Consider the following 476043-nt stretch of genomic DNA (forward strand, 5'->3'; position numbering starts at 1 on the left):
TGGCCGTGCTGACAGTTTAGCCAGAAAAACTCTAGAATGTTTTTTTGCCTCTCTACACTCTAGCTCTGCTCGTTAGACGCAATACACACACATTATAAAGCTGAAAAAAATCTGAAAAAGTTAAATATTTGAAAAAGTATAAATAGTTAAAAAGAGAAAAGTAATGCCGATAAAGTTCAAAAGAAGCTGCACGTTTTGATATATGAATTGTTGAAATAGCACAAAGTATGAAGGACTACAAGAAGACCGTAAAAAGGCGGAAGAAAATGGCCAAACAGAAGAACAATAGTGTGACTGCTTCAGCAGTCACACTAACTAGAAAAGGCATTTCCAAGAATGGAAATGGTGTGACTGCTGACAGCACCTGAATGCTGTTGCAGAATTAGCAAATAGTGCAAGCAGTGATCACCATACAAATGTTTGACCAAGGTCGGAATCGAACCCACAACCTCATGGTCAGTAGACTTCCACTCTGCCTCTAGGCCACGGTGCACACACAGTTGCAGAGACTGTTGTCTGTTGATGAGCTGCACTCTGTCTCACTCTGACATCAAGAAAGCTTGAGAATCAAGCTTGAGTGACTTAGAATGAAAATTTCTGTGAATTTCAGGCTGAGAGCAGCAGTTTCAACATGAAGCAAGTTATCAGAAGTCAACAGAGGACGACTGGGAAAATAATTCACTATAATTGTTATTGAGGCAAGATTTGAACCAGTAACCTTCACGTCTCCAGCTCAGCAAGCTAACCACTAGGCTACAGGCAGAGACAGTATATGAGTGGCAGAGATAACCTTTAATAAGAGGATCACTGGCTCCTGCTTAAAAAAAAAGGTAAGGAAAGTGCAGAAATTAGCCACACCAAGTAAGACTTAGAATGAAAATTTGTGTGAATTTCAGGCTGAGAGCAGCAGTTTCAACATGAAGCAAGTTATCAGAAGTCAACAGAGGATGACTGGGAAAATAATTCACTATAATTGTTGATGAGGCAAGATTTGGACCAGGAATCGAACCCACAACCTCATGATCACTAAACCTTTACTCTGCCACTTCGCCACAGAGAGCACAGACATAAGCTTGTTGCCATTGTAATGTGATGATGTGCAGAGAGCTCCCTGGCTGCATTTAAAAAATATTTAAAATTATTATCTAAGTCTCTTTGCATTTTTGACCAGAATTTTAGCCAGAAGACAAGTGTGGCTACAAAACTGGAGAAAATAATTTGTCTAGAGTTTAATTTGCAGAAAAAGTTAGATATTTTAAAAAGTATAAATAGTTAAAAAGAGAAAAGTAATGCCGATAAAGTTGAAAAAAAGCTGCACGTTTTGATATATGAATTGTTGAAATAGCACAACACCTAACACACTAACCATATGGCCACAGAGAACCTGAGTTACAATGAGCTTTATACAATGAGGAATCAAAGACTGTCCAATGACAGCTGAATAATTGGAATCAAAAGTCAAGCAATGATGTGAAATGACTGAGGCAGGAATCGAACCCATGACCATATGATCACTAAACCTTTACTCTGCCACTCGGCTACAGAGAGCACACTGCTTTCAAGACTGTTGTCATTCATTGTAATGTGATGATGTGCTGCAAACTGGTATGACTAATCAAGGAGATAACAAACACCTGTAACCAATTGAAGGCGGGGGAGGAGAGCAGAATTCAACATAACATAACAAGAATTCTTCCCTTGGATTGGAACCAGTGACCTTAGGGTTGGCAAGCAACCACCCTAACCCCTACACTACAGTGGAGTTGTCAAGAAGAGAGGTTGAGACTTTGATGAATGTGAGATTTTTCAATGGTTCTTAAAATAAAGAGAAATTAGTATAGATTAGCCACACCAAGTAAGAAGAGGACTTTTTTGTGACCTGTGACTATTTTTTGGTGAATTAAAATGAATTAAAAAGCACTTAACAGCAAGTTACAAAGTTGAGCTCCTTCTCCTGCTGATGTGAAAAAAATGCATTGAGCTGAATGAGAGCAGAGAGCTCCCTGGCTGCATTTAAAAAATATTTAAAATTATTATCTAAGTCTCTTTGCATTTTTGACCAGAATTTTAGCCAGAAGACAAGTGTGGCTACAAAACTGGAGAAAATAATTTGTCTAGAGTTTAATTTGTGGCCGTGCTGACAGTTTAGCCAGAAAAACTCTAGAATGTGTAAGAAAAAATCCACACAATAACAGTAGTGCCCGGGCTTCGCTGTTGACTTCTGATAACTTGCTTCATGTTGAAACTGCTGCTCTCAGCCTGAAATTCACAGAAATTTTCATTCTAAGTCATTCAAGCTTGACTCTCAAGCTTTCTTGATGTTGACAGTGTGCAGATCATTAACAGACAACAGTCTCTGCAACTGTGTGTGCACTGTGGCCTAGAGGCAGAGTGGAAATCTACTGACCATGAGGTTGTGAGTTCGATTCCGACCTTGGTCAAACATTTGTATGGTGATCACTGCTTGCACTATTTGCTAATTCTGCAACAGCGTTCAGCTGCTTTCAGCAGTCACACCATTTCCATTCTTGGAAATGCTTTTTCTAGTTATTAGTGTGACTGCTGAAAGCAGTCACACTATTGTTCTTCTGTTCGGCCATTTTCTTCCGCCTTTTTACGGTCTTCTTCTAGTCCTTCATACTTTGTGCTATTTCAACAATTCATATATCAAAACGTGCAGCTTTTTTGGAACTTTATCGGCATTACTTTTCTCTTTTTAACTATTTATACTTTTTAAAATATTTAACTTTTTCTGATTTTTTTCAGCTTTATAATGTGTGTGTATTGCATCTAACGAGCAGAGCTAGAGTGGTGCTAGAGTGGAGAGAGGCAAAAAAACATTCTAGAGTTTTTCTGGCTAAACTGTCAGCACGGCCACAAATTAAACTCTAGACAAATTATTTTCTCCAGTTTTGTAGCCACACTTGTCTTCTGGCTAAAATTCTGGTCAAAAATGCAAAGAGACTTAGATAATAATTTTAAATATTTTTTAAATGCAGCCAGGGAGCTCTCTGCTCTCATTCAGCCCAATGCATTTTTTTCACAGCAGCAAGAGAAGGAGCTCAACTTTGTAACTTGCTGTTAAGTGCTTTTTAATTCATTTTAATTCACCAAAAAATAGTCACAGGTCACAAAAAAGTCCTCTTCTTACTTGGTGTGGCTAATTTATACTCATTTCTCTTTATTTTAAGCATCATTGAAAAATCTCACATTCATCAAAGTCTCAACCTCTCTTCTCCACAACTCAGTCTGTAGTCCAGTTGGTAAGGTGGCCGCTTGCCAACCCCAAGGTCACTTGTTTGAATCCAGGCTGAGCAATCTTGTTATGTGATGTTGAATTCTGCTCCCCTCCCCCACCCTCAGTTGGTTACAGGTGTTCGTTAAGAGACGCATTAATTGCTACTGCCACCGTTTGCAGCACATCATCACATTACAATGGCAACATGCTTATGTCTGTGCTCTCTGTGGCGAAGTGGCAGAGTAAAGGTTTAGTGATCATGAGGTTGTGGGTTCGATTACTGGTCCAAATCTTGCCTCAACAACAATTATAGTGAATTATTTTCCCAGTCGTCCTCTGTTGACTTCTGATAACTTGCTTCATGTTGAAACTGCTGCTCTCAGCCTGAAATTCACAGAAATTTTCATTGTAAGTCTTACTTGGTGTGGCTAATTTCTGCACTTTCCTTACCTTTTTTTAAGCAGGAGCCAGTGATCCTCTTATTAAAGGTTTTCTTTGCCCCTCACATACTGTCTCTGCCTCTAGCCTAGTGGTTAGCTTGCTGAGCTGGAGATCTGAAGGTTACTGGTTCAAATCTTGCCTCAATAACAATTATAGTGAATTATTTTCCCAGTCGTCCTCTGTTGACTTCTGATAACTTGCTTCATGTTGAAACTGCTGCTCTCAGCCTGAAATTCACAGAAATTTTCATTCTAAGTCATTCAAGCTTGACTCTCAAGCTTTCTTGATGTTGACAGTGTTTCCAACAGGTGCAGCTTTGGGCTCGTTAACTTCATAGTAAGACAGAGTGCAGATCATTAACAGACAACAGTCTCCGCAACTGTGTGTGCACTGTGGCCTAGAGGCAGAGTGGAAGTCTACTGACCATGAGGTTGTAGGTTCAATTCTGACCTTGGTCAAACATTTGTATGGTGATCACTGCTTGCACTATTTGCTAATTCTGCAACAGTGTTCAGCTGCTTTCAGCAGTCACACCATTTCCATTCTTGGAAATGCTTTTTCTAGTTTTTCTTCTTACTTCTTCCCTTTTTTGGCCCTTAACTACTTCTTCATACTTTCTACTATTCAAACAATTCATATATCAAAACGTGCGGCTTCTTCAGGAGATCATGGGATGTATTCAACTTTTTCATATCATTCATACTTTTCAAAATATTCAAACTTTATTGAAAATTTTTTCCCATAGGAATACATTGAAACGGTCTTCAAACTCATCAAATCTTCTCCTTCTTTGAACTTCAACTGCTTCAACATACTTTCACCTACAGACTTCATTCCACTTTTAAAACGTTCACAAAACTTTCAAGTATTCACAGTATATTCAACTTTTTCATATCTTCTACCGTTATTGATCAGTACACTTCAACTGTTCATGATCATTTTTTGACAAAATTCAAATTTAACATGGGAGTCAATGGCACGGAATGTTCAGAGCTAGAGTGGTGATGACATCAGCTAGAGTGACAGAGAGTCTAAAAATCCTCTGACACTTTGCTCTCTAACCTGTCACCACGGCCACAAATTTAACTCTAGACACATAATTTCCCCCAATTTGGTAGACAAACTTGTGCTGTGTCTGACAGTGTGCTCGAAAACGCAGAGAGACTAACAGAATTTAAACTCGGAGCCTCTAAGTGCAGCCAGTTCCCTCTCTTCCTCTCATTGACTCCCATTGAAAAGTAGGAGCAGATTTTCTGAGAAAAGCAGAAATGACCTCCTTATCTTTCCTGCGACTGTGAGAAAAGTTTTTGTCCTACAAACATGTAATGCACATTGGCTCGCTCAGGAAGGTCTCCTTGCCCCAATAGTCATGACCACATTTTGATAAGAGGTACGGTTCTCTTTTCAGAGGCTGTTGTTCGGGAGCTGTCCTGAGCTCAAATCTCACTGCTCTGCTCTGTGTGGTGCAGACACAGAGAGACAGAGACACACACAAACACACAGACACACTGGCTTACAGCCCATAATCAGCCTCTAAATGAGTTCATATCTTTGAGGGGAATTTTTAAACATCTCTAATAATTTATTTCTCTTACATACATTTCCGTTTATTCTCGTAATGGAGATTTCAGGATTAGGAGCTTCTTCATGTCCTGACTTTCCTCTTTAACCCTTTACTTTGAATGACTTGAACTTTTTCTCATTAATTCCAACAATTCAGACCATTTATCAACCATTTAAGGACTTTCACATTTTTCATTTATAAATGTATATCTTCACACTCTTTTTTTATACACTTGTCTTAAACAATTCTGGCATTTGCATCCATTCCATATCATTCAGCCTCCTGCTCACATGTTATAGCCTACACTTCAGGTATTGCTTCATCTTTATACACATTTGTTCAACAAATTCTTTCAAGCTGTTAATAATCTATTTATTTATTTGAGAAGACTTAAATGTTAATTTTTTCATACTAATCTTCACAAATTCGAGCAATTTTCCAAACATGTCATACAAATTCAACACCCTTCTTATAAGTTTTACTTATATTTTCTCACCTATTTCAGATTTCAACCATTCAACTGTTAAACCATAAATATGCAGGATTTCTACATTTTCCTCAAACTTTTTATTAACATGTTTTACTTTTACCCTTTAGATGTTGGAGTTATTTTTTAGTTATTCTGCCGTTTAACGGATTGTAACTACTTCTATATTATTCTACTTTTACACTTCAGATATTGTTTCATCTATATTAGAAATGGTTCGAAAAATGTTTTCAAACTGTTTTAAATAAATCTGAGTGCACTTTAACCTTTCAAGTCATTCATACTATTCTTCACTAATTAAAGTAATTACCACCCATTTGATACATCCTCCATCTTTCATCTTCTACTTTTACTATTCAGATATTGTTTAATCTACATTAATAATGGTTCAAAAATGTTTTCAAACTGTCAGTTTTAAGCAAATCCGAGTAGACTTCAGACTTTCAATTTCTTCATACTGATCTTCAACAATTCAAGTAATTTCAAACCATTTCATATTCTTCATATATTGTTTCATCTCTTCAAGATTTCTTCAGCAGCTTCTAAACTTAATTCAGCATAGTTTCAACAAATTATTCAGCTCATTCAGCTTCCAGCTTTCAGCATTCACCCGTATTTCCGTCAGGAAATGCATTCTCTAGTTATTCTTACTTCTTCCACCCTTTTTCAGCAGTTTTCTGCTCCTTCATACTTTCTGCTATTTCAACAATTCATATATCAAAACGTGCAGCTTTCTCAGGACAATATTGCTATGATTTTACTCTTTTCAACTATTTATACTTTTTCAAATATTTAACTTTTTCTGCAATTTTTCTCCCATAGGAATACATTGAAACAGTCTTCAAACTCTTCAAATCTTCTGCTTCATTCAGCCTCTAATAGCTTCAGCATACTTTCAGCTACAGACTTCATTCAACTTTTAAACTGTTCACAAACCTTTCAACTATTCAGCTATATCTCAGCTTATTGATATCTTCAACAGTTTCAGATATATGTATAGTTTTAAAATCATTAAATTTTCTGACAAAATTCAGATTTAACATGAAAGTCAATGGGACGGAATGTTCGGACGTTGGCAGTTGGCAGAGTGACAGAGGGTCTAAAAATCCTCTGACATTTTTCTCTCTATCCTGTCAGCACGGCCACAGATTACACTCTACACACATAATTTCGGCCACGTTTGTAGACAAGCTCATCCTTGATCTCTTCATGTGCTCAAAAAACCAGAGAGACGAACACAATTTAAACTCGGAGCCTCTGAGTGCGGCCAGTTCCCTCTCTCCTCTCATTGACTCCCATTCAAAAGTAGGCGCTGATTTTCTAAACGTCCCAAAGTTTCCAACCTGCGACACAATCAACAATTTTTACTCTAGAAACACCAAAGTGACATGGACGCGTTCAGCAAGGTCTTATGGTTCGGAAAATGTAAACCTTTTGCTCGTACTAAGTACAGATTTGTCGTACATTAGATCTGTTTGAGGGTGTCACAGAGCAGTTAAAGCCTATGATTAAAGCTGCCCCCATACCTTAAAGCCACCAGCCAACAGTTACATGGTAACCTCAACATGGCAACCTCACCATGGTAACCTCACCATGGCAACGTCACCATGGCAACGCACACACATTCTCTCTGTTTGACTGTCTGTCGGTCATACACACACACACACACACACACACACAAATGGACACACACTCACCATACACACACACACACACACACACACACACACACACACACACACACACACACACTCACCATGCATACACATCCAACACACACACACAAATGGACACACACTAACTACTACACACACACACACACACACACACACACACCATACACACACATCCAACACACACACACACACACACAAATGGACACACACACACCATACACACACATCCAACACACACACACACACACACACACACACACAAATGGACACACACTAACTACCACACACACACACACACACACACACACACCCAACAAACATACAACCACTTACCAAACACATACACAATTTACACAATTACACACAAACAGACACACATGCACACACAACAAGCACACACACAAATGGACACACACTAACCATACACAAACAGACACACACACATTTCATACAGTTGTCAGGTCAGAACTTTTTGTATATCTTCCTCACTCACACACACACACACACACACACACACACACACACACACACACACACACACACACTTTTGTATATCTTCCTCACTCTCTCTCACACACACACACACACACACACACACACACACACACACACACACACACACACACACACACTTTTCCTACAGTTGTCTGACCGTTTTGTATGTACCTCTCTATCTTCCTGTTGTAGTTAATGGACTCGTTGCTGTTAATTTTGTTCTTTAGCTATTTAAACTGAAAATACACATTTCCCCATTTTGGTCATGTTGAACACGTATCCTAAACTACTGAGGCTCTTCTCAACCATTTCACACCATTAAACCCGCTGTTTACATGTTCTACTCCTCAGCTAATGCTCGATCTATATTCTTCAACAATGTTCTTCTGCTGTCAGTTTACAATGTATTTCAGTAGGCATTAACTTTTTTCCTAATTCAGGAATTTTTCAAACTCTTCTTTGACAATTCAAGTAATTTCCAGCCATTTCATACAAAGTCTCACATCTTCTACTTTTAAATATATTCTCAGCCATTGCTTCAGCTATGTTAGTGCTCACATCTTCTACTTTTAAATATATTCTCAGCCATTGCTTCAGCTATGTTAGTGCTGGTTCATCAGTTGTCCTTCCTGTCAGGTTAGCTACAGATTTCAACCATTACATTTAAACATGCAGAATTTCAATGTTTTCTTCTCCCTTTAGCATTTCTACTGCTTTTTACCTTTAAAAAGGCATTCATCTCACACTACAAGTTATATGTTTCAGCTTTTTCCCTCCTAGGGATGAATAAAGTATTCATCTACTCTCTACTCTACTCTAGCATTAGTCTTTTCAACATTGCTTTAGCAGTTTCGTCAACTAATTTAGCATTGATTCAACAATTTCTTCAGCTCATTCAGCATTGCTTCAGCAACAGCGTTCAGCTGCTTTCAGCATTCACACGCATTTTCTGCAGGAAATGCTTTCTTTTTCTAGTTATTAGTGTGAATGCTGGAAGCATTCACACTATTGTTATTCAGTTCGGCCATTTTCTTTATACTTATTATTATTCTTACTACTTTCACCCTTTTTCAGACATCTTCTACTCCTTCATACTTTGTGCTATTTCAACCATTCATATATCAAAACGTGTGGCTTTTTCAGGACAAGGGTGCTATGACTTTTCTCTTTTATACTATTTATACTTTTTAAAATATTTAACTTTTTCTGCAAATTTTTTCCCATAGGAATGCATTGAAAACGTCTTCAAACTTTTAAAATCTTCTTACTTCTTTGAACCTCTAAAACGTCAGCATACTTTCTCCCACAGACTCCATTTGTCTTTTAAATTGTAGACAAACTTTTAATCTATTCCCGTATGACTCATCTTATTGATATCTTCAACAGTTTTAGATTGTTGGCTGTTTTAAAATCATTAAAATTTTTCACAAAATCCAACTTTATAATGGTTGTGTATTGCGCTTAACGAGCAGGGCTTAGAGTGAGTGACATCATCGTTAGAGTGAGAGGGATCGAAAAAACATTCAGGATTTTTTCTGGATAAATTGCCAGCACGGCCACAAATTAAACTCTAGACACATGATTTCCTCACCGGTTTGTAGCCACACTTGTCGTGTCTCATCTGATGTGTTCAAAACAGCAGACAGACTTACAGAATTGTCTCAGTGAGCCTAATTATGCAGCTAGACCTGCTCCAGTGGCTCATCCACTTCAATATAAAAGTAGGAGCAGATTTTTTTAGAAAAACAGAAATGCCCCCCTTTTCTACCTTGCGACGGCAAGAAAAGTTTTTGCCCTACAAACATTTAATGCACATTGGCTCGCTCAGGAAGGTCTCCTTGCCCCAGTAGTCAGACCACATTCTGATAAGAGTTACGGTTCTCTTTTACTGGGCTGTTTTTGGAAGCTGCACTGAGCTCAAATCTCTCTGCTCTGCTCTGCTCTGCTCTGTGTGCAGTTGGTCCAGCTGTAGCGGCCAGCTCGTTATCAAAGTCTATAAACAGTGCAGCTGCAGCCTGGCCGCTCGTTAAGATGTTTTTAAACACAGCCCCACACACACACATGATAAACCAGACTGACAGAGGATGTCCACGCACAAACACAGGCATCACACTCACACAGACAGACACACACAGACGCTCACACACAGTCACACATGCACACATACACAAACAGACAAACACACAAACACAACACTGTTCCACACAGTAAAATGTAAGCATGGTAGTCGCCATGGTAACTTCTGAGGGCAGGCTGCCAATCAATCAGATCATTAGGGAGAGAGGAGTTTTGTGGCGCTTATCAACAGTTTTACTTTCTGCACATGTACACACAGACAGAGAGACCGCCAGACTCACACACCCAGACACACACACACACACACACACACAGGTTTTCAGCTCAAATTCATCAGGCTCTCAATTATTTTATACTTTTGATGTAAACATCTCCAACAATTTATATTTTTCTCATGAATTTAAGTTCAGACGTTTAGTCTTTCCAACTCTATTAATAGTAGTACAATTACAGGTGGAGCCTAGGACATAGGATGCAGCTTTTAACATGTGTCCTATCTATCTATCTATCTATCTATCTATCTATCTATCTATCTATCTATCTATCTATCTATCTATCTATCTATCTATCTATCTATCTATCTATCTATCTATCTATCTATCTATCTATACCCCTCCCTATTTTTTAACCCCTCTGTCTCCTTTTTTTCTTTCTTTCTTTCTTTCTTTCTTTCTTTCTTTCTTTCTTTCTTTCTTTCTTTCTTTCTTTCTTTCTTCTACTCCTTCATTTGTATTTTACGTAACTTTTTCTATCCTTCCCTCTCTATCCATCCATCCATCTACCTCTTTCTATCTATCATCCCCCTCTCTCTTTTTCTTCTTTCTTTCTTTCTTTCTTTCTTTCTTTCTTTCTTTCACTCCATTTCTGTCTTTTTACTTCTTTGTTTGTTTGATTGTTTCTTTCTTTCTTTCTATTCCTTTTCTCTTCCTTTGTTTTTACTCCATTTCTTTCTTTCTTTCTTTCTTTCACTCCATTTCTGTCTTTTTACCTCTTTGTTTGTTTGATTGTTTCTTTCTTTCTTTCTACTCCTTTTCTCTTCCTTTGTTTTTACTCCATTTCTTTCTTTCTTTTTCTTTCTTTCTTTCTTTCTTTCTTTCTTTCTTTCTTTCTTTCTTTCTTTCTTTCTTTCTTTCTTTCACTCCATTTCTGTCTTTTTACTTCTTTGTTTGTTTGATTCTTTCTTTCTTTCTTTCTGTCCTTTTCTTTTTTCTCTCTTGTTTCAATCTTTCTTTCTTTCTTTCAACAATTTCTTCAGCTCATTCAGCATTGCTTACAGCATTCACACCATTTCCATTCTTGGAAATGTTTTTTCTAGTTAGTGTGACTGCTGAAGCAGTCACACTATTGTTCTTCTGTTTGGCCATTTTCTTCCGCCTTTTTACGGTCTTCTTCTAGTCCTTCATACTTTGTGCTATTTCAACAATTCATATATCAAAACGTGCAGCTTCTTTTGAACTTTATCGGCATTACTTTTCTCTTTTTAACTATTTATACTTTTTTCAAATATTTAACTTTTTCTGATTTTTTTCAGCTTTATAATGTGTGTGTATTGCGTCTAACGAGCAGAGCCAGAGTGGTGTCAGAGTGGAGAGAGGCAAAAAAACATTCTAGAGTTTTTCTGGCTAAACTGTCAGCATGGCCACAAATTAAACTCTAGACAAATTATTTTCTCCAGTTTTGTAGCCACACTTGTCTTCTGGCTAAAATTCTGGTCAAAAATGCAAAGAGACTTAGATAATAATTTTTAAATATTTTTTAAATGCAGCCAGGGAGCTCTCTGCTCTCATTAAGCTCAATGCATTTTTTTCACATCAGCAGGAGAAGGAGCTCAACTTTGTAACTTGCTGTTAAGTGCTTTTTAATTCATTTTAATTCACCAAAAAATAGTCACAGGTCACAAAAAAGTCCTCTTCTTACTTGGTGTGGCTAATTTATATTAATTTATTTTTGTTTTAAGCATCATTGAAAAATCTCACATTCATCAAAGTCTCAACCTCTCTTATAACAACTCCTCTGTAGTGTAGGGGTTAGGGTAACTGCCTGCCAACCCTAAGGTCACTGGTTCGAATCCAAGGGAAGAATTCTTGTTATGTTATGTTGAATTCTGCTCTCCTCCCCCGCCTTCAATTGGTTACAGGTGTTTGTTATCTCCTTGATTACTCGTACCAGTTTGCAGCACATCATCACATTACAATGAATGACAACAGTCTTGAAAGCAGTGTGCTCTCTGTAGCCGAGTGGCAGAGTAAAGGTTTAGTGATCATATGGTCACGGGTTCGATTCCTGCCTCAGTCATTTCACATCATTGCTTGACTTTTGATTCCAATTATTCAGCTGTCATTGGACAGTCTTTGATTCCTCATAGTATAAAGCTCATTGTAACTCAGGTTCTCTGTGGCCATATGGTTAGTGTGTTAGGTGTTGTGCTATTTCAACAATTCATATATCAAAACGTGCAGCTTTTTTTTGAACTTTATCGGCGTTACTTTTCTCTTTTTAACTATTTATACTTTTTAAAATATTTAACTTTTTCTGCAAATTAAACTCTAGACAAATTATTTTCTCCAGTTTTGTAGCCACACTTGTCTTCTGGCTAAAATTCTGGTCAAAAATGCAAAGAGACTTAGATAATAATTTTAAATATTTTTTAAATGCAGCCAGGGAGCTCTCTGCTCTCATTCAGCCCAATGCTGAGAATTCTCCACAACTCTGTCTGAAACATGCTTCTGTCTGTGCTCTCTGTGGCGAAGTGGCAGAGTAAAGGTTTATTGATCATGAGGTCATGGGTTCGATTCCTTACTTTTTTTTTTAAGCAGAAGCCAGTGATCCTCTTATCAAAGGTTTTTTTTACCTCTCACATACTGTCTCTGTCTGTAGCCTAGTGGTTAGCTTGCTGGTCTGGAGACCTGAAGGTTGCTGGTTCAATTCTTGCCTCAACAACAATTATAGTGAATTATTTTCCCAGTTGTCCTCTGTTGACTTCTGATAACTTGCTTCATGTTGAAACTGCTGCTCTCAGCCTGAAATTCACAGAAATTTTCATTCTAAGTCATTCAAGCTTGACTCTCAAGCTTTCTTGATGTTGACAGTGTGCAGATCATTAACAGACAACAGTCTCTGCAACTGTGTGTGCACCGTGGCCTAGAGGCAGAGTGGAAGTCTAATGACCATGAGGTTGTGGGTTCAATTCTGACCTTGGTCAAACATTTGTATGGTGATCACTGCTTGCACTATTTGCTAATTCTGCAACAGCGTTCAGTTGCTATCAGCAGTCACACCATTTCCATTCTTGGAAATGCTTTTTCTAGTTATTATTATTCTTACTTCTTTCACCCTTTTTCTGCGTTTAACTCCTTCTTCATACTTTGTGCTATTTCAACAATTCATATATCAAAACGTGCAGCTTTTTCAAGACATTTATGCTACTATTTTTCTCTTTCATACTATTTATACTTTTTAAAATATTTAACTTTTTGTGCAATTTTTCTCTCATAGGAAATACATTGAAACAGTCTTCAAACTCTTCAAATCTTCTGCTTCATTCAGCCTCTAATAGCTTCAGCATACTTTCAGCTACAGACTTCATTCAACTTTTAAACTGTTCACAAACCTTTCAACTATTCAGCTATATCTCAACTTATTGATACCTTCAACAGTTTCAGATATATGTATAGTTTTAAAATCATTAAAATTTCTGACAAAATTCAGATTTAACATGAAAGTCAATGGGACGGAATGTTCGGACTTTGGCAGTTGGCAGAGTGACAGAGGGTCTAAAAATCCTCTCACATTTTTCTCTCTATCCTGTCAGCACGGCCACAGATTACACTGTACACACATAATTTCGGCCACGTTTGTAGACAAGCTCATCCTTGATCTCTTCACGTGCTCAAAAAACCAGAGAGACGAACACAATTTAAACTGGGAGCCTCTGAGTGCAGCCAGTTCCCTCTCTCCTCTCATTGACTCCCATTCAAAAGTAGGCGCTGATTTTCTAAACGTCCCAAAGTTTCCAACCTGCGACACAATCAACAATTTTTACTCTAGAAACACCAAATTGACATGGACGCGTTCAGCAAGGTCTTATGGTTCGGAAAATGTAAACCTTTTGCTCGTACTAAGTACAGATTTGTCGTACATTAGATCTGTTTGAGGGTGTCACAGAGCAGTTAAAGCCTATGGTTAAAGCTGCCACCATGTTGTGGCATGGTCTGTCTGTCTGTCTGTCTGTCTCTCTCTCTCTCTCTCTCTCTCTCTCTCTCTCTCTCTCTCTCTCTCTCTATCAATCGATCAATCAATCTATCAATCTATCTATCTATCTATCTATCTATCTATCTATCTATCTATCTATCTATCTATCTATCTATCTATCTATCTATCTATCTATCTATCTATCTATGGGTGTGTGTCACCCTCTCTATCTGTCTCTCTCTCTTTGTCCGTCTATCTGTCTTTCTGTCTGTCTGTCTGTCTGTCTGTCTGTCTGTCTGTCTGTCTGTCTGTCTGTCTGTCTGTCTGTCTGTCTGTCTGTCTATCTATCTATCTATCTATCTATCTCTCTCTTTCTCTCTCTCTGTGTCACCCTCTCTGTTTGTCTCTCTCTCTTGTTCTCTCTGGGTCTGTCTGTCTGTCTGAAATGATATTATTCATACTATATACTTCTAAATAATAATAATTATAATCCCTCCCTTCCTCCCTCTCTCTATCCTTCCATCTCTCCCTCCCTTCCTCCCTCTCGCTATCCTTCCCTCTCTCTCTTCTGTCTCCCTCCTTCCCTCTCTCCCTCCCTTCCTCCCTCTCTCTATCCTTCCCTCTCTCCTTCCCTTCCTCCCTCTCTCTATCCTTCCCTCTCTCTCTTCTGTCTCCCTCCTTCCCTCTCTCCCTCCCTCCCTTCCTCTATCCTTCCCTCTCTCCCTCCCTTCTTCCCTCTCTCTATCCTTCCCTCTCTCTCTTCTGTCTCCCTCCCTCTATCCTTCCCTCCCTCTCTCCCTCCCTTCCTCCCTCTCTCTATCCTTCCCTCTCCTTCTCTCTCTCTCTTCTCCCTCCCTCCCTCTCTCTCCCTCTCTCCTTCTCTCTATATCTATCTATCTATCTGTCTGTTTGTCTATTTATCTATCTGTCTGTCTATCTATCTACCTGTGTGTGTGTGTGTGTTTCACTCTCTGTCTCTCTTTCTCCCTCTGTCACCCTCTCTATCTGTCGCTCTTTCTCTCTTTGTCCATCCATCTATCTATCTATCTATCTATCTATCTATCTATCTATCTATCTATCTATCTATCTATCTATCTATCTATCTATCTATCTATCTATCTATCTATCTATCTATCTATCTTATTATTATTCTTACTTCTTCCGCTCTTTTTCAGGATCTAACTCCTCCTTCATACTTTGTGCTATTTCAACAATTCATATATCTATCACACACATTCTCTCTCAGTCTGTCAGTGTCACACACACACACACACACACACACACACACACACACATCCAACACACACACACCACACACACACAGATGGACACACACTAACTACCACACACACACACACACACACACACACATACACAAAAATGGACACACACTCACCATACACACACATCCAACACACACACACACAAATGGACACACACACACACACTCACCATGCACACACATCCAACACACACACACAAATGGACACACACTAACTACCATACACACACACACACACACACACACACACACACACACACACACATGGACACACACACACACAAACACACACACACACACACACACACACACACACACACACACACACACACACTTTTCCTACAGTTGTCTGACTGTTTTGTATGTACCTCTCTATCTTCCTGTTGTAGTTAATGGACTCGTTGCTGTTAATTTTGTTCTTTAGCTATTTAAACTGAAAATACACATTTCCCCATTCTGGTCATGTTGAACACATTGTTTTACACGTATTCTAAACTACTGAGGCTCTTCTCAACCATTTCACACCATTAAACCCGCTGTTTACATGTTCTACTCCTCAGCTAATGCTCGATCTATATTCTTCAACAATGTTCTTCTGCTGTCAGTTTACAATGTATTTCAGTAGGCATTAACTTTTTTCCTAATTCAGGAATTTTTCAAACTCTTCTTTGACAATTCAAGTAATTTCCAGCCATTTCATACAAAGTCTCACATCTTCTACTTTTAAATATAGTCTCAGCCATTGCTTCAGCTATGTTAGTGCTGGTTCATCAGTTGTCCTTTCTGTCAGGTTAGCTGCAGATTTCAACTATTTAACCATTACATTTAAACATGCAGAATTTCAATGTTTTCTTCTCCCTTTAGCATTTCTACTGCTTTTTACCTTTAAAAAGGCATTCATCTCACACTACAAGTTACATGTTTCAGCTTTTTCCCTCCTAGGGATGAATAAAGTATTCCTCTACTCTACTCTACTCTACTCTACTCTACTCTACTCTAGCATTAGTCTTTTCAACATTGCTTTAGCAGTTTCGTCAACTAATTTAGCATTGATTCAACAATTTCTTCAGCTCATTCAGCATTGCTTCAGCAACAGCGTTCAGCTGCTTTCAGCATTCACACGCATTTTCTGCAGGAAATGCTATCTTTTTCTAGTTATTCAAATCTTTATACTTATTATTATTATTATTATTATTATTATTATTAGTGTGAATGCTGAAAGCATTCACAGTATTGTTATTCTGTTCGGCCATTTTGTTTCTTTAAACTTATTATTAGTGTGAATGCTGAAAGCATCCACACTATTGTTATTCAAATCTTAATACTTATTAGTGTGAGTTATTCAAATCTTTATACTTATTATTATTCTTACTTCTTCCGCCCTTTTTCAGCAGTTTTCTGCTCCTTCATACTTTGTGCTATTTCAACAATTCATATATCAAAACGTGCAGCTTTTTCTGGACAATATTGCTATGACTTTCCTCTTTCATACTATTTATACTTTTTAAAATATTTAACTTTTTCTGCAATTTTTCTCCCATAGGAAATGAATTGAAACAGTCTTCAAACTCTTCAAATCTTCTGCTTCATTCAGCCTCTAATAGCTTCAGCATACTTTCAGCTACAGATTTCATTCAACTTTTAAACTGTTCACAAACCTTTCAACTATTCAGCTATATCTCAGCTTATTGATATCTTCAACAGTTTCAGATATATGTATAGTTTTAAAATCATTAAAATTTCTGACAAAATTCAGATTTAACATGAAAGTCAATGGGACGGAATGTTCGGACGTTGGCAGTTGGTAGAGTGACAGAGGGTCTAAAAATCCTCTCACATTTTTCTCTCTATCCTGCCAGCACGGCCACAGATTACACTCTACACACATAATTTCGGGCATGCTTGTAGACAAGCTCATCCTTGATCTCTTCATGTGCTCAAAAAACCAGAGAGACGAACACAATTTAAACTAAGAGCCTCCGAGTGCAGCCAGTTCCCTCTCTCCTCCCATTGACTCCCATTCAAAAGTAGGCGCTGATTTTCTAAACGTCCCAAAGTTTCCAACCTGCGACCCAATCAACAATTTTTACTCTAGAAACACCAAAGTGACATGGACGCGTTCAGCAAGGTCTTATGGTTCGGAAAATGTAAACCTTTTGCTCGTACTAAGTACAGATTTGTCGTACATTAGATCTGTTTGAGGGTGTCACAGAGCAGTTAAAGCCTATGGTTAAAGCTGCCACCATACCTTAAAGCCACCAGCCAACAGTTACATGGTAACCTCAACATGGCAACCTCACCATGGTAACCTCACCATGGCAACGTCACCATGGCAACGCACACACATTCTCTCTGTTTGAATGTCTGTCGGTCACACACACACACACACAAATGGACACACACTCACCATGCACACACATCCAACACACACACACACACACACACACACACACACACACACACACACACAAATGGACACACACCAACTACCACACACACACAAACACACACAAACACACACACACACACACACACACACACACACCCAACAAACATACAACCACTTACCAAACACATACACAATTACACACAAACAGACACACATGCACACACAACAAACACACACAGAAATGGACACACACTAACCATACACAAACAGACACACACGTCCAACACACACACATTTCATACAGTTGTCAGGTCAGAACTTTTGTCTGACCATACAGACATATCCAACACACACACACACACACATGGACACACACTGACCATACACACATATCCAACACACACACACACACACACACACACACACACAAATGGACACACACTCACCATACACACACATCCAACACACACACACACACACACACAAATGGACACACACTAACAACTACACACACACACAAATGGACACACACACACACAAATCCAACACACACACACAAATGGACACACACTAACTACCACACACACACAAACACACACACAACAAACATACAACCACTTACCAAACACATACACAATTTACACAATTACACACACACAGACACACACGCACACACGTCCAACACACACACATTTCATACAGTTGTCAGGTCAGAACTTTTTGTATATCTTTCTCACTCTCTCTCACTCACACACACACACACACACACACACACACACACACACACTTTTCCTACAGTTGTCTGACTGTTTTGTATGTACCTCTCTATCTTCCTGTTGTAGTTAATGGACTCGTTGCTGTTAATTTTGTTCTTTAGCTATTTAAACTGAAAATACACATTTCCCCATTTTGGTCATGTTGAACACATTGTTTTACACGTATCCTAAACTACTGAGGCTCTTCTCAACCATTTCACACCATTAAACCGGCTGTTTACATGTTCTACTCCTCAGCTAATGCTCCATCTATATTCTTCAACAATGTTCTTCTGCTGTCAGTTTACAATGTATTTCAGTAGGCATTAACTTTTTTCCTAATTCAGGAATTTTTCAAACTCTTCTTTGACAATTCAAGTAATTTCCAGCCATTTCATACAAAGTCTCACATCTTCTACTTTTAAATATATTCTCAGCCATTGCTTCGGCTATGTTAGTGCTGGTTCATCAGTTGTCCTTCCTGTCAGGTTAGCTGCAGATTTCAACTATTTAACTATTACATTTAAACATGCAGAATTTCAATGTTTTCTTCTCCCTTTAGCATTTCTACTGCTTTTTACCTTTAAAAAGGCATTCATCTCACACTACAAGTTATATGTTTCAGCTTTTTCCCTCCTAGGGATGAATAAAGTATTCCTCTACTCTCTACTCTACTCTACTCTAGCATTAGTCTTTTCAACATTGCTTTAGCAGTTTCGTCAACTAATTTAGCATTGATTCAACAATTTCTTCAGCTCATTCAGCATTGCTTCAGCAACAGCGTTCAGCTGCTTTCAGCATTCACACGCATTTTCTGCAGGAAATGCTATCTTTTTCTAGTTATTATTCTTACTTCTTCCACCCTTTTTCTGCGTTTAACTCGTTCTACATACTTTGTGCTATTTCAACAGTTCATATATCAAAACGTGCAGCTTTCTCAGGACAATGTTGCTATGACTTTTCTCTTTTCAACTATTTATACTTTTTAAAATATTTAACTTTTTCTGCAATTTTTCTCCCATAGGAAATGAATTGAAACAGTCTTCAAACTCTTCAAATCTTCTGCTTCATTCAGCCTCTAATAGCTTCAGCATACTTTCAGCTACAGACTTCATTCAACTTTTAAACTGTTCACAAACCTTTCAACTATTCAGCTATATATCAGCTTATTGATATCTTCAACAGTTTCAGATATATGTATAGTTTTAAAATCATTAAAATTTCTGACAAAATTCAGATTTAACATGAAAGTCAATGGGACGGAATGTTCGGACGTTGGCAGTTGGCAGAGTGACAGAGGGTCTAAAAATCCTCTCACATTTTTCTCTCTATCCTGTCAGCACGGCCACAGATTACACTCTACACACATAATTTCGTCCACGGTTGTAGACAAGCTCATCCTTGATCTCTTCATGTGCTCAAAAAACCAGAGAGACGAACACAATTTAAACTGGGAGCCTCTGAGTGCAGCCAGTTCCCTCTCTCCTCTCATTGACTCCCATTCAAAAGTAGGCGCTGATTTTCTAAACGTCCCAAAGTTTCCAACCTGCGACACAATCAACAATTTTTACTCTAGAAACACCAAAGTGACACGGACGCGTTCAGCAAGGTCTTATGGTTCGGAAAATGTAAACCTTTTGCTCGTACTAAGTACAGATTTGTCGTACATTAGATCTGTTTGAGGGTGTCACAGAGCAGTTAAAGCCTATGGTTAAAGCTGCCACCATGCCTTAAAGCCACCAGCCAACAGTTACATGGTAACCTCAACATGGCAACCTCACCATGGTAACCTCACCATGGCAACGTCACCATGGCAACGCACACACATTCTCTCTGTTTGAATGTCTGTCGGTCATACACACACACACACACACACACACACACACACACACACACACACACACACACACACACAAATGGACACACACTAACTACCACACACACACACACACACATCCAACACACACACACACACACACAAATGGACACACACTCACCATACACACACATCCAACACACACACACACACACAAATGGACACACACTCACCATGCATACACATCCAACACACACACACACAAATGGACACACACTAACTACTACTACACACACACACACACACACACAAATGGACACACACTCACCATACACACACATCCAACACACACACACACAAATGGACACACACTAACTACCACACACACACACAAACACACACACACACACACACACACACACACACACACACACACACACACCCAACAAACATACAACCACTTACCAAACACATACACAATTACACACAAACAGACACACATGCACACACAACAAACACACACACACAAATGGACACACACTAACCATACACAAACAGACACACACGTCCAACACACACACATTTCATACAGTTGTCAGGTCAGAACTTTTTGTATATCTTCCTCACTCACACACACACACACACACACACACACACACACACTTTTGTATATCTTCCTCACTCTCTCTCACACACACACACACACACACACACACACACACACACACACACACACACACACACACTTTTCCTACAGTTGTCTGACTGTTTTGTATGTACCTCTCTATCTTCCTGTTGTAGTTAATGGACTCGTTGCTGTTAATTTTGTTCTTTAGCTATTTAAACTGAAAATACACATTTCCCCATTTTGGTCATGTTGAACACATTGTTTTACACGTATCCTAAACTACTGAGGCTCTTCTCAACCATTTCACACCATTAAACCCGCTGTTTACATGTTCTACTCCTCAGCTAATGCTCGATCTATATTCTTCAACAATGTTCTTCTGCTGTCAGTTTACAATGTATTTCAGTAGGCATTAACTTTTTTCCTAATTCAGGAATTTTTCAAACTCTTCTTTGACAATTCAAGTAATTTCCAGCCATTTCATACAAAGTCTCACATCTTCTACTTTTAAATATATTCTCAGCCATTGCTTCGGCTATGTTAGTGCTGGTTCATCAGTTGTCCTTCCTGTCAGGTTAGCTACAGATTTCAACTATTTAACCATTACATTTAAACATGCAGAATTTCAATGTTTTCTTCTCCCTTTAGCATTTCTACTGCTTTTTACCTTTAAAAAGGCATTCATCTCACACTACAAGTTATATGTTTCAGCTTTTTCCCTCCTAGGGATGAATAAAGTATTCATCTACTCTCTACTCTACTCTAGCATTAGTCTTTTCAACATTGCTTTAGCAGTTTCATCAACTAATTTAGCATTGATTCAACAATTTCTTCAGCTCATTCAGCATTGCTTCAGCAACAGCGTTCAGCTGCTTTCAGCATTCACACGCATTTTCAGCAGGAAATGCTATCTTTTTCTAGTTATTATTCTTACTACTTTCACCCTTTTTCAGACATCTTCTACTCCTTCATACTTTGTGCTATTTCAACCATTCATATATCAAAACGTGTGGCTTTTTCAGGACAAGGGTGCTATGACTTTTCTCTTTTATACTATTTATACTTTTTAAAATATTTAACTTTTTCTGCAAATTTTTTCCCATAGGAATGCATTGAAAACGTCTTCAAACTTTTAAAATCTTCTTACTTCTTTGAACCTCTAAAACTTCAGCATACTTTCTCCCACAGACTCCATTTGTCTTTTAAATTGTAGACAAACTTTTAATCTATTCCCGTATGACTCATCTTATTGATATCTTCAACAGTTTTAGATTGTTGGCTGTTTTAAAATCATTAAAATTTTTCACAAAATCCAACTTTATTAGGGCCCGAGTGGCGACTGCAAGTCGCCCAGCGAAAGCCCTATTGTTATTGCTCTGTTTATTATTATTCTTTCATTCTTTTTCTCTCAAAAGGATCGCATTTTTGGAGGCTTCAACATGCCCCAAAACGCGTAAATTTTGGCATGCACATCAGGACTCGCGAAAAATTTGATATTTTAAAGTCTTTGGGAATGGGCGTGGTCAAATGGCTGAATAGTGCCCCCTAGAAAATTTCAAAACATCAGCCCCTCCTTTGCGTTTCACCTACATGCATGAAATTTGGTGGGCCTATAGAACATGGCAAGACGCACAAAAAAGCCTCTTAATGTCATGGTGAAATCACAACAGGAAGTCGGCCATTTTGATTTGAACTTTTGACCTGTTTGATCTAACTCCTCCTAGGGATTTCGTCCGATTGACTTCAAATTGGCTAGAGACCATCGAGATGCCACTCTGATCAAAAGTTGTGCTCCGCAGGTCTCTAGGTCAAAGGGCGTGGCTTCTGGGGCCTTGAGGATTTTGGCGACTTTTCGTTTGCTCGCGATTTCACATTCGAACAGCTCTCACGCCCACATACTTTATCTGATCAACTTCAAACTTGCTGGACATGATGACGGCTCCGCCCTGAACGTCCCGATATATTAATTTCCTACGTCACTCATAGCGCCCCCCGGTGGTAACAGGAAGTGGCCAGGTTTTACCTTAACGTGTACTGATGCCACATAGTTGACCCCATCAACTTCATTCCACTTCTAAAACATGCAGACTACGGTGGTGAAGCTACATCATGAACGCTGTGAAGCTACGAGTAATGGCATCCGTGTGGCGACGCGGCGACCATTCCTCGCCATTAAAATACGTTTGGCTTTTTGATGGCTTTAATGAACTCATATCAACATGAAAATTGGTACACAGGTCCAGGGTCACGACCTCAACGTCTCCATATGCTCATAGACGATCTCACTCATGTTGCCCCCTAGTGGAAACAGGAAGTGGCATATTTTACATCAACATTGTCCGATTTCCACGAAACTTCACGTGTGATGAGGGACTGACCCTGAACACACCTGCACGCATCCCATTACTGCCCCCTAGTGGATGAACCATTAACTGCTCATAACTCCCTCATGCTTTGTCCGATTCACTCCAAAATTCACATGAGTGATGAGGGGCCACACAGTTCCACACAGTAAAATGTAAGCAGTTAAAAGTCACCATGGTAACTTCTGAGGGCAGGCTGCCACACAGGTGTAATCAATCAGATCATTAGGGAGAGAGGAGTTTTGTGGCGCTTATCAACAGTTTTACTTTCTGCACATGTACACGCAGACAGAGAGACCACCAGACTCACACACTCAGACACACACACACACACAGGTTTTCAGCAAATTCATCAGCCTCTCAATTATTTTATATTTTTGATGTAAACATCTCCAACAATTTATATTTTTCTCATGAATTTAAGTTCAGACGTTTAGTCTTTCCAACTCTATTAATAGTAGTACAATTACAGGTGGAGCCTAGGACATAGGATGCAGCTTTTAACATGTGTCCTATCTATCTATCTATCTATCTATCTATCTATCTATCTATCTATCTATCTATCTATCTATCTATCTATCTATCTATCTATCTATCTATCTATCTATCTATCTATCTATCTATCTATCTATCTATCTATACCCCTCCCTATTTTTTAACCCCTCTGTCTCCTTTTTTTCTTTCTTTCTTTCTTTCTTTCTTTCTTTCTTTCTTTCTTTCTTTCTTTCTTTCTTTCTTTCTTTCTTTCTTCTACTCCTTCATTTGTATTTTACGTAACTTTTTCTATCCTTCCCTCTCTATCCATCCATCCATCCATCCATCCATCCATCTACCTCTTTCTATCTATCATCCCCCTCTCATTTTCTTCTTTCTTTCTTTCTTTCTTTCTTTCTTTCTTTCTTTCTTTCTTTCTTTCTTTCTTTCTTTCTTTCTTTCTTTCACTCCATTTCTGTCTTTTTACTTCTTTGTTTGTTTGATTGTTTCTTTCTTTCTTTCTATTCCTTTTCTCTTCCTTTGTTTTTACTCAATTTCTTTCTTTCTTTCTTTCTTTCTTTCACTCCATTTCTGTCTTTTTACTTCTTTGTTTGTTTGATTGTTTCTTTCTTTCTTTCTATTCCTTTTCTCTTCCTTTGTTTTTACTCCATTTCTTTCTTTCTTTCTTTCTTTCTTTCTTTCTTTCTTTCTTTCTTTCTTTCTTTCTTTCTTTCTTTCTTTCTTTCTTTCTTTCACTCCATTTCTGTCTTTTTACTTCTTTGTTTGTTTGATTGTGTCTTTCTTTCTTTCTACTCCTTTTCTCTTCCTTTGTTTTTACTCCATTTCTTTCTTTCTTTCTTTCTTTCTTTCTTTCTTTCTTGCTTTCACTCCATTTCTGTCTTTTTACTTCTTTGTTTGTTTGATTCTTTCTTTCTTTCTTGCTTTCACTCCATTTCTGTCTTTTTACTTCTTTGTTTGTTTGATTCTTTCTTTCTTTCTTTCTTTCACTCCATTTCTGTCTTTTTACTTCTTTGTTTGTTTGATTCTTTCTTTCTTTCTTTCTATTCCTTTCTCTTCCTTTGTTTTTACTCCATTTCTTTCTTTCTTTCTTTCTTTCTTTCTTTCTTTCTTTCTTTCACTCACTCCATTTCTGTCTTTTTACTTCTTTGTTTGTTTGATTGTTTCTTTCTTTCTTTCTATTCCTTTTCTCTTCCTTTGTTTTTACTCCATTTCTTTCTTTCTTTTTTCTTTCTTTCTTTCTTTCTTTCACTCCATTTCTGTCTTTTTACTTCTTTGTTTGTTTGATTGTTTCTTTCTTTCTTTCTACTCCTTTTCTCTTCCTTTGTTTTTACTCCATTTCTTTCTTTCTTTCTTTCTTTCTTTCTTTGCAGTTTCAGGGAGACTGGAGCTGACGTGTCACAGCTCCAGGGGAGGGCAGTAGTGCTACAAGCTGCCGCCCCGTTCTTCATCTGGCTCAGAGGTGAAAGGCTTGACAGCTCGGTGTAGCTGTCAAGATATAATAGGTATAGCTCACCTGGTACAGCAGCTTGCACTGTGAGCAAGGACTATGCTCCAGTCTGGGATCGAATCCCAGTGTGGAGTTTTACACTAAATGCGCTGAATCTGTAATTTTACAATGTCCAGCTGTCAAGAACCGGGGGGTGGGGTGCGAGGAGGTGGCTGGGCGGGTGCAAAACAGCGCAGTCTCCGCCCACCCCCCAGAGGTGAATTGCTAATGTGCATGGCTAATGAGCTGGTTTTAAAATGGCCGAAAAGGGTCGCGGGAGTGGGACTTTAAGCATCATTGAAAAATCTCACATTCATCAAAGTCTCAACCTCTACTTCATCGGAAGTGTTGGAATGGCCTAGTGCAGGGGTCATCAACTATATTTGTTGAAGGGCCAGAATCTTTCTCAACAGACACCTTGGGGGCCGGACATTCAAATAGGCCGAGATTGAAATTAAATTCACCCTTTTGCCTAATAATGTATTTGTTTATATTCTATTTTACCTGTAAACTCATAATATTTATTGATACATATCTTTGGTGTTTGGTATGATATAAAATGAAAAATCTTGACAGCTGGACTTTCACATACTCCCACATGCTGGAGCTTTACACTGCTGACTTGCCCTGTGATTTTCAGCCTAAATATGAAAGGAGGCTGACAATCAGTTCTGATGATACAAGTCAGTAGTCCTGAGTAGTCAGTAGTGTTTCTCTTCTATAATACACATTCTACATCTCGGAGGCGACGTTTTTCCACACACAGTCAGAGCTCAGTGGGAAACAGTAGGAGAGACACAGGCCGAGGGGGAACCGGGACAATTGCCCCTCGGGGATAAATAAAGTTTTTTGAATTGAATTGAACACCGGAGGGAGAAGCAGGTCCGTGCAGCTGTGCGCCACGGACGTGCACAAAAAAACAACAACCGAGTGGCATCAAACACGCGCTGCTACCGCATCGTTTTTGGGTTGTGAACGTGCATGACACGCATCTACACTGAATGGGTTTGAGTGCGCAAAAGACGCTACATGGCCCGCCCGTGCACACCCGGCTTAACCAAGGCGGCGGCAGCTCGTCTCTGCAGGCTGGGAAACCCTGCAGTCCAGCCAGCTCCCTAAACTTTCATGCACGGGGCTTTGGTTACCGCGGCGTTTCCTTATCCCAGCACATTGACTTACAGGCGCACACTTTGAGCGTGTCTGCGTGTCTCCGTGTCCCAGCGCATTGACTTACAGGCACACACAAACAGAGACCGAGAAATATAATAGCTACTTTTTAACTATTAGAACTCAGTCGCGGGCCAGATTGGAAGGTTCGGCGGGCCGGATTCGGCCCGTGGGCCGCCAGTTGATGATCACTGGCCTAGTGGATAAGGTTCCTGCCATCCAACCACAAGGTCACAGGTTCAAATCCCACCTGAGCAGTCTTGTTAGTGTGTCAGCCACTTTGAACTTTAACCAATACCACTTGGTCTGGTCACATGATCAAACTTGATAATGCATATGCGCCCCCACCTATTCTCTTTACCTCTTTCAATCTTGGTTTATGTTAACAGCCTGAAATTCACAGAAATTTTCATTCTAAGTCATTCAAGCTTGACTCTCAAGCTTTCTTGGTGTTGACACAGTGTGTTTCCAACAGGTGCAGCTTTGGGCTCGTTAACTTCAGAGTGAGACAGAGTGCAGCTCATCAACAGACAACAGTCTCTGTAACTGTGTGTATACTGTGGCTTTGAGGCAGAGTGAAAGTCTACTGACCATGAGGTTGTGGGTTTGATTCCTACCTCGGTCAAACATTTGTATGGTGATCACTATTTGCTAATTCTGCAACAGCGTTCAGCTGCTTTCAGGTTTCCCAACAGCTATGAAATAGACCAGTGCCTGGGCTCTCTGTGGCGAAGTGGCAGAGTGAAGGTTTATTGATCATGAGGTCATGGGTTCGATTCCTGCCTCATTCATGTCGTACTTTCTGCTAGAGACTTCATTCAAACTGTGAATGCTGAAAGCATTCACACTATTGTTCTTCTGTTCGGCCATTTTCTTCCGCCTTTTTACTGCAACTCTGCAACTGTGTGTACACTGTGGCCTAGAGGCAGAGTGAAAGTCTGCTGACCATGAGGTTGTGGGTTCGATACCTACCTTGGTCAACCATTTGAATGGTGATCACTGCTTGCACTATTTGCTTTCAGCATTCACACGCATTTCCATCAGGAAATTAGCCTGGTCGCGCCCACACTAGTGACGTCACGCCTCGCAAAAGCGCTGCTGACTGCTAGTCTGGCCAACCGTGCTATTAACTGGATTTCTGTCTCCCGAATTTTCGGGAACTCCACCCTCTTTTTCGAGAGCCAATCAACGTCGAGCCTCTCCAACGGCTCTGGGTAGAGGCGTGTTCAAGTAAGTGACGCAGTAGAGTGAAAGTCAGAGTGGCAGAGTGAAAGTCTACTGACCATGAGGTTGTGGGTTTGATTCCTACCTCGGTCAAACATTTGTATGGTGATCACTATTTGCTAATTCTGCAACAGCGTTCAGCTGCTTTCAGCATTCACACCATTTCCATTCTTGGAAATGCTTTTTCTAGTTATTAGGGCCACGGGCAATCGCACCGGGCACTGGTCCCAACAGCTATGAAATAGCTGCAGGGACCAGTGCCCGGGCTCTCTGTGGCGAAGTGGCAGAGTGAAGGTTTATTGATCATGAGGTCATGGGTTCGATTCCTGCCTCATTCATGTCGTACTTTCTGCTAGAGACTTCATTCAAATTCTGACAAACTTCTAATGGCTCATTAGTGTGAATGCTGAAAGCATTCACACTATTGTTCTTCTGTTCGGCCATTTTCTTCCGCCTTTTTACTGCAACTCTGCAACTGTGTGTACACTGTGGCCTAGAGGCAGAGTGAAAGTCTGCTGACCATGAGGTTGTGGGTTCGATACCTACCTTGGTCAACCATTTGAATGGTGATCACTGCTTGCACTATTTGCTTTCAGCATTCACACGCATTTCCATCAGGAAATTAGCCTGGTCGCGCCCACACTAGTGACGTCACGCCTCGCAAAAGCGCTGCTGACTGCTAGTCTGGCCAACCGTGCTATTAACTGGATTTCTGTCTCCCGAATTTTCGGGAACTCCACCCTCTTTTTCGAGAGCCAATCAACGTCGAGCCTCTCCAACGGCTCTGGGTAGAGGCGTGTTCAAGTAAGTGACGCAGTAGAGGAAAGAGCGGTGTGATTGGTTTAAGCTTCGACACCGCCTATTCTGGCTTCGACCAATAGCAGACTGAGGCATTTGAGGGGGGCGGGTAAACCAGGTTTGAAGGATGCGCTTTGAGAAATGGATTCTCTTAACGTCTTGGCCAGACCCAATGCTGAGTATCAACATTGGAAAGTCGTGCCAACCAGGCTATCAGGAAATGCTACTTTATCTAGTTAGTGTGAATGCTTTCAGCATTTCAGCATTCACACTATTGTTCTTCTGTTCGGCCATTTTCTTCCGCCTTTTTACGGTCTTCTTCTAGTCCTTCATACTTTGTGCTATTTCAACAATTCATATATCAAAACGTGCAGCTTTTTCTGGACTTTATTGGCATTACTTTTCTCTTTTTAACTATTTATACTTTTTAAAATATTCAACTTTTTCTGCAAATTAAACTCTAGACAAATTATTTTCTCCAATTTTGTAGCCACACTTGTCTTCTGGCTAAAATTCTGGTCAAAAATGCAAAGAGACTTAGATAATAATTTAAAATATTTTTTAAATGCAGCCAGGGAGCTCTCTGCTCTCATTCAGCCCAATGCATTTTTTTCACAGCAGCAGGAGAAGGAGCTCAACTTTGTAATTTTTCCACAACTCTGTCTGTAGTCCAGTTGGTAAGGTGGCCGCTTGCCAACCCCAAGGTCACTAGTTCGAATCCAGGCTGAGCAATCTTGTTATGTGATGTTGAATTCTGCTCCCCTCCCCCACCCTCAATTGGTTACAGGTGTTCGTTAAGAGACGCATTAATTGACCTTTCGCAAAACCCCGCCCCCGAACGGTCATTGTCCAATCAGACATCATAGCAACCGTTACTATGTAAACGAGGTCCGTCAAGCTTCGGACCTCCGACAAGCAAAGTGTATAGACCCTTTCTATGTTTATAAACATTGATGACGTATGTTGTGGGCGGGGCTTCACTGGTGGCAGAACGTGACAGCTGATCTGGTGTCAACAGTGGAAAGCCGGCATCAAGAGCGATCAAATCAGAGGAAGATGGATCATACAGAGGCCTTCTCTGATTATTTTAATGTTTTGTCAACAGAAAACAGGTTGCCATACCTGAGTAGGCTAAGTTAACGATTAGCAACGGAGTGTGTTGTGTGTTACGGACCGACGTAGGCTACTGCCTAGGGACACAAAACGCTGCGTGGGCGATCATCAACAAGTCCATCAACTACGGTATGACAGCAAACTGTAGCCTACTTGTATGGCTGTATATTACAGTTTATTTAACGGATCCATGTCTGTTACTTCTGTATTAGTCAGACCGTTGTTAGGCTATATATCACAGACCGTTGCTAGGGACACCGCTCATGACCCGATGTGTGTAAAAATGAATGAATGAATGTCAAAATAAATGAATAAGAGGGTGAACGTGTACACGTGTTAACGTTTACACTGAATGAAACAGTAAATGTTCAATAAAAATCCCTAAACGATGCACGCAATATCTACATATATTTTATACACTGACTGATAAGAGTATTTTTTCCGTCGAAAAAAGTTGGAAAGGACGGGTCGTCTTATATACGGGGTCTAGATATTGTAGCCTACATGTGCAAATCAGCGGGTGACACCAAACAACGTCTGCCCAAGCAAGTCAGAGCTTTTCTTTCTCTCACACTCACACACCAGTGACCTAGAGATGCAGCCGCATCTGAGGGGACGCGCGTGTGTTGCCGCTTCTCCACTACACAGTTACAGCTCGGCTCTACTCGACTCGGTTTAGGTCCTAGTTTAAATCACAGCTGAGTTCTTTATAGTTCCTCCTCAGCAGTCGTTGTCTCACCCCAATTTCCACTGGGTCCGTCAGCGCGGCGGTCACCGCTGATCACTCCTCTAATCAGCATTTCACCGGTCTCGCCGCGGCACGACTCTCTTTTTTCTCTCCTTTCGTCAGCTCCAAACTCACTGTTCTGCACCGCGATTACGAAAATTAAATAAAATTCACCCTCTAATGTGGGCTCATCATCACAGCTTAGGGTCGTGCTGCAGCCAAGCAGCTGTGCTGCAGCCAAGCAGCTGCGCTGCTTTTTAAAGTTGAGCTGTATGTCAGGACCTATGGTCAGGACGTGTATTTGTTGCTTACTTCCGGTATTTTTCTGCCACCAGTACGTCACTGTGACGTCGACGCCGAAGTGATCTATTGTCGGCAGTAAGTTAGTTACCCTAAGAGTTTGGCTGGGGGAGTCGTGTTTTTTCCCTTCCCAAAGCTGAAAACACAGCAGGAGAGGTGCCTACAATGGGTCAAACCGTGTGGAAGCCCCCCACAGCCGGAGCCTTATCCCACTCCCAGCTAAATGTCATGAAAATAAACAAGCATACAGCCTACATCTGCTCCAAGGTAAGCTAGCAGGACTAGGGCTGTATCCCAAATCACTCACTACCACAGTGTTTCCTCTAGGATTTTTTTTAGGGGGGGGGGGGTCGGACCTTACAACTTTCACTTTCACCAAGCACTGCTGCAGCATGCGCACTTCTCTCTCTCTCTCTCTCTCTCTCTCTAGCTCTGTGTGTGTGAATGTCAATAACAAACAGCGCTATGAGGAGATGAATGAACGGAAGACATGCAGCGGTGTATTTGTGACAATTTTAAAAAAATAGAAGGAGCTGTACGTATGAGGAAACACTGTAGGCCTACTATAGTGTACTTCCATAGATTGAATCCTCTCGGTGGGGAGAAAAAAAAAAAGAAGAAGCTCTGGTCTCGTTCCGCGACACAAACACCACGTCCTGTTACCTGTGCTCTCTTGCAGATGCGCCACATGATGCAATTTATGAATCGATAAAAGCCCTATTTTGATCACCATTATGTTTACATTGTGACCACGCAATTTTGTAGTGGTGTCAGAATGTTTAGTGATTATTAATATTCATAAATATAGCGCTCATATGCCTCTGAGACTCTGATGCCTCAAGACGCTCAATATAAAACACTGTTGACACTCGGGCAGCATCGAGAAGCTTGTCGGGCTAGCAACGGTAACTAAGGGGGGCGGAGCTTTTGCGAAAGGTCAATTGCTTCTGCCACAGTTTGCAGCACATCATCACATTACAATGGCAACATGCTTACGTCTGTGCTCTCTGTGGTGAAGTGGCAGAGTAAAGGATTATTGATCATGAGGTCATGGGTTCGATTCCTGCCTCATTCATGTCGTACTTTCTGCTAGAGACTTCATTCAAATTCTGATTTGTAGACAAACTTCTAATGGCTCATCTCACATTCATCAAAGTCTCAACCTCTACTTCATCGGAAGTGTTGGAATGGCCTAGTGGATAAGGTTCCTGCCATCCAACCACAAGGTCACAGGTTCAAATCCCACCTGAGCAGTCTTGTTAGTGTGTCAGCCACTTTGAACTTTAACCAATACCACTTGGTCTGGTCACATGATCAAACTTGATAATGCATATGCGGCCCCACCAATTATCTTTACCTCTTTCAATCTTGGTTTGTGTTAACATGTTTCTTGTTTATACCACTGCACTAAGATTGATTTGCACTGGAACTACAGCTTTGGGCTCGTTAACTTCAGAGTGAGACAGAGTGCAGTTCATCAACAGACAACAGTCTCTGCAACTGTGTGTACACTGTGGCCTAGAGGCAGAGTGAAAGTCTGCTGACCATGAGGTTGTGAGTTCGATACCTACCTTGGTCAACCATTTGAATGGTGATCACTGCTTGCACTATTTGCTAATTCTGCAACAGCGTTCAGCTGCTTTCAGCATTCACACGCATTTCCATCAGGAAATGCTACTTTATCTAGTTAGTGTGACTGTTGTTCTTCTGTTCGGCCATTTTCTTCCGCCTTTAATATAATTAGTGTGAATGCTGGAAGCATTCACACTATTGTTCTTCTGTTCGGCCATTTTCTTTATACTTTTGACACTTAACTAGTCCTTCATACTTTGTGCTATTTCAACAATTCTCACATCAAAATGTTCAGCCTTTTCGGGACAGGTGTGCTATGTCTTTTCTCTTTTCAACTATTCATACTTTTTGCAATATTCAACTATTTCTGATTTTTTTTCCCCCATAGAGAATGCATTGGAACAGTCTTGAAACTCTTCAAATCTTCTTACTTCTTTCAGCCTTTAAAGCGTCCACATACTTTCAGCTAGAGACTTCATTCAAATTCTGAGCTGTAGACAAACTTCTAATGTATTCATCCTGTATGTACAACTTTTTCATAGCTTGTACCGTTTTTGAGATAAATCCTTTAAAAGCACATGAGGATTTCTGACAAATTTCACACTTTTCAATGAGTGTGTATGGGGTTGGGTCAGAGTGGGTGACGTCATCGTAGAGTGCAGGAGATCCAAAAAAGCGACTGGAACTTTTCTTCTGAAACTGCCAGCAAAGCTACAAATGACACTCTACACTCATGATTTTGGAGTTTGTAGCCACGCTTGTCTTAGGTCTCACAATGCCGTCAAAAATGCAAAGAGACTTAGATAATAATTTAAAATATTTTTTAAATGCAGCCAGGGAGCTCTCTGCTCTCATTCAGCCCAATGCATTTTTTTCACAGCAGCAGGAGAAGGAGCTCAACTTTGTAACTTGCTGTTGAGTGCTTTTTAATTCATTTTAATTCACCAAAAAATAGTCACAGGTCACAAAAAAGTCCTCTACTTGCTTGGTGTGGCTAATTTCTGCACTTTCCTTACTTTTTTTTTTAAGCATCATTGAAAAATCTCACATTCATTAAAGTCTCAACCTCTCTTCTCCACAACTCCACTGCAGTGTAGGGGGTAGGGTGGCCGCTTGCCATCCCCAAGGTCACTGGTTCGAATCCAAGGGAAGAACTCTTGTTATGTTATGTTGAATTCTGCTCTCCTCCACCGCCTTCAATTGGTTACAGGTGTTTGTTATCTCCTTGATTACTCATACCAGTTTGCAGCACATCATCACATTACAATGAATGACAACAGTCTTGAAAGCAGTGTGCTCTCTGTAGCTGAGTGGCAGAGTAAAGGCTTAATGATCATACAGTCATGGGTTCGACTCCTGCCTCAGTCATTTCACATCATTGCTTGACTTTTGATTCCAATTATTCAGCTGTCATTGGACAGCCTTTGATTCCTCATAGTATAAAGCTCATTGTAACTCAGGTTCTCTGTGGCCATATGGTTAGTGTGTTAGGTTACCACTCATGAAGTTGTGGGTTCAATTCCTTCCATGGACATGTTTCTTGTATGCCATTCCGCATGTCTTTGTCAATTTATTCTGCTAATTCAGCATGGTTCAGCATTGGGTTTCAGCATTCACACGCATGTTCCGTTAGGAAATGCTGTTTCTAGTTTATAATTCAAATTATATATCAAAACGTGCGTCTTGATCGGGATCGGTGTGCTATTACTTTTCTCAACAGTGTACGAATTTTTCGCGACATAAGTCGCGAAAAACTGCGCAAAATTTTGCATTGAAGTCTATGGGACGGATGGGAAAAAAAGAGCGAAAAAGACCAATCATTGGAGTTTAACAAACGTCTACTGCTCAGGCATACTTTCACCTAGAGACTCCATTTAAACTTTAAACAGTAGACACAAGTCTTGTGTATTGGCGTATTACTCCACGTTTTGATAGGTCATATAGTTTTTGATCAATCCCTGTTCAATGACCATGATCATTTTTGGAGAAATTATGAGATTATAATGGGTGTGTATTGGACGGAATGTTCGTGTCAGAGTGCGTGACATCATCGGTTAGAGTGGGAGAGATGCCAGAAAAACTCCAGATTTTTTCTCTTTCCAAACTCCAAACGGCCACAATTTACACTCTACACACATAATTTCCGCCACGTTTGTAGACGAGCTCATCCTCGATCTCTTAATCTGCTCAAAATATCAGAGTGACTTACAGAATTTAAACTCTGAGCCTCTAAGTGCGGCCACGTCTGTCTCTGCTCCTCATTGACTCCAATACAAATATTTTCTGAGAGAAGCAGAACGGCCTGATGTTTTAAAACTGCCAGCGTCGCCAAAATATTTACTGTAGAAACACCAAATCGTACCAAAATTTTCAGTAAGTCCTTAGAGCAACGTTGATCTGTGTTTTGTTCTGATAGGAGTTACCGTTTTGTCATGCTAAGCCTAAATGTGAGACCGGTGCAGAGGCAGAAAATTACGGTGGCCTGGAGGTGCAAATCAACATTACAAAACATAAAACACTTTTACAAATTCTGAAACAAATTTACATTTCAGAAAACAAAACTACAAGTCTTAAAACAAAGTTACATTTCAGAAAACAAATTTACATTTCAGAAAACAAAATTACATTTTAGAAAACAAAATTACATCTCAGAAAACACATTTACAAGTTGCAAAACAAAATTACAATTCAGAAAACAAATTTACAAGATGCAAAACAAAATTACATTTCAGAAAAAAAAATACAAGTTGTAAAACAAAATTACATTTCAGAAAAAAAAATTACAAGTTGTAAAACAAAATTACATTTCAGAAAACAAATTTACAAATTGCAAAACAAATTTACATTTCAGAAAACAAAATGACAAATAACATAACACTTTTACAAAGACCAAAACACTTTTACAATATCTGAAACAAATTTACATTTCAGAAAACAAATTTACAAGACACCAAACACTTTTACAAACACCAAGACACATTTACAAGTGGCAAAACACTTTGACAAACTGCAGAAACAAATTTACAAAAAGGCCAACATCAACCGGAAAGGGAATGTACCAACCCCGGGGTTGACCCGGAAGTGAACGAGGAGCGGTCATGACGAGTTCTCGTCGTCAAAACAACACCGCAGCACCGTGCTCCGCTGCTCTGACAGACGGGCCACGGCCGCAATGGACACAGAAGTTAACTTAAATAATATGACGGTTAGTCATAAATGTATGTCTGTCGTATTTATTGTCTGATGTCAATAAAGATATGTCGGGGGTTAAAGTAGTTTTATTCCAGTGTTCCTGCAGTGACCTCCTTGTTCTGTGCATAATGGGTGCTGGTCATGGCAAAAATAAGTAGCCTGTTGCAAATATGCGCCTGGTTCTTATAAACGCTCGTGCTCCAAGTTGATTTACTAGTTTCACTAGTTTTATTTTGATTCCGTTTACATTTATGACTGAGATGTAATTTTGTTTTCTAAAATGTAATTTTGTTTTCTGAAATGTAAATTTGTTTTCTGAAATGTAACTTTGTTTTCTGAAATGTAACTTTGTTTTAAGACTTGTAGTTTTGTTTTCTGAATTTGTAAAAGTGTTTTATGTTTTGTAATGTTGATTTGCACCTCCAGGCCACCGTAGAAAATGGCTCTTTTTCTCCACGTTTCTGTCTGTCTCAGCCTGCGGGGGCCCCTATCGCCGTGGTAACCTCTTTGATCCTCAGGCCAGAGCTCGTTAACTTCATAAACAATCCACCTGGCGCTCGTTTAAATGTTTATAAACACAGACACAGCTAAATCAGACTGACACAGGATGCAGCTACTACACACACACACACACACACACACACACACACACAGACTCTAGAGCCAGCTTCATGTGATTACAGTCACACACACACACACACACACACACACACACACACACACAAACACACACACACCTTCATGTGATTAAAACACAGTTAACGTGCAACAGAATTTAAACTTAAACCATGATTTAATCTGGTTTTAAAGTTAAACCTTGTTGGTGTCAAATGCGTCAAATGCCTCTCGTGGGAGCAGCTGATAGAGTCCCCCCCAGCTGAAAGCAGCCCACCCCACCAGCCAGAGGGTCCAGGACCATAGGGACTGCAGTGGAGGAAGGCTGCCCTGCACATTGGCACCCAGTACACAGAAGTTAGACAGGACCAGTCAGCTCATCACCTGGTCCGTTCAACAAATCAGTTTATGCTACTGTGATTTATGTAGCCTAGTTAAATACTACAGTAATCATCATAGTGTATTGGCAGGAAAGACCATTTAAATCTGTATCAAATATCGATTAATGAATTAATCGATAATTTGCATGTTGGTCTTGGTTAAGTACCACCTTGAAAAAAAAAACAATGTTTTGTTGCTTAAGCTATTCAGTCATTCAATGGTATACTAAAATCCATGTGAAAAAAATGCTTCTCACTGTTCTCAGGTCAAATATTTATATGCGATTAAAATGCAATTAATTGCGATTAATTAATTACAAAGCCTCTAATTAATTAGATCAATTGTTTTAATTGAGTCCTGGCCCTATTACACAAGATAAACACACACACGCGCACACACACACACACACACACACACACACACATGAATTTCAAGAATTTATTTTAAATATTCAAGTGCATAAGCAAACATAAATTTATTTTAAAAAGTAACATTTTAGCTCATAATAGGCACGATTTATCTATGTTATTCCTCATGATGAACAGAACAGCCAATTAGACCATGAGAGATTAATGCTAAAGATAAACAAAATGGTTCCCAAAAAACTATTGTTGTTCTATGGGACAAAAAAGTTCAATTTATTTGATTTCATATAGTGAATAAATAAATAAATAATATAAATGCTGCACTAAATGCAGTACTTTTTGAATGAAATGGTGAGCCTCTAAGAAGTTGTGATTTATGGTGGCATGGTATGAGTTGTATACGGGTAAAAAAAAAACCCACCCTGATAACATAGGGAACCCTGTTGCCTAATGATATTTACACGCTGGAAACCTCATTGGCCATGTTGGAACTGTGATGATGACCAGAGAGAGGAAGTCTGGATCTGCTCCTTCATCCTCTGGGACCAGTCCAGTCCAGTCCAGGATGCAGCGTCCCCGCAGTCCCTCTGAGGACAGTTCAGAGACAGACACCAATCACAGAGGAAGAAACCAGGGCAACCCACCTTGTGTTGTGGGGGCTGTGTGACGTCACCTACACTTGTTTCTAATTGGTGGAAATGGAGACGTTAGAGCCGTGTCGCTCAGTGAGTGCACACAAAGAAACACAACACACAAGTGTTTTACTGTAGGTAGGCTCCAAGTCCGGAGCTGCGCGCGCGCGCGTGCGTGTGTGTGTGGCGAGAAAGAGAGAACGAAGGCGCGAGAGAGAGTGTGTGTGTTTGTGTGTAGGTGAGCGCGTGTAGACCTGCGGGGGCGGGGTCGCGGGGGCGGGGGCTTTATGAGATGCGGTCAGACAGTGAGGGGACACACCGGACTGAGACAGATCTGGAGCCGGAGCCGGGGACCAGGTCTTCAGGGTGACTCCCTCACCCTTCACCTTGTTTCACAGCGGCGGTGTGAGAAGAACCAGAGTCCGAGGCGGGGAGCGCAGAGACACACACTGACGCCGAGGACAGAGGGGGACATGGGGTCCGCTTCGTCCTCATACCGGGTCATCTACCTGGACGTGGACGGCAGGATCCAGAAGGTATGGACCAGCTGCTGCTGCTGCTGCAGCACTGTGATAGGCTACAGCTCATCAACACCAAACACTCACTCAAATTAAATTCACAATTAGTTAAAAATGAGCACCATGAAAAACAGAAGAGCAGAGCTCGCAGTACATTTCTCCACAGTAGGTAGTGATGGTAATGAGGAGTTGTAATGTTGAGCAGCACAGATGGAGAACTGATTAAACATGGACCATAAACTGTCATAAAGCTGCTAAATATTCACCGCTGAAGCTTCACAAATCCATTTATAGATTTTATAGAAGTTACCGCGGAACGTCTCATTTAGTTTCTTATCGTGTCTACACTATCAGCAATAAAAGACAAGTTACAACAGTTAGGCCTAAAAAATACAGCAACAAAAAGATCATTACACTTTATTATTGTTTATTGTGTAAAATCTCCATTAGAGAGTGAATTCTACCCAGATGCTGGTTGACCTTTAAGTCTAAATGTCACATCTGTTTATCAATGTGAATGAAATGATACTGAACACTTTACCTGCTAAAAATAGCTTGTTAGTAGAGAGGCCAGAGTTATGATGATGTATGAATAATCACCATTTATCGTACCCTCACTGTTTCACCTTCTGTGTGTCAGATATAGACACAGACTGCTGAGTGTGAAGTGATGAGCATTATCATTTCAATAATCAGGTGTGTTTGGAAGAGTTCACTGAGGAGTAACTCTGCAGCAGTCAGAAACACACCTCAATCCGCTCTGCACACACTCACCCCTCATATGAATCCAACACATGCAAATTATTAATCCAACATGTGAAAATCGAAGGCTCCAGGTCATGTGTTTGTTCCTCAGAGCATTTCAAAAGAGAGAAGCTGCAGAGAAATCCAGTGTCTGCAGACTCGCACTAATATGTCTAATATAGACATTTGCTTTTACTGTGTGTTTTGCATGTTTGTCTCCTGTTCTGTAGAGTCTGACATGTGATTCGGATAACGACTAACAGGCTGGAGCTCAGTCAGCGCTGCGAACATACCACTCATTCAGATTATTTGAGGTTTGATAGTAAATCTTTTAAAATGTTTTGAATCAGGGCCAGAGTAAGCAGAATGGAACTGAGCTGTAAATTGCAGGATCTTCTCTTCTTTCATTGACTCATACAATAATTTCATCCTGTCCATGAGCACAGACAGTTACTGTGTTCAGATGAAAATCTGAACACACTGCATCCAGATTTCTTCTGATGTGAACCACACCACTGCCACAGTGAAACATCACCACAGCATGGGGTTCAGGGATAGTAGGGAGCACAGAGGGATAGTAGCATTTTTTAAAAAGTGGGGTTGTATGATCTACAAATAGCCCCTAAGTACTTTAATTGCAGTAGAAGACTCTCTGCACTCCTCCCGTTAGCAACGCCAGCCCATAGCCCTGCCCAGAGATTTACAACATACATTGTTGTGAATGGACCCAAAGAAACAGCCTTTTTCCTACACTTTGAGGGGCTGGAAAAAATTATATTATAGCGAAGAATGGAACTGTGTATTTTTTTTTCAGGTAAAACCTCTTTTAGGCCACGAAAATAGGCCGTTTTTTTGAGTCCATTCACAACAATGTATGTTGTAAATCTCTGGGCAGGGCTATGGGCTGGTGTTGCTAACGGGAGGAGTGCAGAGAGTCTGCTACTGCAATTAAAGTACTTAGGGGCTATTTGTAGATCATACAACCCCACTTTAAAAAAATGCTACTATCCCTTTAACATTCAGACTGTGACATCCAGACACATGTGAACCACATAGCTCATCCACTGCTGAGCACTCATCACCACCCAGTGTCTCATTACTGTGGACATGTCTTGCTCCAGATTGGAGAGGTGCTCCATAAACAGCCATATAATCAGGTTTATGCCTCACTGGCAGTTTGCGTTTATGGCGTTGTGTCTTCTTTATGGAGTTCACGCAGTGCATGTATCTGTGCAAAAAAACACATGTCATGGCCTCATGCAGATTATTTCCCAATCTGGAAACAGGGTAAGAAGATGAATGTGTGTGTGGGATGAGTCCTGGAGGAACAGAAAACATGCAGGATGTCCATTCTTTTCTTTTTTTTTTTTAAAGGTACATTGTGTAGGAATTACTCCCATCTAGCGTTGCGGTTGTATATCGCAAGCAACTCAATCGTATTTTTCATGCTGCATTCACGTGAAATTGGGCAGACGGCAGACGGATGACAGCCGCTGCACATAACGGCATAAACAAGCCTCTATGTAAACAAGTGGTCACTGAGCCGACAGCTCCGGTGTTTCCGCTGAGTTTCCGTGGTTTCCTACCGTCACGCTGCCACTGAACGTAAAAACATGGCGACACCACATGGCAGCCAGCACCGAGCTTACCCGCTCCATGTAGATATGAATGATATGAACGGCTAATTCAGAGCTGAAAGGAACACTTCACTTTGTTGATGGGGGGGATTACTGATTAATGAAAAACAGACTTTTGAACAAAATAATCTATTTTCGTGAATAGGTAACACGAGAAGTTACACAATGTCCCTTTAAGTATTATTTTGGGCTTTTTGCCTTTAATTATAGGATAGAAGGCTTGATCAAATCTATACTGTATGCATACATGAGTAGTGCTTCATCTGTGTGTGTTTCTTTTTATTCTAATGCATAAAGCAAACCCACAGTAGTTTTCACTTTTACCATAGTCCTGTTTGACTATAGATGTCCAACAGATAGGATGGAGTAAAAGAGAGTGAAGTGTTGATGGAGACACTGAGACACAGCGACCACTCAGGTTCGTCCCAGCCTTCAACCCTGGATTGGCTGTGTTTCAGGCTGAAGCTTGATAAATAAATATGAATTCTAATTGTCTGCTTTTCAGCCAAAGTGGAACTTGTGTTCTTCACTTGTGTTGCATATTGATCAGTGTGTGTTATCCAGTGTTCAGCTTTGTTCTCCTCTCTCATTGTTCTCTGTGGCTTTTGTTTCTCCTGTCATCTCTGCTCCTCATTAATAATCACATTCTGGTTCAGCCTCATTTTGCAAACATGGTGTCTTCTTTATTTGCATGATAATGGTAGATTGAAGGTGCGAGATCATCATCATTGTCACCATCATCGTCATCATCATCATCACCACCACCACCCTGCAGCACCTTAACAGACGGGGAAAATAAAAGCAATCTAGTTGAACTGAATCACTTGTTCAGCAGCGGCCCTCAGCGCGTTCAGCTGTTTTCAGCGTTGGTCGTTTCCTCTGGGAGCTGCTCATCATGATTCATGGACACTCTAGCCTATTTTTTAGGCCTTTTCTCGAAAATTGCATATCCATAATAAAATGAGTATATCTCTGCAACCACAAGGTATATTTGAATACTTTTGGTGTCATAGTAAAGGGAAAAAAATGAGGAATTGCTGAGATGTGTAAATTTCAGTATATCTGTTACTGGTGAAGAGTAAATGAAGATGACACACAGAAAAAAATTAATAAAAATTAATATTCGCCTAAAAAAAAATCATATTTTTGATGAGTGCCCTTTAGAATAATGCTGATGAAGCTCAAACTCTCTATAAAATCATTGTACAACATGTGAACATTGTCTCTGCAGTGGTTGATTCTGATTAATTGAAGCAGGACAAAATTATTGAGATTTTACTACAAAATATCCAGGCGAACTTTCCAAAATGTCCATTTTTGGCACAGCTTGGAACCACCTGCTACTATAAACTATTGTTTAATCTTTATTTTCACACAATTTGGATAAACTAACTGAAAATAAATCTACTGGAACCGATTGTAAATAACTAACATAGTGGATTCAGTGTCTCTGCGTCCCTGCTGCTCAGAGCAGCTTGTTTGGGTGGGTTTGGCTTTCAGCCTCTATCTCTGCAGCGCAGTGGTCGATTCGAGTGAGGGGCGGCTCATTTTAACCAATAGAGAGAGAGGAATGACGCTAGACCCAGGTCGATGTGATTGGCCGCACTGGCAGCCATGTGCCAGCCATGAACCAGTCAGATCAGCAGATCCACGTGCAGGCCAACGTGGGGTTGTATGCGCGCGCACCAGGCTTCCGTGTAGGGTCCTAGCGCCGTCGGGTTTCGGCCCGGCTGATTCAGATGTACACACTAGGCAGAGTTCAACTGGAAATATTGTGGATTTACCCATAACACAACCTTTTCACGGCAAAACAGCAAAGGTAAGAGCAAATGTACGACCATGTTTTGGCCACGCAGTGTCTGTTTTTGCTCGACTTTGCTGGTTGTTGTCTTCTCCCTCTGCCGTGCTGCTGCTAGCTGCTGTGTTAGCAGCTGTTGTTCAGGGACGCCCCGATGTTCACGTTCAGATGAGCGGTCGCTGATGTGTTTTGCATAATGTACAGTAGTATACGAGCCAGAAATGTGGCGACTGGGTCCACACAGAGGTGCTTTATGAAGTTTGATGTCTAGTTGTTTGTTTGAGTAGTGTTTGGGCTGTGTTTGGGTCATATAAACATGGTTTTTACACGTTGTAGCCCAGCTTCTGCTGTTTAATTTGACATATAATATGACCATATTCTTTCATAATCAGTGCACTGGGGGCTCTGTTATTGTTATGCATGTCTTCAAGTCCCCCAAATGGGGGACTCTGGATTTTAATAGGTGCTGATCCCACCGGGACCAGGACCAGGACAGGCCCCCCAGAGTCCAGGGCTTATGGATGAAGGAGCAGGAGAATGTTCCACCCAGAGCTGCTGTAATTGGTTAATTAATTGATCAACAGAGAATGAAGTGATAACTGTTCTGATAATGATTAGTGTGCTCTGGACTTTGGATTGTTTCTTCGACAGAGCAGAAGCAGATCAATAGTCGGGTATTGTAACTAACCACTACAGATGTGATCAGGCGACCAGAGGACACTCAGATGCAGTCTGATGTGACAGAGCCTTGATTGTTCTGACTGGGGCATTAAAGGGATAGTTCAACATTTTGGCAAATTGGCCCATTGCCATAATCCCTATAGTCATAGCAGTAGGTTTGTTCCCTTCATTTATTGGTGCAAGCTACTGTAACCAGAACGTTACCAGACAGAGTTGTTTTAGAGGTAAATTCATGCAAAAACGCTGATGCGCGTTGCCTTCAGGGACAGTTTTTCATCAACAGTCTCTGTATTTCCCTCTGAAACAACTCTGTCTGGTAACGTTCTGTTATTATCTCATAGCGTGGTGAATGTGCAGGTCACAACTTGTCCACCAGAGCGTTGTGGAGTTGTTGGATTGTGTATTTGATGAGTTTGATGAGGGAAACCAAGAAATCCCATGAGCCTCTAGCGTAGCTCTGAGCAGCTCACGGCTCTGCTCCGCCGTTCTAAAAATAGCTTACACCGACAATTAAAGGTAACGAACCTACTGCTATGACTATAGGGATTATGGCCATGGGCCAATTTGACAAAATGTTGAACTATCCCTTTAAGAGATGCTGACTGGTCACTAACACTTGTTACTGTGAGTGTTCTTTAGGACAGAAGCCTACTGTAGGTTCTTTCTAACTAAAGCCACACAGTCTATTAGTTGATAATATAAACAACAAATCTATTTATATCTAACGTTCTCTGCACTGTATCCATTTAATGGTGACTTTGGTCTGGTAGTTGAAGTGTTTGGAGGAGCAGTGCTCCTGTCTCCAGCAGCCCCTGTCACTTTCACCTGTGACACCCTGCCACAACCAGACCAGTGAAGTGCTCTTTGACCTCCCTCAGCCCCCCCAGCCTCTTCATTACATCTTCCACCGCCTGGCGCTCTTCCATGCCTTCACATGCACGTCTCCTATTCCTGTGTGGGTCATGTCACCTCTCATCTTCAGTGACTCGACCTTGTTTGTGTAGCAGCTTGAATGATGTTGGATTGCTTGCAGCTGCTGTGGAGTGGTGTGCGTGTGGCGTACTCTCCTCAGAACAAAAGCCCTGAGCGGCTCACAGATTCTCCCCAGTGGCTGATCGCTCCACTTTCACATGACTACAGTCGACCAGACACTCCTGCTGCATCAGTTAGCTGCACCACAACGTGCTGTCAGCCTCTGCACAGGAAAACAATATTTACATTTATGTTCACTGAGAACATTTTTCTGTTATCTTTCTCATGTAGTGGAAAGATATCCTGCATTATTTTATATGTTTAAAGCTGTACAGAAAATAAAAAATAATTTGAGCCCACTGTGGGTCCTAACATTAGTGTAATAACTCATCTATCAGACGATGGAGCCCAAACTTTGTGCAGAATTCTATTTTCGAGTAAATCCGGGATGAAAGTGTGGTAGTTTTTTTTCACATTGGATAATGCAGGCGCACGAATTATGCGTCACTCATGATTCATCAGCCACTGACATTGGATCCATCATCCGTCAATCAAACGTCTGAGACACACACACACACACACACCAAGCTCGGTGTCGCCCCAAACAGTGAATATCCCGCCCGCTCGATAACGACCAATCAAATTTGTTTTTCTTACTCGGGTAAACTTGTGTGGCAACTCATGGAAACTCAGCTCGACAAACAGGACAAACGGCCATTTCTGAACTCCCTTAATGACTGCTGACCAATAAATCCAAATACAACCTCATCATGAAATGAGGCAGCATGGTCAGGGTTGGATGCCTGGGTGGAGTGACCTGTGATAGACGGGTGTACAGTACCCAGCCTTGCCCTATGGGATTGGCTGGAGCCCCCCTGTCAGCAGTATGGACAGTGGATCCTGATCCTTTGACTCAAGCGGTGACAACAATAGGGACCTGCGATGGTAGAATGGATAAAGAATGTTTTTAAACCTAATCAATGCAATGTGTGGGTGCAGTATCTGAATGCTTGTCAATTGTCTTGTCAATTGCAAAAATAGACACAAAATTAACAACCAAACCCATACCATGGTGTGTCTGTCCCCGGAGTGAACTTTAAAGAAAAACATATTTTTCAAATTTCAGTATTTGTTGGGGCTAAGTTTGAATTGTGGCCTAATTATGACATTTGAATATTTGTTTGTATGTTGAAAATCCAAATATGCTCCAGGTTTGTTCCCAACCCAGACTTTTGAACACTGTCTTCATAGTAAAGTCATAAAAAATATTCAATTCATAAAACTTTACTTTGCATTGTCACATAACTTGAAGAAAATGAATTTTAAAGGAATTTGGTTTAGATGGGCAACATTTTTTATGAAAACCATGTTCCTCTGTCTGGACCATGTAGCCTAGAGGCTTTATAGCCGTGAAACAAGTGATCTCTTAAATCAACCAGGTTCTCATCACTAGATCTGCAGTGTGATGCACAAGCATTCATTTTCTGTGATTGTGTGGTTGTTGTCCTTCAGGTGGTCTTCAGTAGATTCTGCAGCCCATGTGATATCAAGGAACTGTTCTGTACAGCCCTGGGTGTGCCAAGGTAACACACACACACTGCTGACAAGTTAACTAAGCTAACAAGCTAGGTATGGTGAGCGCTGATGTTGATAGCTGCTAATTTGATTCACCTGAAAAAGCAAAGAGCTCAGAGTCCCTCATGTTCTGTTAGCCAACGAGTCAAATGATCTGTCTGATATTTGAATGAACAATTGAAACTACAAACACAGTGAGGACAAGTTGACTGAGTTAGCTGAGGTGACACCAGGCTAGTGGACCCAGCTGTCACTTAAAGAAATACCCTCAATTTGACATTACTTAAAGCCAGGTGAGTTCTATAAAGATTCATCTCCTCACAGTTTTCATGATGAATGATGAAATTTGTTAGCCTGGCTCTCGCCAGACCCTTGTAGTTCCGCAAAGCTACGCCAGAGGCGCTACGCTCAGCTTCGCACAAGGGTCTGGACTCGAGGCCAATGCAAACTTCTTCCCCGGAGCAAAAAATAATGAACCAATCAGGATCGCCGGGCGGGACTTTCTGAGGTGTGACGTAGCGCTGAAGCGACTGTTTGAGTCAAACAACAATGGCGGCTCGCAGTGAGTGGCTGAAGTAGCACGTCATTCAAGATAACGGACAAGTGGTTTATCCAATCACATACAAGATTTTTTTACAAGGCCCCGCCTTCTGAAATGAATCGCCTATGGAGCAGTCCCAGACCCTTGTGCGGAGCTCAGCGTAGCTTTGTGGAACTACAAGGGTCTGGCGAGAGCCAGGCTAGAAATTTGTTGTAGAGACCAAAACTGTTTTTGTTGGACATTTTAATAGGAGTCTAATAGGAGCCAGACTCTAGTGGTCATTAGAGGAAGTGCAGTCTTTTTGGACTTCACTATTGGCTACATTTTCGGCCCTGGAGGTTGGGGTTTGGTTTATGTGCTGCTGAAGTGATTGTTCAAGTTATTTGACAGGGGATGTGTGATGTATTTATCCAGTGTATTCCCTACAGTAGACTTAAGTCACCTGCTCACAGTCTGGAGGAGCAGAAGGACCAGAGTGATGTGCTATTGTGGACTTTCCTTTAAATGTCTCTCAGGTTTATACAGCCTATACACTGTGGTATTTCGTTTCATAAAAATGATTGTTAGATAGCATCCAACCTTAGAAATTAAAATAATTTCATTTGTGTATGTTGTACCACAAAGCTGACAAACTCCATGAAAATGATATTGTTATGAAACTGCATATTTTATAGGAATTTATAGATTATTACTCAGTCAGAGTTCCACATGGATGTTTTGTTCTGATGCACCAGCCCCAATGAAATGTCCTTGTGGATTTATTCAGAGATATTAATGCATGAGGTCTGGTCTCTGATGGGCAGCTCATGGAGTTACATTCGGTTCAACTTCAACAGGTGTTTCTGTCTCTTTACACAGGAACACTAATCTGTCCCTGCTGGATTCCTCTGGAGCCATGGTGTCCATTGACCCCACCATGCCACACAACACAGAGAGGTACAGGCAGCATATTCACTGATGGGCTGCTGGACAGAACATGTTGCTCACTGTATGTCTGTGTGATCCAGTCTCCAATTGACATTTGCTCCTGACATTAGAATCCAGTCTAGCTGGAGCCTGTTCATTTCCTGTTGTACAGATTGATACTGCTGCTACTATTAATACAAGTGACGTAGATTCCATCCATGCATATTTAGTTTTAGTTTTTAAATGTCTTTTGTCAAACTTATTCATAAATAATTTAAAGGGATAGTTCAACATTTTGGCAAATTCATAATGACATAATCCCTATAGTTTTAGCAGTAGATTCATTACCTTTAATTTTTTTTTTTTCTTTAATGAAAACATACAATAACATACACAATATATAAGCTGACAATACACTGACCAAAAACAGACAAACAGAAAACAAAGGACAGAACAAACCTGATGACCCCTTACCTTTAATTGTTGGTGCAAGCTGTTTCTAGATCAGCGGGGCAGAGACACAAGCTACTCACGAAACGGTACTTTCGCCGTAAGCTCAGAGGCAACGGATCCACTGACGGATGAAACGACCTCCGGATACAGACAAAAGTGTCCGTATCCGTTTTTACCGTAGGGTATAAATGGGCCTTTTCCCTTAAAACTCATCGAATACACAATCCAACAACTCCAAAATGCTCTCGTGAAGAAGTTGTGACCGCACTTTCACCACACTGTGAAATAATAACGTATATATGAAGCAAATACTTGGAACTACTTGCATTTTTTTAATCACTCCGCCCAGCAGCCGTGTCTGGAATGTAGTTCCTGCTATGCATTTGCCTCAAAAACAACTCTTGTCTCGTAATGTTCCATTATTATTTCATAGCGTGGTGAATGTGCAGGTCACAACTTGTCCACTAGAACGTTTTAGAGTTGTTGGATTGTGTATTTGATGAGTTTGATGAGGGAAAGGCAAAGTATCGTGTGCCTCCTTGCATTAGCTGAGCAGCTCGTGTCTCTGCCCCGCCGATCTAAAAACAGCTTGCACTGACAATTAAAGGTAATGAACCTACTGCTATGACTATAGGGATTATGGCAATAGGCCAATTTGCCAAAATGTTAAACTATCCCTTAAATGATTTGACTTCCCATCGGAGATTGAATTTGTCCTGTAGACTTCTTAGACCTGTGTCTAATACGTTTCCCAAAGTCAGCCAACAGTGTATGTATGAATGATGTTTCTGCCTCCTCCAGAAAGACCAGAACGTCATCAGCAAACAGCATCAGTGTCTGTCCAGTTCCTGCCACCTATACAACATATACTGGCCTTGACAACTTCTTGGTCTCAGAAATTCACCTCAGGGCTCAATGAATAAAGCAAAGAGGAGGAATTCTCTTTTTGTCTGACTGTTTAATTATTATTTAAACAATATGGCTAGCTCATATGTTTGTTATAATTATAAGCTGCCTGGGCAGAATGGATTGTTTCATAAATCTATGTATAATCTATACTGTATGTTCTCTGTTTGAACACGTCTGATAGTTGCAGCTTTTCCTTGTAGCCTGGTGTTCTGCTGGTCCTGTTTGGGTGCTGAACCCCTGCTGGCTACTAAATCCTCTCCTTCAGTTCCTTCAGAAACTTTTATATCCTCATGTCTTTGTTCTGTTAGCTTTCACTGGAGCTGCCCTTGTATTTTCAGTATTTCAGCCTCTCACTCTGCACAAGTCTTGCTACAGCTTCGTCTAACCTGGAGTTAGTTCTTGCAGTATTCACTCTGTAAACTCTTTTCTGTTGTTTTGCTTGGAGAAGGTTCACCAGCTTCTCATCTCCGCCCTTTACATCACCACCAAGTTTAAATGCAGATAAATACTCCTTTTATTTTGACTTTGGTGTGGATTTCTTGGACTTTAGTTGAGTGATGTTTCCCTACACTGCCATTCCTCAGATTATTGACTGCTTCAAGCTTTAGACTGTGTTGTTTCTGCATTTATGTTGCAAAGATGCCCAACGCCTGACTGGAGAGGGAGCTGATTGTCTTCCATGTTTGTAAAGATTTCTCTTCTGGGAGCTTTATTTCGATAGACAGTCTAAGAGTGACAGGAAATGAGGGTAAGAGAGCAGAGATGACAGATGGCATGCAGCAAAGGGCTACTAGTCAGATTCAAGTCCAAGCCACTGCAGGTGGGACTGGTATGCATGTTTCTAACACTGGATATACTGAAAAGAAGTCCTGCTCAAACTGATGCTTGTCTACAAACAACCAGTTAAAGGGCTTTTTACCAGGGACCTGCTAAACATTTACCATGTGCTAAACTAAAAGTGCAGCTGCTCAGAGCTGAGCTACTGATTGACCTGCCGAGGTAAATCAGTGTTGTACTGTGGATGTGTACTGTGCTGCTCTTGAATGAACAGCAGCGTGATGCGAGGTCAGGGAACCTCTAAGTGTCATCAGATGTAGACAAACAAACACACAGTCAATTCATATTCAAAGGGCTGGTGGAAACGGAAACGGTCAGTGGACCTCTGAAAGCAGCTCTTCAGTAGTGGCTCATCACACCTTCATCGGCTCTGATTTACTAAGATCCCAAATATACAGTACTAAATAGCATTTAAACACATGCCAACAGCAGTGTTTAAATGAGGGGTTTTGCAACTGGATAGCCACAAATGTGAAATAAAATTTGAAAAGGGCAAATAAACATAACGTTGAGCTGCAGCAAAGAAGAAATGTGGGAGTCTGACTTATCTGAGAGAAAGTCAATGTGTGTGGTTGCGTAGATAGATAGATAGATAGATAGACAGACAGATAGATAGATAGATAGATAGATAGATAGATAGATAGATAGATAGATAGATAGATAGATAGATAGATAGATAGATAGATAGATAGATAGATAGATAGATAGATAGAACTTTATTCATCCCGAAGGACATGAGGCTTTGTGCTGGGGGATAGTGTGCTGTCTCGGGACACCTGGGCCAATGCCACACACACTCAGCAGCTGACCCTGGCTGCACCTGGTCTGATGGATCTAAATAACCTGGAGAGACGGATCAAAGATGGGGTGAAGACAGAGTCTGACTAACTCCAAATCAGCCTTTAGATATGTCTAAATTATTTTTCTTCTGTCATTCATTCAAACCTGTTTTCTATAAGAACCCTGTCATAGTGCCGATGTCTCCCTCTGGCTGCAGTAACACAACCCCTGGCTGGTTAGCACCTCCTTCTCAAACGTATTCAGTCTAGACACAGTCACAATTACTGCAGTTCACTTCCAGGTAAACCACATTGGATGAGCTAAATCAAGGTTTTTGCATTTTCTCCTCCCAGTATTTTGCACATGTGGGCAGAAACGCCCCAAGAGGCTAAGCTGCTAAATGGACTGTGGAGTGTGTGTTGTTTTGGAGCATTTGAGAAAAACATAATCCTCAGTGCACACCTGTAGTCAGACAGGCGATATCAGGTTTGCACATGTTTTATACACACAAACCTTGAGTAGATCAGGCCTAAGGTTCTTCTTAGCAGCAGGTTGCTATCTGTCTCTGAAATGTTTTAAAACTGTTCTTAATTTGGTTTCGTACAGCTAAAGCTGTCTAGTAGCAACGTGAGTCTGATTAAGGAGTAGAAGCTTCCACTGGGTCCTGACTCCTGCAGTGTGCGCACGAACACACACACACATGCACACACACACACACACACACACACACACAGCCCTTTGCAGAGGGTTTGTTGACAGCTGATATGACATCAGTCACAGCTGTTTATACAGAATTATAGTAGCTCATTATACTTTATGTTGTTTGTCATTCCCTCCTCATTTCCTCATCTCTCCCTCCACTGTTGTTCTGTGTAGAGTTGTAATGCCTTATTTACCCGTCAGAACCATTGAGCTATTGGACAGCTCCAAACTATTCAAAACTCAGCAGCTAGAGTTTTAACCAAAACTAAACAATTGGCCAGGACAGAGTATACAGGATCACAATTAGGTTTGGAAGCATATAGGATAAGAGATTGGAGGGGATGACTGAACACCACTCTACTCACATTCTGATTGGAGGGTTAGAGGCTGGTGAATCAGTCAGAACAAGGTGCTGGACTGAGCAGTGATTTCAAACATGCAGCAGAGAGCTGCCCGGCCCCGGGTCACACTACACTGCCACTCGTGTCGTAGACATTTGCAGACAATGGCCTGCTGTGATAAGAGAGGAAGTGTGTGATGTGTGAGTGTTGTTAATCTTCCTTGTAAAGTGTGTGTGAGTACAGGCCGAAGGATGAATGGACAAACCTCAGCTTGCACAACTAACTAACTAACTATGTGTCTCCTGTGTGTGTTTGTGTGTGTTGTGTTGAAGGTCACCGTACCGGGTGGTGCCTATGACTGGAGGACCGCTTGCTGGTGAGTTCTTCATCGTAGAAAAAAGGAGTGAAGTCCGCACACTGTATAAAGCTCCTCTAATGTTTATTGTGGATCAACGTTTCGATCACTTTGGATCTTCGTCAGTTCTTACTCTTAATCTTAATCTTTCCTTTATTGTCCACAATGTGGAAATTTTTCTTTGGCTTCATCACATAAAATCGCACAATAACACATATTAAAGCCCCAGTGTGTAACTTATTTGGCTTTTTATTAGCAAAAATCAAATATGTCTTTGATTTCACTGAAGTGGAATCACATCCGCATACAAATGAAAGCTTTCTGGTACCTTAGAATGAGTCGTTACAGTCGTTAAGTGGGCGACACACCGAACCGCGGCCATGTTGCATCGCCATTTTTTTACGTTGAGTGGCAGCGTGACCGTAGGTAACCACGGAAACTGAGCGGAGCTGTCGGCTCGGCCTGTTAAAACTGTCACCACTGTGTAGTGTGAGGAAGGACGGAGGCACTGATGTTGCATTCAGGTGCAGTCAGGCAGATGGCCGTCGGCAAACCAACCGGATGTCATTTTACTCCACCAGAGAAAGACGGTAAAACAATACCACATCACCATGACAACATATTGTCAGGCCTGTATTGTTTTGCCTCGTGCTGGTGGAATACTTGTTTACATAGAGGCTTGTTTATCCTGTTACATGCAGCGTCTGTTGTCTGTCTGATGTCTGCCCGATTTCACATGAATGCAACATCAAGAATACGTTCAGATATGCAACCGCACCGCTAGATGGGGGGAATTCCTACATATTATACCTTTAAATAAATAACATGTCATTCAATACACAAAGAACGAGTAAAAAGGTGATGTACATTGATGTGTTGGCAGTATCAATGTGGGCTGTTTGTCCAGGAGGTTGTTGGTTCAATTCCCTTCTCTTTGCATGGTTCTCATACATGTGAATGACATGGTTGGGGTTTAGCTTCAGATCATGTCACCTATCCTGGCTCTGAGTGCCTGTCATGGTTCTTTTTTCCACTCGTAAAGGTTTTTCCACCTCAATCCTCTTCTGTGTCGTTAGAGTCATATCAGTTACATGAAACCAGTACATCATGATGACTTTTTTCATGAGCTTTGACTTGTTATTGAACAAGTGGCTCACATGTGGTTTACACAAGGCGCATGGTTATCTTTTCAACCACTGTGTTGTTGTGGTGGTGAAGAAGCTCCAGCTTATCAGCAGCGTGTGTGCTGCTCTGTCCAGCCTCCCTGCTCGCACAGTGCTGTTACAGCTGCACACATATGTGTTCAGAGAAATCGGGACCTTTGTTAACTCCTGACAGACATACCAGAGATATATACATCCCTGCACTGACTCCAGGTCAGACCAACATCTGGAAAAATTTAGACTGTCAACTGTGTATTATCATCTGAGGACAATGGAATTGTTTTCTGACAGCGAAGCCACTGTTAGTAGGTCAAATGATCTCCTACAGTAAAGTGAGTCCAGTATTCTTTATTGTCCCCAGGGGGACATTTGTTTTGTACTCTGTCTGCAGCTCAAAACACAAGCAACACAAAACAACATCAACTACATCACCACAGTCAAGACTACTGGCTGATCAAGGGCAGACCCAAAAGCATGAGCCAGTGTAAGAGCTTGGCAGAATCAGAGTGGAATTCAGAAACAGAGTGAGTGAAAAGTACACAAGTGGACAAAACTAGACAACTGGCCGGCACATTTCCTTCAGCAGGATGAACTGGCAAAGGCAGCAGGGAGCACACAGGCTAAATACACAGACAAGGCAGGAGAATAGGACTTTTTATGGGGCGATGGTGTGGTCATGATGACAGGTGTAGTGGTACTCTAGTCTACCTGGGACTCTTGAGGTCCTGTGTTCTCAGGGAGAAGCACCATGGGGCTGAGGAGGAACTGGTCTGGATGGCACAGAGGCAGATTGAGACTGGGAGTTGTACAGAAATGGTAACTGTAAGCAGTGACGTCCTGAAGGGCCACAGTCAGAAACACTGACCCTCAGGGCCGCTCTGTTCCAGCTCAGGTTGGTGGTTTACAGTAATACAGGATCCTCCTCATCATGGTTTATCTTTATGGTTCTACTAGTTGAGGGCTTTTATTCCAGTTTATATGGTCATCCATCAAGTCCCCTTCAGTGATTTTATAACAGTCTGCAGAAGCAGACCTGAGTTTGTGTTGAGATGTTGAGTTGAGGAGAGCCACTACACCTGACCTGCTGCTCTGCACTGATCATCACAGACACAGATCCATTTGGAGACATCAGTATGTTAGTTCAACAGTTTACATCCATAATCATATCAGACTTCATTGATACAAGTAGATTGGATGCCTAGTTGAAGCTTTTATCAGACCAGATGATCAAACAGTATTGATTAGTGTTAAAATGAATCATACTTTCCCCCCTCACATTCAGATCCAGTCCCACTCAAAGTAATATCTTCTCATGATTCAACACTTTAAATGTGTTGGTGTGTGTCATGTGTCCCCATGGCAACAGTCTGAGTGTAGTAACCCAGTGACTGAACTGTTACTGTTGGACTCATTTCAAATGTGTTGACTGAAGTAGTTCAGTGTGTTCTTCCTGTTTTGTCGCTCTGAGCCAGATTAATTAATCACAGAGAGGAATTTCTCAGCTATTCTCAGACTACTGTGACCTCTGACCTCTGCATGAAAGATGGAATGTGAGCAACACAATGTACAAACTGCTACCAGCCCATAATATAACCAACAATATCTTTTTTTATTGGCCCGCTGGGTTGAACTTTACCCATAACACAGGAGCTCTGGGCCAATGGCAGAGCTCCTGTGTGTGTCCAGCCTCTGTGTGTGTGTGTGAGGTGACTTCTTAACACATGGAGCTGTCAGCCACTCACACTCAACGCTGCTGCTCTCCGATGGTGAGGACGGAAGGGGGGGGGGGCTTCTGTGGCCTACTGTGTGTCATCCAGCTGCTGTTTCATTTACAACTCAATATTTATTTAGCCTCAGTGGATCTATGCTGTTTACCACAACACCTGTGTTAATCACACTCTGTTATCCTAGTACTACAAGAAGAATGGTGTGTGTGTGTGTGTGTGTGTACGCTCATGTATCAGTGTGTAAACCACCTCCACACTCTGCTCTCTCCTCAGATAAAGAGGAACTCTTTCAGAATGTGCTGACGCAGGTAGCAGAGCAGTTCTCCAGGTAAGAGATCCTCTCTCTGAGCCGTACATACTCTCTCTTTAACATCTCAATCACTGTAAATCACTTGTTCATCCTTCAGATTTTTCATAAGGTCAGGATATCAGTTCTTGTGAACTGTCTGTGTTGGGTGTCAGGAGAAAACTTTATTTTGTCACAAATGTTTTTGTTGGACTTTCTACAACACAAGTTGAACAAATGGTTGACCAATTTTCCGGTCATGGAAAACACATGGAAAATGAGAAAAAAAACTCAAATGTCCTGGAAAAGCTTGATCTGTCTTGGAAGATTATTTATTACATCAGCTACCAGAGCTCCGTTGGACTTTTTCAGACTTTGAGATGATGAGTGTGTTGGAGCTATTTGTTAATTTTGTAATATTTAATCACTTATTATTTAGTTATGTTTTGTTGTTTAGTTTTGAGGAATACACCTTTAATTTGCTTATGATATTTAATATTGTTTGAGTTAATTTGGGTATTTAACAATGCTTTTATTTGGAAGGTGCTGGGTAGCTGGAGCACACCGGGTGAGTTTACATATATGGGTAGGCAGGCACCTTGGGGGGCAGATGGTTCTTTACCAGGGCAAGAGAGGCGGCAAAGGGCCATTGTTCTTTGTTTGTTTGCCAATGGAAAATAAACCTAAGAAACTTCATTTTTTGCCTGGACAATGGACTCTGTTCATCCTGCGTAAATCCACTCCCTAGGTGTCTCAGTGGCTGTTTGATTTGATTTGGTTTTATTATAGTTTCAATATTTTTGATTATTGACATTGACGGGGGATGTATTAGTGTGAGGCATGATAACTTGTCCTGGAAAATGATTTAAAGAGATAGTTCACCCAAAATTCAAATTTCACTCATTATCTACTCCCCCTCGTGTCGACTAAGGGCTGGGAGAAGTTTCAGAGTCCTCCGTGCCTCCTCTGAGTTACAGGGGGGCTCGGCGCAGCACTGCATGTCCATATGACGGTAGCAAACGGGGCTCACTTCTTCGTCCAAAAAGACACACCAAAAAACATCCAAATACCTCCATAGTGCTCGTCTGTAATGTCTGTGTCGAGATTTGCACTGACACAGTGTCTCTCTCCTGCCTGGTCATCTGACTTTAGGGCCTTCAAGATCAATGAGCTGAAGACTGAGGTCACCAACCGTCTGGCCATGTTGGAGAAGAGAGTTGAGTGTAAGTGTGCTTCCTCCACCCACTGCCACACTGTCCCACACTGTCCCACACCTCCACCACCACACACACTTCCACTACTGCAACAGTCGAGGAAGCTTTTGACATGAAGGTATAGTTATAGTATCCCTCAGTATCTCAATGCAAACTCTTTGCACTTTCAATGATCTTTTATATGCTATTATATTTCAGTACTCCTGTTACTTAGTCTGCAAAAAAAAAACTGGCACCCTTAAAGGGATATTTCAACATTTTGGCAAATTTGCCCATTGCCATAATCCCTATACCTACCTTTAATTTTTAAATCAGCGGGACAGAGACGCAAGCTGCTCAGGTAACGCAACAGAGGCGTATGGTATTTTCACCTTTCCCTCATCAAACTCATCAAACTCATCAAATACACAATCCAACAACTCCACAACGCTCTGGTGGACAAGTTGTGACCTGCACATTCACCACGCTATGATATAATAATGTAACATTACGAGTATTTGCTTCATTTGTTGTAATATTACATAAATTATACATGATTATTTCATAGCGTGATGAATGTCACAGCTTGTCCACCAGAGCGTTTTGGAGTTGTTGCCCCGCAAATCTAAAAACAACTTGCACTGACAATTAAAGGTAATGAACCTACTGCTAAAACTATAGGGATTATGGGAATAGGCGAATTTGCCAAAATGTTGAACTATCCTTTTAAGTTATAAAGTTATTAGAATTGTTTAACTAAAAGCAGGAAAAGATCTGTAGATCAAAAAAAATGTGGCACATTGTAATGCTGAGCAATGTTGAGCGTGTGCAGCAGAGTTGAGCGTAGTCTGAGCAGACATGTGAGCAAACTGACAGGTTTCTTGCAACCACAGAAAGGAGATCTGTGGAAGAACAACTGACTAGAACTGACTAAAAGACATTAGTATTGTGCGACTAGCAAAAGGAGAAATGCATATCGAGCACAGGATAGATTTTTGTTTGTGCAATTTTTTTTAAATCAAAGTTATTTTATGAATTATACTGTGAAGACAAATACAAATGCAAACGACCATTGCATCCAATCCAATCCAGCCGAGTTAAGCCAACCTAAGCCAACTCACCCTCTTACCTACCCTGCCTCTATTTCCTTCACACTAGTCAAAGACGGCTGCCAAGCGGTGTAAAGGTCTGTAGTAGACCTTTGAGGTGAATATCTCAGCTTGAGATATTGCATAACCTTTCCAAGAGTACACGAGGGGGGAGGAATCATCCCTCCAACTAGCCAGCCATGTCCAGAAGGCCAGCCGTTGCACTTGTGATTGTTGTGCATTTGTGTTGGTGTAGGGATAGCAGCATGCTGTCAGTGCATGTCTACACCAGTGTTCCTCTGGTTTATGAGGCTGTGATTAGATAAGTTAGAGCTGCACAGGTTATATGGTCTGCTGACCCGCATCTATGGGCTGTTCCATGAACATCCACCACATTTCACCTGCTTCCATGTAATTGATAAGTTGTCATCATCACACTCATTAATGCTCCTCTCTGGAATCATGACCTTTATCATTCTGCAGGTTTTTGGCTTTATTAACTGTGAGGAGGACGTGTTTCGTCCTGAGGCTTCTGACCCCACGCAGCTTTTAAATGGCGGCATCCTGGCTCCAGGTGCAGATGTGTCGGTCCCCAGATAAAAAGCAGCTATAAACCATGATCAATAAATAGGGCAGAAACTGCACTGTCCTGCACCATCAGTGCTTTTTGTTCTTGGTGTTCCCGACTGTTGCAGTAATTACCCACAGGAACATTTAATCAGTGATTGTTCTGTAATCATTCCATCCTTCCTGGTCAGGGCTGTGATTAAAGATAATGGTGGGGTAGAATGCTGTCCTTCACTTTTAGAGCTCAGTGACTTGATGTGATGCTTTAGTTCTTAAGATTCAAGTAGTGTTTCATACCACAGAGTTGCATGATTTACACACACCTTTAATGAACACCAGTTACTCATTGTTGAAAATAAATTTCAGTTATTTTTTTGTACCACAACCGTTTTAGTGTTGTTTAGGCTTCAAATTCATGCATAAATTACGTTGAGTGACAGGTTCACAGACAGTTACCGGCCGTTAATTGGTTGCTCCGAGTTCAGTGGGCGGGTTCTCAGCCGGCAAACCGCTGCACTTCTCCAAATATGGCAAGTAGACTCCCACTAAAATCCAAGATGGTGCAGTTCAAATCCCCGTAGTAGTGGCACAAAACAGACTCCCCCAAACCAATCGGTGACGTCACGGTGCTACGTCCTTTCTTTTTACAGTCTATGGTTGTGACCTGCACATTCACCACGCAATGAGATAATAACAGAACGTTACCAGACGGAGTTGTTTTAGAGGGAAATTCATGCAAAACCGCTGACGCGTTGCCTTCAGGGACAGTTTTTCAACAAGCTGTATTTACCTCTAAAACAACAGCTCTGAGCAGCTCACGGCTCTGCTCCGCCGTTCTAAAAATAGCTTGCACCGACAATTAAAGGTAACGAACCTACTGCTATGACTATAGGGATTATGGCAATGGGCCAATTTGCCAAATGTTGAACTATCCCTTTAAAAATTCAGTGTGTTGTTATGGTGTAAATTAGTGTCAGATGGATCTCTGTGGGTCTGACTGAGGAAGATGACATGTGGTGAATCCATCCAGGACGTCTGCACGATAACAAGACTGAAGAAAATGCAACATGGTCATTTGTTTTGTTTTGTTTTGTTTTAACTTATGCAGTTCACTGCTACAGATCAGCAGCCTGTTGCACCAGCTCTGTGTAAGTTCTACCTTAAGTTAGAGTGTAAAGTCCACACTAAATGATACGTTGAAACTAGTTAAGGTGATACTTAAGATGTATCTTTGTTTAGTTGCACCACAGAGACTTACGTTTCATCTTAACAACGTCTAAACTAAGCAAGACGTTGTCGCAGATGGTGACGTAATCACATAAAGTAGCCAATGAGAGAAAAGTATCATTCCTCGTACAGTGTTTAACGTCTCATGTGAAATCCTCCCTCAACCGGTCAACGACTGGAGAGAAACACAGCAACATCGAGTGGCGAAACTGTCGACTACAAGGTAAGGTTGGCTTGAGGCATTCACAATAAATCACGGTAGTTTTTTTTGTTTTGTTTTGTTTATTTTTTATGAAGGCTACTAGGCCATCACGTTAGTTGAAACAATGTAACAAGCATGATTGACACACAGCAGCCTACCGCTCTGACAGCTTAATTTTTGTCAGATCCAACATCCCTTGTGAATTAATAAATCGTTAAATAGTCACTTGTTAAGCTGTGAAAACATTAAAATATTTTTAACAAAGATAGAGGGACAAATACAAACAGTTAGGCAAACGTTTAGAGCCGCTGTGTATCCGTCCGTTATCAAGTCAACGGACGATCCGGTTCCATAACGGAGCACAGCTGTCCGTTAACTGACCGGTAATATCCATTAGCACGGGCTTGCCTTAATGACTAGGCTACGAGGAAAAATAAAATCGAAATTTCTTCTTTCTAAATTGAATCCTAAATTAAATATGAGCCTATTTAGGAGCAAACTAGTGGACAAATGTTAAAAAAAAAAAAAAAAAAAAGCACAGGGAACAGGGAACTGATCATGTAAAGCCCCGCATAGGGGTCCCGTCCCCGTAAAGCCGGGTTTCCGCCGAATCAACGATCTCTTTATTTCTATTATTATGATTATTATTTGCTATTATTTGATGTTTTACCGTGACATAGGGTTCACGTCATGATAACTTTGACCAGTCAGTTTTCTTTGTTTGTAACCATGGACAGCTCCTACCGGATCGCGCTGCTGTGTCGCAACCCCCACCCCACACACACACACACACCTGAGAGGAAACCTATATTTTAGCGTAGTGTTAAAAGACTATACCTATAAAGCACAAAGTAATGCTTTATTAACGACTCAAGACGGTTACATATGTAGCGTCCACCGGGCGGCGGTGCTAGTGTTAACTTGTAGCCTTTGTGATATCTCGCCTATTGCCCATCTCCCCGTGAGTTTTTCCTCACCCGGTTCACCAGTCTAACGGCAGAGGCTGTTGTAGCCTATGTGTAGTACTGCTTGTAAAGTTCTCTGAGGCAAATTGTTATTTGTAAATTTGAGTTATAACTACATTTTGACTGATTGATTAACGCTACTTTGTGTCCTCTTGCAGGGGTTTGACAATGACTGACCGCAGAGCAAGAAAAAAAAATTTCACACATGAAGAGATAATCATATTAATTACTAAATATAAACAACATCAAGCAATCTTGGAATCGAAATTCAACAACTTTGTTACAAATAAAAAAAAACAAGAAATCTGGGATGACATCACAAATGCCATAAATGCGAAAGGAGTCGAGCACAGGGACGTTAAGGAGGTACGGAAGAAGTGGAGCGACCTGAAAATGCAAGCTGTGGAGGACTTTCCTCGTCATGTCCCCACAGGAGGAGGACCTAAGCCTGACATGGGGCCATACTCGACGCTGGTGCTGGATATCATCGGAGAGGACTCTCCCTCTGTTGTTGGACTTTCAGATGGGATTGAAAGTGAAAGTCCCCAAGAACCTCCAGCTGCAAGAGCAACCCCGTCACCACCTACACCAGCTTCTCCACCTAAAGCAGCCTCACCAACCTTCATTTCACCAGCTGAAGAACCTGTGCCATCACCAGCATCTCACCAACACCCTGAGCCCTCCTGTCGTGCAGGAAAGAGCAGGCCTAAACCCCGCATCCAGGAAGAAGCTTGCAGCCCGCCTGTGCCACCACCAGCCAAGCGTCCTAAAGAACACATGCCTCCTGCTCCAATCATGTCTGAGGACTTAACATAAACTCAGATGCCAATTATTTAATGCGGAGATTGAAAAACTAAATCATGAGACACAAAAAATCAAAGCAGAAAAAGAAAAAATTGAACTTGAAAAAGTAAAATTGAATTTAGAAATTTTCAAACTGGAAGAGGATCTAAAAGCACAGGGATACACCGTCACACTTACAACTGCACTTACACCTTAGGATATCATCAGACACACACTAATGATTACATTCAATTTTCATTATTTATTATTATACAGTATTTGTATTTCTTTCTTGTTTTATAATTGAACAAGAATTAGAAAATTATTATTAGATAGAGTTAGAAAATGAGTAATTGTTTGATTCAATATGTAGGCCTATTATTTGAAAAAATATTATTAGATAGAATTAGAAGTAATTGTTTGATTCAATATAGAAAATAAGTAATTGTTTGATTCAATATAGAAAATAAGTAATTGGTTTGATTCAATATAGAAAATAAGTAATTGGTTTGATTCAATATAGAAAATAAGTAGGCTAATTGTTTGATTCAATATGTATTATTTGAAAATGGAAATTAGATCATTTTGTATGTGTAAGATATATCAATTTGAATTTTTTTTGTGTGTGTATTAATCTGTAGCCTATAATAAAAGCAATACTGTTATGACCATGTTCTTTTTCTTCTTTTCTGATTTGTCAGCCAAAGTAGGATGCTGCAATATAGGCACGGACAGTTGCAGCTTCATTTTGTAGATGGTCTTCGTGAAAATGAACTTGTTGGTCGCCATCATCTTCATTCATAACTTCCTCCTCCACTAGTGGCACTTTCCACATCATCGCAAGGTTGTGAAGGACAACGCAGGCACCCGTTACTGCTGCAGCTCTGTCAGGTTCCATTAAAATGCCTGTGACCAAAGGCACGACAAAGTGGAATAAGTCAGTCCCTATAGAATATGCAATCTTGATCATTTATGATGTTTGGCTACCTGAACAATAATCTTATAAATTATTAATATGATGTTCCATTAGGCTATTAGTCTACAAATAAAGAACGAATTACATTAATTCAATATAATGCAAACCTCTCTGCAAACAGGCCCATCGATTTTTGAGGACACCAATACATCGCTCCACCACATTTCTTGTTCGGATATGAGCTGAATTGTAGCGCTGCTCACTGGCACTTGTGGGATTTAAATACGGTGTCATCAGCCATTTCCGCAGGGGGTACCCCGAGTCGCCTAGCAACCTCCCGGGGTATCTTCCTGCCTCGAAGTCTCTCCAGAGGCTGGACTGCCTGAGGATGAAGCTGTCATGCTTTGCACCTGGCCATTTGATGACAGCGTTGGTGATCTTCAAATCAGCATCACACACAACCATGGCGTTGATCGAAGGAAACCCCTTTCGGTTTACAAAGTCGTTTTCATTCTTCTGTGGCCTCTTCAGTCTGATGTGTGTTCCATCCACGCAGCCAAGGATGTCTGGAAAAGCTGCGATCTGATAGAACTTCTGACGGGTCGCATTTTGTTCTTCAGCCGTTGGGAACTTCACATATTGGTTAAAGCGCTGGCACAGCGCTACCGCGACAGCTCTTATTGTTCTACACACGGTAGATTTGTGCACACGGATCGAGTCCCCAACCAAGTTTTGAAAAGACCCGGTGGCAAAGTAGCGAAGTGCCAGACAAACTTGCAGTGAGGGACTGAGTGCTCCGTTTCTCTCCGTCTGATGCTCCAGTTCCGCGGCGAGTAGATCAGTGATCCGCTGAATCTCCGCTCGTGGGAAACGAAACCGTGAATATAAATCCACATCATCATAGATCTCTAAAGGGTGTATTCTGTCACGAAGAACACGCGGCCGATGTAAAACAGCTGGGAGAAGAAGTTGATCTCTCTCCCCCTCCTCCAAATCATCCCACCTCTCCAAACGTTGCGCCATGACAACCACTACGGATGACTTTACACCTGCCAAGAACTAAGTGTAGGATTTAAGTTATAACTTATGACTACGTTGTAACTATCTCAGCTGGTGCAACACTTAAAATGTTAGTAGTGCGTAAACTCCATCCTAAGATAGAACTTACGTTCAAACTAGGCTATGTTTGAACTTACGCACAGCTGGTGCAACCCACTGCAGCTCCCTGCAGACATTCAGTTCTACAGCTGCTGTGTGACTGTGGGGACAGTGGGGACAGCGGAGCTGAGTCATGAGTTTGGAGTTTTTTATTCGGCGCCACCGGAGCGTTTTTTTCAGCTGTTGTTTATCCATGTTGTCACCTGAGACCCGGCTCGCTTGTGGTGACGCTGCCAGTAGCTCAACCCATCCAGTAACCGGCTGAGTGAGAGCCCCAGACTGGATGACAAGTAACCAATGGGCTGTGCCGATGACCTGCTGACCAGCCCACATTAGGCATCGGCCCACCGGTATGCCAGATGGCCAGTCCACCCAGCAGCTCCAGCCTCAGGCTACAAGCTCTGAACCAGGATCTGGTCAGGTCCCCTCAGTCCTCTGGACAGATCACCTCCGATCAGACAGGGCAGCAGACAACTGTGACCTGTCCTCTTTAATTCTCACCACCAGTGTCTTAGCTGGCTCATCCTTCATCATACCCAGCAGGCTTCATATGCCTGTCATTGTTTCTGTCTGCTCTCTCTACCATAAAGACTTGGTTGATGGTCCAGACCTCATTGAACATGAAGCAGCTGGTGATGTCACTGTGATAAGTCTCTGCAACAGGCTGCTCTATACTAAGTGGATCAGATGAAGCTCATTGTTGTGGTAACGGGGCTCAGTCTGGTTTATGTAGTTGCCTGTGTAGGCATCTGGTGCTTTACATGGCTGTGTACTTGTTAGGAATCGTATCACACAGTGCAGTGTTTTATGACAAGACATACCTCAGTGTGTGTAGTGTAAGAAACACATGTGTTTTGGTGTGTGTGTGTGTGTGTGTGTGTGTGTGTGTGTGTGTGTGTGTGTGTGTGTGTGTGTGTGTGTGTGTGTTGTGTTTAATCCATGATGCGCTCTGACTCCTCTGTCTGGCTGCATGTGCTTCTCCATGTGATGTGGCATTCCATAATAGCCCCCTCTGCGCCGACCCTTTCAGTCACCATGACAACATGACCTGAGTTTGCTTTGGTCACCATGGCAATTTCACCAACTGCTATAGGCAGCTCTCCTTTAAAGCAAAGGGATGGTAAACACAAAGAGTCTAACTGTCTTAATGTACTGACACTGGTCAACCGTCAGCCAATCAGGGTCGATGTAGTCGCTTCATAACACACAAACACACTGGCTCAAAACAACAACACATGCCTATTTGTTTGCATATAAAGCAGGAAGTGAGATCAATCACAAGTCAAAGCTGAAGCCAGAGACATGTTTTAGAAGTGACAGAGCTGATCAGGCCTCGTTAATACAACAGTGCCTCACACTGTGTGCACACAAGCTTAGAACAGCGTATGCAAAACTGTGTGCACACACCTGCAGGCACGGTTTCCTTCAACTCGGAAATGTAACATATGGATCCAGCTCATGTCCTGCCCTCAGTACGCTCCACTTAAATCATAAATGGTCAATGCAAAGCAGCTCATGAATACTGATGATATAAATGACCTGTTGGTCAATGGTTCTTTACAATTCATCATGATATTAAAGCAGAAGTAAGCGGAATATTTGTGTTAATATAAGTCTTAAATAGTTCTATCTTCCGACAGCAATCACTTACATAGAGTGTTTGGTCTGAAACACGGGTCTGTCAGTCACTCTGCTCTGCTGTAAGCCGAGGAGAAAACTTTCCTTGTATCCTACAACCTTTATCCAATGAGGAGAGAGAACGGCATAAAGGGGCGGTCCTCTCTGTGTGTGCAGCCAAGGGATGCGCGTGAATCTGGTGACGTAGGGACGAGGGCGGGGACTGCTAACTCCATCGGCTGACAGGAAGTTAGCCAAAACCACTGGATCGCTTACTTCTGCTGTAAGTGATAAGCAAGAATATCCTTCTCTGACGCGGAGGTGGAGGTGTTGTGAGTGAGGTGGCCACAGCAGTGGTGTTATAACATCTGAGCAACCGGACATTGCAGTAATAATAATAATAAAACTTTATTTATATACAGGGATGCAAACAGCGCGCCGAAAAGCGAAACTCGCTTTTTTCATGACCAATTAGGTGACTTGTGTGAATCGTTCAGATCCGAAGAGTTTTTGTTTTGAGGGGGGGGGGGTCTCAGCGTCTCAGCTGGGGTCAGTAAAATGTTTTTCTAACAGGCTGACAGTGACAATCACGTGAAACTGAGGCGAACTCATTCATGGTCTCTGATTATACTGATAACAGCCGACCTCCAATGTAGACGCGCGAGATGCGCGCTCATTAAAGCGGCGCGTATCCGCGTGCAGTCGATGTGACGGCGACGCCGTTTGGGTTTTTCCCCCCGTGCGCCGTGGAGCTCTGCACCGCGGACATGCACGGTTCCCTACGTTCCCTGTGTCAGGCAGGTGTTTCCACGGAGATCTGCCCCGTTTCAGAGGTGAAGGAAGCCCTGAGTGGAGAGACGTCGCCTCCGATGTAGAATGTGTTCAATTCAAAAAGTGAAACTAACACATTATATAGGGCTATATGTCCATTACACACTGAATGAAACATCCCATGTCTTTATTTCTTCAGTTTATTTTAATAGTAATAATTATGACTAACATTCAGTGAAGACCTAAAATTCAGTATCTCCAAAATTGAAACATTGCAAAGGATTTTTTTTTAAGCATTTTTAATATAGAAATGTTGGCCTCCTGAAAACTATGTCCATCTATATGCACTCAATACTTGGTTGGGGTTGAACTACTGGAAATTGACTTTTCCATGATATTGTAATGTAATTATTTGTTAATGGTGAGCACCCCCCCCCCCCAGTTCCTCTCTTTTTTGGTCCTGACCCGTTTGCATCCCTGTATATAGCACCTTTCAAAACAAATGTTACAAGGTACTGTACAACAAGGTAACAACAATTAAAATGACAGCCAGAACAAGTAAATAAAATCAAATAAAATCAGGGAAGGCTTTCCGATAAAAATGAGTTTTGAGGAGTGATTTAAAACACAACACTGAAGAAGCTGACCTAATGTCCTCCGGTAGATCATTCCAGAGCCTTGGGGCCCGAACTGAGAATGCTTTTTCCCCCTTTGTCATCAGTCGGGCCCCAGGGACAGCTAAAAAACCTTTATCTGAGGATCTCAGAGTGCGAGCAGAAGTGTACACAGATAAAAGGTCAGTGATGTATGCAGGACTAAAACCATTGAGTGCTTTAAAAGTGATTAATAAGATCTTAAAATCAATCCTAAAACGTACTGGAAGCCAGTGCAGGGAAGCTAAAACAGGCGTAATGTGCTCACGTTTCTTAGTTCTGGTTAAAAGCCTGGCAGCAGAATTCTGCACCGACTGGAGTCTGTCCAGGGATTTTTGATTAAGACAGGTAAAAAGACTGTTACAGTAATCCAGTCGTGATGAAATAAAAGCATGTAAAATCGTTTCTGTGTCTTTAAAGGATCGAATCTTTGAAATATTTCTAAGATGATAAAAGCAAGACTGAACAAGTTTGGTCGTGTGCTGTTCAAAGTTTAAGTTGCTATCAAACCAAACTCCAAGGTTTTTTGCGGAGGGTTTGATGCCATCTATTAATGGCCCAGCAGCTGACAGGATTTGTTTAGACATCTGCTGGGACCCAAAGACCAGAACCTCTGTTTTGTTGTCATTGAGTTGGAGAAAATTTTTTGACAACCAGTTTTTAACAGCAGTAATACAGTCTAAAAAAGCACTCAATTTCCCAGGGTCAGTGGCATTTACGGGCAGGTACAGCTGAGTATCGTCAGCATAAAAGTGGAAAGACACATCATATTTTTGTATTATGTGCCCCAGGGGAAGCATGTATAATGAAAATAGGATTGGTCCTAAAACAGACCCCTGAGGCACGCCGTACTTCAGAGAGGAGGAGGAGGACTTGAAGCTATTTGCTGTGACACAGAACGTACGATTTAAAAAGTATGAATAAAACCACTTCAAAGCTGTACCTGAAACACCCACCCAGTGCCTCAAACGATTTAAAAGAATCGTATGGTCAATTGTGTCGAACGCCGCACTGAGATCCAGAAGTACCAAGACTGAGCACAACCCACTGTCGGCTGCCAGTAAGAGGTCGTTGGTCACTTTTAGTAGAGCCGTTTCTGTGCTGTGGTACTTCCGGAATCCAGACTGAAATTTATCAAAGATAACATTTTCCTCTAGGGCTGCTAAAAGCTGTAAAGACACAATTTTTTCTAAAATTTTTGACATAAAAGGCAGTTTGGAGATTGGCCTGTAGTTGTGATGCAAGGAAGGGTCTAGCCTTGGTTTTTTCAGGAGGGGGGTTATGCATGCAGTTTTAAAATAGTCCGGGACACAACCAGTAGTCAGCGAGCTGTTAAAAATAGAGAGCAAGCTGGGCCCAACAGAATCAAATACTTGAGTTAAAAACCTAGATGGAATCACATCAGAAGGGCAGGTTGACACTCTAGTGTGTGAAACAACATCTAAAAGTTCAGGTAGAGTTATTGGGTAAAACTGGTTTAAAATGTCCTTTGGGGGATAAAAGGCATCACTAAAAGTATCAGTAAAAGCATCAGTAAAAGAGGCACTGGGTGTAATCGAGGCTCTGATAGACTCCACCTTATCGTTAAAATAAGATAAAAAACGATTACAGTCGGCATCTGATTCAATGGGGACAGAGGGGGGTGGAGTATTGACCAGGGAATCAACAGTCTTAAATAAAATCCTGGGGTTATTTTGATTAATGAGAATCAGATTTGAGAAATATTGTCTTCTTGCCTCTTTTATCATACAGTTAAAAGTGGATAAAAGGCTCTTCATAATGTTAAAATGAATCTGGAGACCTGATTTTTTCCACAAACGCTCTGCTTTTCTACAATCTCTTTTAAAACTGCGGATACTTTCAGTAAATTGCCTTTATGATGACCTGTTCTCCTGCCACTTGAGGAGGAACCTCCATGTCTCATTTTAATTATCCCAGCAGAGAGGGAGAAGAGAAGTTATCACTCTATACTTAGATCTAATTGTATCAAACAGAGGAAGTCAGTCATAAAGACCTGAAGCTGAGCTGTTTGACACTCTACAGCCCGTCTTGAGCCTTCTGTTATAGATACAGTGTGTGCCATCTGGGCTGTGCTGTGACAGTCTGGATTCCAGTCCAGCCTGTGGCCCTTTTCTGCTTGCCACCATCTAAAAAGTAAATCCAGCTGAGATCCCAGCTCAGTGTCTCGGTGTCTCTCATCCAAGTGTTTCACAACGTCTCAGTTCTAAAATTCATGGGTTTGAACCTGCTCTTTTTTCTGACTGAAAGCTGCTGTCTGACTCCTCCTGCTGTTTTGTCTCTTAAAGGAGACTGAGTGATACATGAACTCTAATCCCACACTACCCAACACTCTGCAGCCTAGAAATGAAATCATTAATTCTAAAAGGATTTGAAAAGCTTTGCGTGGTGGTTCTATCCATCCTGTCGGGGTTTATTTCTCTATAACAACCTGCTTACTATCCCTTAGGCTACACATGATCCGTTGCAGGAAGTGGGTCATTATGATGTGTTGTACAGCTCAGCCAATCAAAATGCATCATTAGTGTGGACTGGAGATCCCACAAAGTCAGGAACACCACCTCAGGACCTCTGTCCTCTAATCCTGGACCTGGACTGAGGAGCACACTCCCTGCCTGGAGTAGTTTCAGCTCTTATGTACAGCCACTTGACATAAGCATGCCCATTGCCTGGATACCTGGTTACTATGGCAACAGTGAGGCACCCACACAGATTTCATCCTCTCAACACTTTGGTCGCCATGGTCACCTATTGTAATGAGAGCAGGAGTGTTGTTAGGGGCCGCGGGGTCCCTCTTCTTCTCAAGAGAGAGGTGGATGATGAATGAGTGAAGGAGTTATAGACAGAGAGCAGCGAAGCTCTGTGATTGGACCACAGCTCAGCTCAGATTCTATCTGACCTGTTCTCCTCATCCTGGGTTGAAGGCGTTAAAGGACAATTCCGGGCAAATTCAAAACATAAAAATCATAAACTGTATAAAGAATGGACGTAGCACCGTGACGTCACCCATTGGTTTGGGGGAGTCTGTTTTGTGCCTCTACTATGGCATTTGAACTGCGCCATCTTGGATTTTAGTGGGAGTCTACTTGCCATATTTGGAGAGGTGCAGCGGTTAGCCGGCCGAGAACCCGCCCACTGAACTTGAAGCAACCAATTAACGGCCAGTAACTGTCTGTGAACCTGTCACTCAACGTAACCACCCCCCCATTTACGAAGCCTAAACAACACTAAAACAGTTGTGGTACAAAAAAATCCCCCCCCACAGTGTTCACGGAGGTGGAAACTATCGGTAGAGACCAAAAACAAAAAATCTGTAAAGTCGGCTATTTTAACATGGGGGTCAATGGAGAGTTGCTCACTTCTGGCACCAGCCCCCAGAGGAGAACCGGTCTCTTCTGGTCCCAGCCCCCAGAGGCCGCCGGAGAACTGCAGTTTTTTGAACGCGGAAGTGGTCTTCACTTATAGAACCCACAACTCCCCCCTTGGTCAAAACACAGGCAGATAAACCCTGTACATTTAGTCCTACAACACCAATGGAGGTGTTCCCAGCAGACCAACCAGATTGCCATTGAACTTGAATTCACCACAGGATAGTTTGGTTAGTTTAGTTATGTTTTCAAAAATGTTTCTTCAGCTGTGTGCAATGGTGACAGGAAAGTGTGTTTCTTGTTTCATTCACTGATCAACAACAGAAATGAAGCCAGCAGTGGTAAAGTGCATCACAGAGCTGAGCCAGCTGTGAACCAGGACAGGTCATTGCAGGCCCATCACCAGAGAGCCCCTGAGCACCTAAACTGTGTCGGAGCATGTCAGTATCATGAACCTAATACAGGTTCATGGTTTGAAAAATATAAAGCTAGTATGTCCAATGCGGTTTTAACAGATGTCTGTGTTTGCCTGCAGTGGAGGGCTTGAAGGTGGTGGAGATTGAGAAATGTCGCAACGACATCAAGAAGCTCCGTGAGGAGATGGCATTGAGAAACAACAGGTGAGTGTGAACAGTCACTTCCTGATCCTGACCACATCACATCTTGTTTGTATCTACTGCATCACTGCAGCCAAACAGACCAGTGCCAAAACGCTTGGATGCATCAGTCACTCATCTTCGGATGAGTCACTGATTGAACAATAAATGAATATTTTAAGTCACTGAAGCCTAAACAGATTTCTGAAACATATGGACACGTTTTAAATGTTTTTACATTTTACAGACTCTAGGATTAATTCACAAGATCCATCAATCAACTTGTAGTTTTATTATCAGTCGTACAATATTTGCACAGTATTTGTTGGTGCAGTGGTTGCAGAAGGTTGTGGGTTTGCATGTTCTCCCTGTGGCTGTGTGGGGTCCTCCCCCAGTCCAAAGACATGCACACTAAGCTGATCAGTGACTCTTAGATCAATGGTTCTCAAAGGGGTCCCTGGAAATTTTACCACTTTTTTCTAGAATTTTTATTTTTTATTTTTTATTTTTTTAGAAAGTTTTTACAACTATATTATTATTTTTATTTTTATTATTATTTATTTACTGGTACTCTTTTTTTTTAATTTACCACTTTTTTCGAAAACATTTTAAAAACTTTTTTTAGAGAAATTTTACCACTTTTTTCTAGAATTGTTTTTGAGAATTTCTTTTTTTTTTTTTTTGAGAATTGTTACCACTTTTTTCTGGAAATGTTTTTTTTTATTTTTAGTATATTTTTTGGCTTTTTGCCTTTATTTGATAGCACGGAGTAGAGGTAGACGCACCGCCCCTTTCTAGAAATGTTTAAACATCTCTACAAATGTCTCTACAATATTTCCACAAATTCACACCATTGGCCCTAACTTGAACATATACAGTACATGGACCAAAACAGTAATGCTCTTCAGTCTCAGAACAAATATTTGTTTTTTTTCTGGTGTTTGCTTCAAAATTTTGTCCAATGGGGGTCTGTGGTCTAATTTGTGTCAATTTAGGGTCCTTGATGTAAAAAGGTTTGAGAACCACTGGTTTGGGTGTAAATGATGTGAATGAGTGTAGCATGAGCCTTGTTTGTCTCCTGTGATAGGAGACACTCCCCCTGTGTCTGCGAGGACTGATGGATGGATGCTGTTGTTTATTCTCTGTTGTGTTGTATCTTGTAGTAACTTCCTGGAAGACAATAAGAAGCTCACTCCTCGTAGAGATGTGCCCTCCTACCCCAAGGTGAGTCTTTCCTCCACTACACACCTGTCTCTCCATGTGTGTGTGTTAGTCAGTCAGCAGTTCCACTTGCTGGAGTCAGAAATCAAACCAAATGTTGACTGATTGTGTTTGAAGATGTTGGTCAGGGTCAGTCCAGACAGTAACAGTAGATGATAAATAGGGACACATTGACAGACAGCTATTACGTCAGTACAACTGCTAGTATCATAGTATGTTACACATATTAAACATGGCTCTGTGGTCGGACACAGCAGCAGTTGATTCAAGAACGTCAAGTACAAAGGAGACTGCAGTTTTGGAAGATGTGTGTGTAGGTGTTTGCAGAGGTGTGTGGGTGTGTGTAGAGGTGTGTAGATGTGTGCCCCCAAGCCAGGCAGAGGCGGACAGGGTTAACAGAGATATGTTGCCTGCAGTACATGCTGTCACAACAGACCATAGACGCCCTCAAAAAACCCGCCTTTGACGTCTGGCTGTGGGAGGCCAATGAGGTAAGACTGATGAACTTCCTGAACCTGTCTCACCCACAACTCCCTCCTCTCCTCCCCCCTGCCCCCCCCCCCCCCCGTCCCCCCTGTGTGTACTGCTGCCTGCTGTGTGTGTGTGCATAGTACCATCTGTCTAAGGAGACAGTAGAAGCTCTTAGATTGCCTACATTCAATGCTTGGCAGTGGGAACCCAATGAGGTGAGGCTGATATCTATCTATCTATCTATCTATCTATCTATCTATCTATCTATCTATCTATCTATCTATCTATCTATCTATCTATCTATCTATCTATCTATCTATCTATCTATCTATCTATCTCTCTATCTATCTATCTATCTCTCTATCTATCTATCTATCTATCTATCTATCGTTCTATCTATCTATCTATCTATCTATCGTTCTATCTATCGTTCTATCGTTCTATCTATCGTTCTATCTATCTATCTATCTATCTATCTATCTATCTATCTATCTATCTATCTATCTATCTATCTATCTATCTATCTATCTATTGTTCTATCTATCCTTCTATCTATCGTTCTATCGTTCTATCTATCGTTCTTATCGTTCTATCTATCTATCTATAGTTCTATCGTTCTATCTATCGTTCTATCTATCATTCTATCGTTCTATCTATCTATCTATCTATCTATCTATCTATCTATAGTTATATCTATCTATCTATCTATCTATCTATCTATCTATCTATCTATCTATCTATCTCTCTATCTATCTATCTATCTATCTATCTATCTATCTATCTATCTATCTATCTATCTATCTATCTATCTATCTATCTATCTATCTATCTATCTATCTATCTATGTCCGTCCGTCTATCTGTCTATATAATGAAATGTGCAGCCAGCATTGAAAATGACAAGGTGTAGGCTACTATTAGCTAACATTAGTGTGGCAGCAGACCACACACCCCACATTCACCAAAATATTAGAATATTACGTAAATAATATAGAAAATTCTCTCTGTGTGTTTTGTTCCAGTTGACAGTAACTGCTGCAGTGCTTCTTAAGTTCTCAGGGACTTATATGTGAAATCATGAATTTACAGTAACATTTAAAAGTGAATATAAAACTGTTATTGTTATTAGCATGTAAATGTTGTGTTTAGCTACGGTATCTGGTGTGACAAACAGGACAGGGCTGACAGCACCTTGAGTTCAACCAGGTTACTGAATCAGAACAAATCAAAATCTAAAAATAATAGTCAGACCCAATCAGCAACAGGTTTCCATCAAGCCTCTTGTATTTGCTCTGGGACTGCATCAGAAAAGCAGAATGTCTTTGATGAGACAGCAGGTGATGAGAGGAGATCATTGAGATAAGAGATCAACATCCTGGAGCTGATACTATGACTTTGAGCAATGTGCATCAGAGTGTTAGGGAAAAAAACGCAGTGTTAACTTGTATGCATGTTTGCTTCGAACTCAACAAACCTTTAAAATGAAATATATAGAAAACAGAATTAATGAAAGATTTTAAAATGTGACTAAAACAAGCTGCAGTGAGCTCAGTGTCTGTTAGGTTTGTTGCTGCTGAGTCACAGCAGGTGAGCTTGGCTTGTTGCAGTTACTAATCAGACCTGTTATAGATAGTAGATTATGATTTAATCTTTATTACTGATAAGCAGAACAATTCAATAAAAAATACACAAAGACAGACAAATAAAAACAAATCAGATAACGTAGTTACAGTAATATATTATTATAGATCAAAGCTCTAGTACTGGATATGTCATTAGGTTTTACTTCTGTCATTCACACATATCACAATGCAGTCCTTTGTTGCTGTAGATGCTGAGCTGTCTGGAGCACATGTACCATGACCTGGGCCTGGTCAAAGACTTCAACATCAACCCCATCACCCTGAAGAGATGGCTGGTGAGACCCACACCCAGAGTGTCAGCGTGTGACAACCCTGGTTGGTGTTCAGTGTTAACAACCTTCTCTCTCTCTCTGTTTCTATGTAGTTGTGTATCCATGACAACTACAGGCACAACGCCTTCCACAACTTCCGCCACTGTTTCTGTGTGACCCAGATGATGTACAGTATGATCTGCCTCTGCAGCCTCCAGGTAAGCATGACCAACTCTACGTAAAGACCTGCCTCTAATAAACGCCTGTTAAAGGGATAATTCAACATTTTGGCAAATTGGCCCATTGCCATAATCGCTATAGTCATAGCAGTAGGTTCGTTATCTTTAATTGTCGGTGCAAGCTATTTTTAGAACGGCGGAGTTGTTTTAGAGGTAAATGCAGAGACTGCTTGATGAAAAACTGTCCCTGAAGGCAACGCGCAACCTCTAAAACAACTCTGTCTGGCAACGTTCTGTTATTATCTCATATTGTGGTGAATGTGCAGGTGACAACTTGTCCACCAGAGCGTTGTGGAGTTGTTGGATTGTGTATTTGATGAGTTTGGTGAGGGAAACCAAGAAATCCCATGAGCCTCTAGCGTAGCTCTGAGCAGCTCACGGCTCTGCTCCACCGTTCTAAAAACAGCTTGCACTGACAGATAACAAACCTACTGCTATGACTATAGGGATTATGGCAATGGGCCAAAATGTTGAACTATCCCTTCAACAACTCCAGGTAAATAAAGGCTCCACCCACTTCTGAGGAAGTACAGTAGATGAAAGCTGTGGTGGATCATAGATCATGTCAGATGATGTCCCAACGCTGTTATATTATGAACCCAACATATTTTATTATTTTAAATGGATGAAAAAATCTTTGTCCTCTCTGTCACTCTCTCTCCCTCTACACACACAAGCACATTGACAACAGACCCTCTCTCTGTCTCTGTTGTCAGGGACAACTCTTCCCTGGAGGAGAAGTTATCACAGGACTAATGACTCATTATGAAGCATCTGCATCACTGATGTGTCACACACTTAACACACACGCAGAAGCGCTCACACAAATAGGATCACATATCACAATACTTCATTAATGCATTAAGTAATGTTTGTGTGTATGTGTGTGTGTGTGTGTGTGTCTTTATTTTTAGGAGAAGTTCACACAGGTGGACGTTTTGATTCTCATGACAGCTGCAGTGTGTCATGATCTAGATCACCCTGGATACAACAATACGTAAGACAACATGGACACACACACACAGACACACGCACACACACACACACACACACACACACACACACACACACACACACACACACACACACACACACACACGCACACACACACACACCTACACACACACACACACACACACAGCAATTCCCGTAATCTGTGATTCTTTTTCTCTTTGACTCATTTTCTCCTCCTTCTCCTCTCATTCTCATTCGTTCTGTTTTCTGTTTACAACACCATCTCCCCCCCAAGGTACCAGATCAATGCGAGAACAGAGCTGGCCGTTCGCTACAATGACATCTCTCCTCTGGAGAACCATCACTGTGCCGTGGCCTTCCAGATCTTCTCACAGCCTGACTGCAACATCTTCTCCCACTTCGACCCAGAAGCCTTCAAGCAGATACGACAGGTAGAGCTGTGTGTGTGTGTGTGTGTGTCTGCGTGTGTATGTGTGTGTCTGTGTGTGTGTGTGTGTGCCAACCAGACAAGGCAAATCTCAGAAAGATGTTTTGGGATTGCTGAGTAATCTGTGGTGCTGGCTTCTTAGTCAAAACAAAATGACATTATGTGTCCTCACATTCACCATATGTCATTTGGTTTTGACTAATACTGTATTAGGAAACTCTTGAAATGTGTGTAACCATTGTCTTGTATAGAAACAGTCTGATAAACACCACAAAGGCAAGGCAATTTTATTTGTATAGCCCGTTTTTACAAACAGTTAGTCTCAAAGGTAGGGATGTCACGATTATAGATTTCCTTGGTACGATTATTGTCAGAGAAATAATGATGGTGTTACAATTATCACAATTTTTATGCATTAATTCATTAATCTCACAACAATATTATGAAGTTGTAAAAATCAATGATAGTCAAAATATATTTCTATTTCTAATCATATACACAAAATATTTTAAGTATCTATTTATATAGGACTAATTATTAATCCCCCAGGGAAAATGTTTGAATTATTTCAGTGATTATTTGTCATCTATACCGAATGTTTAAGTTTATTTTTTATCTTTTTTGACACGCTAATATCTACCAGTGACCAAAGTGACGGTATTGAGAAATATTTACTTTTAACATTGTAAAGCACTTTGTGTTGCATTTTTATATGTATGAAAGGTGCTATATAAATAAATAAAGGGTTAGTAGCCGTGACATCCCTACTCAAAGGGCTTTACATGGCATCATAACAACATCCTCTGTCCTTAGACCTCGACAGACATCAGAGAAGTTGTTGATCTCAGCTGACTGTCCCCACATGCACAACACAGAGGTTTCCATGGTGATGTTAAGTGCTAGGTTTCTACTGTGTGTGACACTGATTGTTGTGTGGGAGGGAGCATCACGATATAATGGAGGTGGTATATCAGGTGGTACTCCTGCCACTTTGTGTGTCTCCTGCCACTTTGTGTGTCTCTGATCCTGTTCAAACCTGTTAAGACCTGATCACAAATGGTCAGCTCTAGGTTCTCATGCGGATACTTTCTATCAGCACTACGAACGTGAACGAGACCTGGGCACATCTAAGTAACAGCAAGTCTGACCTAGGTCCTCGGCTGCAGTCTGAAGAGTGAGGAAGTGATAACAGAGATAAAGCAAAGTATTTGATCTAACAGTGTGCATACTAAGACTGAGAACTGCCCCCATATGAATGAATTTGACTGTGTAGCAGCTGAATGATTTACATGAGTAAAAACAGTAATATGTGGCTAAAAAAAAGCTTAAATAGTAAGACAGTTAGTGAGTGTGGAGACCGAGGATGGAGCAGCCTAAAACTACTTGAAGGAAACAAACAGCCAAAAGGCCTTCAGCACAAATCAGTGTGTGTGTGTGTTTCAGGGAACCATCACATTGATCCTGGCCACAGACATGGCTCGACACGGGGAGATCCTCGACTCCTTCAAGCAGAAAGTCGACAACTTTGACTACACAGATGAGGAACACGTCACATGTGTAAGAGCTCCTCCTCCACACACGTGTTCAGGTGGTCCAGACAGAAGACAACCACATCATCATCATCATGTCCCAGGATCTTCCTACAGTATGAGCTTAGTCTGCAAGGACATGACAAGCTGCAGAGCTGTCACTCTGACATGTAGAATATGTAACATGATGGCATATATTACAGTTTTTCTCCATTGGTTTGGCTCATTTCTCTAAACAGAAATTACATTCTCAAAACTCTAAGATCATTTGGTTAAACAGTGTTAGAGTTCAGCACAACCATAGATCACTTGCAAAAGCTCATCTCTCTCCCAAAATAGTTCACTCAGAATAAGATAAAGGTACATATGATTCCCTGAAGGAGAAATGCCATCCCACAGTTGTATGTTTGTGAAATGATCGAGAACTCATGGAAAAACCTTTTCTGATCAACTGAAACCTAAATCCTTAAATACAGATAGATTCATTCTTTTAAAATCCAATTAAGATTCTAATTGAAGTATATTGAATTTACTGTCAACAACATCAGTGTTTAGTCTACACATAGAGTAAATGTTGTTTCACTGCAAATCCTTTCTTCACCTAATGACAATCTCCACTGTGGTCAAGGAGAATGTGATGTTGTTGACCTCTGAGCTCTGACCCTGTGCAGCTGAAGATGGTGCTCATCAAGTGCTGTGACATCTCCAACGAGGTGCGGCCCATGGAGGTGGCTGAGCCGTGGGTGGACTGCCTGCTGGAGGAGTACTTCATGCAGGTAGGAGCAGAACGTGAAAACATCTCAGTGTGTGACAGTGTTCACAGGCTCAGTAGAATATCATGATGTATGTTTGGTGGAGTGTGTTGCTGTTACGGTGCAGTGATGTGTTGCTCTCTCTCAGAGTGACAGGGAGAAGGCCGAGGGGCTTCCCGTGGCTCCGTTCATGGACAGAGAGAAGGTCACCAAGCCCACGGCTCAGATCGGTTTCATCAAGTTTGTGCTTATCCCCATGTTTGAGACGGTGATGAAGGTGAATATGCGGGAAGAGGCTGTAATGTTCTAGACTAGACTCCTCAGTCAGTGGTTTTGTTTTCTACTACAACACACATCATCACTTGAACTCTGGCTCCTTCATCACACCCTCTGAATGTGTATGTGTGTGTGTGAGTGAGAGGAAAACAAATAAAAGAACTTGAAAAAGATGGAGCAGAGGGGTAAGAGTGAGTTTGAGAGGACAGGACAATGATGACGATTATACATTCTATTCTTAGTTCTTCAGTTTAAAGGGATAGTTCAACATTTTGGTAAATTGGCCCATTGCCATAATCGCTATAGTCATAGCAGTAGGTTCGTTACCTTAAATTGTCGGTGCAAGCTATTTTTGGAACGGCGGAGCAGAGCCACAAGCTGCTCAGAGCTACGCTACGGAGGCTCATGGGATTTCTTGGTTTCCCTCATCAAACTCATCAAATACACAATCCAACAACTCCACAACGCTCTGGTGAATGTAACAGAACGTTACCAGACAGAGTTGTTTTAGAGGTTTAGAGATTCATGAAAACAGCTGATGCGCGTTGCCTTCAGGGGCAGTTTTTCATCAAGCAGTCTCTGTATTCACCTCTAAAACAACTCTGTCTGGTAACGTTCTGTTATTATCTCATAGCGTGGTGAATGTGCAGGTCACAACTTGTCCACCAGAGCGTTTTGTAGTTGTTGGATTGTGTATTTGATGAGTTTGATGAGAGAAACCAAGAAATCCCATTAGCCTCCGTAGTGTAGCTCTGAGCAGCCTCTAAACAGGCTCTGGTGCTCCCAGTGGGGACACATCAGTCATGATGCTTGTAGATGAGGTCTACAGATGGGTTTCATAATCATTTGATAGTGAAGCTGCTTTGAGAAGTGGATGTGTTCTCTGAACCCTGCCATGGCTCACAGAATCCAGGGTTGAAGTTAGACACTTTGTGAGGGACAAATATGGAAAAAACCTGCTGCCAAAATCAGCAGAATGTTCTGATAAAGTGACAGCACTGACACTTGGACCTGTCTGTGTGTGTGTGTGTGTGTGTGTGTGTGTGTGTGTGTGTGTGTGTGTGTGTGTGTGTGTCCGTGTGTCCGTGTGTACCAGCTGTTCCCACAGATTGAGGAGGCTATGGTGCAGCCTCTCAGAGAGTCCAGAGACAGATATGAAGAACTCAAACAGATTGATGATGCCATGAATGAGGTCAGTTTGTGTGTGTGACTATAAGTGTGTGTGTACAGTATGTGTATTATTTGTCCTCCCTGCTGATTGTAACCAGCAATGTGACGTCTTCAGGTGCAGAAGAAGAAAAGTGAGAACTTGACCATGGGAGGGAAGAAGAAGTGAACAGTTTGAAAAGGTAAGAGAGACCAGAAGTGAGGAGTCCTCCTGGAGGATCAGAGCAGATCTAGGAGCAGCTCTAACTGTCTTCAGCAGTTGATAATATCCATGTAGACAGTCTGTCACAGGACGTTTAACTTTAAAGCTGAGTTACCAGGTTACCAGCCCAGGTGGGCGGGCTTCTGGTGTGGCTGAGAGTGGTCATTTCTTAGTTGTGACATCACAAAGTGACAGGAAGTCCTGGCGGCTGGTTTTAAGGCTCAGTTTCTGAATACAGTCTGTGTGCATTTCTCTGTGGACTGAGGCTTTGATACTTTCACAGTATTAATATAGAACCTAGAGCTGCTTTATAATCACACTACACATGGACATCTACCTTTATACTGCATGGAGCTTTAACACAAACATCTACCTTTATACTGTATGGAGATTTAATACAAACATCTACCTTGCTAATGTATGGGGCTTTAACACAAACATCTACCTTGCTAATGTATGGAGCTTTACAGTTTTTCTCTGTTGGTTTGGCTCAATTCTTGAAACAGAAATTACATTCTCAAAATAACATGGACAAATCTCCAAACCACCTTGCAAATGTTCACAACAGAATGGCATTTCTCATTGATTTCATCAAATTGCAAATGTCTTAGTACATGTCTCAAGTGTCTTAGTGCATCTTTGCAAATGGTTATGTACAAGTACCCTAGAGTTAGCACAATGAGCATACATTTAGCACATTTTCCAAATGAATAGATCTTGCTGATCTAAGCCAGAGATGTTCACAAGTCTTTTTTTGCAAGTCCAAGTCAAGTCTCAAGTCTTTGGTCACGAGTCCAAGTCAAGTCTCAAGTCTTTGAGGGGTGAGACTTCATCAAGTCTCAAGTCTTTGGTCACGAGTCCAAGTCAAGTCTCAAGTCTCTATAAAATAAAATTTTCCTGTCTCTTCTGGTTGTAATGACCCTTTATCATCTGCTGCTATCCGGTCTACTAAGGATACTGCACAGCTATAGCTAAGAGATTCAAAGCATTTACTGTATTATTATCACTCCTTTATCTATACAGTATTGATTAGTTGTTTATTATATGATCACTTTAAACAGGATATTGCAATGCAATATGAAGAAAACACACAATGAAAGCTCCTTTAAAGGAAACTGTATTCTGAGTCAAGAAAGAATCCAGGCTGCTCTGCCCCTCTGCACTGGCCTTTTCTCTTTTTTTTTGCTTTGTTGAATTCCGAAAACCCAGATGAACAACATGGAAAATTATTTAGGCTGTTAATTATAGGTCATCTGGATGGTACCTATAGCTCACATCTTTATGTGCAGCAAAACCTTTCTGGAACCGCATGTTTCTGAGAGAAGAACTGGTTGTTATTATTTTTTTAATTAGCTCCGTCAACTCATGGGGGCGTGTCGACACATGCAGACTTCCATACGGGCCTTCAGTCATATTTCGCAGCAAAACCATAAATAAACAGGAGGATTTAGCCTACAGTATCCTGATAGACACAGTCGGCAAGCAAGGAAACGTCACTTCCGGTTAGGGCCGTGGGGGAAAACAAACCGTGTCCCCCATACACACTCATGCAAAAACGCGGCATTTTAAACCTTTGTCAAAGGCTTTTTCGCCGTCCTGTCTTAGTTTTAATCACATGTATATGCTGACAGAGAGCTATATTTTTAGAAACTCACCACGATCTGGGTCGATTGTTGTCCGTACATTTAAAAATATTAGGTATTTCACAGTCAGTCATATTTGTCTTCCCCCACGGCTCTGACGCTCTCTTAGTCGCCGCCGGCCGGCTCTAGACACTCGTAGACACTGCCTGAGTTATTGTGTATTATTTTGCACCGCAAATAAATTCAAAAACCACAACCTGAACTTTTATATCGGAACTTCGCTCATCTTCTCCAAACGTGTAACGCTCTGACCGGAAGTGAAGGTTGCCGACCCTGCTGACTCGGTGTAGGCTATGGCTGTGAAAACTTTATATTTTAAGATGTACGGACAGCAATCGACCCAGATCGTGATGAGTTTTCTAATATATAGCTCTTTGTCAGCATATACATGTGATTAAAACTAAGACAGGACGGCGAACAAGCGTTTGACAAAGGTTTAAAATGCCGCCTTTTTGCATGAGTGTGTATGGGGAAAACGGTTTGCCCCCACGGCCCTAACCGGAAGTGACGTTTCCTTGCTTGCCGACTGTGTCTATATGTGCCAGTTATACAGCAGCTAGTCCCCGTGAAGGAAGGTCTGACAACAAACGGACGATGTAGCCTACCTCACATGTAGGCTACGGAGGTGCCGCTATTAAAAAAAAAAAAAGCCGGTTCACAGTCGACTGTCACTCACCCGCAGCAGCTGACTGCGCTGTCAGAGGAGCTCTGCTGCTCCTCTCTCTTTAGACACTGGTGTTTGGCTGCACTCTGTAGGAGTTCAATATGAAGATCTAACCTCCATCTGAATAACGTTACCGGCCATGTGGCGCTGCTCCGCTAGTGGGTGTTAACGGCAAAAAAGAAAAAGAAAAAGATCGTCGGTCGTCCTATCACGAGGGAGGCACGAGCCCAAAAAAAATAAAGATTGTTCACGAGTCTCAAAACACGAGTCCGAGTCGAGTCTGAAGTCTTTTGGGCACGAGTCCAAGTCAAGTCGGAAGTCAATGTGGGTGTCGCAAACTCGAGTCCCCATCTCTGATCTAAGCTGATTAGTTGATTCTCAGTCTAATGGTTGCTCTCTCCAAAACATGTCAGCATGATTTCACTGTGTAAATCATCATATGCACAATAGTCTGTTCAACTGTCAAAATTAGTCAACATACTGTAGGCTAATACCATGAAAACCATATGAATTTCTTGCAGCATTTCATAAATTCATGACAGTAATTGACAGTCAGGTGAAATTAGAACTTGACTAACGAAGGAGGTCATCTCAGATGACCAATCTGTTTAGCTACCTGACTGGTGCTGTCTATGATTGTGAATGCTGCCAAACGCGTATATATAGAGCTTGGCTAGGGCTAGGGCCTGCATCGCGAGGGAAAATATCCGCTGTGATGTTGATGAAAATATGTGGCCAATCAGAGCGCAGCGTATGGATGGTCAGGAGGATGAAGATGGTGGCCAGGAGACAGAGGGTGATGACAGTGATGACCAGTGAAAATGTCTCTACTCGTGAAACTTTGTTTACTGCACTATAGGCTTGGTATATTTTTTCTGGGTTTTTTTGTGTTCATATTTCATACATGTACAGAGAACTGTAGGCATACATTTTGTTTTTACAGTACATAATCTTGAGTTACTTTATGTAGGCTATATGTGAATAAAAATGGTTACAATTTCCTTGGCAATATGAGTGCAGTGTGTGTGATGTCAAACTTTGGAGGCTACTCTTACTGTAAAGTCCTTTTCTTAGGTTTTATACGTCTCTGCCATAGTGACAAAACATCTAAGCATTTTGACTTGCAGTGCTCACAGAATGCCACAGGGATGATGCATTTTGGGGGCACTGACTACTTACATGAGAAAGAAGTTTGGTTTTGACACATAAGTAAACTGTTTTGGGAGAGATATGAGGTTCTGCAGCTCATCCATGGTGTTATGCTGAACCATCCAGTTTATTTTTGGTAAAAGCACTAAGTGAATGCAAATGAGCCAAAAGTAATTGAGAAAGATCTTTGCCATTTTGATGGTACTGACACTTTACATGGTAAAGGAATCTAGTTTTGAAGCATGTGTGAACAGTTTTGGGAGAGATATGCGCTTTTGCTAGTGAGCTGTAATGTTGTGCAGAACTGTAAGACTGTTTGGCCAAATGGTCTTATAGTTTTAAGAATTTAATTTCTGTTTCAAGAAATGAGCCAAACCAACAGAAAAACTGTAACACAAACATCTACCTTGCTAATGTATGGGGCTTTAACACAAACAGCTTTAACACAAACATCTACCTTGCTAATGTATGGAGCTTTAACACAAACATCTACCTTGCTAATGTATGGAGCTTTAACACAAACATCTACCTTGCTAATGTACGGAGCTTTAACACAAACATCTACCTTGCTAATATATGGAGCTTTAAGGATTTTATCTGGAGGCCCAGAGACTGTGGCCAGAGGTCACTGTCAGTGACCCGAGTGGATTTCTATCAGGAACATGTTGTATATCCTTATTTCTTTGAAACATCAAAAGACTTTGGGTTTAGGTGGTTTAGGTTTTATATAATAATGTGTGTGCAAAAATCTGAACTTATGAGTGAGGCAGGTGTCATCCAGCCCATCCTGAGCCCAGGTCTGTTGGAGGTTTTCAGCCTGTAAAAAGGGACTTTCTTCTCCCTCTGTCACCAAGAGCTGTTCTCTGTGCATTTCTCTCTTGCTGTGACAAAAGTTAAAGCCTTGACCTTACTCTGTAAAGAGCCTTCAGATAATGCATGCTATGATTTAGGACTATACAAATAACCTGAATTAGACTGATCCAGATAGCTCCACAATATGAGAATCCAGTGTGGCTGGGAGCAGGAGGGTTCTTCATTAGCAGCAGTTGCACAGTTTGCTGAGATCTACAGACAGGAGCCCATTAACTCAATTTACTGATGGCGCTTTTCTGTTTGTAGAGAAACTCTCACAGTCTTCATTCATTCAGATGGGAATCAGCAATTACAGTTTTTCTCTGTTGGTTTGGCTCATTTCTTGAAACAGAAATTACATTCTCAAAATAACATGGACAAATCTCCAAACCACCTTGCAAATGTTCACAACAGAATGGCATTTCTCATTGATTTCATCAAATTGCAAATGTCTTAGTACATGTCTCAAGTGTCTTAGTGCATCTTTGCAAATGGTTATGTACAAGTACCCTAGAGTTAGCACAATGAGCATACATTTAGCACATTTTCCAAATGAATAGATCTTGCTGATCTAAGCTGATTAGTTGATTCTCAGTCTAATGGTTGCTCTCTCCAAAACATGTCAGCATGATTTCACTGTGTAAATCATCATATGCACAATAGTCTGTTCAACTGTCAAAATTAGTCAACATACTGTAGGCTAATACCATGAAAACCATATGAATTTCTTGCAGCATTTCATAAATTCATGAGAACAGAACTTGACTAACGAAGGAGGAGTTCCTACATCTCAGATGACCAATCAATCAGCTGTTTAGCTACCTGACTGGTGCTGTCTATGATTGTGAATGCTGCCAAACGCGTAGGGCCTGTACCTTTTGGGCTCTAGGGTGATGTTGATGAAAATATGTGGCCAATCAGAGCGCAGTGTATGAGATGGTCAGGAGGATGAAGATGGTGGCCAGGAGACAGAGGGTGATGACAGTGATGACCAGTGAAAATGTCTCTACTCACTATAGGCTTGGTATATTTTTTCTGTTTTTTTTTGTGTTCATATTTCATACATGTACAGAGAACTGTAGGCCTATACATTTTGTTTTTACAGTACATAATCTTGAGTTACTTTATGTAGGCTATATGTGAATAAAATTCACAATTTCCTTGGCAATATGAGTGCAGTGTGTGTGATGTCAAACTTTGGAGGCTGCTCTTACTGTAAAGTCCTTTTCTTAGGTTTTATACGTCTCTGCCATAGTGACAAAACATCTAAGCATTTTGACTTGCAGTGCTCACAGAATGCCACAGGGATGATGCATTTTGGGGGCACTGACTACTTACATGAGAAAGAAGTTTGTTTTTGACACATAAGTAAACTGTTTTGGGAGAGATATGAGGTTCTGCAGCTCATCCATGGTGTTATGCTGAACCATCCAGTTTATTTTTGGTAAAAGCACTAAGTGAATGCAAATGAGCCAAAAGCAATTGAGAAAGATCTTTGCCATTTTGATGGTACTGACACTTTACATGGTAAAGGAATCTAGTTTTGAAGCATGTGTGAACAGTTTTGGGAGAGATATGCGCTTTTGCTAGTGAGCTGTAATGTTGTGCAGAACTGTAAGACTGTTTGGCCAAATGGTCTTATAGTTTTAAGAATGTAATTTCTGTTTCAAGAAATGAGCCAAACCAACAGAGAAAAACTGTAATATAAACAAATACAGTGATGCTAAATCCAAGGAAAGACAGTGAGAGACATTTTACATCCCAGGGTATGAAGACACTGTACTGCGTTAGAGTCAGGTATGTCCTCCATAGGCAGTTAGGAACGCAGTGAGGCTCAAGTGAAGACACATTCAGGTGAGAGCCTCTTCAGGACCGGGCCACACATTTCTCCAGACACCTTCAGATGATGAAAACCATGTCCATGGTCCTGGTTAGAGGTTTCTTCCTGTTTAAAGAGTTTCTCTTTAATTATGCTCTCTGCAAACGTGTTGGCTTTCTCTGTAACAAAGTCAGGTCTTGACCCTAACTAACCTGTAAAGTGCCTTGAGATAAAATCTATTAATGATTTGGCTATAATAAACAAATAAATGTATTTAAATTGAAGTGAACAAGCTAGAGCCTGCAGCAGCATGTACCAACACAACCTGCCACTACAGGGCTCAGTGAACCTGGCTGATGAGGACACGTTCTGTCAGTTGTTGTAATGTCTCAGGTGGTGAGACGTCGGTATTCAGCGGTCAATGTCATTGTGACCTCAGACAACAGACAGATCAGTCTGAGTGGAGGACAAGCATGGAGGAATAAAGTCAAGTAGTAAAAGTGCTTCTAGTATATGAGGTCAAAAACTCTCTATGGAGTTGTACACTGTGTAGGTTTTTTAGCTGTTTGTCTCTTCTTGACCAGATCTCATCAGTCACTTGGTCTGTGAGTACAGATGTTGCTGAGAAGTACGGTAGTGTGCGAGTGTGTTTGAGTGTTTTCCTCATCAGTCTCATGTGTTTCCAACCCAGGACTCAGAGTGGAGCAGAGACCTCGTTGAGCAGCTGAGCCCAGCTGACCCTGGACCACTTCAGTGGTCATGTGATCTGACAGTGGCTCTCAGACCGCATTACAGGGCTGGACTCCAGAACCAGAGGGACAATCCAAAGCCTTCTTCAGGGACCGTCTGCATTTGCACAGCAGACCACTATGTTTATGTTTTTTTTTTTTGAACAGTTGTTTTTTACAGATTGTACAGATTTATAGTGACATTTGTTCTTTCCTACAAAATAAAGAGGTGACTTTAATTACACAATCTTTCTGAACTGTTATTGTGACCTCCCTCTACTTAAAGCAGAAGAAAGCGGAATGTTTGTGTTAATATAAGGCTTAAATAGTTCTATCTTCCGACAGGGATCACTTACAGTATATAGAGTGTTTGGTCGGAAACACGGGTCTGTCAGTCACTCTGCTCTGCTGTAAGCCGAGGAGAAAACTTTCCTTGTATCCTACAACCTTTATCCAATAAGGAGAGAGAACGGCATAAAGGGGCGGTCCTCTCTGTGTGTGCAGCCAAGGGATGCGCGTGAATGTGGTGCCGTAGGGACGAGGGCGGGGGCTGCTAACTCCATCGGCTGACAAGAAGTTAGCCACAACCACCGGATCGCTTACTTCTGCTTTAACACAGTTGTATTTCTACATGTAAGAACATGGTTGTGTATGACAGGTCAGCAGCAACTGTCCTGAGGCTGCAGGAACATGTTCACTCCGTCAGCTGCTATTCTCTCAATTGGATTAAGAATTGAAATTCAAATATTTTTGGCATAATATAAACATAGATATTTCAAGACAGAAGCTTTCAGATCAGCACGGAGGCTTCACAGAGCTGTCTCTGGTCTCTCAGGCTCCCGTCAAGCTCCCCCTCCTCTCAGTTTGTTTGTCCCTGGATCAAGGTGGAATGGTGGAAGATGGAGGACGACCTGAGGAATTAAAATATAGCCACTCCTCTGGAAATACATCATCTGTCATCATGCATCCATATACACCAACCAGGCCTAACATTCTGACTACTGACAGGTGATGTGAATAACACTCCATCATGACACCTGTCAGTGGGCTGTTCCGGCCTTATTTCATTCAGGTTTTAAGTATAAAAACGTCACTTGTCTGAGTCTTAAAGGAGACATATTACGTCCCATTTCCAAGAATTCAAATAGTTCCCAGGTGTCCTATAGACATGTCTGTGTCTGTGACATGCTTTGGTCAAAATACCCCAAAGATCAAACATTACAGGTAGGGGTGGGGTTATGCAAATGTGTTATTAGAATTTGAAAACTAATGACATCATTCCTAGACAACTGAGGGAACAGCTCATAAAACCACATGGATTTCAACCTCTGGAGCCTGAAAATTACAGATTTTTTTTGTCAGCTGGCACATTTTGGGGGCTGAATGACAAGACAAACACCCAAATATATTTTAAAGAGCCGTCAAAAAATGATAATTCCATAATATGTCCCCTTTAAAGTTCAGTTTTAATTCACTGGTGACACTTGTGAAGTGATTGACTGACTTTGCAGGTTCTGACTGGTGAGGTTTTGATTGTTTTAGAGGACTTGCACTGGAGATTGAATGGGGAGAGTAAAGCACTATCTGTTCTGAGAACTGTGTAAGAGTTGTGAGGCTTTCATCAAAGTGATAAAGAAAAATTCTGATAGAAGATAGACATTAAATAGAAAGGCCAGATGATGAGCTGTGTATTTTGCAGTGACGTGCAGCCACAGACTGAACGCAGCAGCTGCTCTCAGACCAGTCACTGCTCAGAGTTAATGAGAGAATCATTCACAAACAGCATTGTTCACTCATTTAGTAAAAATCTGAAAAACTAAATCAAAAAAAAAATTACATCTGTATAGTCTCTCCCCAGATGCTTCTTCAGAGCACATATTCAAGTTAGATTCATTAACATAAAGGAAACTGAAAGTTTATGTTGAGGTGGATGATGGAGTCCCTCCATCTGAATTCTTCTTCTTCTTGTTCTGTTTCCTCTCCTGTGTCTTGGTCCTCTTCAGCTGCTGCTCCTCCAGACGCTGCTGCTTCTTCTGCAGGTACACGGCCACGTTATCATAACTGGACTTGTACAGATGCTCCGAGCTGCTGCTGCTCCGCGTGGAGGCTACAGGAGAGCAGAAGGGAAAAGCTTAGTAGTCCAGTCATTTTATGAAAAAAGGTTGAACAAATTGCAACAGAAGCAAACTCAAGTGATTTTGTATCCTCAACATGTCCTGAGTGAGGGAAAAAAAGCCCAGAAGAATCCCATTAGGGGATAGTTTAGAAAAAGACCCAAATATAGCCCATTCACACACCTATTAATTATTTTTCTCATCTGAATAAGGTAAAATCTTTAACCTTTAGATATCGCCATGAAAATTACTGAGTTGATTACTTACATTAAGACAAACAAAAAATGTATTACAAGTTCTTTGAAATTCTTTGTTAACTCATTGAGTGCCAACCACGTAATTTTACGTTTTTTGCTTTTTTTTTTAATTATGAAACTAGACACTTTAACACACCTTATGTGTAAATTTGGGGACTCTACGACGAGCAGAACTGAAATAGATGACAATCAAAGACTCATGACAGCTCACGATCTGGAAGTTTTTATCATAACTCAGCTTTTGCAAACCGAGTTATGCATGTGGATGGAGCGGTGGGGCCGGTGTTCCCGAGCTGCTTTGGCCGAGAGACCATCACGTTCCGCGGCGAGAGGCTGTGACACGGCGCGTCTGTGTTATTGTTGTTTAGTGGCTTCTCCCAGCCCTTAGTCGACATGAGGGTGAGTAGATAATGAGTGAAATTTGAATTTTGGGTGAACTATCCCTTCAAGGAGAAGGACACTTATCTTTTGATTGTTGTTTTGATCGAATATATATATACATTACAAAACTTACAAAACGGTGGAATTTATGCAAATTTGCTCATGTTAACAAAGAATTTCAAAAAACATAATACATTTTTTGTTTGTCTTAATGTAAGTAATGGGATTCTTCTGGGCTTTTTTCCCTCACTCAGGACATGTTGAGGATACAAAATCAGTTGAGTTTGCTTCTGTTGCAATTTGTTCAACGTTGACCCCTTTTTTGGCTTAAAATTACTGGACTATAGAGACACACCAGCTGCACAAAAGGTGGGGATTCCAAACAAGCATTTTAACTTCTTATAGTGTTGTGTTGCCTCTAAGGCATTTCTCTTATTCATTTGTGATGTCTGCTTTAAAATAATACATTTATGTGTTGTAGTTACAAAATAAGAGTAAAAAGGTTAAAAGGTTTCTTTAAGAGGATTTTATTTTGAAGGTCCACTCACTGATGACATCACTTCCTAAAGGTCACCTGTGTTGGTTGACTTTCTGTTTAGTTCTTTTCTCCTTGGACTGAGAGCGAGGCAGACATGTTCTGAAGCTATCGTAGCCACCCGCTGAGAAATATTGTACAGGCAACGCTGTAAGTGTACACATTTCATGTTTAAGGTGTTAAAAACAATAAATAGTGATAGCTGCTAGAAATATATATTTTATTTGTAATTAAAAAGGGACATTTTGTCTATGTTATTTACACATTTAAAAACGTTCTGCAGGCTATAATTACGGTAATTCATTGTGCCTACAATTGTGTTAATTCATGTTTTATGTTATCTAAAATGCAATATTTGCTGTATTTACAGTTTTCACCAATTGTCATTGAAGACTGCTGAGTAAATGGTCAACTCCACCACGACTCATGTTTTCATTGGACACGGTTTAACTCGGTGTTGAAACAGAGTTGCTACACTCTGAGTGAGAACACTACAAGTGTAGAGAGGATGACCAGAGGAGAAGTCAACTGAATCATATGACCCACGTTGCTGCCTCCTCTGAACTACTGAGAGGTGGACAAAGTCTCCAGCTCTATCAGTCAGTGTACAGTACAGAGCGTCTGGTCCAGTATGACTCCAATACAAGATAAAGTTGTTCAGTCACAGCTCTACTTAATGTCACAACAACTCTTAGAGCTACTTAAGCTGAACAGGAAGACATGGATGTTTGACATGGATGAAACAATGTAGGCCTGTGTCCTTACATTTTAGAAATGTAATTACACTGATTAAATATTACAAGTACACATGTGTTTTGTAGCAGAACAGGTTGTTCTGACAACTGTGACTGGATCCCTGATACTTCAGAGAACTTCAACACCTGATGATTCTCAGGTAGGTTCTGGTATAAGCTGGTTTCTGTTTTACCCTTTAATGCTTTCTTCAAAAGCCATAGTGTGCTGACTAATTGTTACTGTTCACCACGAACACTCTGAAGGTCTTTCAGTCAATGTGTAGTGAGTGTGTCACTATCATGACTGAAGGCCGCTGTCACATCCACCACACAGAGTGAACAGGGGCGGAGCCAGAACAGTTCCCTGTGGAGCCCCAGTGTTGCTCATCACTGTCTCTACGTTCACACTGCAGCTCTTAATGCACAATTCCCATTTATTGCTCAAATCCGATTTTTTGTTTGGGTGTTCACATGACGTCTTTAACTGTGGCCTGTCTATGGATCGCTGTGTGAACAGCTCACGCTCCTGAAGTGACCGGCATGCGCAGTTGATCATTGATGACATCACGCCACAACGGTGTTTACGAGCGACCATGGCAACGGCAACCGGTATTGTAGGACTTCATGGCTTAATGCTAAAAAAAAAAAAAATCATATTATGGGATTTGAACCCTGGACTGCTTGTTAGGGTAGCATGTCTCCCATCAGCATTGCTCTGATATCCTTTTGATTCTGTTCCTGGCTCCCGCCTGTGGCACACTTTTTTTTTTCAAATCAACTTTATTTGTCATTCATTCACAAAACAGCACAGCGTGGGTCAGAATGACCCTCCCTCCTTGCATTTTTTTTTTAACTTGTGCTAAATAAATCAAATCAAACCCCTGGTTGGGAATCAGTGCTCTACAGACTCACTGGCCTCCACTGGCTTCCTGATCTTCCAAGTAATGGTAGAGCTGAAGCAGCATTCAAGAGGGATGATGTTTTCTCTCCTCTTCGTCTTGGCTTATTGTGTTAGGTATTATGCAACTGCTGTTACGCACTGAACACAGCTGAGTCGAGGTGGATGGGAGCTGTCACACCTGAAGGTGTAGCTAAAGAGCAGAGGGCTTCCCTCCATCCTGAACCAACAGGAGGCTGAGCAGCAGCTGACCAGGGATCAGCCCTTCCATCATTTCACACTAATAAACAGATGATGGTGAAGCAGCACAGCATGCCTGGGGGAGGCACTGTGTCAAGTCATGTGACACAGCAGGTTATTTCTGTCTGGAGAGAGTGGGAGGACACACTGACAAGAGGCTGTGTGTGTGTGTGTGTGTGTGTGTGTGTGTGTGTGTGTGTGTGTGTGTGTGTGTGTGTGTGTGTGTGTGTGTGTGTGTGTGTGTGTGTGTGTGTGTGTGTGTGTGTGTGTGTGTGTGTGTGTGTGTGTGTGTGTGTCTCACCCTCCAGTGCCTCCCAGTGTGGCCTGAAGGCCTCCATCACCGTGCTGAGTTCAGGGCTCACAGCTTCACACTGGACAGAGCAGAGAGAGTCACAGGTCAGAGTCAGAACCAGAGACAGCTGAGCCGTCACTGCAGCCACGTCCAATCACAGTCCAGGCTGGATCCCAACCAGAGCAGCTCAGCAGCTCCAGCAGTCAGTCAGCTCTCTGTGGTGCTTTTTTTTTTTTTTTTAATAAAACAACAAAGAGCATATATCTGTCTGAATGCAGATTGATGGAACAGTGCAGTGAAGGAGTCCGAGTGATCTGTCACAAGTTAACATGGCAACAACTCACATACAAACTGTTATGAGACTTGACTGATTTGATTAGTTATTAGTTAAGTTAAGTTCAATTGCAGCAATGGGAATAACGGTGTTACTAACAGCACTACTTTTTTCAGTTCCACGCTATGAGAAAATAACACAACGTTACCAGACAGAGTTGTTTTAGAGGGAAATACAGAGACTGTTGATGAAAAACTGTCCCTGAAGGCAACGTGCATCAGCGGTTTTGCATGAATTTCCCTCTAAAACAACTCTGTCTGGTAACGTTGTGTTATTATCTCATAGCGTGGTGAATGTGCAGGTCACAACTTGTCCACCAGAGCGTTGTGGAGTTGTTGGATTGTGTATTTGATGAGTTTGATGAGGGGAACCAAGAAATCCCATGAGCCTCCGTAGTGTAGCTCTGAGCAGCTCACGGCTTTAAAATAAAGGTAACAAACCTACTGCTATGACTATAGCGATTATGGCAATGGGCCAATTTGCCAAAATGTTGAACTATCCCTTTAACCTCCTCACAGTAAAGCAGTACTAGTGAGTTTGAAAGGTGTGTGTGATCCAGGTAGCCTCTGCTGCTGTATGATGTCAGCGTTCAACCGTTTCCCTGACAACAGACCCATCATTCAACTAAAACCTAAGTGTGTGTGTATTTGTGTGACACTCTACCTGCCAGGAGTCAGGTGTGTGTGTGTAGACTTGAAGTGGAGCGTGGTCGTCGTCCATCAGCAGCCAGAGCCGTCCCTCTGGGTCAAAGGTCACGTGGAGGGGACAGTGGGACAGGGACAGCCTGCTGTGTGGGACCAGCCTGTCTTCACTCCCCCCCCGCAGACTGAAGAACTGAACCCAGGACAGTCTGAGGGGACTAGACACATGATGAGGGGACCACCGAGTCACCACAGTCCTTCATACAACAATGTCTTCATCAGAAATGGAGCTGAAGGAATCAACTGTGTGAGATCTGTTCTCTCCTGATGAGGTGAGTTCCCCCCCTACCCCCCCCCATCTACCCCCAACAACAACAGCTGGACAAGAGGTTCCAGCTGAAGGACACTGACCTCTGGTCTCTTTTAACTCTGTAAATCCAAAAATACCCCTCCCTCAACTATCCCTTACACCAGCAGAGGTCAGCTGACATACTGCTGCCGTAGAAGAGCTACTAACACCTTCCTGTCATCTTCAATTCTCTCTCTTTTTTTTTTTATCAGGGAGAAACATAGAAAGTAATTTCAGTACCATTACACTCATACAGAGCAGAACAAAAACTGTGTTAAAGGGATAGTAGCATTTTTTTTAAAGTGGGGTTGTATGATCTACAAATAGCCCCTAAGTACTTTAATTGCAGTAGCAGACTCTCTGCACTCCTCCCGTTAGCAACGCCAGCCCATAGCCCTGCCCAGAGATTTACAACATACAGTGTTGTGAACAGACCCAAAGAAACGGCCTATTTTCGTGGCCTAAAAGAGGTTTTGCCTGAAAAAAAAAAAACACAGTTCCATTGTTCACTTTAATACAATTTTTTCCAGCCCCTCAAAGTGCAGGAAATCTTTTCAAAAATCTTTTAAAAAACAGGCCCTGCTCTCGTCTTATGGCAAAAGTAACTCTTTCCATCTTATAATGTCATAAATGATGTCAAACCACTTTGACAGTTTTAGCCACTTCCTTGTTATGGCTTTTCTACAAGCAGCACTTCAAATCTGAAATAAGTATTTGTCATTAGAGGAGACGTGTTCTGATGGTAGAACTCCTAAATATAATGATACTAACTCAAAAGGAATGTCTGTCTGAAGTACTTTTTGCTAAATGTTTTAGACCTCCTGCCAGACCAGACAAGACCAGAATATGTGGAAATGATCTGTTTGGAGGCATCCACACTGTCTCCAACAGACAGATGGATTGGTCAAGTGTCTATTTTGAGCTGGACTGACGAAACCCTCTGATGTTTCATATAGAAAAGGACAATGTCAACAACTATTTTTACTTTGATATTTTTAGACTATTTTTGTGGAGTGACTTGTATATAAACCTCAGGCTCCATCTGTGATCTCCTCTGTCTGAGACTGATCCAAAGTGAAATGACATGGCAGCACCTGTCCAGTCACATGACTCACACACGACCAGCTGCACTCACCTCTCACACAGCACAGCAATATGACGGCCATCAGGGGAGCAGGCCATGTGGCGCACTGTGGGCTTCTGGGAAAAAAGAGCAACAGACACAAGTGGTGGAGTCATTTCTTTAAAACTGGTGATTTTTGTTTTACTGCTGACAACTAAAAATGTGACACGTCATCTTTAGAGAAAAAGGGGACCTGGGGATATTGGGTCTGTTTTCCAGTTGCTCAGAGGATTTCAATTGTATTGTATTACATTACATTACATTATCTAGTCTAATCTATTCTATTCTATTCTATTCTATTCTATTGCATTACATTATATTACATTATCTTTCTTTTCTTTATTAGGATCCCCATTAGCACCTGCAGCAGCATCGGCTATTCTTCCTTCCTACATTATCTATTCTATTCTATTCTATTCCATTACATTATCTATTCTATTCTATTCCATTACATTATCTATTCTATTCTATTACATTACATTACATTATCTATTCTATTCTATTACATTACATTACATTACATTATCTATTCTATTCTATCCTATTCTATTACATTACATCATCTATTCTATTCTATTACATTACATTATCTATTCTATAGGGCTGACCTCCAAAAGTCGACTATTCGGCGATTCGATTCGGAGGGGTCTGATTCGACTATGAACCTCGTAGTCGAATCTAACCAAGACCGTACCATTCTGACTATATGGGGGTGCCCACGGCTGCTGAGCATAAATTGTTACATAGAATGTCTTTTTTTTGTTATAAAAAGCCTATTTTGATTTTTTAAAATCTGCCTACTTTCTGTTAATAAAGAGTTCAAAATGATGTGTGCGTTTAAACGGTAGTCTTAGCTTCTTACTACGTATTAATAAATCACCCACTGCAGTTGCACAATCAAATGAGCGGAGGTTTTTTTTTTTTTTTCAAATGAGCGGAGGTGAGCAGTAGGACCGTCAAAGTCACGGTACTCAGAAGTCACTGCAGAACACTCACTGGGTCTCATTCATGAAACGTGAGCAGCACAGATTTTTGTGTAAACCCTGAGCAGCGCAAATTTACGTGGATTTCCGCATTCATCAATCTTTTAGTAGTGCTGATTTTTTCGTAGCTACTCACAAAATCTACACCTGCTCCGGACTGTGTGTAGCGCTTGTGTAAATGTAGGAATGCAAATAAATACTGCTTGTCACTGTTGAAAATTACAATTTTAATCCGTATTACTCTCTCTCATGTTCAAAATACGCCGACACCTTTGAAACATGTAATTTAAACATGACAAACAATTAGAAATATTTGGAGAGAGAGACGTTTTAGGGATCGGACACGCACAAACACGTCAAGGCTCCATCTTATGATGATAATAATCTGATATAAAACCGGAAAAAACTTTTTTGTGTTGCTAAACGCTCGGTGGACGCACACTTCACCCTGCGCAGCAGCGCAGTCAGCACCGGTTTGGATGGAGCTGTGACAGATGGCTGGTGCTTCTGTAAGAATATAACCTGCCTATATAACTTCATGTGTTGATACAACCATGCTCCTCTACAGCTGAGGCTGTGAAGAGCCTCCTCCTCCCGTCGCTGCTGTAGCTCTGTAGTTATGTGTATGTTTTTTTTTTCCCCATGTTTCATATCGAACTATTCTGGCTTTACTTCTTAATAAACCAAGGATACTTAATTCACTAAATCTGTTTCTTCCCTCCACGCCTTTGACCTGTACCAGTCACACCACTACTAACAGAAGAGAATTAAATATTTTTCTGGACTCCACTTCACCCAAAATGACTTCGATCCGTGATCTCTATTTTTTTCTCTCTCCCTCTTTCCTCGTTTGCGTCATCAATAGTATAAAGCTGCAGTACCGGAGTAACCGTAGCTGTAGGACCGCAGCTGTAGGACCCGTTCGATTTACGTCACAGCGCCCCAACACCCCCAACGTTCGGAAGTTGCTGCGTTACTATGGAAACGGTCACCGCTTTGACCGTTATATTATTCCGCTTTGAATTTTATATTACAAGTTCACATTTTGAGTTTGAGTTAGGCAACGAAGAAAGGAGTTGGTTAAGTTTAGTAAAAAGATCAGGTGTGTAGTGTAGTGTGTGTAGAGTGTAGACGATCAGTTTAAGTGAGAAGTGTAATTGTGTTTAGGCAATGAATAAAGGAGCTGATTAAACAACAGAAAAATAATTCCAGCAGTCGATTTCCAGACCGTTGCTAGGTAAAACAGGCCATTGCTAGGGACGCCGCTCTGATCAGAGGACAGCAGAGGAGGAGAACTATGGATATTTACCTTATGTTTCATATTTACCGTCATTTAACAGCATAATAAATGACTTGTAGATTGTTACAGGGACAGTGGAGGCTATCTGCCATCTTCCACACCGCTGCTGAAAACCAAACCTGCGCTAGAGCCTCTCTGTCACTGCTCTTGTCGGTCACGGTGAAAAAAAAAAAAAAAAAGGAGCTCGGTGGAAGTCCGCGACAGTAAACGTGTTTATGACAGATAAGACCATAGATCAGGGGTCGCGTTAACCGGATATTTTCCGTCATTGACCGTTTTTTTAAAACGGTGACGGAAAAATTTTGAGGCCATCCGTCATTTTGACAGATTGCAATTCACAGCCATGGCCGTCTGGCCATGTGCATTTGTTTACAATGAAGCCGGCGGATAATCAATAAATGGAGCGGTGGATAACGATATAAAACATATACAATGTCTCAAAGTCACTATGGTGAGAATTAGATTAAAAAAAAAAAAACCTCACAGCTGGCTGGTGCGCTCAGTAGAACGCTGTAGTACCTACCCCAGGCCTGTGTGGAGCGTGTGTGGCGCTGTAGCGCTGCCACACAGAAACACCAACAACAGAGAAGAAGACAGAAAGCTTCCCGCAGTATTCAAACTCCAAACATTACAAGTGGATTAAATGTTGATGGGAGTCGTGTCAGTGCAAATATGACGGTCGATTATGATTTAACGGGCGAGATTCAGCTGCAGTGTCCGAGGGACTGACAGTAGTCAGCTGTTAAGTTACGTAGCTGTAGCTACACAGCGGTGTGTCTCTGTACAGGTAGAGCGGTGGGGGCAGGACATCACCGTTTCACACACTCGCCGCGCACAACTCTTCTAAAGGTAACGAAGCCTTATTTTAATGTATTCTGCCCGCCGTGGCATTGTTTATAACACTTAAAGGTGAGTGGGTTTTGTCCTGTCTGAATTTGTGCTGCATCTGGCTGTGTGGTCTGCTTCAGTTGTTTCAGTGATGCGCAGTGGCTGCGTGCTGCGTAAAAGAGAGATGAGAGGCACAGAGACAGAGAGAGAGAGAGCTAACGCCAGTGCACTATGCGGTGCCTATGTGAAAACGTGCTCCTTTGGATGTTTTGGTATAGCCTAACACATGGGTTAGCATGTTGATTGTTGACAGAAAACTGATGTCATCATCAGGTATTTACGTTGTATTTAGATGTTGAGTGGCAGAAAGTGACCCCCGCATTCACTGAATGACCCACTAGATGTGCTCTGACGCAGACTCTGCTCCGGAGCATTCTCTGTTCAATTTGTTTGGACTTGATATGAATTAAACATGAATTAAAATTGAATGCTATTGAATATGGCATTATTATCATTTAAAAAAATAAATAAAGTGACCGGTAAAAATAGATTATGACGGAATTTTTATGACCCCGTCAGTCAAAATGACCGGCGACGAAAAAGTCTAGCGCAACCTCTGCCATAGATATATAAACGTTTATATATCTATGGATAAGACTACACAAATATACCCATCCTAACATGTATATGATAATATATATAATATTATTTTTGAAAATGTTTTAACTCATTGAGTGCCAACCACGTAATTTCTCGTTTTTCGTTCCCATGCGTTGAGTGCCAAAAACGAAATTTTTCGTTTTTTGCTTTTTTTTTAAATTATGAAAATAGACACTTTAATACACATTATATGTAAATTTGGGGACTCTACGACGAGGAGAACTGAAATAGATGACGATCAAAGTCACATGACAGCTCATGATCTGGAAGTTTTTATCATAACTCAGCTTCTGCAAACGGAGTTCTGCATGCAGATGCAGCGCAGCTGCTCCGCTGCTGCTCCGCTCTCACCCGCGAGGCTGCAGCAGCTGGGAGCTGAACCAGGAAGCTCTCAGCCCACTGTCCCGCCCGGTCTTCATCTGGAGCAACACCGTGTCCTCCCCAAAGTCCTCCCGCGGTAAAATCTGATGGTCTCTGGACCAAAGCAGACCGGCACCACCGACCCGTACCACAGACGGACCGCGACCACCGGCGGGACCGGTGTTCGCGAGCCGCTGTGGCCGGCAGAGCCTCACGTTCCGCGGCGAGAGGCTGTGACACGGCACGGTGCGTCTGTGTTATTGCTGTTTAGTGGCGCCCCCCCCGCCCCCGATGGTGGTTTTGTGAATAGAACAACAATTGTTGTGTATATTTATCTTATACGAGCCCTTTGATCCAGAAATGCGAGTGTCTGAAGAGCGACAGACACAAACAGCGCACCTTTCATAAAAGACGCTCTATCTCCTTTTCTAGAAAAAAAGGAGGGATTTTGGTGAAACCCAGCCATGTTTAGCTTGACTTTTCTCAGGAACGGAGGCACGTAGAAACAAACGGTTTGTGGCCATTTGAAGGATAAAGTTAAACCTTTCAAATGAGCTACAGTATGTGTTGGTGGCAATAATATAGAATACACTATGGCTCTAAAATAAAAAGTCAAATATGGTCTAATTTGCCGGTACACTTGACTAAAACTTTGGAAAGGAGCGCGGCACTCAATGAGTTAATAAATATTCTACATTATTCAAGCTTTAATTTTAGTAAAAAGACCAGTAGAGTGTAGAATAGAGAGAGTCCAATGTCCAGAAAGTAGTTAGGAGCACGTTTGAGGTGATTTGTAGTCGATAAATCTGACGGCAGTAACTTCAGACGAGATTAAAAATTATCAGCAGGTAACGGCAGTCTCCACTTGGTAGGAAGCGCTGTGACGTAAATCGAACGGGTCCTACAGCTGCGGTCCTAGAGCTGCGGTCGGTCCTACAGCTACGGTTACTCCGGTACTGCAGCTTCACCCTACTCTGCGTCATGGCCGCAGGTGAGCAGGATGCACCTACCTCCTAATATGGTGGTCAGGATCTCCTTATATGGCTATTCATGTATGGAGATCTATGCTAATTGCTGATCACCGGGGGCGTGTTGTTAGTTTACGATGGGTTGGCATTCATGAAGTTACACACGTGTTTACGATCAAATCTGAGTTTCCCGCACCGTTCATGAATCCGGAGTAGAGTTTTAGTAGAGTGAGCTTTTATGTGCAAATCTACACACAGATTTACTCATGTTTCATGAATGAGACCCACTGAGTGGCAAAAAGAAGAGAGGCAGAGCCGCCAAATCAAGGAAGTCTGACAGTCTAACTTTGTCAGCATTTATCATGCATGACCTAACAGAACAGCAAAACATTGCGAGGATACATCTGACTTTGACCGAGTTACATTCAAGAACCTGCTTTCAATCACGGAAAATAAATTAACTCCAGCGGTGATTTTTTTTCGATGGATAAGCTGTGTTTACCGTTTCAAGTGTCAATAGTTCTGATGGTTAGACAGATGAATTAGTCCCTAACACATCCTAAAGTTTGACATGTCAGAGTTTTTCAGAAGAGGAACTTGTTTTTTTTCCGACTTCCGAGTTGTAATGAACGCACCATAAGTGTCGGGAGTCACAGCTGTAATGTCGTCCCTCTGCAGCCTGTCTGTCTCTCTGCCGGTGCCGCGGTCACACTGTGTGTGTTACAGGATTGATTAACGTAATGTACGGATTGTCGAGTCCTTCTGACCTCAGTTTGTTTTGATACTACATGTTTTACCCGGTTTCTCTGTGTCCACGACCACCGCTATCCTTCATCACGTTGAGGGATGTTTGATTTGCCACTCACAGTCCGAGCAAAAGGAGTGTTGTCCAGGGCAACGTGACATAAACGCATACCCTGGCTCACAATGGCTACTAAAAATCATCCAAAGTGTGGGAAATAAATAAAGGTATTTGTTTTACACCTACCATTGTTTTGGGTGTTTTAGCTCTTTTGTTTGAAACGGGAAAAAGTCGCAAATTTGCTGCTATCTAAAAAAAAAAAATCAGTCGACTACGGCAAAATCTGACGAATCAGATTAGACTATGAAAATCCTTAGTCGAAAACAGCCCTACTATTCTATTCTATTACATTACATTACATTATCTATTCTATTCTATTACATTACATTATCTATTCTATTCTATTCTATTACATTACATTATCTATTCTATTCTATCCTATTCTATTACATTACATCATCTATTCTATTCTATTCCATTACATTATCTATTCTATTCCATTACATTATCTATTCTATTCTATTACATTACATTATCTATTCTATTCTATTCCATTACATTATCTATTCTATTCTATTACATTATCTGTTCTATTCTATTCTATTCCATTACATTATCTATTCTATTCTATTACATTATCTATTCTATTACATTACATTATCTATTCTATTCTATTCTATTACATTACATCATCTATTCTATTCTATTACATTACATTATCTATTCTATTCTATTCCATTACATTATCTATTCTATTCTATTACATTACATTACCTGTTCTATTCTATTCCATTCCATTATCTATTCTATTCTATTACATTACATTATCTGTTCTATTCTATTCTATTCTATTACATTACATTATCTATTCTATTACATTACATTATCTGTTCTATTCTATTCTATTACATTACATTATCTATTCTATTACATTACATTACATTATCTATTCTACTCTATTACATTACATTATCTGTTCTATTCTATTACATTACATTATCTATTCTATTATATTACATTACATTACATTATCTATTCTATTCTATTACATTACATTACATTACATTATCTATTCTATTCTATCCTATTCTATTACATTACATCATCTATTCTATTCTATTACATTACATTATCTATTCTATTCTATTCCATTCCATTATCTATTCTATTCTATTCCATTACATTATCTATCCATCCATCCATTGTCCACCGCATTATCCGAGTCCGGGTCGCGGGGGCAGCAGTCGGAGCAGGGATCCCCAGACTTCCCTCTCCCCGGACACTTCCTCCAGCTCTTCCGGGGGGACCCCAAGGCGTTCCCAGGCCAGCCGAGTGACGTAGTCACTCCAGCGTGTCCTGGGTCTTCCTCTGGGCCTCCTCCCGGTGGGACATGCCCGGAACACCTCACGAGGGAGGCGTCCAGGGGGCATCCTATACAGGTGCCCGAGCCACCTCAGCTGGCTCCTCTCGATGTGGAGGAGCAGCGGCTCTACTCCGAGCTCCTCCCGGGTGACAGAGCTCCTCACCCCATCTCTAAGGGAGCGCCCTGCCACCCTGCGGAGGAAACTCATTTCGGCCGCTTGTATCCGGGATCCAGTTCTTTCGGTCATGACCCAGAGTTCATGACCATAGGTGAGGGTGGGAACGTAGATCGACCGGTAAATCGAGAGCTTTGCCTTTCGGCTCAGCTCCTTCTTCACCACGACGGACCGATACAATGACCGCATTACTGCGGCCGCCGCACCGATCCGCCTGTCGATCTCGCGCTCCGTTCTCCCCTCACTCGTGAACAAGACCCCAAGATACTTAAACTCCTCCACCTGAGGCAGGAACTCTCCCCCGACCTGGAGGGTGCAAGCCACCTTTTTCCGGTCGAGAACCATGGCCTCGGACTTAGAGGTGCTGATTCTCATCCCAGCTGCTTCACACTCGGCTGCAAACCGCCCCAGTGCATGCTGAAGGTCCTGGCTCGAGGGAGCCAACAAGACCACATCATCTGCAAAAAGCAGAGATGAAATCAAGTGGCTCCCGAACCGTACCCCCTCCGGCACTTGGCTGCGCCTAGAAATTCTGTCCATAAAAATAATGAACAGAACCGGTGACAAAGGGCAGCCCTGCCGGAGTCCAACACGCACCGGGAACAGGTCTGACTTACTGCCGGCAATGCGAACCAAGCTCCTGTTCCGGTCATACAGGGACCGTACAGCCCTCAGCAGAGGGCCTCCGACCCCATACTCTCGGAGCTCCCCCTTTTTGAAGAGAGGGACCACCACCCCGGTCTGCCAGTCCAGAGGCACTGTCCCCGACTGCCACGCGATGCTGCAGAGGCGTGTCAGCCACGACAGCCCCGCAACATCCAGAGACTTGAGGTACTCAGGGCGGATCTCATCCACCCCCGGTGCCTTGCCACTGAGGAGCTTCCGGACTACCTCAGTGACTTCAGCTTGGGTGATGAATGAATCAACCTCTGAATCCTCAGCCTCTGCTTCCTCGACGGAAGGCGTATCAGTGGGATTGAGGAGATCCTTGAAGTATTCCTTCCACCGTCCGACGATATCCCCAGTCGAGGTCAACAGCTCCCCTCCTCCACTGTAAACAGTGTTGGCGGAGCACTGCTTCCCCCTCCTGAGGCGCCGGATGGTTTGCCAGAATTTCCTCGAGGCTGACCGGTAGTCCTCCTCCATGGCCTCCCCGAACTTTTCCCAGACCCGAGTTTTTGCTTCCGTGACCGCCCGGGCTGCCGTCCGCTTGGCCTGCCGGTACCCGGCATCCCTTACTTCCGGTGTCCACCACCGGGTTTGGGGATTGCCGCCGCGACAGGCGCCGGAGACCTTGCGGCCGCAGCTCCGGATGGCCGCGTCAACAATGGAAGTGGAGAACATGGTCCATTCGGACTCAATGTCTCCGGCCTCCCTCGGAATCCGGTCAAAGCTCTCCCGGAGGTGGGAGTTGAAGACCTCCCTGACAGGGGATTCTGCCAGACGTTCCCAGCAGACCCTCACGATACGCTTGGGTCTTCCAGGTCTGACCAGCTTCCTCCCCTGCCAGCGGATCCAACTCACCACCAGGTGGTGATCAGTTGACAGCTCAGCCCCTCTCTTCACCCGAGTGTCCAAGACATACGGCCGGAGATCAGATGACACTACTACAAAGTCGATCATTGACCTCCGTCCTAGGGTGTCCTGGTGCCACGTGCACTGATGGACACCCTTATGCTCGAACATGGTGTTCGTTATGGACAGACTGTGGCTAGCACAGAAGTCCAATAACAAAACACCACTCGGGTTCAGATCGGGGAGGTCGTTCCTCCCAATCACACCTCTCCAGGTAACACTGTCGCTGCCCACGTGAGCGTTGAAGTCCCCCAACAGAACGATGGAGTCCCCAGTTGGGGCACTTTCCAGCACCCCTCCCAGGGCCTCCAGGAAGGCCGGGTACTCTGCACTGCCGTTCGGCCCGTAGGCCGAAACGACAGTGAGAGACCTATCCCCGACCCGAAGGCGCAGGGAAGCGACCCTCTCGTTAAGTGGGGAGAACTCCAACACATGGCGGCTGAGCTGGGGAGCTATGAGCAAGCCCACACCAGCTCGCCGCCTCTCACCATGGGCAACTCCAGAGTGGAAGAGAGTCCAACCTCTCTCAAGGAGTTGGGTTCCAGAGCCCAGGCCGTGCGTGGAGGTGAGCCCGACTATCTCTAGTCGATACCTCTCAGCCTCCCACACGAGCTCAGGCTCTTTCCCCCCCAGCGAGGTGACATTCCATGTCCCTAAAGCCAGAGTCGTCGTCCGGGGATTGGGTCGCCGGGGCCCCCGCATACATTACATTACATTATCTATTCTATTCTATTCCATTACATTATCTATTCTATTCTATTCCATTACATTATCTATTCTATTCTATTACATTCCATTATCTGTTCTATTCTATTCCATTCCATTATCTATTCTATTCTATTACATTATCTGTTCTATTCTATTCTATTACATTACATTATCTATTCTATTACATTACATTACATTATCTATTCTATTCTATTCCATTACATTATCTGTTCTATTCTATTCCATTACATTACATTATCTATTCTATTCTATTCTATTCTATTACATTACATTACATTATCTATTCTATTCTATTCTATTCTATTCTATTACATTCCATTATAATCTTCATAATGGCATGGAGAGAAAGGATCCTGCTCTTGAGCCAAGTAGTGGATTCTGCCTAGCACTGAAGGGGTTAACATGGGCTTTCTGCACTGTGCTATAAGAGACAAGCTGTTCCCTCAAACAGAGTTTTAACATTCTATGTGTAGGAATCCATTTCTATTAAGATTTGATCAAATGAACAGAAGAAGTGAACATCATACACACGTACGTCATATTCAAATCAAGACCATCGCAGGAAAAGGCAAGACGTCATGTTGTCAGTGTGTTAGTGGTGTGGGTCCTGTGTTGTGTGTTCACCTTGTCGTCGTCGGGATCAGAGCTGTGTGTGTCCTCCAGCTGTGTGAGGTCCCAGCTCTGCAGCCTCCGGCCAGACTCGTACTCCCACAGCTTCACCGTCCCATCCTGGCAAATGTGTATACAGTACATCTTCTAACTCATCAGAATAACAACTGTTCCCCAGTCAGCTGATGGTGCTTTCTGATTCAGATGAAGGGACAGTAACAGGAAGCAGCTGCTTGGAAATCCTAAAGATTCATCTAAAAACCAGCAGAATAGAACTGACTCTTGACTAAAATGCAGAAGTATATTTCTGAATATGACAGTGTGTATTGTGTGTGTTAATAGAGGTTACCCCTGATCCAGACAGCAGACAGCGAGGCTGAGAAGGTGGAACCAGCAGAGAACTGACAAACCTGACAGGAGCAGGAACACAGAGTCAGACCTCCAGTGAGCCAACACACAGTTCATCCTGACTCCACCTGCAGCTCTGTGGCTCAGGGAGTTTAAAGGGATAGTTCACCCAAAATTCAAATTGCACTCATTATCTACTCACCCTCATGTCGACCAAGGGCTGGGAGAAGTTTCAGAGTTATCTGTGCCTTCTCTGAGTTACAGGGGGTCTCGGCGTAGCAGTGCATGTCCATATAACGGTTGCAAATGGATACCAACTGTCTTGGTGACAAAAAGACACACCAAAAAACATCCAAATATCTCCATTCGTCCAATTTGGAAGGGACCAGGGTCCGTCCTCCGCTTCCGCTACAAACAAGTTTAAAATATACAGGGATGCAAACGGGTCAGGACCAAAAAAGAGAGGAATTTCCTGGGGGGGGGGGGGGGTGCTCACCATTAACAAATCACGGAAAAGTCAATTTCCAGTAGTTCAACCAAGTATTGATTGATTATAGATGGACATAGTTTTCAGAAGGCCAACATTTCTATATTAAAAATGCTTTAAAAAAAAATTCCTTAGCAATATTTCCATTTTGGAGATACTGAATTTTAGGTCTTCACTGAATGTTAGTCATAATTATTACTATTAAAATAAACTGAATAAATAAAGACATGGGATGTTTCATTCAGTGTGTAATGGACATATAGGCCTATATAATGTGTTAGTTTCACTTTAATTGAACACATTCTACATCGCGGAGGCGACGTCTTTCTACTTAGGGCTTCCTTCACCTCTGAAACGGGGCAGAGCTCCGTGGGAAACACCTGCCTGACACAGCAACGTAGAGAACCGTGCATCTCCGCGGCGCACAGCTCCACAGACATCACAGCTCCACATGCACGGGGGAAAAAAAAAACGGCGTCGCCGTCGCACCGACTGCACGCGGATACGCGCCGCTTTAATGAGCGCGCACGTCGCGTCTACATTGGAGGTCGGCTGTCATATGTCGGCTGTTATCAATATAATCAGAGACCATGAATGAGTTCGCCTCAGTTTCACGTGATTGTCACTGTCAGCCTGTTAGAAAAACATTTTACTGACCCCAGCTGAGACGCTGAGACCCCCCCCCCCTTCCCCAAAACAAAAACTCTTCGGATCTGAACGATTCACACAAGTCACCTAATTGGTCATGAAAAAAGCGAGTTTCGCTTTTCGGCGCGCTGTTTGCATCCATGAATATAGACTTATTTAATTTTTTTCGGAACAATTTCGCATTTCGGGGCTTCAATACAAGAGGGACATTACATACGAGCAGCATGGAGATATTTGGATGTTTTTTGGTGTGTATTTTTGTTACGAATAAAAGTGGTATCCATTTGTGTTATATGCACATGCACTGCTATGCCGAGACCCCCTGTAACTCAAGAGAAGGCACGGAGGACTCTGAAACTTCTCCCAGCCCTTAGTCCACATGAGGTAGATAATGAGTGCAATTTGAATTTTGAGTGAACTATCCCTTTAACACCTTCACGTTGTTTCTTCTGCTCTGAGCTGATGAGTTCATGGACTGGTAGCATTCTCCCCCCGGCTCAGTTTGCTTTTACACAGAGAACAGTTCCAGAGAACCACAGTGCATCATACAAACCACATGAGAACCTTTCTCTGCTTATTTCTCAGGAGGTTGTGGAAACTAAACTTGTTAGTTTACCTGTTGGTGTGGCAAGGCAAGGCAATTTTATTTGTATATGTATGGTGTGGTCAGATTAAGTCCAGAGCTGCTTCTGCTTCACAGTAGGGCTGTTAATCTTCCCCCCAAATCAGGTTCCAATTTCTAACCCATCTAACCCGTTGTTTTTAACTCATTATATCCACCTATAGCAGCTTATTATTACATCCTGCGTCCACTAAAGGGCATTCCAACCAAATTTGTTATGTAACATTAGCAACACACTAGTTTTAAGTTTTACCAACTTAATTTAAAACTTCAAGAAGGGAAATCAAAATATAATAAGTAGTTGTGCAACAGATCACAGTTGATCCGTGATCGGCACGCTAGTGGTCCGCAGATCGATCCATTCAAAAAGAAGAAGGAGTGCGTGTATTGCAATTAAAAAAACTCTGCTCGTATATTTGAAGCTGTAGCTCTACCTTGTGCACAACAACAACAAAATTGTTTGTTTTATCAACATGTTTACAACTCTGAACGTTGCGACGCAATACAATATACAGTATATACGTTCATTTGCCTTGTTATGGAAGGCACACGTTCGAACGTCAGTTTCCACCTTCGAATGTTCTCATTTTGACGATCATTCGAGTTCTGTTCGAATAGCGAAGTTGGATCTGACAGCCTGACTCCACAGTTTGCCTGGGGCCATCTTTACAAAGTGAGCTCAGGGGGAAAACCAGCCAGGGTTCAGTTTAACTGGATTCAAACATGAAAAGGAGGAAAAACTGAAAAGATGTGTGAGATGAGCCAGAAACATTTTGAAACACACACTGTCCATCAGGTCAGTGTCCTGTGTCCGGCTGCAGTCTGCAGATACTCACTGCTGGTGTCCCAGGCAGAAGGACTGGATGTTGTATGGAGACCTGAGGTGGCTCACTCGGATTTTCTCGTCGCGGTCGGCTGTGATGATGAACCTGTCATCAGGTGACATGGTCTGAAGGAGCAGAGGGGACAAGGCATTCAGCACAGAAAGAGACACTTTGGCCCGGTAACCACGGTAATCCTTTGTGTAATGTCAACACAATATTCTTTACATGCTTCCATTAGACGATATAATCTGGAAGGAATACTTTAAATCCTGGATGTCCTCTTACTTCTTGCTACTGAATTCAGATAAAACTGAGGTCATGGTGTTTGGACCTAAACACCTCAGGGACTCGTCCTCTAATCCAGTGTTTCCCAACCTTTTTCTTAAGGGACCCATATTTTTACCATTGAAAACTTTGGTGACCCCCCCCCCGATGTAAAATAAAATAAGGAACATCATAACTTCTTTTACATGAAATACTTTATTATATTTCAGTAATTTAATAACAGCATGGAACAAACAATCAGGAGAACCTGTGTATGATTACAACATATTGCTTCAGAACTTGTACTTTTAAAAACATAATTGTGTTTTTAAAAGTACAAGTTCTGAAGAATATGTTGTAATTTTACACAGGTTTTTTCTCATTGTTCCATGCTGTTTTTCAAATTCATTGTGACTGATATTGCCCTGCTGTATATTATGTATTTAATGTTTTAAAACTGTTGATATTTAATCATCTATTGATATAGGCCTATCGGAGTTGATGAGCTTTCAGGACATTCTTCACTTTGACCTCACAGTGAAGTCAGATCTGGGGTTATATTCATGTAACATAACTTAAAGCAGAAGTAAGTGGTCCGGTCGTTTTCGCTAATGCTGCGTTCCAGGCAGGCTTTTGAAATCGTAAATTACAGCTTCAAGTCACAACTTACGACTTTGTAGCGTTTCAGGCAACCCACTCGTGTTTTTCCGACCTGTTTTACCGGTGAAAGTCACTATAACGGCCACTCGTAACTTCCGACCGGTGAACTCGTACCAGATCGAACTGGTACCACTTCACGGTCGGAAAAATACGAGTTTCCTTGAACGCACCATAACAGTCCTCGTCGCTACGTCGCCACATTCACGGCGTCCCTTGGCTGCACACACAGCCCTGCATGCCGTTCTCTCTCCTCATTGGATAAAAACTGTAGGATACGATAAATGTTTTCTCTTCGGCTCAGAGCAGAGCAGAGTGACTGACAGACCCGTGTTTCAGTCCAAACACTCTATGTAAGTGATTGCTGTCGGAAGATATAACTATTTAAGACTTATATTAACACAAATATATCACTTACTTCTGCTTTAAGTGTTTGGGGTGATGAGTGAGATGCTGGTTTTGGTAACTTGTAAAGAAGCATGCTGAACATAATGTAGCATGCTCATAGGCGGCCTTACCTATGTTTCAACCGTTTCAATTGAAACGGGCCCCAGCCACCAGGGGGGCCCCCAGCTGCCAGCCACCAAGTAAAAGACAGTACAATAATTCATCACCTAGGTTTTACCTTAACATACACACACAGGCCTACATCCACCACACACACAAACAGCTCTGTCCACCGTGCGGTCACACACTCGACCCCTGATCCGCTCTACAACCTGATGCGCGTGTCATGCCACACCGCAACAGTAGCCTTCTAATCGCTCCTAATTAATAATACGGCAGGAAATATCAATAACAACGTAGGCTTGCCTTTGAAAACGGCCCGCAAACTATCAATAGACCCTCGTTTTCCTTCTCCCAGTATTATTCCTTTTCTCTTAGCGTTTCTAATGTCCTTTTGTTTTTCCTGCTTTCCTCCTGACGTGCGCCCAGTTGCGTAACCTGATGATTGACGTCTGTCAATCACTTTCCTCCTCTTTTCCTTTTTTCCTCGGGTTAAAATGCCTCCAAACAGGCGATTTATGAGTACGTCCTAACTTAACAGAGAAATAAAACACAGCGAGAGCACAACTAAAATGTGATATTATTGGCAGCTTATTTACAGATTTTAATAATGGAGGAGACAGCTGTCTGTCTGCCTCCAGTGGCTGCTCCAGCACCGCAGCACCGACAGGATCAGCACCTGTAGACGTCTGTCTGTCCGCATGTCTCGTCCTTTCCTTGTCCGTGGTCGTGGTGCTGAAATAACGCGGAGCACTTTGCTCTCATTACTTTTGTTGCCAATTTAAATTCAGAATATTGTTAAAGCCTGTAGTTTTTGACTGTGTTAAGATTCCTGTTCATGTCTGAAAATGTAGCTACATAATGATTTTGCTTTTTGATGAAAACCAACTTCAGTCCTCGTTTTTTCTGCTAAGTCCTGGTTTCTTGCCCTGATAGTGATTTTAACACTTAATGTGTTGTGCGTACCTGGGATGCATGGATAGTGCGTTTACTGCGTCCTTTCAGGGTTTAAAGCATCAGCGACACATGGGCACATAGCTGGCAAATAATTTTATGTTTAACATAGGGCCTCATATGAAATATTGAAACGGGCCCCCAGATGCCTAAGGCCGCCACTGAGCATGCTAGCCAGTAGGCCTACTTGATTAAACAAGTTGATGTATCAGCCAATGCTAAACTGAAATATTGTGTTTGTATTTTTTATTAATTCAATCACTCAGCTCATACTTGATGACATTCCCTGCATAACTTTATAGGAAGATCAGCAGTTTTATTCTTTTTTTTGTTGCTAGCTTAGCTTTTTGATCAATTATAAATGTAAGTACAGGGATGTCAGAAAGCAACTGAAGGAGAGAGGGATAAAGGCGCGTGTGCTTTTTCCAGCAAGGTTTTTTCCTGAAGATAACAGAGGCTGGAGGAAAAGTGAGAGTGTTTCGCGACCCCCGACACGCAGCAGAGGGGCTCCGCGACTATGGAGTTGCCATGGAGATGACGCCCAGAGAGCCCGACTTGGAGTCCATGCTGAAGGCTTCCGGGTGGGAGACTGCGCCCAGCAGGAGAGCAAACCCGGCAAAGGAAATGCTGTCTGGGGTAAAGACATTATTGGATGCTAACAAAAAGCATGAAGACGGCGACGAAGAAGAGGAGGAAGAGGATGAAGAGGAGGCGCGAGGGAAAACGAAGAGGAGTCGAAGAGGAGACCACCAGAAAGTGACTCTATGAAAAAGGTATGGACAGATAGACAAAACAAAGACAAGGACAGTGGACTGGGGATTCCCTGTGTAAAAACAGTCACCATGAAATTTTGTTGTTTGTTGTTTGTTTTGTTGCTGTATTTAGTTCTCTCGTCTTAAATGACAGAGTTCTTAGAGAATCGAACATTTACGGGATCTGACTGCAAAGTGTATGATTTTGAATATCAGGTAGACCCGGAGAGTCACGTGTTTAATAATATTATTGACACTTGTAAATATTATTCTGATGATGAGCTCAATGCCAAAATTGTAATGGACAATACATTTTCGTTAATTCATTTTAATTCAAGAAGCATGTATGCAAACTTTACTAAAATTAAAGAGTATCTGAATAAATTAAAAGGAAAATTTAAGGTGATTGCATTATCAGAGACATGGATAAAGAAAGAGAGAGGCACTGAGTTTCATCTTGATGGCTATGAGTTACACTACATAAATAGAGAAAATAAGATCGGAGGGGGAGTGGCTTTTTTTGTTGACAGAGACTTGAGTTGCAGAGTAATTCAAAATATGACAATTGTTAAAGAAAATCTAATGGAATGTATAACTGTGGAAATTGAGTTAGAAAAGAGCAGAAACATTGTGGTTACTTGTGTATACAGAACCCCACAGAGAGGGGCAGGTATTATAAGTTTTTTCTTCATCCTGCTCCTTTTCATTCATGATGAAAATGTGTACACAATGTATATGTGCAACTATGTGAGAACCATGAATGAAATAAATCAAAATGAAATGAAATTAAATGTATTAACTTCTGTAACCAAAAATACTATTATCAGTAGTATTTGTTGTGACTGATATTGCCCTGCTGTATATTATGTATTTAATGTTTTAAAACTGTTGATATTCAATCATCTATTGATATAGGCCTATAATTTATTTGTTTATCTATTTAAATACACGAATAAATGTTTAATGTGGCCCTTGAATTTAGTTGATTTTGTCACATATATGAATTAAATGCTTAGCCTACTCATTTATTAAACATTTTAATTACATTAAAATTATTAAACCCCTTAAAATCAAGAGGGCTTCGTGACCCCCCCTGGATCTTTGGCGCCCCCCTTGGGGGGTCCCGCCCCCCAGGTTGGGAACCACTGCTCTAATCAGATCACTACTCTAGATGGCATCACCCTGACCCCAAGTACAACTGCGAGGAACCTTGGAGTCATTTTTGACCAGGACCTTTCCTTCAGCTCCCACATAAACAACATGACTAGGACCGCCTTCTTCCATCTGCGCAGTATCGCTAAGATTAGGAATATCCTCTCCCAGAGTGACGCTGAGAAACTGGTGCATGCAGTTATCACTTCTAGGCTGGACTACTGTAACTCTCTCCTGTCAGGCTGTCCGAAAAACTCTCTAAAGAGTCTCCAGCTGGCAAGAACCAGAACCAGAACCAGAACCAGACCAGAAATCGTGTGTTCAGAGCTCAGAGGAACCAGTGGTTGTCAACAATGGCTACAGATGTCACACTGGGTGATTACTGACTTTGAAGGGTTTGAGAGACTGCAGTGTGGGTGTGTAGTTGTGAGTCTGTGAGTCTATGAGGGGAGACTGCAGTGTGGGTGTGTAGTTGTGAGTCTATCCACCTTTTTCCAAACGTCAAAAACGTAGCCTGTTTTGCTGGTTTTGCTCTTCCGGTGGAATTTTATGTTTACGTTTCCATGGTTTCGGTAGTCGCAGTAAATGCATGAATTTTTTTTTTTTCCCCCAATGAAAATCTGTAAAACGCATGGATCATCACACCAGCTTTTAACAGTGGATATCACACAAATTGACATCCGTGTTAAAAGCCAGCGTTAATAGATCCATGCGTTTACCGTAACTATGACAACGACTGAAAACCATGGAAACGTAAACGTACAATTCCACCAAACCGGCAAAACGTGTGTAGTTGTGAGTCTATAGGGGAGACTGCAGTGTGAGTGTGTAGTTGTGAGTCTATAGAGGGTATGCGTTTACGTCACGTTGCCCTCGGCAACGCCCCGTTCGATCGGACTGAGTGGCAAAACAAGCGTCCCTCAACATGCTGGCGGACAGCGGTGGACTCATAAACTGGATAAAATATCTTATATCAAAACAAATTGATGTCAAATGGAATCGACAACCAGCTCCCCAAAAGCGTCTGCTCCACGGACACTTCCTGTAACACGCAGTGACCGCGGCACCTGCAGAGTGACTGACAGGCTCACTGTTACTGTGCAGAGGGACGAGATTACAGCTGTTACTGTCATCCTGACACTGACTCCCGACACTAGAACACGAGCTGCTTTTATTCTGAAAAACTCTAACAAGTCAAACTGTAGGATGTGTTAGAGGACTAATTTATCTGTCTAAACATCAGAACTATGACACCTGAAACGGTAAACACAGCTGATCGATCGAAAAAAATGACCGCTCCAGTGACCGCTCGGAGAAAATCGCTTCGTTACTTGCTCGTTTTGAAACTTTGGCGGCTCTGCCACTCGTCTTTTTGCCACTCAGTGGACGTTCCACAGCGACGTCCGAGTACCGTGACGTCATGTGCATACCCTCTATAGGGGAGACTGCAGTGTGAGTGTGTAGTTGTGAGTCTATAGGGGAGACTGCAGTGTGGCTGTGTAGTTGTGAGTGTGTGTTGCTGCTCTCACCACAGCCAGCAGCATGGACAGGTGGCCCATCTTCAGCTCTCCCTCCTTCTCTGCCTCCAGCACTGAGAACGAGTACACGTCTCCTGACTTGTCGGCCACCAGCAGCTGGTCCTCGGCCTGGCTGAAGACCAGAGATGTGCACCTCCTCACCACCCACCTACACACACACACACACACACACACACACCCACCCTGATTACTGACACACAACATGATATGTAGAGTGCAACACGCTGCTGTGAGGACAGAGTTGGAGCCGGTACCTGATGCTGACACATGTCCATGCAGGCTGACAGTGAAACAGCACCAGCCTCTTGGAGTCATCGGTCAGCGCCAGCAGCTTCCCAGACGGAGACACGGTGAAGCTGAGGACTCTGTCGTCTCCTGTCTCCTCTGAGGGACAGCCATCGCTGCTGACACACACAGTCACATCTTCATGTCTCTGCACCACCACCTTACACTCAATCAACTGCCCACTTGATTCAAGAATGAAGCCCTTTGATTTTGGTGACTAAAGGTCAAAGGTCAAATTGACAAAGACATTACTCAACCTGCTCATATTCCATTTGGCTCTGGATAAACAGGGATGTAAACATGCATCATGCAGGATACAACCACCACACCAGTCATTTGTTTATCAAACTAAGAGTATTAAAGTTCGCTGACTTAGTGAAAATTAAACCTGCACAGATAATATACAAAGCAAAGAATAATTTACTCCCTAACAATGTTCAAAAAATGTTTGAGGAAAGAGAGGAGAGATAGGAGCTAACTTAAAACAAGCCAGTATAGTTACTACATTGCATGTGTATCTCTGTGGCTGCCAGAGGATCTTAAAGCAAAAACATAACAGTTTAAAAAGAAATTAAAACACAGTATGACACAAAACTATAAACAGGAATGAACATTTGGGATTTGACTGCAACTTTAATGCTGTTTATTTATTTTGGCTTCATCTGTTGATTATAAAATGTCTTCTACTTTCTGTTCCATTGAAACCATGAAGAGCTCCATAGGACCTAGGTTTAACTGAAATGAAGAATTAAAGGTCGGCATTTATAAGCTGAATAGCTTCAGCCTACACCCTTTTAATCTATGTTACATTTATGAATTAAAGCAGAAGTAAGTGATCCGGTGGTTTTGGCTAACTTCTTGTCAGCCGATGGAGTTAGCAGTCCCCGCCCTCGTTCCTACGTCACCACATTCACGCGCATCCCTTGGCTGCACACACAGAGAGGACCGCCCCTTTATGCCGTTCTCTCTCCTCATTGGATAAAGGCTGTAGGATACAAGGAAAGTTTTCTCCTCGGCTTACAGCAGAGCAGAGTGACTGACAGACCGAAGTGATTGCTGTCGGAAGATATAACTATAATTATATTATTATTATATTAAGACTTATAATACTTACAAACATTCCGCTTACTTCTGCTTTAAGTTTGAATTAATTAATGTATTATTGAATGTTAATTGATGCCTGAAGATCAAATAAACTACTACTACTGATACAACTACTAACATTTTCACTCCATGTTACAGACCTGACATGGACATGGAGTTTCTGCTTCATACATTACTCTCAGTTTACTTTTATACAAGATTTGTACTCACTTGCAGTGTATTTATTAATATGGAGCTGTCTCTCTCCCCTTTTCTTTTTATTGATATTTGATAATGTTATGTTTTTGTTAGGGCTGTCAGAGTTAACGCGTTAATCGCGATGAGATTAATTAAAAAAATTAACGCGATTAAATTTTTTAATCGCGGTTAATCGCGGCCCATTTTGTCCTCTGTCTGCTGGACTGGAGGACTGGAGTGTGGACCTCCAGTCCAGTAGGTGGCGGTAAGGCACCTTCAAGTTGGTTGCTACACAAATATACACAGTCTAACATATATCCACAGCTCCATCCATTGATTTTTTGACGGCTTTGTTGTCAACAAATGCACATGGCCATGTATTGATTTTTTGACTGCACGTGGCGATGTATTGATTTTTTGACGGCTTCTGTTGTCAACAAATGCACATGGCCAGGCAGAGGCATAGCAAAGTAAAGGGCAATTTCCACTGGATGCAATTCGTTTCAATTCTGTGTGAGTTTCATGCATCATGTGTTATGATTAGGTAGGCCTACTAGGTCTGGTCTAAAAGTTGTTTGTCTAGAGATTATAACACTTTGGAGTGTTGAAAGTCCAAAGCGCCATATATAATATTTTTAATAGAGATTAATCGCGAGTTAACTATGGAAAAAATGCGATTAATCGCGATTCGAAAAATTAATCGTTTGACAGCCCTAGTTTTTGTAAAAACAAAAATCTGTAGTGAATGAGTTCAGGTGTGAGCAGTGTGAGAACAGAAGACTCAAGACTGTATTTGTGTGAATTGCATGGTGGGCCGGATGGCTGAATGCACTGTAACTGAAGAAAACATCAAGCATCACAATCACGTCACAGTTGTGAATTGTTGGGACTCGGTCAGTGGGACTCTGACACTGGAACTCCAGAGAAGGTGGAGACAGTGACATCTCAGTCAAAATGTTGGTGTGAGGAAAAAATAATTCTACTGGTTTCAGAAGAATCATCGGATAACACTGAATCCAGCACTGAGCAAAAAGAGATGTTTTATTTAGCTGTTATTTAATTTTACATTTCTTAAAATCTATAAAGAGTTCTGAACTGATCTGGGGTTCCAGTCAGAAAACTTCCATTACCCATTCAGTGGATGAGCTGAAGAAATCAGGTCTGTAAAAGGTGGATTAGTCTAAATAGTTGCCTAAGCCATGTCGGTTTTATAAATAGACTAAATAATCATCCTAGAGCAATTAAACCCATGAATCCATGCAGTGCCAGATGCAACAGCATGTATCTGTAGCGCCCCCTTGAGGCAGAATACCCCCAGACCTCCGGTCCACAGATGTACAGTACACCCTGTTTGGTTCCAACAGCATGTGCCAGGTTTGATGTGTGTTCTAATGAACAGGAAGAATGGTAAACCATATGTTATGTTTCTGTTTGATCTGTTGGATTAAACTAAAAACGAGACATTGTTACAGCAGAAGACTGTAAAAGCAAATATGCCGATACTTTCAGAGATTGAAATGTTTTTGCAAAAGCATTCACTGATGGGAACCTTATCACATACACACACACTGAACATACACAGAAGGCAGCTAACAGCTTCACGTACAGTGATATCTGAAACCAATCAAACCTTCCTAACACACCAGTGACAAGTCTTCAACTTTTCATTCAAAAGTTGACCTGAGCTGCTCTGTGTCTCCTTGATGCACTTCAGTGTGTTAATGTCATCTTTTGGTTTTGAGCATTTGCAGCACATGTTATCAAAATGAAATGAAGTTTTCTGGTTTTCTTAAAACATGAACACTCACTCATTTGACAACCCAAGTCTCAACTACAGATCAGGTTGAACCCTGGGCTGTCCTCTCTTCATGTGGAAGAGGCAGAGCTGAGCCACCTGGGTCAGGAGGACTGGGAGGAAAATCCTCGCCACGGTGATCCCAGCAGCAGTTACAGACACACACACACATGTGGAATGGAAACATGGTGTTGTGCTGTCACAAGAGGGAGAACCCAGAGTTAACCCTTTAGTTACCTTGCTCATGTTAAATCTTCACAGTACAAACCTCAGGACTATCTGCTGGTCCGTACCTGTTGTTGTTGTCCTGGCTGATCTTGGGTCTCTTCTCAGCTGTGGTGCAGTCAAACACAAACGGCTCTCTGCAACGAGAAAGGCCTGACAAATTAAGAGTCAGAAGGACTCTCATCTATTTCTCTAGTTTGACTGAGTCTAGCTCAGATTACCTTTTAAAGAAAGCACTTATTTCCTCTGAGGTGTAGGTGGACATTTTACATGCTGACTTTCCTCAGTGGGGAGAAGGCAGCTCTGAACACAGGCTTATTTCTGCCATTGTTAATTCATTGGTAGAACACGATCACATATTATTAAAACTAGCAGCAGAGCGAGTCGATGCAGGAGCTGTTCATTTATCAAAAGTCTCTTGATGTATCAAACAAAGAAAACTATGGACAATAAAGTTTTTTGTTTAGTTTCTATTTGTCTTATTTTTACGCTCAAAATAGCCTACAGATTTGATTCGGTGGAAATGCGTGTTAAGATTAAGATTCCGATTCCTTAATTTGTCAGACAGTATTTACTTACATCAGGTTTTCTGATATTCAGCTGGTTTACAGGTGTGACTCTTTTGTTATGAGATCTGATTTGATCTTATTTCAGAAACCCATTCTTTTCAATTCAAATGCAAAATTATGGATAACACAGAGACGCTCCTAGTAAAAACATTCCTTCAATAGTGGCACAAGCAAATTAAGTGTCACAGAAAATTCACTTTAAATCAAAGACTTCATCTATTTACTTTTCTTCTTTCCCTCAGTTTGTCAGATCTGTCTGTCAGAACACTGGAAATCAACATTTCTGAACTCCTCAGTAATGGCTTGAACAGGGAAACTGCAAATATGATGTTATTAATAGTGATAATTAAATAAAGAACCATATACACACATATAAAACATTTAACAAAGAAGCTGACCTAGTGCACCTAATTAGGGCCGCGGACAATCGCACCGGGCACTGGTCCCAACAGCTATGAAATAGCTGCAGGGACCAGTGCCCTGTTATTGTGTGGATTTTTTCTTATTTTTCATCTTCCGGACGCTTTTTCGATTCGCTACTAGTCCAAACTAGTCCAAATTATATATCAAAACGTGCGTCCTGATCGGGATCGCTGTGCTATTACTTTTCTCAACAGTTTACGAATTTTTCGCGACGTAAGTCGCGAAAAACTGCGCAAAATTTTTGCATGTAAGTCAATGGGACGGGCGGAAAAAAAAGACCGAAAAAGACCAATCATTGGAGTTTAACAAACGTCTACTGCTCAGGCATACTTTCACCTAGAGACTCCATTTAAACTTTAAACAGTAGACACAAGTCTTGTGTATTGGCGTATTACTCCACGTTTTGATAGGTCATATAGTTTTTGATCAATCCCTGTTCAATGACCATGATCATTTTTGGAGAAATTATGAGATTATAATGGGTGTGTATTGGACGGAATGTTCGTGTCAGAGTGCGTGACATCATCGGTTAGAGTGGGAGAGATGCCAGAAAAACTCCAGATTTTTTCTCTTTCCAAACTCCAAACGGACACAATTTACACTCTACACACATAATTTCCGCCACGTTTGTAGACGAGCTCATCCTCGATCTCTTAATCTGCTCAAAATATCAGAGTGACTTACAGAATTTAAACTCTGAGCCTCTAAGTGCGGCCACGTCTGTCTCTGCTCCTCATTGACTCCAATACAAATATTTTCTGAGAGAAGCAGAACGGCCTGATGTTTTAAAACTGCCAGTGTCGCCAAAATATTTACTGTAGAAACACCAAATCGTACCAACATTTTCAGTAAGTCCTTAGAGCAATGTTGATCTGTGTTTTGTTCTGATAGGAGTTACCGTTTTGTCATGCTAAGCCTAAATGTGAGACCGGTGCAGAGGCAGAAAATGGCTCTTTTTCTCCACGTTTCTGTCTGTCTCAGCCTGCGGGGGCCCCTATCGCCGTGGTAACCTCTTTGATCCTCAGGCCAGAGCTCGTTAACTTCATAAACAATCCACCTGGCACTCGTTTAAATGTTTATAAACACAGACACAGCTAAATCAGACTGACACAGGATGCAGCTACTAACTAACTATGTGTCAAGTCAGTCACACACACACACACACACAGACTCTAGAGCCAGCTTCATGTGATTACAGTCACACACACACACACACACACACACACACACACACACAAACACACACACACCTTCATGTGATTAAAACACAGTTAACGTGCAACAGAATTTAAACTTAAACCATGATTTAATCTGGTTTTAAAGTTAAACCTTGTTGGTGTCAAATGCGTCAAATGCCTCTCGTGGGAGCAGCTGATAGAGTCCCCCCAGCTGAAAGCAGCCCACCCCACCAGCCAGAGGGTCCAGGACCATAGGGACTGCAGTGGAGGAAGGCTGCCTTAACACCCTGCACAATGGCACCCAGTACACAGAAGTTAGACAGGACCAGTCAGCCCATCACCTGGTCCGTTCAACAAATCAGTTTATGCTACTGTGATTTATGTAGCCTAGTTAAATACTACAGTAATCATCATAGTGTATTGGCAGGAAAGACCATTTAAATCTGTATCAAATATCGATTAATGAATTAATCGATAATTTGCATGTTGGTCTTGGTTAAGTACCACCTTGAAAAAAAAAACAATGTTTTGTTGCTTAAGCTATTCAGTCATTCAATGGTATACTAAAATCCATGTGAAAAAAATACTTCTCACTGTTCTCAGGTCAAATATTTATATGCGATTAAAATGCAATTAATTGCGATTAATTAATTACAAAGCCTCTAATTAATTACATTAATTGAGTCCTGGCCCTATTACGCACGCACGCACGCACGCACACACGCACACACACACACACACACACACACACAGGTAACCTAATGTGGTTACAGCTCCTCCATATCAGTGCTTATAGAAAGATGATCATGTGTCTGTCTGATCAGCTCTGTCTTGACCTTAAGATCGTGGGTTTGATTCCCATGTTGACAGAGATGGCACAACCGGCAGTAGCCCCGTGGCCCATTCAAAATTTCCCGAGAGGAAATGTTCTAGTTGTCAAGTAACATTATTAAATAGATCTGGAGGACATGCAGCAGAGAAACGATCAGGGAACCATCTAGAACTAATGGAACTTGTTGTACAGATCCAGTGAACATCTGATTTTACTCCTGCTGTTCATGAAAAATGACAGAAATTCAAGTTAATGTTAAAAGACAGGAGCTGTAAGCGGTTGGTCAGAGCTACAGCGGGCTAAGGCTGCTAGCTGCTCGGCTAGCAGCTGGAGCTCGGTTCGCCTGGTGAAGTGAGTCTCGGTTCCGACAGCTCACCTGCTCTGTCTGCTGTGGATCGCTACCAGCTTCTTATCGCAGCTGAAAACGAACCAGTCTCCACAGAAACCCACGGCAGCCATGTCTGTTGTAGAGGAGCAGCCACACGTGACGGCGAGCCACGCTGAGAGGCGTGTTTTGTCGCGGGCTAGTGACGTCACAAACCACAGCAGAGGCACACACGCCTACCCACCTCAGAAAGTACAGAATGTACACAAAGCTGCTGCTGCTCCTGCAGACTGACAAAGACAAACCAGGCTGTTGAGTATTTTACAAGCACATGGTTGAAGTGAGGAGCAGAGCCTCTGTTCTGTTCTCATCACACCATCTAATGCTGCTCATCATCTAACACTGACTATGTTCTATATGGTTACACTTCATACATTCAGCCAGGACACAGGGACAATGCTGTCCACACAGCTTCGTGCTTATTAAATAAAACACAGGTTCAGGTTCATACCATGGTTCATACCGGACAACACAGCAGTCCGGAAGGGGGCGTGTCACACACGTGTGTTACATAAAAGGTGATGAAGCTGGACTGAGCTGTTTGTGTCTGTGCTGCTGCTGAAGCTGGACTGAGCTGTTGTCTCTCTGTGTCTGTGCTGCTGCTGTGAACCGCCTCCACTCCAGCTCTGTGATCAGAAGCAGCCTCCGCTCCGTCCCTCTGCAGGCTGCGGTGACCTGAGCCAGGACCAGGACCAGGACCAGGACTGACCGACTCCACCACAGCTCGGTCGGTACCGCGCCTCTGTCCTCGGGCGATGTTGACCTCATTTAAATCAGTGGCAGTTGTTGCACCAAGTACTGACGCAGCGTCGTGTGTTTACTGAATTTCAGCACAGGCAGAGCGAACAGAAAGATGGCGGCTTCTCTGCTGAGGATTGGACGGCTGGGCTGTGTGAAGGTAACACTCAATATTTGTGCCACTGTAGGAACTGATAGGTCAGTGATGTATGCAACTTCATGGCTGCAGTTCTAACCAGCTCTGCAGCTCTGAGCAAGCCTTGCACGACTCCTATCTATCTATCTATCTATCTATCTATCTATCTATCTATCTATCTATCTATCTATCTATCTATCTATCTATCTATCTATCTATCTATCTATCTATCTATCTATCTATCTATCTATCTATCTATCTATCTATCTATCTATCTATCTATCTATCTATCTATCTAGTTTAGTGAGTTGTGCAGCTAACAGCTCAGACCTGTTGGAGCCTGCATGGAGCAGGCTAACAGCAGACACCAGGCCTGCTTGGTGATATTCATGTGAAGAACGGGGCATGCATGTGCATGGTTGGTTAACTTTGCTAAATAGAGTCACCGGCTGTATTAGAGCCTCTGCATGGCTTTGGGCCTAAACTTGCTCATTTGGAAGAGTCTGTTTTGTGAGACTGGATCAAAGTCTTGTTGTTTTTACCTCCAACACCCCACTGATGTACTAGTAGGACATTCAGTACTATCTCAGCCTGTACGTTCAGACAGTGTTAAAACTCCCAGTACTTCACTTTAAACTCTAGTGGAGACCCCAGGGTTTCTCAAGACACTTAAAAAGTCAGAAAAGTGGCTGGAGCTTGGTCACAAATCAACAATACAGCACTCAGGACCTGTGGCTTCAGTGCGGAGCTAGAGGAGTAGCAGCTGTAGCACACACACTGACAATCAGGTGTGTCTTTCCATGAAGCTATAAGTGTTATGGATCACACAAGCAGAGCTGAGATATGTCTGTACTCAGTGTGCCCTGTAAATCCTCACATGTTTCATGTGACTGACAGCTAAAAGTGGACTGCAGCCACACAGTGGTCTGCTGTGGCAGTATGGACATATGGGAAGTGCCTATGGCTTGAGGCAGAAATAGTACACTGTGTCCTGTCAGAGGCCGTGTCAAACTCTAAAATCTTTTGTTAAAGTTCAAGGTCAGAAAGTATTTCTTTTAGGAGGTTTACTTGACATATCACATTTTCCCCTTTGAATGAAAATAAACTTTAACTGACATTAGCTTTGCAGATTTTAAAGCTCAAGAACAGGTTTAAGTCACATGACCTCTGGTTTAGTGTGAAGCCATTCTTTGTCCTGTACAGGTAGGTTACATATCAGAGCAGAGTCTACCATGATGTAAGATGTAAAGACGGCAGCACTGTGGGCAAGAGTAATGTACACACAGGTGTGTATCAGAAGGTAGGGTCAGAAATGAGACGTGCCATTGTTTTTGTGTCTGCGTCAAATTAGATTTGCTACCATGATGACATAACAATACAGTGTGAACTTGCATGTTTCAAATGACCTTTAGAGCAGTGGTTCTCAGTTTTTTTTTGTTTTGTGTTTTACGTCAAGGACACCTAAACTGACACAGATAGATCACAGAACCCCATTGGACAACATTTTGAAGCAAACACCAGAAATACACAAATATTTGTTCTGAGACTGAAGATTAATGTATATGTTAAAATTAGGGCCAATGGCATGAATTTGTGGAAATATTGTAGCGAAGTTTCTGGAAAAAGTGGTATAATTTCTCCAAAAACATAAAACATTCTCTAGGAAAAAGTGGTGAAAATTCTCCCCCAAAAAAGTTTTTAAAAATTTTCAAGAAAAAAGTGGTAAAATTTCAAGAATGGCGACCCCCTGGTCCTCGGTTTTACATTTACATATTTTACCTCAAAGGCAGCTGACAGACCAACCAGTATGAGGATGGAAACCATACCCTTTGCTTTGAGACAGAAATAATTTTACAAGGCACAAAACAAAAACATCTATGGTCCCGGGGGCTAAATTGAATCCCCATGCATGTGGTATTTAGGATAGTGAGGTGTCCAGACCACTACACTGCACTCTGCTACAACAATTTAGAACAGAGGAGAATAAAATGCAACTTCCCTGGGAGTTGTTGAACCTCTGCTGGGTCAGACACATGCTGGTCCTGCTTCAGGTGAACTTGCTCAAACGGTTGGGCTCGATGACAAGAGCATTATTATTTAGAATCATTTGACCCAGAAATGATCACAGAATGGTTTTATGATGAGCTGTCAGTGTTATTTCATCCTTATATGATCATATCATTAAAGTGTGGGTTTGTGTGTGTCTCCAGTGTTTGCAGACTGAGAGCTGGATCACTCTGAGCAGAGCACCTGCAGCTTCAGCCTATAGCTCAAAATCTGGGGGCAATAAGAAGTCATCTAAAAAGAACAGCTCAGGTACGTTTCACATGGTAGCCTCTTCTGTCACAGCACCTGGCTGCTTCTTCACCACATCTGCTCAGACTGTGGTTTGTGTCGGTCACTGTCACTAAGTGGAGGAAGTTCTGTTTAAAAACCTTCTGAGCCTGGAGCATCAGCACATCACTGTTAGCTGCTAATCTAATACCACTGTGCTGTATAGTATGTAAGACATGAAGAAGATGGCTATACTTCATAATGAATCTAATAGTATAACTTCTGACTCCAGATCATCACACATCTCCGCTGTGTAGTTGGTGTGAGACGTCTGACAGCGTTTAACTTTTCACTCTCTTATTACAAATGATAGTCGAGGCAATTTTATTTGTATAGCCCATTTTTACAAACAGTTTGTCTCAAAGGTCTTTACATGGCATCATAACATCCTCTGTCCTTAGACCCTCACATCCACTGAGGAAAAACTCCAGAGAAAACCCTTTTAACAGGGAAAAATTGGAGAAACCTCAGGGTGTGCAACAGAGGAGGGATCCCTCACCCAGGACAGACAGACATGCAATAGATGTTGTTACAGACTTCTACTGTTGTTGCAAAGTTTCCATTCTGGTCTTCGGACCTTACTAAAGTGTTTTGAATCAGAAGTGCAGGGTGCTGTGAAGGCTGCAGGAAATCATGACAGGCAGTCACACTGGCATTGCTCATTCTCTAGGTTTAAGATGTTTTGTTTAGCTCTGATTCTCAGCTGAGCACTTAAATACATTTCAGATTTAACTATAGGTGATGTTCATTTGTCAGTTTATTCATTGATATATTAATACATACCGGTACGTATGGTCAAGGCAGCCACCCATCACTGAAAATACATGCTTTGGCTTCATCATCCAAATGTTTAAGAACAATGGTTTAAAATGCTAACTGTCAGTGAAGTTACATGAGTCTTTCTCTGGTCTGGCTTATGTCAGAGATCAGATTTAAACATCAGTTTGAAACCAGGACCTCTGTAATCAACTGCCATTAACTCTATATAATTTCTCACTGTCAGAAGAACATTTATCAAATGTAAACATTTGGAAAGTGGAGGAGAAACTGGTCAGGCGTTCCTATTTCCATCATATGATCTTATTCATCAAAGTCTCACAGACATAATATACTCCAGCTGCTTGATAAGGGGTTAAAGGTCACAGAGCAGGTGTGTTAGTAGGTAAAACAGTGTAGAAGAGTTTGGCAGATCCATGTTAATACATGCATCACTATAAAATGTTCAACACTGTCATTAACTTCAGTCAAGCTCCGGTAAGACTTTCTGATCAGATTTTACTGTAAAGTAACTGAATAATGAATAATTGAGTTCTGTGACTGTCCATCCATGATTCAATGATTCAAACATTCACAAATCAACTGGAAGCAGTGAGTGAACCTCTTGGCTAAAGACATGAACAGAAGCTAACTAGACACTGGAGATAGAAGGTCTGGAGTTTGTCAGAGAGTCTGGATTGGAGGTATGGCTCAACTCTGAGATGTTTCTCCACTTGACCTGAGTCTACCTGTGGTCAATTCTGATTGGACATGATGTCGGCAGCGAGAAACGGACGCGTTTCGGCAATCTGATTACCAGAAACCATGAGGAAGAAGGAGTTGCTGCAGAGCTCAGAGACGGAGATGTTTGGAGGCTCAAAACATTTCTGTTGCATTGAAGGTCTCTACAAGAAGAAGAGAAGTCTGTGGGAGTATTTTTCAGCAGAAAGGATGAGGAGACAGGTCAGGGGTCAGGGCTGAGGGGAAGCCTAATGGGGCAAAATACGGATTTACTGATGGCCCACATTTAACTTCAGGAATCTGGAGCGGATCTGCAGAGAATACTGAATTTATGCCACCAATTCAAAGGATGTATGATTAATGGAGAGAGCATAGATATGTATTCTCTACTCCAAAGATCTTGATAAGCTCACAGGACATACAGAGGCTGCAGTTGTAACATAAGTTGTAAGTGCTACTCCATATTATCTTCTTCACAGATATTCCTGTGAAAGGAGTCCTTGCTACTTGTTGGAAATTGATTAAGACTACTGACAAAGAAAACTGTAAACACTGTGCTTAATTAGCACTATAGTTATTTGCTGCAATTCTGTTCCTGCGGTCTCTTGTATACATAAAAAGCATCATTATTCAAAGAGGCATGATGAACTGCCAGTCTGCAGTTGACAAAGTAGATTTAATTTCTGGCTGTCTTTGGGGCCTCTGGCACTCACTCAACCTGGCAATCCCTGCTGAGCTTATACCTTCATCTGTTCAAACGAGGCTGGTTTCCTGATTTCCAACAAATGACGTTCACTGCATCCCTCAAATAAATGCTCCTCCTTCCAGCACCATGCTGTTATGGGACTGCTAGGTCTTTGTGGTTGACATCTACAGTCACAGACACACTGTTGTCTGCTATTCCTGGTGATGTAAACATCTACTTTGACAATCCAAGCTGTGCAGACCTTCTGTCGCTGATGCACTCATTTGACTTGAAATACATCTGCAGCCCTCCAGCTCGCAAAGCTGGTAAAGTACTTGACCTCATTCTCACCCAAACCTGTGTCACAGTCCGTCAGACAGTCAGGTTTCTGCACCTTTCCAACCAGGTCGGCCGTTCATCCCACCACCACTGAGTATTTCAGAGCTTCTAAGAGAAAATTACACAAAACCAGTCACCCAGCTGATGTCATGGTTCATCTGTCACTTCTGCTTTCTTACTTATGCCATGTCGTTGAAGTAATTTTTGACCTCACAACTTCAAGCCTCCCCTTCCCTCACCAGACACATGTCTCAGCCAACATCCTTGCATTCTTCTTCACTGCCAATTCTCTGAAGCTCCCAGAAGATAACCATTCTTTGTTGGTGAAAGGAACACCACTGTCCACACTGCTCACATGTCCTTTCCTGCCTCCTCTGGTCAATGCGTACAGCAACCATTATTCTTTCATACCACATTCACACCGGTGGTGGTAAGCTACGTGTGTAGCCACGGGGCAGCCACTGGGGCAGGCTGACGGAAGTCAAACGGCCCCTCCGACCACCAACATGATCATTCTTACACATTCACACGCCCAAGGACACTACGGGATTCGAACCGCCAACCCTCTGGTTATTGGAGGCGTTCAAACTGGATCAGAAAACCCATCCATCCATTTTCATCCGCTGTATCCGAATCCGGGTCGCAGGGGCAGCAGTTGGAGCAGGGATCCCCAGACTTCCCTCTCCCCGGACACTTCCTCCAGCTCTTCCGGGGGGACCCCAAGGCGTTCCCAGGCCAGCCGAGTGACATAGTCACTCCAGTGTGTCCTGGGTCTTCCTCTGGGTCTCCTCCCGGTGGGACATGCCCGGAACACCTCCCAAGGGAGGCGTCCAGGGGGCATCCGATACAGATGCCCGAGTCACCTCAGCTGGCTCCTCTGGATGTGGAGGAGCAGCGGCTCTACTCCGAGCTCCTCCCGGGTGACAGAGCTCCTCACCCTATCTCTAAGGGAGCGCCCCGCCACCCTGCGGAGGAAACTCATTTCGGCCGCTTGTATCTGGGATCCCGTTCTTTCGGTCATGACCCAGAGTTAATGACCATAGGTGAGGGTGGGAACGTAGATTGACCGGTAAATTGAGAGCTTCGCCTTTCGGCTCAGCTCCTTCTTCACCGCGACGGACCGATACAACGACCACATTACTGCGGCCGCTGCACCGATCCGCCTGTCAATCTCGCGTTCCATCCTTCCCTCACTCATGAACAAGACCCCAAGATACTTAAACTCCTCCACCTGAGGCAGGAACTCTCCCCCGATCTGGAGGGTGCAAGCCACCTTTTTCCGGTCGAGAACCATGGCCTCGGACTTAGAGGTGCTGATTCTCATCCCAGCTGGGATCAGGAAACCCCTCTTCTCAAAAAGCTCTTACCTGACCACGCTCAAATGGAGAAGGATTGATTGGGCTCATTACTTTGTTCTTATCCAAGCAAGTCTCTGAATTTCTATCACAGAAAGACCTCCTTGATTCAGATCAGTCAAGTTTAAGAGTGACCACTCTCCTGAATAGCTCTGTCTTTGACGGTTCAGATCTTATTGGACACTGGAGTCTTTGATGTAGTGAATCACCTCATCTCGCTGTCTGCACTCTCCAATGTGAGCATGCAGAGCTCTTTCTTGGTTTGAATTCTATCTCACCGGGTGCAAGGAAATACATTGTTTCCCCATATCCTTCCCTCTAAATTGTCCTAAAGATTTGCACATGGACTCCTTGGCTGCGTTCCAAAAACAGGTTGAGTTTCCCTCGCTCACTTGCCCTCAGCCCTTGCTATTACGTCACACGGAGGCCACTTGGAGAGCGAAGGGAAAGTGGGCGGGGGAGGAGTAGAAGAGGTAAACGGAACGCACCTGCCCTCGTTCACTAACAGCTGGGACAATCACTGGTCGACCACATGTCGTAGGTGTAGCGCTGTACTGCCTCTTAAGGAGGGGGGGGGGGGGGGGGGGATTGGCCGGATTACGGTGAAAATTCAATAGGCTACTCTATAATATCAATATATACTGTCTGTCAATCCTGATTAAAATTCCTTATTAAACTACACATAAACTCAGGCACAGCAACTATGTGAATATGAAACGTCAGATTAAAAAGGCTCTTTAGACACGTTTTTTTTTTGTGACAAATAAGTTTGCCTATTATATATCTCTACTAGCCTACCACTTGTAAATTGTTTGTTCTGACATGTCACTGCTAAACTAGTTTATTGAATTGAATATTTGCTGACCCCTTTCATTTATTTTCTTCTTTGGTGGTAAACACACAACTGGTGCTTGAGGTTCATTATCGCCACCGCATGGACGTATTTTTCGTGCACCACTGCAATGCATTGTGGGTGATATACAGCTCTGGAGTGACCATCGATGTTGACTTGATCACTCAGCCCTTAAGGGTCGATCTCACCAAGTTCACTTCAGCTGTTTAGAGAAATGGAACAGCCCTTATGATGGCGGCGGGGATTCCCCCGAGGGCAAGTGCTGAGGGCAAGTGAACGAGGGCGACTCAACGCGCTTTTGGAACGCAGCCCTTCTCTTTGCAGTATCCACCACCTCCTTGAAGACATTTGAGGCCACACTCAAAAACTCACTACTCAAAAAGGCTTGTGCTAGTGCCACTAACCCAGACAAGCTGTTCAAGCTGCATAAATGTGAACATGTAAAACATGATTTTTACACAGTGGTCCTTCTTTATCCCTCTCTCTGTGTGCATTAACAAAATCATACAGAGAAGCCCTACAGTACCGATGAGTTCCTGGATCAAATTCATATCACTAATGTGCAGATCTTCTGAGCCGGCTCCATCTTCTTGTACTCTTACTCTTGTACTTGTGCTCCCACTCAAACAGTGAGCTTGTCCAAGGAATGTGGTCTGTAAATACCATCCCTGCACATTAAGGTTGTATATCTCCACCACTGAGGCCGATTCGATACGCATCTCGATACGCTGCCACCGATACACTGAAGCTCCTGTCGATACGATGCGATACGATTCACTCCTGTTCGCGATATGATGCGATTCAAGAATGATTTGATAACGATATGACTTAATTACAAAGAGATTTGGTTCGAAGATGTATCCAGTTCGATACAGCTGTGATACGAGAGTTTCTTAGCCCACATCAGGTTTCTTACCTCAATACCACTATTCTGCTTAACTCTCTGTATCAATTTGAGGGATGTAGCCCATATTTTGTTAATTTTTATGGGGCAAACAACTCATATTTGTAAGGTGTATATAGTAGAGGTTTTTACTCAAAAATAAATGCTAGACTTATATTGAAATCCAGCTTAATCATCACCTATGGGCTTCTAGTCCTGTGTAGTGGTAAGTCTGCATTTTGGTCTTTTGCTATGTTTTAATAATAATAACTTTATTTATATAGCACAAGTTTACAAAGTGCTTCACAACACAACATAAAAGAGACAAGTCACAGATGTTTTGTTGTGCATGGGACATTTCTGGGTGGAGAGTCTGTGTTTTCTCTCCAGCCAGTGACAGAGCTCAGGTGAAGCTCCGTGCAGCAGAGAGTAGGAAAGCTACTATGTTAGCTCTGTCCCGGATGCTAACCGCTACCGCTAACTAGCGGTTAGCATCCGCGGCTGCCGCCGCTTCCCACCTCACTACAACTACAACTAGTTACAGCCGCTGACGGCCGAGTATTGAGCAGGGCTCGACAGTGCGACAGTTTTGCTCGCATTTGCGAGTTGATAATAGCCCGTGCGAATAAAAAATTGCATTCAGTCGCATCAGTGCGACTCGGACAGAAACTGCATGCACCGCTTTGCATGCTGTTTAACGTGAGCAGTATCTCCCCCGCCCCGCCCCCCCCTGCCTGTTTGGTGATTTTGGCCGCCGCATTGATTAAAGCTTGTGTACATCGGGGCCGTTCAGATGTAACGTCTTTTCCGCACATTACTTTCAAGGTAGACGCTCGTCATGCACGCCAAGGCGACACCGTAGCAGCGCACATTCGGTGCGATGCGCTTTTTTTCCGTGCACGTTCGACCTGCTTCTTCCTCCGGTACACAGTCTCGGGCTGTGTCTCTCCTACTGTTTCACACGGAGCTCTGCCCCAGGTGAAGGAAGCCCTTAGGTGGTACGTGGCCTCCGAGGCTACCGCGGAGCTATCAAAAAAAAAAAAAAACGCTTGTCGCGGTGAGAACAGCTGACATGTGGTCACAGTCTCACAGTGCAACATTCATATAAACTTCAACCTCAAAGCTCCCTGTCTGACCTGTCCCTGAACATCACACAGGGGCAACATGGAGCTGCTTGTGTGACAGGTTGTTGAGGAAACATGTTTGGTGTTTTTACTGTTATCAAATGTAAAAATGGGTCATGTTGGACCCTCAGCATTATTTAAGGCTTAAACAGCCTGCTACAACATTTTTCATTGTGCTCCTAAAAAATCTTAGTGTAGAGCCCTGTATGTAATGTTCAGCTTTTTATACTGAGGGAAATATAGGTTCACTGCTCATCAATACCCCCACCCCTGGGCCACATGCACACACATACAGCATAAAACTAAAAACTAATATTGGTTGTAAATATTCTATTTTCTCACACATATTTGCCTTGTTTGTCTTTCCTGATTTTTGTTAAGGCAAAGAGCCAGTTAAAACATTAAAAATTAGTCTACAGGGTTAGGATTATAGGCTAAATCTACTTTATTTGTTTGAAAATGATATTTTCACCAAAACTACAAAATTTTTATTGTGCTACTAAAAAATGTTGTGTGCTACTAAATTTTTCAGCATGGTAGCACAGTGCTACTTGGAAAAAAGCTTAGCGTCAAGCCCTGTTGACCCGTTGCTCCAGTGCTTCAGGTCGGACTGTTTACTTTTCTTGGCGGCTTTGACTACAGCTGCTGCTGCTGCTACCTGTCAATGGCAGGAGGCTGCACACGGCTTCCGCGGTGGTGCATTCAGGTTGCCTCGGAAAATGAAACGATCGATGTAACCAAGGAATTTGCCGATGTAGACAGCTAGAAGAGATGCACCGCAAATTCAACCATGAATTTTATCCGATGTGCCCTGAATCTAAATTAGCGGTCGCCAGTCGCCAGTGGTGACTAACTTTGATGCTTTGGCGAGTAAAGGAAGCCGGCTGACTGGCCACTCTGGCGAGTGAAAAAAAAAACTACTTCGTTGTTGTTACTGTTCCTCCCGATCCGGCTGTGACGCTTGGGTTGTGACCCGGTGTCGTTCAGATCTTAAAGCTCACAACATGCCGTATAGCAATGATTTGTGACCGATTACAACGCTTGCGGCGCACGTGTGTATTCCTCTCTTCAGTCTGGTGTTTGGCTGCACTTTCAATAAGAAAAGTTCCATATGAGCGCGATCAGCTGAGACAGAGCACAATGGATGTGGCATTGATCAGATATCGCAGCGCTTTTTTTTTTTTTTTTTTACCGTTAAATAAACATGTGCGCTGCGATATCTGATCAATGCCACATCCATTGTGCTCTGTCTCTGCTGATCGCGCTCATATGGAACTTTTCTTATTGAAAGTGCAGCCGAACACCAGACCAAAGAGAGAGGACGAGCAGAGCTCCTCTGACAGCTCCTCTGTCTAGCCAGTTGGCCAGTGAGCAAAAAAGTTAAGTTTGAACCCTGCCTCCAACACATGTATGAGGAGCAGTTTCAATGCACTGCTTTATCTCCCAGGCAGCACTCACCCTCACACCTACAAGGTCCCCTGCTGCATCAGGCCCCAGTAATGTCCCTTGCTTGTAACTCATTTTGGCAAAATTTGTCTGTCAAATGAGTGAATCACAGAAAATCGCCAACAACAAAATGTGAAAATATTGTGGCATTTAAGGGGCCTTCAAACATGAAAACATCCTCCCCGGAGAAGAAGCAGGATAGAGCAAACATCATGATCTGGGTCTTGGCTGCCTCTGGACCTGGACGGCTCCACGTCATTGAGAGGAAAACTAAGTACCAAGTATATTCAGGTCTCTTCCTCATACTGTCAGGGATGTCTTTCCACCTGCTAGAGCTCTGATGCAGCAGGACAATGACCCTACTCATCAAAGAAAGTCCACCTTCCCGAGTGGTCAAGTCAGATCCCAGACATCAGTCCAGTGGAGATGTTGTGGCACACCAGACATCCTGGGGCTTTCTCTAAACTGAAGAAGCTCCAGAGGAGGAGGTTGTGTTATTTCTGTGTGATAGGACGAGACGGCTCGCAGTACTTTGTTAACAATTGGCTTTCTTCAGCTTCCCCAAAACTCCGTAGCTACAACAGGTGCTGGTCTCCCGCTTCCCGTGCTCCCGAGCTGCGCATGCGCTCTGCACTCTGACCCGCTAACAACCCTGGTCACATGACTCAAAGACAGATCTGAAATATGTCACAGAGGTTCACTCATCGTTTCCACTAGCAGTTTGAATGTTTGACTGCTCAATAAAGACACAAAGATTGTAAGTTTCTATATGATTTCAGCTCAGTGATGTCACATTTGTCTTTATCAGTGACCTAGAGGAAGATCAGACCGGTTAATGGAGCAAATCTGGATCTTGGCAGTTGGTAGTGTACTTGAAATAGAACATTGTGTGATGCATACAACACAGTTCATCATTTTCACTTGTTGCTCTCTTTCCACAGGTCTTAAAAATTATTTCCCCGACAGTCCCATCTTCTGGCCAGTCATTCCAAATTTAATGTTAGATGTACCTCAATATAAAGCTGTTATGGTCCAAGTTTACTCGCACATTGTAAAATACATTTTCTGTGTCCTTCATCGGCCTGTGATTTGTTTCCTCATACACTTTTCTGTTGCATTTTCCTGTATGTCTAGAATATACAGGACATCCAGGATATCTTCAATTTAAAAAAGGGGGGGGTTCGTTAATGTGGATTTACAATGAACATTTTGTCCTTAATCATGTGCATATGTTTTATATAAAATAATACATCTTGTCTGCTTACCCTCCTACATCCTAGATAAAAACCAGGCTCAAACATACTTCGATATAGAGAAACTTGTCCAGCACAAGCCCTATGAGTTGCCCAAGAAAGAGGTTTCTTCAGTGGCTGCTGCTGCTGCAGCAGCTGCTGCTCAACCAGTCGCAGAACCCGTAGCCTCTGCCGCTGCATCTGAGGCTGTGGCAGCTGCTTCTGTGGAAGAGGCCACCAACCCAGTGGTCAAGGCCACTGCCACCGCTGATGCTGTCTCCAAACCAGACCTGCCTCCTGAGGCCCCACCTGTTGTTGAAGCACCTCCCACCGCTGATGCAGTTTCTGAATTGGCTGCAGGAACAGAAGCTGCAGCTGTTGAAGCTACGACTGAAGCCGTTGTTGAAGCTGCAGCTGCACCTGCAGTTGAAGCTCCACCAGTTGTTGAAGCTGCACCAGCAGCAGAAGCTCCACCAGTTGTTGAAGCTGCCACTGAAGCCATTATTGAAGCTGCACCAGCAGTTGAAGCTCCACCAGTTGTTGAAGCTGCCACTGAAGCCGTTGTTGAAGCTGCAGCTGCACCAGCAGCAGAAGCTCCACCAGTTGTTGAAGCTGCACCAGCAGCAGAGGCTGTGCCAGTTGTTGAAGCCGCCACTGAAGCTGTTGTTGAAGCTGCAGCTGCACCTGCAGTTGAAGCTGCACCAGCAGCAGTAGCTGTGCCAGTTGCTGAAGTGGCCACTGAAACTGTTGTTGAAGCTGCACCTGTGGTTGAAGCTGCACCAGCAGAAGAAGCTACGCCAGTTGCTGAAGCTGCTACTGAAACTATCGTTGAAGCTGAAGCTGCACCTGCTGTTGAAGCTGCACCCGCAGCAGAAGCTGCACCTGTCGTTGAGGCTGCACCAGCAGAAGAAGCTGCACCAGTTGCTGAAGCTGCCACTGAAACTATTGTTGAAGCTGAAGCTACACCTGCTGTAGAAGCTGCCGCTGAAGTCATTGCTGAAGCTGTAGCTGAAGCTGCACCTGTTGTTGAAGCTGCCGCTGAAGTCCTAGTTGAAGCTGTAGCTGAAGCTGCACCTGTTGTTGAAGCTGTCGCTGAAGTCCTAGTTGAAGCTGTAGCTGAAGCTGCACCTGTGGTAGAAGTTGTTTCTGAAGTCATGGCTGAAAGCATCCCAGTGATTGAAGCTGCTGTGGACATGGCCGAGGAGCTGGTGGACACTGCTCCAGTCGTAGCTGAAGCTGCAGGAGAGGAGCTGCAGATGGAGGCACCAGCTGAACCAGTTGAACCATCTGAGGGTACACATTACTCCCCCCTCCCCCACAGTCCTCCTCTTTTCCTCTGTGGATCCTGCAGTCTACCAGTCATTCTCATCACCATTGATACAGACACACCAGCAGTCGTTTGTGATGAATGTTAAAGGATAAAGTGTAAACGTACCCAACATCACAAGCACACCTTTTTCTAGCCTTGTACAGAAAATGTCTAATAGTCCCAAACCCTCTCCCTCCTTCATGCTATATTCACCCTCCCTGCTCTGGGTCCTCTGTCATGCTGCTTTAGTTGAACTCTCTGTCTGTGTCTATGCGCCCTCAGCTGTTTTACCCGCATGTTTTAACTGCACTGCATTTTGCCAGTAGGTTTTTGTCTTGCTTTATTTTGGGACATTAGTTTAGTTTCTCTGCTCACTGATAGCCTGCCCGTTATGACGCTCACCTCTATTATCTCTGCACATGTGGCTGCTCAGTTCTTAACCCTTTTACTCATCATTCCTTCCAGTCAACTTCACAGGTGTTTGTTCTAGGGTTTTAAGATCCACTGTTTGATTCACAGTCTGTCCTATTTCAGCACCCCCAATTTCCAGTGTTATGACTTTTTTTTTGGCTGTGTGTTGGTGTTTGTCTATTACTAAAGTTAGTGTAAGGTACTGTTCCCAAGGGGAAGGTGTTTGTTTCACCTTCTCTCGTCCTCCACTTCCTTTTCCTCTGTTTCAGTTCTCACACTCATTTGTGTACAGTAGTAACATGTAAGCAGTCCAGCATGTTTTCACAGGTTATTGGGTGAAACTTGGTTAAGGGTAAATGTAAACCTCCCTGTCCTTCATGGCAGCAGCTGTGTGAGGCTGCAGTCTGGTTACTGTGTGGACTTTTAATTTGGTTCCTTACTGTTAAATGTTGCGGGTGACTGTTGGAGCTCTTCCAGCAGTTGAGCATGAGCTGTCACAGCAGCTGTTTAACCTGTCGACTGACCTGACCTTCCACTTGTTCTTTCCTGTCTGACCCCTGTAGCTACCCACTATCCACCTGTCCCAGGTGCTGGTTTGCGTATGAGGGTTTATGTTAAATGCGGACAGATGAGATCCAGATGCATGATAGTGATCTCAGAGCTTCTCTGAAAAGAAATTAATTTTTTTTTTTTTTCCTTCCTTGGGACTTTCAGCTGCTATGGACCCCATCCAGAAGCTCTTCCTGGACTCCATACGGGAGTACTCCACAAAAAGCCAGTAAGTGTCAGCACCTCCCCCTGTGTTCAGCAGTCCACTCATCAGAGTTCACAGGGCTGCTACTCTGTTGGACATGTAGCAGTTTATTTGAGCCATCTCTGCAGGCAACACACAGCATGGACAGAAACCATGACGTGAGCAGAGAACGTACATAGAATGTAGTAGGATAAAATGCGTGAGCATCACCAAACATACAAATTCAATTGGGTTTGGGCCAACTCAGAACCTTACTTAATCCAAACTGTATGATGAGATTTCAAGTCACTCAGAGGCAAGTGGTGACTATTGTGTTCAGTATCTGAGGAACAGTCTTCACCTGTCACACCCTTGTGTTTACACAGTTTACTTCTGCTTTAAAATCTCTTGAACCTGGAAATGTATTACATCACATTACATTTGTCTCAGATTGCACTTATTATTATTGTTGTTAATGTGACTGACATTTTGCCATCACTGACAGTGATAGTGTATGTAGCCCTCCTAAATTATTAAAAATGTCACTTCCTGGTCAGTGTAGTTTTTATGAAACAAAGATTGAAAATGAAACGGGATTAAACGTATTGGGCTCTATTTTCTGCAGAAGATTAAACTTGATATATTAGTGCGAACCTGCCCTTAGACTTTGATGCCATCTCCATTACTTTACTACAAACTGAATGCGGTTAAACTCAAAGCTGGGGAAAAAGTCCAGATACTTCCATCCTGAACAATCTGCTGTTCACTGAGTATCTCTGTCAAATAAAGTTCCCTTACAGTTCTTGAATAAATCTGAGATTTGACTGATAAGATGAATTGTAGTGATGATTTCCTGCCTATAAAAAGCATTGAATGTGGAGAGATGAATTTACATTGTGTTGATGTGTGATCCTCTGTAGGGCTTCTGGGGGGCTGGTGGATGCAGGCTCAGAGTATGAGAGGGCTTTAGCAGAGGAGATAGCAAAGCTTCAGAGACTGTATGGTGGAGGAGACCTCACATCTTTCCCAGAGTTCAAATTCACAGGTAAGCGAGTGGTTTCTTTGTGATCAGCTGCAGGGTGTTTTTATTACATCCTAAAAGGACCAAAATGGCAGCAACAAACTGTATTGTACAGTAATCTGTTAATGTCATATCTACACACATTAAAACTTCATGCCTTGTTTTTTGTTTTTTTTTCAGAGCCCAAGTTTGATGAAGTTTCCCAGAAGTGAACATCAGCATTTTGTAATGACTCTTTTCTACTGCCCCCTTCTTCCTGTGTGTCTGTGCTTCATAATGGAATCTTACAGTCTGCTTCCTTTAACCGTCACAACACACCCAGCCTCCTGCTCTCTGTGTGAAAATAAAGCTGCAATAGATATTTCATTAGATGTAAATGTTTAGCAGACGCGGTGTAGGTAGAGCTGTAACATGAGCTTTGTGCAGATTGATACATGGCTGAGCTGAGTGTGAAGAAACAATAAATCCCTGATCATGTGAGTGTGTGTGTCTGTTGACATCAGCTTCACCAATATCATCACTGGTTGATAATCAATGTTAACTGAGCAGTTAGCACATTGTTTTCAGTTCACCTGCAGTCCATCCTGTTCCCATTGTAAACTGGCATTTACTTGGACTCAAGGATGTACTCACTAGATTTGGGGGGGATCAAGGTCGAACTGACACACACAGTTTTAACCTTGTGAACACACTCCTCAGGGGAATCTCTTCAAATGTCTTCCTTATTTCAAAAAGCTCAAGGTGACCCTGAATTGTTTTAATGTTGTTGTTCAAGAGAAACAGCAATTATTTAAATATTCACCCCATTGGTTCATATTGGATGAATCGGGATACACATCCTGAAACTCATCTGAGTGATGGAGGCAGATGACCACGGAGAGGCGATAAATGTACTGTATGTATTTATCTTTGATCTTCAAAGTCTGCTCTAATCTAAGACACAGTGTAACGCACAGTGTAATGTTGATGACAGGACACCTGTAAAGTGGAATGATACAGTATGTAGCCAAAAACCCCAGTGCTGTTGGTGATGACGAAACAAGTTACTGGTTCAGAACACACTGCAATATAATAATTCTATTTCTTCTCTGACTGCAGTTTTTCTCATTCACTTTGATGCAGGTCTCACCTCAGAAACACCATTCTCACAACTCTTGCAATTGTCAGAACAGCTAATGCATATCTCATAATACTCAATCACCTGCGCTAAAGCGTTTACTCAGACTTTATTCACGAGTCTAAACCTACAAAGTCAGTCAGTCACGGAAGCTTGGTCAATTTTATTAATAGTGCCAATTCACAACAAAGTTGTCACAATACAAGGCACTTTACAAAAAGAGGTGTAGACCAATGAATAAAAGCTGTCACCAAAGCTTCAGAATACAGAACCAAATGTTTTGATATATTTAATTTAATTTAATTTATTGTTTTATTTGACAGGGACAGTGCAACACTGATCAACAGAATTTAAAAGAAACTGCGAGTGAGCCAGAGTTAGCCAGTAAGGCTAATTTTCATCCGTTGTCCCTGGCCAGATGTTATATGTGCTTATATCAATAAAGACCTGGCTCACTTCAGGAAAAGAGACTTGCAGAAAAGTCAAATAAAAATGTGAAAAAGGAGAACTATATTTATTTTCAGCATTGCCTATCAACCCTTCTCAGTACACCATTCACTGTCACTTTACAGCACATTGGAAGTGTACATGTAAGCCTGAAGAGCTTCAGATTACACACAAAAATTGACTACAGTGGAAAAAGTGTTGTCATTTGGTTTAGAGAATTAGTGGGGCAGATAAGCAAACTAATTGTGCATTTTATGACTAAAGCATGAAACTTTCAGCATTTCATACACAAGTTTTGATTTCAGACGTGGAACCACTTTGTTGGATGACCTTTGGTGACCTTTAGGGGTCTTTGACCCCAGCATTGCATTTTTCCACATTATTCTCCATTGGAAACATTTGAAAATCTCGGAAGTAAATCATTGCCAAGAAATTTCCTCACCATTGTGTTTAGGAAGGTGTGTAATATCATATAATAAAATGTTGAAATTCAACTCCAGAGAATGTGTGAAGGCAACTTATCTGTGTGGGAGAAAGATGAACTGTTCTGTGAGAATATTTCTGATGTAAAACAACTGAAAACTGCAAAATCCTCTGGTCAAATGTACTGCTGTGTGTTCAGCAGGGGCAAGAAGCACAGCTGTCTATGGGTTCCACTGTTCAGACTGGTTTCAGAAGTGTTTTCAGCTGCAGGATTGAGACATCAGACCCAAAAAAGACTGGAGGCTGTGATCATCACTGATGTAGCTGTTTCATGTTTGAACATGACAACTAGCTACTCATCAGCTACTTGAATATTTTTTATTTTGGAAACTTGTGATCTAAATAATAGGCTACTGTACTCCAGTACACATTTGAGACAGAGCTTTCAGTCAGTGATAGGCCACAGTGTGTTTATCACAGGTCAAAGTGGGGCTGATGTTTACTTCTGGGTCTCAGTTTCCTATATATTTCAAAATTATGTTTTCACTTTGCAATAATGATGATGAGAGGAAATTATTAGCAACAAAACGGTGAAGAAGTGCCGGCCCGGGGTCTGACCTGGGTCTGACTATGTCTATGGGTCTGACACTCTGAATTGACGGATTATGACGTTGCTGCCCTTTACTGTGGATGACATCTTTGTTAATAAACCACACAGTGCTCAATCTGTCTCATTGTATGAGTTCAAGTAGTTATGTTCTAGCCTGATGCATCAGCCGCTTATTTCATTACATTTCATATAGCGTCTGAACACCAGCCATAGGGATTCGTTTGCTTCCGGGAGGCGGTTGCTTACATTTGCTTCAACTAATCGCTGCTGCTTGGTGGTCACGTGTGCTATACACCGGTTAAGCTCATAGGTTAATCATGAGCGCTTGAGTTCAACGTCATCGCCTTCACTTACCCGAGTGTCCTGACTACATGTTTGAGGCAAATGAAATTAGCCGGAACCAGTAGGCGGCGCTAGCCTGGCTAGTTATGTTCTGCTGTGTCTCCAAACCTGCTGCCCATTGTGGCTGCTCCCATGATAATAATAATAATAATAATAATAATAATAATAATAATAATAATAATAATAATAATAATAATAATAATAATAATAATAATAATAATAATAATAGCCTACATGTGAATATTATACATGTAAAACGTATTAAATTAGGAACAATTTCAGAGATGGAATTTGCGTGTACGCTCGTGTAGGCATATCAAACACATACTTTATGAGTCGACATACTTTAGAAAACAACCTTTTTTTTTTTACTTTAGAAAACAGCGAGTGACACGCTTTACATTCAGTGACGTCAGAACCGTCCTTTTCATTGCGGAACTGTTTGTTCAGCTAAAGTTTCCGGTCGGAGCTGAACACTGGGAACACAACATGGCGACTTCCTTGCTACGCTTAGGACGACTGGGCGCTCTCAAGGTAAAACACCTCAACTGTCTCCCAGACGTCTCCAAAGGGTCTGTTTGGAAACCAGGTCCTGACGGGGGTCAGGGGACCGGGGACCAGGACACAGCAGCCGGGACAACTCGCTCTGGGCGGGCGTCCTGTGGCCCTGGTCCTGGTCCTGGTCCTGGTCCTGACCCCGACCTGCCTGTCTTCTACGTGAACCAAGAAGGAATGGTGTAAACTGTGGTCCATCAACCTGAAATACACCTGATCAATATTATTATTATTATAACAGAACCACGTTATGAACAACCATGGGTGGACAGTTACCAAGTACTTTTACTGGATTACTGCAGGTCTTTCCAGTACCTGTAGGCTGCTATACTTGACTATTAGTTATTTTTGGAAATGGTCAGATCTTTCAGTCCACTTTTCATAAAGTCAGATATTACAATAGTCTTACTTCTGACTTTCTACGATCTACAGAAGTACTTATACTGTTGTCAAAGTAGTGAGTGAGTCCCCAGGACCCACAGGTGGGGACTTTTTTGGTTCCCTATCCCTATTTCTGTTTCTGGAGAAATAGGCCTAGTAGTGCTGAAATCCTGTTTGATGTTGGTATGATATGGTTATGGTTAAAGGATATTATGTATGTTCAAAATGTAGGAATCAAACCAATAACATTCAAAATCTGAAAAGTACATTAACAACTGTCACATCATCTTAACAAGCAAAAGGAGGTTTGTATCCTGAACTGGAATGAAATTCCACCAGAGAATCCGTAGCTACTCTCTGCTGGAACTGTGGACTTTGTCTAACTTTGTAATTGACTCAGCAGTTTCAAGAGGACATAATGTCCATTTTCACTGTTTATCTTTTATTCTTGGACCCTGTTAAAATAAATTTACAGGCATGCATCAGTGTTGTAAGAAGAAATGCGCTCTTATACTCTAGCTATGTCTCACTCTGTCTAGACCTCGGGGCTCTTTGAGGCCTCTGCTCTGAGGTGGACCACTCTGAGCCCCAGTGTTCAGAGGCTTGTCCTACAAAGCCAGTTTAACATACCCAGGATTATCTGGATTAACTGTAGCTAACATTGATCATCTTGGATAACCTGTCCTGTACTATCAACCGGCTCAGCTAAGTTGAATAGCATTTTTCTTTTCTGTTATTACCGAGTTCCTCAATGTTTTTAGTTATTACTAGAGGAGACCGGGGGACAGTAGCAACAGGGGTGGTTGCAACATGTCATTTTTCTCCAATCAGGAACAAGCTAGAGTGATGATACTCACACTGCACATGCATAGTTGGATTCCCCCCGTTGCAGAGAGAAATCAGTTGAATTCAAAAGATGCTCCAGGATTTATTGCAAAAAAACTGTTTTTGAGGTATGAAAGTATTTTTTTCTTGAGCTTTGTTTTTGTTAAAACTGTTGTCACTCTTTTTGTGATTCTGCTCAAACTTATATGGTTTAAAGGAGTGATATGTTAACTTTAAGATGATATGATTAGCATGTATCAAGAGCACTTTGTTTAGCTAGCACATGGGGTTTAATCATGGCTGTTGCAACTGTCCCCGTGCAATATATGAATATAAAAACAGACCACAAAACAGTATTTTGACATTAATTTTTTTTTTTACTGTTGTATTGCTAATATTAAAATGATGAGAGAATAAATGACAATGGCAATATAAAAGTTATTCCCCCACAAATTGTTCCATTCATCCTATGTCACTGAAAGTCTTTTTTTTTCAATTTGAATATTTGACATCTGCACATAAAATAAGGCCTCCTAATCTAGACAAATCTATACTGTAATTGCCATCTGATCAAAGCTGATGAATAAATAACACTATAGAACTTACATTTTTGATAATAATCCTTTTACTAGACATGAAATATATTGTATTTGTAACATGTTGCAACATCTGACTCCTTACACTCAAATGCAAATTGTGAAGAATGTGGATTCTGTAATCATCTTTTAATTGTGTTGGCTATTAACAGACAAATGTAAGTTTATTGTATAAAGATTTGGTTTGTCTGATCCAAACCGTCTCTGAGTAAGAGAGCCAAATGCAAAAAGTGTTGCAACTGTCCCCGGTCTCCCCTACTAGAGGATACTGTTTGTGCCAGTCTGTGATCAACCAGTCTCTGTGATTCCTGCAAACAAGCTTGTCCATAAGAATTAAAGTCAGCCTCAGTAACAATAAGTCTGTCTTCTCTGCTTCTCTGCAGCATCTCCAGGTGGACAGCTGGGGTGTCCTGAGGCGCTCCGCTGCTCCTCTCTGCACTCAGACTGGAGAACCGGCCAAAAAGACCAAAGCTGCGAGCCAGAGTAAGACACATACAGTATTATGGTCTAAATGTTCTCTCTTCCAGCCATCCACTTCATCCTCAGTTTTAAATTCAGTCTGTAATAAAGTGTTACTGATTGTGTGTAATTGCGAATATAAATACTCTAACTGTATCAACCAGGTCAACTTTTGTTTTTGTTAATGAATATTTCCTTTACATATTGACTTGCCATGTGAAATTCAGGGAAAGCTGATTTGGGTGCGATAATACAGCATCAGTCGATGGTTTGGACACTCCCACATATTCATAGCTTTTTCTTTGGTCTTCTAAAACAATACTGAGGTAAACATATGGAATTATGTAGACTGGCCTTGTAGTGTACTCATAGAACCGTCTGACATTAGTCACTTCTTTCACAATTAAAGATGGAAACTAATTTTAGGCCGCAGACATTAGACATATAACTTCCAGTCTACACCAGCACCAACTCAACTAAGTAATAAGATATGATTGTTCAACATTACTGGAAAAGATGAAGCTCAGTCCGAACTTGAATAAGAAAGTTTCTTTAAGTGCGGTTGTAAAAACCATCAAATGCTCAGACAAATCAGGCTATAGAGGGATACCAGAACTTAGCTCTGCTGCAGAGGAGAAGCAGCCATACACATCACCTGTTAGCAGCACCTACATGAATGTTGGAGATTTAACCAACATTACTATAACGTTCTGTAGCCACATGCCATCCCATTAGTGGGGCCATCATTAGTTTTCAGCAGCACAATGAACCAGCTCACCTGTAGGTCTGTGAGGGATGAGTAGGACGCAGAGTTAAAGACAAGCTGCCAATGGTGTTCAACTGTATGAACTCCTTCAAGACTGTTGGCAACCGGATGGCATATGATAAGATGATGTGGATATTTATGTAGCCTACTATATACAGGTAAAAGCCAGTGAATTAGAATATTTTGAAAAACTTGATTTATTTCAGTAATTGCATTCAAAAGGTGTAACTTGTACATTATATTTATTCATTGCACACAGACTGATGCATTCAAATGTTTATTTCATTTAATTTTGATGATTTGAAGTGGCAACAAATGAAAATCCAGAATTCCGTGTGTCACAAAATTAGAATATTACTTAAGGCTAATACAAAAAAGGGATTTTTAGAAATGTTGGCCAACTGAAAAGTATGAAAATGAAAAATATGAGCATGTACAATACTCAATACTTGGTTGGAGCTCCTTTTGCCTCAATTACTGCGTTAATGCGGCGTGGCATGGAGTCGATGAGTTTCTGGCACTGCTCAGGTGTTATGAGAGCCCAGGTTGCTCTGATAGTGGCCTTCAACTCTTCTGCGTTTTTGGGTCTGGCATTCTGCATCTTCCTTTTCACAATACCCCACAGATTTTCTATGGGGCTAAGGTCAGGGGAGTTGGCTGGCCAATTTAGAACAGAAATACCATGGTCCGTAAACCAGGCACGGGTAGATTTTGCGCTGTGTGCAGGCGCCAAGTCCTGTTGGAACTTGAAATCTCCATCTCCATAGAGCAGGTCAGCAGCAGGAAGCATGAAGTGCTCTAAAACTTGCTGGTATACGGCTGCGTTGACCCTGGATCTCAGGAAACAGAGTGGACCGACACCAGCAGATGACATGGCACCCCAAACCATCACTGATGGTGGAAACTTTACACTTTACTTTACACTTTACACTTTCCTGAGATCCAGGGTCAACGCAGCCGTATACCAGCAAGTTTTAGAGCACTTCATGCTTCCTGCTGCTGACCTGCTCTATGGAGATGGAGATTTCAAGTTCCAACAGGACTTGGCGCCTGCACACAGCGCAAAATCTACCCGTGCCTGGTTTACGGACCATGGTATTTCTGTTCTAAATTGGCCAGCCAACTCCCCTGACCTTAGCCCCATAGAAAATCTGTGGGGTATTGTGAAAAGGAAGATGCAGAATGCCAGACCCAAAAACGCAGAATTGTTGAAGGCCACTATCAGAGCAACCTGGGCTCTCATAACACCTGAGCAGTGCCAGAAACTCATCGACTCCATGCCACGCCGCATTAACGCAGTAATTGAGGCAAAAGGAGCTCCAACCAAGTATTGAGTATTGTACATGCTCATATTTTTCATTTTCATACTTTTCAGTTGGCCAACATTTCTAAAAATCCCTTTTTTGTATTAGCCTTAAGTAATATTCTAATTTTGTGACACACGGAATTTTGGATTTTCATTTGTTGCCACTTCAAATCATCAAAATTAAATGAAATAAACATTTGAATGCATCAGTCTGTGTGCAATGAATAAATATAATGTACAAGTTACACCTTTTGAATGCAATTACTGAAATAAATCAAGTTTTTCAAAATATTCTAATTCACTGGCTTTTACCTGTATGTGTTAATAATGTATGTGCTATGTTTATTGATACAGATATTTATGAAGTATATATACTGTATATATATATTCATATGGATATTTATGTGTTGATAGATAGATATATATAAACCATAATGAGTAGAAAGGGGTGGGAAAAAATTCCCACCCCTTTTTCGAACTTGTGCATATAAGGATTTCATTTTTTTGTTTTTATTTCCTTTTTTTTTTTTTAATTTTACACACGTTTGAATATAAACTCAAAAATTCAAATTCAAATTCAATTCAACGTGAAGCTGATCATAAAATCAAACGTAGGCCACTCTGAAGATGCAACCTGTTGTTTTGTGTATGTGCCAGTCTATATAGTGCAGAAAATAAGGAGAAACTGTGAATAAGAAGGCATGTCCAAACTTGTCTGGCGCTGTAAATAATTAGCCATTTAATTGTGCGTGTTTGTCCTTATTAACCACTCCTGTTTCCTACAGCAGCAGTGTCTCCTGATGACAGAGCAGCCCTGTTAGCCTACAAGACTGCCGTTGCCTTCCCAGTTAGGTTTTCCCAGTCTGAGGTTTTCCCAGCTCAGTCTGTAAGTGCAGCCGAACCAGCGGCCACCGCACAAACAGAAGCAGCTACAGCTTCTGTGACTGTGGCCGCCGGTGAAACAGCTGAAGCTCCAGCAGCTTCCTCACATCCAGCTCCCGACCCAGATGGTGTTCAGGTTGTTGCCGACACACCTCCACCTCCACCTGTCACCGAGGCGACAGCTCCTGAAAACCTGGTCCATGCAGCAGCTGAAACAGTCACACAAGACGACACTCCAGTCGCAGCCTCAACATCAGAGCCACCCAACACAGCATCCGCCCAGCCTGCAGATCCTGCAGTTGATGGAGCATCCTCATCATCATCCAGTGACTCAGATTCTGACTCAGATTCCGACTCTGACTCAGACTCTGACTCTGAAGATAAGTCAGAAGTGAAGATTGAAACCAAGACCCCAGCACCAGAGGTGTCAGAACCCCATGTGAAAGAAGAAATAGTCCAGCACACGCCAGAGGTGAAGAAAGAAAGTCATGAGGCTACGAAAGAAGTTCCATCAGAAAAAGAAGATTCTCCTGCCTTGGTTGCTGATGCTGCAGAGGAGACTTCTCCAGCCGCATCAGAGCCCGCTGCCGTGGAGACGCCCAGCGGAAGCTCTGACATGTTAGTGGACTCTGCCCCTGAGATTGTGGACGCTGCCACAGAAGACGCTCCAGAGGTCGCTGCCACCAGCACCACAGCTCCAGCTGAAGCCGCAGTGAAACCTGCTGCAGAAATGATAGAAGATGTCCCTGAAGCTCCAGCTGAAGATGTGATAGAGGCTGCAACTCCAGCAGCTGGTGCTCCTGTGGAATCTACAGAGCATAGCCCCGCTGAAGCTGTGACCCCTGTGATGGAGCCTGTAGAAGCTGAACCAGCCCCTGTTGAAGTTGCCACGAAGCCTGTAGAAGCTGAACCAGCCCCTGTTGAAGTTGCCACGGAGCTAGAAGCTGAACCAGCCCCTGTCGATGTTGCCACGGAGCTAGAAGCTGAACCAGCCCCTGTCGATGTTGCCACGGAGCTAGAAGCTGAACCAGCCCCTGTCCAAGTTGCCACGGAGACTGTAGAAGCTGAACCAGCCCCTGTTGAAGTTGCCACGAAGCCTGTAGAAGCTGAACCAGCCCCTGTTGAAGTTGCCACGGAGCTAGAAGCTGAAGCAGCCCCTGTCGAAGTTGCCACGGAGACTGTAGAAGCTGAAGCAGCCCCTGTCGAAGTTGCTACGGAGACTGTAGAAGCTGAAGCAGCGCCTGTCGAAGTTGTTGCTGAAGCTTCAGCTTCAGTTTCGGGCCCTCTGGAGAGCGCTGAGGAGCTGGTGGACCCTGCTCCAGTCATAGCTGAAGCTGTAGGAGAGGAGCTGCAGGCAGAGGCCCAAGCTGAACCATCTGAGGGTACACACCACACCACCCATCCCCCCCCAAAAAAATTCTTCTCCCTCTTTTCTTTGTGGATCTTTAAGCCCCCACAGATAACCATACTATTCTCTAAGCCTTCTAAGTTCTGTGTACTGTTAAGGTGTCAGCTCGTCACATAGTCGTTACTGTCACATCATCTCTGGATTCTTTTAAATAACCTTGTTTGCTTTTTGCCATCCCTGTCATACATAACCTGTCTTTGCGTTGGTTTCAGCCTGGTTCTTGTGCTTGCTGTTGTTGTAGTGGTTACACCTTTAACACTGCTTTCAGGGCTTTTTGCTTCTATTCTGTCCAGATTCTTCACAGCTTTCACATGGTCTTGCTTTCTTGCTTGTCATTTAGGATTGTCTCATTTTGACCCATACAACTGTGTTGTCCCTGTCAGTGCATGGTGCAAGCAAAATTGCTAATGGCATACTGTCACTAGGCTACGTCCACACTAATAGGTTTATGGTTTTTGTTTTGAAGTGCATCTGGAAACAGAGACTTCTAGAGTAGAGACTGCTAGAACTGTTTTATATTAAAGGTATAATATGTAGGAATTACACCCATCTAGCGGTGCGGTTGCATATCGCAACGTATTCTTGATGTTGCATTCACGTGAAATCGGGCAGACGTCAGACAGACAACAGACGCTGCATGTAACAGGATAAACAAGCGTCTATGTGAACAAGTGGTCCGCCAGCACGAGGCAAAACAATACAGGCGTGACAATATGTTGTCATGTCTTGTCTTTCTCGAGTAAAATGACATCCGGTTGGTTTGCCAACGGCCGTCTGCCTGACTGCAACACCAGTGCCTCCGTCCTTCCTCACACTACACAGTGGTGACAGTTTAAACAGGCGCTACCTGGAAAACGTTCTCCCCGAGCCGACAGCTCCGGTGAGTTTCCGTGGTTACCTACAGTCACGCTGCCACTCAACGTAAAAAATGGCGATGCAACATGGCCGCCTCGGTTCGGTGCGTCGTCCACTTATGTATTTGTAACGACTTGTAACAACTCATTCTAAGGTACGAGAAAGCTTTCATTTGTATGCGGGTGTGATTGGACTTCAGTGAAATTCATATTCATGAAAGCAATATTTGGCAATATGAAGCCAAATAAGTTACATACTTGGGTTTTTAAAAAATCTTGGTAGGTTTGTAGCCTGAACAGACAGAAACGGAGTCACCTGCCTCATCTCCTGATTGGGTGGTATCGGCCTCGACTACCAGTGGTCAATACAGTATGGATAACTTTTGCTGGTCCTTGCTCTGAGTATCTTCTACAGCTGACCAGCAGTGTAGACGTCTACTCCCTGCTCATACACACACACACAGTCCCATTGTAGGTAATTATGTCTTTTCAGGTGTGTATTGATGTTGGTCTGAAACACTCGTCTAGAGATGGGTTTGGTTTCAAATGAAAGCGTAGCTGTGTGGATGTAGCCTGACTCTGCTCCTGCTTCTGTTTTCCTCTCATCCCTTTCTTAACACCTCTTGCTCTGCCAGTCCTCACAGTTTCCAGATCCAGCCTCATTCCCAGATTACTTTGCTCATTTTGATACATGTCTCACTTTGGCCCATCCTCGTTTTTTTTTTTTCCTTCATAGCATCTCTGTATTGAATATTGGTTTCAGGTTTTCAGAGTTACTGTTAAGGTTACAGGTAATAATGCTGTTGTTTGTTTCATAATGTCATAATGCCAGGTCCAACTTCTGCTAACTATTAAGATAGCACATGCTCGTACTGTGGAGAGTCCTGCCTCTGACAGCAGCAGGACGAGCAGAGCTGGGAGTGGGTGGAGTCAGTGGAGGTGTTTCAGGAAGCAGGATCACACACGATTATTCATCATTAGCTCATTGTCATGATATGAGCTGTGTAAGTTGACCTGATAAGCAGCCAGTAGATCTCTCAGAGTCTGCCTGTGACCACAGCCCATTGTCAGCATGTTCTTCTCCGAGGCTGGGGGGATTCTGCTTCCTGGAACAACTCTGTCCTCACCTTGGAAATTTGTTTCCCCACTTGTTCATTTCTTCCTTTTTTTTTTTAAACATCTGTTAATCTGTTGTCCTCCTGGAAACCTTTGGGATCTGCATTGATAACTGAAAAATTTAAAATGTGCTTGTAAATGTATCCCTCTTTGATTGTGGATGTGTACAGTTTTTCTTTGTCTTAAACGTTGTTTAACTTGTGACAGGATGCTGAGGAGTTATCAGACAGATTTAGATGTAGAAGTAAATTAGTATTTTAAGAACACAACGTATCTGTGTGATCAGATGCACCAAAGCCTTGTTTGAAATTTGATTTTTGACTTGTTGCCCTCTCTGAAATCCATTCCATGCCTCCAGCAGTATTCTTTCTAGCATGGACTGTCTGCTAGCACGTTTACCTTCACACGCTCTGAGACTTTTCACACCAGTGTGTCTCCACACTCTGTTGGGGGTCATGTTGCCCATTATAGGGAAGGCTACACTAAAAACCACCTTTGTAAGCATGTGTGAATATGTAAATGGATGGTCCCTTGAAAAACCCTCAAATATTTTCAAAGCTCTTTTACTCTATAGCTTATTAGAAATACAGACAGTGACAAAGAGACAGGTAGACTAGACTCAGCATTGCATTTGGCGTATCTTGTACCACTTCTGTTTTTATGCATAAACAGGAGGAAGATTTGGGACACTAATCTTTGCAGCAGATTCAACTTTCTCTCACATGCCTCTTTGTCTTTCTCATTCTGCAGAGGCTGCAGAGGCTGCAGCAGCAGCGCCTCCAGAGCCTGAGGAGCCATTTGACAACAGCACCTATAAAAACTGCCAACACCACGGCTACAACCCTTACACATTTGCTGACCTGGATTTAGAGATGGCCAAGTTTCGTCTCCCTCAGCCCTCCTCTGGCAGACCCTCACCCAGGCACTAGAGGAGCTGGCTTGGCTGCAAACCTTTATAATGCTTATAGACTGTGATGATGGTGTTGTCCCTCTTTACGTGTGATCCTCCCCCCATCTATCACAGCATGGAATTCAGATGTTGAAATGTAATATTATTAAAGTACACAAATAGGAAGTATAGTGTGTTTCTGCCTGGTGTGATTCTGTTTTGTCTTTTGTCTTACATAAAGGAATAGGTGTACAAAGCAGCAGGCAAAGATCAAACGCTTCTTTTATGCTGCTTTTCTGCCTGGGGGGTGGGGGGTTAATTTGAATAGAGCTGAGTGTGCAAATGGTTTTCTGTATTTCTATTTTAATGATTACAATTTTGACCCCCTAGCCTGCCTCCCTACACAGTGTCCTAATTATCCTGTCTCTATGCGTCTCTGTACAAGTAAACAATGAGCATCTGTTGTTATTTTCGTGTGTATTAGTATCGGATGTGGAGAGAATATGCATAAAGGGGTGTTAAGCTGGAGATATACATAGAAAACGTGTTGTGTAAATAAGGACAGTGAATAGCGTTTGCAAGAAAAGAAAAAAACCCGGCAGGGTGCAGAAGGACTGGCAGGCAGCGGAACGTCATGTCTCCGCCCACCTCATAAATATTCATGAGCTGAGCGCCCCTGCGTGCCCTTACGCGATGACGCAACGGCACAACTGCGGGTCCCGATTGCTGCAGCCGCTTGTCAGTGTGACGAAGATTGGCACTCAGGTAAGCTGTCACTCAAAATCGCTCTTTTTCCGTTCCCTATCAATCAAACAATCTGGGCCGCACGCAAAAATGCCCCAGGGCGAGGAACGCGGACCTAGGCAGTGCAGCGGAGTGTGCTTTTGGAAGGGAAACAGAAGCGGCAGAGCTCCGGGAAGAATAAAAAAAACCTGTATACAAGGGTGGTGGTGGGGGGGTGGTAAAAAAAATATGTCGGCGTTTTGGGGGCAGAGGAGGATTGTGGAAAAGCAAAGGGCGAGAGAGCTAGAAATGAGGCCCGTCAGTTGTATCGCTACCGCGGAGGGGAGGGGACGGCTAGGGCAGCTGTCCCCGCTTGATTGATTGACTGATGTGTGAAGGATTTGTGGATCAAACGGGCTATCCCGGTGTTCAGATAGTGCTTTTAAATAGCACTGCAGTCGAATTATTTTACACAGCTGACAAGAAATGCATATTCATTTACAATGTTAATTCAAAACGGTAAAGCGACGAATGCTGTCTTATTAGGGCAGACGGCTCGCATCGTATCATTCCGCAGCGGGGTCCTTTTTTGTACATGGCTAACCAGTTTAGCTTGGTGTTTTGGCAGTGATTTCCCCTTACTAAATATGGCGCTTTGCATTTTGGGTGCACGGTACCAGCACGAGAGACACTTTTAAGTTAACATGTAGCTACCTTGCTAATGTTAGCGGTAGCATAGCCAGACGCTCGCATATTTAGGCAATCCTCTTAGTTGATACCGATCGAGAGCTAACGCTAACGTGTCGGCGTTACAGACTGGCTATCAATATTATGGTAAAGAAAAGCAGACTTCACCGAGTCTCTTTATCTGTAAAAACACTGTCGTTACCCAAGTCCAAGGGTAGCAGGTTATATTAGCCCCAAATGTTCTTGAAAGTTTTTATTTCCCCTTGCCGCCACAAACGGTGTCAGACCCGCTAACGTTAAGCTAAATGCTCATGCTAAATTCATCGTGGTGGGTGTGTTAAAGTCAGTTGCAGGACACCGTGAACATGCTCACCACAGTTACAACAACGCACCTCAGAGTCTATAATTTCCCCTTTGTTGTAACGTTACATGAGTGGTGTGGGTCGTAGAAGGGAATTAAAATATAGACGCTACATTAATACATATGTAAAAGCAGTCTCTTCATAAATGTTACTCGTTTATTTCCAGTCTTTAGAAGCCTTTGTGTTGCCCAGATGTACCGGCCGAACATTCAAGAGTTGAAGTTGCCACTTAATTTTGTTTACATTTTTTTTTCATTACTTTAATAGTTTTTTGAACATTAAATGGAATTGTTTTAATTCTTATCTACTATTTTAGTTGTTTATTGTTAATATTGATTATTGTAATATGAAATTAAGCATGCCTTCTGTCAGTCACACCGGCCCAGTTTACACTACTACAACTATGACATCAGTGTAACTGACATCATGGGTCATCTGAAATACCTGACATCATGCATTTATTAGAGCTTTTTGCCTTCACTTAAAAGTGGTCTAACTGAACCTATGTGCATGTGTAGGTTGGCCACCTGTCCCCACTCTCTATAATGCTCCAGTGTTTGCAGCATCTGCAGTGAACGTGATGGCAGCCCAGCTGGTTTCCATAGACAAGTATCCAAAGGGAGAGCAGCAGGTGGGTGAGAGAGATACATTTGCTTTGGGCCCTTGAGGCTGACACAACCTGCTCCACCTTGCTAAACTGTATCTTATTTTTTTTATATATATATTTTAATTTTGCTTTGCTAAATACAATCAAACACATATGTCAAGCTATAACTCACACTCTTTGTCCATAGATTCTGTTATTTTTAGTGGTGGCTTGTCAAACAAAAGGAACTGCACAATGATATTGCGTCAGTTTTAGTAATCTGTTGGTGACATCATGCTTGGCTTCTGCAAATAAATCACTATTATAATATATTAGTATACTATAGAATCAGTATTAGGCTATAGGCTGATGTAATATAATTCCCATTCATGTCAAGCATTTCTGTGTCTGTTCTCATGTAAGCCGCTTACAAAACATCTTTTTTCAAGGACCAAATTTGTGGGTGTCAGGAGCTGAGAATGACTTTTTTTTTTTTTTTTTTTTTTACACCCCAAGCAAGTGATTATTTTTAGCACTCAATCTCAGTCATTGTTGATCACAGGCACATGGTTAAGGATGAGATGTATGCTCCTGAGAGGGGGGTCTGTGTAGCTGTCTGGCCCAGAGACTAAAGACATAGTTTAGGTGGAATGGTGACTTCACATCTTCTGGATTATATCTGATATTACAATTAAGTCATAACATTGTATAGGATAAGATGAACATTTAATTGTAACACATAATGAAAATGAATTGCATCTGTCCCCCTGATTTATAATACACTATGACACTTTTCAGTACAACCATAAGAATAAATCCAATTGAAAACTAGGTCACTCAACAAAAACACATGTTTTTTTCTGCCCAGTGACCGATACAGGACTGAAAATTCATGACACTTTATTATGTCTTTATGCCACCTTGGATTACATTGTAAACAAGTCTTCATACTTATTTAATTTGTACAACGCATTTTCTGACATGTTTTAAGACCACGTCCTCATGACTCCATCATCTTGAAGTGAGGCTCTGTGTTCAGCTTTGCCCTCCAGTTACTCTTGGAGTTCACATGATGTTTTTATGTCCTTCATTCTCCGCCTTCTCTTCACCTCTTCTGATTCTTTCTGTCTCTTTATTCCTGTCTGTCCTCATTACTTTGTTTTGTCTCTTCCTGTAGATGCAAGGTGTGGTAAAGGTAGACAGCGACTCGGAGCAGAAGTTTACTGAGGGGACGTTGGCAGAGCCGCCCAGCCCCACACCAACCGAGCCGCAGACACCCATGGACGCCGACAAAGCCTCCATATATCGGTAGCCCTAATTCTGAGTGTGTGTTTTGTTAAAAGAGAGAACCAGAACAACACCCCTCTATTCCTACATTTAAGTTCTTCTCTTTGCCTGTTTGAATCTCATCATGTTCAGATAGGCCTGACACTACTAAACGATACCTAGAAAAGCTCACATGATGTCCATGAAGGCCTCCCCTTTTGTTCATGTGACTTTCATATTGCTCTCTGGCATTAAAAATTCCAAAGCGTGTGTTAATAACTACTGCTATTTTTTGTGTGTGAACTATGTGTTTGTTGATTTTTGTATAAGCATGGCTGCAAGCAAGTCAGACACTCACAATACCCTCATTTATTGGATAATGACAGTGCCCTAGGCCGACTACTGTGCAGTCATTACTGTATCCTGTGTTCATGACAGATGAAGTGCAACCTATATGGTTTGTTTTCACTTCATTCTGAAAATTTAGGCTAATCATCTGATTTTATTAGTATATTTTATTAGTATAGCAAGCATAGTCTTATTAATTTGTCCTCTTTGTGTATGTGTGGTGTGGATTGTACCATTTACAGGCACCCCTTGTTCCCTTTGCTGGCCCTGCTGTTTGAGAAGTGTGAGCAGTCCACACTGAGCTCTGACTGCATCACCTCGGCTAGCTTTGATGTGGACATCGAAAACTTTGTCCGCAATCAGGAGAAAGAGGGAAAACCCTTCTTCAGTGAGGACCTGGAACTTGACAACTTGGTAAGATGTCAGAGGCGGACCCTCTGAATTTACCATGTACATGTTTCATCAGTCCACAAGACATTTTCCCTGAAGACTATAAAACGGGTTTGACAGCGAGCTACATATTTAAACAAACCTATTTCATCAAGGTATGTAAAGGAAAATCGTTGCTTTTTTTGTTAAGTCTTGTTGATACAAGCCAGAGTTAATTCTTACTTCCACTAACCAAGGTAACTTATGCAGTGGCAAGAAAAAGTATGTGAACACTTTGGAATTTCTTAGTTTTCTACATTAATTGATCATTTAATGTGATCCGATCTACATCTAAGTCACAACTATGAACAAACACAATGTGCTTCACCTAATACCACACAAATAATTATAATATTTCATGTCCATACTCATTAAACATTCACAGTGCAGGTGGAAAAAGTAAGTGAACCTTTGGGTTTAATAACTGGTTGAAGCTCCTTTGGCAGCAACAACTTCAACCAGCTGAACACTCAGGATGAAGTCTGGACCATTGGTCCTGACAGAACTGCTTCAGCTCAGCCATGTTGTTATGGGATGTCTGGTGTGAATGGCTCTCTGGAGGTCATTCCACAGCATCCCTATTGGATTCAGGTCTGGTTTTGACTGGGCCGCTCCCAAGGGTGGATTTTCTTTTGTTGTAGCTACTTCTACTGAGTTTCAGCTGGTGGACAGCCACCCTGACATTATCCTGTAGGAAGCCTGGATAAACTCTGGAAGTCATTTTGTCCTCGATGGTGGCAAACTGTCCAGGCCTAACCCTAACCCTGAGGCAGCAAAGCCCCAAGCCATGATGCTCCTCCACCGTACTCCACATTTGACATGATGTTTGTTTACATGCTGCTATGCAGAGCCATTTTTACACCATACGTACAAAAAATACAAATAAATAAATAATACAAAAAATGTAATCTTAGCTTCATCAGTCCACAAGACATTTTCCCACTAGTGTTGTGGAGTGGCAAACTTAAGGCCTGCAATGGAAAGTAAAGCAATTAATGCAGAAAACTAGGAAATTCTGAAAGGTTCACATACTTTTTCTTGCCACTGTATATTGCTGAACTAGTGTTCTCCGTAGCAGGATTACTGTCAAGCTTAACTTGGATTCATGTGCCAAAATAACCAAAAAATATTTACAGTCACAAAAATACTGAGAGCAATAATTAACAGCCATAATGGCCTTGGTCTCATCCCACTGGAATGAGACAAAACTAGAGCTAAATGCAAGCAACAGTACATCAGAGAGGTACAGCAATGTACAGCTTGAGAAAGTTGGTCAATTTCTCTTTTGTTGACTGCCATGAAATCTGTATGTTTTTGCCTCTGACCTCCAGATGGTGAAAGCCATTCAGGTGCTGCGGATCCACCTACTTGAGCTGGAGAAGGTGAGTGACCTATGCAAGGACTTCTGTAGCCGCTACATCGCCTGCCTCAAGACTAAGATGAACAGTGAGACCCTGCTGAGTGGGGACCCAGGCAGCCCGTACTCCCCAGGACCAGGCCAGGTCCCGACCTTCTCACCCACCAAGACCCAGGTATGCCCTGTAGATAGACTACTGTATATCCATCACCATTCACCTGGGTGCAGGAAACCACCAGCAACATAGTAGCTCTATCTGTTGTTGTCTGACACCAGTGTTTAGATTCCTCTGTGCTGGAGCCATATTGTTTTGAGGTTATCAATCTGTCCCATTCCTGACACAATATCTCAGTAACAACGCCTTGATTGAAAATTCACATTTGGCACAAATGTTCACGAGGACTCAAGGATGACCTCAGGTGGATCATATTTTATATGACTCTGGATAAACAGGAATGCAATCTGAAACTAGTTTGAGTAGCAGAGACAAACAAGGGAATTCTAGTTTTGGAATAGCTTTTCAGGCCTTGTGATGTTTTTTACTTTGAACCTGTAATGCAGTATTGAAGTTAAATCAGTGTGGTGTAAAATCACAGCATAACAGAGGTGTGTTGTGTTACTGAAGCCTTTTTTTCCCTTTTTTTTCTGTTCTATCGTACAGAACCCCAGTTCTGTCTCGGGGACCATTAGTCCCCAAGGTCAGATTGTGGTGCCAGCGTCAGCCCTGCAGCAAGGGAATGTTACCGTGACAGCTGTTAACCCCACCCAGGTGGTAGCAGGGATGTCATCATGGCATACAACCCCTCCCTCAGGTACTGTACTGATGTGAATGCTGCTCAGATACCATCGTGTACCAGTGGGACACTTTGTGTGTGTGTGTGTGTGTTTCAGGTGGCACAGTGTACCAGCCTGTTACAGTCGTCACTCCTCAGGGCCAGGTGGTAACACAGGCTCTTTCTCCTGGGACAATTCGCGTCCAAAACAATCAGGTAACGTCTCTCTGAGGGTGATGGGTGGTTTGTGGTGTCAAGATTGGTTGCATGTTAGGGGATGCACATGACCACTGCTGCAATATTTTATTGGATGTTTAATGGGGGTTTACAGAGAATTGAAAAAAAGTGTTTAATTTCAAAAACAATGGCTGTCCTAAAACATTACTGTCAGCTTGTTAAACAAGTGACTTTAATAAGTTCTTATTGGCTTTTTACTAGAGTTAGAGTTGAAATATTAAAGCTGTAATAGCTAAGCTAAATATTCATCAATCTGTTCAACCTACAGAATATGATAACAGATATAGCGGTACCGCTGCTTCATCCCTCGCAATGCAGTTAGTAGTCTAACATATTACAGCGAAGCATCATCATCTCTACTTTAAATATTATGAAACAAATAGACTATAGCCTTGGGAGCTGTGGATTAGTGAACTGTCCCATCCTGAGAGGGCTTGGAAGTGAACTAAAGTCATCCTTCCAAACTGAACACATTCTCTAGTTCCCTCAGGTTTCAATTTCTGCTTGTGCTCCTAAAATTTTAAGTTAGGGGCCACTGTGCTCCTAGTAAAAAAAAGTTAGTCTGGAGCCCTGCAGTCAGACTGTCACAATGATGTATCAAATGTCAGAGGTTAAAAGTAGATGAGATTCTGGCACTGCAAGAGAGGAGACATTGATAGTTCCAACATGCTTTTAATTTATTGGGCAAAGAAAGTTATATTTAACGAAAGCGAAGAACGATTAGTTATTCACTGAAATATATAACCTACATTTATCAATTGTGGTTCTTACAAAAATTGTATCTTATGAAATATACAAAATAATTTACCTTTACTACTTTTACAACCACATTATTTACCAACAACGTGAAACCTTGGCTCCATAGGCATAGGAATAGGCGTCCCGCCGCAGTCTGGTTTGGGCCCGCCATAGTGTCTCAGAAAAATTATTGTGGTGTTTAACAGCGTTTCACCATCTCTCCTCTCTGTCATGCCTATGAACCGAAAGCGAACCATTCGGTTTGGACGGTTTTCATAAACCGTTCCATCCCTCATCAATATGGAAAATATATTGTGATTTTTGTCATATCACCCAGCCTTACTTTTTGCTTTTTATTGCTCTCACAATTAAAGTTCAGTAACAGTTGTGCAGTGTGCAGTGAAGTGGAGTTTGAATGAAATAATGTATTGTTAGTGAGCCAGACTAATGGAAAGGTCTAAATGAATGTCCCTCTGCTCAGCTCCAGCTGCAGTTTCACCAGGATTTGAATCTCTTTAATCACGATGACAGCTCAACCAAGAACAAGCGTGGCGTTCTACCCAAACACGCTACCAACGTCATGCGCTCATGGCTCTTCCAGCACATTGGGGTGAGTCTGTTCGTATCTGATTTTTCTGTACACTTAAAAACACTGCAAACACTGACGCTCCCTCTCCCTGCTCTCCTCTGCAGCACCCATATCCAACAGAGGATGAAAAGAAACAGATCGCTACTCAGACAAACCTGACACTTCTGCAGGTCAACAACTGGTGAGTCTTCTCTGGTGAGATGAGTGAGAGTCATGTCCAGCTGGGGCCACTTATTATATTGCTCTCCTTTCCTTGTGTGAATGAATGCTGTGTAAATGTGTATAATGTGTATGACCTGTCATCTAAGATACACCTGCCATAAACTACACACTCCATGAGAAATGGTACAACTGGTACAACCACAGAACTGTGACGGAACTAAGAGTGGTTGTTTTGTCTCTTCAGGTTTATAAATGCACGGAGACGGATCCTGCAGCCCATGTTGGACGCCAGCTCCTCTGAGACACCTAAAACCAAGAAGAAGACGCCTCAAAATCGGCCACTGCAGCGTTTCTGGCCTGACTCCATCGCAGCTGGTGGAGGAACCCAGCAGCATGTTACCATGCCAGATGGTACACAACAATGTTCTCTATGTACAATTTGTATTTAATGTTAAAGGGATAGTTCACTCAAAATTGAAATTTCACTCATTATCTACTCACCCTCATGTCGACTAAGGGCTGGGAGAAGTTTCAGAGTCCTCTGTGGCTTCTCTGAGTTACAGGGGGTCTCGGCGTAGCACTGCATGTCCATATGACGGATTTGGGCAAACCAGGAAGAGGAGCTTCCGCTGCAAACAAACTTGAAATATAGACTTATTTAATTTTTTTCGGGACAATTTCGCATTTCGGGGCTTCAATACAAGACAGACATTACATACGAGCAGCATGGAGGTATTTGGATGTTTTTTGGTGTGTCTTTTTGTTAACGAAGACAGTTGGTATCCATTTACAACCGTTATATGGACATGCACTGCTACACCGAGACCCCCTGTAACTCAGAGAAGCCACAGATAACTCTGAAACTTCTCCCAGCCCTTACTCCACATGAGGGTGAGTAGATAATGAGTGCGATTTGAATTTTGGGTGAACTATCCTTTTAAGACATGATTTGGTCATCTAATGAAAGAACAGGACTTCCAATCTTCCTGCTGGTATTTGGATAATTCAGGCTGAGAGCTTACTGTCTTTTAATGATGTCACATTCTATCAACACATAGAGCACAACGTTTAAGTAACACAAAAAGGTGGACCACATCGGAAAAATACACCAATTCATTTGACACTACCACACTTTTATTAGGGTCCATGCAGCCTAAGCTGCCGGGACCCTAATGCTCTGTCCAGTCTTCTTCCGAGGAAATCCTACTTCCCATGCATGAAAACTCACCAAACTTTGCACAAAGGTCCAGTCCCATGCCAGATTTGCTCAGCTGCAAATGTGGCACGGCAAGCATCTAAATCTTAAAACTTTGAAAATTCATAACAAATCAACTGTACCTGCTATAGTTTTGCAACTTTCACCAAAACATAGCCCCAATTCTCCAGAAACATTTGTAAATGTAAACAATTAACCGAAGCAACTAGGACTAGTCAGGACTGCAAAGAAAACGAAATACAGTCCGAGTGAAGCACTGGAGCGGCGGGCCGATACCTGGCCATCACCGACAACGGGGGACTCGAGAATTATGCTGCACCGAGTAGGAGAGCTGTTGTGGTGGGCTGGGAAGCGGGTGCTATCGACCGATGCTATCCGCCACCACTAGCAGAAGTTAGCGTCGAGCTAGTGGGTGGTAGCACTCGCTAGCATCCAGGACAGCTAGCGGGCTAGCAGCCCTCCTACTCGTGCTGCACGGAGCTTCTCTCATTGGCTGGAGAGAAAACACGACTGTCCACCGTTTACACAACAAAACAAAGCAAAAGACCAAAATAGGGCTGCCCTCAAATAGTACACCAAGCACTGGTCGATTGGTTGCAGTAAAAAAAACAAAACATTTGGAGCCGTGTCTTGTCAAAATCAATATGACTGAACTGTATATGAAAGGCTATAGGGCTTTTAATTTGAAGGGCCAGATACAGGAAGTCGTGACACTCACTTGCTGTCTGTAATATTATTTTGTGTGAGATACTACGACGGTCACAAACGAGACTGTGGCGGTCCGCCAGAAACTCGTTTGTGTGTAAACGTGTGTGTTCGGACAGAGAGTGAAAGGCGGTAGTGTTTTTTTCCTGGTTCAGCTGGTGCTGCACCTTGAGGACCCTGTGTCATACAGTAATTTGTTCCACTTTGTGGTGTTTTAGTCAGTCTTTTGCAATATGTTGATTGCACATGTTTATATAACAATGACATGACGGTACTGCTGAGGAGAGATGTAATCTGAAACTCTCTGAGTGGCTGGGCTTGTCCAGATGCAGCTGAATTGATAATTAAATCTGACAGTCTCACTTCAAAGGCAACTTTCAGGAGAAGCACCATGAAGCATCTCAGCTGTTAAAGCAGGAAATAATCAGTATCAGTTTAGCTCAGCTAGAGAAATTGAACCTGTGAACTGTGTCCTGATTGTTAGGTACGATGGTGACGATGAACGTGGAGGGTCTGCAGAGCCTGACCTCAGATGGTGCCACGCTGGCGGTGCAGCAGGTAATGCTGGGAGGCCACAGCGAGGACGAGTCGGGGGACAGCATGGACGACGACGACGACGACGCAGACATGGCCGGGCTGGGCCTGGACAACAGCGACTCACTGCAGTAGAGGACTCGACCCTCACACTGATCTCCTCGTACACGCGGGACATGCAGAAATAGGTCTACACAATGCGTTTGCATTTCAAACACACAATGAGTCATAGTACAGATACACATTAGGTTTACATAGAGCACAAAGCAACAGGATGTGTCCTGCACTCTTCCAACCCTCCACCTGCTGAATGGCGGCTTGTACCGCAAATGTGTACATCAGGAGTTTCATTTAAGAAACCATTTTTTAATTATTTAGTTGATGTAGGCGAGTGCACTTTTTGTATATTTAAGCTCAAAAAGATTAAATCAAACAAACAGAAGAAAAATAGAAGTGTTAAAAACACCCAAAGCAAGTCTGTATGCTCCGTTACTAAATGTTGACTGATTACACATATTCTCTCTCTCGGCCCCTGGGCCTGTGGGCCCCTTCTCCTGCTCCCCGTCCCCATCGATTCTCATTTTGGATGCCAACACTTTAAAGTTGTATGTGTAATGGTTTGTCTTCACTTTTTGCATGCTTGTGTTTTGAGTAGATGTGCGCACTCTTACGACTGACTCTATGGCTCTCACTCAGGCCCCTGTAAGCCCCAGAGGGCCGAGCAGGGCCCCGGTGAAGAGATGAGAGGGAAAAAAAGGAGAGATGCTTATTTTTATATACAAAAATATGAACTGAGTGTTTTTGTTTTGTTTGTGTTCTCCTGTTTTTTTTTGTAAGGAATATTTATGTACAGATTGATAATTAAAGCTAGCGACCCTGTTTTCCAGGGGCTCTTTGAAGTTTTCTAAAAAACAGAAAAAGGAATTGAATGCTGATGAAAATTGCTATTTAAATTGGTTTTAAACTTACCATACTAACAAGGCCTTACTGTGTTCTTTTCTAAAGAATCCTTGCCAAGAAGCACAAAGGAGTCTGACCCTTGTAGAAATTGGTCAAATAGACACTAAACTGCAGAACCCGGTGGTTCTGTGAAGCATCGTTTGTCTGACACAGAGACTCAACCGAAGTGTCAGCGTTTGAATTGCAGCTCCAGTTTTAGCCACATTGTGTATACCATTATGTTACGTCTTTTACTTGTTCTACAGTGATAGTGTAGGCATCACTTTCTCAAATGCACAATCCAGAACACTATGCTACTCACACAATCAATAGAGTCTGTGATGGAGCCCCCCTGGGAGGACAATATCCACACTGAGACACACGCTCCATCATCAACATGAAGCAGTGGACTTTTGCACGCACTAAACTTTTATTTATGTCGACAAACATGCTACTGCATGGAGACCGGAGCAGAGGAGCAGGTGGACCCCCTGCACCCTGCAGCCTCCGTTGGTCCCCCCTGTCACTACATACACATAGTGAGTGATTTGACATCTCTTTATCATTTTGTTGATAAAACCGCACAAATTGGGGTGCCTCTTATTTGAATATCTGTAATATTGTACTGTACAACAGTTGTCTGTCAATAGTTGCAGTAATCTGGTTTATATCCCTCTTGTAAAGTTGAGACTTGAAATGGTTAATTTCCCACAGCCTGAGGATGAGACTGGGTGGGTCCTTGATGAGAGCTCGTTCCTCACTTGCAGCTGTTGCTTTTTATGACGCGCTGTTCACTTTTCTCTTGTCTGTTTTGCCTTAGAGCTTTCTATTTTGGAATAAATGATGCCTAACTCTCTGCTCTGCCTCTTCGCTCTGCCTCCGACACCATTTGATTGGCTCCAAGGTTCTGTGGTCCTGCTGTGGTACAGTTCAAATGTGGTAACATCCAGAGTCCAGAGAAGTAACTGTACTGCAGGTTATTCAGTTGTTTGTGCTCGGAGCTGGAGAAATGAGAACCTCTTCTCTCTGAAAGACAACACACAGAATGGAATTTGATGTAATCATCAGTGAAATTGCTCACAAATATGTGTTAACTGTTAAATCTCACGGCTGTTGTCATATAACAAACACCTGGCGTTCCCCTGTCCACACAGTGTGTTGTAGGCAACCAGCTGTTCTGTCACCATGGCAACAGCTGGAGCTACACAGGGTTCAAGTCTAGTGAGGCATCATGACCATGTTAAAAATTGCTAAAGTATGGACATATATTTTAAAAATATATGTCCATACTTCATACGTGTTTGTGTATCTATGTGCAGGCAGAGATCAGAGATGGTGTTTTAAATAACCATGCTAGCATTTCACCAGCTCTCATCTCTGCCAGTCAGCCTCTCAAACTGCCGCCTCTCTCGCGTGCGTGCGGGCGCACCGCACGTAGACACACGTGAGACAAAAAAAAAAAAAATTAATAAGTGCGATTAAAATGCGTTAATTTTTGTGTAGTTAATTAATCGTAATAAATGCGTTAAAGTCCCGGCCCCTCTAAACTCACAGAGCTTCATTATAACAGGAACGTTACAGTTAAAAAAAAATCATAAAAAACTGTGTTAGTTCTCAGCGTTTCCTTCAGCTTAGTTTAAGATCCTGATTATTTACAGTGAGTCATTGTGTAAACTGTTTGATACTGATGTGTGTGTGTGTGTTATAACCACAGTGTCTGAGCCTTATTAACATGTCTTTACATCTTCAGTGACTGTACTGAAGTAGAGTGGTGCATGTTTTCACCTCAGCTTCACAGTCAATGGAATAGTGGTTCTGTCTCAGACAGGGACTGATACTGACTGGTTGATAAAGGAGGTGCCTTCATGAGGCTCATGCACATGCACATTCTCAGTTACATTTATGAATGAAAAGCTTTGTAATTCTGATTGGAAGATGGATTATGATTCCTTCTGGATTTGTGTGTTCACATAGTCTTGGCTCTATACTACACTTTGTTGCATGTGACCCATCATCACAAAGGCAGACTGGACGGTGCTTCAATCAAAACAAGCAGCTGACCCCCAGTACAGGACCGGCCTCCTTGCTTTTAGCATTCATCCAGTTACTTCTGCCCTTAGCTTGTCCACAGTGGATGTGGACAGCTTGTCCTGCACTCACCTCCATCTGTTTGCGGATCCAGCTGAGGGACTGTGTGATGCGAGTGTAGACCCCTGGCTTATTCCTCATGGCACAGCCGATCCCCCAGCTAGTCGCTCCCACCAGCTTCCACACAGACAGGTCCTCACAGGCTAGAGGACCTCCACTGTCTCCCTGAGGACACACATGGAGACATATTACTCTACAGAGACAGAAATAGACTTCACAGGCAAACAGACATGTCTGACCTCTGAAAACAGGGTCCATGTGACCTCTAGTAATAAACCAATAGAATAGATACATGATTATTTCAAGGTAAAAAACAAACTGTGAGGTCAGTGAGAGTGGATGTACCTGACAGGAGTCCACTCCTCCCTCCAGGTAGCCTGCACAGATCATCCAGGAGGAGATGAGGCCACCGTAGACCTCAGGCTGGTTGCAGGTCTTGGTGGACAGGAGGGGGACGGTGGCCGAGCGCAGGACCAAGCTGGTCTCTCCTGGAGAAGCCAGAAGAGCAGAAGCTGAATCTTTGGATAAATACTACGTAGTTTACAGTTGATATACTGTAACTGTTACTCACATAGGAATATTTTAGAAAATATAATATTCATTTTTCATCTGTTATATCACTAAACATTTCTGGAGCTATATGTTTTCCATGTTTCTGTGTAGTGTGTAATGAATGAGGAGTGGTGTTTGTTTTCTGTTTGTCTTGCATCTGAAAACAGGGTTTGGTTTTGAGCTAAAAAAACAAAAACAAAAATGTTCACAGTTTTTTACAATCCCTATGACCCATTTTTAAAATACTTTTAACACTTTTTCAGTCTGTGTGGGGTCTACAATTAACACATTTGTTGTTGTTTTTTGACACAAAACACATACATTTAACACATTTAAAATTTGTTTTCATTTCTTTTACACACAAGCTCAACTAAGACCAAAACAGTAGATGTTAACTGCTAAATTTTCAATTACTTTCACACTGTTTGTCAAACAGAAAACCTCATGTTCTAAACTGAACCTAAAGGCCAAAGTGAACAGCAGTTCACTTTGTAGACTGAAACAAATGTCCTGTATTTTTTTTTCACTGTTTTTGAAAAACAGTTGATTGAGTTCATGCAAATACATCAATCACAGCTGATTCCCATCTAGATATACTGTAACATCTAGGAAACACACTCAGGTGTTGAGGTTCTTTCAGTCACATGACCTGTTTGGGATGCTCTTGTATATATAAATATATATATATATATATATATAGAAAGACAAAGAAGAGGAAAACAGAAGACCAAGCAGATTAGCATTGACTCTGTTTTATTTTTTTTTTATTTTTTACTGTATTTCCTCTGTTTGTAAATGACATCTTCACACATCTGTGAATGACCAGCAGCTATGATGCAGATGTTTCTTTTTCTGCAGTCATTTTCAGTTGCTTTACTGTTGACACTTTGTCAATTTTTTTTAAGTGTTCATTCTGAGATACCAGTAGGTTACACTTTTTGTAGTGTTTGCAAAAAAGAAACAAAATACCTGCATTTACTAAACCCAATAAAAGTAAAATGTAGAGAAGTTCAAAAGAAACTACAGCACAAAAGTAAATTTATGACCAATACAATTATCTGTCTATTGTAAAACAGTAGATCTGACACATGTAAAGTGACTCAGTTTGTGTTATTCCATCAGTTGATAGTGTTTTTTATGACACGGTGCTGTGACTGTCTGTTTATAGTATTGATGGGTCACAGTGATTGTAAAAAAAACTGTAATGTGTGCGTGTTTGCAGTAGACTCAGAGGTTTGGGGAAAGTAGTTTGACTCTTGAGGTTTGTGTTTACAGTTCTGAGGAAAAACATTGAAGATTTCATGAAATGTATTTTCAGCAATTGTGACAAACAGTAAAATGGGGTGGGGGAGGCGGGGGCTCACCGTCGGCCTCGGTTGCTCCCCATCCAGAGATCCAGCACATGGTGCCCTCAACAAAATCCTCCCCATGGTTGGGCAGACAGATGGGCTGCACCAGGCCTGCAGAGGAGGCACTCATGAGACTCACACACACACTTACCCCAAGATTGAATGTGTGTGGTTCCCATCACCATGATCAGTTACACAGTTTAAAGGGATAGTTCAACATTTTGGCAAATTGGCCCATTGCCGTAATTGCTATAGTCATAGCAGTAGGTTTGTTACCTTTATTTGTCGGTGTAAGCTATTTTTAGAACGGCGGAGCAGAGCCGCGAGCTGCTCAGAGCTACGCTACGGAGGCTAATGGGATTCATGGTTTCCCTCATCAAACTCATCAAATACACAATCCAACAACTCCAAAACGCTGTCATGGACAAGTTGTGACCAGCACATTCACCACGCTATGAGATAATAACACAACGTTACCAGACAGAGTTGTTTTAGAGGTCAATTCATGCAAAACTGCTGATTCGCGTTGCCTTCAGGGACAGTTTTTCAGCAAGCAGACTCTGAATTTACCTCAAAAACGACTCCGTTTCGTATAACGTTCCGTTATTATCTCATGGCGTGTTGAATGTGCAGGTCACAACTTGTCCACGAGAGCGTTGTGGAGTTGTTGGATTGTGTATTTGATGAGTTTGACGAGGGAAACCAAGAAATCCCATTAGATTCTGTAGCGTAGCTCTGAGCAGCTAGCGGCTCCGCTCTGCTGTTCTAAAAATAGCTTGCACCGACAATTAAAGGTAACGAACCTACTGCTATGACTAGGGATTATGGCAATTGGCCAATTTGCCAAAATGTTGAACTATCCCTTTAATATATAATTTCTCACACACACGCACGCACACACACACACGCACGCACACACATAAACTCACACTAAGAGCATGTGACTAAGACTGATCCACACCACCTGACAGGAGTGAAGAGAGAGAGAATAAAGTAACGTCTGAGTTAAAAATCTGTCACTCAGGTTTGAATTCCACTCGTGGCTCTTTGCTGCATGTCATCCTCTCTCTGTCTCCTGATTTCCTGACTCTCTCATACTGTAATTATCACAATAAAGGCCCGGAAATATCTTTAAGTGTAAAACCTTCGTAGAGCTGCAGGTGATCCATTAAATGGACTCCAACATGCTGACCTACCATTGGGGTTAGATACGCATGTAACGTGTGTCCTGCACACCCACAGCAATGGTGATTTATTCACTTGGTTTTGCACATAGGCAAGAGCATCTGGATATTGATGTACTTACAATCTGCAGTGAGTGAGTCACATTTTTAAAGAGCATACAGAAGAATTCTGTTGGAACTAAGTGAGATTATAAGAAGAGGGCAGTGTGTTTGGCTGCTGGTCTGAGACAGGTATGTGGACAGTGCATGTACAGTATGTACATGAAAACGCCAGTACCATTGAAAACCAGAGACGTGTCCAGTTTCATTAGTGCAATGTCGTAGTCCAGTCCTTTGGGTCGGTAGCGAGCGTGGTAAATGATCCGCTTCACTGCCAGAGACTGGGCCCCGGGGACCAGCTGCTGTGTTATCCCCACGTGGACCGTCCACATGGAGGGGTCCGCAAACCTGAGGACAGACGGGACAGAATCATCATGTCAGGAGGTGTGATGGGAACATATCATCCTTTTATTGTTGTGCAGTTAGACGAGTTTAAATAAGGGTTTAAATGAAAATTAAACACAAATCACATGTTCCACCAAACAAGAGGCTGGTTTATGGTCACCAGGGTAAATGTATTAGTGTGCTTTCAACACAGCCAGCCTTTAATGACTTATACATGAGGACATGAGAGCAGCAGAGCCAATGTGAGCTGATCCAGCAGAGCAGGACTCATGGAAAAATAGTCCTGCTCAAATTTATTCAGTACTGGACATATACAGCCTTAAAGCTCCATATTTTACACTTTCCTGTGTGTGTGTGTGTGTGTGCATGCATGCATGCAAAAAAAAACAAAAAAAAACTTTCTCACTATAATTATACATTGCCTCTCTGAGCCTCTATTCTAATTGGTTGAGTGTTATCTGAGTGATCCATTAAGAATATGGCAGATTTCATACAGTAGCAGCCTGTAAGGTTGTAAAGATGGTGAGTCCAGGTGGGCGGGGCTTGAGGTAAGGCTCAGTTATGGCTGGTTTTCAGGCTCAGTTTCTGAATCTGCTCTGACACTTTCACGATTACAGTTTTTCAGATGCAACTTTGTTAGAAAATATTTTTGACTTGTAAACTGTTAAATAAAGAAAAACCCTAAACCCTGGCAGTGTGTTGTTGTGGCTTAATGTCTCATATCAGATGTCTGCCACAGATCATTTCACAGACAGCTGCTTTAAAAACTGTTGGAGAGATGTTTGAATAAAATTTTTAATAGAAGCAAAGTGAACATTGTTCTGAACCTTGTTCTGGCCTCTTTCAAACCCTATAGTCACATTCGGACTGGTCTGCTCTGGGCATAACACTATATACATCTGATATCTCCTCTTACTTTACCTTTGGTTGTGTGACTCACCCGTATACACAGTGTGCCGCCGTGAGGATCCAGTGTGAAGTAATGATGGAGCCTCCACACAGGTGCTCACTGTTGTAGTGAAGACTCACCTGCCAGGGGAACTGGCCTGCTTTGGAGATGTTTCCTCCAACAATACGAGTGTTGTACTGAGGCCTGGAGCCACACTCTGGAGACAGACATGTGATAGGCGTTAAAGGTCAAAGGTCACATATCTAATGAAATGAAAATGATAAAGAGGCCTAATGTTGATGTTTTAGTGTTTATTATTCTATTTCTGATGTCTGCTAAATAATTAACAGTCATCCCAGCATTCATATACGCAGGGTGCGATTTGTGAAAAAAACAGAGGGGGGGATAGTTTGCGCGCGCGCGGGGGGGGGGGTCCTATAGTCAACCCCCCCGCCGCACCGTACCTCCGCACCTGACAACTACCGTTCTTAACCAGACTCTGGTCTCCTAGTGGACCGGTCTGGCTCCAAGTTTGAGCAAATAATTTAAAATAAAGCCTGCAGTTGTGTTCATAGAGACGTAACAGGTGTGGCACGACAAGCTGTGATCAGCTATGGTCATTGAATAGACTATAGGTCATTTCAATTTGCGCATGTGTGTTTTTTTCCTTTTTATTTTGTTTTATAACATTTATATGCGCATCGCGAGTGAGTGAGTGAGCGAGCGCGCGCAAGAGAGAATCAGCGGGTGCACCAGATGATTGCCACCCGGCAAAAAATGAAATGAGACGGTTAAAGAGAAGAAAAACACAGAATATACAATATATGTTAAAGAGACTTTGTCCCGAGGAAGGATCGGATGGTGGCCCGGGTTTATGATGAGGAAACTGTCACTGTCCGCTGCGCATCTGTCAGCAGCTGCTCCAAACAGACACGTCACTAACTTTATTTTGAAGGGACAGATTAGATGTTGATTTTGTTAACAGTGACTTTGTTGCACCCAAACATTAAGCATATATATAGAACAGACCCGGCTTGAGACCGACTTTTATTTGCTCAAACCTGGAGACAGACCCGACCCAGTGCAACCGGCATCTCGAGACTCGCCTTTTTTTTTTTGATAATTTACAGTAGCCTATCTAGGCTACATGACGGTCTGGGAGACGCTGTGCGCTACTGGATGAGAAGGCTCGCGGTTCAAATGATGTAGACTTGATCTAAAGTAGGATATTACTCTGTCTGACCAGAGGGGGGGACAACACGTATCCCCACCGGGGATGATAATAAATGACCAGAGGGGGGGACATAGAAAGCAGAGGGGGGGGAAATCCCCACCATCCCCCCCGGCAAATCGCACCCTGCATATAGGGCACCCTGCGAGAACGGCCACGTCCATAATATTTTTTTATTACCGTTTTCTCGTGACAACGACTTATTATTTCGTTATCTCGAGATAACAAAGTCCGTTTTCTCGTGATAACGAATTAATTTATTTCGTTATCTCGAGATAACAAAGACCGTTTTCTCGTGATAACGAAATAATCATAGAATGTGTCGTTGACATGGTTGCCTAGCAACATGTTTCCCCGGTGCAATCGCTTCTGCTTACGGGGTTAATATCTAGGTCATTCCAGAATTGGAGGACATTTCATGTCCCACCCATTCATTTTCACTAAATCATGCATGAAATTCCAAAACTTGCATTTGTGGTGAAAATTATAATTACTCTGAGACAAAATATAAATATAGTTATACAAAAACTGGTTCCAAAATATTATTTAAAATACAAAATAACTCTAAGCACCCCCTAAAATGGCCTTTTTCTCTTGTCCCACCCTCTTAATGGCCAACATGCATGTCAAATAAACCGGTTAAAATAAGTTTAAAATTTTAATTTTTTTGTATGATTTTGTTGATTTATGTCTTTTGTAAGTGTACAACACTTAGTTTAATCATAAACATATTTTAAATAAAAGTAATTTTGCACTAAAGTTGTGTCCCACAACATCCACGCAACCCTGTTACCAAAACCTTTTTAGCAGAGAAGAAGAAGAAAAAGAAGTATGAGACACATGACACAAAATAATTTGTATTATCAAACTGTTAGATAATAGCATGGGTAGACACAAAGTAAGTCCTCTCTTCTATTTTTCATATTTTTCATATTTCGTCTGCCCTGATTGAGTGCGTCACTCTAACCAGTGCAACCCTGTTACTCATATTACCAGAATAAGGCAAAATATTTTCAAAGTTTTCTTTGTTCCTTTAAATAACTAAGTTTGTTCTCAACCTTACAGTAACATTACATTCCATAGCTAGCATCTTTCTTCTGCTAAACAGCTGACATAAGCATTGATTTGCAACCCTGTTACTTGCAACCCTGTTACTCCAGAGTAACAGGGTTGCGATTTATGTCATAATCTACAATCAAAAGTAATGAATCTATTCAACCCTGTTACTTTGTTCAACCCTGTTACTCTAATTTCAACCCTGTTACTGTGTAATTTATCTTAAAATGATCTTAAATGACTGTATCAGCTCATGAGGGTTTATCCTATTGTCATTTTGGTAGTGTGTATGATTATATTTATTATGTATTTTGGCAAATATTTATAGATAAATACTTATATAATACCTTTACAGGTTCCTGAGTATTGGTAACAGGGTTGCACCAAGCAGCACACACAATATATAAAATATCTAATAAAAAGTGTCACTTTGAGTCCTGAGCTGGCCAAACATAATTATTTGATGATTAATTACCTGTATTTCTTAAATATATAGCAGAAAATGATCAAATAAATAGTAAAATTTTGAGGTGTTTCAGTCCTTAAATGTCCTCCAATTCTGGAATGACCTTAGCCGCTGTATGTTCGTAGCAGGAGGCTACTAAAGCAAGTCTGTTGGAAACACTACACATCTACAGATCTCACGTAACAGAAGAGATGTTTTCGTGGGATAATTGCCCAGAACCATGTGTAGAACTCAAATCAGTGAGCTGATTTCACATCATCCTGATTTCAGCCTTCAAGAGCTGCCATTAACGTTAGTCTGCTCTGAGGAGCTGTCAACAATCAAGTATCGGTAAGTTACACTTAACGTTAGTTTGTTGACTGAGCTGGGTTTATTTAAGGGGCTACAGGTTAGCATAAACACATGAGAGTTGACTACGTTATGGCAGCTAAGGTAATGTTAGCTAGTTGCTGCTCAGATAAAGTTCATGAACACCATATGAACACTGCTGTCTTGCCAAATTAACATCAGCCTACATGTCAGTGGTCGCAGGCAACAGGTGTCTGATGGTTCGAGATAAGGTTGTAGCTAACGTTAGCTTAGCTGAAACAGGATAGATGGGACCACCGGCCGGTAGCCCCTTAAATAAACCCAGCACAGTGACGTTATACAAACTAACGTTAAGTGTAACTTACCGGTAAGTTATTGTTGACAGCTGGTGTGGACAACAATCACACCAGTGAGTAGGCTAGAGTAGACTAAAGTTAACTAGAAAATTTCCTCTCGGGAAATTTTGAATGGGCCACGGGAGCTACTGCGGGTTGTGCCATCTCTGTCAACATGGGAATCAAACCCACGATCTTAAGGTCAAGACAGAGCTGATCAGACAGACACATGATCATCTTTCTATAAGCACTGATATGGAGGAGCTGTAACCACATTAGGTTAACTGTGTGTGTGTGTGTAACTGTAATCACATGAAGCTGGCTCTAGAGTCTGTGTGTGTGTGTGACTGACTTGACACATAGTTATTTAGTAGCTGCATCATGTGTCAGTCTGATTTAGCTGTGTCTGTGTTTATAAACATTTAAACGAGCGCCAGGTGGATTGTTTATGAAGTTAACGAGCTCTAAAATTTCGGTACGGTTTGGTGTTTCTACAGTAGCCTAAATATTTTGGAGAGGATGGCATGTTTTAAAACATCAGGCCGTTCTGCTTCTCTCAGAAAATATTTGTATTGGAGTCAATGAGGAGCAGGGACAGACGTGGCCGCACTCAGAGGCTCAGAGTTTAAATTCTGTAAGTCTCTCTGACATTTTGAGCAGATAATGAGATCGAGGATGAGCTCATCTACAAACGTGGCGGAAATGATGTCCCAGATAGCACACGTACGTCTGGCCGACGTCGGCCTGAGGTTGGACGTCGGCCCTATAATTTATAACATCTGTCAAGCATCGGCCCATGGGCGAATATCTTCAAATTTGATACTCATTTGTGCCAGCTCATCAAACGTCTCTGGTGCGTCGGCTTTAAGTCGGCCGCAGACCTGCCCACAGACGGCGGGACCTCCTGCCAGTTTGGTCCAGAGACGTCGACGGAGTGCGTTTCAGGTAAGTTACTTGGGATATATTGCCAAAAAAAAAGAAAAGTTAGGCCTATTTCGTTTATTTTGTAAAAGTTAAAGGTTTCCGGTGAGTGGCGAGGTACAACGCGGTCGAAATAATAGGCTACCAGCACAGGTGCCAGCTTATTTATAACTGTATTTGGCGTTAACGTTAGTTTAACTTAACGTTAGTTATCCTAACATAACGGTTACAGCCAACACCAATAAAATGTTAAGTCCTATTTTTTTTCCCTCTATTGGACGTTATCTGGCTGGAAAAAGGTAGAAGTGACGGGACCGGTAAGCCGTTGTCAAAGCAAAAAAAAAAAAAAAAAAAAAAGCTCCAGAACTAGAGGGGGGGCTGGCCGGCCTGCTGCCCGGGCACAAGGCGCTGGTGTGCGGATGAGTGAAGGAGGGAGACTCGGTCTCTGGAGCTCACCATGGTTACATAGATAGCAGACGCTTTTTAGCCTACATTTTTGTCCTCGCGCTTATGACAAGCGCTGTCCCTGCAGATTGGCAGCTGACTTGAGAATGATATTAGGCTACTCTGGTTAACTGTTGAGACAATTGAAATTGGTAAAAACAAATGTGTATGCTTATCAAAATTACAGAAAGAAGTGGCAGGCAGGGAAGTGAAGTTTTACACGATGGCAGAGGGAAAGGGCTTGAGAGTGTGATTGTTGCTGAGATTTAATCAGGTTGATTTGTCAGTGATTTATGACAAGACCGGACACTGCACAGAGCAGCAACCACGAAGACTTGTCATCTCACTGGTCATTAAATAAGACACATTGTTTACTCCAGCACTCCTTAATTCTTTACCAATTCTCCGCCGGACCTCGGCGTGTTTTTTCCTTTTTATTTTGCAGAGCAGTGAGCGAGTGAGCAAGCACCTGATAAACAGCGGATGCGCACCAGATGATTGACCGGGGCAAAAACTGAAACGAGAGGCATACAGAGAGGAAAACACAGCATATCGGCTACAATATAAGGTAGGTAGCCTATGTCCAAAAGGCTTTGTCCTGTCGTCACAACGTGAGTGAGGGAGGATGGTGGTTCAAGTTTAGTGATGAGGAAACTGTCACTAGGTGCGTTTCCATTACCCCTTAAAATGCGCAAAACCTAAATATCGAAATTAAAAACTGGTAATGGAAACACCTACATTTCGAAAAAAAACTCTCAAATATCGCAAAACAGTTTTTAGTTTTTGAGACGTATCGATACAAACTTGTATCGCAAAAGTGTAATGGAAACACTTTTTCTACACATCACCGGCGTCAGCGGAGTTGTGTGTGTCCACGCTGTGTTGGTTTATGTAACTTGAGGGGACAAATGAACCACATGTTTATTGTCATGCGTTGCTGACGTGGGCATCGTTTCTCAATAAATTAGAAAAACCTTTTCTATCATTCCCCTTTTCCATGCATGGTTGAAGGAGACTGGCTCGCATCCACGCTCCCACTCCCTCCTGCGCCGAAATGTCACCTTAAGTCACATAAACCAGTACGGGTGTGTGGACACACACCACCACCTTGCTGTCAGTTCCTCATCACCGCCGGTGTTAAAAGGCTCCGTTCTTTCTGCAGTCAGGTTAAAGCGCACATCCGCCGTGTTGGTAAACAAATAGTCCCTCTATATCAACGGAGGCAACCGTGCTGAGCAGCTTGGGTTGGAGGTGTGTGAGTGCGGGCCAGCGGGGGACAGGGGAGGGGGCATTAGAGCTTCAGCACGGAACAACTGGCCCGTGTGAGTGCGTCCTTATTTGTGGCCGCTGCCAGCGCCACACGGGCTTTGCCTTTCAGTAATCAAGCGCTGTTTTTGTCTTTGTTAAAAACAGTAACAGCAACAGCTGTAGGCAGCTGAGATGGCGTAGCCACGGGTGTGTTTGTGTGTAATAAAGGAGAGGAGACATGAAGCGTGTCTATCACATGAACTGTATTGAGAACTCGCGCCAGAGACATAAACAACACAGCACTTCCTGCTTTCAGTCGGGCCATACCATTTCCATGCAAACGCTAGGGGGGGGGACTACCACTATAGAACAGTCCCATAACAGGGTGTGCCAGTGCCACCCACAGAGGAAGCTGGCATACCCAAAAATTTGATGCATTTTTTGTTTTTGTTATAGTCTATAGCTTCTAACATGTTATCGATCAGTCAATACATTTGTAAAAATCGCCGTCAGGTGATGCGTTGCGACACCTGCACCGGCTCGCGGAGAAACTGGACTAATGGAATAATTAACGAGTTAAAGGCCAAACCACGCCGTCTTGCCCTTTAAATTGAGAGCTGCTCAGTGCGCACAGGAAAGCAGCGATATCGTTGTCCTCTGCTGCTTTGCGATATAAAACCATCAGGCCAAGCTGTTACATGTGATGAATGATGAGCCCAGTAGTTGTGTTCAGATGGTTAAATAGCTTTGTTGATCATGCGATCAAAGTCATTTAAGCGCCGTTACGCACGCCGCATCTCTCTCGTCCAGTGCGCTCCTCTCCTCTCCTCTCCTCTCCTCTCCTCCCTCTCCAGTACCGGGCTGCTCAGCTCTGGGACCGGGGCTGAGAGACGTCACCGCCGCCTTCACTCCGTCCGTGATCCATCTGGTCAGCGCGTTTAGATCCGAGTGGCCTGAGTGTCCCACACCTGAGCTCTGTGCCATAGCGCGCAGCTCCAGCTCAATGAATGACAGCAGGTCTCCCAGTTACCTGCAGCTGCTGCTCAACACTGATCAGAGCAGCTCACCCTTTGCTGAGGTTTTCTTATGCTGCAGCTCCACAATATATTTATTTCTCCCTCTATTAATGCGTCGGATCAAATTTTTATTCTGCGTTTGTATCCATCCAGCTCTCTGTCCACACTCTCCATGGCGGAAACGGTTACGCGCAAAACCCTCATTTAAATACTGCGGTTTGCGCGTGTTGTCATTTAGCATATTACTCATAGTAGATCATTGTGCTTGCGCTAACCAGACACGCAAAAGTGTGTTTTTTGAATGACTTTGTTATTGATTTATTTGAGCACGTCATATCCATAAAACCTGTCCCTCTTCAGTCATTTCTAATCGTTAACACACACACTTTGTACGTGTAGACACTCCGTGACTCTGCTGTTCTGGCCCTGACATCTCTTCCTCATCTTTCTCCTCTTTTTCTTCCTCACCGCAGTTCTCAGCCTCTGCAGATGAAATGAGGAGGGGGGAGCCTAATGCCATTTGATTCGTCAGGGGCCAGCGGAGCCTTCGAGGAGTGAGATGCTGATGAAGAGGACTCACAAGTTATAATCTATTGATGACGGTTTTTATTGATTGAATTTATGCTGTTTTGTAGCCTAACCTGAGTGAAGCATGAATAAAGTTTTTTTTAAACTTGACTTTTGCCTCTTAATTGTACATGCAGCACACAGGGATTATAATTTATTTATTTATTACGTAGGATTGTAGAATATGGTAGGCTACCTAGTTCAGAAGGCCCGACCTAAATGAATAAAGGTCGTATGAATTATTTATAGGCTAAATATATGGAGCGCCTGGCGCTCCCGCTCCTGCTTTTATTGATCGCCGAGACGTCGGCCGGTGGTCGAGCTCGATCAAAGGCCGACGTCTCGGCGATATCTTGCCAATGAGCAAACGCTCTCCATGCGACGTCTTGGCGACGGAACTTGATGCGTCGGGAATACGTCGGCACGACGTATGTGTGCTATCTGGGGTGTGTAGAGTGTAAATTGTGGCCGTTTGGAGTTTGGAAAGAGAAAAAATCTGGAGTTTTTCTGGCATCTCTCCCACTCTAACCGATGATGTCACGTGCTCTGACACGAACATTCCGTGCAATACACAACCATTATAATCTCATAATTTCTCCAAAAATGATCATGGTCATTGAACAGGGATTGATCAAAAACTATATGTGACCCGATCCATCAAAATGAGTCACAGTGACCCAAATTTCAAAGTTGAGATTTTGGTATCAATGGAAAGATTAGAAAATAAGCTTTAAAATGATACCCTAGTCAGAGTCATACATTTGATGGTTTTCGAGATGTGGCCATTTGAATTACGATCTCCTACTCTCTTATTCCGTTCTAAAACCTGAGAAAATAGCAGTTAAAGTTTTTGCCAGTGACTCTGCATCTGTTCCTGTACCACGTGATTACACACAACCTATACGGCCCCTTGTTGTCATAGAGGTAGCATTCAATGACCCTCGGAAAGCAGAGAATCTCACAATTCAGATGCTTTTTACAGCTCGTTTCTATCATAAACGGTTCAGAAGTTGTCATGTTTTGTTGACATTTTGTAAAACATGTGCAAGCGTGTACGTTCGGGTTAGCATCGATGCTACGTTCGGTTTAGCATCGATGCTATGCTCTGTTAGCGTCGATGCTACTCGGTTTAGCATCTGTTTCTGTACCTCATCTTACCCTAACCTTAACCACTCCCTTCACACGCCTAAACCAACCGTCTTTGCCTAAACCTAACCGTCAGAGTCGAGGGCATCGTGATAAGCCAATCAGAGGCCTAGTAAGGCGGGTCTTTGCCTGGCCATAGCAGGAAAAAAAAATTTGCGTCCCTGCTCGCCATAGAGGCGACATTCAATGACCGTCGGAAAGCGGAGAATCCCGCGATTCAGATGCAGTTTACAGCTCGTCTCTATCATGAACGGTTCAGAAGATATTTCATGTTTTGCACCGAAGCAACACTCATTTTCAGAGGGTTTAAGTTGCAGGTCAACTTTAATCATCATTTACGTGCCTTTTCTCAATTATCTGGACTGTGAAACTTTGGGAGATTGTTTTTGAATGTCATTGCTTTGAAATTAGGGTAAAACATTTTTTTTGATTTTCTATGGGTTTTCCATGTTATCAGCTGATTATCTAAAAATAGAACGTTGCGACTTCCGACTCATTTTGATGGAACGGGTCACATATGACCTATCAAAACATGGAGTAATACGACAATACACAAGACTTGTGTCTACTGTTTAAAGTTTAAATGGAGTCTCTAGGTGAAAGTATGCCTGAGTAGTAGACGTTTGTTAAACTCCAATGATTGGTCTTTTTCGCTCTTTTTTTCCCGCCCGTCCCATTGACTTCAATGCAAAATTTTGCGCAGTTTTTCGCGACGAAAGTCGCGAAAAATTCATACACTGTTGAGAAAAGTAATAGCACACCGATCCCGATCGAACCGCACGTTTTGATATATAATTTGCGGACATAAGTTGCGGACCGAAAAAGCGTCCGGAAGATGAAGGAGAACTAGAAAAAGCATTTCCAAGAATGGAAATGGTGTGAATGCTGAAAGCAGCTGAACGCTGTTGCAGAATTAGCAAACAGTGCAAACCATACAAATGTTTGACCGAGGTAGGAATTGAACCCACAACCTCACGGTCGGTAGACTTCCACTCTGCCTCAAAGCCACAGTATACACACAGTTACAGAGACTGTTGTCTGTTGATGAGCTGCACTCTGTCTCACTCTGAAGTTAACGAGCCCAAAGCTGCACCTGTTGGAAACACACTGTGTCAACACCAAGAAAGCTTGAGAGTCAAGCTTGAATGACTTAGAATGAAAATTTCTGTGAATTTCAGGCTGAGAGCAGCAGTTTCAACATGAAGCAAGTTATCAGAAGTCAACAGAGGACGACTGGGAAAATAATTCACTATAATTAGTTGAGGCAAGATTTGAACCAGGAATCGAACCCACAACCTCATGATCACAAAACCTTTACTCTGCCGCTTCGCCACAGAGAGCACAGACATAAGCAAGTTGCCATTGTAATGTGATGATGTGCTGCAAACGGTGGCAGTAGCAATTAACGCGTCTCTTAACGAACACCTGTAACCAATTGAGGGTGGGGGAGGGGGGCAGAATTCAACATTACATAACAAGATTGCTCAGCCTGGATTCGAACTAGTGACCTTGGGGTTGGCAAGCGGCCACCTTACCAACTGGACTACAGACAGAGTTGTGGAGAAGAGAGGTTGAGACTTTGATGAATGTGAGATTTTTCAATGATGCTTAAAAAAAAAGCAGAAAATAGTATAAATGAGCCACAACAAGTAAGTAGAGGACTTTTTTGTGACCTGTGACTATTTTTTGGTGAATTAAAACGAATTAAAAAGCACTTAACAGCAAGTTACAAAGTTGAGCTCCTTCTCCTGCTGCTGTGAAAAAAATGCATTGGGCTGAATGAGAGCAGAGAGCTCCCTGGCTGCATTTAAAAAATATTTTAAATTATTATCTAAGTCTCTTTGCATTTTTGACCAGAATTTTAGCCAGAAGACAAGTGTGGCTACAAAACTGGAGAAAATAATTTGTCAAGAGTTTAATTTGCAGAAAAAGTTAAATATTTTAAAAAGTATAAATAGTTAAAAAGAGGAAAGTAATGCCGATAAAGTTCAAAAAAAGCTGCACGTTTTGATATATGAATTGTTGAAATAGCACAAAGTATGAAGGACTAGAAGAAGACCGTAAAAAGGCGGAAGAAAATGGCCGAACAGAAGAACAATAGTGTGAAGCAGTCACACTAACTAGAAAAAACATTTCCAAGAATGGAAATGGTGTGAATGCTGAAAGCAATGCTGAATGAGCTGAAGAAATTGTTGAAACAATGCTGAATGAGCAGAAGAAAGAAAGAAAGAAAGAAACAAGAGAGAAAAAAGAAAAGGACAGAAGGAAAGAAAGAAAATCGGAAGGGTAGATGGAGAAAGAAAGAAAGAAAGAACAAAAGGACAGAAAGAAAGAAAAAGACACAGAGAGAAGGGTAGATAGAGAAATAAAAAGGTAAGAAAAACAGAATAATAGAAGATAAAGAGAATAGAGAATGAATGAAAGAGACAGAGGGGTAGTAAGAAAGAAGAAAAGAAATTGGGGTGGATAAATGAAAGAGAGAGATATACAGAGAGCGGTAGAAAGAAAGAAAGAAAGAAAGAAAGAAAGAAAGAAAGAAAGAAAGAAAGAAATGGGGTAGAAACAAAGCAAAGAGAAAAGGAGTAGAAAGAAAGACAGAAAGAAAGAAAGAAAGAAAGAAAGAAAGAAAGAAAGAAAGAAAGAAAGAAAGAAAGAAAGAAAGAAAGAAAGAAGTAAAAAGAAATGGGGTAGAAGAAAGAAAGAAAGAAAGAAAGAAAGAAAGATTGGAACAAGAGAGAAAAAAGAAAAGGACAGAAGGAAAGAAAGAAAATGGGAAGGGTAGATGGAGAAAAAAAGAAAGAACAAAAGGACAGAAATAAAGAAAAAGACACAGAGAGAAGGGTAGATAGAGAAAGAAAGGGGTAAGAAAAACAGAATAATAGAAGATAAAGAGAATAGAGAATGAATGAAAGAGACAGAGGGGTAGTAAAAAAAAAAGAAGGAAAGAATTTGGGGTGGATAAATGAAAGAGAGAGATATACAGAGAGCGGTAGAAAGAAAGAAATGGGGTTGAAACAAAGAAAGAGAAAAGGAGTAGAAAGAAAGACAGAAAGAAACAAAGAAGTAAAAAGAAATGGGGTAGAAGAAAGAAAGAAAGAAAGAAAGAAAGAAAGAAAGAAAGAAAGAAAGAAAGAAAGAAGAAAAAGAGAGAGGGGGATGATAGATAGAACGAAGTAGATGGATGGATGGATAGAGAGGGAAAGATAGAAAGAAGTTATGTAAAATACAAATGAAGGAGTAAAAGAAAGAAAGAAAGAAAGAAAAAGAGAAAAAAGAGACAAAGGGTTTGAAAAAAGAAATAGATAGATAGATAGATAGATAGATAGATAGATAGATAGATAGATAGATAGATAGATAGATAGATAGATAGATAGATAGATAGATAGATTTGACACATGTTAAAAGCTGCGTCCTATGTCCTAGGCTCCACCTGTAATTGTACTTCTATTTGTAGAGGTGGAAAGGTTAAACGTCTGAACTTATATTCATGAGAAAAAGATTAATTGTTGGAGATGTTTACATCAAAAGTATAAAATCATTGAGAGGCTGATGAATGTGAGCTGAAAACCTGTGTGTGTGTCTGGGTGTGTGAGTCTGACAGTCTCTGGCTGTGTTCGAAACCGCATACTTGCCTACTACTCATACTAACTCTGACGTCATTTTGAGTATGCGAATGCGCAGTATGCGAGTTTGAGTCGGTTTGAGTATGCGAGAAGTTCCCGGATGGCATACTAGATTCGCCAGAATGTTGAGTATACATGAGGAGCTTGCTACTCACTCTCAAATTACCCAAGATGCAATGTAACGTGACGTCACGGATAGTCTTTTCCTTACCGCGAACAGGGGGAAAAAAAACAACTAAACAGGACAACAGAAATGTGCCTGTTAATACGTGACTTTATTAAGTTTTAATATTTTTTCATGCGAGAAAGTAACTGTTTAGATCCCAATGTGCGGTTAGTTTATCCAAACGACGGCTGTTTTAAGTTTGCCCCGATGTTTGAAGTGAAGCTCCAGGTCCGAGCAGCGACCGCGACATCATAGAGGCAGCAGCCCGGCTCCTGACGTGCTCCGCCGGCCAGCCTACCATCGTCACCCCGGGGAGAAAACGACCGCTAATTAACTTACCCGAGGTTTACCACCGGCTGGTTAAGCTCTTTTTAGGGGATAAATATTGATGAAATCTAACAATTGTGGCAGTAGCAGAAGTTTGTTTGAATAAAAAACCATGGTTAGACACAAGAGCAGCACTGCCTTGGGGTCTGTATGCACAGAAAACACCACATTTACATCAGTAAAAAATGTTTTACAATGAACCAGGCCGATCTCAGAGCTGGCAAGACTCTCCGGTAAGGCACATTGAACGGTTAAATGCCGTTAACGGGACGAGAGCGGTCAAAACTGCGGTTCCAAGCTAGCTACATCGAGGGTAGGTTCGCTTCCTGCTTTCAAAATAAAAGCACAAAATTCTATCGTTAGGGTTTTCCATATAGTAAAGGGCAACGGGTGTTTTATTTTGTGAAAGTAACCGGAAGTGCGTTGCTCACGACGGCTAGCTTTAGTAGCGCCGAAATCGTCCGAACAAAATTGTAAACAGCTGGTATTTAGACAAATTAACAACACACTGCTGATCTAAACGGCTACTTTCTCACCTAAAAACGTTTGAAATGTTAATAAAGTGATATATTTACAGAGTTTAGAGCTAAAATGAAATCAGCTTTAGCCTGTTGATTTTGGCTCGGGTAGGAGCGCAATGCATTATGGGTTATCATGTAGTATGCTGCAGTGTAAACGCTCTGCATACTGTCTGATTGATGAGTATGTAGTATGGAGTATGGACAGTATGCAGTATGGAAGTATATAGTTTGTAGTATGCGGTTTCGAACACACCCTCTCTGTCTGCGTACACATGTGCAGAAAGTAAAACTGTTAAGCGCCACAGAACTCCTCTCTCCCTAATGATCTGATTGATTACACCTGTGTGGCAGCCTGCCCTCAGAAGTTACCATGGTGACTTCCATGCTTACATTTTACTGTGTGGAACAGTGTTGTGTTTGTGTGTTTGTCTGTTTGTGTATGCGTGCATGTGTGACTGTGTGTGAGTGTCTGTGTGTGTCTGTCTGTGTGAGTGTGATGCCTGTGTTTGTGCGTGGACATCCTCTGTCAGTCTGGTTTATCATGTGTGTGTGTGGGGCTGTGTTTAAAAACATCTTAACGAGCGGCCAGGCTGCACCTGCACTGTTCTATTTATAGACTTTGATAATGAGCTGGCCGCTACAGCTGGACCAACTGCACACAGAGCAGAGCAGAGCAGAGAGATTTGAGCTCTGTGCAGCTTCCGAAAACAGCCCAGAAAAAGAGAACCGTACCTCTTATCAGAATGTGGCCATGACTACTGGGGCAAGGAGACCTTCCTGAGCACATTGATGTGCATTAAATGTTTGTAGGGCAAAAACTTTTCTCAGGGTCGCAAGGTAGAAAAGGGGGGCATTTCTGCTTTTCTAAAAAAAATCAGCTCCTACTTTTATATTGAAGTGGATGAGCCACTGGAGCGGGTCTAGCTGCACAATTAGGCTCATTGAGACAATTCTGTAAGTCTGTCTGCTGTTTTGAGCACATCAAATGAGACACGACAAGTGTGGCTACAAACCGGTGAGGAAATCATGTGTCTAGAGTTTAATTTGTGGCCGTGCTGGCAATATATCCAGAAAAAATCCTGAATGTTTTTTCGATCCCTCTCACTCTAACGATGATGTCACTCACTCTAAGCCCTGCTCGTTAAACGCAATACACAACCATTATAAAGTTGGATTCTTTTGAAAATTTTAATGATTTTAAAACAGCCAAATACCTAAAAACTGTTGAAGATACCATTAAGCTGAGTAATATGTGAATAGATTAAAAGTTTGTCTACAGTTTAAAAGTGAAATGGAGTCTGTGGGAGAAAGTATGCTGAAGTTTTAGAGGTTCAAAGTAGTAAGAAGATTTTAAAAGTTTGAAGATGTTTTCAATGCATTCCTATGGGAAAAAAATTGCATGTTTTGATATATGAATTGTTGATGTCGCACAAAGTATGAAGGACTAGTTAAAGACCGTAAAAAGGAGGAAAGTAGTAAGAACTAGATAAAGAAGCATTTCCTGATGGAAATGCGTGTGACTGCTGAAAGCAGCTGAACGCTGTTGCAGAATTAGCAAATAGTGCAAGCAGTGATCACCATACAAATGGTTGACCAAGGTAGGTATCGAACCCACAACCTCATGGTCAGCAGACTTTCACTCTGCCTCTAGGCCACAGTGTACACACAGTTGCAGAGACTGTTGTCTGTTGATGAACTGCACTCTGTCTCACTCTGAAGTTAACGAGCCCAAAGCTGTAGTTCCAGTGCAAATCAATCTTAGTGCAGTGGTATAAACAAGAAACATGTTAACACAAACCAAGATTGAAAGAGGTAAAGAGAATAGGTGGGGGCGCATATGCATTATCAAGTTTGATCATGTGACCAGACCAAGTGGTATTGGTTAAAGGTCAAAGTGGCTGACACAAAGTTTAGCTCCTTCTCCTGCTGCTGTGAAAAAAATGCATTGGGCTGAATGAGAGCAGAGAGCTCCCTGGCTGCATTTAAAAAATATTTTAAATTATTATCTAAGTCTCTTTGCATTTTTGACCAGAATTTTAGCCAGAAGACAAGTGTGGCTACAAAACTGGAGAAAATTATTTGTCTAGAGTTTAATTTGCAGAAAAAGTTAAATATTTTAAAAAGTATAAATAGTTAAAAAGAGAAAAGTAATGCCGATAAAGTTCAAAAAAAGCTGCACGTTTTGATATATGAATTGTTGAAATAGCACAAAGTATGAAGGACTAGAAGAAGACCGTAAAAAGGCGGAAGAAAATGGCCGAACAGAAGAACAATAGTGTGACTGCTTCAGCAGTCACACTAACTAGATAAAGTAGCATTTCCTGATGGAAATGCGTGTGAATGCTGAAAGCAGCTGAACGCTGTTGCAGAATTAGCAAATAGTGCAAGCAGTGATCACCATTCAAATGGTTGACCAAGGTAGGTATCGAACCCACAACCTCATGGTCAGCAGACTTTCACTCTGCCTCTAGGCCACAGTGTACACACAGTTGCAGAGACTGTTGTCTGTTGATGAACTGCACTCTGTCTCACTCTGAAGTTAACGAGCCAAAAGCTGTAGTTCCAGTGCAAATCAATCTTAGTGCAGTGGTATAAACAAGAAACATGTTAACACAAACCAAGATTGAAAGAGGTAAAGAGAATAGGTGGGGGCGCATATGCATTATCAAGTTTGATCATGTGACCAGACCAAGTGGTATTGGTTAAAGTTCAAAGTGGCTGACACACTAATAAGACTGCTCAGGTGGGATTTGAACCAGTGACCTTGTGGTTGAATGGCAGGAACCTTATCCACTGGGCTATTCCAACACTTCTGGTGAGGTAGAGGTTGAGACTTTGATGAATGTGGGATTTTTCAATGATGCTTTAAAAAAAAAAAAAAGTAGACAGACATAGAAATGAGCCACAACAAGTAAGTAGAGGACTTTTTTTGTGAAAATAGTGCAAGCAGTGATCACCATACAAATGGTTGACCAAGGTAGGAATTGAACCCACAATCTCATGGTCAGTAGACTTTGACTTCGCCTCTAGGCCACAGTGTACACACAGTTGCAAAGACTGTTGTCTGTTGATGAGCTGCACTCTGAAGTTAACGAGCCCAAAGCTGCACCTGTTGGAAACGCACTGTGTCAACACCAAGACACTTGGCTGACTTAGAATGAAAATTTCTGTGAATTTCAGGCTGAGAGCAGCAGTTTCAACATGAAGCAAGTTATCAGAAGTCAACAGAGGACGACTGGGAAAATAATTCACTATAATTGTTGTTGAGGCAAGATTTGAACCAGCAACCTTCAGGTCTTCAGACCAGCAAGCTAATCACTAGGCTACAGACAGAGACAGTATGTGAGGGGCAAAGAAAACCTTTGATAAGAGGATCACTGGCTTCTGCTGAAAAAAAAAGTAAGGAAAGTGCAGAAATTAGCCACAACAAGTAAGTAGAGGACTTTTTTGTGACCTGTGACTATTTTTTGGTGAATTAAAATGATTTAAAAAGCACTTAACAGCAAGTTACAAAGTTGAGCTCCTTCTCTTGCTGCTGTGAAAAAAATGCATTGGGCTGAATGAGAGCAGAGAGCTCCCTGGCTGCATTTAAAAAATATTTTAAATTATTATCTAAGTCTCTTTGCATTTTTGACCAGAATTTTAGCCAGAAGACAAGTGTGGCTACAAAACTGGAGAAAATAATTTGTCTAGAGTTTAATTTGTGGCCATGCTGACAGTTTAGCCAGAAAAACTCTAGAATGTTTTTTTTGCCTCTCTCCACTCTAGCACCACTCTAGCTCTGCTCGTTAGACGCAACACACACACATTATAAAGCTGAAAAAAATCAGAAAAAGTTAAATATTTGAAAAAGTATAAATAGTTAAAAAGAGAAAAGTAATGCCGATAAAGTTCAAAAAAAGCTGCACGTTTTGATATATGAATTGTTGAAATAGCACAAAGTATGAAGGACTAGAAGAAGACCGTAAAAAGGCGGAAGAAAATGGGCGAACAGAAGAACAATAGAATGGAAATGGTGTGACTGCTGAAAGCAGCTGAACGCTGTTGCAGAATTAGCAAATAGTGCAAGCAGTGATCACCATACAAATGTTTGACCGAGATAGGAATCGAACCCACAACCTCATGGTCAGTAGACTTTCACTCTGCCTCAAAGCCACAGTATACACACAGTTACAGAGACTGTTGTCTGTTGATGAGCTGCAACAGAGTCAACAGAGGACGACTGGGAAAATAATTCACTATAATTGTTGTTGAGGCAAAATTTGAACCACTTGATCACTAAACCTTTACCCTGCCGCTTCGCCACAGAGAGCATAGACATAAGCATGTTGCCATTGTAATGTGATGATGTGCTGCAAACGGTGGCAGTAGCAATTAATGCGTCTCTTAACGAACACCTGTAACCAATTGAGGGTGGGAGAGGGGAGCAGAATTCAACATCACATAACAAGATTGCACAGCCTGGATTCGAACTAGTGACCTTGGGGTTGGCAAGCGGCCACCTTACCAACTGGACTACAGACAGAGTTGTTGAGAAGAGAGGTTGAGACTTTGATGAATGTGAGATTTTTCAATGATGCTTAAAAAAAAAAGTAAGGGAAGTGCAGAAATTAGCCACACCAAGCAAGAAGAGGACTTTTTTGTGACCTGTGACTATTTTTTGGTGAATTAAAATGAATTAAAAAGCACTTAACAGCAAGTTACAAAGTTGAGCTCCTTCTCCTGCTGCTGTGAAAAAAATGCATTGGGCTAACGAACACCTGTAACCAATTGAGGGTGGGGGAGGGGAGCAGAATTCAACATCACATAACAAGATTGCTCAGCCTGGATTCGAACTAGTGACCTTGGGGTTGGCAAGCGGCCACCTTACCAACTGGACTACAGACAGAGTTGTTGAGAAATTACAAAATTGAGCTCCTTCACCTGCTGCTGTGAAAAAAATGCATTGGGCTGAATGAGAGCAGAGAGCTCCCTGGCTGCATTTAAAAAATATTTTAAATTATTATCTAAGTCTCTTTGCATTTTTGACCAGAATTTTAGCCAGAAGACAAGTGTGGCTACAAAACTGGAGAAAACAATTTGTCTAGAGTTTAATTTGCAGAAAAAGTTAAATATTTTAAAAAGTATAAATAGTTAAAAAGAGAAAAGTAATGCCGATAAAGTTCAAAAAAAGCTGCACGTTTTGATATATGAATTGTTGAAATCGCACAAAGTATGAAGGACTAGTTTAAAACCGTAAAAAGGCGGAAGAAAATGGCCGAACAGAAGAACAATAGTGTGACTGCTTCACACTAACTAGAAAAAACATTTCCAAGAATGGAAATGGTGTGAATGCTGAAAGCAATGCTGAATGAGCTGAAGAAATTGTCGAAAGAAAGAAAGAAAGAAAGAAAGAAAGAAAGATTGAAACAAGAGAGAAAAAAGAAAAGGACAGAAAGAAAGAAAGAAAGAATCAAACAAACAAAGAAGTAAAAAGACAGAAATTGAGTGAAAGAAAGAAAGAAAGAAAGAAAGAAAGAAAGAAAGAAAGAAAGAAAGAAAGAAAGAAAGAAAGAAAGAAAGAAATGGAGTAAAAACAAAGGAAGAGAAAAGGAGTAGAAAGAAAGAAAGAAACAATCAAACAAACAAAGAAGTAAAAAGACAGAAATGGAGTGAAAGAAAGAAAGAAAGAAAGAAAGAAAGAAAGAAAGAAAGAAAGAAAGAAAGAAAGAAAGAAAGAAAGAAAGAAAGAAGAAATGGAGTAAAAACAAAGGAAGAGAAAAGGAATAGAAAGAAAGAAAGAAACAATCAAACAAACAAAGAAGTAAAAAGACAGAAATGGAGTGAAAGAAAGAAAGAAAGAAAGAAAGAAAGAAAGAAAGAAAGAAAGAAAGAAAGAAAGAAAGAAAGAAAGAAAGAAAGAAAGAAAGAAGAAAAAGAGAGAGGGGGATGATAGATAGAAAGAGGTAGATGGATGGATGGATGGATGGATGGATGGATAGAGAGGGAAGGATAGAAAAAGTTACGTAAAATACAAATGAAGGAGTAGAAGAAAGAAAGAAAGAAAGAAAGAAAGAAAGAAAGAAAGAAAGAAAGAAAGAAAGAAAGAAAGAAAGAAAAGAAGGAGACAGAGGGGTTAAAAAATAGGGAGGGAGATAGATAGATAGATAGGACACATGTTAAAAGCTGCATCCTATGTCCTAGGCTCCATCTGTAATTGTACTACTATTAATAGAGTTGGAAAGACTAAGCGTCTGAACTTAAATTCATGAGAAAAATATAAATTGTTGGAGAGTTTACATCAAAAGTATAAAATAATTGAGAGGCTGATGAATTTGAGCTGAAAACCTGTGTGTGTGTGTGTGTGTGTGTGTGTGTGTGTCTGGGTGTGTGAGTCTGACGGTCTCTCTGTCTGCGTGTACATGTGCAGAAAGTAAAACTGTTAAGCGCCACAGAACTCCTCTCTCCCTAATGATCAGGGCCCGTATTCCTAAAGATTCTAAGAATCCTCTCAGAGAGCTCCTAACTTAACCTAAAAATTCCTAGCAAGGAGTCTTAGCTTAGGAGTGATTCCACAACACTCAGAGAACTCTGAGCAAGGAGTGGACAGAAACTCCTATCTTAGTGAGGAGGTGTGGTTGACCCCCGTTGCTAGGTATGAGTCATCATTTCAAATGCTGTGATTGGTTGATCCTAAAAGTTAGATAAAGAGCACCCGCCCCATGTGTTGAGGCTATAGTCCTCACTGCAGGTGGCCCCGGTTTGAATCCTGTGTTGAGCAGTCCTATCCTGCATGTCTTTCTGCCTCCCATTTCCTGTCTCTCTCTCAACTGTTCTGTCAATTAGAGGCCAAAATGCCCAAAAAATATACTTTAAAAACAAAGCTAGATAAAAAAATATACTTTTGGTGATAATGGGCAAAGGATGGACCCTCAAATCGATAAATTTAACCATAAAATCCAATCTTATGAAGACTGTGTAATTGTAAAAATTATTTCACATAAAAGAAAATATCTGTTAAATGAATAGTAAGCTATACTTTAAAATTATCCTACAAAATGTGTGAAAACTTGCACAGTATTCACATAGTGAAACTTAGATTTATTTGCTTATATTAATTACCATGCTGGTCATTTTTGCACTTTCAACTTTCCAACTCAATTTGGTATTAACAAGGGTAAAATGGCTCAGCTTTAATCAGTGTCTGTGATTGCTGACCGGCCTATAAGAAACAGTGTTGGTTGGCTTTGAAATCTACCACAAACCAGTGAACAGCAATGGAGAAGAAAAGAACAAGGAAACCCAACTGGACAGAGGAACAGGAACAATCTGTAGCGTTTTATTAATTCACTGACATCCAGTGTTTGGAGAATATCTCTCCTGCCTCTTCTGTCCACCATTTTGTCCTCTGCTTAGGGAACTCCTAAGCCACTTAAAAGTCCTCTTCCCTACTCTTAACAGATCCCACCTTAGGAGCTCTCTTAAGAGCTAGGATTCTTTAGGAATAGCTTTTATCTTTACTAGGATCTACTCTTAACTTTTAGGAGAAATTCTAAGAAAACATCATGATTCTAAGAATTTTCTTAGAATTTGGCCACTAGGAGCAACTCTTTGCACTAAGAATCTTTAGGAATACGGCCCCTGATTGATTACACCTGTGTGGCAGCCTGCCCTCAGAAGTTACCATGGTGACTTTTAACTGCTTACATTTTACTGTGTGGAACAGTGTTGTGTTTATGTGTTTGTCTGTTTGTGTATGTGTGCATGTGTGACTGTGTGTGAGTGTCTGTGTGTGTCTGTCTGTGTGAGTGTGATGCCTGTGTTTGTGCGTGGACATCTTCTGTCAGTCTGGTTTATCATGTGTCTGTGTGGGGCTGTGTTTAAAAACATCTTAACGAGCGGCCAGGCTGCACCTGACCTGTTCTATTTATAGACTCTGATAACGAGCTGGCCCCTACAGCTGGACCAATTGCACACAGAGCAGAGCAGAGCAGAGAGATTTGAGCTTGGAGCAGCTTCCGAAAACAGCCCATAAAAAGAGAACCGTACCTCTTATCAGAATGTGGCCATGACTACTGGGGCAAGGAGACCTTCCTGAGCGAGCCAATGTGAATTAAATGTTTGTAGGGCAAAAACTTTTCTTGCCGTCGCAGGGTAGAAAAGGGGGGCATTTCTGTTTTTCTAAAAAAAACAGCTCCTACTTTTATATTGAAGTCAATGAGCCACTGGAGCGGGTCTAGCTGCACAATTAGGCTCATTAAGACAATTCTGTAAGTCTGTCTGCTGTTTTGAGCACATCAAATGAGACACGACAAGTGTGGCTACAAACCGGTGAGGAAATCATGTGTCTAGAGTTTAATTTGTGGCTGTACTGGCAATTTATCCAGAAAAAATCCTGAATGTTTTTTCGATCCCTCTCACTCTAACGATGATGTCACTCACTCTAAGCCCTGCTCGTTAAGCGCAATACACAACCATTATAAAGTTGGATTTTGTCGAAAATTTGAATGATTTTAAAACGGCCACATATCAGAAACTGTTGAAGATATTAATAAGCTGAGTAATATGTGAATAGATTAAAAGTTTGTCTACAATTTAAAAGTCAAATGGAGTCTGTGGGAGAAAGTATGCTGACGTTTTACAGGTTCAAAGAAGTAAGAAGATTTTAAAAGTCTGAAGATTTTTTCAATGCATTTCTATGGGAAAAAAAATTGCAGAAAAAGTTAAATAATTTAAAAAGTATAAATAGTTAAAAAGAGAAAAGTAATGCCGATAAAGTCCAAAAAAAGCTGCACGTTTTGATATATGAATTGTTGAAATAGCACAAAGTATGAAGGACTAGTTTAAGTCCAAAAAAGGGAAGAAGAACTCAGAACTAGAAAAAGATAGCATTTCCTGCAGAAAATGCGTGTGAATGCTGAAAGCAGCTGAACGCTGTTGCTGAAGCAATGCTGAATGAGCTGAAGAAATTGTTGAATCAATGCTAAATTAGTTGACAAAACTGCTAAAGCAATGTTGAAAAGACTAATGCTAGAGTAGAGTAGAGAGTAGATGAATACTTTATTCATCCCTAGGAGGGAAAAAGCTGAAACATATAACTTGTAGTGTGAGATGAATGCCTTTTTAAAGGTAAAAAGCAGTAGAAATGCTAAAGGGAGAAGAAAACATTGAAATTCTGCATGTTTAAATGTAATGGTTAAATAGTTGAAATCTGCAGCTAACCTGACAGGAAGGACAACTGATGAACCAGCACTAACATAGCTGAAGCAATGGCTGAGAATATATTTAAAAATAGAAGATGTGAGACTTTGTATGAAATGGCTGGAAATTACTTGAATTGTCAAAGAAGAGTTTGAAAAATTCCTGAATTAGGAAAAAAGTTCATGCCTACTGAAATACATTGTAAACTGACAGCAGAAGAACATTGTTGAAGAATATAGATCGAGCATTAGCTGAGGAGTAGAACATGTAAACAGCTGGTTTAATGGTGTGAAATGGTTGAGAAGAGCCTCAGTAGTTTAGGATACGTGTAAAACAATGTGTTCAACATGACCAAAATGGGGAAATGTGTATTTTCAGTTTAAATAGCTAAAGAACAAAATTAACAGCAACGAGTCCATTAACTACAACAGGAAGATAGAGAGGTACATACAAAACAGTCAGACAACTGTAGGAAAAGTGTGTGTGTGTGTGTGTGTGTGTGTGTGTGTGTGTGTGTGTGTGTGTGTGTGTGATATGTGTGTATGGTCAGTGTGTGTGTGTGTGTGTGTTGGATATGTCTGTATGGTCAGTGTGTGTCCATTTGTGTGTGTGTGTGTGTGTTGGATATGTGTGTATGGTCAGTGTGTGTCCATGTGTGTGTGTGTGTGTGTGTGTGTGTGTTGGATATGTGTGTATGGTCAGTGTGTGTCCATGTGTGTGTGTGTGTGTGTGTGTGTGTGTGTGTGTATGGTCAGTGTGTGTCCATTTGTGTGTGTGTGTTGGATATGTGTGTATGGTCAGTGTGTGTCCATTTGTGTGTGTGTGTGTGTGTTGGATATGTGTGTATGGTCAGTGTGTGTCCATTTGTGTGTGTGTGTGTGTGTGTGTGTGTGTTGGACATGTGTGTATGGTCAGTGTGTGTCCATTTGTGTGTGTGTATGGTCAGTGTGTGTCCATTTGTGTGTGTGTGTGTTGGATATGTGTGTATGGTCAGTGTGTGTCCATGTGTGTGTGTGTGTGTTGGATATGTGTGTATGGTCAGTGTGTGTCCATTTGTGTGTGTGTGTTGGATATGTGTGTATGGTCAGTGTCTGTCCATGTGTGTGTGTGTGTGTGTGTGTGTGTTGGATATGTGTGTATGGTCATTGTGTGTCCATGTGTGTGTGTGTGTGTGTGTGTGTTGGATATGTGTGTATGGTCAGTGTGTGTCCATGTGTGTGTGTGTGTGTGTGTGTGTGTGTGTTGGATATGTGTGTATGGTCAGTGTGTGTCCATTTGTGTGTGTGTGTTGGATATGTGTGTATGGTCAGTGTGTGTCCATTTGTGTGTGTGTGTGTTGGATATGTGTGTATGGTCAGTGTGTGTCCATTTGTGTGTGTGTGTTGGATATGTGTGTATGGTCAGTGTGTGTCCATGTGTGTGTGTGTGTGTGTTGGATATGTGTGTATGGTCAGTGTGTGTCCATGTGTGTGTGTGTTGGATATGTGTGTATGGTCAGTGTGTGTCCATGTGTGTGTGTGTGTGTGTTGGATATGTGTGTATGGTCAGTGTGTGTCCATGTGTGAGTGTGTGTGTGTGTTGGATATGTGTGTATGGTCAGTGTGTGTCCATTTGTGTGTGTGACCGACAGACAGTCAAATAGAGAGAATGTGTGTGCGTTGCCATGGTGAGGTTGCCATGGTGAGGTTGCCATGGTGAGGTTGCCATGTTGAGGTTGCCATGTTGAGGTTACCATGTAACTGTTGGCTGGTGGCTTTAAGGCATGGTGGCAGCTTTAACCATAGGCTTTAACTGCTCTGTGACACCCTCAAACAGATCTAATGTACGACAAATCTGTACTTAGTACGAGCAAAAGGTATACATTTTCCGAACCATAAGACCTTGCTGAACGCGTCCATGTCACTTTGGTATTTCTAGAGTAAAAATTGTTGATTGTGTCGCAGGTTGGAAACTTTGGGACGTTTAGAAAATCAGCTCCTACTTTTGAATGGGAGTCAATGAGAGGAGAGAGGGAACTGGCTGCACTCGGAGGCTCCCAGTTTAAATTGTGTAAGTCTCTCTGGTTTTTTGAGCACATGAAGAGATCAAGGATGAGCTTGTCTACAAACGTGGCCGAAATTATGTGTGTAGAGTGTAATCTGTGGCCGTACTGACAGGATAGAGAGAAAAATGTGAGAGGATTTTTAGACCCTCTGTCACTCTGCCAACTGCCAACGTCCGAACATTCCGTCCCATTGACTTTCATGTTAAATCTGAATTTTGTCAGAAATTTTAATGATTTTAAAACTATACATATATCTGAAACTGTTGAAGATATCAATAAGCTGAGATATAGCTGAATAGTTGAAAGGTTTGTGAACAGTTTAAAAGTTGAATGAAGTCTGTAGCTGAAAGTATGCTGAAGCTATTAGAGGCTGAATGAAGCAGAAGATTTGAAGAGTTTGAAGACTGTTTCAATTCATTTCCTATGAGAGAAAAATTGCAGAAAAGGTTAAATATTTTAAAAAGTATAAATAGTATGAAAGAGAAAAGTCATAGCATAAATGTCCTGAAAAAGCTGCACGTTTTGCTATATGAATTGTTGAAATAGCACAAAGTATGAAGAAGTAGTTAAACGCAGAAAAAGGGAAGAAGACTCAGAATAATAACTAGAAAAAGATAGCATTTCCTGCAGAAAATGCGTGTGAATGCTGAAAGCAGCTGAACGCTGTTGCTGAAGCAATGCTGAATGAGCTGAAGAAATTGTTGAATCAATGCTAAATTAGTTGACGAAACTGCTAAAGCAATGTTGAAAAGACTAATGCTAGAGTAGAGTAGAGAGTAGAGGAATACTTTATTCATCCCTAGGAGGGAAAAAGCTGAAACATATAACTTGTAGTGTGAGATGAATGCCTTTTTAAAGGTAAAAAGCAGTAGAAATGCTAAAGGGAGAAGAAAACATTGAAATTCTGCATGTTTAAATGTAATGGTTAAATAGTTGAAATCTGCAGCTAACCTGACAGGAAGGACAACTGATGAACCAGCACTAACATAGCCGAAGCAATGGCTGAGAATATATTTAAAAGTAGAAGATGTGAGACTTTGTATGAAATGGCTGGAAATTACTTGAATTGTCAAAGAAGAGTTTGAAAAATTCCTGAATTAGGAAAAAAGTTCATGCCTACTGAAATACATTGTAAACTGACAGCAGAAGAACATTGTTGAAGAATATAGATCATTAGCATTAGCTGAGGAGTAGAACATGTAAACAGCGGGTTTAATGGTGTGAAATGGTTGAGAAGAGCCTCAGTAGTTTAGGATACGTGTAAAACAATGTGTTCAACATGACCAAAATGGGGAAATGTGTATTTTCAGTTTAAATAGCTAAAGAACAAAATTAACAGCAACAAGTCCATTAACTACAACAGGAAGATAGAGAGGTACACAAAACAGTCAGACAACTGTAGGAAAAGTGTGTGTGTGTGTGTGTGTGTGTGTGTGAGTGAGGAAGATATACATAAAGTTCTGACCTGACAACTGTATGAAATGTGTGTGTGTTGGACGTGTGTGTCTGTTTGTGTATGGTTAGTGTGTGTCCATTTGTGTGTGTGTTTGTTGTGTGTGCATGTGTGTCTGTTTGTGTGTAATTGTGTAAATTGTGTATGTGTTTGGTAAGTGGTTGTATGTTTGTTGGGTGTGTGTGTGTGTGTGTGTGTGTGTGTGTGTTTGTGTGTGTGTGGTACTTAGTGTGTGTCCATTTGTGTGTGTGTGTGTGTTGGATGTGTGTGTATGGTGAGTGTGTGTCCATTTGTGTGTGTGTGTCCATTTGTGTGTGTGCGTGTGTGTGTATGGTGTGTGTGTGTGTGTGTGTGTGTGTGTGTGTGTGTGTAGTAGTTAGTGTGTGTCCATTTGTGTGTGTGTGTTGGATGTGTATGCATGGTGAGTGTGTGTCCATTTGTGTGTGTGTTGGATGTGTGTGTATGGTGAGTGTGTGTCCATTTGTGTGTGTGTCCATTTGTGTGTGTGTGTGTGTGTGTGTGTGTGTTGGATGTGTGTGTGTGTGTGTGTGTGGTAGTTAGTGTGTGTCCATTTGTGTGTGTGTGTGTGTGTGTATGACCGACAGTCAGACAGAGAGAATGTGTGTGCGTTGCCATGGTGACGTTGCCATGGTGAGGTTACCATGGTGAGGTTGCCATGTTGAGGTTACCATGTAACTGTTGGCTGGTGGCTTTAAGGCATGGTGGCAGCTTTAACCATAGGCTTTAACTGCTCTGTGACACCCTCAAACAGATCTAATGTACGACAAATCTGTACTTAGTACGAGCAAAAGGTTTACATTTTCCGAACCATAAGACCTTGCTGAACGCGTCCGTGTCACTTTGGTGTTTCTAGAGTAAAAATTGTTGATTGTGTCGCAGGTTGGAAACTTTGGGACTTTTAGAAAATCAGCGCCTACTTTTGAATGGGAGTCAATGAGAGGAGAGAGGGAACTGGCTGCACTCGGAGGCTCCCAGTTTAAATTGTGTTCGTCTCTCTGGTTTTTTGAGCACATGAAGAGATCAAGGATGAGCTTGTCTACAAACGTGGCCGAAATTATGTGTGTAGAGCAGGCATCACCAAATGGCGGACCTCGGTCCGGACCCGGACCGAGTGATGGTTCGATCCGGACCCGAGACCAATCTCTAATAATAACATTTTTTTCCGACGGGACAGCGGGCTCAGCTATAGGTCAATACGGCAGCTTCACTCAATTGAGCCAATCAGATCGTTTGTTTACCCGGTGCGGCCAGTGCGTCTGAGAGGGAAAGAGAAAGGAGACGGAGTGATGACAGCCTTGCTCCAAAATAAAAAAAAGTTGATGCTGAAGTCAAAGGCGAGCCGCTGGGCGTTTGTGGCCGCCGCCGCCGCCTTGGTTAAGCGTGTGTGCGTGTGTGTGGGCCGTTCAGAAGGGTCTCTTGCGCTCACAAGCCCATTACTTTAATGTGCGCTCACAACGCCGTAGCGGTGCGACGTGCTTGTTTCCTGCTTCTCCGCCGGTGTTGTGTTGACCCCCGGTTCTCCCTCGGTCTGTAAACTTCTTCACGCGGAGCTCTGCCCCGTTTGGAAGGAGCAGGAAGCTCGTATGCGGGAAGACGTCGCTTCAGAGGTGTAGAATGTGTGTTAGAGAAACACCTATTTCAGGACTACTGACTTGTATCACCAGAACAGAACAGACATATCCTGTGATTTTCAGCCTTCCTCCATATTTAATGGAGGGGGACAATACAATGACAGTGCAGCTATCAAGATGCTTTTGACACCTTGGCCTCAAAAAAAGAAAGGAAGAAAGAAAAAAGCACCAAACAAACAAACAAACAAACAAACAAACAAACAAACAAACAAACAAACAAACAAACAAACAAACAAACAAACAAACAAACAAACAAACAGGGAAACCCCCTTATTTATTCGGTCTTGTTCTCTTTAATTGAAATACAGGCCTTAAATTAATTTGCCTGGGAGCTACTTTTATTCATGGTAAAAAAAATTTTTTTAAAAAAAAGCTAGTTGTTTACTATAAAAGTGCACTATGTTAAATGTTTCCTGTGTTGAAAATTGACAATAGATATGAAAATGCACTTCGTTGGGGTAGGCTATAGCTTATATATAAGACACCATTTGGACTTTATAAGGTTTGGACCTTTCACTTGGATGAAAGTTTAGTAACTGGACCTCAATGAATTTTAATTGAATACCCCTGGTGTAGAGTGTAATCTGTGGCCGTACTGACAGGATAGAGAGAAAAATGTGAGAGGATTTTTAGACCCTCTGTCACTCTGCCAACTGCCAACGTCCGAACATTCCGTCCCATTGACTTTCATGTTAAATCTGAATTTTGTCAGAAATTTTAATGATTTTAAAACTATACATATATCTGAAACTGTTGAAGATATCAATAAGCTGAGATATAGCTGAATAGTTGAAAGGTTTGTGAACAGTTTAAAAGTTGAATGAAGTCTGTAGCTGAAAGAATGCTGAAGCTATTAGAGGCTGAATGAAGCAGAAGATTTGAAGAGTTTGAAGACTGTTTCAATGTATTTCCTATGAGAGAAAAATTGCACAAAAAGTTAAATATTTTAAAAAGTATAAATAGTATGAAAGAGAAAAATAATAGCATAAATGTCCTGAATAAGCTGCACGTTTTGATATATGAATTGTTGAAATAGCACAAAGTATGAAGAAGTAGTTAAACACAGAAAAAGGGAAGAAGACTCAGAATAATAATAACTAGAAAAAGCATTTCCAAGAATGGAAATGGTGTGACTGCTGATAGCAACTGAACGCTGTTGCAGAATTAGCAAATAGTGCAAGCAGTGATCACCATACAAATGTTTGACCAAGGTCGGAATCGAACCCACAACCTCATGGTCACTAGACTTCCACTCTGCCTCTAGGCCACAGTGCACACACAGTTGAAGAGACTGTTGTCTGTTAATGATCTGCACACTGTCAACATAAAGAAAGCTTGAGAGTCAAGCTTGAATGACTTAGAATGAAAATTTCTGTGAATTTCAGGCTGAGAGCAGCAGTTTCAACATGAAGCAAGTTATCAGAAGTCAACAGAGGACGACTGGGAAAATAATTCACTATAATTGTTGTTGAGGCAAGATTTGAACCAGCAACCTTCAGGTCTCCAGACCAGCAAGCTAACCACTAGGCTACAGACAGAGACAGTATGTGTGGGGCAAAGAAAACCTTTAATAAGAGGATCACTGGCTTCTGCTTTTAAAAAAAAAGTAAGGAAAGTTACTACAGAGAGCACACACATAAGCATGTTGTCATTGATTGTAATGTGATGATGTGCTGCAAACTGTGGCACTAGGAATTAATGCGTCTCTTAACGACCACCTGTAACCAATTGAGGGTGGGGGAGGGGAGCAGAATTCAACATAACATAACAAGAGTGCTCAACCTGGATTTGAACCAATGACCTTGGGGTTGGCAAGCAGCCACCCTAACCACTACACTAGAGTAGAGTTGTGGAGAAGTGAGGTTGAGACTTTAATGAATGTGAGATCTTTCAATGATGCTTAAAATAAAAAGAAATGAGTATAAATTAGCCACACCAAGTAAGAAGAGGACTTTTTTGTGACCTATGACTATTTTTTGGTGAATTAAAATGAATTAAAAAGCACTTAACAGCAAATTACAAAGTTGAGCTCCTTCTCCTGCTGCTGTGAAAAAAATGCATTGGGCTGAATGGGAGCAGAGAGCTCCCTGGCTGCATTTAAAAAATATTTTAAATTATTATCTAAGTCTCTTTGCATTTTTGACCAGAATTTTAGCCAGAAGACAAGTGTGGCTACAAAACTGGAGAAAATAATTTGTCTAGAGTTTAATTTGTGGCCGTGCTGACAGTTTAGCCAGAAAAACTCTAGAATGTTTTTTTGCCTCTCCCCACTCTGGCACCACTCTAGCTCTGCTCGTTAGACGCAACACACACACATTATAAAGCTGAAAAAAATCAGAAAAAGTTAAATATTTGAAAAAGTATAAATAGTTAAAAAGAGAAAAGTAATGCCGATAAAGTTCAAAAAAAGCTGCACGTTTTGATATATGAATTGTTGAAATAGCACAAAGTATGAAGGACTAGAAGAAGACCGTAAAAAGGCGGAAGAAAATGGCCGAACAGAAGAACAACAGTGTGACTGATAAAGTAGCATTTCCTGATGGAAATGCGTGTGAATGCTGAAAGCAGCTCAACGCTGTTGCAGAATTAGCAAATAGTGCAAGCCGTGATCACCATTCAAATGGTTGACCAAGGTAGGTATCAAACCCACAACCTCATGGTCAGCAGACTTTCACTCTGCCTCTAGGCCACAGTGTACACACAGTTGCAGAGACTGTTGTCTGTTGATGAACTGCACTCTGTCTCACTCTGAAGTTAACGAGCCCAAAGCTGTAGTTCCAGTGCAAATCAATCTTAGTGCAGTGGTATAAACAAGAAACATGTTAACACAAACCAAGATTGAAAGAGGTTTTATCACGAGAAAACGGACTTTGTTATCTCGAGATAACGAAATAATAAGTCGTTATCACGAGAAAACGGTAAAAAAAAAAATGTATACGGACCTGGCCGTTCTCGGCTTCCGTATTCATATCTATGCTTCTTACTAACATGATCAGGTTGCCACTTGACTTGCCAGTACAGTCAAATATCACAAAGAGTGCATCTGTGATCTTGAGCTCTATATCTTGAATAACCAGTGTGAAAATGAAACATCTAACATTGTGGTTTCTGACTACAAAACTAGATGAAACTCTACATGAAAAGTTGTATTCTGTATCCTGTGTGGGGGTGTGTCATCATGAAACCGATTAACGGCTGTCATCTGGAGTATGTAACGTTTAGGATGTAGTTCAGACCAGAGTCTGTATCAACCTTAACATCTGTCGCAGTTCAACATGCAAACACAGACACACACAAGCCACATTAACACACCCAGTATTAATGTTATCTACTCAACCTCCCAGAGACAAGTGATGTTTGTTTCACACACACAATTTTTTTTCCCCATTTGTGACAGTGTAGCCGATGATCGTATCTGGCCTTCTGCGTTGTGTTTTCTCACGGCCTGCCCTAGGTGGGGTTCGAACCCTTGTGTCGGTCCTGACGATGCTAACCTCTTCGCCAAGAGGTTGACAATTGCTTGGCAAGTTGGTTAGCACGTCCTTTATGGGTGAGTGAGTGCACATCCGTTACAACAGCAATCCCTGAGATTTAGGTTAAAAAAAAAATCCTCTAGAAAAATACACCACTTGATTCTAGGAGGTTGTTAAAGGAAAATGTTCTTTTATCTTTCAGGCCTTCCATAGGTTCCATAGCAGTTAGGAAATCAAATTCAACTCTTTTTTTTTGCTTTTAAGTTTTAAGTATGTTTTCACATAAACAGCTGAAGATATTCTGATCTCAACCCACACTAAAATAACCTTCCTAAGATGGCGCACGCTCTGCTGCGACAGCACTGACCTCATTGTGCAGTCTGTGAAAACAAATTTCCCCATGGGGACAAATAAACTTAAACTAAACTAAACTAACTCTTGTCAGCTTTCTGCTACCATTTAAGGTGTTAGGGTCGGTTTTGACCCGAGTCTTAAATCAGCAGTAAAACACACTAAAAACAATTATTTATCATCACATTTATTTCTCATCTCTTGGTTACGTTGTTAGGCTTCCTTATCCATGAAAAGGTTGGTTTTGCACTTATGATTTCAGTTTTAACTCTCATTATTGTTCTTATCGTTATAACCGGGTCAAAATTGACCCTAACACCACAAATGTCATAATTTAACCAGAGCATTTTAGAATTTTGTGAAAAAAAAAATTGTTTTATCTTGTTTAAATAGAGGTTCCTGACAAAGTCAAAAAGCCTTGATGCTATAAACAAATTTATGTTGTACTTCTATGCATTTAAAACCTGAAAACGGGTCACTGGAGCCCCGGACACAAGAGAAGGGATAACACAGATGCATGCCATGCAAAACAAACATGACACATAGGAAACTTCCCCACTGCAGGTTAAATCCTCATAGAAAACAGTGAGTGTAACAGATGAGTCAGTGTGCAGCAGGTTTCCTCACCCAGGCACTTCAGAGTGGTCACCTTCCCTGAGCTGCACTCAGTCTTACTGTCATGACACAATGACAAACCACAGGGATGGAGTTAAACAGCCCCACTCTTACACCAAGACCACATACTGGAGGCTACTAAAGGGAAACTAAGCTAACATATTTGCTTTATGCTAAAAACTGTACTAACATGATTATGACAGTGACATGGTCATTTCAGTTCTTTGGTTGCGGTGTGTGTGTGATGTAGCCTACCTGAAGGTGGTGGTGTTCTGCAGCGTTACGACCTGAGGCTGGGTCAGGACCATGGACATGAGGTTGTGCTGGAGGTCCTGCTCAACGGAAGTCAAAGAGATGAAGAATGACTCCACATACCTGACAGACACAGGAAGAACGCACAACTCAAACTTTAAATCCATGACCATGTCTTTAAAATCCTGAGCCACTCTGGAGGTTAAAGGGATAGTTCACCCAAAATTGAAATTTATCAATTATTATTATCATTATCTACTCACCCTCATGTGGACTAAGGGCTGGGAGAAGTTTCAGAGTCCTCCGTGGCTTCTCTGAGTTACAGGGGGTCTCGGCGTAGCAGTGCATGTCAATATAACGGTTGCAAATGGATACCAACTGTCTTCGTAACAAAAAGACACACCAAAAAACATCCAAATACCTCCATACTGCTCGTATGTAGTCCGTCTTGTATTGAAGCCCCGAAATGCGAAATTGTCCCGAAAAAAATTAAATAAGTCTATATTTCAAGCTTGTTTTGTAGCGGAAGCTTCTCGAAGCTCCTCTTCCCGGTTCGTCGAATTTGGACGAACTGGGAAGAGGACAGACCCTGGTTCTGTCAGGACCACTATGTCAAAATAATATTTATTTACTTGCACAGTTTAATTTGGCGGTATGGTACTGTTCTGGGACCCCCTGCTCTTCCACGCGCTTGCGTGGAAAGCCTGAGGCAGGAAGAGCACCTCCCTGCCCTTCACGAGCCATCATGAACGGCATAAGCAGGGAGCGCAGCAGCAAAGAAAACCCAGACAGAGCAGAGCAACCAACATGTACAATGACAGGAGGAGCTGGGGTGGAGGTGGGTTGCAAAAAAGCCGGCAGAGGAAGCAGCAGCAGCAAGGGAGGTGACGTCGGACTAGAGCAGTTTAAACAGCGCGCCCTGAATGCAATTCTCCAATAGGAAGCAGCCGCGGGGAGTCAGCTGAGCCATCAGCTGATCTGCACAGGTGATGACAGTTATGCTGTGCTGATTAAGAGCTTGACGTCATGGCCTGCCAGAACTAACGCTACGCTTAATTTCGTCCAAATTTGACGAACCGGGAAGAGGAGCTTCCGCTACAAACAAGCTTGAAATATAGACTTATTTAATTTTTTCCGGGACAATTTCGCATTTCAGGGCTTCAATACAAGACGGACATTACATACGAGCAGCATGGAGGTATTTGGATGTTTTTTGGTGTGTCTTTTTGTTATAAAGATAGTTGGTATCCATTTGCAACCGTTATATGGACATGCACTGCTATGCCGAGACCCCCTGTAGCTCAGAGAAGCCACGGAGGACTCTGAAACTTCTCCCAGCCCTTAGTCCACATGAGGGTGAGTAGATAACGATAAATTTCAATTTTGGGTGAACTATCCCTTTAATAAGGTCACTCTGCAGATCATTTGAGCCTCTCTTACCACAGGTGAGTTGAGGAAGTGTATGTCAGGTTCCAGCTGTACTGTATGGTGATGTGATCAGTGGTCTAACCAGAGGAGGTCTGGTGAAAACACTCCTCAAATAGTTCATCTAATTAATGTCATTTATTATTCACTCTCATGATGCAATTGGACTTGAGACAGTTTCAACAAAAACTGTGTTCAAAATCAGGCTGATGATTCCTCTGAGATTATGGATTTAGAGATCTGCCTGTGTTTGGTGTAAAACTGGATGTCTTGTAACGTTTTGCTCCTTAATACTGACAAAACCAAGATGCTGGTCATTGGCAAGACTCATCACAGACACAAATTTGATCATTTAACAGTAGGCTAATGCTTGACAACTGTGTGATCTCTCATAATCTGGCCTGGCATATATTGGGATTCAGAGGCTTCAAATGGCTCATAATGCTGCTGCTAGAGTCATGACAAACTCCAGAGATTTTCATTATATTACATCTATTTCAGCTTTCCTTCATTGGCTTCCTGCTCATATCAGATCAAACTTTTTGTTACATCCAATGTTCTGAATGGACTTGTTCTTTCTTTTCTGTCTGATCTGATTAAACTTCATACTGAATCTCATGCTCTTTCATCACAGAATCTAGGACTATTGTCTAAGACTTAAAAAGGCACCAGCTGCTGCAGAGCATTTTCCTACCAGGCTCCTTTTATCTGGACCAGCCTCCCTGCTGACACCAGGACAGCTGACTCCATTCAGGCCTTCAAATTCAATCCTCAAACAGATTTTTATGGTGAAGCCTTTGATTAGCTCAGGCTTGTACCTGTTCCCATCCAACCTCCAGCAAGAGCCTCAGTGTCAATATAATAGATGCATCACAGATAGTTTAGGCCAAGTTGTACTGACGACAAGATTATTAGACATTCTAATTACTGCATCACCCTTTCTAGTTATTTTCTCTCTCAAGCACATGAGCAGCCAGACTGTCTCTTTTTCTCTTCATTTTACTCATCCTGTCAGTCCTCCAGTCCTCCTAGAGGTAGAGTCCACCCTCTGCTGTCTGATCCTGACCCTGCCTATCGCCTACTGCCAAACTCTAACATCAGTTTTCTTGGTCTTACTGTGTGTGTGCTGCACCTCTCTGCCTCTGTTGCCATGTGAGCTCGCTGTGGATCTGTTGTGTTTCTGTCAATACTATTATGAAGAGAAAATCTAGACCGTCTCTATTTTTTATCTTGTGAATTGGCACTATATAAGTAAAAATGACTCTATCACAACCCTCTGCACAAGTAACACCCAAAATGAGAATCAGGGTGTGGGCTCAAATCACAACATCATAACATACAGATACAACTAAAAAGGAAAGACAGAACAGAAATAAAGACATCTGAGTTGCAGTCAAGACCTTGAATATCCCAGCTGCTTGCAGGCAGAGACCCCCAGCCAGTTGTTCCAGTCCTCGGAGCAGACTGTCCTCCACACCCCTCCTTTCTGGACCTGAAGCACTGAGCTCCTCCCACTCAGACGCACTGACAGACAGGGGGAGAGAGAGAGAGAGAGAGAGAGAGAGAGAGAGATTTGGTCTGGCACAAAAACCTCCAGTAACCTGATGTCCTCAGACCAGGGGTCCCCAAACTTTTCCAAGTCACCTGGATAACATTAGTTTCTGGCCAGGAACAACCTTTGCAAACCCACCAATAATACTATGATATATGTAAAGAAACGCCAGCCTTTTAAATGTATTTTCTTGCATGAATGCAATGATTATTAGCTACATTAGATTAGATGTGTTTTCCATTGATAGGCTCTGTCTTAAAAACAGTGAGTTTTCTCCTTGGCTCATCCCACTTTAGCAGTTGTTTCATGGGAATCTATCTTCTTTGACTTTCCTCCTACACCTGGCCCCAACCTAACCACGACCTTAGCCTCCCCTCTCTCCATGGTTTTTGCTGTTTTCTTGTCTGTAACAACATCTATGTGCCGTCTATCCGTCCTGTGTAAAGGATCCTCCATGTCTCTCACCCTGAGATTTCTCCTGTTTCTTCCTGAGTGTTTCTCCTCAGTGGATGTGAGGGTCTAAGGACAGAGGATGTTGTTGTGATGCCATGTAAAGACCTTTGAGACAAACTGTTTGTAAAAATGGGCTATTCATTCATAGTCACGTCGAAGGGACCGCCGCCATATTTGTGTCCGATTTGACAGGTCTCCACAGCATGCAAACCGCAGGATGGAAATGACAGTTTCTTGACAAAATGACAGGGTTTCATACATCCTGTCTGGGTTTATATCTCTATAACAACAGACTAACTCTATATTATCACACTTATTACACAGTTTATGAATTAATTAATTAATTTGAGACGTAATGTTGATCAAAGTCCGAAGTCCGGTCACTTCTCCACTGTTTGCTCCTCACCCTCCTCTCGGTCGACTCGTGTGTAGTTGTTTTCAATGGGCTTTTGATAATCAATCAGTAGATTGATGAATTATCATGTAAATGTTACGATGTGCGCATTTATGTAGTCCTGTCTGTCATAAGAGATGACGATTACGGGACACGTTTGTGTCACGGACTCGCGGTGGCACAGACACAGCTGGTCACAGCTGTGACACTGCGCTGGCCCGTCCGCTCTGATCGCAGGTTTGATTTCCAGCAGCGGTGAGGGAGGCAGAGAGCCTCCACTCTCCCTCTAACAAGCTACAAGTCATGTTTCTAACATCACAATTAGTCTGAAGCCGGTAAAAATTAAACACAAGGTAAAAATCCTTGCTAGTGCTTCTGCCCTGCTCCGCTGATCAGAGCGGCGTCCCTAGCAACGGCCCGTTTTACTTAGCAACGGTCTGTTATACAGAAATAAAAGACTGAATGCAGAATCAGTGAGTAATTAATAAGAAAGTAATCAAAATGCAGAATTCAATATATCCATGTTATTAAAAAAAAAAGTGAATCCCCTCTTTTTGTGAGACTCACAGCCAGCCCATGCGGCCACTGATAGACTGCCTGCAGTCAACTATTTATTCCGCCTATAACTTTACGTCTTTTGGGATGGAATAAAACTGCAGTCCGGGGTTTTTTTGGCGACTGCTATCACAGTCAACAGCACAATATAATCCTGGCATCTTTCAAATAACGTCAATTTTCGGTCTCTTGCTGATTTCCTCCTACTACTCCACTTGTTCTGGTAACGTGACGCTGTGATCTGTGCCCAGATTGCCTTGATTCGGACACAAATATGGCGGCGCAGAAACACAGTGACGTCATGTGAATCTAATGAATACAGATAAAATTGCCTCGCCTTGCCTCGCCTCTCTCTTGCCTGAACCTAACTCAGTCTTCAGTTCTGGCCTTGATCCTAACCTTAAAGGACAATTCCAGGCGAATTCAACTCACGGGTGTATTTTCATATCATTTTAGGTCTAAAAGAATGAATCTGAAGATTTTCAGTTTAATCGCTCCTGTTTTGCGGTAGCTGCGTCTGTCCGCGCATCGCCACGGCAGCAATGAATGGGAGTGGATGTAAGTTCCGCTGTTTAGGCTGTTTCCAGCCCTCAAAGCCGCAATTTTTTTCCACAGACAGCATCAGGTGGCTACTCAAACATGCACCGAGAAGTTTATTTACTTCAAGCAAGCCGACATGTTTGTAAAAGTCGATCTAATTCAAAGTCTCCCGGAGTCTCGCGTGAGCCCGAAGTTGCAGTGCTGGTGTATTCAGGCGCAGTAGGAGCTACCGCTTGTGTCATAAACACAGGAATATCAACTCTTTACCTGCTTGAAGTGTACATTTTTTTCCACAGACAGCGTCAGATGGCTACTCAAAGATGCGCCGATAAGTTTTTTTTACTTGAAGCAAGTAAAGAGTTGATATTCCTGTGTTTATGACACAAACGGTAGCTTTTCCCACTGCATGTGAACACACCGAGCACGGCAACTGGGTCTCGCGCGAGACTCCGGGAGACTTTGAATTAGATCTAGTTTTACAAACATGTCGGCTTGCTTGAAGTAAATAAACTTCTCGGTGCATGTTTGAGTAGCCATCTGATGCTGTCTGTGGAAAAAAATTGCGGCTTTGAGGGCTGGAAACAGCCTAAACAGCGGAGCTTACATCCACTCCCATTCATTGCTGCCGTGGCGATGCAGGGACAGACGCAGCTACCGCAAAACAGGAGCAATTAAACTGAAAATCTTCAGATTCATTCTTTTAGACCTAAAATGATATGAAAATACACCCCTGAGTTGAATTCGCCTGGAATTGTCCTTTAATTAAGCCTTAATGGCAGAACCTTCATCTTCATGAGGAGCTAAGGTTTGTCTCTTCTTTGTTTGTCTGTGTTTGGAGGCAAGGGACACACTGTGGGAGAATATGTGGTGACATATACTGGCACGCGCATGTGTATGTGTGTGTGTGTCTCACCACAGCCAAGCTCATCCTCCCCATTCTCACAGTGGACCTGTCCATCACACTGAGCCGAGGAGACGATGCACTGAGATGACGAACCACACCGAAACTTCCCCACACAGCTCAGACCCACTGTAGACACACACCAGCATGATCAAAGATAAGCTGTCTGTCTGTCTGTCTGTCCGTCTGTCCGTCCATCCGTCCATCCATCCATCCATCCATCTTTACCAGAACCTTCCAGAACCTCTAGATGTCTCCTTGCAACACAGCACACTGTGATTCATAGAACTACAGGTATATCCAGTACCTACTGGTTTATATTACATTTGCAGAACTAGAAACACCATAATAACATTGTCCATTGTGGGAAAGCCCATGCTCTAGAGTCATAATATCAATGTCTAATAGACACAAATTATAAGACTGAGTTCCTCACCTCCAAGGCCGATACCAAGAGCAAGAGTCACCACCACAACGATGCCTGAAGCAATGAGCAGCTCGATGCGATGAGCCAACAGTCTGTTCTTCCAGCTCTTCTCCAGGTCTTCGTCTGTCCACACAAATAAGTAATTCAAGTAGCTAATTGGATGTATTGACTTCAGACAGGGTCAATACAGTGAAACTATAAAATAAAATCTATACTATCTCATGATTGAGATAGTTATGAGTCAGTACACCTTGAACCTGTGGTTAACCTCACTAGTTTGTCCCTACCTACTGAGGAGAACATTTTCAATCTTTAACATCTTACTAATGAAGCTGCTCACCAAATAACTGCTCTCTGTAGTTTTTATAGTTCAATACAGTAGTAAGGCACCTCTGGGTATCACTTATGATCCAGCTCATAATCTTGAAAACAAAGAAAGAATTATAGCTGCTGCGCAGCGATGGGTCGGGTCCGGGCAACTTTTGGGCAAATTTAGGCAATTCTGAGCAACAAACAGGAGAATAGGAAGACAAGACAGTTGTCCTTATAATGTCCAATTTGCATCAGTTGAGGATTGAACCTACAACCTCGGGAACCAAAGACCAGTGTCTATCGCACTAATCGCAGCTAATTGACAAGTGGCAGTTCAACAGTGGCTTCACAAATTGAGTAAGCCATTCAGTGTCATGTAGGCAGAAAAAGAAAAATCAGTTTTTGAGGTAAAATAATGATATGTATTTGTCAAACATCTACTATGAGTCTAAGATGTTAGGAGCCTTCGCACATGGTCCAGTCCAAGCTATTTGGATTTTTAAATTTAGAGGCTTGCTGTGATGCCACCATTAGGACAATTGTCTTGTGTTTTGTGTTGAGGACATTTGACATTTTGATCTGTCATCATCATCACCCTGGCTGGGTCTCGAACTCACAACCTCTGACACCAAGAACCAGCGCTTAACTCAGTGAGCTAATTATCTGGAAGTGAAACATGGTGTGTGTCTTCTCAAATAGACTCAGGGAGTCAGTGTCCGGGCAGCAGTTGTGAACGCAGATTTCTGTTATCTAAACAAAAATCTGTTAATACATAAATTGCATCTAGACAGCAAAATAGCTTGAGGACATTTGACATTTTGATCATCATCACCCACGCTGGGTCTCGAACTCACAATCTCTGACAGCAAGAACCAGCTCCTAACTCGCTGAGCTAATTAGCTGGTAGTGAAACCTGCTGTGTAGCCTCATTTATCCACTCAGGTGAGCCAGTGCCCGGGAAGCTGTTGTGATGAAATGGTCAAAATGTCAATAATTCAGTCATCTAAACAAAAATCTGATAATACATAAATTGCATCTTGACAGCATGGAAATGTTGGTGATTTGTTTTTAATGATAAGTGTTTTGCTTCATAAGAGAAAATATGATGTTTAAAAATTCCACACTCACATTGGCTGCAGTTGTTCCCATGACAGCAGAATTCAAAATGTTCTAGAAAATTCAGTTTTTGAATTAAAATTCTGATATTTGCCAAACTTCATCAACCATGACTCCAGAAGATTGTCATTTTTTTTTCAGGAAGTTTGAAAATGTATTTAGCAAGAATTTGATGGTATATGTTTACAGTACTGTTTACAGTCAAACGTTTTCATGCACTGTAGGCTCAATTTTTGCTTAATCAAAAATCCGAGAAACAAGTTTTGTGGAGGACAGTCTGGAGATGCTCTGTAGCAAGTTTGGTGTCAATTGAGCAAAAATTGTGGGAGGAGATACATTTTAAAAGTTTTACAGTTATTGAAAAAAACAGAGTGATGGACTTCATAATTTGTAATAAGTTTAAGTGGACAAAAGTTTCAGCAGTATTGAGGCTACATTGTGGTGAAGTTTCAACACTGTAGCATCTACCGTTGGTTTGGTAGGAATTTTTAAAGTTGTTAAATTTAAACGCTTATTGTGCCCCCCCTAGGAGGGGGGGGCACATGTCCTTGGAGTTGAGTGAATCTGGCATGGGACTGAACCTTTGTGCAAAGTTTGGTGAGTTTTCGCCCATGGGAAGTATGACTTCCTTGGAAGAAGAAAGAAAGAAAGAAAGAAGAAGAAGAAGAAGAATTCCTAGGAATACAATAGTGTCCTGGCAGCTGCGCTGCCCGGACCCTAAAGAAGAAAAACTCTTTGAGTTATCAATCCATTTGTTCCCCCACCACCTCCATTAATGGTAGCCATCTTTCTATAAACACTTGGTAAGTGTTTATAGAAAGATGGGGATATCTACATCTACTGTACATCTGCCCATCCTGGGTGAGGGATCCATCCTCTGTCCCTCACCCTGGGATTTCTCCTGTTTTATTTCCTGGGAGTTTTTCCTCAGTGGATGTGAGGGTCTAAGGACAGAGGATGTTGTTATGATGCCATGTAAAGCCCTTTGAGACAAACTGTTTGTAAAAATGGACTATACAAATAAAATTGCCTTGCCTTGCCTATGAGCTGGAAGTCCCAAGGTCAAAATGAAACACACTTCCAAAGGGGGTTGAAAATGACCAGGTATACAAACTGACAAAGTAGTGGTGGCTAACCAACCAGACAATGGTGAACAAACAGCAGAGGATAGCTGTAGTGATACAGTACATGTAGCAATCCCAAGAGACAGCAACATCAAGAATGAGCAGGAGCACAAGAAGCTGGAGTAATACCAAGGGCTGAGAGAAGAACAGAGAAGGATGTGGAGACTGGAGGTCCCATTCGGAAACTCAGGGCTGTGACCCCCACAGTGGGAGAGTAGCTCCAGGAGAACAGATACAATACTGTGCAGGACCCTCAAGCTCACAGCCCCTGATGGAGGACCTGAGCTTGAATAGGAACAAACAGAAATATCCATAAACTTGAATGTTTCTCCATTGTTTCTCTCAAATTTTAACCAAACAGTTTTGAGGTGTGGTGTCTAAGCAACAGCACCTGTGCTGTTGTGTTTAACTTCTGCAACATGTTTACTTTTGTGCATCACCGTGCACAATGTGTTTTAAGAAGAGAAACTGTGTTTAAAGTTTTAAAGATCTTCAAATTGTAATTGGTTCAATGAATTGATTGAAGCCACTTAGGATTTAGTTGTGACAAAAGAAATGTGTGTTTGAAAAACTGCAATATTGTGAAAGTATCAAAGCCTGATGCACACACCCTGTATGGAAAAACTGACCTGTCCGAACAAAGCAGTCTCCCTCTTAGCCCTAAACCCTGCTCACCATCCAACCTTTGAAGAGTTGGTTTCTCTGAGCTAGAGGTCACCTGAAATCTGCTATTTCAATCAATCATTGTCATTCATTCAATCATTTCTGACTGGCTCACTGGCCTGTTACTAGAGCCCCAGAGAGAAGCTGAGAGAGGAGATGGAAAACTACACTGAGATGGTTTTTGGTGATGATCAACACAGGAGAGGAGGAGAAAGGTTTGCCTGTACTTCAGGCTGATTGGATTTTGGTGACTTAAGTTTCAAATGAAAACATGACTTTCGCCTTGTCAACACAACATCTACACAACTCCTCAAGCAATACCTATAAATGTTGCACAAACCGATTAGTTTTTGGTGACAGCAGAAAAAACTTCATCACTAGTGTAGAGGAGGACGGAGGGATCAGTGCTGGAACACATCACTACATCATTATCTCCATAGCAGAGCACATGATGTCTTATCACATTTCAAACAAATCCCACAACATGGCTCACCTTGGAGAAATGGCTGCACCTTGGTGACTGGCATGGTTGGAGAGGATGAAGCTGGGGGCTGGAAGTCTTCAGGTTTGACAAGAGTATTCTCTGACTGGGGGTCAGCATTAAAACTGCCAAGGGGGCTGATGAACACTGTGTTGGGGGTCTCGACTGTGGGGAGGTCTTCCTCTGTCACAGAAACCACTTCTATAGTGGAGGGGTCTGGTTGCTCAGGTTTCTCTGCCTTAATTTCCTGTAAAAGGACAATGTGGAGGTAAATAACACACAGCAAGCATGAAGGTGTAACAGGTTTGTTGTGGCAGAACAAAATAACAGAGGAAGTCACAGAATGTTTCGTACAATTGTGAAGGAGCTGTTGCTCCTTTTAAGGGGAACTATGCAAGTCTGGTCTCTTGTCCTCTGTGTTGCTAACCCTCGTCCTGCATTTGTTTTCAATCAAGCTGGCAAGAAATCAATCCATGGAGCGGTGGATAGCGTTATATATCACATACGTTTTATGACATGTATATTTGTGTAGTCTTGTCTGTCATAAACAAGAGATTACGGATTACGGGCCGTGGTGGAGACGAGAGCTGGGACACCGGGTCTTACAAGGTTGGTTTTCAGCCAAGAGACGCTAGGTAGAAGGCAGAGAGCCTCCATTCTCCCTGGAACTAGTTACAAGTCATTGATTTAACCAGCACTAGGACTCTGGAGCTGGTTAATTATGGTAAAAAAAATATTGCATAGTTCCTCTTTAAGAAAACAGCATCATGAGTCTAACCAGCCTGTGTTACCTATCAAGAGCTGCTACAGTAAGCATCTATGATATATGAAGACAAGTCTGGAAACATGACGTACACATGTACATGTATGACAATATCCATAGTTTGAGCATGGTAGACCAATATATTGTGAATGATACACATATTTAATGTATAAATGCAGGTTTACTGAAGAACACACACAGGTAAAAAGACAATATGCCTATTTCTCATTAATTCATTGTTCATTTTAAACATGTCTGTCTGGGAAAGTGGTCTCAGACTTTTGGAAATGTATCTGATATCAACAAATACTGACAGGATTTGGGATGGATAGAAGTTTTGTTATTTTTTCATAGTAGTATAGTTGTTTATTGTTTCTTTTTTTGTGTGTGTAAATTTTGTAAATTGTTGGACTGTTAGTGATCAGTGTTCATGTATGATGGTTTCTATTGGGGTCCACAATAGAATCAGTCCAGTTTATAAAATGTCAGAAAATAATAGAAGCTAATTAAAAACTTATCAAGTTGATGTCCACCAATATTCCAGAGCATAAACGCATTAAAGCAGTTGACAAAGATATAAGAGACAGTCAGGACTCTGACTGTGTGACTTACTGAGGGGGGAGTGGATGTGTCAGCAGCAGCAGAGTCGGCAGCAGGATCTGGAAAAGACAGACGAGAAGCAGTGGAATGAATGGAGACCATGAAAAAAAAAAGTATTCCTGAGGTTGACTTAATTATCTTCAACATACTGATGTTCATCATTGTCCCATCATCCACATTCTGCTGAGCTTTATCCAACACCATAACCCCAAATCCCTGTCCCTCGGTCCCTCTTGTCCCTCTGTCCCTCTGTCCCTCTGCCTCTGTGTCTCTGTGTTAATGGCTGCCCTCCTGCCGTACCTACACTTTGGTACAAAGGGACACCTGAGCAGGTGAGTGCTGCCACTAAGAAGGGGGATCGGGTGACCCTGCACCTCCCATTCTGTGGGTAGGATTACATGCTCGTATGTCTTCTGAGTGTCCAGGCAGTGAGTGTGGGGACATGGGTGCAGGAGGAGGGATGCTGCTGGTCACTATGAGGACGCTGTCACTGGATACACTGTCCAGCTGCTCATTCTCACCAAATAGTCAGTATGTAACAAGTTTTGGAGATATACAGAAATAAAGGTCAGTGACCTTTCATCCATGTTTGGTAAAAAAAAAAAAAAAACTACCATCATTCAGAGAGCAGTTCCCATTCAACTGTTCTCAGTGACCTTGGTTTCTGATGAAGTTTTCAAACTGAGTTGTTCAGTAGCAAGATAAATGAATGAATTCCCACTGAGACAGGAATCAAAAACTGCACACAAACAGCAACCCCTTCTACTCACCTACTATTGAATTTATTGAATATTACTGAAAATGTGCTGAGAATTTCTAGAAGAGGAAAAGAGCAACAGGACCTGAGTTATCAGTGGAGGGAGCCAGAGAGCAACTAACTCTGCCTCAGAGCTCAGCATCATTACATTGATGAGTTTGTGAAAAGATTTCATCTAACTTGAAAAAGACAACATCAACACAACATTATTATAAAATATAGATCTTTTATTTAATTGAACAAATGATTATGAAAAAATATATATACGTATATAAAAAATAAAATAAAACACAACCATAAAGAATGACAACAGGGTTTTAAACCTGTTTTCTTTCTGAAACCTAAATCTTGGCTGGTGTTCATCTAATGAACAGGTCATTTTTCACATCCAGTTCACAGTCATACATCGAGTTACTGTGTAAAGGTCAAAGCGTTGTCTGAGTCTTCACCTGTCTAAGGTAAAGAACAACTTCCCCCTCATGCTGTCCTCTTGGGGTTAACCGACACAAAGTATAACATTATCACCTAACTCCCCACTACATCTTTTTTGTTAACTTAATTTTTCATATTCAAACTCCACTTCTCCCATTTGGAAATTATTGCCAACAAATCCTGTTTAAATGAATTTATAATTTGGTTTTGAGTTTTAATAGATCAGAAATTCAGAATTTCGGTGGATCACCACAGACTGCTATCTGTTAAATATTAACCAGCACATTTCCAGGTCCAAACCAACTGAACAACAGAGAGCTAAGAGACTATTTACATCACTTGTGTTTCAGAATGACTTCAGTTCTGTGTCATTCTAACGGTGTGGTCACTGTGGGCCTCTCCACATATGGCTGCACTTCTGACCAGTAGCCTATGTCAAGGTGTTCTCCGAGGAAGGAAGTGAGTGCAGGACTGGTGGCGGCCCACACTTCTGCCCCTCCTGAGGTCTCCCTTGTGGGACAGAGCCAGGTAGGTGCCTGGATAAGACAGAGAAGAGTAGGTGGTGTAGTGGTTCTCCTCCAGGTTTTCCTTCAACAAACAGTCATCAGAAAACTGCTCCTGGAAAACATGAGAAAACAGTTTACCATCACATCATCCTGTCCTGTAATGAAGCTCAGCGCTCAATCATTCATTCAGTCCAAAAGGAACAGGTGAAACACGCCAGTCACAGTTGGCCCTCTGCTCCCTGGCTCAACAAGAGAGACAGAGAACAGCAGTGGTTGAGTGACATATACGAATAAAGAGAGGGCATGGCATTAGAGAACAAAGCAGTGAGTCAGAGAAATAAAACAGTGGGACTGACCAAAATTCTTAAAATAAAATGATTTCTAAATAAGGAATTGCATTAGACAGGCAGGAGGCGGGGCCTGTACATTGTTTTATGGAAATACATTTCAGTCAGACAACTCTGGAATGAGAACAAATAAGCATTGCAAGCTGAAGCACAGCATAGTTAGCATATTCTTGAGCGTGGTTGCAGCAGGATTGATTGTAAGCATTGCAAGCTGAAGCACGGCATAGGTATCCTTGACCCCCCAGGGGATCATAGAGACAGAGCCCACAGGTGGATGCTGGGGAAAAGGTGGGTTTGCAAAACCTCATGGGCAGCAGCAGCGAGATGTATCAGAAGCAGCAGCAAGGCAGCAGAGCAGGAAATAGCAGCGGCAGCAGCAGCAGCAGCATAGCCAGGGATGAGCAGGTAAACTGGGGGGTTTAAAGCTCCAGTTGGTAAGTTGACGAAAGTGAAAGTAAACTCCGCGACTTGGTCGGAAATTTCAAGACAATACTCCGTCAGGTCCCTTTATGAACCTCTGCCAAGCGCCCCACACACACACAGACACACACAAAGTAGCCATGAACGCACCCACAGAGAAGAAAAAAAAAAAAAAAAAGATGTACCGTATCCATAGCACGACGTGTAGGAGCGGCGATTGGCTGCTCCTCCTGCTCCCTCTACCTGACTGGTGGAGAATCGTCGGGCGCGGTGGATTTTGGCAAATACGATTACAGGCTGTAGGTGGAGCCAGAGGAGTTGGATTTTGTCCTAAATTACTCATTTAATGTCTGACCATCAGAATATAGTGACAATTCCAGCAAATATGACTGAATAATTGTTACCAACTGAAGCTTTAAGTAGCCCGCCCTATTTGGAGGAGGAGGGCATGTGACTGATCAGCTGATCAGTATGGGCGCAGCTTGAGTTGTCTGCCTGAACTAGCTCCGCAGGCTTCACATCATATATATACCTTTAAAGGACTGTGCAGACCTGAGCCTCTCCAGAGGATCTTCAACTACAAACAGGGACTGTATTATTCCTCTATACTCTGTATTCAAGGACACAACGATCAGGATGCTGCAAGATAACTTTTATTCTTCTTCGCTTCTCTTTACAGGTTATGACCTCCTAACTAGTGCGCCACCTCCTGGCTATAACCCACCATTACATCTCCCCCTTTTAGATAAAAGTTAATCTGTTTAGCAGAACCTTTTATGAAAATGAAGTGCATTAAACAGTATAGCTACTTCTGAATTTCATTCCATTATCCATAACATCACTTAATGACTTTCCTAGAATCATTTCAATGGAAGTATAATCACAGGAACTAACAAAATACATTTTACAGCTAACTAGCCCTTTTATAGCTTTTAATCTCAGCTGACAAAGTAAGAACGTAACTCTTCACTAGAACATTTTACTTTTAAACAGACAATATCATTTTCAATTGTCCTTCTTTTCTTAACACTCTTATAACATTTCACTTATGCCCAGTAGTCGAGTTGTAAAAAAAATTCAGGGGGGATGGTCAATTTTTTTCACCTTATTAAAAAAAAAGGGGGGGGGGGGGGGGGAGTGTAATTCATGTAAACTATATTATATAATTTATTATTATAAAATTATAAATTATATATAAATATATATTTTTTATTATTATTATGGAGCTTCTCCACTAGTACCAACTCAGCTGGGCTTTAATTGATTTGACATCTATCTAAAGCACTGTAGGGGGGTCTGGGGGCACTCCCCCAGAAAAAAATTGTGATTTTTAACACATAAATAAGGCATTCTGGTGTACTCTGAGGAGGAAATAAAGGGAAAAGACAACATTGCTTCAGATAAAACATTTAAAAAAGCCCATTTAGTAGGCCTACTGACTAAGGTTCCTTTCATTGTAATGACAAGAATGGCTAAGTGTATGAAAGTGAACTCAGAACTGGTCTAGTGTGGAGTAGAGGATGACATTTGTCGGGAATTCCCGCGGGTCACGTGATTCCCGTGGGATTCCCGCGGGATGGGAGTCAAAATTTTATTGATCCCGTGATTGGGACGGGACGGGAATAAAAATCAACGGGAGCGGGCAGGAGCGGGAACGCCATTAATAGATGATGATTTTCAGCCGTGTTAAACAACCAAAAGGTCAGATGCGTCCATGTTTGTAGTCATCTTTCAGTGGCACTTTTCTCTTCTCTCTTCTACTCTTTCACTTAGCAGCCTTGGTGATTTTGGGCGCCGCCTTGATTAAAAGGCAGATGTAGCGTCTTTTGCGAGCATTACTTTCAATATAGACGCGCGTCATGTGCGCTCACAAGCGACGCCGTAGCGGGGCGCATTCGGTGTTGTTTTTTCGTGCACATCCGACCTGCTTCTCCTCCGGTGTCCGGTCTCGGGTTGTGTCTCCCGGTGTCTAAGCACGGCGACCAAGCATTGATAAATACAGCGTGTCCTCCCGTGTTTCAGCTGGGTCGATACCGCGGGGCTATTTAAAAAAAAAAAAAAAAAAAGCGCTGGTCGCGGTGGAGCTGAGAACAGCTGAGTTTTCTCTCCTAAAGCTGACATATGGTCGGGTCACAGCCTCACAGTGCACCCTTAATTAATATTTCTTCAACCTTAAAGCTCTCTGTCTGTCCACCAACTGTCCTGACTGTCCCTGAACATCACACAGGGACATGGAGCTGCTTGTGTGACTGGATACTGAGTTTTAATGTTTACATCAGGCTGAGTTCAACAAATAAGTTTATACTACTGTAATTTAAGTAGTTAAATAATAAGATATAATTCATATCAGAGTTAATATCATATAATATCATAATATATCATATAAACCCTGACAACAATGGAGGGAGGTGGAGGAGATGAAGCCGTTAAGTGTGAGCTACAGAATAAAGTCAGGAATAATGAATAAAAAATAAAAACGGGAGTGGGATGGGAGTGGGAGTAATTTTGAGTGGGAGCGGGATGGGATTGGGAGTCATTCTACAGGAGTGGGACGGGATGGGATTTATTTTTTTACTCTGGCCCGGGATTGGGACGGGATGGGATTTTTTCTCTGGGAGTGGGATGGGACGGGAGTGAAAATCCACGCCCGTGTCATGCTCTAGTGTGGAGCTGTGGCTGGAGAGCAAAAACAAAACTCTGACCGAGAATAGTCACTCCTCGCGCTCATAGACGTTGATGTAAACACAAAATGTAAACACACTAACATCAGTGGGTCACTTGCAGCACCACGCCGGACCGGACCGGGCCGGTCCACTGACCCACCGGCGGTCTGCCCCTGCTGGCGCGAGTCACCACGACTGCAGAAACTTCTCCCCTTTTCCGTGATTCGGAACCGCTCGGAACGCTATCTATCGCTTAGAGTTCAGATTCCCTAATAGCAAAGTTCCTTTGGCTTGGATGTGGCCCAAATAAACAGCAAAGATCTGGCCCACTTACGGAAGTGAATGACGGCCCATATCTGGCCCAAGTAGGAAGCTATGCTTAACCATAACATAACCAGACCTCTACCAGAACTGTACCAACTACATATGACTTATAGCTGGGCTTCATAGGGCCTGCCTGTATGGCTGTGTTCAGGTAAAGCCTACTGGCTCTTATGTGGCCCCCATGTGGCTGACAGACCAAAATCCAGATTTTACCCAGAACCTAAACTAATATACACCAAACCTTTCATCTGGCCCACTTTTGGAAGTGAATGATGGGCCACATCTGGCCCTAAGGTCTATAAGCCCAAACTGAACCATAACAAAACCAGACTTCTACCAGGAGTAAACTAAATTAAAATAATTATATGGCTCATGGGTCACATACAGAATACGTGTGGCTCAGTTCTGTTGAATCATTGTGGCCCACATGTGGTTGACAGAATAAAACTGGTACTTTTTTTTCATCAGATCTATTAACACACCTTCCATCTGCCCCACACTATGAAGAGAATGACAGGTCAATTCTGGCACCAAAATTAAAAAAATGATAATTTTAGTGCAATAGCAGTACTGATTAAGTTGTTCGATACCTATATAGATCACTTAAATCACACAAAATCAATATGAGAAATTAAGAAACACACAAGTTTCCCTTTAAAATTGTATTTTTTCATACTTCAAAATTGCCTTCAATGAACTGTACAGAACATGTAGAAATTACATCCATATAAAAACAGAATCAGAAAAAAACTGATCAAATAGGTTACAGTAATACTGTACAAAATACAAGAACAGTGTAGAAATATTAGAAATGAAGAAAGTTTAATTTGTGCATCAAAACTGTCTGTCTTAACTGTCAGTTTCAGCTTGTATTTTTTGTCTCTCTTCACACCAAGGCCCAGTTTCCCATCACCTCCACCTCCTTGTCTGAAACAGCTGCAGTCAGGGTTTCATCTACGGCACCTTGAGAACACAGGACATTTTGAAAGAGTAGTGTTAGGGCTGTCAAACAATTAAAATATTAAATCGCGTTTAATCTCAAAATTTCCTAAGTTAATCGTGATTAATCGCATCGTTTTCTTTTTTGCTTGAAATCACAGCAATAATAATAATAATAATAATAATACATTTTATTTGGAGGCGCCTTTCAGGTCACCCAAGGTCACCTTACAAAAAAGGAGTGAATGGAGTGAATGGATAAGAAACATAAGAAACATAAGAAAAGAAACATCAATGTTTCTTATGCTTTCCATTCATGGTATTTAAAAATCAGCTGTCAGAGAGAGAGAGCAGCCTTAAGAACAAGTTCTCTAGTGTAGTCAACATGCAGCTTTTCTGTAACATTACAAGACGGCAACGGCTGAGGTTCCAATGTCACAGCGTTAACTCGTGCGTTTTCTTTTTTTCGTGTTATTTAAAAAAAAAAAAAAAATTTAAATTTAAAATAAAATAAAAAAAATAGTGCCGTTTAAAATCATTTTTGCGCTAACGCGTTTATAAAAAACATTGTGTGAAGTTCCGGTGAATCAAAATAAAATAAATCAGACATTGGAGTAGCCTAACTTAAATCAAGCTTTTTTCAATCCCAGGAGCAGTAGGGTTAGCAAAGCTGCTAAAAGCTGCTAACACAGTCATAGCCTGTCTCTTTCCACCCATGGGCTTCAAACACACGCTTTATTAAATTAAAACCGAGTTCTGTCGGCTAACTTGTAGCTTTCTCCTCTAAAGATGTAGGTCTAGTGTGTGCCATTAATTATCAGTAGTTCAACAAAAATGTAAAAGGTTTAAAATTCACTTACCCAAAGCAGCAGCCAGTCCAGAAGCTGAGTGAGAGAAAATAAATATGTCCGGAGGGTGTTGCAGAATAAACTCCACCCATGGCCACTTGTGCCAGTTGCATGCCAACTGTAGCCCAAAAGCTAACATCTATCATCTGGGAGAGTGCCTTATTTCAGAACTGTGCCAGAAGAAAAATTCCCTCCAATTTTGAAGGTATGGCAAAACCAACGTGGTTATGATGTGGACCTCATGTGTTTTACCATTTTGTCAGTTACATAGGGCCAGGTGCTTCAATTACAGAACTGCCCCAGAAGAGATATTCCCTCCAATTTTACCAGTCACATACCACATGCGGCCCAAAAGAATATTCTATTATCTGGGCCAAGTGCCTCAGTTAAATAAGTGTACCAGGAGAATAATTCCCTCCAAATTTTAATATATGGCAATGCGTATGTGGGTATGATTTGGTCCTCATACATTTTGCCATATCACATCTCAGCCAGAGGTGCCAGCTAAATGCCACATGTGGCCCAAAAGTCAATGCTATTGGGGTTGTCACCTTGGTTACCTGGCTGTTAACCAATAAAACACGGAGGAGGATTCTCGCTTCTACAACACTTCTCTCTGATTGGTCGTGGCGTCGTGCCTGTGTTGCATTCACTGTGACCGGGAAATTACAAAACTACCTTCTCAGTTAATGTGCGCTTCTGTTTAACTCCGTCTGAGAAAACATCCTGGACCTGGGCTATGTAAGAAATGTTCGGGGGGAATGCCCAGGCCAGGCGACAGCCTTAATATAATTATAGTTATGTCCAACATTTAATGTAAAAAGGGGATGGAGAGGGGGGATGATTTTGATCGTTTTTATTTCAGGGGGGATGCCATCCCCCCCCATCCCCCCTCAACTCGACTACTGCTTATGCCCCATGGTGTGAACTGTGTGTGTGTCAAATGTTCATAAGTCCAGTCTATCAGGAGCCTTGGACAGTCTCCCTGACCTAGTTATTGTTCCATCGTGAATCACCCTGTCCTGTGGTGTTGGGGGCACTGGTACTTCCCTGAGGTGGGACCGGTTGCGTCGCAGCCGTCCTTTATCTTGAGTCTCCACCTCGTAGGAGCGTGGTGTTGTTGCAGGACCCACAACTGTCCCCGTAGTGCGTGCGGGTCTGATCCACACCTGTTGACCAGGCTGAAGAGGTGGCAGGGTTTGAGTGCGGTGTCTCTGGTTGAATGTCTGTTGTTGTTGCACTTTTAATGCTGTGTCTTTTTCCTTGAATCTTTCCAGATCCGGCCACTGTGGTTGAAGTTGCTCCGGAGACACTGGGACTGGTGTTCTAATTCTCCTCCCCATCAGAAGTTGAGCTGGGGAGCTCCCATGTGCCAGTGGAGTGGCCCTATAGGCCAACAGGGCTTTGTGGAAGTCTCCTTCTTTCATTAATAGAGACTTGACTGTTCTGACGGCCCGTTCCGCCTCCCCGTTGCTGCGTGGGTAACGGGGGCTGCTTGTCACGTGTGTGAAGTCGTACTCTCGGGCAAACTGTGCAAATTCGTGACAGGAGAATTGTGGGCCGTTATCTGTGACAAGCACCTCTGGGCAACCAAACCTAGCAAATACAGCTTTAAACCTTGTAATAGTCTGTTTTGCTGAGGTGTTTCCCTGTAGGCTGCACACTTCGAGCGTGAGAAATAGTCTATTATGACTAAGTAGTGTCCATTCTGCCACTGGAAAAGGTCTGCCGCGACCCTCTGCCACGGCCTGCTTGGCAGATCTGTTGTGAGCAGAGGTTCCACCGGTGCCTGGGTTTCACGTGCGCAGACTCCACATCTTTCAACCATTTGCTTCACTGCAGATGTGATGCCTGGCCACCAGACTGACTCACTTGCTCTGGCAAGACATTTGTTAACACCCTGATGTCCTTGGTGTAGTTTGTGCAGGATGTCGGGTCTCATGCTGTCAGGGATTATGAGCCTCTCAGCTTTCATAAGCAGTCCTCCCCCATCATGCAGGACTGACATTTCAGGCCAGTAAGGTAGCAACAGCTCATGCACATCTCGTCTGTGTTCAGGCCAGCCTTTTGCAATGTAACGACTGAGACGTTTGCATACATTGTCTGAGGTTTGTGCTGTCTTAATCTGTTCAAGCTTCGTTGGTGTGGCTGGCAGGCTTTCTACGATGCTGTCCAGGTAAGCTTTGCACTCCTTTTCCAGGTCTTGCTCGGCCTCTGTGGCTGTAGCTGGAAGCGGCGCTCTGGACAGAGCATCAGCTGTTATCAGGTTTTTACCTGGGACATGGATAATATTGAAACTGAACCTGATGTTTCCTCCTGGAAAACACAGGACAAGACTTGCTTCCCTGTGAAAAACATGAACCAGAACAAGACAAGAACATGATGTCTTGTAGGATGACCAGCTGAGATACACATCATAGATCATGAAGACCCTGGAATGGACACTTCTCCATCTTCTGAGGTCACAGGTCGAACATGCACTAGACCCACTACAGTTTGATTACAGGAGTGAACTACATTACAACTATTCCTGGTGTGGCAAGGTGAAGAGGGCCCGGGCGGGGATTGAACCCACACCTCCGGGTAAGAGTCATGCGCGCTTGCCAGTCACCCAAAGGGACATCCCTTTGGTCAAGTAGCCAGGGCACATTATCAATTGGAGGCATAGTGACAGGAACCTCAACTGTCACATCTCTCCCCCTCTTTTCACAAGCACATCCTCGTGCTTCCGCACAGGCTGCCACACATTAGGAATCCATGGACCCACCCCTAGTGCTACATGGATCCTGCCAACAACGCCAGAATGTGGCAAGGTGAAGAGGGCCCGGGCGGGGATTGAACCCACACCTCCCGGGTAAGAGTCATGCGCGCTTGCCAGTCACCCAAAGGGACATCCCTTTGGCCAAGTAGCCAGGGCACATGATCAATTGGAGGCATAGTGACAGGAACCTCAACTGTCACACTGGTCTCAATCATTTCCCCTTACAGTACACAGATATGACATGACACCAACCCCCCTGCTGTGCTACTATGTGAGGTGTGTATGGGCTGCATACCATTCCCCCTGCCAGTCCTCCTCCACTCATACAGAGGTACAGGCCACTCTTGACTCCTTTGATTCCCACCACTCCATGCTTGATAGCAAACACCTTCAGCCAAGCTAATGTGGAGACAGAGGAACACAGGGTTAAAGCAATCCATCATGGCTTGGATGGATTCATCACAAGCTTCTCACATAATGAAATCTCAGGCCAGTGAATGTGGACTGAACTCACAGTAGTCAGTGGGTTTGTGGACACCTCCAACAGAACCATTAGGCAGAATCTGGAGATGGTAGCCAATCCCAACACGGCAGTAGAGCAGCTGCTGCTTGGCTCCTTCTCTGATTGGATGAGGTCTGGAACCTGCATGGTAAAGAAATGATTAGATTGCCTTTTATGGATGATGTCATCCAAAAAGAAATACAGAGTCCATGCTTCGTAAATTATAACAAAATATAATATCAAAAACTCAGTTTATTGCCAAAAGTAGTAAACCAAACAACACTAGTACACAAATGTTGTATCTGGAACATCTTTGGACAAAATCAGCAAACGCATGATTGAAAAGGACTACAGTGATTTAGCTGGATTTACTGTAACATGATCACTCAGGGAGGAGGTTGGAAGGGACAGTCTATTTTTCCTTGCAGTATTTTTTCAGCTCTGTGCCTAGTCATATAAAAAGGAAGAGAGAGAGAGCTTACTGTGGTACCTGCACCCTGTGGCTTGTACCCTAAAGGAAAGACTACCGATAGCACAGAAAGAGATGAACTCATCTAAGATTCTCCCAGAGATTTTTCTCACACAGTCTGATGTACTAACACCTTATCATTATCATCACGTGTTTTTATCACATAAAACCAAATATGTGGTAGAAAGAGAAATGATAAACCATATGCCTCATCATCAAAACAGGAACCTGGGCTAATGCTGAGGCTGATCAGAGTAAGGGTGGGCGGGCATACTAATGGGCACTGACGCCAGAGCCAGGCGAGTTGACTTCCGCTGAAGATGTGACGTCACAATATCTGACTTTGAAAAAAAACTCTCCAAACTCGAGCGTTTTCGGCGGCTCAGAGCTGCCTGCCTCCACTTTTTCCCTGTTAAAAGGGTTTTCCATGGAGTTTTTCCTCAGTGGATGTGAGGGTCTACGGGCTGACGATGTTTTTATGATGCCATGTAAAGACCTTTAAGACAAACTGTTTGTAAAAACGGGCTATTCAAATAAAATTGCCTTGCCTTGTGTTGCCTGAAACTGCCCACACACACTTACCACATGATATGGCACTTCCACATCCTCTGAAGCAGGAATCCAACATCTTAAATACATACGTCTGAATAGCTGGAAAAGCATAATACAGTAGGTCCCCTTTAAACAGGCGCACCCTCACCTTTTTCTTTCAGCAGGGAGTCCCTCACATGCAGCTTCCACAGGCCTCGGAGGTGAGTGCTGAGGCTGTCGGGTGAAGCCACTGCCTCATGTGTTGTTGCTTCCACTGGTCGATGACACACACAGAAAAGCAGGAACAGCAGCAGGCCAGGCAGCAGCAGGGAAGCATCCATAGCGGAGCACATCAGGCCCCTGCTGGAAGACCGCTCAGTGATCTGCAGCAGACACTCACATCCAGGGACAGAGGGCCGTAGTAGTGGTAGTGGTACAGGGAGAGTCCAGGTCCAGGTTTTGCTTCCTCTTCTCCTGCTCCTTTGATCCTAAGCTCTACTGCCTCCTCCATATCCACCTCCTTCTTTTATCTCCTCAGTGCCTGCATGTGTCTACGCCAGAGCAGTGACTGACAGGGACACAGTGAGATACTCCTCTGTACGCTGTCATTATCAGTCACATATCAGTTCTCCTGCTTCAACAGCCTTACATGATTTTCTCTGAGGGTGCTGCAGACCTTTTTCCCCACTACCTCTCACTTGCTGGTCTGCTGCATCTGATCCAGTTCATGTTTTATTTCAACCCGCCTAGAGGACGGCCAAAAGTACAGTCAGACAACTTAACAATCACAGCTGAGTGTTTGGGTGTAGCCTGCGTACATGGATGTGTTGTGATCTTGCCTAATCTGACAGGAGAGACATGCAAACTGTATGTGCAGTATCACATTTTCTGAGATTGGAGAGTGAGCTGAGCTGATAGAGCATGAGAAGTCTGAGGCATCACAGCACACACACATAGGCTACACAAGTTCAGTCAGGTAACCGTGCGTCATGGATATTTTCTAGGCTGGTAAATATCCTAAATGGCCACAAGGACATATAGTCTAGTAGCCAGGGGGGGTTCCCATGCACCCGAAAGATATATTTTTCTAACTTAGCTTTTTGTAATCCTTAAGGTGTCTAGTAAATTCATTTTGATGATCCCCGCGCCAATTATTGTCCCATGCATGTTTTTTTTGAACATCTTTTGTGGCCATCCTGGATTTCCGACTGTGAAAAATGAAAAATTTTAATCTTTTATATTTTTACAATCTTCAAGATGTCTTGTAAACAAATTTTGATGATCCCAACCTGAAATATTATCCCATGTATGTTTATTTAGGCTATTTTGGCTGCCACCACCTGGATTTCCTAACATGATTTTTGAACATTCCGAAGTGTTTAATTTGGCCTTAAGTAGCTTGTGAGGGGTCAAACTAGGGGTTTTTCACGATTCTGAGTTGATTGCAAGCATTAGTTTTTCACCCAAAACACTCCTTGATGGTAAAAAAACAGCCATGCCCACATTTCCCGCTCATCGGAACCCCCTACACACACCCCACTCCCCCCACCACCAATACAATGTATTACAGAGAGGCTATTCCTTAGCATGGCAGGGGTTGTCTTTAATGTCACATGAATACGGTATGTATTTTTAAATATTTTTACAATCTTTAAGATGTCTTGTAAACAAATGATGATGATCCCAGTCTGAAATATTGTCCTATGTATGTTTTTTTTAGCTATATTGGTTGCCACCCTGGATTTCCTAACATGAAAAACAAAAATGTAAGATCGAAATAACTGTGAGTAGGGAAACATTACAAAAATCTGGGAACTAAGTCCTTACCAAGAAATTTCTCCACTATTGTGTTCAGGAAGGTGTGTAATATCACATATTAAAATGTTGAAATTCAACTCCCATGGGAAACCTCCTAAAAAAACGCTGAAAGTTGGGGTACCTGGCACCGGATTTTTGAAAATTCCGAAATGTTTGATTTGGCCATTTAATCCCATTGGTCACAAAAGTGACCATAAAAAGTATTTCCAGCTGAAAGGCCCTAAATGAAGTATTAATATGTTTCCAAAAAATACTTAAGCAAGAAATCCTCCTGATCATTTATATGCAGTTTCATATGTTTAGTGTAAATTGTTACATGATCAGAGCTGATTATATCCTTTTGAAGATGGCTGCATCAAAGCCTCAACAAAGAAGGTCAGTAAATAAGGTTGACATAAAGATAAGACAAAGATTTTTGGCACACATCATCTTTCAGGTGTCTAGTATTGACATACCGTACTTTGTGCTGCTTCCATCTGGCCGCCGGTACAGGTCCCTGACCTGGAAGAGGGTCAAGTTCAGCCGAAGCTTCGTCCCCTCTGCTATAACAGAACTAAATAGATTGCGTCGCTAAATGTGTGTTCCTGTTTAATGTGTATGGGTGGGTAATGTAATGTATGTATTTATGTATCTTGAGGTTGTGTGTGGCGTACGGGGGTGAAAACAAGTTTCCTTGCAAAGGACAAATAAAGCTGAATCTGAATCTGAATATGCATCTACAATCACTCAACTGTGTTTAGTGTGGTCACAGAATGAGTAACTGTCGATGGCAACAATAGTGACCAGTGGGATAACACAGTGTAAGTAGCTAACTTTCTAATCTGTTCTTTTTTTTCTTTTTCTTTTACTTTGAAAAAAGATGCTGTCCCCAGTGACTGTGATCATGATGCGTTAGATATGTACTGCAAGGGTGAGACAGGCCAATTGCCAGCCAGGCTGTTAAACAAAAGTTAAGCAAAAGATTATGAAAGACACAACGTTATCAGGGATGATAACTTACCTCTCACCAATACCCCACTTCCATCTAGTATTGGTGAAGAGGCAAATCCCTCTCTACCCACCAGAACAACCATGGGCAAACTTTTCCACTAAGGGCTGTGTGACTGCAGGTTTCTGTTCTAACCCTAACCCCCTTATTAGGCTACAATGCCATTTGCAACCTTCGATCATTGACAGACAGAATATAGCTACTACTTTTTACATCTGCATGTCTTTTTTTAAGAACTCAAAATATTTCATGTCACTACATTGATAACATGCATAAGTAACTTAAAAAAATGTCAACTTAGCTTACTTGTTAGTTGGCTAACAGTAAATAACATGGTTAGTTAACCAACTCCTATGTGTGTATTAACACCTTAAACTGCATCTGATGACCATTTTATTTTCTTAAATGCTAGCTGATTGCCCCATTAGCTATCTAGCTAGGTTATAGTGGTGTAGGCAAGGGGGCAGTTGTCAGTCTGAGAAGTGAAGCTTAATTCCTCTCCAGTCCCCTCGGCTTCCTCTGGGGGCTGGTGTCAGAAAGCAGCATTCTCCATAGACCCACATGTTAAAATCGCCGACTTTACATCCTCAATAAACATGATCAAAGCCTGGTGTCAGAACGTTTTTTGGTCTCAACCGATAGTTTCTACCCCCGCACACACTCTGAGGGGGGTGATTTTTTTAAAACTCTACCGTTTTACTGTTATTAGGTTAAAACTCTGGCCAATTAAGCCGCGGAAACGTTGAGTGACAGGTCCAAGCAGCTCCGTGGACAGCTGCTTCGAGGCCAATGGGCGGGTTCTCGGCCGGTAAATCCAACATGGCGCTGTTCAGGCCACCATATTTGAGTCACAAAAACGACTCCCCCCAAAAAAAATCCTATTAATAATGGCCTGCCAGTATAGCACTCACATGACTCACACTACAAATCCCATAGTACACTGCAACAGCTACCATACGATCAGCCCTATCTGCACGTCATTGTCTCACTGATGCACACCTCCACTCCACTCTATCTTGAGAGTATCCACAGCTCAGGACCTGACCCCAAACATACAGTAAATGAACTGGCAACCAAGAAAAGATACCAAGTATCTGACATGCACAATATGACATAGGAGAGAAAACCTGGCTAAATATATGTTTTTAGTTCTGTTATTGTTTTAACAACCTTTTCTGAAATCACAGTAAGGTTTCACCAGCTTTAATATTAATAATATTCATATTTTTATTTTTATTGAGAGATTTACAGTATACTGGCTGTTCATATTCATATTTCTTAATCTGGGCCTGTGTGCTATCACACATGCTCTTACAGTGACTTTCCTCATCACTAAACCTATTCCACTGTCTCATCCTCTCTCACTCATGTCCTGAAGATGGGACACATTTCCTGGACATATATGTACAGTGCTCAGCATAGATGAGTACACCCCCTTTAACAAGTAAGATTAATCAATATCTTAATGAAGACAAGAACAATTTCCTAAATCTTGGAAAGACTTTTAAGAGTTTTATAAAACATTAAAGTACTGTAGGCTTTATTTAGTTGTAGCCTACTCAAATTGGTTAATGCAAAATGAATACACCCCACAACAAAAGCTACTACAACTGGTATTTTGTTTGACCAGACATGATTTTTAAGGACAGCACCAAGTCTTCTGGGTATGGAACAAGTTGGTGACACATTGCAACATCTATCTTTTTCCATTTTTCAAGAATGACCGCTTTTAGAGCCTCGATACTGGATGGAAAGTGATGCAAATGTAGCCGATGTCATATCTGGCCCTCTGCGTTGTGTTTCTCACGGCCTGCCCTAGGTGGGGTTCGATCCCACGACTTCCCACACCGGAGGCGACGATGCTAACCTCTTCACCAAGAGGTTGACAACTGCTTGGCAAGTTGGTTAGCACGTCTTTTATGGGTGGAGTGAGTGCACATCCGTTACACTCACCCCCGCTGAACTCACTCCACCCAGGGCATCCGGGTCACGGCACCACTGTAGCCGATGGTCATATCTGGCCCTCTGCGTTATGTTTCTCACGGCCTGCCCTAGGTGGGGTTCGATCCCACGACCTCCCGCATCGGAGGCGACGATGCTAACCTCTTCACCAAGAGGTTGACAACCACTTGGCAGGTAGGTTAGCACATCTTTTATGGGTGGAGTGAGTGCACATCCGTTACACAAATGAACATACAGTATTATGTTTGCATCAATTTAGCACTGTATATTTTTTTTGTGCTTTTCCACCCTTCTTTTCTAACAAACAGTTTTTGCTGGTATCTGAAATATGGTGCGTGCCTAGTGTCTTTTCTCTCTCCCTTGCTTGTTCCTGATCCGCATAATTTATAATACATTTTTTTATAAATTTCGCGACATTGCAAAATCCTGGAGGTATGATGTCCAACAAAGAAGAAGGGGTAGAATAGTTATATTATATTGAATATTTAGTAGTAATATAGCTTAAGTATTTTTTGGAAACATATTAATACTCCATTTAGGGCCTTTAAACTGGAAATACTTTTTATGGTCACTTTTGTGACCGATGGGATTAAATGGCCAAATCAAACATTTCAGAATTTTCAAAAATCCGGTGCCAGGTACCCCAACTTTCAGCGGTTTTTTAGGAGGTTTCCCATGGGAGTTGAATTTCAACATTTTAATATGTGATATTACACACCTTCCTGAACACAATAGTGGAGAAATTTCTTGGTAAGGACTTAGTTCCCAGATTTTTGTAATGTTTCCCTACTCACAGTTATTTCGATCTTACATTTTTGTTTTTCATGTTAGGAAATCCAGGGTGGCAACCAATATAGCTAAAAAAAACATACATAGGACAATATTTCAATACCGTATTCATGTGACATTAAAGACAACCCCTGCCATGCTAAGGAATAGCCTCTCTGTAATACATTGTATTGGTGGTGGGGGGAGTGGGGTGTGTGTAGGGGGTTCCGATGAGCGGGAAATGTGGGCATGGCTGTTTTTTTACCATCAAGGAGTGTTTTGGGTGAAAAACTAATGCTTGCAATCAACTCAGAATCGTGAAAAACCCCTAGTTTGACCCCTCACAAGCTACTTAAGGCCAAATTAAACATTTCGGAATGTTCAAAAATCATGTTAGGAAATCCAGGTGGTGGCAGCCAAAATAGCCTAAATAAACATACATGGGATAATATTTCAGGTTGGGATCATCAAAATTTGTTTACAAGACATCTTGAAGATTGTAAAAATATAAAAGTTAGGAAAAAAATGTCAATAGGGCGCATTGGGAAGGAGTTCCTGTGATAGAATTCCGCCGTTGTTTTAACTTTTTTTTGTGTTTTTTTGATTTTTTATGTACCACACATGATTTAATCGTGGCAATCTTCATCTCTACCAATTCCTCATGCCAAGACAAAAAGAAAATGGGGTCAGTTGTCTCTGTAGGATGTATAGTTCAGGAGCTATATAGATTAAAATTTTTCATTTTTCACAGTCGGAAATCCAGGATGGCCACAAAAGATGTTCAAAAAAAACATGCATGGGACAATAATTGGCGCGGGGATCATCAAAATGAATTTACTAGACACCTTAAGGATTACAAAAAGCTAAGTTAGAAAAATATATCTTTCGGGTGCATGGGAACCCCCCCTGGCTACTAGACTAATATGGACACCTCATTAAACCTGTATCAAAAGCATCAACACTGATGGCCTGCTCTATTGGCTTCCATACATCTAGGGTTGTTTGTTTGGTTATGGTTGAGGCCATTACATTGTTAAATACAAATATTGGGTTCCATCTCAATCCAACGGGTACAACTGGACCTTTAAAGGTCAAAGTTTTAGTTAAAAAAAGAAGTTTGCATTGTGACGGTTGCTAGGCAACATTGTGATGCAAATGTCAGGGCAGGAACTGGTGACATACAGTGGTGGAAAAAGGTTTTCGGGCACCCCATGCATTTGTGAAATATTGCATTAATATAAAGTTATAGTTGATAATCCTGTTCAGAAACATGTTTTGTTATACTGGTTGAAATGGTCCTTCTATCTTCTATCATTAATTTTTTTAATAAATATATATTTTTGGGCATTTTCGCCTTTAATTGACAGGATAGTTAAGAGAGACAGGAAATGGGAGGCAGAGAGGGGGGGAATGACACGCAGGATAGGGCCGCTCGGCACGGGATTCGAACTGTGGTCGCCTGCAGTGAGGACTATAGCCTCAACACATGGGGCGGGGTGCTTCACCAACTGGGCTAAACTAAAAACTAAAGCAATTTTTTTATAGACAAAATTAGGCAATTTTAAAGTGAAAGTTGCAAAGCCGTAGCACATATGGTTTATATGTCATGAATTTATTTTCAAAGTTTTGATATTAAGATGTACTGTATGCTGTAACGCCACCATCAGGACTATTGTCTTGTGCTACTGTCACCATCATCATCCTTGCTGGGGCTTGAACCCACACATCCTCTGACACCAAAAAAACAGCTCCTAATTCACTGAGCTAATTGTCTGGAAGTGAGAAGGTGTGTGACTTCTCAAATAGACTCAGGGAGTCACCGGCCCGGCAGCAGTTGTCGAAGCAGATTTCAAAAATGGTCAAAATGTCTGAAATTCTGTCATCTAAACAAAAACCTGATAATACATAAAATGCATCTAGGCAGCATGGAAATGTTGGTGATTTGTTTTTAATGATAAGTGTTTTGATTCATAAGAGAAAATATGATGTTTAAAAATGCCACTCTCGTTTTTTCACTGATTATGCATGAGAAGTAGGACTTCCCCGGAAGAATAAAGAACAATAGGGTCCTGGCAGCTGATGCTGCCTGGCCCCTTATAATCAGACCTCTGTGGCAGCTGCAGGACTGACAAAACTCTGACCAATCCATGCTTTTCACTCCAAAAATGGAAAAACCAATCAGATGCCTTCATGTCTGGTTCTGTCTACGACCAATCAAGCTGCTGTCTCTCTCCCTCCCCCACCTGAGTCTTCAACTACTATGTCTGTGGAAAAGCCACACTCCAGTCTGATGGGTGACAATGTAGCTCTGCCGATGCTATGGGTGTCTACGTCCGCGGAAAGGTGAAGGCGTGGCTTCAGAGAAGTCTGAGGAAAGGGGCTGGGACTTTTGGCTTAAGTGATTTCAAAATGTGGCCTGATGGAAACGTTTTTCCAAGATCTCCAACCCTACCTTTAAGAATCACTTTAGGTCTTCAAGTGCAATTTCTTCAAGTACAGTCACAGCCAAAATACTAAACAAATCCCACAAAAGCCATTAAAAACTTAAAACTGATTGGTTCCATAAAAATACACAACAAATTGGGTCATTTTGGTACCAGTGATCCACTTATGAAGGTTGTGCTTTTTATTAAAAGGCTTGGTGTCTACTGTAGGTATATAAAGCCAGCACATCTGAAAGTTCTTCAGAGACAAAAATGTCTCAAACAAGGAACCTAACGGAAGAAACACACCTGAAGATCCAGATTCTCAGCCAGGAAGGTCGAGCTGCCTCCAGAGAGCCAGGAAGTGCAGATGCAGTCCTTCAGCAGTTGGATCCACTCTGCAGAAATCCAGACCAACCAGCAGCTTGGAAGACAAACCAAGATCTGGCCGTCCAAGGGTTTCTTCAGCAAGAAATTACGCATCCTGATCTGCATGTGCAGGGAATTGTGTAAACCTTTAAGGCTGTCTGAAAACTTTTTTCCACCACTGTAAATGGAAAATCCCCCATTGACCAGAACTTGTCATTTCAGTTGAGCCTTCACAATGGTGCCTCCCAGGGATGTGGCCCCGGAACTGGGACACAGCTGGTAAATCTGTTCTCTAGCGAGATGTTGTAAACTTCTGTGGTGTCGCAGCCTCTACTGAGGTAACAGCCACCTGACTCATCATGTTGACATACAACTAATCCCGAGGTATTAGCTGTTTGTGTTAGTCCATGTGGAACACATTTTCCAGGACTTTCAGGATTTTGTGGGTACTGTGTTGGAGCAGATCTTTATGCTATTGTAGCTTGTTCATCTGAAGAAGGAGATCTTGATGCTGTGCTGACAGATGGGATGTTTCCCTCAGGGTCATCATGTGACTTCTGGCAACAGCTTGTGAAAGAATGCTGCCTTCAATCAGCACACACAGGGAGTGATGGTACACTTCACTGATAACACAACTTATGAACTGTTCATATGCTCTTTTATTCACTGTGCGCTGGACGTACATGGTGATTGGATGGAGACGTGAGCTCAGCCTTCAGAGGCACATTAGAAAATAACTTAAGGTACAAAGACACATTAAACCTGCACCTTCATACATCATCATCATCATCATCATCATCATCATCATCATCATCATCACAACCTGTCCACATGAAGTTAAGGACTTTGTTAAGGGAGGTTCCTGTCATGTAACGCTGGTTAACACGCGACATGTGAAGGCACTGTTACTGGATATGAGACCTTTTATGTTGCAGAAGTTTACCATCAACATAAAGGACAATGAGTTTCTTACAGTGAGAGCAGCTGTCTGCACCTTTAAGAAGGAAACATTGGTTTTTGAATCTGACATTAAACAGTCCCAAGATGAAAGTTGTTAGAATAATGAACAAGTTATTGTGGTTCAGAGGATTGTTATGTGGCTCCTGCATACTCTTCATTTTCTAATTTAACACTCTGCAGAAATAAACTCAAGGATGTGACTGATCAGTTACAGGCTGGGTTTGGCACAAGTTCACAAAGATCACGTTAAACTTGACATCAAGGGCTACTGTCACTCACAGGGTTTTAGATGAAGTCTAAAACTGTATTGAAACCAGATCAGCCATAAAGAGAAGAATGAAAAAGGGTGAAGATGTTGAAAATTCAGTGAATCTGAAAGAAGTTGGTTCAAATAGACATGTTTTTTTCTTTTTTCTTTTTTACATCAATAGACTCAACTTCACAGCAACGTCCAGGCTACGAGGCTCCTTTAGCTCTCAGCTTGGATAGCAGCATTTCATTCTTCCGGCACTCCTGGAGAAAAAAAAAAATCATCGTCATAATCTAATCAACAATGATACGTGCTCTTTTGTTTGGATACATCAGCATCAACACGTGTGGTGCAAGTTAGTGGAACAGTAATAATAACTGTGACAGGACATGATCCTGGTCCCAGTTCTGACGTGATGTCAGTGTTTGTTATCTGAGAACGGGTGGTGTTGGTAAATGCAATAGCACCGCTGACTGAAAGGCATTGAGAGGCACTGAGAGGCATGTTAGCTGTTGTAGTTTGTGTTATTGGGTTTTATGGGTGAACATGGTAACGAGCAGCAAATCAATGTCTAAAATGTTCCTACAATCTCAATGTTTGAATTTGTCTTATCCACAAGTTTCCAAACGTCATCTATGGTCAAAACGCATGGATCTATTAACGCTGGCTTTTAACATGGATGTCAATTTGTGTGATATCCATTGTTAAAAGCTGCCGTGATGATCCATGTGTTTTACAGATTTTCATTGAAAAAAAAAAAAAAAAAAAAAATCCATGCATTTACCGCGACTACCGACCTACTGACTTTAAGCTGCTTCCTGTAAACACTATAATCTGTGACTTGTGAAACTTGTACAGCACCTCTTTAAAGTCCTTGACGGTTTTGAAGTAGAGCCTCCTCTTGTCGAGCAGCTCCAGGTATTCATCGTTGAGCTGATCTCTCCTCATTTTGTTCTCCTGCTTCTTCTTCTCCATCTGGAAACGTGAACAGGCAGCACAGGACAGTCATCACAGCTGCTGTAGGAGCTTGTGTCATGGATGTAGTCAACTGCTCTCAAGACTCAGTCTCTCAAAACCACAGAAAGAATAGTCAAACAAATGAACATGGAATCCAAAGTGTAACAGAGTAGAGTTGTACCTTGATGCGGCTCTGTTTGATCCCCTCCACTATCTGCTCCATCTGCCTGAGGAACTGCTCCTTGGCTGCTGCAGACGACATGGCCCTGGACAACAGCACAGTAAGTCACTGACAGAGACCTACTTTATTACATCATAGACCTCAGCGGTTCACAGGTGAACACATGTGCACTTACTGCTGGAAGTTGTCGTGAATAGAGTTCAGCAGATTCACCTAGAGGTAAACACACATGTTCTTATTATTACTGGTTAGTTCCAACCAGGTGGTTTGACTGGATGAAAGGAACACAATGGATACTGATACAGAATACATCACCACTGGGACTTTTAACTACATATATATCACTCTACTTATAGGTGTCCTATTAACTATTAATCAGTGTTCCATTAACAGTTTTGACCTGTTTTTGATTGCAGCAAACTTTGCAAAGGTCAAAATATTTCCAGAAACCACATTTATTTACCCATTAGGGTGGCCTGCTGTGGTGACTCACCTCCTTCTCCAGATAGACCTTCTTGTCGTCTAAAGTGTTGTACAGAGTGAAGAACTGCTTGGTCTCTTTGTGTGTTGCAGAAACTGAAGGGGAAGGCAAGGCAATTTTATTTGTATAGCCCGTTTTTACAAACAGTTTGTCTCAAAGGGCTTTACATGGCATCATAACAGCATCCTCTGTCCTTAGACAGAGGATGTCGTTACATCCACTGAGGAAAAACTCCATAGAAAACCCTTTTAACACAAATTGGAGAAACCTCAGGGTGAGCAACAGAGGAGGGATCCCTCACTCAGGACTGACAGACGTGCAATAGATGTTGTTACAGACAAGAAAACAGTTTATAACACAGAATGTAGGAAACATGAAACATGACACGAACACACGATATTTGCTCCTGGTTTGTAGGAGACATTTGGTGTCGGTAATGTGTGATTAAAGCATGCCACAGGGAATATGTTCACATGTTCATTAGTATCTTGGTTATGTTGTCTGACTGTAAACATCTTGGTTTCAGAAAACCTGCATATCTACCCGGAGTACTCCTATAGAAACCAGGATACTGTGGTGGGAGAAATCCAGCCACTCTTACAGGAATTTGGACCCTTTTCTGACACTTCATGTTACATGGATATGACTTGCATGTTCCATGTTAACACCGGATCCTGAATATAATCAAATACTACTTTAGGCTCACAGTCAGGACACAAGAGCACAACTCACCTTGGCTGTAGAGTTCGATGAATCTCTTCTGGTATTGGGTCAGCTCAGCCCGGCTTGGGACCTCATCGATCTTCCTCTGCAGAATGGCGATCTCACGGTTCCTGCGAGCCTGAACAGAGAGAGGGAAAGGCACTGAGACCCTTCATCCTCACATCAGGGCCCTCTGAGGGTCTTAATACACAAGTAGAAAGCCTTTATTGTCAATGCACAGTGTCCACCAGTGCGTTTTGGAGTTGTTTTTAAGGGAAACATACAGTAGAAATACCATGAGCCTCCGTAGCATTAGCTGAGCAGCTCACGTCTCTGCCCCACTGATCTAAAAACAGCTTGCACCAACAATTAAAGGTAATGAACCTACTACTAAGACTATAGGGATTATGGCAATAAGCCATTTTTTGTACCGTCTTCACTTTGCTTCAGTCTTATCTGCAGAGTGTTATCTGCTGCTTTGACCTCACTGCCTCTCTGGGATGCCTTCCATCTAATCTTGTGTTGTACCAAGTCTTTACCATGAGCAGACGGATCCTCTGGAGTTTCTCTCTGTCTGTGTCGTACTGTTTGTCTATCAGCTGGTTCCTCTCCTAGAAAAAAAGGCAGAAAGGAGGAGAATGACATAGATAGATAACTTCATTAATCCTGAAATGCATCTGTCAGATGAAACAAAAATAAAACACAGAAGAATTCAGAAGCCACTGAGACATGATTAGAATGTGAAAGACGATGTGGAGAAATAAATAATAGCATAATTAAAAACTGGGAGGGGCTTTAGATAAAGATAAATTAACTTTAAAAAAAGGAAAGCTATACAGTGGGTAAGCACTGTGTGGTACATGCCACATCTACAAGTATAGAATCCAATCACTGCTGCAGTGAAAGACCTTTTTATCTTCACTGAATGAGCTCCTACAGCCCGCTGTGTAGCGGACGGCCATCAAAATACAGTATTGGTTTTAATTTCATCTTCTTTTTTCCACAACAACCTCAAGTGAGTCTGGGTTAGGTCAATTACTGATCAAACACCAGTTAGTCATGTGGCTCCCTATAGCAACGACATAAAAGAGGACATGAGCAAAGATAACCTTCAAAGTCTTGACTGAGCCATGGTGAAAACAACCTCAGTTTTCTTTTTCCAGTTAAACTTCCTTTTTTTAACTTTAGAAAATATGCATCACTCCACTGGTGTGAACATACTGAAGACTATTGATACAAATAGATTCAGTGTTGACTTGCTCTCATTTTATATTGCTGTCTCATGATTAGATAATTCAGATGTATTTTTACCTCATCAATCCAACCACAACTCCTCATAATGACAGAATGCTAACAGAAGGCTGGAGGCTGTGATCAAAGCTGCTATAATTGAATCAAAGTGTCTAAAGAAGTACTTATGTCAGTGTGATATGTTTTGGTGTTTCTCCTTTTTGAAAAAAAAACAACTATTTGAAATTCAGTTTTCACTGTGTTATTATTGGATACTGACAGTAGATTGATGAGGGTAGCGTAATTAAAGTTCCTAAATTGGGTTATACAACAAGTCAAAGAGTAAAGGGTTTGAAGAATAGAAACCTTGTCCTCCTCTGTGTCCTGTCCTGATGCCATCTTCAGCTCCTCAATGCTCTGCTGCAGGCGGCTCATCTCCTCCTGCACACAACATCCCAAAATAAGGAGGACATCAAACGATTTAGAAAGTCACTCTCACCACACACACTAGGATGAACAGGATCTAGAATCAGCGTGGGTTGATGGACTCACTCTGCAGTGTGTGCGGAACTCCTGCTCCTGCACCTTCAGGTTCTCGTTCATCGTCACCAGAGCCCTGAGCTTCTCCAACAAGCTGCAACACAAGAAAATCTCAATGAGACAAACTCCCACCTGTATCAATGAGCAACAGTGACCTTGCACTTTCTCAGGAGGAAAACCGCCTCCTTCTCTGCAAACTTTTCTCTCAAGTTTGGAAGATTTGACCTCAAACACAGTAAAAAACGGCAGCAGACACACAGGTGTCAAGTGTCCTGTCAGCAGAGGAGGTGAGGTCAGAGCTCAAGAGGCTACAGTCTGGAAAAGCTGCTGGTCTGGATGGTGTGCGTGTCTGAGGCCCAGCTGGCCCAGGGAAGGTCCTGGTCCTGTGGACAACATCATGTCTGGTCCTGATAAATGACTACAGACCTGTGGCCCTGACAGCACACACCAAGGAGACCCTGGAGGGGCTACGTCTCCTTGGAGACATACTTCTACGTCTCCTTGGAGTGGATATACACCACTTGGATTCAACTAAGCTAATAGGTCAGAACCTCCCATTGGATAATTACTGTATGGATGATTATGTTTCAGCTGGTAACAACTTATTTATTTATTTAAAAACTAACTGATGCATCTCAACCATGTCAGCAGACACACTCCGTGGTCGTGGAGAAGATGTTCATCTGTCTCAGAAGGCTCAGATTATTGGCATCAAGCAAATAAAACATCCAATGAGATTGCTGAGACTAAAATTGTGTTAAGAAATATCAAACACATTATTAAAAACTGGAAGGAGAGTGGGGAACCAATGGTCCAGTGTGACCACAGAGTCCAGACCTGATGCCCATTGAGAATCTTTCAAAAATTAATACAACTCTGGACGGAAATAAATGTTGTGACATTGCAGAAGCTTATCAAAATGATGCCACAGCAAATGCATGCCATAATCAAAGCTACAGGCAGTCCAATGAAATATTAGTGTGTGACTTTTTTGGACGGGCAGTGTATGATCTATGCAGTGAGTCCTGGGTCTGTCCCAACACAGCTCCATCTCAACTGGCCATCTCCTTTTGGATGTGGAGGAGCCCTGGCTGTAGTGTGTCTAAACTCAACTGCAACCTTATTCTTTCAGTCACTAAGGTCATCGTCATAGTAACTCATGACTAATGATCTCATGATTTCATTTCTGTGACATTTTCCCTCTGTGGTCTGTCACAGCAGAATGTGTGCACACTGCACACTGCGTGGTCTCTGGCTCCACCTACTGGCAGGATATGAAAATAAAATGAATCTTGTCTACTGCCTCATTCTCCACACAACCTGCTTTAATGCCTGAGCTCAGAGACGCAGACTCTGTGACAGAAGCCATGGAGGCTGCAGGAGCACATGGACCCTTTAATTAATTGTAATTTACTATTTTTAGTTAGTAAATAGGTAAGTATCCATCCATCCATCCATCCATGAAAACAAGCTGAGTGCAGTCAGACTCTCTGACCCTGTGTGACTGTCTGTTCCTGAAGTCCTTCTGAATTCTTCTTCCAGCTACAGAAAGCTGCAGAGATGATGTATGTAGACCATTCCTTCTAAAAAACTCAACCCAAAACACAGTGATGTATATGAAGACTGATGAGGTGTGAAGACTTTCTGAAGGGACTCTGGGTGATATTATTCTCATCAGTCTCTCACTTGGCTGCACTGTAAAAACACAGTCAGGAGGTGACAGGAGCTACATATTTATAGTATGGAAAGCTTTTAATCATCTAATAAACAGGTGAATTAATTCATACAATTTTGCTCCTGACACTTGTCTTTGGTTGTTCTCTCAGAAAAGTGCGAAGTCCGAAGCAAAACTGCTGCTTTTCAATCAGTGGTTTGTTCATTGACCTTGTGACCTCCAGTGTACTCAACAGATGGATCGTTCTATATATTCCTGTGATTCAATGCTCCAGGTTTGGGGGGAAAATTGGTATGAATGGTGATTAAATGAAAGCAACCAGACACTCACCTGATGTCAGCCTGCTCCTCCATCTCTTCTAAAGTCTTCAGCTGGTTCTCTAGTTTCTCTGAGAGCTCAGTAGCCTGGGGAGACACACACATCACTACATCCCTCTTCTAGACAGCTTTTTCTCAAAAAAAAAAAAAAAAAAAAAGGCACATATCATACTTGAAAGAGGCCACTGATCAGACCTGGTATTAACATCCATCCTGGATGATCCCACCACAAGTCATCAGCTCTGAGTACAGCTGTGAACTCACCCAGGACACATTCAGGAGGACGCATTTGAGATCAGATCAGTCAGGCCACATTCAGAGGTGGTCTGGACCACATGGAGCCACATTCCTTTGACAGTGTGAACAGAATTGCATCCTCACCACATTGAAGAAACAAATACTACACTGAAATCCTCTGACACAATCTGATTATTAGCAATACTGTTTCATTATGAATGAAGCAAATAAGGGGATGAGGGGCCATTCTCAGTTTCAGAATAACTGAGTTCCTGTCAGCCGCTGAGCCAGGATGCGGCTGTGGTGGCTGCTGGAGTTAAATCCAGATGATGGGCAAATCAACACGTGTGATACATTTCTGTTTTACCTAATGAACGCAGCTCTACAATGTTCTCATACTGCTTAGTACAGCACAGATGTGAATTCTGGAATATTGATAGACCAGCAAATGACCCTCACTACCTAATGACAGGTGCCACTGTGTTGTTCACTCCACCTGTCAGGGCTCATAAGGTGAGGGCTGCTCGGTGCATCAGCTCTGTTTTAAATAACACCTGCTTTTAAAGACATACTTCCATCTAGCAGTGAGGTCCCAACTCAATCCTATTCTTTATGCTGCATTCATGTGGAATCAGGCAGACGGACCACAGCCGCTGCACGGAACGGGATAAACAAACAAGCAGTCGGTTGGAACTGCTGGCCTTCTCTAATCCACTAAAATGACACCGGTTTGCCCGACTCCACCTGAATGCAGCATCAATCCAATCCAATACGTGTTATTTATAAAGCACAATTTAAAGAAACACAAAGGTTTCCAAAGTGCTGTACAGTAGAATAAAAACTAAATAAAATATACTAAAATGGCAAAAATACAAAAGATAAAAAACACAATAAAACATAATAAATAAATAGACTGTCCACCACAGATAAAAATCAACAACTTACATAGCGTGAAAAGCCAAAGAAAAGACGTGGGTTTTAAGAAGAGTTTTAAAATCAGACAGCGAGGAGGCCTGTCCGGTAGTTCATTCCATAATTTTGGAGTTTCAATGGAAAACGCTCTGTCCTCTCTGAGCTTCAGCCTAGTTTTGGGAACCCTCAGGAGCAGCTGGTCAGCTGACCTGAGGGATCGGCTGGATGTGTAGGGGTGCAGATGCTCAGAGAGGTAGGATGGGGCGAGACGAGACCAATTCAAGATTTAAAAGCAAATAAAAAGGATTTTAAAATGAATTCTAAAATGGACGGGTAGCCTAAAAGCTAAAATCGGTGAAATGTGCTCAAGTGTGACCCTCCATCCTTCCTCACACTACACCACCGTGATGGTTTTCAAACAGACGTCGTTCCTCCCAGAGCCGACTGCTCCGATGAGTCAGTGTTTCCGTGGTTACCTACGGTCACGCTGCCACTGAACGTAAAAGATGGCGGCACAACATGGCAGCCAGCACTGAGCTCACCAGCTCTATGTAGATATGAATGGAAGATTCAAAGTTTACCAGAACTCTTCAGTCTGTTGATGGACGGAACTACTGATTCATCAAACACAGACTTTGGAATGAAATAATCAATTTTTTGTTGAAGTTCCACAGTGTAATCAGTGTTATTTTGTCATGTTGGTTAAATTCTCCTCATATCAGACTGTGAAGACATGTATTATCTTACCTCCATCAGTTTAGCCTTGGCTTCCTCACAGCTCATCTTCACCTCTCCATGTTTGGCTTGTAGCTGCCAAAATAAATACTTATTACTGACAGATGTCATGTTACACAGTTACTTTATGGCAAAATGAAACACATCAGATCCTGATGGCAGGGAAGCAGTAAGGGTACACAGCTGGATTACTTTAGCTCCACCTATAACTGATCAAAAAGAGATCATACAGGTTGAAGGTTTAGGGGATAACTCCACACTACACCATTGTTCTTATGTTTACCAGATACATGCAGAGTAAAATAAAACAATACTTAATCAAAACTGTTATCAAACAATAAATGATTCAACTGTCCCAACAGTTAGTAACTAGGCCCATGGATGTGTTTCTATGGAGACGTCCTGACCTCCTCCAGCTGTTTAGTCTTGTTCTGGATCTGTTTGCTGAGCGAGGTGACGGCCCTGCGGTGCTGCTGCAGCGGGCCAAAGCGCTCTGACCGCTCCTCTGAGGTCAGCTCTGACTGCTGCAGAGACACATGGGTTATACAGCATGTTACAACACAACAATACAACAACATGGGAAGGAAGCAGCAACATGAAGGCCACAGCAAGCTTAGGCTGCTGGAACACGCTCACTGTGTTTGGAAAACACCTCTATAATAAATGTCAGAACCATTAACCAATACACTTTGACTTTATTGTTCTCTCAGTCAGGAGTCAAGTTATGTTAAATCACTGTACTAGGTTTTGGATACTATATTTTCTGTAATGGTGGCAACCAGGCAATGTCATGTATGTATAAAAGGGTAGAAGGTGAAATGAAACTAGTTTAGACCAATTTAGCTGTCCTTGTTTGAGTCTATGTAAAATTGTATTTATGACTAACACAAATTAAGGTGTCATGGACATACTAGGTCTGGTATCAGTCCAGAGTAAGGGCATGGTGAGTTATAGACCCCAATGTAACACTTGGTTATCCTTCCCACTGTCAAATCAAATTGATCAGAAACAGGACCTGATCTTTCTTCAGACAGTAGACATTTTATCATCACCAATATAATCAAAGCATGTGTAAAATACATTTAGTGACTATTATCTTTAGAAAACCTTTATTGTATTATGTCATCACTTGAGCACTATCATACTGATATGTGGGCTTAAAGGTACATTGTGTAGGAATTCCTCCCATCTACCGTTGCAGTTGTATATCACAAGCAACTCAATCGTATTTTTCATGCTGCATTCACGTGAAATTGGGCAGACGGCAGACGGACGACAGCCGCTGCACGTAACGGCAAAAACAAGCCTCTATGTAAACAAGTGGTCAGTCAGCACGAGGCAAAACAATACACGTGACAACATGTTGTCATGGTAATGTCGTATTGTTTAACTGACCCACGTTTTACCGGCTTTCTCTGGACTTCTGTGACTAAAATGACATCTGGTTTGTTACCGACGGCCGTCTGCCCGACTGCAGGTGAATGCAGCATCAGTGTAACGCTCCATTCCTCCTCACTGCGTTACCGCGGTGACTTTTCACAGACGCCACCTCGAACTGAGCCGACAGCTCCGGTGTCTCCGCTGAGTTTCCGTGGTTTCCTACCGTCACGCTGCCACTGAACGTAAAAACATGGCGACACCACATGGCAGCCAGCACCGAGCTTACCCACTCCATGTAGATATGAATGATATGAACGGCTAATTCAGAGCTGAAAGGAACACTTCAGTTTGTTGATGGGGGGGATTACTGATTAATGAAAAACAGACTTTTGAACGAAATAATACATTTTTTTGAATAGATAACAGGAGAAGTTACACAATGTCCCTTTAAAGCATGTACTATGACATACACAGGTCCATGGTCCAGTCCCTTTGTCTAATCATTAGTGTCATTAGACTTGGTGTACGGCAGGCTGCTCGTAACATTCTGCTCATGGTGGGGCTGATGTTGAGAAATAACTAGACACAATACAACATTGTGTTGATGTCAACATTTCAAAAACTTTTTTTTATTTTTTAAATCAAGCACTGCAGTACTTTAACTCAAGTAAACATGTGACTCCCTTGTATTGGGAGTCCAACTGGCCTGGAGGATGTGTACTTTGTATTGGGGCAGTGCAGTGAACTGTTAACTGCTGCTGGCTGCTATGGATTTTATAACACTCACCTTCTCAGCGTATTCAGAGGCAATCTGTTTGATCTCCTCAGACTGCAGCCCCACAATCTGACCCACTGCACTCGCTGTCAGCTTCCCCTGCAGGACAAACTGCAGTTAGCAAGCATCTCAGACGGTGACATCACACCTCACAAAAGACGTGTCCCAGTAGTAACTCCTTGAAACTTTACACCATTTACACACCTTATAATGAGAGTCATTACTGACAGTACACTATGTGCATAATGTTACCTATAAATATTACTTTGGATACTGTTTTAACTATGTTCCTTTTATGCTGATGTTTATGATTCAGATTCACAGTCAGAAACTACTGTGGCATGCTCTACCAAGTGAAGAAGAAGAAGAAGTTCATATATAAAGCAGTTTCTAATAGATAAATGAATCAAATACAAACAAAATAGATGAGATCAAAAAGACACAATAAGACCTTTTTTGTTAGATAAAGGTTTGTCTTATCACATGTGATAAAGTGGAGAACTCTTCCCAAAGTCTAGGGCCCTGACAGTGAGGAAGCCAGCCCAAAAATATACAGGCAGCAAGTTTACAGCAAGAAGTTTGGGGGGTGGGCAGGGTGGAAGGACAAACAGCAGCTTTCTGGACTTTAGGAGCTGGTTGGATGTTTGACTGAGGCAGGTGCAGAGACTGAGGAGAGACGTTTCTCTAACAATGTGGCAGAAACTAGAGACAGGTCTTGGCTGATCGTCTACCATAATATAATAATAAGGGATAATGCCCGACGAGGTGTCCATTCCACTTCGCGGAAGCTTCGCGTCGGACGGTTCACGCCTCCGCGTCGTCCATTAATTTCTGATAATCGGACACCTCGGAGGGCATTATCCCGCTTATACCATGGTCACTTACGAGATAAATACATATTAAATCAATTACTTATAATTTAATGTTTTTTTTACCGTTAAAATGTTGTTTTTACCGTTAAAATCATACGTCTTTAAGCGGCTGAGCCGAGCGGACTATTTAACTAGAAAATTATCGATTAATTCATTAATCGATATTTGATACAGATTTAAATGGTCTTTCCTGCCATACATTAAGATGATTACTGTAGTATTTAACTAGGCTACATAAATCACAGTAGCATAAACTGATTTGTTGAACGGACCAGGTGATGGGCTGACTGGTCCTGTCTAACTTCTGTGTACTAGGTGCCATTGTGCAGGGTGTTAAGGCAGCCTTCCTCCACTGCAGTCCCTATGGTCCTGGACCCTCTGGCTGGTGGGGTGGGCTGCTTTCAGCTGGGGGGGACTCTATCAGCTGCTCCCATGAGAGGCATTTGACGCATTTGACACCAACAAGGTTTAACTTTAAAACCAGATTAAATCATGGTTTAAGTTTAAATTCTGTTGCACGTTAACTGTGTTTTAATCACATGAAGGTGTGTGTGTGTGTGTGACTGTAATCACATGAAGCTGGCTCTAGAGTCTGTGTGCGTGTGTGTGTGACTGACTTGACACATAGTTAGTTAGTAGCTGCATCCTGTGTCAGTCTGATTTAGCTGTGTCTGTGTTTATAAACATTTAAACGAGCGCCAGGTGGATTGTTTATGAAGTTAACGAGCTCTGGCCTGAGGATCAAAGAGGTTACCACGGCGATAGGGGCCCCCGCAGGCTGAGACAGACAGAAACGTGGAGAAAAAGAGCCATTTTCTGCCTCTGCACCGGCCTCACATTTAGGCTTAGCATGACAAAACGGTAACTCCTATCAGAACAAAACACAGATCAACGTTGCTCTTTTCTACTGAAAATTTCGGTACGATTTGGTGTTTCTACAGTAAATATTTTGGCGACGCTGGCAGTTTTAAAACAATCAGGCCGTTCTGCTTCTCTCAGAAAATATTTGTATTGGACTCAATGAGGAGCAGAGACAGACGTGGCCGCACTTAGAGGCTCAGAGTTTAAATTCTGTAAGTCTCTCTGATATTTGGAGCAGATTAAGAGATCAAGGATGAGCTCGTCTACAACCGTGGCCGAAATTATGTGTGTAGAGTGTAAATTGTGGCCGTTTGGAGTTTGGATAGAGAAAAAATCTGGAGTTTTTCTGGCATCTCTCCCACTCTAACCGATGATGTCACCCACTCTGACACGAACATTCCGTGCAATACAGACCCATTATAATCTCATAATTTCTCCAAAAATGATCATGGTCATTGATCATGGATTGATCAAAAACTATATGAACTATCAAAACGTGGAGTAATACGCCAATACACAAGACTTGTGTCTACTGTTTAAAGTTTAAATGGAGTCTCTAGGTGAAAGTATGCCTGAGCAGTAGACGTTTGTTAAACTCCAATGATTGGTCTTTTTCGCTCTTTTTTTTCCGCCCGTCCCATGCAAAAATTTTGCGCAGTTTTTCGCGAAAACTTCGTAAACTGTTGAGAAAAGTAATAGCACACCGATCCCGATCAAGCCGCACGTTTTGATATATAATATATATATAATATATATAATATATAATACGTTTTGATATATGTAATATATGACTAGTAGCGAATCGAAAGTCGGCCGGAACTGGTTCCTGCAGCTATTTCATAGCTGTTGGGACCAGTGCCCGGTGCGATTGCCCGCGGCCCTAATAACACTCGTCGGCGATAAAAGAAAAAAAAAGAGGGACCCGCTGTGACCGCACCGTACAGTCTATGACTCTGCCACAGCCTGGTAGTTAATCAGTGAGGTGATGTGACGGCTCAAATGTTACGTGACACAAAGTATTATTTCAGACGGCCAGTGCACTTCTTACCGCTTGTGTGTTTACAGACTCCAGTGCCGTGATGCGCTGAAAAAAAAGTTGTTATGGTCCGAGTGTCCGTTGCCGTGGTTACCAACAAGCGTTTGAGCCAGTGCAGTAATATTTAGAACGTAATCAGGCAATTTGACCGGAACATCTTTATGGGTGTCCATTATCACTTTTTAATGGACACCCCGCAGCCAATCAGAATCGAGAATTCACCCAGACATGGTATAATTAGAGCACTGGAAAAGAGAGTAGCGACACGCATTGGTCAAGTGGAAACGCCCCCTGGTGGCGGGATATGGGTATTGCAAATACGCCCAAGAGCTGGCATCTCTGCAGTGTTGGTGAATGAGTAAGTGCGGTATTTTCAATAATTTAAGGACATTTATAGATCACCCACGTTAATAGCATAATCGTGGACCCTTTTACAGATAAATATTAACATATAGTGGCCATTAATTGTTGTGTCACGAATGGTTGCTGTTTTAAATGATACAGATAAGTCCACTAAAGTGTCATACCAGTTTGCGCGCTAAATTCAACTGTGTTAGCTAACTGTTTGCCACTTAAGCCTGTGTTTTCTTTAGTTTGTTTGTTTGGTCAAGCAAGTTATTGTGCTGCTGGCTTTTATTTTATTTCCATGCCAGGTTTTTTATGTTATTTATTTTGACAGCTGGTGGTTGCTTAGCAACGGTAAAGCGTTCGCTCGTCCCCTTCTGTGTTTGTCCGCTGTGTGACCGGTAGTACTGTAAACAGCTCCGTGTGTTTTTATTAATTATCTTTTTTTTAATCAAAATTGGAGGAAAAACTTAACATAATACGTTTTGGGTTTGATTTTGTCACATTTTGTAATGGTTTTTAAGTGTTGTCATCTTTTATTTTGTGTGTTATATCTATGTTTATAAAAAAAAACAGTTGTTCACATTAATGTTACAATTTAAATTTTGAAATAAATAAATTATAAGCATAACTTAATATGACCAAGGCACCTAAAAGCAAAAACACAGCAGTTTTCATCAATTTACAAGCAAGTTGGCAACACACATACATTGGAGTGAATGGGTTTCTTGGGCGGATTTGCAATACCCATATCCTGCCACTAGGGGGAGAATAAAGTGACCACGGGAGTCTATGGTGGTGTCGCTACTCTCTTTTCCAGTGCTCTAGGTATAATGACAGTTATACCATGGTCTGGGTGGATCCTCGATTCTGATTGGCTGAGAGCCTAAGCGGAAGCAGGAAGTAACGGCGCCATGGGACCTCAACTCTGAAAAATAATACATCCATGTGAAAAACTCGCCATTCAAATGAATGAGACTGAAAATTTTATTTCGTGATCCGATTGAATTGTGCCATGAGAAAAAAATATGTCCTCTACCTGTTTAAAACATCACATTTCATGCCGAGAAATCAGCCGTTTATCATAAAACGGCAACAGAAGAATGTATTTTGTGTAAAGACCGCTCTACGGACTACAGATCCGTGTCCCACAGAAAATACGTCACCAACTGACACGGGAAAGGGCGGCATTTGGTGTGTGACGTCACCTACGCGACTTGTAGTCTTTCTGGTTACGGATTCTTCAGAATTTTATTCTACAATCGTTTTACAACAAACTGCTGATTTCTCGGGATGAAACGTGATGTTTTAAACAGGTAGAGGTCATATTTTTTTCTCATGGCACAATTCAAACGGATCACGAAATAAAATTTTCAGTCCCGTTCATTTGAATGGCGAGTTTTTCAGAGTTGAGGTCCCATGGTGACCGTTACTTCCTGCTTCCGCTTAGGCTCTCTATGGACACCCATAAAGATGTTCCGGTAAAATAGCCTGATTACGTTCTAAATATTACTGCGCTGGCTCAAACGCTTGTTAGTAACCACGGCAACGGACACTCGGACCAAAACAACTTTTTTTCAGCGCATCACGGCACTGGAGTCTGTAAACACACCAGCGGTAAGAAGTGCACTGGACCTCTGAAAAACTTTGTGTCACGTAACATTTAAGCCGTCACCTCACCTCCCTTCACTGATCAACTATCAGGCTGTGGCAGAGTCACTGGCTGTAACGTTACGCTGCGGTCACAGCGGGTCCCTCTTTTTTTCTCTTTTATCGCTGACGAGTTTATTAAATAGTCCGCTCGGCTCAGCCGCTTAAAGGAGTAGGGTGAAGCTGCAGTATCGGAGTAACCGTAGCTGTAGGACCGACCGCAGCTGTAGGACCCGTTCGTTTTACGTCACAGCGCTTCCTACCAAGTGGAGACTGCCGTTACCTGCTGATAATTTTTAATCTCGTCTGAAGTTACTGCCGTCAGATTTATCGACTACAAATCACCTCAAACGTGCTCCTAACTACTTTCTGGACATTGGACTCTCTCTATTCTACACTCTACTGGTCTTTTTACTAAAATTAAAGCTTGAATAATGTAGAATATTTATTAAAACATTTTCAAAAATAATATTATATATATTATCATATACATGTTAGGATGGGTATATTTGTGTAGTCTTATCTGTCATAAACACGTTTACTGTCGCGGACTACCACCGAGCTCCTTTTTTTTTTTTTTTTTCACCGTGACCGACAAGAGCAGTGACAGGGAGGCTCTGAGCGCAGGTTTGGTTTTCAGCAGCGGTGTGGAAGATGGCAGATAGCCTCCACTGTCCCTGTAACAAGCTACAAGTCATTTATTATGCTGTTAAATGACGGTAAATATGAAACATAAGGTAAATATCCATAGTTCTCCTCCTCTGCTGTCCTCTGATCAGAGCGGCGTCCCTAGCAACGGCCTGTTTTACCTAGCAACGGTCTGGAAATCGACTGCTGGAATTATTTTTCTGTTGTTTAATCAGCTCCTTTATTCATTGCCTAAACACAATTACACTTCTCACTGATCTGGCCTGTCTACACTCTACCTGATCTTTTTACTAAACTTAACCAACTCCTTTCTTCGTTGCCTAACTCAAACTCAAAATGTGAACTTGTAATATAAAATTCAAAGCGGAATAATATAACGGTCAAAGCGGTGACCGTTTCCATAGTAATGCAGCAACTTCCGAACGTTGGGGGTGTCGGGGCGCTGTGACGTAAATCGAACGGGTCCTACAGCTGCGGTCCTAGAGCTGCGGTCCTACAGCTACGGTTACTCCGGTACTGCAGCTTTATTCTATGATTTTAACGGTAAAAACAACATTTTAACGGTAAAAACAACAAGTAATTGATTTAATATGTATTTATCTCGTAAGTGACCATGGTATAAACGGGATAATGCCCTTCGAGGTGTCCAATTATCAGAGATTAATGGACTTCGCGGAAGCAACCTCACGCCTCCGCGTCGTCCATTAATTTCTGATAATGGACACCTCGTCGGGCATTATCCCTTACTTAAACTGCCTTTATTTCTCAGTCTCAACGCCTCATTTCTGCACAAATTGGGTTGTTTCAGTTCAAGTTATTGCTTCAATATCCCCTTCAGACCCGCATTTTTTTGGCTGAGCAAAAAAAATTTTTTTTTATGTATTCTGACTCCTCTCAAACATAAAAACAAAGTGGAAAAAAAACATTTTTGCTAACTCATGTTTTTAATAGTATTTTTTCATGTCCATTCCAATGGACGCCAGGACTAAAAGGCTGTAAAATGTCAGAAAAACTTATGAAAAATAAGGTTGTGTTTTTCCACATAGTAATCAATCAGTTATGACCTAAACATCTGGAACTGGATGTTTGCATGGTTTTGAGTTTGTGTGCAGTTCTAAACATGTACATCAACATGATAGAAGCCTGCAAGAAGAGAGGAGGATGTCGCACTTGTCACAAAAGATGTGTTTTTTCATGTATAGTCTTAATCTGGTAGCCTCGTTGTTTTCATCATAATCTGGCATGTCAACCATGTCATAGCCTACTTTAGGTAGAATATAGGTACAGTGGCAAGAAATAGTATGAACCCTTTGGAATTTCCTAGTTTTCTGCATTAATTGCTTTGCTTTCCATTGCAGGCCTGACATTTGCCACTAATGGGAAAATATTTTGTCGACTGTTGAAACTAAGATTTAATTTTTTGTATTTATTTTTTAAAGTAAAAGTTTATCAAGACTTCCTACAGGATAATGTCAGGGTGGCTGTCCACTAGCTGAATTCAGTAGAATAGCGTGATGCAGCAGGACAATGAGCCTAAACATTTGGGAATGGCCCAGTCAGAGCCCAGACCTGAATCCAATAGGTATGCTATGGAATGACCTAAGAACATGGCTGAGCTGAAGCAGTTCTGTAAGGACCAATGGTGTTGTGCAGTTCTGATCTGCAGCTACAGGAAACGTTTGGTTGAGGTTTTTGCTGCCAAAGGAGGTTCAACCGTGTATTAAATCCAAGAGTTCACTTACTTCTTCCACCTGCACTGTGAATGTTTATTGGACATGTTCAATGAAGACATGAAATATTATAATTGTGTGGAATTAGGTTAAGCACATCGTGTTTGTTTATACTTGTGACTTAGATGTAGATCGGATCACATTGAATGGCTAATTAATGCAGAAAACTAAGAAATTCCTTTTTTTTTTTTGCCACTGTATACAGTATATTGTTTGATGTCTTCATAGGGTCTATGGGATGATCCTCATCAATTGGAGCATTCTAAAAAGGACGTGCACATGATTGTAGTGAATGGCCTGTGACGCCACTTGATTTCTTCCTTCCTTGCTACTGTCATCTCCTCCTGTCCTCCTCTTTCACTATACTGTCTGTCTCCTCTATCTCAATCTCATCTGCCACATAAGTTCTTCTGGCATGCATGTACTGTAACCTCTCCACTGTCCCTCTCTGAATCTAATAACAAAACAATCACATTTGAACTCATTTTATGTATTCTCACTCTCAAATACTTATCCATTCCATTTAGATAAGACATTAAATTGATGAAAACCACATACTAAGAATTAAAAACTGTCTTAATTTCTAAACTTAGGCCTACCACCTATCTCACTCCTGGTAACATCCTCCTCATTGCCTGAATTCAAGGAGTCAAGTTCAGATTTACGAGACGTTTAAGGGAGTCTTTGACACTCATTATTATGATTATGAGAACATTATGAACAAAAAAAATATATTAAAAATGTTATAATCATGAATAAATAAACTGTTACACCATGCTTTACCTATGAAAAGCTTACAGGTATTTTGTTTCTTTATATACTGACACTAAGCATTTGAGTGTTGGCTTACCTCGCCTAACTCCTGATGTCCACTGCAATGGACATTGGACTTTGAAAAAATCCTACAAATTAATGATATGATATTTGTTTAAAATAACTTCAAATATTATGACTTGTAACAGTTAAAAGTATACTGACAGCAAATTGCTTTGGCCAGCATGAACATAAATTTATATTTTTGACTGAAAATGGGCGCTTCCTCCTCCCTCTCTGCAGTCGGTCCACCATGCTTGTCTTGTCCGATGTCTGTCACTCTCTCAGAGTGTGCTCAAAGTCATAACATGATTGTGATTGGATAATCAGGACCCAATCAGTAACTAGCATTGCTGACATCATTGAATTACAGAGTATTTATTTGTTTAGAGACAGAAATATGTCATGTCCATTCCAATGGACGCAGGGTCTGAAGGGGATATTTCTGCACGGTTTAAAGTTTCAATGGAAAAAACACTTTGCCTTTTACCATAATTTATGATTTGGTCTCGGTCAAAAAAATTAACAAAAACATTAGGGGTTCTACAAAGTTAAAGTGTTTCTTTACCTCTTCATTCACCATAGCAGCCATGCTGGTCATCAGGGTTTTGATCCGCATCTAAAGAGAGAAACAAACATTCAAATCACACACCAGTGATTATTAACCCACTAGTTTCTTTACTGTGTGATGGTCATATTTATGTTTTACATGGTTTTAATTCAGTCATACAGATTAATCACAATAGAAAAGTGTGAATGCTGAAAGCATGTACATATCCCATGTGGGACTGACCTCCTCTGCTGCCTGCAGGTCCTCCTCCTCTGACGCCTCTGCCATCCTGGGAGAGCCCACCTGAGAGCCATTGGCCTGCAGAGCCATCCCGTCATCCACCTGATGGAAGGAAGAGAGGAAGCAGAAAGAAACTGAGCAGTACACAAACATACTGTAAAAACCTAACTCCTTGTCTTAGCGCTGACATGTTCTATGTGTTGTGAGCAGTCTGGATGAATGCATCTCACTGAACTGTGCTTGTATAGTTGCTGAAAACCTACCTCATCTTGTTTGGACTGTTTGCTGAATCCATATCGCCTGGAGACAGAAAAAAAACACTCTTGTGTGACATAACAAAGCTGTGACAGTAAAATAGGCCTGAGCTTCATCTGTCTTCAAATACAACATGCCACGTTACAACACTGGAACATGAAATGGCAGAGATCTCAGGGGATGGATCATCTGACCAAATTAAGAAAACACAAAAGCACATCAGAGCAAAACCACAGTTTGCATCCATCATGCTGAAATGACAGTCAAACCTCTTGTACTGATCACATCTGTCAGGGTCGATATTAGAATAGGATAAATATTAGCATATGTATAATATAACACATTTTAATACATTTTCCTATTGACATCATCTATCTATAAACCCATAAATAGAACTGTCTGTCTGTCTGTGTTAATCACAGAGCTCTTGAATGGTTTCCCCCACTGACTTCCCTCTGACAGGCGTCCTGCTTGTCTTGCTAATGGCAGGATAGGTTTGGATAAAAAATGGAAGTGATATCATTAAAAGAAGCACACTTTGGCTTTTGCAGTTGTCATTGCAAACCTCCACGTTTCCACTAGTGAACTCACTCAGCTGCCCTAGGCCCTGCACCTCCCCCACTGTGACTCCTCCTTATTAAATCAAGTTAGCTTTTGATGTCACCTCAGTTGTTGCACTTAACATTATTGTTTTATCTGTTGGTGCTTTACAAATGTAACAAGTTCATTGCTAGAAAGTATTCAACAACTCTTACATAGTTTCTGTATACTTCAATTGTTCATATTATATGTAATTATTTCAATATCTGTATCACCCTGTGTTGTGTAACCTGCATTCAAACATACCAAAATGAACACAAACACAAAATGCACTGAAAAATGCTCAGAACCATGAAAGCTCAACACACTGCAGCTTCAAAACACACACAGGACGAGTTGCACATCCAGTCCACCTACAACACAATGAAAGTGTCTCCAGCAGACAGCGGACACAAGTCCTGACCACAGCTGGTCCAGGTCCAGCCTGTGACCCTTTGCTCCGTGTCATCATGATCATCATCTCTCTCAACTTTAGAAGACAACAGATGCTGATTAGGTCAAAAACACAGTTTCATAATGAACCCAAAATATATCTAATATACGTATAATAAGCACTATTTCAAATGGATGGAACTTCTTTCATTGAAAGAGAGTGGCGGTGAGCAGCACATTAATTCGCTCAAATACTCCTGTGTGTTCACCCTCTCTCACTCACGCACACATTCAGCAGACCCAACAACATGTCTGTTTATTTACATATTAAGAAGGAAGTGAGATCTGATCACAAATGGTCAGTGGAAATACATGTAGAGATGCATTTCAGATCACTGAAGAGGCAGTTTAACACCAGGTCTGAGCACTGAGTCCGGGTACGACGGTGCAGCCAGAGGCTGGCGACTGTGACTGTGAACACTATAAGAGGTTTCCACTGGATCTGAGAAGTCTGCTCGCATTCTCTGAGTGACATGTTCAACCACAAAACAAGGTGCTGTGAGTAGAAACTTGCAGAAGAAGAAGAAGAAGACGACTTCACACAAACAGTACTTACAGAAGGAAATCTGACATTCTAGCGCAGAGATGGAGATGGATGATGGACGGATGAGAAAACAATGGCAGACAGATAAGAAAGCAGACACTTCATGTGTGGTTCTAGAATACAACAACACATGACTGGGCTTCAGAACAAAGGACAAGGGAGGAAAAGAGTGAAGGATCAAACAGGCTCAGAAAAAAGGAATGTTTCTCACCAATTCTTATTCCAAAAGAAGATGCACTAAGCAACATGTCAACACCACTACCAGCCATCAAAGTGGATCAGGTATTGTCATGTTGAGACTATACTATACTGTATTAACTACCTTAAAGGTACATTGTGTAGGAATTCCTCCCATCTAGCGTTGTGGTTGTATATCGCAAGCAACTCAATCGTATTTTTCATGCTGCATTGAAATTGGGCAGACGGCAGACGGACGACAACCGCTACACGTAACGGCATAAACAAGCCTCTATGTAAACAAGTGGTCAGTCAGCACGAGGCAAAACAATACACGTGACAATATGTTGTCATGGCGATGTGGTATTGTTTACCCAACCCACGTTTTGCCGGCTTTCTCTGGACTTCTGTGACTAAAATGACATCTGGTTTGTTACCGACGGCCGTCTGCCCGACTGCAGGTGAATGCAGCATCAGTGTAACGCTCCATTCCTCCTCACTGCGTTACCGCGGCGACTTTTCACAGACGCCACCTCCACCTGAGCCGACAGCTCCGGTGTCTCCGCTGAGTTTCCGTGGTTTCCTACCGTCACGCTGCCACTGAACGTAAAAACATGGAGACACCACATGGCAGCCAGCACCGAGCTTACCCGCTCCATGTAGATATGAATGATATGAATGGCTAATTCAGAGCTGAAAGGAACACTTCAGTTTGTTGATGGGGGGGGAAACAGACTTTTGAATGAAATAATCGATTTTCGTGAATAGATAACAGGAGAAGTTACACAATGTCCCTTTAACTTCTGCCCCTCGGGAGTCCCTCCATCAAAACACTAATAAAAGACAGTGCTGGGTGATATCATGAAATAGAATTGCAGTATGGGAGTTGTCTTCATCCCCATTAATATAAGCTCCTCCCGGTTTAGAGCCTTTCAGTATCAGTGGTTCAGGAAACCAAGCAGACACTGTTAAAGCACTAAATATAGCAGTTTTACATTTACAGTGAGTGTTCCACCAATGCTGTATAGAGGGTAGACCTTCCCTTTGAGTGGTTCTTAAATAACTTATAAACCTCATCTGGTTAAAATATCTGGCTGAAAACCACCAAGATGTAAAAAAGTGCCTGTGATTTGAAATCAGATCAAAGTCAATATTGGACTTCCATCAGACACACACACACATGATGGTGGAGGACATGACGTCATTGACAGTCAAAACAATGCTACCAATAAGCATGTGTCCACGTGATGATTAATTCTTACAAGATACACTCCTCAACTATATGTTTTAACCAGCTGAGGGATCTTCACCAGGGTCGTGAAGGCAACAACCATGATTTTACTTTATAAAGAAGATGCACTCTGTTAAAGTAAAGGGACAGTTGCGGTTATTTAACTTGGGGTGTGAGGTAGGTAGTCATACATGGTCAGCCAGGATAGGAGGCAACATGGTACAAAAAACAGTTTTTACAACCACTGAACTGATATATTCCAACACACGTGTACCTACTGTAGAGCGTTCACTGTACAGTGCCACAGCTTAGTGACTACCTCACACAACCTTTCAGATAACCACTACTGTCACTTTACTACCATGAGCTTAGTTATGTATTATCTAGGAGCAGGGAAATTGATATTTCAGAGGCCCGGTGCTGATTTCAGAACATTCTTGCATTTTAATGCCTGCAAGTAGAATACGATACATCTTCAGCAGTGGCTTTTTCACAACAATAATCATCACAGTGCCTATAAATCATCATGGTGAAGCTAAAAGCTGCAGTATGAGGATGAAACACATGTGGTCATGTGAGACGTATAGTTAAAGGATCACAAAGGTAAAATCTGGATAAATGGTGATGCGAATAAATTATGGTACTGTAACTTGAGAAATTGCTGATTCATACCTGCCATATTCCAGCAGGGTAGAGTGAACCCTGGACTCCTCATCCAGCAGCTGTCCTGCGTCCCTCTGTCTTCTGTACTTCCTCTGTGGTTTGTACACTTTCTGGAAAACACCACAGTGACTTCAGAAATGAGCCATGAGCAATTTCAGCCGTATTTATTATTGTATATTTGATAGTTACATTGTTCATATAATGTATATGCGGTAATGTCGCAAAATACACTACAAATTTTACATCAGAACAGGAATGTCTGGGAATCCCTCATGAGGAGCTGGAGGTCCAGACTGCCCTGTTCAGCCTGCTGCCACTCAGACCTGACCCCACATGAGCAACAGACGTGTATGGATAAAAAAATTGATCAATTTATCCATCAGTCCAGTGAGTGCACACTAAGGATGTCACGATTATACATTTTCTTGGTACGATTATTGTCAGAGAAATAATCACGGTGTTAGGATTATCATGATTATCATGCATTAATTAATTTCACAACACTATGAATGTGTAAAATCAAATATAGTCAAAATATAATTATATTACTCATTGTTTACACAAAATATTTCAAGTATCTATTCATATATGACCAATTATTAACCCCCCATATACCAAATGTTTATATTTATTTTAATCGTTTTTGTTTTGTTTTTAAATACAAATGACACGCTAACATTTAATTTCCTACTAATTCAATGTTACGTTAGTTAAATGGACCAGTATCTGAGCATTTACTTTTATTTTGGTGCACATCTGCTGATATGGTTCCGACATAATCTTTTTTCGGAAGTGATGGTATTTAAGAATCTTTATGATTAATTAAAGCAGAAGTAAGCGATCCGGTCGTTTTGGCTAATGCTGCGTTCCAGGCAGGCTTTTGAAACCGTAAATTACAGCTTCAAGTCACAACTTACGACTTTGTAGCGTTCCAGGCAACCCACTCGTGTTTTTCCGACCTGTTTTACCTGTGAAAGTCACTATAACGGCCACTCATAACTTCTGACCCGTGAACTCGTACCAGATCGAACTGGTACGACTTCACAGGTCGGAAAAACACGAGTTACGGGCTGCCTTGAACGCACCATAACAGTCCTCGTCCCTACGTCACCACATTCACTCGCATCCCTTGGCTGCACACACAGCCCTTCATGCCGTTCTCTCTCCTCATTGGATAAAACTTGTAGGATACGAGAAAAGTTTTCTCCTCGGCTCAGAGCAGAGCAGAGTGACTGACAGACCCGTGTTTCGGTCCAAACACTCTATGTAAGTGATTGCTGTCGGAAGATATAACTATTTAAGACGTATATTAACACAAAAATATCGCTTACTTCTGCTTTAATTGGGGCTTTTAATACCACAGTTAATTGTGAAAACAAGTAATTGTGACATCCCTAGTGCACACTCATATAAATGTTTGCAAATGTATTCAACTCATCTGGTATTAGGGTCATCATAGCCATCAAGTGAGAGTGAGGTAATAAATCTAGACATCCCTCTCCCTCCTGTGGGATCCATGAAAGGCATAAGGATGGATCTTGATCAGAGATCAGTTATCTATTAAAAAAATTAACTGCAAAGAGTGAAGAGGTCTGACTACTTTGAGATGAAGCATCCACTCACCAGTACGTCCAGAACTGCCTTCACAGCCTGGTCTTTCCTCTGAAGAAAGTCCTCGTCCTAGAAGACAAGGTTTCCTGTCAACACCAGCTCTGCTTTCAAGGACCATTAATACAGAGAGATGTAGAACCACCAATTCAATTCAATTCAATTCAATTCAATTCAATTCAATTCAATTCAATTCAATTCAATTCAATTCAATTCAATTCAATTCAATTCAATTCACTTTATTAATCCCGAAGGAGGGAAATTTGTTTGTCCCAGCGGCACACAACAATAAAAACAAATACACAATATAAAAATAGACAGATAAATACTCCCGGCACACACACACACAACAATCATTCATTAAAAATATGGTCAGCTAGACTGCCCAGGTCTGGAGACTACATATGTGTTATAAAGTCTGATGGCCTCAGGCAGAAAGGACGCACTGTAGCGCTCCCGTGCGCATCTTGGCTGCCGGAGTCTTTGGCTGTGGCAGCTCCTCAGGCAATTACCACCCAATGGAGGACTGGATGTGCTTCCATTGGATGTGTGGGAAGTACAGTACTGTGCAAAAGTTTTAGGCAGGCGTGAAAAAATGCTGTTAAGTTAGAATGCTTATCCATTTAGAACTATCATCAGCATAAAGAAGAACAACAAGTCCTGGAAGTCCTGGATTTGATGGTGTGGCCCTGAGCTCAATATCATCCAGTCTGTCTGGGATTACATGTAGAGACAGAAGGATCTGAGGAGCTCCAAGATATTTGGAAAAAGGTCCTTCAAAAACTGTTTGCAGGTGTACCTACCTAGAAGAACTGATGCTGTTTTGAAGGCAAAGGGTTGTCACACCAAATATTGATTTGATTTAGGATTTTTGTCTCTTTATTCACTGCATTTTGTTAATTGATGAAAAAAAAATTAACATTTCCATCTTTGAAAGCATTCAGCTTTTTTTCCACACCTGCCTAAACTTTGCACAGTACTGTAAATCAAAAACATATCACACTCAGTATGACTCTTATATTTTACCTTGTCTATTTTTATTGTTAAACGGACAACGAGGAGTTTTGGAAAAGCGAAGTGTTTTCACACTACATTTATGAGCCTCCGCGCACCGTGAAATTCTTTGACCGGCGCAAGACAGACTCATGTTTTCATTCATCAAGAATTAAAGTCAGAGGTTGGAAGACGATCACATACTGTCGTAGTTCCGACCATAAACGACGATTCGGCGGCGTTATTCTCATGACTCGTCACGAAACCAAAAGTAAAGAAACGCTGGTCGGCTCGCCCAGCATTTCCTCCACCACTAATAATAATAAAATAACCATAGAGACAAAACGATATATTTATCGAAAATGGGCCCATTAACAAGTGTGGGTAACGTAGATTCATCCACATTAATATGAGACTTTTTTATGTCGCGGAATTTTTCGTTCTGCCGCTGGAGAAACTCCTCGTTGTCCCTTTAATCAGAAAGGTTCATGTTCAAAAAGTTGTGTTTGGGTCAGTTACTGAGGCTGCACCCACTGAACAGTAAAGAGCTGTGTTCATTATATTAAATGGAAATGTATCTGACTTCCTGGATGTCAGGCCAGCAGCCACCACAGCCACGCTCTGGCTCTGTGACAGGTGTCCTTACCTCTGGGAGGCTGTGGGTCTTCTGGAACTGAGAAATGGAGTACGCCCTCACATAGTCACCCATCTCTTCCCTTGTCTCGATGGCTCGCTTCACCAGCCACTAGCAAAAGAAACCACAAAGCTGCTCAGTCACAAGAACAATAACAGACAACAACAACGGGACGGGAAAGTGTCTCTGTGAGCACCGAAGCAGCAGCCCTGTTGTTCATGTGCAAAACAGCACATCAATGAACACGTTAATGAGCCACTACTGAAATCTCACCATAAGCAAAGGTGGAAATCACAGATTTGACAAACAAATGTGAAATGGGTGTTTAGTGTTGCTTCTCTTACTTGTATGACAGGAAAAATGTGGATAAAATCCAGCCCTTGGATTTGATGAGGTTCCAGACGATGAGGACACTTCATCTTTGGTAGGACAGAAACTATTTTTTCTGTCAGGGCTCTGCAGTGAGACAGAAAATACGCATGACACACTGCTTTCCCAGTGTGCATATTAAAAACTAAATCTTTTTAAACTGTTGAGTGTTGGGGATCTGCTGGGATTGTTGCTGGTCACCAGACCTGTACAATGATTTATGTAATAAAACATGTATTATCTATCTATCTATCTATCTATCTATCTATCTATCTATCTATCTATCTATCTATCTATCTATCTATCTATCTATCTATCTATCTATGTCTTTTTATTTCCGTTTTTCTTTCTACCCCCTCTCTCTCCTTTTTCTTCTTTCTTTCTTTCTTTCTTTCTCAATGCCAACGCCTCATTTCTGCACAGATTGGGTTGTTTCAGTTCAAGTTATTGCTTCAATATTTCTGCACAGTTTAAAGTTTCAATGGAAAAACACTTTGCCTTTTACCAGTCTTTATGATTTGGTCTCAAATTTTACAAAAACATTAGGGTTCCTACAAAGTTAAAGTGTTTCTTTACCTCTTCGTGCACCATACACAAAAAGGCTGAAAACAAAATGGACTGAAAAAGTGTCTGAAAGTATGAAAATTAAGTTACTATAAAGTCACAATCAATGTTTTTAAAATGATTTATGTTCAATTTTGATTGTCCCATGACAACCTGATCTGGTTGTGGCCTGTATAACAGGTCATAATACGACCTGTCCTATGTCATCAGGACAGACTGGAGGCTGTGTGAAGTGTAGTGTCAGACCAGGGCTGGCTGACATGATAGAGAGATGGATTAACATTGAACTCAAATGCTTCTTCTAGACTGGTAAGTATGCAGCTGCTAATACCAATGTTAGTGGCAATGGCAAAACTTACGAATAGCTCCTTTAATCAAAATGATGCATATAAAATCTCCTAGTAAATGATCTGTTTCATGTGTGAAACCCCTAGCCTACTCAGTAACACTGATCCCTGACCGTCAGGTGGACCAGATCATAAGAAGAGAAATAGAAACAGAAGCCGTTCTGAGCCATCAGTTGCAGCTAACAGGGTAACCACACACTCACATCTTCTGACCGATGGTTGAGTTCTCTTGAAAGAGAAGATCCACGTCGATGTCAAAGTTACATGTGGTGATGCACCAGGCCATACCCCCCACCACCTGAGGAGGGGAGGAGACACGGGATGAAAGCTAAGACAGGCTGGAGGGAACAGTGAATGGAATGAGCTCAGAGAGGGTCAGAGGTTCTCTGAGCAGTGGGGACTGGATCAGGGTGGTTTCCTGGACCCAGGTGGGACCAGTACAGGGTAGGGTACCTTATCAAAAGGAGTCAGTCCTTTGATCCTGGCTCTGAAGTACCCGGCTGCCAGCAGCAGCTCCAAGATCTCCGCCAGCTTAACGCTCTGCTCCTCATCCTCTCTAGTTTCCACCTGGAAGACAAGGCAATTTTATTTATAGCCCGTTTTTACAAACAGTTTGTCTCAAAGGTCTTCACATGGCATCACAACAACATCCTCTGTCCTTAGACCCTCACATTCACTGAGGAGAAACTCTCAGGAAGAAACAGGAGCAGAAACCTGAGGGTGAGAGACAGAGGGCGGGGTGAGGGATCGCCCTGTCCCTGTCCCTGTCCTGTGATCCTCATCAGGGATGTCAATCATCATCTACATGCAGACAACAGAGGAGCGAAGCTACAGGAGCAGGTCTTTCTAAGGTGGGATGAGCCTGTTCAGTTTTCGTCCGTTAGCAGCTAGCCTCCACCGTTAGCCATGACCATCCTTTGGTCTCTTCACACATAGAAACTATTTTATAATAAAAATCCTTCCTGCTCTGTTAGAACCGGTCTAAGCGTCCTGTACCTGGATCAGGTTTCCCTCCTGGTCGTACTGGGCGCCGATCTTCGACCCAGTTCTCACTCTGTGGAAAACAGACGTCGCCATGTTGACATGAAGGGTTGTTGATGACAGGTCACATGACCGGGATCATATGACTCTGAAGAGACTGACAAAAAGACAACAGAGCTCCGGTCCCGGCTCAAGTCTGGTTCAAAAGTCTATAGTTTTAATCGCCTTTTCATTTGCTGATTTTCCATTTATTTTTGAAAAAAAAAAAAATAAATAAGTGGATTTCTTAGAAAATTTACTTTAATGAATATGACATTTTGCAAGAAATAAAAACAGATTTATTAAAATATTATTATTTTCCTTATTTGGGTAATTATGGAAACCAAAAACAACATTTTCCCAAAGTAAAATAAGATAGTGAAAGAGTCAGTAATGCTAAGGTCTGCCCATTGTTTTTTCGTGTAAGAGCAAAGCCAGAACAAATGAACAACTGTTTCTTGGTGTAAATTACAGAAAGAGCAGTTCATGTTAATGTCCTTTTTTACATTTTTGCATCTCCAGTCATTTTTCAACAAAAGTGGCATTTCACATTTCACACACAGTCATGGAGCGGCCAGTTGGTGGCGGTAAATGACTGCTGAGCTAAAGAGGAAGTTTTACGACAATTTCGTCTCACACTGGAGCGACTACTTTACGGCAGCGGCTCTGTTTACGGCACACGTGTGTCCCAGCAGCAGTCAGTCAGCTCCGGGTAGTGTTTACTTCAGCATGGCGAAAGTATCAAAGAAAAGCAGGAAGGTGGTGAGCAGAAAGAAGAAACGCTCCACGACCACCGAGGAGGAGAGCACGATGAGGCCGGAGCTGCTGGAGGAGGAGGAGGAGGAGGAGGAAGAGCAGTTGAATGAAGCAGACGAAAACATCGCCGGTGAGGAGGAGGAGGAGGAGGAAGACGAGGACAAGAATGAACGAAAACGCCAAAAGCTGCTGGAGGCCATCAGCGGCCTGGGGGGGAAGAGGAAGAGGAGACTGGGGGAGAGGTCGGAGGCGGCCGTCCAGATGTCCGAGTTCACCATCAACGTGGAGGGCGAGGGCGACAAAGTGGCCCTGTCAGACCTGATCCAGACCATAGACAAAAACGCCAAGACCAGGAAGCAGCTGCAGTCCCTGCAGCAGAGCAGCAAGGCCGTGGACTGTCCACTCAGCAGGCAGGAGACAGAGCGCATCCAGAGAGACGTGGCCTTCCAGAAAGCAGCCTCAGAGGTGTCCCGGTGGAAAGCCGTCATCAAACAGAACCAGAGGGCCGAGCAGCTGGTCTTCCCTCTGAACCAGGAGCCCGCTGGTCCCAGACCCGTGGAGAGGGTGGTGACGGGCTGGAAGGCCCACACCCCGCTGGAGCAGGAGGTCTTTGCCCTCCTGTCTGCCAACAAGGAGCCCATCCACGACCCCATCCTGACCCCCGCCGAGGAGGCCTCCCTGAGGGCCATGAGCCTGGAGGAGGCCAAGAGCCGGAGAGCAGAGCTGCAGAAAGCCCGAGCCCTGCAGTCCTACTACGAGGCCAAGACCCGCAGAGAGAGGAAGATCAAGAGCAAGAAATACCACCGAGTGCAGAACAAGGCCAAGCGGAAAGAGTTCCTGAAGCAGTTTGATGAGATGGTGAAGACGGACCCGGCTGCTGCTTTAGAGCAGCTCAACAAGATGGAGCTGGGCCGCATGCAGGAGCGCATGTCCCTCAAGCACCAGAACAGCGGCAAGTGGGCCAAGTCCAAGGCCATCATGGCCAAGTACGACGAGGGGGCTCGCAAAGCCATGCAGCAGCAGCTGGAGGTGAACAAAGACCTGACCCAGAAACTGGTGACATCACTGAACAATGAGGAAGAGGTGGAGGAGGAAGAGGAGGGGGGCGATGAAGAGCTGATGCCTGATTTTGTGAATGCTGCAGAACAAGGGCTGGATTCTGCAAATCCTTGGATGAGAGGCAAGCTGTCCTCAGAGCCCGCAGAGACAAGTGTCCCGCTGGATGTGACAGCAGAGGGGACGGCAGGAGCTGAGGAGGAGGAGGAGGAGGAGGAGGAGGCTGTGGAGGAAACACAGGAGGAGGCGCTCCTCAGAGAGTTTGACAACAAGAGGAAACAGCGTCAGGTTCAGACGGCTGACACAGAACCTGTGATATGTTTGGATGATGAAGAGGAGGAGGAGGAGAAGAAAGAGGAGGAAGAGGAGGAGGAGAGTGGAGCTTCAGACAAAGAGGAGCAGGAGCTGTCAGAGTTCACAAACCTCATGCGAGGACTTTCAGACGCCCGGCGGGACGCTGAGACGGAGACGGCGGACACCTCAGCTCAGCTGGACGAAGGCCTGTTGAGGATCAGGTCCCTGGAGGACGTGGACCTCCTCAGTCAGGAGGACATGTCTACTGAACAAGAACAAGAACCGGTTCAGCCCCAGCCGCCCTCTGCCACAGAAAACCCACAACCTCAAGCCACAGGCAAAACCAGGAAGAGGAAGAGAGGGATCGAGCTGCAGCAAGTTCTCACTAAAGAGACAAAAGTCATCCGTGTCTCACTCGCTCCCACGGTCCAAGATGCAGAGGACGAAAAGCTGGACCAGATCGGGCTCATCAGAGAAGCCTTCGCCGGCGACGACGTGGTCTCGGACTTCCTGAAGGACAAGAGGAAGCAGGAAGAGACGGGGAAGCCCAAGACGGTGGACCTGACGTTGCCCGGGTGGGGGGAGTGGGGAGGGTCGGGACTCAAACTCTCCCGCAACAAACGCAGGAGATTCAGGATTAAGACGGCCCCGGGTCCGCCCAGGAAGGACCAGCAGCTGCCCAGTGTCATCCTGTCGGAGAAGAGGAGCAGCTCGGTCAGCCTCCACCAGGTCAGCACGCTGCCCTTCCCCTTCCAGAACCAGCTCCAGTTTGAGAGCAGCGTGTCGGCTCCCACGGGCCGGACCTGGAACACGGAGCGCACCGTCAGGAAGATGACCCGGCCCCGGGTGCTCACCCAGCTGGGGGCCGTCATCCCGCCCATGGCCCAGGAGGAGCTGATGAAACACCAGAAGGCCGCGGCCGGGCGGAAACCTCATGTGGAATCAGAGAAAAAAATCAAATTGAACTGATGAGAACAAGCAGCCGGTGTGTGGACTTGTGTGTTTCAGTGTCCGATCATCTGTTTGATCAACTCTTTTTTTTTTCAGGACTGGTTACTTTCTGAATTTCTTTCATGTTGTAGCCTATATTTGATATTGAAATGTGTTAAATATATCAAAGTGTTGAAGACTTTAAATAAATTCCACCTGTGGGTTTAAAGATATCGATGCTCTCTCTCTGTTATGCCTTCAGTGCACCGCTGCATCACCTGCCAGATACACTGTAACAGTCATTTCAGTTTGTGTTGAACAGTGCACTGCTGCTGTCATACAGCTCATGTGCTGCAGAGCTAGCAAAACCAAATGAACAGATTTCAGAGCAGGTAACTTCAAAGCTGATCCTACACATGTCACTTAAATGCATGTAAGTAATGTATCAACAACAAAATAACCACGGTCTCTGGTGAAGAGTCTTCTGCCTCATGGTAATTTAACATGGCATCATTAGCACACTGACAGTGGAGGAGCTGGCTTTTCTTCTGTGTTCATCAGTGTGTGTGGTGTTTTTTTTAATGCCAAAATTCATTGGCTGATGGGGCGGTGTTTAGCTCAGTTGGTAGAGCACCCGCCCCATGTGTTGAGGCTATAGTCCTCGCTGCGGGCGGCCCCGGTTCGAGTCCCGCGTCGGACGGCCCTATCCTGCATGTCATTCCCCCCATCTCTGCCTCCCATTTCCTGTCACACTCTCAACTGTCCTATCGAATAAAGGCATGAAAAGCCAAAAAATATAGGCTACTTTAAAAAAAAAAAAAAAAATTCATTGGCTGACTAAATGCTGCTTCAGAGTAAGAGTAATTCATAGCCAGGTAGTAAAAGTACAAAGTTACAATCCCATGTTTCTGAAAGAGATGAAACTGAAGTTTGTGAACTCACATTCTTCACTGTTACAGATCACTGTAACACCTCGTCATCATATACACAAACAGCAAACTGTCTAATCTAAAATATATTATTAGGTACAAAGAATACATCATACATCACATTACAATACCACAACAGTTCAACCCACAAATACATTCCTATAATAAATTATTATACGTTATATATTTCTTACACATTGAATTTTCAATTTATTTAAATAGTCTTCTACTACCTTTTAAAAAATGTGTTTTGTATTAATATATGTGATATTATTAGGTAATGTGTTCCATCCTATAATGGCTCTGTATGTTACAGTATATTTAAAAAAGTTTGTTCTTGGTTTAGGTGCCAGTAAATCATAATCATATCTTGATTGTCTGGTTGCATATTTATTGAAATTTCTGGTGAACACTATCTGATCTGAGAAATATTGTGTGTTTTTTTTGTTTGTTTTTTAATCAAATTCCTCATGAAAGTTAGGAGACTTAATTGCACTTGAAGCGAAGTACAGATATTGGGTTAATATACGTAGGTGCAGTACTCAAGAGAAAGTACTTAACTTTACTTACGTAAGAAATGTGTGTACAGTTGATTTTCAAGGCCTCACAGTCCAGTTGGTGTGTGTTAAACAGCGTTTAATGAAATCATAAACAGCAGTAATAAACCGACAAGAGAAATTCAATAAAACTGAAAAAATGTTGAAAACTCAACAACATACAAAAACATGTGTAGACAGTAAGGGATAAAATAAGGTAATAAAAACAATGAAAACAATACAAAGAGACTGATGCTGTTAATGTTTGTCGTTCTGGTTCTGTTACCAAAAAAATGACAGTAACATACTTAGCTGAAAACTACTTGTTCTTCATCAGTAAACTGATTAAAAGATAATTACATCAACTTTTTAAATAATCCATACACCAAATGAAATTTTTGGAACAGCACTGCACTGGTTTCACTGATCATGTGTATCATAGTTGTAGGTCATATCTGGGCAGTGTGTGCCCCAGCTGCACTTTGCCTTTTACTGTACTCTTTGGATCACAGGATTACAGGTGATGTTTTCTTTCATTACAGTTAGTTCCGAAATAGTGATGTTCATAAAAACATTCACTGAAACTGATTTGAATGTTTTTTTGTGGCTACAGCCTGCTGTGTGGCCGGTGTGCTGGTCCTCGGTGGTCTACAGTGGTCTGCAGTGATCTGTTGTGGTCTGCTGCTGAAGTTTAAAGCAGCATTTTTCTGGTTTGTGCGTGACTCGCTCCCACTCTCTCTCTCTGATGATTTTCAGTACACTTGTTGGGCCATGCAGCAGAGTCTAAGAGAAAAGCCATTACAGTTGGGTTAAACCTTCACACATGGGTGAAAGTGCATGCTTTGGCACCTGACATCTCTGTATTTCACATGATAGACACTCTATTACAGAGGGGGATGCTATAATGGACTATGCATCAGTTCAGGTAATGGTTGTCAGCTTTAGTGCCCGAGAGGCAGTGGAGAATTCCATTAGAAACCTTATAGTTACTAAATCAGTCATTCTCTGCCTTCCTCTCTATCGAACCTCCTCTTTGGAGCAATTACTACAGCTTCATACAGCTCTCAGCACTGAACAGAGACCTAGTCCTTGAACTTCCTCCTGCCTGCTGGACTGCAACCAGATCAGACAGTGATTCTCACACAAATATATGAAGGGTGCTGTGGTTGTAAATCAGACAGCCAGTGGTATGAGGGCTCTACAGCCCCCGTGATGAAACAAGTTTTTCTCCACCAGGCCCATTCATGAGAGGATCTTAAATATTTGCTCTAGACTTAGGGAGCATAGCTTCATAGGTGTTTTTTTTTCCTTCTGGCCAGAGGCTGCTTTCACAAAGACAGACTTTAACAGAGTCTTAAACCAAATAATCAGAGACTGATTCTAAATTCATCCAAGGAATTTAGTGTATGCCTGTGTAAATTAAAACATGTGTTCAAAATAAAGATGGCTGAGTGGTGAACCACAATCAATTGCTGAGCTCCATTTTAGCCAACAGAAAATCTTTTCTTAGGATGAATTTAAGAGTTACAAAGAAGTTGTACTTTGGAAATTCAGCAAAGAGTGAAACAATAAAAAACACAAATAAATCATGACATTTGGGCCATGTTTTCCTGTTTTTTGTTGTTGTCTACTGAATCAGCCTGGAGGTACAGTGTCAGATGTTTGTGGAGGAAACATAACACTGATCTTTGAACAAAAGATTGAACCAATAGCAACGCCTAAACATACACCTAAACTTTGTGAAACCAGTCCCATACTTTGTTGTTACTCAGCCTTAATAATTCTGTATTCATCGTCCTGCAGAGCAGAAGTTTAATTGCCTCCCCCACACAGCAGTGATGTTCAACCCTGCAGCTTCTTTTCCCTCTGCTGCTCCACCACAGTCCAACAGCATGAAACAGCCGAGCAGAGGACTCTTTCCCATTTCCTGCTGTAATCAGAGGCCCAGCACCATTCCTTCCGTGACAGGTGTAAGATTAACTTAGTTAGGTGTAGAGCTGCTCATGCGCACCAAATTAAATTAATGGAACAAATTTCCCTCCTAATTAAGATGAAAATACGTGTCAGTTGTAACCTTGCAGAGCACTAATTATGTACAAATGATTTATCATCTGTTTCGTCCTGAATAGCAATGTGCTCACCTCTCCGATTGCCCTGGCTGGCTGTTAAGAGATGGCTCCTGATTAACAGTGACAGGTTGTGCTGCGGAGAAGCTGTACATTGCCGGGCAGCCAATAAGAGGCTAGCGGAGCTCTGACTCTCCTCCCTTCCATTAACCTACATGGAGTGTGCAGCTGAGCATCACTGTGCCTCAGCTCTCCTTCTTGTTCCTCTCTTCAGAATGACAATAAAGAGCATTCAAAGAGGAGACCCTGGGGAAGAAGGGGAGGGGTGGGGGGGGTGGGGGGGGTTGTGAAACTGGAACCCATGATGAATCCCCCTGGATGTTTAATGTGTATGACTGGAGACTGGATTAGCTTGTGCCTGTATGATCCAGCACCGTTAACAGACTCTCCATATCACAAAAGGAATTCAATAATGCAAAATAAAGTTGAGCTCATACATCAACATTTTATGCCTGGCGGACAGTAATTACTTCAAAACGTCCTACAACAAAAACAAGTCTGAATGAATGAATAAGCCTGCTATCAGCTTGGCCAGCAGGTGGCGGAAGAGGTTAAGGTTGCCCAAAGCCACTGTGTGAATTCCTGTGGACTAAAATATCAAAATAAACAGAGCTTCATTATACAATTACAGCCTGACTGGGATACTCCATCTTATTTCCTCCTGCCTTGCAAGTACAGATATATTTCAATGCACGCTTTGATTAGCATTACAATCAGAGTCCCTTGTGTTGCTAAGGACACACTGACCAATCTGTAATCATTGTTCCACAGGCTTGCTCACATGGGACATAGTCCACTTTGTCATTATTATTCAATATGCCACACACATGCTGGCATGGCATCCATGGTTCTGCGGGCATTTGCATTTTCTCCTCATAGTCTGAAGAATCTGCAGACAATGATAGAGCACAAATAAGTCCTCTCTCCCCAAATCGCCTGGAGGTGGGAGATGCCTCTCCTCCCAGAGACAGAGAAACACTCTCTCATTCCATGTCTCATTTTCTTGTCGTCTGTTTATTCTGGAATTGGCTGCATATGCATCCTCGAAATGTCATTATGTTCAGGTGTCAGCTCCAGCCATTAGGGATCATTTGACTTTCCATTGTGTTTGGTTGTTATTTAGTCGACAACCAGTACTGCCATGATTTGCTCTCTAAATGTTTCATTGTTGTGGTAAATGTCAGTTTGCCTGCTCAGGGAGTCTGTCTTTTACACCTCATTTCTCTTTTTTGTTTTCAGCCGAGCTCGACTGTCCAAAGCTGGCTATTCCCCTGCTGTTCGAGAGAAGGCAGAGGTGCTGTTAATGCAGATTCCAAGCATGTCGACACACACAGAGACAGAGAGAGCATGTCAGACGTTCATTGTTAGAGGGATCTCCTTGTTTCCCTTTCATGCCCTGTGGGTGGAGGTTGCTATAATGTACAAAATTGAAATCAAATTTACATTTCAGATAAAATTGGAATTAGTATTTTTGAAATAGTTTCTCAGACAAAAAAGTAGTTCACATATCCAGGTCCCTTTATGACCCTGACTACTGGATATGTCACACTATGGATGAATATGGATAAAAGTGAATTTTAGAATAACTTTCTCATCAAAGTACGGAGCACTGAGGTCATCCCAAACATGTGACATAGCAGAGCAGCAGCCATTTTCTTTTGTTGCTCCCACAAGCTTTTCCCATTTTCTGTCTGAGAGACAGTCATGGGCTGAGGTTGGAGGCTTCCCTCACATCATTGCGGTCTGGGGATTGGTGGATGAGGCAGGGAGGGAGGGGGTTAAGAGGTTAATTATAGACAACAGAGAGGTCACAGGGCCTATTATTTTGGAGCTGGGACATGCAATGGTCCAATGGGGATGACATTTACGATGAGGCCCCAGCCCATCCACACCCACCGCCCTGCACATGCCATCACTCACATTTATACTGAAAGAGCTGACAGCAGGATTCAGTGGTCTGATGAAATGGCCCTTAGTATTTGGTAGAGGCAAGATGATGAACTCTACCTGCGGTTGCTCGCTGACAGCTAATTGAAAGCGCCCATACTCTCCTCAGAGTTCCTTTATTACTGTAATTACTGGGTTTAAGAGAGTATCCCATGAGGCTGTGGGTAGGATGGTGTGCAGAACCTGCAAACTTAATATTTTTAAATAAAAAAAAATGAACTCAAAAATCTGAATATGCAGCTCCTGAAACTGATGATGAGCCATGTTCAGGACCCCCCCTTCTGGAGCAGCAGGATACAGATCTGCCACTACACTTATTATTTTTATTATTATTATTATTATTATTATTATTAATAACTTCCCTCAGGGCGGCATTATAGAGTTCCTCTTGCAAAGAAAAAGATCTAAGGGCTCCTTTATAATTTATAATTTATATGTCTATTTATCTATCTATAAGTGAGACCAAAGATGAATTTCCTGCCTTGGCGGGACAATAAAGTTTTTCTAATTCTAATTCTAATTCTAATTCTAATTACTCATACTTTAATGGGGAAATTAGAATACTTAAATGAGAGAGAATATAGCACCAGAGAGTAATATTACTGCACAGAAATATACAGATGTGTAGAAGTGACAGTGACATAACAACAAAGCTGCATTAGTGGCTGTTGAAGAGTCTGACAGTTGGTGAGATGAAGGAAGAATCCTGCAGAAGGAGCAGCTCAGAGCTCTGACAGTCTCCTGAAGTGGAGCTTCCAGGGTCCTCAAGGTGGGACAAGGAAAGAGGGGACGATATGCAACAAAGGGTCTTAAGCGGGATTCAAACCCAGGCAGCTGCGACTGAGAGACTGAGCTGACATGGAACACACTCTACGTGGTGAGGCTCTGGAAGCGCCCCACCCACACAGGTGGTCAGCACAATGTCATCCATGGTTAATGCAGTCTGTGATGCAGTGGGTCAAACTGTCAATGTCCTCACCATGTGGGCCATGCAACATTTCCCAGTTGATTGTTTTGAAACAGTCCCTTAGTGCCACACTGGTCTCCTCTGATCATGTCTTCACATACTTAGTGGTTGTTGATGTTCTTTCACCACAGGGACCAGATGAACCAGGTTGTAAACTGAGCAGCTGAGGAGGAATGATGACTTGTATGCATCCTTTGTGGACACTAGTCCAGTGTCTTATTGTCTCTATGACAGTCCACATAATTGGTAAAAGTGGTGAGTGTGGAGTCCTATCAATGCCTTAAGCCTTTAGGTTCCTTCATATTTGACATGTTGAATCATGACAATAAACTAAAGTGAATGAACTATATAGTTAGATAAACGTGCAGCCTATATCACTGAATGCGACTGACCAATTAGGACATTGTGTGAGCATTAGGGTTACAGAATAGTGATTTATTATCTAGTCTGTTACATTGTCTGTTACAGTTAATGGTATTTATTTAAGAAGATATGCTACTGTTTATCTTGAGTTATTTCATATAAGTTATGTACTTGTAATTTCTTTAATTCTGCAATGCAGTCAAGTTCTGAGCTGGTTGAGAGTAAAGGCATTGTCTGGTTATTTTTCATTTACCACATTTACTTTATTTAGACCTGCTATCATTTGGACACCAGAGCTCTCTTATGAGTTTAATTTCTTTTGGAAATGAAAGGAAAAGATGTTTGCCACACCACAATGCTGACACAAGTCTATGTCATAACTCTACAGCCACCTGGAAGTATATTATACTGTAGAGGATAGAGGACCTTGGTGTCCTCATAGCTGCAGCCTTAAAATTTGCAGTTGGTCCAGTACACAGCTAAGTGCAACATAGTCTCACCTGGAAAGGCCCTGAACAGTCCCAGCAAACTGTAGGCAACACATTCATAACTTTCAGTACCACATGTCTGATTTCTTTGTATCAAAATATAAACATAATTAAACTCAGTGAAATGGAGAAAAATCTAAAAATCTCTGTCAGTATCCTGTATCCGTCCCTAACCTGCAGGTCAGCATCAAAATATGCCGATTCTTGGCTGATTTACACTAAGTTTGGTGTAAACCAGTTGAGCTCTTTTTCAGTGTAGTGCTGTGCCTGTATCCAGGATTAATGTATTTCTTTCTCAACAAGACGTTGAATAATTTATTTACTAGATACATTGTTTCGATCTTTTAACTTGAACTTTTTTATTCTTCATTTCTTCTTTGTTTTTTTTTGTCTTGGTTTGTTTGACATTGTCACAGCAACAGCTGTTTCATGGAATCCCTAATATGTTTATGAACCTCATCTATGTGATAAAGTTAAAGCAGATATCAGTGGAATGTTTTTGTTAATATAAGTCCTAAATAGTCCTATTTTCCGTCAGCAATCACTTACATGAAGTATTTCAGCCTAAACACGAGTCTCTCCGTCACTCTGCTCTGCTGTAACCCGAGGAGAAAATTTTCCTTGTGGGATACAAGTGTTATCCAATGAGGGGAGAGAACGGCATGAAGGGCTGTGTGTGCAGCCAAGGGATGCGCGTGAATGTGGTGACGTAGCACGAGGACCAATTGATGCCTGACAAGGGCGGGGGCTGCTAACTCATGGTGCGTTCAAGGAAACTCGTACTTTGTGTTTTTCCTTCCTGTGAAGTCATACCAGTTCGATCTGGTACGAGTTCACGGGTCGGAAGTTACGAGTGGCCGTTATAGGGAACTTTCACAGACAACAGGACGGTAAAAACACGAGCTACGGGTTACCTGGAACGCTACCAAGTCGTAGTTGTGACTTGAAGCTGTAACTTACGGTTTCAAAAGCCTGCCTTGAACACAGCATTAGCCGAAACGGCCGTGCCGATGATATCTGCTTTAACTGTGAGCTGTGGGTGAATGAGGGAGCAGGAGAATCTGTTGCTGTTCAGACCATTGTGTAGCCAGCTATAATAATCCCTGAAACCCCATCATGGCAGCCGGCTTCAGTATGTACAATTCAAACCAGTGTGAATGGGACTAAGGATTAAAGGTGATCCACTCTGCACTGACTCTCTCACCTCTGCCTCTCTGTAAACCTATTACATCACACAAGACCATCAAATATGCTGCACACTCAAATGTGTGTGTTGCATGACTTCCACATAAGCCTAGAAGTTCTCTGCTGTTGAAATCTGAAATGCTGCACTGGCCTGGCATCTTATTGTACAAAATAAAAAAACAACTCTATCTCCATATCTCTATATTTCTCTCTCTCTTTCTCTGTATAAAAAACAAACAAACAAAAAACGGCCGTTTGCACACACTTGCTGCTTCCACTGCTAATTTAAACCAAACCCAACCCTTCCACTGATTGGTGGTTAACACATTTTTTTTTCCTCTAACAATTTATTTTTTATTTTTTATTTTTTATTTTTTTATTTTTTACTTTATCAACAATTATATACATAACAAAACTGTTGAGCCAGGGGAAGAAAAACATATAAAAATATAGATATACAAAGAGAATAATGAGTATCATGTATAAAAAATGCATCAATGTAAAGAAGCATATTAGCATATTAATTAAATAAAACATTTTCCAAAATAAAGTTTGTTTTTAAAGCTTTTGGCATTTCTAGTCCATTGATGTCGGTGCTGTATTGATAAAGTTCCTTCAAAGAAAAGTGTAACATAAATTTATCTAAAAATAAAACAAGTTGTACAAAAAAAGCAAAGTAAAGTAAAGAAAAATATCCTTTTTAATGCAGATGTACTGAATGTCCAGTTTTCTTTTCAATAAAATGTTGTACATTCAACCAAAACATTTGACAATTTAAACAGTGAAAAAAATACATGTGCAATAGATTCATCATACAAGCCACAGTTTAAATCTTTCTAGTGTTTTTTTTTGCTGGATATATTTTGTGTATAATTTTGATCTTATTGTTTAGACAAAATTTATTACTGATCAACCACATTTTTTTTTCCATCCCACATCCCTATAAAGAGATTTTAAAAAAAAAATTAGCAGAAGAAATGTTACATTTACCAAAAGATTTCTAATGTTTTTTTTTTATCTTTATTGACAAGCAAGTAGAGTACAATAATGTTTTTAGACAAAAAATAGATAATATTTGTTGATGTCACAACCAACAAATGTAGCCTACAAATAAATACAAGATTTCTAATGTATTTATTTGTACATTTGTTAGTTGTGACATCAACATTTGCTGTCATATAAAGATAAGCTTCAGAGCCAAAATGAATCTGCAATAGCTACATTCCTCGGGGTAGCATTTAAGATGATCATATTCTTCATAAAGTAACAATTGACCACCAGTTTTCAAGTGGTTAACAGTTGCCGCAGGTAGCTAATTGACCCTTTGTCAAGGCCCCGCCCCCCACGGTTACTGTTGCTAGGTTGGACAAACAATGGTCACGGAAGGGTCAACTCCCATTGGAAACCATTGAAAATTAGGAAGATTTAAATTGCTAGTAAGGGAAATTTGAATTAACTTACATATCAGAAAAATGGTGTCCGTGATAGAAGACAGACGTGGCTAAAGAGCGGTTGAACGGGCATTACCTGACTTTTCCGAAAAATGGGGAAAAATCATTGTTTTGGTCACTCACTAGCTAGTAGCTAACGGCGCTAGCTAACGTTAGCTACAAGCTAACGCTTAATCTCCGCCGATCTCCCGTTTCTCCTCGTAAAACTTCACAAAGTTAAAAAGACATTAGTAGCGGTAATGTTACGTTTGCTAGATAACTTTGAAGGTATTAGATCTTCTCTGTCTATGAACACGACCAGAGAGTGGACTGGAGAATGAATGAGCTTCAATAGCACTTTAGTACAGCCAGGGAAAAACAGGCTCACTTCTCATGAGGACTGCACACAACAACAACAACAAACAAAACTTTGCAGTTAACCCCTGACCTATGCCTACAGCTCCCCCTAGTGGACCACCCCCAAACCCTATTATTAAGCTCAACTAAATACATAACATTATATACAGTACATAGGCTAAGTATGTTTATTGATGTCTTGTGTTTGGGGAATGGGATAAAAATGACTCCAATACGTTCCAGATATCGTGAGTTGCTATTGCAGGAACCCCAGGCACATTTTAACCATATTGAAAAATTATACAGTAGTTTTTGCCCAAAACTTGCTGTCTACCTATCTAGTTTCATAGGGTTTCATTCCAGGGTTGTCCAACCTTAGAATGTTGCGCAACACGTGACATGGGGAGAAGCGCTCTGATTGGTGGAACAGCAGACCAATCAGAAGGCCAACAAAGGGTCAATTGTCTTCCCCATCATAGATCGTCGTGTTGTTGGTTTTTTTCCATCACAGATCACGTGATACGTACTTTACGTAACGCCGTGACATCATGGCTAGACGCTGAGGGGATGTCCCTGCAGTTCAGACAGCCGGAAGTAGAGTAGAAAGGCAAAGATGGCTCATTAATGTTTGTATTGCAGTGTATTATTACTGAGTGAGAGGTTTAAATGTCATATGAAGTTCATGTTTGAAGCTCTCTGTCATCGTAGGGTAAGAAGAAGCTTTTCCTCTGACGGTTAGCTGTTATTGACATTATGCTCTTCAGCTAGCTTAGCACGCTAGCTGCCTAGTGCCTACAGCCAAATATATTTAAACCGTCTTTGCTACAGCTAGTTGTTCATTATTACCGATTAACACAGGCGTTTCGTTGTTTGTGTTAATGAATCAGAAGCAGTTAATGAGAGACAGACACGTCCTGGTGGCGCTGCTTGGTGGTTAGCAGCTAGGCTAAGTCAACCATGCAGTCCAGTGTCGCCTGCTAAAGTCAAAAAGGAAAAGTAGCCTAACGTTACCAAAGCCCAGCTGACCCCACCGGCCAGAGGAATGTTACCACGTCTCTCTGTCTCTGTGGTGCAGCCGCTCAACTGCAGCTTTTACCGAGTGTTTTTATTACCAGTGTTGAGTGTGGAAAGTGAGCATACATTGTAGACTCGAGCAACAGTGTGTGTACTCGCAGACAACATCTTGTAGCGTATATTTTTTGCAGATCCTGTAACAATGTGACTTTGTGGTTCAGAGTCTGTGCTGACTTCCTGCCTGCCTTTGTCCAGCTCCGTTTAGGATGTCAGGGGAGGACGTCACACTCATCGGTGGATGAAGAACACAGTTCTTTCCATATTTCCTGATGTAGGCTTTCTCATTGCCCTTGACACTGACAGCCATGAGTGACAACAAAGTGACACCAAGTCCGCAGCAGTCGTCAGGGCCCGGCTCTGGCTCCACACAGCAGCAGACCCGAGGCCCCTATATCTCAGTCATCACCAACAGGTTAGCTCTGGGCCTCCCTGTTTCACAATATAGTAAATGAACATTGTGGTCTTTGAATTGTGACATCATGCAGATAGTTGAACATGTGCTCTCTCATTGGGTCTCATTCATGGAATGTTAAGTCTGTGTGTAGATTTGCACATAAAAGCTACTAAAACTTCAGATTCATGAACGCTGCGGGAATCTCAGATTTGATCGTAAGCATGTGTGTAAGACCATGAATGACAACCCGTCGTTAATTCATAGCGTGCTCCCGGTGGTCAGAAGAAATTAGCGTAGATCTCCATCCATGAAACGCCATACAGTGGTGGAAAAAAGTTTTTGGACAACCTTAAAAGTTTGCACAATTCCCTGCACATGCAGATCAGGATGCGTCATTTCTTTCTGAGGAAACCCTTGGATGGCCAGATGTTGGTCTTCCAAGCTGCTGGTTGGTCTGGATTTCTGCAGAGTGGATCCAACTGCATCTGCTCTTCCTGGCTCTCTGGAGGCAGCTGGACCTTCCTGGCTGAGAATCTGGATCTTCAGGTGTGTTTCTTGCGTTAGGATCCTTGTTTTAGACATTTTTGTCTCTGAAGAACTTTCAAATGTGCTGGCTTTATATAGACACCAAGCCTTTTAATAAAAAGCACAACCTTCAATAGTGGATCACTAGAACCAAAATGACCCAATACTTAAAATGTCTTACCGTATGTATTTTTATGGAACCAATCCAATCCATTTCTTCTAGTACAGTCACAGCCAAAATACTAAACAAATCCTAAAAATTTGGTTCCATAAAAATACATAAGAAATTATAAGTATTGGGTCATTTTGGTTCTAGTGATCCACTATTGAAGGTTGTGCTTTTTATTAAAAAAATAAAGCCAGCACATCTGAAAGTTCTCTAGAGACAAAAATGTCTAAAATAAGGAACCTAACGGAGGAAACACACCTGAAGATCCAGATTCTCAGCCAGGAAGGTCCAGCTGCCTCCAGAGAGCCAGGAAGAGCAGATGCAGTTGGATCCACTCTGCAGAAATCCAGACCAACCAGCAGCTTGGAAGACAAACCAACGTCTGGCCGTCAAAGGGTTTCTTCAGCAAGAAATGACGCATCTGCAGGGATGTCAGAAAACTTTTTTCCACCACTGTGTAAGGACGGAGACCATGACCACCATATAAGGAGACAGGTGCATCCTGTCCACCTGCGATCATGACGCAAACAAGGAGAGAGGGAAGAAAGGAGAGACTGGGTTTGAAGTAATTTTGGTTTAAGTGGAGAGGCAGTTAAATCAAAAGCCTGGTAAGTGGTAACGGATGTAGTGAATAAAGTGTCACTGATTTAAAGAACCATTGAGGAAGTAAAGCCAAAATAGTTTGATATGACGCATGGGGAAAAAAACACAAACACATAAGAACTCCACCCGCCACTGGAGGAGGAGGCTCTTCTTCTGCACACTTTGCATCGCATATCAGCAGCATGTGATGTTTAAAGTGCGTGCCTCAAAGGCATATGTGTGTTGTGTACATAACGGAGAGCTATACAAATTGTAATTTCCAAAAGTCACAGGCAACATTTATGTGCATTTCTAAACTTACACAAGTACTACATGCAGTCAGGAGCAGGCGTAGATTTTATGAGTAGCTACGAAAAGATTGGAAAACCAAGTAAATTTCCGTCTGCACACAGTTTACACACAAATTCATGCTGCTCAGGTTTCATGAATGAGACCCATTGTGTCTAATGTATCAAATAAGAAATACCTCATAATAATGATGGCGATGGAAGTGTGTGCCACTAGTTTCTCTAAGTACAACATACTGTAGCTTTAGAGGATATCTATATCGGTCTGGTTGTACTTTCCTCTCACCACATTGTGTCTGTCTGCGCTCCTGACTGACTTGGTTTGTGTGTTGTAGAAGCACCAACCTGGTGATCCGTGGAGCCATGCTGTTCTCTGTGGGCGTCTTCTTGGCCCTGGTGCTAAACTTACTTCAAGTGCAGAGAAACGTCACCCTCTTCCCCCCAGATGTCATCAGCAGTATCTTCTCTTCAGCCTGGTGGGTGCCGCCTTGCTGTGGAACAGCATCAGGTAGGTAGACACATCCCCCCCAAAAAATGATTTGTCTGCTTTGTTATTTCGTGGACTAGATTTTGGGGGTCAAGGTCAGTGTGACCTCACAAAACACTATTTAGTTATGACTCAACATTTTACACAGCACTGATGTCACAATTTCTCACAGATGTCAAGATAAACTCCTCCGATCTGAAAGTAGAGTTGTGGAAGCAGATGACCATGTGGAAGTCATTTTAGTTGTTTTTCTTTATATTACTTGAAACATAAAAGGGGAAAAAAAGTAAAAGGAGTGAAGTGCTGGTGTTTTGAGAGGTGCAGACATGTGGGCTACATGAATAAACTTCTGGACCTTATTTCTAGCATAAAATACGACCATTTACTCACCGAGATAACTTTGGTGTCATTACAAGTCGTTGTGATGAAATTAGCTCCAGCCGAGAGCCGCGTATATCCGTATAATGGAGTCTACAGGGCAGCAGAATGCAGCCTCTAAATAACACATTATCTGCAGAGAAACTCCTTCATTTCACCAATATGTTGTTATGACAGGCTAGTGCTATTCCCTCTGAGTCCGGGGTTAGCTGTTATCAACATCCGGGGTCTGTAGGTTGACCTACTAACCTCTGACCTGGATGATGTCATCTCCGACTGGTGCCCGGCTCATTCTGATAATAGGTTAGGTTAGGTTAGGTTAGTTTATTAGTCTCCACCAGGGAGAAATTTGTCGTGGAGACAGGGAACATGTTGCATACATAAAAACACATATAGTACAAAAAGAACATCAAGTTAAAAGACTGGTGGAGTAAAACAGACCACTGGACAATCCTGCACATGCAGCAACCCGACGTGAACGTCATTCACATGCATCCACACCGCTACTCTAACTGTAATCATAATAATCATTCCACTTCAGCGTTCGGGTCCATTTTTATCTCAACTAGCCGGAGCTTTAGTGAGTCCAGGTTGTGGAGAGGAAGCCTGTGGAAGCTGAACTTCATCCAGCTGCTCATTTTGTTCTGACAAGTCAGAAACACGCAGAAACGAACTGTAGCATTATTAGCGGTAGCAACAAGCCACGCGGTGCTCAGAGATGACATCATCCAGGTCAGAGGTCAGTAGGTCAACCTACAGACCCCGGATGTTGATAACAGCTAACCCCGGACTCAGAGGGGAATAGCACTAGTGTATCATAACAACATATTGGTGAAATGAAGGAGTTTCTCTGCAGATAATGTGTTATTTAGAGGCTGCATTCTGCTGCCCTGTGGACTCCATTATACGGATATACGCGGCTCTCGGCTGGAGCTAATTTCATCAGAACGTAATGTAATGACACCAAAGTTATCTGGGTGAGTAAATGATTGTATTTTATGCTAGAAATAAGGTCCAGATTGTAAAAAACGGCAATTATCCTTTAAAGGTAGGGTTGGAGATCCTGAAAACAGTTCCTTCAGGCCACATTTTGAAAATACACACGTCAAAAGTCCCAGCCCCTTTCCTCAGACTTCTCCCTGAAATTCCTCTTTGGTTTCACCATAGAGATGTCTCACAAAACAGAACACAATGACACAGTAAAAAACATTATAAATTATTAATATATATAAAATAGCCTACGGCAGTAACTGTACTTCACACATCACACATTCAAGTAGGCCCACATAATTTCATAAAGCACACCACAGTACGAACCTGCTGTGAAGGGAAACCCTCAGCAAAGGAAAAAACAGGAGTAAAACAGGGCAGGCTACCTAGCTACCGCATTCTGATCTTATTTATTGCGTTGACAGCTTCTGGGACAAATGACTTTTTGTATAGGTTTTTGTACATGCAACATTTGTTCAGCGTTGGGTTCACAAGAATGTGCAATAACAGTAACAATGATGTCCTTTCTCTTAACTTGTTTAGTCTTTTGTGGGTTTTTTTTTTTGCATTTGCACTATGTTTTTATCTGTTATGTGTCCTGTAGTCCTGTTTATGTTGTTTGTCTCTATCGTTTCCTGTGTCTGTAGTTGTTTTGTGTGTCTGAAATCATCTCAAATTCTCTTCCTTTGTAGTTGTTTAGTTTTTCCTTGTGGTTTTTTTTAAGTCACTTTTGGAAGTCAGTTACCACAGTCACTTGTAGTGACATGTGTAAACCTGCTCAGTGTCTGCTGAGCAGCATGCATGCTACACTGACCTAGAGCTGTCATGTGGCCTCCCCTTGTCCCCACAGCAGTGATTGGCCTCCTGTACCCCTGCATCGACAGACAACTGGGCGAGCCACACAAGTTCAAGAGGGAGTGGTCCAGTGTGATGCGCTGTGTGGCTGTGTTTGTGGGCATCAACCACGCTAGTGCTGTATCCTTCATTTGTCTGTTGTTGTTTCTGATGTTTTCTGCTGTTATAATCCTCCACTGTATTTACAGTCTGTATCCAGCAGTAGCCAACCAGAGGAATGCACTTTTTCATTGATTTTCCATTGATTTAATGATTAACTAGGTCAAGGGTTGGGAAAATAGTATAGCATTCTAGATAGCGTTTGGAGCTGTCACCCCCTCACCACATGGTCCTTGACCCCACTCGTGTCAGAAAGTGGACTTTGCCAACAACATCCAGCTGTCTCTGACTCTGGCAGCGCTCTCCATCGGGTTGTGGTGGACGTTCGACCGATCCCGCAGTGGCTTCGGCCTCGGAGTTGGCATCGCCTTGCTGGCAACGCTGGCCACACAGCTCCTGGTCTATAATGGAGTCTTTCAGTAAGTTACCCCAAACCTAGTGTGCATGAGGTGATTTGAGGAAGGATGAAAAATTCGAGTGCACATTTAAAAACAACAAATATTGCCACTGCTCTGCATAGATGAAATAATGAAATTGACCACAATAAAATTACTGCAAAAAAAAAGAAAAGAAAAATAATATACATAAGAAGACCATGGTGACTAGTAAAAGAGATGGGTCCTCAGACAGGTTTGAAACTGGAGAAGATCTAAGCTATATTGGTTGTTCTTAAAATGATACTGTGACATGAGACATGACATGAGTTTCCAATTCATGGAGGAAATGAATGTACCAACAAACATCATTTCTCTCTCAACTTGATTAAAGTTTCATCACGAGTTTGGAGGACAGCTGCTTGTCAGATAGAAGAGAATTATGGGAACACAGTTTCACTTTCTGATCTTGTGTATTTCATTGGATAAGTTAGGAGTCTGTCAGACCCTCAAGACAAACAAGGGAAAGCATTCCCCTCTCTGACAGCAGTCGAAACTTTAGAAGATGTGATTGTCACATCATTTAATTCAGTGGCCATCTTGCATACTCAAAAAATGAGCATCCCATACAAACCAGCTGTGTTAAAGGACTGACATATAGGTAGAAGCTTGATCTTCTAAGGCAAAATGGTGTTTGGATTGGCTGTTTAAAGCCTGGTCATGTCCATGTCAGCAAAAACTGTAAAGATGAAACCTTAACCATCAACAAGTCTTTACATTGGCGCACAACTGAAAACCCTTGACAGACAGAAAGAATCAAACATTAGTGTTGTTTCACATGAGACTTGTGTTCACACTGGGGCCAGTAAACAAGATCATGTACATTAAATTGTGCCAGTGCAAATTAAGACCAAAAAGTAGGATAAAGTTGTAACAATGTATGCCCTGCTTGATACAGGAAGATCAACATAACTGACGCACATAACAACGGATGCAAAGACTACAGTTGAATGGCAATAAGGTGCTTGTACTGTATTTCTAGAACAATAAGACAAGAAGTGTTTGCATACACTGACAACAACTTTATTGGCCATACCTGAGGTTTAAACTCAGTGAATGAAGCCAGTAACCAAAGAGAATGTAAGAGGATGTGAAAAAAAGGCTTATACCTGATAGAATTGAAATTCCCAACATTTAGGTTGATTTGTTGATTGGTGCAAACTGAATACATGTATGCACATTTTCAACGGGTGCTGCACTGGTTTAAATAATGGCCTGCTGTTGTAACAAGCTTTTCTTCTGCTCAGGTATACGTCACCAGACTTCCTGTACATCCGCTCCTGGTTACCTTGTATCTTCTTCGCTGGTGTGATAACAATGGGAAATATAGGACGGCAGCTAGCCTTGGTAAGAGACCTCTGTTGAAGTAATGTTGGACTAATGTCTTGTAATGCAAAATGTATGACACGAGAGGTCATGACTGGTCCGGCGTGTCCCACTTCCTGTTCTCTTCTTGTTTTTCAGTATGAATATAAATTTATCCAGGAGAAGTCCCATCAAGACTAAGGAATCTCTCATCTCCATCAGGACTGTGTGTTTGCGGTAGCCTGCAGCCACAGACAGGTCATTAGAGAACATCTGCATGCAGCACCAGTCGGCCCTCAACTACCCAGTCAGGCATATCGAACAAGCCCCGAGCTCCTGATTGGCTACTGGACTGGACAGTATTTTTTGATTGGCTCATCAGGCTGATCAGAGTTTGGAGCGGTCACTGGCTTCGTTCTAAGCTGAGCTGAGCTGAACAATGAGACTGGAGTTTGTTGTGTTTCCTTTGGTGTGGTTTATCTATAAACCTGCACGGGGATTAGCAGCGAAGCATCTATCGTTCTTTAGATCAGCTTGGATGTTAAAAACCTTTGGCTCCATTGTGCCAAACACACTCACATAGGGCTCAGTTTTAAACTCTTATCGGTTCATTCTATCACATCCTTTACGTGTGGGTGGAGAACACGCAGCCCTGCTCATTAATAACTAGGGAGACTTGCATCCACACTAACCTGTGTATGTAATGAGACTAGTGTATATCTACATGTTACTTGATAAAGGAGTGATGGTGTATGCTGTTAAGGGAGCCACACTGACATGAAAATAGATTTTTTTCGACTGTGTGAAGCTCTTCATTGGATGGTTAATTTTGAATTTTCACCAGCAGCATGAGCTTGGTAAGCACATTTCCTCAGGACATCAATTTATGTTTTTAAATCTTGATTTCAGAGAGAAACATTTGTCTGACGTTTGTAGCTTCTTCAGTTGAAAAACAGCACTTAGTAAAAGACCAAATCTCTCAGCTCATTGTCCTCATGCAGCTCTGGATGTTCTTGGGACAGTTCTCCTTCATGAGCCATGCCACTGAGTATGAATTATGACAGCAGAAAATTGAAAACAGGTAGAATCAAATCAACTATGGTGTGTGAAGATTGTCTGGGTGGATTTTCCTTGAACTTATTTTCATGCAGATTGAATTTGATGATTCGACTACAGGATTGCACTTGAATACCTCCAGTGTTCAGCAATGTTACAATCTGAAGTTGTGTGGATGGACTGAATCCTCCTGGTAAAACCATTCAATAAGAAAATGTGAGTCATATAAACAATGAGAAACAGTGATAGAGGGGGACTGGATCGTTGAAGGAACATTTTTGTAACAGTTTCTGTTGAATGAAATATGATGAATATAATCACAATTCCAGCATTTAAAACATATAAAACAGTGTTTTGTAATATTCCATGATGTAGTTTAGATTATGAACCTGTTTTTTTTTTTTTCTGCTAAGGTAATGTTTTATATCTGTAACATCTGTTAAAATATGAGAAATTGTTATGCTCCCATAGGATGAAATGTACAGTGGTGAAACAGGGACTGACATCTCCATTCATTTACACAAACCTCTCCACTTGAACATATAATAAAACCATGGGCTTTGGTAAATGTGTCTTTATTCCCCTTTATAACCGACTCACTATCTCTTTTAAAACTTAATGTATATTACCCAGTACTATAGCTGCACTAGATCTCCTGTAATTACAAATGGTAGTTGGAACTTAGTTCTCTATATCATTAAGAGAACTATATATTGACACATAAATCGTATAATGTACAATTAGCTGTAGCACAGAAGTGCAGTGTTAGCACTCAGGTTCTGCCTGTCTTTAGGGTTAGGTTAGGGTCATGCAGCTCTAATTGAGTTAAATTATTGCACATTGTGAATAGAAAAAAAACGAGTGTTATCAAAATCTCTTTTTCCGTGCACACAAAATTCAGATGACCCATAAACTGATGTAACAAAATTATTTGTGAAAGAATCAACACAATTCAAACATACACAATGTCATACACACGCATGAATTTACATGCTGACTTACACATCAACTGATACAGTGTTCACTGCTAATGTGGATTAATGTGTCCTGTTTTGTTCCAGCTTCTAGAGACATGGGCTTGTATCGACAAAAGTAATTAAGATGAATAATCAGGATTTAAAGAGCCTTTGTTTGTATTATTGCTAAATTCAAGGATAAGGACACAGTTTCTCTGAGCTTTACATGAGTTTATGAGGCAATTTGCTGTGTGAATGTTATTGTTCAAGGCTAACTAGCTAGTAAAACAATAGGCGTGATGTGTCAAAGCTGTAAGTGCTGCTCCGAAGAGCTAAACTCCCCACCACTAATGAATTCATTAATCTCTCTATTTATTCCTGACAAGCAATTATCTCCTCTCACAGAGTGAGGGTCAGGAGGCAAGGTTGAGAGCTCTCACACTTTTTGCTGAAGAGGAGACATGAAATGGGACCAGTCGCTGCAGTCCTCGTAGACCACCAGGACTACTTTAGGTTTGGTTTTGACCAACACTTCTTTAGTAACCTGCTAAGGCAAGTGAATGTTAGTGGTACACCAATAACACAGAAATAAATGAAAAATGTGAATTCAATTGTTAAGTTATGACTCTTACTACAGTGTCACATAGTAATTACTGCATTATTACACCATTACTCTGTTCTCATACTGTACATTATTACTTGAGTAATAACACACACATATTTCCTCAGCTCTCAGCTCCCCATAGGACTGTATGCTGAGCCTCTACACTTATGACTGCACTCCAGAATAGAATCAAAGTTGTGGATGATAGGACTAGTCAGGCTGAGATGAGCTGGAGTGGCTACCAGACAATGGACCACATTCACGAACCGTCCTTAAGAACAAATTTGTTCTTACTTAGGAGGTTTTTAAGATTTAAGATTGTGGCATGGCATTTATGAATGTTTTCTTTTCCAGGATTTGTTCTTTGCTAAGAACAAAATCTATCCACATTTGGGAGTATACTTACACACATTTGAGAGCTGTAACTTGTGCAAAATAATTGATTGCGTTTTCTTCTGTTCTGCAGTTTTATAATATTAGATATTATTCGTTGTTATGATTTGGATTAGAATAATTTTCTTATAATTTATGAAGTTTTTAGTAATTATTTTTCAAATCATATTGGTCTCTTAAAAAACACTGTAGACACTTATTCCATATCAGTTATCAGCGCTGCTGGAATCCTATAGCATTTAGCAGTGCAGTGTCTCTGATAATAACTGGTGTGCTGGTCCAGCTCAGATCAGTCTGGACCAGCCTGTCCCCTCCACTGCTCTGCGTCTCTCTTCTTTGCTTGACAATACTTTCTTTACCCACAGATTTGAGATCAGACCATTTCTTCTTTACTTGGTCAGTAGTGCGCTCTTCTTCAGATACAACATTAAGTGAACCACTGACACATCCCATGCATCTTTATTTTCTGTTGCTTTGCATCCACTTCTGATGCTACTAAATGTAACTAAATATAAATATGAAAATATAAACTAAATATAAGCTGTTTTTTTTGTTTCACTTCCAGCAGCAGTCCACTTCACTACTAAAGTTATTTTTACATTTGGAGTGTCGGTGCTCCCTCTGCAGATTTTAATTTGAGCATTTCAGCAGTCTCATGCCCTTTTAAGGGCATTGATGGGGCGTTTACCTATGCTAATCCTATGTTAATTAGGATCACCAGTCACGCACTCTCAATTTATCAATGTAGGAACAATTGTGAACAATTCTGTGGTTTAAGAACACGTTAATGAATCTGATTCTTAAAGGGATAGTTCAACATTTTGGCAAATTGGCCCATTGCCATAATCGCTATAGTCATAGCAGTAGGTTCATTACCTTTAATTGTAGGTGTAAGCTATTTTCAGTACGGCGGAGCGCAGCAGCTGGCTGCTCAGAGCTACGCTATGGAGGCTAAGGGAATTTCTTGGTTTCCCTCATTAAACTCATCAAATTCAACATCCCAAAACTCCGCAGCGCTTTTGTAGACAAGTTGTGACTTGCACAACCACCACGCTATGAGATAATGACGGAACGATACGAAACGGAGCCGTTTTCGAGGTAAATACAGGGTAAATACGGAGACTGCTTGCTGAAAAACTGTCCCTGAACGCAACGCGCATCAGCGGTTTTGTATGTATTTACCTCGAAAACGGCTCCGTTTCGTATCGTTCCGTCATTATCTCATAGCGTGGTGGTTGTGCAGCTCACAACTTGTCTACAAAAGCGCTGTGGAGTTTTGGGATTTTGTATTTGATGAGTTTAATGAGGGAAACCAAGAAATTCCCTTAGCCTCCATAGCGTAGCTCTGAGCAGCCAGCTGCTGCGTTCCGCTGTACTAAAAATAGCTTACACCTACAATTAAAGGTAACGAACCTACTGCTATGACTATAGCAATTATGGCAATGGGCCAATTTGCCAAAATGTTGAACTATCCCTTTAAGAAGATATTGGTGAATGAGACCCAATAACGTGGTCTTTAAAGGTGTACAGAAATGGCCGTTTGTCCTGTTTGTCGCGCCGAGTTGTCACGAGCTGCAACACGAGTTTACCCGAGTAAGGAAAACGAATTTGATTGGTCGTTTTCGAGCGGGCGGGATATTCAAAGCTTGGGGCGAGACCAAGCTCTGTGTGTGTGTGCGTGTCTCAGACGTTTGAATGACGGATTACGGATCCAATATCAGTGGCTGGTGAATCGTGTACAGGCTGACGTATAATCCGTGCGCCTGCGTTATCCAATGCGAAAAAAAAAATACACACTTTCATCCTGGATTTACTCAAAAATAGAATTTTGCACAAAGTTTGGCCTACATCGTCTGAAAGATGAGTTATCACATTAATTTTATGATCCAGAGTGGGCTCAAATTCAGTTTTCTTTTCTGTACACCTTTAAAGACCCACTCCCATGAAAATCGTGTTTTTCGTGCTTTTCACATGTTCCTGTGGCATTTTTCTTGTGTTAGAGCACATATCAGCAGAAAAGGAAGTGCAAAATTGCATTTCTGAGTTTTTCTGCCTTCAAACTGCTGTGAACCAATGGCAGACGCAAACTGGCAGTTTCAGGGAGACTGGAGCTGACGTGTCACAGCTCCAGGGGAGGTGCATTGCTAATGTGCATTGCTAATGAGCTGGTTTTAAAATGACCGAAAAGGGTCGCGGGAGTGGGACTTTAACACCACTCAAAACTAAGGAGCTGAGACATTTCAGGTGGAAGAAAATGGACATCCAGCCCATCATTATCTGCAGGGATTTGTGAAGACGGTCTCAGACCTCTGGTTCTTGGGGTTGCACATTAAGGAGGACCTGACCTGGAGTGCTGACACCACATGATGCAAGCACAGCAGAGAAAATAAAGATGCATGGGATGCTGTCAGTGGTTCACTGACCGTTGTATCTGAAGAAGAGCAGAGCGCACTACTGACGAAGTAAAGAAGAAATGGTTCGATTTCAAATCTGTGGGTAAAGAAAGTATTGTCAAACAAAGAGAGACGCAGAGCAGTGGAGGGGACAGGCTGGTCCAGACTGATCTGAGCTGGATCAGACCCTCAGGTGTGCCATCGTAAATATCATCATACTAACATATATAATATAAACAGTCACTTTATTGCTATTGAATGGCACGGTGATTCCCAATAAATGTAACTAATATGAATTAAGTGTCTATAGCAGTGTTTTTCCAACCTTGGGGTCGGGACCCCATGTGGGGTCGCCTGGAATTCAAATGAGGTCACTTGCAATGTCTAGTATTTGATTCAAATAATTACTGATAAAAAATATTATTTTATATTATTCTTTTCAAAAGTATGATCAAAAACACCACACAATATTAAAGACAAGGCAAGGCAATTTTATTTGTATACAATAGCCCGTTTTTACAAACAGTTTGTCTTAAAGGTCTTTACATGGCATCATAACAACATCCTCTGTCCTTAGACCCTCACATCCACTGAGGAAAAACTTCATAAAAAAAGAAAAAAAGCTCAGGGTGAGAGACAGAGGAGGGATCCCTCACCCAGGACGGACAGACGTGACATAGATGTTGTTATAGACAAGAAAACAGTTTATAACAGAGACAACAACAACTGCATTCTACACTTTCACTTTTTTGAATATAAAGAGTTCAAATAAAATGCAGCATATAAAAATATCTGAGCTGGTGCTTCTTGATTGACGGCCACGATCACGTGACTGGACATGATCGCGGGGTCGCGCAAAATTTGTGATGTCAAAATGGGGTCATGAGTCAAAAAAGTTTGGCAACCACTGGTCTATAGTGTTTTTATCATAAATCTAATCATTCATAAAATAAAAACATCATAAATGATAAAAAAAATATTCTAATTCAAATCATATAATACATATATAAACCTGCAGAACTGAATGAAATGCAATAATCAATTATTTTGCACAAGTGTCAGCTCTCAAATGTGTATAGATTTTGTACTTAGCAAAGAACAAATTGTGGCATTCATTCTTATCCAAGATAAGAACAAATCCCAGGTAAGAAAACATTCATGAATGTAATAATGTTCATAAAATGTGACGTCATCAGAGAGACCATTACTTTCATCAGGCCATGGACACAAGTATCGTGAATGGACACTGCACAGATTTTCACAAACCGCCACCACCAGTGTGTGTCAGCCCCCTCCCCATGTAAATCATGCCAGGTCTGCCACTGCTGAGCCTCACAGTCTTTGACCTTGCACCCGCTTGCGTGTTTTACACACATTGTGGGGGACAAAATCTATAAAAGGCATGCTGTAATTGCTGAGGACAGGCCCAACACAATGAAATAGGTCTTAGCGGGGAAGCACAGTGCTCCATCTCCAGCCTATCTCTGAGGGATGACCGTCTAAACTGGAATAAAACCCTGTTAAACTGTATCACAACATGAATCACTGCCCCAGGAGACATCCATCACTGCTAAAAAGGTGACCACAAATGATCTGTGAACCACTAGATATTGATTACTCATATGCTGCAGGTGTCAGATTTAATGTTGCGGTGGCGTGATAGTGTCGCCTCTGACAGCCTCTGCCCTAACTCTCCTCTGATAGATTTTAATGGTGAAATATTGATTTCTTTCTGGCCAAGGTCTGCAAGCAAGGGCCAGATCATTTGTTGGGGTAATGCAGGACACTCTGTGCCCTGGTCCCAATCAATCATTTTGACAGGGTGCACCAAAGAGAAGAGAAGGAGGGAGGAGGAAAGAAAATCAAACCTGGTGAAGCTACAGTGAATACATCCACAATCAGGTTTTACAGGGAGAGGGGGGGGGGGGTATCTCTGACATAGGCTCCAGTTAATATGAATACCAATGATGTGTTTATTGAAAGGGGATGCTCAGCAAATCACAGCTGACGGGATAACAGTCAGAGTGCCTTGAGCAGGGAATGAGGATCTTGGAGAGAGGGTCTATATTTTATTTAAGGAGCTCTTGGCTTGGGGTGGGAGAGAGACTCAGGTAATGTGTTGTGTTACAACTCAGTGGTTGTTCCCCCCAGCCGGAGCGATAACAGACTTGCTAATGGGAAGCCATCAATCACAATCAGCCTCCTATTCCAGCAGTGTCTCCACTCTCCTCAGCTCGGTACGAGGGAGCTGGAATAGAGGTAATAATGGAGTTTTGTGGCTTAGCAGCTGTAGCTGCAGCAGCACATCCCGGACTCATATTTCCAGCCAGAACAATGCTTTGCTATGTCAGCATGTCCTCTAATAAGAAAGCTACGAAACAGTCATGAGAAGCAGTTAAGGCCTGAATGAGGCCTTGGGCCGGTGGTGGAGAGAATGAATGCAAAGCCAGTCTCAGGTGGGAAACGTTTGTTTGGTGCCAAAAGCAGTTAATTGGTTTTTCTTTACACTCTGCTCAGTCTGTTACATTCAGAGCTCAAACTGCAGACAAAAGATGAGTGAATGAATGGAGAGGGAGTGTAGACAATGAGACATATGTAAATATATATGCTGGCCATCTCCTACAATGGATTTTATCAGTGAAGGACTGGATTTAAAATATAAATCAACCAGTTCAGAAATAAGTTTTTTTTTTCGGTGTGACTAATTATTTAAATGATGATACTTCAACAATTTGAGCTTTGCAAATAGGGGTCATGTTTATAGCAACAACAGATTTATTTATTTTTTATTATTTATCTTATCTTTTTTTTTTTTTTTTTTTACAATTTCTAATGTTTCATGTTCCTCTGTGCTGAGTTTATCAAAAGCAGTTTAGCACAATGCATCTTACATTTACATTACAACACATCAACAAGAGGCAGAATGAATTACTTTCTTTGACGCAGCTTTTATTTATTAATTAATCATAGTCGCTGACTACAAAAATGGTCATGTATTTATTGCAAGTACAGGTATACGGCACAGCTATAGAAATATAACAATGCTAGTCAACCCTATCCTCCACATCTAGCCACATGCTCTCATTACATCCTCCTTTCAGCATACTTTATTTAATCAAATTAATTAATTAATTGTTTTATTTTTTTCTATTTAAGTTTTTGCTGCCTGATCCATCTTTGACTAGTCATAGTTATAAACATCCACCTCCATGAGGAGCACAGCTCCTCTGAGGGCTGTGGACGGAGAACTGACACCACTGTCTGTGATTCTTTTTATTTTCATTTTTACGTTATTGAGTTTATAAGGACAGTGTGCACTTACATCAATCATTTAAAAGATGAGTGCACCAGATTTAGCAGGAAGCTATTTTCCATCTGTAGTCCTCACCTAAACGTGGTACATGATACACTCCCACACACAACGCACAATATCCTACATATATTAAAAAAGTACTCCTAATAATAGCAGATCTGGCCTCATGAAAAACATCAACATGTACTGAATAAAAAAGCAGTAGAATGTAAAGAAAAAGGAGAGAACCCGTATAAAGTGGCGCGATCCTGCAGCAACAACAAGTAACAGAGTAAAGCAAACAAGAACAGAACAGAGTTACAAAACATAAAGGCAAATGGTGATAAGTACAGGACAGCACCACCTCAGGCTGATAGGCTGCTTTCAACTTTCATTTACTAAAGATTTCATGTTAAAATTATAACACACACTTAACAGAGTCTAAATCCAGTTTTTGTTGAGTTGGAGTAAAAAATCAAATCAAATGACAATGTGTCAGTGAATGCAATTATGTCAAAGTAATGAACTGGTGAATCAGCAGCTCAGAGTTTAGTCCACATTGTTCCTACAAAGAGAAATGTAACCTTTAATGGCCTGTATTCTGAACTTCATGACCATACCATCGTGTGAGACATACCAAACCTTCACTGTTGGTTTGGCTCTTAAAAAACTTTACACTACCCAAATTAACAAATAAACCTGTTTCCCAGTAGGATTGAGACTTTCCAATGCGGCCACTCACACTATACTCTCAACAATAATGTGGTTATCATAACTACTACTATATTACACACCCTGACACACAATAATATATCATTTTAAAATATATTGAGATGTGAAACATGCTGTGGTTTCTCTGAAGTCTCATGTATTACAAATGTTTTCCCCCAATTGTTACAGTAAAACACAATTTTGCAAATTAAGCTGGTTTCGTCAAGATACTTTAAACAATTCACAAAACCACACACACAACCAATATCTCATATATCCTGCAAAATGAAGCACTGGAACCAGAACTACAGTAGCATTATCAAAAGGCATACACTTCATTCATATTACCAGATTTGTGTCTAACCAACTACACACTGTTGGGCATAATGAAAAGCACTCTCATCTTTAGTATCTTTGCCATAAAACTAAAATAGTACGAATTGTAGAGAATTCTTCAGATTGTTCACATGCACAGAAATATTTGCAGATACACACACATGCTGTTGAAACATGTATTTATTTATTTTTCACCAAACAAGTCAGTGTAACATATGCACAGCAGATAGATTTACAGTGAAGTTGAAAAATGAACCATTGAGGTATTTGGCCAAGTGCCACATGTGCTGACCCAGTGGTTCATGTAGTGTCATTTTGAATGGCAGTGTTTTGAAATGGCCAACATGTGTGTCAGATTGTTGTGTCTTATGCAGAGAACTGTGTTGAGTGCATTTAAAAAGTGACATTTTGAATTGTAAAATGTGTGTAAAACAGAAAAGACTTGAAGAAGAGGTTTTGCTCTCTGTGTGTCAGTTTAAATATTTGTGCTATGTCATTTTAGTTTGTAGCAATTAGAGAAAACTGTAATTGAGCTATGTGCTGACCTCTGTCCTATGTGCTGTTGACATGCATGAACACAGAGTGAGGACAACCAGTAGGGGGCACAACACTACATGTCTACTCAGTCAGCCTCATTCGTAGGCCAACTAAACTAAACTAATGAGTCACTGCATACTCCAACACACACAAACTCAAAGACTAATGGATGATGTTTTGTCGTCCTCAGGTCTGTCCGTGTGGTACTTTGTGGTTTCAGATGATATAGCTCTAGCCTCGTAAACCAGCCTCTCGCGGAAGTGCATTTCATTTCATTCCGAGGGAGAGTCTGGCCTCATCCCCATTCTAAGCTTTTGGACTGAAACCCTCAGAAGGCCGAGCCAATCAGCGTCGCCCGCTGTGATTGACACAGCACGTTGGCCAATCAGGGACCGACTGGTGCAAAGCCCCGTCACTACACCAACTTGCTGATTGGCTGAATGGGGTTGTCTGTCAACGCTACTACCAAAGATATTAAACCGTCTTTGCTACTACTCCCGCCCAGCTCCCGCCCACCCCAAACACTTAGAGGGGGGATGAGGCCAGACTCTCCCGAGAAATGAAATGAAATGCATTTCTGCGAAAGGCTGGTTTACGAGGCTAATATAGCTCTGGAACATTCATCTGATCATGTGTAAAAACAAAACACCATTTTATTTATTTGTCTTTACACAGAGTCACTGTGCCACTCCTCAAGTCGAAACATTGAAACTGAATTGTTCTGATGATGGAGTCTTGATTGAAAAGATTTCAAGTGTTTGCTTTTGTAAATATCACATCAGGACCTTCTCCTCAGGAGTCACACACATCAAAGTAAAAACTTTGTGTGAAAGGGGAACAATGGTGTCGTCACACATGAGGGCCGGTGCTTTCAGTATTCCACAGATGTCCACAGAGTGGGGATCAAACGGGGGGGGGGGCAGTGCCGCAGTAAAAGGTCATGACCAATGTCATCAGACATTCAGGGTGTCTAAGTGAGATCCAGATGTCTTGGCCACATCACGCTGGAAATGCAACTCATTTAGACTTTTTTTTTAATATGATGAAACTTATAATATACAGTCAGTGCAACTACCTGCAGAGCTACTGTAAATCATCTCTTCACATTTTCCAAATCATATCAGGACAGCAGAGAAGGTCTTTCATCAAGCAGCCATGGACAGCCTCCTCAACACACTGTGCTCTTGTGTGTTTGGCTCTAATCACACATGGCATTGTCATCATGCAGTGATTTCCTGCCCTGACACAAACTCCACAACAATTCGGTCATGGAGGTCAAATTGAATTTTCTCTGAGAGTGTCTGAAGATTCAAAGGCAATGTCACGGTCCCCTCTGTGATTTCAACTTGTCCCCTCCCTCCCCCTGGAAGCTACCGAGCCGGATATCAAGGGACGATGAAGTTCGGCACTGTTGGGATCTGTGGTGCATTTTTGTGGAGCCCACAAGCAGGATAATGGCTCACACACACACTGTGATGTCTGGTTGTGTTGGGATCTGTGCATGATATTTTGAGGTATCTTTAAAACACACATTTCACTCATACACAATGATTCTGTTGCTGTGATGTGTGGGCTGTGTCATTTCATGCTAACGTGTGCTGATATTGATTACTGACCTAATAGCATGGTACTAAGAATATTTGTTATCTGTTGACCATGTATGCATGTGATATGATGTCATAGACTCAGTCTTCTATCATCTTATTGAACTGTCAGTCATGAGATGAATATTGTATATTGTAAAAATCCCCTTAAAACTATCCAACTTCCACAAACAGATGCTTCTCTCCTGGTCATTAATCTATAAACATAATTTTTCCCCACATAGATACTACATATGGAATAATAGAGACATTATATATAGAAACAAATCCTTATTTTACCCCCATTGGTTTATGCACAATATATTTTTGGTTCATCAGTTGTTTAACTCAAGCGGATCATTATTTTCATATCAAGAATTTATCCTAAAATACAGAATCCCTGTTCCTATTAGTGAATTTAATATTGTCATAAATGCAATCCCTTCTGGAGCAATTATGTTATTTAGAAGTACATTAGTACAAAACCCAACACTCTTGCCCTTTGATCCAACCAAATTAGATATAGGCCAAATTTGTTTCTCCTCGACACACAATAGTAGCCGTAATATACGCTCTTTATTTCAGAAAGAAGTCGTATCAACTCCATATGTAATAGCTTATTGGAATAACTTTGTTAATAACCTTAATTGGAAAAAAATCTGGAATTTACCTGCTAGATATATAGTTAATAATAAGGTAAAAGAAGTATCTTTTAAAATAATCCACAGAGTTTACCCATCAAAAGTTTTTTTTACAACGATTTAAAAAAGATATAGATTTAAACTGCTCTTTCTGTGTAGGACACCCTGAAGATGTTTTTCATTTATTTTGGTCTTGCCCTTTCTCAACTAAATTATGGGAAGATATTTGTAACCTGATTTGTTTTTCGATTGAACCTCTTTTTTCCCTGTGCTTTGAACATGTATTGTTTGGCTTCACTGACAATCCATCTTCTAAAGAAAAACAATACTATATCATCAATCTTATTATACAATTAGCCAAATGGCACATTCATAAATGTCGTTACACTAATCAAAATCCACTTTTTCTTATTTTTGAAAATGAAGCCAAACAATACATTAAGTCTATTAAAAAATCCATCAACATGAAAGCTATAAAGACTTTGAATTTATGTACACTATATAATGTTTTTGTATGAAAGCTTGTCTCTGCATTGTCTGTATTGAAACCCCCTGGCGATGTTCTGTTGGTGTATTGAATTGTATTGCACCATGATGTCTTAATAAAGTTTCTAAAAAAAAAAAAAAAAAAAAAGAGATGAATATTGTAGCACTTCCTACACCAGTTATTTTCCAAATACATGTGTGCACTTTTTACTGGTGGGACTTTGTTAACAGCTGAGTTAGCAGTGTTTATGTGCACTAAACAGTAGCTGGCATAGCTGCACAGAACAAAGACCAAGTTTATTAAGTTACTTGGTATCAGAGCAGTGCACAGACTTCTGAAGCCTTTCCTGACATTATTATTAAAACGGCTGTTGAAAAGTCTGTGTTCAAAAATCTAGTTAAAAAGGTTTTTTGATATGATGTATATCAGTAATGACTGTATTTTAATGTAATGCACATCACAACTACCAATTAAACACTGAAACATTTCCCCCTTTGCCTTTTTAAGGCTAATTTAATTCAGTATTCAGGTCCTCTTACATACACTGGAGCAACTGTATTTATTGGAAAAATGTCATACTTTTCAATGTAATATATTGAAATTCAACCAATGCAGTTTTTTTTTGATTGCTTAAAAACACTGCACACATTTAGCACAACCATACACCCAATTCGAGAACACCTCATCCTTTGCAAAATGAAAAATTATAGACTACTTTATAAAACATGTGAAGTCTGAATGTTGAATCCTGGTCAGAGGCCTCCATGGCCTGAATGAAGGGAACCTGAGCCAGGGGCCGGAGAGTGAAACCTTCCACTGCCATACTGAGAAAAACTCCTAGTCCAGTCCACTGTGGATCTGGTGCATTTCTGACTTCCCTTTTGGCTGAAGACAGGTGAACTCACCTGCTGCATTTATGCATTTATGGTGCTTAAACCTCATCAGTGTGCCTACAATAAAGCAATCATCTGTTTATGTGCCTAATATGATTGTGTTTAACCAATTGTCTCATGGTTGTGGTAATTTGACAGTCAGTGCTTTGGCATTGCAAGGAAGTGACATCATCACATACGTCAGTGTCTAATGTATATAAGTGTGTTTAGTGTTTTGCAAATCACTGTTGTTTTGCAAAAAGTGTGAGGCTGACATCTTGTTTATAGTGGTTATGCGTTGCGTTATACTTTTGATTTTAGTATTTTAGCAATCAGATAAAAAAGAAAATGTAAAGAAATACATGATTCAAATTTTTAGTTTCTTGTTTTGAGGCTTTGAATTGTGTTGGGGTGGGGGGAAACAGAGAATATGTGACTGAAAATGTAACTGATTCAAGTAAAACAAGACAAATCCTTATAAATCAGGGTTTTATGCTTTGATGTCTTGGGGGTTAAGGGGGGGGGGTGTGCTGTGGGTGGGAACAGCCATTTCTGCAGGAGGTTTTAAGTCCATGCTGGAAGCTTTAAACCAGTAGTCTGGATCTTGTTTCACCTATGGATCAGCACAACATAATGAAAGATTCTGTGACTTGACTGGAACCAACACTGCTTTGAACAAAGAAAACCAGAGTAACAGGATTCCCAACACATCACCATACATACGGGTTAGTTCTAATCCCAAAACAGCAGTGTAATTCATGATGACAGAAAATGAGTGTCAGTGTTGTGTATTTGTGTCGCTGAGTGTCAGTCAGCGACAGTGACAAACGGCCTGATCATGGTGCTCTCTGCACGTGGATCAGTGTGAACTGGAGAGTTCACCCAGCATGCTCAAGGCCTCCATCCTGTCCTGTTAGCTCATTTGCTGACAGACACATATGACATGCTAAATCACTGACGCCATTAGACATGCTCTCTGACCAAACGGATGATATGCTAGCGTCCTAATCCTCGGTTTGAATTGCTGTGCCCTCCGTGACTAAATGCTTTTGGTCAAACACAAATCATCAGTGTATAATCCACTTAGCTCTGTGTGTGTTTGTGTGTGCAAGAGACAGACACAGGCAGACAAAGAGACAAAGATAGTGTGTGTGTGTGTGTGTGTGTGTGTGTGTGTGTGTGTGTGTGTGTGTGTGTGTGTGTGTGTGTGTGTGTGTGTGTGTGTGTGTGTGTGTGTGTGTGTGTGTGTGTGTGTGTGGTCCAGGGGTGAAAGTAAGCCGGTACGGTCCGGTACTGCGTACCACTAAAAGATTCAGAGGCGGTACGCAGTACCAGGAAGATCATGAGAGAGATAAAAATAAATAAATAGCCTAAAATAAAAAGTAAAAAAAAAAAAAAATCTAATTTCACATGAATTCCCTGTGGTTTGAAATGATTTCTGTGAAATTGTCTCGGTTATTATTATCACACATAGTGTTACGAGATCCCGACCCGATCAAAGACAGAGACATGATCTACATTCTGTGCGCAGCAGCGCTGCGCCCTGAGACGTCAGCACCACCTGCAAGCAGCAGCAGTGTGCAGCTGCGCACCGCGGGACGCGCCGCTCGCTCACTGCTGCTGAAGACTGAACCTTTTTTCCCGGTACCGTGAAACTTTGCCCTCAGCGCGTCGTGGAGAGTCCTGTCGGGACCGACGCGGACGTTACACGCGGGCCAGAGCACGCGCTGGGTCTCGGTGCGGCTACAGTCGAGCTCGCGGTCTGTTTATGTGAGCGCGGCTCCAGCTGCTCGGTGTGCGCCACAGCGGTGGTGCGCGTTTGGACCATAGTAGGCTACATCCATGATGGTTTCAAGCAGAGAAAAAACAAACGTGTGTAAAAACAAAACAGAGCTGAAAAATGAAACAATAAGTCAGTTTTGCACCAGTCTGTGGAAACAGCCTAAAGTGAATGAATGACAGCAACAGTTGTATCATTGAACTACTGGAAGATAAAAGTAATGACTACATGACTTTCCGTTTGTGTTTGGGCATATTTACCATTTTAACTCTGTTTTTACTTCATTGTTAAACCACAGTAGGCTAGAGCTTAAATACAAGTTTGATGAGAAACTGGTATTTATTTATTAAATCAAGTAGCCAATTTAGAAGCACATGTTTTTTTCTTCTAATTAAATCGTGGTATTGTATATGTATCGAGAATCGTGGAAATTTACTAGTATTGGTGTCGATATATAAGAAAGCTCCAGCCTCGATGGCGAGACCGCAGGCTGTTTGCAGGCTATGATATGTTCTTTTTTATTTATTATGGGGATCAATAGGCTACCTGACATTGTCCTAGGCCAGTGGTTAGAATGGTGGGGCCAGCGATCTTCAAAATTTCCTTTATTGTCTACCCCTGACCCAGCCTTCGAAACATGTACCACGTTTAACGTTTGTTGTAAAATGTCCCAATTAAAATCAGTAATAATAACAATAATGCAGAGAAAAAAAACTTTTGGTAATAGTACCGGCAAGAATTTAAAACTACTTTCACCCCTGGTGTGGTCCGAAAAAGCATAACAAACGTAACAGTGTAACAGCTTTGGGACTGTTACGGTGGTCTGCAGGTCACAAGGAGGAGCCTCAAGTTAAGTTAGCAACCAGCAGACACCATTTAAGCTAATGATACTACCACAACTCTTTTTCCAACTAATGGCATTCCAACAATGACTTACAGTCTGGTACACTCTGAAATTATGGACTGGATGCAGTTTCCAGTTGATCTACATTATTTTAATGACTGATTAACCGCATGGTCCATGTGTTCTCACTGTTTGCTAACAGGGTTGAGCATGTAAAGTCACATATTATTTTGCATTTAACAAAAAACATTTCCCATTTCACATGTACTTGATCATGGAGCTTCTTCTATTGCCAAGTCTCTCAGCATTTTTACTTGCCTTCATTGCACCAGAGGCCCCAGAAGCAGGTATCAACCAATCAGTTCAAAGGGTAGTAGATAAAATAAAAAAAGGAAAAAGATAGACATGATTATTTTTTCAGATTTGTGTTAAATATGTTCCAGACAATGTTTCTGATTACAAAACTGATAATCAGAGATCAGAAGTGACTGAATTAGTTGACTTATAAATATAATTTATTGTCACAGAAGTGATAAAAACAACAATATTCCATTAGAAGAATAGGGCGCTGTTGAACAATTTACAGTTTAAACTCCTTTTCATGAATATCAGGGTATTCAGAATTGAATACTGTGTGTAAGCTCTGCTGCTACAAGTCCCAAGAAAAACCAATTTAGTTGCCATAAAAAGGGCCGCGTCTCCCTCGCCTTCCCCTTCCTCCTCCGCTGCCTCTACCTCTATCCCAATGATGGAGATTAGGCTTATTAAGAGGGCTTATTGTCTGTGGTGTCATGGATACCCAGTGATTACACACTCTGTGGCTGATCCTCCTCTGTTCCCCCTCAAACCTCACAGGGATTTGCTAACGCCAAAGTCAAATCAATTATATTCCCCACCCCCCACACCACCAACCCCCCCATTTCACCACTGATATCATGCCAGGCAGCCTGTGCACTTCATTGTCAACAAGCATGGATGACAAAGGCAGGGGAATATTTGAAAAGAGATTGTGATTGGAATTGTGAGGTGTGAATTTCACAAGATGGCTCATCTCATCTTTTCTGATAGAAATGGAACATTCCTGCTCAGTTTGCTGCTGCCGGTTTATTCCCATCCAAAGAGCAGATCCACACACTCAGAGTTACTTCAGGGGAATATATTGATACAAGTTTAAAATCCTAAATTCTAAGAATTAAGAAACCTAAAATAAACATTGCAATAAGTTAGTTAAAATCTATTTTTAATTATTTAAAATTTGCGGTGTTATTGTTACTATTTCTTCCATTCATTTCCTTTGTGCTGACTGCACAAAACATACACTTCCTGAATTGGAAGTGATTTCACCTCTGACCTTGCAGCTATACCACTTTGGTTATGAATCAATGATTTGTGTTACTCAGGAACCCCCTGCTGCTGTGCTGTGCTGCAGATGTTAAAGCGTGGGAGAGCCTTTGAGCTTACACACAGCCCCAGAAGACCTGCACTAAAGAGGGGTGAGAGGGGTGATGACTTTAAATGCTCCCCTGCTGCCATGGCACTTGACCCCAGCCAGCCTTCTGCAACCTCATGTCATCCACGTCTTCACCGGCATGAAGACTGTTTAATACTGATTCCATCTCACAAATCACAAGGAAAAGACTTAACATTTGTGACAGTACTTGGTTTGCTGGGTCTCAACAACTGTGGCTCGAGGTTTAAGAGGCATTCTGGAGTCTGACACTGACTGTATCTGAGTTAGACCTCTAATCCCTCTCAGAGCCAAGTCTAAATCCCCAGTGCACCAGGAAGGCACCAACACATTGGCTGTAAAAATGTTGAAATGTCTGATGAGAGCTTGTTGACCTTGAACTGTGCACTGTGCCAACCCCCCCCCCCCCCCCCCACCACCACACACACACACACACACACACACACACCGGAAATCTTTCCTAGGCAAGGAAGAGACCATGAGGGTGAAGGACTGGGATCAACAATAGAGGAGGCATATGAGGAGGACAGAGACACGGGGTGGTGTATGAACAGGTTATCTGTTGTCAATAGACCCTGAACACAAACACTTGCCTTTGTATGTGAGGACACAGGGACAGACTTGGCCCATGTGGGACCAACATACACACACATACGTGTGTATGACCAGACAGCATAAAGGTCTGGAACACAGGAGACCCCGGCCACTGATAGACACTCATGGAGCTTCTTCAATAGGTTAGTGGCAACATAATTAAAAAGATAAACCTTATGAGCAGGGCACAGAGATAAGAGCTGTAATGAGAGCAAAGAGGGGGATCAGCCAATGAGTGGAGAGCAGGGGGGTTAGTGGGAGGACTCAAGGGAAATAAACCCTAAGCTGTCAATCATCTGCCAGAGATAAGTCTGGATATGGAGCCCTGGAGCAGATCTAGGAGAGCATGAGCTGGAGCTTAATGTAGTCAGGACTCTCCTGGATAAGGGTCTGGAATGAGCTGGATCCGACTGAAGACCCTAACTGACAAACACCAGATCTGATGAACACACACACACACACACACACACACACACACACACACACACACACACACACACACACACACACACACACACACACACACACACACACACACACACACACACAGAGAAGCACTAATCCTACAAAAATGACCTAGTGCACCTTTATTTTTGGTCTCAAAAAGTTGATGAAGCTCCAGTGACACCAGTGAAGTTCATAAAACAGGAATATCAACCACTCTCTGTGAAAAATAGACTCAAAACTGACCTTTAAAAACATCCCTCTGCATACCCATGTTGTATAGAAATGTCACGTCTAGAAGCAAGTGTGTTAGGCACAGAGCAAACTTCTAATAACTGACTCCTGATAGACTATATTTACTATATGGCTGCCTATGTGTTTGGTGCTGAACAGGAGGTGTAAATGGTGCTTTGAGGCTGTGACATTCAGCTAATAGCTACAAAGGAATGATTTGTCAGGGTCTTCACACTTTTATCCTGCACAAAGAAACAAAATGATCAAAACTCTTTATGTAAATCAAACATTTTAAATAAAATACAGTAAGCACCTTTCAAAAAACCCAAGGTCGCTGTTCAGTGATATTCTTATTGGATAGCTTTTCCTGGTTTTACTTTCCCTTAATTGTTTTATTTATCTTAAAATTGCTCTGCAATAATTTTCATACATTTTATAATTTCATCTGTTATTATTATTATTATTATTATCATTATGTAATTGATGTTAATTGTCATTTAATATCAGTCAGTCAGTTAGTTAGTACTGATCTTAACTACAGTCCACAATTGTTTTTCAACCACCACTCTGATTCATCTGCAGTGTGTTCTAGTCCAAAAATACCCAGAGCCTGAGGCAGTCAGCTCTGCTGCCCCACGGCAGCAGCAGCAGCAGCAGCAGCAGCAGCAGCAGCAGCAGCAGCAGCAGCAGCAGCAGCAGCAGCAGCAGTACAGCTCTCACAGTTGTGTAAATAAAACATACGTATTCGTAAAGTTAATAATTTCCACCTTTCAAAACACACATACAACAATCTGTTCCGGTTGCAGATGTATGACTCTCTCCCACTCGGATGTGTAAATGATCTGGGAGCACATTGTCTTTCCCTGCACCAGCCTACCATGTGAGTCCTGCACAGACGGGTGCCTTGTGATTGACAGTTAACTTGTCTCTGCGACACTCAGCTTCTCATATGTAGAGTTTAGAGCCGTGAACGCAGGCGTCTCCAGTGAAATGCTCCTGCTCTCTCCCTCCTCTCTGTCTCTCTCCCTCCTCTGTCTTTGACACCCCTGATTAGGAGGGAAACCTGCATGGAGAGAATGCATCTCTAACAGGAACAATGTGTAGTGCTGTGAGCTGGAAAGTGAGCTCTCTTGTTACAGGGCCTGCAGTGGAGCTTGTTTACATGAGCACCTTAGGAGGAGCAGGGTGTGCAGCCTGACAGCCGATGCCGCTTAATCTCTAAGGCTCCATGTGAAAACATGCCAGATTCCTCCATGCAATCCTGTGCTGCACCTGCAGCAGAGAAAGAGCTGGAGGAGAACTCTTTCCTTACACAGTTTTTAATGAGACATATATGGTATCTTGAGTTGTGTTTGTTTCATCAGATGCTCAGATGCATCTTATATTTTTGCCATCTCCACCAACCAAACACACAATCTCTGACACACAGTTGATGTGTACATGATTGACATGGTTTACTAAATTGATTGGATACATTTATATAAACACCTCAACTTTCAAATCATTAATCATTACACCATTAGGTCAATAAAATATATAATTTCCTAATGAATATATTGTCTTTTTGTGATAGTTGTCAGAAATAATTCAAAATGATGATGTACCTTGTATATATAATGAGATAACAATAATCAACACAATATGTCCAGTACTTTCTGTCCTTATTGGACTCTTGGAATGAGACATCGCTTCATCTTGTCTCTGCTGTTGGTGCTTGAACAAACCAGACAGTTATCTCATAATAATAATAATAATAATAATAATAATAATAATAATAATAATAATAACAAAGCCTTTCCACATACAGTATATAGAATGCTTTTGGCCACAAAATAAAGGTGATCGTGATAACATGTCTCATTGATCTGTGTTGATTGATTTGTATGCAGTGGTAGGAGATTATTTGAAAACACACATCCACAGCTCCTCAGCAGAAACCTGTCTGTCAGAGGAGATGTGGAGCCAAAAGCTGGACTCGAACAAAGTTAAACTGTTCTGTCTGTCAGGACTTATTCCTCTTCTCAGGATTATGAACTGCTTTATTCCTCGTGTTAAATTTACAGCAGACAGCTTTGTTGGATTAGTCATTTCTGGGAACTCGGAAAGATCTTTATTGTCGTTCTTCTAGTGGTTTGGCTCACTGTCTCTGCAGGGCACCAACAGTTCACCATTCATACTTCATGTGAATTCATGGAGACACATGGTTAAGGGACAAGCCAACAGTGTTGGAGGTAAAACAGAACATTTCACTTAGACTGGTTTATTATGACCACAGTCACACAGCCATACAGTTACACTCACACAGTGAGAAACATGTTACAAATGAATTGGTTATAAATCCCATTATTTAATATCAAGTTGGTGAATTAACTCACCTCAGTAGATGTCCTAGTTATGTCCATATTAATACCAGACTAGAGGGCAGTGTGTGCTGTGTGTTGCACCACAACAGGAACCTTGAAAGTGATTAAATCCCAAATTGTCCTTCTATGACAATGTCTGTATAGTTCAGATAACATTTCATTCACAGGTTTGTCCACTGAGCTTCCAGTGTTGTATTGGCTGTCCTGTGATCAGAGGATCCTCCATGGCACAGCTGTAATCATCAAGGTATTGACATAGGCTAATACATACATTCTTTTCATATGGAAATATATATTTCCAATATAATTATAGGTGATAAACATTTATGTCTGACTGCATAAGGCCTGCTGAAGATAATCCCTCCTCCTATGAGTCTTTTCCTCAAGCAGGAGATGAAGCCTCAGTTCTACACACTGGCTCCTCAGACACATCTCCAGTGAAGGTGATAGCTGTGCACTACGTGGCCTTGATCATTTATCTCCTCTCCTCTTTCACACCTGGAATTGTATAAATGCAGCTATTTACCATGTTGTGTGGAAACTGAAAACTCTCCTTAAAGTCTGTTTAAAAGTAAGTGGGTGCTTGTTGGATTTGTCTCAGATGTAGAATAACGACCCTCAGCTCACACACATTGTTCTGGTTTCTGTTGGGGTCTGGCGCTACATGCTAGTTCTCAGTTGCACCACTAGAAAGTGCTCTTCAGCAGCTTATCACTCATCTTCCTCCCTTTGCCTGACCACACCATTTTTTGAGATTCCCATCTGTCCCTCTTTTCTCTGCTCCCCCAGATTCTGCTTCAAAGTTCTGCTTCCAATTTTGAAAAGAGGCAGAGAGAATGTGATTTAAAAGTGTGAAGAAGAACCACCAGCGCTGCACATGGTCTCCAGAGTCTCTTTCCCCCGTGTGGTCAACGAACACACAGGAAGAGAGGTAATGTGTCCACTGGGAGCGTCTGCTCGCAGTACAAGCCTCTACTTCCCCTTGTGCTCCAACAATCTGTTTTGTTATCCTCAGACAGGCCTGAAGGAAGTCAGAGATATATTTTAAGCAGGTGCAGGGCAGTTGACTATCAAGGACAAAAAAATGACGCAAGTATAAAAACAAACAAGCAAATGCCCAATGCATAATCCAATACTTAAATACAGTCAAAATGAATTCATTATGATGGTGAATAATGTTTCTGTTATTATACATTTATTTATTTAATTATTTATTTATTTCCTCATTTACGTATTTATTAATGGGTTTATTTCCACATTTTAGATTTTTTTTTTTCCCCCTGATGCTTATTTCTGTATTTATACATTTAGTATAATGGTATGCCACTAGTGATGGAGCAGCTTATGCCTATTGCCTACTTAATTACCATACTAATACAGAAATATTTAAATAAGCAGAAATGTAGAAATACAGGAATAAACACAAAAATAAATTCATGATTCAGAAATAAATCTTAAACTGCAATAATAACTAGATAAATACATGCATAAACACACAAACAAACAAACAGAAAGAAAACTGAGAGAGCACGTTTTTAGAATTTCATTCTGTATTGAATTATTTCTATTTGTATTTATTTTTACATTTCTCCATTTATTTATTAATTCATTTAGTTACATTGTAGATGTCTCTCACTGCTCTACTCACTGCTACTGTGTAGCAATAGTAGCTGTTAAAGAAATCACTAAATCATTGATTATGTCTGTGCACCGGCTCAGTGTGGTCTACTGCAGCACACGAAGCCTGTGAGCAGTGTTGAGCAGAGGTGTATAGTAACGAAGTAGATGTACTTCGTTACACTACTTAAAGGTGTACAGAAATGGCCGTTTGTCCCGTTTGTCGCGCCGAGTTGTCACGAGCTGCAACACGAGTTTACCCGAGTAAGGAAAATGAATTTGATTGGTCGTTATCGAGCGGGCGGGATATTCAAAGTTTGGGGCGAGCCCGAGCTCCGTGTGTGTGTGCGTGTCTCAGACGTTTGAATGACGGATTACGGATCCAATATCAGTGGCTAGTGAATCGTGTACAGGCTGACGTATAATCTGTGCGCCTGCATTAGCCAATACGAAAAAAAAAAAACTACACTAAAATACACACTTTCATCACGGATTTACTCAAAAATAGAATTTTGCACAAAGTTTGGCCTACATCGTCTGATAGATGAGTTATTACACTAATTTTATGACCCAGAGTGGGCTCAAATTCAATTTTCTTTTCTGTACACCTTTATGTAGTTTTTTTGAGGATTTGTACTTTACTGGAGTTCTTTTTTTAATCAGGACTTTTACTTTTACTTCACTACATTTAAAAGTAAAAAAATATACTTTTACTCGGTTACATTTACGTTTGCCACCTAGTTACTCGCTACAAATTAAAATAGAACTATAATTAGGCTCTACCTGTAGGCTATATGACCAAATAATCGCCTGGTGCAAATATGCGCATGTGCTCTAAAAGCCGTCGAGGGTCCGACCTCATTCAGTAAAAGCCTGTTCAATTAAATGCCCGGGCGATTACTAGGCTAGTATTTGAATCTGCGATAGTGCAGCATTCACACAGTCTCTGTCACCACGACCCACTGCTACTGCTGCTGCTGCTGAGGAGAGCTGTGGCCGCAGACGGCTCCAAAGATCCTCTATGCGTAACAGGATCGATCACTCTCATTAATCATGCGCCGATTGATAAGTTTCGTTTTTACCGTGCACCACTGCCACTGCGTGCCTGTTGCAAATACCCGCCTGGTTCTTAGAAACGCCTTGGTTCCAGTTGATTGAGCATATTAAACGCCCGGGCCACTAATGATCATATACGGTACACAGACAGACGCTTGCTTTATGTTCTCAGGCAGACACAAGACACTTGATTCACTCACTTAGTCCATGAGCCAGACCACCAATCGCAATCGAAAGGGTGGGCAAATTCTTGTTGCTATTTTATTATTCCTATATATGTCCAGATTATTAATTGGTATGATAACCTTCGCACAAGAGTAGCTTAACAATATTTATCATGCATTCACTATTTTGACCATAAAAATGCCATATACACCAATTATGGCCATTCTCCGATGTTGCACATTTCATAATTTGTGTGCCACTACTGATGATTTAGAGCGCCTTTGCAGTTGCAGAAAGGCCCTGCAGATAATATTTGTTTGCACCACTAGTTGGCGCTAATTCCACTGGGTGCATGAGAGAGCGAGGGGGAAAATATATATAGATATATACACATATACATCCAAGGTTAAGAAGGCTAAGATGTAGTGAGTAAAGATGACATTAACATTATAGCATATTACATCCATAGGTTTAGGGTTATTTAGGGGGAATTGGGGCATTGTTCATTTGGCTGACTGCAGAGAGGAAGAAACTGTTCTTGTGGCGTGAGGTCCTGGTCCGGATGGACCGGATCCTTTTGCCAGAGTGGTGGGACTGGAAGAGTTTGTGTCCAGGGTGAGAGGGGTCAGCAGCAATTCTGGCTCTGGTCCTGAAGAGATGGGAGGCTGCAGCCGATCACTCTCTGGGCAGAGTGAATGACACGCTGCAGTTTGGCCTTGTCTCTGGCTGTAGCTGCAGCACACCAGACTGACATGGAGGATGTGAGAATGGATTCAGTGGTGGCAGTGTAGAAGTTCACCAGCATCTTCACAGGGAGGTGAAACTTCTTCAGCTGCAGCAGGAAGTATAGCCTATCCTCTGCTGAGGCTTCTTGGTGAGGGAGCTGATGTTCTGCTCCCATTGGAGCTCCTGGGAGATGGTGGTGCCCAGGAAGCAGAAGGACTCAACCAGGGTCGCTGTAGAGTCACAGAGGATGACAGGGGGGAGGGCAGCTTGGTCCTTTCTGAAGTCCACTATCATCTCCACTGTCTTCAGAGCGTTCAGCTCCAGGTTGTTCATGCTGCACCAGGACACCAGAGGGTCCGTCTCGCTGCTGTAGGCCGACACGTCCCCATCAGAGATGAGGCAGATGAGGGTGGTGTCAGCAAATTTCAGGAGCTTGACAGACTGTTGTCCAGATGTGCAGCTGTTGGTGTACAGGGAGAACAGCAGAGGAGAAAGGATGCAACCTTGGGGGGATCCAGTGCTGATGGTCCGGGTGTCAGAGACATGCTTCCCCAGCCTCACGAACTGCCGTCTGTCTGTCAGGAAGTCCGTAATCCACCTGCACATGGAATCAGGCACATTAAGCTGGGAGAGCTTGTCACAGAGCAGAGCTGGGATGATCGTATTGAAGGCAGAGCTGAAGTCCACAAACTGTATCCTGGCGTAGGATCCTGGGGAGTCCAGGTGCTAGTGGAGGGCCATGTTTACAGCATCATCTACAGATCTGTTGGCTCTGTAGGTGAACTGTAATGTCCTTAAGGTGGGTCAAGACGAGGCACTCAAAAGTCTTCATGACCACAGAAGTCAGAGCAACGGGTCTGTAGTCATTAAGGCCTGTGAGCCTTGTCTTTTTGGGAACTGGAACAATGGCTGAGGCCTTGAAGCAAGCTGGCACATGACAGTTCTCCAGTGAGGTGTTAAAAATGTGTGTGAACACCGGAGACAGCTGATTGGCTCAGTGCTTCAGGGTGGAGGGGGAGACCCCTTTCCCACTGGCCAAAAAACCCCGTTTAAACCCACAAACGCACCGACCCGCGTCAACCCGGGACGTCTGTCTGACTACCCATTTCTCCGACCATACATTTCTTTATTTTTGAGTCCATTAGTCCGACCTCCCATTTCTCCGACTTAAGTAGCCCTAACCCTCAACCTTACCCTAAACCTAACCTTAACACTGTAGAATGGGTAGTCGGAGAAATGAGCCGTCAGACTTTTCAGTCGGACTGATGTATGCCCCCCCGTCGACCCGCGTCAAATGACTCGGCAAGCGACGCGGGTTAAAATCGCCTTCAATCGGCTCGGCTCTGATCGGCTTGCAGTGGAAACACCAGACCCGGCTCAACCCGCTAATTTATGTGATGACATTGGGCGTTACGTGATGCCACATCATCGCACCAGTCGCGTCTCACGTAGGCTACCAAAACAAAACTCTGCTTGCATTCAAGACTGGGATTTGAAGATCAAAGAACACTGACCAAAAAAGATTGAAAAAAAAGAAGCGACAGTCTGTTTAACTGACATGTTGTGCCGCCGTGAAAGCGGGGGTTTATGCGGGGGTTAGACAGACAGACCCGGCTCATTTTGGTCAATGGGAAAGGAGCCAAATGCTGATTGTTAGCGGGTCGACCCGCATTTAAAAAACCTGCGTCGACCCGCTGATGTTAGTAGGAAAACGGCTAGAGTTTGGGCCTGCAGCTTTGCACGGGTTCAGCCGTTTAAACAGTCTCTTCACCTCTCCTTCTTTGATTTGATTTGATTTCTATAATGGAAAGAGGCGTGAGAGGTGTGGGGGAGGGTGGCACTTGGGTGTGGGGCTGTGTAGGTGATCCAGGTTTGGAGGAGCTGTTGCTGATCGATGGCTGGTGGTTGGAGGTGTGGGGGATATCAGGTCTGTCCCATTGTCTTTCAAAGCAGCAGTAGAACTCGTTCAGGCTGTTGGCCAGGCGTAGGTCATTGACAGAGGGACACTTGAAATACTGTACTGGCAGTATGCTCCACATTATTTGTGACAGAAGGAGCAAGCTCTTTAGTTGATTTTAATTGTGTAAAAAAATATTTGTTTGTTCTTGTTATTGCATGAAAAGTAAAACACTCTAAAAACGTTGGCTATTTCATGTGTATGTTCTAATTTTTATCACATTTTCATTCACGTATTCCTGAGGTGAGTCTATTATTATTACAGTAGGGTCTTGATAAAAGGGAAAAACATCCTTGAAGTGATTTAGGCACCCTGAGTGGTCAACAAACAGCATAATACCGAACAAGCGCTATACACAGTTTTCAAGTTTCCACTCTACTGGTCCACCTATTCAACACATGAAAACCACCACTAAGCTACCTGTTTGCAATGGTTATCATGCCAAACTGTTCACTAGAGATGTCTACCAAGTCAAAAAAACAAACTAGAAATTGCCCACCCGTTCGATTGCGGGAGGCCAATTTTGGGGTCTTGGCTCATGGACTAACTCTACATGTTTGCTCAGGTGTTTTTTGGTTTTATCATTCCACATCTATTCACCTGAAAGTAAAATAAAACAACACACGAGCAAAACAAGTGGTTGTTTTGCTTCTTTTTATGCGAAATACTTTGTACTTGTACTTGTACTTTTGATACTTGAGTATATTTTTTCACAAGATACTTTTGATACTTAAGTACATTTAATGTGAGCTACTTTAAGACTTTTACTCAAGTAATTTTCTTATGCGTGACTTTTACTTTTACCAAAGTCGTTTTTTGTTATGGTATTTCTACTTTTACTTAGTTATTTTTTTCAAGTACTACAAATTATATCTGCTTTAGGTATGTGAGACATTTGGATATTGCCCCGTTTGGTCATTATTCTGTTTATTCAGACTTCAGAGAATACTACCTGAACCTGAGGTCCCACCTAAATTCTGGGCTCTTAGCAGAAGACAGGAGTGAAAAAGGGGAAAATACAGATGTGTGACAGCTGGTTCAGATTAAAGCAGAAGTAAGTGATCCGGTCCTTTTGGCTAACTTCCTGTCAGCGGATGGAGTTGGCAGTCCCCGCCCTCGTCCCTACGTCACCACATTCACAGCGTATCGTCCTCAGTCTATGCCATATGCAACTGTCCCCTTGGCGTGCACACACACAGAGAGGACCGCCCCTTTATGCCGTTCTCTCTCCTCATTGGATAAAGGTTGTAGGATACAAGGAAAGTTTTCTCCTCGGCTTACAGCAGAGCAGAGTGACTGACAGACCCGTGTTTCAGACCAAACACTCTATAGAAGTGATTGCTGTCGGAAGATACAACTATTTAAGACTTATATTAACACAAACATTCCGCTTACTTCTGGTTTAAATTAGCTGCACAATTGACCCTTCGCCAACTCCTCCCACAAACGGCTATTGTCCAATCCTACGTTAGCAACCGTAACTATAGGCCTGGCAAGCTTTCCGCAGTGAGTCATTACGTTTGCTTTTGTGGACACATTTTGAGACTAGGACGAAAAACATTTGTTTGTAGAGAAGGATGTTGTTGTTGCTGCTGCTACTACGGCGGTGGCAGCGGCGGCAGCAGCAATATAGAGATGTTCAGATACGAGCGGACTTTTTTTTTCACTTGAGCAAGTGTAAATATGGGGATAGCCATATGTTCACCTCCGAAATGACAGCTGTACTTTTACGGCTTTTACCTGGGCTTTTAGGCGAGGGATCCTCCAGGCAGGGACTGCTTTCACTGACTGATACAGCGGTGGGAGAAAAAAAACCAGCAGCGAAAGCTGTATGTGGTTCACAATCGCCCAAAAACTTGCAGTTTGACAACGTTTCATGACCAGTGAGATGACCTAAGTTTTTGTGGGTTGATAGACGGTAAAATTACCGGTCCTTACTGCTGCTCTGTACATTGTCCAGTCGTCCATGTTTTATCCTCCTGCGCGAGTCACGTCACTGAAAACTATGAATGATCTTTGTGACTTCTTCTCTCTATTATCTCAGAACAGTTTATCCAGACATTTGCTGATATTTCCTTTGAAATCGATACCAAATATTGCCGGGTGCATGGCTGGGAGTGAAAGCTTGCCCGGCGTAGCAACAGTAACCAAGGGGGCGGGGCTTACGCGAAGGGTCAATTGGGACAGTACTGGTCACCCATAAATATTGATATGTCACATATAAAAATGTCTATGTGTGAAGAATCTAGGTAGGATGCAGGTCAGTAATTGAAAGAGTGACTACAACCACCCAGTCTGGTGGATGAGGGGATACAGTAAAAAATAAGATGAAGCCATTTTTCTATACTATAAAATGACTGTAATGAACTGAGTTGAGTTGATAAAAATAGTTTCCTCTGAAAATGAAACATGACTGAATTGATAATGTAAATGAAGAGTGCCATCTTTCTACCGACTCGCAGCAGTTTATTGAGAGTTCCCAGTAACAACTAACAGAGGAAAACTTGCTTGGATGCTGTTGTTGTGGCCCCGACCTGTGAAATGCACAACCTATTACTGTACAGTATACTAGAGAAGCAGCTTGCTAAGTGTCTTTGAGTAAAAGCACTTTAGAGTTGAACTTATTATGTTATTTAGCACTTTGATGTCTTACAGATAATATCAATCTGATGACAAATTTCATTGATTTCCTATTTCATTTATTATTTAGGCCTATGCCTTTTCATGTGAAACACTTGTGCATGTCACTTACACTTATACTACACATACTATATAAATAATTATCATTATAAAACAGGCATGATGTGCTTATCACAGTTGGAGCTATATATGTGTGGTGTTAAGAATTGACACGAGTCAGAATTTCAAAATAAAAGGCTGCGTTGTAAACTGAGCCGAATGCAGCAGCTCATCTCTGACAGATTCTGCAGCCATGTTGATGTACATTTTCTGTGAATGCCCTGTTTCCTCTCTAAAGTAATAAATGTTAATGGCACATCAAGGGGACATCATGGAGTCATGGTACAGCGAGTCTTCATTTAAAACCACATATGAGATGAAGTGAGGACCAACTGTTTTAGGGTGGCCTGTCTGCTGACCTGTGATGGCCGATCTACTCTGATTAATTGGATCCTTTAACAAGCACCCAGTGACAATTATATGTGAGCTCCGCCTCCAGGGGGAGGTGCAGGATGTTGGGCTGGGTTCCCTGTGGGGTGCTGCTTCAGTGGATCCAGATCCTTCCATAGGCCTCTGAGAGCACTGTGGCCCCCCCTCACTGAGGAGGGGCAGGCAGTTTGGGGTGAGATTACCACAAAGGACGGCTGGAGCTGCTCTCCAGGGAGGGCAGGCCACTGTTGTTGCTCATTCAGATGATAAATTGTTTATCAGGCGGCTGTTGGACCTGAAGCATCCATGAAGGAGCATAAACTCCATCAGTTTCATTTCTGCAATGCTTTGTATATTTGGTTGTCAGTTATTAAACTGACTGGACACCAGAGTTACTCCTAAAACAATGTATGTTTAAAATACATCCAAAATGAATAAAGTTTCATCAGACAGACGGATAAATGCTCAGACCTCCAAAGTCAGACTTGATGTAATGAAGAGGGAATATCAGCGGAAATGAAGGTCACTGCTGCTCAGCTGCTGTTGAAGGAAGGAGCGTCTCTGCCTTCTCTCCCATTCATCAACAAAGTTACAGCTGATTGTGTTTACTAAGTTGTGAAAGTGCACACACTGTAGCAGAGACTGGAGGACACACTCTGGCTTCACTAGACCTCGTAGGTTAAGTAGAGGTTCTGGGTGAGAGGAGAGAATGGTGATGGATTCAATTACTCCTCCTTTGTCCATTCAACAAAGAACATAATTAGCACTAATGGTGATAGCAGCAGTCACCAATTCAGGACCTCCTCCCTCTCTTTCTCTCTCTCTCTCTCTCTCTCTCTCCCTCTCTCTCTCTCTCTCTCTCTCTCTCACACACACACACACACACACACAATCTGACTATTGCTGCAACGGTCAGAAACACAATAAATTCTCTCCAGTTGTTATAGTTGATCATGCAGCAGCCTGAGGGACAAAGGGCCCATTTTAACAGTGAGCATGTGGATATTTGGACAAATTAGCTTTCATCATTTCAATTTACGAATGTTGGCTGTTGTCTCAATGCCAGAGGTCGCCTAACTCATCCCAGTCACGGCCTTTCATTCAGCGTGGCACTGATCCCAGCAATGCCTCTCTGTCTGGGCTGTGATAGCAAATTCCTTTCAGTGACTGGCATAATAGCCCTCCTGAAAGCTGTTAATTACTGTGATGGTAAGATATGGATAAGGAACTGCAGCAATGGTAATTGAAGGGACGTGTGTAACCACCCACGCCATTATTAATCCACATAATTTCCTCTTTCATTTGAAATTAATTGGAATAAAATGCTTGCTACATTAGCCTCATAATGAAAGGCAATAATCTACAAAAATGTATAACAGCGAGACCTTCTCAGCAGGTTCAAATGAATTAAATTCGCTTTTTGCCATATTTCATTAAATATGCTTTTTTTTCTCCATGCACCGTACCTTCTTCTTTCAAGAGGCACTGATGAGAGAAAAAAAGGTGGATTGTTGAGGGAACCAACTGTCACGATTTTAGTTCCAAATGAATTATTTCAGCCTGGTAACCCTTTTCATCTTTTTTTGACTCACTTTTTAGAAAGAGCCAATTAATTATGTCAAACATGCTCTCTCCTTTTGCTCCCCAGAGTGGGCAGGCAGGATGATGGGATGTTTACTGTAAGGGATGATGGTGGGGTGGGGGTGGAGGGGTGGGGGGTGTTAGGGATGAGCCCAGCCCTAATCTCGACACACCTGTCAGGCATACAGCTCGTTATCTAGGCACTGAGGGCCCCGGCTGGCTCAGGAGCTGGGCCCTAACAACAATGCAGGGGAGCGTACTGGAGCAGCACACACACACACACACACACACACACACACACACACACTTCACCTCTCAAACACATACGCACAATATCCATTGTCAGACAATTCACTCAATTAGCCCACTGCGCTCAGTCGCAGCCTTAATGAGCTGGGGAGTGGAGATGGAGTGGAGGGTCAGCCGATGTTGTTTCTCATAGAAACTTACATCTGTGTTTTTATTGATGCTCTTGCAACACCGTGTTCTCATCATTGCGGTCTTGTTTTGATGAATCTTATCGTGGGTCCAGAAGAAAAGCATTACTGCAAAACACTGTGGTGATGAGGGGATGCAGTGTGGTGGCCACGTATACAGGGTTAGATTCAAGTAGTGGTTGGGTTGGGTACCTCTGAGTGAAGATCTCTGATCTTGTTATAAACTACAGCAGAGTGTTCTACTGCATACAGGTTGGAGTGAGTGACATGCTTAAAAAGAAGTTTCTGCCAGGGAAGTCTGCCCTGAAGCTGCAGCTGTATAGCTTAGACTCTGAGGGAGTTGGATTTGGCCTGTCCTGTTCCAATACGGCCTCCAGCCCCTGGTGTAGTACTGACTTGATGCGAGGCAACACTTCAGATGTTACAGTAAGAGACACAAACTGTTTGAACTGGAATTGAAATGGGCTGAAGTTGTGCTTTGTTACCAAACAGCTTCTTACTTCAGAGAAATTAGAAAGACCAGATATCATCAGGCCTTTATAGTTTGTTCTTCAGCTCTTGACTTATTGTCTTGGTCTTGATGATACTGGCGATCCAGGCTTTGTTGCTTGAATTGCTGGTAATACAGGGTCTGTACATAAAAAAAAAGAGTTAATGTAGTTTGTGGTGCATTCAACCATTCTGTTAAAGGGATAGTTCAATATTTTGGTAAACTGGCCCATTGCCATAATCCCTATAGTCATAGCAGTAGGTTTGTTCCCTTTAATTGTCGTCGCAAGCTATTTTTAGAACTGCAGAGCAGAGCCGCTAGCTGCACATTCACCACGCTAAGAGATGATAACAGAACGTTACCAGTTTTCGAGGTAAATGCAGAGACTGCTTGCCAAAAAACTGCCTCCAACGGGAACGCGCATCAGTGGTTTTGCATGAATTTCCCTCTACAACTCTGTCTGGTAACGGTCTGTTATTATCTCATAGCGTGGTGAATGTGCAGATCACAACTTGTCCACCAGAGCGTTGTGGAGTTGTTGGATTGTGTATTTGATGAGTTTGATGAGGGAAACCAAGAAATCCCATGAGCCTCCGTAGCGTAGCTCTGAGCAGCTCACGGCTCTGCTCCGCCGTTCTAAAAATAGCTTGCACCGACAATTAAAGGTAACAAACCTACTGCTAAAACTATAGGGATTATGGCAATGGGCCAATTTACCAAAATGTTGAACTATCCCTTTAAGGCCAGAGTTTTAGCTGTATCATCTGTTTTGACTGAGGTTGGTGCATTTATACTCTTACGGAGAAGTCAACATTTTTTCATAAAAAAAAGAACTAACATCATACTGTTCAGAAAATCTCTTCTGCACCAAAAGCTTCAAATCTATTTTTGGTCCTCCTGCACGAAGGTTAGGATGCAGCTCTTAAATGACGGACCATGGACAAGAGAGTGCAGGTGGTCCTGCTTAGTGGTCTCTGCTATATTCCATTTCACTGAGGTTGACATCAAAGAGCTGAAGGAGGTGTAGAAGAGAACAGGAGAATATATATATGGAAACTCCAGCCAATCCCCAGCTTCAGCCCAGCATGAGCCTGACACACACACACACACACACACACACACACACAGCAAAATGAAAGAAAAATATGCCTCCAAGTATGAGTATCATCTATGTTTAAGTTTGGCCAGTACCACTATAGAGTGGGTAAAGTCAAAGATTTGGTTGTGATTTTGGTAAATGGTGAACTTAATGTTTCTTTTTGCAAATGATGAGTATGAGCAGTAGCATGAACAAGGTTAATTTACCAGCAGGTAGCAAAAATATACCACAAGTCACGTAGTCAAGTAGACTGAAACAAAGTTAGGTTCTGTAGGTTTTTTTCTTCATTGCTTCATTGAAAAACAGCTAATTGAAGTTATGAAAATAGATCAATCACAGCTGATTCCATCCAGAAAACACTCTCAGGTGTTGAATTTCATTCAGTCACATGACCTCTTACAGTTGGACAAGGGTTCCTTGGCCAAGGTTCCTTGGCAGAGAAGCTGTAAGGTGTGATGTGGATATGAATATGCAAAAGACTGTGCAGATTATTTTTCTTTTTGTTTTTTATCAGTGCTGTTAGGATTTTAAAAAGTTGAAAGAATTTAAATTGTTGTTTTGCTGGCTTCTATGTCAAATGGTTACCACGTGTCTGTTATGATTGGATGTTATTACATGTTGACCGCTAGGCGGCAGTACTGGTTTGTAGTCAGCTTACCGTACCATATAACAGGGTAGAGCAAGACTGCATGGAGCCACATGTATGTTGTTGAGAACGTGAGACATTAAACTAAGTTACTTGCTATCAACACGGCCTCATCCTTGGAACACGAACATGACATGGTACCAGGAGTAAACTCGAATGGGCGACATGGATTTAAAACCACCGGAAAGTTTGAAACTAACGGGGAATGTCGACGAGAACTGGCGCACCTTCAAACAGCAGTTTCACCTGTATGTTGCTGCTATGGGACTCGAGGCTAAGCCAGAAGCAAGAAAGGTAGCGCTGCTGCTAACAATAGCAGGGCCACAGGCCATAGAAGTATTTAACACGTTCGTGTTTGACAGTCCTGAAGATAATGAGAAGTTGGATGTAGTGCTTAGCAAGTTTGATACTCACTGTTCTCCGAAGAAGAACGAGACGTACGAGAGGTACGTGTTTTGGTCTCGTACACAGTGGCAACATGAGCCCTTTGATAGCTTCCTGACGGACTTGCGGCTAAAGGCGCAGTCCTGCAACTTCGCAATGCTAAAGGACTCCATGATACGTGACCAGATTGTCTACGGCGTGGAGGATAAAAAGGTCAGAGAGAGGCTACTACGGGAGATGGAGCTGACGCTGGCAGGAGCCATTAAGATCTGCCAGGCCAGTGAGCTGTCCCAAAGGCACGTGAGGACGTTCAGCGAGATGTCTGCAGTCACCTCGGCGCAGAGCGACAGCGCGGCAGCGGTTGGAGCAGTGTCGTATCAGCGGAGACGGCACACACAGACCCGGCCTGCACAGCAGGAGGACGTGATGATAAACTGCAAGCGCTGCGGCTCACAGCACAAGCCTAGACAGTGTCCAGCGTTTGGTAAGCAATGCTCCACTTGCCAAGGCAAGAATCATTTTGCTAAACAATGCTTCTCCAAACGGAAAGAGGGGAAGAAAGGAAAAACTGTAAACTTAATAGACGAGCCTGATCTAAGTGACACGTTCTTTGTTGGAATGGTGAATTGTGAAAGTGAACAAATAAATAAACCAGACAATGTAAATGATGTCACTACAGAAGATAAGTGGATAGCTCCTCTAATGATAAATGGGACTGTAGTCACCATGAGATTGGACACTGGTGCGAAAGCAAATCTCATAAGCATGTGTGATGTGAAGGCAATGAAAAATAAGCCACAAATAAAAAGAAAAGAATCTGGACTGAAAGATGAACAATGGGCGGCCAATCAAATGTTTGGGCACATGCAGGTTGAGTGTCACAGTTAAAGGAAAAGTGCACCACCTATTCTTCTTTGTTGTGAATGAGGGACGGGAATCACTTCTTGGTGACAGAGCCTGTGAAGAACTGGGGCTTGTGAAAAGAGTGTATCGCATCATCCCAACCATAAACCCAACAAATGACTCTATGGACACAATTGTTCAGAACTTTTCAGATGTTTTCAAGGGTTTTGGTGTTTTGCCCTTCACATATAAAATACAGTTGAAAGAAGGAGCCCAACCAGTTGTGCATTCAGCACGCAGAGTTCCTGCTCCACTGAAAGACTGCCTAAAGAAAGAACTCGACAGAATGATCATGCTAGGAGTGATCAAAAAGGTTAATGAGCCTACAGACTGGGTCAACTCATTGGTCATCACAAAGAAAAAGAATGGTGAGTTGAGAATATGTATGGACCCTAAAGACTTAAATGAGAGCATAAAGCGTGAACATTATCAAATACCTACACGTGAAGAGATCATCAGTGAAATGTCAGGTGCCAACTACTTCACAAAGCTTGACGCCTCACAAGGCTTCTGGCAGCTGAAACTGGATGAAAGCAGCACCAAGTACTGTAATGTGGAATCAAGTCAGCACCTGAAATATTTCACAGAGCGATGGAGCAGATCATCGAGGGCTTGGACGGAGTTTGAGTCTACATTGATGACATCATCATATGGGGTTCCACAGCCCAAGAGCACAACGAGAGGCTGAACAGAGTTATGGAGCGCATACAAAAGTATGGACTGAAACTCAACAAGAGTAAATGTGAGTTTGGCGTTCAAGAGATCCTCTTCCTGGGAGACAAGCTGTCTGCACGTGGTGTCCAACCGGATCAAGACAAAATACATGCAATACAGAACATGCCAAGGCCCACAGACAAGACAGGGGTGCTACGCATCATGGGGATGGTGAATTTCATAGGTAAATTCATTCCCAATCTGACAGCAAAGACATCATGCATACGAGAGCTTCTGCACAGGGACTGTGAGTTTAAATGGACAGTGAAACATGAGCATGAGTGGCAAAAACTCAAGGACACACTGAGCACAGCACCTGTGTTGTCATTTTATGACCACACGAAGAGGATAAAAGTGTCTACAGATGCTTCCAAAGATGGTATTGGTGCCGTTCTACTCCAGGCTGAGGGTGAGCACTGGAAACCGGTAGCCTATGCATCTCGGGCTATGACAAAAACTGAATGCCGATACGCTCAGATCGAAAAAGAATGTTTGGGACTGGCGTATGGTTTGGAGCGGTTTCATAGCTATGTGTACGGCCTGCCGTCTTTCACAGTCGAAACAGATCATCGACCGCTGGTCGCCATCATCAAAAAGAATCTGAATGAAATGTCTCCACGGATTCAGCGGTTAATGATGAAGATGCAAAGGTATGATTTTGAACTGATATATACTCCAGGTAAACACCTAGTCCTTGCTGATGCCCTATCCAGAGCAACTACAGGCGACAGTGTGAGTGCGACAGACGAAGACATACAGTGTCACGTGAACATGGTGTCGGCTACACTGCCTGTGTCGGATACAAAGTCAAGACAAATAGCGGAGGCTACAGCAAAGGATGCTGAGCTACAGCATGTCATGAAGAACATGGATGAGGGATGGCCAGCTGGTTCGTGTCCACAATTTTACCATGTCAGAGGTGAGCTTAGTACTGTGGATGGTCTGCTGTTGAAAAAGGGCAGGATTGTTATTCCACGGGCTTTGAGAATGGACATGTTGCACAGGATACATGAAGGCCATCTCGGCATCGAAAAGTGCAAAAGGAGGGCGAGAGACACGGTTTTCTGGCCCGGACTGAACAAAGACATTGAAACACTTATAAGTAAATGTGAAACATGCCAGAAACACAGGAACAAGCAGAGCAAAGAGCCTATGGTGGTAGCTGAGGTGCCAACAGCACCATGGCACAAAGTAGGAATGGACTTGTTTCATCTCAGAGGTAAAGACTATTTAGTGGTAATGGATTACTACTCAAACTTCCCTGAGATGGCGCTACTAACAAGCTCAACATCAACTTGTGTCATAACACATGCTAAATCTATCTTCGCCAGGCATGGCATCCCACACACCGTGGTGAGCGACAATGGCCCCTGCTTCAGCAGCAAAGAATGGCAGAAGTTTGCAGTGCAATATGATTTCAAGCATGTGACGTCTAGCCCACACTATGCACAGTCAAACGGGCAAGCTGAAAAAGGAGTTCACATTCTCAAGCAACTCCTAAAGAAAGCAGCTGACAGTGACTCGGATCCGTATCTGGCTTTATTGAGCTACAGAGCATCACCTCTTCAGTGCGGCCTATCACCAGCTGAACTGCTGATGAAGAGGAAGCTCTGAACAACATTGCCGAGTCATCAAAATGACAAATTAAAGCAAAAGAATCACTCAAAGATTGAACATAAGCTACGACAACAGAAAATGATGCAAAAGTCATTCTATGACAGAACAACCAAGCATCTCCCTCCACTGACTACCAACGACACAGTCAGGATTGAGGATGCTGATGGATGGAGTACAAAAGCAACTGTCCTGCAAGAAGTTGCTCCACGATCGTACACGGTGAAAACTGATGATGGACAAATCCTCAGACGCAATCGTCGCAGTCTATTAAAGACTCCTCAAGGGACTGTTGGTGAGCTCAGTGTAACCTGTGGTGAATCTCAGGTACTTCCCACACCTGTTATGGACTGTAACACTGACTCTCACACACCTACTCCAAGCGAACCTGAGTTAAGAAGGTCCACAAGAGAAATCAGAAAGCCTGATAGACTTAACTTATAAACAAAGAAAATTCAATATGCATGTTAAAGATGTTGAACAAAATGTGTATTGATTGATGTTGTGAATGTGTTCTAAATGGTCTAGTGTTGGTTTAGATAGGAGTTATGCAATCTGATAAATTGTTTATACTGCTTATGTGTTGCAGAGTTATGCTGAATGTGAAATGGTTGAAATAACTGACACAGCTAATGTGATAATTCATGTAATGCATTTTACCTTAGAAAAGGGGGGATGTTATGATTGGATGTTATTACATGTTGACCGCTGGGCGGCAGTACTGGTTTGTAGTCAGCTTACCGTACCGTATAACAGGGTAGAGCAAGACTGCATGGAGCCACATGTATGTTGTTGAGAACGTGAGACATTAAACTAAGTTACTTGCTATCAACACGGCCTCATCCTTGGAACACGAACATGACAGTGTCAAGATCAGTGTTGTAGTTAGCGCGTGATGTTTTGTCATACAGTAGTAACAACAGATGAAACAATTATTGTCCACTTTAAGTTAGGTTAGCCACCTAAAAAGCATTTAGAGCCCTGCATCAAGATGACCAGGAGAAACAAAGGACAGGAGAAGAGGTGTGATAATGGACTTGTTGCCCAGAGGTGCATTTACTGGTTTATTTACACCTTTATTTACCTCCAAACACCCAATATCAGTCCAAACACAAAGAGGAGCTGCACAAAGACTCAAAAAACGTAAGAAGAGGCAGTTTCTAATCCCATCCTAAAAGCCCTTAAAGGGCAACTTCGGTTTTTTTCAACCTGGGCCCTGTTTTCATATGTTTTTCTGTAGATGTGAGTGATGGATAATATTTTTTTTGAGGTGGCTCCAGTATTGAGCCGGGCAGGCAGCCTGCAGCCCAGCTGATGCTCTTGCATGGGGCAAGTGGCTCCCGTCAAAGTTCGCCGTAAACGAGCATTTTTTTTCAAACTGACAGGCTCAGATAGTTACAATGAATGTCCGACAACATACTAGAAAGGAGAAATTAACGTATTCAGGGTTTTTTCTGGCCAAAATTTGGGTTGAGGCGGCCGCAGGGATACGTATCTCTCCCTCCGGTCAAACGCCCCGTCCTGATCCACATCCACTGCAAGGTAAAGGTGCCGCCAGCTGTAATAGTGTAACATCCGCGTTTTTACAGCTGATTTTAGGATGAAACTCTGAACATAAATAATAAATTACCATGGAGATCTATCCGGGTTAAACAGCCACCTTTGTAGCTGCAGCTCTCCGTCTCCGTCTCCTTCTCTCTCTCTTCACGCTCTGTGCCGGTGGGGTGTGTTTACACTCAGCACCAGGTTTGAACGGAGCGGAGTCTATGAGCCCCAATGAGCCCCGCCCCCGCAGGTACACAAGCAAGCCGCGCATCAACGGCATCTTGCGGTCTGGCCCGGAGCTGAAATCAAACACACCCCTCCTGCTGCGGTCGAGTTGAACCAGTTGAAAACAGCGCCGCTGAGCTTCCATACCGTAGCCTACATTGAGTTTCAATCAAGATTCCAGCGCAGCGGCAGACAATTTCAGCGAGGCCGTGCCGACCACAGGGTCTGGTATGTTGTCGGACACTCATTGTAACTATCTGAGCCTGTCAATTTGAAAAAAATGCCTGTTTATACCGCGAACTTTGACGGGAGCCACTTGCCCCATGTAAGAGCGTTAGCTGGGCTGCAGGCTGCCTGCCGGGCTCAATACTGCAGCCACCTCAATAAAAGTGTTATCCATCACTCACATATACAGAAAAACATAGGAAAACAGGGCCCAGGTTGAAAAAAACCGAAGTTGCCCTTTAATGGGCTGAATGATCGTTTTTCTAACTTTGATCAAATAGTCATTAAAGATTTGACTGAGATCACTACCATGCAAGAAAAAGTGAAAGGATTGGAAATTCAATGTGACGGCGGCGATCACCCAGTGAGGATGTTGAATGATCAGATTACTACCCTGCAGGAGAGGCAAGGAACAATGATCCAACCTCTGTCATTTGAATATCCCAGAGAGCAGCAATGAGGATGTGAGAGAAGAGCTTCTGGAGATCAGAACGTTGGCAAGGAGACTAGCAACCTTGGATTCATGACCGACTCTGATCCTCATGAAAAGATAAAAGCACATGTCCCATCCCATTAGAGGTCTTCACGGGTCCAATTTGACGGACCCGAACCCAAATGGACCCGTGAAAATTGGACCCGGACCCGACTGGCCCCGAGCTATTATTGTAAATATGAGTTCCGAACCCGAACCGAACCCTTAAAAACCTGTGGACCCGAAATGCCCGAGTTGCTTTATGATTTAATACAAGTTGTCTAGCGTTAAATAAGACTTGTTTTTATTAGCTACTACTTTCTGTTTCTTACCTAAACGCAGTCTTCTTCTACCTGGTTCCGGCTGCGGCCGCTGCCAGCCCCCCTGGCCATAACGTGATGTAAACAGAAATAAATCCACGTCGTCATTTTCTTGTTTAGATGGTCATGTAGGCTACTATAATCCTTCTTCTTAGCCATTGCTAACGCCAATCCATTGGCGCCAATCCATTGGCTCCAATTTTGGAGTTTCCATGTGCTTTGTGGAGCATAACGTTACCGCGGTAACAACACGCTACAGCAACTCGATTATTTAACTATTTTGAACCATTAACCATAACGTTACGTCAATACACAAACTTCATAACTACCCCGAGTCCTGACCTAGGCTCTAACTTTTGCTTGAACTGTCACCTTTGACGTCATCATAAGAGTCGTGTAGTTGTTTTGATCACGTGACCTAAGTCACACAGGCAGCTTGCAGCCTCGCATTGGATGGAAGGGGGAGGGCGGGGGTGATTGACAGCTGTGACAGCCAATCGCCGGGTCCTCTCGGGTACTGTCGGACCCGGCCTTTCACAATAAGAGCCCCGAGCCCCGAGACAAACTCTCCCGGTTCCGACCCGGCCCCGGAGTCACTTCTTGTGAATGGACCCAAGACCCGAGCCGGGTCGGGTTGGAACCTCGGGTTTTCAGGTTGTCGGGTTTTTCCGAAGACCTCTACATCCCATCATTATGCAGTTTATCAACATGTCTTCTGACAAAAGGTATGGAGGGCTTCCCTAAACACTGATATCAGGGAGGAACAGTCTTTGGATTGCTCAGGATCTAACTTATGCAGTCTGTCAGTGTATAAACAAACTTCTGCCTTTTGTACAACAAGCAACAAGTGAAGGAAAAAAGACCAAAAACATTATTAATGCAAGGGGGGTAATTGAAACAAATGAAATGGTCAAAGTTGGCATGTTGACATTTAAAGTGTATTGATTGATGATTTCTGTGCAATTCTGTCAGTGGAGCATTGTGAATAGTGACGGTGAAGCTGTCAGTGTCGTGACAAGATCATGGAATGATTATTTATTGAAGTTGTGGCAGTTTCACACCATTATTCGTGCTACTGTGTGGTTCCTTCCTAGAGTGACTACGCCTTATAGTACAGGAAGTGGTGCTCTGCAGCGCCTCAGTAGGAGGAGAATACTGCTGAATAAGATGCTCCAGGAACTGAAAAGCGATAGAAAAGAATAGAAAATAGCAGAGTTAGCTGGGAATAGAATAATATAATAATAAATAATTATTTTTGTTTGTTTGTTTGTTTGTTTTGGTTAATGTTGTGGTAGATGTATGTAGTATATACTGTATGTATGTGTATATCTTTATATGTTTGTATTTTGTTTGGCTGTCTGCACTGACAGACCTATCTTGATTTGCACCTGCTGCAAATTTTTAAAAAAAAGGAGAAAAAAAAAGAAAAGAATAGAAAATAGCAGAGTAAGCTGGGAATAGAGAATTTGTGTGAAGACATGCATTGCAGCATGGCATAGAAAATAATGTTGTGCTTCCGACTACAGCAAGGCTGAGAATGCGTCTGGCTCAGGCTGATTCCTTTCCCTAGGTAGTAAAGGTGGCCAAAGCTAAACAGACTATTATCTCAGATAGTTGTCTCAGCTTCCTTGTATGATGAAATCACCAGACTCCTCAGAGCCAGAGGCAGACTTTGTAGGGCTGCGGACATGAAATCAGAGGCGATTCACCCCATTGTCCTGGACCCGTCACACCATGGGCCCTAGTTTGCTGGCGCAGCGCAGGTGGCGCAAGGTAACGCAGCTGGTCTAATGCAAGTTTCGACCAGCGCAGCCTAGCGCAAAGTCAGATTGGAAGATTGGCAGATCGCGCTGCGCTGAGATAGGCGTGGCCGCGCAGCAGGGGGAGGCGTCACAGATTCAGCTTGGTGCAGTGGAAGTTTTGTGCGAAAATGTCCCGCCGAGGTTGCGCTGAAAGCTCGCCACCTCCAACCAGGTCTAATCTCAGCGCAGGGCGAAGCGCAGCAGGTGCAGTGGAAGTTTGGCTGACTGACCTGCAGTGCACACACGTCACCAAGACCTCACAGGCAGATCTCCACAGTTCCAGACACATTTCAATGCAATAAATATCCACAATAACCACTATTTAATGCAACTAACAGAATCAACACGTGAATTTATATCTGTATAGATTGTCCCGTCACATCTGACGTCAGATCAAAGCAGAGATCAAAGGCTGTGGCACGCGTAAAGGAAACTCCACCTGAATTAACACAGCAGGGACGAACTGGCACTGAAAAGCAGCTGTGGATGTCCCAAAAGCAGGACTGAGGGTGGATGACTGCATGTCGCTGCCGTGTTGAGATACCACTCTGCCCTTGTGATGATCGCTTTATTTATTTACTTATTTCATTAGCGCGAGCGACCTCATCACGCAGCCGTAATGAAAAACAAAACACAAATCTTCATCTCTCTTAGCCCACCACAACAGCCTCGGTATCAGATAGTCAGTATATAGCCTACTACAGTATACTCAGCATCTCTATCACAGAAAAAAAAGAGAAAAAAAGAGACGGGCAGACAGAGAGAGAGAGAGAGGAGGACAGAGAGAGAGAGAGAGAGAGAGGAGGACAGAGAGAGAGAGAGAGAGAGGGAGAGAGAGAGCGTCCTTTACGCTGATTTCATGGTGCTTGTTTATGTTGTGATTAGTGTAGCCTACACCTCTCATCTTGCTTACACAGGGTTTGAATAAATGTGAGTTTCTTTATTAGTTTATTAATTGTTGTTTCTTACATTGGGCAGGGGTTCTCAGTGTATCAGATCAATCCTGGTTAAGTATATTAGTAAACTCATTATTGGTCACTCTGAGCACGGACCTCCGGACCAAAACAGCTGTTTCCTCCTGGGAGAGGTTCGGCCTCTGGCGTCGCTGTTTCCTCCGTCCATGTCCAAGTATAAAATGACAAACTTGCAGCGCGCATCACCCGCCGCGCAGTTAAAGGTGAGGAGAGGAGCTCCTTTGATTGGTGAAGATCTGACTCGGCTGTGTCAAACCCACTCCACGCCTTTCTCTCCTCCTCCTGTCTCCCTCCCGCCCTCTCTCCTCCCTCTTCACCGTTTGCGCCGGTGGGAGGGACGAGGGGAGGGGCTGCGCTGGTCTAAGTCTGACTGCGCGGCCCACCAATCTTGCGAAATGGACCTGGGCCACACCCCGTTGGCGTGGCGAAGCTGCGCTGATGTTAGACTTCACCTGGTCTAAGAAACTAGGGCCCCTAGTCACCAAGTTACTCATCCGAGTACAACATTATAAGCCTCCATTCCATGCAGTGGGAGCCAACTGTTTCGGCCCATTGTCTGTGAAGGTTGGAGTAGAGGCAGGAGAAGAGGTGGGGGATGCTGTTTTCATGACCATACCTGCACTTCCTGGAAAGCCTTGGCACAGATGCCTTGTGGCTCTTCCACAAGCAAACTGTTTGAGCTTCTCTATGATGATGGGATGTATTTCATGTGAGCTCGAGGAGGCTTTCAAAGCAATGCCCCTCCCAGCTGCAGGACCAGTTAGCAGATCAAAAAATCAATTTTCTGTTCAACCCTCCAGCTGCTAAACATTTTGCAGGGACATGGGACAAAAGGTGAAGTCAGGAAGAACAGCACTTAGAGTCATCCTGAGAGAGCCGTCAATCCGTCAGACTCATCTCTCCCCAGTGCTTGTCTGATAACAAACTTGCAGGGAAATCAATGTTGGAGACATGGAGACACTGCAACACTGAAGGTCAAAGAGTTTTTGTGGATCTGTGTGGATCTCCACAAGAACATCTCAAAAATATGTCATTGAGGAGAGAGATGCGTGTGTGTGAGTGGTGATGCACAAATGCTGAATCACACTTCACAAACAGAACTTTCAGTTTTACAAATGGAAATTATATATTTACAAATACCCAATATATTTATGTACAAATACACATGTATTTGTAAAAACCAAAATACAAGTTACAAATTAGAAATTTGTATTTGTGGATAGCAAAACACGTGTGCAAACTAAGGCACATTTGTAGATCACCCTCTGTACGTTTACAGATATGAGACTCCTAGAGGGTAACAGGTTGAAAAGATGGTGGCAGGGATGTGAATTGTCCTAGATGATGCTCCTAGCTCTGGTGAGGTAGCCGGAGTTACAGATATGTGGTCAAAGGTGGGGAAAGGATAGCCATTGATTCTCTGAGCAGTTTTAACGTCTCTCTGCAGCCTTTTCCTGTCAAAGTCAAAGTCACAGTCAATTTATTGGTCTCCCATGGGAGAAAGCGCAAGCTACTAACCACAAGACAATACAAAAACAGTACAAAAACAGCTTCATAAGTTGCTAGAGAACATACAATAAATATCAACATACAGTAAAAAAAAATCCTCATGAAGTGCAATATGCATCAGGGGGGTAGAGGATAAGGGGAAAACACATACTAACACACATGCATTTCAACAGTCACTGCTGCAGTGTGTTCCCGTACCACACTGAAATGCAGTAAGTCATCAGGTTTTCGATGCAAGACCTATACAAGGTCTCCAGCAGCTTACCTTACTGCCCAGGTTGTTTCTTTTTAGCAGTCTCAGGAAGCAGAGCTGCTGCTGGGTCCTCTACAACAACAAAAAAAGTTATTACTGAATATTAAAGTAGAGCTGAATCTCCACTGGGGTGCTTTTTTCTTAGTGAAAAAAAATAACAATATTTGCATGGTGATCAGATTTAGAGGCCAAAGGGATGTCAGCTGTCTTTGTTGCTGGACATAGTGTATTTGATGTAAAAAAAAATATAGTAAATTCTCAAGTACAATATACGTACTGTATGTCTGTTGAAAAAAAAGTGTACTCCTTAGCTAATGGATTGCAAAATCACCATAAGATTGAGGTCTAACATGCACTGGTGTAAAGCCTTAAAACAGGATAACTGGTAACTGCCCACTTTGATTTGTCAAAACAATCATATGGATGAATAATTACATGATACTGTCAATAAGAACTTCACCAGATCAGATTCTCCCCTTGGGGATTCTTCATAGCCTTTAACAAAACTTGGCAACCCTTTTATAGATCATATCTAATGACTCTGCATTAATGAAGAATCTGGATAATTTGATTGATTAATTGAGCAGACTGTCTGTCTGTTTGTTTGTGTTTTGTTTTTAATCATTGTCTATTATCTTTATTACTATGAATTTGTATTATTTCATTTCTTTGAAAAAAAAATCATCATGCACTACTACAGTATAAGTAGAACATACGAACCTGACCCATTTCACCTGTGAAAGTTTAATAAAATAATCACTTTATGCTTTGCTGACACAGAAAGTGGTATTGTGCTTGATCATGGCACAACAATCCATGTTTTTATATAGGCGTATTGTTTTGTTTTGTGTTTGTTATATGTGTTATCTAAATGTATTCTGTACTTGTTTTATGGACCCCCTTGAAAACGATTGTTCATGATGGTAGTTATGAGACCTCCAAGGGGGTTACATTATTTTTAATTTGCTTTAAGAAGAGTCTGCAAATGACTGGAAATGAAATGAGAGTAGAAAAATGATAATGCAGAGATGCTCCTTCTGAAAGAATATCATAAAGCCCCATGCCTAAATGGGTACTGTTTGTGGATGTTTGGGGTGTGTATTGTTTGCACATGTGTTGTGCATGTCTGTGTGGATGAGAGATAGCTTTTTGGCTGAGTAGAAGTAATTCACCTTGATTCGTTCCCAGTCACACATCCAAATGAGTTTGGATGAGAAACACAACAGGGGGTCTGATGCGCTCCCGAAATCCAAGGCCCCATTTCTCTGCATGGAATTGCTACCTTCTCTGCTGAATGTGAAATGAATTTATTCACTGTAGTTGCTGTTCAACAGTTGATATTCAACAAACATGCAACATGACTGGAAATTGGAGTCAAAACAAAGGGAGAGGCCTGCAGGGTAATTTTTAGATTGGTCATGCTGCAGTGTCTTCACTGTCTCATCAGATCTAAATGAGTCTGCATCTGGGCTCACAACATTCCCCTGGCAGTAGAAAAGGTTTTACTGTGACCTTGAGTTTTTCTTAACAAAACCTTTTCTGCTACAATTAGACAGGCTCAACTATTCATTACTTATTGAATTAAATCCATGTAAATGCACATAGATAAAGTTAAAGTAGCATCCATCAAAATTTTCAACAACAATGTATTTAATGACTCATCATTAGATACATTGTTGTGAGCAACGCTGAGCCTGCAGAGAATGAAACACCTCTCAGCTCCTAGATCCTACTGTCTTGTTTCCATCAGGTGCAGCTGTTTTCAGAGCTCTAACGCCCTCTGTCCTCTCCCTAAACAGCAAATAGCAGACAGCAAGATTATTTATGCAAATGTACCTCAAGTGTAGAATGTAAATGAATGAACGTATCCTCTGTGACATTATCCATGGATTTCTAAGGATCAGATACCTCCCATCTTAAACTGGACAAAGAGGTGGGGTGTGGATGGAGCAGAAACAGCATGTTCACTCACCTACCTGTGACTTTGTGAAGCCACGCCCTCAATTATGTATAACTTTTAGTTTTGATAAAATATAAGGAAGTTGCATAAAAGTTGACCCTACAGCTGTCATGAATATGAAAATTTGCCGTTGAGACTGTATTAAGACCGTAACAGTTTTTGTACCAGGATGTAAGCATGTCTATTGTAAATTGGACATTTTGACATGGGAGGCAAAGGGGAATGACTCACCTTTGGATCCAGACTCTAGTGGTCATTGTGGTAGCTGTAGCTTTTAAAGGATAATTACTGTTTTTTTTTTACTGCCTCTAAATAACCCATTATCTGCCGCGAAACTCGTTCATTTCACCAATATGTTGTTATGATAGGCTAGTGCAATTCCCCTCTGAGTCCGGGGTTAGCTGTTATCAACATCCGGGGTCTGTAGGTTGACCTACTGACCTCTGACCTGGATGATGTCATCTCTGAGCACCGCGTGGCTTGTTGCTACCGCTAATGCTACGGTTCGTTTCTGCGTGTTTCTGACTTGTCAGAACAAAATGAGCAGCTGGATGAAGTTCAGCTTCCACAGGCTTCCTCTCCACAACCTGGACTCACTAAAGCTCCAGCTAGTTGAGCTAAAAATGGACCCGAATGCCGAAGCAGAATGATTATTATCAGAATGAGCTGGGCAGCGCTGACATCATCCAGGTCAGAGGTCAGTAGGTCAACCTACAGACCACGGATGTTGATAACAGCTAACCCCGGACTCAGAGGGGAATAGCACTAGCCTATCATAACAACATATTGGTGAAATGAAGGAGTTTCTCTGCAGATAATCTGTTATTTAGACTCCATTATACGGATATACGCAGCTCTCGGCTGGAGCTAATTTCATCAGAACGACTTGTAATGACACCAGAGTTATCTGGGTGAGGAAATGATCGTATTTTATGCTAGAAATAAGGTCCAGATTGTAAAAAACTGAAATTATCCTAACACTACAGTTTTGAGGTTGATGCTTTGGTTGGTTTACCAAGACACCAGATGATGGTAAATGTTCCTCTTTTTGAATGTCTGAAAAATGTCTGAACTTGAAAATGTCTGAACTTGAAATAACTCTACAATGAATGTAAGTAACCTTGGTCTACATCAATGACCAAAAGGTTTGTCACAGGTGAAGCCTGGCTCTTATGGTGTGAGGGGCAGGGAAGCTCAAGCAGACTATCTGTGAACAAACATGCTCACAGTTTCCACTGTGCAGTGTTAAAAGTGTCAGTGCTGCTGCACCAACAGAACTGTGTTGGGCAGTAAACAGCAGAGGAGCAGGGTGCAGGTGGACACTTTATAGGGAGTGTTGTTGCTCTCTGACCTGCCCTTTGCCCTTGGTCTCCAGCTTGCCAGAGAGCTCTGCTGTCCAGACTGCTGGGAAAATACAGGAAGAACAGTATGCGGCTCAGATTCACATTGCTCACAAACAGAACTACTTCTACTGACAGAACCTGTACAAGCTGGTTGAGCTTGTCATGGTACATCAAACTCACAAACTAAACATGTGACTAAAGCTGCAAGCAGCAATGAATGGTCATTGCACTCCTTGTGAATCATCAGAAATGCTGGTCCAGCTTTGACCATGCTCATTACAGTAACATACAGTCCTTTTCCTGTTTTGTTCTTTGTAGACAGTTGCTGCCTGATACTTTTTTGTGCATTTTGACAGGTTGGGCCTAACAATTTTCATCCACCTACTACAAAATAACCCCAGTGCAGAGTGGTCATAGACCATTCCAGGGGGTGCTAGGCATTTTTGCCAAACCCGTGTGAGAACCCTAGAATATGTGCCCAATGTTTGCAGTTTCATGAGTTCTCTTGGCTCAGGCTGTCAAAAGTAAACACTCTTTCCTATATAAAAGAAGAAAAATAAAAAAAATAAAATAGAAAATAGGGTCTTCTGGTGCCCTCAGGCCCTAAATACACCATTGGTCAGCTGCCCCAGTGAGTATGTAGGTAAGTAATAGCATGTACTGTAGTTTTAAATCTAGGATCTTTTTTAGCCCAAAGAAGAGAGTCATCAATCCTATTCCACAAGCACATGGTTGAAAATGACCAAACCGCAAACTGACACATGGTGAGGGTGGAGCACACCCCAGGCAGCTTGCCAGTGTATGACATGACATACAGAGACCAACAACATACACTTGCTTTGAAGGGACAGTGCTTATCAAGCTACCCACTGCTGCATTACTTCACCTTTTACCTTTTCTTCCTGCTAATGAAAATGTCTCCACTTTTGACTTCTGTATTTCCTGGAATCTTACAAAGCTGGGTTTTTGTGAATTCTGTGTTGTCACGGCCATGAGTGTTGCTTCACCCTGGGTTTATCATGGGTTTAACTTCACTTGACTCAGCAGTGTATGGCAACAGGCTGTCCACATACTGTAGAGCAACTAGCGCAGGTGCCCAAGAGATCAGAGCGGGTCAAGGGTTTGAAGCAGAAAGGTGAGAAAGGTCACATAGTCTGTTTGAAATGTTCTGCTCTCCCCTCAGCTACTTCCCTGACACCTGTCCTGACCGTGGGACGTTGGTAGTGTCTTGGTCAGGATCAGGGAGGATTGTCAGCAACTCTTCAGCCACTTTTCAACTGGATGGGAAACTACATGTGGAATGTCCTGACTGTGTGAATGTGTGAGTGTGCATGTTTGTGTGCATTACAGAGTGAAACACCAGCTAGCTCCTTATGGCTGTTCCTGCTATCATGCACCTTTGTGGAGTGTCTTTGTGTGTGGCCCATTATCATGGATGAATAAGCGAAGAGGCCAACAGTACAGGGCCTGAGAGGTCAGAGTGTGCCTGGTATGGAGCCTCTCGTTTTCACTGTTTCTTATTGGAATGTTATCCAAATAACTACAAAAAGTTCTGCACTACTCAGACCTACAAAGACCTGCAAAACAACGGCAATTGTTTTCAACAGACAGGACACAATGTGACAACAACCTGTTATATCATTTGTGGTTATAACATCTCTTTTAGTTTGGATGCATTTCTAATATGCACATTACATGTTTCTTCTTAGTCGTCCACTGACTAATAATCCATCTAAACTGCAGTATATTGTGGATTTGTTGTGTGTTTGTTTGTTTTGGTGTTTAAGAATGTGGATTAACATGCACACATGCACACATGCACGCACGCACACACGCACACATGGTCATATGCATTGCTATGACAGGAATGTGTGTTTACTCTGCTCTTGTAGACCACACCATCGCAGCACCAGCTGGACACATGGCATCTGGCCTGTCTTAAATTAGACCCCAGTCTCTCTGAATCCCTCTACTCAACTCCCACCATCATAAAAAGAAAAATACAGTTGTGGTGTTTCTCCCATCCCTCTTCTCTATTCTCTCTCCATTTTGGGTCATGCTTTTTTTTTTTTTTACAGTGGTGTTTTGTTGCAATTCAGTTTTTTCAACTAAAAGATTTGAGCGTACAAACTCACTGGTTGAACTTATCAGCACCACATCTATTTTTCTACACATGTTTTTGTTGGAACCTGCCTTCATTCTTCCACAGAATTGTCAACAGGGCCAAGGTTAACCTTCATCAGGGGGACTTCCTGCCACCATGCAACTGCAGAAAAGTGGAGGAAAATGGATGAATGGATGTTGCAGCTGTCAATTTGGCCAACTACATAATTATTGCGTTCATACAAATGTTATTGCAACAATGCACTGATCGCACTAGACCATGTCTTGCATGTGTTGAAAAAGTACTCATCTTGACAGGCTAGCTGCCAAGCTGCAACCTAATGTGATTTTATTACCTGTTGAGAGTGACGCTCCTCAGACACCTTGCACCACGCAGCTGCTATATGACTCATCCTCTGCCCAAACAGCAGAATTCCACAACACCTGACAGGATCATACTGTATATTGGAAACAATACAAACTGACAGATAGTGCTCTGTAAGCACAAAATAAAACAAAAAATAATGATTATATATTTTCAAAGAGAGAGAGGAGAGGAGAGGAGAGGAGAGGAGAGGAGAGGACTCCATGTAACCAGATGTGTCCCCCAGCAGTCTAATGGTGCGTTCACACCAAAGATGTCGGGAGCGTCAGCAGCGTGGGCAGCAGACACTTTCACCGCTCTGTTCAGCTCCAGCGGCCGGCGGCCAAAGGGGCGGGACTTTCAAGCAGCGCAGAAGATGTGTCCACTCAGGCGCTCTCAATTTCTCCCGCTGTGAGACTCCCGGTCTGCAACTGGCTGCCGCGGCGACGCTCCTCATTTGCATAAAGTTGAACTTCTCTCAATTTCTAATTTGACGCTCTCGACGCTCCTTTAAATGTGGAACAAAGATGTTAAAATGTGGTTTTTATTCTCATGTCTTCTAAAAAGAACTTTAAATTAAAAAATATATATTATGTAGAAATTATTATAGGGACAACGAGGAGTTTCTATTTGGTTATAAAAAAGTCTCACGTTAATGTGGATGAATCTACGCTACCCACACTTGTTAATGGGCCCATTTTCGATAAATATATCCTTTTGTCTCTATCATTATTTTGTTATTATTAGTGGTGGCGGAAATGCTGGGCGAGCCGACCAACGTTTCCTTACTTTCGGTTTCGTGGCGAGTCATGAGAATAACGCCACCAAATCGCCGTTTATGGTCGGAACTACGACGGTATGTGATCGTCTTCCAACCTCTGACTTTAATTCTTGATGACTGAAAACATGAGTCCGTCTTGCGCCGGTCAAAGAATTTCACGGTGCGAGCGGAGGCTCATAAATGTAGTGTGAAAACACTTCGCTTTTCCAAAACTCCTCGTTGTCCCTTTAAAATTAAAAATTAACTCATTGAGTGTTGAAGTTTTAGTCAAGTGTACCGGCAAATTAGACCATATTTGACTTTTTATTTTAGAGCCATAGTGTATTCTATATTATTGCCACCAACACATACTGTAGCTCATTTGAAAGGTTTAACTTTATCCTTCAAATGGCCACAAACCGTTTGTTTCTACGTGCCTCCGTTCCTGAGAAAAGTCAAGCTAAACATGGCTGGGTTTCACCAAAATCCCTCCTTTTTTTCTAGAAAAGGAGATAGAGCGTCTTTTATGAAAGATGCGCTGTTTGTGTCTGTCGCTCTTCAGACACTCGCATTTCTGGATCAAAGGGCTCGTATAAGATAAATATACACAACAATTGTTGTTCTATTCACAAAACCACCATCGGGGGCGGGGGGGGGCGCCACTAAACAGCAATAACACAGACGCACCGTGCCGTGTCACAGCCTCTCGCCGCGGAACGTGAGGCTCTGCCGGCCACAGCGGCTCGCGAACACCGTTCCCGCCGGTGGTCGCGGTCCGTCTGTGGTACGGGTCGGTGGTGCCGGTCTGCTTTGGTCCAGAGACCATCAGATTTTACCGCGGGAGGACTTTGGGGAGGACACGGTGTTGCTCCAGATGAAGACCGGGCGGGACAGTGGGCTGAGAGCTTCCTGGTTCAGCTCCCAGCTGCTGCAGCCTCGCAGGTGAGAGCGGAGCAGCAGCGGAGCAGCTGCGCTGCATCTGCATGCAGAACTCCGTTTGCAGAAGCTGAGTTATGATAAAAACTTCCAGATCATGAGCTGTCATGTGACTTTGATCGTCATCTATTTCAGTTCTCCTCGTCGTAGAGTCCCCAAATTTACATATAATGTGTATTAAAGTGTCTATTTTCATAATTTAAAAAAAAAGCAAAAAACGAAAAATTTCGTTTTTGGCACTCAACGCATGGGAACGAAAAACGAGAAATTACGTGGTTGGCACTCAATGAGTTAAGTAGAAATATGACTGAACAACTTTCTCTTGCATTGGAGTCATTGGTCCAGAGAATCTGTACTGCAGGTGTTGAAGCTGTGGCCTTTTCCCACCTCTGATGAACACTGTGGAACAGTGCTGTGTGGACCATGACTCACCACCCCACTGTTCTTCTTGTATGAAATAAACCACTCAGCCTCTCTCATTCTCTCTATGGTGTTTGTCTTTCTCCTAGCATAAACTACATTACATATAAGTTTCCACCACCACCTGGATGTACATCACTAACTCCTTATAGTCACTGCAAGAGATGTACTGATTATTTACAATTGTTAGTTCTATCTGGGCAAAGTTGATGACGTCACTGTTCTAGTAAGACTGTTGCCACTTAAAATATTGTTGGTCACACCGACACTGACCGACACTGAGAAGGAAGATGGGGCCTTGGCAGAGGGAGAACTAAACAGGTTTTTGTAGCGGCTGCTCTGTAGAAAGGCCAGAGGTGTATAGTAACGAAGTAGATGTACTTCGTTACACTACTTAAGTAGTTTTTTTGAGGATTTGTACTTTACTGGAGTTCTTTTTTTAATCAGGACTTTTACTTTTACTTCACTACATTTAAAAGTAAAAAATATATACTTTTACTCCGTTACATTTACGTTTGCCACCTGGTTACTCGCTACAAATTAAAATAGAACTATAATTAGGCTCTACCTGTAGGCTATATGACCAAATAATCGCCTGCGTGCAAATATGCGCATGTGCTCTAAAAGCCGTCGAGGGTCCGACCTCATTCAGTAAAAGCCTGTTCAATTAAATGCCCGGGCGATTACTAGGCTAGTATTTGAATCTGCGATAGTGCAGCATTCACACAGTCTCTGTCACCACGACCCACTGCTACTGCTGCTGCTGCTGCTGAGGAGAGCTCTGGCCGCAGACGGCTCCAAAGATCCTCTATGCGTAACAGGATCGATCACTCTCATTAATCATGCGCCGATTGATAAGTTTCGTTTTTACCGTGCACCACTGCCACTGCGTGCCTGTTGCAAATACCCGCCTGGTTCTTAGAAACGCCTTGGTTCCAGTTGATTGAGCATATTAAACGCCCGGGCCACTAATGATCATATACGGTACACAGACAGACGCTTGCTTTATGTTCTCAGGCAGACACAAGACACTTGATTCACTCACTCTACATGTTTGCTCAGGTGTTTTTTGGTTTTATCATTCCACATCTATTCACCTGAAAGTAAAATAAAACAACACACGAGCAAAACAAGTGGTTGTTTTGCTTCTTTTTATGCGAAATACTTTGTACTTGTACTTGTACTTTTGATACTTGAGTATATTTTTTCACAAGATACTTTTGATACTTAAGTACATTTAATGTGAGCTACTTTAAGACTTTTACTCAAGTAATTTTCTTATGCGTGACTTTTACTTTTACCAAAGTCGTTTTTTGTTATGGTATTTCTACTTTTACTTAGTTATTTTTTTCAAGTACTTTATACACCTCTGAGAAAGGCTTTCAGCACTCTCACTGAGGAAGATACTTACAGTAAGGGTTTGACTGATACATGACCAGTCACTATTTGCTTTACTAAAAAAGATTTGATGTACAAAACCTAATGTAGAATTACAATGATGTATACACAGATCAAACTACTACTACTAGCAGTATAAGGTACCATGACCCTGAGAGCTCTCAACTTAAGCCAAACTTAAGACATCACATGCAAACAAACACACACATGGTCAAACAACATGCTCTCAACACAGTGGGAGTGTTTCCTGCAGACACTAAAGAATGTTGAACTTGGCAGGGCCCACTTGAGACATTTGAAATCAAAAACATTAAATAACAAGTGTGTCCCAGCAAGTTCATCACTCATTTCTTTCCAAATAAATTTTTGCCACCCCAACAGTGAGAGAGAAACATATTGATATGGCGCAAAGGGTTGGACTCAAACCCAGGCTACTGTGGTTAGGCTCCCATATTCAAAGTGAACATGCAAAATGTGTTGTCAAATTCATGAAGATGTTTTCTGAATTTGTTTGTGTTTTTGTAGTTGCATCTGTTTTTCCATAAGTTGCAGTGTGTTCTCGTTCTCACCGCCAAGTCATCATTTTATCAGTCATGAGTCATAACTGTTCCTCTTCAGCCCACTTTGTGTCTTTATCGCCAATCACATATCAGTGATTTGTGACTTAAGTTACAGAGTAAATCCATACCTTCAAGAACTCTCACAGTTCTCTCTTCTCAACATGCTGAAATGGTTCTGTGAAGTTTTTATCATATGTAAGGCATCTTTACCGCGGCCCCACACTACTGTACATCCTGTATTGTACAATGAAAATAAACTATACAAGAACTCACTGGAATCATCACCCATTATCCTTTAATCCATTAATGTCTTACCAAACATATTTCCTGCTGAAGTTAAGCAGGATCACAAGCAGCACATGCACTGAATTGATTTGAAGAAGACCTCCATGATCCTCAGGAGTGATGCAGGTGATGATTATGGACATACTGTTACACAGAATTATAAACACTAGCAAGTTCTGTTTGCAAGGACTTTGTCTCAGCTGCATTTCACATGACAGGTTTCTGTCTCTTCTCTTTTGGTTGCCCAGTATCAGCAGAGTTACCACACATCATGACACATGGTATGGCACATGGCATTTCTGTTTTTTTCTTCAATGTTTTACTGTTTTGCTTGTATTGTTTATTGTTGCTGATTATGTTATCTTGTAAAGGACTTTGGTTGGCCATTGGCTTTTTGTACTAAATAACTAAAGTTGACATTGACATTGACATGGAGTCAAATTCTTTATAGGCTACATACCAAATAAACAAAAAGTTATATATTATACTTAAAGCAGAAGTAAGTGGAATGTTTGTGTTAATATAAGTCTTAAATAATTCTATCTTCCGACAGCAATCACTTATATAGAGTGTTTGGTCTGAAACACGTGTCTGTCAGTCACTCTGCTCTGCTGTAAGCCGAGGAGAAAACTTTCCTTGTATCCTACAACCTTTATCCAATGAGGAGAGAGAACGGCATAAAGGGGCGGTCCTCTCTGTGTGTGCAGCCAAGGGATGCGCGTGAATGTGGTGACGTAGGGACGAGGGCGGGGACTGCTAACTCCATCTGCTGACAGGAAGTTAGCAGAAACCACCAGATCGCTTACTTCTGCTTTAATGACAACATATTGCTTGCAACAACTGTTAATACCTGCGGACAGATAGGTGGTGGTGCAAAAAATGAGAGGCACAGTTAAGGTAAGTCAGTCAGATGTAATGTATGTAGCCGGGTGGGAAAATGTAGTGCAACTGCTTACTAACGCCACCAGAGGGCGCTTTCTCGGTTTGGTGAACTGGTTGTAGAGCAGGTAGAAAGATACCGGAGGTCGCCATCTTGCCCGCAGCGGTGCGACCACACTACGGTTTTCCGAGGTTAATGAGGGTAAATATGATATAAATGTGTCTGTTTACATGAAGTATCTAAGGGATATGTTTAAGAGTAATGCATGTTTACAGGCTGAAATGTTTATTGTTTATGTGGGCATATGTGTTAGTGGTTGGCAGGTAAATGGATGACGAGAGAAACCCAATGGTTGTCGGGTAGCAGGCCGTCGTCAGTGCTGTTTGTGCTAGGCCTACGGAAAAAATGCACAAGTCAGTAACGTTGTGTATTACAATACTGCACATTCGTTGTGATGTTTTGACCTGTGAATGTATGAGTGTTTAATGTGAATTTGTGGGCTCTTTGTGTTATAGGGTCGAGCCACTGTAGTTAATTCTTTGCACTCTATTGTTGCTTATAGGGACATTTTTGTACACTCTGATAGCAGTTTGTAGATTTATTATTTTTATTCTTTTGTACTGAACCTTAAGAAGACACGTTTTGTACTCTTTGGTGCTAGTCTACATTGCTTACTTTTGTACTCTTTTGTAATAGGATAATTACTTAAGATTTACGGACATTGTCCAGTGATTATAGCAGACTAGACAGAGTTACAGTAAGCGTCCCGTGTGCCAGGCACAGTGTGGTGTCGCTGATTTTTGTTCCTACTAGTACTGTAGATACAGCTGAAGACTATCAGCCAGTTGAGTTTTAATCTTGCATCATTTATTTTATTTGTACACCATATTCTTCTGTTCAGAATTAAAGACCCCAGAAGATATTTTTGTGTCCTGTGCTGGTTCAATTTAGCCAGGCAACACATTTTGGTACCAGGAGTGGGGTTCTGCAGAATTGGTGTTTCAGTAGATTTTTGTTTTTTTGAGTAGGCTGCATCAGAGTGTTAGAGTGCACAGAATTAACTATAGTGGCAACAATCCCTGGCGCCTGGTGTGAGAGAGACCTGCGACGGTGAGGCTTTCCTGGAGGTGCAGGCGTGGGCCGGGACCAGAGACCAGACCACGGGAAATCAGCCAACGACGGTGCTGCAGGCTCTTCGCAGAGGGGGACAACACAACCCAGCTGGGCCGGAGGCGACTGACATTTGTATCCAAACACTGAACTTACACTGAAAGCTACACACAGACCCTCCACAATGTCACACCAAGGCAGTGATAATGAACAAAATTCAGAGGAAGAAGAGGGGAACCCTGTTGCTGAACTTCAGGCCAAATTAGCTGAACTGAGTGATAAACATGACCAAGCTATGGCCAAAATAACTGCTCTGAACAGTGGGGCTAACCGATCATATGTGTATTTACCCCGCGAACGCCCCATCCAGCCTTTTAGTGGAGACCCTACCGTTGATGGCTGCTCCATTGATGAGTTTATTGATGAAGTGCAGCGGGCAGTAAAGGCCAGAGGCCTAGACGAAGATGATCAGGTTCACTTCATTCTCTCGCTCCTCAGAGGTTCAGCACTGGAAGAGATCAGGTTACGCACAGATGGTGAAATAGAGGACCCTGATGAAATTTTCCATTTCCTCAGGGAGGCTTATAGAGAAAAACGCAGTGTAGCCCAACTGTTACAGACCTTCTACAGTCGTCACCAGCAGGAGGGTGAAGATTTCTTTGAGTACTCACACACCCTGTCCCAGATCCTTCGTTCTGTCCTTAAGCAAAGCCCAGATGCCGTAGCTGATGTAAAAATGGCAGTCAGAGACCAATTTGTAGAGGGCGTCAAAGATTCCTCCCTCCAAAGGGAACTTCGCAAGATGATAAGGGAGAGGCCACATTCCACACTTTTCGAGGTGCGTCAGGAAGCTATCTCTTGGTCTCTAGAAGACAGACCCACTAACACTAAAGTTGCAAAGAGCAAGAAGATACTATGCGATAGCGTGGGTGAGGGAGGTCAGGCTACAGGTAGTACACCAGAGAAGTCTTCTGCTACCCTAGATGATATCCTTAGAGTGGTTTCTGAACAAGGCAAGGCTATTGTGGAATTAGTCAATGCGATGAAGGAAGGAGCCACGGTCAGAGAAAAGTCATACAAAAGTGGAAGACCAAGACCAAAGTTCCAGTTCACAGAGGATGGGAAGCCAATCTGTTTGAAATGCAGGGGGGTGGGACACATTGCTAGGGAGTGCAGATCACGACCACAGGAGAGTCAGTCCACTTCCCGGGGTTCATCTGCTCAGGGAAACTAGCTTCCTCGGTTGTCAAGAGCCGGGCAATCCGAGGCGAGACTCAAGGCTCCCAGACCCTCACCCGTGAAAGATTTTTCAAGCGAGCCGTAGGTGTGTGTCCTGAAGTTGAAGTAGAGGTGGGTGGAGTTATGGCTAAGGCCCTGTTGGACACTGGGAGCCAGGTTAGCACCATCTCTGAGGCATTCTTCCGACAGCACTTACTAGGCGAGAATGAAGACGTAATTCCTACAGCTAAATGGCTCAAGTTAACCGCAGCTAACTCACTGCCCATCCCTTACATAGGTTACATTGAGCTAGATGTGCAGGTTTTGGGATTAACTGTGCCGGAGTGCGGGTTTTTGGTAGTCAGGGACCCAGTGACAGAGCTGACAGGGTCAAACGAGCTAGTTTCAGATTCATTCATTTCAGATTCATCAAGCAGGGAAGAAAGTTACAGAACAGCAAGACAAAGAGGAACACCACAGGCCCAAAGAGTCCCCCCCTGTGCTCATCGGCATGAACGTAATTAAAAGATGCAGGGAATTAGCTATTGCCAGTTTTGACTCAGCTCTCGGAGGAGAGCTCAACTCAGCTTGGAGAGAAGCTTTTCAGAGAGCGCAAGCATGTGACGTTTTGAAAGAAACATCTACAGCCAGGGTAGCAGGGAGCGAAACAGTGCATGTGCCAGCAGCTTCAGTGGCCACAGTGTATGCAAAAGGACTCAAGAAGCTCTCCACTGATTCGACATTGATGCTCTTAGAGCCTACCAGCACTCCTTTACCTAATGGTCTCGTTGTCATGCCTACTCTGGTAGAGGCTGGCAAACATGTGTTTCCCGTCCAAGTGGTGAACCTCTCACAGGAAGATCTGTGGTTGCCACCATAGACTGTAAAAAGAATGGACGTAGCGTCCGTGACGTCACCCATTGGTTTGGGGGAGTCTGTTTTGTGCCGCTACTACGGGGGTTTGAGCCGCGCCATGTTGGATTCTACTTGCCATATTTGGAGCGGTGCGGCCGTTGGCCGGCCGAGAGCCCGCCCACTGGCCTCGTAGCAGCGGTCACCGGACCTGTCACTCAACGGTTCTGCGCCCTAATTGGCCAGAACTTTAAACCTAATAACAGTAAAACGGTAGAGTTTAAAAAAAATTCACCCCCCTCAGAGTGTGTGCGGGGGTAGAAACTATCGGTTGAGACCAAAAAAATGAAATGTACCAGGCTGTAAATATGTTTTTTAAAGCTGTAAAATCGGCTATTTTAACATGGGGCTCAATTGGAGTTGCTCCCTTCTGGAGCCAGCCCCCAGCGACAGCCGAGGGGATTGCAGCTTTTTGAACGCGGAAGTGAGCTTCACTTCTCAGACCGACAACTGCCCCCTTGATTGCCACCCAGAATCAGACTTGGTGTGCTCAGCCCAGTTGAGTGTGCTGGGGAGGCAGCAGAAGTGCGCTTTAATCGCATCTCTGCTGACCATGAAGAAGTGTCAGTGGACAGGGAAGGGGTGGGGGCATCAGATGAGGAAGTGCAGTTCATGTTGCAGCGCTTAAAAATGGGCGGCTCACCAGAAGAGCAGGCTAAGTTAGCTGTACTTTTGGCTCAGTATGCAGATGTGTTCGCTTTCAAGGATGAGGATCTAGGCTACACAGATAAGGTCCGACATGAGATACACTTAGTTGATGATGTACCGGTCACTCAGCCTTACAGACGTATACCTCCAACACAGTACAAAGAGGTTAGAGATCACATAACTCAACTTCTAAAAAAAGGCGTCATCACAGAGAGCACTAGTGCCTATGCGTCTCCCATTGTACTTGTTAGGAAGGCAGACAACAGTTTGAGGCTCTGTGTAGATTATAGGCGACTAAATTCCAAGACCAGACGAGACGCATTTCCTTTACCTCGCATTGATGAGTGTTTTGATGCACTGCATGGTGCCAAGTTCTTTTCAACCATTGACCTTGCTAGTGGTTACCACCAGGTGGCGGTACAAGAGACAGACAGACACAAGACGGCCTTTACAACTCCTTTTGGGTTGTTTGAGTACATTAGACTTCCCTTCAGTGTTTGTAATGGACCAGCGACGTTCTAAAGACTCATGCAGGCAACCATGAGTGACTTAGTGTTTCAGATCATGCTTGTGTACTTGGATGACATTTTAGTGTACTCACCGACTTTTGAAGACCACCTGGGACGACTTCAGACTGTGTTACAGAGACTCAGGGAGACAGGGTTAAAGGTCAAAGTAGAAAAATGTCACTTCCTCCAGTCCAGTGTACGTTTTCTTGGTCATCAGATCTCAGCTGAGGGCGTTGGTACAGATCCAGACAAAGTAGCTGCAGTGAAACAGTGGCCAGTTCCCAACACAGTTAAAGACCTGCGATCATTCTTAGGATTCTGCAGCTACTACAGGAGGTTTCTGCAGGGGTTCTCCCAGCTGGCAGGTCCCTTACATGATGTAGTGAATAGGTGCATCACAGAAAACAGCCCTGCTAGGTCCAAAAACCTGTTGAACAGTATATGGTCACCGGCATGTCAAGAGTCTTTTGAACAGCTGAAGGAGAGGCTTGTCAGTGCTCCTCTACTTGGTTACGCAGACTTCTCCCTTCCCTTTATCGTAGAGACTGACGCCAGTAATTTAGGACTAGGGGGAGTTCTATATCAGTTACAGGAAGGGAAGAAACGTGTCATTGCATACGCCAGTAGGAGGTTGAGAGGTGCCGAGAGAAACGACAGAAACTACAGTAGCATGAAACTGGAGCTACTTGCTCTTAAATGGGCTGTGTCAGAAAAATTTAGGGTTTTTTTGTTAGGGTCCAAGTTCACTATAATAACAGACAACAACCCTCTGTGTCACCTAAACTCAGCAAAGCTAGGAGCTATTGAGCAGCGCTGGGTAGCCCAGCTGGCTCCATTTGACTTTGAAGTCCAGTACCGTCCGGGCCGGTGTAACACAGCTGCAGACACACTCTCTAGGCAGCCATTAGCAGGGGAGCCTGAGCCAAACGGAGACGAGGAGTTTGATGGTTGCGTATCCATCTGCAATGTGGTCAGAAAAGGGACAGCTTTAGAGCCAGACTTAGTCAGTGCAGGTGTCAAGTGTTGTCAGGTCAGGCAGGCTCGTGTCACAGCACTTGAGCAAGATGCTGATGATGTCGTTTCTCAGGGAAACACTCCAACTCTGCCAGGTTATTCTAAAGATGAGTTACGGCAGTTTCAGGACACTGACCCCACACTTAAGTCTTTCCGACACTTTTGGGACCAGAAGAAAAAACCCACCTCTCAGCAGAGAAGAGGTTTGTCCAAACTGGTCATCTCTCTACTCAGACAGTGGCCCAGAGTTAGGGAGATTGATGGATTGCTGTACCGAGTCATTGATGATGGACATGTCGCTGAATGCAAGCAGTTCATTTTGCCAACTTGTTTAAAAGAGGCTGTCCTTCAGAGTGTGCATGATCACATGGGGCATCAGGGGATAGAGCGCACACAGAATCTATTAAGACAGAGGTGTTTTTGGGTGGGGATGTATGAAGATGTGGAACAGTGGGTTAAGCAGTGTCAGAGATGTGTACTTACCAAGTTGCCACAGCCCAAGATACATGCTCCTATGCAACCCTTTCTAGCCACCAGGCCTCTTGAAGTTGTGGCAGTCGACTTAACTTTGTTAGAACCCGTTTCTGATGGTCGAGAAAATGTGTTGGTAGTTACAGACGTGTTCACCAAATTCACACAGGCATTCCCAACACGAGACCAGAAAGCGGATACAACTGCCAAGGTCCTCCTGTGGGAATGGTTTATGAAGTATGGTGTGCCTGAAAGGTTACATGCGGATCAGGGCAGAAACTTTGAAAGTGAGGTCATTCAGGAACTGTGCAAGTTATATGGGGTTAAGAAGACGCGTACTACACCACATCACCCCCAGGGTAATGCTCAATGTGAGTGTTTCAACCGAACGCTTCATGACCTCTTACGCACTCTCCCGCCAGAGAAGAAACGCAGATGGCCTGAGTTTTTACCAGAGCTGGTCTATGCATATAATGTGACTCCCCATGCCACAACAGGTCACTCACCATACTACCTCATGTTTGGGGTGCATCCACACCTTCCTGTAGACGCTTTGTTGGGTCAGGAACAAGTACTGGATAGGAAACATGACTGGTTAGTGGTCCATCAGGAGCGCTTAAATGAGGCACACAGCAGAGCAAGACAGTATGCTGAACAAAAAGCAGCAGCGAGGCTTGAACTGGAGAAGGACAGAGTGTACTGTCCCCCTGTGAATGTGGGTCAGCTCGTCTACCTGCGGCACTGGCCTCAGGGTAGAAACAAAATCCAAGATGCCTGGAGCCCTATTTTTTACAGGGTGGTGGAGATTCAGGGCAGTACACACACGGTGGAGCCAGTAGAGGGTGGGCCAGTTAAAAGGGTTCACAGAGCCAACCTCAGACCATGCGTCGGTCCAGTTCCTCCACCCAGGGCAAGGAAAAGTGGTGTCCCGACCACTGTAACAACAATCCCCATTGACGTGAGAGAAGAGGACTCAGATCCAGACCCAGAGTATGTGGTACTGGAGGAAACCATGTACTCAAATTTGGACCAAAGACAGGAAATGGACAGTGAGGTTTCAGAACCTGTGGACAATGTTGAGACTATTGTTGCTGCACCGCCTGTCATTGAACAGGTGATGGAGCCTGAACAGACTGTTCCTGTTCCCCGCAGCAGATCTGCAAAGGACAGTGGGGTGGCTGCACCCATTCCAGCGCCTCGCCGGATCCAGAGAGCAAATGCTGGGTTGCATTCAAATCCGCATCACGTTCCTATGTCAACATGTAATACTATTACTTTGAGTCCTGATGTACTGTCTCAGTTGTTAACCAGTATGGGTGCTGTGTTCTTTAGAGAAGCTGTAAATGAAGTTAAGTGTGTTAATTAAGTCACCAAGGACGTTGCCTTTATAGCAGGGGAGAATGTAGCCGGGTGGGAAAATGTAGTGCAACTGCTTACTAACGCCACCAGAGGGCGCTTTCTCGGTTTGGTGAACTGGTTGTAGAGCAGGTAGAAAGATACCGGAGGTCGCCATCTTGCCCGCAGCGGTGCGACCACACTACGGTTTTCCGAGGTTAATGAGGGTAAATATGATATAAATGTGTCTGTTTACATGAAGTATCTAAGTGGTTGGCAGGTAAACGGACGACGAGAGAAACCCAATGGTTGTCGTGTAGCAGGCCGTCGTCAGTGCTGTTTGTGCTAGGCCTACGGAAAAAATGCACAAGTCAGTAACGTTATGTATTACAATACTGCACATTCGTTGTGATGTTTTGACCTGTGAATGTATGAGTGTTTAATGTGAATTTGTGGGCTCTTTGTGTTATAGGGTCGAGCCACTGTAGTTAATTCTTTGCACTCTATTGTTGCTTATAGGGACATTTTTGTACACTCTGATAGCAGTTTGTAGATTTATTAGGGCCGCGGGCAATCACACCGGGCACTGGTCCCAACAGCTATGAAATAGCTGCAGGGCCCAGTGCTACTGTTATTGTGTGGATTTTTTCTTCCTTATTAGTGTGAATGCTGAAGGCATTCACACTATTGTTATTCACTCAATTTTTATTCTCTTTTTTTTGTTCTTCTGTTTGGCCATTTTCTTCCGCCTTTTTACGGTCTTCTTCTAGTCCTTCATACTTTGTGCTATTTCAACAATTCATATATCAAAACGTGCAGCTTTTTTTGAACTTTATCGGCATTACTTTTCTCTTTTTAACTCATTGAGTGCCGCGCTCCTTTCCAAAGTTTTAGTCAAGTGTACCGGCAAATTAGACCATATTTGACTTTTTATAGTGTATTCTATATTATTGCCACCAACACATACTGTAGCTCATTTGAAAGGTTTAACTTTATCCTTCAAATGGCCACAAACCGTTTGTTTCTACGTGCCTCCGTTCCTGAGAAAAGTCAAGCTAAACATGGCTGGGTTTCACCAAAATCCCTCCTTTTTTTCTAGAAAAGGAGATAGAGCGTCTTTTATGAAAGGTGCGCTGTTTGTGTCTGTCGCTCTTCTGACACTCGCATTTCTGGATCAAAGGGCTCGTATAAGATAAATATACACAACAATTGTTGTTCTATTCACAAAACCACCATCGGGGGCGGGGGGGGCGCCACTAAACAGCAATAACACAGACGCACCGTGCCGTATCACAGCCTCTCGCCGCGGAACGTGAGGCTCTGCCGGCCACAGCGGCTCGCGAACACCGGTCCCGCCGGTGGTCGCGGTCCGTCTGTGGTACGGGTCGGTGGTGCCGGTCTGCTTTGGTCCAGAGACCATCAGATTTTACCGCGGGAGGACTTTGGGGAGGACACGGTGTTGCTCCAGATGAAGACCGGGCGGGACAGTGGGCTGAGAGCTTCCTGGTTCAGCTCCCAGCTGCTGCAGCCTCGCGGGTGAGAGCAGAGCAGCTGCGGCGCAGCTGCGCTGCATCTGCATGCAGAACTCCGTTTGCAGAAGCTGAGTTATGATAAAAACTTCCAGATCATGAGCTGTCATGTGACTTTGATCGTCATCTATTTCAGTTCTCCTCGTCGTAGAGTCCCCAAATTTACATATAATGTGTATTAAAGTGTCTATTTTCATAATTTAAAAAAAAAGCAAAAAACGAAAAATTTTGTTTTTGGCACTCAACGCATGGGAACGAAAAACGAGAAATTACGTGGTTGGCACTCAATGAGTTAACTATTTATACTTTTTCAAATATTTAACTTTTTCTGATTTTTTTCAGCTTTATAATGTGTGTGTGTTGCGTCTAACGAGCAGAGCTAGAGTGGTTCTAGAGTGGAGAGAGGCAAAAAAACATTCTAGAGTTTTTCTGGCTAAACTGTCAGCATGGCCACAAATTAAACTCTAGACAAATAATTTTCTCCAGTTTTGTAGCCACACTTGTCTTCTGGCTAAAATTCTGGTCAAAAATGCAAAGAGACTTAGATAATAATTTAAAATATTTTTTAAATGCAGCCAGGGAGCTCTCTGCTCTCATTCAGCCCAATGCATTTTTTTCACATCAGCAGGAGAAGGAGCTCAACTTTGTAACTTGCTGTTAAGTGCTTTTTAATTCATTTTAATTCACCAAAAAATAGTCACAGGTCACAAAAAAGTCCTCTTCTTACTTGGTGTGGCTAATTTATACTAATTTCTTTTTATTTTAAGCATCATTGAAAAATCTCACATTCATCAAAGTCTCAACCTCTCTTCTCCCCAACTCTACTCTGGTGTAGTGGTTAGGGTGGCTGCTTGCCAACCCCAAGGTCACTGGTTCAAATCCAGGTTGAGCACTCTTGTTATGAATTCTGCTCCCCTCCATCACCCTCAATTGGTTACAGGTGGTCGTTAAGAGACGCATTAATTGCTAGTGCCACAGTTTGTAACTTGCTGTTAAGTGCTTTTTAAATCATTTTAATTCACCAAAAAATAGTCACAGGTCACAAAAAAGTCCTCTTCTTTCTTGGTGTGGCTAATTTCTGCACTTTCCTTACCTTTTTTTTTAAGCAGGAGCCAGTGATCCTCTTATTAAAGGTTTTCGTTGCTCCTCACATACTGTCTCTGCCTGTAGCCTAGTGGTTAGCTTGCTGAGCTGGAGACCTGAAGGTTACTGGTTCAAATCTTGCCTCAATAACAATTATAGTGAATTATTTTCCCAGTCGTCCTCTGTTGACTTCTGATAACTTGCTTCATGTTGAAACTGCTGCTCTCAGCCTGAAATTCACAGACATTTTCATTCTAAGTCATTCAAGCTTGACTCTCAAGCTTTCTTGGTGTTGACACAGTGTGTTTCCAACAGGTGCAGCTCGTTAACTTCAGAGTGAGACAGAGTGCAGCTCATCAACAGACAACAGTCTTTGCAACAGTGTGTACACTGTGGCCTAGAGGCAAAGTCAAAGTCTTCTGACCATGAGATTGTGGGTTCAATTCCTACCTTGGTCAACCATTTGTATGGTCATCACTGCTTGCACTATTTTCACAAAAGTGTCCTCTACTTACTTGTTGTGGTTAATTTCTGCACTTTCCTTACTTTTTTTTTTTAAGCAGAAGCCAGGCTCCAAGCTTTCTTGATGTTGACAGTGTTTCCAACAGGTGCAGCTTTGGGCTCGTTAACTTCAGAGTGAGACAGAGTGCAGATCATTAACAGACAACAGTCTCTGCAACTGTGTGCACTGTGGCCTAGAGGCAGAGTGGAAGTCTACTGACCATGAGGTTGTGGGTTCAATTCTGACCTTGGTCAAACATTTGTATGGTGATCACTGCTTGCACTATTTGCTAATTCTGCAACAGCGTTCAGCTGCTTTCAGCAGTCACACCATTTCCATTCTTGGAAATACTTTTTCTAGTTAGCAGTCACACTATTGTTCTTCTGTTTGGCCATTTTCTTCCGCCTTTTTACGGTCTTCTTCTAGTCCTTCATACTTTGTGCTATTTCAACAATTCATATATCAAAACGTGCAGCTTTTTTTGAACTTTATCGGCATTACTTTTCTCTTTTTAACTATTTATACTTTTTAAAATATTTAACTTTTTCTGCAAATTAAACTCTAGACAAATAATTTTCTCCAGTTTTGTAGCCACACTTGTCTTCTGGCTAAAATTCTGGTCAAAAATGCAAAGAGACTTAGATAATAATTTAAAATATTTTTTAAATGCAGCCAGGGAGCTCTCTGCTCTCATTCAGCCCAATGCTGAGAGTTCTCCACAACTCTGTCTGTAGTCCAGTTGGTAAGGTGGCCGTTTGCCAACCCCAAGGTCACTAGTTCGAATCCAGGCTGAGCAATCATGTTATGTGATGTTGAATTCTGCTCCCCTCCCCCACCCTCAATTGGTTACAGGTGTTCGTTAAGAGACGCATTAATTGCTTCTGCCACCGTTTGCAGCACATCATCACATTACAATGGCAACATGCTTATGTCTGTGCTCTCTGTGGCGAAGTGGCAGAGTAAAGGTTTATTGATCATGAGGTCATGGGTTCGATTCCTTACTTTTTTTTTTAAGCAGAAGCCAGTGATCCTCTTATCAAAGGTTTTCTTTACCCCTCACATACTGTCTCTGTCTGTAGCCTAGTGGTTAGCTTGCTGGTCTGGAGACCTGAAGGTTGCTGGTTCAAATCTTGCCTCAATAACAATTATAGTGAATTATTTTCCCAGTCGTCCTCTGTTGACTTCTGATAACTTGCTTCATGTTGAAACTGCTGCTCTCAGCCTGAAATTCACAGACATTTTCATTCTAAGTCATTCAAGCTTGACTCTCAAGCTTTCTTGGTGTTGACACAGTGTGTTTCCAACAGGTGCAGCTCGTTAACTTCAGAGTGAGACAGAGTGCAGCTCATCAACAGACAACAGTCTTTGCAACAGTGTGTACACTGTGGCCTAGAGGCAAAGTCAAAGTCTTCTGACCATGAGATTGTGGGTTCAATTCCTACCTTGGTCAACCATTTGTATGGTCATCACTGCTTGCACTATTTTCACAAAAGTGTCCTCTACTTACTTGTTGTGGTTAATTTCTGCACTTTCCTTACTTTTTTTTTTAAGCAGAAGCCAGTGATCCTCTTATCAAAGGTTTTCTTTGCCCCTCACATACTGTCTCTGTCTGTAGCCTAGTGGTTAGCTTGCTGGTCTGAAGACCTGAAGGTTGCTGGTTCAAATCTTGCCTCAACAACAATTATAGTGAATTATTTTCCCAGTCGTCCTCTGTTGACTTCTGATAACTTGCTTCATGTTGAAACTGCTGCTCTCAGCCTGAAATTCACAGAAATTTTCATTCTAAGTCATTCAAGCTTGACTCTCAAGCTTTCTTGATGTTGACAGTGTTTCCAACAGGTGCAGCTTTGGGCTCGTTAACTTCAGAGTGAGACAGAGTGCAGATCATTAACAGACAACAGTCTCTGCAACTGTGTGCACTGTGGCCTAGAGGCAGAGTGGAAGTCTACTGACCATGAGGTTGTGGGTTCAATTCTGACCTTGGTCAAACATTTGTATGGTGATCACTGCTTGCACTATTTGCTAATTCTGCAACAGCGTTCAGCTGCTTTCAGCAGTCACACCATTTCCATTCTTGGAAATACTTTTTCTAGTTAGCAGTCACACTATTGTTCTTCTGTTTGGCCATTTTCTTCCGCCTTTTTACGGTCTTCTTCTAGTCCTTCATACTTTGTGCTATTTCAACAATTCATATATCAAAACGTGCAGCTTTTTTTGAACTTTATCGGCATTACTTTTCTCTTTTTAACTATTTATACTTTTTAAAATATTTAACTTTTTCTGCAAATTAAACTCTAGACAAATAATTTTCTCCAGTTTTGTAGCCACACTTGTCTTCTGGCTAAAATTCTGGTCAAAAATGCAAAGAGACTTAGATAATAATTTTAAATATTTTTTAAATGCAGCCAGGGAGCTCTCTGCTCTCATTCAGCCCAATGCTGAGAGTTCTCCACAACTCTGTCTGTAGTCCAGTTGGTAAGGTGGCCGTTTGCCAACCCCAAGGTCACTAGTTCAAATCCAGGCTGAGCAATCTTGTTATGTGATGTTGAATTCTGCTCCCCTCCCCCACCCTCAATTGGTTACAGGTGTTCGTTAAGAGACGCATTAATTGCTTCTGCCACCGTTTGCAGCACATCATCACATTACAATGGCAACATGCTTATGTCTGTGCTCTCTGTGGCGAAGTGGCAGAGTAAAGGTTTATTGATCATGAGGTCATGGGTTCGATTCCTTACTTTTTTTTTTAAGCAGAAGCCAGTGATCCTCTTATCAAAGGTTTTCTTTACCCCTCACATACTGTCTCTGTCTGTAGCCTAGTGGTTAGCTTGCTGGTCTGGAGACCTGAAGGTTGCTGGTTCAAATCTTGCCTCAATAACAATTATAGTGAATTATTTTCCCAGTCGTCCTCTGTTGACTTCTGATAACTTGCTTCATGTTGAAACTGCTGCTCTCAGCCTGAAATTCACAGACATTTTCATTCTAAGTCATTCAAGCTTGACTCTCAAGCTTTCTTGGTGTTGACACAGTGTGTTTCCAACAGGTGCAGCTCGTTAACTTCAGAGTGAGACAGAGTGCAGCTCATCAACAGACAACAGTCTTTGCAACAGTGTGTACACTGTGGCCTAGAGGCAAAGTCAAAGTCTTCTGACCATGAGATTGTGGGTTCAATTCCTACCTTGGTCAACCATTTGTATGGTCATCACTGCTTGCACTATTTTCACAAAAGTGTCCTCTACTTACTTGTTGTGGTTAATTTCTGCACTTTCCTTACTTTTTTTTTTAAGCAGAAGCCAGTGATCCTCTTATCAAAGGTTTTCTTTGCCCCTCACATACTGTCTCTGTCTGTAGCCTAGTGGTTAGCTTGCTGGTCTGAAGACCTGAAGGTTGCTGGTTCAAATCTTGCCTCAACAACAATTATAGTGAATTATTTTCCCAGTCGTCCTCTGTTGACTTCTGATAACTTGCTTCATGTTGAAACTGCTGCTCTCAGCCTGAAATTCACAGAAATTTTCATTCTAAGTCATTCAAGCTTGACTCTCAAGCTTTCTTGATGTTGACAGTGTTTCCAACAGGTGCAGCTTTGGGCTCGTTAACTTCAGAGTGAGACAGAGTGCAGATCATTAACAGACAACAGTCTCTGCAACTGTGTGCACTGTGGCCTAGAGGCAGAGTGGAAGTCTACTGACCATGAGGTTGTGGGTTCAATTCTGACCTTGGTCAAACATTTGTATGGTGATCACTGCTTGCACTATTTGCTAATTCTGCAACAGCGTTCAGCTGCTTTCAGCAGTCACACCATTTCCATTCTTGGAAATACTTTTTCTAGTTAGCAGTCACACTATTGTTCTTCTGTTTGGCCATTTTCTTCCGCCTTTTTACGGTCTTCTTCTAGTCCTTCATACTTTGTGCTATTTCAACAATTCATATATCAAAACGTGCAGCTTTTTTTGAACTTTATCGGCATTACTTTTCTCTTTTTAACTATTTATACTTTTTAAAATATTTAACTTTTTCTGCAAATTAAACTCTAGACAAATAATTTTCTCCAGTTTTGTAGCCACACTTGTCTTCTGGCTAAAATTCTGGTCAAAAATGCAAAGAGACTTAGATAATAATTTTAAATATTTTTTAAATGCAGCCAGGGAGCTCTCTGCTCTCATTCAGCCCAATGCTGAGAGTTCTCCACAACTCTGTCTGTAGTCCAGTTGGTAAGGTGGCCGTTTGCCAACCCCAAGGTCACTAGTTCAAATCCAGGCTGAGCAATCTTGTTATGTGATGTTGAATTCTGCTCCCCTCCCCCACCCTCAATTGGTTACAGGTGTTCGTTAAGAGACGCATTAATTGCTTCTGCCACCGTTTGCAGCACATCATCACATTACAATGGCAACATGCCTATGTCTGCGCTCTCTGTGGCGAAGTGGCAGAGTAAAGGTTTATTGATCATGAGGTCATGGGTTCGGTTCCTTACTTTTTTTTTTAAGCAGAAGCCAGTGATCCTCTTGTCAAAGGTTTTCTTTACCCCTCACATACTGTCTCTGTCTGTAGCCTAGTGGTTAGCTTGCTGAGCTGGAGACCTGAAGGTTGCTGGTTCAAATCTTGCCTCAACAACAATTATAGTGAATTATTTTCCCAGTCGTCCTTTGTTGACTTCTGATAACTTGCTTCATGTTGAAACTGCTGCTCTCAGCCTGAAATTCACAGAAATTTTCATTCTAAGTCATTCAAGCTTGACTCTCAAGCTTTCTTGATGTTGACAGTGTTTCCAACAGGTGCAGCTCGTTAACTTCAGAGTGAGACAGAGTGCAGATCATTAACAGACAACAGTCTCTGCAACTGTGTGTGCACTGTGGCCTAGAGGCGGAGTGAAAGTCTATTGACCATGAGGTTGTGGGTTCGATTCCGACCTTGGTCAAACATTTGTATGGTGATCACTGCTAGCACTATTTGCTAATTCTGCAACTGCTGGAAGCAGTCACACTATTGTTCTTCTGTTTGGCCATTTTCTTCCGCCTTTTTACGGTCTTCTTCTAGTCCTTCATACTTTGTGCTATTTCAACAATTCATATATCAAAACGTGCAGCTTTTTTTGAACTTTATCGGCATTACTTTTCTCTTTTTAACTATTTATACTTTTTCAAATATTTAACTTTTTCTGATTTTTTTCAGCTTTATAATGTGTGTGTGTTGCGTCTAACGAGCAGAGCTAGAGTGGTGTCAGAGTGGAGAGAGGCAAAAAAACATTCTAGAGTTTTTCTGGCTAAACTGTCAGCACGGCCACAAATTAAACTCTAGACAAATTATTTTCTCCAGTTTTGTAGCCACACTTGTCTTCTGGCTAAAATTCTGGTCAAAAATGCAAAGAGACTTAGATAATAATTTAAAATATTTTTTAAATGCAGCCAGGGAGCTCTCTGCTCTCATTCAACCCAATGCATTTTTTTCATAGCAGCAGGAGAAGGAGCTCAACTTTGTAACTTGCTGTTAAGTGCTTTTTAATTCATTTTAATTCACCAAAAAATAGTCACAGGTCACAAAAAAGTCCTCTTCTTACTTGGTGTGGCTAATTTATACTAATTTCTTTTTATTTTAAGCATCATTGAAAAATCTCACATTCATCAAAGTCTCAACCTCTCTTCTCCACAACTCCACTGTAGTGTAGGGGGTAGGGTGGCTGCTTGCCAACCCCAAGGTCACTGGTTCGAAACCAAGGGAAGAACTCTTGTTATGTTATGTTGAATTCTGCTCTCCTCCCCCGCCTTCAATTGGTTACAGGTGTTTGTTATCTCCTTGATTACTCATACCAGTTTGCAGCACATCATCACATTACAATGAATGACAACAGTCTTGAAAGCAGTGTGCTCTCTGTAGCCGAGTGGCAGAGTAGAGGCTTAGTGACCATATGGTCATGGGTTCGAATCCTGCCTCAGTCATTTCACATCATTGCTTGGCTTTTGATTCCAATTATTCAGCTTTTTTTGAACTTTATCGGCATTACTTTTCTCTTTTTAACTATTTATACTTTTTAAAATATTTAACTTTTTCTGCAAATTAAACTCTAGACAAATTATTTTCTCCAGTTTTGTAGCCACACTTGTCTTCTGGCTAAAATTCTGGTCAAAAATGCAAAGAGACTTAGATAATAATTTTAAATATTTTTTTAAATATTTTTTAAATGCAGCCAGGGAGCTCTCTGCTCTCATTCAGCCCAATGCTGAGAGTTCTCCACAACTCTGTCTGTAGTCCAGTTGGTAAGGTGGCCGCTTGCCAACCCCAAGGTCACTAGTTCGAATCCAGGCTGAGCAATCATGTTATGTGATGTTGAATTCTGCTCCCCTCCCCCACCCTCAATTGGTTACAGGTGTTCGTTAAGAGACGCATTAATTGCTTCTGCCACCGTTTGCAGCACATCATCACATTACAATGGCAACATGCTTATGTCTGTGCTCTCTGTGGCGAAGTGGCAGAGTAAAGGTTTATTGATCATGAGGTCATGGGTTCGATTCCTTACTTTTTTTTTTAAGCAGAAGCCAGTGATCCTCTTATCAAAGGTTTTCTTTACCCCTCACATACTGTCTCTGTCTGTAGCCTAGTGGTTAGCTTGCTGGTCTGGAGACCTGAAGGTTGCTGGTTCAAATCTTGCCTCAATAACAATTATAGTGAATTATTTTCCCAGTCGTCCTCTGTTGACTTCTGATAACTTGCTTCATGTTGAAACTGCTGCTCTCAGCCTGAAATTCACAGACATTTTCATTCTAAGTCATTCAAGCTTGACTCTCAAGCTTTCTTGGTGTTGACACAGTGTGTTTCCAACAGGTGCAGCTCGTTAACTTCAGAGTGAGACAGAGTGCAGCTCATCAACAGACAACAGTCTTTGCAACAGTGTGTACACTGTGGCCTAGAGGCAGAGTGGAATGCATTGAAAACGTCTTCAAACTTTTAAAATCTTCGTACTTCTTTGAACCTCTAAAACTTCAGCATACTTTCTCCCACAGACTCCATTTGACTTTTAAACTGTAGACAAACTTTTAATCTATTCACATATTACTCAGCTTATTGATATCTTCAACAGTTTTTAGGTATTTGGCTGTTTTAAAATCATTAAAATTTTCGACAAAATCCAACTTTATAATGGTTGTGTATTGCGTTTAACGAGCAGGGCTTAGAGTGAGTGACATCATCGTTAGAGTGAGAGGGATCGAAAAAACATTAAGGATTTTTTCTGGATAAATTGCCAGCACGGCCACAAATTAAACTCTAGACACATGATTTCCTCACCGGTTTGTAGCCACACTTGTCGTGTCTCATTTGATGTGCTCAAAACAGCAGACAGACTTACAGAATTGTCTCCGTGAGCCTAATTGTGCAGCTAGACCCGCTCCAGTGGCTCATCCACTTCAATATAAAAGTAGGAGCTGATTTTTTTAGAAAAGCAGAAATGCCCCCCTTTTCTACCTTGCGACCCTGAGAAAAGTTTTTGCCCTACAAACATTTAATGCACATCAATGTGCTCAGGAAGGTCTCCTTGCCCCAGTAGTCATGGCCACATTCTGATAAGAGGTACGGTTCTCTTTTACTGGGCTGTTTTGGGAAGCTGCACAGAGCTCAAATCTCTCTGCTCTGCTCTGCTCTGTGTGCAGTTGGTCCAGCTGTAGTGGCCAGCTCGTTATCATGTCTATAAATAGAACAGTGCAGGTGCATCCTGGCCGCTCGTTAAGATGTTTTTAAACACAGCCCCACACAGACACATGATAAACCAGACTGACAGAGGATGTCCACGCACAAACACAGGCATCACACTCACACAGACAGACACACACAGACACTCACACACAGTCACACATGCACGCATACACAAACAGTCAAACACACAAACACAACACTGTTCCACACAGTAAAATGTAAGCAGTTAGTTAAGTCGCCATGGTAACTTCTGAGGGCAGGCTGCCACACAGGTGTAATCAATCAGATCATTAGGGAGGGAGCAGTTTTGTGGTAGCCTCGTAAACCAGCCTCTCACGGAAATGCATTTCATTTCATTTCTCGGGAGAGTCTGGCCTCATCCCCATTCTAAGCGTTTGGACTGAAACCCTCAGAAGGCCGAGCCAATCAGCGTCGCCCGCTGTGATTGACACAGCACGTTGGCCAATCAGGGACCGACTGGTGCAAAGCCCCGTCACTACACCAACTTGCTGATTGGCTGAATGGGGTTGTCTGTCAACGCTACTACCAAAGATATTAAACAGTCTTTGCTACTACTCCCGCCCAGCTCCTGCCCACCCCAAACGCTTGCAGGGGGGATGAGGCCAGACTCTCCCTCGGAATGAAATTAAATGCACTTCCGCGAGAGGCTGGTTTACGAGGCTAGTTTTGTGGCGCTTATCAACAGTTTTACTTTCTGCATATGTACACGCAGACAGAGAGACTGTCAGACTCACACACCCAGACACACACACAGGTTTTCAGCTCACATTCATCAGGCTCTCAATTATTTTATACTTTTGAAGTAAACATCTCCAACAATTTATCTTTTTGAATTTCTTAAATTAATTTCTCATTAATTTAAGTTCAGACGTTTAACCTTTCCACCTCTATAAATAGTAGTACAATTACAGGTGGAGCCTGGGAGCTTTTAACATGTGTCCTATCTATCTATCTATCTATCTATCTATCTATCTATCTATCTATCTATCTATCTATCTATCTATCTATCTATCTATCTATCTATCTATCTATCTATCTATCTATCTATTGTTGTGCTCTAGCACAACTAAAGAGAAAGTGTAATTATGTCTCGCACGGGGAAACCATTTAATGTTGGGGTTATACCAACTATAAATAAAGTTATTATTAAGAGGGTTATTGGCTATCAAATTAGTAAAATATCAATACCAAAATATTAATAATTACTATAAAAATTATTAATGGGATTTAATTTCATTAAATCCACCTCGGGGCACCAGACAGCCAATGTACCAAAGTCAGTCTCATAAGGGTGTGCTAACTATTAATATAGAACCTTGTTTAATGATTAAGTTAATAATTATTAACAAAATAACATTATCAATAGCTGCAAAGTTGAAGGATTTAGAAGTTCTACTGCGTAGAGGTTGGCATACTCACTATTGTACAACATTAACAGACGAGTAAAGTTTCAAGGAAGTTTATTGGACACATCTTGAAAATGGAATAACAAAACATGAAACTAAGACAAGCTACATACACTATGTACGTGTGTGTGCGTTTATGTGTGTGTGTGTGTGTGTTGGTGAGAGTGTGACTAAGTGTGGATGACCATGTGTCTGTGAGGTGTGAAGTGTGACCTCAGACAATGGAAAAGATGGAGGATGGTTGCCTTGTCCTGAGACAAAGGGGGTTACAACCAAATGGCCTCCAAGATCAACTACATGTGATGTGGGGGAGGTGAACAAAGGTGTGTCCTTTGTTCGACGCTCAAGTTGCATGTTAAACATAGGTTAACTAAATATGAGGCTATAGCTGACAACAACAAAGCAACAACAACAAAGCTCAAGTATTTAAACTGATTTCAATCAATACATACATTGGCATGGTTGGAGTACTCTATGCTTAGTCAAGGTGCAAGGTAATTCTAACTAGGCCCAGTTACGTTACCAAGTCACGTGAGGGTGAGAAGTTCCCGGTGCTGGTGGGGATTCCTGCGGTTGCAGGTTTTGCTGGTCCTGTTGTGGAAGTTAAGTCCAGTGATTGTGTCTTTGTCCAGTGAACTACAGCCGTCCTGGCTGTGTAGTTGAGTTCCGTTGAGGAGAGTCCTTCTCCTTGCAGAGTTGGTTGGTTGTTCTGCTTGGCGTTGTGGCTCCGTTGCTCAACTAGCAGAGCTTGCGTCGTGCTAGCTGGTTCCTTTTCTTTAATCCGTTGGTAGGCACTCGCGGCGCTACCAGTGGAGGCGTCTGCCTTGTGCAGGCCTCATGGAGATTGGAGAGCTGTAGCAGTAGCTCCAGGTGAGGAGCTGAGAGGAGCGGCAGCTCCTTCTGAAGAGCGGGCAAGAGAAGAGACGAAGAGAGAGAGAGAGAAGCGAACTTCTCCTTTTTATATGGCCTGTGACCTCACAGGTCCTGGGGCCATACCTGACCAATGGGGGGTCAGTAGTGGAGGTTCCACACCTAGGTGTGAAAAGGTGAAGGACGCTGGGAGGTTGAGTTCAATGGTTTTCCTTTGTCTGGGAGACAAAGAAGCCATGCAGTCTTGTACTCCATTTTGACTGGGCTGAGTCCCAACACTATCTATCTATCTATCTATCTATCTATCTATCTATCTATCTATCTATCTATCTATCTATCTATCTATCTATCTATCTATCTATCTATCTATCTATCTATCTATCTATCTATCTATCTATCTATCTATCTATCTATCTATCTGTAATATAAGTGGGTTTTACCTTTGGCAACAAATGCCAGGAACGTCTGAACCCTCGAACAAACAGGACAGTGGAGAGAGTGGCGTACAAAAGGACAATCTTTATTAACAGCAATTCATAAAAAGGAGTGGAGAGTTACGGCAAGGTAAGGATGACAGTCGGGGGCAACACATAGGGTCCCTTTAAGTTGAATCTCAGCACACAAATTGAAGAACCACTACACACAGAGCTAGTCTGTTTTAAGGCACACCTGGGAACACGGCACGCTAAGTTGAAGAATCACTACACACGGCTAAACTTTTAGCATAAGGCACAAGGCATGCTACACCCTCTTAAGGCACTGCAATAACACACACCAAGGAGAACCATAAGATGTCCCACCCACGGCTTGCCACTCCCCCCCAAGCACTGCTTCCCCCACACACTATTAAAATCATACAATAATAATTACACACAATATAAAATGGACATGTGTGGTGTAAAGTGTAATGTTACTTAACTCATTGAGTGCCAACCACGTAATTTCTCGTTTTTCGTTCCCATGCGTTGAGTGCCAAAAACGAAATTTTTCGTTTTTTGCTTTTTTTTTAAATTATGAAAATAGACACTTTAATACACATTATATGTAAATTTGGGGACTCTACGACGAGGAGAACTGAAATAGATGACGATCAAAGTCACATGACAGCTCATGATCTGGAAGTTTTTATCATAACTCAGCTTCTGCAAACGGAGGTCTGCATGTGGATGCAGCAGCTGCTCCGCTGCTGCTCCGCTCTCACCCGCGAGGCTGCAGCAGCTGGGAGCTGAACCAGGAAGCTCTCAGCCTACTGTCCCGCCCGGTCTTCATCTGGAGCAACACCGTGTCCTCCCCAAAGTCCTCCCGCGGTAAAATCTGATGGTCTCTGGACCAAAGCAGACCGGCACCACCGACCCGTACCACAGACGGACCGCGACCACCGGCGGGACCGGTGTTCGCAAGCCGCTGTGGCCGGCAGAGCCTCACGTTCCGCGGCGAGAGGCTGTGACACGGCACGGTGCGTCTGTGTTATTGCTGTTTAGTGGCGCCCCCCCCGCCCCCGATGGTGGTTTTGTGAATAGAACAACAATTGTTGTGTATATTTATCTTATACGAGCCCTTTGATCCAGAAATGCGAGTGTCTGAAGAGCGACAGACACAAACAGCGCACCTTTCATAAAAGACGCTCTATCTCCTTTTCTAGAAAAAAAGGAGGGATTTTGGTGAAACCCAGCCATGTTTAGCTTGACTTTTCTCAGGAACGGAGGCACGTAGAAACAAACGGTTTGTGGCCATTTGAAGGATAAAGTTAAACCTTTCAAATGAGCTACAGTATGTGTTGGTGGCAATAATATAGAATACACTATGGCTCTAAAATAAAAAGTCAAATATGGTCTAATTTGCCGGTACACTTGACTAAAACTTTGGAAAGGAGCGCGGCACTCAATGAGTTAACTCGCCCACTAGGCGAGACCCTCCCCCGGGGTCTGAGTTTGTGTCGCCGTCCAACTCCCCGGGGCAACGGCTTCGCTGGACGGCGAAGACAGGACTGGATTCAGCGTTGCAGCAAGCACAGCGGGCAGCAGAGTCAGTGCTGCAGCAGGAGCAGCAAGCACAGCGGGCAGCAGAGGCAGTGCTGCAGCAGAAGCAGCAAGCAGCGGCAAGCAGGAGAAGCAGCGAGCAGCGAGCCGGTGCTGTAGCAAGCAGCAAGCAGCAGAGTCAGTGTTACACAGGGAGCTGTGGCAGCCCAGCACTCTCTAAGGTGGACCCTAAGTCTGGCTACAGGAGGCACTCAGCTTCCCCTCCTAGTCTATGGGGCTAACTCCCCTGGCTACCTGTCTTCATCGCCGGCAGCTCTAAATAACTGCGAACGACACCCTCCCCCAGACCCTCCTGACAGAGTGCGTGCTGCCGTGACTGTTGCTCCAACCCCCACCTGCTGCATCTGTGAGTCTCTTCACTGCTCCTCTCTCTGTCCCCTCTCCGCCACACCTGCATGAGATCAGTAATTACGGAGTCCTTGCTCCGCCTCCCACCAAGTCTCACCACAATTCTATCTATCTATTTCTTCAAACCCTTTGTCTCTTTTTTCTTTCTTTCTTTCTTTTACTCCCTCATTTGTATTTTACATAATTTTCCTCTCTATCCATCCATCCATCCATCCATCCATCCATCCATCCATCCACTTCGTTCTATCCATCACCCCCTCTCTCTTTTTCTTCTTTCTTTCTTTTTTCTTTCTTTCTTTCTTCTACCCCATTTCTTTTTACTTCTTTGTTTCTTTCTGTCTTTCTTTCTACTCCTTTTCTCTTTCTTTGTTTCAACCCCATTTCTTTCTTTCTACCGCTCTCTTTCATTTATCCACCCCAATTTCTTTCCTTCTTTCTTACTACCCCTCTGCCTCTTTCATTCATTCTCTATTCTCTTTATCTTCTATTATTCTGTTTTTCTTACCTTTTTCTTTCTCTATCTACCCTTCTCTCTGTGTCTTTTTCTTTATTTCTGTCCTTTTGTTCTTTCTTTTTTTCTCCATCTACCCTTCCCATTTTCTTTCTTTCCTTCTTTCCTTTTCTTTTTTCTCTCTTGTTCCAATTTTTCTTTCTTTCTTTCTTTCTACCGCTCTCTTTCATTTATCCACCCCAATTTCTTTCCTTCTTTCTTACTACCCCTCTGCCTCTTTCATTCATTCTCTATTCTCTTTATCTTCTATTATTCTGTTTTTCTTACCTTTTTCTTTCTCTATCTACCCTTCTCTCTGTGTCTTTTTCTTTATTTCTGTCCTTTTGTTCTTTCTTTTTTTCTCCATCTACCCTTCCCATTTTCTTTCTTTCCTTCTTTCCTTTTCTTTTTTCTCTCTTGTTCCAATTTTTCTTTCTTTCTTTCTTTCTTTCTTTCTTTCTTTCTTTCTTTCTTTCTTTCTTTCTTTCTTCTACCCCATTTCTTACCTTTTTCTTTCTCTATCTACCCTTCTCTCTGTGTCTTTTTCTTTCTTTCTGTCCTTTTGTTCTTTCTTTCTTTCTCCATCTACCCTTCCCATTTTCTTTCTTTCCTTCTGTCCTTTTCTTTTTTCTCTCTTCTTTCTTTCTTTCTTCAGCTCATTCAGCATTGTTTCAACAATTTATTCAGCTCATTCAGCATTGCTTTCAGCATTCACACCATTTCCATTCTTGGAAATGTTTTTTCTAGTTATTATTCTTCGTCCTCTTACGGACTATTTTCGATTCGCCACTAGTCGAGTTGCAGGCCACATTATATATCAAAACGTGCGTCTTGATCGGGATCGGTGTGCTATTACTTTTCTCAACAGTTTACGAATTTTTCGCGACGTAAGTCGCGAAAAACTGCGCAAAATTTTGCATTGAAGTCTATGGGATGGACGGAAAAAAAAGAGCGAAAAAGACCAATCATTGGAGTTTAACAAACGTCTACTGCTCAGGCATACTTTCACCTAGAGACTCCATTTAAACTTTAAACAGTAGACACAAGTCTTGTGTATTGTCGTATTACTCCACGTTTTGATAGGTCATATAGTTTTTGATCAATCCCTGATCAATGACCATGATCATTTTTGGAGAAATTATGAGATTATAATGGGTGTGTATTGCACGGAATGTTCGTGTCAGAGTGCGTGACATCATCGGTTAGAGTGGGAGAGATGCCAGAAAAACTCCAGATTTTTTCTCTATCCAAACTCCAAACGGCCACAATTTTCACTCTACACACATAATTTCGGCCACGTTTGTAGACGAGCTCATCCTTGATCTCTTAATCTGCTCAAAATATCAGAGAGACTTACAGAATTTAAACTCTGAGCCTCTAAGTGCGGCCACGTCTGTCTCTGCTCCTCATTGAGTCCAATACAAATATTTTCTGAGAGAAGCAGAACGGCCTGATGTTTTAAAACTGCCAGCGTCGCCAAAATATTTACTGTAGAAACACCAAATCGTACCAAAATTTTCAGGAAGTCCTTAGAGCAACGTTGATCTGTGTTTTGTTCTGATAGGAGTTACCGTTTTCTCACCCTAAGCCTAAATGTGAGACCGGTGCAGAGGCAGAAAATGGCTCTTTTTCTCCACGTTTCTGTCTGTCTCAGCCTGCGGGGGCCCCTATCGCCGTGGTAACCTCTTTGATCCTCAGGCCAGAGCTCGTTAACTTCATAAACAATCCACCTGGCGCTCGTTTAAATGTTTATAAACACCGACACAGCTAAATCAGACTGACACAGGATGCAGCTACTAACTAACTATGTGTCAAGTCAGTCACACACACACACACACAGACTCTAGAGCCAGCTTCATGTGATTACAGTTACACACACACACACACAAACACACACACACACCTTCATGTGATTAAAACACAGTTAACGTGCAACAGAATTTAAACTTAAACCATGATTTAATCTGGTTTTAAAGTTAAACCTTGTTGGTGTCACACACACACACACACACACACACACACACACACACACACACACAGTTAACCTAATGTGATTACAGCTCCTCCATATCAGTGCTTATAGAAAGATGATCATGTGTCTGTCTGATCAGCTCTGTCTTGACCTTAAGATCGTGGGTTTGATTCCCATGTTGACAGAGATGGCAAAATCGGCAGTAGCCCCGCGGCCCATTCAAAATTTCCCGAGAGGAAATTTTCTAGTTATTTTTATTCTTTTGTACTGAACCTTAACTCATTGAGTGCCAGACCTTTTATAAAATGGTCAGTGCCAGGTGCCAGCGTTTTGGGGCATTCTGAGTAATATGTCAAGACCCAGAGAGTATTTTGTACTATGACTCTGAAAACACCAAACAGCTCAAAGGAAAGAGGAGACTCTCTATTTAACTAGGGAAAAAAACATTTGTTTGTACCTTGTTCCATTCTTGATTTATCTTAAGTTGAATAGACCCTGGTTGCACCAAAAAGACCACTTTTTTTCTAGAAAGCTGAGAAAAATGCATTTTTGTGAAAGAGAGTCTCTCAAGAAAAACAGTGATTTATCCGTTTTAATTTTGGCTTCAAAAACATGTAAGACATCTGAAAATTTCATTTCACATGTTTTTTCATTGTACAAAAAAAAAAAAAAAAACTAAAATACAACAAGTAGGAGTCTTACTCTGCAGAGTGATGCCTGCTCTCCTACTCCTCCTGCAGTTGCTGCCCCCTCACCCTCTCCTAACCCCCTCCTCCCCCCTCCCCTCCTTCTCCTCCCCTCTCCCCTGCTGCATCCCCTCGTCTTTGAAGGAGGGAGGGAGACGTCGTGGCGTCTTCAGCCTCTCTGCAGGACGCGGCCGCGGCAGCGACTCACCGCGCTGATCTCTCGGTTCGTCGTCACGTCGGTTAGACAGCAACTGGTGAAACTGACTCCGCGATCCGCTTTCGCTTCGGCATTTCGGTGCTGATCATCTAGATGAGTTTACCTTTCCTGCCTCCTCCGATCACTTCATGCTGGAGCTATGCTAATAGCACCGTGGCTAAGCTTTCCTCCAGCACCACGTTACACTTGTTCCAGGCTCTGCCCGTCGTTTTCCTCTAGAAATAGAAACTTTTCCCAACTTTTTTATCTCTGTACCGATCGCACTCGTCTTCTCCTTCCTCTTCACTTCTTGCTCTGATCTACAGTCTTCTTCGTTCTACACATCCCAGAAGCCCCAAAATTACTCACAGTGTGCGCAACAGCGTCCCCATTTACCAGCCGCAGAAAACTGCATTTGACGTATATATACGTCAATGGCACTCAAGCGTTGGATTTTGATTGACGTATATATACGTCAATGGCACTCAATGAGTTAAGAAGACACGTTTTGTACTCTTTGGTGCTAGTCTACATTGCTTACTTTTGTACTCTTTTGTAATAGGATAATTACTTAAGATTTACGGACATTGTCCAGTGATTATAGCAGACTAGACAGAGTTACAGTAAGCGTCCCGTGTGCCAGGCACAGTGTGGTGTCGCTGATTTTTGTTCCTACTAGTACTGACCTAGCAGGTTCACTAAGCAATTCAGCACAAATTTACATTAGAGTCCAACACCATTAAATATGTAAAACCAGCCCATCGCAAACATTCCTCAAGACCGATGTTTTTGTGTGTAACAGGGGTGAATGTCCATTTCAGTATGAGTATTGTGTGTGTGTGTTTATGTAAGTGTTTCAGCCTGCTTATATAAATCCTGTGCTACAGCTATTATTGCCATAAGCTTTAACAGTTCTCATAAATAACTTATTAATTTGCTTTCGGGCAAATTCCTTTCAATACCCTAACAATTTATAAGAGTGTCTCTTGAATATTCAGAAGCCAGGATAAGTGGGCAATTTGTGCATGACTAATGACAAGAGCATTCCCTGTAATTACACAAGTTGAAATGGGATTAGACAGTTTATATTTCTTAAAGGCCAGTGAATGGCAGAACCACCAGCGTCAGGCACTCAGCGCTAACAAGGATGGAAGCCGCTATAACATGCTGCACTAATAAAAGTGTGTCGTTTAATTAAGGCAAGCGCTTCCTCTCATAATAAGGCAGTACGTTTGAATGCGGTGGCTGACATATCAGGGGATTTGTACTTACACCCCTGCATGTAATTAATAAGACAACAATATCACATGGTGTGTGTGGTTCCAAATTTGAATGGCAGTGCTATCAAACATACAACGCTGCTAATAAACAATATGGAAATGGGATTCCCTGATGACCTTGGAGAGTTTGTACATTCACATGTGCTCGTGCAATGTTGGTCCATGGTTATGAATACAAAGTTATTCCTCCTAGTGAAAGGACGTTTTTTTTTTTTCCGTCCCCCACCAGTGGGATATGACGCAGAATTAGGGACAAGCTACTGTCACCCCCTCTCAAAAACAACCAAGACAGAAGGTTATTGCTGATATAGTGAAGCTTTGAGGGCTATTATCAGACAGCACAAACAATTAAGAGTGTCAATAATGAGAAAATAAGAGGGGTCTTTGTTGACAGCCTTTTGTGTCAGAGGCCCCTCTGGCATGAAAAGACCTAGACATACTGTTGAGCCTCCCCCTCACTGGTGAGCCGATGCAGTCATTAGCCAGTGATAAGCCCGGACAGGAGACTTCAGATATGAGCAGGATCCAATTTAAAAAAAAATAGAGGAGTGGCAACAGTGTGCAAAAAAAAAAAAACCCTGTTACATGAACAAAGATTTCAACTAAAGATGAAAATATTTTATTTCACTCACATGATGACTGTGATGGATAAAAAAAAAATAAAAATCAGCCTATTCTCATCATCAGGTAATTTTTCCTCTCCTGCCATGATTGACACCTGCTTCCGCCAGGCCTTGGAGAGCAGCCAGCCGTTCCCTTGTGCAGTCGCTCTGCATTGTTGATCATGGGGGTCCTGCCCCCAGACCCTGGCCGCTGGGGCCTGATGGGGAATTGTTTGGCCTCCAATGACATGTTTAGGAAGTAGCGCTGGCTGGTAATTGTCCTGTGCCAGCAGGGAAGGTGGCGAGACTGAGGAGGAAGACAAAGAGAGAAGAGGATGAGTGTGAGGGATGAGGCCTCTGAGCCTTTCATGGGAGAGGAGCTGTCTAGACATCAATACTTCACAGGAGAGCTGAGCCCCTTTTAATATGAGTTAGAGAAACTCTTGCTGCCCATTAGTGTGTGTGTGTGTGTGTGTGTGTGTGTGTGTGTGTGTGTGTGTGTGTGTGTGTGTGTGTGTGTGTGTGTGTGTGTGTGTGTGTGGGTAAGGATGGGGTACTAGTTCCACTGAAATGGTCTGATTTTTACTTTTGATAATAGTTAATGTCATGACAAAACTCTCTCTGTCTTTCTGGAGTGTGTGTGTGTGTGTGGGGGGGGGGGGGCAGGGCTCTATTTTGAACAACTACTTACTGGTTCATTAATAAACCTTTGACCCCTCCCACCCCTGACACACATGGGATCATATATCCACAAGCCACCCACAGTGATGAACTGCTGCCAGCTATAGGCTTACACACTGTAGGCTACTGTACATTCACTACTAACACACACACACACACACACACACACACACACACACACACACACACACCTGTCATTTCAACAGCACTGGCTGTTCTGCTTGTCTTTGACAACTACACACATATGAAGTGAATGAGTTGATATAAAGCAGGGTTGTGGATTGATAGTAATAATGTAAATACTGACTTTAATGTCTCCAATTTACATGATTAGCTCAGCAGTTACCATGGTGAGGTGACACTATTCAGATGAATGGCAAAACCTCTTTGTTGCAATTCACACATCAGGGACGTCATTCTTACTGTTTGCAGTTATCTGTGATACTTATCTAATGCTATTTACTGGACTGCACATAATTACACATCTATTCTAACGGCCACTGGGGGAGCCACGTTCAGGTGTGTCTCTTCGGACGGTTCATTTGACGGGTGCTGTGTTGTTACCTGGGCAACGGAGGTCTGGACTGGACGTAGCATCCGTGACGTCACCCATTGGTTTTGGGGAGTCGTTTTTGTGACTCAAATATGGCGGCCTGAACAGCGCCATGTTGGATTGGCCGGCTGAGAACGTTTTCGTGCCCTAATTGGCCAGAGTTTTAACCTAATAACAGTAAAACGGTAGAGTTAAAAAAAAATTCACCCCCCTCAGAGTGTGTTCGGGGGTAGAAACTATCGATTGAGACCAAAAAACATGCTGACACCAGGCTTTGATCATGTTTATTGAGGATGTAAAGTCGGCGATTTTAACATGGGGGTCTATGGAGAATGCTGCTTTCTGAGACCAGCCCCCAGAGGAAGCCGAGGGGATTGCAGTTTTTTGAACGTGGAAGTGAGCTTCACTTCTCAGAACGACAACTGCCCCCTTGGTCTGGAGGTTGAGTATGAGGTCCTCTTGAGAACCCATCTGAACTGGGTCAGGAAGCCCGTGTTGTACGTAATGGTTCTGGAGGATTTGGTGGTCGTTGCACCATAGATCGGTAAAAACATATCAGGAAGATTCTTACAGTAATGACAGATTAGAAAATTGAAATAGATTTATAGGTTAGTAAATCATCCATAATCAGTATTATTGGAAATAATATACTTGGAAAGTATATTGTCTCTCAGAAGATCACTGTGCTGTCACTTCAATATGGAAATGTATATGCAAGCCTATAGAAGATACGAGCACATTAGATTTGGATCAAGATTTTTCCAGAAATTTACCAGACTGGATGTGTTTGGACTTTTGGACCAATACAAAAATATACTATGCAAATACTCTTGATTGGGTTTCCCTATGTGAGATTTTCAATGCAGTATTTTATTTTGCAGCAAATACGTGGTACTTACAATGCTGGGATTTGCGTGTAGAGGTTTGACCTTGTTTTGAAAAAGTGTATCTGTAAAGACAAAGAATAAACTGTAATTGAGGAAAAAAAAAATTATAAACAACTGTGCATCAAAAATAGACAAATAAAATGATGCGATCAAACTTCAAACTCGAAACTTACAGTGGAGTAAATTGACAATACCTTAAATATATAAAGTAGTAGGCCTACGTGTTGGAGTGTGTGTGTGATGTGTGAGTTGGTGAACTAGATGTAAATTGGTTTGATGTAATACAGTGGATGATGCCGTCCTTCATGTAGTTGAGCCTGGCAGTAGTTTGAACAAACTTCATTTCTACCCCTGGAGAAATTAAAAAGTAGCTTCAGCAACTACTTCTACTCATTCTACTCATTTAACTCAGCATTAAATAAATCAATATGTGATGTATATGGAACAAAATATAAAAGCCTACAAAAGCCAGCAGAAATATGCCTCTCAACTCAGTTTTATTTTATTTTTTTAAAGAAAAAAAGCTGACGTTTGGTCAACATCCTGTAGGCTGACCATAGACATGTTGGGTAATATAAAGAGAAAATGAAAATTCGACCCCAATAGCCACTAAATCAGAAATGTAAATCACTCAACAAGATTGATAAAAGGTGCCAGGGCAGAATTGCTTGATGACACCACACATGAGCAGTCTCTCAAAGTTTCAGACGGTTCCGTTTGGCACTAAAAACATCTTTGCAGACACTAAAAAGCAGCTCACATGCTGCACTGGCTGGGACTTCATGCCTTCTATCAAAGACAGGTGTAGAACACAATAATGGTAAAATAAAATAAAGAACAACTTTTTTTATATAAAAAATATTTCTTGTTATGGCCAAAATTGTAGTTTAATTGAGTAGTTAAACTACAAAAAATGACCCCAAAAGTATTTGAAATACTCAACGCAGCACAAAATATGAATGTAGTTAGACAACCAGCAAGTTCCAGCAAATTGGAGTTAAACTATGTAGTTCAACTACATGGAGTTTTAGTCCCCCAACACTGCTGTCCTTTAAATGCACCACTGGGCCTATTTCTACAGGGATGAGCCAGGTGGATTCATACAGATTATGTTCTTTGATTTCTCAAGTGCATTTAACACGATCTAAATCCCTCATTCCAGGTGGATCCTTGCTTCACATCCTGGATTATGATTCTGACAAGATGACCATTGTACGTCAGGCTGGATAACTGTGTCTCAGTGATGAGCAGTTGGAGCTCAACAGGGGACCTGAGTTTCTGTTCAGTCTGTTTATGGCAGATTTGACATTTAAAATTTTAAAACATTAAACCTTACCACATTGAAAAATATTAGAATTACACAGCTATTGCGGCATGACAATATGAGAATGAGAGGGGTGTGTTGGGTGAGAGAATATGTGAGCTTGTGTGAAGACTGTTGTAGAATGTGAATTTAGACAACACTTGCAGAGAGTGTGGATATGTGGAAGACACATCACAGCTGTGTGCGTGATTGAACTGTACTGGAACGAGGACGTTTGCTTTTTGTTCATGAGAACTCCATAAGGAAAGTAGCAAAAATGAAGGCTGCCACTGATCACTGGCTTGAATATTTCATTGTACAGTTACACACTGTTTACAGTATGTCTTCATCTTGCTTTTATCGGCCACATTGAATCTTTCACCTACAGTAGTAAAGAAGATGCCTGTTACATTTTACACTTAAATGTTAAAATTGTATCAATAATCAGCTCTGTCTTGTAAATAAGAAATCTTAGCAGAACAGTTGGTCAATGTATGTTGACTCAAATGGTCAAAATGAGAACAATAACAATCTTACACCATCTTCTTCATACACAGAACACTGGGATGTTTGCTGTACAGAGTTGATTAAATGCCTCAGTCAGGGGCGGTGCGTGGCATGGAAGACCTGCCCCTGCAGAATACATAGAGTTCAGTTTGGTAGAAACAAATGTCCACTTTTTTCTATTATTTTACTTAAACAAATTAAATACAATTTGATATTTAAAGCAGAAGTAAGTGATCCGGTGGTTTTGTCTAACTTCCTGTCAGCCGATGGAGTTAGCAGTCCCCACCCTCGTCCCTACGTCACCACATTCACGCGCATCCCTTGGCTGCACACACAGAGAGGACCGCCCCTTTATGCCGTTCTCTCTCCTCATTGGATAAAGGTTGTAGGATACAAGGAAAGTTTTCTCCTCGGCTTACAGCAGAGCAGAGTGACTGACAGACCCATGTTTCAGACCAAACACTCTATGTAAGTGATTGCTGTCGGAAGATATAACTATTTAAGACTTATATTAACACAAACATTCCGCTTACTTCTGCTTTAATAAATATAATTAAATGCAGGTAAAATAAAATAAAAAAAATAGTGGAAAGACTCAAAGAAATTAGTCATCATGGACAAAATGTCAAAAAATATGTATACTGTATATTATGCTTTGCTATAAATGAGCAAATGGTTTCTCCTGACAAGTAGGGAGTGGATGCAGGCAGTGGCTGTGGCAGTGGCTATATATATATATATATATATATACATTGCCCATATTGCCCTATGGCCAGTCCGTCCCTTGATGCAGGGACAGTAATCACCTGTTATCTACTTATCACATTAACAAACAACTAAACATACTAAATATTGTTCTTCCAGAAAGTGATTTATTGTGTTGAATCCAATGTGGTTTAAAGTTGTAAAGCTTTAAATTGAACTTGTTCATCTTATGTGACTCAACACAAATTAAGCACTTCATCAACAATCATAGGTTTAATACTGTCTTACATTTCAGGTTGCTCTTTTTCTGCCTCTCAGTGGATCTCTGGCAGCACGGCATCTGAACATGTTCTCTGCCATTTGTTTTGGTGAGGCTGGGGCAGGAGGAGGGCTGTGACCAGACACAGATGGGGAGCTCGTCCTCATTTGAATGTGAAAGTATTCTTTAGGTCTGGTGGTAGCCCACCTCCCCCAGCACTGCAGGTTTTCAATCAGTCTTGCTGGTGCTGTGACCCCTCGGATGGAGGTTGAGGTCAGGGGTTCAGCCCAGGACAACACCCCCTATCACTCCTGGTGTCACTTAGATGGTGTGACATTGCCTCTTCAGCATCGAGGGCAACAGCACACTTAACAATAATCTAATTAGGTATCAATGAGCTTCATAGCCCTGGATGTAATTGGTTTTTTATGGGTTGGTGACATGGGGAGTGGGAGGGGATGGGGGGGCTGTGGGCGTACAGATGATGGCAGAAAATCAAGCAGGATACATCCTCATAAATGTTCAGCATGTACCGCAGACACATAACAGCAGCAGCACCACATCACTATGCAAATGTAAGAGGCTAAACACACAACTTCACCTGTCACTGTTCTTCGTTAGTCTGGATAAATACCACATAAAATGTTTTCACATACTTTTCAAATACTGATTTGACTGTGAATGATTCATGGGTTTGTGTCTTGGAAGAGAGAGAGGATGATAGGCCACTGTGGTTAAGATGTCGCCCAGTCAAATTGATGAAGATGTTTTCAGAATATGTTTGTGTTTTGTCTGAACTCCTTAACCCTTCTCTGGTGTCCGGGTCACCAGTGACCCGTTTTCAGGTTTTAAATGCATAAAAGGACCACATAGATTTGTTTATAGCATCAATGCTTTTTGACTTTGTCAGGAACCTCTAAACAAAATAAAACAAAAACATTTTTTTTCACAAAACTTTAAAATGCTCTGGTTAAAATTATGACATTTGTGGTGTTAGGGTCAATTTGGCCCGGTTATAATGATAAGAACAATAATGAGAGTTCAAACTGAAATCATAAGTGCTAAACCAACCTTTTCATGGATAAAGAACATGTAACCAAGAGATGAGAAACACATGAGATGATAGATAACTGTTTTTAGTGTGTTTTACAGCTGATTAAGACTCAGGTCAAAACTGACCCAAACACCATAGACGGTAGCAGAAAGCTGACAAGAGGAGGTTACATTGAAGCCAAGGGGTAAACTGACAAAAAAAGGCCCAGAGACCCACACCAAAAAATATTAAAACTAATATTTTCATGGATAAGGAAACCTGACAATGTAACCAAGAGAAGAAAAACAAATTGGATGAAAAAAAATGTTTTTAGTGTATTTTACAGCTGATTTAAAACACGGGTCAAAACTGACCCGAACACTATAGATGAAAAGCTGACACAAGACGAAGGTTAAGTCTAAATCTTTTGGATGTTTCAATAGCTGTTGCCAAATATGATCATTACATCTGTTAGTAAGGACCCACATAATATGTGTTTTATATGTCAAATACAAATAGAAAGTTACAGACAGAAGAAGGAAGCTGGAGCACACAGTCAGTTTAAGCTTTTTAATGAGGTGCGGCTGCCGACATTTTGACCAGAGTCTTCTTCAGAGCTCTGAAGAAGACTCTGGTCAAAGAAGACTCTGGTTCAAACGTCCGCAGCCGCATCTCATCTGACCGTGTGCTCCAGCGTCCTTCCTCTGTCTGTTGCTCACAACGGTCTGCAGTTAGTCCCCAAGCTGAAGCGCGAGGATTCACCCACTTGTACAAATAGGAAGTTATTGACATGTTTCGCCTCCTCAAGTCCGTTTCTTTGTTTCAAATTTTAAAATCTTTTCAGTTAAAAAAAAAGTAAACCAAATGACCAGTTGGAGCAAGCATAGAAGCATGTCCCACCATGTGCTCCAGTGACTATAGTGTAGACTATATTGAACTTTTATTTATTAGGTACTACTTAGGTTGACTAATACATTGAACCCACACAGATTTTTTGCTTTTCTAGATAGATAGATAGATAGATAGATAGATAGATAGATAGATAGATAGATAGATAGATAGATAGATAGATAGATAGATAGTGTGTGTGTATTAGTGGTTGAGGTGGTGATGGGGTGGGGTCTCAGAGCCCACAGCTTCTCTCCCTGAGCCGGCCATGCCAGTCGCAGACCTGACGCGCTACATTAGCTACACTGAAGAGCAGGGAAGCACTAATGAGACACGGGCATGGCTTCTGCAGCTCGTTCATCATCCTGCTCCCTCCAATCCCAGCGCCCTTTTATCAGGCCCCCTTTGGGCCCTGTGTCATCTCCTCTGGCATTAATCAGCTGTCCGATGAGGCAGGGCCCCCGATAATGCCCTATTAGCTGCCGAGCTCCAAAATCATTACAGGCCAATGAAAAGGCCAAAGACTACCCCCGTCCCCCAACCCCCTTTATATGAGCTGGTAATTTGCCTCGGGAAGGGGTTTGTTTGGCCTGTTTACCCCCTCCCTCCTTATAGTGTCCTCTCTGTACCCAATGAATATATTGAGTTGCAGTCATGTCTGCAGAGGATGGTGGAAGAGCCTCTGTTCATCTGAGTACTGACTCTTAGGAATCATCAGCCAGTCCAGGTGTGGGTCTGCTGGCTCACAGTGGGGTTCGGCTGGTCTTTAGAGGAACCTAAGATCCAACAACAGCCTCACTTCACATAAATACCTCAGTTATACTCCTCCCATCACTCTCTCAGCCCTTTGCCATAGCTCATTTATTATCCTTGTCGAGATCTACACAGTGATCAATGATTATGAATGTCATCAGCAAGCGCCAAAAGCCCTCTGTGGTAATTTCTTGGAATGGATCATAATCATAATTATGAGATATGGTTTCACTTCCCGTTCTGATTATCTGGCTGCATGCATGAGCAGGCTGGCATTAGAGGTAGCAAAACATCCATCATGTGCAGACACAGGCAGATTGGTAGGGTTAGCTTGATACATAGTCACTCAAAGGGTAATGATTACTCCTATAGTATCCAAGGAACTGGGCCCACTGGTGTCACACTGCCCTCCACCAGCCATGTAAAGTCGGAGATAAGGGCCCATTTGTATTCATTAGGCCATATTGTGAACTTGTAAAAAGGTACTCCTCTTTCTTTCCTCTGTCCGCTCCCATCTCTCCATGTCTGTCTCACAAAATGTGCATAGCCTCAGCAACAATGAAATCAATTCCAAATCAAAACATTTTTATGAGGTGACACAAAACATCCCCGTGGTGCAGGCGCTTCAGTAAAGTAACCCAACCAGCAGAGGCTTAAGTCACTGTAAAGCTCTTGTGTAACAGAGAGTGGGACATATTAGACACAACTTAACTGAACTTTGATCTTACAGTGATATAAACATAACAGTTGCCTCTGTGTTACCAACCAGGAACATAAAAGCTGATTAGAAATATCACAAATTTAAGGGGAGACACTACAGGTGAATAGGGTAAACATTTTAACTAACAGATATCACCATGAAACTTCCCAAGTTTATCACTTACATTAAGACAATTCTTTTTTGTATTACAAGTTTTGTCCAATTTTATGTTTAAAAATGTAAATTAGGCAATATATGATGAAATATGTGCTAATTTTCATATATTTCCAGTACCGAAATCTGAACAATGGATAATAGTCCAGTAATTTTAGGCCAAAAAAGGGGTCAACGTTAAACAAATTGCAACAGAAGCAAACTCAACTGATTTTGTATCCTCAACATTTCCTGAGTGAGGGAAAAAAAGCCCCGAAGAATGCTCTACTAAGGATGTGGCTATCTTGAAAAATTGCAGTCATCTTGAAATTTAAAGTGGTCAACTTGTCGGTTGACCGATGGAGTCAACTCATTCCAATTTTGCCGGTACCACCACAGCACCTTCATATATACATGTGCCGTCAAAACGGTGGAATTTATGCAAATTTATGCAAATCTGCTCATGTTAACAAAGAATTTTAAAAAACTTGTAATACATTTTTTGTTTGTCTTAATGTAAGTAATCAACTCAGTAATTTTCATGGAGATATCTAAAGGTTAAAAATGTTACCCTATTCATGTGAAAAAAATGTTTAGCGTATAAATGGGATATGTTTGGGTGTTTTTTGAAACTTTCCCTTAATGGGATTTTTCTGGGCTTTTTTCCCTCACTCAGGACATGTTGAGGATACAAAATCAGTTGAGTTTGCTTCTGTTGCAATTTGTTTAACCTTTTCTCATAAAATGACTGGACTATAAAGCTCCTTTCAAAATTATTGTACTGTAGAATTCCATAGATCCATAGGTCTTCAATGTTTTTCAGGCCAAGGACCCCCAAACTACTGGAGAGATGGAGCATGGGACCCCTGCTAAATATATTTATACAATTTTGTATTATATTAAACTGGGCCTAGTATTCCTTAATTCAGTACTAAGCTATTCAAATAATACACAGGTCATATATTCATGTTTTTATTTTGTTGGGGATTTGCATAGGAGTTTGGTGATTGACAATAATTATTAAGCATTAATAATCAATAAGCAGGTCAACTAATTTATTAATTATTGAGTTTAATTGATAAATTAATAAAGTTAGGATTAGCGGTATTGACTAATAATTACTAGAAAAAAAGAATAGTTGTATTATTAATTAAAGTGAATTAATTAATAATAACTGCGGGGCACCACCCTGAAATCAGGGATCAATGACCAAACAATCAGTCTCGATTATAGAAATCTCTTATAGAATAGAATAATCAATTAAATATGAAGGCGTAAAGTCGAGCACAGACCCTGATAACCAGCTTTAGCGTCACAATAGAATGTACACAAACAACCACAGAACAACTACTTGAGTTCAAGGACATTTATTACTAAAATCATCTAATAGTACACACTCAAGTTCAGGTAATTCAAAGGAATAAACAGTTCAGCAAACATACACTCTCAATGGCTTAGAATGAGCGTATGATGTGTGTGTGTGTGTGTGTGTGTGTATATAGGCTGTGTGTGTGTGTGTGTGTGTGTGTGTGTGTGTGTGTGTGTGTGTGTGTGTGTGTGTGTGTGTGTGTAGCCTAAGAGGGGGAGGAGAGACGTCGAGTGACGTCAGAGGGCGTCGAGTGACGTCGGATGGCGTCACGGACGGCGCGCTCGTTCGAGTGAGACAATGGACACGATGTGGCTGTTTCCACGTGTTCCTCAGGTCCACACACAATGATCACAGTCACGTCGCTCACACTGATCACTCTGATACGAACTCTCGTGTTGGGACGCGTGTTTGGGGCGGAGTCCCTTATGGCGGCCCGTTGTGTTACATAGGCAGGTATATGTGTGTGGGTGTGTGTGTGGGTGCGCGGCTGCGCACGTGTGTGTGAGTTAGTAGAGAGGAAAAAGGAGAGAGAGAAGAGGGAGAACGGCGGCTAAAAGGGGGCGATCGGTTATATTAGTCAGGGCTGAACCCAATCGGTATCCAACTACCACAGTGAGAATAAAAGAGCTGCACTCTGATATCTTCACTGGTCTTCTGACGCGGATACGGAGAATTGCGTTCAGCACGTGACTAAGACCTAGTTAATATAACTAGTAAACATCGATCGACCACTCTAGTTAATACAACTAGTAAACATACAGCAAAACACAATCAACATAACAGGACGCGGAGGTCCTAATAAAATCACGCTTAATTCTAGTCGCTGCCCAGACAAAAGCTCTCTTACTGAAGCGTGCTTCCCAGTGCTGATGAGGTCCGTCGACCTGATGGCCTGGGGCTGCTGTAGCGTCCCACAGCGGAATAAAACTGGTCGTCCTCTGGAAGGGTGGCAGAAAGGAGGGCCAGCTGAGTTAACTCTGATGAGGCGGAATCCTCGGCGGAGTCCGGCGTTGGCGCGTGAAGAAAGGCGACCTTCACGACTGCAGCAGATGTGGGGGAGAGGGAGCGGCAATTGCTCGGAGGTCTCCCCAGGATCCAGGTGTTTCAGATGAAAGTTGAGGCAGTTTACTTGTCCAGCAAGCTCAGAACTGCGGCCTAGGTATTGAGTCCAAACGTTTGGTGCGCCCCCTTTAGTAACTTGGTTGCGTGAAGCCGGAGCTCCTTGCAACACTTCGTTACCTGGGAAAAAGCATGGGGCTGCGCGTCGCCGCAGCATTTAAACCTTCGGTGACGTCACGGGGTTCCCTGGGGTTTCCCCCAGGTACTGACCAATGGGAGGCCAGAGTTTGAACGTCTGGGTGGAATCATACCTAGGTGTGATTTAACGGGCGTTGTCTGCTGTCGCACATTCCTTGTCCCCTGCTGGTTTTATGGCCCTTTGTTTGAGAACATGTGGGTTGAGGTCCCAACATCCCCCCTTTGGTCCGAAGAGTGGGTTAGAGTCCAGTCTTTGGAGCAACAGAAGGGCTGAATAATCCGCATGTTTCCTGCGGAGAAAGTCTTTAACAGTCCAACAGTTCAAACAGTTCATGTAGCACTGGTTAAGAGGCTAGTGTCTGGGCATTTATGCAGAGGCACGTCTGGGCAGGACGTCTTAACTACTAGCAACTCTTAGCAACTATGTTATCACATGTTACAACACATCATCACCTCTATCATGTAATAACAGTAGAAGAAAACAAAACGAAAGCAAAACACATCTAAGAATTGAAAAAGAGGAAAAGAGAACATTTGTTAATAAAAGGGGTTAGTAGGCCTCTCTTTCACCCCTTGGGGTGAATTGGCCAGTGGTGTGTTTGAAGTGTTGTTGAGTGTCTCTTTTCCCAGAACCCGACATTCAAAACCAATTTCAGTTTATAGCTGTTCAATAACTGGTAAGCTTAAATAAACTCCTGTTCTGAACATTGTGGATAGACTGAAATTGGGATAGCACTGCCAAGGTTATCTACTAGGTGTACTTGGGAGGGCTGTACAGTCGTGGTAGTGGCAGCGCCTAAGAATCTGCTCTACCGTGGTCCGCGGGACCAAGTAGGGCGGGATTCTGCCTGCACTAAGACTCTTGCATCAAATCTGACTACGCGTATGTAGGTTATATCCTCTACCCCCCTTTTCCCCAGCTCACAAAGTAGACTTTATTAACCAGCAGGGAAGAGTTCCTGGCTTAGTTATGCTGGCAGGGGTTCTGTGTTTGACCCCCTCAAAGGGTCAGATACCACCTGACAAAGTGGCTTTATCTTACGCATTACTTCGGTTAAGCATGCATGTAGAAGGTTTGTCAGTTCCGACACCTGGCGGTCACTTCCTTGGTGACCTTGGTTCCTCCGGTCATACTTACCTTCTCGCGTAGCGTTCTTGTTGTATCCTCCCCCCTGCGGGAGGAAGTTACGCTGGGCTGATTTACCTGGCTGATCTCTTCTGTGGTTTTGCCAACCACCCTGGCGGCCGTCCGAGGCTGCTTGCCTGGCGGCTCTGTTCTGAGGGATTTCGCTGCCCTCAAGTGTCAAGTCGGTGTCTTCTGTCACCTGTATCCCCAGGACCCTGGCTTCGGGTTGGAGACCCGGGGGTTTCCAACCCGTCTCCTGACGCAATTCCCACACCATCTGTGCATGTTTGCGGATTTCTTTCATGGGGGGATTGTGGGTCCTGTACATTAGTGAGACATCATACCTAACCAGATCGTGGAGATTGTGAACGAATAGAGATTTGAAAGCCTGGTCTTCTTCTAACCCTGGTGCGTGGCGGCCTCGGAAAAAGGCTACCTGCAAGCGTCGGTAGTATTCCCTCGGAGGTTCTGTCTTCTTTTGGGTGACTGCGTAGGCACCCATGGCGGCAGCGGTGGGATCATTGTAGAGGGAGTACTCTTCCCTCAGAGCTCGACAAAGAGCTGAATAAGTGTCCCTGGTTGTCGGAGGGAGAGATTCCATGAACACATGGACGCTTCTGGATGTGGTTTTCCAGACAAGCTTAAGTTTCTCTCGTGTGGAGGGGCGAGGAAGATCAAGCAAGCAGCGTTCAACCTCCCGGAGGTAGTCATCAACACTAGCCTCGGGGTCCCCTGGGTCGAAGCGCTCAATATCCCCAGCAAGGGATTCAAGTTGACGAGTCCTTAAGCCTCGTTCACTGGAGAAGCCGTAGTCTGAGTCCTCTGAGGTGAGGTCACAGTCGTCTCTATATCGTCGAGAAGGAACGACTTGATGGTGGTAAGGATCACGAGGATCAAAGGCACCAGCACCCTGGTGGGTCGGAGGATGATACTCTCTCCATTGCGATGAAGTGACTGGATCGTCAAAGCGCAAGAAAGTACGATTGCGTGCAGACGGGGGGGCACTGCCGTATGGGGGGACTCCTGGGTCCCCATAAAAGGATGTCGATGGCGGTTGGTAGTAGCTCACCATGGCTCTAGCGTTGCCTGAAGCTGTGTATCCCTGGGGGTTACTGTATTGGTAGTCTCCAGGGTACGGCTCTGGCAACCTAGTGGGCCCAAATGTCCTTTGACTCGCGGCTGTGGGGTAGTTTGGAGAGAATGGTTCCCAGGGCTGGGGGCCCTCCCACCGTTGTGTGTCTGGCGCGGTTTGCCTGCCTGACCAGGCTGGCTCAAGTGTCGGCTGGAGGTCACGTCCCTGCCCACGGGTCAGACTGGACCTTTGATCATGAGCCTGAACGTCTGAGTCGTACCCACGTGGGTACTCTGCCGGCTCCGTGGCAGATCTCTCAGGGGCGTAGGCTTGTGAGCTTACTGGCGGTTCAGGGTCTGAAGCTGGTGCACAACTTACCTGTACAATTTCGTTCTCTTTGTCCTGGACCTCCTGTTCCAGGCGGGACTTCTCGCTTCGCAAGCAGGCAAGTTCTTCTTGGGCTTCTCGTGCCTGAACTTCGGCTTTGCGCTGATAAAGCAGGGCAATTTGACCCAAAATGTCTGGGATGGTGCGCTGCGGCTTCCCAGTAGGATCATTAACATAGCTAATAAGTTCCTCGAGCTTTTCTTCGCACGTGTCGAGGCGGTAGCTATTCAGTCTCTCTCTGTCATCTATGGAGAGACGGATGAGTCCAGCGACCGCATCCTGCAGGGCTGCGTCGCATTGACTTTGGGGAGCTTCTGCTCCTTGTGCGCGGTGACCCTGGTTACTCATTGCGCAGTGAGGGTTTACACCTGTGGGTCAACTGTGTTGGCGGAAAAAAAAGAAAAAAAAAACCCAACAAAAACGTTATGTTGTAAGCTGTTGCTGATGCACAGGTGAGAGTAAACCTGTGACTTACAAACCTATAGGTTTCTACTAATTGCTCACAATTACAACCCTTAAATGTAATTGGTGGTTTAGCACCTCAGCGAGCAATAGTCGTGTTACCGGGTTAATTTCCCCCACAGTTGGATAACTTCCAACTGTTAGTAAGTGCTATTCATAAATACAATCTACTACTCCTTATCACACACTGTGACTGTTCACCAATTACCACTAGTTTTACTTGGCAGTACTATGACACATCCACTCTAGAGGGTGGGCGCTGAAGAATGCTGTTAAAGCAGATTCAGCTGTACAGTTCAGTGTTATTTGTGTACAAAATTTGTGACGAAAGAAGCTTTGCTGGTTTATCAAGGCCTCACACGGGGCGTCATTTATGTTGGGGATTTGCATAGGAGTTTGGTGATTGATAATAATTATTAAGCATTAATAATCAATAAGCAGGTCAACTAATTTATTAATTATTGAGTTTAATTGATAAATTAATAAAGTTAGGATTAGCGGTATTGACTAATAATTACTAGAAAAAAAGAATAGTTGTATTATTAATTAAAGTGAATTAATTAATAATAACTGCGGGGCACCACCCTGAAATCAGGGATCAATGACCAAACAATCAGTCTCGATTATAGAAATCTCTTATAGAATAGAATAATCAATTAAATATGAAGGCGTAAAGTCGAGCACAGACCCTGATAACCAGCTTTAGCGTCACAATAGAATGTACACAAACAACCACAGAACAACTACTTGAGTTCAAGGACATTTATTACTAAAATCATCTAATAGTACACACTCAAGTTCAGGTAATTCAAAGGAATAAACAGTTCAGCAAACATACACTCTCAATGGCTTAGAATGAGCGTATGATGTGTGTGTGTGTGTGTGTGTATATAGGCTGTGTGTGTGTGTGTGTGTGTGTGTGTGTGTGTGTGTGTGTGTGTGTGTGTGTGTAGCCTAAGAGGGGGAGGAGAGACGTCGAGTGACGTCAGAGGGCGTCGAGTGACGTCGGATGGCGTCACGGACGGCGCGCTCGTTCGAGTGAGACAATGGACACGATGTGGCTGTTTCCACGTGTTCCTCAGGTCCACACACAATGATCACAGTCACGTCGCTCACACTGATCACTCTGATACGAACTCTCGTGTTGGGACGCGTGTTTGGGGCGGAGTCCCTTATGGCGGCCCGTTGTGTTACATAGGCAGGTATATGTGTGTGGGTGTGTGTGTGGGTGCGCGGCTGCGCACGTGTGTGTGAGTTAGTAGAGAGGAAAAAGGAGAGAGAGAAGAGGGAGAACGGCGGCTAAAAGGGGGCGATCGGTTATATTAGTCAGGGCTGAACCCAATCGGTATCCAACTACCACAGTGAGAATAAAAGAGCTGCACTCTGATATCTTCACTGGTCTTCTGACGCGGATACGGAGAATTGCGTTCAGCACGTGACTAAGACCTAGTTAATATAACTAGTAAACATCGATCGACCACTCTAGTTAATACAACTAGTAAACATACAGCAAAACACAATCAACATAACAGGACGCGGAGGTCCTAATAAAATCACGCTTAATTCTAGTCGCTGCCCAGACAAAAGCTCTCTTACTGAAGCGTGCTTCCCAGTGCTGATGAGGTCCGTCGACCTGATGGCCTGGGGCTGCTGTAGCGTCCCACAGCGGAATAAAACTGGTCGTCCTCTGGAAGGGTGGCAGAAAGGAGGGCCAGCTGAGTTAACTCTGATGAGGCGGAATCCTCGGCGGAGTCCGGCGTCGGCGCGTGAAGAAAGGCGACCTTCACGACTGCAGCAGATGTGGGGGAGAGGGAGCGGCAATTGCTCGGAGGTCTCCCCAGGATCCAGGTGTTTCAGATGAAAGTTGAGGCAGTTTACTTGTCCAGCAAGCTCAGAACTGCGGCCTAGGTATTGAGTCCAAACGTTTGGTGCGCCCCCTTTAGTAACTTGGTTGCGTGAAGCCGGAGCTCCTTGCAGCACTTCGTTACCTGGGAAAAAGCATGGGGCTGCGCGTCGCCGCAGCATTTAAACCTTCGGTGACGTCACGGGGTTCCCTGGGGTTTCCCCCAGGTACTGACCAATGGGAGGCCAGAGTTTGAACGTCTGGGTGGAATCATACCTAGGTGTGATTTAACGGGCGTTGTCTGCTGTCGCACATTCCTTGTCCCCTGCTGGTTTTATGGCCCTTTGTTTGAGAACATGTGGGTTGAGGTCCCAACAATTTTAAAGGTACAGTAAGTAGGGTGGCCATTCATTCAATCATTTATAAACACTCTTTGTATCAACTATGTCTGTCATGATAATCATGCATACAAGCTATTTAAATTGATGTTTTTATTTTAAGCATAAATGTGGAAATGAAAAAATATACAAAATTGAATAATCAACCAAAAAGTTCATGACCCCCTTGCAGTTGTAAACAATACAACATCGCCATGACAACATATTGTCACGTGTATTGTTTTGCCTCGTGCTGATGAACCACTTGTTTACATAGAAGCTTGTTTATGCCGTTACGTGCAGCGGCTGTCGTCTGTCTGCCGTCTGCCCAATTTCACGTGAATGCAGCATGAAAAATACGATTGAGTTGCTTGTGATATACAACCACAACGCTAGATGGGAGGAATTCCTACACAATGTACCTTTAAATAAATTAGAATCAGCAAAATTGGTTCATGTTTATTAAAATACCACTGGTCACAATATTTATTTACCGATGCTTAAGTCAAACTGCACCTGACAGACATGTGACTCACATGACATTTAGCTTCTTCTACAATGAGGGACTGTGAAGGTTCCTTGTAACATGCTATTAGTAAGGATGGGAGTGAATCTGTGACCTGGGCCTTGTCAGACGCTGACAGAACCTTGCCGGCCTAAAACCTTCATTCCTCATGGTGTGGCTATGGAGGACGGTTTGAAACATGAGTTCGAACACTGCTGTCTGGCATCTGCTCAGTGTTGTTTCTTTCAGAGGACTGACAATATGTGACCGCAACCATGTCTGTTCAATCTCAACTTAGTGAAAAATAAACGCAGCCTGGGGTTATTGTCACAGCCTGCCTACCACTGCCAGGCCAAGTATGATGATGAAGATACTGTCACTGTAAATCAGCCTGTGTGCAGTGTGTTAGATAAGTGGTGCACAGCTACATGAAGATAGAAGGCTGTAATGAGCCTACAAACTAAATAATAAAATAAATAAATAAATACTTGCAGTGTGGACAAAAGGAGACGGTGCAGACCAGAAAGGGGTGGGTGGGTGGGGGGGTCTAATTGGTAGGTCTTCATGTGTACTTAGCCTCATGTCATCACCTATACAGAAGTCATGCCACTGATAGAACGTGCTGATAGTAGCGGAGTGATTTATGGGCAGCCAGTTGATGTGGCGTTTTTCAGACCGCAACAGAGGCTTCAATGAAGGGAGGAGCATGCAGAATACAGTGTAATATCCAGTATGCATTCACAACAAAATCACACTACCTCAATGCTGAGAACATGGGACACTGCTAAACGTCCTCTGCAGAGCTGACAGGCAGTGTTGGGAAAGTTCACTTTCTACATGAACTAGTTCAAAGTTCAGTTCACAAATTTTAAAATGAACTAGTTCAGTTTCGGAACCGTGAACTTAGTTCAAAATTTTGAATTATGAACTATGAACTGAACTAGTTCATAGTTCTTTTTTTCTTTTTTTGCCTTTTTTTTTCAATATGTTGCTACAAGCTGTTATTATCAAAATTATTGCCTCAGCCCATATCGAACCACAGACAGCTATTATTTTTGCAGTTTTAACTTCCTAGTTATAGTTACTACTTTAGTTTACCCAAAAAGTAACTGAGTTACAATGTGATGAAAGTAGTTCATTACCAGGAAAAGTTACTATTGTGTTACTATTTCATAAAATTCTCAAATATGTCAAATGACTTGGACTTCCCTCTCTAACCCCGTTTATCTTTTACTAAACAACTGGGTCAGTGTTCCTCCACACAGACGGCTCCGCCATGCGCTGTATCACTCCGCCTCTTCCATGTACCACTGATCCAAACAGCTGATAGGTCACAGGTGTTGCCAGATTGGCTGGTTTTTCCACTACATATTAATGCCTGTTTACAGTGTGTTTTAGCTTGCTCTATGGAAATCTGGCACACTCCTGAACCAAGTCATACTTTGAGAGAGTGCCGTTTACAAACACCAGAATGAACACGTTCACAATAACGTTCATCAAGCGGAAATACAGTGCGTTCAGTTCACGCTCGCCCAAAATATGAACGAGTTCATGAACGATCGTTCATTGAACGTGTTCAGGCTCAACACTGGACGTGCACGTATATCTCCTCATACTGTAAAATTGTCTTCATCTGTGGACACTACCCTTACAGTACTGTGATTATAAAAACCCTGTCATGCTGTCCTTATTTCAAACTGACAGTCTGTGTCTGATAGATCACTGTTTCAGTCATACAAGCTGCCCTGAGCTAAATGCTAACATGATGAACGTGTTTGCTTCTAGATTTATTGGCTGGTGAATATGGATGTAGTTGTGCATCCACCTCTGTGCCACTGCCCTGGAGGAACTTGTTAGTCCTGACCTTTGGAGAACTCAGAGATGTTTTTTATAATTAGGTGTGTCGCTTTTTGGCTGCCGCTGTGCAAAAACTCCATTTCAAACTATCACACATCCAAAAGCCCATCCTTGTATAGTTTTAGAGTTTCATATTCTACTCCTTTATGGCCTCTCTCTGTCTGCAGAGCGTCAGGATGGCTGATGAAGTGAATTAGTCTTGACCTTTAAGGAAGAGGAGTGGAGAGCCTGTCATTAGTAAGGTAACAGGAAGACATTACTCCACCTCAGTGACCTACACAGATACTGTTCGGATAAGGGATGAAGGATCACTGCTGTATCTCTGTAACCCTCAATAGGGAAAAGACTGCCTTCTCTGACCTACCTCCTTTTTCTTCTCAGTTCATGGTTTTCACCTGAGTATTCATCAGGGATCTAAAGGGAGGAGTTTTTTTTTTTTACTTCCCCATGAAGCAGTTTTACTTTCACATAAGGAGTTCTGGCTGTTGGGATTGGAAATAATGTGGCCTGACCTCAGTAAAAAACCCACATTGATCATTTTTGACAAAACATTAAATGTCATCAAAGCAGTCACAGACAACCAAGCCTGTACCTGGACCAACAAAATATGACTGAAGAATGGCTGAGGTAATGTCATCACCATAAATGTTTCGAAAAATATCCACTACATTGCTTTTGCTTTTTTTCATTCTTAGGAGCAGTATGAGTGGGAAAAGGTCATCGTGAGCAGCACGGATTTGTGTGTAAACCCTGAGCAGCGCAAATTTACGTGGATTTCCGCATTCATCAATCTTTTAGTAGTGCTGATTTTTTCGTAGCTACTCACAAAATCTACACCTGCTCCGGACTGTGCGTAGCGCTTGTGTAAATGTAGGAATGCAAAGAAATACTGCTTGTCACTGTTGAAAATTACAATTTTAATCCATATTCCTCTCTCTCATGTTCAAAATACGTTGATGCCTTTGAAACACGTAATTTAAACATGACAAACAATTAGAAATATTTGGAGAGAGAGACATTTTAGGGATCGGACACGAACAAACACGTCAAGGCTCCATCTTATAATGAAAATAATCTGATATAAAACCGGAAAAAACTTTTTTGTGTTGCAACACGCTGGGTGGGCGCACACTTCACCCTGCGCAGCAGCGCAGTCGGCACCGGTTTGGATGGAGCTGTGACAGACGGCTGGTGCTTCTGTAACAATATAACCTGCCTATATAACTTCATGCTCCTCTACAGCTGAGGCTGTGAAGAGCCTCCTCCTCCCGTCGCTGCTGTAGCTCTGTAGTTTTTTTTTTTTTTCATGTTTCATATCGAACTATTCTGGCTTTACTTCTTAAACGGTTCTTTAATAAACCAAGGATACTTAATTCACTAAATCTGTTTCTTCCCTCCACGCCCTTGACCTGTTCCAGTCACCACTACTAACAGAAGAGAATTAAATATTTTTTCTGGACTCCACTTCACCCAAAATGACTTTGATCCGCGATCTCTCTTTTTTCTCTCTCTCCCTCTTTCCTTGTTTGCGTCATGGCCGCAGGTGAGCAGGATGCACCTACCTCCTAATATGGTGGTCAGGATCTCCTTATATGGCTATTCATGTATGGAGATCTATGCTAATTGCTGATCACCGGGGGCGTGTTGTTAGTTTACGATGGGTTGGGATTCATCATCTTACACACGTGTTTACGATCAAATCTGAGTTTCCCGCACCGTTCATGAATCCGGAGTAGAGTTTTAGTAACGTGAGCTTTTATGTGCAAATCTACACACAGATTTACTCACGTTTGTGTTGTGGCATGCCATCCCAAACATGGTGCATCATAGTGATTACCAGACTCTGCATACAGGTGTTAAAGCAGAAGTAAGCGGAATGTTTGTGTTAATATAAGTCTTAAATAGTTCTATCTTCCGACAGCAATCACTTATATGGAGTGTTTGGTCTGAAACACGGGTCTGTCAGTCACTCTGCTCTGCTGTATCTGCTGGTGAATTCTCTGTTTGTGTCTAAACGGAGGGTGCAAACGATGGTTAATGTCTTTGTTTTAAAAAATAACCGAGTACGTATAAACGGGGCCCAAGTTTGGTACTTCCGGCTGGTTTCTGGTTGCGTTCACCCAGCTCGGTCCCATTAGTTCCCGGTTAAACGTTAAACACGGGCGGACCTCTGCTGCTCGGTAATCAGCTGCTCCGCGGCCTGAGCAGACTCAGCGGACACGCACCGACCGGCTGCCCCGCTGCTGGTGCTTCGTTTGTGGGGACAGAGCTGCGTAGGACCGGAGGAGGACCGGAGCACCGGGCGGTCTCCCCGCTGCGTTAACCCGTTGTCAACGACTAAAGGAGCCCTTTTAGCTCAAACTTGTTGAGTTCGCCTGGCAGTTGGGTCGCACCAGAGTGCGGTTGCTTTCATACATCAACTAGTGCGCACCAGAGTTCGGCTGGAGCCGAACCGAGACCACCTCCTCAGGCCGCACTAGTTTGGTGCGCATTAGAGTGCGATGGTGCTTTCACACTGACCCAAACACTGCAGGTGTGAAAGCACCCTTAATCAGTGAGTTGAAGATTAATCAGTTTGGTGTGATGATGATGTGGGGTCAGAGGTTACTTTTCAACCTGAAATTCACACCTAGGCACAATCTTCCTTCCTCCCCAAAAGATTTTTCACTGGTTGGGCTTAGGCAATGAAGAAAGGAGTTGGTTAAAGCAGAAGTAAGCGGAATGTTTGTGTTAATATAGGCTAAGTCTTAAATAGTTGTATCTTCCGACAGCAATCACTTCTATAGAGTGTTTGGTCTGAAACACGGGTCTGTCAGTCACTCTGCTCTGCTGTAAGCCGAGGAGAAAACTTTCCTTGTATCCTACAACCTTTATCCAATGAGGAGAGAGAACAGCATAAAGGGGCGGTCCTCTCTGTGTGTGCAGCCAAGGGATGCGCGTGAATGTGGTGACGTAGGGACGAGGGCGGGGACTGCTAACTCCATCGGCTGACAGGAAGTTAACCAAAACCACCGGATCGCTTACTTCTGCTTTAAGTTTAATAAAAAGAGCAGGTAGAGGCTAGACAGGCAGACTCGTCCCTGTCTGAGCTCTGCTGCGTAATTACGCACAACCATGTGGGTATTCCTCTATCAGCATGTCTTAAAGAAGGGAGTCACCTGTTGAGTAACAAACATTTCCTTATATTGAAAGCCTTGTCGGAATGGTGGGACGTTCACATGTCGTAATAGCAGTATGTCGGAATGGTGGTCTGTCTAAATGGTGGGATGTCAGTATGGTGGGATGTCGGAATGACAGTGTGACAGTTGAGGGTCCTGTCACTATGCCTCTTGATCGTGCGCCCTGGCTAGGCAAGGGGATGTCCCTTTGGCCAAGTGGTTAGTGCGCATGCCTCTTACCCGGGAGTCTGGGGTTCGAAGCCCGCCCGGGCCCTCTTCACCTTGCCACAACAGCATGTAACCAAATTGATGTAACACTGTTGGGGAATAATCTGGAGCCTTCATCAGTGGCTCCGACCCATGTACACAGGGACAGTTGTATACACAGCATCAGGGAAATGATGCACGACAACCAGACCAACATAAAGAATGGTGGGGAGGAGTTGCAGTGGTGGTGGGGAGGGCCACTGTAATCATATAATTCAATGGCTTCCTTGCGAGAGCCTTGTCTCTGACTGGCTAGAGCTGTGAACAACCAGGCGGCTGCATTCACGCCCGGGGAGGAGACAGACACCCACCGTCTGCCTCCTTTCTCTGTCTGAATGCTCTGTTGCTCGTCCTCTCCCCCACCTCCATCCTGATGAGCCCTCCCAAAGGATAATTAGTCACTAGTCAGGTGAGAGAGAAGGAGAGACAGAGGGAGCTTTGTTAGTGAGATAAGAAATCTATTGTCCCTGCACCTGAGAAGGTTTTATTAGAGCTTCTGCTCCAGATGTTTAAGGAGTTGTTGTGTATGTAACAACCAAAACCATCTCTTTTTAGCATCAGTCTGTTAGGAGTGATCTCTCAAAACCCCTGGCATCAGAAAACCAGAATCACTGTGTAACCAACAGGTGTAGAGGGTCGTAGTAGAACAAGGTTTGTTCTACAATTTCCTCGACTATTTCCTCTTGAATATTTGGATTTAGGCAATGCAAGGCAGCAGAGGAAAGGTTTGATGCCCTGTCATGTGAATGAAGGTCGATCAGTGCATAAACAAATACAAAAACACACCTGTTTGATATTATTGGGACAGGTGCTTAATAAAACCCTTGAGCTGTACTGTAGCAGTTATAGCTGCTTCTGTTCGTGACCCTTAGTGCCAGAAGGCTTATCTGATGCTTTCACTCCTGACAGTGTGAGTATTATAAAATGTCTCTGGTGGAGACTGGTGTGTGTTTCTATCTTAATGGAGCCCCTAAATTTCCATTGAACTTTTTCATCTGAGCAGAGCATTACAATTATAGACCATCACTTGTGCCTTCTGCTGGCATTAACAGGCTCATTCAAATTGGAGGTCAACTTAGATTTTAATACTTTTACAATAGCACAAAGAATACAATCTAATGACTGTTCCATAATCATACAGCTTAGGTTTTTAAGTAGGAAATCCAATATGGACAATTTGGACCATGGAGAAGTAAATTGAAATACTGACTAAACCTCAAGTCCCACCCGGGAGTTTTTAGGGGCCGACCCAAGTACCTACCCCGAGGAAGGGACTCCCTTCGGCCCTGTAAAAGTTCCTGGAGATGGCCCTTCTAGGGAGGTTCCTGCAGTGGAGACATGCACTTTATGTCACAGTTTGTCTTTGTTTATAGTTTACATTAACCATTATCCATCTGCAGGCTAAATGTCTTTCAATAGCACTCCTAAATTGAAACACAGCACCCCTAAATTGGAGTAAGAAATGTTGTTATTCTAAAATAACTGATGTTTTTCCATTAATGTTGCATAACCAATGTGTCAGCCAATGCAGTGTTTGACTTTGAAAGAGACTGTTATTGTTAGGTATAAGCAACATATTGAAGCCAGTTCAGCCAGAGATGAGTTGTGTGAAAGATAAATCTCATTTTCCTGTGTACTTAAGGTACAAACTGGTGATTTTATTTCATATAACACCTGTATCTTCCTGTATATTGTGACATGTTACATGCATCACAGCAACATTAGGTGATATATGTCTGACTAGAAGAATATTGGATAGTGATCATCAAATGAGAACACAATGAACTTAATTAAACTGTTGCAAGAGAACAGGAGGTAATAAAATGAATTTCTGTAATTTAGGACTAATTTATGCAGAGCTCTTTTCTGAAAATATTTTACATCCTATTGCAAAGGAAAATTCTGTAAAACTAAAACCACTACATAACAAGAGTGTTCATCCTGCTTATGAACACTGTCCATTAAAGTTTAAAATATATTTAAAAATCATGTTGCATGCGACAGCAGTTGTCTTTACAAACATTTACCCTCAATCTAATATGTCTGAGGTCTGCTGGATCATCAGCCAGTGGACCAGTTCTGATCAGCTTTAGCTGAACCTCTGTCAGATGTAGCAGAACCTAAATTCCTGGGTCTGTTAAAAGCTCTCTGGCACCATCGTGGCTTGTCATGTACTACACAGAGGATCAGGCAGCAACATATGGAGCTGCAACACATTCTTTGACTAATGCTGTGTTAAAGAACCACAGACCTTTTGGATGCCCAGACCTCATTGACAAACCAATTCATCACCAGAGTTGAGTGTGAGTCTTGGATCAAACACAGACCTGTAGATCTGGAACCACACTGCAGTTTTCCTGACACCAGATTGAACCCAGCTCAGGCTTGTCTCTCTTCTCCAACTTCACTATATCTGTACAGATGAAGACTTCAGGAGCTCCTACTTTCAACTTCTTTCTCCTTGTTTATATGAAGACCAGATCTGATTTTCAAGGCCACATTTCATACAGGAAAATGTTGCTGTAAACTCTACCACTGGAAATACAGACAAACACATTGATCGGAGTCATAACATTTATTAGAAACATCTCAAGCAGCCATTCAGTAGTGCAGTTTTTGGTACTTCAGTGTTGGCCTCATTTTACAGCCACAAAAACTGATGCTTGGTTTTTCAAACATGAACAAATAGAACACAGCAAAGTAGAGGTGATTCTGTAATGTGATTTTCACAGATTAGCTTGAAAATACAATGTGATTCAGATAAATGAACAGAAACTGCAACACAGGGTGTGGATGTGACAGCAGTCTGTGTATTTTTAGGAAGATATAGCCTACTTTCCTTATTTGTGATCAAATGAGTTTCTGGGTCTATACTGTATGTGAGTTCTCCACAGAAGCACACAGAGTGGTTCACCCCGGAGTCAGGCAGCATTTCTCAATCACATCTACATTTCACATGAAATTCTTCAGTGCCTGTTAGTTCATATGTACTTAATGTTGGGAGAGGCAGGGGCTCTGGAGGACCATGCTTTAGATCAATAAACGCTCAGGCGTAGGATTCGCCTGCTCCTGGCTCATGGTGAGAGAATATATGAAACCAAAGCGGTTGCCAGCTAGCTTTTGGGGATTCAGTGTGTATTTAGTCTAGATCCCAGAGTCCGTCCATAGGGAATAGTTTAAAGCGCATGAATCTGAGCCAAAAGCAAATGTAAAACTAGCCCCTTGATCACAATGGTCTTGCTTTTGTTTAAATTTAACATTCATCAACACCCCTGCAAGACGGTGTGTGAGGTAGAACAAACAGATGTTGAAGTATTATGTCCAGTAATGAAGGTTTTGAGTGAGAAAGAGAGAGAGGGAGAACATGTCAGAGCAGGGATGTGCAGCGGCCAGCTAGACACCATCCTGTATCAAAGAAAGGAGTGAAATTACACTGCTCTAAAGAAATCAATATGTCATGATTCAAGGAAAAACTGATGCAGATATTTGTTATGTTTCCTGAACCTTGTCCAAGTATACAGTAGATTCACACACACAACATATCAAACCCATGACCTGAAGATCAGTCACATATTCTCAGACAGAATTAATCAGACAGAAACATGGTTAATCTTTTACTAAACACTGATTTGTCAGACTGAGTAGGCCTACATATAAGGGATGTGATTGCAGGTCTGAGTCTCTGATGGGTTCTGTTGTGGCAAATGGTGAGATGAATCTGATGGTTGTGTGGTAAGCAAGTCGCAGAGCACCATTTTGCCATTTCTCCAGCAAATCTCTGTTTACTGCTAACCTGCAGGTGAGATGTTCGCATCACACAGACCCCTGCCCTTGTGATTCATATTTGTAAACTTTTCTATTGTGATTATTTTTCTATTACCCTATTTCATCTCAGACATTAAAATTATTACACCCTTTACGTAAGATCAAGAATGATTAGCAACCCCACCTGGGAGCATACAGGTAGCAGGCTGCTGGAGACTAAAAACCTTACAGGTGTAATATTAATTAAACAGCTACGGAGTAATTGTAATGCCGAAAACCAACCTTGCAAGATCAGAGCCACCGACCCGGCATCCCAGCTCTGTCCCGCCAGACACACTGACTGATAAACGGCAGTACGACACAAACGCACCTCATAATCCATAATCTCTTGTTTATGACAGATAAGATTACACAAATGCACAAATCATAAAACTTGCATGTTAGGACATCGCTACGTTGGCCCTGAGGTGCAAATCACAACAGCAAATCAGAAAACCCAACAACAAAAGGAGAAAACACAACGGCAAATCAGAAAACACGACAAATTACTAAACTTTTTTTTTTCTTTTTTGTTGTTGTGTTTAGTAATTTGTCATTGTGTTTTCTCTTTTTGTGTTGTATTTTCTCTTTTGCCGTTGTTGTGTTTTCTCTTTTTGTGTTGTATTTTCCCTTTTGCCGTTGTTGTGTTTTCTCTTTTGTTGTTGTGTTTTCTGATTTGCTGTTGTGATTTGCACCTCAGGGCCACCGTACATCGCTCCACGGATTGCCTTCTCACAGGGTTTATTGAAAACAAATGCACATGACGGTTCACACCGGACGCCGAAGCGCCGCGAATAGCTGCGGAACGGAGCCCGCTTCCTTTCGGCGCCCTTGTTAACCTATAGTGTAGTTCAGACCAGACGCGAAGCGCTGCAATCCTCCGCGGCCAGCTCGCGCCATGCAGCAATCGTTTCGGCGTCTGGTCTATTTTGTGCGCGAGCCGCGAGCGATTGCATCAATTCTGGCAGGAAGTCACACAAAGAAACACGAGACAATCCGGTCAATTTTCAAAATGAAACCTATTTTCAAAATAAAATACCGAGAATGTGAGTGTGTGTGTTGTTCCCACAAAAACCAGGTGGGAAATGATGTAGCCTACTTTGGACTGATCAGAAGGGAAAGCAGCCACCTGCAGTTGGAAGTACAGATTGCCTTTAGAAAGAGAGGCATGAGAAGCAAACCTAGGTGGCGGAGCAAGAACAGCTTTTGATGTTCTGTATATGATCCAGGTAATTGAGCTGTGTAAAAATGGCCTGACCTCTTATCAGAGAAGGCCCACTGCTTATGTCTATGAATCCTTTGAGCCTGTACTGGAAGTGCTGAGTGAGATCACGGTCTGCTGTGTCCATATTCTAGCCAGCTTTACAGTAATCTTTAATGGCTGAATACAAAAAGGGGATTCGAACGCAGGACTTGAGACACTCAAGTCCCCTCCCACATACTATAATCTAAAACCTGTGATGATTAAACTATGCAGAAGCAATGCTTAATGCTAACATTTTGTTTAATTTAACATTTATACCAGAAAATTCAAGGAGATATATAATACCTTTCTCTTCCAAATTAAATAAAGTAGAAAAAGTTTGAAGAGAACAAGCTCATCTACTGACAGCAGAACTGATGTTGGTATCAATGTTAGAATTTGACAACATATGCATTATTCTACTGCTGATGGGAGAAATGAACATTGGCTGGCAGCACTAACTTATTGTATTGAACATTTTGAGTATTATTTCTGACTATGTTCATCCCTTCATGGCCACAGGTCACCATCTTTTAATGACTTCTGCAGCACGATAATGCTTCATGTAATGAACTGGTTCAATCAGCATGAAAGTGAGTACAGTGAACTTCAGTGACCTTCCCGGTCTCCAGGCTCAAAACCAGCGCAACACCACTGGAATGTGGTAGAGCCGGCGTTTGGCAGCATGAATGATGACATGATGCCGTCATGTCACCGTGCAGTAAAGTTCCAACATATGGTTGCTCCAGGACATGAAGAACTGGGAAAGAATTGAATGACAGAATGTCAAGCTACTGTGGTGTTCCTATAGAGGGATTATACATCTACGTCACTGATGTTCTACTGTGCATGTCGCCTGCAGAAAGACAGCAGCAAGAGCCGTGATCATGTCTTTTTTCGCTGTTAGTTGCACTAATCGTTTTGATAAAAATAACAAAATGCACAAATTTTACAGAATACCGTCAACTCGCACCCCTTTCAAGGCAAACGAGAGAGAAAATAGTACATTGCCGATTAGTTTCGAGCAATATACACATGGTTTGAATGGTGATAAAGCTAAATGCCCACAAGCACAGCTGTAGAACTGCAGCGAATGAGTTGTGAAATGTTTACTACAATAACGACAGTGACTGAAGACGAGGTCACATACTAATGGAAAGCAAGCTGAGATTAATTAACGTTAAACTATATTGTTTTAAATTACCGGTAACGTTACATACTCAGCCATGAAGGTGCAGTTCAGGTCAGGATGCAGTTGTTCCAGACTTTAGACATGGCCGTCCTCTTCCCTCTCTGACCAGGCAGCACCTCAGTCCTCACAGCCACCAAGTTATGTAATCGTGTAAGAGTATTTCCTGAACATTATTGTCTGTTAAATAGCTGTCTGTAACATTAGGGAAGCACAGTGACAGTGTTGTTTTTACCGATGACCGACGCCATGCCGTGTGTCCGTTGCTTGTCCCGTGGCCGAGTTGCCGTTGCCGCGGTACAAACTCGATCCTCCATCCTGATGTTTTTTTTTTTTTTTTCTACCGCTATAAAACCTACAGTCTATGTATAAAACACACACTACATCAGTTGGTGATAAACTGTTGTAGTACGCTGACAACATCGCTAGCTAACACTGCTTTGCCTTTGACTACACTAGATCCATGGAGGTAACCATGACAATTCAGTAGTAGAACCATGTTCTTTCTGCAGTCAGGTTGCGCACTAAACATATAATCCCTCTATAGAGCAAGGGTTCACAACTTCACTCACAGTGTTACTGACTGACACTACTGAGAGCTAGTCCTGGAAATAGTGAGAATTCTACCCAACATGTGCAGCAGGATCTAAATGTCCAGCTCCAAAACCAAACTTCATTCCGGTATTTACACTGATGAGAAAACTTTTGATCTTTTTCATGTAGGAGAGGAAAATTGAAACTTGGATGCTGCGGGTGCTACATAAACATCACCTGAGACACACACACACACACACACACGCTGATCCCAGTCCCTGTCAGACTGGCGCCTGGCCACAACAGACAGAGGGTTGGATGTGAGCAGCTCCTCATCTCTCCACCACATTAGAGTGACACATGGAAAGGAGACTCCCTGGGTGTTTGTGGTGGCAGTGGCCTGATGAACTCTGGCTGAACCCGAAGCCAGTCACAGCCTTGAGAGCGTTTGGTCTGAAAAACACACTCCTCACCCATATCGATTTTTTCTGAACACTTCTGACGCAATTAAATAAGAATGTTTAAGCTGTTTGACAATATGGTGTAAGTCTCTTGTCAAACACTTAACACTTTGGATGATATTACTTGCGTTTCAAGTATTAAGTCTATTTTACATATAATGCTCTGTCCTGTTGCAGACTATAAAATGTTAATTTGCTAATTCAAACATCATCCAGCTTTGTTTACTTAAAGCTTAGTCTGTATAGAAAATATTTAGAGTTTATGTTTTTAGGGAAGGATCTCAACATTTTTGTGTGCAGTTGAAAATGACTGTATAATTTTATTTAACAGTCTCTCAAGGCCAGGACGCCAGACAACCCACCTAACCCAACACGATTCAGCTGGATTGGTGACGGTGGTCTGGGGGAAGGATGCAGAGGTCAATGGATGTGGAGTAGGGATAACAGGAGGGGAGGGAGCAAGAGATCTGGAAAACCACAGAGCAGGAGGGCAGGTCCACTCTAGAGGAATGAGGAAAAGACAAAGGATCTGTCTCTGTCCCCTCAGGTAGCCAACCAGGAGGCTGGCTAGGGTGACTTACTAAGGACACACAGTGTGGACCAGGACCCTCTGTGCTGGAACAGGCAAGGCTTTACCAGACGGATCCCTGATGGTTGGTGGGGAGAGCCAACTCAGGCAGGAGGCCCAGCTGGGTGCTGGGCAGTAGAGGCTCAGGGTCACCGGGCAACTGAGGCTATGTGGAGCAGCGTGGGGCAACCCATGCTTAACTATATGCCCCCTAGACTCAGAGCAATGGCCAGACAAGTCCCGAAGGAGGGGACTGCTCTAGGTCCTGTAGGTAACGATCTAACAGGAGGCTAGACTGGTAAACTTGTATCAGGTGAGGCTGAATCCAGAGCATTTGGTTATTCTGTGCAGTTAGCATCTTTAGTCCACAGACCACCTCAGGCTGGCATCACCTCTCTCTCGCTCCTCAGCTCCTTATGGAGGGGGAGATTCATGACCATGACCAGATGACCTTTATGGTGAAGCTGATGTCTGAACATGTCAGAGTTGACTGGCATCATTTATGTAGCAATTCCATACCTGAACTATTTGTACAGGTTTCTGTTCCGTCCCAGTTAGCCTGCTGTAGATATTTTCAGGGTTAGGTTATCTCCTTTCATACACCACATTTTTATCTTTCTCCTCGTGTGTGCAACTGTGTTTTCTGAAAATGAAACATGGAAGTGTGCTGTATGTGACTTAAAGGGACAACGAGGAGTTTTGGAAAGCAAAGCGTTTTCATACTACATTTCCCATGAGCCTCCGCGCACACGGTGAAATTCTTGGACTGGCGCAAGATGGACGTCTTGCCAAGAATGTTGTCATTCATCAACAATGAAAGTCAGAGGTTGGAAGACGATCAGATACCGTCGTAGTTCCAACCATAAACGGCGATTTGGCGCCATTATTCTCATGACTCGCCGGGCAGCGTCCGCGAAACCGAAAGTAGGAAACCCTGGTCGGCTCGCCCAGCGTTTCCACCATTAATTATAATAACAAAATAACGATAGAGACAAAACGATATATTTATCGAAAATGGGCCCATTAACAAGTGTGGGTAACGTAGATTCATCCACATTAATATGATACTTTTTTATAACCAAATACAAACTCCTTGTAGTCCCTTTAATTTCACATTGTGGAACTGAAAAAAATTTATTCATCCTAGTTATCCTAGCTAGTGTAAATCTCTTTAGACTAAGGAAGCCAGGATACAAGGAGAGAACCCAGGAAGGCACTAGCCTCGTAAACCATCCTCTCGCGGAAATGCATTTCATTTCATTTCTGAGGGAGAGTCTGGCCTCATTCCCCCTGTAAGCGTTTGGGGTGGGCGGGAGCTGGACGGGAGTAGTAGTGTTGACAGACAACCCCATTCAGCCAATCAGCAAGTTGATGTAGTGACGGGGCTGTGTCAATCACAGCGGCGACGCTGATTGGCTCGGCCTTCTGAGGGTTTCAGGCCAAACGCTTACAACGGGGATGAGGCCAGACTCTCCCTCGAAATGAAATGAAATGCATTTCCGGGAGCGGCTGGTTTACGAGGCTAGGAAGGCACAGGGAGAAGACAGAAACTCCACCCAGAAAGGCCGTAGGCCCAGGAATCAAACTCTGTTGTGTAAGTTGTGTTTATGAAAATTTTCACCCAAATGCAACACACACAGAAAGATGTGTTTTAAGTTTTTTCTCAGTAAACATTTTTTTTTATTGTCCTTTGCTGTGCTTGTCGCTTCGAGCTTTCTCCTTTCTCTGATTAATTAGGAGACTGAAGTCTGTGATGAGTTGGATTGAGATGTACGTGCCTTGCTGTGACTGATGGGACAGGAATGTTCAATCCCTTCAGGTGAAGTCAGAGCTGAACCTGCAGGAACCTCTTCACCAGCTGTATGTCAGTGGCTGCAGAGCTGTTCTAGCATGTCAGTACTTGCTGCATGAGGATACATGTGGATTGGTTTTTCAAACCACAGTATTTGTGTGTATTTTTGCATGTTGATGCAAGTTACAAGTCAGTGTGGGTAAAGGATTGCATGATTGCATGTCTCAGTATATGTCTGTATCTGTTTTATTTCATTTGTTTGTTGTTGTCCCCAAAATAAACTTCTGAGAAATTTCATACAAATCAATTTCATACGGGTACAGCTTCCAGCAAATACACATATACATCAAGACTGCCAAACCCTTAAACAAACCAAACTGTCTCCCTGTCATATAATCATAGCATATACATATTTGCTAGGGTTAGGTTATTATCTCCTATCATTGTCCTTGTTTTACTCGTCCTCTGTGTGTCTCTGTCTGAGTCCGTGTGCGTATGTTTGTGTAGGGGAGACTGGCGATGGTTATAACATTTTTTGTCCCAGCTCCTATAAGAGTGTTCATGGTAGGGCTCTCAAATTATGACACAGAGTCCCCTCATTTGTCCTCTACAGATAGCAAACTATATCACATAATTCATTGTTTGATGTCAAATGCAAGGAGTGCCACTGCAACAACCTACCCAACTACCGGGGTAGGTTGGAACACAACCTGGGGTAAATTGTAACAGTGAGATTAAAAAACTAGCAACTGACGACCACACCAAAAAGATACGCATCTCTGTAAGTTTATTGTGCATGTTCCAACACTAAAGCATCTTCCTGTGGTTCAGTATGAACAAAAAGAACTCATCACTGATGGTTAAATGAAGAACAGTGTCAGAGGTGTGGATCTAACATTAGGAGAGCTTCTAAAAGAATGTATATGTATATATTATTTATTAATTAATATTCTGATAATACCAATGAATGATGAACATGTATGAATGGAAACCTTCAGCCGGTCAGAAGCTGCTAATAATCCATGTAAAATTCCAGGAAAGATGGTTGACACTTAATAAAACAACAAAACAACCCTCCCCACCCTGTCAGTCATTGTTTGACTGGCTGTACCAGCACGGTGGTTTGTAATGAACATCAATGAAATGGCTCACATTTTACCTAAGAAGCTGCTCTTTCATTTTATACCAGTTAATCCAAAATCCAAATAGACCGACCTAAAAAAAAAGTTTATTGCTGTAAAACCTACACACTCCTTCACACAGTCATGCAAATTCACATGCATGGTCAGGGAGGCAGTGAGTACACATGATAATGATCACACAACTTTAATTTGATCCTTTATTGGTGAAAGTGATGCTGTTACAACCATCCCCGGTCTCCCCTATATGTCTATTTTTTTTTTTTTAATGTATATATTTATAAATCACAGATTACTAAAATTTTCTTGACCTTTAAGTGTACAAGCATTTGTGTGTGTCTGTGTGTGTGTGTGAGATAGAGAGAGAGAAAGAGTGTGTGTAGGCTCTGCTGTAGTTCAATGATGTCTCCTCTCTGTGAATCCTGCAGACAGGTAAAGGCCACTGCCCCGGCTTGAACAGTAGAAGTCACAACCAGACGTGCCCTGGGTCTCAAGCCTAAAACTCATCCTATCTCTGTGTGACCTTTGCCACTAGCACAACACAGCAGAAGGTTAAGGTCAATTTGAGGTGTGAAGTCTGAAGTTCAGCTCTTCCTGCACCTGCAGAATAAATCTGACATCAGTTCAAAAACAGTCTGCATTTAGTCTAGGAGAAGAACAGCTTATAATGTTCAGACACAAAGTAGTCTGTTTAGTAGACACCTTCACGTGCAGCAGCAAAACACACTCAACTTCACGTTTGCACCAGGTTTCAGTTGTGTTGCTAACATCACGTAGAGCAGCTACCTCACAGCAATCAGTGGAGTGATCGACTTTCATCCTGAGAGATCTGCAGAGGTGGACAGTAACATTAACTTGAATACTGTACTTTTTGAGTACTGTGTTCATAAAACCAACTCGTGAATTTTGTGTCTTTTTTGTAAACATTCATGTCACGGGGTCCTTAAAGCATGTTCACGTGAAAAAAAGATGATCGCGTAGAGTCAAGGACAGAAATATTTCTTTTTATTTGCTTCACCCAGTCCAGAATATAAACGAGCAAAAACATACAGCCAAGGAGCTCTGCATCAGCTCACTGCAGCAGCCCAACACCTATGTCCAGGCTGGGCCAAAGCAGCCCTTAAAGGACAATTATGGGCAAATTCAACTCGGGGCTGCATTTTCCTAACATTTTAGGTCTAAAAGAAGGAATCTGAAGATTTTCTGTTTAATTGCTCCTGTTTTGCGGTAGTTGTGTCTGTCCCCGCATCGCCACGGCAGCGATGAATGGGATCTAATTCAAAGTCTCGCGCGAGACCCAAGTTGACGCTCGATGTGTTCGCGTGCAGTCGGAAGCTCCCGTTTGTGTCATAAACACAGGAATATCGACTCTTGACCTGCTTTTTGCTAAACTCTAAACACAATTTCCCTCAAACACATTTTATACTGTAATGCACATGTGATGCATAATGTAAACACAGATTTTGAAATCAAAGCACAGCTGTTGTGGCTTAGACACCACAATTTAAAGCAGTTTCTTCGATTACTTAAGCATGATTTTGAAAACTGGGCCCGGTTTGTCAAAACATTACACACAATTAACAGAATACCTCAGATCCTCTGCAAAATGAAACACTCTTGTCAAAACTGTAGACTACTTTATAAAAAATCATATTACCTATGGACACACTAAATTCAGTTTGAACCAGTTACACACTACTGTGTTTAACCTAAAACACAGTACACAAAGAAAGTGCAAATATACAATATACTCACCAAACACTTCACAAGACCAATGCTTCAGACTGATGAAAATGTCATTAATTTGTCTCCATAGACCCAAATCAGGCAACATGTCAATAAAAAAATTTCCAGTTTTCATGCTACTACAGTACAGTGTAAAAAAGAAAAAAAAACTCACGCACATCCAAAATGCAGGTGCTGAGTCTGAGAAAGTTAAACCAGGCAAAAAATATGTTACTGTAATTCAAGGGCTACATATTACAGTAAAAGAGACAATGTTTCGAGTGACTGGCTCTTCATCCGGTCAATGATTTGAACAATTACATTCAGATCCTTCTCATATAGTATATTTGGGTCCACCCATGGGAGTGGTGAGAAAAAACACAAATGAATAACACATAAGATAATCATGAAAACAGGAAATCCATAAGATGAGTTAAACAAATAGACATTAGACATTAAATTCAATATAGCATCATAAATATCAGGATAGTCACAAATCAAGGCATTCAATAAGTATAGAGCTGCTACAAATAAGTATAACCAAATAAAATAAAATAAAAAATAATACACAATATATCCAGCCTTCACCTGGCGTCTCACGGCTGATCAGTGTAGTACCTGGTCACCATCCCGGTGTCCCATCTCTCGTCTCTGCACACCGCAACACAAACGCGCTCCGTAACTTGTAATCTTTTGTTCATGACAGTTAAGACTATACAGATATACATGTCGTAACACTGTATTATATAACGTTATCCACCGCTCCATGTATTGATTTTTCGCCAGCTTTGTTTTAAACAAATGCACATGGCCGAGAGGAGGGTTAGAAAAACATTTCTCTTGACTGGTCAATGCGATCGTGATGTCATCACATCAGCATGTGACGAGTAGGCCTACTGTAATAGCCGTGCCCGGGAAATTTCAAGTCTTTTCCTCAGTCCGACGTTTACGGGCAAGATGGCCGCGAGCAGCAAAAAGCCAGCGTCTCTGCACTCTCAAACTAATAAAGAGGATGACTTTAATAAATACGAAGACATCCTACAAGCGATTGAGACAATGGAAAACAGAATCTCCAATAACATTAAAAGTTTGGAGGAGACAATCGCCGATAAAGTTGTGACTGCGGTTCGGGAAAATATGGAGATAATCCAACAAGAATTCAAGGAGGATATTGTGGATCTCTACTGCTGTGTTAACAACTTGGAGGCGACCGTGAAGGATAACCTCAGTTCAGCTCAGAGGTGTGTGATTTTAGTGCACGTTTGAAAGTGTTGGAAAACGCCGCGGCTGCTACACCCACAGCAGTGATTTAGCGCTCAACGTGGTGATTAGAAATCTTCCACACAGAGTGAATGAAGTCACGCTGAACTCCGTGAACTGTTTAATTAAAGACAGACTTAAAATCAAAGACATTGAGTGCGTGTCTGCAGAAAGGAAACAATCACGTAACAACAAACCGGGGGTTATAATCGCCAAGTTTGGTTGTCATGAACACAAGAAATCTGTAATGAGCAAAAAAGCAACGTTACAGAAACACTCGGAGTACAAGAAGGTGTATATTAATCATGACATTGCCTTTGAACAGCGTGCTATTGATTCCGGCTTCCATGCGATTTTAAAGGAAATCGGCACAGACAAACTCGCTGTTCGAGGCGGGCGTGTTGTTAACACGTCGGCCCGGTCAACACGCAGTAACACTGCAGCGGGGGGAGCAGCCCAGCGCTAGGTTTCATGCGGGTTTTGGAACGTACAAAGCTGGAACATTGACACATCATCAGAAAACAATAAAACACGTTCACAGGTGTATTAAGCATCTGGGCTTGGATCTACTGTAATGGGAGTGACAGAAACTCATCTGACTGGTGTGCAAGCTGCATCTGTTGCTGGATACAGGTGGTTCGGGCAGAACAGAACTAGACTGCATCATCGCGCTCGCTCTGGATCAGGGGGAGTGGGTCTGGGAACGGGTAATTTTGTAATGAATATTGTATTTTTATATTGTCTCTGGATTTTTATTGTGTGTTGTGGAGTGACACCGAAATAAAGCTTAACTATCTATCTATCCATGCTACCGGGAAATACTGTATCGACAGAAACATTGGATTTCCACAAAGTACTGTAAGAAAAATTCACTCCCACAGTATTTTTTGAGTAGTTTTTGCCAGTTGCATTTTTGGGTGTATGCAACTGGCAAAAACTGTATTATCTAGAGTCTTGCATTTCTATTTGTAGCATGCTGTAAGTAAAACTATGAATACAAATGCCACTCCTTGTCTTCTTTGTCCTCCTCCTTTTGCTGCGTCTCTTCCTCTTACACGAACACCTCTGCCTCTGATTATTCCTCCAACATTGGCCTCCATTGTTTTGCAAACCAAAGAGCAAACTGAATCATATTTATGGGTTTAAAGTTCTGATGTTCAAGTAATCTCATTGGTTACAGGTGTTTTTTACTGGTGCATTCTGTTTGCAAGTGATTGATAATTGAGTGTGCCAGTGTTGTAGCAAACAACACAGGCTTTTAGTTTTGAACGATGTGTGTAATGCAGATAACCATATGAAGTCATTTGCAAAAAGTGTGTTTTAGAATTGCAAACTCAGTGGTTCAGCGTATCTGGTCAATAGATCGGCTACATGAGTTAGTGGTTTCAATAACTGTGCCATATGGACCAGCTATGTGTCCCAACAATGGCAAAAAAAACTGTAAATAGTTTTTGAAGGAAGAAAGTTGCATCTCAGTCCTCAAAAGTGTGTCACACTCACTTTTAACTGACGAAAACAACATTAGCTCCTTTCAGTGGGTTCTGCTTTGTATATCTGCCTCTCTCTGTGGACAGTTAATAAGATAAGATAAGATAAGATAGCATAACATAACATCATATTCCTTTACATAATAACTAGACGTCTGGTGCCACACCTGTTACGAGTTACCTCAGAGAGTTAGAAGTAGGTTACTGTAGAAGAAAACATGTTACACACCCAGCCAATGGTTACACTCCCATCTAATGTAAAGCAGCAATCAAGCCATCTGCTGATTAATGATGAATGAATGATGCATTTCATATGAAGAAGTCCTACCTTTTCCATGAAGAGAAGCAGTATGTGTTCTAAGTCACCCTTAGAACACACATGTGTGAAATTTATAGTTTGTATTTGTGTGTGAAGTGTCTCATACAATCCAGATGTAAGATGATGGGGGTAGACCACACAGGGGTTCATCATGACCTTCCAGGGGTCACTGAGGTCATTCATTTACCATCATTCATGTGTGAGGACACCGTCATGAAACACCAAACATCCCACACGTAAGGTGAGCTTCTGAAAGCCACTCGTTGGCCATGTGTCGTCTTTGTTGACAACAAATTGAAACATGTGATTGACCTCTCCCTTCATTCTCTACAGCCTCTACAGCAAAAGCGGAAGCTGAGAGCAAATCTGTTTCTTGCAACTGTGCAATGGTTTCCATATGGGAGCCTTCAGTTCCAAGTCTACCACTAAAAGAGTCGAGGAACCTTTGAGGTGCACATGTAGTGGTTTCCAGATTTCAGCCCTGGGTAAAAGAAGGACTGTGGGACAGAGATAGAGCTTTTATGAGCTGGTTTTATCCAGTTCCTGTCAGGGGAAAGCATGGGTAGCTGAATCAGGAAGTGCAGTCAAATATGAACTTGGACAAAGCAGCAACCTCGCCCACAGAAGTGCATATAGTATCAAATATAGCAGGGTGTTTTTCACAATTGCTGAAAACCATTTCTTGAAACCTTCTCTGCTTTTCTCAAAACTCTAAACACAAAGACTTCTTTCATCAAACCATCAAACCAGTCTCCTTCTGAAAAGAACATATACCTCAATATGTGTATTTATTAATGTGGACACGCATGTCATTGTGTTATTGTCGTCCATATGTATATTTATTATGTATTTACTATGTGTATAGAATGTGTTCTACTCCATGTGGTATTATATTTTATTCCATTGTTGTTCTTTTTAAAGGTTGCCTTTTACAATCTGGCAGGGACTAACAATGAAAACTAGCTTTTTAAGCTAACTCAGGTGCATTTACATGTGTGTGGGTTTTTTTATTTTTTATTTTTTTACAATGTTTAATTAATGTACATTGTTCCTTTTCAAATAAACTAAACTAATATGTGCTCAAAAACCAAACTCTGTTTTCAGATCATACAAGACAAACAAGATACAAACACCACTGATCACTGACTGATGGAATTACTGTACAAAGTGAAACACTTGACATGTGTCAGCTCTTTTACAATAGACAGGATACTGTATTAATCATAAAGTGTCTTTTGCAGAATCTTTTGAACCTCTCTTCATCTTTCTGTTGTTTGTCACCCCCAACACACCCACACAAAGACAATAAAAAAACATAAGGGTGACATGATCAAGAAAACAAACTTACAATTAGGTTAGAAGCAGTCAAGCCCAGCAGCAGTCCCTATGCCCACTGCCCCCCTGCCTCTGGTCTTTGAGCTCCTCCAGCCCAGACCAGGTGGATCTCATTCAGGACCTGGGTGGAGCTGTTGGGGAGCAAGGACTTTCTACTCTAACACCTCCCATCTTCTCTTTTGTCCTGATACTAGTTTTCCTCTCTTTCATCTTTCTATTTCTTCTTCTTTTTTTGTGTGTGTTTTCTAGATGGGAATCTATTGTTTTGATCTTGGTTGAGCTTGTGTAAGTTAAAACATTATTAAAGGACAATTCCGGGCAAATTCAACCCGGCGCTGCATTTTCCTAACATTTTAGGTCTAAAAGGTCTTGACTTGCTTGAAGTAAACATTTTTTCCCAAGGACAGCTTCAGAGTTTGTCTACCTGAAGCAAGTCAAGAGTTGATATTCCTGTGTTTATGACACAAACGGGAGTTTCCGACTGCACGTGAACACACCGAGCGTCAACTTGGGTCTCGCGCGAGACTTTGAATTAGATCTAGTTTTACAAACATGTCGGCTTGTTTGAAGTAAATAAACTTCTCGGGTCATGTTTCAGTCGCCATCTTACGCTGTCTGTGGCTTTGAGGGATGTAAACTAGCCTGACTCTCGCCAGACCCTTGTAGTTCCGCAAAGCTACGCTGAGCTCCGCACAAGGGTCTGGGACTGCTCCATAGGCGATTCATTTCAGAAGGCGGGGGCTTGTAAAAAAATCTTGTATGTGATTGGATAAACCACTTGTCCGTTATCTTGAATGACGTGCTACTTCAGCCACTCACTGCGAGCCGCCATTGTTGTTTGACTCAAACAGTCGCTTCAGCGCTACGTCACACCTCAGAAAGTCCCGCCCGGCGATCCTGATTGGTTCATTATTTTTTGCTCCGGGGAAGAAGTTTGCATTGGCCTCGAGTCCAGACCCTTGTGCGAAGCTGAGCGTAGCGCCTCTGGCGTAGCTTTGCGGAACTACAAGGGTCTGGCGAGAGCCAGGCTAGATGTAAACAGCCTAGGCAGCAGAACTTCCATCCGCTCCCATTCATCGCTGCCATGGCGATGCGGGGACAGACACAACTACCACAAAACAGGAGCAATTAAACTGAAAATCTTCGGATTCCTTCTTTTAGACCTAAAATGTAAGGAAAATACAGTCTCGAGTTGAATTTGCCCGAAATTGTCCTTTAAATGTGTTAAATGTATGTATTTGGTTTCAAAAGAACAACAAATGTGTTCATTGTACAGCCCACACAGACTCATGTTGTGCCAACATTTGGACTTGAAAAAGTTTAAATCCATTGTCGTTGCTTTCATCTGATTTTGATTCAGACAATGGTCATCAATTCAGAAAAGCTGAAATATAACTTGACAAGTATTTGTTGTATGTGCTCTACATATACATCAACATAAAATCAGTTGTACACACTTTGAGGAGGCTATCAGACACACCGGTGATGAAGAGCAACTGCTGCTGGAGTGGAGTTTGTGCGGGCTGGTAAATGCACCTGCAGTAAGTTAATCAGTCAGTGTCTGAGCCAGTTTATACAGACCAGCTGTGCAGCTTTGCGCTCTGGAGGGTCTCTCTTGGAGAGGCCGCACATTTTGCCTCATGCTGGACTCAGGCAGATGATAAATTAGGATCCAACAAAGGCAGCCATTCAGTCTGACTAAAAAGGCATATAACTTGTGGATGAGCGATGAGCAGGAACTATACCCCACTATTTAAGGTATTCTTCTCTCTCCACCAACAACAAAGCCGCCTGTGATTTCCTGCAACTTGACATAAACCTGAGCTGAATGTGGACTCACCTGAAGCTGCACCTTCTCTATAAATTAGTGTTTTAGGCTACCAAGGTCGTTACATGTATTGCTAATTAGTGCCTCAGTGACGTGTTCCAATGACAGCTATAGGTAATTAATTTGCCACTTTTATTTTTTGACACTGCCCTCTGCTGATTAGACACACTGCCTTGTTAATTAAGGTGGCAGTACCTCAATTATATAATACATTATATCAGGAAGTGCTGATACTTTCTCTGATATGCCCTTTTTTACTTAGATGCCACTTTACAACAATATAACCATGTCATAAATGGTTTATGATTAAGTTAATTAATTTGGGTGTAAATACCTAAATTATAGCCTAATTGTGAAGCGCAAATGTGTTACTATTATTATAACTACCAAAGAAGGCTTATAGAAACATATTCATTAATGATGATGGGTTTCACATTTCATAATAAGGCTCCTTTTATGAATTAAAGTATACAGTACAGTGTACAGTAAGTCATTATCATGATTGATAAAGATTTGAGTTGATCTTAGGAAATAGTGAGTATGCAGTATGAAAACCATGCTATACATCAGTGTGAAGCTGCCATAGTTGTCACCAAACACATGTGTATATGGTGAAAACTGTCTGACTCAAATACATGAATCTGTATCTACATGAGCTGCAATAATCAGGCACACTGTGTCTGTCAGGTCATCACTTATGCTTAGAAATGTTTTCACCACTTTTCATTCTGCCTGTTGGTTCGATATTGGCACTTTCTTTCTTTGACAGATTACAGATTAGATATTCTGGAAGTGAAAACAAATACAGTACTAATTACATACACAGGTGCATGTGAACAACACACACACACACACACACACACACACACACACACACACACACACACACACACACACACACACACACACACACACACATGTGCACAGTGCCAATACCATGGGGACCACACATAGCGCTCATGGTGTTAAAGCTGTTAGCCACGGTCTGAGCTGAGCTCCATTCCCAAAATGCCTCACAGTTGTAACTTGAACACTTTTAGGAACACATGGGATGAGCACAGCCACTTCACCTCTTCACTCCTCCACCACACCATCTTCCCCTCAATTCTTTACACTATAATAGTTATTTAAAACATCAGCACCCACATCGTATCCATATCCCAAACTATTGTATATTTACTATGTCGAAGATAGGCATAAACATCAGCTCATGACTCATATTTTCATTATTATTTTTTGTTTTTATTTGTTTTTACATAAAACATAAAAAATTCCTGATGATCTCAAGCTGGACTGATGGACAATGAATTGTGGGGAAATTAAGACTTTTATTGAGAATTTAGAAGAATGAATAAATGAACAGTCACAAGTAAGTTTTACTTTGGAAAAACTGAACCAAACTGAACTGGCACTACTGGTCTTTGCAGGGGTCACTAATTGTTACCATGGTAATATTGGATATGGACCTGAGTTAGGTTGGAGATGGGTGTCTAATGTTTGTGACCTATAATGAGTCCATCATTTATTTGTGTGAACCCTAGTCCTAGAATAGGTTGCAGCAGCCCACTATCCTTTTTTCCTTCATATTGGACAGGTCTGCATCACATGACATGTTCTGCTTCCTTGCAGGAACTGTAGTTCTTGTGTGGTTATTCTTTCTTTCTTTCTTTCTTTCTTTCTTTCTTTCTTTCTTTCTTTCTTTCTTTCTTTCTTTCTTTTTATCTTAATAACAGTGCAGCTGCTTGTAGCAGAGATTTGTTGTGTTTTTCTCTTTTCAGTAGCTGTGGCTGTTTGCAGCTGCTGACAGTCAAAACATAACAGTGAACTGACAGATGTATTTTAATATAAAGACTGGAAGTATGATAATGATTTAATTCAAATTGCTTATCAACAGGAATGATCATAATAATCTGATTATTGATTATTGTTGATAATGTATCACTGACACTTAATTTGATAAATATTTGCATATGTTGTCTATTTTGGGAAACATTTGGTAGTGAGCTAAACTCAAATGTATTCTTCAAAAGAAATAATTTAACATTGGTAATCCAACTTGTTATTCCTGTTTCCTGTGAGGTAATGCTTTATGTTTGAGTCCAATACACAATATAAAAACTAGAAAACAACCAGAAACACAGACACGTTCACAGACTGCTGAATTATATACTGTATGTCAATAATTATAATTACTATAATAATATTATGATGTATACTTTGGTCCACAATATGTGTCAATATGTTATTTATTCTTTCAGAAATAGAACATATTCATTTATTTTGCATATGGTGAAATTCAGTATCAGCCCACACTGTGAGTCTATTAGCTACTGTCCAGAGGAGCTGCATACAAGCAACAGCACTGTCTTTCATGCAGAGAAGCTCTGCCTCGATTATTTGTCTATGACGCCTCTATGAATGTCTGTGCTGCTGCGCCAATGCAAAACATCTTCACTCATACATATTTATGCAGTGTATAATAGGCTACAGCGGCATAAAAAATCCACATTAAGATAATATAATCATAAAGCCTCCTATTTTCATTTTAAAATGTCCAGATTTACTGTTGAACAAATAAATGTTCAGTGAATGTTTTAAAAACTTTTTTTTTCTCAAGTGCATATGACTTTAAACTGTGATGCGGGTTGCTATGACTAAAAACTTAAATCAAAACACAATTCTATCGAGTGTGGCCTCAGAGGGATAAAAAATAAAACTGACTGTGGTTCGTAAAAATGTCACACATAATCTCCGACGTAACAGGAGCAGCATTGTAGCCACCACTGACTCTAAAGTAAAGTACGTAAGTAAACCTGCACATGAGACACAATAGTAAAACTGAATCTAATTAATCTAATCCTGTTAGCACAGTTTGATCAGGAGGGAACAGGGTAAGAGGACGCATGCAGGCCAAAGACAACGTGTGTCTGCACCAAGGCTCAACCAGTGTATGATACACGTCATCTGTGTATTTACTATAGGCCTAAATGCAAGTCCATTTATCCTTTAGCTTTGGTTTCTGCTGTAGTGATGGCAAGTTCCTCCAGAAGTCACCATCACCAGACTAGGTCACATTATCCCTGTGTCATCTGCTCTGAACGGATACCGACCGTCATTTCTGGACTATTGAGCGCACCTGATTATCAGCCGCACCACCTAAATTTTAAAAGAAAATACATTTTGTACATATATAGGCTGCACTTGAACATACGCCACAGGTTTTCATGTTGTAACATGAGATATTTACACAGAAAGACAGTACATGGAAGATTTGTGGAACTGTGCAAGTCCGCTTGCTTTTCCTCTGTTCTGGTTACCTCCTCTCGCCCATGTGCATCTGTTGACAACGAAGCCGGCGAAAAATCAATAAATGGAGCGGCGGATAACGTTACATAACATATACGATACGATGTTATGGCGTGTGTGTTTGTGTAGTCTTAACCGTCATAAACAAGAGATTACAGGTTACGGAGCGTGTTTGTGTGGCAGAGTGCAGAGAGGAGAGCTGTGACACCGGCGGTGACCAGGTAGGCTACTACACTGATGTTGTAAGGTTGGTTTTCAGCCGTGAGACGCCAGGTGAAGACAGAGAGCCTCCGTTCTCACTGTAATAAGTCATGTAGTTAATGATCACAATTACTCCGGAGCTTTTTAATTAAAGTAAAAATGTAGTAGCCTATAGCCACGGGAGAAATGCTGCTTAGTTCCATTGACGCTTTCTTTCAAACTGTGCCTGAAAATCGGCGGTACGGCACCAACACAGCACCAACATAACAGTAACATGCCTGGTTAGACAATAAAACACTGCACCAAAACTCAAAACTAGTGTCTTATTCGGCGCATAATCTTTCCCCACATGTCTGTCTCACTTGTGCGCTTCCTGCTAAAGCGCCCCCCGCAGGCCGTTAGCCAGTAAAAGTCTATAAATTAGCCGCATCGTTGTTTTGGCCGCAGGGTTCAAAGCCTGTGAAAAAGTAGCGGCTTATAGTCCGGAATTTACGGTACATACACAAGACCAACAGTAAATACACAATATTATGTATCACGTTACTTTATCCAAAGCAGCTGATGCAACAGTATCATCTTCTTTGAACATGCACTGCAGACAGGCAGACAGATGGACACATATGGAAACACATTGGTTTACGCTGTATGATTTACACTGCTTAGTGACACACACACACATACATACAGGGTGTTTAGCAGCCGTGTGGGAGGCCTGTACATCTCAATGCCACCATTGTTACTCAGCCAGTAGAAAACAACGGTGGGCATGTGTGCCACTAGTGCTGCGCTGCCCTCACAGCTCACTTGTTGACAGGCTGCTAGACACAGAGAGGCATGTGGGCTTTTAGTCTGCCTGTCATTCAGTGTGTGTGTGTGTGTGTGTGTGTGTGTGTCTGTGTATCGTAGGATCAAACAACAAGGACAGGGGAGTTAGTGGGGTGTCAACAGGACGGGTTTCTGTCTCTTGATTGGGACACACTTGATGTGACACCACACTGTTGAGATATGGCTCGAGTGAAGTGAACCCAGTCCATCTTTAATGATGTGAAATATGGTGTGTGCTGCACTTTGATCAGTCACAACCACCAATCAGAACAGGGGCACTGATGTTAAAGGGATAGCTCAATATTTTTGGTAAATTGGCCCATTGCCATAATCCCTATAGTCATAGCAGTAGGTTTGTTACCTTTATTTGTCGGTGCAAGCTATTTTTAGAACGGCGGAGCAGAGCCGTGAGCTGCTCAGAGCTACGCTAGAGGCTCATGGGATTTCTTGGTTTCCCTCATCAAACTCATCAAATACACAATCCAACAACTCCACAACGCTCTGGTGGACAAGTTGTGACCTGCACATTCACCACGCTATGAGATAATAACACAACGTTACCAGACAGAGTTGTTTTAGAGGGAAATGCAGAGACTGCTTGATGAAAAACTGTCCCTGAAGGCAACGTGCATCAACGGTTTTGCATGAATTTCCCTCTAAAACAACTCTGTCTGGTAACGTTCTGTTATTATCTCATAGCGTGGTGAATGTGCAGCTCACAACTTGCCCACCAGAGCGTTGTGGAGTTGTTGCAGCTCGCAGCTCGCGGCTCTGCTCCGCCGTTCTAAAAATAGCTTGCACCGACAAATAAAGGTAACGAATCTACTGCTATGACTATAGGGATTATGGCAATGGGCCAATTTGCCAAAATGTTGAACGGTCCCTTTAAACCTTACTTTTTGGACTGCACTGTGTTTCAAAATCTATGGTGGTGACTGTTGAAGTGAAAACGAGCTGTTGAAATGTAACCATTATTGTGGCCAGACAGTGAGAGACACACACCGATTTGATCCTCCCTCAACTTTCCTGTGAATCCACAGAGCTACGTCACTGCAGGGCTGTATCTGTGTGTCTATGTGTTCATGTGTGTGTGTTGTGGTACTGTACATCCATGTAGTTCACAAGCTGGGGGACAGCAGCAGTGTTGCCTCTCTGTTTATTACCTTCATTTGCATGTAAATTAAAACTGTTTTGTAGCCACAGGGCGGCCTGGCCTCCCTCACCACCACCACTTCACATATGCACGCACACAAACGCACACACACATTCATACAGCCCAGCATAATTGGTAGGGAAATGTTAATTTGTCTAATTGTTTGAATTTTGCATCACACTCTGTGATTTCACACACATGCACACACGACACTTTTATTATGCAATTATGCACACATGGAATGAAGAAGCAGGAAGAAGCATGTGAATAAATGATATGAGCCGATCACTCTGTTCCTACTGGATAATCCCAGGAGGTTTGTGTATGAAAGCAAATCTCCCCTTCCTTCCCTACCTGCTGATCTGAAGCTGGTAGCAGAGGAGAAGGAAACAGGTAGAGGCAAAGATCCCGTCAGCCTGTCACAACATTTACCTTAGAATGTGACAAATTGATCTCAGCCTAATGTTACCCTCTGTTTTCCTTCTAACTTTAAAAGGAGGGGGAGGGAGAGAGAGGGGGGGGGGGTGTGCTTTCTTTGGACAGGCTCCAGAGCGATTATAGAAGAGACCGACTCCTTCCTATAAGGGAAGCATGAAGCTGCAGATGACAGATGACCTGCAGGCTGGAGGAAATAGCTGGGTTTCATCAGGAAGATGCTCACTCGATAAGTAATTTGGTCCATTATAATTACACAGTGGACTGCTGTCAGGAGAGGCAGCAGCACCTCGGCTCAGTCTGCACTGTAAGCAGCTGGAGGTTCACAAATTCCATCTGTCTACCATAAAAAAGTAGATCATATATAGGTGGGTGTGTTCTTTAAAAAATGTTTTTAGATATATTTTATATATGTGTGTGTTTATATGTGCAAATAACAAATACATTTCTTTAAACAAACCAACCTACCATTTCCATATTTCGCACATTCTGTGTCATAAACTGTAAACTGTCTTGTCTATAACAACATCTATGTCACGTCTGTCCGTCCTGGGTGAGGGATCCCTCCTCTGTTGCTCACCCTGAGGTTTCTCCGATTTTTCCCTGTTAAAAGGGTTTTCCATGGAGTTTTTCCTCAGTGGATGTGAGGGTCTAAGGACAGAGGATGTTGTTATGATGCCATGTAAAGACCTTTGAGGCAAACTGTAAAAAACGGGCTATACAAATAAATTGCCTTGCCTTGTCTTGCCTTGCCTACACAACCTGGTCAGCTGCAGGAGGTGATGAAGTGATGATTCATTTTACTTCCTGAGGACGTTTTTCTGTTCAAACATTTTTTTCTTTATTGGCACCTAGAAATCAATCAATCAATCAATCGTTGTCCCTCACTCCCTCAGTATAGGATGATGCAGTCAGACAGGTGATATTTTGTCTGAAGGCTCCTGCTTCTCTTTTGAAAGTTGTAAACACACTCGTGTCTTTTTTTTATACACACTGATTAAATTTCACTGTGAATAATTTAGATGGCAAACACAATAATATAATAATAATAGATCATAATATTTCCCTTTGATTTACAACAGCGCACGTTTTGTTTCACGTTTTTCTAATAAAAAATAATAAAAAATAAAAAATAACACAGAGATTCGACGCTATATTATCTGAATCTGCACCTCAGGGCTTTAAATCATATTCCACTATCAATAACATGTTTCAATTGAGTTTCATTGAGAATAATGTAATTATGAATTGTTAAGTTATTTAATTGTAATTGCGTATCTGCAGTGTCAAACATGTATAAGAAATAAATCAAACTAAGAAATAAATACAGAAAATACAGATTTGGTTCCTTCGGTTTTTTTTCTCCATTTATTTATTTATTTGTCTGCCTTTGTTTTGTTTTGTTTTGTTTTGTTTTGCCCTTGAATTTGTTTGTTACGTCCTGGGGATGAAGCGGCACCTGGGCCGGACATGGCCCTGACCCCGCTGAGCTCCGTTTGACACACACACACACACACACACACACACACACACACACACACACACACACACACACACACACACACAAAGGGAGAGTCCGGGTTGTGTATCCACATCTTTAGAGCTGCTCCGGGCCTGCAGCGGCTGCTGATCAAATGAGTGAACAAAGAGAGACGGAGAGGCAATTTCATGCTCCGCAACGCTCTGAACAGCGCGTCGTGCAGTGTAAATTCACAGCCTTCCAAAGACCTATGAATATGGATCCTCCTCCCCTTAACACACACACACAGACACACACACACACACACGCACCTGTTTTATTAATTGAATATCCGAATATATCATAGATTTTTTTTAAAGGTCAGTATTTGATCTGTAAAGATTATTTTTTCTCTTTTTCTTATAGAAATTGTTTATTTGGAAACATGGTTTAAATGTACAGAATATATTCCATCAGCTCTGTTCCCGGGAGCAGTTAATACATGTGTGCGTGTGTGTGTGTGTGTGTGGGGGGGGGGGGGGGATTCTTTAGTCAGAGAAATTAGAGATGAACAGAACAAACACTCTGCGTCCAACAGGAAGATCATAAAGATCGAGTCAGAAAACTGTGACAGGAAGTCATAGGAATATGATAGAAATGAGTATTGAACACCGAGGTTGTATTTCGGTGGGTTTCTATTGTGTCTTTAAATGTCCTGCAGTATTACAGTCTGTAAGCAGTGAGGTTGTGGCTCCACTATGTCCATGATGACTTACAGTATCACTCACTCACGTGTTATTATGATGTGTGGGGGGAGCTTAGAAATATTGAGATCACGATCCTTAATCAGCAAAAAAAAAAAAAAAAAAAAAAAGAAGAAAGATTTCCGGGCGGGGTGTGATGTGAATTGAACCCACTCTGAAGCGACAGGAGGACAGAACAGGGTTCAGGTTAGTGGTTATTGACTGACTTTATTCAAAAGTCTGAAAGGGTCAGAGTTGAGTTGTTTTTCTTTTTGCACTTAAAAATCTGAAACCAACATGTTCATTTTTACATGGGATTGTGTATAAAAAAGCACATTTGACGGATTAGAGGACAGTCAGTAAAGAGACGAAGGAGAAGTGTAGCCGATGTGTAATCCGCTCCCACCGAAAAGAAGAAAAAGAAAAGAAAAACAGAGAGTTCAGTCAGATACGTGGGCGTGACCTCGTGTCAATGGCAGTTCTAAGTGACGTCACAGCATTTCTATAATATTCCTATAATATTCCTGAGGGGTTCGCTATGTGTTCATTGCCTTTGCTTTGCTCTATTAAAGTGACCATATGAACAGAGTTGGTCCAGAAACACTGTAAAAACGAAAGTGTCAGCGGTGCGGAGATGAGTCCAAACTGCCCAGAAACATGACTATGGCTGAGGGGTTGTGTGTGTGTGTGTGTGGGGGGGGGGGGTTCTTCGTAGTTGCTGATATTGTCCAGGCTGTTCTCCAGTAAAATCTTTGGTTTTGCGGTGACGGGTCTGAAGTTTCCTCAGCTGTTCAGTCACATCCTTGGAAGAGGAGACGAAGCTGTCCACACAACCTCCCCATCTTCATTATTAAATAAGATACTATGTATATATACAATGTACAGAGAGCAGGGAGCAGCTCAGTCGCTGTCCTCCTTGTCCTCCTGGATGGTGGTGGTGGAATGGTTGTACAGTCCCTGCGCCATCAGCTGCAGCGCCAGCCCGTTCTTGAAGCCGCTGGCTTTTTTGATCTTGGCGCGCTTGTTCTGAAACCAGATTTTGATCTGGGACTCGTTGAGGTTGAGCTCCTGGGCCAGAGACTGGCGCCGCTGCTCTGTGATGTAGCGGTTCACCTGGAACTCCGTCTTCAGTCTCTGCAGCTGCTCGGCCGTGAAGGCCGTGCGCGGCCGCTTGTCCTCTTTGCCGCTTTTCGACTTTTTTAGTTTCCGTGTCCTTGGGCCTGCAGTAAGGGCGAAAGACAGGCCAGCGGGAATATAAATATGCAGTGTATGAACAGCAATATAAAGTAACAATGCAAAGGTAGCTTAAAGGCCTATAGCCGAGAGACAAGTCACTTTCATACAACACCTTCCAATCCTCTTAAACGATTGACACTGAAATGTAGCCGATGGCATATCTATATTTATTTATCTACAGTATATCCATCTTCTGACTGAGTAGCAGGCTGTATGAGGAAGTACAAGACAATAGGAACCACCTCTACTGACTGAATAATAATAATAGGCTAATAATAATAACAGCAATGATAATAATAATAATAATAATAATAATAATAATAATAATAATAATAATTATTATTATTATTATTATTATTATTATTATTATACATACATACACACACTTATTTTAGGATTTGAACCGTTGCCCATAAAGTTGGAATCATTTCGTTTTCAGAAACATTACTCCTTGTATAATAAAGATTAATTGTAGTAAAATTTTCACATGATATGTTTGGAAGAGATTGATAAAGCTTCGAGAAGATGTGCATCTTATCTATCAATAATAAATCACATGTCGCTATCATTTCAGGAGAAGAGATGTAAAAAAATTTTTTCCAACTTTATGAGCAAAGTCGTATAAATATATATTACCTTTTTGTCCGTTGTTTCATTGTTGTATATTTAACAACATCAATTAATATGATTGTGGTTGAAATAAAAGCAATGATAATAATAACAACAGCGATAACAACAATAACAATAACAACAACAACAACAATAATAATAATAATAATAATAATAATAATAATAATCCTTATAATAATGATGATATCTCCATTCCCACTGATAAAGCGATACAGTGCTCAGGTGTTCCGACTATCACACACCACCACACAAGAAGATCCTCATTAACAAGGAGGAAAACAACACGAGAGAGAAGCTCAACACCACAGTTTGCACTTCTATTGCGTTTTTATCATGTACTTATTTAAACAGTCGGAAAACCCTGGGAAAAGAATCTGGGTTCCTAAGCAAAGCAAAACCTGAAGACTAGTGTGAAGATGTACGGGTTTCTATAGGCTACAGCAGGCCCAGTGGAACTCTCTCTCTCTCTCTCTCTCTCTCTCTCCCACACGCACACACACTACATTTTTTTTTTGACAATCATGTTTTGTACAAATGCGCAGAATGGTGATTTAATTAAAGTGCAGTTTATATTGGTTCAGTGTGTGCCGTTATTGTATTTTCTCGGCCGCGCTACACTGCTCCTCAGAACAACAGGTTCACTCACAGAGCAAACAGACTTTATATGTTAGAGGTAGCCTATAGAAAAGATCTGCAAACATCAAGCCTGGACCAAACCCCGAATTCCAGTCTTAAAGGATCAGTGTCCAGCTGCTGATCCAAAGACCCAGGTTAGTCAGCCAAGCGCACGATGAATAACGATGAATAATCTTTCTGACTCGACCTGCAGGTTGATGTCATTCACACCTACAAATATTTGTATTCATTGAAGCACTAATTTTAAAACAATGTTTAGCGTCTGTGAAGTCTCTCAGGCAGGTGGTTATAGATTTGGGCTGTTTGTAAGAGTCAAAAGTAGTCAGCTGCCTTTAACTATTTCAAGTCTGTGTTTTTTCCTAAATTAAAATGAGAACAAAAATCAAATATGTATTAGCTCATTTATCGACAGTTTTCTATTTTTTTTTAAATACCTAGCCTATTTGTTAACAAAAAAAAGTAAAAGAAATAAAAACAAAATAAAGAGAAAACATGTTAGAAATTGAAAGAGGAAGCTGGAAAAACTCATTTCTGTTTTTTTTCACTGCACTCACGGTCGAGTTTTTATTTTTTATTTTGCATGATAACCTTGTTAAATATTATGACACTTTTGATATGAAAGATAAGTTACATTATAGACGTTTCTTGATATTGAGAGGATTTACAAATTAACTGACTTTACTAAATGAATGAAAATATTTACAGTAAGGAACAGCGCGGGACCCGGGATTTGATCAAGTTTGTAGTTTTAAATGAATAATAATAATAATAATCATAAAAACTTTTTTCCTCGACTTTCTTAAAATATCTCTGGGTGTGCTGAAATCAAATAATGCGATAAATCAATTGCAATGTAATGTCGTCAATCAGCTTTGAAGAAAAGTATCAGGAAACATATGATGGAGTTAAACCTTGTGAGGAAGACGCGGGGACTATTCCTCATTTCAACGGAACCGGACGCGTCTTGAGACTATCGTCTTACCAGATGAAGGCCTGTCCGAGTAGCGGGTGCAGTAGACCCAGGCGGGCCAGAGCAGCGGCTGGCTCTCCGGTGTGGCCGCCGCGGTGCCGTTCAGCACCACAATAGAGGAGCTGCTGTTTTCCGCGGCAGCGCCGCCAGTCCTCTCCTCGGCTTTCACGCCGCTGCTCCCGGTAGATCCGGTAGATCCGGCGGCTGCGGCTCCTGCGCTGCCGCCGCTGCTCCTTTTGGGACTGGCCAACGAGGTGGAGGAGGCGGAGGACGAGGTGCTGTCGCTGCTGCAGTTGGAGTCTTGGCATGGCGTCTCGGGGAGGCTTGGCCTGCTGACCACCGAATGAACGCGCTCCCGGCCGGAAGTCTGCGCCCTCTCCCGTGCGCCCAGGCCGTGCTCCTTCTTGCAGCCGAAGTCTGGCCTCAGAATGTTGTCGATGAAAAAGTTGGTGGTTCTGTGGGCCTGCTGCGCTACCTGCAGGGGCAGTATAGGCGGCGAGGGGAGACTGGGAGAGGGGGAGACGCTCTCTCCTTCGCTACTATCCGTGCTGTTCACATCCCGCTGCTCCTCCATCACTGCTTCTTTGAAGAACGTGGCTTCTGTTCTCTCAATCCACTTCCACTATGTGGGCTTGTATCCAAAATGAGCACGGGAAGCGCTAAAACATAGTTATTTTCTCTGTGGAATACTTCTGGCCTTTGTAATTATTACTACAAAGTATGGACATCCTGCTTGTGTAAAGGTGCTCCAGCGTGTCATGGTCGGTGACTTATTACAAGACTGGCTACAGCTGCTATTGCGCACCGCGCTCTCTCTCTCTCTCTCTCTCTCTCTCTCTCTCTCTCTCTCTCTCTCTCACACACACACACACACACACACACACACACACACACACACACACACCCCTTCTCACCGCTGTATGACAGTCGAATCTTCACAAAGTCCTCACACACACACACACACACACACACACACACACACACACACACACACACACACACACACACACACCGGAGGCTCATGAATAACGTCCCAAAGCGCACTGGGCCAATCAGCGGCCAGGACACTTTTGGACATGAGGTGACGACGCCCAATAATGTCGGGCGTCCCTGAGCCGGGGGGGGGGGGGGGGGGGCAGACTCCACCGCAGCGAAGCCAAACAAGAGATGATCTGCTCCGCGCCGTGTTACGGTGTGTGTGTGTGTGTGTGTGTGTGTGTGTGTGTGTGTAAGGTCTCATACAGCTGGAGGAGAGGAGCTGCACGCGCAGAGAGGGTATGGCGGTGCGGGTTGGATGAGATTCAGCTGCTCACACCCAGAAGCTTTACCTTGAAATGGATACGTGACGTTTGACAGACAGGGCGCGTGCGTGAAATGCACTTTGACTTTGAGTATCTTGAATGTGCGTTTCATTTGCGTTTCAATGTGCGTTTTTATGCCTCAGCACAGTATCAAACACACACACACACACACCTACACACACTCACAAACTTGTCGTGTATGATTTTAACACACACACACACACACACACACACACACACACACACACACACACACACACTTTGAAGAGGCCTTCAGCTGCGTCCACCGCGCGCCTCCTGCGTTTAAAACTAGCGCAGCTCCATTCTGGAGCACAGAAGGTACGGGCACCATTGTCGGTCAGTATTGTTTTCAACTCCGAGAGCTCTTATCTCCCCGGCCGTTCGTTCATAGGTTTTACTTACTCCTTATCAATCCTGATCAACCGGACGTTCATCAGAGAGAAGCAGCTCAAAGCTCGTGTCACCGTCACAGCGACCAACACTTCATCAAAGTGAATGCAAAGTGGGTCGATAGGAGAATATCTTGCAGCAGAGGAGAGGCGCGCAGCAGAGAAGCGTCTTAATAGAACCGCCGTTGTGCCGCCTGCAACACAAAAGACTGCATTTACAAACAGCTTCGTGGTGTCATTCATAAGAGCCTTGGCTTCATATAGTTAGTGGTTTGAATCCAGAGGCCTGATACCAGATATATCTATTTTTATCCCTCATATCTCATTCTCTCTGTTTTGGAGCAGCAGGACCAAGACCTGCTCCCACATCTGGAAAAAAATATATTTTACATTCTAAATCTCTAAGTGCTGGTTCTTTCTATTATCAATGGGACCTTGACCTTACTGTAAAGCCCTCGGGATCATGTTTATTATAATTTGCGCTGTAGAAATTAAAGTGAATTGAAAGTGAAAATGCCTGAGCCTTTTTTTTTTACAGAGATATCTCTGCCTCGCCCTCAAGGGCACATAAACACGGATTTCTCCCTTTATCTCCTAACAGCCAAACGTATACAGGCAACAACCTCAATAAGAAACGCATTTCTTAATGGAGCGCTTTACACACCAAAGTAAACGAGGTTACTTTAAGGTTTGGGGAAGTAGGAGAGCGAGCATTAGGGAAGTGAAAGATGTGCAATTGAGCCGGGTCTTTCTCTGGCCTGGACCTGCAGCTGAGAGTAGGCTATGAACAAGAACCATACAGATAAATAATTGTATTCTTCCCTCGTGAAAAGAATGCTAATGTACATGTCCACAGGAATCAACATATTACATTTTAAGTTTTTGTCAAACGGTGGGAATTGTCACAAAAATAACAAATCCACCGGGACACCGAGGAAGTTTATATATTATAGGTTCTGACGCATGCAGTGCGAGCGCTTGTGCCATGGACTAGATTAATTTGCAGCAGCTGAACCTTATTGGCACTGATAACTAACATGAAGCATATCTATAAACTCATAATTGAGAGTTTGAAGAAGCTTGATTACAAAAGAGACAGGAGGTGGAATTAAAAACAAAATTTTATCCCAACATTATTTTTATTATTGAACTGACAGGTAAGAGCGAACAGCTGAAGTTACTCCTGAGCCATACAGCCTTCCCTGCGCTCCACTATTTTTCATGACAATTAGTCATCAAGCCTATTGGGGAGATAATGAATTCGCAGTTGGGATACTTAAATTACATTTCGCGTCACTATCCCTAAGCTTGAACTCGACGAGTCTGTGATTTTTTTTTATTTTTTATTTTTTATTTTTTACATTTTTTAACAAAGCTCTCAGGTCTTTTATGTTGGGTTTTTTTGCGTTGTGGTTGTTGAAACTATGTTGATTTAATTGTCTGTATATATAATTGGTTTGGATATACATACATACATACATACATACAGCTGCGTTGTGTATATATAAATATATATTTATATACACAGACACGCACACATAGTGTTGGTTATATTCATCTGTAGCCTGAGGGATATTAAAAAAAAAAAAAGCAGGCCTATATTTAAAATCGAAATACACAAATAAAGGAACCCATATTATATACACTTTAAAACGCCTCATTATCATAAAATAAATGCATATGGCCTATCTAAGACACAGCTGCGTTGTCTGATACATTTTTCAGTGGAGTCATGTTTGTTCTGATGTATTTTGCTGAGATATCGATAAGAAAACACACACACACACACACACACACACACACACACACACACACACACACACACACACACACACACACACACACACACACACACACACACCCCTTCTCACCCCTTAAAAACATGAACATTTCTATATCACAGGGTTGACAGTGCACCTCATCCACTGAAACAGCCAAACACTGGGATGACTCAAGGTGATGGCACAGTGACATCTAGTGGTCAACAACAGGAGCACGTGTATGAGTCAATACACAACTGAATAATCACATGACAATGCAGACATACAGGTAAGCAAAAGAAGGTTGTGCTTATCAGGTCATTTTATAAACAGTCTGGACTTGAACTGTAGACTACTGGAATTGGTGTCTACCTTTTACATCTTATGTGGTCATCATAGTGCGTGGGAGGGGGCACGGGGACTCATGCGTCGGCCCGTGCCTTGCTCCGTTGTCCCGCTACATCCTGCTGGCATTGGCCAGATGGGGGGAGATCGAGAGTTGTTTCTGACTTCACCTAACCATTAATATAGTTAATTGTATATTACAGAGACATAGGTGTGTCATAAGAAAGAATACAAAGTGCAATAAACAATTGAATAAATAAGTAACACACAAAGTGAAAAAGATGCCTTTAACTACTTTATATTAGTTTAAAAAAAATAGCTTGACACTGTCCATCAAGTGGTTGTGGGCATGGGAGTTAACCTAGAGCTGTATCCAAAAATCACTCACTACTCCCTTTTCAGTCCAATAAATACATACTAAGTACTACTTATGAATGTATAGTGAGAATGATTACACTCCATAAAGTGGACTCTGTGTATGTATGCTGATACTGTTGTCTTTAGGCCAGGAAAACCAGCTTATAGGCTACATATCTATCTGACAGATGAATAATAACACAGTGTAGAAAAGTCCAAGGAAGACATTGATGGACCGTCTTGTCTTTTATGACTTTAACCAGCCATCTTGTATTTTGGGTTTTAAGCTGGTTTTTCTTCCCAAACAATGTTTGTTGTTCAATGATGCTTTTCGTAACAAACTTCACCAGCTGTATTTAAGTACTCCTCCTGTGTGCTGGCAAGATACTGAGCCCACTCTTGCCCTGACCACTGTGTGAATGTGCGTGAATGCTTAGATACCAAGCACAACATGAGTTGTATGAGTGTGTGTGAATATGACAGCGCTTTAAATGGTCCTAGCAGCTAGAAAAGCGCTTCATGAGTGCATACTGTCAGACTCTCTACTCACCTTTCTGTTTTGTCTTCTTGACCGCTGTACCTGCTCTCCTCTCTTCCTCAACATTACAGGTCAAGGATTGAGCCCTAACAACACAGAGTGATAGTATAGTCATACAACTATGACTCATTATAACCTGGTAGTGTGCTTTTAATGACTGTCAAATTCATTCATATCAAAAACATACACACAGCCTGTAAATGTGAATGGTTGTCTGTCTATTCAATGTTGGCCCATTGAGTGACTTGTTTCATGGTGGTGAAAATAATTACTTTATTACAATACAATACAAACAATATCCAGGGTTGTGTAACCCTCAAACAAGTACTGTATATTACTGCTGTTCACCGTTGGCAGCATCTCTAAAGGTGACACAGTGTGGTCCAGTGTTACACCAAAAATCACAATTATAGTGAAGGAGGAGAAAAAAAACAACCAACAATCAATTATAGTGATGGAGGAGAAAAAACTGTTGAGAAGACTTGGAAAAGCCAGGGAATGCTTAACAATGACAAAGAAATTCCCCAAAACAATGAAGTGAAGTGACACTTGTGACAGCTCCTGGTATGCCACACAAAACAAATGGTGAGACAGAATTGCTACGGTCAAAGTTCATCATCTGTTGAAGAACTGCTATCCAGGTTTTCCTCTTCATCAGACGACTCCAACGACACCATATGGAGCCCCAAAATCTGTTGGTAGAGTGTGTGTGTTGCAGCCTGCTGGGTTTGAATGTCCCACAATCTTCTCTTGAAGATGGAGATGGAATCAAAAATTATATTCACTACATGTCATTTCCAAATACATGAGAAAAAAAGGACTTACTTTGCACACTGATGCCTTCAGAAAGCTCCTGAATCAATCCTGCCATTCTCTTCAAATACTCGCAGTGTTGTTTCACTTCACGCACCAGGATTATTATTATCACGTAAAACAGAGATCAAACATTTTTGAAAGCTTGAAATTATAAAAATCAATTATACTGACAATAAATAAAAAACAAATATATAATAACAGTGTCTAAAAACCATAAAAAAACCCCATAAATAAATCATTCAATTTCCAGGTGGAATTTTATGTCAAGGCATGCCTTGACCTCAGCTGCAGCGCTGCAGTTGTAGTCGGGACGGTCTGCAGGCCCCGGCTACACTGGTTGTGTTCTGACCCAGGGGTGGGTTCACAGTCAGGTTTATTCCTGTATGATGGCGACATAAAACAAAATGGATGTGAGTGAATCTTCTCCTACCACAAAATAAATAAAATACATTTAGCAAGTAGACTAGTACATGGAGGACGCACTACCACATGCACACCACACACACACTCACTCACGCACACACACACTATGAGGTGAAATCAAAGCCAAAACAACCGGAAAGACGCGCAGCGACGTGTGTGCGCACGCATGGTTACTTTGTTACGCGTGCGTGCGTTGTTACGCGCAGGTTGTATTTCACGCGTGACAAAAGCTGAGTACGTATGAAGCAGCGTGTGCACGTCTGTCAGTCACTGTTTGACAAATTATGTTACGCGTTCACACGTACGTGCGGTCGCAGATGTTGTTGCTGCGCAGCAGGAAGTTGATTATGGCGAGTGGATAGTGCCACGGTTACCCAGCCAAAGGAGACTGTCGTGTGGAATTGACGTCTGAACTACGTCGCCTCACCTATGTGTTGATAAGTACGTCGCCTCACCTATGTCGCCTCACATACGCCGCCGCCCCCACCCCCACTCCCCATCCCTCCTCCCCTCCTCCCCACCACACACACACACACCTACCTGCAGTTTGTAAAAAGTAGCTACTAGGCCTACTGCCTAAGCTGCACAAAGCACCGTCAGTGCATATAAAACACAGCTTAGGCCTAAGAAAAACAAAAAGTGAATCCAATATTGAAAGACTGGAATTCACTCAATTACTGTAAATTGGGGAAAGTGACGATGAGGGGATCGACGTAGCCTACTTTTTTTTCTTCCAACTTTATTGAACAACAGACAATTCAGACATTCCAGCTCACGTGTCAGTACAATAGCTAGATTTACACATGACAGCATAAGAGTTAACTAAAGAGAGAACAATAGAATTAACAATAAAAAAAAAATACATTTCTTGGTGACAGAGCTTGTAATCAATAATGTTCTTGTTATGATGTTTAAGTTCTATGATTTCAGCCCAGAGGAGTGCAATTGTTTTAATGGAGAGAGTATGAGCGATATTAAAAAAAAGCACGATCGCAGCCTGAAGCAACAGTGTTGCTGCAAATACGACGAGAGGAGGCTGCTTTTAATTTTTCTGACAGCTCTTGCGCTACTTTTAAATATGAAGCTTTATCCATTTAAACTAGGAGCAACATCAACTGTCATTTTAAATTGTGTTTTATATTGTTAAATATTTCACTGATCGCAATTATAACACGAGTGTGTGTTTTATTGGAAGCGAGGCTGGATAGGTTACAGTGAGTTTTTTTTTAGGTGCTGCTGCAGCTAGGTACAAGCAAATCTCATAAACAAAGACCTTTTTAAATGTGAAAACAGCGGAAACTTATTCAAGATTTGAGTTTGGGCAACACTTAAATATAACAGCCGACACATCGGAATTAATTTATTCACGGCCACATTAAGTGAAATTATTAACTTTACCCATTATCCATCTGATTATCCGTCCTGCTGCGAGCGAACAACTTCTATCAGTGGTGACTGTATATAAAAGTAAAATATAGGCTATAGCTAATGACCTCCTGACGCTCAGGTCAACGGGTGAGGAGAACATCTGTGGGCGGAGACAACTCTCGGCGGAGACGCTCAGAGAGAAAGTCAACAGCAGCGATCAGCTGATCTCTCCCTCCGTACAAATGCTCCGTTCTGATCCAGATCCACTGGACTTTCAAAGTAAAGGTGACGCAGCTGTAAATGAGTTAAATAGTGAAACAGCGGCGCCCTTATATCCGATTTTATGATTAAACTCTGAACATAACCTGGTCGGGACCAGGTTATGAGCTAAGCATAAGTTACCTGTGGACCTGTAGTTTATATCTACAGTCACACAGTAGGTTATGTTAATAGACAGGCATCTATGGGACGCTTTTAGCTATTTCATTTAAAACAAATCAGCTCAGCAAAGATGGGAAATAATATCTAATCATAATTTATTCGAGAATGGACGAGAATTAATGCACGTGAGTCTGGCCGCAATAGCGGATCAGATCGGACCATCAGGTCTTTAAGAACTGTAGCAGGAATTAAGCACTTTCAGAGGTTTTGTTCATTCACTAGAACTTGTAGAAAACAGACCCGGCTTCTAATTGAGACCGGCTTTTATTTGCTGAAACCTGGAGACAGACCTGACCCAGTGCAACCGGCATCTCCCTTTTCGCCTTTTTTTTTTTCTCCTTCTTTTTGACAATTTACAGTAGGCTACATATGATGGTCTGGGAGACGCTGTGCGCTATAGGCTACTGTAGGGGGATGAGAGAAGGCTCGTGGTTCAAATGATACTTGATCTAAAGAAGCTCTGTCTGACCAGATGGGGGGGGGGTTACAATAGCCTATCCTCCAGTCTTTAGCCGGTCGCTGCGGAGCATCATTAAAAAAAAAAGAAAAAAAAAAAGCGCTGGTCACGGTGGAGCTGAGAAGAGCGGAGTTGCACTGCTGCAGCTGATCAGCTGACATGTGGTCAAGACACAGACTTGTCCAGGACTTCAAACTCAGAGCTTTCTGTCTTCAGACTGTCCTGACCTGTCCCTCGACATCACACAGGGACGAATCACTTTATGCTGTGATTTAAGTAGGCTATTAAATACAGTAGCCTAGGCTAATCATCATAATAGTGTAGGCTACTGGCACGAAAAACCATTTCTATTCTCACTGTTCTCAGGTCAAATATGCTTAATTTCCATTAATTAGCCTAATTACAAAGCCTCTAATTAATTAGATTAAATCGAGTCCAGGCCCTATAATATTGTCCTATAATTCCTACTGACGACGACTGCAGTGAAGTTAGTTTGAAGTTGGATATTTGACAGACATTCGCTCACTCACTCGCTTCTCAATACATTAAAAATCCATATAAAATATAAGATGTGTTCAAATGCAATAAAAACAGGTGTGTGTCATAGAGGAGGCTTAGCTCTACCATCCTGTGTTGATTTTGAGTCAACAGGTCACATGACCTGGAGTTATTGAGCTCTAATGCTCATATTTACAGTATAAAATAAATCAAAAATCCATATAAAATATTACATTTGTTTAAATGCAATAAAAACAGGTGGGTGTCATCGAGGAGGCTTAGCTCTACCATCCTGTGTTGATTTTGAGCCAACAGGTCACATGACCTGGGAGTTATTGAGCTATAATGCTCATATTTACTGTATAAAATATATTAAAAATTCATTTAAAATAGTAAATGTGTTTAAATGCAATAAAAACAGGTGTGTGTCATAGAGGAGGCTCACCTCTGCCATTCTGTGTTGATTTTGAGCCAACAGGTCACATGAATTTTTTATATATTTTATACAGTAAATATGGGCGTTAGAGCTCAATAACTCCTAGGTCATGTGACCTGTTGACTCAAAATCAACACAGGACAGAAGATCCAAGTCTCCTCTATGACACTCACCTGTTTTAATAGCATTTAAACACAAATAATATTTTATATGAATTTTGTATGTATTTTATACAGTAAATATGAGCATTATAGCACAATAACTCCTAGGTCATGTGACCTGTTGACTCAAAATCAACACAGGATGGTAGAGCTAAGCCTCCTCTATGACACACACCTGTTTTTATTGTATTTGAACACATCTTATATTTTCTATGAATTTTTAATGTATTGAGAAGGAGCGAATGTCTGTCAAATATCCAACTTAAAACTAACTTCACTGCAGTCTGACGACGGCGTAGTAGCGACGACGTGTTTCACACGTCAATGGTGGCGACGTTAGTTTCACACGTCGTTTCACACGTTTGTGGTGACGACGTACTTAGTTCAGACGTCCAGAGCAGGCGTAAATTTGTTGGTAATTCTAACATACGCCGCCGTCACGTCGCCGCCGTCACACGCTCCTTCAGTGCACTCACCGTGACGTCGCCGCCGGTCTCTCATCTGCTGTCCCATCCACTCCCATTCAAAAATCCACACGTTCTGACGGCGACGGGAGGGGAGGTTGCTCCTTCTCCTTCTCCTGGTAATCCTTGATTTGGCACAATAAACTCGCCATAGTTGATCTGCACCGTGCGCACCACTCGCGTAACATGAACGTGTAATGTAGTTGGCCTTTTCATTTTAGACAACCAGGGGAGGCAGCAGTGAGCCAGACTTTGCCTGCCGGACGAAATGAAGAAGGAGAAGAAGAAGCAGAAGGAGGAGAAAAAGGAGAAGGAAAAGACCCATGAGATAATTATATTATAGACAGGAGGAGGCTCAGTGATGTCATGTCTTTTTATGCTCCATGGTTGACACTGATTCTGCATTGATATTTCAATTTCAACCTTCCTGATGGCTCGACAGTTTTGTTACAGTACCTATATAATTATTAATAAAGTGTAAAAAAAAAAAAAAAAACTCGGCCGGGTCAGTGTTGCAGCCTCTGTGCAGCTATTCAGGTGCACAAACCTAACGCACATCTCCAGCTGGGTCCGTGTACGTTTCGTTAGTTTGATTTTTCCTTTAAACCAAACTGTCAGAAAACGAAAGTCAGCTGGTAATTTGGTTTTCCGTTTCAAATCAAAAACCAAAAAAACACAATTCAGGCTGTTTTTTTTGTTTTTTTGTTTTTACAACGAAAAAACGAGGAAACCAAAATCAAATTAAGGTCAAATTTTGATTGCCTTTTCGTTTTTGATCTTAAACAACGCATTAACGCCGATGACAGACCGGAAGTGTCGGAACTTCAAAATAAAATCCCAGTGAATTGTGTTATAGCCACAGACTGTTGATGAATGGCCTATAAAATCTTTTTTTTTTTCTTTGTAAATGTTGTGTTTTGAGCACATGGATACATTTTCACAGCTGTTTATTTTTACACATGAGTGACAAGCTGATCGTTAATTAGTTCATCTTCCTCATGTACTGCTCTCCTCGCTGCGCTGGGTCTCTGTCTCCGCTGCTGTAGCGCTTCGCTTTGCTTCCATTCAGTCAGATCATTTTCACAACGTGTTCTGCAGCCCGTCTCCAGTCCCAACCCGGCTCGGGACAGGCTGTCCCTCTCTGAAGCAGAGGGTGAGGTCAGCTTCACTCCTGCATTAACGCCGATGACAGCCTGGAAGTGTCTGAACTTCAAAATAACAGCCCAGTGAATTGAGTTATAGCCACTGTACTGTAGCTATATAAATAGCCTATGAAATCTTTTTTTTCTTTGTAAATTTTGTGTTTTGAGCATACAGATACATTTTCACAACTGTGTTTATTTTTACACATTAGCGGCCAAGATCATTAGTTCATCTTCCTCACGTGCCTCGGTCTGTCCGTTGCACACGCTGCAGCGCTTCGCTCCCAGGTCAATCAGAGCATTTTCACAGCGTGATGAGGTCAGCTTCACTCCAGTCAGTCTTCACAGACAGTCCACAAAGAGCTTCTGAACATTTCCTCCTCAGTTTGTCCCAGGCGGCGGCAGATAGTTTTTAATTAAATTTTTTATATATATATATATGGCTTGAACGCCATTATATGAGACCAGGCTATTAATTGAATACTGACTGATTGTTTTGTTATTTGAGGAATATAGCTATATTACGATCTGCTGCAGTAACGTTCGCCACCTTGTGGAATAATGCTGCATGGGGCTGGGTGATAGACCAGCTCTTCTCAGAGACTCAACCCGACCCTGAAGTCTCCAACCCCGGGCATATTTGGCAGGTGGCAGCGGCCCCTTTATGGTTCTTTTCTACTCTTTTCAGTCACATGAGATCCAGTCCCAGACCTCGGCTACAGTCCGGGATTTCATCAGGCTCCCTTCCCGGCACAGGGCACTCTAATTGGCAGCTTAGATGAGGGGAATCGCCGTGCGTAATGGTCGCGCGTAATGACAGCTCCTCGCCGGTGAAACACAATAAACTGCGCTACTTCTTGCATGTTTGTCTCATGGCACGGAGGAGCCTACACAGAGGTACACAAACAGGTGGATCAGGCTGCAAAGAAGTCCGCTGTGAAAATGATCTGACTGAATGGAAGCAAAGCAAAGCGCTACAGCGCAGCGGAGACAGAGACCCAGCGCAGCGAGGAGAACAGTACATGAGGAAGATGAGTTAACGATCAGCTTGTGTGAAAAAATAAACACAGCTGTGAAAATGTATCCATGTGCTCAAAACACAACATTTACAAAGAAAAAAAAGATTTTATAGGCCATTCATCTACAATCTGTGGCTATAACACGAGTCACTGGGCTTTTATTTGGAGTTCAGACATTTCCGGTCTGTCATCGGCGTTAATGTGTTGTTTAAGATCAAAAACAAAAAGACAATCAAAATTTGACCGTAATTTGATTTTGGTTTCCTCGTTTTTCCGTTTCAAAAACAAAAAAAACAAAAAAACAACAACTTTGTTTTTCTGTTATTCTGTTTTAAAACAAAAACAGAATAACGTGGAAAATAACTTTTCTATTGTTTTGTTATTATGATATTTGGAAACTTCGCTCCACAGCGGCCAGGTCCCGGAGCAACTCTCTCCACACCCCGCGCTGTATCTCGTATTGGATCGACTGCACCATCTACTGGATGAAAATGAAAATGCAACACAGAACAACTAAGTTACACTACGCGTCACGTTACGCGTAGTGGTGCACACCGGGCAGATCAACTTCCGGCTGCGCAGCAATAGATTCTGCGACCGCACGCGCGTGTGAACGCGTAACAACATTAGTCAAACAGTGAAAGACAGACGTGCACAATCTGCTTCATACGAACGCAGCTTCTTGTCACGCGTGACACAGTTTGCGCACGTCGTTTCCGCATACGCGTGAGCGCCTGACAAAAATGTTCAATCAGCTTCACGCGAGCGCTAATGCGTGCGTTCGCTGAAAAACGCATGAATGTTACACGTGGTCACCACGCGTAATGTGATTACAGGCGTGCAGCAGTCATCACGCGTGAACGTGCGCGTGAACGGGGGGGCCATTATCATACCTGCAAACTAGTCACCTTTCGGCTATAATCGCCGTTTTTCTGGTCAACTGGGTCGTTTACGTGAATCGTGCAGAACCGGGGAGTTTGTCAAAGGGGGGCGGGGGGGGGGGGGGTGATAGAGTCTTGATAAACATATCGGACGGCTTTTATTTTTTAAACGATACACGGGAAGTTATCTGATGTATCGGTGGAACGCAGAAAACTATGATGACAGGCGCCTTGGATAAGCGTGTGTGTGTGCATCGGGGCCATTCAGCTGTAGCGTCTTTTGCTCACATACTTTCAATGTAGGCGCGAGTTATGCACGCGGCGCGCCGCACATTCGCCGTGCTTGTTTTTTCATGCACGTTCGCGGCACACAGCTCCATACCTGCTTCTACCGCTGGTGTTCTGTCAGACCGGTTCTGCTCCATTTGAAAGGCGAAGGAAGAACGTATGTGGAAAGACGTGATACACACTCATTTTATGTGCTGTGATTTTCAACCCCCAGGCTACATACAATGCTGTGAAAAAGTATTTTCCCCTTCCTGATTTCTTACTCAAACTTGTTATTAGTCATCAAACAACTTTTAATAGCCTAGACAAAGATGATCGAAGTATGGTAAATATAAAATGCACTTTTTAAATTATGATTTCATTTATTAAGGGGAAAAAAGCTATGCAAACCTACCTGATCCTATGTGAAAAAGTAATTGCCCCCTCTTGTTAAATCATGAACTAACTTTGATAAACCTTTTTATTTTTTTTGGAAAGCTGGTTCAATTTCACTCTTCACATCCAGGCTCCAGTGATCCATGGTGAGAGCCTTTATCCACTAATGGAGAAAGCTTGGAACAGTGGTGAAAACCTTCCCAAGATGGCTGCCCCATCAAAATATTATACAAATAAATAAAAACATTGTGTGACAAATCTGCAAAAAAGTAAGAAATCAGGAAGGGGGCAAATACTTTTTCACAGCACTGTATTTAATGGAGGGGGGACAATACCTGATATTCTCAGCTGTAAACAGTAGGCTAAATATAATCATAGAAAGCTGAAAGCCACAGGTCATGTGGTCATCCAAACTGATGCATAATTTTTAGTCAAATAATGTGAACATTTTCTGCAGCTGACCCCACCTGATTGAGGTGTACTTATTCTCTCAAAGCTGTCTTTTTAATGAGAGATTTGCTCTCTTTTAAACTGGGAACGCTCCAAAAAGCATAACTTGCATATTAAAATCACAAAAATTTTCTCCCGGGGGGGGGGTTGGTTTGGTTTTTCGGACCTTGTCACCTTTTTTACTCTCTGGAGTTTGCAGGTCTGCATTATAAGTCAATGAGGAAACTACATTACACATCAGGCGCTGTCTGCTGCACAGGCGTCAAAGCACGTGGGTGTGACACGTCCAGTTGATAAGTGCGCACGTAATATGACACGATTGTACCGGCATACACGCACGCACGCACGCACACACGTACAGGGAGAAATCGCGGCAAAATAACTTTCTCTCTCCTGCTCAAAACGGTTCTTAAAACATGCTACTCGACAGAAAACACCACAAACACATCTCCAAACAGTTTTACATTAACATTCTTTCGATAAATTAGCATTAAAACTCATCAAATATAACTTTTTCGTCCTGGAGCCTACTACATTACCTCAATCAGTCAGGAACAGTGCAGACGGACGAGAGAAGGGAGCTACATGCGTCATATCCGCAAACTTTCAAAATAAAAGCTTGGACTAGTAAAAATGAAAGAAATACAAAAATAAATCCATGAAAGTTTGAATTATACTGCTTTACATAGGGATCTTTGATACTATAATTCAATAATTCAATTTTTGTGGATTTAGTTTTGTATTTCTTTCATTTTTACAAGTCCAAGCTTTTATTTTGAAAGTTCGCGGATATGACGCATGTAGCTCCCTTTCTCTCGTCAGTCTGAGCTGTTCCTGACTGATTGAGGTAATGTAGTCTAGGCTCCGGGACGAAAAAGTGTGGACTGTGGAAGTTTGGGGGTCCGCCCGCTATTCAGACATCCCGCTATTCCGACATGTCACTATTTAGACATCCCGCTATTACGACATTCCTCTATCTAGACATACCGGTAGTCCGACACTTTTTGATACCGCTATTCCGACACGTCTTTTTTTTTTTTTTTTTTTACAGCTGCGATACCCAGGCGCGTATCTCTCTCTTTTCTTTTCAGCATGTCTATCACTGGTTTGATGAGGGAGTGATGTTCTTAATCTCAACAACTCAACTATCAAGCAAACAAAACTGACACATATGATAAACAAACAGAACTATGCTGCAGTTTGTTTGTCAAGTTAACCTGTGACCTTCAGCACCACGGACAGCGCCGCGGATGAGCCGCGGAGCTGCAGCTGTGAGCGTCTGGGCTCTGGGCTTATGGCCTGGGGCCTCATTTATCAAAACTGTAAGTAAGCAGTGTAAAACTGCTGCTACTAAATGTTTTGCTTAGGCCTACGGTGAAAAGACAGCCCAAAATATTTACACCTTTTTCAGATCTATCAAACTGTGCGTGCACAACTCTGCACCTCAACTTTGATAACTGGATCCAAGAATGGTGCGCAGTTGCGCACGTGAACACACCTCCGTCCCGGAATGCCTACACAACCATATGGTCAGCACGTGCATATTAATTAGCCATGTGCGCTCTGTGGAGCGACAACAAAGTGACAACGAAGACAACGGGCGGAGGGAGGGGGGAAGAAAGCGAGATACATGGCATCGGGCAATAAATCAGGCAAAAACCTCCCAAATCTCAACAAAAGGGAGCAGAAAAAAGAATAATCTTATGTAATCTGCCCCTTTATTCCAGACAATCTTTTTTTTCTTCTTTTACCTATGTTAAAACAATGTAAAGCAGCAGGATAAACTCAGGTGACAGAATAATAACAGTCTCAGCTCTGCAGATCAGTGTGCGCTGCTGCCGGTGTGTTTTTAAACTTGGAGGGTTTGTTTTTTCTTCTCTAATAGGCCTATGTATTTGTGTATGAGAAACAGTGTCTCAGATGAAAAAATAAAAATAAATCAGAAGGACACTCTGACTATAACGTAATCAATCAATGTCGGAAAAGCGGAATGTTTGAAAAATAGTAAAGTGCCGCTACTCCGACAATGAAAAAAAAAATGTCGGAATAGTGGGACGCTTAAAAAATAATGTTAATGCCGCTATTCCGACAATTAGAAGTCAATGTCGAAATAGCGGCATGTCTGAATAGCAGCATGTAACCGGAAGTTTGAATAGCAGTTATCTTGACATGAACCATATGTTGCGGTATAAAAAAGGATTGTTGATTCGGTGGAAACCCGGCTTCACAGGCGGGGGCGGCAGAAAATTAAAATCTTATACAGTTACAAGCCACTAATAGGAACATCTGTGTAACATAATGCAATCCCATACATACAACAGCTCTGCTATAATTTCTATTTATAAGGCTTACACATTTTTATTTTTAAACATTATCATAAAGATGATGATTCTACATTATTGAAATGGTGGTGAGTATTAATAGTGGAATGTGTTACGCTCATACATCTTCAAATGTGTTCTTAAATGGGACCCATTATGCTGTTTGAGTTTTTTGGACTCATAAAATGTTGGATTCTTGCTTTACCAGCCAAAATTTTTGGTGCCTAAAATAAAGGTGAACAACTCAGAAAATGCATAAGAATGGTTCTTGAACTTGTAGAATACACATATAGGCCTACAGTATTTATAAACCGTCTTTGCTTTTATTCTTTAAGTAGTTCAGTGGTTTCCAAACTTTCTCTGCTGGGCTCCCCTTTGGCTGATGAGAAAATTTCCACCACCCCCCCCACCCCCCTCCCTTTTTTATTTTTATTTTTTACTGTGTAACAGTATTCTTTTCGTTGTATTTTCAAGCACCTGAATAGTGTAATTTTTTTCTTTTTATTTATTTTAGCTAGGATTTTTTTTGAGTTACAATATTCAACCTGACCGTCCCTGCTGCTCATACTGTTAACATGTAGTCAGGACAATTGAGGGAAAACCCTGCCTTCACCTCCCAGATGACAGCTGTCAGATGAGACAACTTTACAGCTTGTGTGTGCGTTTTTGTCAGTATCTAAACAGCGAGATGAACACACAGACACACACACAGCTGAGTATGGAAAGCCAAAAGAGTCACAATTCGCCACTAATCCAACGTGTCTGATCCATAAGACGCCGTAAAAAACGCCCGTTCTTTAGTAAAACGCCGTAAAATACGCGCGTTTTAAACAAGTAAAACGCGCGTATTTTACGGCGTTTTACAGCCTTCGGCAAGAGCGGCATAAAAAATGCGTGTTTTACTTGTCTAAACACGCGTATTTTACGGCGTCTTACGGATCAGACGCGTTGGATTAGTGGCAAATTGTGACTCTTTTGGCTTTCCATAAAGAAACAGCGAGAGAATCCGGTTAATTTTCAAAATAAAACACAGCAATTGAATGCAATGATATGAATGGGAGGGCTCCGGCTCACACATGATATCCGTTGCGCGGCACTTCGCAGCGATTCTGCAGCCAGGTTTACCGCGTGTATAATGTCCGCGTCAGTCAGAGGAGTCGACAGGGTCCGCCGAGGGCAAGGACAAGGAAAAACAGGCAGGTGCACATAGGCTAGGCCTACCTGATTGCTCAACAACACAACACTTGCTCAGTGTTGTGTTGTCTTATTGGCTACATGCCAATGTGGCAGGTAGATTGACAGTTTCACAAAAGTTTTTTTCATTTTTTTCATTTTTCAATTTCATGCCCTGCCCGGGAGACTATGGGAATGGCTAGTGTGACGTCACGAATCACTTCCGTGTCCAACCCCTGCTGCTAACGTATACAGCAATGCATGTTCTTCATTGCTGCCCCCCCAAAACATACACACATAGACACACACACACACACATAGACGTTATATGAGCTAACGTTTAGCGCTTATCTACTAGCTAACTAACGTTTACCTCCGTGACTGGACCACCGCGACATACCGCGACCCACGGTTCTCTGCCTCCTCCTGTAGTATTTACACAAAAAAAAAAAATAATAAATAGCTTGGACCTGACCATGGGTGAAAATTTTGCACAAAGGTCCAGTCTCATCTATCATCCTTCTCTTCATGGGTGTTTTCAACTTACTATTGCTGGAGGACTACTGGCACCATGAGTCACGTTTCAACGTCACAGCTGATATCATGCCAAGGAAGAGATTCCAGTTACGCCGGTTTATTCATTTCAACGACAATCAGCAGTGTAATGACAGTCCAGACTGATTCAACAAAATCCATCCCCTCTTTGAAATGCTTCGTGAGCGGTGTCTCCTGATACCGTACACTCACAAGCACAGTGTGGATGAGGTCATGGTACCATATGTAGCCAAGTGAACAGTGTTTTTTGTGTTAGCTGAGCCCTAATAGAATGTGTACTGTCACTTTAAGGCCAGCCAGGTTGAGAATCCTGTGAGAACCAGGAAGTCACGCGAGACGTGAACCGTCGTCTTCCTAACGCAAACAATGGCGGAGCTGTGTATTTCTTGTCTGTGAGAGTGTGTGAAGAGTTTGAGCCGTGAAAACCGTGTATCACAGAGGAAATACGTGACCGAGTGAAAGAGTTAGTGCGGACCGGTAACTGAGCCGTCTGACGGACATGTGTGACTGAAGACTTTGTGTTTATTTCTCGTCGGTCGAGGGTTTGGGTACTGTCTCCAGTGTGTCGGGAGCCGCCCTAGACGACCACGGGTCAGCGTAAGTGACATATAGTGTACTGAAATCTTAGTTGAAGTTACATTTTCAGTGTTAAAATGTTATTTACGAAGCTGTGTGTTGTTACCCATGTAGAGGGGAGACAGAGAGCCGTGTGTGCGTGTGAGCTGCATCCAGGTGCAGGGTGAGGCTCTCAAGCTACAAGCTAGAGTAAGTGAGCACATGATTTTGCTTTCTGAATGTATTGTAAGTTCAGTAAAGGTCACGGTAAAAACATATTTTGCAAAGAGATATATAAAAATGTACATTAAAGTTAATTCATGGTGTTTATTAATTTAATTCATAAAGTTTACTGGGTTAAAACCTGATGTGTACTGTAAAATGTGTCTGATAAAATGAGGAGAGTGGCTTAAAAATGTATTCATGCTAATTCATGTATTTTATTTCCTGTTTACATAGGAATAGGCCACTGCTGTTGTTTGTTTTTGTTTGTTTTCGGTTGTTTTGTTTGTTTTGCCTGTGTTTTGGTTTGTTTTTTGCTTATTTTGTACTGAGACAGTCAGAAGAAATTAAGGAAAGACAGGAAAGAATTTGTTTTATTTTTATTTGACTGTTACAAGCAAATCTCTCAAAATTAGAGAATTAATGCTGTGCTCGTTAGAGGGCAGTCGGGGTATTAAAGATCCTACTATAAATTATTTCTGTGTCCGGTCTCCTCCTTCGTTGACCTGGCCACACATATAAAGGCACAAGGGCTGGCAACCAGTATATTGCCAACAAGCCAGACAAGTGGGGCTTTAAATTATTCTGTCGAGCAAGTTCATCTGGCATCATCCACGACTTTCTGCTTTATCAAGGGGCATCCACGTTCTTCAGTGTTGCCCTCAGTGAAGAGGAACATATGCTACTCCTGGGAGCAACAACAACGCTATGCAAAACCATAAAAGAGCCCCAGTTGTCTGTTGTATTTTGTGACAACTTCTTCACAAGTTTCAACTTGGTCCAGAACCTGCACACTGCCCTGGGTGTCAAGTGCATTGGCACCGTATGACCAAACCGCACTGGTGGAGTTCCCTTGATGGCAGACAAAGACCTGATGAAGAAGGGGCGTGGAGCCTATAATTATAGGGCTGCTTGAAGGGGTTCTTGCAGTAAAATGGTTCGATAACAAATGTGTCAACTTTTTTTTTTTCTTTCTCAAATATGTTTATTGAGCTTTTTATATATTAACATAACAATGATACGACAACAACAACAACAACGCTCAGTACAACATTGGTCTAGACAGCCTGTACACATATACATCTCACATGCACCTGACCAGTGCAATGAAAAGGCCTTCTCTGTGGAAAAAAAAGGACTAGATAGATAAACTAGTTAAATAAATGAAATAAAATAAATAAGAAATAAAAATACACCCCAGATCACAATTCTAGAAGTTTTAAATGGCCAGGTTGTAGTAATACGTCGGAAAAGAGCCAAAGGCTAGCCAAGGACAACACTCGAAAGCACTGAAGCCACTGTAGAGTTGGAAAAGTGAAGATATGGAGTCCAAATGTTCATAAACTGTCCTTCTGACGAGTGAAGCAAACAGGTCAGGTACTCAAGGGGAAAACATTCCATAATTATCTTATGCCAGTTTGATTTAGTGGGGGGTTTGTCACTTATCCAAGACAAAAAGATGTTCTTCCTTGCTGCATATGTGAGGATATTAATTATACAGTCTGGTAGAGTTAACATCCACAATAGTATCTTGACTGGTGTTGGGGATTTGCATAGGTGTTTGGTGATTGACAATAATTATTAAGCATTAATAATCAATAAGCAGGTCAACTAAGCATTAATTATCGAGTTTAACAGATAAATTAATAAAGTTAGGATTAGCGGTATTGACTAATAATTACCAAAAAAAAAGAATAGTTGTATTATTAATTAAAGTGAATTAATTAATAATAACTGCGGGGCACCACCCTGAAATCAGGGATCAATGACCAAACAATCAGTCTCGATTATAGAAATCTCTTATAGAATAGAATAATCAATTAAATACGAAGGCGTAAAGTCGAGCACAGACCCTGATAACCAGCTTTAGCGTCACAATAGAATGTACACAAACAACCACAGAACAACTACTTGAGTTCAAGGACATTTATTACTAAAATCATCTAATAGTACACACTCAAGTTCAGGTAATTCAAAGGAATAAATAGTTTAGCAAACATACACTCTCAATGGCTTAGAATGAGCGTATGATGTGTGTGTGTGTGTGTATATAGGCTATGTGTGTGTGTGTGTGTGTGTGTGTGTGTGTGTGTAGCCTAAGAGGGGGAGGGGAGACGTCGAGTGACGTCAGAGGGCGTCGAGTGACGTCGGATGGCGTCACGGATGGCGCGCTCGTTCGAGTGAGACAATGGACACGAGGTGGCTGTTTCCACGTGTTCCTCAGATCCACACACAATGGTCACAGTCACGTCGCTCACACTGATCACTCTGATACGAATTCTGTCGGAACACTCGTGTTTGGGGCGGAGTCCCTTATGGCGGCCCGTTGTGTTACATAGGCAGGTATATGTGTGTGGGTGTGTGTGTGGGTGCGCGGCTGCGCACGTGTGTGTGAGTTAGTAGAGAGGAAAAAGGAGAGAGAGAGGAGGGAGAACGGCGGCTAAAAGGGGCGATCGGTTATATTAGTCAGGGCTGAACCCAATCGGTATCCAACTACCACAGTGAGAATAAAAGAGCTGACGCTCTGATATCTTCACTGGTCTTCTGATGCGGATACGGAGAATTGCGTTCAGCACGTGACTAAGACCTAGTTAATATAACTAGTAAACATCGATCGACCACTCTAGTTAATACAACTAGTAAACATACAGCAAAATCACAATCAACATAACAGGACGCGGAGGTCCTAATAAAATCACGCTTAATTCTAGTCGCTGCCCAGACAAAAGCTCTCTTACTGAAGCGTGCTTCCCAGTGCTGATGAGGTCCGTCGACCTGATGGCCTGGGGCTGCTGTAGCGTCCCACAGTGGGATGAAACTGGTCGTCCTCTGGAAGGGTGGCAGAAAGGAGGGCCAGCTGAGTTAACTCTGGTGACGGCGGAATCCTCGGCGGAGTCCGGCGTCGGCGCGTGAAGAAAGGCGACCTTCACGACTGCGGCAGATGTGGGGGAGAGGGAGCGGCAATTGCTCGGAGGTCTCCCCAGGATCCAGGTGTTTCAGATGAAACTTGAGGCAGTCTACTTGTCCAGCAAGCTCAGAACTGCAGCCTAGGTATTGAGTCCATTCGTTTGGTGCGCCCCCTTTAGTAACTCGGTCGCGTGAAGCCGGAGCTCCTTGCAGCACTTCGTTACTTGGGAAAAAGCATGGAGCTGCACGTGTGATTTAACGGGCGTTGTCTGCTTTCCTTGTCCCCAGCTGGTTTTATGGCCCTTTGTTTGAGAACATGTGGGTTGAGGTCCCAACACTGGGGTAACCAAGGATTAAAGCTTCAGTTGGTAACAATTATTCAGTCATATTTGCTGGAACTGACACTATATTCTGATGGTCAGACATTAAATGAGTAATTTGGGACAAAATCCAACTCCTCTGGCTCCACCTACAGCCTGTAATCGTATTTGCCAAAATCCACCGCGCCCGACGATTCTCCACCAATCAGGTAGAGGGAGCAGGAGGAGCAGCCAATCGCCGTTCCTACACGTCGTAGTAAACTGACGAAAGTGAAAGTAAAGTCTGTGACTTGGTCGGAAATTTTAAGACAATACACCGTCAGCTCCCTCTTTTCACCTCTGTCATACCCCCCCCCCCCCTCCACACACGCAGACACACACAAGAAGAGTGTGTTTCATGGTGAGAGAGATGTGAGATCGTTTTGGAGTCTCCGGTTGCTATGGATACGGTACGTCTTTTGTGGGTGCGTTTATGGCTACTTTGTGTGCGTGCGCCTACACGTGTGTGTGTCTGTGTGTGTGGGGTGCTTGGCAGAGGTTCATAAAGAGACCTGACGAAGTATTGTCTTGAAATTTCTGACCAAGTTGCGGAATTTACTTTCACTTTCATCAACTTACCAACTGGAGCTTTAAAGAAAGAGGGTCCAAGTGTAACACAACACCAAATATATTTTCCAGATCTTGCGAAACATCCATCCAATATGTTTGAATTTTAGGACAAGACCAAATACAGTGAGTATAGGTACCAACTGAGATTTTACATTTTAAACATGACGGTGAGAGTTGAGAGTTCATTTTATGTCTTTTGTTAGGAGAGATTTGTAAACGGTGGACAATCTTAAAGCGGAACTATGCAGGATTTGGGCTGTAATTATTGTGGCTCAGAGTCACTGTGATGGTTGAGTGACCTGTTATGAAGTGAATGGGGTCTAGGCCAATGCGCTCACCCCCCCCACTGGCTGAAAACCGCACTTGCAAGATCAGTCGTCCGTCTCGGTGTTACAAATCTCGTCAATGGATAGAAGTATCGCGAGAAACTGCCTTACGGCAGTACGAGATAAGAACGCACATGACGTCATGCATGTCACGAATCGTGATTGGTTTGAGTTCGGAAAGTCGGAGGAAACCATGGAAACATGAAATGTTTACTGATGAAGTTCAGCTTGTGGCTAACGGGGAGCTAATGCTAACACAGATACACACACCATGGGTCTTTATAAGATAATGTAATACATCATGACACACACACACACACACACACACACACCTTTGCGTTTTGGAACCTTTATTCCTGTGTGTGTATGTCTGTGTCTTTGTGTCTTTGTGCCTGTGTGTGGCTGTATTAGCGTTAGCTCCGTGTTAGCGTTAGCTCCGTGTTAGCATAGCGTTAGCGTTAGCTCGGTGTTAGCAGGGCTTAGCAAACAGCAGTAAACACAAGCACGTGTAGGGGGGGTGGAGGAGGTGGCGGCGGCGAGTTTTTTTTTTTTTTTACGACAGTGACATGTGCCTCCCAGAACTGTGGGGGAGCTCCGGAGAGGGAAAAAAAGAGAAACCAACGAAGGAGCGAGCTATTTCCGGCCGACTTGCATTGTTCTGCTTTAAATTGCAGCAATCTGGCACGGCTACACACAGAAATTCTCTTTGTTTGAGTCCATATCTTAGTCCATTTATCCCCATCAATATTTATACCAAGTTCACGTTGCCATGTCTGCATAACATCCTGTACATTTACCACATCAGTCTGGCTTAAGACATTGTAAAAGCGAGTAATGCATTTTTTAGCTGGGCCAAGGAGGAGTAATTGTTCAACTGCAGATGTAGTAGCATCAGTATTGAGAGTAGTTCCCCTGTTTATGAAGTCCCGAATTTGCAGGTATTTGAAAAAATCATGTCTGGGGAGATTATACTTTTCTTGAAGTTGTGCAAATGATAGCATAGATGCTCCCTGAAATAAATCACGCATCCTATTTATCCCTCGGGTTGTCCAAGTGCTATACCCACCATCCACCATGCCTGGTAAGAAGTTAGGATTGCCCTGAATTGGAACCAATGGAGATGTTAGTCCAGACCTCCCTTCAAGCTTTTGTGTAATAAACCATGCTTTTAATGTATTAGATCAGGGCTTCTCAACTAGTCTCACTCTGGGCTCCACATTTTCCCATGGTCATTAAGTCGCGACCCACTTTTATAGAATTCAAACCCTTTAAAAAGCCTTTAAAAACTCATTTTGCTCTGAGCAAAGTGCATTTCAGTGCACATGAATGAAACTGAGGAGGACCATGACAACTGCATGTACGGAAGTGAATAAAAAAATATCAAACTGCACAAAATGGAGACCAACAAAATGATATATTTGACTTCTAATGCATCTCTGCATTCAGGCCACATTAACCCTCTAGGCGCCAGAGTTTATTTAGGAAAATATTAAGTTTGGATTTCAGGATTTCACAAGGCTGTAGCTTTTAAATGGTCAGAGATAAATCTATGGTGTAAATGAGAAAAATATTCACAATGACCAAAAGTTTGTGATAGGAGTAAATCCTACTCATCTAATTTGCATATTGTGACGTCACCGGGTGGCAGCCCCATTGGATTACGTGACTTTCAGTAACACTGAATTTGAAACATATTTACACAGGAAAAAAAATTATATTGACATCTCATCCTCAAAGTAAAGGAACAGGGGTGTGATTGGAGCACATTTACAGTCCCCCCCCCTCCGCCCCCCTCCCTCCCAGCCCCGTCGATCCGTGTCGCGGTAGTACCGCGGACGAGCAGCGGTGCCGCGGCGGGACTCCTCGGCCGCTTCGGCCGCCGTATGACAGACTTCCCCCCGGCCGGGGGAGGGAGGGGGGAGTCTCCCGGTCGTCGGCGGCGCCGGGGCTCCCCCCCCCGGCCGGGAGTCTCTCATACAGCGGCTGAAACGAGCGAGGAGTCCCACCGCGGCACCGCTGCGCGTCCGCGGGACCGCGACACGGATCGGCGGGGCTGGGAGGGAGGGGGGGGGGGGGGGGCGAGTGTGTGTGTGTGGGGGGGGCGCACGGTGTTTCTCAAGACCTGAAGTTCACTTCCTGGTCGCTCTGAGCTGCGTGAGCTGCGTGAGCTCCGCAAGAAAAAGCGGAGCGCCTGTGCGCCAATCAAACTTTTTTTTCTCAGATATTTTGTAGAAAAACACACCCACAAATGACGTGAGGATTGAAGCTGAACGTGTTCGCCATCTAGTGGTACCAAGCAGTAACAATATAGGGCAGTAGATTTAAAGATATGGGCTGTTTTATCCAAGCATGCTGCCTGTCGCAATAATGCGACTTTGGCGCCTAGAGGGTTAATAAGAAACTGATATCTTTGCATTCAGAGCAAATAATAAGAAACTGAGGAGGACCGTTACAACTGCATGTGTTCACGTGTCTCGTGCCTTTCAATATAAGTTATTTTTCAAAATAAAAGACATGTCCAACATCAGATGTGCATTAAATATTATTTACTTTTTTTGACCAGCTATCCGCGACCCATCCAGAACGAGTCCGCGACCCACTTTTGGGTCCCGACCCACCAGTTGAGAACCACTGTATTAGATATTATAGGGTTGTTTTTGCAATGGCTCCTGGCTGACTTCAAGTCCTTGAAGGCCAAAAGACCTAACAGGGAGCCTGAGGTCTGTGATTTTTCTAGGTTCAGCAAATCAGAAGTAGGATCCTCCTTGACCCATTCTGCTATAAATCTTAAATGGGATGCTAGTTGATACCAACTGATGTTGGGAAGATCTAGACCACCCTTCGAACTAGGGAGTTGTAGTTTTGTTACTTTTAGCCTTGGCTTTCTCTTATTCCAAATGAAGTCACTCAGCCAGCCATTAAGCAGCTTCAGTACCTTGCCTAACAGGAGTATTGGGATCATCTGTAGGGGGTATAACAATCTTGGTAAAATATTCATTTTAATGATAGAAACTCTACCAAGCAGTGACAAGGGGAGTGGAGCCCATCTGTTCAGGTCCTTCTTTATGACAATGAAATGACCGTGCTATCAATTTCCTGTGTCTGACAAATATTGATAATATGTAGAAGCCTCCTAACATTGTAACTAGAACTCCTACCTTTGATAAAGCCTGTCTGATCCTCTCTGATGAGAAAAGGTAGAACTTTCTCGAGACGTAACGCTAATATTTTGGATTATATTTTAAGGTCCTGATTCAGAAGAGCAATAGGCCTGTATCCCGAGCAGTCCTCAGGGGACTTTCCTTTTTTTTTAAAATTAAGGTAATATCGGCTTCTCTTAGCGAATTGGGGAGGCTATCAGTAATGAAGGAATGTTCCAACATTTCTAAGAAGGGGTCTATAAGCACATCTTGAAATTCACGATAAAATTCACTGCTCAAGCCATCAGGCCCTGGTGTCTTGCCTGACTGCAGGCCTTTAAGTGCTAATAAGGCCTCTTCCCTGGAGATAGGAGCATTTAATTCACGTTTTTGGGAATCAGAGATGGTTGGAAAGGTTAGTCTCCCTAAAAATGATTCCATCCTATCTGTGACTCCTTGTGGTTGATCTGATTCATATAACTTAGCGTAAAATTGCCTGAAAGTATTATTGATGTTTTTGTTATCGAAGTGGCGGGTGTCATTCCCGTCTAAAATTGAATGAATCACCTGAGGATCCCTTTTAATTTTGGTCAAATGAGATAAATACTTACTGGGCTTATCCCCATATTCATATAACCTTTGCTTTGAGAAGAGAAGAGCACTCTTAGCCTGCTGGGTTAGTAAAGTATCCAGAGCAGCCTGTATGGCACATTTCCTCTGCAACAGTAAAGGGTCTGATTAGTTTACTTTTTGTGGATTCTATATCAAGAGATAATTCTAGGAGCACAATTGCATGATCGCTAACCACAATATTGCCTATTGAGCAGGAAGACACACATTGCATCACAGTCTGGGGTACAAAAAAATAATCAATCCGTGTGTGGCACTTGTGAGGGGGGAAATAAAAGGTGAATTCTCTGTCAGATGGATGTAAAATTCGCCATGTATCAACCAGGTTGATTTCCCCACAAGTTGACAGGAGGGCTCTAGCCTGGTTTGACAGGGGAGAATTTTGTGGGGGATGTCTATCAAGTCGAGGATTAAGTAGACAATTAAAGTCACCTCCCACCAAGGCCAATGGCGAAGATACTTCTGCAAATTCTGAAAATGCTCTGGAGAACAGTTAGGTGGGCAATAAAGATTCATAATAGTAATTTCTTTACCATTTAAGACACCATTTATAATCACATATCTTCCATACTTGTCCTTTATACACTTTTTTAATTGGAATGGTAGATTCTTGTGTATCAATACAAATGTGTCAACTTAATAAGTAATGCCTGTGGGATCATGCCGTCTTCAACAGTGAAACGGTGGAGCAAAGAGTCCCACGCAAAGATTGCCATCCCGTGCCCATCACTCATCCATGCCTACAATGAGCATATGGGAGGAATCGATCTGTCTGACATGCTAGTACACCTGTACTCCAGCCAAGTCAAGGAGATGGTATGTTGTCCTGTTCGGATAGATCCTTGACCTCTGCATTGCAAATTCCTGGCTGCTCTACGAAAGGGACAGTGGCCTACTGAACGAGAAACCAATGTCTCTCAAACGGTTCCGACTGGCCGTCGCCCACAGTTTGCGCCAGTTCAATAAGCCAGTATCCAAAGTGGGCCGACCATCATTCAGCTCTCCACCACCAGAGAAGACAGGCTACAGCCCAAGACCCTCACGACCAAAACCACAACCAGATGTGCGCTACGACAACTTGGGACACTGGCCTTTTCACTGTGAAAAGCGAGAGCGATGCAACCTTTGTCCAAAGGGAGTGTCTCGGTGGAAGTGTAGCAAATGCAGCGTTTTCCTGTGTTTGAATGCAAACCAGGAATGCTTTGCATCATATCACCAGATGTAAACTGGATCTATTGCACAAGAAGCATTTGTGCTGTTGCACAACCACACAGATTATGTGATTTGTTGAGGTGAAAAGGTTGGAAATACGATGATTTAATATGTTTGGAAATGTTTTCCTGTGTTTCCAGTTAACGCACGCCCGTACCGCCCACGGTACGGCTCCAGAAGGTGGCGCTAGCATCAATTACTCCCGATCAATTCAAGACCACCCATGATTTTTTTGGTTGCTCACAGCCCTAACAGGATTAGCAGTTAGGTCGGCTAGCCGCTAAGCTAACGTATGATGCGTACATACCTTTCAAGTCTTCCCTTTATCCACAGCTGATCTACAGCGACCATCTTATGACACAAGACCGTTTGTACAGCTTGCCAAGTACCCATGCTTGTGAAATCCGTTTCCTTCTAACCGAAGTATTTTCCTCAATGTCCATGTGTTTAGTCCAATGCGTAACGTAATACACGCGGATCAAAACAAAAACCGGCCCCGTTACCGCATTTTACGAGTTGCACGGCGATCTGTGACTACATGTGACTGAATGTTTACATCCGTGAGGTCTTCCTGCTTCAAACGACACCCCTCAGTAGCCAATCGGTGGTGAGGATGGGCCGGGACATGTCTCGAAAGCCAATGAGGACACATGACGATGAGACTGACAACGTGACTTTGATTGACAGCTGCTTGAGCCAATAGAAATTGTCCGTGAAATGAAGCCGATAACCTTTTAGCCAATAGTCTGAGGTTTTCAACGGTGTATGACACTACGCCATCACGTTTGGTTGCTGATAAACAAACCCCCGTGTATCCGACGTGCGCGCCACCCGCTCCGCCGCATAGAAATACACAATGCAGATAGGCGTATAGTTCTATAATCCACTGCTTTTAGGGGTGCGCCCTCTACTGCGCGCCAGGAGTTTAGCGGTTGTATTTTTTTTGTTTCTTTTGGTCTTTTGACTTGAAATTTGGACTGCAGGAAGCCAAGACCTGTGGCTGTGGCCTAATTGTGTCTATAGCCTGCTGAGAGGTCCCTGAATGTCTGTACCCATGTCATTCTATAGGCAAACCTATGGGCGGGGAAACAATTTAATCATTCTAACCTTTGCCATTTTTGTCAGTAAAGTCACAGAATCAAAAAAACACCTTAACAGTAATCCTGAGAGTGTTACCTTTACAATGATACCAGGCACATCTCTGAATCTTAAACTATGTGGGATCTGTGCTGCTCACAACTTGGGCATGGCGTTATGGCAAAAAACATGAAAAATAGGGGCGTGCATTAAGAGGTTAACACAGAACAGTTCGAAGCAATATTTTCCATGGTTCTAATAAAAATCAGTGTATTCAATGCTCCAGATATTTTTTTTCCAACTGGCAAATGTTATTGATGTTCCTATGGGGCTTTGTAACCTACTAAAAAAGAGAAAAGACAAAAAACACCCACCCTTGCACCTCCCCAACATAGGTGCATACAAGATCTCATAAGATTTTCTAGAACACTAACGTTACAAAAAGTAACATCATCACTAACGCCGGGTATTTTTTACCCGATATAATATACCCATAAAAAAATATTTCTCACCAAAGTATATTAAAATACAACAATACATGGCAAATTGAAGTACACTTCCTTAATTTTCCACTATACAATGTTTCACAAAATGAAAAAAAGGTATCATGGTGACCCTATAAAAAAATGTCCAAAATTTGTGATTTTTTTAGTTTTTTTAACAAAAACTTCCTTTAAAAAAAAACTAATGGAGCTGGGACTTTGTCCTTCAGACCACCCATTTGTGGGACATCTGAGCCTTATTTGGTGGAGTAAAAAGAAAAAAGAAACATTTTCAGCATCACCAGAAATGGTAGCCAGATTTAGATACATAAACACTAACGTCGGGTGAAATCCACCCGAACATGTGCCTGCTGAAAAAACTAGGGATGGCAGCAGGGTAACATGCCTACCTTCAATGACGTCAGTGAGCAGTATGAAGCTACCCAGGGACCCATGAAACTCAGACAACAGCAACATAATGAAAATTATGAAACAATAATTTCATGGGTGAAAATCACCCGACGTTAGTGTTCTAGGGTTAACCCTTTGTGCAGGATCTGCTCTTGTTAAAGCAGAAGTAAGTGGAATTTTTGTGTTAATATAAGTCTTAAATAGTTATATCTTCCGACAGCAATCACTTACATAGCGTGTTTGGTCTGAAACACGGGTCTGTCAGTCACTCTGCTCTGCTGTAAGCAGAGGAGAAAACTTTCCTTGTATCCTACAACCTTTATCCAATGAGGAGAGAGAACGGCATGAAGGTCTGTGTGTTCAGCCAAGGGATGCGCGTGAATGTGGTGACATAGGGATGAGGACCAATAGATCCATGACGAGGGCGGGGACTGCTAACTCCATCGGCTGACAAGAAGCTAGCCAAAACGACCGGATCGCTTACTTCTGCTTTAACAACTTTTACAGCCGGAAATCGTAGCCCCTACTTGTTGTTGGACCTTTAAATGTCTTTATATTAAGTTTTAGAAATTGACCTTGTCGGAGCTTGCAAGAGATGCGTCTACATTCTAGCTTGCGCAACAGCACCCCATTTTGCCTCTTAAGATGAGTTGAATAAAAGAAAAAGTGAGCATACTCCTAAAAGTCTCAAGTTTAGGTAAAGTCGGAGGTTCGAAGACGATCAGATACCGTCGTAGTTTGGCGGCGTTATTCCCATGACCTGCTGGGCAGCGTCCGGGAAACTAGGAAATGCTGGGCGAGCCAACCACTAAATAATAATAACAAAATAACTATGAAGACAAAACGATATATTTATCGAAAATGGACCCATTAAAGGAGCATTATTGCAAATTCAAATTAATTCGGCCACTAGATGGAGCCAGGCGGAGCATATATCAGATATAAACAAGTGGGCAGCTGTCAGAGAGAGAGAGCAGTCTCGTTTAGTCCCCCCCCCCCCTGTCACAAGTCACAAAAAGGTCCTCTACTTACTTGTTGTGGCTCATTTATACTATTTGCTTTTTTTTTTAAGCATCATTGAAAAATCTCACATTCATCAAAGTCTCAACCTCTCTTCGCACAACTCCAGTGTAGTGTAGTGGTTAAGGTGGCTGCTTGCCAACCTCAAGGTCACTGGTTTGAATCCAAGGGGAGCACTCTTGTTATGTTATGACTGCCTTCATCATCAACTCCTGCTAACATTTCCATATTTCGCACATTCTGTGACAAACTGTAAACTGTTTTCTTGTCTGTAACAACATCTATTGCACGTCTGTCCGTCCTGGGTGAGGGATCCCTCCTCTGTTGCTCACCCTGAGGTTTCTCCGATTTTTCCCTGTTAAAAGGGTTTCCATGGAGTTTTTCCTCAGTCGATGTGAGGGCCTAAGGACAGAGGATGTTGTTACGATGCCATGTAAAGCCCTTTGAGACAAACTGTTTGTAAAAACGGGCTATACAAATAAAATTGCCTTGCCTTGCCTTGCCTTATGCTCCCCTTGCCCACCCTCAATTGGTTACAGGTGTTCGTTAAGAGACGCATTAATTGCTACTGCCACCGTTTGCAGCATATCATCACATTACAATGGCAACATGCTTATGTCTGTGCTCTCTGTGACAAAGCGGCAGAGTAAAGGTTTAGTGATCATGAGGTTGTGGGTTCGATTCCTGGTTCAAATCTTGCCTCAACAACAATTATAGTGAATTATTTTCCCAGTCGTCCTCTGTTGACTTCTGATAACTTGCTTAAACTGCGCAAAATTTTGCATTGAAGTCAATGGGACGGGTGAAAAAAAAAGAGCGAAAAAGACCAATCATTGGAGTTTAACAAACGTCTACTGATCAGGCATACTTTCACCTAGAGACTCCATTTAAACTTTAAACAGTAGACACAAGTCTTGTGTATTGTCGTATTACTCCACGTTTTGATAGGTCATATAGTTTTTGATCAATCCCTGATCAATGACCATGATCATTTTTGGAGAAATTATGAGATTATAATGGTTGTGTATTGCACGGAATGTTCGTGTCTGAGCACGTGACATCATCGGTTAGAGAAACTGCCAGAAAAACTCCAGATTTTTTCTCTTTCCACACTCGGCCCGGCCACAATTTACACTCTACACACATAATTTTTTCAGAATTTGTAAGACAAACTTGTTATCTCTCATATCATGTGCTCAAAATATCAGAGAGACTTACAGAATTTACAGAATAAGCCTCTGAGTGCGGCCACATCTGTCTCTGCTCCTCATTGACTCCAATACAAATATTTTCTGAGAGAAGCAGAACGGACCGATGTTTTAAAACTGCCAGCGTCTCCAAAATATTTACTGTAGAAACACCAAATCGTACCAAATTTTTCAGGAAGTCCTTAGAGTAATGTGATCTGTGTTTTGTTCTGATAGGAGTTACCGTTTTGTCACAGTAAGCCTAAATGTGAGACCGGTGCAGAGGCAGAAAATGGCTCTTTTTCTCCACGTTTCTGTCTATCTCAGCCTGGGGGCCCCTATCGCCGTGGTAACCTCTGATTCTCAGGCCAGAGCTTGTTAACTTCATAAACAATCCACCTGGCGCTCGTTTAAATGTTTATAAACACAGACACAGCTAAATCAGACTGACACAGGATGCAGCTCATAGTCACACACACACACACACACACACACACACACACACACACACACACACACACACACACAGACTCTAGAGCCAGCTTCATGTGATTACAGTTACAGACACACACACACATCAAAACACACAGGTAGCGGAAGCGCGCACTCCTCTCCCACACTCTAACACACACAGGTAACTTCATGTGATTATACACACACACACACACACACACACACACAGTTAACCTAATGTGATTACAGCTCCTCCATATCAGTGCTTATAGAAAGATGATCATGTGTCTGTCTGATCAGCTCTGTCTTGACCTTAAGATCGTGGGTTTGATTCCCATGTTGACAGAGATGGCAAAACCGGCAGTAGCCCCGTGGCCCATTCAAAATTTCCCCAGAGGAAATTTTCTAGTTAACGTTAGTTAGTACATTATTAGGGCCACGGGCAATCGCACCGGGCACTGGTCCCAACAGCTATGAAATAGCTGCAGGGACCAGTGCCCGGGCGATTTTTTCCTAGTCATTATTAGTGTGACTGCTGAAGCAGTCACACTATTGTTCTTCTGTTTGGCCATTTTCTTCCGCCTTTTTACGGTCTTCTTCTAGTCCTTCATACTTTGTGCTATTTCAACAATTCATATATCAAAACGTGCAGCTTTTTTTGAACTTTATCGGCATTACTTTTCTCTTTTTAACTATTTATACTTTTTCAAATATTTAACTTTTTCTGATTTTTTTCAGCCTTATAATGGGTGTGTATTGCGTCTAACGAGCAGAGCTAGAGTGGTGTCAGAGTGGATATAGGCAAAAAAACATTCTAGAGTTTTTCTGGCTAAACTGTCAGCACGGCCACAAATTAAACTCTAGACAAATTATTTTCTCCAGTTTTGTAGCAACACTTGTCTTCTGGCTAAAATTCTGGTCAAAAATGCAAAGAGACTTAGATAATAATTTAAAATATTTTTTAAATGCAGCCAGGGAGCTCTCTGCTCTCATTCAGCCCAATGCATTTTTTTCACATCAGCAGGAGAAGGAGCTCAACTTTGTAACTTGCTGTTAAGTGCTTTTTAATTCATTTTAATTCACCAAAAAATAGTCACAGGTCACAAAAAAGTCCTCTCCTTACTTGGTGTGGCTAATCTATCCTCATTTCTTTTTATTTTAAGCATCATTGAAAAATCTCACATTCATCAAAGTCTCAACCTCTTCTCTTCACAACTCCACTGTAGTGTAGGGGTTAGGGTGGCTGCTTGCCAACCCTAAGGTCACTGGTTCGAATCCAAGGGAAGAACTCTTGTTATGTTATGTTGAATTCTGCTCTCCTCCCCCGCCTTCAATTGGTTACAGGTGTTTGTTATCTCCTTGATTACTCATACCAGTTTGCAGCACATCATCACATTACAATGAATGACAACAGTCTTGAAAGCAGTGTGCTCTCTGTAGCCGAGTGGCAGAGTAAAGGTTTAGTGATCATATGGTCATGGGTTCGATTCCTTCCTCAGTCATTTCACATCATTGCTTGACTTTTGATTCCAATTATTCAGCTGTCATTGGATAGTCTTTGATTCCTCATAGTATAAAGCTCATTGTAACTCAGGTTCTCTGTGGCCATATGGTTAGTGTGTTAGGTGTTGTGCTATTTCAACAATTCATATATCAAAACGTGCAGCTTTTTTTGAACTTTATCGGCATTACTTTTCTCTTTTTAACTATTAATACTTTTTCAAATATTTAACTTTTTCTGCAAATTAAACTCTAGACAAATTATTTTCTCCAGTTTTGTAGCCACACTTGTCTTCTGGCTAAAATTCTGGTCAAAAATGCAAAGAGACTTAGATAATAATTTAAAATATTTTTTAAATGCAGCCAGGGAGCTCTCTGCTCTCATTCAGCCCAATGCTGAGAGTTCTCCACAACTCTGTCTGTAGTCCAGTTGGTAAGGTGGCCGCTTGCCAACCCCAAGGTCACTAGTTTGAATCCAGGCTGAGTAATCTTGTTATGTGATGTTGAATTCTGCTCCCCTCCCCCACCCTCAATTGGTTACAGGTGTTCGTTAAGAGACGCATTAATTGCTTCTGCCACCGTTTGCAGCACATCATCACATTACAATGGCAACATGCTTATGTCTGTGCTCTCTGTGGCGAAGTGGCAGAGTAAAGGTTTATTGATCATGAGGTCATGGGTTCGATTCCTTACTTTTTTTTTTAAGCAGAAGCCAGTGATCCTCTTATCATAGGTTTTCTTTACCTCTCACATACTGTCTCTGTCTGTAGCCTAGTGGTTAGCTTGCTGGTCTGGAGACCTGAAGGTTGCTGGTTCAAATCTTGCCTCAACAACAATTATAGTGAATTATTTTCCCAGTTGTCCTCTGTTGACTTCTGATAACTTGCTTCATGTTGAAACTGCTGCTCTCAGCCTGAAATTCACAGAAATTTTCATTCTAAGTCATTCAAGCTTGACTCTCAAGCTTTCTTGATGTTGACAGTGTGCAGATCATTAACAGACAACAGTCTCTGCAACTGTGTGTGCACTGTGGCCTAGAGGCAGAGTGGAAGTCTAATGACCATGAGGTTGTGGGTTCGATTCCGACCTTGGTCAAACATTTGTATGGTGATCACTGCTTGCACTATTTGCTAATTCTGCAACAGCGTTCAGTTGCTATCAGCAGTCACACCATTTCCATTCTTGTGTAACCCGCTCGTTACCACGGAATGTTCTGGACTAGTGACTAGGTTCGTAGAGGAGGGTTTAAAAAGAAGTGACAGACACAACGAATAAATGGAGCCACGAAGTATTCTGGATGTAAATTGTTTGTATTAAATTGTAGAAAAATAAAAAATAAAATAAAATTCAATTCAACAGTTTCACAGTATCTTCAAACCCAAAACCAAAATAAAGTGTTCAATAGGAACCTCAGTTGTTCCTTTAATTGTCCTTTAGTTGTTCCTTAATGTTTGTGAATGTTCCTTTAATTGTCTTTGAGAGGTCCTTTAATGTATGGTTCGTCAGCGCGCTTAAGTCAGTGTGTGTGTGTGTAAGTCAGGGGAAAAAGTCAAAAGAGTCAGGGGTGTGTGTGGTGGTCCTACCACTCCACACACTCAAGGTGAAGGTGAAGAAGGATGGATGTCCTCCTCGGGCTCAGGTGCTGGTTCTTTGTTCCACTAGCTCGCCATCTCCCTCAACAGGAGAATCCAAATCCACGTCAAAGGCTCTGAGGGTCTCAAAAACCTAGCCTGTATAAAAACAGGGCTTTACTTAACACAAAATCATACTTCTCTTATGGCCATATAATATAAATCTCAACACACTACTGAAACAAATAGTGATTAAAGGAATTATCTTTTTAACTGTACAGTTCTTTTTTTATCTCAAGGTGAGTATTTTCACACATTTTAATCATTTTACATCAACATGAATTATTTTAGCTTCCTTACCATGAATTATGATCATTTTAGCTTCTTTACCATGAATTATGATAATTTTAACTCAGTTTCCACATGAAATATTGTTCACTTTAATCCTTTTTTAACCATTTCACACATGTTCATTGAATTATGAACTGAAAATTAGCTAAATGCACCTTTAACACACATCATAATATCAATTCAGGCTTCAGAGTTTCTGCCTCTGTGATGAATGAACATGCTTAGCAGTTTTTAAACCGATACACACCCTAAACAGTGCATCTCGTAATTAATACACACATACAGGAAAATAAATAGCACACCTCATGTTTTTATCAGATCACCGGAGAAAAATATGCAGCTTTAAGTCTTAAACACAGAGTAAACAGTAGCGGCAGGTCACGTTCATGAGTAAACAAGCGTTCTGCCGTCTCCCAGGCTAAATCACGATGTGGCTACTATATTAGCATGTACTAGCGCTAGTTAGCTCGAGCAACTCACCAGGTCTCGGACGAAAATAACAAACCACAGGTCCTCGACCACCTCTCTGCTGCAGGTAGGCACACTCTCCCGGGTTATGCTGTGTTGATAAGCGAGTTAACAACTGTTATTTTCGTGACTTTATATCAACTTTCTCTTCTGTGTTTTCATCTGCTCGCACCGCTGCTGTGACTCTGTAGCTCTGACTCCGCACCGCTCTACTCTGTACTCTCACTCACGCACTGTAACTCTCGCGAGAAGAGGGTGGGGCTACTTTTTCTTATAAATCATGCATTTAACACAACAAATAAGGACTGATTAATAGAATTAATATTATCAACATAATAATAAATTAAAGAGGGTTAATTAATAAAAAATAATATTTAAAGGGAAACAACACTAGTAACCGTTTTTTCTACTGGGTTACACCCTCCCCTTTTAATTCCCATGCACGTCCCGCTGCATGTTATTACTCTACAATAGGAGTGGTCATCTCAAAAGCTTGACTCTGGGACCATTTATTATCATTATTCAGGGAATCAATAAAAGCTTCACTTAACCCTTGGAATAGTGATTTCACAACTGTGACTAATGGGTTGCCTAACTGAGGATACTCAAGTCTTTTTGATGGCTGACGAAGTCTCTCAGATCTCCGTATGGACTGAGACAGGTCTGAGTCGTTGCTTTGAGCCACTGTCACTGGTTCCTCATTAGTCACTGGTTCCTCATTAGTCACTGATTCCTCATTAATCTGGTCCCTCATCTCTGTTTCAGCCATGTTTTGACTTTCTGTCTGCATGGAGCTCATTCCAGGTAGGTTTGACCCATCTGCCAAGGTGTTTTCTGGCGTGGATGGAGGCTGGTTAAAGAGGCCGTCTCCTACCTCATGGTCAGTTTCCTCACTACCAGGCGGCTCGTCTGCTGTGATTCCATGTTCAAGGTTTGACTCATTTGTTTCACTTTCATTTTCCTTTTCAGGTGGTTCCGAGATGGGCTCTCCATCACTTGGCGTCTCCATGGAAGGATTTCCAGGTAAGTGTGGGGCTCCAATGGACATTTCCGGTAAGTGTATTTCAGTTGCAGGTAAGTGGTTGTCAGATTTTCCTCCAGGTTTCCCAAGTTCCTCCTTTTGTTTTCCTGGGTTCAGTATTGGTGTGTCATATATTTTGATGAAATGTGTCTCTTTTATCTCTTGTGATGGTTCAAACTGATAACAGACTTCATCATCCTCTTGAATCAAGTCGTTAGCCTCAGCTTGAGTGACACTTTGTCGAGTTCGTGGTCTTTGAGGTTTACTGATACGCTCAGGCTCCTCCTCTTCCGCCTGCGGAAGGAAACCACAAGGGAGCAAAAGGTCTCTGTGGAGCGTTCTCAGGGGACCATCTTCTTTCTCTGGTTTCAATGAATACACAGGCAAGTCTCCCATCCTCTTGGTGACTACATACACTGTTGGCTCCCAACGGTCTGCCAGTTTGTGTTTACTCCTGAGACGAAGATTTCGGACTAAGACCCTGTCTCCAACATCCAATGTGGACTCACGGATAACCTTGTCAAACCTTTTCTTGTTTTTCTCAGCCACTTGACGAGAGTTCTTGGTAGCTAGCTCGTAGCTTTCCTTAAAATGACTTTTCAAGGTTTTGACATAGTGTGAATGCGAGAGGGTCTGTTTGTTGGTAACTGGTAGTCCAAAAGCAATATCCACAGGCAGCCGTGGCTGTCTTCCAAACATTAGCTCGTACGGGAAAAGCCTGTAACATCATTTTTTGTGCAGTTATAAGCGTGTGTGAGGGGCTTCACAAAGTCACGCCAGTGTGTTTTTTCTCTGTCCTTCAATGTACCCAACATACTAAGTAGAGTTCGGTTATAGCGCTCTACTGGGTTCCCTCTAGGGTGATACGGGCTGGTTCTCACCTTTCGTATGCCTAGAAGGGAGCACAGTTCTCGGATGGTATGCGACTCGAAATCTCTCCCTTGATCACTGTGGAGCCTCTCGGGGAACCCATAGTGCACAAGGAAATGTTCCCAAAGGCACCGCGCCACAGTGCTAGCCTTTTGATCTCGGGTGGGAATGGCCACAGCGTACTTTGTAAAGTGATCTGTTATCACTAGAATGTCTTTTGTGTTCTTGCTATCAGGCTCTAATGAGAGGAAGTCCATGCATACGAGCTCTAACGGCCTGGTGGTCTGGATGTTTACAAGCGGGGCCGCCTTATCGGGTGGAGCTTTTCTGCGGACACATCTCTCACACATCTTTACCTTTCTTTCGACGTCTGAGGCCATTCTCGGCCAGTAGAAACGAGATCTTACAAGTTCGACCGTCTGCTCAATCCCTAGATGGCCCATACTGTCATGAAGATTTTGCAACACAGTGGGCCTGAGGGCCTCAGGGAGAACGAACTGCATGATGGTTTCGGTTCCAGAAAAGCGCTTCCGGTAAAGGAGGTCATCTTTAAGCTCGAGACGCTTCCATTCCTTCAAGATCAAATGGAGGTCAGAGGAATCGGCTTTGAAGCCTGCAGGTAAGTTACTTCCTGATTCTAATAGGCTGATGACTTTGCCAATGATAGAATCGTCTCTTTGTGCCTGCATGAGATCAGAATGACTGTACTTTGGAATTGTTAGAAGTCCGTTGTTTAGATCTTCCTCATCAAAGACAGTAGGAATGGCGGCGGAGGACATAGCAAGAGACTGCACAAGGCCAAAAGGTGGTGCATCATCTAACAAAACTGTATGCCTCTGACAGGCTGCAGTGACAGTGTCTGCTAAAAGAAGGTGAGAAGGCTCAGCATCCCTTACAGACGACAGAAGATGAGACTTGAACTTCTCAATGCATTGGCATTCCTCCTGAGAAGCCAAATCGTCCACAAGTGCCCCGTGAGGCCGTCTGGATAAGCCATCCGCATCTAGATTCTGTCTGCCAGCTCTGTATTTGATGTCGAAGGTGTAGGTTGACAACGCTGCAAGCCAGCGGTAGCTAGCGGCATCTAGCTTTGCTGTGGTTAGCAGGTACATTAAGGGATTATTATCTGTAACGACGGTGAAAGTATTGCCGTACAGATAATCATGAAATTTGTCTGTAATGGCCCATTTAAGGGCCAAAAACTCCAATTTATGAGCCGGGTATCTGGACTCACTTCTAGATAAACCTCGGCTCGCGTATGCAACTGCACGTGTGGTTCCCCCCTGTTCCTGATACAGGGCTGCTCCTAACCCTGTGGTGCTAGCGTCTGTATGAAGGAAGTAGGGAAGCTTCGGATCAGCGTAGCCGAGCACGGGTGCAGAGGTGAGTTTCTCAATTATTCCTTGAAAGGCTTGCTGACATGCATCACTCCAACGTTCTCCGAAAGGTTGCTTGGGATCTAGGTATTTACCATCATTTGGACTGGCTTTGCAACCCTTCCGGCGAGGTGGATAGCCAGCAGTGAGAGAGGTAAGTGGTTTCACTATTTTCGAATAGTCCTTCATGAACCTCCGGTAATAACCGGTAAAGCCAAGGAATGACTGGAGTTCTTTCAAGGTTTGTGGTCTTGGCCAGGTTTTTAGTGACTCAACCTTCTCGGGATCGGTTTTCACCCCCTCCCTGGACACAATATGTCCTAGATAACGAACGGAGGTCTGAAAGAACCTACACTTGCCAGGCGAGAGCTTGAGCCCGTATTCTCTCAGGCGTTCAAGGACATGAATGAGCCGGGTCTCATGCTCTTCAAGTGTACTGGAAAACACGATTAAATCGTCCAAGAAGACGAGGACTTCTTTCAAGTTGATGTCTGTCATACATTTTTCCATGAGCCTTTGAAAAGTGCTCGGAGCGTTTGTAATTCCCTGCGGCATACGATTAAATTCATAAAACCCGAAGGGGCACACAAACGCAGTCTTTGGTTTATCTTCCTCACACATCTCGATTTGGTAATAGCCCGACTTGAGGTCCATCACCGAAAACCATTGTGACCCAGCAAGGGCTGAAAAAGAATCCTCTAAGTTCGGCAATGCATAGGCGTCACGGATAGTCTGCAGATTTAGTTTTCGATAATCTACACATAACCTCACTTCACCGTTCTTTTTCCGCACTACAACAATAGGCGAGGAAAACGGAGACTCAGACTCTTTAATGACACCAGCATCCAAGAGTGCTCTAAGATGTTTTTTGACTGCCTCGAAATCATGAGGGTGAATGGGTCGTGACCTCTGCTTAAAGGGAGTCTCGTCTTTGAGGTTAATGTGATGCTGAACCTTGGTCGCATGACCAAAATCAAGGTCGCTGTGAGAGAAGACATCGGAGAAAGTGTTTAATGTTTTTGTAATTCTGTGCTTCCATTCTTCAGGAAGTGATGATAAGTCGAAGTTCAAGGAAGACTTTGTGTCCGTATCCTGCTGCTGGACAGAACAGTTAGCCATGAAAGGTGGGTCACTTTTCTCTCTGGGCGAGGGATTTGGAAGGATGGAGTCAGGGGTGACTAGCTCAGCGATCACACAATTTGTGGGAAGTGTGATGTCATGATTTGTCTCGTTCCTCAGGAGCACTGGAACTTTGTAGGGACCATGCTTTGGAAGAGTGATCAGGCAGCAATCTACAAAGACACCACCTGGCAAAGATGAGCTAGTCGGCTGTTCAAGTAATGCACACTGTTCTGGCTCTGCTTGGTTGGAGCACACAAAACCTTCAAACAGCGCCTTCTGGTTTGCAGGTAGGACGTCTTGAGTTTGACCTTTAAGTTTCACCAGACCAATCTTACCATTTCCTGCTTGTTTCTTTCTGATCTCCAGTGTTTTCAGGACCTGCTGATAGCCATAAGGAATGGACTGACAATGAGGTAAGGACTCACAATGTAGGTCATACAATGGGTCAAGAGTGTTTGTACCAATTAACAGGGGATATCACTGTTTGAACGGAGATCAGGGACAATTAGGGCCAAGGTAAGTATTTCAGGTTCAGTTTCTAGGAAGTTTTTTGGGAACTTTATGTTGGTCTCCACATATCCGAGATATGGGACGGTCTGGCCATTTGCCCCCTCAACCTCTAGAAGGTCTGAAATGGGTTTAATGGGGTGCTCAGACAGATGGTCTTGGTAGAAGGTCATGGATATGGTAGTGACTTGCAAGCCTGTATCCAGTAAGCAGCTGCAGTCCACCCCATTGACAGCTACTCTGGATGTGCACTTTCTCCCCACAAGTCGACTAGGCAGCTTCCTGTTGTTTTGTGCATCAGTTTTTAAACTCATTGCCTTCTTTGTGTTTTTTGAAGTGGGACGTTTCTCATCCCTAGCTTCTGTCTGTCCCACAACAGAAGCTTCAACTAGTTTAAATCAGGTGTGTCAGTGGGGTTATTGTAGCTTTCCCACACGCGCTGCTTTTCTTTGAGCGCTTTTCTCTTGGCAGCTACTAACACTGGGTTTGGATCTTTGCTGCATGCTGATGCAATGTGAGCATCCTCCCCACACCTAAAACAATACCACGGCTTCGGTCTTGGGACCCTTGCTGTGATTTGTTTGATTTCTTTCATGTCTGGTTCAACTTTTGTCTTTTGTTGCTGTTTTTTGTTCCCTTTTGTTACAGTTTTTCCAGGTTTGTCTGTGCATCTTGCCTGGAGCTGTGCTACCTGAGCGCTAAGATTTGCAAGCTGTTTCCTGAGATCATCATCTGATGTGGGAGCATCAGCAGGATCCATAATGGGGTAAGAACTACTGGTGTCTGGCATGCATGTGGTCTGTAATTGTGTGAGAGCTCTTGTTTTTGTTATCCCCAAATGTTGTTTCATTCTGGTTGCCTTACTTGCCTGCTTATCCTCTTCAGTGCGCAGTAGTAGAAGCAGTTCAGCAAAAGAAGGAGGGTCACTTTTCCGCTGTTCAAGCTGGATGGTTAGCAATGGGCTATCCCAGCAACCACGACAAAACTGTCGGAGAAGCTGTTTATTCGCATCACCAGGAGCTATCCCACCTCTGCTGATTACTGAGCTCAAAGCAGTGTGTAATCTCTGCAAGTAATCAGCGGATTTCTCACCAACATTTTGGTTGGTGTTCAAAAAGCGAGCAAAGAGCTCATCACCGTCCTCTACTGGAGCATAGGCCGAATCAAGCAGCGTGAGGTAAGTCTTAGATGTAGCTGTTGGACCTAGTGATTTCACTACATTGGCTGCTGGCAGTGAGAGACTCTCCATAATTTTTCTGACAACCTGGGTATCGGAGATGGTGGGATCATTTATGCAAAACTCTACACTGCTACGCCAAGCATCATAATCGACTTCAAAAGCTGGGTGGGGAACTCTCCCTGAGAAAGGTTTCAGTTTGTAAGACAAGTTGGAATGAGAAGCCACATCACTGCTTTTAACAATGTGCTCCACAATGACACGTTGCACCTCTGGTGTGCTGATCAGATCTGCTGGCAATTGGGGGGATTGCATTTTTCTTTCTTGAAGCAGAACAGTTTCACTGGTGGTTTCAGCAAGCTGAGGTGTGACACTAACTGAGCTTGCATTTTCAATAGCAGGGGAGACAGTTGGCGTAACTTGAGGTTCATCTGGAGGGGACAATGGCTCTGGTTCTGCAGGAGTTTCAGTGACATTGGCTACTGCCCCTTCCTCCATTGACTCTCCTATTCTAGCCAACTCTGCCTTCAGAATGTCTTCAAATGATCTACTGCTCCTCCTTGCCAAATCTCTCAACTCAGTCAGGTAAGCTACTGTTACAGAAGCGCTAACCTCAGTACTGTAGACACTGGCTAGGCTTTGAATGTGATGAACGACTCCTGGGTCTGTAGTGGTTCTGCGTAAAGGTAGATGTTTCTCTAGCTCTCTGACTGTAGCTTCATGTTGAAATTCAACAATAACCTCTAACTCTTTTCCTGCAGATGGAACTTTAACCACCCTGGCTACTGACCCATGCTGTTCCAAGAAGCTAAAGGCTTCATCATCGAGTTCAGTGTTAGTTAGCCCACTAACTAAAACTGCATTTTGGATTTTAATATTTTCTGACTTCACAACCTCCATTTTTTAGTTAAACACCCAAAGAATATTTTTCTGAAACAACAATGAAGACAATTTGTAGTAAAACTCAAGGTAAGTAAATGTAAAAATTTACTGTTCGTTGCTCCAGTTACTTAATTGTTGTCTGTTCAAATGTAAAAAATGAAAAGTGTCTGATTACAAATAAAACCCTCCTGGCTAGCTCGCCAAGTTTTGCCTGTAACCCGCTCGTTACCACGGAATGTTCTGGACTAGTGACTAGGTTCGTAGAGGAGGGTTTAAAAAGAAGTGACAGACACAACGAATAAATGGAGCCACGAAGTATTCTGGATGTAAATTGTTTGTATTAAATTGTAGAAAAATAAAAAATAAAATAAAATTCAATTCAACAGTTTCACAGTATCTTCAAACCCAAAACCAAAATAAAGTGTTCAATAGGAACCTCAGTTGTTCCTTTAATTGTCCTTTAGTTGTTCCTTAATGTTTGTGAATGTTCCTTTAATTGTCTTTGAGAGGTCCTTTAATGTATGGTTCGTCAGCGCGCTTAAGTCAGTGTGTGTGTGTAAGTCAGGGGAAAAAGTCAAAAGAGTCAGGGGTGTGTGTGGTGGTCCTACCACTCCACACACTCAAGGTGAAGGTGAAGAAGGATGGATGTCCTCCTCGGGCTCAGGTGCTGGTTCTTTGTTCCACTAGCTCGCCATCTCCCTCAACAGGAGAATCCAAATCCACGTCAAAGGCTCTGAGGGTCTCAAAAACCTAGCCTGTATAAAAACAGGGCTTTACTTAACACAAAATCATACTTCTCTTATGGCCATATAATATAAATCTCAACACACTACTGAAACAAATAGTGATTAAAGGAATTATCTTTTTAACTGTACAGTTCTTTTTTTATCTCAAGGTGAGTATTTTCACACATTTTAATCATTTTACATCAACATGAATTATTTTAGCTTCCTTACCATGAATTATGATCATTTTAGCTTCTTTACCATGAATTATGATAATTTTAACTCAGTTTCCACATGAAATATTGTTCACTTTAATCCTTTTTTAACCATTTCACACATGTTCATTGAATTATGAACTGAAAATTAGCTAAATGCACCTTTAACACACATCATAATATCAATTCAGGCTTCAGAGTTTCTGCCTCTGTGATGAATGAACATGCTTAGCAGTTTTTAACCGATACACACCCTAAACAGTGCATCTCGTAATTAATACACACATACAGGAAAATAAATAGCACACCTCATGTTTTTATCAGATCACCGGAGAAAAATATGCAGCTTTAAGTCTTAAACACAGAGTAAACAGTAGCGGCAGGTCACGTTCATGAGTAAACAAGCGTTCTGCCGTCTCCCAGGCTAAATCACGATGTGGCTACTATATTAGCATGTACTAGCGCTAGTTAGCTCGAGCAACTCACCAGGTCTCGGACGAAAATAACAAACCACAGGTCCTCGACCACCTCTCTGCTGCAGGTAGGCACACTCTCCCGGGTTATGCTGTGTTGATAAGCGAGTTAACAACTGTTATTTTCGTGACTTTATATCAACTTTCTCTTCTGTGTTTTCATCTGCTCGCACCGCTGCTGTGACTCTGTAGCTCTGACTCCGCACCGCTCTACTCTGTACTCTCACTCACGCACTGTAACTCTCGCGAGAAGAGGGTGGGGCTACTTTTTCTTATAAATCATGCATTTAACACAACAAATAAGGACTGAGCGTGTGCAAAATTAATATTATCAACATAATAATAAATTAAAGAGGGTTAATTAATAAAAAATAATATTTAAAGGGAAACAACACTAGTAACCGTTTTTTCTACTGGGTTACACCCTCCCCTTTTAATTCCCATGCACGTCCCGCTGCATGTTATTACTCTACAATAGGAGTGGTCATCTCAAAAGCTTGACTCTGGGACCATTTATTATCATTATTCAGGGAATCAATAAAAGCTTCACTTAACCCTTGGAATAGTGATTTCACAACTGTGACTAATGGGTTGCCTAACTGAGGATACTCAAGTCTTTTTGATGGCTGACGAAGTCTCTCAGATCTCCGTATGGACTGAGACAGGTCTGAGTCGTTGCTTTGAGCCACTGTCACTGGTTCCTCATTAGTCACTGGTTCCTCATTAGTCACTGATTCCTCATTAATCTGGTCCCTCATCTCTGTTTCAGCCATGTTTTGACTTTCTGTCTGCATGGAGCTCATTCCAGGTAGGTTTGACCCATCTGCCAAGGTGTTTTCTGGCGTGGATGGAGGCTGGTTAAAGAGGCCGTCTCCTACCTCATGGTCAGTTTCCTCACTACCAGGCGGCTCGTCTGCTGTGATTCCATGTTCAAGGTTTGACTCATTTGTTTCACTTTCATTTTCCTTTTCAGGTGGTTCCGAGATGGGCTCTCCATCACTTGGCGTCTCCATGGAAGGATTTCCAGGTAAGTGTGGGGCTCCAATGGACATTTCCGGTAAGTGTATTTCAGTTGCAGGTAAGTGGTTGTCAGATTTTCCTCCAGGTTTCCCAAGTTCCTCCTTTTGTTTTCCTGGGTTCAGTATTGGTGTGTCATATATTTTGATGAAATGTGTCTCTTTTATCTCTTGTGATGGTTCAAACTGATAACAGACTTCATCATCCTCTTGAATCAAGTCGTTAGCCTCAGCTTGAGTGACACTTTGTCGAGTTCGTGGTCTTTGAGGTTTACTGATACGCTCAGGCTCCTCCTCTTCCGCCTGCGGAAGGAAACCACAAGGGAGCAAAAGGTCTCTGTGGAGCGTTCTCAGGGGACCATCTTCTTTCTCTGGTTTCAATGAATACACAGGCAAGTCTCCCATCCTCTTGGTGACTACATACACTGTTGGCTCCCAACGGTCTGCCAGTTTGTGTTTACTCCTGAGACGAAGATTTCGGACTAAGACCCTGTCTCCAACATCCAATGTGGACTCACGGATAACCTTGTCAAACCTTTTCTTGTTTTTCTCAGCCACTTGACGAGAGTTCTTGGTAGCTAGCTCGTAGCTTTCCTTAAAATGACTTTTCAAGGTTTTGACATAGTGTGAATGCGAGAGGGTCTGTTTGTTGGTAACTGGTAGTCCAAAAGCAATATCCACAGGCAGCCGTGGCTGTCTTCCAAACATTAGCTCGTACGGGGAAAAGCCTGTAACATCATTTTTTGTGCAGTTATAAGCGTGTGTGAGGGGCTTCACAAAGTCACGCCAGTGTGTTTTTTCTCTGTCCTTCAATGTACCCAACATACTAAGTAGAGTTCGGTTATAGCGCTCTACTGGGTTCCCTCTAGGGTGATACGGGCTGGTTCTCACCTTTCGTATGCCTAGAAGGGAGCACAGTTCTCGGATGGTATGCGACTCGAAATCTCTCCCTTGATCACTGTGGAGCCTCTCGGGGAACCCATAGTGCACAAGGAAATGTTCCCAAAGGCACCGCGCCACAGTGCTAGCCTTTTGATCTCGGGTGGGAATGGCCACAGCGTACTTTGTAAAGTGATCTGTTATCACTAGAATGTCTTTTGTGTTCTTGCTATCAGGCTCTAATGAGAGGAAGTCCATGCATACGAGCTCTAACGGCCTGGTGGTCTGGATGTTTACAAGCGGGGCCGCCTTATCGGGTGGAGCTTTTCTGCGGACACATCTCTCACACATCTTTACCTTTCTTTCGACGTCTGAGGCCATTCTCGGCCAGTAGAAACGAGATCTTACAAGTTCGACCGTCTGCTCAATCCCTAGATGGCCCATACTGTCATGAAGATTTTGCAACACAGTGGGCCTGAGGGCCTCAGGGAACGAACTGCATGATGGTTTCGGTTCCAGAAAAGCGCTTCCGGTAAAGGAGGTCATCTTTAAGCTCGAGACGCTTCCATTCCTTCAAGATCAAATGGAGGTCAGAGGAATCGGCTTTGAAGCCTGCAGGTAAGTTACTTCCTGATTCTAATAGGCTGATGACTTTGCCAATGATAGAATCGTCTCTTTGTGCCTGCATGAGATCAGAATGACTGTACTTTGGAATTGTTAGAAGTCCGTTGTTTAGATCTTCCTCATCAAAGACAGTAGGAATGGCGGCGGAGGACATAGCAAGAGACTGCACAAGGCCAAAAGGTGGTGCATCATCTAACAAAACTGTATGCCTCTGACAGGCTGCAGTGACAGTGTCTGCTAAAAGAAGGTGAGAAGGCTCAGCATCCCTTACAGACGACAGAAGATGAGACTTGAACTTCTCAATGCATTGGCATTCCTCCTGAGAAGCCAAATCGTCCACAAGTGCCCCGTGAGGGCCGTCTGGATAAGCCATCCGCATCTAGATTCTGTCTGCCAGCTCTGTATTTGATGTCGAAGGTGTAGGTTGACAACGCTGCAAGCCAGCGGTAGCTAGCGGCATCTAGCTTTGCTGTGGTTAGCAGGTACATTAAGGGATTATTATCTGTAACGACGGTGAAAGTATTGCCGTACAGATAATCATGAAATTTGTCTGTAATGGCCCATTTAAGGGCCAAAAACTCCAATTTATGAGCCGGGTATCTGGACTCACTTCTAGATAAACCTCGGCTCGCGTATGCAACTGCACGTGTGGTTCCCCCCTGTTCCTGATACAGGGCTGCTCCTAACCCTGTGGTGCTAGCGTCTGTATGAAGGAAGTAGGGAAGCTTCGGATCAGCGTAGCCGAGCACGGGTGCAGAGGTGAGTTTCTCAATTATTCCTTGAAAGGCTTGCTGACATGCATCACTCCAACGTTCTCCGAAAGGTTGCTTGGGAATCTAGGTATTTACCATCATTTGGACTGGCTTTGCAACCCTTCCGGCGAGGTGGATAGCCAGCAGTGAGAGAGGTAAGTGGTTTCACTATTTTCGAATAGTCCTTCATGAACCTCCGGTAATAACCGGTAAAGCCAAGGAATGACTGGAGTTCTTTCAAGGTTTGTGGTCTTGGCCAGGTTTTTAGTGACTCAACCTTCTCGGGATCGGTTTTCACCCCCTCCCTGGACACAATATGTCCTAGATAACGAACGGAGGTCTGAAAGAACCTACACTTGCCAGGCGAGAGCTTGAGCCCGTATTCTCTCAGGCGTTCAAGGACATGAATGAGCCGGGTCTCATGCTCTTCAAGTGTACTGGAAAACACGATTAAATCGTCCAAGAAGACGAGGACTTCTTTCAAGTTGATGTCTGTCATACATTTTTCCATGAGCCTTTGAAAAGTGCTCGGAAGCGTTTGTAATTCCCTGCGGCATACGATTAAATTCATAAAACCCGAAGGGGCACACAAACGCAGTCTTTGGTTTATCTTCCTCACACATCTCGATTTGGTAATAGCCCGACTTGAGGTCCATCACCGAAAACCATTGTGACCCAGCAAGGGCTGAAAAAGAATCCTCTAAGTTCGGCAATGCATAGGCGTCACGGATAGTCTGCAGATTTAGTTTTCGATAATCTACACATAACCTCACTTCACCGTTCTTTTTCCGCACTACAACAATAGGCGAGGAAAACGGAGACTCAGACTCTTTAATGACACCAGCATCCAAGAGTGCTCTAAGATGTTTTTTGACTGCCTCGAAATCATGAGGGTGAATGGGTCGTGACCTCTGCTTAAAGGGAGTCTCGTCTTTGAGGTTAATGTGATGCTGAACCTTGGTCGCATGACCAAAATCAAGGTCGCTGTGAGAGAAGACATCGGAGAAAGTGTTTAATGTTTTTGTAATTCTGTGCTTCCATTCTTCAGGAAGTGATGATAAGTCGAAGTTCAAGGAAGACTTTGTGTCCGTATCCTGCTGCTGGACAGAACAGTTAGCCATGAAAGGTGGGTCACTTTTCTCTCTGGGCGAGGGATTTGGAAGGATGGAGTCAGGGGTGACTAGCTCAGCGATCACACAATTTGTGGGAAGTGTGATGTCATGATTTGTCTCGTTCCTCAGGAGCACTGGAACTTTGTAGGGACATGCTTTGGAAGAGTGATCAGGCAGCAATCTACAAAGACACCACCTGGCAAAGATGAGCTAGTCGGCTGTTCAAGTAATGCACACTGTTCTGGCTCTGCTTGGTTGGAGCACACAAAACCTTCAAACAGCGCCTTCTGGTTTGCAGGTAGGACGTCTTGAGTTTGACCTTTAAGTTTCACCAGACCAATCTTACCATTTCCTGCTTGTTTCTTTCTGATCTCCAGTGTTTTCAGGACCTGCTGATAGCCATAAGGAATGGACTGACAATGAGGTAAGGACTCACAATGTAGGTCATACAATGGGTCAAGAGTGTTTGTACCAATTAACAGGGGGATATCACTGTTTGAACGGAGATCAGGGACAATTAGGGCCAAGGTAAGTATTTCAGGTTCAGTTTCTAGGAAGTTTTTTGGGAACTTTATGTTGGTCTCCACATATCCGAGATATGGGACGGTCTGGCCATTTGCCCCCTCAACCTCTAGAAGGTCTGAAATGGGTTTAATGGGGTGCTCAGACAGATGGTCTTGGTAGAAGGTCATGGATATGGTAGTGACTTGCGAGCCTGTATCCAGTAAGCAGCTGCAGTCCACCCCATTGACAGCTACTCTGGATGTGCACTTTCTCCCCACAAGTCGACTAGGCAGCTTCCTGTTGTTTTGTGCATCAGTTTTTAAACTCATTGCCTTCTTTGTGTTTTTTTGAAGTGGGACGTTTCTCATCCCTAGCTTCTGTCTGTCCCACAACAGAAGCTTCAACTAGTTTAAATCAGGTGTGTCAGTGGGGTTATTGTAGCTTTCCCACACGCGCTGCTTTTCTTTGAGCGCTTTTCTCTTGGCAGCTACTAACACTGGGTTTGGATCTTTGCTGCATGCTGATGCAATGTGAGCATCCTCCCCACACCTAAAACAATACCACGGCTTCGGTCTTGGGACCCTTGCTGTGATTTGTTTGATTTCTTTCATGTCTGGTTCAACTTTTGTCTTTTGTTGCTGTTTTTTGTTCCCTTTTGTTACAGTTTTTCCAGGTTTGTCTGTGCATCTTGCCTGGAGCTGTGCTACCTGAGCGCTAAGATTTGCAAGCTGTTTCCTGAGATCATCATCTGATGTGGGAGCATCAGCAGGATCCATAATGGGGTAAGAACTACTGGTGTCTGGCATGCATGTGGTCTGTAATTGTGTGAGAGCTCTTGTTTTTGTTATCCCCAAATGTTGTTTCATTCTGGTTGCCTTACTTGCCTGCTTATCCTCTTCAGTGCGCAGTAGTAGAAGCAGTTCAGCAAAAGAAGGAGGGTCACTTTTCCGCTGTTCAAGCTGGATGGTTAGCAATGGGCTATCCCAGCAACCACGACAAAACTGTCGGAGAAGCTGTTTATTCGCATCACCAGGAGCTATCCCACCTCTGCTGATTACTGAGCTCAAAGCAGTGTGTAATCTCTGCAAGTAATCAGCGGATTTCTCACCAACATTTTGGTTGGTGTTCAAAAAGCGAGCAAAGAGCTCATCACCGTCCTCTACTGGAGCATAGGCCGAATCAAGCAGCGTGAGGTAAGTCTTAGATGTAGCTGTTGGACCTAGTGATTTCACTACATTGGCTGCTGGCAGTGAGAGACTCTCCATAATTTTTCTGACAACCTGGGTATCGGAGATGGTGGGATCATTTATGCAAAACTCTACACTGCTACGCCAAGCATCATAATCGACTTCAAAAGCTGGGTGGGGAACTCTCCCTGAGAAAGGTTTCAGTTTGTAAGACAAGTTGGAATGAGAAGCCACATCACTGCTTTTAACAATGTGCTCCACAATGACACGTTGCACCTCTGGTGTGCTGATCAGATCTGCTGGCAATTGGGGGGATTGCATTTTTTCTTTCTTGAAGCAGAACAGTTTCACTGGTGGTTTCAGCAAGCTGAGGTGTGACACTAACTGAGCTTGCATTTTCAATAGCAGGGGAGACAGTTGGCGTAACTTGAGGTTCATCTGGAGGGGACAATGGCTCTGGTTCTGCAGGAGTTTCAGTGACATTGGCTACTGCCCCTTCCTCCATTGACTCTCCTATTCTAGCCAACTCTGCCTTCAGAATGTCTTCAAATGATCTACTGCTCCTCCTTGCCAAATCTCTCAACTCAGTCAGGTAAGCTACTGTTACAGAAGCGCTAACCTCAGTACTGTAGACACTGGCTAGGCTTTGAATGTGATGAACGACTCCTGGGTCTGTAGTGGTTCTGCGTAAAGGTAGATGTTTCTCTAGCTCTCTGACTGTAGCTTCATGTTGAAATTCAACAATAACCTCTAACTCTTTTCCTGCAGATGGAACTTTAACCACCCTGGCTACTGACCCATGCTGTTCCAAGAAGCTAAAGGCTTCATCATCGAGTTCAGTGTTAGTTAGCCCACTAACTAAAACTGCATTTTGGATTTTAATATTTTCTGACTTCACAACCTCCATTTTTTAGTTAAACACCCAAAGAATATTTTTCTGAAACAACAATGAAGACAATTTGTAGTAAAACTCAAGGTAAGTAAATGTAAAAATTTACTGTTCGTTGCTCCAGTTACTTAATTGTTGTCTGTTCAAATGTAAAAAAATGAAAAGTGTCTGATTACAAATAAAACCCTCCTGGCTAGCTCGCCAAGTTTTGCCTGTAACCCGCTCGTTACCACGGAATGTTCTGGACTAGTGACTAGGTTCGTAGAGGAGGGTTTAAAAAGAAGTGACAGACACAACGAATAAATGGAGCCACGAAGTATTCTGGATGTAAATTGTTTGTATTAAATTGTAGAAAAATAAAAAATAAAATAAAAATTCAATTCAACAGTTTCACAGTATCTTCAAACCCAAAACCAAAATAAAGTGTTCAATAGGAACCTCAGTTGTTCCTTTAATTGTCCTTTAGTTGTTCCTTAATGTTCGTGAATGTTCCTTTAATTGTCTTTGAGAGGTCCTTTAATGTATGGTTCGTCAGCGCGCTTAAGTCAGTGTGTGTGTAAGTCAGGGGAAAAAGTCAAAAGAGTCAGGGGTGTGTGTGGTGGTCCTACCACTCCACACACTCAAGGTGAAGGTGAAGAAGGATGGATGTCCTCCTCGGGCTCAGGTGCTGGTTCTTTGTTCCACTAGCTCGCCATCTCCCTCAACAGGAGAATCCAAATCCACGTCAAAGGCTCTGAGGGTCTCAAAAACCTAGCCTGTATAAAAACAGGGCTTTACTTAACACAAAATCATACTTCTCTTATGGCCATATAATATAAATCTCAACACACTACTGAAACAAATAGTGATTAAAGGAATTATCTTTTTAACTGTACAGTTCTTTTTTTATCTCAAGGTGAGTATTTTCACACATTTTAATCATTTTACATCAACATGAATTATTTTAGCTTCCTTACCATGAATTATGATCATTTTAGCTTCTTTACCATGAATTATGATAATTTTAACTCAGTTTCCACATGAAATATTGTTCACTTTAATCCTTTTTTAACCATTTCACACATGTTCATTGAATTATGAACTGAAAATTAGCTAAATGCACCTTTAACACACATCATAATATCAATTCAGGCTTCAGAGTTTCTGCCTCTGTGATGAATGAACATGCTTAGCAGTTTTTAACCGATACACACCCTAAACAGTGCATCTCGTAATTAATACACACATACAGGAAAATAAATAGCACACCTCATGTTTTTATCAGATCACCGGAGAAAAATATGCAGCTTTAAGTCTTAAACACAGAGTAAACAGTAGCGGCAGGTCACGTTCATGAGTAAACAAGCGTTCTGCCGTCTCCCAGGCTAAATCACGATGTGGCTACTATATTAGCATGTACTAGCGCTAGTTAGCTCGAGCAACTCACCAGGTCTCGGACGAAAATAACAAACCACAGGTCCTCGACCACCTCTCTGCTGCAGGTAGGCACACTCTCCCGGGTTATGCTGTGTTGATAAGCGAGTTAACAACTGTTATTTTCGTGACTTTATATCAACTTTCTCTTCTGTGTTTTCATCTGCTCGCACCGCTGCTGTGACTCTGTAGCTCTGACTCCGCACCGCTCTACTCTGTACTCTCACTCACGCACTGTAACTCTCGCGAGAAGAGGGTGGGACTACTTTTTCTTATAAATCATGCATTTAACACAACAAATAAGGACTGAGCGTGTGCAAAATTAATATTATCAACATAATAATAAATTAAAGAGGGTTAATTAATAAAAAATAATATTTAAAGGGAAACAACACTAGTAACCGTTTTTTCTACTGGGTTACACCTGGAAATGCTTTTTCTAGTTAGTGTGACTGCTGAAGCACTCACACTATTGTTCTTCTGTTTGGCCATTTTCTTCCGCCTTTTTACGGTCTTCTTCTAGTCCTTCATACTTTGTGCTATTTCAACAATTCATATATCAAAACGTGCAGCTTCTTTTGAACTTTATCGGCATTACTTTTCTCTTTTTAACTATTTATACTTTTTCAAATATTTAACTTTTTCTGATTTTTTTCAGCTTTATAATGGGTGTGTATTGCGTCTAACGAGCAGAGCTAGAGTGGTGCTAGAGTGGAGAGAGGCAAAAAAACATTCTAGAGTTTTTCTGGCTAAACTGTCAGCACGGCCACAAATTAAACTCTAGACAAATTATTTTCTCCAGTTTTGTAGCCACACTTGTCTTCTGGCTAAAATTCTGGTCAAAAATGCAAAGAGACTTAGATAATAATTTTAAATATTTTTTAAATGCAGCCAGGGAGCTCTCTGCTCTCATTCAGCTCAATGCATTTTTTTTCACATCAGCAGGAGAAGGAGCTCAACTTTGTAACTTGCTGTTAAGTGCTTTTTAATTCATTTTAATTCACCAAAAAATAGTCACAGGTCACAAAAAAGTCCTCCTCTTACTTGGTGTGGCTAATTTATATTAATTTCTTTTTGTTTTAAGCATCATTGAAAAATCTCACATTCATCAAAGTCTCAACCTCTTTTCTTCACAACTCCACTGTAGTGTAGGGGTTAGGGTGGCTGCTTGCCAACCCCAAGGTCACTGGTTCGAATCCAAGGGAAGAATTTTTGTTATGTTATGTTGAATTCTGCTCTCCTCCCCCGCCTTCAATTGGTTACAGGTGTTTGTTATCTCCTTGATTACTCGTACCAGTTTGCAGCACATCATCACATTACAATGAATGACAACAGTCTTGAAAGCAGTGTGCTCTCTGTAGCCGAGTGGCAGAGTAAAGGCTTAGTGATCATATGGTCACGGGTTCGATTCCTGCCTCAGTCATTTCACATCATTGCTTGACTTTTGATTCCAATTATTCAGCTGTCATTGGACAGTCTTTGATTCCTCATAGTATAAAGCTCATTGTAACTCAGGTTCTCTGTGGCCATATGGTTAGTGTGTTAGGTGTTGTGCTATTTCAACAATTCATATATCAAAACGTGCAGCTTTTTTTGAACTTTATCGGCGTTACTTTTCTCTTTTTAACTATTTATACTTTTTAAAATATTAAACTTTTTCTGCAAATTAAACTCTAGACAAATTATTTTCTCCAGTTTTGTAGCCACACTTGTCTTCTGGCTAAAATTCTGGTCAAAAATGCAAAGAGACTTAGATAATAATTTTAAATATTTTTTAAATGCAGCCAGGGAGCTCTCTGCACATCATCAAATTACAATGGCAACATGCTTATGTCTGTGCTCTCTGTGGCGAAGTGGCAGAGTAAAGGTTTAGTGATCATGAGGTTATGGGTTCGATTACTGGTTCAAATCTTGCCTCATCAACAATTATAGTGAATTATTTTCCCAGTCGTCCTCTGTTGACTTCTGATAACTTGCTTCATGTTGAAACTGCTGCTCTCAGCCTGAAATTCACAGAAATTTTCATTCTAAGTCTTACTTGGTGTGGCTAATTTCTGCACCTTCCTTACCTTTTTTTAAGCAGGAGCCAGTGATCCTCTTATTAAAGGTTTTCTTTGCCACTCACATACCGTCTCTGCCTGTAGCCTAGTGGTTAGCTTGCTGAGCTGGAGACCTGAAGGTTACTGGTTCAAATCTTGCCTCAATAACAATTATAGTGAATTATTTTCCCAGTCGTCCCCTGTTGACTTCTGATAACTTGCTTCATGTTGAAACTGCTGCTCTCAGCCTGAAATTCACAGAAATTTTCATTCTAAGTCTTACTTGGTGTGGCTAATTTCTGCACTTTCCTTACCTTTTTTTAAGCAGGAGCCAGTGATCCTCTTATTAAAGGTTTTCTTTGCCACTCACATACTGTCTCTGCCTGTAGCCTAGTGGTTAGCTTGCTGAGCTGGAGACCTGAAGGTTACTGGTTCAAATCTTGCCTCAATATCAATTATTCACAGAAATTTTCATTCTAAGTCATTCAAGCTTGACTCTCAAGCTTTCTTGATGTCAGAGTGAGACAGAGTGCAGCTCATCAACAGACAACAGTCTCTGCAACTGTGTGTGCACTGTGGCCTAGAGGCAGAGTGGAAGTCTGTTGACCATGAGGTTGTGGGTTCGAGTCCGACCTTGGTCAAACATTTGTATGGTGATCACTGCTTGCACTATTTGCTAATTCTGCAACAGCGTTCAGCTGCTGTCAGCAGTCACACCATTTCCATTCTTGGAAATGCCTTTTCTAGTTATTATTAGGGCCACGGGCAATCGCACCGGGCACTGGTCCCAACAGCTATGAAATAGCTGCAGGGACCAGTGCCCGGGCGAAGCCCGGGCACTACTGTTATTGTGTGGATTTTTTCTTATTAGTGTGAATGCTGGAAGCATTCACACTATTGTTATTCAGTTCGGCCATTTTCTTTATACTTATTATTATTATTATTCTTACTACTTTCACCCTTTTTCAGACATCTTCTACTCCTTCATACTTTGTGCTATTTTAACCATTCATATATCAAAACGTGTGGCTTTTTCAGGACAAGGGTGCTATGACTTTTCTCTTTTATACTATTTATACTTTTTAAAATATTTAACTTTTTCTGCAAATTTTTCCCATAGGAATGCATTGAAAACGTCTTCAAACTTTTAAAATCTTCTTACTTCTTTGAACCTCTAAAACTTCAGCATACTTTCTCCCACAGACTCCATTTGTCTTTTAAATTGTAGACAAACTTTTAATCTATTCACATATTACTCAGCTTATTGATATCTTCAACAGTTTTTAGGTATTTGGCCGTTTTAAAATCATTAAAATTTTCGACAAAACCCAACTTTATAATGGTTGTGTATTGCGCTTAACGAGCAGGGCTTAGAGTGAGTGACATCATCGTTAGAGTGAGAGGGATTGAAAAAACATTCAGGATTTTTTCTGGATAAATTGCCAGCACGGCCACAAATTAAACTCTAGACACATGATTTCCTCACCGGTTTGTAGCCACACTTGTCGTGTCTCATTTAATGTGTTCAAAACAGCAGACAGACTTACAGAATTGTCTCAATGAGCCTAATTGTGCAGCTAGACCCGCTCCAGTGGCTCATCCACTTCAATATAAAAGTAGGAGCTGATTTTTTTAGAAAAGCAGAAATGCCCCCCTTTCTACCTTGCGACCCTGAGAAAAGTTTTTGCCCTACAAACATTTAATGCACATCAATGTGCTCAGGAAGGTCTCCTCTCCCAGTAGTCATGGCCACATTCTGATAAGAGTTACGGTTCTCTTTTTATGGGCTGTTTGGGAAGCTGCACAGAGCTCAAATCTCTCTGCTCTGCTCTGCTCTGTGTGCAGTTGGTCCAGCTGTAGCGGCCAGCTCGTTATCATGTCTATTAATAGAACAAGTGCAGGTGCAGCCTGGCCGCTCGTTAAGATGTTTTTAAACACAGCCCCACACAGACACATGATAAACCAGACTGACAGAGGATGTCCACGCACAAACACAGGCATCACACTCACACAGACAGACACACACAGACACTCACACACAGTCACACATGCACAAACAGACAAACACACAAACACACAAACACAACACTGTTCCACACAGTAAAATGTAAGCATGGTCGTCGCCATGGTAACTTCTGAGGGCAGGCTGCCACACAGGTGTAATCAATCAGATCATTAGGGAGAGAGGAGTTTTGTGGCACTTATCAACAGTTTTACTTTCTGCACATTTACACGCAGACAGAGAGACCGTCAGACTCACACACCCAGACACACACACACACACACACCTACACACACACACACACACACACACACACACACACACACACACACACACACACAGGTTTTCAGCTCAAATTCATCAGGCTCTCAATTATTTTATACTTTTGATGTAAACATCTCCAACAATTTATATTTTTCTCATGAATTTAAGTTCAGACGTTTAGTCTTTCCAACTCTATTAATAGTAGTACAATTACAGGTGGAGCCTGGGACATAGGATGCAGCTTTTAACATGTGTCCTATCTATCTATCTATCTATCTATCTATCTATCTATCTATCTATCTATCTATCTATCTATCTATCTATCTATCTATCTATCTATCTATCTATCTATCTATCTATCTATCTATCTATCTATCTATCTATCTATACATACCCCTCCCTATTTTTTAACCCCTCTGATCGATCTATCTATCTATCTATCTATCTATCTATCTATCTATCTATCTATCTATCTATCTATCTATCTATCTATCTATCTATCTATCTATCTATCTATCTATCTATCTATCTATCTATCTATAAACCCTTTGTCTCTCTTTTTCTTTCTTTCTTTTACTCCTTCATTTGTATTTTACATAACTTCTTTCTATCTTTCCCTCCCTATCCATCCATCCATCTACCTCTTTCTATCTATCATCCCCCTCTCTCTTTTTCTTCTTTCTTTCTTTCTTTCTTTCTTTTTACTTCTTTGTTTCTTTCTGTTTTTCTTTCTACTCCTTTTCTCTTTCTATGTTTCTACCCCATTTCTTTCTTTCTTTCTTTCTCTGTATATCTCTCTCTTTCATTTATCCACCCCAATATCTTTCCTTCTTTCTTACTACTCCTCTGTCTCTTTCATTCATTCTCTATTCTCTTTATGTTCTATTATTCTGCTTTTCTTACCTTTTTCTTTCTCTATCTACCCTTCTCTCTGTGTCTTCTTTCTTTCTGTCCTTTTGTTCTTTCTTTTCTTTCTCCATCTACCCTTCCCATTTTCTTTTCTTTCCTTCTGTCCTTTTCTTCTTTCTTTCTTTCTTTCTTCAGCTCATTCAGCTTTGTT

General features: G+C 42.3%; 11 protein-coding genes across 27 annotated transcripts; 6 read left to right on the top strand and 5 right to left on the bottom strand.

The window, feature by feature from the left end:
* Positions 1 to 37820: 37820 nt before the first annotated feature.
* Positions 37821 to 85762, top strand: pde9aa (phosphodiesterase 9aa). Of its 4 annotated transcripts, none has more exons than XM_085764254.1 (19): positions 37821 to 38004; positions 45331 to 45401; positions 46793 to 46870; positions 51195 to 51238; positions 54381 to 54435; positions 55546 to 55616; positions 69455 to 69539; positions 70679 to 70739; positions 71153 to 71227; positions 73038 to 73124; positions 73214 to 73318; positions 74254 to 74336; positions 74589 to 74745; positions 76185 to 76298; positions 76942 to 77046; positions 77171 to 77299; positions 78395 to 78490; positions 78584 to 78647; positions 85486 to 85762. In XM_085764254.1, exons 1-18 carry the CDS (start codon positions 37942 to 37944, stop codon positions 78632 to 78634), a joined length of 1530 nt encoding a protein of 509 aa, XP_085620380.1. In that variant the 5' UTR covers positions 37821 to 37941; the 3' UTR covers positions 78635 to 78647; positions 85486 to 85762. The 4 variants fall into 4 exon arrangements, with proteins under 4 accessions (XP_085620380.1, XP_085620381.1, XP_085620379.1 ...); XM_085764253.1 differs by lacking the exon at positions 71153 to 71227 and adding an exon at positions 71348 to 71422 and having other exon boundaries at positions 37822 to 38004; XM_085764255.1 differs by lacking the exon at positions 71153 to 71227.
* Positions 85763 to 87294: 1532 nt separating this feature from the next.
* Positions 87295 to 119637, bottom strand: wdr4 (WD repeat domain 4). Of its 3 annotated transcripts, none has more exons than XM_085764438.1 (11): positions 119490 to 119637; positions 116180 to 116248; positions 112780 to 112926; positions 112517 to 112673; positions 106714 to 106826; positions 104122 to 104182; positions 103788 to 103892; positions 93433 to 93497; positions 91971 to 92157; positions 90983 to 91052; positions 87295 to 87629 (listed from the first exon to the last, which is right to left on the bottom strand). In XM_085764438.1, the coding sequence occupies exons 1-11, from the start codon at positions 119570 to 119572 to the stop codon at positions 87439 to 87441; spliced, it is 1248 nt and encodes a 415-aa protein (XP_085620564.1). In that variant the 5' UTR covers positions 119573 to 119637; the 3' UTR covers positions 87295 to 87438. The 3 variants fall into 3 exon arrangements, with proteins under 3 accessions (XP_085620564.1, XP_085620565.1, XP_085620563.1); XM_085764439.1 differs by having other exon boundaries at positions 93433 to 93494; positions 112780 to 112929; XM_085764437.1 differs by having other exon boundaries at positions 112780 to 112929.
* Positions 119638 to 119982: 345 nt separating this feature from the next.
* Positions 119983 to 136074, top strand: LOC146964707 (uncharacterized). Of its 4 annotated transcripts, none has more exons than XM_085765908.1 (8): positions 120065 to 120225; positions 120335 to 120396; positions 122583 to 122688; positions 132169 to 132871; positions 133046 to 133413; positions 134555 to 134618; positions 135494 to 135618; positions 135775 to 136074. In XM_085765908.1, the coding sequence occupies exons 2-8, from the start codon at positions 120352 to 120354 to the stop codon at positions 135804 to 135806; spliced, it is 1443 nt and encodes a 480-aa protein (XP_085622034.1). In that variant the 5' UTR covers positions 120065 to 120225; positions 120335 to 120351; the 3' UTR covers positions 135807 to 136074. The 4 variants fall into 4 exon arrangements, with proteins under 4 accessions (XP_085622032.1, XP_085622031.1, XP_085622034.1 ...); XM_085765907.1 differs by having other exon boundaries at positions 132169 to 132495; positions 132541 to 133413; XM_085765906.1 differs by having other exon boundaries at positions 119983 to 120225; positions 120330 to 120396; positions 132169 to 133413.
* Positions 136075 to 138907: 2833 nt separating this feature from the next.
* On the top strand, positions 138908 to 148759 carry ndufv3 (NADH:ubiquinone oxidoreductase subunit V3). 6 transcript variants are annotated; one of them, XM_085765901.1, is made up of 5 exons: positions 138908 to 139067; positions 141274 to 141373; positions 144207 to 145201; positions 145319 to 145685; positions 148441 to 148759. In XM_085765901.1, exons 1-5 carry the CDS (start codon positions 139023 to 139025, stop codon positions 148608 to 148610), a joined length of 1677 nt encoding a protein of 558 aa, XP_085622027.1. In that variant the 5' UTR covers positions 138908 to 139022; the 3' UTR covers positions 148611 to 148759. The 6 variants fall into 6 exon arrangements, with proteins under 6 accessions (XP_085622027.1, XP_085622030.1, XP_085622026.1 ...); XM_085765904.1 differs by having other exon boundaries at positions 145442 to 145685; XM_085765900.1 differs by having other exon boundaries at positions 144207 to 145159; positions 145241 to 145685.
* Positions 148760 to 149206: 447 nt separating this feature from the next.
* Positions 149207 to 161077, top strand: pknox1.1 (pbx/knotted 1 homeobox 1.1). 2 transcript variants are annotated; one of them, XM_085765910.1, is made up of 11 exons: positions 149207 to 149335; positions 150861 to 150973; positions 152106 to 152236; positions 152785 to 152956; positions 154303 to 154503; positions 154990 to 155140; positions 155220 to 155317; positions 156558 to 156686; positions 156770 to 156846; positions 157072 to 157238; positions 159233 to 161077. In XM_085765910.1, exons 2-11 carry the CDS (start codon positions 150923 to 150925, stop codon positions 159415 to 159417), a joined length of 1362 nt encoding a protein of 453 aa, XP_085622036.1. In that variant the 5' UTR covers positions 149207 to 149335; positions 150861 to 150922; the 3' UTR covers positions 159418 to 161077. The 2 variants fall into 2 exon arrangements, with proteins under 2 accessions (XP_085622036.1, XP_085622035.1); XM_085765909.1 differs by having other exon boundaries at positions 149315 to 149718.
* tmprss3a (transmembrane serine protease 3a) lies at positions 161071 to 210693 on the bottom strand. Its single transcript, XM_085764172.1, has 14 exons — positions 210639 to 210693; positions 210502 to 210548; positions 209139 to 209373; positions 205440 to 205553; positions 205016 to 205132; positions 202009 to 202132; positions 199187 to 199306; positions 198944 to 198990; positions 166839 to 167004; positions 165732 to 165901; positions 164286 to 164381; positions 162715 to 162857; positions 162378 to 162534; positions 161071 to 161240 (listed from the first exon to the last, which is right to left on the bottom strand). Exons 1-14 carry the CDS (start codon positions 210691 to 210693, stop codon positions 161203 to 161205), a joined length of 1629 nt encoding a protein of 542 aa, XP_085620298.1. The 3' UTR covers positions 161071 to 161202.
* A 1420-nt stretch (positions 210694 to 212113) lies between these two features.
* LOC146964711 (fibroblast growth factor 4A-like) lies at positions 212114 to 222329 on the bottom strand. The gene is made up of 4 exons (XM_085764174.1): positions 222158 to 222329; positions 221001 to 221129; positions 220782 to 220885; positions 212114 to 212296 (listed from the first exon to the last, which is right to left on the bottom strand). Exons 1-4 carry the CDS (start codon positions 222327 to 222329, stop codon positions 212114 to 212116), a joined length of 588 nt encoding a protein of 195 aa, XP_085620300.1.
* Positions 222330 to 230952: 8623 nt separating this feature from the next.
* ccdc93 (CCC complex scaffolding subunit CCDC93) lies at positions 230953 to 259906 on the bottom strand. 2 transcript variants are annotated; one of them, XM_085766141.1, is made up of 24 exons: positions 259807 to 259906; positions 259264 to 259377; positions 259014 to 259108; positions 257875 to 257986; positions 257543 to 257641; positions 255919 to 255975; positions 254305 to 254405; positions 252237 to 252254; positions 250657 to 250693; positions 250397 to 250495; positions 250172 to 250222; positions 241661 to 241747; positions 239901 to 240017; positions 239506 to 239568; positions 237623 to 237696; positions 235630 to 235711; positions 235444 to 235518; positions 234387 to 234458; positions 233878 to 233986; positions 233158 to 233240; positions 232840 to 232877; positions 232665 to 232749; positions 232388 to 232501; positions 230953 to 231789 (listed from the first exon to the last, which is right to left on the bottom strand). In XM_085766141.1, exons 1-24 carry the CDS (start codon positions 259885 to 259887, stop codon positions 231733 to 231735), a joined length of 1920 nt encoding a protein of 639 aa, XP_085622267.1. In that variant the 5' UTR covers positions 259888 to 259906; the 3' UTR covers positions 230953 to 231732. The 2 variants fall into 2 exon arrangements, with proteins under 2 accessions (XP_085622267.1, XP_085622268.1); XM_085766142.1 differs by lacking the exon at positions 252237 to 252254.
* A 587-nt stretch (positions 259907 to 260493) lies between these two features.
* Positions 260494 to 262923, top strand: LOC146964713 (U3 small nucleolar RNA-associated protein 14 homolog A). Its single transcript, XM_085765449.1, has one exon. The coding sequence runs from the start codon at positions 260560 to 260562 to the stop codon at positions 262903 to 262905; it is 2346 nt and encodes a 781-aa protein (XP_085621575.1). The 5' UTR covers positions 260494 to 260559; the 3' UTR covers positions 262906 to 262923.
* A 10825-nt stretch (positions 262924 to 273748) lies between these two features.
* On the top strand, positions 273749 to 282560 carry insig2 (insulin induced gene 2). Of its 2 annotated transcripts, none has more exons than XM_085764709.1 (7): positions 273749 to 273903; positions 274464 to 274680; positions 276582 to 276754; positions 278952 to 279076; positions 279308 to 279474; positions 280737 to 280836; positions 280954 to 282560. In XM_085764709.1, the coding sequence occupies exons 2-7, from the start codon at positions 274574 to 274576 to the stop codon at positions 280993 to 280995; spliced, it is 714 nt and encodes a 237-aa protein (XP_085620835.1). In that variant the 5' UTR covers positions 273749 to 273903; positions 274464 to 274573; the 3' UTR covers positions 280996 to 282560. The 2 variants fall into 2 exon arrangements, with proteins under 2 accessions (XP_085620835.1, XP_085620836.1); XM_085764710.1 differs by having other exon boundaries at positions 273749 to 273801; positions 280954 to 282437.
* Positions 282561 to 414751: 132191 nt separating this feature from the next.
* Positions 414752 to 418320, bottom strand: LOC146964715 (homeobox protein engrailed-1a-like). Its single transcript, XM_085764572.1, has 2 exons — positions 417527 to 418320; positions 414752 to 415262 (listed from the first exon to the last, which is right to left on the bottom strand). The coding sequence occupies exons 1-2, from the start codon at positions 418086 to 418088 to the stop codon at positions 414943 to 414945; spliced, it is 882 nt and encodes a 293-aa protein (XP_085620698.1). The 5' UTR covers positions 418089 to 418320; the 3' UTR covers positions 414752 to 414942.
* Between the last annotated feature and the right edge of the window lie 57723 nt (positions 418321 to 476043).

This window comes from Trachurus japonicus, chromosome 21 (genome assembly GCF_045865225.1).
Source record: "Trachurus japonicus isolate A0001 chromosome 21, Traja_1.0".
NCBI lineage: Eukaryota > Metazoa > Chordata > Actinopteri > Carangiformes > Carangidae > Trachurus > Trachurus japonicus.

Excerpts from the sequence above, each read along its gene's own strand:
- LOC146964713 (XM_085765449.1), top strand. The coding sequence starts at position 260,560 with ATGGCGAAAGTATCAAAGAAAAGCAGGAAGGTGGTGAGCAGAAAGAAG.
- ccdc93 (XM_085766141.1), bottom strand. The coding sequence starts at position 259,887 with ATGGCGACGTCTGTTTTCCACAGAGTGAGAACTGGGTCGAAGATCGGC. Across the intron at positions 259,109-259,263 it reads GACTGACTCCTTTTGATAAG|GTGGTGGGGGGTATGGCCTG; the intron begins GTACCCTACCCT and ends TCCCCTCCTCAG. Across the intron at positions 255,976-257,542 it reads AGACCCACAGCCTCCCAGAG|GACGAGGACTTTCTTCAGAG; the intron begins GTAAGGACACCT and ends CTTGTCTTCTAG.
- LOC146964715 (XM_085764572.1), bottom strand. The coding sequence starts at position 418,088 with ATGGAGGAGCAGCGGGATGTGAACAGCACGGATAGTAGCGAAGGAGAG. Across the intron at positions 415,263-417,526 it reads CTCGGACAGGCCTTCATCTG|GCCCAAGGACACGGAAACTA; the intron begins GTAAGACGATAG and ends CCCTTACTGCAG.
- LOC146964711 (XM_085764174.1), bottom strand. The coding sequence starts at position 222,329 with ATGGATGCTTCCCTGCTGCTGCCTGGCCTGCTGCTGTTCCTGCTTTTC. Across the intron at positions 221,130-222,157 it reads CTCCCTGCTGAAAGAAAAAG|GTTCCAGACCTCATCCAATC; the intron begins GTGAGGGTGCGC and ends TTTACCATGCAG. Across the intron at positions 220,886-221,000 it reads CCACAAACCCACTGACTACT|CTTGGCTGAAGGTGTTTGCT; the intron begins GTGAGTTCAGTC and ends TCTCCACATTAG.
- insig2 (XM_085764709.1), top strand. The coding sequence starts at position 274,574 with ATGAGTGACAACAAAGTGACACCAAGTCCGCAGCAGTCGTCAGGGCCC. Across the intron at positions 276,755-278,951 it reads TTGCTGTGGAACAGCATCAG|CAGTGATTGGCCTCCTGTAC; the intron begins GTAGGTAGACAC and ends TTGTCCCCACAG. Across the intron at positions 279,475-280,736 it reads GTCTATAATGGAGTCTTTCA|GTATACGTCACCAGACTTCC; the intron begins GTAAGTTACCCC and ends TCTTCTGCTCAG.
- tmprss3a (XM_085764172.1), bottom strand. The coding sequence starts at position 210,693 with ATGGTGTTGGATAAAGCTCAGCAGAATGTGGATGATGGGACAATGATG. Across the intron at positions 198,991-199,186 it reads CAGAACACCACCACCTTCAG|TAAGACTGAGTGCAGCTCAG; the intron begins GTAGGCTACATC and ends GTGTCATGACAG. Across the intron at positions 164,382-165,731 it reads CACGTCTCTGGTTTTCAATG|GCCTGGTGCAGCCCATCTGT; the intron begins GTACTGGCGTTT and ends CCTCCTCTGCAG.
- pknox1.1 (XM_085765909.1), top strand. The coding sequence starts at position 149,682 with ATGTGTGAAGGATTTGTGGATCAAACGGGCTATCCCG. Across the intron at positions 149,719-150,860 it reads GGATCAAACGGGCTATCCCG|GTTGGCCACCTGTCCCCACT; the intron begins GTGTTCAGATAG and ends GTGCATGTGTAG. Across the intron at positions 150,974-152,105 it reads ATCCAAAGGGAGAGCAGCAG|ATGCAAGGTGTGGTAAAGGT; the intron begins GTGGGTGAGAGA and ends CTCTTCCTGTAG.
- wdr4 (XM_085764437.1), bottom strand. The coding sequence starts at position 119,572 with ATGGCTGCCGTGGGTTTCTGTGGAGACTGGTTCGTTTTCAGCTGCGAT. Across the intron at positions 116,249-119,489 it reads ATCCACAGCAGACAGAGCAG|AGAGCCGTTTGTGTTTGACT; the intron begins GTGAGCTGTCGG and ends TTCTCGTTGCAG. Across the intron at positions 106,827-112,516 it reads TGTCCATGCTGCTGGCTGTG|ACCATGTCACCTGATGACAG; the intron begins GTGAGAGCAGCA and ends CTGCTCCTTCAG.
- LOC146964707 (XM_085765906.1), top strand. The coding sequence starts at position 120,352 with ATGGCGGCTTCTCTGCTGAGGATTGGACGGCTGGGCTGTGTGAAG. Across the intron at positions 134,619-135,493 it reads GAGTACTCCACAAAAAGCCA|GGCTTCTGGGGGGCTGGTGG; the intron begins GTAAGTGTCAGC and ends GATCCTCTGTAG. Across the intron at positions 135,619-135,774 it reads CCCAGAGTTCAAATTCACAG|AGCCCAAGTTTGATGAAGTT; the intron begins GTAAGCGAGTGG and ends TTTTTTTTTCAG.
- pde9aa (XM_085764254.1), top strand. The coding sequence starts at position 37,942 with ATGGGGTCCGCTTCGTCCTCATACCGGGTCATCTACCTGGACGTGGAC. Across the intron at positions 74,337-74,588 it reads CACCCTGGATACAACAATAC|GTACCAGATCAATGCGAGAA; the intron begins GTAAGACAACAT and ends CTCCCCCCCAAG. Across the intron at positions 74,746-76,184 it reads CCTTCAAGCAGATACGACAG|GGAACCATCACATTGATCCT; the intron begins GTAGAGCTGTGT and ends TGTGTGTTTCAG.
- ndufv3 (XM_085765898.1), top strand. The coding sequence starts at position 139,023 with ATGGCGACTTCCTTGCTACGCTTAGGACGACTGGGCGCTCTCAAG. Across the intron at positions 141,374-144,206 it reads GACCAAAGCTGCGAGCCAGA|CAGCAGTGTCTCCTGATGAC; the intron begins GTAAGACACATA and ends TGTTTCCTACAG. Across the intron at positions 145,686-148,440 it reads CCAAGCTGAACCATCTGAGG|AGGCTGCAGCAGCAGCGCCT; the intron begins GTACACACCACA and ends CAGAGGCTGCAG.